At 46.7% G+C, this 576,716-nt stretch overlaps 2 protein-coding genes across 2 annotated transcripts; one reads left to right on the forward strand and one right to left on the reverse strand.

Annotated features, from left to right (window-relative positions):
- The first annotated feature begins 162,843 nt into the window (after nucleotides 1-162,843).
- gprin1 (G protein regulated inducer of neurite outgrowth 1) lies at nucleotides 162,844-168,769 on the forward strand. The gene is made up of 2 exons (XM_085995268.1): nucleotides 162,844-163,343; nucleotides 163,917-168,769. The coding sequence occupies exon 2, from the start codon at nucleotides 164,039-164,041 to the stop codon at nucleotides 165,287-165,289; it is 1,251 nt and encodes a 416-aa protein (XP_085851394.1). The 5' UTR covers nucleotides 162,844-163,343; nucleotides 163,917-164,038; the 3' UTR covers nucleotides 165,290-168,769.
- Nucleotides 168,770-189,609: 20,840 nt separating this feature from the next.
- Nucleotides 189,610-433,085, reverse strand: cdhr2 (cadherin related family member 2). Its single transcript, XM_085995270.1, has 32 exons — nucleotides 433,010-433,085; nucleotides 359,115-359,175; nucleotides 358,033-358,104; nucleotides 347,763-347,902; nucleotides 339,161-339,220; nucleotides 337,201-337,281; nucleotides 326,818-326,907; nucleotides 324,612-324,728; nucleotides 324,384-324,527; nucleotides 296,235-296,310; nucleotides 295,653-295,771; nucleotides 293,486-293,719; nucleotides 292,431-292,586; nucleotides 289,034-289,198; nucleotides 267,230-267,291; nucleotides 265,473-265,722; nucleotides 264,522-264,761; nucleotides 258,553-258,622; nucleotides 256,806-257,426; nucleotides 253,097-253,168; nucleotides 251,500-251,549; nucleotides 233,296-233,453; nucleotides 226,564-226,666; nucleotides 224,077-224,165; nucleotides 223,882-223,965; nucleotides 223,386-223,463; nucleotides 213,333-213,393; nucleotides 212,008-212,129; nucleotides 209,188-209,301; nucleotides 206,403-206,480; nucleotides 204,455-204,527; nucleotides 189,610-191,162 (listed from the first exon to the last, which is right to left on the reverse strand). The coding sequence occupies exons 2-32, from the start codon at nucleotides 359,170-359,172 to the stop codon at nucleotides 191,016-191,018; spliced, it is 3,984 nt and encodes a 1,327-aa protein (XP_085851396.1). The 5' UTR covers nucleotides 359,173-359,175; nucleotides 433,010-433,085; the 3' UTR covers nucleotides 189,610-191,015.
- Between the last annotated feature and the right edge of the window lie 143,631 nt (nucleotides 433,086-576,716).

Genomic DNA, 576,716 nt, shown 5'->3' on the forward strand with positions numbered 1-576,716 from the left:
TGGAGACTTACCCTCCCGGAGAAAGCTGCAAAAAAAACGTAAGTTCCAGGCGCACGCGCTGCCTGTCCGGCGCACGCGTTTGACCTGTGAACCCCTTCCTTTAAGGGAACGGAAGTTCCGGTTTCCCACGCATGCGCAGTGCATGCACGAATCCGGCACTTTCGTTGGGCCTACGCGTGAGTACCCAGCGTGTACTCACCCGTGGGGACCCAAATTTCTGGGCCATTGACACTTTATAATTAAGTGGGCAAAAAAGGTGAAAAATTAAAAGCAACAAATAGCTTTACTTCTACACGCACTTCCTCATTTACACCAGTAACATTTGTTAAAATTTCAATGTGTCAACAATAACAACAAATTGTATTTATATAGCGCCTTTAATATAGTAAAACATCCCAAGGCGCTGCACAGGAGTATTATAAGACAAAAAATTTGACACCGATCCACATAAGGATAAATTAGGGCAGGTGACCAAAAGCTTGGTCAAAGATGTAGGTTTTAAGGAGTGTCTTAAAGGAGGAAAGAGAGGTAGCGAGGTGGACAGGTTTAGGCAGGGAATTCCAGAGTTTAGGGCCTAGGCAACAGAAAGCACGGCCACCAATGGTTGAGCGATTATCAAGAGGGCAGAATTAGAGGAGCGCAGATATCTCGGGGAGATTTTGGGGCTGAAGGAGACTACAGAGATAGGGAGGGGCGAGGCCATGGAGGGATTTGTAAACAAGGATGAGAATTTTGAAATCAAGGCGCTGCTTAACCAAGAGCCAGTGTAGGTCAGCGAGCACAGGGATGATGGGCGAACGGGACTTAGTGCGAGCTAGGACATGGGTAGCCGAGTTTTGGATGACCTCAAGTTTAGGTAGGGTGGAATGTGGGAGGCCAGCCAGGAGTGCATTGGAATAGTCAAGTCTAGAGGTAACAAAGACATGGATGAGGGTTTCCGCAGCAGATGAGCTGAGGAAAGGGTGGAGACGGGCGATGTTACGGAGGTGGAAGTAGGCGGTCTTTGTTATGCTGCGGTAATGTGGTCAGAAGCTCAGTTCGGGGTTGCAAACAGTGTGGTTCAGCCTCAGGGAGAGGGATGGAGTCAGTGGCGAGGGAACGGAGTTTGTGGCGGGGACCAAAAACAATGGCATCGGTTTTCCCAATATTTAATTGGGGAAAATTTTTGCTCATCCAGAACTGTATGTTGGACAAGCAGTCTGATAATTTAGACACCATGGAAGGGTCAAGAGAAGAAGTAGTGAGGTAGAGCTGGGTGTCATCAGCGTACATGTGGAAACTGACGCTGTGTTTTCGGATAATGTCGCCAAGGGGCAACATGTAGATGATAAATAGGAGGGGGCCAAAGATAGATCCTTGGGGAACACCAGAGGTAACGGTGTGGGAGCGGGAAGCGAAGCCATTGCAGGTGATTCTCTGGTTACGATTAGATAGATAAGAATGGAACCAGGCGAGTGCAGTATCACCCAGCTGGACGACGGTGGAGAGGCGTTGGAGAAGGATGGAGTGGTCAACCGTGTCAAAGGCTGCAGACAAGTCAAGAAGGACAAGGAGGGATAGTTTACCTTTTTCACAGTCACAAAGGATGTCATTTGTGACTTTGATGAGAGCCGTTTCGGTACTGTGGCAAGGGCGGAAACCTGATTGGAGGGATTCAAACATGGAATTGCGGGAAAGATGGGCACAGATACAGGAGGCAACAACACGTTCAAGGACTTTGGAGAGGAAAGGGAGGTTGGAGATGGGGCAGTACTTTGTAAGGACGGAGAGATCAAGGTCAGATGGATCCAATATTTTTAAGAATTTAAAAAAAAAGTAAACCACACATTTTTTTAGTCTTGATTTTCCAAACTAAAGTACTAAGGAGATAGAGTTACCCCTATTTGACACACTACAGCAATAGGGAGTCAGGGGCCGAACTTTCAACTATGGCGCATGCGTAAAACATGCAATATTGGATTGACCACTTGTTGTACACCCCACTCAATTTTCTAAGGAGCACAGACTTGCTATAGTTCAGTGCCACTTGGCATCAGGTTGATAGTCTCACACAGAGAGCATACAAGGCTGACAGTGATTGATTTGAGAAAAATCTCACATTGGTACAGTAGACAGTGGTTAAAGCACATTGTTTGTAAAATAAAAAGTTTTTTTGCAAAGAATGGTGAATATATAGTGTATTGTTAACAAAACTCAATAATAAAATATCCACCAAATTGGTTAAAGTGGTTGGAATAAATACAGACAAGAAACTGCTGATCATTTGTCTCTAATTACCATGTACCCCCTCAAAAAAGACATTTCGAATAACAGCATCAAATAATTAAGTAAAAAGGGGCACATTTATAGTTTGGTCAAGCATGGGCCGGATATTCCGATGCCTACGGGTGTGTCCGCACGCGGGAAGCTTCCGATCGGAAAATACGGCCCCATATAATTCCATCGTTATAGGACACTGCATATGAAACAATTAAGATTCACTTACATTCTATATTTGTGATCGCTTTTCCATTTTGGGGGGATAATTTATTAATTTATTTATTTTAAATATTTAATAAATGTTGCACCTAACAAGGTGAAGGGAATGAAATGCATCTCCATTTTGTTTTGCCCAGCATTAGTATTTCTGGTTAGATAGACAGGCAAGGCTCTAGAATGGTCGAACAATGTGCTTTAACGCTTTACTGTACCAATCTGAGATTTTCCCAAATGAGTTGACAGTAATCCTTAACACACAACTGTAAAAAGTCTGTTCTGGATTTGAGCCTTCTAGGAACTGAACTAAGCTCACTTCCCTTAAGACCGTACGGTCAGCCTAAAAACACTGTGCTAGGTTTTGAAACCAGAGGTGAGAAAGAACAATGTTTTAATCTTTGTTAAATTCCAGGTTATTCACAGAAATATACCATCAGCCACCTCTGTATACTAATGGTTCTAAGTATTTATAATAATCATAAGTATATTGCTATAACCATGTTCTCTGTAGTTTATACAATTTATTTAGGCTGAAAAGAGAGGAGAAAGCAATGAGATATCTAAGTATCACGAGTCAACTCAAATCTAGAAGAATAGGGAACAGGAAGGTACATGGAATTAGAACTAATGACCAACATGGACCAGTTGGGTCAAGCATCATCTTTCCATGTTGTGGCTACTATGTGATTCTATGAATATATTTTATTTCAGATAATCTTTAATATAGTTACTTATGGACAGATGCCACCCACTTTGGCCTACTGGTTACTGAAACTCTAATATACAGAACACTAATTAAAATGTTAGCGTAATTTCATACAGTGTAGGATTCGCAAAATTGAACTTTATATTATAAAGGGTCGAATGGCAGAAGAGGCCATGATTTTAAAGACTGTTTCAATGGGAGCATGCAATGATGGGTACCGACCTCTCGGGGTGCCAGAGCCGGGGAGCACACACCATCCTGTGTCCCCAGCACTTGAATGCCCATTCAAAACCACAGTGCGGGTTCAGAACTGCTGGCGCGGAGCCTATAAATTGTACCATGGAGGCAATGGCACATGGTCATGTGCCCCTGCAGGAGGCATATATCGGAGGTGGGACATACTGTGTCACCACTGCAGCGCCCCACTACCAACATGGACAGCACGGTTGGTGTCCGGTTAGTGACAGCAGCTTCTGTTTCAAGCCCAGGGCAGAAGTTCAAGTGGCCCAGGAGCGAATTGTCCCCATTCCTGAACCTTCCACTGTTCACATCACTGTTAAAGAGAATTTCACTGATCTGCAGCGATTTGTTGCACATTTTGGATATATCATTCCCCCTCTCCCTGAACACCTCACCAAGATATTAAAAGCCGTTGTTGTTTCACAGAAACATTTCTATACACTGGAGCAGAAGACTTTAGAGATAGGGGCAGACATATTGGATGTAGTGACCCCACCGTGGTGGAACCTGTTCACTAATATAGAAGTCCCTTCTTGGATTAGGATAGCCTCCCACATTCTTGTAGTGTGCCAGGTTATCCGTGTAGTTTATTTACTGTTTGTACACTGTAAAAAGGTCAAACATTTGCAAAAGTATGAGAACAGAGGGGAATGGAGGGAGCATTATGTGCGGGTAGAAGAAGAGACACACATTTAGATTTTTGCTCCTCTGTATAAAGTTAAAGTTTTCCCTCCCTCCTCTGTATTATTTTGATATGTATTCATGTGCATTTGATTTTTTGTGTGTGTACTTTATTTTTATTCTTGAGGTTTATTAGATGTGTTGTTATTATTAAAAGATAGTGTGTATGCACCAGGTGATGTAAGGGTATTAGGCCCCCCTCCATGCCTGGAAGTGAGTATGTAAAATTTCACATCTGAAGTATTGCCATCTATAGATGCTTAATGTACACTAGGTTTTTCTGAAATGGGAAATGCATGTGTCGTGGGGTCATAGATAGGTAAATACTGGGGATGGTTTGATTATGGAAAGTCAAAAATTTTGCTCACCCAGAATTATGATACTTCAAGCAAGTTACAGTATCATCAGGGGGGAGTGTAGGATTCGCAAAATTGAACGTTATATTATAAAGGGTCGAATGGCAGAAGAGGCCATGATTTTAAAGACTGTTTTAAAAGAAGCCTAGGGAAAAGGGGCATTCAAAATGGCCACCAGACCCCGTGACCAACTTATTGGGACACTTTAAAATGGTTCCTGCAGTCCTCAGACAGCTTTGTGGATTCAGCCCACAGTAAGTTCTGGAAGCCGTTTCTGAGAGAACGAAACCAGACACCCACATATACATATAGGTTGGATGCAGATCCAGTCAAGATCGGCCTGTAGATAAAGGCCATCTGAATGTTTACCCAGACAAAAGGGAACAGTTTCATATTCATGAGAAGAGCATCAAGGACCCGTTAAGGACATCACCAGGGCATTAAAAACAATGAAGGTCATTCAAGACCAGAGATGGCCCTTTACCGGCCATCCAAGAACAGTTTAAAATATAATAACTACCACGTTGTGCTCCCAGCCCGCCAAAAATAAAACAAAAGACTAACTGTAGTGTATGTACCTTTAAGAGCCCCTGTGTACTGTAATACCGGTATTGACCACTCGGGTATATAAGCCTGTATAGCGTCTTGTATCTTTTAGTTCACCTCCAGACTTTGTTCAGTAAACACCTGTTAAACCAACTCCTGCATTCCGTGTCTCCATTAACACACGGGTACAACAGTGGTGACGAATTGGAAACGGACTTACCTGCAATTCGGCAGCACCTCAAGGAGATCGATTCCTCAGACGAAGGTCGAAGAAAAAAAAAACTGTGGTTTCACCAGCTAGCCAGGCTGGTGGCAGGTACTGCACTAATCCTTCCTGGGCGGCGGGCTGGGGCTCGATCGGGTGGCTCTGCAGCGGGGCCGAGCAGCGAGTTGGAAGGCGGAGGCAAACAGAGACAGAGGGTGGAGCACTCGGGAGACGGCCGGCGCTGCAAAGCAGGTCGGCATTCAGACCAAGCAGAGGGAAGGAAAAGTCCCAGAGAGTCCGGCGGGAACGAGTCTCCAACTATTAAAAATACCTGTGTAAATAAAAACCGCGGAGAACAGCGTTGTCAGCAGCGGCAGCGGCGGGAAAGCGCGGGAGGCGCCATTTTTTCTCAGCAGGGAAGAAAGGAAAGCGCGGGAGGCGCCATTTTTGATTTCCAGGATGCCTAAGACTGGCAATATTACTGCTTTCGATAGTGATATAGAGGATTGGACCACATATGTGGAAAGAGTGGAGGTATATTGCACAGCGAATGAAGTAAAGGATGATAAAAAGGCACCGGTACTTCTAAATCTGATGGGCGCAAGGACATACGGGCTGTTACGAAACTTAATCACTCCAGCCAAACCGATGGACAAGAATTTTAAGGAGATTGTTGATACCCTACAGGAGCACGTAAACCCAACACCGCTGCTGATAGCGGAACGAATCAAATTCTTCAGGAGGAATCAGCACAAGAATGAAAGTAACGCTGATTACCTCACCAAATGAAGGAAGCTGTCAAAGCACTGCCAATTTGGGGCAGGACTGGCAGATTCTCTACGAGACAAATTCATCTGCGGTCTCCTAAGTGAAGGAACACAGAAAAGGCTACTTTCTGAGAAAGATTTGACACTGGACAAGGCTTTCAGTGTGGCTGTATCATACGAAGGAGCAGCAAGAGGAGCTGCAGAGATACAGCAAAAGCCACAGGACTTCGGCACCCATGAAATGACATGGGGTTTCGAGAGATGTTATCGCTGCGGCAGATCCACCCATGACCAGAGGGACTGCTGGTTCAAGGACAAAGCATGCAGGCAATGCGGAAAGATGGGACACATTGCACGTGTATGCCGATCTGGAAACAAAAAAGCCACTGACAGAAAAAAAATCAATAAGGAAAAGTACAGAAAGGTACAAATGATGACGGACAGTAGCTCCAAAGACCAGAAGAGCGATAGCGACTCCGGAAACAAGAGACTAAGCTGTCTCAAATTACATAATGTAATTGCCAAAGAAGATTACCAGACCATTTGGGTTACCCTCACGATAGCGGGGTCCCCAGTTAAAATGGAGCTAGATACAGGATCAGCTCTGACCGTGATAAGTCGACGGGATTACGAGCGGCTATTTCCGCATATACCTTTGAAAGACACATCCATTATCTTGAAGACATATACGGGGCAGAAAGTATACCCCAGAGGGAAAATAAAGGAAATACAGAAGTTGTATTTATATGTTCTGCAAGATGGTGGTCCACTGTTGTTGGGACGTGAATGGATCAGGAAGATACGTTTAGACTGGCACTCCATTCATGCACTGACGGTGACCAGTAAGAAAAAAAATGATGATGACGTCATACCTGAATGATTAAAAGACATCTTGGCTAACGCCAAAGAATTGTTTCAACAGGAACTAGGAAACTTGAAAGGCGTCACCGCCTCAATAAAAGTGGAAGATGCGGCAATTCCCAAGTTTTTTGAGGCAAGGCCGGTGCCATACGCAATTCGTCCAGCAGTCGAGGCAGAGCTGGAGAATTTGGAAAAAGCAGGCGTGTTATCCAAGGTAGATTGGAGCGAGTGGGCAACACCCATCGTCCTGGTCATGAAGAAAACGTTGAATAATGATAAATCTGAAGAACAGAGAAAAATTTGCATCTGTGGGGACTTCAAGGTGACTGTAAACCCAGTCCTTCACGTGATACAGTATCCTCTTCCAAGGATAGAAGATATTTTCGCCTCACTATCCGGGGGGAAACGTTTCACCAAAATTGACTTGGCACAGGCATATCTACAGATGAAGGTTGAGGAGGCCTCTAAAAAGTATCTCACGATAAACACACACAAAGGCCTGTACCAGTACAATCGACTGGTTTTCGGAGTAGCATCAGCTCCAGCTATCTGGCAAAGACCTATGGAGCAAGTCCTGCAAGGGATTCCGGGGACTCAATGCTACCTAGACGACATCCTTGTAACAGGAGAAAACGACAACGAGCACCTTACCAATTTGGAGCAGGTGCTCACTAGGCTGAGAGATCGGGGCCTATGAGCAAATCACCCCAAGTGCAAATTTTTCCAGAAACAAATATCATATTGTGGCCATATAATTAACGAAGAAGGGTTACATAAGTCACCTGAAAAAATTGAAGCGGTCATAAAAGCCCGAGCACCTGAAAATGTCTCACAATTAAGGTCGTTCCTGGGATTGATAAATTACTATCATAAATTTTTACCGAACTTGTCAACTGTTCTGTACCCTCTTAACGCACTGCTACAAACGGGAGTAATTTGGAAATGGAGCGAAGACTGTAAACGTGCCTTCCATAAATGCAAAGGCTTGATCATGTCCAAGGAAGTGTTGGCTCATTACAACCCATCACTGCCAATCAGACTGGCGTGCGATGCATCCCCTTACGGCGTGGGAGCGGTATTATCGCATAGATTCCCTGATGGCTCGGAGCGGCCGATAGCTTTTGCATCACGCTCATTGAACTCAGCTGACGTAACTATGCCCAGATCGACAGGGAAGCACTCAGCCTGGTGTGGGGAGTGAAGAAATTCAACCATTACCTACACGGACAAAAATTTACCTTGTTGACTGACCATCAACCCCTCATCTCCATATTCAACCCTAAAAAGGGCATTCCCATTATGACAGCGCAAAGGCTGCAGAGGTGGTCCCTTTTCCTAGGGGCACACCAATATGACATAGAATACAAAGGATCAAAACAGCATGGGAATGCTGACGGTTTATTGCGCCTACCGTTGCCAACGGTAGAAAAGGCACCTACAGTGGACCCAGTGGAGATGTTCCACTCAACCATAGTAGAATGTATACCAGTAACAAATTCTACCATTGAAAAGGAAACGAGAAATGACCCGACTGTCTCACGAGTCTACGATTTAATGGTGAAGGGATGACCAGCACATGGCGAGCCACTGTTGCCAGCATTCTCGCAAAGAAGAGAACAGCTGTCAGTGTGCCGAGGAACCTTGATGTGTGGATCCAGAGTGGTGATTCCACCCAAGCTCCAGGATAAAGTGCTAAAGGAGCTTCACGAGGGGCATCTGGGTGGAGTGAAAATGGAGAACCTAGCCAGAGCGTTTGTGTGGTGGCCAGGTATAGATGGAGACATCGAAGAAATGACCAAGAGCTGTCTAGGATGCCAGAAGGTCCAAAACGCCCCACCACAAGCCCCTCTACATCCATGGGAGTGGCCCTCATCTCCATGGCAAAGGGTACATATCGACTTTGCTGGTCCATTTATGGACTCAATGTTCTTAATCGCGGTTGATGCACACTCCAAGTGGCTGGAGGTAATAAAGATGTCCTCCACCACCACGGAAAAAACCATCACAGTATTAAGGACCATATTTGCCAGGAATGGGCTGCCTGAACAGATCTGTTCTGATAATGGACCGCAATTTGTGTCTGAAGAATTCAGGAAGTTCTTAAAAAACAATGGGGTTAAGCACTACACGTCCGCCCCATACCATCCCGCCACCAATGGATTAGCTGAATGGTTTGTTCAGACCTTCAAGAAGGCCATAAAAGCCATGGGTAAGGAAGACATAAATCTACAACATAAGGTAGATAACTTCTTGTTTGCATACAGGAATGCAACACATGTGGTTACAAACCAAACTCCCGCCATGATGTTTTTCAATAGAAGACTAAGATGCCGGCTGGATTTGATCAAGCCAAACATCAGAAGGGACGTAGAGAACCGGCAATTTCAAGGCATGAATGAAAGGCCAACTAGAACCTTCCAGATAGGTCAACAAGTTTTGGCCCGGGACTACCGTACCGAGAAATGGCAGCCTGGAACTATTTGCACATGACTAGGACCGCTGATGTATACCGTGGACATTGGTGAAAGCATAATAAGGCGCCATGCTGACCAGATCATAGAGTCATCCGAAAATGGACAACCTACACCACAACTCTATACGCCTAATGATGAAGCAGAGATACCCATAGTATCTACCTCCGATCCGGTGATACTGGAACCAGATGAACCCGACACTGGCATTCAAGCCGAATTCACCTTGCCAAAAGAACCTACTACATGACCGAAAACTACTACACCACCGAGGCGTTATCCGGACCGAGTCAGGAAGCCTCCAGAGAGACTGACTTACAATTGATTAACTGCAGCAAATGTGTAGATTATTGTTCTTGTAAACATGTTAATTAATGATTACTTAAAATGTTATGTACTAATTATCTAAAAGGGGAGGAATTGTAGTGTATGTACCTTTAAGAGCCCCTGTGTACCGTAATACCGGTAGTGACCACTCGGGTATATAAGCCTGTATAGCATCTTGTATCTTTTAGTTCACCTCCAGACTTTGTTCAGTAAACACCTGTTAAACCAACTCCTGCATTCCGTGTCTCCATTAACACACGGATACAACACTAACTTGATTTGGCGCGAGATAAGGGCTTCTGATGAGAAGTATATCTGGGAACCCAGGGGTAGAAAGAAAGCGGTCCTCCTGGTGCTACCATTGCATTGGTGGCATCATCGCTAGAAGAAGAAGAAGACAGTTCGAGCCGGCATCCCGCCCCGGGGTAAAACATCGGGAGATCATCGACCAACCCCGGGCCATTGACGAAACGGGAGGCCATCGACTCACTCCGGCTCGGGAGAAGAGACAATAAAAAACAACAGAAGAAATGATGGGGGCCAGCCCGAGGCTCCTCTGACCGGGGTCGAGCAGATGATCCCCGACCCCGCTGACATCCGGACCAGCCGGTGTCCAGCCGTCCCCGACCCCCACCTCAGGAGAGAGGTGTGGCGCAGCTCGCTGGGGCTCCACCAACCACGTGGAGACGGGACGCCTGAAAGGATCAAACGCAGACCTGTTTCAAAACCTTACACTTCCTAGTTGGATTGGTGAGCATGTTTCTGGCCCTTCATAATCAGATCTAGATAGGTTTAAGGGGGTGGACATTTAAGGGTATAATTAACATGAGTTGTTGTCCCTCGATGTTCCGTGTGTTTTCCCCATTTCATGATGATCTTTGTAGAGTATAATATGCCTGTACTTGCCTTAGTTAGTACTGTGTCGTTATGATTCGTGTGTGTTTTCCCCTCCCATGTACCCTCTTATTTGCTTGCATTTTGATTTGTTTTACATTATGCAATAAAATTCCATTTTGTTTCATCAAACTTGGTCTATAAGAGTTTTCTCTACATTGTAGTTCCTGCCCCAAAGACCAGAGTACAGAATCTAAGGGGCGAGTGGGTCGAACCACTCACGGTTTTACTGTGCAAGAGAGAGAGGCCTCTAGAGAGAGAAACCTCTGTGATCTAAAACCCCTTACAACAGAAACTGATAGACCCCAACAGGTGTCACCCTGATGCAAACTTAAAAATAAAAGGAAAGAAGTATATGGTTAAATGAAGGCTAGTAACACAGAAAAAAAGGAGAAATGTCAAAAGCATGTAAGACAAGCACAAAGAGAGATTAAAAGCTCTGAGAATGTATAAATCAATACCAGCATTCAACATAAAGGGTAAAAGCAAAGGCTTTTATAAGTACATCAAAAGCAAGCAGCTAGTCAAAGAAGAGATAGGGCCACATAGGGATGAAAAGGCAATCTTATAGAACAGAATAAAAGAATGACAGCAATGCTTAACAAGTATTTTAGTTGGAGAGGAAGCTGAATGAAGACAACAAGAGTAATAGAAAAGGACATGACGAAATAGATATAAATATTAAAAAGAAAACAATATTAAAAAGGGTTAATGCAACTTAAAGTTGATATGTCAGCAAGCCTAAGTGCCAGACTATGGAGGGAGATTAGCAATTAAAGAGTAGAGATAGTAACCATAATTTTTCAAAATTGTTTGGAAATAAGAATTGTATCAAAGGATTGCAGCGTTGCAAATGTTCCACCCTTGTTCAAAAGCAGATCAAAGGCATCTGTTTTTTTCCACTTCAAGATCCCACAATCCATGCTGAGCAGAAGAATAAAGCCATAACTGACCAATTAGAGCCCTGATCATAATTGGAAGTGTGAGAGAATAGATCCAGCTGTAGAGAATGTGCTCAATGCTGGAAAAATCATGCTCGAGCCTGCACTGTTATCCGAAGTGACAGACGTGCAATCTTGCAAAAGAGTTTCAGGGCAGGAAGAACATATTTTCCACTGCCCAGCTAATTGGACCTTGCATTTTATATTGTGAAATCATTTGTGCTGTTAAGGATTTATCACAGAATCAAACAGCATAGATGGAGGACAGTTGTCCCATTGTGCCTGTGCCAGCTCCTTAAAAGAGCTGTCTAAGTAGTCTCACTACCCTGCTCTTTCCCCATAGCCCTGCAAATGTTTTCCTTTTCAAGTATGTATCCAATTCCCTTTTGATGGGTTTTTATGACAATCCTGTAGTTTCATGGTTACCATTACTGATACTAGCTTTTTATTTCAGATTTATTTAATTAACTGAATTTAAAGTCCCCAGCCGCTGTTGTGGGTTTTGAACTCATATCTCCGGATTATTAGTCCAGGCTTTTGGATTACCAGTAACATAACCACTATGCTACTGTACCCCTGACCCCTCCCCAGTGACTGAGGTCACACCTGCCCCCTGCCCCCCAAGTGACTGAGGTCATACCTGACCCCACCCCCAAAGTGACTGAGGTCATACCTGACCCTTCCCCCCCCAGTAACTGAGGACATACCTGACCCTGACACCCCCTCCCCCATGACTGAGGTCACACTTGACCTGCCCCCACCGTGTGACTGAGGTCATACCTAACCTGCACCCACCCCCCTGCAGTGACTGAGGTTACACCTCACCCTGACCTCCCCCCACCACCGTGACTGATGTTACACCTGACCGACCGCGCCCCCACCCACCATGACTGAGGTCACACCTGACACCATCTCCCCAGTGACTGAGGTCACACCTCACCCCGACCATCACCCCGCTGCAGTGATTGAGGTCACACCTGAGCCGCCCCCCGCCCAGTGACTGAGGCTGCACCTGAGGCACCCCCCCCGCCCAGTGACTGATGTCACACCTGACCCCTCCCCCAGTGACTGAGGTTACACCTGCCCCCCCTTGATTAAGGTCACACCTGACCCGCCCCCGCAATGACTTAGGTCACACCTGACTCCACCCCCCCCCCCACCCACCCCAGTGACTGAGGTCACACCTCGCCCCGACCACCCCCGCCGTGACTAAAGACATGCCTAACCCCGACCCACACCCGCCATCACTGAGGTCATACCTGACCTCCCAACAGTGTCTAGGACTATCCCGCCCCACATCCCCCCGGCCCCTCCCCCGTGACCTCTCCTTCACGCGCTCTGGTTGCCATGCTCCCAGGCACTTCCGGCATCGACAATTCAGGAGCGCGAGCCCGGCCAGGAACTCAGAAAGAACAACCGTGCATGCGCAGAAAAACCGCCCAATCCGTACATGCAGTGAGTCATCTGGCGATTGTACAAGTTGTTGTTTCATTTAGCCTTAGAGCCACAAACTGACAGCTCAGGGATTACACTCACTGCCCAGGGGTACACTTCGGGGACGAGTTTCGTGAGCCGGGGACTCTTCCGGGGACATTGTTTGCCCCACGACACAGTATCTCATCCGGGGACTGTCCCTAGAAAATGGGGACGTATGGTCATCCTCGGTTACCAACCCTCCTGCAAGTGGAAATAGTTTCTCCTTATTTCCTCTATCGAAACCCTTACTGTATAAGTGCACCTTAACAATGTAATGTTACATCATGCTTTTATCCAAAGGGTGCCTTTTGGAACACAAGTAGCATTTTGCTTGAGTTTATAATCTCCCTGTAGCAGAGGCGGTAGCCTGTCACTCACCACCTACTCTCACATTTCCCCCCCACAAATTCCCTGCTTAATGCCACTAGCTTCCTACCCCCCTGCTACATGATATTTTTTCTCTGGGGAGTGGGTGCCCTTTTGTATCTGCAAAAACCTATTAATTATATTTGATTGAGACATTTTAAACAAGACTGCAGAATGCTTTGCCTTTCTGGATGGAGGGGGTGCATGCTTCCCCCTCAACTCCAATTTCACAATATCCCTAGTTAACCTGTTGTTTTATTTGTTGAAAAAAAAGTCCCATTTATTAAGCTGGGTAAATTATATCAGGCACTGAGGAGTTAAAGACTTTGAATGAACGGAGCATTAATGTGAAAATGTTTTACCTGAATGCTAAAAATAAAATAAATCCTATGTGAAAATGAGAGGACCACAAGCCATTTTACTGCTAATTGCTATTTTGCCTACGCCCACTTCAAAGGACTTATTGATCTGATGCTATGCTGCTGTGGCTGGTTCTGTAGGAGTGGGGATAATAAAATATCTTTCACATGAACTGGTGAGCTTATGAATGATATATGAATTCGCAAATGTGCAAGTCTAAGACTCAATAAACTGAAAGGAGTACATTGAGTTGCATGGACTAACGGAGATAAACTCCCAATCAGTGACTTGTCAGTCTAACATAATCAATACCAGGAAGTCGTAACATGCACTGATGTAATATTGAATATTGTAATAAATGTTGAAATTAAACTTTAAGTGAAAGCAAATCTTTTGTCAGTCTCTGTTAATAAGTTATCACATTATGGTATCTAGGATACACTACCAATAAACTACAAGTACTCAACATAAGCATGTATTTTTCTGCAAAGCAAAAGTATGTTTAGAATTGAATACCATTTGAAGAAGCATTATCCCCTGAAGGCATGGAGAATTTGAGATTTTAATGAAGAGTATCCCTTGCTAGTTACTGCAATCTCTGTTTATAGCACACTTTCAGACTGGAATTTCTTGACCAGGGTGTACTTGGAAAATTAGGTCCGATTTATACCTGGTCAAATGCCGATTTTGTCGATGTCAATTCACACTGAAATTTCCTGTGGAACTAATTATACTATGCTGGAGCGTAAAAAGTCAGCATGACTTATCAAATCTATTTTTCTACTTTGAGAAAGGAAGGTCACAATTATGTAGATACGGCCTGTACCTGTTTGACAATAAACACATAATGGCCCAAAAACTCCTGTGGGTGTCAACGAATTAAAACAAATTTAAAAAGTCAATGAGAAATGAGAAAGCAATAGAGCAGGATAGAGATGGGGGAAATAATAACCAGAGTGTGACAGGAAGCTACAGAATGTTTAAAAATAAGAGTGCAACAGAAAATGGGGCCAAACCAAGGAGAAATAGTATAAAGACAAAGTTAAAAGCTCTATATCTGAATGCACGCAGCATTTGTAACAAGATCGATGAGTTGACGGCACAAATAGATACAAATGGGTATGATCTGATCAGGATTACAGAGATGTGGTTGCAAGGTGACCTGGGCTGGGAACTGAATATTCCAGGTTATTTGATAATTCGGAAGGATAGACAGAAAGGAAAGGGAGGTGGGGTGGCTTTGTTGGTAAAGGATGGGATCAGTGCAGTGGTGAGAAGTGATATTGGCTCAGAAGATTAAGATGTAGAATCAGTTTGGGTGGAGATAAAAATTAGTAAGGGGAAAAAGTCTCTGGTGGGCATAGTCTACATGCCCCCGAACAGTAGTAATACTGTTGGACAGAGTATAAATCAACAAATAATGGCGGCCTGTAAAAAAGGTACGGTAATAATCATGGGTGATTTTAATCTCCATATTGATTGGACAAATCAAATTGGCCATGGTAGCCTTGAGGAGGAGTTCATAAGAGTGCTGGGATAGATTCCTAGAACTGTATGTAAAGGAACCAACCAGGGAGCAGGCTATCTGGGATCTGGTACTGTGTAATGAGACAGAATTAATAAATGATCTCATAGTAAAGGATCTTCTAGGAAAGAGTGATCATAGCATGGTTGAATTTCAAATTCAGTTGGAGGGTGAGAAAGTTGTATCTCAAACCAGTGTCCTGATCTTAAACAAAGGCAATTACAATGGCATGAGGGCAAAACTGGCTAAAGTGGACTGGAAAAATAAATTAAAGGGTAAGACAGTTGAAATGCAGTGGCAGACATTTAAGGAGATATTTCATAACGCTCAACAAAAATATATTCCAGTGAGAAAAAAAGATTTTAAGAGAAGAGAGCACCATCTGTGGCTAGCTAAGGAAGTAAAGGATGGTATCAAATTGAAAATGAAGGCATACAATGTTGGCAAGTTTGGTGGGAGACCAGAGGGTTGGGAAATTTTTAAAAACCAGCAAAGGATGACTAAAAAAAAATGAGAGAGAAGATGAATTATGAAAGTAAACTGGCAACAAATATTAAAAGAGATAGTAAGAGCTTCTACAGGTATATAAAAAGGAAGAGAGTAGCTAAAGTAACCATTGGTCCCTTAGAGGATGAGACTGGGGAATTAATAATGGGGAACGGGGAAATGGCAGAGACTCTGAACAAATATTTTGTATCTGTCTTCAGGGTAGAAGACAGTAACAACATCCCAATAATGGATAATCAAGGGGCCACAGGGAGGGGGGAACTAAAGACAATCATTATCACTAAGGAAATAGTACTTGGTAAAATAATGGGTCTAAAAGATGACAAGTCCCCTGGACCAGATGGCCTGCATCCCAGGGTCTTAAAAGAAGTGGCTGCAGAGATAGTGGATGCATTGGTTGCAATATACCAAAATTCCCTGGACTCTGGAGAGGTCCCAGCGGATTGGAAAACTGCAAATGTAACACCCCTATTTAAGAAAGGAGGGAGACAGAAAGTAGGAAACTATAGACCAGTTAGCCTAATATCTGTCATTGGGAAAATGCTGGACTCCTTCATTAAGGAAGCAATAGCAGGGCATTTGGAAAATCATAATGCAGTCAAGCAGAGTCAGCATGGTTTTATGAAAGGGAAATCATGTTTAACAAATTTGCTGGAGTTCTTTGAGGATGTAACGAGCAGGGTGGGCAATGGTGAGCCAGTGGATGTGGTGTATTTGGATTTCCAATAGGCATTCGATAAGGCGCCACATAAAAGGTTACTGCATAAGATAAGAGTTCACGGGGGTAGGAGTAATATGAATAGAGAATTGGCTAACTAAAAGAAAGCAGAGAGTCGGGATAAATGGGTCATTTTCTGGTTTTTGAATGTTAACTAGTGGGGTGCCACAGGGATTGGTGCTGGGGCCTCAACTATTTACAATCTACATTAATGACTTGGTTGAAGGTACCAAGTGTAATGTAGCCAAGTTTGCAGATGATACAAAGATGGGTGGGAAAGCAAGTTGTGCAGAGGACTCAAAGAAACTGCAAAGGGATATAGATAGGCTAAGTGAGTGGGCAAACATTTGGCAGATGGAGTATAATGTGGGAAAGTGCGAGGTTATAAACTTTGGAAGGAAAAATAAAAAAACAAATTATTATTTAAATGGAGAGAGATTACAAAATGCTACAGTTCAGAGGGACCTGGGGGTCCTTGTGCATGAAACACAACAAGTTAGCATGCAGGTACAGCAAGTAATCAAAAAGGCAAATGGAATGTTGGTCTTTAGTTCAAGGGGGTTGGAGTATAAAAGCAGGGAAGTCCTGCTACAACTGTACAAGTTATTGATGAGACCACACCTTGAGTATTGCGTACAGTTTTGGTTTCCTTATTTAAGGAAGAATATACTTGCATTGGAGGCGGTTCAGAGACGATTTGCTAGGTTAATTCCAGAGATGAGGGGGTTGACTTATGAGGAAAGGTTGAGCAGGTTGGGCCTGTACTCATTGGAATTTAGAAGAATGAGAGGTGATCTTATTGAAACATATAAGATACTGAGGGGGCTCGACAAGGTAGATGCAGAGAGGATGTTTCCCCTCGTGGGGAAATCTAGAACTCGGGGGCACAGTCTCAGAATAAAGGGTCGCCCTTTTAGAACTGAGATGAGGAGGAACTTCTTCTCTCAGAGGGTCATAAATCTGTGGAATTCTCTGTCCCAGAGAGCTGTGGAGGCTGGCTCATTACATACATTTAAAGCGGAGATAGACAGATTTATGCAAGATAAGGGAGTGAAGGGTTATGGGGAGCGGGCAGGAAAGTGGCTTTGAGCCTAAGATCAGCCATGATCTTATTGAATGGCGGAGCAGACTCGAGGGGCCAAGTGGACTATTCCTGCTCCTATTTCTTATGTTCTTATGAAGGGTGCCCGCTGTTAGTTAGACTTGCCTTTGCCCGTTTAATGTCAATGATATTTTGCCTTGCAAGTTACTAGAAGTACGAGATGGGAATAGCACAGTGCCCTCTACAGGGCATCTGAGATCCGGATGAACAGCACAAGCAACTGTGTATCTCCTTAACCAATAAGAACATAAGAAATAGGAGCAGGAGTAGGCCATTCGGCCCTTCAAGCCTGCTCTGCCATTCAATGAGATCATGGCTGATCTTCTGCCTCCACTCCATTCACCAGCCCTATCGCCATATCCCTTGATGCCCTTACTGGTGTAGCCGGTTTTTGCGGTGGCCAATTTCCTATGGCCCCTGCCGCAATTGCCAATTATTGTAAGTGGCTTTGCCCCGCCTGTAGCGAGCACGCAAACCCCCTGACTACAAGTTCCAGACGATAGTGATTACTGAGGACAGATTTGAACACGGATAGCGTTTTGGGCTCACCCGTACAGTGTTTATTAAGGTTGACAAAAACTACTCCACTCGCATACAGTGCGAGCAGTGTGAACACAACAGAACAGTTTAAAACGTTACAAAATAACAACAGAAAATGTTGGAAAAACTCAGAAGGTCAGGCAAAATCCATGGAGAGAAATTTGAGTTGACGTTTCGGGTCAAAACCCTTTTTCAAAACTGGAAAGGAAATAAAATAGATTGAAGGCAGGGCTGCGATCGAACAAAAGAAGTAAAAGAGACATTAAAAGGTATTCAAAACCAGACGAGATGGTAATAGGCCAGTGGAGACAAAAGACAGCTGAGATTGGGTGTGAAGTGTACTGGCAGGATAAGAGACAGCTGCCAGGTTGGTGGGGGGGGGGGGGGGAAAGGAGGGCCCAAAACAAAGGGGTGGAAAAAAATATAAGTAAACAAGTAATAGGGGCCGAGGTTATGATCTGAAATTGTTGAACTCGATATTGAGTCCGGAAGGCTGCAAAGTGCCTAATCGGAAGATGAGGTGCTGTTCCTCGAGTTTACGTTGAGCTTCCATGGAACAATGCAAGAGGCCAAGGACGGTGAGGTCCGAGTGGGAATGGAGCGGTGAATTAAAATAACAGGCGACCGGAAGCTCGGGGTCACCTTTACGGACTGAACGGAGGTGTTCCGCAAAGCGGTCACCCAATCTGCGTTTGGTCTCCCCAATGTAGAGGAGACCACATTGTGAGCAGCGAATACAGCATACTAGATTGCAAGAAGTACAAGTAAATCGCTGTTTCACCTGGAAGGGGTGTTTGGGGCCCTGGACAGTGGGAAGGGGGGAGGTATAGGGGCAGGTGTTACATCTCCTGCGCTTGCATGGGAAGGTGCCAGGTGAAGGGGAAGGGCTGTTGGGGGTGATAGAGGAGTGGACTAGGGTGTCTCGGAGTGAGCGGTCCCTACGGAATGCTGAAAGGGGAGGGGAGGTGAAGATACGTTTGGTGGTGGGACCACTTTGGAGGTAGTGGAAATGGCGGAGGATGATCCATTGAATGTGGAGGCTGGTGGGGTGAAAGTTGAGGACAAGGGGAACCCTATCGTGGTTCCAGGAGGGAGAGGCAGGGGTGAGGGCAGAAGTGCGGGAGATAGAACGGACATGGTCGAGGGCCGTGTCAACCACGGTAGAGGGGAATCCTCGGTTGCGGAAAAAGGAAGACATGTCAGAAGCACTGGTGTGGAAGGTGGCATCGTCGGAGCAGATACGGCGGAGACGGAGAAACTGGGAAAATGGAATAGAGTCCTTACAGGAGGCTGGGTGGGAGGAAGTGTAGTCCAGGTAGCTGTGGGAGTCAGTGGGCTTGTAGTGAATATTGGTCGATAACCTATCCCCAGAGATGGAGACAGAGAAGTCGAGGAAGGGAAGGGAAGAGTCAGAGATGGACCATGTGAAGGTGAGGGAAGGGTGGAAATTGGAGGCAAAGTGAATGAAATTGTCTAGTTCGGGGCGAGAGCAGGAAACAGCACCGATACAGTCATCAATGTATCGGAAAAAGAGGTGAGGGAGGGGACCTGAGTAGGGCTGGAACAAAGAGTTTTTCCAGCATTTTTTATTGTTATTTCGGATTTCCAGCATCTGCAGTATTTTGCTATCGTTAAACGTTACAACCCTGACTTGTCCAACAAGCCCCTGCCGTGCTGACGTACCACGGCCTAAAAAACACCCTTCCGTGAACTAAGTTATCACAGGACCCTTCCAACGCTAAACCCCCTCTGGTTTGGTAGGAACATACAGGCACCCCCACACAGCTAAGTGATCTTGTGGGTGTGTAGGCTTGGCAATGCTCACCTAGATTGCCCTTTTGATCTTGCTTGCAGCTTCCCCCCGTACGTCTCGGCTACCTGGTTCCGTACCGGCCTTGCGGCATGCGAGTCTCAGCCTTGGTCGAAGTCCGTCTCGGTTGGAAGTGCAAGGCTCTGCTCCTCTTGATGTTCCGTTGTGTGGAGGGCAGGAGAGAGAGAGAGAGCTATACAAACTGCTCTCTAATGTACCCCTCCAATACACAGACCGCTGTCTGTGGTTTTAATGGACACATGGCCTCAGGGAATGGTCTTCAAGCTTCCTTCCAGGTTTGAATGGTTTTTGATCTCATTTCGATCTGCCAGCCGATTAAATTTTGTCGAGTTCACCTTGACCAGAACAATGAGTCGTCAGCCTTGTTAATCAAGACTTGGGAGTGGGCCTCTCGGGCCATTGTACCCAGGGACAGTTTGTTGCCATACGAATGAGTCATCTCCAGCTTGAGTGGTGTTTCACTGCTTCCCCATCCTCCCACCCCCCCCCCCAAGCAGCCTGTCCAGTTTTTAATAAGGGTTCATAATCTAAAAATCCATGGAGTCTGCGCCGACTGCTACATTGGTAAGAAATCTATCGACTTCTGTTTTGAATATACCCAATGACTGAGCCTCCACAGCCCTCTGGGGTAGAGAATTCCAAAGATTCACCACCCTCTGTGTGAAGAAATTTCTTCTCATCTCAGTCCTGAATGGCCTACCCTTTATCTTGAGGCTGTGGCCCCCTGGTTCTAGACTTCCCAGCTAAGGGAAACATTCTCCCAGCATCGATCCTATCAAGCCCTGTTATAATTGTGTATGCTTCAATGAGATCCCCTCTCATTCTTCTGAATTCAAGAGAATACAGGCCTAGTTTACTCAATCTCTTCTCATACGACAGTCCCGCCAACCCAGGAATCAATCTTGTGAACCAATCAGATTGAAGTATTATGAAATGAACAGCACAAGGTCTGAACAAGGAAGTGTAAGTTAGAATGGGTGAATTCAATGTCAAATCTGGTACAGAAAGAAGAATACAGAGAGGGAAAGAATAATTGGATTGAGAGAGAAAAAAAAGTAAAAGAAAAATAAAGCATTTAAAAAAAATCTCCAATAACAATTAAAACCTGAAGGAATAAGAATCCACATTTGTAATAGTTAATCTTCAGTGCCAGAGAGGTTGACTGGCAGAAATGAACACTTATTAAGAGGGTACTTAGACTTGAAATAACATCAATTAACTTTCTGTGGCAAGTTTTCTTCCTATCTACTGTGCAACTACAGTATCTTCACACTGCTCAATGCATTTGAATGGTGAGCCAGGCAGCAAGATGCCGTTTTTGTGAAGCGCCACAAACCAGACAACAAATTTTCGGTTTCCACGCTTGATTATGCATTTGCCCTCACCTGAAGTTGCTGTGGCATTTGCACATAAATAACGGCGAGCGCCATTAGCCTTACCATTATTTTGACAGCAATTTTTGGGCCTTTAAAATGCTTCATAAATTTGTCATCAGAAGTGTAACCAAAAGATTACAGAACCATTCTGATAATGTGGTAGTAAACCTTGGCGACTAGTGGCTAGTGTCCAGGAATGCTTCTTTCAAAGCCAGCAGGAAGCGTGTAAATGAGATTTCTCGCCCTTCAAATCAAAAAGGCTAATGGAATGTTGGTCTTTATCTCCCTGGGGCTGGACTACAAAAGGGAGGAAGTTATACTTCAGTTCTACAGAGCCTTAGTCAGACCCCATCTGGAGTATTACGTTCAGTTCTGGGCACCGCACCTCAAGAAGGATATATTGGCCTTGGAGGGGGGTGCAGCGTGGATTCACTAGAATGATAGGCTTAAAGGGTTAAATTATGATGACAGGTTGCATAAACTTGGGTTGTATTCACTTGAATTAGTTTGAGCGGTGATCTAATTAAGGTGTTTAAAATGATAAAAGGATTCGATAGAGTAGATACACAAAAGCAATTTCCCCTAGTGGGGGAGAATCCAGAACAAGGGGGCACAAAATTAGTGCTAGGCCATTCAGAAGTGAAACCAGGAACCAACTTTTCATAGAAAGGGTAGTGGAAATGTAGAATTTTCTCCCCCAAAAGGCTGTGGATGCAGGGTCGATTGAAATTTTCAAGACAGATTTTTATTAGGTAAGGGTATCCAGGAATATGGATTAAAGGCAGGTACATAGAGTTGAGGTACAGATCTGCCATGATCTAATCGAATGAAGGAACAGGCTCAATGGGCTGAATGGCCTCCTCCTGTTCCTATAATTCAGGACAGATCGAAGCCCAGTTGCGGGAAAAGCTTACAGAAATGGGGGATGAGACGCGTCCGCTATCGGTGAAGGAAAATTACCTGTTCAGTATGACAATTCCTGCCTCATTCGATTAATTCATTTTATTTTTTCTCACAATGCACATTTGTAAACAATCAATTTATATTGCAGTTTTATTATTTAGATGAAACTAAAATTGTACAGTATTTGCCCCATTGATGTGAAAAGGAGTTCAGAAAAGTTGGGCTAAAAATGTGATTGCGTAGCACCCGTTGTTTGGGCGCTATGGGTGCCATTTTGGGTCTAAAATGGCGTCCAAACTGCGCACGCACACTTCTGGTGCGGGCCGCGCCGGACGCCACCTTGGTAAGGGTGCTGGCATCGGCGCTGGGAGCGTGCGCCAGAAGTATGTAGAGTAGGCAGATCATGACGTCAATCAGCATGCAATGCTGATTTGACGCCAGCGCTGCCATTTTCATCCTCAATGCTGGAACTAATGCCCTGTGTTAACCTCGCACAGCTGAACATGCGTTCAGCCGCAGCAAAGACCCCCGCACCAGCGATATTTAAAGGGATTGTCAAACACTCAGGTTAGTTGCTGATTAATTTCTACTGGCTCTGTGTCAGTTTGTGGAAGTGTTTGGTGTTTTCTAGAGTTGTTTAAAGTTGGCGAGTTGACAGGGAGTGGTTCTGCAAGTGGAGAAGGCCTTGCTTCTGACTTCAAGGGTTCTGGTCAGACCACTTGCTCCCAGTCATGGGTGCTCGAGTTGTCATCCCCCTTGGCCTGCAACATGACAGGGAGCTGGAGCAGAGGCAGCACATGTACTAAAATTGGAACGATACAGAGAAGATTAGCAAAGAAGAGGACCAGCTGCTTGCACAGGGAGTGGCAGAAGAGCTCTCAGCAGGAGGCCCATCTTCTGAGAACAATTCTCTTACCTCAAGCTGAGCCAGGAGCAGTGTGTGAGGCGCCTGCGTTTTACAAAAGAGGTGCTCTCAGAACTCTGCCACGTCTTGCAACCAGACCTGCAGCATCACACCAGGGCAAGGACAGCGCTGCCAGTGGTTGTGAAGGTGACCGTGGCCCAGAATTTCTTTGCGTCGGGATCCTTCCAGGCTGGAGCAGGTGACATCTGCAACATCTCCCAGTTCGCCATCCACTGCTGCATAAGAGAGGGGATAGACGCTCTTTATGCCAGGAGACAGGAGTTCATTCTCTTCTCTCTGGCCAGAGAGAAGCAGGCAGTGCGTACACGTGGCTTTGCCAGGATAGCAGGCTGCCCCATTGTGCAGGACGCCATCAACTCCATGCACACGGCTTTGCGGACGCCGCATCTAAATGCTGAGATGTACCACAACTGCAAACGTTAACACTCGTTGAATGTGCAGTTGGTTTGCCACCACGCTCAGCACATCATGATGGTGAATGTCCGGTATTCTGGCAGCATTCATGATGCTTTTAATCCACGCCAGTCTGCTGTTCACTCAGTCTTTAAGACACCACGACAAACCAGAGGGTGGTTACTGGGCGACAAGGGCTATCTGTTGACCATCTGGTTCATGACTCCGCTCTGCAGCCCAATCACAAGTGGGCAGCATGCGTACAATGAGAGCCATGCTGCCACGTGAAATCTGATAGAGCAGTCCATTGGCGTCCTTACGCTTCCGCTGCCTGGACCGATCTGGAGGAGCCCTGCAGTACTCACCAGAACACATCTCAAGATTTGTCGTGGTCTGCTGTATGCTCGCCATCATGAGGACACAGCTCTTGCCACCAGGAATACGGTGACCAGCTGAGGAGAATGAGGAGGAGGAAGAGGAGGAGGAGGAGAAAGCGGAAAAGGAGGAGGAGGAAGAGGAGAAGGAGGAAGCGGAAAATGAGGAAGTGGAAGAGGAAGAAGCAGAGGGAGGAGGCAACCCAAACAGTCCCTTTCTGCCTGGGCTGTCCATGATAGACTTAACGAGTGAACGCAATCCCAATTCCTTATTCAACAATAGTCCCACACCTTACCTTCTTTCTGTTACTGACCATCACAGGGTCCTCTTGGCCACTATGCTACAAACAAAGCAGCCACAAAAGAAGCATTCCAATCCAACTTTATCCATCAATCAATCCAATATTACATAACAAAGTCAACTAATCACCCTTGTGCATTCCCTTAGTGCCTATCTTGCGTGTGCCTTTGTCTGTCCTAGTGCTTCTATGCAGTGTTACCCCAGTGACTGCAGCATGGCTGGTGCAAGACTGCTGACTTTCAGTGGGGGGGACTGCAGATGGCCTTTCAGGATGACCTCGAGCAGCTCTGGGCCTAGAAGGCCCTGCTGCAGACTGTGCCACCTCGGCATGGGCGTCAGCGATCTGGGCTGGCTGGTTGACCGGCAACAGCAAGGGCACTGGCAGAGTGGCAGGACGAATGCTGTCATCCTGAGAGAGGACAGCAGGTCCTTGCTCCACGGAGCTACTGCCACTCCCCCTGGGGTGGCACCTCAGCATTCCTAGCCATCTGTTGGAGGACAGATTGCTGGACTGCTGTGACACTCTGCAAGCCTCTTTCCACACTGGTAAATGTAGCCACAATGATAGAAGTCTGAGCTTTCACTGCAGCACCCAGATGTTGGGAGGCTTCTGCTTGTGTTCCAATGGAAGCTGAGTCATCGGCCATCAGACGCTGCATCATGGTCGGGTCCACAAGTGCACTAAAGGATCTGCCCACCCCTGGAAATCAAGGGCTCCAATATCTGCGCAAAGCCCTGTGCAAGGTTGGCGCCAGACTCCTCCATGCTCCTTGACATTGTACTCAGGCTTTCTGGCAGGCCTGTCAATGCACCAAGCATTTTGTTAGGCATACCCATCAGCGTTCTTCTGCAGGTCGCCCCATCAAAGTCCTCATCTGAGCCCTCTGCAGCAGAACCCGTGTGTGACCTCACCCTCCAGGGAGCTGGCAGCTGCGCTACCCTTTCCCCATGCCCTGGCTGCAGCCCACTCATGCCTGGTGACTCACCACGTGCAGATCCTGTCTAAGCTATGCTCTAAACTCCACGCGGTGCCAGTATCTGAGCTGGTGGCTGCAAGTGTCAGATCGAGTAACCTTGTTTCTTCTTCATCACTCTCCTCTCCCTCTTCTTCTTGAACCTCTGGCTGAGCAGGTTGGATTTCTTGGGTCTCTGAAATGAGAAAGGCACATGGGTAGAGTTGTGATGGGGGCAGGGTGGGGAAGCAAGGGGTGCCTGCTTACACCATGTGCAGCTTGTAATCAGAAGTGATTGCAGGATGAGGGGGAAGTGGGATGTGAGAAGGAGGATAATGTATCTTGTATTCTTTCAGCCCCGCCGCTGGCCAAGGGCTCAGTCATGGCCCTCCCAAGAATGGCCAGCACTGTCTCCTCCATGGGGATGAGGTTATGCAGGAGAGCCTGTCCCCCATCGATTAGGTTCTACAGGCATCGGTTATGCAATACCTTTTCCTGCAAGAGAAAGGGAAGTGTGTCAGTGAGTGTGGTGCAATGTGTTTGGGTGATGTGCCTGTCATGGTTGAATAGCTGACAGTGTGTTCAAGGTGTGAGCTGTGGGTGTGAGGCTTGCAGCAGTGGCAAGTGTGTAAGGGTGCAGTGAAGCTATGAATGTGAGGTGTGAGTCATGTTTGATAGAGATTGTTGGTAGGTGAGTGATGGGGGTGTGGTACAATGAGCAGTGTTTGAGGCTAGTGGTGCAGATGGTGGGATATGGCATTTGAAGATGAATTCACTGACCTTGACCACTCATGTGAGGTCATTAAACTTCTTCCTGCACTGCGTCCACGTCCTTGGGACTACATTCACCACTGTGGCTATCTGCTCACACTGCACTCTGGTGCCTGGAGGGTCTCCTGGCCCCCTGTGGAAAGAGAACCACTCTCCTCCTATTGACCTCCTGCACCAAGGCCTCCAGTGCGACATCGGAGAACCTTGGTGCACATTCACTCTCCTGTTGTGCCATCATTAATCGTTCTTTTCCACTGTCTTCCCCCAGCCAGTTCAATAATCTGCTGCAGGAGAATGCACCTCCTCTTTAACTGGTGCAGACTGTCTTTAAGTAGTGCAGGCTAGATATAATTGGAGCTAGCCTCACACAAACTTGGGCCCCCTGCTGAGCATTCAGCCACTCAGCAGCACCACAGCGTTGGGTTGAACACCTCAATCATGGAAATGAGCAGGCAGCATGAAGTTTGCATGCTGCCTGCAGTCCTCCAAACGGGCATGGGTTGATAGCGGATTGCGATCCCAGTGCCCATTTGAGGGCAATCCAATTTCTAGGCGGTTGTCTTTAAAATCTCCATTTATGTCTTTATTAAGAATAGAAAACTGCCATGCTGACATTGTTGTTTTGCATCATTACTAGATATTGTAGTATACAATTAATTGAGTGGCCTACTTCTGTTCCATTTACCAATAAACAAATTCAACATTTCTTTGAACTGGAGAACAAAGGGGCCTCACCTATATTCAATAGATATGTTTTAAATATCTGTTTATCTACTCCTCAAGCATATGTCACAAACATATTTCCAGCATTTTCTGCGTTTATATGCCACAAAACATTTGATGTTCCATTGTAATGTTCACCTGAGCTTTTTCTGATCCACAATGTTTAAAGCTATGCGGTTCCCTCTAATCCATGTTGTTTGTTCAACAGTTTGAGACCTGCTCGAATTCCCTATCCCAATTAAGTTCTTTTCATTATTTTACTGGAGTTAGTGGTAATATTGGACCATCATTGAACAGGTTGTTTATCTGAATTTAACAGTTACATCTCTATATTTTTTAAATTTGCTTATGGGATCTGGGCGTTGCTGGTAAGGCCAGCATTTATTGCCCATCCCTAATTGCCCTTGAGAACGTGGTGGTGAGCCGCCTTCTTGAACCGCTGCAGTCCGTGAGGTGAAGGTACTCCCACAGTGCTGTTAGGTAGGGAGTTCCAGGATTTTGACCCAGCGATGATGAAGGATCGGCGATATAATTCTAAGTCAGGATGCTGTGTGGTTTGATGGGGAACTTGGAGGTGGTGGTGTTCCCATGTGCCTGCTGCCCTTCTCCTTCTAGGTGGAAGAGGTCGCGGGTTTGTGAGGTGCAGCCGAAGAAGCCTTGGCGAGTTGCTGCAGTGCATTTTGTAGATGGTGCACACAGCAGCCACAGTATGCCGGTGGTGGAGGGAGTGAATGTTTAAGGTGGTGGATTGGGTGCCAATCAAGTGGGCTGCTTTGTCCTGGATGGTGTTGAGCTTCTTGAGTGTTGTTGGAGCTGTACTCATCCAGGCAAGTGGAGAGTATTCCATCACACTCCTTACTTGTGCCTTGTAGATGGTGGAAAGGCTTTGGGGAGTCAGGAGGTGAGACACTCGCCGCAGAATACCTAGCCTCTGACCTGCTCTTGTTGCCACAGTATTTCTGTGGCTGGTCCAGTTAAGTTTCTGGTCAATGGTGACCCCCATGATGTTGATGGTGGGGGATTCGGTGATGGTAATGCCGTTGAATGTCAAGGGGAGGTGGTTAGACTCTCGCTTGTTGGAGATAGTCATTGACTGGCACTTCTGTGGCGCGAATGTTACCTGCCACTTATCAGCTCAAGCCTGAACGTCATCCAGGTCTTGTTGCATGCGGGCATGGACTGCTTCATTATCTGAGGAGTTGTGAATGGTGCTGAACACTGTGCAGTCATCAGCGAACATCCCCATTTCTGACCTTATGTTGGAGGGAAGGTCATTGATGAAGCAGCTGAAGATGGTTGGGCCTAGGACACTGCCCTGAGGAACTCCTGCAGCGATGTCCTGGGGCTGTGATTATTGACCTTCAACCACCACAACCATCTTCCTTTGTGCTAGGTGACGTAAGAAAACTACTAGGCACTTGGTCTAAGTATTAAACAAGGCCTTAATCAACAGTTTTTCAACATGGAGATCTAGTTGTGTCCTTCACTAGTTCCTGTTAAAGCATGTCCTGAGCAAGCTGGGCCCATGCCCGAGTATTTATACTCTCCCTGGACAGCGCCACCAGCAGGCCACCCAGTATCATTTCATGTCATTTCCACATGAATGACAAGATTCATGTCACTAGGTATGACTCCAGCCAGTGGAGCATTTCTCCCCTGATTCCCACTGACTTCAGTTTTACTAGGGCTCCTTGATGCCACACTCAGTCAAATACATAAGAACATAAGAACATAAGAAGTAGGAGCAGGAGTAGGCCATACGGCCCCTCGGGCCTGCTCCGCCATTTAATAGGATCATGGCTGATCCGAACCTAGACTCACGTCCACTTCCCTGCCCTCTCCCCGTAACCCCTAATTCCCTTATCTGCTAGGAAACTGTCTATCTCCATTTTTAATTTATTTAATGTTGCAGCTTCCACAGCTCTCTGGGGTAGCAAATTCCATAGATTTACTACCCTCTGAGTGAAGAAGTTTCTCCTCATCTCAGTTTTGAAAGCGCAGCCCCTTATTCTTAGATTATGCCCCCTAGTTCTAGTCTCACCCATCAGTGGAAACATCCTCAACGCATCCACCCGATCAAGCCCCCTCACAATCTTATATATTTCGATAAGATCGCCTCTCATTCTTCTGAACTCCAATGAGTAGAGTCCCAACCTACTCAACCTTTCCTCATACGTCAACCCCCTCATCTCTGGAATCAACCGAGTGAACCTTCTCTGAACCGCCTCGAGAGCAAGTATATCTTTTCTTAAATATGGAAACCAAAACTGCACACAGTATTCCAGGTGTGGCCTCACCAATACCCTGTATAACTGCAGCAAGACTTCCCTGTTTTTATACTCCATCCCCCTTGCAATAAAAGCCAAGATTCCATTGGCCTTCCTGATCACCTGCTGCACCTGCATACTAACTTTTTGTGTTTCATGCACCAGGACCCCCAGATCCCTTTGTACTGTAGCACTTTGCAGTTTCTCTCCATTTAGATAATAACTTGCTCTTTGATTTTTTCTGCCTTGATGTCAAGGGCAGTCACTCTCACCTCACCTCTGGAATTCAGCTCCTTTGTCCATGTTTGGATCAAGGCTGTAACGAGGTTGGCAGCCGAGTGGTCTTGGCAGAACCCAAACTGGGCATCAGTGAGCAGGTTATTGATGAGTAAGTGCCGCTTGATAGCACTGTCGATGACACCTTCCATCACTTTGCTGATGATTGAAAATAGACTGATGGGGCGGTAATTGGCCGGATTGGATTTGTTCTGCTTTTTGTGGACAGGACATACCTGGGCGGTTTTCCACATTGTCGGATAGGTGCCAGTGTTGTAGCTGTACTGGAACAGCTTGGCTAGAGGCGCGGCTATATAATGTTGCATTGATTATGATTGTACTTGTTCATTTGAAACTTAATTTCACTCGTATGGGATAAAGAAGATTTGGACTGCCGAATCCTGGTAACTTATTGAGTAACATCTTTTTATTGAGAAAGCATTACAGCTAAGTCGGCAACTAAGCCATAATTAAATCAGACGGAATGGTTTTGAAAAGCTCCCAATTCACAATTACAAGAAAATGAATGGGGCTTTTGTGAAAGCAGTACAACATGAAAATAACACTTAATCCACTACGACAATGGCAACTCAGAAATGTGCTCAGATTTTAAAGTATTGGGAAATAATCAAAGCATTTGTCAATGAGGAATATTTTCTTAGCGTTTTCAAATGCTCTACAATGCGTCAACTGGAGTGGTTGTGAACTAGATGAGTCTGCTGGGTTAAATGTTTAATTTCTCTCAGGTTATATCGGCAGTGTAAGAAAAGGCCTCCAGTATATATGCTGCAGCCCAGCGTACTGACGTAAAGTGACTACAGTTTTCAGGAATTCATGCTAAAGTCAGGTTCTTAGGGAGGAAAATTGGCTCGCGCCCCCTTTAGGGCAATAACTTCGCCAGGACGCTACTTTTAGCACCCCGAAAAAGTTAGCGCTCCCGTGCCTCAAATTCAATGATTGCACCCCAAGCAGGAGGCAGGGCACTACTGGAAACACTCCCCCTCCCTCTTGAGGCGCTCCCATTGAATATCGCGGCGCCACGTGCAACAGCGCAACATGTACAGTATTGCAGGCCTCCCTTCCCTGATTAAAGGGGAGAGGCCTAGCGCAGCATGCACCGGGGCCCTGCTGGACCACCGGGGAGTGGGGTGCCGGCAAAATAGCCCGACACTCAAGAGGAGTGCCGGGCTGACGGATCGCGGCCGGCACCCTGCCTGAGGAGGCGAGAGGGGGAAGGTGCTGGCAGGCGGACCAAAAAAAATGGTACCTGCCCTTTCATTTTTGCCACCCTGCCGCAAAAACACTACCCTGGTTGATAACTGCATGTGTCGCGTTTCGGTAGGCTAATAAGAAATTGTCCATCTTATGCTGCAGTGGAATTTCCTCGTCGCACATGGCCTTTATTGCCTTCTTAAAGGTTTGTACGAACCTCTCAGCCAATCCATTGGTGGCTGGATGATACGGGGTGGATGTGTAATGCCTTACCCCATTCCTTTTCATGAATTTTTGGAACTCGTCGGACACAAACTGTGGTCCATTATCAGAGCAGATCTGCTCTGGCAAACCGTTTCTGGCAAATATGGTCCGTAGGACTGCAATCGTTTTCTCTGTAGTGGTTGAAGACATCTTTATCACCTCAGGCCACTTTGAATGAGCATCCACTGCTATTAAGAGCATTGAGTCCATGAATGGACCGGCGAAATCAATGCGCACCCGTTGCCATGGAGAGGAGGGCCACTCCCATGGGTGTAGAGGGGCATGTGGTGGTGCATTTTGGACCTTCTGGCATCCTAAGCAGCTCTTAGTTAGGTCTTCGATTTGTTGATCGATTCCCAGCCACCACACATAAGCCCTAGCAAGGCTTTTCATTTTCATTCCCCCCAGAAGACCTTCATGTAGCTCCTTTAGCACTCTCTCCCTTAACTTGGGTGGAATCACCACTCTGGATCCACACATCACTGTCCCCTGGCATACTGACAGCTGTTCTCTTCTGGATGAGAATGCTGGCAACAGTGAGTCGCCATGTGTTGGCCATCCCCTCACCGTCAATTCATATACCCGTGACAGCGTCGGATCATTGCGGGTCTCCTTCTCTATATCCGCGTTTGTTACTGGCAATCGTTCAAATATCGATGAATAAAATAGCTCGATAGGGTCCACTGCTGGTGCTTCCTCCACCATAGGCAGTGGCAGGCGCGATAGCCCATCAGCGTTCCCATGCTGTTTCGTGCCTTTATATTCTATTTCATATTGATTCGCCCCTAGAAACAGGGACCATCTTCGTAACCGCTGTGCAGTCATTACTGGCACGCCCTTCTTAGGATTAAAGATGGAGGCAAGTGGTTGGTGGTCAGTCAGCAAGGTGAACTTCTGCCCATGCAGATAGTGGTTGAATTTTCTTACTCCCCATACTAGGCTGAGGGCCTCCCTGTCAATCTGGGCGTAGTTTCGCTCGGCTGAGGTTGGTGACTGAGACGCAAAGGCTACTGGCCTCTCCAACCCGTCTGGGAATTTGTGCGACAGCACCGCTCCAATGCCGTAGGGTGCTGCATCACATGCCAAACGAATTGGTAGTGCTGGGTTGAAATGGGCCAACACCTCTTTTGAAGTGATCAATTCTTTACACTTCTGGAAAGCTCGTCTACTTTCGTCATCCCACTTCCATGGTACCCCTGTTTGCAGTAGGGTGTTCAGCGGGTGTAATACCGTAGACAAATTTGGTAAGAACTTGTGGTAATAGTTTACCAGCCCGAGGAACGACCTCAGTTGTGACACATTTTCCGGTGCTGGAGCCTTGACTACTGCCTCAATCTTGTCAGGGGACTTATGTAACCCCTCTTCATCGATGACGTGGCCGCAATACGAGATCTGTTTCTGGAAAAACTCGCACTTGTGGCGATTAGCTCATAGCCCATATTCCATTAATCTGGTGAGCACCTTCTCCAAGTTAGCGAGGTGATCACCATCATTTTCGCCCGTGACCAAGATGTCATCCAAATAACACTGGGTCCCTGGAATCCCTTGCAGGACCTGATCCATCGCCCTTTGCCAGATAGCCGGAGCCGAGGCTACTCCAAACACCAGCCGGTTGTACTGATAGAGACCTTTATGGGTGTTGATCGTAAGGTAATGTTTCGAAGCTTCTTCTACCTCCATTTGCAAGTACGCCTGGGCTAGATCAATTTTGGTGAAGCGTTTACCACCAGATAGTGAGGCGAAAATATCCTCAATTCGTGGAAGCGGATATTGCACCGTGTGAAGGATTGGGTTCACTGTCACCTTAAAATCCCCACAGATGCGGACCTTCTTTGGTTCCCCAGGCGTATTACTCAACGACCTCTTCATTACAGGAACGATGGGTGTAGCCCACTCGCTCCAGTCTACTTTGGACAGTACTCCTGAACGTTCCAACCCTTCCAGCTCTGCTTCAACCGCTGGTCTGATCGCATAAGACACTGGTCTGGCCTTCAGAAACTTTGGGCTTGCATTATCCTCTATTTTAATTGTTGCTGTTATTCCTTTTAGTGTTCCTAGTCCCTCCTGGAACACTTCTTTTGCATCAGTTAGCATTTTTGACAGTCGTCCAGGTGTGACGTCGTCATCCTTTTTGGCCTCCACCTTCAGTGCCTGTATGGAATGCCAATCTAAATGTATCTTCTGGATCCATTCACGTCCAAGCAGTGGTAGTCCTCCATTTGGCAATACATATATATCCATTTTAGGTATTTCCTGACTTTTATATGTCACTTTCACCCTTATTTTTCCTTTGGGGTAGACTTTTTGCCCCATATACGTCTTCAAGACAACCTCTAGCTTTCAAGGGTATGTGTGAAAATAGCCGCTTGTAGTCTCTTTGATTTATGACTGTTAGAGCTGACCCTGTGTCCAATTCCATTTCCACTTGGACTCCATCTATCTTGAGTCTGATGATCCTCCATTTCGGTTACATTATGTAGTTTCAGACAACCCAGCTCCTTGCTTCCGGAGTCTGTGTCACTTTTCTGTTCATCTGAACCCCTGTCCATCACCTGGTGTACCTTTTTGTACTTCTCCTGTGGAGATTTCTTACTGTTGGTTTTCTTCCCAGACCTGCAGACTCTTGCTATATGTCCTGCTTTCCCACACTGTCTGCACACTTGGTCCTTGAACCAACAATCTTTCTGGTCATGTGTTGTTCTGCTGCAGCGATAGCACTTCCCTGTTCCATAGGTCATTTCGTTGGTGCCATATTCTTGCGGTCTCCATTGTATCTCTGCAGCACCCCTTGCATCTGTTTCGTGTGATACTGCCATATTGAAAGCTTTGTCCAGCTAAGGTCCTTTTCTGATAGAAGCCGTTTCTGGGTTCCTTCACTTTGTAGCCCACACACAAACTTGTCCCTTAACGTGTCTGCTAGTCCCGCTCCAAACTGGCAGTATTTCGATAGCTTTCGCAGTTCCGTTAGGTACTCAGCATTGCTTTCGTCTTTGTGTTGGTTCCTTTTATGGAACTTAAATCGTTCTGCTATCAGCAGCGGTGCGGTGCTTATGTGGACCTGTAGGATTTCTACTATGCTTTCAAAATTCTTGTTCACCGGCTTCTCTGGGGTTATTAGATTTCGCAGTAACCCATAAGTTTTTGCACCCATGGAATTTAACAGAACCAGTGCTTTATTAGCATCTGGCACTTCATTCGCCCTGCAGTACACCTCAATACGTTCCACATATGTCGCCCAATCTTCGACTTCATTGTCGAACGTAGAGATACTGCCACTCTTCGGCATCCTTGGTTGTGCATTAATTATCCCCAATGGCGCCTCCCGCGCTTCCCCTTCTTCTCCGCTGGCACAAAATGGCATCTCCCGCGCTCTTCCTTCTTCTCTGCGGCTCAATGGCGCCTCCCGCACTCTCCCTGCTTCTCTGCGGCTCAATGGCGTCTCCCCTTGCTTCGCCTCGCGGACCCTGATCAGCCCGTGATCCCTGGCTGTGCTCTGCGTGTTCTTCTCTTGATATTTGTCTACGCCGCTCAGTCTAGAACCCGGCTGTTTCTTACCCTCTCTCTCTCCGGTTTGCAGTATTTTTCCTCGACGCCGCTAGGTGATCAACCCCCGGCTGCGCCCTGCTCTCTTCACCCTCTTTCTTACCCCGTCGACGCTGCCCGGCTCTCTCTCTCTGCCGTCAGTCGGCTCCAGCCGCCACTGCTCGGGAAGGGCCTGCTCTGGACCTATCGTCGGTCTCTTACTGTTTGTTGTGGCTGGGGAACCAAGCCCGGCTCTCCACAGCCTCCCCAGCGAAGTTGGATCTCTGCCTGACTGCTGGGCGGTTGCTCGCGGTCGACGCCCGTGTTCCTGGACTCGACTATTTTTTTTTTTTTATGTTGCAGCTAGATTCGCATCAACACTCGTCGCCACTGTTAGATCCGTGGTTCAGTGGATAAATAATTACACGGATGCTGTACATAAACAAATAACAGGTCTTTACTGGAGGAGGGTAATTTCTAGACTAGGATACAGAGGCATGCGCATAGCTTATATACCGGTGTGGTTACTGCTGGTACTACAGTATACAGGAGCTGTAAAAAGTAGTTCTGACTTAAAGCACATACACTACACTTTCAATTTGTCACCTTGCTCTTTCATGGAGTGATTATTTCTTAACTCAGCTTCAAAGTGTTCATTAACTATCAAAAGCAGATACCCGGATGCTCTGCTGATGTATATGTCAATGATCACATTCAAACCAAATGCACGCTAAATGGGATATTGGTGTCTCAAACCTGAGCACACACATTTACTCGATAGAAATCATTTAAAACATTTTCCCCATGAATTTATTTTTCAGAACATTTATGGCAATGTTCTTTAAATAGTTTTCAGGAAACTAGGCACTCTTTAAAGAGAGCTCAAGTCCAAAGGAAGCCTGTGCACTAAAACTTTTGGGGCAAACTTACACCCATTCTGAACCTGCCTAAAGGTAGGACATTTGGGTTGTCCTCTCTTTCGGATGAGTGGCGGGACTATGCTGATGAGCAGTGGAGGGTCTGGGCAAAGGTTTCAGAGAACCGGCGAAAAAAGTTTGAAGCAATTCAAACATAACGCAAGAACATTCATGTCAGTTACACCCAAACTTCCTCGATCTTTTGCGCCAGAGATCGACATTGTGCCCAATTATGCTATTTTTTGGGCGCAAATTGATAGGAAATTCCAGGCCTATATGCACAGTGTTAAAAATCGGTGCTTCTGTCTTCAAAGTAATTAGCAACATATGACAAGGAAATATGGATACTGGAGTTTTTTTCTTATGGCTTTCTAAATAAACACGAATAGATTATTTTTAATTTTATAGATTTGCAGCATTCTCTTCAGCGTTACATTTTGTGTGCGTTGTTTTAGTTATAAGGCCCAGTTTCTAAGATAATATTTATTTTACACTTTCCACGAGGTGAATGATACAGGTTGCAGCAGTAACAGTAATCTAATGCACACCATTGCATTTTTTGATGACGTTGACAGCATTCAACAAAATGGCAGATTTGAAAAATAGAACTACTGCCATCAGCTTTCTATTGTTTAATAAATCTTGCAGGACACAATTACATAGGTTGCACACGATCTTACCATTAATCAAATCTGATCAAGCATCATCTCTCGGTAAAGTGAAATGATAGCTGCACTTCTTTCCACTGTGTTATTCTGCATCAGCTGTGTGTATTCCCAAACAGATGTCAGCCTGAAGCATGCCATACTTATGACACAACTGAATTAAAATATAATCCCATAGAGTTATTCATTTAATATCAAACCAATGGAATCCGGTTGTTCAAAATACTGTTAAATTTCAATTTATTGAAAACTATAAGCTCAGTGGACCCACGTTTCAAAGGTTTTTATGTAAAGAGAATTTTTTTTTTAATGTTATTTTTAACATCCCAGGGTGTGGAACAGAACCTTTGACATGGTCGAACACACCATCCTCCTATACTGCCTTTCCTCAATTGTCCAGCTCAGTGAGACTGCCCATGCTTGGTTCCACGATCATAGCATAGCCAGAGCATCTCCAGCAACGGCTTCTCTTCCCATCATAACAACAGAAAATGCTGGAAAAACTCAGCAGGTCAGGCAACATCCGTGGAGAGAAATTTGAGTTGACGTTTCGGGTCGAACCCTTCTTCAAAACTGGAAAGAAAAGAAAATAGATCGAAGGCAGGGCTGCGATCGGACAAAAGAAGTGAAAGAGACAAAGGAAGTAGAAGAGACAATAAAAGGTGTTCGAAGCCAGGTGAGATGGTAATAGGCTGAGATTAGGTGTGAAGTGTACTGGCAGGGCAAGAGACAGCTGCCAGGTGGGAGAGTGAAACAAAAGGAAAGGGGGAGGGGGAAAAGGAGTGGAAAAATTACAGGTAAAAAATTAATGGGGGCCGAGGTTATGATCTGAAATTGTTGAACTCGAAATTGAGTCCGGAAGGCTGCAAAGTGCCTAATCGGAAGATGAGGTGCTGTTCCTCGAGCTTACGTTGAGCTTCCGTGGAACAATACAAGAGGCCAAGGATGGTGAGGTCCGAGTGGGAATGGAGCGGTGAATTAAAATGACAAGCGACCGGAAGCTCGGGGTCACCCTTACGGACTGAACGGAGGTGTTCCGCAAAGCGGTCACCCAATCTGCGTTTGGTCTCCCCAATGTAGAGGAGACCGCATCGTGAGCAGTGAATACAGTATACTAGATTGCGAGAAGTACAAGTAAATCGCTGTTTCACCTGGAAGGGGTGTTTGGGGCCCTGGACAGTGGGAAGGGGGGCGGTATAGGGGCAGGTGTTACATCTCCTCCGCTTGCACGGGAAGGTGCCAGGCGAAGGGGAAGGGCTGTTTGGGGTGATAGAGGAGTGGACTAGGGTGTCTCGGAGGGAGCGGTCCCTATGGAATGCTGAAAGGGGAGGGGAGGGGAAGATACGTTTGGTGGTGGGATCACTTTGGAGGTAGCGGAAATGCCGGAGGATGATCCGTTGAATGTGGAGGCTGGTGGGGTGAAAGTTGAGGACAAGGGGAACCCTATCGTGGTTCCGGGAGGGAGGGGCAGGGGTGAGGGCAGAAGTGCGGGAGATAGAACGGACATGGTCGAGGGCCGTGTCAACCAAGGTAGAGGGGAATCCTCGGTTGCGGAAAAAGGAAGACATGTCGGAAGCACTGGTGTGGAAGGTGGCATCGTCGGAGCAGATACGGCGGAGACGGAGAAACTGGGAAAATGGAATAGAGTCCTTACAGGAGGCTGGGTGGGAGGAAGTGTAGTCCAGGTAGCTGTGGGAGTCAGTGGGCTTGTAGTGAATATTGGTCGATAACCTATCCCCAGAGATGGAGACAGAGAAGTTGAGGAAGGGAAGGGAAGAGTCAGAGATGGACCATGTGAAGGTGAGGGAAGGGTGGAAATTGGAGGCAAAGTGAATGAAATTGTCTAGTTCGGGGCGAGAGCAGGAAACGGCACCGATACAGTCATCAATGTGTCGGAAAAAGAGGTGAGGGAGGGGACCTGAGTAGGGCTGGAACAAAGATTGTTCCACATAGCCCACGAAAAGGCAGGCATAGCTAGGACCCATGCGGGTACCCATGACAACACCTTTGATTTGGAGGAAATGAGTGGAGTTAAAGGAGAAGTTGTTCAACGTGAGAACAAGTTCAGCCAGGCGGAGGAGGGTGGTGGTGGATGGGGACTGGTCGGGCCTCTGTTCAAGGAAGAAGTGGAGCGCGCTCAGGCCATCCTGGTGGGGGATAGAGGTGTAGAGGGATTGTATGTCCATGGTGAAAAGGAAGCGGTTGGGGCCAGGAAACTGGAAACTGTTAAAGTGGCGGAGGGCGTACAAAGAGTCGCGGATGTAGGTGGGAAGAGACTGGACAAGGGGAGAAAAGATAGAGTCAAGATAGGAAGAGATAAGTTCCGTGGGGCAAGAACAGGCTGAAACGATGGGTCTACCAGGGCAGTCCTGTTTGTGAATCTTGGGAAGGAGGTAGAAGTGGGCTGTGCGGGGTTGGGGAACTATGAGGTTGGTGGCAGCGGGGGGAAGATCTCCAGAGGAGATGAGGTCAGTGACAGTCTTGGAAACGGTGGTTTGATGTTCGGTGGTGGGGTCATGGTCCAGGTGGAGGTAGGAGGAGGTGTCGGAGAGTTGGCGTTCAGCTTCTGCTAGGTAGAGGTCAGTTCGCCAAACAACAACAGCACCACCCTTGTCAGCGGGTTTAATGACAATGTCAGGGTTGGATCTAAGAGAATGGAGTGCTGCAAGTTCAGAGGGAGGTAGGTTGGAGTGAGTGAGGGGAGCAGAGAAATGAAGACGGCCGATGTCACGGCGGCAGTTAGCGATGAAAAGATCTAGAGAGGGTAAGAGGCGAGGGGGAGGGGTCCAGGTAGAATGGGAATTCTGCAAGTGGGAGAAAGGGTCAGTTGTGCGGGGGGAGGACTCCTGGCCAAAAAAGTGGGCACGGAGACGAAGGCGGCGGAAAAAGAGCTCAACATCGTACCGAGCTCGAAATTCATTGAGGTGGGGGTGTAAGGGGATGAAGCTCAGGCCTTTGCTGAGGACTGATCGTTCAGGGTCAGAGAGTGGAAGGTCAGAGGGGATAATAAAAATGCGGCAGGGGTGAGATTGGGAGAAGTGGGGTCAGAGGAAAGTGAAGAGGAAGAGGGTTCCGGAGGGGCGTTGGTATCCAAGAGTTGATGAAGCTTGCGATCCTTGACATTGGAGAGGAAGAAAAAAAGTTTTTTGTTGAAGCGTCGGATGAGTCGAAGGATGAAATGGAACTGTGGACCCAGACAGCTTTAAGATAGAGTGCGCCGGTGTTGCTGAAGAGAGAGGTCGAGAGTGTTCATGTGGCGCCGCATGGCGTTGAGCGTGGATCTCAGGATGCGGCGAGAGCAGTAGTTCGAGGAACGATGAATATCTTGGAGATATTTGTAATCCTGGGTGGATCCAAAGCACGAAGGGTGGAAGTTTAGTTGGAATCCACGTGGAATAAGTCGGAACCGGAGACAGTTGCTGAGGAAAATGATGTGGCTGTGAAACCGAGTCTTGGCAGATACCTGATCAAACACGAGAAGGGAAACTGAAAGTAATGAAGATGAACAAGGTTGAAGAGCCAAACAGAGATCCCGTCGAAGAGAAGAGCAGAACTTCTTCAAGGTAGCCATCATTGCATTGTCACCTCAGGAGGCCCCCAATGATCCATCCTTGGTCCCCCTTTTCTCATCTACATGCTACCATTTGGAACATCATCCATAGACATAGGGTCGCTTCCACATGTATGCTAACAGCACCCAGCTCTACCTCTCCAATACCTGACTCAACCCATCCACTGTCATGATGTTTTGCTGACATCCAGCCTTGGATGAGTAGCAATTTCCTCCAGGTACACATTGAGAAGATCAAAGCTATCATCTTCAGCCCCTGCCACAAACTCCTTACCCTCACCACCGCTTCCATCCCACTACCCGGCCACAGTCTCAGACTGAACCAGACTGCTCACAACCTTGGCATCCTATCCAACTTTGAGATGAGCTTCCAACTCCATTGGGGTGTTTTTAGTCTCTCTACCATTTTGTTTTGCAGCATGAGTAGGATGGCAGCAGGACAAAAGTAGGAAAAATAAACTTACTGCCGACTTCCTGCCCGAGGGCCACTGATGAAATTTTCAAGCAAGCATGGATCCTCATTTGACAGTACAAATTGAAGTCCTATGACGTCTTTAAGACCCCAATGCCATATTTGTAGTCACCAGAGAGGCGTCCACTCAGTGGTAAACCTGCCCACTATTAATACATCAGAAAATGGCCAGGTCCAGCGGATGTTAAAGCAATAACTAGCGGCTGGTCTGTGAATATTAGTCATTTATTGATTTGTCATTTTGAGCCTTCAGGATTATCTGAATTGCCCTCCATGTTCCTTCTGCAAAATCCTCAGGTCCTTAAATTATGCCCTCCGTCACCCCCGTCCCAATGTGCCCAGCCCTCCCCATTAAGTTGCTGATGCAGGCCTATGCTAAGTGGATGTTCCACCAGATTTTCCCACTCTCCCAAAACAGTGAGCTGCCTGTCAGCGCTCAAATCGGGAAGGAGCTCGCCAACTATACTTAAATGGGGCTCGACTGTCAAAATGGTTCTGGCCCCTCACCAATAACATCGGGCAGGCATTGCTCCAACTACCAATGTACGCCAACACCAAACTCAGAGCCCACATCCTTTCTATCATGACGACCTTCTTCCACCTCTTTAACAATGCCTGCTTCTATCACACCTCAGCCTCATGCCTTTGTCCCTTTGACTATTCCAATGCTCTCATGGCCGGTCTCCCAACTTACACACTTCATGAACTTCAGCTCATCCAAAACTCTGCTGCCCATATTCTAACCCACACCAAGTCCCACTCACCTATCACCCTGACCTCACTGACCTACATTAGCTCCATGTCCTCCAATGCCTAAAAATTAAAATCATGTGTTTAAATCCTTTCATGGTGTCACCCCTCCCAATCTATGTAACCTCATCCAATGCTACAACCTCCCCGAATTCTCAGTTCCTCTGACACCAGCCTCTTATGCATCCCCCTTCTCTTCACCAACACTGCTGGCCATGTCTTCAGCCACCTAAGCCCCACACTCTGCAATTGCTTTTCTAAACCACTCCATCTCTCTACTTCCCTCTCCTCCTTTAAGACCTTTCTTAACCTCCATCTCTTGGGCCAAGCTTTTGACTCAGCATCCAATTTTTTTCCTTATGTCTCTATGAAGTACCTTGAGATGTTTTTCTAGTTAAAGGTATTATCTAAGCACATTGTGGTTGTGAACAAATAATGTGCTGTGGAATAATTATGTTCTGGTTTGGGACAATGATTCCTCGGGCAGCGAGCTGAATTTTGCCAGCGCTCAGAGTGCGGGTTTGGAGGCGGGTCCGCTGTCAAAGTAGCAAAGATTGACAGCGGGTAGGAAACCCACTCTCAACCCGCCTCCACGCGAGTCTCCTAGGTGTCGGGTTTGTCTGCACAGAACTGACCCGACACCAAGCGGCGGGGGAGACAATTTAGATCATTAAATGGCTTGTTAACAGCCAATTTGATGCTATTTTGAGGCTTCCTTCTAATTTTACGTGCTCCCCCACAGGTTACCCACTGTTCGGGGAACACGGCAGCTCACCCTGGTGAGAAATGAGTCTGCTTTGATTTATCTGATTACCTGACCACTGCAGAAGTGGTATAAAGGATACCATGTTGCAGATGGTCAGTTTCAGAGCTCAGACTGTTGGTTACTGCATTTGTAAGACATATAGAGATTTCTGTAGCTTGCAAGTGTTCAGAGCCAACTCTCTATCCAGTGACACCTCATTGCAACAACCTCTCTCGCCATTGACAGATCACTTCTGTCATCTCATCTGCAGTTGCCATCTATTGCAGCATCATCGGTGCTCTTGAAAAAAATCACACCTTGGTCCTCTGAATCCTTCTGTGATCAGCCCCAGCACCAACATCACCAAGCACACCAACAACAACACCAACCTTCTCTGCCATTTACCTGATGCTGCACAGGACACAGGGCAGCAGCACCTGACAGCATTGCTGCCCAGGAGGCCAACGGTGGCATCACCATGGCCAGATTTACTTCACTTGACGCTGTACACCCTGGCTGCCACATGATGTGCCAGGTTGACACCATCCGACACCAGCACCATAAAGCAGCCCTATAATGTCTAAGCCATTCCTTTCATACTTATCACAATAGCCGGGGTGGGGGAGTTATGTCTGAACATTCACTGGAACTCACTAAGACACTTCTCAAGGTGAACACGGATCTGTCCAATAAGGTGAAGTGTTGAAAATAAAGATTACAATGTTTGACAACACATTAACAGAGACTTCACATTAACATTGGCTAAACCTCTCAAGTGCCTACCCTTGTGTGTTGTTAGTTGGTATGCTTGCAGTAGGATGAGGGTGAGTGTGAGGGGTGGCTAGTGAGATGGGGAAGTGATAATGTAGATAGAGAGGGATGGGTGGAGGTGCAAGGTAAGTTGGTGTGAGTAAGGATGTGCAGGAGTAGGGTAGGGAAGGCAGAGTGATGGAGATATGATGAGTGGCACAGCAGGATGAGGTTGAGTGTGGCTTTGCAGTAACGTTTCGTGATCAACTGAGATCATTGAAAGGTTTGCACCACTGCAGCCTGGTCCTCCTGATGACATCCCTGCTTGTGCCCTCCTGTGCAATGTGCAACCAGACTGCGTTGGTGTTCTGGGGAGGTTTCCTCTGCCCATTGGAAGGGAAGAGAACCTCCCTGAGTGCATGGGAGAGCCTGGTTGCAGCCGTGCACCTTTGTGCAGTGCTTGTCAGTGTTTGCAGCACTTCAATGCTGCAGAACACTGACAGCAGAACTGCTAAAATCAATTTGGACATGGTCCCTTTAAGGAAACCAGCTGATGACGCGTCATCAAATGATGTCATCAGACCCGCTTCCTTTTAATTGGCTGGGAACCCTTAAAAAGCCCTATTAATGGAAAATCCTTTTGACAGAGTGGCTGCAGCCGGGAGAGGGACTGGAACCTGCCAACTACCTCTCCCGCCGCAATCCCGCCTCCACTGGGAAAATCCAGCCCAGTGTGTTCCCAGTCTCAATACGAGAAAGGTGGCAAGGGGCTTCCCCACGAGCAGGCAGGTGACATTGGAACAAAGTCACTTTGCATCACCTTGGCAATATCCTGGTGTGAAATTCAGCAGCTACCCACAATGGAACAATGTACAATTTGCCTACTGATTTATAAAGGTGTATACACAGTAATGTTGCAATTGGCACATTTGTCTCTTGTCTCACTTGTCTCACATCAATCTCACTAGCACCAGGTATTGGTAAATGTGCAATATACTGCAGCTTCCATTACCAAAAGAAAATTGAAGGATATCACCAAAGCCTGGATCTGTCTACTAGGCAACCTGGGGGAGGTGGGAGTGGTTTTTCAGTCATTTCCCTTCATACCTAGTAATTCAAAGCAATGTCCTTTTACAATGTGTGACTTCTTTTGTCAAATTAGTACTCACGGAAAAAATGATGTACAGGAAGTGTCTATGGGATCCATCGCCTAATATTACAAAATGTCCACAACCACAACCCAGGCTAATAGTAGTGCACACAAAGGGGAAAGGAAATCCAGAAACAGTATTCAGGGAAAATAAGCTTCATGTGGAGAAACCTTGAAAGCCCATCAACCACACCACGGTAATTTGTTGAATCATTACCAATTATTTAATACTAAATGAAATCTCTTCTACTTAGTGAAAATATGAAAGTACTTTTATTCATGTATTAAGCTCACTAAGGACACCCGATGGGTTTTCAGCAACACTCATTAATTGATCTCTAAAATTAAATAAATTCAGTAGTGATCATGGTCAGTGAAACATAAAAACAGTGACTATTAAACGATAAATTTGCATTATGACTAAATCTAAAATAAAAACAATTTGACATTCTCTTCAATCAATTTATCAAAGTTATCAGCAGTGTTAATTTTAGCTGGCAACTATGAATGCAATAGCACCCTAGTGATAGAAAGACCTTTAAGGAGATGAGAGGTAATACCACGGCATGTAAAGGTCACCACAAACAGAAACTCAATTGTTAATAAACAGCTTAGAAAGAAGTGTATAATAGCTTTTGTCATTTGTGAAAGATAAAATGCACAGCAAAGGCACCTCTGCTCAGACTTAAAGAAACACTTCAGGAAAAACAGTTATTAAATGTTTAGGTGTGTTCGAACCTTTTTATTCCAGGTTATTTCAGCTCTAATATTTTTGTTCACTCTCACGGGTGAATCCCAACTCCCCAAAATGTTGAGAATGTTTATCCTGGCGTTGAGATTTAAGAAGGCTTTCAGTAGCATGCCTAGGATAATGAACAAACCCTGTTTGGTAATTGCTGATCACTTCAGGATTTTGATCATATTTTCCTTCATGGAAAGGATTTGGGATTGAGTTGTGTTTAAGTGTTGCGTTTTTTAAAAAAAAGCAAATTTGCACAGTGTTTTAAAGAAGTTACAGATTGCAGGCATTTTAGATATGTACGTATTAAAGCCAGACAGGCCGGTTTGTGAATATCACAGCTCAAAGTCTATTTGAAACCGATACAATGAGGGACAGCTGTTTCACCCAGGGCCATTAGTCAGGGTAGCCCCATTTATTCTGAGAACAGCAGATGTTTTTTTTTAATCCACATCCCAAGGGGGGAAGAGAAGTAGCTGATGTTATTGACAGACTATCACTCAGTGGGAAAGATGTCAATATCTGCCCAGGTGGAAAGGACAAAGGGCACATGGGTAGTCAGTCAGATTATTAAACAAGAGACTGTGTTCTCCAGGCTTGGGGCTAATAAAAGGGACAGGGTATGTCACTTATTATTTTTTTTCCACTTTTCAAAGATAGAAGTGAGATTGGATGAAATAAGTGCGATTCGCTTTGACTGTTCTTCTGTACAATAAAGCAATTTAGTGACTTGCATCTCACCTCGACTCACTAAGTGTTTCTCAGTTCACCTTCGGAAGAATTGGAGAAGCACACTTGAAGGCAACTGCAAAAGATAAAATGTCCAGTCCAAATTCCAAGGAGCTCTTACTGTTACACCACTGGGTTAACCCAGTCACATAATTGGATATTGAGCAGTACAGGGACACTCCTGAATACAAGATACCCAGAGTGCTTACAGCAGTGACTAGCACCACTCAACCCAAGAGAATATCTAAGACGGACCCAAAATTTCTAACATTGCTTTTAGCTACTAGACTTCTTTTATGCTTCCATAAATCTTACAGCAGTCTTCAAAAATGGTAGCGCATCACATCAGACCTTATTTTAAGTTGGAAATAGTTAAGCAAATTTATTAAGCAAATGGTGAAGAAGTACATAAGTAGTTGTCATATAACATAATCATATGTTTATAGTAGACTACTTTCCATCCAACTCTTCAAATCGATATAATAATAAAAAGATTGTAACTCTTTAAATAAACTAATCTCTGTAAGTAACCTTTAAGATAATACTGCGTTACTTTTCCTTAAATTTCTTACCAGTGTGCTAATTTAAATAATCTTTACAATTCCTTGGAGAACCAAACCAATTTTTTGTTCTTTCAGAACTTTCAAGTTGATCAGTTATTTTCAAATTGACTCCTTGATTTGAACAGAATAGACCCTTTTTATTTCTAGGAAAAGTGTTATCGGCAGTTCCTGATTTTAAATAGCTGACCTATTAAATTTTAAAAAGGAACTGTCAATCATAAAGAAATTGAACCAATTACGCAACATTGTTTAAGATTGAATTATTTTTCTCTCCAGCCAGTAACCGATGAAACTTGCAACATTGTATCGATATAGACTTAGTGCAGGTATATGAACTGTAGTCAATTTTTAAACAGCTATACGCACTATGATCATATCTAAAAAGATAACTACTAAATTGCAATTAGACAAAAATACCTAATTTCTGTCACAACAGTGTTGGTACAGTTAGAATATAGTCATTTTGGCATTTCTGCATAGTGTCATTTGCAAATACCCATGAAATATCTTTAAAATCTAGTTATACTGTTGACTATCACACAACATGCTACAGACCACCTAATAGTGGAATGGAAGTGGAGGAAGAAATAGGTAAGCAAATCTATGAAATGAGTAAATGTCATAGAATAATAATCAAGGAAATTTCAAATTCCCCCAAATATACTGGAAAGAAGAGATAGGGAAAGGGGAAAAGGGAATGCAGTTTTTACAGTGTGTCCATGACTGTTTTCTTGCCCAGTACATGAGAAGCCAAACCAAAGAGAAATCACTGCTGGATCTAATAATGGGAAATCAATCAGAGCAGATAAGAGAAGTAAGCATGGGGAACATCTAGGCACTAACAATCATAACATAATAAAGTTTAAAATAATTATTTAGAAAGATGTAAGTAAGACAAACACCAAAGTAATAGATTTGAACAAAGCTAATTTTGGAACTATACAAGATAAACTGGAAAAGAAATGACAAAGAGCTTGAACAACAGTGGGAATTTTTTTTTAAAGGTGATCAATAGAGTTCAGGAAAAATATATTTTGCTAAAAAAAAGAACAAACTAGCCAATAATGAAACAACATGCATGAATCAAGCGATAATGGTAAATTTGAAACTAAAGAAGAAGGCCTACATTAAGTACATAAGAGAGGATAAGAAAATGCAATACAAATTGGTTAGGAAAGAAGTCAAAAAAACAATTTGGAAAGCAAGGAACAGCTACAAAATTAAATTATCAAAGAATAAAAAAAAAGTAAAGTATTCTACAGACACATAAATAACAAAAGAAAAATCAGGATAGGGATAGGGCCACTAAGAGAGGCAAAAGATAAACTCACAGGTAATGACAGCGAAATGGCAAAAATATTGAATAGTTACTTGCCTCGGTATTTACCAGGGAGACTAACAAGGTGGACAAAACAATAGAAGAAAATATTGTAAAAGATATAAAGACATTTAAGATAGAAAGGGGGAGATAATTGATAAACTAATCAAATTAGAGAGGATAAAGTCCCTGGTCCAGATGGATTGCATCTGTGCATATTAAAAGAAGCTAGGGAAGAGATAGCAGAGGCACTATTACATATATATAAAAATTCATCAGAAAGGGAATAGTGCCAGATGGCTAGCGGACAGCTAATGTTGTTCCTATATTTAAAAAGGGAGTTAGAACAAGTCCAGGGAACTATAGACCAGTTAGCTTAACATCAGCGGTAGGAAAGATAATGGAATCCTTACTAAAAGATGTAATAGAAAAACATCTAGAAAACAAAAATATAATAGAGTAGTCAGCATGGATTTCAAAGGGATATTCATGCTTGACCAACCTTATTGAATTATTTGAAGAAGTAACAGAAAGTGTAGATAATGGTAATTTAGTAGATGTAATATATTTGGATTTTCAAAAGGCCTTCAATAAGGTATCACAATGAGTAAAAAATATAGAATAATAATCATGGGGATTTCAATAACCCCAAAATTAATTGGCCAGAAGAAGTAGGTAAAGGGGGTAAGGGAATGGAGTTCTAACAATGTGTACTGGGCTCCTTTCTAACCCAATCTGTAAGAAGCCCGACAAGGGAGGATTTGCTACTGGATCTAGTAATGAGGAATGAACCAGAGCAGATAAGAGAAGTAAAAGTAGGGGAACATCTAGGCAATAGTGACCATAATTTAATACGCTTTAAGATAATAATTGAGAAGGACATAAGTATGACAAAGACCAGGGTAATAGATTGGAGAAAAGCCAATTTTGAGGGGCTGAGAATAGAACTTGGAAAAATAAATTAGACAACAATCTTGGCACACAATGATGTAGAACAGCAAGAAACTTTTAAAACGGTGTTCAACAGAATCCAGGAAAAATATATTCCACTAAAAAACTAGATCACGGTAAACACTAATGAGACACCATGGATGAATAAAGACATAAGGGAAAAATTGAAGGTAAGGAAAGAGGCATACACTAAGTATATGGACAGCAGAGGAAAACATGACAAGGGAGAATATGAAGAGATTAGGAGGGAAGTCAAAAATATAATTAGGAAGACAAAGAGGGATTATGAAATTAAATTATCAGGGAACATAAAATAAAACAGTAAAATATTCTACAGGCACATAAATAAAAAAAGGAAAGTCTGGAGGGGAATAGGCCCACTAAGGGACAGTCAGGATAAAATCACAGGCAATGATAGCGAAATGACGGAAATATTAAATAATTACTTTCAGTATTTACCAGGGAGATAGATCAGGTGGACATGACATCAGAAGTTGAGATTAGAAATGATATAACCGCATTTAAAATAAAGATGAAGAGGAGAAATATTAAATAACTAATCAAACTCAAAGAGGATAAAACCCCTGGTCCAGACAGATTACATCCATGCATTTTAAAAAAATCTAGCGAACAGATAGCAGAGGCACTATTACATATATTTAATCATTCATTTGAAAAAGGTGTAGTGCCAGAGGACTGGTGGATAACTTACATAATACCTATATTTAAGAAAGGAGATAGAATTTGTCCAGGGAACTATAGACCAGTCAGATTAACATCGATGGTAGGAAAAATAATAGAATCCCTACTAAAGGAAAAAAATAGAAGAAAATCTAGAAAACAGAAATATAATGATGAATAGTCAGCAGGTATTTCAACAGGGAAAGTCTTGCTTGAACAACCTCATTAAATTATTTGAAGAGGTAACAGAGAAAGTAGACAAGGGTAATGCAGTAGATGTAATTGATCTAGATTTCAAAAAGGCTTTTGATAAGGTACCACATAATAGACTAATGAATAAGGTCAGAGAATGCAGAGTCAGGGGACAAGTAGCAGAATGGATAGCTAGCAGGCTTCAAGACAGAAAGCAGAGAGTAGGGGAAAATGGTAGCTATTCAGAGGGATAGAAGGTGCAAAGTGTGGTCCCACAAGGATCAGTGCTGGGACCAATGTTGTTCACAATTTATAATAATGATTTAGATTTTGGAATCAAAAACATAATTTCTAAATTTGTGGATGACACCAAGGCCGCAATTTTACCGGCACTGAGAGGGCAGGCCAGGTGTCAAAATTGAAATGATTGACAGTGGGTCTTCAGCCTGCTCTCAACCCGCCTCCATGCTAGTCTCCCAGTGGTCAGATCTGTCAGTGCTGAACAGGCCCGACACCAAGCGGCGGGGAGGCAATTTAGATTATTAAGAGGTTGTTAAAAGATAATTAAACACCATTTTGCGCTGTACTTAACATTTTTCCAGCTTTTTGATGAGGTTCACAGAGCTCAGGGATCACGTCAGGTAAGTAGGTCGGGTGTTCCATCAGTATCCATTCTTCTGAATAGTTGACAGCTGCAAATGTGATAGAAAAGCTCCCATCTCACAGCTTAGCACTTTCCAAACTCAGAAGCTGGTGCCTTCAGGATTTGGTAGACACATTTGAGCTTTATGCAGGTTGGAAGTGTTTGGAGTAAACTCTCTATCCATTGTCATCTCCTTGGAACAACCTCTCCCACCATTGACAGATTGCTTCTGTCATCTCAAACTCACCTGCCATCTAGTCCATCAGCATCGGTGCCCTTGAAAAAAATCTCACCTTGGTCCTCAGAATACCACCACGATCAGCCCCAACACCAGCAGCACCAGACACACCAGCAGCACCAACGACAACACCAACCTTCTTTGCAATCAATTGATGCTGCACAGATCACAGGGCATTAGCACCTCATCATATTGCTGCCCGGGAGGCCAGGGATGGCCTCACCATGGCCAGATTTACTTCACTTGACACTGTACACCTTGGCTGCCAAATGATGCACCAGGTTGTCACCACCGCAGCACCATAAAGCATCCCTACAATGCCCAAGCCATTCCTTTCATACTCATCACCACTGTGGAGGGAACCATTATGTCTCACCATTCACTGCAACTCACTAAGCCACTTCCAAAGGTGCACACAAATATGTCCAAGAACGCAAAGTGTAGCAAATAAAGGTTTCAATGTTTGACACCACATTAGCAGAAACTTTGCATGAACATTGGATAAAAAACCCAAGTGCCTACCCTTGTGTGTTGTTAGTTGGTATGATTGCACTAGTTTGAGGGTGAGTGTGAGGGGTGGCTAATGAGATGGGGATGTGATAATGTAGACAGAGAGGGATAGGTGGAGGTGCAAGGTAAGATGGTGTGAGTAAGGATATGTAGAAGTAGGGTAGGGAAGGCAGAGTGATGGGGATGTGATGAGAGGCACAGCAGGATGAGGTTGAGTGTGGCTTTGTTCTGATGTTTCATGATCTACTGTGATCATTGAAACATTTGCGGCACTGCACCCGGATTCTCCTGACCACATCTTTTGCCCTCCTCTGCAATGTGCAACCAGGCTGTGTTGATCTCCTAGGGAAGTTTTTTTCAGCCCGTGGGAAGGGAAGAGGACCACCCTGAGTGCTGTAAGCATATGGAGGGAGTCATGGGAGAGCCTGGGTGCAGCCCTGCAACTCTATGAGTGTTTGTCATTGTTTGCAGCACCTCAGTGCTGTAGAACACTGACAGCTCAAATGTCAAAAGAAAGTTGTTCATGGTCCCTTTAAGGAAACTGGCTGATGACGCATCATTAAATGACGTCATCAGACCCACTTCCTCTAATTGGCCGGGAAACATGCTGGGCAGGCTTAACAAGCCCCATCAAGCAATCATCATTTCAGAGGCCAGGTTGGGGACAGCAGCGGGGTCGGAACCCACCACTGACTCGCCCACTACAGACCCGCCGAGGTTTGTAAAATCCAGCCCAATGTAACTCCATGTTTCTTACATTACAACAGTGACGACACTTCAAAAGTACTTTATTGGATGTAAACGGTTTAGGACGTCCTGAAGTCGTGAAAGGCAATATATAATTTCAAGCCTTTCTTTTCTTTCTTTGCCCCACACTGCAGTTAATTTTCTAGTCTTCTTTACCAGGGACATTTAAACAATATGCGCAAGTTTTTCTTTTAAGATTTATTGAAGATGGCCCTGAAAAACCATGACAGCTCTGGCAGACACCCACTGTAACTGTGGTCGGAGTCTTCAGAATGGCCAGAAATGAACTCAGGAGTCCGATGTACTGGGTCTCAGCCTTGTGATTAAGTTTTCTTCACAGACTGTTGGGAGCGGAGCTACCACCCACCCCAAATACAAGCATTGGTATAGAAGGGGGAGGAGGAAAGGGGCGAGGACTCTAAATATTAGAGTTCTCACATCCCAGGTCTTCAGTGGGTCCAGGTGTATGGTCAGGCGTACCTTCCGTTGGTGCTCAGCTGAAGGTCCAAGCCAGGATTGTGGGGTAAAGCACAGAACATTGTGCAGCACTCAATTTTGTTCATGAGAAATTATTTGCCTCGTTTAATATTTCTATTTATTTCCATTTAAATTTCCAATGGTACAGAGTCCAATTTCCCATTTTAATTAAACAAGTTAAGTCTCCCCTGGTATTAAGGGTTCAGCTCTACGGTTGACTTCCGTTTATGCAAACAGTTTAAAAATAAATTAAACTTGCTGACCTTTTTATGAACAACACGTCTTCATCTTAAGAGTCTACAGGGGAAAATTGGCTCGCGTTGCCGTGCCCGAAATTCAATGGTAGCGCCCCAAGCAGGAGGCGGGGCACTACTGGAAGTGCTCCCCCTCCCTTTTGGGGTGCTCCCATGGAATATCGCGGCACTACATGCAGCAGCGTCACACGCGTGTCGGCACGTACCGCCGCAGTACTGCAGGCCTCCCTCCCCTGATTAAAGGGGAGGGGCCTAGAGCAGCGCACACAAGGGCCCTGCTGGGCCACCACGGAGTGGGGTGCTGGCAAAAGAGCCTGGCACTCAAGAGGAATGCCGGGCTGATGGATCATGGCCGGCATCCCACAGCAGGAGGCCAGAGGGGGCAGGTGCAGGAAGGCGGCCCAAAAAAAATGGCCACCCAGCACCTGCCCTTTAATTAGCGCTGCCCAAGCTGCAAGAACGCCCCCCTGACCCTGTTGGACATAGCGTCCGGTGGTAGGTCAGGGGGCGCGAGCCAAGTTTGCGGCTGGGGCGCGAGCGGGGCATTGCGCACGGCGCTGATGTCATCGCCAGAGGTGCAGCACCATTAGCGCCCCCTTGGGGTGCTAACTGGAGGCGCAAAGCAGCCGAATTTTTCCCCCTACATTTTTAAGATTAAACTCTATGGAGTTCAATTATGGCTCAATAGGGACAAATTATCAATTTCATGAAAACAAAAGATTGTGTTTATTCATATTTGTTGTAAAAACTTTTGCCTTTGTAATAGTAAATGGCCTATCAACTGATCCAAGTTACAACTGAGTTTGTCCTTTAGAAAGTTTATTTAAAATCGATGTTCTTAAAATATAGTGCACATTCAATATGTCCTTTAACTGGATCAAATATGCAACATGTAGTTCTTTTCTTAATGCAGGGTATAACTATACAAGTAAAAATTCAATCCACATCATGGTGTACAAAGCTGTTCTATACTAGAAATGTTGGTTCAATGAGGCGGTGAAGAGTTAAATTATAAAAACACTTAATATTCTGAAACATCAAAACCAGCTTGACAGCGAACCTAATTACAGTGTTCTGAACAGGAGTACATTTAAAAAAAATAAGCTTTCAAATTGTCACGTACGGTTTGGTTTTGCTTCAGTCTCTGGATGTTTTGCATTGGTTTTCTGGGCAAAGCTCTTAATACCAATGTAATTGGCATCACGGTTCACAGACTGCAGTGACCTCTTCCTACAGTATCTAATGAACTACATGCTGCCCTACATTGCAAGAAAATACTCTGTTGATTCACCGTAAATAGAGTGATTGCTGCTTCAAGGCAGTAATATTACTGAAATGACCCTGACTACTTGATTTTATTCATTGTCCTTAGTGCTTCCCTGTTCATAGGGTTTATGTGGCACCTCCTGCTCTTCTTCACATTAATTGTTTTTCTGAAATATGTGCCTATTTACACTGATTTTGAATAAAATTTTCATTACTGTCGACAGAATTGTGCCCTTTAAATGAAAACATTGGGGGCAATTTTCACCTTCACCATTTGGGCGATAAACTGGTGAGTGGATCGCTTGTCCGTGAAAGAACCAGCCCAATTTTTATTTCCATAGTTCTATAACAGGCAGGCGATCCACTCCACCAGCTTACCGCTCAGGCGCTGAAGGTGAAAATCACCCCCATTGAGCCCTGTAAAGGAATGAGTACAGCAGACAATCCACACAAGGTTTCTATAGAGGCATCCTCGGGATCCAATACACCGATTCCAATGTGATGGAAAACAGTATTTGGGAGACACTGGTGTAGGATATCTTCCTGCGTGTGCCTCTGGTGGCTCACTGCGCTGTGTGGAGAGAACTGTACAGAGCAGTTCCTGTTTTAATCCTGGTCCTCGGCATTGTTAGGACCCCGATGGGGGAACAGTTCAAATTTACCTATCTGTTTGTTTCTTTATGAATCAAAAAGAAGCAGGCATTGGTCCCTTGCGAGTATTGTGTGTGACAAAAATGTGTTAACGTCATTATTATACATGACACAAAAAAATTGTAAATATTCTCTATCTAATCTAACCTAATCTATGTGTAATCCATCTTTTCTAAAATGTGGGAACATTGATGCTCCAAGGCAGAACAGCTTTGGCGCAGCAAAGTTCCCACAATTATACCCTGTACTGCTTATCTCAGTGAGCTGCGAGCTGCACCTGCAAATGGTAAAGACATGTTTGCAAACAATCAATCCAACTTCCTTATATTTTACTTTAATTAACAAAGCAGATTAGTTTTCATTTGCAAAACTGTTATTTTTCTGCTTTTGGATTAACCTATCCAACAAGGCGTTTAATCTTTTTTTTAGCAATGGTGAATAGATCAAAGTCCTCCTGTGCAGGGTTCAATCACCTCATTAGATTAATTATATTATAAAGGTGAGCTGATAGTTGTTCAAATAACTGAGGTTAAACAATGTTATCTCGCCATACACTGGGGGTGAAATTGGTCTTCAGCGGTAGTGCAAAACCGGGCAATAGCAAATCGGCATCCTGTTTTTCAACCTGCTCAATTTTCCTTGCCATTGACGTTAATGGAAAGAAAATTGGGTGGGGTGTAAAACTGACTATCGCTCATTTTGCACCACCACCAGGTGAATTTCTACATCAATTTATTTGACAATCGCACGCTTAGGGCTGGATTTTTTGAATGGGAAGCTTTTGGAGACAGGACTGCTGCTTGCCGGGTTTCAGTCCCACTTCCATCAGCTTCTGGCCAACCAGCGGGATTTTCCCCGGCAGGCTCAGCAGGCCAATTAGGGGGAAGTCAGTGACAGAGCACATCAACATATGACGTCATCTGTCAAGAAATTTTGAAAGAAGAAATGTCATCGTTTGACAGCTCTGTGAAGTTGTCAAACACTGACATCCTGTGTAGTTTGATGAGTCCTTGTGTTCAGGACTCATCAAACCTTTCTACTTTGCAGAAATCAGCTGGCTGTTGGATCGGAGGATGCAACAGCCAGTCTGTGATCTCTACAATGCAGATGTCGGGGACTCCGGCTCCACAGCGGCTGAAGGCTGTAGGTAGAAACAAAGGTAAGTTAACATTTTCTAACACTTTACACTCACCTCACATACTTACCACTCCAAACTTACACCCATCACTCACCTCTACATCGCTCTTTCAGACCCCTCTGAACCCCGCAGACCTTCTACTCACCTCCTACACCCCAGAGGGGTTCCCCCAGGTCGGGAAGCCCTCACTTCAGCATGAAAAATGAGGATAATCCTATTTTAATCCCTTCCCACCTCCAAGGAGATGGAACCCGGGGCAGGACGGCTTCCCGTCTCCTGGTAAGAGGGCATGGAGACGGGTTGGGGGCGAGTTTGCCACCCGCCCCCAAATTCTGCAACTTTCCCGGCAGTCCCACCTCCATACCCGCCTCCTCGGGGCTGAGAAAATCCAGCCCTTAATATTTATAAGACTGCAGTTGGATTCTTTCAGAAACAGTTGAATTATTACAGATGCTGTTATTTTCCAGCAATATACCATCAAATATATTCTTGTCTCCACGAATACAAAAGCAAAATACTGCGGATGCTGGAAATCTGAAAAAAAAACAAAGTGCTGGAAATACTCAACAGGTCAGGCAGCATCTGTGGAGAGAGAAACAGAGCTAACAGCTGCGATTTCCCCAACTTCGGCGGGTCTGGTGCGGTCAGGGTCAGTGACGGGTCCCGGCCTCGCTGTTGGCTCCAGCCCGTTGTGTAGAATGATTTTACATTGATTGGGCTTGTTAAGCCCGCCCAGCGCATTTGCCGGCCAATTGAAGGAAGCGGGTCTGCTTATGGAGGGAGTCACAGCACAGGGAGGTCCTCTTTCCTCCCAATGGGCGGAAGAGACCTCCCCAGGAGATCAATGCAGCCTGGTTGCACATTGCACAGGAGGACACAAGCAGGGGTGTCGTCAGGAGGACCAGGCTGCAGTGGCACAAACCTTTCAATGATCTCAGTAGATCACGAAACGTTACTGCAAAGCCACACTCAACCTCATCCTGCTGTGCCACTCATCACATCCCCATCACTCTGCCTTCACTACCCTACTCCTGCACATCCTTACTCACACCAACTTACCTTGCACCTCCACCCATCCCTCTCTATCCACATTATCCCTTCCCCAACTCATTAGCCACCCCTCACACTCACCCTCATCCTAGTCCAATCATGCCAACTAACAACACACAAGGGTAGGCACTTGGGTGTTTTATCCAATGTTTATGTAAAGTTTCTGCTAATGTGGTGTCAAACATTGAAATCTTTATTTTCAACACTTGTGTTCTTGGGCAGATTTGTGAGCACCTTTGGAAGTGGCTTAGTGAGTTGCAGTGAATAGTGAGACATAACAGTACCCCCCGCAATGGAGATAAGTGTGAAAGGAATGTCTTGGTCATTGTGGGGATGCTTTATGGTGTTGGTGTGGGGTAGTGCCAATCTGGTGCATCATGTGGCAGCCAGGGTGTACAGCGTCAAGTGAAGTAAATCTGGCCATGGTGAGGCCATCCCTGGCGTCCTGGGCAGCATTGTGGTGGGGTGCTGATGTCCTGTGTCCTGTGCAGCATCAGTTGATTTTGGAGAAGCTTGGTGTTGTTGTTGGTGCTGCTGGTGTTGAGGCTGATCGTGGTGGGATTTGGAGGACCAAGGTGAAATAGTTTTATGGGCACAGATGCTGATGGAATAGATGGCAGGTGAAGTTGAGATGACAGAAGTGATCTGTCAATGGTGAGAGAGGATGTTCCAATGAGGTGACACTGGATACAGAGTTTACTCCAAACAGTTGCAGCCTGCATAAAGCTCAATCTGTCTTCCAAATGCAGTAAGCAAAGGCCTCTGAGCTTAGAAAGTGAACAGCTATGAGATGGGAACTTTTATACCACATTTCTATCTGACAAGTAAAGAGGTCATTTCATGGTAACACAACTCCCAACCTCCTTAACTGACATAGTCCCCGAGCAGCGTAGACCCCTTGGGTGACCTAGTAACTCTGAAGGTGAGATCAAAATACTTTTTAAGTGGCTCTTAACAAGGTCATAATGACCTAAATTGCCACCCCCGCCGCTGCATGTCAGGCCTGTTCAGCACTGACAGACCCGACATCTGGGAAAGTCATGTGGTGGCGGGTTGACAGCGGGGTCCCGACCAGCTGTCAAAAATGTTTTTATCTCCATTCAACCTGCTGACCCCCTGAAAAATTCCCCCCAACATTTCAGGTTCTGACAAAAGGTCATCGACTTGAAATGTTAACGACGGCCGCGATTTTGCCAGCACTCAGAGGACGGGTTTGGAGGCAGGTCAGAGCTTAAAGTCGTTTTGATTGATGGCGGGTTCCGCACCTGCCATCAACCCGCCTCCAAACAACCTTCCCAAGTGTCGGGTCCCCGATTTGTGAATGGACCCGACACCTAGCAGCAGGAAATGGACTAAAGGCAATTAACTGTCTATTAACAGGTACTTTTGAACAGTTTTCAGGCTCTTTTTCGATTTTCCAGTGTGGCGTGGCATGTTGTGAGTGTGGTCTGATGTTTGCTCAGGCTTGTGTAATGATCAGTAACCTGTCATTCTGGAATGGTACACTAGGTGGTGCTGTATGTATATAAGAGTGGGCTACCCATGATGCACTAGGCTACCCACAAGGCAGCAGTCAAGATGGAGGCCTCTACAGATACTGTACCTAGTCCACATGTGCTCAATAAAGTGTCTAGCAAAAGCTAGCTGTTCTTAATAAAAACGACTAGTTATTAATGAACATAACATGGTACCAGGATTGGTAAGATCTGCTGAATATTGTGCAACATGACATGGAGAATTTGAAGCCACCAGAGCGTTTGAAACTCACAGGAAATGTCGACTACAATTGGCAGATTTTAAACAACAATTCGAACTCTACATTGCTGCCATCGGGTACGGTACGAAGCCAGACGCAAGGAAAATAGCGTTGCTGCTCACGGTTGCAGGCCCACAGGTGATAGAGGTATTTAGTACATTTGTATTTAATCCAGAGAACAGAGAAAAATTAGACGATGCGCTGAAGAAGTTTGATACACATTGTTCTCCCAAAAAGAATGAAACCTATGAGAGGAACATCTTCCGTTCTCGGACACAGCAGCAAAATGAGACTTTTGATAGCTTTTTGACTGATCTGAAACTGAAAGCACAGACATGTAATTTCTCTGAGCTGAAAGCATCCATGATTCGTGACCAGATTGTGTTTGGTATTCATGATAAAAAAGTCAGGGAACGTCTGTTGAGAGAAACCGAACTAACATTGGAAATTGCTGTGAAAATATGCCAAGCTAGCGAGCTAGCTCAAAAGCATGCCAAGACTTTCAGTGAAATCAGTGATGATGCGATTGTAGTAAGTGCTGCTGTCGGTGCTGTGTCCCACAAGGGGAAGAAACATGGGCAGAACAGAAGTGAAGAGCAATCGGAGGAAGGAATTTTTAATTGTAAACGCTGTGGTTACAAACACCAGTTAAAACAATGCCCAGCGTTTGGAAAAATGTGCACAAAATGTCATGGAAAGAATCACTTTGCCAAACAATGCTTTTCAAAAGTAAAAACTAAGAAAGGGCAAATAGTTAATGTAATTGAGGACACTGATTTAAGTGAGACATGTTTTGTAGGAATGGTGTCATGTGACAATATCAAAAAGTATACAGAAAATGTGCAGCCCTCAGGAATTAACAATGCTGAACATAAAGTTAATGCAGTAAAAGAGGACAAATGGATGATCCCACTGCAGGTAAATGGAGCATTAGTTACATTGAAACTAGACACTGGGGCAAAAGCAAACTTAATCAGTATGAGTGACATTAACAATATGAAAGAAAAGCCCAAAATACAGAAAACGTCAGTACTACTGAAGGACTATAATGGACAGAAAATAGATAGCTTAGGTGTATGCAGACTTAAAGTGACAGTCAAAGACAAAGTGCATCATCTCATGTTTTCTGTTGTGGCTGAAGGACTTGATTCACTACTGGGTGACAAAGCTTGTGAGGACTTAGAACTGGTCAAGAGAGTCTACCGTATAAACTTTGCCATAAGCAGACCAGATGACTCGGTGGATTCTGTAGTGAATAATTTCCAGGATGTGTTCAAAGGATTTGGAGTTCTACCATTCACTTACAAGATCCAGCTAAAGGAGGATGCTCAGCCACTGGTACATGCTCCACGAAGAGTTCCAGCAGCCCTGCATGACCGGCTCAAGAATGAACTGGACAGAATGACCACATTAGGAGTCATCAGGAAAGTCGAAGAGCCAACAGATTGGGTTAACTCCATGGTATGTCTAAAGAAAAAGAACAATGATCTAAGAATATGCTGGATCCAAAGGACTTAAATGCAAACATAAAACGTGAACACTACCAGATTCCCAAGCGAGAAGAAATCACCAGTGAAATGTCAGGTGCCAGATACTTTACAAAGCTCGATGCCTCACAAGGATTTTGGCAACTAAAACTGGATGAAGAGAGCACCAAATACTGTACCTTCAACACACCATTTGGCAGGTATTGTTTCCTCAGAATGCCTTTCGGGATAATATCTGCATCTGAAATCTTTCATAGAGCAATGGAACACATAATTGAAGGTCTGGAAGGAGTTTGGGTCTATGTTGATGACATCATCATCTGGGGCTCCACACTGAAAGAACACAATGAGAGACTGACTAAAGTGCTACAGAGCATACGCCGGAATGGACTGAAGCTCAACAAAGCCAAGTGTCAGTTTGGCATCCAGGAAGTCACTTTCCTCGGAAATAATCTATCTGGTAAAGGAATAGAGCCAGATATGGAAAAAGTAAATGCCATACTCAAAATGCCCCGACCCACTGACAAAAAAGGAGTGCTACACATCATGGGGATGATAAACTTCATTGGAAAGTTCATTCCTAACTTGTCAGCCAAGACAGCCTGTCTGCGAGACCTGCTACGTAAAACAAATGAGTTCGCATGGACAGAAGGACATGAACAAGAGTGGATAAACCTCAAAACAGTGCTGACAACCACACCTGTACTCACCTTCTTTGACCCAACAAAAAGAATCAAAGTGTCAATGGATGCATCAAAGGTGGCCTAGGTGCGGTCTTGCTACAAGCAGAGGGTGAAGATTGGAAGCCTGTTGCCTATGCCTCCAGGTCTATGACTGATACTGAGTGTCGATACACCCAGATTGAAAAGGAATGTCTAGGCTTGGTAGTTGGACTAGAAAAGTTTCATGGCTACATATATGGACTTCGCACCTTCACAGTTGAGACAGACCACAGCCCACTGGTTGCCATCATAAAAAAGAACCTGAATGAGATGTCTCCAAGGATTCAACGACTCATGATGAAGCTGCAAAGATATGACTTTGAACTGATCTACACACCAGGCAAATACATAGTGTTAGCAGATGCACTATCCCGAGCACCCACAATGAGTCATGTGAGCTCTACTGAAGAAGACGTGGATGGTCATGTGAGTATGGTCACTGCTGCGCTGCCCATGTCAGACACAAAATCAAAGCAAATAGCAGAAGAAACAGTAAAAGATACAGTATTACAAACAGTAATAGAGAACATTCATCATGGTTGGCCAAAAGGTTCCTGTCCAAAATATTTTCACATAAGGTCAGAATTGAGTGTCGCAAGTGGACTATTACTAAAACAGAACAGAATAGTCATTCCACAGGCTCTACATCAAGACATGCTCAAAAGGATTCATGAGGGACACCTCAGAATTGAAAAATGCAAAAGGAGAGCAAGAGACACTCTTTCTTGGCCTGGCATAAATAAGGACATTGAGAACATGATAGGCAAATGTGAGACATGTCAGAAACACCCAAACAAACAAGCAAAGGAACCAATGATAGTAGCTGACACACCAACAGCACCATGGCAAAAGGTTGGTATGGACCTTTTTCATCTAAATGGTAAAGACTATCTAATAGTGATTGACTACTATTCTAACTATCCTGAGATGGCGCTGCTCTCAAGCACCACAGCAAGCAGTGTCATAATGCATGTGAAATCCATCTTCGCCAGACATGGAATTCCCAGGATTGCCGTTAGCGACAATGGTCCGTGCTTCAACTGTAAGGAGTGGCAACAGTTTGCAGCACACTATGACTTTCAACACATCACATCCAGTCCTTTGTATGCTCAGTCGAATGGTAAGGCAGAGAAAGGTGTTCAAGTTCTCAAGCAGCTACTGAAGAAAATGACAGAAAGCAAGTCTGATCCTTATCTCGCCCTGCTGAGCTACCGAGCCTCATCTTTAGACTCTGGTTCTTCACCTGCTGAACTCCTAATGGGTCGCAAGTTGCGTACCACGCTACCCTGCTGTGCAAAGGAAAAGCAGAGTAAGGAACTGAGACAGAGACTTCAACTGTTAAAGCTGAAACAGAAATCATACTATGACAAGTCATCCAAAACTCTGAAACCATTGACAAGGGATGATGTTGTCAGGATTGAGGATCCAGATGCATGGAACAGGAAAGCTACAGTTCTTGAGGAAGTAGGACCAAGGTCATACACTGTTAGAACTGAGGAAGGACAGATTCTCAGGAGGAACCGCCGTTCCCTCCTAAAAACACAAGAGACTATCGAAGAGCAAATCGATGACAATGCCGCAACTGAATCTTGTCACTCACCACCAGAACAATCTAACACAAATATACATACAGGCTCTCATGAAAACACATCAGACTTACCTGTGCTGAGAAGATCCACACGTGAAGTAAAAAAGCCTGATAGACTTAATCTTTGAGTACAAAGAAAACTACATTGAAAATGTATTGACTGTTGAAGATGCTTATGTTGTTATTGATTGATATTGATTGATGCTGATTTTGTTTAACCTCAAAGAAAGGGGGATGTAATGATCAGTAACCTGTCATTCTGGAATGGTACACTAGGTGGTGCTGTATGTATATAAGAGTGGGCTACCCATGATGCACTAGGCTACCCACAAGGCAGCAGTCAAGATGGAGGCCTCCACAGATACTGTACCTAGTCCACATGTGCTCAATAAAGTGTCTAGCAAAAGCTAGCTGTTCTTAATAAAAACGACTAGTTATTAATGAACATAACAGATTGGTTTTCTCTCCTGTTCTATCTGGTATCTGGCTGCTGCTCTGCCCCATTAGTTCTCTCTCACTCTCTTCAAATCTTGCTCTACCCTTCTGTCGCAAATTCTTTCAACAATGATCAGCCATCCTTCAAGAAACACACACAGATAAACATCAAAAAACTACAGTAAAATAAATTATTCAGATTGGATAATACGTTGCTTGTGCCAACAGTGGGTAGCGTGCTCACCTCTGAGTCAGGAGGTTGTGGGTTCAAGTCCCACTCCAGACACTTGAGCACAAAAATCTAGGCTGATGCTTCAGTACAGCACTGAGGGGGTGCTGCACTGTTGGAGGTGCCATCTTTCAGATGAGACATAAAACCAAGGCCCCATCTGCTCTCTCAGGTGGACATAAAAGATCCCATGGCACTATTTCGAAGAAGAGCCGGGGAGTTATCCAATACTTATCCCTTGATCAACATCACAAAAACAGATTAGTTGGTCGTAATCACATTGCTGTCTGCTGTGCGCAAATTGGCTGTCGCATCTTCTACATTACAACAGTGAATACACTTCAAAAGTATTTCATTGGCTGTAAAGCGCTTTGGATGTCCTGAGGTTGTGAAAGGCGCTATACAAGCCTTTCTTTTGTTTAACTGTATATATGTATGTGCCATATTGCATGGGAACTCCATTGAATAATAATCCATTGCAAGTAAAATACTTCTTCCATAAGTGTTTATTACTTAATTTTGCATATTAGGCACAATAAATAAGCTTTCAAAAGTAATACACTGTACACTTTACATGAAATTCAGTACAAGATGGTCAAACAGAAAGTGATAGAAGTACACAGGCTGGAACTGGAGCCACCAGATAAGAGAGGCTGGCAGTAGTTCAAGATGGTGCACAAGAGCATGACAGTGTGTCATTCTGAACTGCCAAGATGAGTAACTGTTAACCTCACCTGATCCACAGAAATCCTAGGTGCCTGACCATGAGCCAAGTGATGGCGGTGAGCCAGAAAGCTGGTTGTATCCTTTAACTGCAATTATGGGTCAGATATTCCGATCCCTATGGGTGGGTATGCGCTGTGTACCCACCCATAGGGACATCGGAAATGCCGGATTCAGGCATGCACTGCGCATGCACTGGAAACCAGCATTTCTGATCTGTCAAGAAAGCTTTTGACAGATCCTCCGGCTGCCCTGGAGAAGGGCCTCTGCGGGAGGAGAGTTCCGCTTTTTGGAGACCCTCCGCCCACAGAAAACCCTTACAATTCTTGTAAGAGTTGAAAAAGTCTTTTTAAAAAATTTCCACTGATTTATCATTTAAAAATACTTTTAAAAAAAGGTAAGTTTATTTTTAGCCCTGTAAAAAACTTTAATTTTTTTTTAAAAATTTAAAGTTTTGTTTAAAATAGTTAATTTATTGTACTGTCAAGTAATTTTAAAAATGTAATTTTTTTTTAAATGTATTTAAAGTTTTACTATGTTTTGGGGGTGATCTCCATTCATATATTTGACAGGTCTTCCTGCCAAGTGTATGAAGGGAGATGCCCTTCTCTGATTGGCTCCCCGTGGCCCACGTGATCCCAGGGACGCTGCGAACTACATGTGCCTCTGGGATACGTGGGCCCTGCGTACCAACAGTTTGGAGAGGCCCAGCAGCGGAACTGTGCGCGTTCCAGGAACCCTCAGGCAGCCCGCGGGAGGCTTGCAATCGGAATATCTGGGCCTATGTGTTTTTTGGACTGAAGGGTTTGATCAAGAGAATAATTGATCCTGTTGGTAACTTAATACGATATTTTAGCTTTTTAAACGAGTTATCTGCACAGCAGTTACACTTCTCTCCTCACAATTCAAACATACCTTATTTTTAAAATTATTTTAAAAATTAATTCAATCAACTAATAATTATTTAGATGACTATGTTACACCTTTACCCGATTCTTCACAATAGCTTGACGAGAATAAAACAGAGTAGAAATTGGTATGTGGTGCGCCCGCTTTTCGGGCATAAAATGGCGCATACCGATTTAGCAGTGGGAAGGGCTTCTCCCAATCCACAGGTGTTGCGATCAGCCATTCCCCCGGAGGCCACTCCAAACCCCCTCCCGAGATATCCCTAAGGGCCGAATTGCCACGCCAGCAGCTATCTGGTGGGAAGCTAAGGAGGCCCGAACCTCCTGTCGGCACTATGGGCCAGCCGGTCGGCAGGCTCGGTTTCTCAGCCACCTGACAGTCAAGTTCTGTAGCATCTTCAACCATGACTTTCACATTTTTCTGGAATGCTGAATCAGATAAGAACATAAAAAATAGGAGGAGGAGTACCTTTCAAGCCTGCTTTACCGTTCAATAAGATCATGGCTGATCTTCTACCTCAACTTCACCTTCCCACACTATCCCCATATCCCTTGATTCTCTTAGTATCCAAAAACCTATCAATCTCTGTCTTGAATATACTCAACAACTGAGCATCCACAGCTCTCTGGGGTAGAGAATTCCAAAGGTTCACAACCCTCTGAGTGAAGAAATTTCTCCTCAATCCAGTCCTAACTGGCCAACCCCTTATTCTGAGACTGTGACTGCCCCCTAGTTCTAGATTCCCCAGCCAGGGGAAACACCCTCCCTGCATCTACCCTGTCAAGCCCCTTAAGAATGTTATATGTTTCAATGAGATCACCTCTCATTCTTCTAAGCTCTAGAGAATATAGGCCCATTCTACTCAATCTCACTATCTAGGCTCACACATGAAGAACAGCCACCCAGGTGAGATACTGGAGGGAGGCCACCACCCATAAAGTTCTATCCCAGAATTAGCAAGTGTATTCAGGAAAGCTGGGTAGCAAATGTGAGGGAAAAAAATAAAGTCTGGCGAGTGATAAATAATGCCACAGAAATTTGATATATAATAATAATTAATCTGATAAAGTCTACATCCACCCCGCTGCCCCCACCCCAAATGTATAAGTTCACCTTTCAGAAACCACTAAGGCATCCAGTTAAAATTCTTTAGAATATATTGCATATAATAATAGTTAATAATTGTCCAGAGTTATCAGTAAAGTGACTCACACCACGAAGCCAGTCTTATCTGGTGAACAATTGTAGCAAACATTCCCCTCAACGTCAAGGCTAGATTCTTTGTCAGATCTTTAAATCAATACACAACAGTATTGCAGTAAGGGTACAGTAGTGTCGTGGTTATGTTACTGGACTAGTAATCCAGAGGCCTGGACTAATAATCCAGAAAACGTAAATTTAAATCCCACCATGGCTCTTTGAGAATTTCAATGGAGTTTAAAAGTATCTTAATATAAAATGCTGATATCAGAAAAAGTGACCAAAACTCTTGGATTGTCGTAAAAAACCAACTGGTTCAGTAATGGCCTTTAGGGAAGAAAACCTCTGTCCTTACCCAGCCTGGCCTATATGTGACTCCAGTCGCACACCAACGTGGTTGACTCTTAACTGCCCTCTGAAATGGCCTTGCAAGCCACTCAGTTGTACCAAACCACTAAAAAATCACCACCACCTTCTCAGGGCAACTAGAGGTGGACAACATAGTTGGCCTTGCCAGCAATGCCCACATCCAAAGAATGAAAAAAAAACCTATTGGCCTATGTGGGCAACACCTAACCGAATCCTCTCTCTTAGTATTTTAGAATTTTGCTTGATTATTTTCAAGGACTGAGAAGAAATTTCATAGAGCTTTAGCATCTTGGAGGTTTAGCCTGTGGTCAGTCATGTCCCTCAAGTCAGATTAAGGCCATGTCAGAGCAAACTGTATATAGTCTGTGGAGGGAATGGGCTTGATGAACTGAACAACCTTTTTTCATTCTATGGCAAGACGATCGAGCAGACTATGTACTTTAGTGTGTAGTTACACTGCCACTTTCACATTTGTACACAGTGGCTTTGGCTGTAATTTGGTAAGTAGCAGAATAATAGATTTTGACTTGACACCCTGCTATAAACCATGCATTGTGAGTCTCCCTCCAAGAAGACTTCTTGCATCACCTTCCAGGTCAATGCGAAACTGCATTCCCCAAATTTGAATAGAAATTTTAAAAACTTTAAATGGGATGTTTGTTAATGTTGTGTAAAAGCAGACACTCCCAAAACTCTCCTAACATTAACAATTTGCTGTTGGGGTAAAGGGCACACACGCACAAACCTCTGTTGTCAGCGTGGATTATAACAAGGGTTTGCAAACTGTGCATCACAGGTCATTAGCTGGGGTAGTTACTATTTTTGTTATCCATTTTCCATTTTTTCCAAAAGAGAATGTTTTGAAATTTACATCTGTGAGGGAGGAAGAAAGGAAAATTTAAACAAAAGCTGGAACTGAAGAAAGTGTTTGTACTTCATTGCATTTTGGTTTCCTTTTTTTACTCTCATTCATCTTCCTCAGAAACATGTACTAAACATCCCTTTATAGTAGAGTCCAGAAACTGTAACAGGCATTATTGCCAAATTTACACAGTTTTTCCCCAAACGTACAAGAGAAGTTAATATTTTAGGCTTGTGCCCTTTGTCAGAACTGGAAGATATTACAAATGAACAGCATTTAGAAAGGAATAGTACAAGAGGAATGGGAGAGAGAAACAAACACAGACAGGAAAACAAATAGAATGACCTGTTATTTGCTTATGTGGAAAACAGGAGATAGTTAAATGGCAGCAGTGATATTAGCATGAGACAATAGGAGGCATGAAGAGAAAAATCAAAGAAACAGAAGGCATATATGAAACATAGAAAGGGATGGGGTGGGGGTAGTCGTGTGAAAGACAAGCCCTGATATAAAGAATTTAATTCACTTTGATTCAAATTTCACCCCTCCTTGACCTTTAAATGGTCAAGCCCACCGACCCCCATAATCACCTGGATTATATTTCTGCACATCCCTTTCTAAATGCTGTTCATTTGTAATGTCTTCCAGTTCTGACAGAGGATGCAAGCCTGAACCGTCAACTTGTTTGTTCCCTCCACAGAGGCTGCCTGACCTGAGTGACCTGAGCTGACAGGCCGAGTGTTTCCAGCACTTTCTGCTTTTGTTTTTATCTGACCATGTTGTACTATTTTTGCATCACATATTGCACAACAAAAAGAAAGTCTCGCATCCTTGCTAAAAGAAACAAGGCGCTCTCAGTTCCACATATAAATGGAAAGTTGACAATTGTCTTATTATTTTAACATTGTACAAAATGATCTTTTCATTTGGAAGCAAAGGAACAAAGAGCTGGATTTCTATGTGAATAGTAATTGTGACCAACCATTAGTTAATATCACCAAATATTAGTAATCCAGCAACTTGTCTTTGGCAGAATACTGACTGCATCTTGAGCCATGAAATTTTGTATGCACATCATGCAAAATACTTCAAAAAGATTTCAGATCAAATTAGAAAAAAAACACCTAACATTTCAGTGCTAAATCCTGAAACATCTCTGATCTAAAATAATGTAAAGTTATTTTGGATTGAAATATTTGATATTCATGTCAAATACCATAAAAGAAATACGTCCAAACAGGCTGAGCGTATTTTCACACAGCTTAAAAAGATTCATTAAATGTCTTGGCAGTTATCCAAGTCTTGAGCAACTTGCAGATACTAAAGCCATGACATCTCCCTTAATTTAATCATAGCAGTGGATAATGTATAATCAAGAACTGGTACGCGTAAAAATGAATTGCTTAAAATTCATTAGGCTTTTCCCAAGGTTGATAAATATTGGTTTCAAGGCCTTCTAATCAATGAGTAAGGGAAAATGTAAAAAATGTAAAAGGCAAAGCTGAAAGCAATCTTTCAATACATTGCTGGTCTGTAATAAGACTCTGTTCTATACCCCAGTGAGTATTCCCTACCACAAAAGATTCAACAACAAAAATTAAACAAAATAGTGGCGATAATACAATTTATTGAAGCTTTGATATTTTTAAAACTACTCAAACAGGTGATGACTAGCCATATTTGTTTCTAATTGCTTCACGCGAATAAACAATATAGAATTTTTCACATAAAACAATAATGAAATAATGCTTTTGGAAATGTCAGAAAAAAAGCTAAAAATGTCTGAATATGCCCTTCTAGTTATTCAGATAATGCTTCATAATATTGATTGGGTAATACTAGTGAGAATTCAGTATGATTTATTTTGCATTCTTATGAACACCTGCTGCCAATGATATTTACATTTGAACATTGTAGGACATGGAGGCACTTCTCCAAACTCTACCCTGTCCCTGAGTTTATAGTCAGCCACCCCCCACCCCCCACCCCCGAAAAGAGACAGTTCATTCCATGTAAATGTCGTTGTTGTTTTGGCAGCTTCACACTCTACCCTTGGAGAATCATGTGAAGCAGTGGAAGGATTTGTCAGCTGATTAACAGTGTGACATGCCGTGAGGAGAAGACTCCATCCATTGCTGTAGCAGTCATTATACCAGCCAATAGGGTGGTTAGCTCTATATGGCGGGAGGGTTTTCTGAGTTCCCACAACCCGCACTTTGAAGTGGGGGGTGGGCCCCCACACCCGACACATGCTGCATGTCAACCCAGAATTCAGAGCCGGAGCTCCAGTTTCCACTTGCCGGGACTGTCTGGAATGGAATTCAAATCCTCCAGCTTCTGATGCAGAGGCAGGAATCTTCCACAAAACCAAAGGCTCGCTTCATTCCATGTAAATTTAAATTTCCAATAAATGCTGACAGATATCTATAAATGTCAGAAATGTGATATCTGTAAATGTCAGAAATGTGACAAAATGATTCCCTTCCTAAAGTAAGAATATGAAAACATTTACCAAATTAAATATGCATTACTACTTTGAAAGATAACAATTGCTTCATGATCATCTTGTTTTTTTCCTGTTTTTTATAAGATATTACCATATTTTATTTACTGTATAACCCTCTTTACCATCTGAAAGAAACAGTAAGCAGCCAACTCAGCTTGTTGCTAGGCAACTAACTGCATGGTGCATCCTGATTGGATTAGAGTGCCATGCATCCAGTGAAAAGCAGAACAATTGGGGCAGATGCTATTGCTGAAGTAATCAGTCTGACTCATCTAACACCAGCATCCTGACATCCATCACAATGAAACACAGAGACAACCTGAATAATTAGATAAACTGGATTCTACATAACATGTTCAGTCTCTTCACAATTTACACCATCCTATATTCAATAGGATTTATTTTATCCCTGGACTGTATATTGATACTAAGCATATTATTTGAAAATGACTCATTTATAACCATGCTAAAATCTGTGGGGGAACCATCTGTGAAGAGCTGGGTGTAAAAGCTGTAAGAAATGTGAAAGAGTCAAATTCTATAGCAACACAATTAAGAATGTATTTTTTTCTCTCAAATAAATATGTCCAAAACTAGGCCATGCATTTACTTCAAATGATTCATGCTGCGAGATCAAAGTTAATGCACTCAGTCTCGGAGTTTGAAAAATCACAGGAAAATACTTTGTGCTTCACCTAGTTACATCATAATCAAAGCACAATATAGTCAATACAACACTAAACGCATTTTTACAAAGACAAAAATCCAAATACATTATGCCATTCTGAATAGTTTTTAATGCAGAGATGAAACATCTATAATTTATTATATACATGATTTTCCATAACAAATATTTAATATCTTCAATATGTCATTGATATTAATGATCTATTGCTTTGCAATGTTAGCGTTCTAGCCTATGTCTGAACTGCCTCATTTTATCTTGGGAAAAAAAAATCCACGTAACAGATACACAAGTAGACCATTATACCAGCCGATTTGAATTTCAGGAAATGAATAGTGCATTCCAAACATAATATCATCATCCTCCAGAAATGTTCTCAAATCCTTATTAGTTTATACATTGTAAACATTTCTCATTCATTCTTTTTGACAACTGGCCTAAAAATCTCTTCTCTGGTCCAGTGTGTTTTGCACTACAATTCTGCTGCAGAATGTCATGTGAAATTTCAAAGCCAGTGCACAAGAAGTATTTTAATATGAGCCAAAACTACATCAGCTGTGTCCGAGTACAAATAACTCAACCACCCAATGTGGCTTGGCTCAGGCTTGAGCTTAGCCATATTTTCACTTAGCAGTCGAACCAGACAGAAATATAAATTTTAATACTTCTGTTTTAGCCCTGATTTGACCAAAGTCTATTGGCCGAACCTTACTTAAAAAGCATTTCTGACCTTAATTTGTAAAAGAATCTCAAAATTACTTACTAACACATCCTTGTATTCTTTCCTATTGGGGGCTTCACATATTGAGATTTTTCCTCAAACATTCCTCAGCTGGAACCTTTGGCCAAAGATAACTGTGGTGTTGATTATCATTTCCCCCTTCCCCCCATTCGCCGCACCCCCCCCCCCAACCCCGCCCCCCAGGCTGAAGCTGGCTGTTTTACCAGGTTCAGGTGTTTTAAATATTTTGTTAGTACAAAGCAGGCCTACGACCTGAGAGTCATCACTTTCTCCAAAGCAGGGCGGTAAGTTATGTGCCAAACTCAATTTTGTGCAGTGGTTTTTGTTTCTTGCAGCAACAGAAATCCCTCCCCATCCACACAATGAAACCCTGCTGTAGTGAAAAAAATAAAAACTTGCCTTCCCTGAGGTTAATGTTAATAAAAAAGTGAAAGTGGTCTTATTCTTCAAAGATAACCTCTGGGGATGGGTTCTTATTATACCTTTGTTTATTGGTGTCAACCATTGTAACAAAAACAGATTATCTGGCCATTATCACATTGCTGTTTGTGGGAGCTTGCTGAGCGCAAATTGGCTGCCTAGTTTCCCACATTACAACAGTGCCTACACTCCAAAAGTACTTCATTGGCTGTAAAGTGCTTTGAGACGTCCAGAGGTCATGAAAGGCGCCATATAAATGTAAGTCTTTCTTTCTTTGGCATTACAACAGTGACTACACTTCAAAAAAGTACTTCATTGGCTGTAAAGCTCTTTGAGACGTCCACTGGTTGTGAAAGGCGCTATATAAATGCAAGTCTTTCTTTTTTATTGTGCAGTTCCAATATTTTGCATTAAGTACATTTAGTTTAGCAAATGAGATCATATTTGAAGCAATGCTTGGTTTTTCAAAATAATTTCCCTAAACAACAAAAAAAATTATAATTTTTAGATAAGCAGGGGTCTATGCTTTTAGAATTCACTGCAATAGTGAATGTACAGACGCACGCTACCAACAAATAGTATAATTTATGATTTACTAGCTGAAGTGCCTGGCGGTGCCGAGGCTTTTTCGAGGGCATGTTGTTGTTGGAAGAGAGAGAGAGAGAGCGCGACTGGGGGGGAAGAGAGAGAGCGACTGGGGGGTAGAGAGAGAGTGACTGGGGGGTAGAGAGAGAGGGCGGGGGGGGAAGGGAGGGCGGGGGGGCGGGGGGGAAGGGAGGGCGGCGGGGGGGAGGGCGAGGGCGGGCGGGGGGGAGGGCGAGGGCGGGGGGGAAGGGCGGGGGGGGAGGGGGGGAAGGAAGGGCGGGGGAAGGGGGTGCGGGGGGAAGGGAGGGGGGAAGGGGGGAAGGGGAAGGGAGGGGGAAGGGGAAGGGGGGGGAAGGGGAAGGGAGGGGGGAAGGGGAAGGGGGGAAGGGAGGGGGGAAGGGGAAGGGGGGAGGGGAGGAGAGGAGGGGGGGAGGGGAGGGGAAGGGGGAGAGTCCCCGAGCCCCCTGATCCCCGTCCCCCCAAACTCCCGAGCCCCCTGGTTGGCCCCCCCGAGACTCGCCCCCCCCCCCCCAGAGGCTCGCCCCCCCCCCACCAACCAAGCACCGAACTCCGGAGGCGCGATCTTCCGAGCACCGGCCTCCCGAGCTGGCTTCAAGATTGCGGCTGTGCGAGACGGCCGGCGGGCCCGGTTGCCAGGGTAACGCTTGACGCTCACCAAGCCCTGCCCCCCGGCCGAGCCAGAGAGAGAGACGCCGCGTTTCAGCTGCTCCTGCTGAGCGCGCACCCTTTAGTAAGGAAGCGGCGCTGGGCTGAGGCCCGCCCCTCCAGCCTTCGAGTGGGGCCGGGAGGTGCCTAGCTCGGGCGTGGGTGCGGAGGAGAGGCCGAGGCTTCGAGGCCTACCTGGAAAAACGGGGAAAGGTAGGAAAATTAATGAGATTAGATAAGTTAATTACTTTCTAAATCATTTTTTTTTTAAACAATATGTGTTTTAAAAGCAACGTTTTTTTTAAAGACGCAGAAAGCGGGAAAAAGAAAGGAAAAGTTTAGAATCAAGATGGCGGCGACTCACCTCGGTTCAGAACGATAAGGCCCACCCACACACGCACCGATTGGCCCGGCGGCACACGCCAGCAACCCGGCGTACGATTGGTCGAGCTCGAGGTCACGCTGTCGCTAATGAGCGGATAATGAGATGCTAATGAGTGGAATGTTGAAGGTTTTTCGGATACCGCGGGCGCGATTTTAGCCCGGCCGAAACGTAAATACGCTTAAAACCGTCTCGGAAGCGTAAGCTTTCTTTGGAGGTAACGCGCGCATAGGTACGCCCTGTAACTTTCGAGCGCATAGCCCGCCAGACGCACACGCGATGACAGACAGACAGACAGAAGGACAGAAGGACAGATGTACCGATTTATATATATAGATAGATAACTGAGTTCAATAATAGTGTGTAAAGAACTTTTGAAAAACATCAAGTCAATTTGATACAATTGGGTAGTAATTGCTTTCCAGAAACATATATATTACCTAATATTGTTTAAAAAAAAGAACAGAGCAAATTAGCAGGGCACTTTGGTCAATGCACTGGCTCAAGCATCAAGACAAGATATTGTGCCAGGAGCTTTTAGTTCGTTCTGACACTAATTACTTTGTAGCAATTCCCTCTCCTAATGAAAGAACTTTGCTGCTCTTGAATTCGTGGTTCTATGAAGCTTCCGGTGCCTATTAAAGTGCTAATTACAAAGTCTTATTCATTTTATGAATGAGCTAATTTACTACAAGTATTCTGCTGAGCTATAGGCATTCCTAATTGTTCACAAATGTGCTTTATATTCTTCATTGGCATAGCTGTATAGTTTGTACAGTATGGAACAGCAGGGAAATGAGAAGAGTTTTTTTTATAAATTGACCTAAAAACTAAACCATTGCCATTTTGTTCCAGCAATGCCTCACCCCAAATATTTTTACATTTGGAAACATGATGACATAGTGTCGATATTTCACTCACTAAGGCCAGTGATGGAGTAGTGGAACAGATATTGTGGGATAGAACATTTGGCTCAGCGCCTATAGCCAGATTTGCACCACTTTAGTGCTGAGTACAGTCTTCCACCAGACATTTTAGGCAGACTTAAATGGTCTCGCCAAAAAGCAGCCTTGATTTCATCTAAATATTAAATTAAATTTAAATGATGCCTGGCTCAATTTTCCATCTGGTCATGTAGCATCTGTGGAGAGGTGCTGCCTGAACTGCTGAGTATTTCCAGCATTTTCTGTTTTTATTTCAGATTTCCAGCATCTGCAGTATTTTACTTTTGTATCAATTTTCCATCTACTCAGTGGGGGGTTGGGTTGGGTGCTTCCTTTTCCTACCTGGAGTGGGTCTAAGGGAAGTTCCATGCATGAGGGAACTTCTGAAAAATTTCTAGTCTAGACGAAAAGGTCGTTTGGGCATTGTGTTGGAAGACTCATAACAGGGTGATCCAAACTTTATGGAGGGAGGTTGCAGAGGTAGGGAGTGTCACCTCCACCACCCTACAAACTGCCACATAGTGCAGGAAGAGGTTTAATGACCTCAATGTTGGCCAAGGTAAATGAAGGGATTGTTGTCCATGCACATCCTGTAGGATGTCAGTGTCATTACCTGGGTGACAGAAAAACTTTCCTGTTCACAGGGAATCTCTGGAAATAATAATGCACTGTGTTAATGCCAAACCATTGGGAACTCATATTGCCTATCATAAAAGGTTTTACTGATCTTAAAGGGGTTTAAAAGGAGCCTGCACCTGCAAGTCTGATAACAATGGTGTGACAAGAAATATCCTTGCCACTCAGTCCTTTAACTCTGTGCTCTCTCATTGCAACGGAAAATGTAGCACATACCCAGCACTAATAAACTGCTACTGGAGAAGAGACACCAATCTTTAAAATTTAAGTCTGCACAAGGAGAAAGTTTTGCCGTTCATAGAATGACAAGCAGAAAAGCTTGTACTAGTTTGGGCGGTAGGAGGCAAAGTGCCAAGATCAGGTTGATAAAGGCAGGACTAAGCAAAGTATAAATTGCTTCAGCTGTATGTGGATTGTTAAAGTATTGCAGTTGGCATGCACTCAGTCGCTATCTCTTCAAGGAGTTAAGTAAGTGTTTACACCGCTAAATTAGGCTCTGTGTTTCTGAAATCCTGGTGGATAACTCCAATGTCAGCACCTAAAGGAACTTCAGACCTGGGACTGCCCCTGCCCTTAACAATACAAGAATATGGTAACTGGAAGCAAGTGTTCCAGACAGACACTCCCCCGCCCCCGCCCTCCCCCCATTTACATGTGGTGGATTCCAGGCAAGCACAACTGCATGTGCTGATGGAATTTCAGAAGGAAGGCTTATTTTGGGGGCATTACAGCAGTGGTAGGCAAAACTGTTCTATTTTACTGGTTTTAATGCCCCAACACTACCCAAGTAAAAAGGAAAAAAACAACCCTTTCTATTTCCCCTGTAATTCTCTTCAGGAATTCCAATCACACACCTTCTCCTAAAAGGCTTCAGATCAAGCATGCTGATTTGAAAAAAGGCTGGCTGATAAGTCCCTTCAAAATAGCAACTGGGGCAGAATTCAAATAATTGTTTTATTCAAGAGGCTGCCAATCAGATACTCATTAACAAATCACACAGCATGTTTGTATTTGAATAGAGTGGCTTGGTTCCTTTCTCAAGCAACTGCCCATGACCAACTGACAAATCATTGCAACCTTGTATTCAGTTAGACTAGGACATGATTTCTGTGAGTGAAGCTGATTTTAACTCTGATAGAATCAAGGAAGCCAATTTTGAGCTAAATCTTAGACAAAAATGCAGCATTACCTTAGAATTAGCATCCTTCAGCCAATATGCACCATAGGGATGACACTTTCAGTAATAGTCAAGGTCGCATCCTCCCTTAATTTAATTTGATTTACCTTTACTTCCAGTGTCAGCTGTGGCTCAGTTGGAAGCACTCATGTCTCTGAGTCAGAAGGTTGTGGGTTCACAGCCCACTCCAGAGACTCGAGCACATAAATCTAGGCTGACACTCCAGTGCAGTGCTGAGGGAGTGCTGCACTGTTGGAGGTGCTGTCTTTTGGATGAGACGTTAAAACTAGGCCCTGTCTGCTCTCTCAGGTGGATGTAAAAGATCCCATGGCAATATTTAGAGAAAGAGCAGGGGAGTTATCCCCGGTGTCCTGGCCAATATTTATCCCTCAACTGACATAACAAAAACAGATTATCTGGTCATTATCACATTGCTGTTTGTGGGACCTTGCTGTGTGCATATTGGCTGCTGCGTTTCCCACATTACAACAGTACCAATAGTACTTCATTGGCTGTAAAGCGCTTTGAGACATCCGGTGGTCGTGAAAGGCGCTATGCAATTGCTAATCGTTCTTTCCTTCAAAGCAAGCATTGGAATAATCTATTGGGGTAGATTTTGCCAAACCTGTCGGGAAGAAGGCGGGACTTCCCCTTTCGGGTTTTTGACCGCCTACTTCGACGTCCGACCAATCCGCACAATTTTCCCTTGATTGACCTTGTTGAGCCCGCCCAGCAGGCCAATTAAGGGCCACCCGGCAATAGGTGATGTCACAGACTGAAATTTCATCTGTCAAGAGTCCTTGACAGATTAAATATCAGCGTTTGACAGCTGTTTGAAGCTGTCTGAGTTCTGACATGAGTCATTCTGCACAGACTCAGTTAGAACTCACACCGGCACTCAAAGCTGAAGGCTGTCACTTTTGACAGATCGCAGCCGTTCAGCTTTAAGTTCCGGCTGAGTGATGTGCTCCCGACGGCTACAGGAAGAAAGGCTGTGAAGGTAAGTACAGATAAGTAAAAGTTCTTTACATGCTTTAGACACACCAAACACACTTACCTTTGCACTCATGCACCCATCACTCACCTGAGCGCCGACATCGCGACCCCTCCAACTCCTTCAACCCGACGGCCCGCCTGCTCTACCTGGCGTGGTTTGGAGCCGTCGGGAATCCCACATGACACCCCTCAAAATAGGGATTAGGCTAAAAACTGCCTGTTAACTACCTGGTAACAGGCAGTTAATTGGCACTAATCCCTTCCCGCCTGGTTTCGGCGGGTCCCAGTGCGGGGCGGGTACCCGCCGCCCCTGAAACTTACGTGGGGCGGGGTTTTGGGCGGGATGGTGTCGGGACCCCCAAATTCGGGATTTCACCCCCCACCCCCACACTCCTGAAACCCCGCCTGACGGTTCCCTGAAAATCTAGCCCATAGTATCAGCCAATATGCTTCCCACATAGGTATGAAGCATGTGACTGATGCATAGGTCAACATGGCCAGCACTTTATTCTCCTTTTCTATTGACACAGCTGATTAATGTCACCAAACTGCTACTTCTCCTAAAGTAGAAGGGTCATTGATGGCAGCTATATTGCCACCCTGTAGCCCATTCTTTGTATCATAGCTAGGTTTTGCAATCATAATGCTGACAGTAACCCATTCATTTTACAATGAACAACCCTACAGCTTTTGTATTGCTTATCATGTGCTTCGATATTCTAGCAGGGCACATATTCAAGCTGCAATTTATAGCTGCCACCCTTGGCATACTCAACTATAAAATCAATTTTGAGAACTTAATTATTCCAAATCTGAAGCCAAATAGACATGGGACCCTTCAATGAAGCATCCAAATGCTTAATCATTTTTACACTGTGTCTAATTATTGGGACATTTTAAGCTGTCTTAATACCATGAGGATTGAATCTTTGCTCATCCTATCCACCTCCACAGTAGAGGAAGTTGGTCAGTCATCCAAGTGACTGGAAGTCTTGATAGTATAAAGACAAACTGAGGAGTGACAATTCCAACATATTTTCCTTTTTGATATATATGCCATGAGACGTTTCACAGTTATGTAAAGTCTCTAGCGTATTAATTTTGAAAGATATTTTATGTGGAGGTCATAGAGTCATAACGGCACAGAAGGAGGCCATTTGGCCCATTGAGTCCATGCCGGCTCTCTGTAGAGCAATCCAGTCAGTTCCATTCCCCCGCTCTATCCTGTAGCCCTGCAAGTATATTTCTCTCAAGTGCCTATCCAGTCTCCCTTTGAAAACATTGAGTGTCTCCGCTTCCACCACTTTCGTCGGCAGCGAGTTCCAGGTCCTCACCACTCGCTGCATAAAAGTTGTTCCTCATGTCCCCCCTGTATCTCTTGCTCAAAACTTTAAATCTGTGTCCCCTAGTCCTTGTACCATCAACTAGTGGGAACAGCCATTCCCTGTCTAGCCTATCCAAACCTGTCATAATCTTGTACACCTCTATCAAATTACCCCTCAACCTCCTTTGCTCTAATGAAAACAAATCCAGCTTCTCCAACCTGTCCTTGTAGCTAAGATCCCCCATCCCTGGAACCATTCTGGTAAATATCCTCTGCACCCTCTCAAGTGCCTGCACATCCTTCCTAAAGTGTGGTGACCAGAACTGGACGCAATACTTCAGTTGTGGCCTAACCAGCGCTTTATAAAGGTTCAGCATAACTTCTCTACTTTTGTACTCAATACCTCTATTTATGAAGCCCTGAACACATTTCAGAAATTCCTCCCCCTCCTTTCCCTTTACCCTAGCATTATCCCAATCGATATTTGGGTAATTAAAGTTGCCCAATATCACCACACTATAGCTCTTGCATATCTCTGCAATTGCCTTGCAGATTTGCTCCTCTACCTTCCTCTCACTACTTGGAGGCCTGTAAAATACCCCCAATAACGTGATCAAACCCTTTTTGCTCTTCAACTCTAACCAAATAGATTATGTCCTTGTCCCCTCAAGAACATCCTCCCTTTCCAACACTACAATGTCTTCCTTAATCAGCACCGCCACCCCACCTCCCTTTTTTTCCTTTCCTATCGTTTCTGAACACCTTGTACCCTTGAATATTAAGTGTCCAGTCCTCACCGTTTTTAAGCCACTTTTCCGTTATTGCAACAATATCATATTGCCACACGACTAATTGTGCTTGCAGCTCACCAACCTTATTCACCACACTTTGTGTGCTTACATCCATGCATTCTAAACCCATTTCTGAATTTTTTGTAGTCTTTCTTACTCTGCTCCTATCTAATATGGTACTACTCCCGCCTCCAGCACTACCTTGGCCTCCAGTACCATCCAACACACTCACTCTTCCTTGCACCCCATTCCTTCCCTCCACTCCTACATGCTGGTGCCCATCCCCCTGCCAAACTAGTTTAAACCCTCCCCAACAGCACTAGCAAACCTTCCCATGAGAATATTGGTCTCAGCTCTGTTTAGGTGTAACCCAGCCAGCTTGTACAGGTCCCACCTTCCCCAGAAATGGTCTCCATGCCTCAGGAATTTAAGGCCCTCCATCCTGCACCAGCTCTCCAGCCACGCATTCATCTGTTCTATCCTCCTAGTCCTGTACTCACTAGCACGTGGCACCGGGAGTAATCGGGAGATTACTGAGGTCCTGCTTTTTAATCTCTTTCCTAGCTCCCTATAGATTGCCTGCATGACCTCATCCCTCTTTCTGCCTTTGTCATTGGTAGTGATATGGACAACAACCTCTGGCTGTTCACCCTCCCCCCTCAGAGTGTCCTGCAGCCGCTCAGTGACATCCTTGGCCCTGGCACCAGGGAGGCAACATACCATCCTGGGCTCACGTCTGCGTCCACAGAAACGCCTAACTGTTCCCCTAACCAATGAATCCCCTATCACTACTGCTCTGCCACTCTTCTCCCTCCCCACCTCCCCCCCCCTCCCCGCCCCCCCCCGCCCCCCCGTGCAGCTGAGCCACCCGTGGTGCTGTGGCCTTGGCTCTGGCTGCTCTCCCCAGAGGAGCCATCACCTCCAGAGGTGACCTATCATCATGGAAAGATAGTTGATTCAAGAGATTATTGTAATTTTAATTATACCTAGGCCTAGAAATTGAGTTTTGGCGCAGCCAGGGCTTTAGCGCCGGAAGTTAGTGCCGGAGCTAAGTCGCGCTGGTCGGGCCCAAAATTCAATAATTCTGCGCCCAAACGGCTGCCGGCGCTGCTGAGAGGTGTTTGCGCCTGAAAATTGGCGCTACGTGCTGAATATCGGCGCTATTCCGGCGCTGCGGCGCCCGCTGCGGTGCGGCAGGTTCGGGAAGTGCAGGCCTCCTCCTTCCCTTAAGGAGGAGCTGCCTGCACCCGGCCGCGGCCCGCGAAAATCGTTCTAAAAATGAGCCCGGCACCTCGGACAAGTGCCGGGCTTGCTTCTGTTCCGGGGGGGGGGGGCGGGGGGAAGTCCGGGGAGGGAGCTGCGGCCAGGCGGCCGGCGGGAAAGCGGCCGGCCGCCGCGGGGCCTTTAATGCGCCGGCGCAAAGTCAGGTAAGACTCTGTTGCCAGAGTCTTAGTTGCGGCTGCCACGGGCGAGGCGGCCGCAACTGAATTTCGGCGCTGGGGCCCGTCGCCATGGCAACCGGGACGCTGCGCACACCGATGACGTCATCGGTGCCGGCGCAGCGCTACCGGTCTAGCGCAGCGGAAGGGCCCCAGGCAATTTCGGCGCCGGCGCCAATTGCAGCGCTAGGCCCTCTAGCGCCGCAAAAGCGGCGCTAAGGCAACTCAATTTCTAGGCCCTAGTCTTCCTACAACAATAGCAGAAGTGTCTTACACCTTAACAAATCATTTTTAATTTTGTTACATGAAGGCATGTAATTTTCCTTTGGAACGGTTATAAAGCCAGGAGTAATTATAATACTCAAGACCCTCAACTTTGTCAGTTGTCAGAAGAAGGGGGATGAAAGAAAAAGTACAGAATGCAGTATTTAGATGGGAAGAGTCCTCAATTTGATCCAATTGACTGTGTACCTGAAGGAAAGCAAAGGGAATCCATCAACCTCAAGTTTTGGAGATTGGTCAAAATTAACAAAATAGCATCTACATAAAGAAACAACTTATGGTCTACAGCACCGACAATCACTCTGCATAAATGGCTCTAAAGCTATCACAAAGAATGGGAAAACCAAACAATGTTGATAAGTGCCAGGACCAAGTTTGAAAAGGAGGGCGTTAGCGCATTAAACTATGTAAGTTTTCTTCTAAGCCTCTTGTATTTTTAAAGTAGAAACTATTTGATCAGTCTCAAACATTTTCCTGTACTTTGACCTGTCATACCTTCACCAATACTTTCAGTCTGTGTCAAGATGGAATTGGGTCTATAACTGCTGCATTTCTCTGGCATGTTCCTTAGGTTAAGGATAACTGAAATGATTACTGGAGGGCACAAAGACCCCTTAATGTAGCTTTCTCAAACATAAGCATTAATTAATGTGAAGGTTACCTCTACATTTAAAACTTTATTTGGATCAGTGAGAAACAATTGGTCTCTGGGGTTTTGGGTTTTGACCAAATTCAGCACGGTGGCATAGTGGTTAGCACTGTTGCCTCACAGCGCCAGGGACCCGGGTTCAAATCCGGCCTCGGGTGACTGTCTGTGTGGAGTTTGCACATTCTCCCCGTGTTTGCGTGGGTTTCCTCCGGGTGCTCCGGTTTCCTCCCACAGTCCAAAGATGTGCGGGTTAGGTTGATTGGCCATGATAAAAAATTGGCCCTTAGTGTTAGGGGGGATTAAATACGTGGGGTTACGGGGTTGCTGGGATAGGGCTTGGGTGGGATGGCTGTCGGTGTAGGGACTGGGTGCTAGGGTTTGGATGATCAGCCATGATCTCGTTGAATGGCGGAGCAGGCTCGAAGGGCCGAATGGCCTACTCCTGCTCCTATCTTCTATGTTTCAAGGAGCTGATAGCTGCTAAGTAGGGCATGCCATCTTACCTTCTTGCCTAGCCTTGCCTTTTTCTTTGCTCTCCTTGCTTTGACTTTGTGCTCCTTTTCTTTCTGGTCAGCTTTATAGAAGGGTCAGGTGAAGTATTACTAGTGTCAGCAGGCTGAGAGCTGATTAGGTCACTAAGGGGGTGGTGGGTTTGTCGGCCTTTTAAATTGGCCTTGACGGTTCGAATCGTCCCACTCCGTGGTTTTGGGGCTTGAAATTATTTAGGGGATGTGATAGATGTAGGCAGACAACTGTTTGGTGCAAGAACAAATATTTTATTTAGAAATTGCACACCACACAAATTAACTAAACAAAATGCATACGCAACAGGTACAGAGGTTATGCAGTGAGAGAAAAAAAAACAAAATAAAACCATCTCCCACCACTACACTAACTAACTTAGGCTCTGAAATTACAGGGGCTATGCTCACCAAAGGATTTCTCCACAGTTTAGACCAGTTGCACACTGCTTTCTCTCTCAATCTTGTGGACCCCTTGGCTGGTTGCGGTGTCTTCGGTATTAGCACTGGTCGATGTTTTGATGGTAAACAAGTTTTTCCTAGAGTCAGCGCTGGATGATGGTTGATCTTTCAATGACTCCGAGGCTTCTTGTTAGGTTTTCTTGTTGCGTTGCTGTATCCTCGTGTGGCAAGTTAGATGTTTCAAAGCCAGAGTCAAAGAGCCCAGAGTCCAAGTGCTTTTCCAGCGTGTTCTCGGGTACGTTTCTTCTGCTCCGGTGTGCTGCTGCTGCCCGTCAGCACTCTCTCTCTTCAGCCTGTCTGTTCAGGTCTCCTTAGCTACCAGCAAGCCCCCAGTTATACCTGAGAGGCTGCTTAAACTTTTGCACCAAAACTCGGGTGCACAATTGATTTTAGATGACTCCCTTTTGTGTGATTTTGGCAGGCTGATCAACTCTGATGTGATCCCTTTGTGAGAATTTTGGTGGGCTGATTGAGCATTAGCATGATACAAGATTCCCAAAGGTGTTGATGGGGTTTTTGAATGGAGCTGTTAGAATCTAATCAGGTTTTGATACTGTCCATTGTGTGTTTTGCTGATGCCAGAGTTTTTCTGTATAGCCGTTTTCAGAACTATTAAAATATGTATGTATCTGGGTCCCTGGTAAGTGGGCTTTTGTTAGACTGCTAATGTCTCCCTGGGGGCCTGCCTCCCAGGTGGGTTAGCAGCCCTATAAGGATCCCATTTTCCTGTGCAGACCCAGCATACAATTTAAAATGTCCAAACTCAATCCAATAGGCCCTAGTTTAGTCCAAAGGCGCCTAATAGTGAAATATTTCTGTCCACATTTCTCCTCCAAAAGGTCCAACACATTCCCTTTTAAAATTCCAGACACATGTATAGGGTTCTCAAAATTCCCGCATTCCCCAAAGTTATGGATAAAGGGACCCTGTTTGGACAAGTTATTAAAAACAGGGTACCCAAAATGGCTTCTGTAACCTCGTGACCAAAACCGACAGGATTTTAAAAAGCAAGGCCCTGTAAACAGGCAGGCCCTGAAACGAAACTTAAAATGCAGGAATCTTTGAGGAGACTTTGTGAAGCCAGACAGCCAAAGCAAACACAGAAAATGCATTCATTTGCCTTGAAACAGATCAAGTTAGAATGGGCCTAAATCGAGGCCATTAGGTTTCTGCCTATTTAATCGGTAATAGCTCACAGTATCCATCAAGTCAGGATGGGGACAATTAAGTTTTATAAATGACAAACAACCAGGACATCGAGGCCATTAGACACGGAGACAACCACTCCAGAAGTCGTTAAAATAAATGGCTGTAATCATTTTAAACGAGCCCGCCAAAAGTTAGACAAAGGACTGACCTGATTTGGCACGCAGATAAGAAATGAAGAACCGGGTATAATTGTAGGCCCATCCGTGGCGATCGCTCTCTTATCTCTTGGCTCTTGCCTTAGCTCTTGCTCCTGCCTCTCGTTCTCATGCCCTGGCCTCGTGGCGGGCTCTCTTCTCGCTCCCCGCGCCGCTAAACACCAAGGACGCCCATTACACCAGGGCCAAACGCGGGAGGGGAACGGACCCAATTCAAAAGCACACAGGACACACAGGCCACAAACGGGCAGACGAGACGAGATGAGATGAAGAATACGGTAAACCGATAAGAGCAGAGAAGGGCAGCGGGAAGACGCGTTGGGGGACAAACGCCTAGTTATAAGCTGGCGTTTTGAAGAAATAAGTTGGCGTTTACATGCATGGACAGTAAAACCCCAGAGTCATAGCCCAGGTTGAAGAATCAGCTGGCATTCAAAGAGTGGGTAGCAAAATCAATGGACAATAACAGCCCAGTTTAAGAATAAACTGGCGTTCGAAGCTTGGATAGCAAAATCATTTAGATGGTAAAGACCGCCAACTGACCCCCAACCACAGCAATACCGTCGACGACCACCCGAGGAAGAAGAAGAAGACCCATCGTGACTTGACGACAAAGTTAGCTGAGGAAAAGGAGGGTGTTTCGCACAAACAACTTCAGCGCCGCGCCCTGAGACCACGTGGTGATGGGATACCCCAAAGGACAGAAAGAGTGGACCTCAAAACCAACCCAGTTAAAGCAACAGGTTTCGGATTGGTGAGCATGAATTCCTGGCCCTCATAGCTTAATCTAGTTAGGTATAGAGGGTGGGATAAGGATAAGGAGATTTTTAATGTATTTGTTTCCCTTGACGAGCCGTGTGTTCCCCATTCCCATATAAGTGTAATTGTTTATGTCTGTATTCATACCAGTAATTCTCAGAAGATTGTGTTTTATTCTGCTTTTAATAAAATTTTGGTTTTCTTGCACCAAACCACTTGTCTACTCGATTTTCTGTATCGCCGCCTGTACCTAAGTCCGGCGTCTAGAACCCAGGGGTGTGGGAGCGATTTGAACCGCTCAAAGACAGTCAGAGGTGAAGCTGACTGGGCACACGCCACCCCCTACAGAAATGGCAACCGCGGCAGGACTCCGGCAACAGGGGTGCAATACAGTAGACAATGGTTCGGACGAGCAAACCATGATGGAGGAAAGGATTTCTGATTATGGGAGAGAAATTGGGTGGAGCCGCAAACGGGGCGCCATGCTCGCCTGGGCGTCGGATTTAGCGCAGCGTTTGGAGCAGTAGCGACCGCCGGAAATTCAGCTTGAGCGCCCCAAGAGGGACACGGGGCGAGGCTCGAGGCACTCCGCGTCCCTCTTAGGGCGCTGAAACTGAATATCGCAGCGCAACGTGCCGCAGCGCCACATGCTGCGGCACGGCGCGCTGCGGTACTGCAGGCCTTCCTCCCATTCTTAAGGGGGAGGGGCCTGCACCAGCGCGACCAGAGATCGCGAGTGCCGGCAAAAGAGCCCGGCACCGAGGAGAAGTGTCGGGCTCTCGGAAAACAGCCGGCAATGCCGCGGGGGGCGATCAGGAGGCCGGGGATGGAGGTGCTGGCAGACGGCCACCGGGAAAAATGGCCGCCCCGCACCTCCACCTTAATTTGCGCCACTGCCGTCAGAGGAAGGCCCCGTGAACCGGGCGCCATTTGCGAATGGCGCTACAGAGGCGGTTGCTGCCAAATATCGAGATTGGGGCGGTTGTGGGGCACTGTGCACACCGATGACATCATCGGAGGTGGCGCAGCGCAACAGGTTAACGCCGCCATTAGTGCCCCAGCTAAATATCGCGGGAGGCGCGGCCAGTGGCGCTAAAGCCACTGAGTGCCCTCTTTAGGCGCTAACTGGTGGCGCAGCCCACCGAATTTCTAGGCCTATGTGTTTAGTAAGGTGAATATCACAAAGAAGTGGATCACCAATCTGTTAAGGGCTGTGCATCCAGTAGATGCAGCAGCTAAGTGGACAGAAGGAAGGGGGCACAAGAAATCCCTAGAGAAGGTAGTCTGGCTGATGTGTTTCAAAAAGCAGGTCCATCTTCTGGACAGGCTCATTGCAGCACAGGCAGCCGAGTTAAAGGAGTCAGCCCTGGAGATCCAGGACAAGGCTCTAGCATTGGAAAAGTTACTGTTAGCATTGCAGGCCCTGAATCAGGAAAGGGTGCATTTAATAGGAGAACATAAGGCCAAGTTGGAATACCTACAGGTCACCGAAGCCAAGGGTAATGAGTTGAGGTTGCGGGAAAAGAACGCCCGCCTAGCAAGGCAAGTGAGAGAACAGGAGGAGAAAGTAAAAGAGGTAAAAGCAGCTTACAAGCTAGCGAGTGAACAGGGGTTTGAAGAGGCAGATCATGGCCCCTGCAAGGAGCAGATAGAAAATCTGAGCCTGGCCCTGAGGAAGGCAAAAGGCATGGTGTGCCTCATAAGCCCGAAGGCAGGTCAGGCGGATTTTATGGGGAACGAGGGGAGAACGGTTCAAACATCACTGGTAGTGCCCAGGGACGACCCGGTTGAGGAACAGGAGGTCACACGACCACCACCCGTAGCGCCAGGTTTCAGCGAGGTCTGGCAGCAAGGGGGGGTGGAGTCAGAGGTGGGAGCAGAGGTGGAGCAACCCCCGCCAGAGAGGTCGGAGCCGGGACCGATGTGCCCAGCCCGGCATAGGAGGTTCGGCCCACCCGTCAATGGCGACGATGAGGGACTGCTCCAAAACCAGCTCGTATTACCCTATAGCACCCAACAGCTTAGGGCTATGGTGAGCCATATCCCAAAGCTCTCCGAAAAGGGGGACCCCTCGATCCACTTCAGGGAAGTAGAGCAGGCAGCCAGCGTCAGCGACTGCGATGGTGCTGAGCAGGCCAAAATGCTGCCATTCTCCCTGGAGAGTAGGCTCCTCCAATCCCTCTCTGACAAGTGTAAGAAGGGACAGTGCAGGTATGAGGAGCTCAGGGATGAAGTTCTGGAGGCCATGGGGATGAATGAGGGAAGTCCTTTCTCCCGTGTGGAGAAGACGGTGCAGCTCGCAGGGGAACCCCGCAAGATTTTGCGGACAGGTTATGGCCGGTGTACCGGAGTGCCTGTCCGGGGGCACCTAACTGGGCGTTCCTGAACGGGGATCCCCTGGCCCATTGGTTCCGTTGTCTGGTGGCAAACAGCTTGCCACAGGTCCGGGCCAAGGCGGAAGTCTGGTTTGACCCCAAGAATCCCCTGACCACCGAACTTACGGTGATCAGACAGTTGACCCTAACCTATAAGAACGGTAGGGGAACTGGTGCACACCCACCCAAGGGGAAGGTGCATGAGGTAAAACCCGGACAGGGTAGGAAAGAGTGGCATCAGGAAGGGAATAACGCCCCCAACACAAAGACGAATTGTTACGGGTGTGGGAAGGATGGTCACTGGCGGAAGGAGTGCAAAAACCCTTGGAAAGACAACAAGGGAAAGAATTCCACAGCCCCAGCCCAAACGGCAGAGGCGGGAATCCCTCCCGCCGCGGTCGAGTCATTTTTGGACACCATGAGGTCCTTATTGACTGGCCACAGGAGAGTAGCAGCCGCTATCGGTGCTCAGACACCATCAGCCCCATCCAACCCACAGCCCTGACTAGAGCCAGTGCAGCCTGTTTACCTGTGTTCCCTTCGGTACGATGAATGGAAGAGACCCCTCGTGGAGATGGAGGTAGAAAAGGTGAAGGGAACCTATCTGTTGGACATGGGGGCATCACGCACCGTAGTCCATTCAGCGAACCCCACCACCTCACCTCTATCTAACGGGGTCCTATACAGTCTGTCGGTGTTCACAGGCAAAGAACAGGCTGGCTCATTTTCCATCCCGCTCGCCATTCGTTTAGGACCTCTCCGCTCTAAGTGGACCTGTGCCTTAATGAAGTGGGAAGTGGAGGGTGGAAGAGGGGTCCTGGGAGCCGACTTTATTGTAGGCCACGGGATCCTGGTCGATTTAAGAAATCATTGCCTATGGGGGGCAAGTACAGGAAAGGACGGCGAGGTAGTAGTAATCCCAGGGAAAGAAGGGAAGGGGACCCTATGCACCATGAAGCCCAAAGACAGTTATAACCTCAAGCTCATGGTCAGTAACACCCCAAAGAGTTCCAGGCATTTGTGCAGGCCCACCTAGCCACATTTGCCACACACAAGCATGACTGCAGGAGGGTCAACGGGTTTGAGGTCAGCGTAGACGGGGACCCCATGGCCCGACCACAGAAACAGTATAACTTCCCCAGGGAAGCGGAGCCAGACATGGAAGCAGCCATGTCCTCCTTAGTACTGCAGGGAGTTCTGAGACCGATAGCCACCCATGTAAACCCTCCACTGTGGCCGGTTAGAAAGCCAGACAATTCCTGGAGGGCCACGGTGGACTATCGGGTGCTCAACAGCAACATCCCAGCCTGTGCACCCATGGTAGCAGCAGTTGCCGACCTAATGGGAAGTATCCCAGCATCCGCGACCAGTTTCACGGTGCTGGATATTTCCAACGGGTTTTGGTCCATCCCTTTAAGGAGGGAGGATCAGTACAAGTTTGCCTTTACATTTAAAGGGCAACAGTACACCTGGAACTGTTTGCCTCAGGGCTTCCACAACAGCCCCAGCATTTTCCATCAGTGCATGGCAAACAGTTTAAAGGGCTTCAGCCAGCCCAGACACTTGGTACAATATGTGGATGACCTGCTTCTCTTCACCGATTCGAGAGAGGAGCATGGCCCACTATTGGCCAATTTGCTGGAGCTGCTCAGGCAAAAGGGTTTTAAAGTAAACCCCAAGAAAGCGCAGATCGGCCAGCAGAGGTGAAATTCCTGGGCCTGATCGTATGCACTGGAGAAAGGGCCATAGATAAGGCTAGGAGGGAAGCGGTACACGAGTTACCAGTCCCCAACACAGTCACGGGTGTGAGGTCGTTCCTAGGGCTAACCAGGTACTGCAGGGACTTCATTGAAGACTATGTAGCCACAGCAGCCCCTCTGCTCCGACTCCTACACAAGGGAGTGGAGTGGGTTTGAGATGAGGGTTGCCAGGCAGCATTTGTCAGGCTCAAGAAGGACTTGCAGACCGCACCAGCTCTAGGGCCCATAGATGGGGGGAAAGAGTTTTTCCTGGAGGTAGCAGCCAGCGAGGACAGCCTGAGTGCTGTGCTGCTCCAAGAGCGGCATGGCCGGCTGAGACCGGTGGTCTACTCCTCCAGGATACTCACGAATGTGGAGAGGAGCTACTCCAACTGCGAGAGGCACCTCTTGGCCACACATTGGGCTGTGAAAAGATTGCTGATCTTCACAGGCACCTCTCCCATTACCCTCCTCACCCATCACACACCCACCCGGATGCTCCTGGATGGGAGGATCAAGGATGGAACAGTGAGCAGTGCCCGCATTGCTCACTGGACTCTGCTCCTCTCACAGATGGACCTAAAGGTGAAGGGTCTCTGCGAGCCAAAGCTCGCAGCCAACCTGGTATATCCTGGAACAGCCCACCGGTGTTCCATAAAAGGGGTTTGGGAAGTGGACATAGATTTACGGGCCGGGATACACCCCACAGGCTGCGAAATCTAGGTGGACGGCTCTAGCACGGTATCTGCTGGCGAGTGACTCACGGGGTGTGGAGTTTATGACCCAGCAGCAAACATTGCCCTGGCAATTAAGCTCCCCAGCACCATGAGCGCCCAGCAGGCTGAACTGTCCGCGGTAGTGTACATCGTTACACACCCTGAAATCTTCCCCACCCCATACACGATTTGCTTGGACAGCATGTTCACGTGCAATTCGTGTACGGAGTACCTGGCCATCTGGTTCCGCCATGGATACACCTCCGCCGACGGGAGACCCCTCACAGTGAAACCCCTGCTGGAGAAGATCTTAGCAGCAGTGGGGGAGGAAGGGAAGGTTTTCATCCATAAGGTGAAAGCCCATTCCTCCACAGAACCCCGCAGGCAAGGCAACCAGCAGGCTGACATGCTCGCTAAGGAGGGTGCCCGCACAGGCACTTTCTGGGACCCCTATGGGTCCAGACCCATGGCAGCAGTCAGAGGTAGGGACGGGACCCAAGGGCTTGCAGGGGTAGCTTTAGCCCCGGACCTTAAGACGGTCCAAGCCCAAGACCCCGTCCTCAAGGCAGTCCTCAGTGCAGTGACTGAGGGAGAAAGGATAGAGGGTCCTTAAGACACAGCAGCCCTCTCCGTAAAAGAGGGCATGCTGTTCCGGGGGGAACAGTGGGTTGTGCCGCAGCAACACTGGAGGGAATTTCTTCAACTGGCCCACGAGGGTCCAGGAGTGGGGCATCCCGGGCCTGAGACCACATGCCAACAGGTGGAACAGGCGGGATGGTAGCAAGGACTCAGGGAAGATGTCCGCGAGTTCTGCGACGGCTGTCTGGTGTGCGCTGCTAATAACCCTGACCCCCACAAAAGGATGGTACCTATGGGACACATCAGGAGGGTAGAGGGACCATGGCAGTCGATACAGGTCGACTACATCGGGCCCCTGCCCACCGCCCAGGGAGGCTATAAGTACTGCCTAGTCCTGGTAGATGTGTTCACGAAATGGGTAGAAGCCTTTCCCTGCAGAACAGCCACAGCTCTGGGTACTGCCAGGATCCTGGTCCAGGAGGTGTTCTCACGGTGGGGGTTACCACAGTATGTGGAGTCCAACCGAGGGAGTCACTTTACCGGGCAGGTAATGCAGAATACCCTTATGCTGCTAGGCATCGAGGGGAAGTGGCACGTGGCCCACAACCCACAGTCATCAGGGATTGTGGAGAGGATGAATAGAACCCTAAAAGGAAGATTGAGGAAGGAGACGGTGGACTCGCCTCGAAAATGGGCCGAGGTCCTACCATTGATTCTGAAGGGGATCTGGGCCAGCCAGTCAAAAAGCACAGGGTACGCCCCGCATCAGCTGATCAGTAGGGTTATGCGGACCCCCACCCATGTACTAGCCCCGGTGCTCACGGTAGGTCAGCTCAGAGAGGTAAACCGGGACAGGTTCGCCCGAAACCTCTTCGAGCACCTTAATCAGGTCCACAAGCAGGCGGCTGGTGTTAGATCCGTGGTTCAGGGGATAAATAATCACACGGATGCTGTACATTAACAAATAACAGGTCTTTACTGGAGGAGGGTAATCTCTAGACTGGGGTACAGAGGCATGCGCACAGCTTATATACCGGTGTGGTCACTGCCGGTACTACAGTATACAGGAGCTGTAAAAAGTAGTTCTGACTTAAAGGCACATACACTACAATTCCTCCCCTTTTAGATTAATAATACCCCCTTAATATTCAAATAACAATTACATTTTTACATGTACATTAAATAACAAAAGTCCATTTATAGATTCAGTCTTTGGGGCGGCTTCCTGACCCTTTCGGGATAGTGCCTTTCCAGAGGTTCTTGTTCTTGGTGCAGAGGCGATTCTGACCCCTTTTCATCGGGTAGTTCATCGGGTTCCACTGCTACTGGGTCTGACGTAGATGCTCCCGTTATGTTGGGTTCATCCCCAGGTACTCGAGACATGGGGTTGACGCGTTCCTGTGACGCTAAGATCTGATCGACGTGGCGTCTCACAATGTTCTCCCCGACATCCACTGTGTACATTAATGGCCCCTGCCTTGTACATATCGTTCCGGGTTGCCACTTCTCTGTTCGATAGTCACGGGCCAAGACTGGTTGCCCTACATTGAAGCTCCTTGTCGGCTTCTCGTTGATGTGCTGGAATTGTTTGTCCTCAACATTTCTTCGCACATTTGGTCTGAGCAAGTCCAGACGAGATCTCAACCTTCAGTTAAAGAACATCATGGCCGGGGTCTGGTTGGTAACTGCATGTGTCGCGTTTCGGTAGGCTAATAAGAAATTGTCCATCTTATGCTGTAGTGGAATTTCCTCGTCGCACATGGCCTTTATCGCCTTCTTAAAGGTTTGTACGAACCTCTCAGCCAATCCATTGGTGGCTGGATGATACGGGGCGGATGTGTAATGCCTTACCCCATTCCTTTTAATGAATTTTTGGAACTCGTCAGACACAAGATGTGGTCCATTATCAGAGCAGATCTGCTCTGGCAAACCGTTTCTGGCAAATATGGTCCGTAGGACTGCAACCGTTTTCTCTGTAGTGGTTGAAGACATCTTTATCACCTCAGGCCACTTTGAATGAGCATCCACTGCTATTAAGAACATTGAGTCCATGAATGGACCAGCGAAATCAATGTGCACCCATTGCCATGGAGAGGAGGGCCACTCCCATGGGTGCAGAGGGGCATGTGGTTGTGCATTTTGGACCTTCTGGCATCCTAAGCAGCTCTTAGTTAGGTCTTCGATTTGTTGATCGATTCCCGGCCACCACACATAAGCCCTAGCAAGGCTTTTCATTTTCACCCCCCCAGATGACCTTCATGTAGCTCATTTAGCACTCTCTCCCTTAACTTGGGTGGAATCACCACTCTGGATCCACACATCACTGTCCCCTGGCATACTGACAGCTGTTCTCTTCTGGATGAGAATGCTGGCAACAGTGAGTCGCCATGTGTTGGCCATCCCCTCACCGTCAATTCATATACCCGTGACAGCGTCGGATCATTGCGGGTCTCCTTCTCTATATCCGCGTTTGTTACTGGCAATCGTTCAATTATCAACAAATAAAATATCTCGATAGGGTCCACTGCTGGTGCTTCCTCCACAGTAGGCAGTGGCAGGCGCGATAGCCCATCAGCGTTCCCATGCTGTTTCTTGCCTTTATATTCTATTTCATATTGATTCGCCCCTAGAAACAGGGACCATCTTTGTAACCGCTGTGCAGTCATTACTGGCACGCCCTTCTTAGGATTAAAGATGGAGACAAGTGGTTGGTGGTCAGTCAGCAAGGTGAACTTCTGCCCATGCAGATAGTGGTTGAATTTTTTTACTCTCCATACTAGGCTGAGGGCCTCCCTGTCAATCTGGGCGTAGTTGCACTCGGCTGAGGTTAGTGACCGAGATGCAAAGGCTACTGGCCTCTCCAACCCGTTTGGGAATTTGTGCGACAGCACCGCTCCAATGCCATAGGGTGATGCATCACATGCCAAACGAATTGGTAGTGCTGGGTTGAAATGGGCCAACACCTCTTTTGATGTGATCAATTTTTTACACTTCTGGAAAGCTCGTCTACGTTCGTCATCCCACTTCCATGGTACCCCTGTTTGCAGTAGGGTGTTCAGCGGGTGTAATACCGTAGACAAATTTGGTAAGAACTTGTGGTAATAGTTTACCAGCCCGAGGAACGACCTCAGTTGTGACACATTTTCCGGTGCTGGAGCCTTGACTACCGCCTCAATCTTGTCAGGGGACTTATGTAACCCCTCTTCATCGATGACGTGGCCGCAATACGAGATCTGTTTCTGGAAAAACTCGCACTTGTGGCGATTAGCTCGTAGCCCATACTCCTTTAATCTGGTGAGCACCTTCTCCAAGTTAGCGAGGTGATCACCGTCATTTTCGCCCGTGACCAAGATGTCGTCCAAATAACACTGGGTCCCTGGAATCCCTTGCAGGACCTGATCCATCGCCCTTTGCCAGATAGCCGGAGCCGAGGCTATTCCAAACACCAGCCGGTTGTATTGATAGAGACCTTTATGAGTGTTTATCGTAAGGTAATGTTTCAAAGCTTCTTCTACCTCCATTTGCAAGTACGCCTGGGCTAGATCAATTTTGGTGAAGCGTTTACCACCAGATAGCGAGGCAAAAATATCCTCAATTCGTGGAAGCGGATATTGCACCGTGTGAAGGACTGGGTTCACTGTCACCTTAAAATCCCCACAGATGTGGACCTTCTTTGGTTCCCCAGGCGTATTACTCAACGACCTCTTTATTACAGGAACGATGGGTGTAGCCCACTCGCTCCAGTCCACTTTGGACAGTACTCCTGAACGTTCCAACCCTTCCAGCTCTGCTTCAACAGCTGGTCTGATCGCATAACGTACTGGTCTGGCCTTCAGAAACTTTGGGCTTGCATTTTCCTCTATTTTAATTGTTGCTGTTATTCCTTTTAGTGTTCCTAGTCCCTCCTGGAACACTCCTTTTGCATCAGTTAGCATTTTTGACAGTCGTACAGGTGTGACGTCGTCATCCTTTTTGGTCTCAACCTTCAGTGCCTGTATGGAATGCCAATCTAATTGTATCTTCCGGATCCATTCACGTCCTACCAGTGGTGGTCCTCCATTTGGCAATACATATATATCCATTTTAGGTATATCCTGGCCTTTATATGTCCCTTTCACCCTTATTTTTCCTTTGGGGTAGACTTTTTGCCCCGTATACATCTTCAAGACAATCTCTGTAGCTTTCAAGGGTATGTGTGAAAATAGCCGCTTGTAGTCTCTTTGATTTATGACTGTTAGAGCTGACCCTGTGTCCAGTTCCATTTCCACTTGGACTCCGTCTATCTTGAGTGTAACCCAGATAGTCTGGTGATCCTCCATTTCGGTTACATTATGTAGTTTCAGCCAACCCAGCTCCTTGCTTCCGGAGTCTGTGTCACTTTTCTGTTCGTCTGAACTACTGTCCATCACCTTGTGTACCTTTTTGTACTTCTCCTGTGGAGATTTCTTACTGTTGGTTTTCTTCCCAGACCTGCAGACTCTTGCTATGTGTCCTGCTTTCCCACACTGTCTGCACACTTGGCCCTTGAACCAACAATCTTTCTGGTCATGTGTTGTTCTGCCGCAGCGATAGCACTTCCCTGTTCCATAGGTCATTTCGTTGGTGCCGTATTCTTGCGGTCTCAGTTGTATCTCTGCAGCGCCCCTTGCGGCTGCTTCGTGTGATACTGCCATACTGAAAGCTTTGTCCAGCGTAAGGTCCTTTTCTGATAGAAGCCGTTTCTGGGTTCCTTCACTTTGTAGCCCACACACAAACTTGTCCCTTAACGTGTCTGCTAGTCCCGCTCCAAACTGGCAGTATTTCGATAGTTGCGCAGTTCCGTTAGGTACTCAGCATTGCTTTTGTCTTTGTGTTGGTTCCTTTTATGGAACTTAAATCATTCTGCTATCAGCAGCGGTGTGGGGTTTAAGTGGTCCTGTAGGATTTCTACTATGCTTTCAAAATTCTTGTTTACCGGCTTCTCTGGGGTTATTATATTTCGCAGTAACCCATAAGTTTTTGCACCCATGGAATTTAACAGAACCAGTGCTTTATTAGCATCTGGCACTTCATTCACCCTGCAGTACACCTCAATACCTTCCACATATGTCGCCCAATCTTCGACTTCATTGTCGAACGTAGAGATACTGCCACTCTTCAGCATCCTTGGTTGTGCGTTAACTATCACCAATGGCGCCTCCCGCGCTTCCCCTTCTTCTCCGCTGGCACAAAATGGCATCTCCCGCGCTTTCCTTCCTTCCCGCGCTCGCCCTTCTTCTCCGCTGCGGCTTCTCAAAATGGCTTCTCCCGTGCTCTTCCTTCTTCTCAGCAGCTCAATGGCACCTCCCGCGCTCTCCCTGCTTCTCCGCGGCTCAATGGCGCCTCCCGCGCTCTCCCTGCTTCTCCGCGGCTCAATGGCGCCTCCCCTTGCTTCGCCCCGCTGACCCTGATCAGCCCGTGATCCCTGGCTGTGCTCCGCGCGTTCTTCTCTTGATATTTGTCGACACCGCTCAGTCTAGAACCCGGCTGTTTCTTACCCTCTCTCCGGTTTGCAGTATTTTTCCTCGACGCCGCTCGGTGATCAACCCCCGGCTGTGCCCTGCGCTCTTCACCCTCTTTCTTACCCCGTCGACGCTGCTCGGCTCTCTCTCTGCCATCGGTCGGCTCCAGCTGCCGCTGCTCGGGAAGGGTCTGCTCTGGACCTGTCGTCGGTCTCTTACTGCTCGTTGTGGCTGGGGAACAAAGCCCGGCTCTCCACAGCCTCCCCAGCGAAGTTGGATCTCTGCCTGACTGCTGGGCGGTTGCTCGTGGTCAACGCCCGTGTTCCTGGCCTCGACTATTTTTTTTTTTATGTTGCAGGTAGATTCGAATCGACACTCGTCGCCACTGTTAGATCCGTGGTTCAGGGGATAAATAATCACACGGATGCTGTACATTAACAAATAACAAGTCTTTACTGGAGGAGGGTAATCTCTAGACTGGGGTACAGAGGCATGCGCACAGCTTATATACCGGTGTGGTCACTGCCGGTACTACAGTATACAGGAGCTGTAAAAAGTAGTTCTGACTTAAAGGCACATACACTACAGCTGGGAACATGGGAAGGCAGCATCGGAGTAACCGATTGCTGTTAGAGCCCCGAAAGTACCACAAATGGGAGGTAGGAGATCAAGTCATGATGAGGAACTATGCCCGAGCAGGGAGTCTGGAACCATTATACATGGGGCCCTACAGCATTGTAGACAAGGCCAGCCCCATGGTATACGCCGTTAACATGCCTCGGCGCACCAAATGGTTCCATATTAATTAGTGTAAACTGTTTAAACCCGAAAAGAGGAAAGAGCCAGTTGGGGTAAGGTCTGAGGATAGAAATCCTCAGCCTGCAGCGGGAGCGAGTTCACAGACTGCACAGGCAGGCACTGTGGCTTGCTTAAGGGGAGGGGCCATCCTGCCCACCGATTGGGACACTCCCCCACTCTTCTGGTATATAGATGAGGAGGGACCTGAGGCCGAAAACCCCGCCCCTGACCCAAGTTTAGATGAGGAGGGACCTGAGGTCGAAGACCCCGCCCACAGACCGCACCGGAAGGGGCAGCGGTTCGGGTTAAAGGCCCACCAGCCAAGAAAACCCCACCTGCCAAAGTCCTCAGAAGGTCACCACGGACGCCCCAGCCAATGAAACCATGGTCACCAGCTCCCCATTTTAAAGGGACAGCCTCCCGAGTTAGGGGGAAGTCCAAGGACAGGGGACCCCAGCTGGCAACCATAGGCTGCGAGGGCCCGAAAGTACAGGACATTGCGGCCACGCTGAAGGGAGCGGTGTGCCGCAGCCCGAACAGAGATTAGCCTGACCGCCCAGAGACGGGCGGCGGATGTACATAGTATTACGTAAGTTTATATTGTTAAGTTTGGGAGTTTAGTCTAAGTTTAAATAAGGTGATGGGTAGTTTCAGTATGGTAGTAGTATTTTTAAGAATGTTTGTATTTTGAGTCGAGGTCGCAAGACTCGACTATGCTTCACCCAAGCCAGAGTATCTCCTCGGGACCTGGCTATATGCTCTTGTGTCTCTTTGCAGAAAGAGGATTTCAGAATGAAGGGGGGCGTACTCCTACTCGCCCTGATAGGGATGAGCATTGAAAAGCGAGGTGACGTGGAGGACTCCCATATCTACGGGTGCTCGGGAGAAAAGGCTCCAGTGGTGACTGCTGGGAGCAGCGAACAAGGCGCGGAGGAACCCGCCATCTACGCCCATGAGGGAAGATGGCCAGGATGGTTGGGATCCAACTCCACCCGGTACTCCAGCCAGACCGGGTTCACCGACGGGGAGGCCTCCCTCCCCTGCCCCAGCGTACAGGTTGTGACCTCACGGGTCGCGGTCACTGAGGGGATACGCGTGTGCCTGACTTGTAAAGGACAGATTCCCCTGGGAAGGTGGTGGTGGCTCAGAAAGCTGAGCACGGACATGGGGGATCGTACAGCTGACTGGGAAATGACACCCACCGGACGGTCACTGGGACCCAAGAAGGGACTAGCGTATGTTGGGACAAGTGGTGGGAGTCGGAACAGGGAATCTATGCCTGTATATGGGGGTCAAAAAGGGCCTGCCCCATGGGCATATCCATCATCTTCTCTGCATCATGGCAGGATAAGGGGAAGGGGGTGGAATGGGATTCCCACCTACACACCTGCATAGTCCCCATGTTACCCAGCCCCAGTTAAAGCCACTGAGCTAGTGGCACGCGCCTGGAAGCCCTTGCCCACGACTCCGGCAGCAAGGACACACAGAGAGAGGTGCCCCACCACCACAGAGAGGGGTGCCCCACCACCACCAAGGGACCAGGCTGGTACTGGTGCCTACGGATCAGATACTATACCAGGGGGTACACTACGTGGTAGCCACCGTGATTTTAAACCTCACCAAGGTACACTTACCGGAGACGTGTCCCAAAGAGACAGAGCAGCTATACCAGGCCCTGTTAAAGGACATGTTTAGAAAGTTTTATGAGTTCGATTTCGCTAATATAGACAAAACCGAACTGTACACCACACACCGCGAATACTTTGGTAATACGGGGAGACAAAGAACGGGAGCATGGAATGATGTTTTTACTGCATTTAACACAGGGTCCTCTGTCATCAACAGTCTGGATGACATAGAGCTGCAGACCCAGGTAAACGCTTTAAAAACACAGTTAAGGAAGATATTAATGGACGAGAACAAAGTAGTGGGCTCGGAGTTACATGAGGACCAGGCCATGACGGTCCAGTTAAAAGAAATTATAGCCGAGCTGGAGAAGCACGCAAAGACTGTAAATGCCCTCATACGAGAGGACAGAAATGCTTCTGAACAGGCTGCACAGAATGAGGTGTGCGTGCTGTACAGGGCATGGTTGCTGGGCGAGGGCCGCAGTAATCTGGAGGATATAAAACAGGGTTTAGTCCCCTCCTGGATCAGCAACAAACACCTCGCAGCCCTCCATCCATTTGAGAATGCATTAAGCCCATGCCAACTCCGGCTAGCTTCGGAAGCCTACCCAGTCCCAGTGGATTGTGAGAGGTTCAACCACACCATCATGGGAATGATAGTGAGAATGCCAGTCATGGGTAGGACAGCCCGACCCGCACCGGTATACAGGGTAGAGAACATTGGAATCATTCAAGTGGGTGCACACATTCGTTTCACAGCAGTCTCACCTTACGTCATAAAGTGGGAGCACGCTATGACAGGTACTGACCTCTCGGGGTGCCGGAGCCAGGGAGCACACATAATACTGTGTCCCCAGCACTTGAACGCCTATTCAAAACCACAATGTGGGTTTAAGGCTGTTGGCGCAAAACCTATAAATTGTACCATGGAGGCAATGGCACAAGACCATGTTCCCCCACAGGTAGCATATATAGGAGGTGGGACATATTGTGTCACAACAGGTGCACCCCACTACCAGCATGGACAGCATAGCTGGTGTCCGGTAAGTGACAGCAGTTTCTGCTTTTAACCTGAGGCAGAAGTTCAAGTGGCCCAGGAACGAATTGTCCCCATTCCTGAACCCTCCACTGTTCACCTCACTGTAAAAGAGAATTTCACCAACCTGCAAAAGTATGTAGCGCATTTCGGCTATGAAGTTCCCCCTCTCCCAGAACACCTTACCAAAATACTCAAGGCCGTAATAGTCTTGCAGAAACATTTCTACACGTTAGAGCAGAAAACAGCAGAGATAGGGGCTAAGATATTGGACATTGTGATCCGACCATGGTGGGACATTTTCAATAATGTAGAGGACCCTTCGTGGATTAGACTGGCTTCCCACATCTTTGTGGTTTGCCAGCTGGGGATAGTATTGTACCTAGTATGCACTCAGTGCAAGGGAAAGGGTCAAATACTAGAATTCCGAAACCAAAGGACCTGGAAGGAACATTATGTGAAGGTGGAGTGAGATACACCTGTTTGAATTTATTTTGTGTTTCTGATTAAATATTGTTGTTTTTGTGTTTTGTTGTTTTTAATAAAGATTTTTCGACACGCTGTTTTAATAAAGATGTATGTGTACCAAGTGGTGCAGAGGTGTTGGACCCCCTCCATGCTTGGATTTGTGTAAACGACTGTAATTATACTATGTATGCTTATGTACACTACATTTTACAGAATGGGAAATGCATGTGTCGTGGGTATATTAGATAGGTAATTACAGGGGAAGATTGACTATGGAGGGTCGGAAATTTTGCTCACCTTATCAGGATGATACTTAAAGCGAGTTTAGTATCAACAGGGGGGAGTGTATGTAGGGTTCTCAAAATTCCCGCATTCCCCAAAGTTATGGATAAAGGGATCCTGTTTGGACAAGTTATTAAAAACAGGGTGCCCAAAATGGCTTCTGTAAGCTCATGACCAAAACCGACAGGATTTTACAAAGCAAGGTTCTGCAAACAGGCAGGCCCTGAAACGAAACATAAAATGCAGGAATCTGTGAGGAGATTTTGTGGAGCCAGACAGCCAAAGCAAACACAGAATATGCATTCATTCGCCTTGAAACAGATCCAGTTAGAATGGGCCTAAATCGAGGCCATTAGGTTTCTGCATATTTAATCGGTAACAGCTCACAGTAGCGATCAAGTCAGGATGGGGACAATTAAGTTTTAGAAATGACAAACAACCAGGACATCGAGGCCATTAGACACGGAGACAACCACTCCAGAAGTCGTTAAAATAAATGGCTGTAATCATTTTAAACGAGCCCGCCAAAAGTTAGACAAAGGACTGACCTGATTTGGCGCGCAGATAAGGAATTCGCATTGGTGAGACCGCACCTGGAATACTGCGTACAGTTTTGGTGTCCATACTTAAGAAAGGACATACTTGCTCTCGAGTCAGTACAAAGAAGGTTCACTCGGTTAATCCCGGGGATGAGGGGATGGACATATGAGGAGAGGTTGAGTAGATTGGGACTCTACTCATTGGAGTTCAGAAGAATGAGAGGCGATCTTATTGAAACATATAAGATTGTGAAGGGGTTGGATCGGGTGGATGCGGGGAAGATGTTCCCGATGATGGGTGAAACTAGAACTAGGGGGCATAGTCTTAGAATAAGGGGCTGCTCTTTCAAAACTGAGATGAGGAGGAACTACTTCACTCAGAGGGTGGTAGGTCCATGGAATATGCTGCCCCAAAAAGCTGTAGAAGCTACATCATTACATAAATTTAAAACAGAAATACACAGTTTCCTAGAAGTAAAGGGAATTAAGGGTTACGGGGTGCGGGCAGGAATTTGAACATGAGTCTAGGTTCGGATCGGTCATGGCCCTGTGGGTAGCGGAGCGGGCCCAGGGGCCGTGTAGCCTGATCCTGCTCCTATTTCGTGTGTCTAATTCTGTTAGATTCAGGAGATGGTTCTGTGATAGTGGATTGGCGGTTAGGATCAGATCAGCCATGATCTTATTGAATGGCGGAGCAGGCTCGAGGGGCCGATTGGCCTACTCCTGCTCCAATTTCTTTTGTTCTTATGTTCTTATGAATGAAGAACCGGGTATAATTGTAGGCCCATCCGTGGCGATCGCTCTCTTATCTCTTGGTTCTTGCCTTAGCTCTTGCTCCTGCCTCTCGTTCTTGTGCCCTGGCCTCCTGGCGGGCTCTCTTCTCGTTCCCCGCACCGCTCAACACCAAGGACGCCCATTACACCAGGGCCAAACGCGGGAGGGGAACAGACCCGATTCGAAAGCACACAGGCCACAAACGGGCAGACGAGACAAGACGAGATGAAGAATACAGTATACCGATAAGAGCAGAGAAGGGCAGCGGGAAGACGCGTTGGGGGACAAACGCCTAGTTATAAGCTGGCGTTTTGAAGAAATAAGTTGGTGTTTACATGCATGGACAGTAAAACCCCAGAGTCATAGCCCAGGTTGAAGAATCAGCTGGCGTTCAAAAAATGGGTAGCAAAATCAATGGACAATAACAGCCCAGTTTAAGAATAAACTGGCGTTCGAAGCTTGGATAGCAAAATCATTTAGACGGTAAAGACCGCCAACCGACCCCCAACCGCAGCAATACAGTCGACGACCGCCCGAGGAAGAAGAAGAACACCCATCGCGATTCAACGATGATGTTAGCTGAGGAAAAGGAGAGTGTTTCGCATCAACAACTTCAGTGCCGCGCCCTGAGACCACGTGGCGATGGGATACCCCAAAGGACAGAAAGAGTGGACCTCAAAACCAACCCAGTTAAAGCAACAGGTTTCGGATTGGTGAGCATGAATTCCTGGCCCCTCATAGCTTAATCTAGTTAGGTATAGAGGGTGGGATAAGGATAAGGGGATTTTTAATGTATTTGTTTCCCTCGATGTGCCGTGTGTTCCCCATTCCCATATAAGTGTAATTGTTTATGCCTGTATTCATACCAGTAATTCTCATAAGATTGTGTTTTATTCTGATTTTAATAAAATTTTGGTTTTCTTGCACCAAACCACTTGTCTACTCGATTTTCTGTATCGCCGCCTGTACCTAAGTCCGGCGTCTAGAACCCAGGGGTGTGGGAGCGATTCGAACTGCTCAAAGACAGTCAGAGGTGAAGCTGACTGGGCACACACCACCCCCTACACATGTCCATTGAGTAGGGGGTCCTGGAATTTTGTGAATCCTACAGCCCCGCCTTTGACACTATTCCCTTATAGTGTCACCGTTGGTGAACAAAATTCCTAATATCCCAGCGCCGAACCTTCCCTCAATTACCTAGTAATTGTCAAAAAAAACCTCGAAACATTACATTTCCCTCACAAATACAGTACATCAAGTATGCCTTTTGTGTTACAAGTTCCATTGGCCGAGGGGATCCGACCCCCCCCCCAGTTATACATTCAATATATAACACAGATTCTTCAAGGTACATTACAAACTTTCAGAGTAGACTCAAACATCACAAAATTTTACTTACACTCCCCTAGGCATACCTTACAGCCGGGAGGTCAGTTATGCATTAACCAAACATTCAGGTTACACACTTCCATAAAAAATAAAAATACAGCACTTTCCCCTTTAACCCAAACTCCTGCGCTTTTACAGCAGGTGGTCTGGGACTTTAAATTTAAATAGAAATCCCTGCAATCGTACTGCCATGCCTCATATCTCTGTTCCATGTTTTACTCCCTCCCTCCACACAACATGTCTTGCAGCCTATTCAGGGCTCATCGAATACCCTCTGGTGCCGGGATCGGCAGCCTTTCTTCCTCTTCCTGCAACTAGTCCACAGTAAATACACTACAAAGCCAAACTGACACAAAACAAGAGTTTGGGAGGCAATCCGAATCCATTGAGGGACTTCTATGTCCTCCATCAAATCCCACCAGGGTGGAACTTTTATCTCTGTGATTTCACTCGCAATTTGCACTGTTTTCTGTTCTAGCGTGTAGAAATGTATCTGGGACACTTCCACCGCCTTGAGCAGAGCGGTGAGATGTTCGGGCAGGGGTGGGGATTGTATACCCGAAATGTGCAACGTAATTTTGCAGGTTTGTTACATTGCTCCTGACAGTGAGGTGAATGGTAAAGGGTTCAGGAATGGTGATGCGCTAATTGATGCGCTATCAATTACTCATAAAAGACCGAGAGTTAGAAGAGTAACTAAAGGCTTTTATTAACAACAGAATGGAGGTCTGCCTCGAGTGGTCGACAGGCCCAGGATGCAAAGGGCTGGGGAGCAGTCACCTTTATACTAGGACCTGTGGGAGGAGTCAGCCGAGGCATGTCCAGGCATGTACACAGTGGAATACAAACAGGACAAACAGGAATACAAACAGTGGTTTACCACATTCACCCCTTGTTTAAAATTGAGTCCGGCGGGGTGAAGTGTATTAAAAGTTAGTGTATTGGAGTCTCTCCGGAGGTCTTGTCTGCCGCTGTGATCGGCGTGGCGACGGCAGGGGTAGTGAAGCTTCCAGCGTCGAGTCCAGCGTAGGCTGTGGCACAGGCGTGTCGTCCTCGTAGATGTCGAGCGGGTCGCGGGGCCCAGGCCTGCCGTCTGCTGGGGCTGGATATCGGATCGTGGGGGGGGGTGGTAGTGGGTAGTGGGTTACTGCGGTCCCCGAGGGTGCAAGGTCTCTTATGGAGACTGTGTCCTCCCGCCCGTCCGGGTATGCGATGTAAGCATACTGGGGGTTGGCGTGGAGGAGGTCGACCCTCTCGACCAGGGGGTCCGTTTTATGGGTCCTCACGTGTCTTCTCAGTAGGACCGGCCCTGGGGACGTCAGCCATGGCGGTAGCGATGTCCCCGATGTGGACTTCCTTGGGAAGACAAACATTTTCTCATGAGGGGTGGCGTTAGTGGCAGTGCAGAGCAGTGACCGAATAGAGTGGAGCGCATCGGGGAGCACATCCTGCCAGCGGGAGGTTGGAAGGCCCCTAGACTTTAAGGCTAGCAGGACGGCCTTCCAAACTGTCGCATTTTCTCTTTCCACCTGTCCGTTCCCCCGGGGGTTGTAACTGGTGGTCCTGCTTGTGGCAATACCCCTAGTTAGCAGTTACTGACGGAGTTCGTCGCTCATAAACGATGAGCCCCGGTCGCTATGGATATAGCTGGGGAAGCCGAACAGGGTGAAGAGGTTGTTCAGACATTTAATGACCGTGGCACTGGTCATGTCCGGGCAGGGGAAGGCGAACGGGAAACGGGAGTACTCATCAATAATATTGAGGAAGTACACATTGCGGTCGGAGGAGGGGAGAGGCCCTTTAAAATCAACGCTCAGGCGCTCGAAGGGGCGAGTGGCTTTTATCAGGTGGGCCCTGTCTGGTCTATAAAAGTGCGGTTTGCACTCAGCGCAGACTTGGCAGTTCCTGGTCATGGTCCTGACCTCCTCAATAGAGTAAGGCAGGTTGCGGGCCTTGATGAGGTGGAAGAACCTGGTGACCCCCGGGTGGCAGAGGTCATTGTGGAGGACCCGTAGTCTATCGATCTGCGCGCTGGCGCAGGTGCCACGCGATAGCGCATCCGGGGGTTCATTTAGCTTCCCGGGCCGGTACAAGATCTCGTAGTTCATAGAGATAGGAACAGGAGTAGGCCATTCGGCCCTTCGAGCCTGCTCCGCCATTCAATGAGATCATGGCTGATCCTCGTCTGAGATCATAGCTGATCTTACCAGTTCAGTACCCCGTCCCCGCCTTTTCTCCGTAACCCTTAATCCCCTTAGCCTTCAGAAATATATCCAATTCTCTCTTGAAAATATTTATTGAATTAGCCTTCACAGCCCTCTGTGGCAGGGAATTCCACAGGCTCACCACTCTTTGAGTGAAGAAATTCTTCCTCATCTCTGTTTTAAATGATTTGCCCGCTATTTTTAGACTGTGGCCCCTGGTTCTATGCTCCCTGGCCATTGGAAACATTCTCTCTGAATTCAGCCTGTCCAGGCCTGCCATAATTTTATATGTTTCGATGAGATCCCCTCTCAATCTTCTAAACTCCAGTGAGTACAAGCCCAAACTATTTAATCTCTCTTCGTAGGTCATTCCCGCCATTCCAGGTATCAGCCTGGTGAATCGCCGTTGCACTCTTTCCATGGCAAGAACATCCTTCCGCAGATGGGGCGACCAAAACTGTACACAATACTCCAGATGCGGTCTCACCAGCACCTTGTACAGCTGTAGTAAGGTATCCCTATTCCTATACTCGAACCCCCTTGATATGAAGGCCAACATACCATTTGCCTTCTTAATCGCCTGTTGCACCTGCATGCTCTCCTTCAGTGACTGGTGCACAAGAACACCCAGGTCCCTCTGCACTTCCCCATCTCCCAATCTATTGCCATTTAGATAATAATCTACCCTCCTGTTTTTACCCCCAAAGTGGATAACCTCGCATTTATCCACATTATAGTGCATCTGCCACGTATCCGCCCATTCCCCCAACCTGTCCAAATCGCACTGTAGCCTCCTGACATCCTCATCAGAGCCCACCCCTCCTCCTAGTTTAGTGTCGTCAGCGAATTTGGAAATATTGCATCCAATTCCCTGATCCAGATCATTTATATATATTGTGAACAGCTGGGGTCCCAGGACAGATCCTTGCGGCACCCCGCTGGTCACTGCCTGCCACTCTGAAAACGAGCCGTTTATTCCAACTCTCTGTTTTCTATCCGCCAGCCAGTTCTCTATCCACGTTAATACTTTGCCCCCAATCCCATGAGCCTTAATTTTGCATGACAATCTTTTGTGTGGAACCTTATCGAAGGCTTTCTGGAAGTCAAGGTACACCACATCCACTGGCTCTCCCCCATCTATTTTACCAGTTACTTCCTCAAAAAATTCCAGCAGATTAGTCAAACACAATTTACCCTTTGTAAATCCATGTTGACTCTGTCCGATCCTTTCCCCATTTGTCAAGTGCTCCGCTATTTTATCCTTAATAATGGACTCTAGCATTTTGCCCACAACCGATGTAAGGCTTACTGGTCTATAATTCCCTGCTTTCTCTCTACCCCCCTTTTTAAATATTGGGGTAACATTAGCTACCCTCCAATCCACGGGTACTGTTCCCGAGTCAATGGAGTTCCGGAAGATGATCCTTAGAGCATCTGCTATCTCCAGGGCCACCTCCTTAAGTACCCTAGGATGTAGTTTATCAGGCCCCGGGGATTTGTCGGCCTTCAGTCCCCTCAACTTACCCAACACCATATCCCTAGAGATACTAATTTCTGTCAGCTCCTCCCTCTCATTAGTCCCTATGTTTGCCGATATTCCTGGGAGGTTATTTGTGTCCTCCTTTGTGAATACAGAACCAAAGTATGAGTTTAATTGGTCTGCCATTTCCTTATTCTCCATTATATATTCTCCCGAATCGGACTGCAGGGGACCGACTTGGGATTTTACCAGTCTTTTCCTCCTGATATACCGATAAAAGCTTTTGCAGTCTGTCTTTATTTTTGCTGCAAGTTTACTTTCGTATTCTATTTTCCCCTTCCTGATTAATCCCTTTGTCCTCTTCTGCTGTATCCTGTACTGCCCCCAATCTTCCGGTCTGGTGCTTTTTTTTGCCAGTTGATATGCCCTTTTTTTTGATTTTATGCTGTCCCTAATTTCCCTCGTTATCCACGGTTGAGTCACCTTTTTAGGTTTATTTTTATGCCAAACCGGTATAAACATGTTCTGGAATTCTTCCATTCTATCTTTGAATGCTTGCCATTGTCTATCCACTGTCAATCCCCCCAGAAACACCACCCAATCAATCTTACCCAATTCCCGTCTCATACCCTCGTAATTCCCTTTATTTAAGTTCTGGACCTTAGTCTCTGATTCAATTTCCTCACTCTCCATCTCGACTGAGAGCTCGATCATATTATGATCGCTCTGACCCAAGGGGCCTCGTACAAGAAGATTGGTGATAAGTCCCTTCTCATTGCACAATACCCAGTCTAAAATGGCCTGATCTCGAGTCGGCTCCTCGACATATTGGTCCAGATAACCGTCCCGAAAACATTCCAGGAATTCCTCCTCCTCAGAATTTTTACTAATTTGGGTAGTCCAATCAATATGTAAATTAAAGTCACCCATGATGACAGCTGTGCTCTTATCGCACGCTTCTCTAATTTCCCTTTTTATGCCTTCCCTCACCTCCATATTACTATTTGGAGGCCTATATATCACACCCACTAACGTTTTTCTCCCCTTGCTATTTCTCATTTCTACCCATACAGATTCCGTTTCATCCGAGTTAATATCCTTCCTTTCCATTGCATTAATCCCCTCCTTTACCAGCAATGCTACCCCACCTCCCCTACCTTTTTGCCGATCCTTCCTAAATATTGTATATCCCTGGATGTTAAGTTCCCAGCCTTGCCCACCCTGCAGCCACGTTTCTGTAATCCCAATCAAATCATACTTGTTTACCTCTATTTCCACAACTAATTCATCCACCTTGTTCCTAATGCTTCTAGCATTAAGATACAAAGCCTTCAGGCTTGCTTTTTTCACACTCTCATTATGAATTAGTTTGGCCCTTTGTGTTTCTCTCCTTTGCTTATTGCTTCTCACCTTTCTACCATCTATTTCTGACTTCATATGACTTCCCTCTTTTCCACTACCTAGGTTCCTAGTTGTAGGTGGAAAGTTCGATTCTCCACCTCAAGATCTTGTCATTTTTGATTTTGCCCCTCTGCTTGTTGTTAAACATAAAAGCAACTGAACGCTGGTCAGTGAGCAGGGTAAATCGTTTTCCGGCCAGGTAGTGCCTCCAATGACGCACAGCCTCCACAATCGCCTGGGCCTCCTTCTCAACAGCGGAGTGTCTGGTCTCCGGGCCTTGGAGGGTTCGTGAAAAGAAGGCCACGGGTCTCCCCGCCTGATTGAGGGTAGCGGCCAGGGCAAAGTCGGACGCGTCGCTTTCCACCTGGAAGGGGATGGATTCGTCCACTGCGTGCATGGTGGCTTTGGCAATGTCCTCCTTGATACGGTGGAAGGCTAAGCGGGCCTCTGCCGTCAAGGGAAAAGAGGTGGACTTGATCAGCGGACGGGCCTTGTCCGCATAGTAGGGGACCCACTGGGCGTAATAGGAGAAAAACCCTAGGCACCTCTTCAGGGCCTTGAGGCAGTGGGGCAGTGGAAGTTCCATAAGGGGACGCATCCGGTCGGGGTCGGGGCCGATGACTCCGTGTTCCACAACACAGCCAAGGATGGCGAGGCGGTTTGTGCGGAATATGCACTTCTCCTTGTTATATGTCAGGTTTAGGAGTTGGGCGGTGCGGAGGAATTTTTCGAGGTTTGCGTCATGGTCCTGCAAGTCACGGCCGCAGATGGTCACATTGTCCAGATATGGGAAAGTGGCCTGCAACGCATTTTGATCTACCATCCGGTCCATCTCCCTTTAGAAGACGGAGACCCCGTTGGTGACGCCAAAGGGAACCCTAAGGAAGTGATAGAGGCGGCCGTTTGCCTCAAAGGCAGTGTACTGGCGGTCCTCAGGGCGGATGGGGAGCTGGTGGTACGCTGATTTCAGGTCAATGGTCGAGAAGACGCGGTACTGCGCGATCTGGTTGACCATATCAGCTATACGGGGGAGTGGGTAGGCGTCCAGCAGGGTGTAGCGATTTATTGTCTGGCTGTAGTCGATGACCAGGCGCTGCTTCTCGCCGGTCTTAACGACCACAACCTGGGCTCGCCAGGGGCTGGTGCTGCCCTCAATAATCCCTTCTTTCAGGAGCCGCTCCACTTCGGTTTTAATGAAAACCCTGTCCCCGGCACTGTATCGCCTGCTCTTTGTGGCGATGGGCTTACAGTCGGGGGTGAGGTTAGCAAACAGTGGTGGGGGGGTGACTCTGAGTGTGGAGAGGTTGCACCTGGTGCGCGGCGGGCAATTTGGAAGCTGCTGGCTGCGGACTGTGAGTGGGGGTAGGGGTCCACCGTACGCCATCGTAACACTTTTAAGGTGGCACTGAAAATCTAACCCCAGCAGGACGGCAGCGCAGAGGTCAGGCAGGACCAGAAGTTTAAAATGATCGTACACGGTCCCGTCTACTACGAGTGTCACCACGCAGTAGCCGCCGATGTCCGCCGACTGGGACTCGGAGGCCATAGAAATCCGCTGTTGTGCAGGCAGGACTGGGAGAGAGCAACGCCGCACCGTGTCGGGGTGGATGAAGCTCTCCGTGCTCCCAGAGTCAAAAAGGCAGATTGTATCGTGACCATTTACCTTAATGTCCATTGTGGAACTGGCCAGTTGGTGCGGTCTCGCTTGGTCCAGTGTAACGGATGCCAGCGTAGGGGTCGGTGTGTCGCTGCGGGTATCAGATGAGGCGGTGTCGGGGGCCTGCTGCGTCCCGGCTGTCGTCCAAGATGGCGGCGTCCATGATCCCCATGTGGCTGGAGGCGTCCAAAATGGCTGCTGTACCGGTGATTCGCACATGGCCGGGGAGGTCCAAGATGGCGGCCCGCATGGCCCACACGCGGCGCTGCTGGGGTTCGGGGTGGCTTTGGCCCTGCAGACGCTAGCGTAGTGTCCCTTCTTCCCGCAGCCCGAGCAGATCGCGTTTTTCGCCGGGCAGCGCGCTCTGGGGTGTTTTGCCTGGCCACAGAAGTAGCATTTCTGGCCTTGGGGCACTGCTGTCTGGCCTTGGGACACTGCTGCGGTAGTTGGGCCGTTGTTGGGGTGTGGCTGGGGTGGCACGGCGCTATGAGGCGGTCCTACCGTGTCCCAGGCTGTCATTCCCCGCGGCGTCCACGGTGCAGAGGAGTAGGCATCCATGCCCTGGTAGGCTGCATCCAACGATAGTGCGAGTTCAGAGGCCTTGTTGAGGTCGAGGTTACTCTGCTCCAACAGTCGCTGTCGGGTGTAATTGGATCTGTGGCCCGCTACAAAAGCGTCCCGGATAAGTTCCTCTGTGTACACGGCGGCCTTTACATCCTTACAACCACAGGCCCGGCCAAGCACAGACAGTGCCTGAAGGTATTCCACGGTCGATTCCCCAGGTTGTTGTTTACGACCCCCCAGAAGGTGCCTGGCGTACACTTCGTTCACTGGGCGCGTGTACTGGTCCTTGAGGAGCTTGATAGCGTCCGCGTACGAGGTCGCGTCTTGGATGACCGAGTACACTCGGTGGTTCACTTTGGAGGTCAGGAGATCCAGTTTGTCCTCGTCCGATTTGATTGCTGCGGAGGCGGTCAGGAATTTTTCGAAACACTTAAGCCAGTGAGTAAACTTGATGGATGAGTCCACCTCCCGATGATCTAAGTCCAGGCATGCTGGTGTGAGGATCTTCTCCATTATAAAAATGTTGTTAATAAAATTGATGCGCTATCAATTACTCATAAAAGACCGAGAGTTAGAAGAGTAACTAAAGGCTTTTATTAACAACAGAATGGAGGTCTGCCTCGAGTGGTCGACAGGCCCAGGATACAAAGGGCTGGGGAGCAGTCACCTTTATACTAGGACCTGTGGGAGGAGTCAGCCGAGGCATGTCCAGGCATGTACACAGTGGAATACAAACAGGACAAACAGGAATACAAACAGTGGTTTACCACAAATGGGTAATATTCGTTCCTGGGCCACTTGAACTTCTGCTACGGGTTTAAAACAGAAACTGCTTTCTCTCACCGGGCATGAGATGTAGGGTCCGTGTTGATAGTGGGGCGCACTGGTGGTGACACAATATGTCCCACCCCCTACATATGCCACTTGTGGAGGAACATGGTCTTGGGCCATCGCCTCCATAGTGCAGTTGATAGGCTGTGCGCCAGCAGCTTTAAACCTGCATTGTGATCTTGCATAGGCGTTCAAGTGCTGGGGGCACAGTATTACATGTGCACCCCGGCTCCGGCACCCGGAGAGGTCAGTACCTGTCATAGCATGCTCCCACTTTATGACATAAGGTGGGACCACTGTGAAACGAATGTGTGCTCCTCCCTGAATGATCCCTATATTCTCCACTCAGTAAACGGGTGCTGGTCGGGATGTCTCACTCATGACTGGCATCCTGACCACTACCCCCATAAGTGTATGGTTGGACCGTCCGCAATTTACTGGTACGGGATAGGCTTCAGAGGCTAGACGGGGCTGACACGGACTTAGTGAATGACTATACGGGTGGAGAGCTGCGAGGTGCTTGTTACTGATCCAGGAGGGGACTTGACCTTGGCTCAAGTCCTCCAGGTTGCTGCGGCCCTCGCCCAGCAACCATGCCCCGTACAGCACACACACCTCATTCTGTGCCGCCTGATCCGAAGCATTCTGATCCTCCCATATCAGTGCATTCACAGTCTTTGCATGTCTTTCCAGCTCTTCAATAATATCTTTTAAATGGACCGTCATAGCTTGGTCCTCGTGTAGCTCTGAGCCCACCACTGTATTCTCATCCCCCAGTATTTTGCGTAACTGATCCTTAAGCCCATTAATTTGAATTTGGAGTTCCACATCGTCCATGCTGTTGACGACTGAGGACCCAGTGTTATAAGCCGTAAAAATATTGTTCCACGTTCCCCTTCTCTTCCTCCCTGTACCACTATTTTGCTCTGCGGGGAAACTGTACAAATGTTCTTTATCCACCTCCCCAAAGTCTAGCTCGTAGAAACGTTGAAACATTTCCCGAAGTAGAGCTTGATACAATCGCTCTGTCTCTTTGGGGCACCGTGCCGGCAAGTGGACTTCTGTCAGATTTAGTATTACTGATGCCACTGCATAGTGTACCCCCTGGTATAGGATTTTTCCTGCAGGTATTAAAACTAGCCCATTCCCTGGTCCCTTGGTAGTTGTGGGACACCTCTCTAGTATGGTCTTAGCTGGCGGGGCGGTTGGTGGGGGCCCTCTAGGGTGTGCGACTAATTCCGTGGCATTTATAGGGGTCGGGGGACGTGGGATCACACAGGTGTGTAGGCTTTGGTCCCACACCATCCCCTTCCCTGAATCCTGCCACTGTCTAACGAACACTATAGAGATGCCTGCTGGACAGACCTTCTCCGATCCCCACATGCACACATACATTCCTTGCTCTGACTCCCACCATTTATCCCAACATACTCTCACTCCATCTGGGGCACTCATAATGGTCATTGTTACATCGTACCCATCCCGCTTCCTGGTCCCCCGCATCCTTGCTCAGCTTTCTGAGCCACAACCACCTACCCAGGGGAATCCGTCCTTTACAACTCAATACACCCTCTTTCCTTCCGTCACCCTAACCCGGGAAGCAACAATTTGTACCCTTGGGCATGGGAGGGACACTTCCCCGTAAGTAAACCCGGCCTGGCTGGGGTATTTGGTCGAATTGGACCCCAGCCATCCTGGCCACCTTCCCTGGTGGTGATAGATGGCGACCTCACTCACGCCTCGAGTGCCATCCCCGGTAGTAACGATGGGCGCTCTTCCACCCGAGCACCCAAAGATCCGGGACTCCTCGACATCACCTCTTTTGCCGGTGCTTGCCCCCAATAGGGTGAGTAGGAACAGGATTCCTTCCATCATCTTCTGGTTTTTCCTGGAGGGGTCATAAACCGACAGCCTTGCCTTTGAGAAAACATTCTCTGGCTTGGCTACAAGGTAATCTTATTCAAATTTAAACTTGAAAGCTCTAAAATCCGGACCAAACTACTAACTTAAAACTCAAAACCCCATTAACTTAGATACTAACTTAAACCAAAGCTATATACAGTGCCACCCGTCTCCGGGTGGCCAGGTTACATCCTGGATGTCCTGTGTCTTCTGCGGTATCTGGGCAGCATTTGTACCGGGGACCATGGCGTCCTAGGCCGTGAGACTCGGTTACTCCTTCTCACGGGGTCGGTGCTCAGGGGTTTTTCCAAGTCCCATACCATAGGCGGGATGTCCCTTCCCTCTATGCAGTGAACCGGCCTAATCCTAAAGCTAGTGGGACTACTATCTTCCCTGTTGGTTCCCCATAGTCGGAACCTATGTCCGGTGGGGCTGCTACTTCCCCCACAGGCTTCCCATAATCGGGTTCAGTGCCTGGTGGGGCTGTTACCTCTGTTGTGGGCATGTTCCCTTCAGAGGCTACGACCGGCGGGGCTGCTGCCTCCCCTGCCGGTTCCCTACAGTCGAGCACTGCAGGCCTGAGACCTTTTGCCCGTAACTGGTCTCCTGCCTTCCACAGTCTTTGCTTCCTGGAGTCCCTCTCGGGGCGGAGCAGTTTGTATCGTAGCGTAGGGGATCATGGGAACCTGGGCAGCGGGGTGCGGAAGGTCCTTCTAAAGCTTCCGAGTACCTGGGGCTCGTAGGAACCAACCAGAGATCAGGCCATCTTAGGCTGGGTATTATGTAATGAGAAAGGATTAATTAGCAATCTTGTTGTACGAGGCCCCTTGGGTCGGAGCAATCATAATATGATCGAATTCTTCATTAAGATGCAGAATGAAGTAGTTGACTCAGAGACTAGGGTCCTGAATTTAAATAAAGGAAACTACGATGGTCTGAGGTGTGAGTTGGGTAGAATTGATTGGGGAATGTCACTCAAAGGGTTGACGGTGGATAGGCAATGGCAAACATTCAAAGATCACATGGATGAACTACAGAATTTGTCATCCCAGTTTGGCATAAAAATAAAACAAAAAAGGTGACTCAACCGTGGCTAACAAGGGAAATTAGGGATAGCATAAGATTCAAGGAGAGATCATATAAATTGGCCAGAAAAAGCAGTAAACCTGAGGATTGGGAGCAGTTCAGCATTCAACAAAGGAGGACAAAGGGATTAATTAAGAAGGGGAAAATTTAATATGAGAGTAAGCTTGCAGGGAACATAAAAACTGACTGTAAAAGCTTTTATAGATATGTGAAGAGAAAAAGATTGGTGAAGTCAAGCGTAGGTCCCTTGCAGTCAGAATCAGGGGAATTTATAATGGGGAGCAAAGAAATGGCAGACCAATTAAATACTTATTTTGGTTCTGTCTTCACAAAGGAGGACACAAATAACCTCCCAGAGATGTCGGGGAACATAGGGTCTGATGAAAGGGAGGAACTGAAAGAAATCAGTATTTGTAGGGAAATGGTGTTAGGGAAATTGATGGGATTGAAGGCCGATAAATCCCCAAGGCCTGATAATCTACATCCTAGGGTACTTAAGGAAGTGGCCCTAGAAATAGTAGACGCATTGCTGGTCATTTTCCAACATTCGATGGAACCTGGAACAGGTACCCATGGATTGGAGGGGAGCTAATGTTACCCCACTATTCAAAAAAGGTGGTAGAGAGAAAACGGGGAATTACAGACCGGTAAGCCCGACATTGGTAGTGGGGAAAATGCTAGAGTCCATTATAAAAGATGTAATAGCAGAGCACTTGGAAAACAGTGACAGGATCGGACAAAAGGTAAATTGCGCTTGACTAATCTACTGGAATTTTTTGAGGATGTAACTGGTAAAATAGATAAGGGAGAACCAGTGGTGTATTTGGACTTTCAGAAGGCTTTTGCTAAGGTCCCGTATAAGAGATTAGCATGTAAAGTTAAGGCACATGGGATTGGGGGCAAGGTATTGACTCGGATAGAGAACTGGTTGGCAGACAGAAAGCCAAGAGTTGGAATAAACGGGTCTTTTTCCGAGTGGCAGGCAGAGACTAGTGGGGTACCACAGAGATCGGTCCTTGGACCCCAGCTATTCACAATATATATTAATGATCTAGACAAGGGAACTAGATGTAATATCTCCAAATTTGCCGACAACACAAAGCTGGGTGGGTGTGTCTGCTGTGAGGAGGATGCCAAGAAACTCCAGGATGATTTGGATAGGTTGGGTGAGTGGGCAAAAACATGGCAGATGCAATATAACATGGATAAATGTGAGGTTATCCACTTTGGTGGCAAAAACAGGAAGGCAGATTATTATCTGAATGGCAATAGATTGGGAGAAGGGGAAGTGCAACGAGACCTGGGTGTCCTTGTGCACCAGTCGCTGAAGGTAAGCATGCAGGTGCAGCAGGTGGTTAAGAGGGCAAATGGTATGTTGGCCTTTGTAGCGAGAGGGTTTGAGTACAGGAACAAGGATGTCTTGCTGCAGTTGTACAGGGCCTTGGTGAGACCACATCTTGAGTATTGTGTGCAGTTTTGGTCGCCTTATCTGAGGAAGGATGTTCTTGCCATGGAAGGAGCTCAGCGAAGATTCACCAGGCTGATACCTGGGATGGCAGGAATGATGTATGAGGAGAGATTGGGACGATTGGGCTTGTACTCGCTGGAGTTTAGAAGAATGAGAGGGGATCTCATTGAAACTTATAAAATTCTAACAGGACTAGACAGACTAGATGCAGGAAGGATGTTCCCGATGGTCGGGGAGTCCAGAACCAGGGGTCACAGTCTAAGGATAAGGGGTAGGCCATTTAGGACAGAAATGAGGAGGAATTTCTTCACCCAGAGAGTTGTGAACCTGTGGAATTCTCTACCACAGAAGGCAGTAGAGGCCAATTCATTAAATATATTCCAGAAGGAGTTGGATATATTTCTTAAGGCTAAAGGGATCAAGGGGTATGGGGAGAAAGCAGGGACCGGGTACTGAAATTGGATGATCAGCCATGATCTCATTGAATGGCGGAGCAGGCTCGAGAGGCCGAATGGCCTACTCCTGCTCCTATCTTCTATGTTTCTATGTTTCTATGTACGAGTCCCAAACTATAGGTGGGACAGCCCCTCCAGCAATGCAGCTCATGGCCCCTACTAATACGGCCTGTGAGTCTGCCCGCACTACCCCTGCGGTTCCCCCACAGTCGGAGGCTGCCGGCTGGGGGCCCTTGTCCTGAGGACGGTTCACCCCTCCCGGCTGCCCTTTGTGCTTAGCTGACCCTGGATTGTACAGCTTGCACTGGTTGATGTGGAACCATTTCGTGCGGCGGGGGGGCTTGCTTTATCAACAATATTGTATGGCCCCATGTACAGTGCTTTAGAAACACCTACCCGCGCGAAGTTCCTCACCATCACCTGATCCCCTACCGCCCATTCGTGGCATCTACGGGGTTCCAACAGCAATCGGTTACTCCTGTGCTGCCTCCCCATGTTACCAGCAGCCTGCCAGTGAATCTGTTTGAGGTGCTCAAACAGATTCTTAGTGAAGCTGTTCCGGCTCACTTCCCTGAGTTGGCCCTCAGTAAACACCGGGGCTAGCACATGGGTGGGAGTTCGCATGGTCCGGCCAGTCATAAGTTCGTGCAGGGAATGCCCCATGCTTTTTGACAGGCTGGCCAGGACCCCCATTAGGACCAACGGCAAGACCTCCACCCACGCCTTGGGTGAGTCTCCCGTCTCCTTTAGCAGCCTCTCCTTTATAGTCCGAGTCAGTCGCTCCACAGGGCCCGATGACTGCGGGTTGTGGGCGACATGCCATTTCCCCTTGACATCGAGCCCCTTAAGGGTGGCCTGCATCACCTTCCCGGTAAAATGACTTCCCTGGTCGGACTCCACATACTGTGGCAGTCCCCACCGGGAGTACACTTCCCTAACTAAAATTCTAGCTGTGCCGAGTGCGGTCGCTGTGCAGCACGGGAAGGCTTCCACCCACTTGGAGAAATCATCTACCAAAACCAGGCAGTATTTGTATCCTCCCTGGGTGGTGGGTATGGGCCCGATGTAGTCGATCGGAATCAACTGCCATGGTCCCTCTACCCTTCTGATATGCCCCTGGACACCTTCCTTTTCTGGGGGTCAGGGTTGTTGGCTGCATACACTAAACACTCCAAGCAAAACTGCCGGACATCCTCCCTGAGTCCCGGCCACCACCCTGCCTGTTCCACCCATTGCCAGATAGTCTCAGGTCTGGGGTGTCCGGCTCCTGGACCCTCGTGGGCCAGTTGGAGGAATTCCCTTTGGTGCTGCTGTGGAACAATCCACTGATCCCCATGGAACAACATGCCTTCCTTTACGACCACTTTAGCCGCGCCGTATGGACCCTCTACCTTCTCCCCCTTGGTGAGAAAACTCAAAACAGGTCTCAGGGCGGAGTCCTGCTCCTGAACCGTTTTCAGGTCCGAGGTCAATGCTACCCCTGCACACCCTTGTGTCCTGTCTCTGCCCCTAATTGCTGCCACGGGTCCTAAATTGTACTGTTCCCAGAAACTGCACATACAAGCACCCTTTTTAGCTAGGGTGTCTGCCCGCTGGTTACCCTCCCCACAGGGTTCGGTCTTTGAGTGGGCCTTTACCTTATGTATATACACCTGCCCTTCACTGCCTATAGCCCGCATGATTCTCTCCAGCAACGGTTTGGTTGCTAGGGGTTTCCCGTCTGCAGATGTATACCCGCGACGGGACCAGATGGCCAGGTATTCTGGACACGAATTGCAGGTAAACATGCTATCTGAACAAATCGTGTATGGGGTAGGGAACTCCTCGGGGTGGGTCACAACGTACACCACCGCCGACAGTTCGGCCTGCTGGGCGCTCACGGTGCTCGGGAGCTTAATCGCCAGGACAATGCCTGCCCGTGGGTCATAGATCCCGCAGCCCGTGAGTCGCTCACCTGCCGACACTGTGCTGGAGCCATCAACGTAGATTTCGCGGCCTGTGGGATGTATCCCGGCCCGAAATCCTACATCGATGTCCCATACCCCTCCTATAGAACACCTATGGGCCACCCCTGAGTAGATCATGTTGGCCGCTAGTTTAGGCTCACAAAGACCTTTCACCTTTATGTCCATTTGGGAGAGAAGTAGGGTCCAGCGAGCAATGCGGGCACTGCTCACTGTCCCGCTTTAATTCTCCCATCTGGGAGCATTTGGGTGTGATGGGTGAGGAGCGTAATTGGAGACCCCCTGTAAAAATAAAGGATCTTTTTACCGCCCAATGAGTGGTGAGGAGGTGTCTCTCACAGTTGGAGTATGCCTTCTCCACATCTGTGAGGACCCTGGAGGAGTAGACCACCAGTCTGAGCTGGCCATGTCGCTCCTGAAGCAGCACGGCGCTCAGGCTATCCCCACTGGCCGCTACCTCCAGGAAAAATTCCCCATCCCCATCAATAGCCCCTAAAGCTGGCGCGGTTTGCAGATTTTTTTTAAATTGTGTGAATGCCTCCCCGCAGCTTTTATCCCAGTCCCAGTCCGCTCCATTGTGAAGGAGTCGGAGTAGGGGGGCTGCTGTGGCTGCGTAGTCCTCAATGAAATCCCTGCAGTGACCGGTAAGCCCTAGGAAAGATTTTACTCCAGTAACAGAACGAGGGGCTGACAATTCCTGCATTGCTTCTCTCCTGGCCTTATCTATTGCCCTCTCGCCTGCGCGCACAGTCAGCCCCAGGAATTTTACTTCTAGCTGGCCGATCTACGCCTTATTTGGGTTGACTTTAAAACCCTCTTCCTTTAGCAGTTCCAGCAGTTCAGCCAGCAGTGGGCCGTGCTCCTCACCCTTGTCGGTGAATAGGAGCAGGTGATTCACATACTGTACCAACTGCTGGGGCTTGCTGAAGTGTTTTAGACAATTGGCCATGCATTGGTGGAATATACTGGGGCTGTTAGCAAACCCCTGGGGAAGGCGGTTCCATGTGTATTGCTGGCCCTTGAAGGTAAAAGCAAATTTGTACTGGCCCCTCTCTTTAACGGGATGGACCAAAAACCATTTGAGATATCCAGCACCGTGAAGGTGCACGCGGATGCCGGTATGCTTCCAATTAGGTCGGCGACTGCAGCGACCGTGGGCGCACAGGCTGGGATATTGCGGTTGAGGACCCGGTAGTCCACGGTGGCTCTCCATGAATCGTCCAGTTTCCTAACCGGCCAAAGTGGTGAGTTCACGTGGGTGGTGTTGTGTCCATGTGTTAATAGAGACACTGAAGACAGGAGTTGGTTTCACAGGTGTTTACTGAACAAAGTCTGGAGGGGAACTAACTGATACAACACAATATACAGGCTTATATAGCCCGAGTGACCATTACCGGCATTACAGTACAGAGGGGGCTCTTAAAGGCACATACACTACAATTCCTCCCCTTTTAGCCAACCAGTACATAATATTTTAAGTAATCATTAATTACATGTTACAAGAAAAATAATCTACACATTGCTGCAGTTAATTAATTATAAGTCAGTCTCTCTGGAGGCTTCCTGACTCGGTCCGGATAACACCTCGGTGGTGTAGTAGTTTCTGGTGGTGTAGTAGGTTCTTTTGGCAAGGCTGATTCGGCTTGAATGCCAGTGTCGGGTTCATCGGGTTCCAGTATCACCGGATCGGAGGTAGATATGGGTATCTCTACTTCATCATTAGGCGTATAGAGTTGTGGTGTAGGTTGTCCCTGTTCGGATGACTATGATTTGGTCAGCATGGCGCCTTATTATGCTTTCTCCGATGTCCACGGTATACATCAGCGGTCCTAGTCGTGTGCAGATAGTTCCAGGCTGCCATTTCTCGGTACGGTAGTCCCGGGCCAAAACTTGTTGACCTATCTGGAAGGTTCTAGTTGGCCTTTCATTCATGCCTTGAAATTGCCGGTTCTCCACGTCCCTTCTGATGTTTGGCTTGATCAAATCCAGCCGGCATCTTAGGCTTCTATTGAAGAACATCATGGTGGGAGTTTGGTTTGTAACCATATGTGGTTGCATTCCTATATGCGAACAAGAAGTTATCCACCTTGTGCTGAAGTTTTATGTCTTCATTACCCATGGCCTTTATGGCCTTCTTGAAGGTCTGGACAAACCTTTCAGCCAATCCATTGGTGGCGGGATGGTATGGGGCGGACGTGTAGTGCTTAACCCCATTGTTTTTTAAGAACTTCCTGAATTCTTCGGACACAAATTGCGGTCCATTATCAGAACAGATCTGTTCAGGCAGCCCATTCCTGGCAAATATGGTCCTTAATACTGTGATGGTTTTTTCCGTGGTGGTGGAGGACATCTTTATTACCTCCGGCCACTTGGAGTGTGCATCAACCGCGATTAAGAACATTGAGTCCATAAATGGACCAGCAAAGTCGATGTGTACCCTTTGCCAGGGAGATGAGGGCTACTCCCATGGATGTAGAGGGGCTTGTGGTGGAGTGTTTTGGACCTTCTGGCATCCTAGGCAGCTCTTGGTCATTTCTTCGATGTCTCCATCGATACCTGGCCACCATACAAACGCCCTGGCTAGGTTCTTCATTTTCACTCCACCCAGATGCCCCTCGTGAAGCTCCTTTAGAACTTTATCCTGGAGTTTGGGTGGAATCACCACTCTGGATCCACACATCAAGGTTCCTCGGCACACTGACAACTGTTCTCTTCTTTGCGAGAATGCTGGCAACAGTGGTTCGCCATGTGCAGGCCATCCCTTCACTGTTAAATCGTAGACTCGTGAGAGAGTCGGGTCATTTCTAGTTTCCCTTTCAATGGCAGAATTTGTTACTGGTAGACATTCAACTATGGTAGAGTGGAAAATCTCCACTGGGTCTACGGTAGGTGCTTCTTCTACCATTGGCAACGGTAGGCGCGATAACCCGTCAGCATTCCCATGCTGTTTTGATCCTTTGTATTCTATGTTGTATTGGTGTGCCCCTAGAAAAAGGGACCACCTCTGTAGCCTTTGCGCTGTCATAATGGGAACACCCTTTTTAGGGTTGAATATGGAGATGAGGGGTTGATGGTCAGTCAACAAGGTAAATTTTTGTCCGTGTAGGTAATGGTTGAATTTCTTCACTCCCCATACCAGGCTGAGTGCTTCCCTGTCGATTTGGGCATAGTTACGCTCAGCTGAGTTCAATGAGCGTGACGCAAAAGCTATCGGCCGATCCGAGCCATCAGGGAATTTAAGCGATAATACTGCTCCTACGCCGTAAGGGGATGCATCGCACGCCAGTCTGATTGGCAGTGATGGGTTGTAATGAGCCAAAACTTCTTTGGACGTGATTAAGTCTTTGCATTTATGGAAGGCACGTTTACATTCTTCGCTCCATTTCCAAATTACTCCTGTTTGTAGCAGTTCATTAAGAGGGTGCAGAAGAGTTGATAAGTTCGGTAAAAATTTATGATAGTAATTTATTAATCCCAGGAACGACCTTAATTGTGAAACATTTTCAGGTGCTGGGGCTTTTATGACCGCTTCAATTTTTTCAGGTGACTTATGCAACCCTTCCTTATTAATTATGTGGCCATGGTGGCATAGTGGTTAGCACTGTTGCCTCACAGCACCAGGGGCCCGGGTTCGAATCCGGCCTCGGGCGACTGTCTGTGTGGAGTTTGCACATTCTCCCCGTGTTTGCGTGGGTTTCCTCCGGGTGCTCCGGTTTCCTCCCACAGTCCAAAGATGTGCGGGTTAGGTTGATTGGCTATGATAAATTGACCCTTAGTGTTAGGGGTTTAAATACGTGGGGTTACGGGGATAGGGTGGGATATGTGTTGGTGTAGGGTTTACGGTGATCGGGTGGGATATGTGTCGGTGCAGGCTTGATGGGCTGAAATGGCCTCTATCTGCACTGTGGGGTTTCTGTGATTCTGTGAATATGATATTTGATTCTGGAAAAATTCGCACTTGGGGCGATTTGCTCGTAGGCCCCGTTCTCTCAGCCAAGTGAGCACCTGCTCCAAATTGGCAAGGTGCTCGTTGTCGTTTTCTCCTGTTACAAGGATGTCGTCTAGGTAGCATTGAGTCCCCGGAATCCCTTGGAGGACTTGCTCCATAGCTCTTTGCCAGATAGCTGGAGCGGATGCTACTCCGAAAACCAGTCGCTTGTACTGGTACAGATCATTGTGTGTATTTATCGTGAGATACTTTTTTGGAGGCCTCTTCAACCTTCATCTGTAGATATGCCTGTGCCAAGTCAATTTTGGTGAACCATTTCCCTCCGGATAGTGAGGCGAAAATATCTTCTATCCTCGGAAGAGGGTACTGTACCGTGTGAAGGACCGGGTTTACAGTCACCTTGAAGTCTCCACAGATGCGAATTTTTCTCTGTTCTTCAGATTTATCATTATTCAATGCTTTCTTCATGACTGGGACGATGGGTGTTGCCCACTCGCTCCAATCTATTTTGGATAATACACCTGCCTTTTCCAAATTCTCCAGCTCTGCCTCGACTGCTGGACGAATTGCGTATGGCACCTTGCCTTAAAAAACTTGGGAATTGCTGCATCTTCCACTTTTATTGAGGCGGTGATGCCTTTCAAGGTTCCTAGTTTCTCTTGAAACACTTCTTTGGCGTTGGCCAAGATGTCTTTTAATCGTTCAGGTATGACGTCATCATCATTTTTTTCCTTACTGGTCACCGTCAGTGCCTGAATGGAGTGCCAGTCTAAACGTATTTTCCTGATCCATTCACGTCCCAACAGCGGTGGACCACCATCTTGTAGAACGTATAAATACAACTTTTGTATTTCCTTGCCGTTGTATACAACAGGCACCCTTATTTTTCCTTTGGTTATACTTTCTGCCCCGTATATGTTTTCAAGATAATGGATGTGTCTTTTAAAGGTATATGCGGAAATAGCCGTTCGTAATCCCGTCGATTTATGACGGTCAGAGCTGATCCTGTATCTAGCTCCATTTTAACTGGGGACCCTGCTATCGTGAGGGTAACCCAAATGGTCTGGTAATCTTCTTTGGCAATTACATTATGTAATTTGAGACAGCTTAGTCTCTTGTTTTCGGAGTCGCTATCGCTCTTCTGGTCTTCGGAGCTACTGTCCGTCATCATTTGTACCTTTCTGTACTTTTCTTTATTGATTTTTTTTTTCCTGTCCGTGGATTTTTTTTGTCCAGATCGGCATACCCGTGCAATGTGTCCAATCTTTCCACATTGCCTGCATGCTTTGTCCTTGAACCAGCAGTCCCTCTGGTCATGGGTGGATCTGCCACAGCGATAACATCTCTCGAAACCCTGTGTCATTTCATGGGTGCCGAAGTCCTGTGTCTTTTGTTGTATCTCTGCAGCTCCTCTTGCGGCTGCTTCGTATGATACAGCCATACTGAAAGCCTTGTCTAGTGTTAAATCTTTTTCAGAAAGCAGCCTTTTCTGTGTTCCTTCACTTGGGAGACCACAGACGAATTTGTCTCGAAGATAGTCTGCTAGTCCTGCCCCGAATTGGCAGTGCTTTGCTAGCTTTCTTAATTCGGTGAGGTAATCAGCGTTACTTTCATTCTTGTGTTGATTCCTCTTGAAGAATTTGAATCGTTCCGCTATCAGCAGCGGTGTTGGGTTTAAGTGCTCCTGTAGGGTATCAACAATTTCTTTAAAATTCTTGTCCTTTGGTGTGGCTGGAGTGATTAAGTTTCGTAACAGCCCGTATGTCTTTGCGCCCATTAGATTTAGCAGTACTGACGCTTTTTTTTCATTTTCTATTCCATTTGCGGTGCAATATACCTCCACTCTTTCCACATATGTGGTCCAATCCTCTATCTCATTATCAAAAGCATCAATATTGCCAGACTTAGGCATCCTAGAAAAAAAATGGCGCTTCCCGCGCTTTTCTTTCTTTTCTGCAGAAAAGATATGGCGCTTCCCGTGCTTCCCCGCCGCTGCTGCCGATGACAACGCTGTTTCCCACGGGTTTCCGTTCTTTTTATTTATTTATTTACTGTTGGAGACTCGTTTCCGCCGGACTCTCTCTCTAGGTCTGACCGCCGACCTGCTTGCAGCGCCGGCCGTCTCCTGAGTGCTCCCTCCCCGTCTGTTACTGCTTGCCTCCGCCTTCACTGCTCGGCCTAGCTGCAGAGCCAGCCGCTGGAGCCCCAGCCCGACGCCCAGGAAGGATTATTGCAGTACCTGCCACCAGCTTGGCTAGCTGGTGAAACCACAGCTTTTTCTTTTTCTTGATTTTCTTCAACTTTGGACACCAGAGGAATCGATGTCCTTGAGGCGCTGCCGAATTGCAGGTAAGTCCGTTACCAATTCGACGCCACTGTTGTGTCCGTGTGTTAATAGAGACACTGAAGACAGGAGTTGGTTTCACAGGTGTTTACTGAACAAAGTCTGGAGGGGAACTAACTGATACAACACAATATACAGGCTTATATAGCCCGAGTGGCCATTACCGGCATTACAGTACACAGGGGGCTCTTAAAGGCACATACACTACAGGTGGCTATCGGCCTCAACACTCCCTGTGTGACTAGGGAACCCAGGGCAATCTCCAGGTCTGCCTCCGCCTCCCTAGGGAACTTATACTGTTTTTGGGGCCTGTCCATAGGATCCCCATCTACGCTAACCTCGACCCCTGTTACCCTTCCACAATTATGCTTGTGGGTGGCGAATGCACCAAGATTTGCCTGCACAAACACCTGATACACTCTGGGGGTACTGCTTACCAGTAACTTGAGGTCATAGCCTTCTTTTGGCTTTACCGTGCATAGGGTCCCTTTGCCTTGTATCCCCGGGATCACGACAACTTCTTTCTCTTCCCCCATGTACACCGCTCCCCATAGACAATGATTTCTGAGGTCCACTAGGACCTTGAGGCCAATAATGAAATCTGCGCCTAGGATCCCTGTTCCCTCTTTCTCCCACTTCATTAGGACACACTTCCACTTGGTGTGGAGTGCTCCTAAGTCAATTGATAGTGGAATAGAGAATGAGCCAGCCTGCTCGTTACCTGTGAACCCTACCAAGGAATACAGGACTCCATTCGACAGAGGTGAGGTGGTTGGGTTATCCGCATGGACTATGGTTCTGGAAGCACCAGTGTCTAGCAGATAGGTCCCTTTAACCCTCTCCACCTCCATCTTCACGCAAGGCCGTTTCCACTCATCATAGTGTAAAGGGCACAGGTATACAGACTGTGCTGGCTCTAGTCATGGATCAGGATTAGGTGAGGCAGATGGGGTTCCGCCGGTGGCTACAGCTACCTTCCCTGAGCCCATTATCATAGTTCGGAGCACGGCCACGATCTCATCGAAACTGCCAGAGGGATTGTGTGCCACAGGCCCGGCTCCTTGAGCCAGGGCTGTTAAACCTTTTGTGGCAGGGGAATCCTTTAAGTGTGAGGATTCCTTTTCTGCCCTATCTTTCCAAGGATTTCGGCAATCCTTCCGCCAGTGTCCACTTTTTCTGCACCCATAGCACATACTCTTTGAATCGGAAGGGCTCTCCCTTTCTGGTGCCATTCTCTTCTGGAATTACTGGGTCAGATCTCGTGGGCCTTTCCTTTTTGTGGGGCCTCAACTGCCCCTCTGCCGTTCTGGTAAGCCAGGGTTAACTGTCTAACCACTGACTCCTCGGTAGCGGTGGGGTCTCTGGGGTCGAACCACAGCTCGGCTTTAGCCTTTACTCGTGGCAGGCAGTTAGCCACTAGGCTGCAAAGCCAGCGAGCTGTTAGTTCCCGGTCCAGGTGTTCCTGGTCGAGATCTCCTCCACATGCTCTCTCGTAGACGGGCCACAGCCTGTCTGCGAAAACCTGTGGGGTTTCACCTGCCTGTTGCAGGGTCTTCTCGACCCGGGAAAACGAACTTCCATCATTTAGGCCCAGAACCTCTAACACCTCTTCTTGGATCACAGCGTATGTGCTCTGCCCCCTCTTGCTATCTGCAGAGAGGGCCTGGTATACCTTGCGATCCAAGGAGAAAAGCAGCATTTTAGCCTGTTCGGCCTCATCGCAGCCGATTGTACCGGCTGCCTGCTCTATGTCCATAAAATGGACCGAGGGGTCCCCTTGAGGGGTTAACTTTTCAAAATGAGCTACCATTGCCCGGAGCTGCTGGGTTCCATGGGGAATTACAAATTGGCTCTCCAGGGCCCCTTGTCCCTGACCACCGTTGCCGGCACCATACTTTTGTTGTTGGATCAGGCACATCGGCCCCGGTCCTGACACCCCTTGTATTTCCTCAGTGCCGCGCTCTCTCTGTACTCCCAGGCTTAACCTCGGTAGGGCTACAGGTGGTGGTTGGACGTCCCTTTCTGCCACTCTATCCCCCTCTACTCCCCTTTGCTCCTGTACGTCTCCCTTAGGAGCGCTTGGGCTTATCAGGCATACCATCCCCTTAGCATTAGATAGGGCCTGGGTTAAACCTTTTATCTTGGCCTCACAGGGCCCATGATCCTCCACCCTGAAGCCCTTGCTACTGGCTACTTTATAGGCTGCCTGCACATCCCGTATCCTCTCCTCCTGTTCTCTTATTACTTTTGTTAGGCGGGCATTTTCCCCCCGCAGCGTTAGCTCATTCCCCTTTGCCCCTGCTACTTGGCATTGGAAATAGTCCTGCTTATTCCTGTGGGTCTCTTCTAGCTGTAATCTGATATGCTTTTGTTTAGTTAATTCCTCAAACATTTTCTCCCCTGCCATAGCCCTTACGGCTGAGTGCTCTTCGGATTCCTGGAGCTCTGCTACCAATTTCTTGACCTTCCTATCCAGCAACTGGATCTGTCTTTGGTAGCAGACCAACTAAATCACCTTCTCTATTGGCCTTTTATGGTCCTTGCTCTCGGTCCACTTAGCAGCTGCGTCCACTGGATGCTCAACCCGTAACAGGCTTATGACCCACTTTTTTGGTAATATTTACTTTCTTAAATACATATTCGGAGATTCTTTCCTCCATTTTTGTTCTTTCCACTAGAACCAAGTCTGCATCCTCACATCCTTTGTACCAAGCTCCTACCTGGCTCGCCATTATGTAGGGGGTGGCGGGTTTGTCGGCCTTTTAAATTGACCTTGATGGTTTGAATCGTCCCACTCCCTGGTTCTGGGGCTTGGAATTATTTAGTGGATGTGGTAGATGTAGGCAGACAACTGTTTGATGCAAGAACAAATATTTTATTTAGAAACCGCACACCACACAAATTAACTAAACAAAAACGTATACGCAACGGGTCCAGAGGTAATGCAGTGAGAGAAAAAAAACAAAATAAAACCACCTCCCATCACTACACTAACTAAGTTAGGCTCTGAAATTACAGGGACTATGCTCACCAAAGGATTTCTCCGCGTTTAGACCAGTTGCACACTGCTTTCTCTCTCCTCAATCTTGTGGACTCCTTGGCTGGTGCGGTGACTTCGGTATTAGCACTGGTCGACGTTTTGATGGTAAACAAGTTTTTCCTAGAGTCAGCGCTGAATGATGGTTGATCTTTCAGTAACTCTGAGGCTTCGTGTTAGGTTTTCTTGTTGCGTTGCTGTATCCTCGTGTGGCAAGTTAGATGTTTCAAAGCCAGAGTCAAAGAGCCCAGAGTCCAAGTGCTTTTCCAGCGTGTTCTCGGGTACGTTTCTTCTGCTCCGGTGTGCTGCTGCTGCTGCCCGTCAGCACTCTCTCTCTTCAGCCTGTCTGTTCAGGTCTCCTTAGCTACTAGCAAGCCCCCAGTTATACCTGAGAGGCTGCTTAAACTTTTGCACCAAAACTCGGGTGCACAATTGATTTTAGATAACTCCCTTTTGTGTGATTTTGGCAGGCTGATCAACTCTGATGTGATCCCTTTGTGAGAATTTTGGTGGGCTGATTGAGCATTAGCATGTTACAAAATTCCCAAAGGTGTTGATGGGGTTTTTGAATGGTGCTGTTAGAATGTAATCAGGTCTTGATACTGTCCATTGTGTGTTTTGCTGATGCCAGGGTTTTTCTGTATAGCCGTTTTCAGAACTATTAAAATATGTATGTATCTAGGTCCCTGGTAAGTGGGCTTTTGTTAGACTGCTAATGTCTCCCTGGAGGCCTGCCTCCCAGGTGGGTTAGCAGCCCTATAAGGATCCCATTTCCCTGTGCAGACCCAGCATACAATTTAAAATGTCCAAACTCAATCCAATAGGCCCTAGTTTAGTCCAAAGGCGCCTAATAGTGAGATATTTCTGTCCACATTCCTCCTCCAAAAGGTCCAAAACAGACCCTTTTAAAATTCCAGACACATGTCCATTGAGTAGGGGGTCCTGGAATTTTGTGAATCCTACAGCACTGAGAATCTATTGGAAGCAACAGAACACTAACGTATGAGCCATATATTTCAATAGGAACCAAAGACTTATCTGTTGGCTTGCCTTGGAAATCATCAAAATCCAGGCGACATTGTTTTGGAGTATAACTCCAGTGCAATGTGAAGCTGGATTTAAAAAGTGCTCAGTTGATCGTTTTGACCTCCTAAGCATTTTGTAAACTTACTACAGCACCTTTTTTATATATTCAGAGTGTGGACATTTCTCTCGTGCTCTCAAAATATTAAGAACATTACCATTTGGGAGCAGAGTACTGCACATGCATGTGAAAAGCTCTTTCCTGTGGAGAGAGTGGAAATTAAATCCTGCAGTGTAATTCAAGTGTTGTGCACTCTGCAGATTTCAGACTAGTAATGCAATATAACGGTAGCTTAAATGAATTCAAAATTCTTAACCTGATTTTCCTATATATCCTATTGTAAGGGTGACTATAAATATTATTGATGAGCAATGATTTTGAGGACTTTGTTCTTTTTTCTCAAAATGTTCTAAATTTATTTTAAAAATTGTTATAAACGCAATCTTCAATGAAGTGAAGTTTTTGCTGATTCACATAATTAATTATGTGTGCATTCTAAAACTGGTAGCTTAAATCTTGGCGGGAGTTGAGTGGCCATTGATCCAGCTCATTAGTGCACAGCGTGAAAAGTACAATAAATATTCCCACCTGATACCTGGTTACTTTCCTAAGGCAGATGCTGTTGCTGAGTGCATTGTCAGCACAGATTTTGCTTTCAAGATTTTGCAAGTCTTTTCCAGCAAAGTCAGGATCCACTGTCTCCTTATTGGTACAACCTATCACAGCATTGACAGATTGCCTCATTCATCTCTACTTGACCTGCCATCTATTACATAAGCATGGGTGCTGTTTATACTGTCTCACCTTGGTCCTCAGAATCAGACCACAATCAGCCCCAACATCAGCAGCACCAGGCACACCAGCAGCACCAACAACACCACCAAACTTCTCCTCACCAACCTGATGCTGCACAGGACAGAGGGCATCAGCGCAGGGCTGCACTGCGCCAGAGGCGATACCCACAACACAGGGTATACAGGCAGAGGATGCGTTTTCTCAACATGACTGAGCAGCAGTGCCAAAGGAGGCTCAGGCTATCGCACCAAGTCGTTGCAGACATTTGCAGATTGCTGGAGCAAGACCTGCAGCTCATTCTTAGTGGGTGGACATGCCCTACCAGTGGCTGTCAAAGTCTCCAGTACCCTCAACTTCTTCGCCTCAGGCTCCTTCCAGAGATCTGCAGCAAACATTTGCGGCATCTCGCAGTCGACCGCCTATAGATGCATCACATAGGTCACTGATGCCCTCTTTGACAAGTCAGCCAATTATATCAACTTTGCCACTGATGAAGCCAGTGTCACTGAGCATACGCCCGGCTCTGCCGCTCTGGCTGGCTTCCCACAGGTGCAAGGTATCATTGACTGCACACATGTGGCCATCAGGGCACCCCATCATCACCCAGGAGTCTTTGTCAACTGCAATGGCTTCCACTCCCTCAATATGCAGCTCATCTCCAACCATAAGAGGATCATCAGGCAGGTGCGTGCAAAATTCCCTGGCAGCTGCCATGATTCTTTCGTCCTGCAACAGTCCACCCTCCCTCAGCTCTTCGCTCCTGCAAACAAACTTTCCAGCTGGCTGCTTGGAGACAAGGGGTATCCACTGAAGATGTTGCTCACGACACCCTTGAGGAGGCCAAGCACTGAGGCCTAGGAGAGATATAATGAAAGCCACATTTCCACCAGATGTGTCATAGAGCAGACAATATGCATGCTGAAAATGTGCTTCAGATGCCTTGACAGACCTGGAGGAGCCCTTCAATACGCACCAGCCAGGGTCTCCAGAATGTTCGTGGTTTGCAGTGCCCTGCACAACATAGCGCAGCAGTGAGGATTAGCGCTGCATGAGGAGCAAGGCTCTGAGCGCACAGCCTCTTCAGAGGAGGAGCAGGAGGAGCATCAGCTAGAAGATGAGGAGAAGGAGGAGCAGGAGGAACCTGCGGTCCTGATCCTACCAGCACCCGAGCACATTGCCGCCCGGGAGGCCAGGGATGGCCTCATCATGGCCAGATTTACTTAACTTCAGGCATTACACCCATATGGCTGCCACATGCTGTGCCAGGCTCCCAACACCCCACAGCAACACCATAAAGCATCCCTACAGTGACCAAGCCATTCCTTTCACACTGACCACCATTGCTGGAGGTAACATTTTTGTCTCAACATTCACGCGAATTCATTAAGCCACTTCCAAAGTTGTAGACAGAATTGGCCATGACCGGAAAGTGGTGAAATTAAGAATTTTTATCTGTGACATCACATTAATGGAAACCTCACACAGTTATTAAAACACCCAAGTAATTACACTTGTGCATCTCCTTGTGTGCCATCTTACTCTTACGCGTGACTCTACGAGGTGGTACTCCTGTGGCTTCAGCAGAGGTAGACGCAGCCTGCTCACTTCCCTGCTGCAACTACACAGACACTTTTGGCGAACGTCTTCTGGGCCTTGGAGCCTGTGATGGCCCCGCCAATGTCTGCCGCTCCTGTGACTGTGCAGGGGCAGACTCGGCCATCGTGATCTGAAGAGGCACCTGGGGCTCTGACTGAGGGGGAGGCAATCAGGGAGAAGTGTGAGCGCTGTGAGCGGAGCCTCCACTTCCATGTCCGCTCTTACTGTCATCCCTTTCATGGGCCATCCACACTTCCCTGCTAGCAAGGAGCTGCACATCAGTGGGGCCATGAGGACCCAAGTGTACATTTACATCCCGCCTAGAAAGGAGGTCCATGAGCGGCTGCCATCTATTCTCCATAGATAGACATCTATTCTCCATAGATACCATGTCCTCCTGTGAGTGACACATTAGCTGCTCCATGCAGGTGGCCATCCTATCCATGGAAGAGACTATAGTTACCATCGCCTGCAACACGATGGTGCTCATGTTGGAGATGGACTCCTCCATTCTTTGCACATTTGCAGACATCGCACTCACAAAACCTGTCAGAGCCTCCTGCACTTCTTGCTGCACCTCCAGGAAAGCCCTCTTTCTGGATGGCGCCCGAGGCTCAGCGTCTGCATGCAGCTGAGCAGAGCTGGGAGCGTCCTGCACCCTCTGGTGAAGAGTCTCCACTGCTGTCCCTGTCACCACCATCTGCTCTTGCTCACTTGTGACTTGTGAGACACCAGATGACAACACTACTCTATCTCCCGTGGGACCCACCAAGGTGTGCGTATCTGCACTAGTGCTGGGTGCGCTTTTGTCTGGTGATGGTGCACCCTCAGAGGCTGGAGGCTCCTTTGAGGAGTCGTCTTCCTCTTCCTCCTGGACAGTGGGGGGGGCGGGAGCAGGGGGTCGAGGGGTACACTTGATGGACCTGTGGGAGAGTAAAGAGAGGATATAAAAATGTCATATTGTGGCGGTACCACCGGGTGTCCCTTACTTATAATACATAATTCCCTTTAACTTAACTATGTATCTTTTATCTATATATATAAAAGGATACATCTGTCTGTCTGTCTGTCTGTCTGTCTGTCTGTCTGTCTGTCTGTCCGTCCTTCGGTGTGTCTGTCTGGCTATACACTCTAAAGTTATAGAGCGTACCTACACGTGCGTTACATCAAAAGAAAGCTTATGATTCCAGAACAGTCACACACGTATTTACGTTTCGGCGAGACAAAAATTGCGCCCGCGGTATCCAAAAAATGTTCAAAATTCCGCTCATTATCCGCTCATTAGCATAGAGTGACATTAAGGTCGACCAATCGTACAGTCGAGCGACCCGACGGTCGACCAATCGCTGCGTGGCGGGGGCGGGTTCGTCGCGCGTGCGGGCCCTCCTAGAGTCGAGTGACAGGACGATTGACCAATCCTATGCTTCGGTGACAGGACGATTGACCAATCGGTGCGTCCTGCCCAGCCACGCCCGGCCCCTCTCACTCTCTCTCTCTCACACACTCCCAGTCAGCACCAACCAGATCGCTTGCCGCCATCTTTGATCATGGCAGCACTTCAATGTGGGGAAACAACAGCGTCATATTTGATCCTGGCGGCACGACAATTTCCTCCTGACGCCATCTTTGATCATGGCGGCACTTCAATGTGGGCCCGAACAGCACCATCTTTGATCATGGCGGCACTTCAATGTGGGGAAGCAACAGTTCCAACTTTAGTCTGGGCTGCCTGGTTTCTTCCTCCTTCCCTCACTCTCTCCTTCCCCCTCCCCCCACTCTCTCCCCCTCCCCTCTCCCTCTCCCCCTCCCCCCTCCCCTCACCCCCTCCTCCCCCACTCCCCTCCTCCCCTCCTCCCCTCCCCTCCCACCTCCCACCCCACTCCTCCCCCCTCCCCTCCCCCTCCTCCCCTCCTCCCCTCCCCCCTCCCCTCCCCTCCTCCCCTCCCCCCTCCCCTCCTCCCCTTCCTCCCCTCCCCTCCCCTCCCCCCCTCCTTCCTCCCCCCTCCGCTTCCTTCCCCTTCCTCCCCTTCCCCTTCCTTCCCCCTCCCCTTCCCCTTCCTCCCCCTTCCCCTTCCTCCCCCTTCCCCGAGTCACTCTCTCTCTTCCCCCCAGTCGCTCTCTCTTCCCCCCAGTCGCTCTCTCTCTTCCCCCCCAGTCACTCTCTGTCTTCCCCCCCAGTCGCTCTCTCTCTTCCCCCCCCAGTCGCTCTCTCTCTTCCCCCCCAGTCGCTCTCTCTCTTACCCCCCAGTCGCTCTCTCCCCCCCGCAGTCGCTCTCTCTCTTCCCCCCCAGTCGCTCTCTCTCTTCCCCCCCAGTCGCTCTCTCTCTTCCCCCCCGTCGCTCTCTCTCTTCCCCCCCAGTCACTCTCTCTCTTCCCCCCCGTCACTCTCCCTCTTCCCCCCCAGTCGCTCTCTCTCTCCCCCCCCCATCGCTCTCTCTCTTCCCCCCCCCCCCAGTCGCTCTCTCTCTCTCTTCCAACAACAACTTGCCCTCGAAAAAGCCTCGGCACCGCCGGGCACTCCAGCTAGTCTATATATATAAAACATTATGGGCTAAAAATTCAGTTTGGGGCGCCCAGCTCGCCTGGGCGCTGGAATTACCGCTGCGCACGGAGCCACTTGCGCCATCGGGATATTCAGTTTCAGTGTCCCAAATGGAAGCCGGCCGCTAAACAAGGCTTTAGGCGCCCCGCTTGGGGCGCTGAAACTGAATTTCAGCGCGCAAAGTGCCGCAGCACCATCCGCTGTGGCACGGCAGGCTGCGGTACTGCAGGCCTTCCTCCCACTGTTAAGGGGGAGGTGCCTGCAACAGCGCGATCCCCGCTCGCGAGTGCCGGCAAATGAGCCCGGCACCAAGGAGAAGTGCCGGGCTCTCGGGAAACCACTGGCAATGCCACGGTGGAGAGGGTGTCGGAGGCCGGGGACGGAGGTGCGGGCAGGCGGCCGCCGAAAAACCGGCCGGCCGCACCTCCACCTTAACTCGCCCCACTACCGTCACAGGTAGGCCCCTGTGTACCGGTCGCTATTTGCGGCCGGCGCGGAAGAGGCGGCTGCGACCTAATATGACGCTCAGGGCGGTAGCGGGGTGCTGCGCACACCGATGACGTCATCGGTGGCGGCGCAGCACTACAGGCTAACGCCGCCATTAGCGCCCCGCTAAATATCGCGGTGGTTGTGGCCAGAGGCGCAAAAGCCCTCTTTGGGCGCAAACTAATGGCGCAGGCCACTGAATTTCTAGGCCTATGTCTCTCTGTCTCTCTGTCTCTCTGTCTGTCTGTCCGGCTATACAATCAAAAGTTATAGAGCGTACCTACACATATGTTATATCAAAAGAAAGCTTATCATTAGGGGACTCTCGTAGGTGTATTTACATTTTCGTCACACAAAAATTGTTAGGACAATATACAAAAAATGTTCAAAAATCCTACCTGTCATTAGCGTTCACTGACATCCTGCTTGACCAATCCTACAGTTCACTCACCTGATGGTTGACCAATCACTGCGTCATGGGCGGGTCCTAATCCTCCACTCTCCCTAAACTTCGCTGCCATTTTTTCCATCCCCACAGGGACAGCAGCACCAAAACAAACCCCCACATTCCGGCTCCCAATTCCGATCCCGCTCCCGCCCCGCCGGAGCGGCAGGTAAGTTGGGCTCACTCGGGCCGTGCCTCGCAACCGCTCGGCCCGACACACACAGCGGTCGGGGGAGCCGCAGTGGCCGGCCGTCAGCCACGCGATCCGCGGGGGAGCTCGGCTCGGGGCCGTCTCGACCCGACAGCCCGGCCGCGCCTCAACCGCTAGGCCCCACACGGCCGCTATCACAATGGCACCGGGCCTCAGGCACTAGACAGGGAGAGGGGAGGGAGAGGGAGGGGAGGGAGGGAGAGGACAGCACAGGGAGACCAGGAGAGGGACAGAGAGGGGGGATAGACAGGGTCACAGAGACCGCGCGGCCCAAAATTGCCCTGGCAACGCCGGGCTCCCCTGCTAGTATATATATATATTGCTTACCTGTTCGGGCCGTTGCCCCTTTAAGAACGCGTACTAACGCACTGACATCACGTCGCGTGTCACGTGACTCACCTAGATGCGAACCGGCCCAGCTCGGCCTTCCACTCCCACGACGGCCGCTGGCACAGCTTGGCCTCCCGCTCCTGCGGTGGCTGCTGGCCCAGTTCGGCCTCCCGCGCCCGCGATGGCTGCCGGCCCGGTTCAGCCTCCTGCTCCCGCGACTTCGGCTGCAACGGCCAGCTACAGTGCCGGGTAGATACGCTGACGTCACGACGCGGTCACGTGACCACACAAGTGCGGGAAAACGCGGCCGAGCGTGTTGACGTCATCACACAATCCACAGGACTGCGGACTCAGTCCTCATGGCGTTCCAGTTGGGTTAAGACCTACCTACTGTCTCTCCTGCATCCATCTATATTGTTGCTGTATTTCACCTGTTTCCTGCATTAAAGAACTTCTTGATTGTTCTCCTGGAGTCGAACTCGATTATTTAGTAGGCATTCGTCTAATACCTACTTAGGTGAACCCGAATACCTACAATTGGTGACCCAACGACGTGAGTACGAGAGCTCATCATTGGTGACCCCGTATCCGTGAACGTTTTTCATGGAAGAAACGCACAGCCTGAACCTCGTCTTCACAGAAGATGACCGACGAACAGCCGATGAACAACCGACGAACAACAGCCGACGAACACCAGTTCCTACATTGGCGACCCCGTCTTTGCAAACGTATTCGCAAAGGAAGCGCAGCCTGGAGGTGATCCCGTTTTTCACGAACGAATCGCAGCCGGACCCCGATTTTTGTGAACGATTTTCACAAAAGAAGCACGCCATGGAAGCATCAGCCGTTTCGCTGTCGCTACCGCAATACAGGGAGCAGCAACCGCCCTCGTGCTTTCTTCAGGTAGAAGCCCCGTTCGCCAAGAACATCGATGCGGCGCAGACCACGCACCTGCTTACGGTCTCCGTATTCGACATTTCTACCGCCACATGGATCGTCCGCCTCCACGACATCTCCCAACGCAACAGCAAGTATACATCCCTCCAAGCGTGGGTCCCGCAGGTTTTCGGGCCCACAAGATCGGAGCGCGCCCCGCGGAGATGCCACAAGGACTCGCTCCTCACGAATCACAAGGACTCACCCCTCACGAACCACGAGGACCCATCCCTCGCAAACCACGAGGACCCATCCCTCGCGAACCACGAGGACCCATCCCTCGCGAACCACGAGGACCCATCCCTCGCAAACCACGAGGAACCATCCCTCGTGAAACACGAAGACTCATTCCCCGCCGACGACGCACCAGCCCGTCAGCCTGCTGGTTGTGTTACCTACCACGCTTTTCGGTGAGACTAGAAGCGTTGCTGCCCTCGCGGCAGTTTTCTACTTAAATCAACAACAACTCGAAGCATTGCCGCCCTCCCGGCAGTTTTTCCCCTAAACCAACAACTAGAAGCATTGCTGCCCTCTCTACAGTGTTCCCCTCAATGAACGCAAACATCTACTGGCGCTGCAAACATCGACGACGGGTCCAACAGGCATCCCGCGGCCGCGATCGGCTACGCAAAAGTTGCTGTCATCGCCGATCACTGATCAACGCAGCAACGGTTCACTCACTTCTGCGTTACCATTTTAGCACTACGGCACACACCATGCCGTGCGTTCCAGACTGCCGAAGAGTTCGTTCACCTGTCGGCAAGTTCCCGGAACTCGCCCGCCAAGTCCGCCTGGATCGCCCGTTCGGCGCTCCTACAGATTTCGTCAGACTGGGGACTTTTTCCAACATCAACAGAGCTATGGTCCACGTATGCCCAACCTGCTGTTTCACCCTGGCGCCCGCTTCGAACCACGGGCTGTAGAGGTCACATATCGCTACGGTCTTTCGCATGGTTGAATGCGTTTTGTTCGCCATGACACCACGATCCTTCGCACGGCTGGATACGTATTATTCGCCACGATGCACACAAGGATCCGCTCACAACCAGCACCTTTCGACCTCGTCCGCCAAGTCCAGACAGCACGACCACCGAGACCACCGACCACCCATCGTCATTGCAGCACATCAGATACGATCGTCCGCCTGACCACCAGCCACCCAACAGTCTCTGTCTCGAGACTGCAGGAGTCGTTCGGACTAGCTCGACGGACTACCTCACCTTTGTCGTTCAATAAAGCGAATTCTGGGGGGGCGTATGTGACGGTACCACCAGGTGTCCCTTACTTATAATACATAATTCCCTTTAACTTAACTATGTACATATATATATTGCTTACCTGTTCAGGCCTTTGCCCCTTTAAGAACGCATACTAACGCACTGACGTCACGTCGCGTGTCACGTGACTCACCTAGATGCGAGCCGGCCCAGCTGGGCCGTCCACTCCCGCAACGGCCGCCGGCACAGCTTGGCCTCCCGCTCCTGCGGTGGCCGCCGGCCCGGTTCGGCCTCCCACTCCCGCGACTTCGGCCACAGCGGCCAGCTACAGTGCCGGGTAGATGCGCTGACGTCACGACGTGGTCACGTGACCACACAAGCACAGGAAAACGAGCCGAGCATGATGACGTCATCACGCAATCCACAGGACTGCGGACTCAGTCCGCGTGGTGTCCCCGCTGGGTTAAGACCTACCTACTGGCTCTCCTGCATCCATCTATATTGTCGCTGTATTTCATCTGTTTCCTGCATTAAAGAACTTCTTGATTGTTCTCCTGAAGTCGAACTCAATTATTTAGTAGGCATTCGTCTAATACCTACTTAGGTGAACCCGAATACCTACAATATCAAGAATGGGTAATGATACCATTATGCACAAGATGATCATTCACTGGCTGCTGATATCAGTTCCCATGTGAGTGACTGTGTATGCCATGTGGCTGTATGAGATGTAATTCTGTCACCAGGTTGCTGAGATGTCCCCCACTCTCCATCTCCCACCTCCAGCTGCTCTGCGACTCCTGTGACTTCCAGGGCGACCTCCTCTGCTGCAGTTAAGGTATCCCTCTTCCTCTTCTCCTGCAAGGAGGCAAAGAAGGGAAGTTTGAGTGAGAGTGATGGAATGAGTGTAAGGACCGGATGGGTAACATCTTTAGAGGGTGACTATGATGGAGTGGGGTGCCAATGCCAAATGGTCTCCTTGTGTGTTCTTAGTTGGTGTTATAAATCTCATCATTCATCAAGAAACTACTCGCGAAATAACACTGGACGGCCAGCTGGTGGCGCCGTCCAAGGAGTATAAATACTCGGGCGTCGGCCCCAACTTTTCAGGGACATTTTGTAAGACAAGGAACTAGTGCAGTACAACTAGACCTCCATGTTCTGAAACAAGTTGATTAAAGCCTTGCTTTATGCTCAAACCAAGTGCGTAGTGAGTTTTATTACGTCAATTTAATCAACTTGCTATCGACTCCACGCTTTGGGTGATTTCGGGAACAGTCAGCTATGACTCAAACCATAGAAGGGAACTCAGACAAGTAATCGATCCATCATGGAGAAACTACTCAGACCCGCCCATCTCGACCTGGACCCGAATTCACTTACAGCTGCTAAGGTATGGAAACACTGGTATCGTACTTTCAGCAACTTCCTCAGGGTGTGTGGTGAGAATGTTCCTAATAAATTAGAGATACTTGCTAATTATGTATCCCCTCATGTGTTTTATTACACCAAAGACTGTGTGGACTATGATGCCGCTATCCAAATACTACAGCAGCTATATGTCAAGTCCCCAAATGAAATTTTTGCTCGGAATCTACTGGCCACAACTCGACAACAACCCGGGGAATCACTTGACGAATTCCTTCAGAAACTTCGCAAGCTCAGCAATGATTGTAATCTTAAAGCTGTTAAAGCTGAGCAGTACCAGGAGGAGTTAATTTGTGATTCCTTTATTAATGGGATTGCGTCTCCCTTCATATGTCAGCGTCTGTTGGAGAATAAAACCCTCAAGTTACAGGCTGCCTATGACCAGGCATGTTCTCTGGACTTAGCAAAGAGGAATGCAGACACCTATCTTTCACCACGTGCACTGGCTGCTGCTATCACTTTTAGTGACTCTTTTGATAGGCCTCGGGCGGAAGCCCTCACGTATGACGACTCCAACCTGGCTGATGACAACCATACCCTAGAAACCTACACTGATGATGACCCCGACCTAGCGGCATCTTGGCAATCTGGAAGGAAGTGTTTCTTCTGTGGAGGTGCATTCCATTATAGGAAATTTTGTCCTGCTCATAACGCGACCTGCAATCATTGCAGCAAGAAAGGTCACTTTTCTTAGGTATGCCAGTCAAGAGCTGTTATTAGTAAGAAAGACCACTTTTCTAAGGTATACCGGTTGAGAGCTCCTGTTAGTTTTGCAGCTACTATCTATAAAACTGCTCCTCCCCCAAGAGCCACTACTAAGGTTACAGCTGCAATCTATAAAACTGCTCCTCCCCCAAGAACCACTACTAAGGTTACAGCTGTCAAGGGTAAAATGCCCCTCCTCCCATCACAGCTGTTTTTCTCCAAAGTCTGTCCCATGCAGCCACGAAGGTTTTGGTAAATGGACACATTTTGAGTGTACTAATCGACTCATGCAGCACTGACAGCTTCATTAGTGAGCGGGCTGTCAGTAAGTTAAAACTGCATATTTACCCCTCGGGCAGGGAAATTGCAATGGCTCTGATGACACTGACCACCAATTCTTCTGGCTTTTGTCTTGTCGACCTTATTCTCAATGGCCGCACTTATTTCTCCACCCAGCTAAGGGTGCTCAAGAACCTATGCAGTGATGTGCTCCTGGGACAGGATTTCCAGAAACAACACAAAAGACTCACTTTCGAGTTTGGAGGGTCAAAGCCGGAGCTTACTATTTCCAAAGTACCGTTTTGTGCGCTTTCGGCGGCTTCGCTGGACGAGCCCTCCTTGTTTGCCAATCTTTCCCCCCGATGTAAGCCCATAGTCACTAAATCACGATGTTTCAGCCAAGATAATCGATCCTTTATCGAGACAGAAATCTCTCGCCTTCTAGCTGACGGTATCATTGAGCCATGTTCATCTTCCTGGCGGGCTCAAATCGTCATTGTTAAAAATCCTCTGAAGCAACACAAGAAATGTCTTTGCATCGATTACTCGCAAACTATTAACCAGTATACCGACCTGGATGCCTACCCACTACCACGCATTGATGACATGGTCAATAACCTTGCCAACTACAAGGTATTTTCAACTTTTGATTTAAATAGTGCCGTTAAAGGACTCTGACAAGAAGTATACGGCCTTTGAGGCCAATGGTAGGCTTTACCAGATTTGTCGCCTTCCATTTGGGGTCACCAATGGGGTGGCCGTCTTTCAACGGGCAATGGATAGCCTAGTCAAACAGGAGAACTTAACAGACACTTTTCCATATCTGGATAATATCACCATTGCTGGTCATGACCAGAAGGAGCATGATGCCAACCTCCAGAAATTTTTTGACGTTCTCCGTCGTCACAACTTAACCTTAAATTAGTCCAACTCTGTGAAATCAGTACCATCAGTCAACATCCTTGGCTACTGGGTGGGCAACGGTGTCATCAAACCGGATCCGGAGCGACTTTGTCCGCTTCAGGAGCTCCCTCCCCCTATGAATCTCGGCTCTCTTCATCGGGCACTCGGCATGTTCGCCTATTATGCGAAATGGATACCCCACTTCTCCGACAAGATCCAGCCCCTGCTTCACGCAAAATCATTTCCATTAGAGGCAACGGCTATTTCAGCTTTCAACCTCCTCAAGCGACAACTGGAAAAAGCCACGCTTCGTTCCATTGATGAAAATCTTCTTTTCTTGGTCGAGTGCGATGCATCAGATGTGGCGATCTCTGCTACCTTGAATCAAGGTGGTCGACCCGTTGCATTTCTGTCCAGAACTTTGCAGGGTAGCAAGCTCCATTATCCTCCTGTCGAGAAGGAGGCTACAGCCATCTTCGAAGCGGTACGTAAATCGAGTCATTTTCTCACTCGTCACCATTTCACACTTATAACCGATCAGCGCCTTTATGCTGGATAACCGGAAATGCACTAAGATCAAGAATAACAAAATACAACTCTGGAGGATGGAATTGGTCGCCTTTGGATACACCATACATTATCGACCCGGCAAAAAGAATGTGGCCCCGGATACCCTCACGCGGGCATTCTGCTCTTCTATGTCAACTTCGACTCTGGCGGATCTTCATACTGACTTATGCCATCCTGGCGTTACCCATATGTTGCACTTTGTGTGATCTAAAAATCTCCCATTTTCTACGGACGATGTGAAAAGAAAGTGCTCCTCCTGTAGAATTTGTGCGGAATTAAAACCGCAATTCTTCCGTCCATCGGATGACTCGCTCATACACGCTATCCAGCCTGTGCAGCGACTCAACATTGACTTTAAAGGGCCATTGCCCTCATCAACGTGAAACACCGACTTACTGATTATGGTGGCCGAATATTCAGGCTTTCCCTTTGCTTTCCCCTGTCCCAATATGCTTACTTCCACAGTGATCAAATACCTTGATCAAGTCTTTTCCCTTTGCGGTACGGCCAATTTCATCCACTCTGATCGGGGTCCCTCCTTCATGTCAAGCGAACTCAAAAGTTATCTCTCCCAACGGGGAATCGCCACAAGTAAAACGACACCGTACCATCCCATCGGTAACGGACAGGTTGAGAGATACAACGCTATCATTTGGAACGCTGTTCGTCTTGCGCTGAGGTCACGCAACCTACCAGACCAGCAGTGGGAAACTATGCTCCCTGACGTGTTGCATTCCATCAGGTCTCTCCTTTCTACGTCTACCAATGTCACACCTCATGAGCGATTCTTCAGCTTCCAGCGTCGCTCCACCCATGGGACGTCTCTACTATCATGGTTGGCAGCTCCCGGCCCCGTGCTGCTCCGAAGATTCGTCCAATCATCTAAAACCGATCCTCTCGTCAACGAGGTAGAACTCACGGACATCAACCCCACGTACGCGCACGTGCGGTACCCTGATGGCCGGGAGTCCACCATTTCACTCCGGGACCTGGCTCCCTATCCGGCCGATTCCACGGACCCAACCGATAGAGGGACCCACTGAGATGATGCCAACACTCTGCGCTCCCCCGAAGATGACGCCCTACCTGGGGCATCGAGAGATCTGCCTGCTGCCCCACCGGATCCACTCAGGGAGCCGAGCATTCCCCGTGGGATGGCCACCTGAGGTCAGGACGCCGGTCAATCCCCAGCTATCCAACAGGATGAAACCAGTTCTGTGCCTGTGGGGACCCGCACCCGGAGTCACGATCTCCCCAGCCTCCCTCGGGTCGATCAGAGCAGCACGGGCCCTGTCGACCCACCAGTACGGATCAAGCAGCCCAGGGACCAAGACACGGTCCGGGGAGACGTGCCTTCTAGCCATAAACAAAAATCTAAAAGACTGCAGCTATTCGTGGTCCGTCTGATCCACTAAGAGGAAGTCATCGGACTTCCAAATCTTTTAAGCAGGAATAATATTATAAATCTCATCATTCATCAAGAAACTACTCGTGAAATAACGCTGGACAGCCAGCTGGTGGCGCCATCCAAGGAGTATAAATACTTGGGCGTCAGCCCCAGCTTGCCAGGGACATTTTGTAAGACAAGGAAATAGTGAAGTACAACTAGACCTCCATGTTCTGAAACAAGTTGATTAAAGCCTTGCTTTATGCTCAAACCAAGTGCGTAGTGAGTTTTATTACGTCAGTTGGTATGATTGCATTAGGATGAGGGTGAGTGTGCGGGGTGGTTAGTCAGATGGGGATGTGATATTGTAGAGAGAGAGGGATGGGTGGACGTGCACAGTATGTTAGTGTGAGTAATGATATGCAGGAGCAGGCTTGGGAAGGCAGTAATGGGGGTGTGATGAGAGGCACAGCAGGATGAAGTTGAGTGTGGCTTTGCACTCACCTTTCCTGATCTAATGCGATCATTGAAGCATTTCCAGCACTGCACCCAGGCCCTCCTGACAACATCCCTGCTGTTGACCTCCTCTACTATTTGGAGCCAGGCTCTTTTGGTCTCCTGGGGAGGTCTCTTCCACCCATCAGAAGGGAAGAGACCTCCCTGCGTGCTCTCACTCCCTCCACAAGCATATGGAGGGAGTCATCGAGAACCTGGGTGCAGCCCTCTCTCTCTGTGCAGTCATGTGTGCAAGTGTTTGGAACACTCCAATGGTGCAGTGCAATGCCTGCACAATCCTAGATGAACCTTCAAATGCAATGTGGCCGTGGCTCCTTTAAACATCCCAGCCGAAAACACGTCATCACTGACGTTATCAGACCTGCACCATTTAATAGGGCCAGGCAACGCGCAGGGCTGTCTTAATCGGCGCCATTAAGGGAAAGTCGATCTCAGGAGCGGAATGGAATGAGGAACGGGGTTGCAACCCGCCATGGTGACTGCCCGCACCTGACACACCCAGGTACAGAAAATTCCGGCCAATATGATTAAACAAGGTTTTAATCCAACATTTTCATTTTTTCTCAGGCATTCTCAAAGAAATTGATTTTTTCATCATAAAATAACAGATACATATTGTATAAATAGAATGCCTCTGGTGGTATACACGATTGATTCTGTTTATGGCCCTTCTCATTGTAACCACAAGCACTTCAATTATGTTCAGGTAATGTGTTTATGTTCGTTATAAAGCACAAGGTTCTGACTAGCACAAGAAATTATTCTGTGCTCCATAGTTACCATAGCAATGCTTTTGCCTTATTTTAAAGACGCAATAAGGTTCACGTTTATCAGTTTATTCAAGGTCTAACACATATATTACATTTTGTGTTTTTTCATTTTAAAGAATCCTTATGTAGTAGCACTGCAGTAAACGGTTGGGCAGCACTTACTTAATTGATATTTCTTTATCCACAAAATGAACCAAAATTAAAATCCCCATGAAAATAAAGAGAGTCCATTATGTTGTGAAGAAGTATTTTTCTGCGCTTCATTCTATTCCAGTTTATAATAGACCATATTAATATCATTCCTGTGACTACGAGAGAATGAAATATAGGTTGCAGCTCTGCACAATGTCTTGAGAATTCTATTGTAAAAGTGCTAAATTTCACAAATTAATTACCGTTTCAGGTAACATCATAAATAATGTACTAAATACAAATGATAAGTTAATATAATTAAACTGAGCAAATTATTTTTCTTAATTTCTGGGCCATACAATGAAACAACATTGTCTTCCGTATCAGGCACAGCTGCAGATATCACATGCCTAGTACATTCGGTTGGCACAGAGATTGATTGGTTTGCACGTGACGCTGAAGTAATGCAAAGCCGTCGCTATTACCTGGGGTGGGATGTCGAGGCTTTTGAGGCCTGTCACCACTGTATACACCGTTTCTGATATATTGCTGTAACGCAGGAAACCGTCTGTATCAATATTTCTCAGGAGGACTAGCATGGACTGCCTCAGGGATTCAGCTGACTTTTTTTGTCACTAATTATTATTCTAATATGTCTCGTATCACAATTTCTGGTGCAGTTGCTGTGCAGTAGTTTGCAATTTTCTAACAATATTCTCTAAACCAAACTATCTGCAACACAATGGGAAAATACAGTGACATGAAAAAATTGAGGGCAGACATTTTACAAATATTCTCATCAGACCAGCCTGTAAAATTATCCTTGTGGATCTGATAGCGACTTGGTCTAAACATAACTTTCATGCACATTAAAATGCACAGTACCACAATATAATGCCACTCTAATAAGCAATGCAGGGTTAAACACTAGCATATTGACTGTCTCAGTACATTGCGAATTCTGGTTGCTTGAAACCAAATATGAAACGGAGAGATACAGAAGCTGAAAAAAACAATACAAGTTTAAAAGTCAATTAGAAGAAATACAAAAAGAAAACTTAATTACTGAATTTAACTATAAGGAGGTCAAGAGGGCATGTTTTCATCAGTACTATTAAAAAAAATTGTACGAGAGATGATTTTGTTTTAAGACTTAAGTGCTTTACATTGAAAGGCACAGTTCTTACAGTTTGACATGGAATGGAGTTCAGTGCCTTAACGTCTTCACTTTCATCCTCCAAGTGTCAATCAAAGCAGAAGCCACAAAACCAAATTAGATGTGAAAATGTGAAATACCTTAGAAGCAAAATAAAACCATATTTTTACTTCCGGACGCGTTAACAGAAAAATAAGAATAATTCCTTGTCCTACCAATATCTTCATCAGTCAAGTGAAGTATATTACAAATTTTGCTTTCATATTAACATTTTATTAAAAATTTCACAACAGTAACATATATCATAATCTGAGACACAGCAAACACATAGGGGGCGATTTTGTGACTGGGGGCACGTTGGAGGCGGGACTGCTGCTTGTCGGGTTTCATTCCCGCCTCCATCAACTTGTGGCCAGCCCACGCTATTTTCCCTTGATTAACCTTGTTAAGCCTGCCCAGCGGGCTTAGCAGGCCAATTAAGGGAAAGCCGATTGCAGAGAACGTCAACGTATGACATTTCGAATTGTCATCGTTTGACAGCTCTGTGAAGCTGTCAAACAGTGACATTCTCTGCAGTTTGATGAGGTCTTGCATTCAAGACTACATCAAACTTCCTTCTTTGACAGAAATGAGATGGTTGTTGCATCTGAGAATGCAACGGCCATCTCTCATCTGCAACACGGAGGTCCGAGACTCTTCGCATACAAACTGACTGAAGCCTGCAGGAAGAAACATAGGTAAGTAAACTTTTACTAACACTTTGCACTTACCTCAGATACTCACCTCTACACTCTTGCACCCATCACTTACCTTCACAGCACACTTTTGCACCCCCCCCCCCCACCGCCGACCCCCGCAGACCCAGTACTCGCTGAGCTGAGCTGGCGGGTTTCGGAGTCTTCGGGAAGCCTGCACTTGTGAGGGCAAAAAGGGGATAATTCTATTTTCTGCCTGTTAACTAGCTGTTAACAGGCAGTTAATAGGCTTTAATCCCTTCCAGCCACCAAGGAGACGGGACCCGGCGTGGGATTGCTACCCACCTCCTAGGAAGATGGCATGGAGGCGGGATGGGTACCCGCCCCCAAATTCTGCCATTTTCCCGGCAGTCCCGCCTCCATACCCGCCTCCACAGGGCTGGCAAAATCGCCCCCATAATATACAAATGAAACAAACTGGGATGGAAGTTTCTTTATCTTTTGACTTGGGAGACTTACTATAAAGCAATACTTGCCTACTAGGTCTTGATGGCAACATCTATAAGTTTGCTCTAATCCAGGTAGAGGCTCAGCCCTTTCACAAGATCATTACGGATGAAGAAGGCCATTCTGCCCATCTTAGTTCATTGATCCAGAGAGATCCTAATGCCTCTTTCCATTGGAGCATCCTATTGTATCTTAAACAATGCCAATGTTTTTGCCTCCGCTACTCTATTTGGAAGTGTATTCCATGCATTGATCACTGTATGAAGAAGAATTTATTGATATCAGTCCTAAAATTACTTTTTACTAATTTGAACCCAAGTTCCCTAGTTCTACTTCCACGATGTAATTTAAAATATTATAGGTTATTTTTTTTTCTACACACTTAACATCATTATCCGATATACCTCAATAACATCTCTTCTTTTCTAGGTTGAAAAACCCAAATTTCTCCAGCCACACCTCATATCTCAGACCCCTGACACTGGGGATTCATCTTGTAGTCCTTCTCTGTACTGCCTTCAGAGCTTGAATGTGTAGTGTATGTACCTTTAAGAGAGAACTACTTTTACAGCTCCTGTATAATGTAGTACCGGCAGTGACCACACCTGTATATAAGCCTTGAGCATGCCTCTGCAGCCCCAGTCTTGAGACTACCCTACTCCAGTAAATACCTGTTGATTGTTAAGTTACAGCATCCGTGAGGTTATTGAAAAACATCATACTCTCAGAATCACGGATCTAACAGTGGTGACGAGTGTCGATTCGAATCTACCTGCAACTCTGCATTTCCCTTCGAAGATTCGCTCCGGGAGGGCGGTGGAAGAAAGTCGAGGCCAGAAGCACGGGCGTTGACCACGAGCAACCGCCCAGTCGTCCGGCAGAGAGTGAACATCGCAGGGGAGGCTGTGGAGAGCCGGGCTTGGTTCCCCAGCCATGATGATCAGCAACAGACTGACGACAGGTACAGCGCAGACCCTTCCCGGACACCGGCGGCTGGAGCCGACCGACGGCAGAGAAAAAGCCGAGCAGCGTCGACGGGGTAAGATAGAGGGTGAAGCGCACAGGGTGCAGCCAGGGGTTGAAAACCGAGCGGCGTCGAGGAAAAACAAAACGGAGAGAGAGAGGATAAAGCAGCAGCCGGGTTCAGGACCGAGCGGTGGAAACAGGAAAGGCGCACAGAAAAAAAACGCGCAGAGCACAGCCAGGGCTCAAGGGCTGAACAGTGTCCGCAGGGAGAAGAAGGGAGAGCGCGGGAGATGCCATTGAGCTGCAGAGAAGAAGGAAGAGCGCGGGAGACGCCATTTTTAGAAGCCGCAGTGGAGAAGAAGGGCGAGCGCGGGAAGAAAGGAAAGCGCAGGAGACGCCATTTTGTGCCAGCGCAGAAGAAGGGAAAGCACGGGAGACGCCATTTTTGACAGCTAAATCACACCCAGGGATGCCGAAGAGTGGCAGTATCTCTACGTTCGACAATGAAGTCGAAGATTGGGCGACATATGTGGAACGTATTGAGGTGTACTGCAGGGCGAATGAAGTGCCAGATGCTAGGAAAGCACTGGTTTTGTTAAATTCCATGGGTACAAAAACTTATGGGTTACTGCGAAACCTAATAAGCCCAGAGAAGCCTGTGAACAACAATTTCAAAAGCAGAGTAGAACTCCTACAGGACCACTTAAACCCCACACCACTGCTGATAGCAGAACGATTTAAGTTCCATAAAAGGAACCAACACAAAGACGAAAGCAATGCTGAGTACTTAACGGAACTGTGCAAGCTATCGAAACACTGCCAGTTTGGAGTGGGACGAGCAGATACGTTAAGGGACAAGTTTGTGTGTGGGCTGCAAAGTGAAGGAACCCAGAAACGGCTTCTATCAGAAAAGGATCTTTCGCTGGACAAGGCTTTTAGTATGGCAATATCACACGAAGCAGCCACAAGGGGCGCTGCAGAGATACAATGGAGACCGCAAGAATATGGCACCAATGAAATGTCCTATGGAACAGGGAAGTGTTATCGCTGCGGCAGAACAACACATGGCCAGAAGGATTGTTGGTTCAAGGACCAAGTGTGCAGACAGTGTGGAAAAGCAGGACACATAGCAAGAGTCTGCAGGTCTGGGAAGAAAACCAACAGCAAGAAATCGCCACAGGAGAAGTACAAAAAGGTACACAAGGTGATGGACAGTAGTTCAGACGAACAGAAAAGTGACACAGACTCCGCAAGGAAGGAGCTGGGTTGGCTGAAACTACATAGGGTAACCAAAATGGAGGATCACCAGACTATCTGGGTTACACTCAAGGTAGACGGAGTCCAAGTGAAAATGGAATTGGACACAGGATCAGCCCTAACAGTCATAAACCAAAGGGACTACAAGCGGCTATTTTCACATATACCCTTGAAAGCTACAGAGATTGTCTTGAAGACGTACACGGGGCAAAAAGTCTACCCCAAAGGAAAAATAAGGGTGAAAGTGATATACAAAGGCCAGGAAATACCTAAAATGGACATATATGTATTGCCAGATGGAGGACCACCACTGCTAGGATGTGAATGGATCCAGAAGATACAATTAGATTGGCATTCCATACAGGCACTGAAGGTTGAGGCCAAAAAGGATGACGACGTCACGCCTGGACGACTGTCAAAAATGCTAACTGACGCAAAAGAAGTGTTCCAGGAGGGACTCAGAACACTAAAAGGCATAACAGCAACGATTAAAATAGAGGAAAATGCAAGCACAAAGTTTCTTAAGGCCAGACCAGTGCCTTATGCGATCAGACCAGCTGTCGAAGCAGAGCTGGAAGGGTTGGAACGTTCAGGAGTACTGTCCAAAGTAGACTGGAGCGAGTGGGCTACACCCATTGTTCCTGTAATGAAGAGGTTGTTGAGTAATACGCCTGGGGAACCAAAGAAGGTCCGCATCTGTGGGGATTTTAAGGTGACAGTGAACCCAGTCCTTCACACGGTACAATATCCGCCTCCATGAATTGAGGATATTTTCGCCTCGCTATCTGGAGGTAAACGCTTCACCAAAATTGATCTAGCCCAGGCATACTTGCAAATGGACGTAGAAGAAGCCTCGAAACAATACCTTACAATCAACACTCATGAAGGTCTCTATCAATACATTCGGCTGGTGTTCGGGGTAGCATCGGGTCCGGCTATTTGGCAACGGGCGATGGATCAAGTCCTGGAAGGGATTCCAGGGACCCAGTGTTATTTGGACGACATCCTGGTCACGGGCAAAAATGACAGCCAACTTGGAGAAGGTGCTCACCAGATTAAAGGAATATGGGCTACAAGCTAATCACCACAAGTGCGAGTTTTTCCAGAAGCAGATCTCGTATTGTGGCCATGTCATCGATGAAGAGGGGTTACATAAGTCCCCTGAAAAGATTGAGGCAGTAGTCAAGGCTCCAGCCCCGGAAAATGTGTCACAACTGAGGTCGTTCCTCGGGCTGGTAAACTACTACCTTAAGTTCTTACCAAATTTGTCCACGGTATTACACCCACTGAACACCCTACTGCAAACAGGGGTACCATGGAAGTGGAATGACGAACGTAGATGAGCTTTCCAGAAGTGTAAAGAATTGATCACATCAAAAGAGGTGTTGGCCCATTTCAACCCAGCACTACCAATTCGTTTGGCATGTGATGCATCACCCTATGGTATTGGAGCGGTGCTGTCGCACAAATTCCCAGATGGGTTGGAGAGGCCAGTAGTCTTTGCATCTCGGTCACTAACCTCAGCCGAGCGCAACTATGCCCAGATTGACAGGGAGGCCCTCAGCCTAGTATGGGGAGTAAAAAAATTCAACCACTATCTGCATGGGCTGAAGTTCACCTTGCTGACTGACCACCAACCACTTGTCTCCATCTTTAATCCTAAGAAGGGCGTTCCAGTGATGACTGCGCAACGGTTACAAAGATGGTCCCTGTTTCTAGGGGCGAATCAATATGAAATAGAATATAAAGGCACGAAACAGCATGGAAACGCTGATGGGCTATCGCGCCTGCCACTGCCTACTGTGGAGGAAGCATCAGCAGTGGACCCTATCGAGATATTTTATTCATCAATAATTGAACGATTGCCAGTAACGAACGCGGATATAGAGAAGGAGACCCGCAATGATCCGACGCTGTCTCAGGTATATGATTTGACGGTGAGGGGATGGCCAACACATGGCGACTCACTGTTGCGAGCATTCTCATCCAGAAGAGAACAGCTGTCAGTATGACAGGGGACAGTGATGTGTGGATCCAGAGTGGTGATCCCACCCAAGTTAAGGGAGAGAGTGCTAAATGAGCTTCATGAAGGTCATCTGGGGGGAGTGAAAATGAAAAGCCTTGCTAGGGCTTATGTGTGGTGGCCGGGAATCGATCAACAAATCGAAGACCTAACCAAGAGCTGCTCAGGATGCCAGAAGGTCCAAAATGCACCACCACATGCCCCTCTACACCCATGGAAGTGGCCCTCCTCTCCATGGCAATGGGTGCATATTGATTTCGCTGGCCCATTCATGGACTCAATGTTCTTAATAGCAGTGGATGCTCATTCGAAATGGCCTGAGGTGATAAAAATGTCCTCAACCACTACAGAGAAAACGATTGCAGTCCTACGGACCATATTTGCCAGGAACGGCTTGCCAGAGCAGATTTGCTCTGATAATGAACCACAGTTTGTGTCCGAAGAGTTTCGGAAATTTATGAGAAGGAATGGGGTAAGGCATTACACATCCGCCCCGTATCATCCAGCCACAAATGGATTGGCTGAGAGGTTCGTACAAACCTTTAAGAAGGCGATAAAGGCCATGGGCGATGATGAAATTCCACTACAGCATATGGTGGACAATTTCTTATTAGCCTACCGAAACGCGACACATGCAGTTACCAACCAGACCCCGGCCATGATGTTCTTTAACCGAAGGTTGAGATCTCGTCTGGACTTGCTCAGACCAAATGTGCGAAGAAATATTGAGGATAAACAATTCCAGCACATCAATGAGAAGCCGACAAGGAGCTTCAATGTAGGACAACCAGTCTTGGCCCGTGACTACCGAACAGAGAAATGGCAACCCGGAACGATATGCACAAGGCAGGGGCCATTAATGTACACAGTGGATGTCGGGGAGAACATTGTGAGACGCCACGTCGATCTGATCTTAGCATCACAGGAACGAGTCAACCCCATGTCTCGCGTACCTGGAGATGAACCCAACATACCGGTAGCATCTACCTCCGAACCAGTAGGAATGGAAACCGATGAACTAACCGACGAAAAGGGGCCAGAATCACCTCCGCACCAAGAACAAGAACCTCAGGAAAGGCGCTATCTCGAAAGGATCAGGAAGCCGCCCCGAAAACTGAATCTATAAATGGACTATTGTTGTTTAATGTACATGTTAAAGTGTTAATTGTTATTTGAATATTATGGGTACTGCTAATCTAAAAGGGGATGAATTGTAGTGTATGTACCTTTAAGAGAGAATTACTTTTACAGCTCCTGTATACTGTAGTACCGGCAGTGACCACACCTGTATATAAGCCATGAGCATGCCTCTGTACCCCCAGTCTTGAGACGACACTACTCCAGTAAATACCTGTTGATTGTTAAGTTACAGCATCCGTGTGGTTATTGAAAAAATCATACTCTCAGAATCACGGATCTAACAGAATGCCTCTTATTTCTTGGTGACCAGAAGTGGATGCAGTACTCAAGATGTGTATCCGGCACAGGCATTGGGTGGAATGGCCTTGTTATGTCCCCTATGAGACTTTTAGTATTGTGTTTTGTCTCCCCCTAGTGGTATTACTACTTACCTCCTTATTGTTGATTTATGTCATGTGACATGATGAGAAAGCGAAAGTAAAACACAACCACGAGGGAGCCCACAATTCATGGCTGGTGATGTATACAGTATCTAACGCCATCCTTCTTAGTTTCCCCCTTTGACTGGCATTGTCTGTAAGTAGCCTTTTATCAGATGTCTTTATGTTTGATCTATGTCACCATTTCTTGATATTTGTGGCCAGATGAGTTAAAATATTGCACTTTGTGGAGTTTCCATGTGGCTGGCTATTAGTTTTTCTCCTGGCATTCATGTGTTAGACCTTTGATTGTTGTATCAGATTTACCTCAAATTGTAATAGAACCGTTGAGTTATAGTGGTAACATTTCATTCTGCTATCCTAGGTTTATTTTGTGTATTCAGATCGTGATTGTAAGACCAATCGGCCTTATTTGATGTTGTAATTTCTTGCTCTCTTGTAGTTTCACCCTGTGTCATTAAACTGGATTAAAAGTAACAACGCCTCCTGTTTGGTGATGAGGGTTTAGCTGTCTGTCGAATCATAGTCGTGAGGAGGACAGAACAGTGAAAAGGCACCTTTCCCATGGGCGAATCTGCTAAAGGTACAGATACTCAACACCAACACGATTCAATGCATCTCCGAAGCCACACATTCCAGACACCAGTCACAAAAGCTGAAATGGAGGAACAGTCACCATTGAACAAGCAGAGGAGACCAGATCTCACTGTTCTGGCTCCTCCAGGCATTCAAGTAGGTCTGTTACTGGTGCAGCAGCAGCAATGGCCATAGCCAAGGCCGAAGCAGCCAAAGCAAAGATATCCTTTGCTCAAAGGGAAATGGACATAAAAATGGAAAAGGCACGTATTGAAGCAACATTAGCCGTATTGGATATGGAAAAAGAGGCAGCAGCAGCTCTAGCGGAGGCAGAAGTCCTTGAAGCAGCTGTTGAAGGTGAAGCAACAGGCAGCAACCTTAACCTTCATCTTCCTCATCAAGATCCACTGCAACGCACCACAGAATACATACAAAGCCACTCCAGGTCACAAACTGTTAACTCTTCAATGCCCGACATAGAGCCTGTTCCAGAGTTAATACACGAACAGGAGGAGCCTGGCCATGCATCTCAGTGCCATTGTGAGCTCAACAAAAACACTGTGGAAGAGGATGAACACAAGTTCCAACCAGAAGACCAAAGGCTAACCCATCATTATCGTTCACAATATCTGCAGACCTATCGCAGTCCAGCTGCTCTACCTCACTACGAACAGACCCAAGGCATGTCAGATTTCGTGAGGTTCTTCGCACGTCGTGAACTCGTCACCACCGGGTTGCTACAGTTCAACGACCAACCTGAAGACTACAGAGCATGGAGGTCTACTTTTCGGAACACCATAAGAGGGTTAGGCCTGTCAGCAAGTGAAGAAATTGACCTACTCGCTAAGTGGCTGGGTAAGGAATCCTCTGAGCAGGCCAAGAGAATTCGAGCTGTGCACATTAACCTCCCGGAAAGGGGGTTGAAGAGGATATGGGATCGTCTGGACAAGAGCTATGGCTCCCCAGAGATGGTTGAGAATGCACTGTTTAAGAAGGTGGAGAACTTTCCCAAGATCCTCAATCGAGACCGCCTGAAGCTCAGAGAGTTAGGTGATGTCCTAATGGAAATTGACTCAGCCAAAACTGAGGGATGTCTGCCAGGTCTTCTGTACCTTGACATGGCACGTGGGATAAATCCCATTGTTGAAAAGTTACCATTCAACTTGCAGGAAAGATGGATAACTCAGGGATCAAAGTATAAGGAAGATCACAACGTTCCCTTCCCACCTTTCTCCTTTTTTGCCAAGTTTATCTGCCAGCAGGCTAAAATAAGAAACGACCCAAGCTTCTTCTTCTCCACTCAAAGCCCTGGGCCACCGAAGACAGCACAGTCTGCTACAAGCTACAACCAGAGAACTCCAGTGTCAGTTCATAAAACTGAAATGTCACTGTCCACCACCTCCTCCAGCGACAACGCAGATGGGAAAACGGATGACCCCGTCAAGCAATGCCCCATTCACAACAAGCCACACCCGCTCAGGAGGTGTCGGGGCTTCAGAGAACGGACTTTGGAGGATCGCAAATCGTTCTTAAAGGAACGTGGCATCTGTTATAAATGCTGTTCCTCTTCAACTCACCTGGCACGGGACTGTATCACAGCCGTCAAATGTGCAGAATGCAATAGCGAAGGCCACAACACAGCACTCCACCCAGGTCCAGCCCCCTGGGTCTCAAAGGCCTCTACCGCCACAGCAGAGTATGGCGGGGAGGAAGAAGAAGACATTCTGACACCTGAAGTAGCCTCACATTGCACCAAGGTCTGCGGAGCACACATCAGCGGCAAATCCTGTTCCAAAATCTGTCTTGTGACGGTCTACCCTGAAGGACAGCAAGAGAAAGCCATAAAGATATACGCCATGCTGGATGATCAGAGTAACAGATCACTCGCCAAGTCTCAGTTCTTTGACCACTTTAACATAGAAGGAAACAGCTCCCCATATTCACTGAAAACTTGTGCCGGCCTAATGGAGACATCAGGAAGGAGGGCCAGTGGTTTCGTAGTGGAGACCCTTGATGGAAAGGCGAGCCTGCCTCTGCCCACACTAATAGGTCAGAGATCCCTACACCTGAAGCAGCACTTCATCATGCTCATCTCAAACCAGTGGCTTACCAGATTCCACCGTTGAACCCTCAAGCTCCCATCCTGCTTCTACTAGGCAGAGACATATTGAGAATCCACAAGGTATGTGAACAGATAAATGGTCCACACGACTCACCTTATGCTCAGAGACTTGACCTAGGGTGGATCATCATCGGTGATGTTTGTCTGGGAAACGCCCACAGACCTGCCAAAGTGAACACATTCCATACAAATGTGCTGGAGAATGGTCACCCCTCACTCCTTGATCCGTGCCCCAACAGCTTTCAAGTGAAAGAAAGATACGGCATACAGGTTCCAAGCTCTCTCTCTGATGATCCTACTGAGCAACCAGAACACGGAAAGCAAGAGGATCATCTTGGCCAGGCAGTCTTCAAAGGGACGAGTGACAATGACAAGTTAGCTCCTTCCATTGAGGACAAACTCTTAATAAAGAATATGGATGAAGAGGTCTTCATGGACAGTAGCAATAGCTGGGTCGCTCCTCTACCGTTCAGAACTCCAAGCCGATGGCTTCCTAACAACTGAGGACAGGCACTCAATCGACTCATCTCTCTCCGCCGCATGCTGGAAAGAAAGCCGGATACAAAGGACCACTTCATTTCATTCATGCAGAAAGCCTTTGCCTCAGAAGACCACACCAATGACCTAAAGGACCTGGACCTTGGAGTTGACTTACCTCCTCTACAGCGCAGCCTTGGGCTCAGTTGGGACCTGAATACGGATACCTTTACCTTCCAAGTTGGAGACAGCGAAAAGCCCTTCACTCGTCGTGGTGTCCTTTCTACAGTGAATGGCCTGTTCGACCCCCTTGGGTCTGTGGCACCAGTCATCATCCGAGGAAAAGCTCTGCTTAGAGACCTCACGGCAGACACAAACAATTGGGATTCACCACTACCTCAAGAAAAGGAGGGATCTTGGCACACTTGGAGAAACTCTCTCCAAGACCTCAGAAAGCTTCAAATACCAAGGCCCTAAACTCTCATCTCTCCCTCTGAAGCTCAACACAAAGAAATATGTGTCTTTTCTGATGCTTCAAACAATGCCATAGCTGCAGTTGCCTACCTCAAGGTCACAAACCCCAATGGAGATTGTGAAGCAGGCTTCATCCTCGGCAAGGCAAGGTTAACACCATGTCCCAAACACAGCATTCCACGACTGGAGCTCTGTGCTGCCGTTCTGGCTGTAGAGATGGCAGAACTGATCACCTCCGAGATTGATCTCAAGCCTGACTGTATCCAGTTCTACACAGACAGTAAGTTGGTGCTGGGCTACATATGCAACCAGACTAGAAGGTTTTATGTGTACGTCAATAACAGAGTCCAACGCAGCAGAAGGTCAACACAACCTGAACAATGGCACTACGTGCCTACTCACCTGAATCCAGCCGATCACGCCACCAGATCTGTCACTGCAGCTCACTTAAGGGATACCACATGGCTTATAGGACCTGAATTCCTGTGTCGTCCCCAGCAGAAAGTCACAGAAGTGTCATTCTTCTCCATACGTGGACCGGCCAAGCAGCTTCGATCTGACTGTGGCACCAACTTCATCGGAGCCTGCAAGGAGCTCGACATTCCTTCTTCTAACGATGACAACACAGTTAAGAGATACCTCGCAGACCAAGGTTGCACCTGGATCTTCAATCCGCCACATTCCTCACATATGGGAGGTTCATGGGAACGAATGATCGGCATCACACGCCGCATATTGGATGCAATGCTTCTGGAACATGGATTTTCCAGACTCACTCATGAAGTCCTCACCACATTCATGGCTGAAGTGGTAGCCATCATCGATGTAAGACCACTCGTCCCTCCGTCATCAGATGCAGAGTTTCCATTCATCCTGACGCCTGCCACCCTCCTCACTCAGAAAGGAGAAGCCATTCCTACACCTCCAGGAGAGCTCGGCAGCAAGGACCTCTACAGACATCAGTGGAAGCAGGTACAGAGTCTGGCCAACACCTTCTGGAGCCGTTGGCGACGCGAGTACCTGTCAACTCTCCAAGCATGTAGCAAATGGCAGTCATCAAAGACCAACGTCCAGACGGGGAACATAGTTTTAATGAAGGACAGTCAGAACAAAAGAAGTGAATGGCCGATGGGGATCATCTCAAAGGTTTTCCCCAGCAAAGATGGCAGAGTTCGGAAGGTGGTCAAGATCCCAATCGGTGATGGGACAAAGCTCTTCTACAGGCCAATCACAGAGATCGTGCTTCTTCTCTCCAAGGAAGACCAGACGGTTGCTCTCTGATAAGTTGTATTTTTTTTATTATGTGGCATCTTAGAGATACCAGACGGGGAGTGTTATGTCCCCTATGAGACTTTTAGTATTGTGTTTTGTCTTCCCCTAGTGGTTTTACTACTTACCTCCTTATTGTTGATTTATGTCATGTGACATGATGAGAAAGCGAAAGTAAAACACAGCCACAAGGGAGCCCACAATTCATGGCTGGTGATGTATACAGTATCTAACGCCATCCTTCTTAGTTTCCCCCTTTGACTGGCATTGTCTGTAAGTAGCCTTTTATCAGATGTCTTTATGTTTGATCTATGTCACCATTTCTTGATATTTGTGGCCAGATGAGTTAAAATATTGCACTTTGTGGCGTTTCCATGTGGCTGGCTATTTGTCTTTCTCCTGGCATTCATGTGTTAGACCTTTGATTGTTGTATCAGATTTACCTCAAATTGTAATAGAACCATTGAGTTATAGTGGTAATGTTTCATTCTACTATCCTAGGTTTATTTTGTGTATTCAGATCGTGATTGTAAGACCAATCGGCCTTATTTGATGCTGTAATTTCTTGCTCTCTTGTAGTTTCACCCTGTGTCATTAAACTGGATTAAAAGTAACAACGCCTCCTGTTTGGTGATGAGGGTTTAGCTGTCTGTCGAATCATAGTCGTGAGGAGGACAGAACAGGCCTCCTTCTGTTGTGTAACATTTTATGATCCTATGACATGACCAGACCACTATAACATTTGAACATTACCTCTTCTGGCTTATATTCTACTGTTCTGTCAATGTAATTCAACATTCTATTGGCTTTGTTGATTGCTGCTCTGCTTTGATTGGGCATGTTTAGCGTCAAATCTACTAAGACTCCAAGATGTCTTTTAATTTTGCCTTTAGTTATTTCAATACCATTCATGGACTACACATCATCTATTTTTCCTTCTTTTGTGAAGCATTTTCTATGGGGGAACAAAGATTTTCATCCCAAAATGTTAGGGTGCATTTAGATTTGAGACCAATAGCTGTAGTTCAGGATCCAGCCAGGTGAACTTCTGTTTTCAATACTTGGTTTCTCTCTGTCTGGAATTCGAATTATGCTGCCCAGAAGAGATTTCTGTAAATGAGTGGATGAACACATGGGCAGAGCTCTCTTCAAACAGTTTGAAAATGTAAATATTTAGAGAGCAGAGAGGGGAGAATCTCAGCATTTAAAGATCAGGTACATGGTCTGTGAAACCAAGGTCTGACATTGCATTGGATTTCCACTCCTTGCGGTGTCTCCTCAGGAATCTCACACTGCTTTGCTCTGGTGTAGGATTGGATCTTGACTTCTGATTTACACTGCAAGTTTAGAGTTGGTGCAAAATGGAAATTATTTTTCTGCATACAGGTTAAAAGAGACCCATATTTAATTGGAAAGCTCTTCCTTGGAGTGCAGATAAAATGTTATTCCCACCATATCATTTTACTCACCCACTATTTAGAAATGGGTTAGGTCCCAAGTCTTTCCATGTTTGTAGTAATGCTCAGTTAATCTCTTATCGTACTTTTAAAACATTAGTTTTATGCAGCAGATATATTAATCATGGTTGTGAAACTGTGTTTCCCATAGCATTATTGTATCCTAAAGCTGGATATGACATCCAACCTGAAGATACACAGTACAAAAAAGACTATTATAATTTTACAGTATAATTTTGTAGAATCTGCTATACTGTGTACTTTATTTTATTCTTTTAATTATTCACATAGAATAAATCCTTTACACACATGCCCCATGCAATAATTGATATGAACTGAACTGAAATACCATTACTGAAAGACAAGAAGCCTTTCAAGGTATTTTATATGAACTAAGGGTCAGAGTGAGTGTAGGTTATTTTGTGATACTTTATTGTAATTGAAACACTTCTTGTGGGTCTATTAACAAACTGCTGTACAACTTTAAGAGCAAAACAATGAACAGTACAATCATAGTATAACCACAATGAATTGACCAATTTAGCATCTTGATTCCAGAACCGTGAACAAACAAAACTAGTTAGCACTATATTGTTCTTTTCAAATTTACTTGAGTGTATCTGAACTCTTCTAACAATATATATGAAAATCTATTACAAATTACTATTTGTTCTTCCTTAGTCAATACTGGTATATACCATTTTCTTACATCTAGTTCAAATATAAGTAGCATTTTAATTTATCACAACTTACCAGGTGTAAATGTACTTGCATCACGGATATGTCATTAACTCAGTGCATATTTTCTTTATACTGCACATTTCAAATTAAGCTTTTATAGAAATTCTTTCCAATTTATGATTCTTATTATTTCATTTGCTGAATGGGATTTATATCATCATATTCAGGCTCTCAAAAGAAACAACATTGTAACAGTATTCAATTCACTTGGTTAAAATCACACAATAGGAACATTTGCTGGAGAGCTTCCCATTATGCTTCTAGTAAATTAAATTCAAGTTGGTTAGTTATGACTGTATTACCATTGAGATTTGAGCTTCAGGTATTCTTAGATAATCCAAGATGGAAGCCCATGCAAACTGACTTTTAATCGGCGCTGTAAAAATAGCTGACGTGTCCCTACGGGGAGTAAGCATTCCATTGTAATAGTACATATGGCAAATAAAATTGAATTGAATTGATCTATCTATCAAATAAATGTTGCTTTAATGTTTCCATCCTTTGCAGTTACACATTTTACACATTTGCCATAATTACAGACAGTAAATTTCCCCAAGTTCTTACAAGTTGCCACCTTTCTCAGCTTTAACTGGTTAATGACACAATAAAAACTACCGCAATGTAGCACAATTTTAATGCACCCATCTTAATCTCTGGGTTCTCTGCCCAGTTATTTAATATTGCATCTATTAGGAAAACTCCCTGTCACTGTCTAACTGTTTAAAGAAACAATACACATTACAAATTAAGTTTTATTACAATATATTTAAAGGCAAAGGAAACCTCTAGTATCTGTACAAATAATTATCTCATCATACTTATGCTCAAAATCTAACTTCTGTACATAATTCTTGAATGGTTTACTCTTGCTACGTGATAGACTTTATGCTTAGCTATTTTGTAAGAACATTCACACAATGTTTTTGGTCCTTGTAGTTCACATTACTGTGCAAATCTGAATATAAAGATCATACTAAAGAGATTTTTTCATCTTCAGTCTTGTGCTTCCGGTTGCACAACCCACACTAATTTCTTCTGACACTGTACATGCACACTATCTATTCTTTAATTATTTCAAATGGCAAACAGCAAATTCTGGTGACGATGAGTTGAAAAGGTTCACTTAAAACTGGTCCATATGGATTAATTACACAGTATTAGAATGCTGTAGTGGCACATGACAGAATGCAGCTTTTTTGTTCTTCATGGGTTGTGGTATTATTGACTAGACAACCTCCTAAAGCTACAATGAATTTTAAAAAAAACATAGTCCTAATTGAAATGGTGTTTTGCTATAATTTGATGTTACAATTTTGGTATAAAAAATTATTAAATTTGACATACCATCTTAAGGGAATCAGCCTGCATCTCATATCTAATTTGAGAGGTCAATAACATACAGGTTTTACTGTCAATGTTGAAAACCTTGTCCTTAAGTATTTATGGTAATCTTTTAGATAATGCCGGAATAAGATTAATTCACATTTTAATTGGTAATATAACACTGTTCCTCTCAAATCCAAATACTACAATTTTACGTAATATGCCTACTTTTTCCTGGTTCACAAATATTTTGCAAGAATGAACAGCAATCATGGAAAACCTGACACAATTAGTGACAGGCTTTCTCATTCTCTTCAGAAAATGTAGTTTCCACAACAATGTAGAGTATTGAAGAACAACTGCTAACTACTTAGTACTTTTTTAGTAAACTTCTTCATAAATAGACTTGCTAATAACCTAACATGTTATTGATGTGATTAATGCATTAGCCTAATGCATGAATAGTTTCCTATGTTGATGAAAGACTTAAGAGGTGATGGTTATCATAGGATCTAAAGGATTTCCATTGTTGGAGACACTACTATGCATAATATAACTTTTATGTTTTAAAATGTATCCTGTCATTGTTCAGGCAGCCAGGCCTAATTCATTAATTGATTGTTGAGGTTCTTAAAACAAATGTGCTCCTGCAATCCCCTTATTGGTTAAGTCCAGCTATAATGATTCAGGCATTTGAAATATTATTTTCTCTTTCAATTAACACTTCTATTGACTGGTTCTTGTGCCCAGGACAAAGGCATATATATGGAGTTAGGTCACAGATCAGCCATGATCTCATTGAATGGCAGGACAGGCTCGAGAGGTTAAACAGCCTACTCCTGTTCCTATGTTCCCCATAAACAAGAAGTGTGCTTCTTATAGGCTTAGCCTGCACTAGGCTTAAAAAGCACAGTGCACTTTATGTAAGCACATCTTAAGTCTTCAGTCTGCTCTGAATGACAGTTATAAAGCTAAATTTAGCCTCCGCATTTATTTGCAAATTAAACAATTAAGCCTGACAAATTGGCAAATATAATACAATATAGCACTTTCAGAGACCTGTAAGGGTTAACTTTCTCTTTTCAAGTTCTTCCTTTAATCCTGAAATGGACTTTGGTCTTCTTTCAACATTCAAAAGATCACAGAGCAAGCTCTAAAACTTCTTTCTCTTTTTGCTAATGCACTGCTTAGTAGGTGAACTTTACCCTAAACAGCTTCTTTTTTGAAGTTGAACTCACAGATAACAGTCTCTTCCAGTAGCCAAAATGTTCAGCCTTTAGGCTCAGATTTTCTTTGATACCAGAATTGCATACCAAACGAACAATATTACTTTTATATGAAACAATAATGCAATCCCTCCGAATAGAAATTTAAGCATCTTGGGATGTTTTGCTACTTCAAAGGCGTGATATAAATACAAGTTGTTGTTGTAAAAATAGATATGCTACTAACAGAGCGTTACATATTATAGAATGCAAGTGTGGAACTTCAGCGCAGAGCTTTCTTTGTTTGCTCAGCTGTGATAACCCACAAACTAATGTACCAAGAAACTGTTTCTGGCCCTTTGCTTACTTTACTCCATTTCACACTTACTCCATTTTCTCAATTAAGCAATAGATCAAGGCACTAGCCAGACGGATTGAAGTCTATCGGCCATTTTACAATGTTTTATAACAGCACAGAACCTATTTTGATTCTAGTTGCATCAGATTATAAAAGTATACACATATATAACCAAAAATATTTTCAATTTTCTTCACACCTGCTATGTACAATGAAAGCTGTAAAGCCTCCAGGCTTAGAGCCAGTAATCAGGCTACCAGTCCCAGCATGCATTGCAAACTTTACAGCAGTGTTAAAACTAGTTGGAGGAATGATGCAAAAATTCTCAAGTTTTTCCCCCCTCAAGTAATTATACAACCATATAATTAACATAAATTATACATTTTCTACTAGGTCAATTGTAATAAATACAGTTGTAATTGTTTTATATTTTGCTCAAACAAATTACTGTAATATTGCTGAACCTTGTGTGCTTTTTGCAAGACTGGATGCTACAGATAAAAATACATTAATGTAGATTGACAGATCATCTTAGTCTTCGCCAATCGAGTGCACCCATTTTTCAAAATGATCCTGAAGGTGCACCTATCTTTGTCAACAATTCCTACAAAACCTGCTTTTCTCACACACATCATTTTCCAACAGTTGTGCAATGGGAATTACACAGTTTCCTCTTTGAACAGAAGATGCTTGCAGCTGAGGATCAAAATTTACTAGGATTCTGTACTTACTAGCAGCATCTTTCTACATGTGCTATATGCCAAATGATGCACAAGCAAACCGGATTTAGGAATCATAAATGTATGCAAACTTCCTGTTAGTTCAGTGCCCACATCTGTACTATTGGGACTTTTTTTTGTGTTATTTGCTAAAGCTCACTGAGGATATGCAGCTTGTACAAATATTATTCACAGCCTTGCTAGTAGTTGAAATGATGTACTTTACACTGGTTTACTCATCCTGTTAATAATCAATCATTTCGATGCAAATCAGACTTACGTCACTTACCCGAAAGCATCTGGGAATTTTTGGCACCTCCAAGTGGAAGGCACAACATTTAAACAATTGTTCAGATGCAAAACCACTGAAAAGTAGGAGAGATAGATTATTGCAGTGCTGCATTATGTACCATAACCAAATATGGAGACACTGTGGCTAAATGGAAATTGAAATAATGCCAACAAGGAAATAATCTTGTAAAGGACTTACTTTTCTAGAGGGGTTTTCACATCCTTATGATGCCCAAAGCTCTTTATAGCCAATGAGTTAGTTCTGAGCTGTAATCACTGTTGTGTAGGTAACCCCAGCAGCCCACAAGCAGCAATGAGATGAATGGCCAGTTAATCTGTTTTTGGTTATGTCAGTTGGAGGAGGAATGTTGCCCAACTTGTTTTGACAACACTGATTTTGGACTTCCACGTTCTACCTTTCTGTAGCAAGGATGTGATCATCATTGACGTATTTTACTTGAATTACTGCATTTAATTAATATAAAAACTAACAGTTTGATTCAGAGTAACCCTCTGTGATATTAAGTCATAATATTGAAGTTATTGCTGCAGAAAGTAGTTCAATAATTTCAGAGTTAATCCGTTGCAGTGCAGTTATTTTTCTACCTGATCTAGTATAATCAGATCCAGCCTGATTACTTTAGATGGAACAAGTTTGTGTACGGTATTCAGGTTTTAAAATGCATAATGGCGGAGTCAATAATTATGTTCATGTTTATTTTGCAATATGGTAGCATTACATCCAGTTTGATCATATATAATTTGGAATTTATTACAAGGCACAAGGATAATCTCAACCAGACTAATGTGCGGAAATATCCTAATTAATTTCAGTGGTAATAACAGACTGGCGTCTTTCCGCGGAATTAGCTGGGTAACTATTCCTAAAGCCAGTACTGATCTGGGATCACATCTTCATACTGCCACTTCTGTCATTCTTCAATACCTGTACAACTCCAGTTTCTAACAATAAGTGGCTATTTCTGCAGCAGATCTGTAAGAGGTCGCTCTTCGTTTCTAAACGGCATGTCTTATAAAAAATATCCCCCATAACTTTGAATATGAATATGTTGATCACGCGCCTTTCGCAGCATCCGACTTCACAAACCTGATGCACTGTAAATCTGTCCAGAAACGGTGAAGATTTTAAAATTAAAATGCGTTCTATTGTATGTTAAAGGCACACTGTGTTTATGTAAGTATCATCTGTGATTTCCCTCCAGTTGCTTCTGTGGCCTGAAATTCCCTGCACTAAATAATCTAACTATTTATTATTATTTGGGAAGTGTCGTTCACAGTCGCCTGCTGGGCACGAGTGCTACATTTCCCCCACCATTAAAGGCCAGCTTCGGGGCAATTGCAGCTTACAACTGCAGGCTAATAACTGAATCAGGGATGCAATCATTATTTTGTTCGCTGGAGCCGATATTTATAACATTTCACAATCTGTCCACTGCTACTTTCAAATCATGCCCAATAATAACTTAAAATATCAGAGCAGGAACAACAGTGGATGTTACACATACCCAGCATTTTCCAAACAGGCCACGGTTGAAGTGGCGATCAGTTATGAACGAGGTACTGACATTGATGCGCAGTTTGCAAATAAATATTCGGCACGTTAACAAAAACACGAAACAATTCGAATTGCACAAAGTAAGTGCCGATTGTGAATACCGGAATTATATTCGAAAAATAGCCGATTCCCAGTTAATTCCTCTGATCTGTCAACAACTCACTTTTATTCAAGCCTGTATTAGAGCCTTAAGGTCCTGTCATCCCCTGCAGGCTGGTTTAAAAGGCAAGGATATCACTTTACTAATTAACTTCATGTGGTTGTGATCAGGAAGTTTGCCTGGAATTTCCAACACATATCCTGATCCCCAAACCCCTCCCCCACCCCCATATAAACAATGACTCCCCCCTGTACAACGTTATCTTTAAGAGTCTTTCATTTCCAATGATTGTGACTGGAGACATAATAGAACTCGGGCTTACAGAAAAAGCCGCTTGTTATTTAGTTAATTATTCCCATTTCCTTTGAAACGTCCCTTTCCCCACACTGTGCTGGCGCGAACCTTCCCAATACATTTGGAAAAGTGAAGGATTGTCGGGAAACTTGGCACTGCCTTAAATCATTTACTGCAGTCAAAACAAAACAAGCCTAAATCATTGTTGAAGGGGGTGTTGCCACCATGGCGAGATACTCTCCCACACATTGCTGTTACACGCATGCTCTGCCTGTGCATTGCATGGCCATCCCAACCAGCATTTATTCAGAGCAGTTCTTGTTTTTAATCTCAGAAGATCCAAGTTCAGAGCGCAGATTTTGTGTCGTGCGGGTCATGTCCTTTATTCTGGGAGGGGGGCATAGCCCAGTGCGTCGGTGAAATGCTGATAAAGGGTCCAGGTGTCAAGAAGGAGACACACAAAAACAAGGGAGGACGTTTCCAGGGAGACGGGTGCCTCCTCCACAGTGACTGAAAGAGTCCTTCCGCATGCAAAGCGGGAGTAACCCAGAGAAGCAACAAGCCGGGCAAAAGCCGTGTCCTTTCAGGGAAGTCCCGATCTGCGGCAGGATTACGGGGCTGTGTATTTCTCGAACCCGCCGGCAGCCTCCTCGCCCCGGTGCTATTCCTTCCTCCCGGAGGGCGAGTTGGGGCTTCTGGCCAGTGCCCCCTGGGCTGGAAGAGGAAGGGCCAGCTCGGTGTGCGAGAGGCGAGTCCTCAGGTGGGGAGGTAAGTGCGTTCGTTCCCGATTCTCCAGCCCCGCCGGATTACAGCTGGAGATAGGTTCAGTCAAACAAGTGTTTGGTGTGTTTTTGGTGTCGGGAAAAGGACAGCGGGAGTCCATCGTGCGAGGCACTGGTGTACTGACAATGCGATGGAGATGAGATTCCGACTCCCATCTGAAATCCAGGCAGTTGTGATGGAAGCGAGGGGGAAGCGGGCAGATGTTGCTGTGGAGATGTTGTTCAGCAGCAGCGGGCAGGGCAATGTTGGCCAATGTCCTATTTAATGGGGGCTGTTGGTTTCAGGGGTCAAAGGCTGCGGGCAGGAGGTGTAGGTAATACCAGTCAGACTTTGTCACCAGGAGAGAGAGGAACGCTGAGCAGAAGCTTCTGCTGTCACTGTCCTTATAATCAACCTCAATACCGCGATGAGCCGAGAGTAATTGAAAAATTAAAAGCCAGTTGAATTTTAAATGTTTTTTTTTCGTTCTTGCGTTAGATAAGACGACCGACTTTTTTTTAAAGAATGGTTCTTAAAAATCTGCATTTTCATTTTGTGCACGATTTTTTTTTCTTTCAGACTTGAATGCTTCCGTTTTCCGATGGAAATCTCCAGGGGATCTGAGCACAACACAAACAGCCCATTGTAAGAGCCGAGAGCCCAGCCAGTTTAGTGAAAGCGCCACGTTACCATGAAACAAGATGGGGACCATAAAAGATCTCACTAGTTTGCAGTTTTCAGTATCAGATCCAGTCGAGATGGAGAATACGTGTTTGCCAGAGACTGGCGTTATCGCTGCCTTCTGTAATAACCAAGGAGAGAAAGATGGAAAACCTGCAGCTCATTCCAACTGCCAGACTCTTTGTTCCAGCACTTGTACAGCCAACAACATGAACGATCTAAGAAACAGCCATCTGGTGGAGATCAACGTCAATGTGCCTAAATGTGCCAACGCAGAAATGAGCAAGTACTGTAAAAGCCCAGGGAAAGCGTTGGATTTAAGCAAGGAACGGGGACAGGAAGAGTCTAGTGGTACTGACGACACTACCAAAGCGACAGGCCTAAATATAAAAGAAATCATACGGTTGGATATTGACAGTTCAGAACCCAACGCTGAGGCCCCCTTGACAGGATGTGACCAAGAGACCAGGAGAATGGAAACATCCCATTGTACTCACCCTCCGCAGCCTCTTAACCCGATAGAGCTAACACAATCTACAAATGTTGAATCGATCGTTCAGTCAGATAAGAACATGATTGAAAATCGTCAGCAGAGCAAGAAAGAGAATAAAGACATGGCGACAATTGTATGCATTTCTCAAATATCTGCATCTGCCCCCACAAGCCAAGATGCTGAGGTTCAGGTAGCGATCCAAGTGCAGAGTAGATCGGTTGCCACCAGCCCCATGGCTCCTTTAGATAACTGCCCAGTATTTAAAATGCCTGACGTCAGATTAAGAGATCAAGGAGTTGAGAAGCCAACTGCATGTCTGGTGAACATATCATCTGTTACTGCACCATCTAGAAAAGATGTTGAGATGCAGGTGGATATAACTGTGCAATGTAAATCAGTAGCCACCGGTCCAATGACTCCATTAGAGAAGACGCCACTGGCCACCCTCCCTGAGGTTTATGTGGAGGAGATGGAAGAGGACCAACCACAGCCAGTGCGTGAAGTCCAGTGGGATGAAAAGGGTATGACATGGGAAGTCTATGGAGCATCCATGGATGCAGAAGTGCTTGGACTAGCTATCCAGAAACATTTGGAAAAACAAATAGAGGAGCATAGCAAACAAAATACTGAAGTGTGCCAAAATGATAAATCCAGTTCATTGAAAGGATCTTTGAGAAAGGAAGAAAACAAGAGAAGACAAAGCAATGTTTTTCAAGCAGTTCTACATAACATAAGAAGTCCACAGTGCTGCACTCGTGGAAGCACTGCAGCAGAATAATATAGGTTAGAGCTAGACCGTTGATCATGAAACATGGAAAAGTTTGTGTTTCTCTGGCACATTTCCTTTCAGTTCCCAATCTTTTTCATGTTTTACCTGGGTAAGCTGATAAATCAGCAAAATTAATCTGCATCACAGAGATAAATATAGGATTATAAATACATAAGCAAGTGAAACATGAATATACTGATAATCTGTTTCACTTACCTTACAGTATCTTTCTTTTATCTTAACTGATTTGAAATTGAAACTATTAAACAATAGTCTCCAGCATTTCCTAGTATTGCAGCAGTATGTGTGTAACAGCGAACATGTACATAGGTTCATTGGTTTAGCAAAAATTAGATTAAGAGTGCTATTTTCTCCCCATTACCTGGTCTTGCTAGTTGCAGACCAGCTGCTAGCAACAGGATGGCTGGCAGAGTGGATCCTTGGCATCTACCACCACCACTCTGAAAAAATCCTCCAGAAAGTGCATGGCAGTTCCCCAGGAATAATGCAGCCTCCCTTATTTCCCTACAGCCCACCTCACCTGTGGGGAATCACTGGCCTCGAGTTGGTGCCTCCCCATAGTGATGTAGCTATGGTTGGGGAACTCAAGATGTGTTGTTTGAGGATGGAACCCAGCTCCATACTATTCTGTGGTGCCATTAATTGATATTCATTGGGCTGCACCACCATAGCATCCATATCCTCTTTTTTAAAACAAATTTATTTGGAAATGGGACTGATTATTTAAAAATCATTTTGGTGCTTTTTATTTTATTTTTATAGCTAAAATGTATCATGAGAAAAAAAATGTATAGCCCTTTTTAAACTGAAATGACACTGCATAATTTGCAAAACCCACCATGCAGTAGGCAAATTCATTATAATTTACACAAAATAGGGGCTTGCCAAAAAGCATTTTAAAACTTTAACTGAAAATAAAATAATTGGTTATATGTTGCATTGTTAACAGAACTGAAACAGTATGAATACTGAACACTTAAATAAAATTGTTTAACACAGTTGTATTAGGGTATTTTGAGATCAATAACTTGTAGAATCTGAATAGAATCCTGTTACTTCTTGACAATTATGTTTCTATTTTTCTAACTATTTCTAGCTTTCCAGTGTGGCTGTTATTCTAATTGGAATGGGTATAACTTGTCAGTTGAACAATACAAAAAGCACCCAAAAACGTATAGTTGCCTCAGTTCAGTTAATGTCTGAAGTCATTTTCCTTATACAATAACTTGCTGGCTGTTGTTTTTAGAGTTGAATAGTAAGTATGCCAGCATAATTATAGACTCAAGGTTTTGTACTTTGTCACTTCACAATGATATATTGTTATTATTGATCCTTTAGATTCCCACAAGCAGAAATCTGAAGGAAAGTGGTTGCTGAATGTAGTAATGTGTGTTTGAATTGATCCTTTGGGTACTATTTGTTGAATGGATAGAAATAACCATTAAATATTATAGTTTACTCCACCCTCTCATCAGAAAAGTCTGTAACCTTTCTACTGTAATTTGCTTTTCTTTGTGGGAAATGCTCCTTTTATTCACTCGATATATATCTGTAAAACCTTGCTGTTTTGTGACCAATCTTAATGCCAGAACTTGTTTCTTAAAAATATGTCAAGGTCAAGTTTCTGTTCCATTGTTATGGACGTTTTCTACGTGGGTTGTTAAAATGATGTAATCTCAAATGTTACAAGACCACATAAAAGATGGAAAGGATTGAACCATCAGTCAAACTCTTCGGTTGGAACACTTTTTCCTTTTGTTTTAATAATAACAGGAATACTGTTACAGTGCAGTTGATGCAGTACTTTCTTTCTTTATAATACATCACCCAGCAAAAACTGAAAAGGATACCAAAGTATGGAAACTATTTGTGATCTTTTTTGCTCAAAATCACAATTTCTGGTGCTGAAACTGCAGATAAGAACTGTTTTTTAATGTAACAATTTGTGGCATTGCGATATGTACAACACTAACATTTATACCATGAGTGGTTTATTCTAACATGAACCATCTTTGCACCTATGCTGGAACAGTCTCCTCTGTTCTCAAATTTTTCGCTCTCTTTCTCATTGTCCCTACGAAGTATTAGCTCCAGTTTGTTACTCACACTTGCTGCTATAGACCTTTTCTCATGCAACCTAATATTCATCTTGTACTCTCTCTTTTCCATGTCTGATTTTTTAATTCAGATACAGTATATTGATTTGAATTCTAGTTTTCTATCCCTGATTCATAGTTTTTCTCTTTCCAAAGCATCTGGAACACCATCCCTAATATCCTCAGCTGTGTAATAGGTATTTATTGAGCAGTTATGATGTCTACTCCATGTAACTCATGTATATTCTACTTCATATGTACTTATATGGAAATTATTTTTCAGATGTTATTTGAAGTTTAGAAATAAACAGAACCTTACCACTGATCTATCCCTTTTATGTGTTTGCTGAGGAAACAACAAGCCTTGAAGACACCCATTGAAGCCTCAGAACTGTAAGGGACTGTTACATGGATGTCCTCAAGTGTACATTGCCAACCATTCCACCTCTGCAAAATTAAATACAAAGAATAAACACAATTTTATACTAAAAAGGAAACAACCTTATATAAAATGTATGTAATAATATTGAAGTGTGTTACAAATATAATGGACTACCACCACTTACAAGTTATCTATTTAAAAATAAGGCATATCTTGGCACAGAACTACATAACTCACTTGACCTTTGAGCTTGTTGTTTATGGCTCACATCATTCAGTGGTTTATTTTTAGGTAAATAGCCACTTCCTCCACTTCCTTGTTGTGCATCACCTGTGTTACTAATGCACTGATGAAATACATCGTATTTCTTTGTCTTACATGTTTCCAACTAATTGTAATAGGTAAGTTGAGTATTTGTACCATGTGGATATTAAGCGGTGACTCAGTAACACTAATGTAGATGCACGTCAAACTTGCTCACGTAAAACAAGCAAATAATAAAAATTAGGTTCATTGCTATTTACTTAATAAGGCTATTAGGAGTCACCACAAACTAACTGATCATCCATACTGCTTTTCAGAGCTAAAAGTGAATATGGTTTTGGCTGTTAAGCTTTGTTCCAGTGTTTCAAACCAGAAAGATCCCATGTTGCAATTTCACCATGTGGACTGAAATAATTTGTTCAATTTATCCAGATACCCCTTGTGATAGATCAGAGCCTTGTCCAGTTTCAGGCCTTAAGAATTGTATTTTAAATAGTCCAGTGCTTTTTTTTTCTAAAAGGGGTGCTCTAACTTGCTATGTCCAGTCAGATCATCTGAGTGAGACATTGAAGTGCAAGGGAAGGATAAACATATATCCCTGGCTACTACGTGATGCCACTTCAGAGGAACAAGTATTGCAGAAGCGTTATCTGTATTGGCCATTCTTCCAATGGAAAGCAGCGTTGTTTTGTTCTAAAGGTATTAAAGATGGAATCAGGAATCTCATTAGGTAGTCGTTGTGCTTTTGAACCCTACTTTAATTGACAGGTTTGTTGACTTATGAGGATACCCTTTTTATTTTTTGTCTGTCACAACTTGAACTTCAGAGAGAAGACAAATGTGTAACCAGTGCTAATAGTATAAATGCTTTAGTGTTTTCTTACTTGGCTTGAGCTACCATACATGCTAGAAGATACTGTGTGGTTTTATGAAAAGCATTTCCTCACAGACATTTGATCAAAGTTACAAGGATTACCGCAACTTTAGGACTTTTATTGTTTTAAAAGAGTGAAGGGTTATTCATTTAAATCAGCTGGTTTTAATCCTGCTTCTGTTAATCTTACTTTAAAAAAAAGATGATTCATAGTTTTCAGTGTAAGTGGCCTGTTATCGTCTGTTAGTATAGTATTTGCCATCAGTCGTGATCAGGAGTGTAGTGTAGGAACATGTATTATTTCCAGTGCTTAAATTAACAGTAAAAAGAACATCAGGTGGCATGGTGGGCCAAGATATTTCATGCACACGATCACATTCTCTTTCACAGGGATTGAGGCCGGTCTGTGGAAACAGACTTTGCATTGGGTACGGGGAAAGAATATTTCAACCAAGATTGAACTGTAGTATTGGTGACCGTTAAGTGGGATAAGGTATCATCTGCAGACAAAAGCAGGCTGTTCAAATTATAACTCTGATTGCCTTTGGGAATCAGAGAAGAATTTCCCACAGCTTCGTTTTCTCTAAATTGGTCTAAAGTTTTTTGCCTCTCTCAGAACAGTGTGTGGCAGCGTGGGGGAGGAATGGGATTGATGGTCGATAGAAGTTCCACCATGCCAGTAAAAGACAGGCTAAATGGACCAGCTGGCCCTTGTCCTTTTTCATATGGCCATATGTAAAAGGTTGGGTACGTGCCCAATGTTGTACAGTTGGCTCTGGCTTTTTCAATAAATGTTAATTTTTACCTTCACATTTGCTCGATTCGTTGTTTAAAAATGATGTAATGTGTGGCAACAATACTGCCAGAATTTCCATCAATTCCATTCAACTGTTAGCTAATATTAAAGCTCATGGAATTGAAGGCAATTTATTAACCTGGTTAGGAGATTGGTTAGGCGGTAGAAGACGGAGAAAAGGAATAATGGGTACGTACTCGAATTGAAAGGAAGCGACTAGTGGTGTCCCACAAGGATCTGTGCTGTGGGGCCTCAACTATTCACTATATTTATTAATGTCTTAGATAACACAATAGAGAGCCATATATCCAAGCTTGCCGACGAAACAAAGAATGGTGGCATAGTAAGTAGTGTAGATGGGAGCATAAAATTACAAAGAGACATTGATAGATTCAGCGAGTGGGCAAAACCATGTCAGATGGATTTCAACACAAGTATGTGCAAGGTCATCCTTTTTGGACCAAAAAAGATAGATCTGAGTATTATTTAAATGATGAAAAGGTAGGAACAGAGGAGGTCCAAAGAGATTTAGGGGGTCCATGTACACACATCACTAAAATGTAGTAGGTACAAAAATATTCAAAAAACCTATGAAATGTTAGCCTTTATAACTAGTAGGCTAGAATACAAAGGGGAGGAAGTTTTTCTACAGCTATACATAGACCACATCTGGAGTATTGTGTACAGTTCTGGGCACCGCATCTTAGAAAGGATACATTGGCTTGGAAGGAGTACAGATTCACCAGAATGTTACCAGGCTCCAAGGGTTAGATTATGAGGAGCGATGACATAAACTAAGCTTGTATTCCCTAGAATATAAAAGGTTAAGAGTTGATTTGAGTGAGGTTTTTAGGATTTTGAAAGGAATTGATAGGATAGATAGAGAGAAACTGTTTCCTCTGGCCGGGGTGTCTAGGACAAGGGGACATAACCTTAAAACCAGAGCCAGGCCATTCAGGAGAGAAGTTAGCAAACACTTCTTCACACAAAGATTGTTAGAAGTGTGGAACTCTCTCCCACAAACAGCAATAGATGCTTGCTCAATTAATAATTTTTAATCTGAGTTCGATAGATTTTTGCTAGACAAGGGTACAAAAGGATAAGGAGCCAAGGCAGGTGGATGCAGTTAAAATACATATCAGCCATGATCTCATTGAATGGCAGAACAGGCTCGAGGGGCCTGTTCCTATATTTTTTGTAATATTCTTCTCTTCATTGAAGATTGGTGTGCTTTGCAACTGCAGTACTTAGAGCATTGCATATCATATCAAACAGCTGGCAGTATATTTTAGAAGAATGTTTTGAGAGTGCTCTGCTCATTCCAACTGGGAAGGAATTGCAAAAAAATTGATTTTATATAAACTTTGCCAGATTTGATGAATAGTGTTACATCCAGAAGGCATTGTAGTACAAACATGAACGTACGAAAATGATCGTCAGGAAAAGACCAACTGGTCCATCAAGCTTACCCCACACCATGATGGCACACCATCATGGTTAAACACCCCTTCCCTCCTATCCCCGCCCCCGCCCCCACAGTCATGAAATCTACTGGGAGAGGCAAAAAACCAGAAAAAAACCAGGGCCAATGGGAAAAATACTCTGCAAAATTCCTCTCCAACTCCCTCAGGCAATCAAAACCATTCCAGGAGATCACATGGACCAAGTGTCCTTGTTCTTCTAGGTGGTAGAGGTTGTGTGTTTAGGAGGTGCTATCGAAGAAACCTTGATGATTTGCTGTAGTGCATCTTGTAGATGGTACACACTGCAGCCACGGTATGCCACTGGTGGAGGGAGTGAATGTTTAAGGTGGTGGATGGGGTGCCAATCAAGCGGGCTGCTTTGTCCTGGACGGTGTTGAGCTTCTTCAGTATTGTTGGAGCTGCATTCATCCAGGCATGTGGAGAGAATTGCATCACACTCCTGACTTGTGCCTTGTAGATGGTGGACTTTGGGGAGTCCGGAGGTGAGTCACTTGCCACAGAATACCCAACTTCTGACCTGCTCTTGTAGCCACAGTATTGATGTGGCTAGTCCAGTTGAGTTTCTGGTTGAAGGTTACCCCAGGATGTTGATGGTGGGGGATTCAATGATGGTAATGCCGTTGAATGTCAAGAGGAGTTGGTCAGACTCTCTCTTGTTGGCGATAGTCATTACCTGGCAACTGCATGGCACAAATGTTACTTGCCACTTATCAGCCCAAGCCTAAATGTCGTCTAGGTCTTGCTGCATGCGGGCATGGACTGCTTCATTATCTGAGGAGTTGCGAATGGAACTGAACATCAGCGAACATCCCCTTTTCTCACCTTATGATGGAGGGAAGGTCATTGATGAAGCAGCTGAAGATGGTTGGGCCGAGGACACTGCCCCGAGGAACTCCTGCAGCAATGTCCTGGGGCTGAGATGATTGGCCTACAATAACCACAACCAACTTCCTTTGTGTTAGGTATGACTCCAGCCAGTGGAGAGTTCCCCCCTGATTCCCATTGATTTCAATGTTATTAGGGCTCCTTGATGCCACACTCAGTCAAATGTCATAAGGGACATCTCTTATTATCCCTTCTAGCATCTTCCCAATAATGGATGCCAGGCTGATAGGCCTGTTGTTCCCTGTCCCCTTCTTTGAAAATAGGAACTGCATGAGTTAGCTTCCAGTCTAATGGAACTATCCCTGACTCTATTGAATGATTGAAGATACGGGCATTGAAAGAAATAAACTTTCAGATGCTGAAAAAATAAACAAAATTACGTTAGGACAATGGTATAGAACAGTATGTCCTTCAAATACGCTACTTGCCTTGATAATCATTGTAAAATTCCCGCTTGATAACCTCACCGAGTACCCCTTCAAGCATACTATCTGCCTTGGTAATCCCTTCAAACATATTGCTTTCATAGAAAACATAGAAACATAGAAGATAGGAGCAGGAGTAGGCCATTCGGCCCTTCGAGCCTGCTCCGCCATTCAATGAGATCATGGCTGATCATCCAAATTCAGTACCCTGTCCCTGCCTTCTCCCCGTATCCCTTGATCCCTTTAGCCTCAAGAAACATATCCAACTCTTCCTTGAATATATTTAATGAACTGGCCTCCACCGCCCTCTGTGGCAGAGAATTCCACAGGTTCACCACTCTCTGGGTGAAGAAATTCCTCCTCATTTCTGTCCTAAATGGCTTACCCCTTATCCTTTGACTATGACCCCTGGTTCTGGACTCCCCGGCCATTAGAAACATCCTTTCTGCATCTAGTCTGTCCAGACCTGACAGAATTTTATAGGTTTCGATGAGATCCCCTCTCAATCTTCTAAACTCCAGTGAGTATAAGCCCAATCGACACAATCTCTCCTCATACGTCATTCCTGCCATCCCAGGTATCAGCCTGGTGAATCTTCGCTGCACTCCCTCCATGGCAAGAACGTCCTTCCTCAGGAAAGGTGACCAAAACTGCACACAATACTCAAGGTGCGGTCTCACCAAGGCCCTGTACAACTGCAGCAAGACATCCTTGTTCTTGTACTCGAACCCTCTTGCTACGGAGGCCAACATACCATTTGCCTTCTTAACCGCCTGCTGCACCTGCATGCTTACCTTCAGCGACTGGTGCACAATAACACCCAGGTCTCTTTGCACTTCCCCTTCTCCCAATCTATTGCCATTCAAATAATAATCTGCCTTCCTTTTTTTGCCACCAAAGTGGATAACCTCACATTTATCCACATTATAGTGCATTTGCCATGTTTCTGCCCAATCACCCAACCTGTCCAAATCGTACTGGAGTTTCACGACATCCTCCTCACAGCTTACCCTCCCACCCAGCTTTGTGTCGTCTGCAAATTTGGAGATATTACATCCAATTCCCTCGTCCAGATCATTAATATATATTGTGAACAGCTGGGGTCCTAGGACTGATCCTTGCGGTATCCCACTAGTCACTGCCTGCCACTCGGAAAACGACCGGTCCTAGGACCCCAGCAAGGATCGGTCGTAGGACCCCAGCAGTTCACAATATATATTAATGATCTCGACGAGGGAATTGGATGTAATATCTTCAAATTTGCAGATGACACAAAGCTGGGTGGGAGGGTATGCTGCGAGGAGGATGTCATGAAACTCCAGTACGATTTGGACAGGTTAGGTGATTGGGCAGAAACATGGCAAATGCACTATAATGTGGATAAATGTGAGGTTATCCACTTTGGTGGCAAAAACAGGAAGGCAGATTATTATTTGAATGGCAATAGATTGGGAGAAAGGGAAGTGCAAAGAGACCTGGGTGTTCTTGTGCACCAGTCGCTGAAGGTAAGCATGCAGGTGCAGCAGGCTGTTAAGAAGGCAAATGGTATGTTGGCCTTCGTAGCAAGAGGGTTCGAGTACAGGAACAAGGATGTCTTGCTACAGTTGTACAGGGCCTTGGTGAGACCGCACCTTGAGTATTGTGTGCAGTTTTGGTCGCCTTATCTGAGGAAGGACGTTCTTGCCATGGAAGGAGTGCAGCGAAGATTTACCAGGCTGATACCTGGGATGGCAGGAATGACGTATGAGGAGAGATTGTGTCGATTGGGCTTATACTCACTGGAGTTTCGAAGATTGAGAGGGGATCTCATCGAAACCTATAAAATTCTGTCAGGCCTGGACAGACTAGATGATGGAAGGATGTTCCCGATGGTCGGGGAGTCCAGAACCAGGGGTCATAGTCTAAGGATAAGGGGTAGGACATTTAGGACTGAAATGAGGAGGAATTTCTTCACCCAGAGAGTGGTGAACCTGTGGAACTCTCTGCCACAGAAGGCGGTGGAGGCCAGTTCATTAAATATATTCAAGAAAGAGTTGGATATATTTCTTGAGGCTAAAGGGATCAAGGGATATGGGGAGAAGGCAGGGACAGGGTACTGAATTTGAATGATCAGCCATGATCTCATTGAATGGCGGAGCAGGCTCGAAGGGCCGAATGGCCTACTCCTGCTCCTATCTTCTATGTTTCTATGTTTCTATGACCCGTTTATTCCAACTCTTTGCTTTCTGTCCGCCAACCAGTTCACTATCCTAGTCAATACCTTGCCCCCAATCCCATGTGCCTTAATTTTGCACGCTAATCTCTTATGCGGGACCTTATCGAAAGCCTTCTGAAAGTCCAAATACACCACATCCACTGGTTCTCCCTTATCTATTTTACCAGTTACATCCTCAAAAAATTCCAGTAGATTAGTCAAGCATGGTTTACCTTTTGTAAATCCATGTTGACTTTGTCCGATCCTGTCACTGCTTTCCAAGTGCTCTGCTATTACATCTTTTATAATAGACACTAGCATTTTCCCCACTACCAATGTCAGGCTTACCAGTCTATAATTCCCCACTTTTTCTCTACCACCTTTTTTGAATAATGTGGTAACATTAGCTACCCTCCAATCCATGGGTACTGTTCCAGAATCTATCGAGTTCTGGAAGATGACCAGCAATGCATCTACTATCTCTCGGGCCACTTCCTTAAGTACCCTGGGATGTAGACCATCAGGCCCTGGGGATTTATCGGCCTTCAGTCCCATCAATTTCCTTAACACCATTTCCCTGCAGATACTGATTTCTTTCAGTTCCTCCCTCTCATTAGACCCTATGTTCCCCGGCATCTCTGGGAGGTTATTTGTGTCCTCCTTTGTGAAGACAGAGCCAAAGTATGTATTTAGTTGGTCTGCCATTTCCTTGTTTCCCATTATAAATTCCCCTGATTCTGACTGTAGGGGACCTATGCTTCACTTCACCAATCTTTTTCTCTTCACATAGCTATAAAAGCTTTTACAGTCAGTTTTTATGTTCCCTGCTAGCTTACTCTCATATTCTATTTTCCCTTTCTTAATTAATCCCTTTGTCCTCCTTTGTTGACTCCTAAACTGCTCCCAATCCTCAGGATTATTGCTTTTTCTAGCCAATTTATATGTCCTCTCCTTGGATCTTATGTTATCCCTAATTTCCCTTGTTAGCCACGGTTGAGACACCTTTTTTGTTTTATTTTTCTGCCAAACTGGGATGAACAAATTCTGTAGCTCATCCATTCGGTCTTTGAATGTTTGCCATTGCCTATCCACCATCAACCCTTTGAGTGCCATTCCCCAATCAATCCTACCCAACTCGCTCCTCAGACCATCGTAGTTTCCTTTATTTAAATTCAGGACCCTGGTCTCTGAGTCAAATACTTCATTCTCCATCTTAATGAAGAATTCGATCATATTATGATCGCTCCGACCCAAGGGGCCTCGTACAACAAGATTGCTAATTAATCCTTTCTCGTTACATAATACCCAGTCTAAGATGGCCTGATCTCTGGTTGGTTCCTCGACATATTGGTCCAGGAAGCCATCCCGTAAACACTCCAGGAATTCCTCCTCCACAGTATTGTTACTAATTTGGTTGGCCCAATCTATATGTAGATTAAAGTCACCCATGATGACTGCTGTGCCCTTATTGCACGCTTCTTTAATTTCCCTTTTAATGCCATCCCCAACCTCCGCCTTACTGTTTGGAGGTCTATATACCACTCCCACTAATGTTTTTTTCCCCTTGGTATTTCTCAATTCTACCCATACAGATTCCACATCATCAGAGCTAATATCCTTCATTACAATTGTATTAATCCCTTCTTTAGCCTGTAATGCTACCCCACCTCCCTTTCCTTTTTGCCTATCTTTCCTGAATATCGAATACCCCTGGATATTGAGTTCCCAGTCTTGGTCATTCTTGAGCCATGTTTCCGTAATCCCAACCAAATCATATTCGTTTACCTCTATTTGCGCAGCCAATTCATCCACCTTATTACAAATGCTCCTCGCATTAAGACACAAAGCCTTCAGGCTTGTTTTTTTAACACTCTTAGACCTATTAGAATGATTATTTACTGTGGCCATGTTTGATTTAAACCGTTGATTTCTCTGACTGCCACTTTTGTTTTTCTCCTTCCTATCTTTTGCTTTTATCCCTGTTTTCCTTTCCTCTGTCTCCCTGCTCAGGTTCCCAACCCCCTGCCATTTTAGTTTAAACCCCCCTGAACAGTGCTAGCAAACCTCCCCGCAAGGATATTTGTCCCGCTCTGGTTCAGGTGCTACCCGTCCGACTTGTACAAGTCCCACCTTCCCCAGAAGCAGGCCCAGTGATCCAGGAAACTAAATCCCTCCCTCCTGCACCAACTCTTTCGCCACGCATTCATCTGCTCTATCCTCCTATTCCTATACTCACTAGCACATGGCACCGGGAGTAATCCAGAGATTACAACCTTTGAGGTCCTGCTCTTTAATCTGCTACCTAGCTCCCTAAATTCTTGCTGCAGGACCTCATCCCTCTTCCTACCCATGTCATTGGTCCCAATGTGAACCACGACCTCTGACTGTTCACCCTCCCCCTTCAGAATGCCCTGCAGCCGTTCAGTGACATCCTTGACCCTGGCACCAGGGAGGCAACAAACCATCCTGGAGTCACGTCTATGGCCACAGAAACGCCTATCTGTTCCTCTTACGATAGAATCCCCTACCACTATTGCTCTCCCACTCTTTTTCCTCCCTTCCTGAGCAGCAGAAGCACCCCTGGTGCCAGGAAGTTGGCTGCTGCTGCCTTCCCCTGGTGAGTCATCCCCCTCAACAGTATCCAAATTGGTATACCTGTTTGAAAGGGGGATGGCCACAGGGGTCCCCTGCACTACCTGCCTGCTTCTATTGCTTCGCCTGGTGGTCACCCATTTCCCTTCTGCTTGTGCAACCCTACCCTGTGGCATGACCAACTCACTATACGTGTTATCCACGACCCTCTCAGCATTGTGAATGCTCCACAACCCATCTATCCGCAGCTCCAGCGCCTCAATACGGCCCATTAGTAGCTGCAGCTGGATGCATTTCTGGCACACGTGGTCATCAGGGACACTGGCAGAGTCCCTGAATTCCCACATAGAGCAAGAGGAGCATAACATGGGGCTGGGCTCTCCTGGCATGACTTACCCCTTTAATTAATTTAAATTAATTCAATACCACCAGTTAAAGATATACTCTAAGGCACTTATTTACCAACTGTCCCCACTACACCACAGAAACCCAAGAAAATATAAACCGCAGAATTTAAGCTTGTAATAAAAAGGAGAAAGAAAGAAATACTCACCAACCAATCACTTACCTGCTTCCTGGTGACGTCACACTTGGATTACTTTTTACCTCTCTCCCCTGCTGTTGAATTGGTCGGGCCTCGTTCGCTGAATCAGTCGCCCCTCACCAACTGCCGCCGGTTTTTGAAACTCCTCAGCTGCTCCCTCGCAGGTCCGCTCTGGTCTGGCCTCGTTCGCTGAATCAGTCGCCGCTCCCCAACTGCCGCTGGTTTTTGAAACTCCTCAGCTGCTCCCTCACAGGTCCGCTCTGGTCGGGCCTCGTTCGCTGAATCAGTGGCCGCTCCCCAACTGCCGCCGGTTTTTGAAACTCCTCAGCTGCTCCCTTGCAGGTCCGCTCTGGTCTGGCCTCGTTCGCTGAATCAGCCGCCGCTCCCCAACTGCCGCCGGTTTTTGAAACTCCTCAGCTGCTCCCTCGCAGGTCCACTCTGGTCGGGCCTCGTTCGCTGAATCAGCCGCCACTCCCCAACTGCCGCCGGTTTTTGGAACTCCTCAGCTGCTCCCTCGCAGGTCCGCTCTGGTCGGGCCTCATTCGCTGAATCAGTGGCCGCTCCCCAACTGCCGCCGGTTTTTGAAACTCCTCAGCTGCTCCCTCGCAGGTCCGCTCTGGTCTGGCCTCGTTCGCTGAATCAGCCGCCGCTCCCCAACTGCCGCCGGTTTTTGAAACTCCTCAGCTGCTCCCTTGCAGGTCCGCTCTGGTCGGGCCTTGTTCGCAATTTGAGATAATGACATGTGGTAAGTGTAGCATGCTTGGGAGGAAAAAGGTACCTTTGGACCTATAGTTTCCAAAGCACGCCACCAATGTCCCTGTTGAGCTGCGCGGCCGAGCAGTGATCTGGAAGTCCTGCGCAGTCCGCTCAACGGCTTTGCAATTGAAATAACCGTGCATGCACGAAAAATTGAATAGGCCGCGCAGCCCGTTAAAGGGGCCGTGCACCCAAAACAAATCAGCGAGAACATTTCACTCCACCACTGGGGATTTCCTTATGTCATTACTGGGTTTGTTGTAGACTAGCTAATAGAAATTGATTGCTAAAATTAGTCAACAACTCAATTATCATTGTATCATGTGACTACCAGGATGGTAGAAGGCAAACTAGATGGACCCTGGTCTTTTTCGTCTAGCAATTCCTATGTTCCTATTTCCCAGCACTTACATCCCTTGCTTTAATAAGATGCAAAATTAAAAATTTGGTAGATCGATAGTTTTGGAGCATTTATCCATGTCTACATCCTTATGCCTCTGTCCATGTATCTCCTGTGCTAATAACGTCTCTGTGTGTACTACCTGCCCTGATAAATGCTCCAAAACTATCAAAGAACATCCCTTACTCTGTCAGAGTGGCAATTCTTTTTAACATGGCTTGTCTTTTAGTAAATTGAGAAGTTTTACAGTGTAGACTCACACCCATTTGGAACTGTGTTGAGACTCGGCAAACATATTTCACATTAGACCTTTTCAACCGAAGGAGAAAGAAGAATATCATAATTTATCTCTGGGCTGTGCTTGCACCCAGGTCAAGCAGTGAATAATTGTTGTGCTAATGCCCGGCACCTACAAATCACATGACCGTAGACTAATGGCACTTGGCAGCATAAGCAACATGCACAGACTGCCACATATTGGTAAATGGAATACCACTTGTGCTGCTGTGGCAGCCTATGATTGGACAGTGAACAACACAGCTGCAATCCATTTAGAAATCCCCAAGTGTACTCAGCAATAAATACCTCAGCTAATAAACAAGGACTTTTATGTTAAGAAACACTGTTACTGTTAATCACAGGTGTTGTCTAACAGGCTGTGAGATAAATAATAAAAAGAAACAATTGCTAATATTTCCAAATGTGAACTAGCCTGAAATAAAGTTTTAAGAATTTGATTTGCAGTTTGTTTTGAAGTCATTTCGATAAAGCAAAAAAAAAACTATAAATTCTTCACAGGATGAGGGACTGCACTCTTGTACTTCAACTCAGAGAAACCTACTGATATATGCTGGGAAATATTGAAATCTGTGCATGCTCAGCATTCCATGGACGTGGTCGGTAATTCCCCAGCTGCCTTCCTATCTCTGTCCCCTCCTTCAAAAGCCTCCGTACAGCCTGCTTCAATGGGCTGGATTTTATGAACCTCAGCGGGTCTGTAGCGAGCAACATCAGTGGTGGGTCCATGCCAGCCTCTGAAATGAATTGCCCCAATTGGGCTTGTTACGCCCGCCCAGCGAGTTTCCCAGCCAATTGGAGGAAGCGGGTCTGATGACGTAATTTGATAACGCGTCATCAGCCGGTTTCCTTAAAGGGACTATGTGCAAATTTATTTTGACATTTGAGCTGTCAGTGTTCTACAGCACTGAGGTGCTGCAAACACTGACAACGACTGCACAGAGGTGCAGGGCTGCACCCAAGCTCTCCCATGACTCCCTCCATATGCTTATGGAGGGAGTCACAGCTCACAGGGAGGTCCTCTTCCCTTCCCATGAGCGGAAGACACCTCCCCAGAAGATCAACACAGCCTGGTTGGAGATTGCAGAGGAGGACACAAGCAGGAGATGTGGTTAGGGGGACCAGGCTGCAGTGCCACAAACATTTAATGATCTCAGTAGATCACAAAACGTTAGTACAAAGCCACATGCAACCTCATCCTGCTGTGCCTCTCATCACATCCCCATCACTCTGCCTTCCCTACCCTACTCCTGCACTTCCTTACTCACACCAACTTACCTTGCACCTCCACCCATCCCTCTCTATCTACATTATCACATTCCCATCTCATTAGCCACTTCTCACACTCACCCTCATCCTAGTGCAATCATACCAACTAACAACACACAAGGGTAGGCATTTGGGTGTTTTATGCAATAATCATGTAAAGTTTCTGTTAATGTGTTGTCAAACATTGAAACCTTTAATTACAACACTTTGCATTCTTGGACAGATTTGTGTGCACCTTTGAAAGTGGCTTAGTGAGTTGAGTGAATGGTGAGATATAACGGTACCCTCGCAATGGTGATGAGTGTGAAAGGAATGGCTTGGGCATTGTAGGGATGCTTTATGGTGTTGGTGTGGGGTGGTGCCAACCTGGCACATCATGTGGCAGCCAGGATGTACGGCATCAAGTGAAGTAAATCTGGCCATGGTGAGGCCATCCTTGGACTCCCGGGCAGCAATGTGGTCGGGTGCTGATGCCCTCTGTCCAGTGCAGCATCAGGTGATTGCAGAGAAGCTTGGTGTTGTTGGTGGTGCTGCTGGTGTGTCTGGTGCTGCTAGTGTTGGGGCTGATCGTGGTGGGATTCTGAGGACCAAGGTAAGAGAGTTTCAAGGGCACCCATGCTGATGGAATCGATGGCAGGTGAAGTAGAGATGACAGAAGCCATCTGTCAATGGTGAGAGAGGTAATGAGGTGAGACTGGATGGAGACTTGTGTAAAGACTTGTCGAATCCTGAGCTTGTAGTGCAAATGCAGTTCAGAGAAGCTAGTGGTTAACGGAACATGTCTCAATCAGCTGGGAGCTTTGACTTGACATTTGAAGCTGTCAAATCATCAGCTGATTCAATGGCCACTGACCTCCTGCCTCAGCTTCACGGACGAGGTCTAGGCACAGCGAGAAACAGGTGGGCGACCTGTCAAATCCAAAAAGCTGGGGGAAAAACATTTATAAGTGGCTGTAAACAAGCCACTATTGATTTTAATTGCCTCCCCCACCGCTGCGTGTTGGGCCTGCTCAGCACTGATAGACCCAACATTTGGTAAAGGCACGTGGCGGCAGGTTCACAGCGGGGTCCCAACACACTGGGCAAAAAAAAAACTTTCACACCCGACTTGCCACGGATCGCGCCCGCTGACCCCCCGGAAAATCCTGCCCTTTGAGTTTACCTTCAGGACTCCCACCATTGATCAGTGTCTGGTTATTTTTCTTCATCTTTATGAAGCATTTTGGAATATTTTAATACGTTAAAAGTGCTTCACAAGTGCAAGTTATTGTTGATTGAACTTTGCATCTAATATTTGCAGCATGCCTGTTAACCTGCTCTGGAGAGTTGCAACCTATGGATCAAAGGTGGGAGCTACTGACAACATGGTGAGAAAATCAGAGAGAGGCTCTAGAAAGTCGAGAGCTCCAAAATAAAGAATGTCAATCTATTGAGCTGTGAGTAATGCAAAGGAAAACTGCTACACAGTCAGAGAATGAAAGACTATCTGGCTGAAAAGGGAAAGAGAAACATTAAATGTTACTAATGAGGGAACATTTCGAGTAGACAATTATAATTACAAGAGGAATGTAAATCAGAGGTTTGCGACAGACTAATTGGAAACATGTGAAGTAAGGCATTAAGGGAAGTTTTAGGAATTAGAAATAAGGAACTGAACCCAGCACATTGCTCTGAAGCAAAATCTATTCTTGTTACTGTAATGTGAGGCTAAGAACAAAATAGCGGAATGTCAATCATCCAAGACAGGTACATAGAATGCTTCAGCTGATGTACATGACTGAAGGAGAGCCCATAAATATAGAAACAAATATTTGCTATGCCCAGGGTATATGCTAGAACAAGCGCAAGTAAACCTGGAAGAGAGTGAAAATCCAAATTTAAAATTAAGTAGAAGAGAACCAGTGGAAGAAAGAGACTGTATTTTAGCAAAGAAATCAAAAGAACCAAAAACAAATTAAAAACTAAGGGGGCTAATTTCCCCACTGTAGCACTGGCAGTTTCGGCACTAAAGAGTCTCCGAGGTGGCCAAGATGGGGTCTTGAGCTGCAACGCCTGGTTAGCCCACCTTTAGCACAAGACGCCATCTTGGTAAAGCAGTTTAAGCGCGTGCTAGGAATGGCTGCGTCGAGGATCATTAAGGCTCTGATGATCAATTAAAGCCATTTTGCTGGCTATGGCTGCAATTACCAACCCCTCCTAACAGCGACCAGCTGAGCAGGAATAATGAAGTAATTGGTGAGGATTGCAAGCGCTACTTAAAGCCATGCTCAGCTTTCACTGTTCACTTGCTGATTGAGATCTACTGACCACACTACGTTTGAAGACTTTTGAGACACATCTGGAGACTTTCTGGGACACTTTGCCAAGACTTCACCAACACTCTATCAACATTTATTCTGGTAATTCTCTGAGGACATTGCTTCAAGAGCGTGAGTGCTGTGCTACTGTACCTTATTGGAGACCTTATAGGAGTCACCAGGAGAAAGGGAGTGCTTGGTGATGTGGATCTTGCTTGGGGTCCCCCTTGGTCTGGCGGAGTAATGGAAGGAGGAAGTAAGGTTAGGGAGAGCAGCACGAGCTGCTTGAGAGGGAGAGGAGGGACAGGAGGGCAAGGATGGCTACAGATCCATGCTGACTTGCTGCATTCTCCACAATCTGGCGATCATGAGAGACCAGTCATTACCACCAGCAATTGTGCCAGAGGGTCAAGCTCAGGAGCCACAAGAAGAGGAGGAGGAGGAGGAGGAAGAGCAGGGGGAGGAGGTTGAGGAGGAGGAGGAAGATGAGGGGGATCGGTGCGGGGCGGGGCATCAGAGGGTTCCAGGTAGACAGCCTGCACCTAGGAGGGACACTTGTCACCATATAATTGAAGACTTCTTTTGAGAGACATCCTCCACCATCAGACTTCGGAGCACTGTTACCACTTGCCTTACCTTCCATGATTGAGGATCCATCAAGAAGTCCCACCGCCTGCAGTCAATCCTTTCAACCCCTTCCCCATGAAGAACACAATAAAAAAGACCACCAATTCCACCACTACCAAATTACCATAATCACTCTTTATCTAGAGAAAAAACAGACAATTAAAACATGACACAACCAACAGCACTTATAAATATTAAACTATTCACCCTGGTTCTTACCCTTAGTGGCTATCCTATAAGTGCTTTTGCATACTTAGGTGCGTCTACAAAGTGCAACCCGAGTGGCAGCAGCACGTGTGGTGTATGGCTGCTGAGATTCTGAAGAAGGCAGTTCAGTTGTCCTCTTGCGACACCTTTGAGAGGCTGTGGGCCATGATGGCCCCGCCTCAGTCTTCACTATCTCAGCAGGGGCTTGAGCAGTCTGGGTTGCCTGGCTGATAGGCAACTGCAAGGGCAATGGTGGAGTGGTGGTGGAGGAAGCAGGAATGCTGTCATCTGACAGAGGCCAATAAGTTGCTGCTCCAATATTCCCATGCCGCTACCTCGGGGCGTCTGTTCAGCCCGCCCAGTGATCTACTGGAGGACAGATCTCCGGCCAGCTGAGACGCTCTGCAAGCCCTTTTTAACGAAGGAGCCCAGAGCCACCATGGCAGCAGCCTGAGTTTCCATTGCAGCACTTTGCCATTCCATGCAAGCTGTTTGGTGCTCGTTGGAAACTACTATGACTGCAGTGGAAGCTGCAAACTTAGTCATCATATGCTGCATGATGTTGGTTGCTGGATGGAATATGCCAGTCTCTCCATGCTGGAGAAGATGGGTTCCAAACTCTGCAACTAGCCACGGGCCAAGCTGGAGGCAGACTCCTCCATCCCCCTAGCCACGACCCATAAGCTTTCAGGCAGGTTGTCCATTGCATCAAGCATTTGGTTAGTCAAAAGCCATCAGCCTTCCCCTGAAGCTTGGCCCTGTGAGGCCCTCCTATGACTCCTCTGCAGGAGAACGATTAGGCAATCTTGCCCCCCGGCAAGGTAGGGTCTTTGGTTACCCTTTCACCCGGCGCGGCTGCTGCCCATCAGTGCCCGATGTGTGGCATAGTGAGGATCCGTGTTCTACCCTAGCATCTAAGGTACACATGGTGCCAGTCTCTGAGCTGGTGCCTGAAACAGTGGTTGTGATTGACGCAGTGCCTTCTGCCTCGCTTTCCTCCTCCTCCTCTTCCTCCAAAGTGTGAGGTGGCTCTTCCTCTTCTTCCAGTTCCTTCAGGGGTTGAGGTGGATCTTGCTCCAGGGAGCCTGCAATAACAATGCTAGAAGGGTTAGGGTGCGCTATAGGAGGATCAATGTGATGAGACCAGGAAGCTTGAGAGGAGGTTCGGTTTGAAGGATTAGGGATCAGGAATAATTGTGGATATGTAAGGAGGCTGGAGTGGCCACATACCGCTAGGCGATATGTCCCCACTTTGCCTGTGGCCACTGTGTCTGCCACTCCCCTCCCGATGACAGCCAGCACTGCCTCCTCAAGGGGAGTGAGCTCATTGAGTCGTGCTTCCCCGCCCCCCAGTTAGGTCCTACTGGCACCTGTTATGTGCTATCTTATCCTGGAAGAGAGAGAGTGGTGATTGTGAATGAGTGTCTTTGGCAGGTGTTTGGCTGTGTGATGCCTCACATGGTTGAAGAGCTGTGAGATGTGTCTGAGGTGTGAATAGTGCCTGTGAAGGGTGCAATAGTGTGGGTTGTGTCATTGTTTGTGTAAGAACATAAGAACATAAGAAATAGGAGCAGGAGTAGGCCATTCGGCCCCTTGAGCCTGCTCCGCCATTCAATAAGATCATGGCTGATCTGATCTTGGCCTCAACTCCACTTTCCTGCCCACTCCCCATAACCCTTGATTCCCCTGTTTTTCAAAAATCTGTCTATCTCCGCCTTGAATATATTCAATGACCCAGCCTCCACAGCTCTCTGGGGTACAGAATTCCAAAGATTCACGACCCTCTGAGAGAAGAAATTCCTCCTCATCTCCATTTTAAATGGGCGACCCCTTATTCTGAAACGATGCTCCCTAGTTCTAGATTGCCCCGCAAGGGGAAACATCCTCCCTGCATCTACCTTGTCAAGCCCTGTCAGAATCCTATAGTTTCTATAAGATCACCTCTCATTCTTCTAAACTCCAATGAGTATAGGCCCAACCTGCTCAACCTTTCCTCATAAGACAACCCCTTCAACTCAGGAATCAACCTCGTGAACCTTCTCTGAACTGCCTCCAATGCAAGTGTATCCTTCCTTAAATAAGGAGACCAAAACTGTGCGCAGTACTCCAGGTGTGGTCTCACCAACGCCCTGTACAATTGTAGCAAGACTTCCCTACTTTTATACACCATCCCCATTGCAATAAAGGCCAATATTCCATTTGCCTTCCTAATTACTTGCTGTGCCTGCATGCTAACGTTTTGTGTTTCATGTACGAGGACCCCTAGATCCCGCTGTACCGCAGCATTCTGTAGTCTCTCTCCATTTTAATAATGTTTTGCTTTTTTATTCTTGCTACCAAAGTGGATAACCTCACATTTTCCAACATGATACTCCATGTGCCAAATTTTTGCCCACTCACTTAACCTATCTATATCTCTTTGCAGACTCTGTGTACTCCTCACAACTTGCTTTCCCACCTATCTTTGTATCGTCAGCAAATTTGGCAACAGTACACTCGGTCCCTTCATCCAAGTCATTCATATAGATTGTAAATAATTGAGGCCCCAGCACTGATCCCTGTGGCACCCCACTAGTTACAGTTTGCCAACCTGAAAATGTATAGTTAGATGGTGGATGCATTGTGTTGAGGTTGTGATGTTGGTGGTGGTGCAGTTATTGAGATGGGATCTTACCTTGACCATAAAATCATAGAATCATAGAAATTTACAGCACAGAAGGAGGCCATTCACCCCATCGTGTTTGTGCCTGCTGAAAAAGAGCTATCCAGCCTAATCCCAATTTCCAGCTCTTGGTCCATAGCCCTGTAGGTTATGGTACTTTGAGTGCATATCCAAGTACTTTTTAAATGCAATGAGGGTTTCTGCCTCTACCACCCTTTCAGGCAGTGAGTTCAAGACCCCCACCACCCTCTGGGTGAAAAAGTGCTCCTCAACTCCCCTCTAATCCTTCTACCAATTACTTAAATCTATGCCCCCTGGTTATTGACCTCTCTGCTAGGGGAAATAGGTCCCTCCTATTCACTCTATCTAGGCCCCTCATAATTTTATAGATGTCAATTAAGTCTCCCCTTAGCCTCCTCTGTTCCAAAGAAAACAACCCCAGCCTATCCAATATTTCTTCATAGCTAAAATTCTCCAGTCCTGGCAATATCCTCGTAAATATCTTCTGTACCTTCTCTAGTGCAATCACATCTTTCCTGTAATGTGGTGACCAGAACTGTACACAGTACAGCTGTGGCCTAACTAGTGTTTTATACATTTCTAGCATAACCTCCCTGCTCTTATATTCTATGCCTCAGCTAATAAAGGAAAGTATCCCGTATGCCTTCTTAACCACCTTATCTACCTGTCCTACTACATTCAGGGATCTGTGGACATTACTCAAAGTTCCCTCTGTTCCTCTAAAGTTCTCAGTATCCCACCATTTATTGTGTATTCCCTTGCATGTTAGCCCTCCCCAAATGCACTACCTCACACTTCTCTGGATTGAATTCAATTTGCCACTTTTCTGCCCACCTGACCAGTCCATTGTTATCTTCCTACAGTATACATCTTTCTTCCTAACAATCAACCACACAGCCAATTTTCGTATCATCTGCAAACTTCTTAATCATACCCCCTATATTCAAGTCTAGATCATTGATATATACCACAAAAAGCAAGGGACCTAGTACTGAGCCCTGCGGAACCCCACTGGAAACAGCCTTCCAGTCACAAAAACACCCGTCGACCATTACCCTTTGCTTCCTGCCACTGAGCCAATTTTGGATCTAACTTGCCACTTTCCCTTGGATCCCATGGGCTTTTACTTTTCTGACCAGTCTGCCATGTAGGACCTTATCAAAAACCTTGCTAAAATCCATGTAGACTACATCAAACGTGCTACCCTCATCGATCTTCCTCATTACCTCCTCAAAAAATTCAATCAGGTTAGTCAGACATGACCTTCCCTTAACAAATCCATGCTGACTGTCCTTGATTAATCCGTGCCTTTCTAAATGACGATTAATACGGTCCCTCAAAATTTTTCCAATAATTTTCCCACTACAAGGTTAAGCGGACTGGCCTGTAATTACTCAGTCTACCCCTTTCTCTCTTTTTAAACAATGGTACAATGTTAGCAGTCCTCTGGCACCACACCTGTAACCAGATAGGATTGGAAAATGATGGTAAGAGCCTCCGCTATTTCCTCCCTTGGCTTTCTTAACAGCCTGAGATACATTTCATCTGGGCCTGGCGATTTTATCTACTTTCAAAGATGCTAAACCCCTTAATATATCCTCTCTCTCATTTTATATCTCATCTAATATTTCACACTCCTCCTCCTTAACTAGTGTCTGCATTGTCCCTCTCTTTTGTGAAGACAGATGCAAAGTATTCATTAAGAACCATACCCACATCTTCAGTCTCTAACAGGCCACACTCTTTCATTAATTATCCTCTTGAAACCAAATTGTTACATTTTTTGCGACATTGGAGCCATATCCAGGGGGCAGTGCTCCTAGCTGTGATCTCCTCGACGATCTCCTCCCACTTTCACTGCCTTATTTGCCTCTGTGGCCTCCTTTCCCACTTTAGGTACAGGACAACCCTCCTCCGATGTACCTCCTCCACCAGGACCTTCACTGCCACCTCTGAGAACCTGTGCGCCCTCTCCCTCGGTCCCTGAGCCATCCTGATACATGCCGTTGTCTGTCAGCCAGCGCACTCCACACCTTCATTGGAAGTGTGTGCATGGAGGCTACATATACTGCTCCAGGAATATTGCTCCTAATCAGCTTGAGTGCTAAACGTGCACATTTAAATCATGGTAATCAGCAATTAGCCCCAAAATTGTGTGCTAAAACCAGACTTTTAAACAGGCACATCTTATTAGCACAGCACCCATTTAGCGCCTGTTTTCACCCTTTCCCCAAAATAACACCCTTAAAGAGGAAAACTCAATTGAAGCAGAATATTTTAAGACCGGGTGCATCTCCAAAATAATTTACAGTGGAATAAACCTTGGAACAGCAGCAAAGAATCCAGGAAAGAAACAGACGCTTCAAACAAGGAAAAAAATGATCACTGAGCAATTGGACAAATAAAGAGGTTTAGAAATGGACTGGCAGACAAACAAGGCTGGCAAAATGAATTTATTAAGTGCATCTTTACGTCAAAGAAAAAACTCCCCAATTCTAACCCAACCTGCCCAGTGAGAATGGGGGTGGGCGAGCAATTAAAGTCGTGGAAAATCTAGTTATCCTGTTCCCACTGGAAACTCACCGACTGGCAATTTCATTTTGCTGCTGCAGCTGACTGAGGTCACAAACACAACCACCGAAAAGGAGCGTCTCACAAATAACTTCAAGTAGGGGTCCCTGGTGTAATTTTAAGTGGGCAGGTAAGAAGTCCCACCGAGCAGCAAACCCACTGAATAAACTGACTGACATGACTGGATGCTGCATTTAAAGGGTGCTCACCTGCAGGGATTCAGGTCATTAGGATCGGTGTGCCATTGTGAGTACTGCGTTTCCAAGGCTGTTCTGAGCTTCCAATTTGATTATAATCAGCAAATAAATGATTGCACAAGTAATTAATATGGGCCAGAAGCAGCGTAAACTCAACACTGCCCATTTAAGGTGTTATGGGCCTTGTGATATGGGCCTTTAAGGCCTACACTAGAACTGTCATTTCCTGGGGTTATTACTGGGCGTGCATCCAGTGCCTGCGCTTCACACATGCTTGGAGCACACCCTGTTCATGTTAATCACGCGGACCTGCAAATTACTTTGCTCTTTCAGACCTGCCTGATATGTGCACTTCCAATGCACAGCAGAGGTATTAGCATGACCCCCACCCCAAGCATAATCAGCCCTGTTGTCTTCATTCTGTTCATTTGACCAATTGTAATAAACTAGAAGCTGAAAAATAGAACAGCTGGTAGCAAATCATTTATTGGAGTTTGTGTAATCATGTACAGAACATTCAATTTTTCAATTACAATAATTTATAAACATTCTACTAAATACTGTTTATATTTCCTTCTATAATAAAATACACATTTAATTGTATTTACACAAACTTTAATTTTAAGAAGCATATATTTTGTATTATACCACACGTGGCTAAAATTTGTTGTATTTTAAATAACTGCACAACTAAAGCTACTTGCAAATATGTGCCAATGGGCTTTTTCAGTAAAACAGCTGAGAATGTTCTCTCTTCTGTAGAAATGAGACAAATTGCCCAAACCTCTCAGACCAGTTTTGTTGCTGCCTGCTAGACTCGCCTCTTCCTCGCAGATCAACTATCACTTTACAGCATCCTTCTATCTATCTTACTGCTGTTCTCTCATTCCCAGGATAATGTTTCTCTGCCATTTGTTGAGTTAGTTACCAATGTCCTAGCCAGTTATTCTCCTGAAACAATGTGCAGCATAATGAACAATTGTGACCCTCTCAATGCCAAGAAACTGTCTCAGACCACTGTCACATAACTTCTCTCTTTGCCAAAGTATGTTCTTCCAAGTTACCCACCTTCCAGCCTCTATCTTGTTCCACTCAGCGCATAACCCTCCTCCCAGCACTTAGCAAGGTCCTCTCAGCTTCTAGTCCCTCAGCTAACTATTCATCTCTCCTCATCATTGAGCATTTCTTGGAGGTCGTCTCCTTACAGTTTTTATATAAATCGACCGTCATTGATGCTGAGGAGGCATTTAAACCTTGAAAATTTTGGAAATATTATACCACTTTTCACATACACACACACAATAGGTCCTTATTAAAGCAATTTAAGTTGTTTAATCAAAGTGTAAAATCATATCAGATAGCTGGTAAAACAGAATACACAGCAGGAAATTAGCTTTAAGGATCTTTCTAACTAGAAAAAGGACAGATGATTGAGATGCTTTTTAAAGGCATTTAATTACTCAGAATGCTAGTAACATCATCCCATTATTGGCCATGTTATTGCTAACAGGTCCCATACATGGAATACTGCACTCTTACAATTTAAACACATTTCCAGTTTCCGCTGGTGCTGTCAATAATGCAATTAATAACATTGAATAAAACATGGTGTTAAAACATGCTAACATGTATTATAACATTAATTTTAAAAATCTGATGGCTAGCAAACAAAACCTAATGCAAAATATACATTCATGACAACATAATGCTAGTTGTAATAAAATCTTCACACAAGCACAATAGGTTGAGAAAGTGCTTACCAGTCAACAAAGACATATGCTAAATATTATCAACAGATTCCAGTTTTCTTAGAATAAAGATTATAAATGCAGATTAAAATGGAATGCAAGATTCAAAGGCACCTGATCTAATGCTCAGATATCAGTGTTGTTTATTACAGGATTGTAAAATCCATTTTCAGACTTTCCTGATACTTTCCCTTTGTTGTTGTCATGGTCATCCAGTGCAGCGTTCAGGGGTTTGGGATTTTCAGCACTTGAGTTCATTGTTTTCTCAGCCATCTTATACAAGAAAGCAAATTTAAATATTTAAACCAGGAAGCCAGAAAACAAAATTAATCTTTACTTTTCTAATAGCAGGTTGAGAAAAATAACCACAACTTCTCCAGCCAGCTTACCATTTATTAGCGTTTGTGTAATATTTTTAGTTGTACCTTTTTGTCACAGGTATCATGAGAGTCACAGATTTCGTGATTTTCATTTGCTACAGAATTCATCTTCCTCTTTTTTTTAAATTGTTCACGGGATGTGGGCAACACAGGCAAGGCCATATTTATTGCCCATCCCACCTTGCATTGAGAAGGTGGGGGAAGGACTTTTTCCTTGAACTGCTGCAGTCCTTGTGGTAATGGTGCTCAGATGTTGGCCCACTGACGATGAACGACGATCTGAAATAGATGCTTTCTTTTGCCTGTGATGAATGCACTAGGCCCAGGTGAGCATTACAAATCAGAGGTGCTCAGTTCACAAAGTCCCAGTCAGCACATCAGCTGTTTTTTTTCCATCATTTGAATCTGCCAGTGGAGCTTTACACCCCTGATGTGCAACTGAAGTGTTATGTTCATAAATAAATAGACGTTTTCATTATGAACAGCTAGCTTGAGCTAGTCATTTATTCAGCCATGTGGACTAGTGTACAGGCATCCATCTTGACTGCTGCCTTGTGGGTAGCCCCACTACTAAACATACAGCTCCACCTAGTGTACCATTCTAGAATGACATGTTACTGATCATTACATCCCCCTTCCTTAGAGGTTAAACAAAATCAATTATCAATCAATCATAACGACATAAACATCTTCACAACAGTCAACACATTTTCAAAGCTTTACTTTATGAACTCTAAGCTTTTCATTCTTTTATTATAGTTTTCTTTGTACTCAAAGATTAAGTCTATCAGGCTTTTTTACTTCACGTGTGGATCTTCTCAGCACAGGTAAGTCTGATGTGTTTTCATGAGAGCCTGTATGTGTGTTTGTATTAGATTGTTCTGGTGGTGAGTGACAAGATTCAGTTGCGGCATTGTCATCGATTTGCTCTTGCATAGTTTCTTGTGCTTTCAGGAGGGAACGGCGGTTCCTCCTGAGAATCTGTCCTTCCTCAGTTCTAACAGTGTATGACCTTGGTCCTACTTCCTCAAGAACTGTAACTTTCCTGTTCCATGCATTTGGATCCTCAATCCTGACAACATCATCCCTTGTCAATGGTTTCAGAGTTTTGGATGACTTGTCATGGTGTGATTTCTGTTTCAGCTTTAACAGTTGAAGTCTCTGTCTTAGTTCCTTAGTCTGCTTTTCTTTTGCACAGCAGGGTAGCGTGGTGCGCAACTTGCGACCCATTAGGAGCTCAGCAGGTGAAGAACCACAGTCTAAAGGGGAGGCTCGGTAGCTCAGCAGGGCGAGATAAGGATCAGACTTGCTTTCTGTTGCTTTCTTCAGTAGCTGTTTGAGAACTTGAACACCTTTCTCTGCCTTACCATTCGACTGAGCATACAGAGGACTGGATGTGATGTGTTGAAAGTCATAATGTGCTGCAAACTGTTGCCACTCCTTACAGTTGAAGCACGGACCATTGTCGCTAATGGCAATCCTGAGAATTCCATGTCTGGCGAAGATGGATTTAACATGCATTATGACACTGCTTGCTGATGTGCTTGAGAGCAGCATCATCTCAGGATAGTTAGAATAGTAGTCAATCACTATTAGATATTCTTTACCATTCAACCTTTTGCCATGGTGCTGTTGGTAAGTCAGCTACTATCATTGGTTCCTTTGCTTGTTTGTTTTGGTGTTTCTGACATGTTTCACATATGCCTATCATGTTCTCAATGTCCTTATTTATGCCAGGCCAATAAACAGTGTCTCTTGCTCTCCTTTTGCATTTTTCAATTCCGAGGTGTCCCTCATGAATCCTTTTGAGCATGTCTTGACGTAGAGCCTGTGGAATGACTATTCTGTTCTGTTTTAGTAATAGTCCACTTGCGACACTCAACTCTGACCTGATGTGAAAGTACTTTGGACAGGAACCTTTTGGCCAACCATGATGTATGTTCTCTATTACTGTTTGTAACACTGTATCTTTTACTGTTTCTTCTGCTATTTGCTTTGATTTTGTGTCTGACACGGGCAGCGCAGCAGTGACCATACTCACATGAACATCCACGTCTTCCTCAGTAGAGCTCACATGACTCATTGTGGGTGCTCGGGATAGTACATCTGCTAACACTATGTGTTTGCCTGGTGTGTAGATCAGTTCAAAGTCATATCTTTGCAGCTTCATCATGAGTCGTTGAATCCTTGGAGACATCTCATTCAGATTTTTTTTTATGATGGCAACCAGTTGGCAGTGGTCTGTCTCAACTGTGAAGGTGGGAAGTCCATATAAGTAACCATGGAACTTTTCTAGTCCAACTACCAAGCCTAGACATTCCTTTTCAATCTGGGCGTATCGACACTCAGGATCAGTCATAGACCTGGAGGCATAGGCAACAGGCTTCCAATCTTCACCCTCTGCTTGTAGCAAGACCGCGCCTAGGCCATCTTTTGATGCATCCATTGACACTTTGATTCTCTTTGTTGGGTCAAAGAAGGTGAGTGCAGGTGTGGTTGTCAGCACTGTTTTGAGGTTCATCCACTCTTGTTCATGTCTTTCTGTCCATGCAAACTCATTTTTTTTATGTAGCAGGTCTTGCAGACAGGCTGTCTTGGCTGACAAGTTAGGAATGAACTTTCCAATGAAGTTTATCACCCCCATGATGCGTAGCACTCCTTTTTTGTCAGTGGGTCGGGGCATTTTGAGTATGGCGTTTACTTTTTCCATATCTGGCTCTATTCCTTTACCAGATAGATTATCTCCTAGGAAAGTGACTTCCTGGACGCCAAACTGACACTTGGCTTTGTTGAGCTTCAGTCCATTCCGGCGTATGCTCTGTAGCACTTTAGTCAGTCTCTCATTGTGTTCTTTCAGTGTGGAGCCCCAGATGATGATGTCATCAACATAGACCCGAACTCCTTCCAGACATTCAATTATGTGTTCCATCGCTCTGAAAGATTTCAGATGCAGATATTATCCCAAAAGGCATTCTGAGGAAACAATACCTGCCAAATGGTGTGTTGAAGGTACAGTATTTGGTGCTCTCTTCATCCAGTTTTAGTTGCCAAAATCCTTGAGGCATCGAGCTTTGTGAAGTATCTGGCACCTGACATTTCACTAGTGATTTCTTCTCGCTTGGGAATCTGGTAGTGTTCACGTTTTATGTTTGCATTTAAGTCCTTTGGATCCATGCATACTCTTAGATCATTGTTCTTTTTCTTTACACATACCATGGAGTTAACCCAGTCTGTTGGCTCTTCGACTTTCCTGAAGACTCCTAGTGTGGTCATTCTGTCCAGTTCTTTCTTGAGCCGGTCACACAGGGGTGCTGGAACTCTCCGTGGAGCATGTACCACTGGCTGAGCATCCTCCTTTAGCTGGATCTTGTAAGTGAATGGTAGAACTCCAAATCCTTTGAACACATCCTGGAATTTACTCACTACAGAGTCGACTGAGTCATCTGGTCTGCTTATGGCACAGTTTATACGGTAGGCTCTCTTGACCAGTTCTAAGTCCTCACAAGCTTTGTCACCTAGTAGTGGATCAAGTCCTTCAGCCACAACAGAAAACATGAGATGATGCACTTTGTCTTTGACTGTCACTTTAAGTCTGCAGACACCTAAGCTATCTATTTTCTGTCCATTATAGTCCTTCAGTAGTACTGACTTTTTCTGTATTTTGGGCTTTTCTTTCATATTTTTAATGTCACTCATACTGATTTAAGTTTGCTTTTGCCCCAGTGTCTAGTTTCAATGTAACTAATGCTCCATTTACCTGCAGTGGCATCATCCATTTGTCCTCTTTTACTGCATGAACTTTATGTTCAGCATTGTCCATTCCAGAGGGCTGCACATTTTCTGTATCCTTTTCTATATTATCACATGACACCATTCCTACAAAAAATGTCTCACTTAAATCAGTGTCCTCAGTCACATTGACTTGTTGCCCTTCCTTTGTTTTTACTTTTGAAAAGCATTGTTTGGCAAAGTGATTCTTTCCATTACATTTTGTGCACATTTTCCCAAACGCTGGGCATTGTCGTGACTGGTGCTGGTAACCACAGCATTTACAATTAAAAATTCCATCCTCCAATTGCTTTGCATTTCTGCTCTGCCCATGTTTCTTCCCTTTGTAGGACACAGCACCGACAGCAGCACAGTCACTCATTACAGCCGCATCATTATTAATTTCACTGAAAGTCTTTGTGTGCTGTTGAGCTAGCTCACTGGCATGGCATATTTTCACAGCATCCTCCAATGTTAGTTCGGTTTCTCTCAACAAACGTTCCCTGACCTTTTTATCATGAATACCAAACACAATCTGGGCACAAATCATGGATGATTTCAGTTCAGAGAAATGACATGTCTGTGCTTTCAGTTTCAGATCGGTCACAAAGCTATCAAAGTCTCATTTTGCTGCTGTGTCTGTGAATGGAACACGTACCTCTCATAGGTCTCGTTCTTTTTGGGAGAACAATGTGTATCAAACTTCTTTAGCACATCGTCCATCTTTTCTCTGTCTTCCTCTTGATTAAATACAAACGTATTAAATACCTCTATCGCCTGTGGGCCTGCAACCGTGAGCAGCAACGCTATTTTCCTTGCGTCTGGCTTCGTACCGAACCCGATGGCAGCAATGTAGAGTTCGAATTGTTGTTTGAAAGTCCGCCAATTGCAGTCGACATTCCCCGTGAGTTTCAAACCCTCTGGTGGCTTCAAATTCTCCATGTCACGTTTCACAATATTCAGCAGATATTACCACTCCTGGTACCATGTTATGTTCATAAATAAATAGACGTTTTCGTTATGAACAGCTAGCTTGAGCTAGTCATTTATTCAGCCATGTGGACTAGTGTACAGGCATCCATCTTGACTACTGCCTTGTGGGAAGCCCCACTACTAAACATACAGCTCCACCTAGTGTACCATTCTAGAATGACATGTTACTGATTATTACATGAAGGATCTTATTTCAGACCAACAGGCACTGAGCAAAACGAGTACCACGCGAAGAACCCATAGGTCCAAACTCTGGCAGCTATTTTGCCCTTCAGGTCCAACTTGGGACACCAATAAAACTGATAAGTGTATCTCAGTAGCCACTAAGGCCTACCACCCACATCCAATCTTCCCTCCTAGGTTCAGGTAGGGATGCTGAAGTAGCAGAATAAAAGCCTGGTAGCATCCATCTCCCTTTCCTAACTGACTGCATTCCCCTCTCTGAAGGCCATCAACTGGGAGACCACTGGCTACTGCCCAGTCAGCTCCTCCCCATAAATATACAAACGCATTCTCATTCACTAAGCTCAAAGTGCAACAGTCAATGCTTGACACAGTGCATAAAAGGAGACTGCCCCAAATACACAGATTCCATGAAAAATTTTCCTGGCCAGGATTTATTTGACTATGATTTTTGCATTTTTAACATAACTAATCCACAATTCTTTCAAAAATGAACATTGCCAAAGTTACTAACTAGAATGGTGCATTTCTATGATGCCAGTTTGTCATTGATGATCTGCTGTTACAGGCAAACTGCCAATATATACAAGACAGTGCTTCTACCACAAATGGTAGTGTATATGACCAAAAGAGATGGGGCCGGATATTCCAATCCCTACAGGTGGGTACCCAGTGCGTAGACATCGGAATGCCAGTTTCAGGCATGCACTGCGCATGTGCTGGAAACCAACATTTCCGATCTGTCAAAAATGGTCTTGACAGATCCTCTGGCTGCCCTGGAGAAGGGCCTCTGTGGGCGGATAGTTCTGCTTTTTGGAGACCCTCCGCCCGCAGAAAACCCTTACAATTCTTGCGCCTGGTAAAAGCAGGCATAAGGCCTGCTTTTACCAGGATAAGAATTGAAAAAAAGTTTCAAAAACATTTTTTTTCACTGATTTATCATTTAAAAATACTTTAAAAAAAGATAAGTTTATTTTTAGCCCCGTAAAAAACTTTAAGTATTTTTTTCAAAAATTTAAATTTTTGTTTAAAATAGTTAATTTATTGTAATTTCAAGTCATTTTAAAAATGTGATTTTTTAAAAAAAATTTATTTAAAGTTTTACTATGTTTTGGGGGTGATCTCCATTCATATATTTGACAGGTCTTCCTGTCAAATGTATGAAGGGAGAGTCCCTTCTGTGATTGGCTCCCCATGGCCCACATGATCCCAGGGACACTGCGAACTACCTGCGCCTCTGGGATACATGGGCCCTGCGCACTGGCAGTTTGGAGAGCCCCAGCATTGGAATTGTGCGCGTCCCGGGAGCCCTCCGGTAAGGGCACAGATTTTTCCAGATTGCCCGCCCGCGGGAGACCTGCGATTGGAATATCTGGGCCATGGTTTTAGCTGGTGTGTCCAGTGGCAATGCTGGTTCCCACAGCAACATAAACAATAAAGGTATGCCATTGGATGTAAATGTGGCAATGCCTTATGGTCAGCGATCAGTGAAACAGTTTTGCAATTGTTGAACTGTATGGGTCTTCCCCAGCCATTGTTGAAAGTACTGTCACTAACTAAATAAATGTGGTGAGCAACTATTAAAGCATTTCTTCTTCCAAGCATTTTGCTGGGCCAGTTAAGCCTATCCCTATCATATAGGAGTGTGCTTAGTCAAATGTGCAGCACATGATCAGAATAAGTAGCATGCATTTCCTTTGACACATGGCACATAAATTCATTGTGAAGTTATTGTGAAATAAAGGTTCTGTGCTTTTGCTACAGCTCGTTGCCGAGTGACAACAGACTGAAAGAGTGAAAGTAATAGCCAGCGCCTATCTATTTAAAGTTCAGAAATAAATCAATAAGGATTTAACTTTGAAAGCGTTCTGGCCCAGAATTTGCGATGAGAATAACGCTGAGGTCATGAGCGCTCACCGTTAAAATGGAGAAAATCTGACAGCAACTTCTGGAGTCCACACATGCGCAGTTCAATGTGGAAATCCAGAAGTTGCTGTCATAGATGCCACACTCCTCCACAGGGTGCGCTGTTGCAGTCCTCGCCCACAGACTTGGCACTGAAATGACTGCAACAACGTGAACCTGCTGCACTTGCCCATGAGTTCCACACTAAAAACGACTGAAAAAGTTAGGTCTGGTGCATTCAGGAGCAATGTTCCTGCTAATTTTTTTTATACTGAGCGGGCCACGAATTCCTTTGAGCGCAACCTTTTCGTCCGTGAGCAAATTTTAAAACAGCAACTTTTACAGCAACTACTTTTACAACAATGACAGCAACAGCAACCACTTAAAAGCAAATATACAGTAATGCCATATTGCCACCCCAGCATCTCAAATCATGAGACAATCAGATGAGGTTCCATACAAGTTTAACTTAACTTCTCTGCTTTTGATTTCTATTCCTCTAGAAATGAACCCCAGTGCTTTATTTGCAGCTTTATGGCTTTTTTAACCTGTGTTGCTACTTTTAATGATTTGTGAATCTATACCCCTAGGTCCCTTTGCACCTCTACCCCATTTAGACTGTTATTTTTCAAGGAGTAGGTCACCTCCTTATTCCTCCTACGAAAATGGGATCAGTTTTGGAGAAGTTGTTTCTTCTTTTTCCACTGCCGTTCCCTCCGTCTCTCACAGACTCCGAGGTACAAACGGGGGCACAACTTTTTCCCCTCTCCCATAACATGATTTAAATAACCCTGATAAACTCTTTCAAAAAGGGGACACCTGGCAAAATTTAACTGGAAGTTACTGCGGGACATTCAACATCACTTTCCCGTATTTTTTTCTGGCTTTAAACAATTTTCTAGAATTTTTTTTAAAATCTCATTTTTGTTTCACCACGGGCCTAAAGCTTATTGGCTTTAGACTCCTTCCAGCAGCCATTGTACATGTGCTGCACCTCCATCTGTATTGTTCCAAAGTGCGGCCGCCATTCAGTCCCCAGGAATGGACTACATATGTCTGGACCCTCACCACTCTCTCCGTCTCCCTCTCTCTCACTCTCCCTCCCTCCGTGCCCCTCTCCCTCTCTCTCTCCCTTCATCCCTCTCTCTCTCTCTCCCCCAGTCTCTTTAGCTCTCCTCCAGTCACTCTCTCTCTCCCCAGTCTCTTTCTCTCCCCCAGTCTCTCTCTCTCGCCCCGTCTCTCTCTGTCTCCCCGTCTCTCTCGCCATCTCTCTCTCTCCCCCAGTCTCTCTCTCTCCCTCTCCCCGTCTCTCTCTCCCCCCAGTCTCTCCCTCTCTCTCCATCTCTCTCTCTCTCCCCAGTCTCTCTCTCCCTCCCAGTCACTCTCTCTCTCTCTCCCAGTCATTCTCTCTCTCTCTCCCCCCTCCGATTCCCTCTCTCTCCCCTTTCAATCCTCGATCTTCCCCCCCACCGACCACCAACGGATCCCCTGACCTCTGCACAGAGCCAACAAAAGGGAGGCCCAACAGTATGCCACAAGCCTGCACAGAAGGGCTGGAAGGCGAATAATCAGAGTGCAGAGGATTCTCCTGCTGTCCCACAGTAAGGTCAAAGTTCAAGGGAGAAAACCAAACCCCTCCCCTCGGCATTACACAGCAACACATCAACCATTGGAACACACACTTCAAGAGCTGCAGTTGCGATCGGCTCAGAGGTCTCAAGACTCGCAAACGAGGCTGTCTGGATTCCCAGGGCCATTGTGTATTGGGCCCCTCCCCCACCCCAGCGACTGTCCAGCTTTCTGCGCAGCATTTCTAATCAACTGCGCGCGAGTTCGGGGATTAGTGCGTGTGCGCACACCCGTGCATCTTAGAGGGTACAGTGCTCAAGAGTAAGTGAGTTTTTAACAGTGTAATAAGTGATAATTACTGCTGAACAACCTCTCTGGCCTGAAAAATTAATTTTACAAGTGTGGATCTCATTCCCTCAGAAGACAATTAGTGCTGGAGATTTTTTTTTTAATTAAAACTACATTTTTTTACTTTTTCTGTCTGTCTCTTTTATCTCTCTCCCTTAATCCCATCTGTCTTTCCCAATCTTTATTTCACTTTCTGTATATCAGTTAAATCTAATTTATATTCCCTGCTTTATACTTCCTGGTTTGGAATCTGCAGGCTCGATTTTGTCAATGGGGAGCTTTTGGAGGCGGGATTCCCACCTTTTGGGTTGTAGTCCCGCCTCCATCGAGTTGTGGCCAACCCACGCTATTTTCCCTTGATTGACCTTGTTAAGCCCACCCAGCGGGCTCAGCAGGCCAATTAAGGGACACCTGGTTACTGGTGACATCAGCGATTGACATTTCATTTGTCAAGAGCTTTTGACAGATGAAAAATCAGCATTTGACAGCTCTGTGAAACTGTCAAACACTGACAATCTGTCTTCTAACTTGAGTCCTTCTACTCAGATTCAGTTAGAGAGCTCTCCAGACCAGAAAGCAGAGGCTGCAGCCTTTGACAGTTCAGCGGCCATTCTGCTTTCTGTGCCGGTGAGCTGAGGGACTCCCGAGAACTGAAGGAAGGAAGCCTGCAGGAGAAAGTAAAGGTAAGTAAAACTTATTAAAACACTTTACACTTACCTCTCACACTTACCTCTGCACACATCACTCACCTGCACAACGGACATCTCAACCCCTCCAACCCCTGCAGACCGACGGTCCGCCTCGTTAACTTAGCGTGGTTCGGAGCTGTTGGACAGCCCACACTTCAAAGCTAAAAATAGGGATTAGGCAAAAAACTGCCTGTTAACAGGCAGTTTATTGACACTAATCCCCTTCCCGCCTCGGGGAAGCGGCTCCCAGCACAGGTCGGGTACCCGCCTCCTAAGACATTGGCACGGAGGCGGGTTGGGGGCGGGATGGGTTCCTGCCCCCCGATTCTGCAATTTTCCCACCACTCCCGCCTCCAAACCTGCCTCCTCGGGGCTTGGAAAATCAAGCCCTGCATGTCTCAGTGAGAATACTTCAATCTGATTGGCTGAAGAGCTTGTTGTTTTCCCTGTTCACACAAGACACAGATCCCCTGTAGAGGGCGCTGTGTTGGAAAAGATGCCACATTAGAGGAAGTCTCCACTTACAAGCCTGCAAAAGGTCTGTGGGCAGCAGTCAACGAGGTGAACAGTGAGCGCTGTTTTTTCGCCACTGAGAGAAAATCCAGGCCAATATGAAGCCATTATTTTAGACATATTTTTAAATTCAGCTGATGAAGACAATGCAAAACATTCAGTGATAATAGCTCCAAAAATTAACAGGCTGCAATCCCGATAGTTATACTGGGATCATATCCAATACTGCTCTCCAGTAATGACCCCACCAGGGACTATTTGCATGTAGTCACCAGGCACCCACACCACTACAGGTACACCTGCGGTACCCAGCGACCCATAAATCTGCCACCTGTCCGCCATCATGCGGAGTCCCAGAACCTCCTCCTGAGACCCCCATGGACCCCCTGTGTGAGGTGCCGCTCCTTTTTTTTAAAAAGACAGACATAAGAACATAAGAGATAGGAGCAGGAGTAGGCCATATGGCTCTTCAAGCCTGCTCCACCATTCAATAAGATCATGGCTGAACATCTACATCATCTCCACTTTCCTGCCCTATCCCTATATCCCTTGATTCCTTTAGTGCCCAAAAATCTATCGATCTCAGTCTTGAATATACTCACCGACTGAGAATATACAGCCCTCTGGGATAGAGAATTCCAAAGATTCACAACCCTCTGAGTGAAGAAATTTCACCTCATCTCAGTCCTAAATGGCCGACCCATTATCCCGAGACTATGAACCCTGGTTCTAGACTTACTAGCCAGTGGAAACAGCCTCTCAGCATCTACCCTGTCGAGCCCTCTAAGAATTTTATATGTTTCAATGAGGTCACCCCTCATTCTTCTAAATACCAGAGAATTTAGGCCCATTCTACTCAATCTCTCCTCATAGGACATAAGAACATAAGAAGTAGGAGCAGGAGTAGGCCATACGGCCCCTCAGGCCTGCTCCGCCATTCAATAGGATCATGGCTGATCCGAACCTAGACTCACGTCCACTTCCCTGCCCGCTCCCCGTAACTCCTAATTCTCTTATCAGCTAGGAAACTGTCTATCTCCGAGAGGACAGCCCTCTCATCCCAAGAATCAATCTAGTGAACTTTCATTGCACTCTCTAAGGCAAGTATATCATTCCTTTGGTAAGGAGACCAAAGGTCCAGGTGCGATCTCACCAAAGCCCTATATATTTGCAGCAAGACTTCCTTACTCTTGTACTCCAACCCCCTTGCAATAAAGGTTAACATACCATTTGCCTTCCTAAATGCTTGCTGTTAATTTTCTGTGATTCGTGTACAAGGACACCGAAATCTTGCTGAATACCAACATTTACTACTTTTTTAAAATATTCTGCTTTTCCATTCTTCCTACCAAAGTGGATAATTTCACACTTCCCCACATTATACTCCATCTGCCACCGTATTGCCCAATCACTTAACCTGTCCATATCCCTTTGCAGCCTCTTTGCATCTTTCTCACGGCTTACTTTCCCACCTAACTTTGTATCATCAGCAAATTTGTATATATTACACTTGGTCCCCTCATCTAAGTCATTGGTATAGATTGTAAATAGCTGATTGTAAATAGATTGTAAACACTGATCCTTGTGGCACTCCACTAGTTACACTATGCCATCCTGAAAATGACCCATTTTATTCCTACTCTCTGTTTTCTGTCTGTTAACCAAACCTCAATCCATGCGAATATATTAACCCCAGTCCCATGTGCCCTAATCTTGTGTAACAACCTTTTGTGTGGCACCCTATCGAATGCCTTCTGAAAAACCAAATATACTACATCCACTGTTTCCCCCTTATCTACCCTAGTTACACCCTCAAAAAACCCTAATAGATTTGACAAACACAATTTCCCTTTCATAAAACCGTGTTGACTCTGCCAAATCATATTGTGATTTTCCAAGTGCCCTGTTATTTGGGGTCCTGGCCACTTCACTCGCCTGGATGCCCCCAGTGGGTCCTGCTTCACCCTTCTGGAGACTGGTACGCCTCAGCTCAACTGGTGGATTGGCCTCCAGTGTTCTGCCAGGTCCCCCTAAGTCAGGGAAGTCGGAACTCTCCAAGTCTCTACCCCTGACTTCACCACCTTTCATCATTGGCTTCATAAGAGTTGGGTGGAGGTTCTGCTCCTTAAAAAGCCAATCATGAAGCCGCGGAGTAGGCAGAGATCCGGCATCACTAAGTCCCTGCCTTCTTCCAGTAGGTTCGGCCAGACTCCCACTGGAGTCACAGCAGTGTTTCAACTGAACTCTCAAAGAAGTTCAGGGACAACATGTAGCTGGGGATAATGTAAAATTCCACCTGGGAATGTGGAGCATTGGAGAGGAGATATACCTTCACATCCAATCCAAATATATTCACGCTTATAGCATTTTATTATTTTTGATGAATGTTTGTGGTCCTCAATGTTGGAAATATTTGTGCTGGGGAATGGAACACTTTCCCATTTCAGGCACCCAGTGTCAAGCATCAAGCATTCCTAGACCAGGTACAGAACATGTTAGATGCAGCATCAAGTTCCCCTGTTTTGCCCCACAATGTACTTCTGCACAGATGACATTCCTATTTCTCACAACATCCATCCTTGTGACCTCTCTAGGTGACATAGATAATTTGGTATAAAATTAGGGCAGTTTTATGCTCTGGGCCAACATTTACTAAGGTACTGAATTGATACTGTCCAAATTCTTTTTATGCAAGAGAGAAAAAAAGACTTGCATTTTTATAGTGCGCCTTTAACAACCTCAGGATGTCCCAAAGCACTTTACAGCCAATGAAGTACTTTTGAAGTGTAATCACTGCTGTAATGTAGGACCCTGAAAGACAACAGACAATGGAGCAGGCTAGATTTGAACCAGTTCCAGAAGTGAAAGGACAGTGTGCAAACCCTTTGTGTCACCCAGTTCTCTGAGATTCAAAGTCTCCGAATAGTTTAAATTACTTAGTTGCAAAGGGATTAACAGGAATACTGAGTTGTGATGGCAGTAAAACTAAATGTACATAAATCCTTCATCACATCAGTGTTCAGGTCTTTATTAAAACATAGATATCTCAGAGCAACATTTGTATTGCTAGTAAATTAAAAAGCATGGTAGGATTTTGATATCAGAATATACACATAACCTTGTTGTACTTGGGAGTTTTCATTTTTCATTTCTGTGCTACAGATATTTATTTTTTGTATAACATGTTTTGAGGGTTGACAATATGGTTTTAACTTACCTCTAATATGTTTGATTTCTTTGCAGGGGTTTCTATCATTGCACCTACTGCATTCGCATCCAAAGAATTAATACTGCAAGAAATATGAGATCCAATGTTACTAAATGCACAAAACTTTAGGCTTGTCTCTCAGGGTCTCACAAAGTTGTTTATAAGTGTGAATCGATCAGAATTAACCCAATTTTTCCTCAAATTGCACAGTTCAAATCAAATTCACAATTTAGACTTCTTGGGGTCGATTTTCAATCAGCAGTCGGGAAGGAGGCGGGACTACAACTTTATGGTTTTAATCCCGCCTACATCGACGTCCGGCCAATCCACGTGATTTTCCCTTGATTGACCTTGTTGAGCCCGCCCAGTCACTGACAGTCTGACTTCTAACCTGAGTCCTTCTACACGGACTCAGTTAGAACTCTCACCGGCAATGAAAGCTGAAGGCTGTCACTTTTGACAGCTCGCAGCCATTTTGCTTTCAGTGCCGGCTGAGTGATGGACTCCCAAAACCTAGAGGAAGAAAGGCTGTTAAGGTAAGTACAGGTAATTTAAACTTCTTTACACACTTTAGACACACCAAACACACTTACCTTTGCACTCATGCACCCATCACTCACCTGAACACCGACATCGCGACCCCTCCAAGTCCTTCAACCCGACGGCCTGCCTGCTCTAACCTGGCGTGGTTTGGAGCCGTCAGGAATCCCACATGACACCCCTCAAAATAGGGATTAGGCTAAAAACTGCCTGTTAACTACCTGTTAACAAGCAGTTAATTGGCACTAATCCCTTCCCGCCTCGGGTTGGCGGGTCCCAGTGCGGGGCGGGTACCCGCCTCCTTTGAAACTTACGTGGAGGTGGGTTTTGGGCGGGATGGTGTCGGGACCCCCAAATTCGGGATTTTTGCCCCCCGCACGCCTAAAAGCCCGCCTCACGGCACACTGAAAATCGACCCCCTCTAGTTTGTTCCAGGTGTTACAATATTAATGCCGAATACTGTCAATAAAACAGACTATCATGTTAAGAAATAAAATCTAGATTCAGAATTCAGAGATCCATAACTAAAACTCTTATTGCATCAGATTGCAGATTTTCTTCATATGTTTTGCTTGATTGGTACCTTAAGCTATAGAATGTGCTCAGTGAAAATGGTTTGTGGTATAGCATTATACGTCCTAAGAGATTTAAGAAAACTTCATTCCATTTCTTAAGTGCTGTATAATAATGCATTACACTTAGAAAATGAAAGATTGGTCTACTCCTCTGGAAATCATTTGTACATTTTGGGTTGATTTTAAAGATATTACCGACAAGAGGCCCGGTCCATTTTGAGGGCTGAGTCTCATTAGCATATGGTCAGCAAGCTTTGGGCAGCAAAGGGGTCTCCCACGACAGCCTGCCAGCTCCAAGCTGATGCAACATCGGGCAGCCCAGAGGCTGACACAGTCAGCACCAAGGTAGATCCAGGGTGGGGCGGGCAGAGGTAGTTTGTGGAATAGGGAGAACCCGGTGCGGCCGCGGCCTACATTAGTCTTGTGGAGCCCAGAGAAGCGTTCCTACTCCTCCTGGCCCCACAAAAATCATTGAAAACTTATCTTTTTGGCTCCCCCTTCAGTTGGACCACCCAGTTGTGTTCTAAAATGGTATTCAATGCCCTATGTATATCAGAGGATGACAATTTGCATAGTAAAAGGGCCTACTACTTGTACAGGTAGGCGCTCTAGCCGCCCAGTGATAGGTCCTTTAAAAGATGATGTTGGCCAGATCGGAAGCCTTTCCCCACCATTTTCAGAGCACTAATGTCCAGCGACCTCAGTGAAAATCTCCCCCTCTGTATCAATATTACTTCAGATTTTCATAGAATTATTTTGATTTTCATATAGCTCTCCCCTCCCCCTCTCCAGGTACAAAGTAAGTTCCCGAAAATTGCAAAAGCTGTGTTTTTCAATTTTACCTTGCTTGGTCTGAATGAGCTTCGTCAAAACCAAGGTCTGTAGCAGTGTCAATGACAGTATTCCATACTGGATTTGTGCTAGAAAAACAGGATTTAAAAAATGATGCATGGAATTGAAATACAACATTGGGTTTACTTTTATTTCTTTCAGATTTTTATTTTACCATTAATAATCAACAAATCCTTTTATATTTAATGTGAGTTTCTTAAATCCTTTCTGTTGGAAAAGTTGTTCACAGTGGCTTTACTAAAAAATTCCAGTTAATCTTTTTTGTTTGAAGACTTTGGGCACCGCACCTCAGAAAGCATATACTGGCCTTGAAGTGGGTGCAGCATAGATTCAGTAGAATGTAACTGGAGCTTAAAGGGTTAAATTATGAGAACAGGTTGCATAAATTTGGTTTGTATTCCCTTGAATTTAGGAGATTAAGGGGTGATCTGATCTAGGTATTTAAATATTAAAAGGATTTGATAGGATAGATACAGAGAAACTATTTCCTTTGGTGGGGGAATCAAGAACAAGGGGATATCATTTTAAAATTAGAGCTAGGCCATTGAGGAGCTAAATCAAGAAGAACTTTTGCACACAAAGGGCAGTAGAAATTTGGAGCACTCTCCCCCAAATGGCTGTGGATGTTGGAACAATTGAGCTTTCAAGACTGAGATCGATAGGTTTTTGTTAGATAAAGGTATCAAGAGATATGGAGCAAAGGCAGGAAAATGGTGTAATGATCTAATTAAATGGCGGAGCAGGCCCTAGGGGCTGAATGGCCTGCTCCTGTCCCTGATGTTCCTCGGTTCCTATGTTAAGGGATATTTGCAAAAATGTAATGGTAAGTACAAAGCAGTGTTCTCAACTTTAGACTCACAATTACGTTTTCAATAAAATTAGTAACATGCTGAAATTCTAGCCACTAGTCTGCATGTGCATCACTGTTCGTGCATTCAAGGGTTTTGGATACTGCACCATTCATTTTAATTCAAAATACCAGTGTCCACTTGAAAATTATTGCCCTCATGTAACAAATTAGCCTTTGACCTTACACCACAAAAAGTGATCAAGCACCCTACATTTACACACTGTTGAATTATAGGGCTGAATTTTAATGAGGAAGGTGGGTTGGGGGTGGTGGGGCGGGGGGGGGGTCTTCAAGGTGGTCCAGAAACCCGGGAGAACGGGTTTCCAGCAGGACCTGCCAACTTTAACGGCAGGGCCTGATATGAATCGGAAGCCTCTGTTTCCCACCCGCAGCCAGACAGATTGAGCAGGTACGCCTGCGGCACTGGGCCACAGAGAGGAGGCAGGGAGGGATCGCATGGGGATTGTGCCATGAGAAGATTGAGGGGCCGGGTGAAGATCCGGGAGGGGGGGGCCAGGAGAAGATTGGGGGTGGTCCGAATTTATTTGCGGGCCGAGGGAAGATTGGGGGGGGGTCCAAAGTGGATCAGGGACCAGGAGAGGATTTGGGAGGTCCAAAGAGAGTCGGGGGCCAGAGGAGGATGGAGGAGTCTGAAAAGGATCGGGGGCCGGAGGAGCAGCACGGAAGGGCCGGAGGAGGAGGGGGATCAGAGGCCTGGGGCGGGGAGGAGGCCTAATGGGGAATTGGAGGCCTGGGGGTGGGGGGGGGCCTTGTGGGGAGATCGGAGGCCTGGTGAGAAGGCCTCGAGTGATCGAAGTCTTGGAGGGGAGGCCTTGTGGGGGATTGGAGGACTCGGTGGGGGAAGCCTTGTTAGGGGATTGGAAGCTTGGGGAGAAAGGCCTCGTAGGGGCTACTGAGGGGGTCTCCGATCGTGAGGAGTGGGTTAGGCAGAGACCCTGGATCCAGGAGATAGGCGAAAAGACACTTACCTCCTGGATCCAGCAGTCCTCGCCTTGCATGCTGATGACTTTTACAAGGTGTGCAAAACCCGACCAGCTACATTGAAATACAAATTGACCGTTAAAGAAGAGGCTTCCAGCCTCATTTCAATATTTAAATAGATGGCCCACCTCCTGGCAGCGAGTTGACTGCCTGCCCCCGTCCCACCTCCTGTCCCGCCTCCACTAAAACTGGAAGTGGGCAGGTTGGAGGTGGGTTCATGTCGGGATTCCGATTTTTAACACTTTAACTACCCCCACACCCCCAACCCATTTTTTTTAGGATAAAATTCACCCCATAAAGTGTGAATGTTAAAGGTGAATTTGGACAAACAAAGCAAATCATGATTAGTATTCTCTGTGAAGAAGTCACTGAGGTAGATTTTCCGATTAGGTCTCCAACCAAGCATTCATGGGGCAATGTATGATTAACATCCATCTGACCATTAGTAAGTTGATCTCACCTGATTTTGCGGAGTTAGCTTAAATTTCAAAGTATGAGCGAGTTGAGTCTGGTCTAAAAGGCTGTTTACAAAAGGTGCATTTAAAGGAATATGGCCACACAAAGGTAAGTGGCTGTATATGGGGATAAAGGTTGGACAAGGACATTGGATATGGCTGGAATGCCCCCCATAATCTGCCTGCCAAAGGTCACCCGAGATAGGGTCATACATTGAGTGAGATATCCAAGAACAACCGGTACCCATGGTACCCATACCCCACCAGGGCATCAATGCCTGAGGGGAGGAGGAATGGAAAAAATTAACATAAAAATAACACAAACACTTGCTGCCACTGTTATATAATGAAACATTCAAAATATGTAAACTAGTTAAAAAGTGGTGGCTTTTTGGAACCATATATAAATTTAAATGTTCCCTCTTTCTCTTGTTAAAGGTATTTTTAATGCAGTTTTTCTTCACTCACCCTTCCAAATTGTATTTATTTGTACCAGGAACAACAGGTCCACTCTGCACTGCTTCAACTGTAATTGTTTTAGCTGTGTTCATCGCAGTTATTGATTTTATTTTTCTTTTGTAACTGTAGAATGAATATTCAGACAACATAGTTTATATGTGCACAGCAGAAAGATCATGTGCATATTATGTACAACTGATGTATGCTCCATCAATCTCTTCCACAGTATTTCAACTTCTGCCTTACGTGAGAGCACTTAACATGACAAGGAACAATGCAATATGAGATCTTAAACAGTGCTAACAGATGTTTAATCACTATCAGTTTTGGTCACTTAAGTACAAGGGAAATATTTGAGCCCTAGTGGTGATGCAGAGAAAAGTCATGGGGGGGGGGGTCTATAAGTTCATTTCTCTCTGGATGAATGAGCTACAAAGGATCAAATAGGCTTCTGATCTGTACTGCTCTTATAATCAGGTAATCTAGGCTTATACGCAATTAATGTCCCAGGAGTCGCAAAATGCTATTTTAAACATTTTCATATCTATTTGATAAAATTCATTAATTTACTTATTTATTTTGTTCAATGCAATGGCCAAACTTCTTTCAAAAAATGTATTTGAAATGAAATGATTCCAAAAAAAATACTTTCTAAAGACACAATTGTTATTGGAAATGATCCAGCTGGCAATATGTCGGGAAATTCAGAGTAAACGACTCTAAGGAAAAGTGGGACAAGTCCTGAAATCTGAATTGAGTTTCCTTTCTATCAAATACCCAGATAAATGTACTTGTTCTAGTCAGAATACCTTCAGATCACCCAACCATAGTTCTAACTATTGTCGACGGATTGGTCTGCCTTTTTGGGTGATAATATATGAATAATGATTAATCACTGCAAATGACACCTTCAGCACAGCACCTGTGTCAGCCTGTACGAGATCAGAAGGCTGCAATCTGGAAGCATATTTTCACAGTCGAGAGTCAGGAAGTTATCACCTACAATTTCCTCTGATCATTTTCAAAGTAGGGCACTGACATTGTGCGGTGTAAGTGATATTGGGTGACACTGTGTTATTATATTCCATTATGTATATATCAGAACTCTGTACACTATTAAATCCTGACATAAAATCCAGACTTGCCAAGAATAGAAATATTAGGGGCAATTATAACCCTGCCTACCGTGTGGGCAGACAGTTAAAATCGCTCGTGGGACTCACCCGCTGACGTCCCACACAGATCCCACCAGTTCTGATTTTAACTTGCTCTTCTAAGCAGGCAAAGGGGACTCTAAGGGCTGGATTTTACCAGCCCTGAGGAGGCGGGGCTGCTGGGAAAGTCAAAAAGAATGGGAGAGGGTCACGAACACGCTCCCAACCTGCCTCCAACCAATCTTCCCGGAAGTCGGGTCCCCAATTTGCGCAGAGACCTGACTCCTAGTGGCAGGAAGAAGATTATAGCCACTTAACTGTCTGTTAACAGGCAATTAAGAGGCTTTTCCCAATTTTTTGACTGCTGCTGCGGGCTTCCCGACGTCGGGGAACTCCATCAGGGTAAGTGAGGTGTGCTGTGGGTCTGTTGTTATGTTGGTGTTTGGATGACAGCTGCAGAAGTGGTGTGAAGGATTCAATGGGACAATGGTTAGTATCAGAGGTAAGGAAATGATGTGAAAGTAATTTTTTATGTGGTTAGAATGTTTCTGCAGGTGACAAGCTGTGAAGTTCTGTGTAACCTCACCTCATCGGGAGAAGTGACAGATGGCTTCTGCAAACTCAGCTGCAGCTGCCATCTGTTTTATCCTAAGGAGAGAGTAATTGGAGAGCCTGAATGAAAGGGCTCACCTGTGTACAGTGATTGTCGGTGTTTGACAGCACCTTAATGCTGCCAAACACTGACAATTCATCTGTCAAACAAGTGTGGTGCATATGCCTTTAAGAAAGCCGGCAGATGAAGCGTCATCAACTGACGTCATCTGACACTGGCTTTCCCTTAATTGGCCGGCAAGCCCGCAGGGCGGGCTTAACAAGGCGAATCAGGGAAAAATAGCGTCTGTTCATCAGACATTGCTGGGGGCGGGACTAGAACCCGGAAGGCAGCAGTCCCACCCCCAACTCGTTTCAGTAAATAAAATCCAGCCTTAAGTATGCAGGTTGGGCTCCGATGATGGAATCGGGGCTCGAATGCTATTTTAACCAGAGGCCTATGTGGGAAAGCCATTGTGGCTTTCCTGCCAGGCCAACCTAGTGGGAAGAAGAGGCCCAAAACAGATAAGTTTCTTTTACTTTTTGGGGGGGGTCAACATTCACTTCTATCGCTTGGCATTAACTGCCTCATAATCATAATCCTACCACCTATTAACACCAATGAAGAGACCAGCGACATTTTGAAAGGGGCCTACAGTTGGTTGCCCAAAGCACCCAGCTGTCTTAGATGGTAGATCCCTTTTAATATGCAAATCTGGGTCTTAGGACCCTGACTGCCATTTTAGGTTGGAACTGGGTGGTGCGCACGGCGAGCACACTCCAACCAGTTACACAGGTGATGACGCCGAAGAGGAAGATGGAGCCAAGGTAAGTTTGGAATTATTTTTTGTGGGGCCCTGAGGAACAGAAGTGGCTTGGAGGCTGATTGTAGAACCCCTACCACTGTAGCTGACATTAGCAATTCAGCAAAAACCAGGGATCAAACCTGAGACCTTCCAATCTGTATAGCTCAGCTACTCGTTGGATAACCTCAGAGCCACTGAGGATGGCTTAAATTAATAATCTTATATGGAGTGCAAATGTGGGATTTCAATGATGTTCTGTGTGATGCTGGTGTAAATACCTTTTGCGACTGCAAACCAGAACAGTTATCAAGATGGCTAATAAAATAATGAAAGCTGCTACTAGACCGCCTATGGTAGCAAGTAATGGTCCTTTAGTATCAATAGGTTCAGTAGGCTCTTTCTGAAACATACAACATTCAGTAATCAGGTACATCATGTAAACAACAGAATTAACTTTAGCAAATGAACCAAAACAAAAATCATGTGACAAAAGTAAATGGAATGGAAGATATTGGTAGATGATCACAAGAGGAACACTAATTGACGGACAAAACCAATTCTCCCACATTTGATTCAAGATCACAATTTCCTGCCCTCTCACCTGAGACTGATCTCCTGAGTACATGCGTTGTGCTGGTAATTCCCAGCATTTCTCAGTGCAGAGCAGAACAAAACAAGGGACTGCTATGGAAGCAGACCATCCCACCATTCCTAGAGGTAATGAAAACCATCTAGTAGCACAACGAGTCCAATTATTATTGTTATGAGCTGGAGTGGTGATGCATCTGGTTTTGAACAGGATAGTGTGGTTCAATGGTGATAACCGAATAATTTTTAAGATTGAACACCAGGCAGAGAATGTCCAGCTTTTCAATGTTGGATTAAAAAATGCACTGCAAGTGCATGAAACGGACTGCCTGAACATGTATAAAATATGCCTATTTTTGCACATGGGTCTTTTTTAAATGCCCAGTCAGTTTTGCATGGGCAAATACATCATACAAGTAGTCACCCTACTAGGAATGTTGGGATTGCGCTCCCTCGACATCTGTGTTAAGCTTTTTCTCACTCTCCAGTGAGAGAAAGCAAGAGAAGCCTATCAAATCAAGATAGGCTGTGAGGACAAAAAGAAAAAGAGAAAGATAGAAACAGAAAGCAAAACAGAAAGACAGAGGAAACAGTATATATTAGAGAAGAAAAGAGCCCAATTACATTGTTTGGCCATCCATTGTAATCAATGAGGGTCATTTTCATTTTCGGTAGGCGTAGAAAGCTGGCAGTAGCAGATTTATTATGCACTTATTATGCAACCAGCCCAATTTTCCTTTCCAGTGACTTCAATAGAAAGGAAAATTGTTGGAATGTATAACAGGCAGCCAATCCGCTCCTGCCAGTGTTCTGCCCCCACCAAAGTGAAAATAAACCCAAATGTGGCTGACAAAAGTTTCCATTTTTTGATCTTTGTGCAACTAAATACCTCAGATATATGACTTATGACTGGAAATGTCACACTTACAATATGTCCAATTCTGACAATTCTGCTTTTTAGATTAAACAAAATCTTCTGCGCTCATTTATTTTCCAAACTTATTTCAGCACTTACAATATTCAAAAGACCAAGGTCCATCAGTTTCTTTACAGACTCAGCGTCAAACTGCAGAATGCTGTAAAGGAGCAAATCACAGGCAGAGTGATCAAAATGTGGCAATCAACTAGATGATACAAAACGGTAATCTCAAACATTTCTACCACTGTGAATGGCCATTCTAGCAATACTGACATTGAATGAAGTCTGCCTTACTGACAACAGGGAAATTTGTTAGTTATGCATATGTTTAATAGAGAAATAAATACAATGATATTTGTAACGCATTAATCCTCATTCAAAGTTCCCTGCTTGCTGCCTCAACCAATTTGTTAATCAATTTTAATTGAACAAGTTAGTAACTTTGTTACAATGCTAAATAGAAATAAAAAAGAACAAAAATAAATTGATGATTTTGTGACAGAACCACTGAATGACTCTGGCTAACTGTATATAATTCTCTTTAACGATGTTCTAACACCAGCCTAAACCTGTACCATTGTGTTAGGCATTACTGTGTTTTGTATATAGAGTTTGCATGTACGCGGCGTGGCCCCTTTAAGAGCGTGGGAAAACGTGGGCAAGCACGATGACGTCACGTCACAAACCACAGGACCGCCCAGGCAGTCCTCGTGGCATCTCCGTTGAGTAAAGACCTGCTTAATTGTTCTCTGGTGTCGATCTCAGTTATTCGTAGGAATTCATTAATTCCTACATTGGTGACCCCGTTTTTTGTGAAAGTTTTCACAAAAGAAGAGCACAGCATGGAAGCAAACACCGTTTCGCTGAAGCTACCGCAGTTCTGGGAGCAGCAAGCGCCCTCGTGGTTTATTCAGGTCGAGGCCCAGTTCGCCCTGAGGAACATCGATGCGGATCAGACCAAGTATCTTTATGTGGTCTCCGCACTCGACAGCTCTACCGCCTCTCGGATCGTCAGCCTCCTCAAAAAAAACCCAACGGACCGCAAGTATGAAACCCTCAAAGCGCGGTTACTGCAAGTTTTCGGGCTCACGAAATCGGAGTGCGCCCGTCGATTGCTCGCTATGCCCGGGCTCGGGGACTCCAAGCCTTCAGAGTTGATGAGCCAAATGCTCACACTCCTGGGCTCAGAATGGGGATGTTTCCTATTCTGCAAGATTTTCCTCAGCCAACTGCCTGAACAGGTACAAGCTGCCCTGGCCAGATCTGAAGTTGAAGACTGCGCAACACTCGCCGTGGAGGCTGACAAAATTTTCGCTGTAACTCGGCAGTACTGCGCCACCACGAGGCACCCATCCCCCGCAGACGCCGCCCCAGCTTGTCAGCCTGCTGGACTGTGTTTCTACCACGCGCAGTTCGGCGCGAAGGCGAAGCGTTGCCGCCCTCCCTGCAGTTTTCCCAAAAAAAAACAACTGACACTGCGACCACGGAGGGATGGGTCTAACAGGCACCCCACAGCCGCGATGGCGGTCGGCAATGCGGGAAAATTGCTGTTCATCACCGACACTCTCTCCAGTCGTCGTTTTCTGTGCGACACCGGAGCGCAGTGCAGCATTTTACCCGCGTCCGCCCTCGATGTGCAGACGGGGAATCACGGCCCCACCCTTGAAGTGGCCAATGGCGGAGCAATTCGGACCTTCGGCAGACGGCGAGTAGAGGTGTGCCTCGGGGGGGCAACGTTTTCACTGGGATTTTGTTATGGCCAAAGTTTCCCAGCCCTTCCTCGGCGCGGATTTCCTGTGTGCCAACAGCCTCCTGGTCGACGTCAGGAACCGGCGGCTGATCAACGCAGCAACTTTTAATTCTCTTCTGTGTTACCGCAGTAACACTACGTCACGCACCGTCTCCTGTGCGTTCCCGACTCCTGATGAGTTCGCTCGCCTGCTCGGCGAATTCCCCGACCTGACAAGACCCACGTTCTCCTCCACAGCCACGAAACATGGCGTGGAACATCATATCACCACCAACGGCCCCCCGGTCTACACACGGGCCTGGAACCTGGCAAGCTGGCGGTCGCAAAGGCGGAGTTTGCAACCATGGAACGGTTAGGGATTATTCGCCGGTCGAATAGTCCCTGGTCTTCACCCCTCCATATCGTCCCGAAGCCTGGCGGCGGATGGCGGCCATGCGGCGACTATCGACGCCTAAACGACGCCACCACTCCCGATCGGTACCCGATCCCCCATATCCAGGATTTCTCTGCCCATTTGGCAGGGAACACCATGTTCTCTAAAGTCGACCTCGTCCGGGGCTACCACCAGGTCCCAGTTCATTCACAAGACGTCCAGAAGACCGCAGTCATCACCCCATTCGGCCTCTTCGAGTTTTTAAGAATGCCGTTTGGGTTAAAGAACGCCACCCAGGCTTTCCAACGCCTGATGGAATCCGTGCTGCGGGACCTCAAGTTCTTCTTCGTCTACCTGGATGACATTCTAAATGCCAGTCCTACTAAGGAAGAGCATACCTGTCACCTACGCACCCTTTTTCGACGCCTCAGCCAACACGGCCTGATTATCAACCCGGCCCTCATGGCAGCGGACCAAGCCTCAGACCCGGAAGTCCAAGCTTACAGAACGGCCATCACTGGCCTCCAGTTGGCCGACGTCAAGTTCCATTCGGCAGGTACCACGCTGTTGTGTGACGTCTCCGTACAGGATCCTCGCCCTGTCGTGCCGGTCGTCTGGCGCCGCAAAGTGTTCGACGCCATACATGGGTTGTCACGCCCTGGAATGAAGGCCTCTCAGAAACTGATGTCAGCGAAATTTGTATGGCATGGCATGCACAAAGATGTCCGCAACTGGGCCAACACCTGCGTGGTCTGCCAAAAGGCCAAGGTACAGCGCCACATCAAAGCTCCGTTGGCCACCTTCACAGTTCCAGAGCGACGTTTTGACCATGTCAACGTGGACCTGGTAGGACCACTCCCACCCTCCCATGGTTTTTCACACATCCTGACCATGGTTGACCGCACCACCAGATGGCCAGAGGCGGTCCCCCTGTCATCCACTACTTCGGCGGACATGGCCAAGGCATTCATTTCCTCCTGGATCGCCCGTTTCGGAGTGCCCGCAGATATTTCTTCAGGCAGGGGACCGCAGTTTTCCTCCGAACTCTGGAATGCAGTGGCCCAAGGACTCGGTGTCAAATTACACTGCACCACAGCCTACCACCCACAGGCGAATGGCCTCTGCGAATGCTTCCACCGCTCAATGAAAGCCGCCCTGAGGGCCAGCCTCCAGGACGCTGAATGGGCAGACAAGCTACCGTGGGTCCTGTTGGGCCTTCGCACGGCCCCCAAAGAAGGCCTTCACTCTTCATCAGCGGAACTCATGTATGGTCAGTCACTGCGAGTCCCAGGGGATTTCCTACCAACATCGACGGAGCCCTGGTCCGCGTCTGCCCAGCTTGCTAGTCACCAAGAGGCGGCCAGATGTTTCGCACCGGTGCCCACTTCGCACCACGGGCTGCAGAGATCACACGTTCCCACGGAGCTTCACAAGGCTGAATATGTTTTTATTCGCCATGACACACATAGGGATCCGCTCAAGGCCCCATATACTGGTCCCTTCCGCGTGTTGGAAGCAGGGGACAAAACCTTCACGGTAGATGTCGGTGGTAAACCGGACCACATTTCGGTCGACCACTTGAAGCCAGCACATTTGGACCTCGACCGCCCCGTCGAGACAGCACAACCGCCGAGACGGGGTCGGCCACCCATCGTCGTTACGGCAGACCAAGTGCGACCGCCCGCCAGGCCGCCAGCCGCCCTGCAGCCTCCGCCTCGACAGTACAGGAGTCGTTCTGACAGGCTCGTCAGACCCCCTCACCGTTTGACTTTGTCCGTTAAAGCGAATTCTGGAGGGGCGCATGTGGCAGAACCACTGAATGACTCTGGCTAACTGTATATAATTCTCTTTAACGATGTTCTAACACCAGCCTAAACCTGTACCATTGTGTTTGGCATTACTGTGTTTTGTATATAGAGTTTGCATGTACGGGGCGTGGCCCCTTTAAGAGCGCAGGATAACGCGGGCAAACGCGATGACGTCACGTCACAAACCACGGGACCGCCAAGGCAGTCCTTGTGGCATCGCCGTTGAGTAAAGACCTGTTTAATTGTTCTCTGGTGTCGATCTCAGTTATTCGTAGGAATTCGTTAATTCCTACAACTTTAACATGAACATGTTAACCAATGTATTCGAAAATATCACACAGCAGAATTTCAATCCCATAGATTATGTTGAACCAATATCTGTCCTGGTTGACGTAAAAAGATCCCATGGCTCCATTCAAAGAAGAACAAGGAGTTCTGTTAATGGCCTGGCCCACATTCCTTTCTAAAATGACATGATTGAAAACAGATTAACTGACAATTTATTCATTTGCTATTTGTGCTGTGTGCAAAGCTGCTGCTGCATTGATCCTTATAACAGTGACTGCACTGGATGTGAAGTGCTTTGGGACATACTTATGTGAGAAGGCACTATGTAAACACAAGAGGGTGGAATTTCCACTAGTCGTGCTGGTTTTTTCAGTGCAATTCGCCCGAAATCGGCATAACCCACGCAAAAAATTGCAGACTTTTAAGTTCAAATAATGTTCAGCGCAAATTGAGTTTCCATGATATTTTGCACCGGTTAAAAAACAAACATCACGCTGGTAGCCGGCCCCAACCACAAAACAGTCCATGCCCCCAGGATGAATTAATCACCATTTGGAGGATCCGCTAATTGTGCCCGTTTACGGGCCTTCGAGGAGGCTCTAAAAATTAAGCTGGTTCTTTTGGGCAAAAGGACACTAATAGGCATGTTTTAAAAGCTTTTGGGGGAAAATTTGGTCGCACCCCCTTTGGGGCGCTAACTTCGTCCCGAAAAAATTAGCACCCCCGCGCCTGAAATTCACTGGTAGCGCCCCAAGAGGGAGGCGGGACGCTCATGGAAGCACCCCGCCTCCCTCTTGGGGCGCTGCGAGTGAATATCATGGCGTTACGTGCCACAGCACCACACCCTGCAGCACGTCGTGCCGCAGTACTGCAGGCATTCTCCCATTATTAAAGGGGAGGGGCCTAGCGCAGCACGACCTGGGGCCCAGCTGGGCCACCAGGGATCGGAGTGCTGGCAAAAGCCCGGCACTCGCAGCCGGCACTCCGCGGGGGGGCTGCAAAGGCGGCCGGGGACAGCAACGGGGGCAGGTGCTGGCAGGCGGCCAGCAACAAAAATGGCCGCCCGGCATCTCCCCTTTAAGTTGCGCTGCCCCGGCAGCAGGTAGGCCCCCCTGACCCTGTGAGACATAGCATCCGGCGGTAATTCAGGGGATGCCACCAAAGATTGCAGCCGGGGCGCGAGCTGTGTGCTGTGCACGAAGATGATGTCATCGCCAGAGACACAGCGCCACGGGACGCTAATGGTTACCACCGCTGCTAACCTCCCGCTGAATTTCACGGTAGACGTTGGCAACGCCGCGCTAACGGGAGGCGCAAATCAATCGAATTTTTCCCCCTTTGAATGTAATTTCTTTTTAATTTACTAAGAAACTAACTACTGTACACCAATATAACTAGCAAACAGTTCTCTGTATTTTTTAAAAGACATTTTCAGTAATTTAAAATCGGGTTACTCACAGGTGGTGGATTGACACTGTGATTAAAAATACTCATGTTTTTGTGATAAACCCATTTTCAGCCATATTAATCAAACTGCACCACTCTTAGGTATATCAAGGAAAAATTTTTTTTTTTTAATTACGTTTTAAAATGCTGCCTGATTACGCAGATTCATAGCAGAACTTGCTTTCAGCGATACGCAAATGAGTTTGAGCAGAAACTTGAGAAATAAAAGCACTTCTCAAAACGGGCACAAGTTTGGACGCAATTTTCGCCCGGATCGCCGATTACGCCCAATATGGAAACTCTACCCCAAGCTCTTCTTTCTTACATAGCGGATGAGGTGTCATGAAGTGTAGATTGTGATAAATCATTGCTTGTGTTAGCCATGGCTCAGTGGGTAGCACACTTGCCTTCTGAGTCAGGAAGGCTGTGGGTTTAAGTCCCACCCCAGGAACTTATTATCTATATATATAAAGCGGTTTGTCTGTCTGTCCGCTATACACTCAAAAGTTATAGAGCGTACCTACACGCATGTTATATCAAAAGAAAGCTTATCATTAGGGAAGTCTAATAGGTGTATTTACTTTTTGGTCAGACAAAAATTGTTCCGACAGTATACAAAAAAGGTTCAAAAAACGGCAAAATTCCGCTCATTAGCGTTGAGTGACGTGATGGTTGACCAATCAGTGCATCACGGGGGAGGGGGTTCATTGTGTGTGTGGGCGGGCTTAATCCTTCTGAGCTGAGGTGAGTGGCTGCCATCTTGATTTCTAACTATTGATTTATTTTTCCCACTTTCTGTGTGTTTATTTTTTCCACTTTCTGTGTGTGTGGAGGGGAAATTGTTTTTAAAAAAAAAAAGTAAATTAATTTGTAAATATTTTTTCTGAGCTGATTAATTTTCCTACCTTTCACCCTTTTTTTTCCTCTTGACTCACTGCCTCCGCCGGGTGCCGCAACCTTGGAGGGTTACCCCACCTGCAGGCCTCTAAGCCTCGGCCTCTCCTCACCAGCCATGCCCGAGCTAGGCACCGCCCTTTCCGCTGGGCCTGCCCCGCGATCGCCGCCATCTTGGTAAAGGCTGGCGGCGCGGGACTGAGCTGAGCGCAGCCATCGCCACCATCTTAGTAAAGGCTGGCGGGGCGGGAGTCAGTGCGCGCGTCAATGTCGGCGGCGGCCCGGAGCGCGACCTCAGCTAAGGTGAGTCCGGCCGGGCCTCACGCGCTAGGCCGCGCACCGGCCGGGCTCTCAGGAAAGGCAGACAGAGAGGGGAAGGGAGGGACAGAGAGGAAATCAGGGAGAGACAGGGGGAGGGAGAGGAGAGGAGAGGAGAGGGGGAGGGAGAGGAGAGGGAGGGGGGGGGGAGGGAGAGGAGAGGGGGGGGAGGGAGAGGAGAGGGGAGGAAGGCAGAGAGAGTAAAACAGGGAGAGACGGGGAGGGAGAGAGAGAGGGTAAGGGAGGGAAAGAGTGAGGGGGGTGGGAGAGGGAGGGAGGGCTCGCCTTCTTCTTTCCTTCCTTCCTTCGCAGGGGTCCATCAGGCCAGGCCTGAGGCGCTCCTTCCCCCCCCTCTCTCTCCAGGCTAATCCCGAACTAAATCCAGCAGTCTCTCTCTCTCTCTTCCCCCCCATCTCTCTCTTCTCCCCCCAGTTTCTCTCTCTCTCTCTCTCTCTTCCCCCCGTCTCTCTCTTTCCCCCCCCTGTCTCTCTCTTCCCTCCATCTCTCTCTTCTCCCCCCCCCCCCCCGGCTCTCTCTTCTCCCCCCAGTCTCTCTCTCTCACTCCCCCGTCTCTCTCTCTCTCTTCCCCCCCAGTCTCTCTCTCTCTCTCTTCCCCCCCAGCCTCTCTCTCTTTCTCTCTCTTCCCCCCAGCCTCTCTCTCTTTCTCTCTCTTCCCCCCAGTCTCTCTCTCTTTCTCTCTCTTCCCCCCAGTCTCGCCCTCTTTCTCTCTCTTCCCCCCAGTCTCTCGCTCTTCCCCCAGTCTCTCTCTCTTTCTCTCTCTCCCCCCCAGTCTCTCTCTCTTTCTCTCTCTTTCCCCCCAGTCGCTCTCTCCCCCGCAGTCTCTCTCTTCTCCCCCCAGTCTCTCTCTCTTCCAACAACAACATGCCCTCAAAAAACCCTCGGCACCACCGGGCACTCCAGCTAGTCTATCTATATCTATATATATAAAACGGTCTGTCTTTCCGTCTGTCTTTCCGTCTTTCCATCTGTCTTTCCGTCTGTCTGTCCGGCTATACAATCAAAAGTTATAGAGCATACCTACACATATGTTATATCAAAATAAAGCTTATCATTCGGGAACTCTAATAGGCATATTTACTTTTTGGTCAGACAAAAATTGTTCGGACAGTATACAAAAAATGTTCAAAAATCCTCAAAAATCCACTCATTACCGGTTGGCCAATCCTACCTCTCATTAGCATTGAGTGACGTGCTGCTTGACCAATCCTACAGTTCAGTGACCTGATGGTTGACCAATCGGTGCGTCACGGGCGGGACCTAATCCTCCAGTCTCCCTAAACTTCGTCGCCATTTCTTTCATCCCCACAGGGACAGCACCAGCCAAACAAACCCCCACATTGCGACTCCGGGAGCGGCAGGTGAGTTTACACACAGCGGGCGGGTCATCGGCAGCGGCTGCCCGTCAACCGCGCCACCCGCGGGGGAGCTCAGCGGCAGCTGCCGGCCGTCAACCGCACGATCCCCTGGGGAGCTCAGCTCGGGTCTGTCTCGGCCGGCCCTCAACCGCTAGGCCCCGCACGGCCGGTATCACAATGGCACCGAGCCTGAGGCGCTCGGCAGGGAGAGGGGAGGGAGGGACAGAGAGAGGGGGAGGGACGGGAGGGAGGGAGAGGAGAGGGGGAGAGGGAGGGACAGAGAAAGGGGACAGACAGGGGAAGGGAGACCGCGCGGCCCAAAATTGCCCTGGCAACGCCGGGCACCCCCAGCTAGTAGTGCATAAAGCTAGGCTGACATTCCAATACAGTACTGAGGGAGTGCTGCACTGTCAGAGATGCCGTCTTTCAAATAGACGTAAAAGATCCCATGGCACTATTTCAAAGAAGAGCAGGGGAGTTCCTGGCCAATATGTATCCCTCAATCAACATAACACAAAAAAAAATTATCTCGTTATTATCACATTGCTGTTTGCGGCTGCTTGCTGTGTGCAAATTGGCTGCTGCATTTCCCACCATTGCAACAGTGAATACACTTCAAAAATACTTAATTGGCTGTAAAGCGCTTTGGGACAGCTGGTGGTTATAAATGTAAATCTTTCTTGTGTGTCATGGTCAGAACCATATTAAATATAAATTACATTAGTCCCACCTTTTCTTCATTACGATGTAAACTCCACAAAATAATTTATGGAAATGATGTTTTCCCATTTATTAGCCTACATAAGCTGTTTTTACCAGCATCAGTTCTCAAACCAATTCCCTTTCCCCCACATCAGCCTAGAAAACTAGCAAAAGCTGACAAACAGCTTCAGGACAGCTGACAACTCAAGAATATCACTGATTGCAAGCCTACGTCACGTGAAAAGTAATAGTTAGATTGTAACTTAAGCTGTAAGCACACACAACATTCCTTTCACTTGTACTGGAGGGCAAAAAAACAAAAATAAATGAAAGCTTGAAGGGTTAAGTACAAATTTGAAAGATGAAATTGATGCTAAATTTCTAGGGAGATCTGGCAGCATGTTCCTCTGGAAAAAAAGTTGAACATTTACATTAAAAGTAATACTTTTTGGTTTAGTTTTGGCACATTTACACTTCACATGTGATAATTTATAACCTAATGAAGAGAAAACAACCAACATCCATTTCAGCCTTTTTTTGCCATTCATTTCTCCCCTTCTCTCTCCCTGCCATTACTATCCATTCTCCCTTCCCTCTCTTGTACTGCCATCCATTTCTCCATTTCCTTCAATGCCATCAATCCCACCACCCCCCGCCCTTCCTCTCCCCTCAGTCCTGCTCCTATTTCAATGCTGCTCATTCAATTGAGCTCTTTTGCTCTTAGTGATGAAGTGAGTCCAGCTGCTGCACAATGCTGCAGGAATTACACACTGCACATCCCACTCTAACAGTTTTGCTTACCATGTGGAGAATCGAAGGTGAACTTTTTTTCCGACCATTCCATTTCCCTAAGCTGCATACGACAGAGAATCTAGTACCACCCAACAGCACCTTCTCCAAGGATTTACAAGCTCTACCCTGGTTTCCAGACTTTGCCCTTAAATGTCTGTATACATCCCACTGCATTTTATAAATTTTTCAAAGAAAATACTCTACTTTTTCTCATAAGGTGGCGGGTGTCTTGTGTCTTTTGACATTGTGAATTAGGAAGTGTTCTGCATAGTTTGCCAACAAGTAAGTCCAGATTCAGAATGTCAGGATTGCCAGCCATTCCCTGTTTCTCCTCCCTTCATATAGAATATTTTTCTAACCTTTTGTGCACACAAGTGACAAAAAAATAAGCGTAAGACATACCTGTTGATTTTTCCAGGAGGAATGGCGGTTCCATTGTTATATATAAAATAAACCTCCATAATAGATTTGGCTACATTTCTGTAAGAAAAATATTGATTGCAGTCATTTGACAATCAGAGTCCACCTTCAAAACATTAAAATAACAAGAGGTGTTCAAAATATGTTCTTATCACATCATCTTGATTGCAAAAACGTAGTTTAAGTTGTTTGGGACTTTTTTAAAATAAATACTGTACTAGTTAAACATTGCATTATCTGAAATCTCAATTAACCCGTAGCAATGTTCACAAAAATAGTTTTGTGTATATTTGCCGTGATTGTGATTGTGAAGCACATACTGAAATTGTCAACTACAGTATCTAGCTTTTTTCTAACAGCTTCACTGAGCTAAGATCTCCAAGTCTTAATTCATTTGTTGCTACCTATGTGTTATCACTACCCTTTAGGTAGATGATGTACCTTTTACTGAAATAGCATGAGAATATTTATGCCATACCTAGCTAATGATTGCACTCTTCCATTGCTAACAGCAGTTACGCCCACCACGTATGGATTTGAATGTGTAGCTCTCTGAAGAATCCTACAAACAGAATAAAGCTCACACTGAAAGATCGGTATGAAAGTAAGTACAATAAATTACAGATACAAAGTGTAACCAGCATTTAATTTTAAAAGAGGCTTGATAACTTACGCAGTTATTTCATCCATGTTTTGCTGAACTTCCCCAGTTGTTACTCTAAACTCTAATCGTGTCTTGAAACTCTCATCCACTGTAATCAACTATAAAAAAAGTGTTACAACATGCACAATAAATGTAACAACGATTATAACTATTTTACGTCACTTTCCATTTTCATCCTGCCTTTATGCTGTTTTCTGACATCACAAAGCAGGTCGACTGGATTGTCGTCATCTTCACTACTGCTGCTCCATATCCACCAACAAAAGACTTATGACAATGAGAAAATACAGATATCCCTCCTGATTTTACATCTCCTTTCTCACACAGATAGAATTACCAATCACTATGATTCACCCCATTTTGAAGATTGGTTGAGAATTGATAAAAATGATTCCATTACAAGCGGCAAGACTTGGAAGACTTGATATCTTTCCTCTGTGTCCGGGTTATTGCCAGAAGTGCGCCAGGACTGCACTTCCTCCTCCTGCGCACGCCCCTCCCACATCCCCTTTCATCTGCCCCAAGAGAAACCCAGCATGACCCTACCTAATTTTCCTTGGTCCACTCCTGGGGTTATTGGAAGCAGACTTACAACACTATTTGCCTCCTCTACTGGAAGCCTGCATTTGTGGGGGGTGGGGCGGGCGAGGGTCCTGCAGAAATCCAGTGCCGCTGCAGCGTTTAAGTGGCTACAGCAGCTTACAGGACAAGGCCAGCTATTTTGTATGGTTATCATCTTGAATTGCACAATGATGTGATTGGCATTGTGCACTCGCTGCACATTGAGGAAATGGTACCCTTTCCTTTGATGAAGTTGATTGAATTCTCAAAACAGGCACCTATGGTGATGCAGATCTCATTGATAGCTCCTTGGACCTGAAGAAATCCAGCCAGTCTGTAAAAAGATATGGGGGCTAAATTCATTAGCGCCCATTTCCATGCACGAACAGGGTGACGCGCTAGAATCACGCCCACAGACTATCCTAAATTGGTCCTAGTGCCACATTATCTTCAGATCGACGAGCCACGGTCACCAATCGGGCACCTCAATATAGCTCGCTGGTGAGAGCCTGAAAAATTCCTGTTGGCTAGGAAGCTGGCTGCAGTCCTTAGGTACTGTGGGGTGGGGGGGAGGCAACCGAAGGGGGCTAACATGGGCTGGCTGCAGCTCACTGCATTAATGTGAAGCCAGGAGGAGCGCACTCCTGCTCCTCCTGGCTCCACATTGAGGTAAGTACAATAATCGTACTTGACGGTTTGTTCGGCAGCCTCTAGGACTATTGGTTAAGCCACTGTAGATCTGGAAAAACTAGTTAGAACTTGCGCAGCGCAAGCTCTGACTAGACTCAACAAATTTAGCAAACAGGTCCTGAAATGGGCGCAAGACCCTCATTTCAATATTGAAATGAGGCCTGTGCTCATTTCAGGTGGCTACCACGGCTGCCTAAAAAAAGACTAATTTAGCAGTGGCTTAAATTCATGTGCAGATCGGGCGCAGGCCATTGCATTTCTAAATTGGTCATCATCGCAATTGTTCTACAACCGTAAAACGGGTGCAACGGTGATGAATTTCTCCCCCAATGCCCTTTCAGGTTGATATGCAAGGTCCATATGGAATGATATGAACTGGGCCGCTCGCATAACAAAGCATCACTAACTTGCTTGATGCAGTGGTGGAGAGCCAATTGGCTGATATTGAAAAAGTCCTTTGATGCTGCCTGAAAGGAAACTACCTGGCCTCCCTGTCGGGTCTTCCTGATTCAGCTTATAACAGTGGTAAAAGGGAATGCCCAATGGGAAGTGTCAACTCCTGGGGGGAATGGTTGCCAGGACCAAAAATTAAGAAATACAATCCCTGAAGTAATGCTGCAGCTCTTAGTTAATTAAAGCTGCAGCAAACAGATTTTACTCCCAAAGTTTAGCTCAGACAAACAAAACAGCAGTCAAAATGGCCTCCTGCTGCCTAGCAACTTGAAGTGTATTTTTTATACTGGTGGTGCTTTTCGAAGTGTGACAAAGGTGGTAGGGAAGAGAAACGGAGCAACGCATATCAATGAGTCATTTCAATGGGATTTGTATTTGGGAACTAGGATTACAGAAACAGCAGGTCACCCAAATTAGGGAAAGAGGGAGAAAATTCGAACGGTGCTTTGGACTGGCAGGAAATTGATGCAAGGCTCCTGCTTCATCTTCCTTCACTGCCTGCCCCAACTCCGTTACCAAACAGAAGGCAAATAGGAGGAAAATCTAAGCTGAAATGTCAGTGCAGTTTGGGAATCAACCCAAGTCTTTGTAGCATTTCAAAAAGTACCACCAGTATAAAAAAGACACTTCACGTTGCTAGGCAGCAGGAGGCCATTTTGATTGCTGTTTTATTTGACTGACCAACACTCTACGTTAGTTCAACAATGAGAACATTTATTGATTTAATCATTTAATGCACTAAAAAAATGACACGAATAACATAATAAATTGAATAATCTTTATAATACTTACATCTATGTAACTTGTTGCAGTTAAAGTAGGTTTACCTCCATCTCTTGCTTCTATAGTTACCCTGTATTGTCCCCTTAATGTTTTGTCCAGTGAAGATTTAATCCTACAAAACAATAATGAAGGATCACTTTAAAACATTTAAGCAAGATAGTTTAAAGTCACTCTTAGATGAGAATATGTGTTGTGAGACTGTGTGTTACTGTATGTATTAGGGAGAATGTCAGCAATTCTAAGATCTCACCGACATGAATAACATTCAACAAACTCATTGACAAATGAAAATAAAACTTGAAATTATTCTGGATTTTTAACTTTGTGAAAAACTCTGAACAGCAATTCATGTCACTGATCTCCACATACTTGCAAGGGCTGGATTTTGTCTTTGGGGACGGCCTGGGGGGGTGTCAGGTGGTCGGCATGTCAAGAACCCGCCTCGGATATGACAAATGAGCGATTTTGCCCTAATTGGGCACTTGATTTCCAGCGTATGGGAACCGCTGGCCCAATGAGTATTTTGGTGCTGAAACTCGCCTCCGATGACGTCATCTATGCAGCTGGATTTAAGGTCTGCAAGCAGCCTTGGTTCTTTTTCAGCCTTTCAACTTTAGCATCATACTTCTGAGGAATTCCTATTGCAACCATGTCCAGCACCAGGCCAAAGTGTGCACCCCGATTCGATGAGGCCTCCCTCCAAACTCTGGTGGAGGGAGCAAGAGCAAATAAGGAAGTGCTGTTTCCTTCTTCAGGGAGGAAAAAGCCTCCCCAACAGACCAAAGCAGTGTGGCTGCAAGTGGCACAGGAGGTGAATGCCATTTCAATGTGCAGCAGAACCTGGCTGCAGTGCGGAAAGAGGTTTCATGACCTTCTCCGCACAGGAAAAGTGAGTATTCCATTCCCATGACCCACAATCTGATCCCCATCGCCTCTCATCACCAGCACTCTGCTTTGTCAACCTTCTCCTCCACATCCCACTTGACCTTTACATCCCTGCACCCTTAACCATTCCCTCTCTCTGCATGTTCACATTCACTTAACTATTCGACTATGCAGCCCTCACACTCCCTATCACTGTGATGCAATGACAACAACTTACAACACACAGGGAGGGCCCTTGGTCTTGGCACCTCACTCCATCTTTGTGTCCTTCTAAGCATCTATGCTATGGATTCTCTACACTCACTCCTTCATTCTCACTCAAACTCCACTTGTCTCCCTCATTGCAGGAAAAGAAATCCCACAATAAGAGGGAGAAGGCAAGGACAGGAGGAGGGTCACCCTCAATAGCCCAGCTCACCACAGCAGAGGAGGCAGCCCTGGAGGATGCACAAGTGAGGGATGGACAGATGGTAGCATCAGAGTAAGCTGGTGACATAATAGTTTTGCATCTCTCTCATTGACATTGCATGAGTGACTGATCATGATTCTGATGCTCTAACAGATTGACTTATGATCATCTGCACAATTCAATGTGCATGCAACTTTTACCTCACATGTCTAACTCTTTCCTTTACTCCCCCACAGGACCAGCGACAGCCCCCCTCCCCACTGTCCAGGAGGAACAGCCTGAGCCCCCAGACTCCTCAGAGGAAGTTGCAACCTCTGAGGGCGCAGCATCAGCAGAATTCAGCGCACCCAGCACCAGCGCAGGCACTCGCACCTCGGTGGGACCTTCGGGAGATAGAGTAGTGTTCGCACCTGGTGTATCAAAGCTCACAAACAAGCATCAGCAGATGGTGGAGACAGGTACTGCAGTGGAGAGTCCTCGTCGGAGGGCACAGGGCTCTCCCAGCTTGGCTTCGCTGCATGTCGACCCGGTACCTCCGGGTCCATCCAGAAGGAGAGCGGTGCTGGAACTCCAGGAACAGGTGCAGGAGTCTCTGGCAGGTTTTGTCTCCAGGGTTGCTGCGAGTGTAGAGCGAATGGAGGAGTCCCATCATGAACATGAGCAGAGCCTTTGTGGAGGCATTAGCGCATGAATGCATCACCACAGAAAGGATGGCAACCTCTGTGGAAAGGATGGCTACCGTAGAGGAGAGGATGGCTACTGTAGAGGAGAGGATGGCTACGGCCATGGAGGAGCTTAGTCGCCAGGGTCTTGAAAACATGGTCATTGTTCAGAATAGACTGACATCTCTTGAGGAGCGATGGTCAGCTATTGAGCAGAGAAACCAGAGCTTCATGGAAGTCCTCTGGAGTAGGACTTCCAGTGCAGAAACGGGTCCTCATGGCCCCCCTGAAGTGCAGCAAGGTGCTGTCAAGCCACTTGCTAGCTCTGAAGTGGGGCTGACCCATGAGAGGGATGTTGGTGGCAGAGAACAAAGAAGTGGGGGCTCCTCTCCAAGCACTCACATGACCATGCCACTGCAGAGCCCTTGGTCAGAGCCCCACCAGAGTCCTCACCCAACTGAGATGGGCGTCTCAGCCCTTGCACAGCCGCAGGAACAGCAGGCTGTTGCTGAGCCCTCATAGGCTCGCAACCCCAGAGGACACCCACCAAAGGTGTTGAGGCAGGAGCAGCAAGAAAGTGAGTAAGGGGCCTCCACATCTGCAGAAGCCATAGGGGAAGCACCACGTAGGAGCACGCGTTAGAGGAAGATAAAGCACAAGTAGTCATAGGGTAGTCACTTGGGTGTTCTGTTGTGTTTATTTTTGAAAAGCCATCCAATGATTTGATGCGATAAAAAAACTTGATGGCAAACTGTTGAAGTTGTGGCCTGTGTCATTTTGCAAATGGGACTTCCACTTTGAGGGCTTAGGGCGACTTGCAATTGTCAGTATGGTAGTCAGAGTGATAGGAATCCGCAGGTTCTTGGCCATTGTCGATGCTCTGGTAAGAAGGTGCGAGGCAAAAGTGTTTGATTATGCAGGCTAAGCAAATCTGGCCAACTTGAGTGCGTCCCTTACATCCCAGGCAGCAATGTGCTCGCGTGCTGCTGCCACTGGTTGATGCGCCTCCGCAAGCTGTTCATTGTCGCTCTCATCCTCCTCCTCATCTGAGGAGGCTATGCGATGAGCCACTTGTACCTCAGGCAGCTGCAAGCCACAATGCTGTGCCATGTTGTGAAGTGCACAGCGAACCACGACCATTCTGGAGACCCTGGCTGCTGAGTACTGCAGGGCTCCACCTGATCTATCAAAGCATCTGAATCGCATCTTCAGCAAGCCGATGGTTTGTTCAATTATGGATCTGGTGGAAATGTGGCTGGAGTTGTAGCGCTCCTCAGCTTCTTTGGATGGGCTCCTCAACGGCGGCATTAGCCACGTCTTCAGGGGATAGCCCTTGTCTCCAAGTAGCCATCCGAAAAGTTGGTCTGGCAGACTGAAGAGCGGAGGCACACTAGACTGGCGCAGGATGAAGGAGTCATGGCAACTGCCAGGGTACTTGGCCCAAACATGCAAAATTTCCTTCTTGTGGTCACACACCAGCTGTACGTTGAGGGAGTGGAAGCCCTTGCGGTTGACAAAAATACCTGGATTGTGATGGGGTGCCCTAAGGGCCACATGTGTGCAGTCAACGATGCCCTGCACCCTTGGAAAGCCTGCCAGATTAGCAAATCCAACCGCACACACGGTTACACTTGCTTGATCCTTGAAGAAGTTGATATAATTGTGCGCGATGGCAAACGGGGCATCGGTTAACTGCGTGATGCAAGTGTGTGCGACCGCCTGGGAGATGCCACTGTTGATCCTGCTGTTGATCCCTGGAATGAGCCTGAAGCAAAAAAGTTCAGTGCAGTGGTGACTTTGATGGCTACTGGTAAGGGGTGTCCACCCGCTCCTCAGTGCTCCAGGTGTTGGTGCAGCAGTGCGCAGATGTCACCCACTACCTCTCGCAAAAGTCTGAGCCTCCTTTGGCACTGCTGCTCAGTCATGTTGAGGTAGCTTATCCTCTGTCTTTAAACCCTGTTTTGGGGGTATCTCCTGCGGCGACGTGCTTCCATGCGCTGGCACCTTCTGGCCTGCTCAGCTTCAGGTGGGTGAGCAGCAGCTTGGCGCTCCTGTTGTTGCTCCTGCAATTGGTGCTGCTGATGTTCAGGGTTCTGCTGCTGGCACGGCTGGTCTTCGTCCGAATCTGATGTCCAGAAAGAAAGGAAAAAAATGGTTCCCATGCCTCTGGTATATGCCTCAGTTGAGGAAGCACTCAGTCAAGGTGGGGAGAGGGGTTTCTCAGGAGGTCACACTGGAGATGGGTCTAAGGCTCCAAACTTCCACAACAACGAGTAGGCCTGCTAAAAGTTCTCCCAGACCACAGACAACAAAGTTCTGCCACCTGCAAATGATGATTGCTGAAAACTCATTTTTAATGTTGGAGCTGCAGCTGTTAATAAGCCATCCGCTTGTGAGGCCCCCAGGATTAACTGGCGTGTTCCAGAGGAGACATGCAACACAGGGGAAATGTGTTAAATTCAGAAATATCTCTCAAAATGGGATTATAGAGGCACTTAACTGGTTGTTAAGGGCCTTAAGGGCCTATCTCACCTCTTGGAGGCTGGAAGGAAATAGGGTCTGAAACCCCAATTTTGTCAAAATTGCTCAGAGGCGGGCTGGGGGCGGGATCGGATCCACGCACCATTTTTTGCGATTTTAACACCTCACACGCCTCCAATCCCGCCTCCTTGGGCCTGGCAAAATCGAGCCCTTGGTCTCAATCTTGGTCAAGCTGTTTGTTGGTGGCATCAAATCAAAGTCAGCTGTAACACTGGGGAGGGGTGGGATAATGACTAAAACAATAGAAGAATTATAAATTCAAATAATTTTGTACATAGACTAATATCCTGTCCATTTGCCATTTCTAAAACAGTCATAGCAAATTCAAAGGAAGGACCTTTATCATACCAACGTAACAAAAACGATGTGACCCATGACGATATAATAACACGGATTTTGCACTCTTGGCATGCTGTACAACAGCTTTTAGACAGACTCAAATTGAAGTGTTTTCCATGATCAGTCATTAAAAAAGTTTCAAGTGCAGATTCAGGCAGGTACAGGGAGCACACTGGTGGTGAAAAAGTAAAATTGTGCACCAGTGAAATTCAAAGAGATGAGCACAATTAATGAGGAATGTCGCAATAAGGTGGCTAAAATTATGCAAACCTTTGGAGAGCCTCAGAGGCATCTCTGCCGTTTATCAGCATTTTGCCAGGATAGTACAGCGGACTGAGAAAAGACGGGCAAAAATAAAGGGAAAGGAAACCCAAGATGCAGGCAAGTAATGGAGCAGCCTAGTGTTTGATTCCTACTGAAGTTGAAGTGGTTTTGCACGAGGTGGTTGCAAGGACGATGGTCCTCTATGCAACTCCACGGCACCATCCTCGTAGGTCAGCATTCCAACATTCTTGCAAGGAGGACAAGCCAATTTTCAGACCACAGCTGACCAATACTGTCACTGGATGTGCCAGCCTATCCTGCATGGTAGCTACAGGTGTCCATGCAGTAAATTGCACAGTTTTTGCATCTGGCTTTCTGCTGACTCAGGTTCTGAGAAGACAGTTTACTATAGTCACTCCCAGATACATATGCCAGTACCCGCAGAAATGTTTGCTGGCATCTTGGTGGGTTCAGCCAATTAGGCTATGCTAGCTCTTGATCACCTGGCATGCCTTCCTTCATGCAGTGTCACTGGCATATTGTCAGTGGCATATTGTGATTGGAATATTTTCAAGAAGCATCCAACCTAACGGCTTATTGGCCATTCATAAATCTTAGTGGTGCTTAAGGTCTGTTGTCCTAGCTTCCTTTGGGAAGTGGAGTGTCCACCTGCACTAATTACCTGCAAAAGCAGGGTCTGGCTATCACTTCCTGCAGAGGACATTGTGCAGGTGGGGACAGGTGGAGACAGATAATTTCTTGTGCAGCCTGACCAACTAGGCATCCATCTGTAGGTTTGTCTCCTCATCCAAATAGGTGAGATGGAGAGATTCCTAGTGGGAAACCCATTGATAAAAGGACCAGGTGGGAGATGAGGAGAACTTGTTTTATGCAGCGAACTATTATGATCTGGAATGCACTGCCTGAAAGGGTGGTGGAAACAGATTCAATAGTAAATTTTAAAAGGGAACTTGATAAATACTCAAAAAGGAAAAATTTGCAGGGCTATGGGGAAAGAGTGAGGGAGTGTGACTAATTGGATAGCGCTTTCAAAGAGCCGGCACAGGCACAATGGGCCAAATGGCCTCCTTCTGTGGTGTATCATTCTACGGTGCCAGCAATGGCGCAGAGGACAAAAAATAAACAACGTACACCAATTAGTGCAAAGGCTTATGAGAACGTAAGTGCCTGTTGGGAAAGTAAAGGAAACCCAGCGAAAACATTAAGAATGGCTGACATACACTTACCTTAATATGTTTGCCTTTTCCATAACCACCAGCATACTTGTCACTACCTAGCAATCCTGAATTTACGTTTTATGTTTGTCCACCAAATGACACACCCCTGAATTAATACTGAAAGGAAGTGCCCGCCTGTTTCAATTTACCGCTCCTGCCACAGCTGATCCTCCCACCTCCCAGAAAAGCATCAGGGCAGAAAGTAGGCAGAGTTCTGGTGGAACAGGACTTCTGCATATTTTCTCCTGGCCACCTGTTTCATGTCAGTTCAACGGCAGCAGGGCCTGGTGCAGAAAAGCTAGGATTGTTCAGCAACAGAAGAATGGCCTAGCTGTGACTCTAATAATTTTCTGTTATTACAGTTGTATTGCTACAGTTTTTGCAATGTGCATTGTTGCCTTACTTGATAATTGCTGTGTATTCACCATCATCAAGGGTAGCTCTCGAAGCTTCAAATACATCTGGCAATACTTTGTTTGGTTGGCCATCCGAAAAATTGAATGTAACTTTGGTGACAACAAAATGAATTTCTGCATTTATTCCGGTATCATTGTCACTTGCCTGTCAAGAAAAGCTTTGCATTAGTCACCATCTTATTTGTTACCTACCACTGTACACTTACAATTGATTTTAATGGCGGCTCAAAAGCTATTGTAGGAATGGCTAGATTCCTAACTAAAGGACTGAGGTCGAGTCAGTCCATCAAACAAACGATGTTTAATACTAATCAACAGAGTTTAAAACGAAAACACAGGAGAACTACATTACAGGTCTGTACTCTTTGCTGGCTCCACGAGGACTGGCTAGGGCGGCTCCCCAGCCTGACATCATGATGTCATCACGTTTTCCCGCCGCTGGAGGATCACGTGATCAACGTGATGGCGTCATCGCGTTTGGTCTCATTCTTAAAGGGACCGCGCTATGTACATGCAATGGAATGAACAAAGATACAGATTCACTCTCTAGCTAATAATTTGTTAAAGATAATTATGTACATTAGATCAGAGTCCCCCTGGTGGCTCCGCCACATGCGCCCCCCCAGAATTGTCTTTAACAGTAAAAGTCAATCGACCAGGAGGTCTGACAAGCCTGTCAGAGCGACTCCTGTATTCTTGGAGTGGACGTTGTTGAACAGCGGGCGGGCTGGCGGACGGAAGCCTTCGGTCTGGCGTAGATGCAGCGGGAGGTCGACCACGTCGTGGTAACTGTGCAGTCTCTACTGGCCGGTCGATGTCCAGGTGTGCCGGTTTGAGACGGTCAATGGATATGTGGTCGGGTTTACCACCGATGTCTACAGAGAAACTCTTGTCACCTGTCTCCAGTACGCGAAAAGGGCCTGTGTAAGGGGCCTTGAGCGGATCCCTATGGGCATCATGACGAATGAATAATAACTCAGCATTCTTCAGCTCCGCTGGTACGTGTGAAGATGGAAGGCCATGATGCGAAGTTGGGATAGGCGCAAAAGCCCTGGCTGTTTCCCGGTGGCTGCTGAGTTGTTCGGCTGCGGACCACGGCTCAGTTGGAAGCGGCAGGAAATCTCCCGATACGCGGAGTGGCTGGCTGTATATGAGCTCCGCGATGGACGATTGCAGGTCCTCTTTGGGTGCCGTGCGGAGACCCAACATGACCCACGGAAGCTTATTCACCCATCCGGCGCCTTGGAGGCTGGCCCTCAGCGATGCCTTTAACGATCTGTGGAAACGTTAGCACAAACCGTTTGCTTGCGGGTGATAGGCCGTGGTGCGGTGAAGCTTGGTGCCGAGGCCCTGGGCCACAGCGTTCCAGAGCTCGGAAGAGAACTGTGGACCGCGGCCTGAAGAAATGTCCACCGGAACGCCGAAACGTGCGACCCACAAGGAGAGGAATGCTCTGGCGACATCAGCGGACGTAGTAGACGCCAGAGGAACTGCCTCTGGCCATCTAGTAGTACGATCGACCATGGTGAGGATGTGTGTGAACCTCTGCGACGGTGGAAGCGGCCCGACGAGGTCCACGTTGACATGGTCGAATCGACGTTCTGGTACTGCGAAAGTGGCCAATGGGGCCTTAACGTGACATTGCACCTTAGACGTTTGACAGACGACGCAGGTGTTAGCCCAGTCGCAGATATCCTTACGCATTCCTCTCCAGGCGAACTTAGCCGACATTAATTTTTGAGATGCCTTCACGCCAGGATGCGAAAGCCCATGTATGGCGTCGAAAACTTTGCGGCGCCAGGAACGATCGGGCGGGGATCTCCCATGGAGACATCGCAGAGTAACGAGGTGCCTGCAGCGTGGAATTGCACATCGGTTGGTTGGAGGCTAGAGGTGTCGGTGCGATACGCCTGTGTTTCAGGGTCGGATGCCTGATCGGTAGCCAGGAGGGCATAATCGATGCCCAGCTGGACCACCCGTACGGTCGCGCGAGAAAGGCAATCAGCTACCAATTTGTCCTTGCCAGCTACGTGTTGGACGTCTTGTCGTGAATTCTGAAATGAAAGTTAGCTGTCGCTGCTGTCGAGCCAACCACGGTTCGGCGGTCTTGGCCATAGCGAAGGTCAGTGGTTTGTGATCTACAAACGCAGTGAAGGGACGTCCTTCTAAAAAAAAATGGAAATGGCGGATAGCCAGGAACAGCGCCAGCAACTCCCGGTCGAAAGTGCTGTATTTGCGTTCGTTGCGTCGGAGTTAGCGGCTGAAAAATGCCAGTGGTTGCCACGTCCCGTTGACCCACTGTTCCTGCACAGCGCCTATGGCATAGTCGGAAGCGTCGGTGGTAAGGGCGATGGTGGCACCTGGCAGAGGGTGCGCCAACATAGTTGCATTGGCTAGAGCGTTTTTTGTGTTGTCGAAAGCGTTGTCCATTTCGACCGTCCAGGCTATTGTATCCTTTCCGGCCTTGCCTTTGAGGGCCTCGTAGAGGGGCTGCATGAGTCGTGCTGCCTTGGGAACAAAGTGGTGGTAGAAATTCACCATGCCCAGGAATTCTTGAAGAGCCTTGGTGGACTGCGGCCTTGGGAATGCCATAATTGCTTCGACCTTTGACTGCAGCGGAATTGCGCCCTCCGAAGTAATGCGGTGGCCCAAGAAGTCAATCTGTTGTAGGCCGAACTGACACTTGGCCAGGTTGATTATGAGGCCATGTTGGCTGAGGCGCCGAAAGAGGGTGCGGAGATGGCAGACGTGTTCCTCTTTGGTCGAGCTGGCTATCAGGATGTCGTCAAGGTAGACAAATGAAAAGGGAAGATCCCACAGGACCGAGTCCATTAGTCGTTGAAAAGCCTGTGCAGCGTTCTTGAGCCCAAATGGCATCTGTAGAAACTCGAACAGTCCACAGCGAGTGATGACAGCCGTTTTCTGGACGTCCTGCGGGTGTACGGGAACTTGGTGGTAGCCACGGACGAGGTCGACCTTGGAGAAGATTGAGTTTCCCGCCAAAGGGGCGGAGAAATCCTGTATATGCGGGATCGGGTACCGATCGGGAGTAGTGGCGTCATTAAGACGTCGGTAGTCTCCGCATGGCCGCCATCCACCGCCGGGCTTCGGGACGATGTGGAGAGGCGAGGACCAGGGACTATTCGACCGGCGAATAATCCCCAGCCGTTCCATCGTGGCAAACTCTGCCTTCGCAGCCGCGAGCTTGCCGTGTTCCAGGCGCCGAGCTCGCGCGTAAACCGGAGAGCCAGTCGTAGTAATGTGGTGTTCGACACCATGCTTAGTGGCCGAGGAGGAGAAAGTGGGCTTGGTCAGCTCCGGGAATTCACCTAATAGGCGAGTGAACTCGTCCGGCGAAGGCAACGCGCAGGAGACTGTGCGACGCTGCGGAACTGCGGAAGCAAGGGATGGAGTGGAAGGTGGCCGCGTTGACCAATCGACAATTTCTTACATCCACCAAGAAGCTGTTGGCGCATAAGAAATCTGCGCCGAGGATGGCTTGCGAAACCTTGGCTGTAATAAATTCCCATTGAAACCGTTGCCCGCCGAAGCACACCTGGACCCGTCGTTTGCCAAAGGAACGAATGGCCCCGCCATTAGCTGCCACGAGGGAGGGGCCATGCATCCCAAACTGAATATCGAGTGCTGAGGCAGGAAGGATGCTACACTGCGCCCCGGTGTCACATAAAAAGCGCCCGCCTGAGAGGGAATCTGTAATGTAGAGGAGCTTCCCAGAATTTCCAATCGCCATCGCGGCCGCGTAACATCCCTCAGACTCGGTCCTCCTTTTCTGGAGTTGCTGCTGGTGTTGATGTCGGGTTTTTTTTAGGCGCAAAACTGCAGGGAGGGCGGTAGCCTCTGGCTTTCGCGCCGAAACGGGCGTGGTAAAAACACAAGCCGGGGAATGGAGGTGTCGGGGCGGCGTTCGCGGGGGAGGGGTGCCTCGTGGTGGCGCAGGGTTGTTGCGTGACCGCATAAATCGTATCTGCTTCTGCAGCCAGTGCTGCGCAATCTGTGGCTTCCGATCTGGCGAGGGCAGCCTGAACCTGCTCGGGTAGTTGACTCAGGAATAACTCCCGAAAGAGGAAACATTGTGGTTCTGAGCCAAGGAGCATGAGCATCTGGCTCATTAACTCGGATGGCTTGAAATCGCCAAGCCCGGGCAAAGCGAGTAGCCAGCGGGCACGCTCCGCCTTCATGAGCCCGAAGACCTGTATTAACCACGCTTTAAGAGTATTATACTTGCTGTCAACCGGGGGGTTTTCGAGCAGGCTGATGATCCGTGAGGCCGTGGAGCTGTCGAGTGCGGAGACCACGTAAAGGTAACGGGTCTGATCCGCAACGATGTTTCGGAGATCGAATTGTGCTTCTGCTTGGATGAACCAGAAGGCCACCTGTTGTTCCCAAAACTGTGGGAGCTTCAAAGCCACGGAGTTCGCTTCCGTGTTTCGTCGCGCTTCGCTTCTTCCGCGAAAATTGTTCACGAAAATTCGGGGTCACCACTGTAGGAATGGCTAGATTCCTAACTAAAGGACTGAGGTCGAATCAGTCTATCAAACAAACGATGTTTAATACTAATCAACAGAGTTTAAAACGAAAACACAGGAGAACTACATTACAGGTCTGTACTCTTTGCTGGCTCCACGAGGACTGGCTAGGGCGGCTCCCCAGCCTGACGTCATGACGTCATCACGTTTTCCCGCCGCTGGAGGATCACGTGATCAACGTGATGACATCATCGCGTTTGGTCTCATTCTTAAAGGGACCGCGCTATGTACATGCAATGATATGAACAAAGATACAGATTCATTCTGTGGCTAATAATTTGTTAAAGATAATTATGTACATTAGATCAGAGTCCCCCTGGTGGCTCCGCCACTATAACAATAAGGCACTGGCCATTCAAAGCTACACTGTCAGGGCTCAGCTTCAAATTTCTGCATCAGTTGCTATTAGTTAGGCTGCTAGAAAGGGATTCAAGCAGTTGAAGAACATTCACCAGCTGAGATGAGTAAAAATCAATAGGAAAAGGTAACCAGTCTTGTAAATTATTTACTTGACTGGATCCAGGGATGAGGGATTACAGTAACGTGGTTAGACGGGAGAAGCTGGGGTTGTTCCCCTTGGAGCAGAGAAGGCTAAGAGGAGATTTGATAGAGGTGTTTAAAATCGTGAAGGGTTTAGATAGCAGTGGACCTGGTTGGAGCGGTGACGGAGGAGCGAGTACAAAAGAGGCGGCGGCGCAGGTAGGCCCCACAGCGGTGGCGGAACTGGTTGGAGCGGTGACAGAGGAGCGAGTACAAAAGAGGCGGCGGCACAGCTAGGCCCCACCGCGGCGGCGGACCTGGTTGGAGCAGCGGCGGAGGAGCGAGTACAAAAGAGGCGGCGGTGCAGGTAGGCCCCACAGCGGCGGCAGACCTGGTTGGAGCGGCGGCGGAGGAGCGAGTACAAAAGAGGCGGCGGCACAGGTAGGCCCCACTGCGGCGGCGGACCTGGTTGGAGCAGCGGCGGAGGAGCGAGTACAAAAGAGGCGGCGGTGCAGGTAGGCCCCACAGCGGCGGCAGACCTGGTTGGAGCGGCGGCGGAGGAGCGAGTACAAAAGAGGCGGCGGCGCAGGTAGGCCCCACAGCGGCGGCAGACCTGGTTGGAGCGGCGGCGGAGGAGCGAGTACAAAAGAGGCGGTGGTGCAGGTAGGCCCCACAGTGGCGGCAGACCTGGTTGGAGCGGCAGCGGAGGAGCAAGTACAAAAGCGGCGGTGGCGCAGGTAGGCTTACCAATCTCAGAGCGGGAGAGAGAGAAGTAAAAAGTAATCGAAGTGTGCCGTCACCAGAAAGCAGGTAAGTGATTGGTTGGTGAGTATTTCTCCCTTTTTTCCAAACGTAAACTCTGTGGTTTATAGTTTCTAAGCTCTCTGTGGTGTAGCGGGGACTGCTGTTAAACAAGGGCCCTTAAGTATATCATTTAACTGTAGTGTAATTGGTGGTATTGATTTGATTTCATTTAATTTGAATTAATTAAAGGGTAAGTCATGGCAGGAGAGCCCGGCCTCGTAGTCTGCTCCTCCTGCGCTATGTGGGAAATCAGGGACACTTCCTGTGTCCCTGCCGACCATGTGTGCAGGAAGTGTATCCAGCTGCAGCTACTGGCAGACCGCATTGTGGCGCTGGAGCTGCGATTGGATACATACTGGAGCATTCGCGATGCTGAGGACATCGTGGAAAGCACGTTTAGGAAGTTGGTCACACCGCAGGTAAAGGTTGCACAGGCAGAAAGGGAATGGGTGACCACCAGGCCTTAATTATTATTAAGGAGACAGTAACGGGACATTTGGATAAACATAATTTAATAGGACAAACTCAGCATGGTTTCATGAAGGGGAAGTCATGTTTGACAAATTTGCTTGAGTTCTTTGAGGAAGTAACATATAGGGTGGATAAAGGGGAACCAGTGGACGTAGTGTATTTAGACTTCCAAAAGGCATTTGACAAGGTGCCACACAAAAGATTATTGCTCAAGATAAAAAATCACGGGATTGGGGGTAATATTCTGGCATGGGTGGAGAATTGGCTCTCTAACAGAAAGCAGAGAGTTGGGATAAATGGTTCATTCTCAGACTGGCAATCAGTAACTAGTGGTGTTCCACAGGGGTCAGTGCTGGGTCCCCAACTCTTTACAATCTATATTAACGATTTGGAGGAGGGGACCGAGTGAAACATATCAAAGTTTGCAGATGATACAAAGATGGGAGGGAAAGTAGTGAGTGAAGAGGACATAAAAAACCTGCAAAGTGACATAGACAGGCTAAGTAAGTGGGCAGAGATTTGGCAGATGGAATACAATACTGGAAAGTGTGAGGTTATGCACTTTGGCAGGAAAACTCATAGAGCAAGTTATTATCTTAATGGCAAGAAACTGGAAAGTACTGTAGTACAAAGGGATCTGGGGGTCCTGGTGCACGAAACTCAAAAAGTTAGTATGCAGGTGCAGCAAGTGATCAAGAAGGCCAATGGAATGTTGGCTTTTATTGCTAGGGGGATGGAATATAAAAACAGGGAGGTATTGCTGCAGTTATACAAGGTATTGGTGAGACCGCACCTGGAATACTGCATACAGTTTTGGTGTCCATACTTAAGAAAAGACATACTTGCTCTCGAGTCAGTACAAAGAAGGTTCACTCGGTTAATCCCGGGGATGAGGGGGTGGTCATATGAGGAGAGGTTGAGTAGGTTGGGACTCTACTCATTGGAGTTCAGAAGAATGAGAGGTGATCTTATTGAAACATATAAGATTGTGACGGGGCTTGATCGGGTGGATGCGGTGAGGATGTTCCCAATGATGGGTGAAACTAGAACTAGGGGGCATAATCTTAAAATAAGGGGCTGCTCTTTCAAAACTGAGATGAGGAGAAACTTCTTCACTCAGAGGGTGGTAGGTTTGTGGAATTTGCTGCCCCAGAAAGCTGTGGAAGCTACATCATTAAATAAATTTAAAACAGAAATAGATAGTTTCCTAGAAGTAAAGGGAATTAAGGGTTACGGGGAGCGGGCAGGAAATTGGACATGAGTCTAGGTTCGGAATGGTCATGGCCCTGTGGGTAGTGGAGCGGGCCCAGGGGCCGTGTAGCCTGGTTCTGCTCCTACTTCTTGTGTTCTAATTCTGTGTTAGATTTCAGGAGATGGTTTTATTCCTGTTCCTGGCTGGGGTGGAGATCGCCTTTACAGAAGGTAAGTACTGTAGAAAACATAGGGACAGAGTGATCTCCTGGAAGAGTTTCGATCGCCTAGATGGGTCGGAGAGGAATTTCCCAGATTTTTTCTCCCAAATTGGCCATTGGGTTTTTTATCTGGTTTTTCGCCTCTCCTGGGAGATCACATGGGTTTGGGTGGGATGGAGAGTGATAGAAGATTTGAGGTTAGGATCAGATCAGCCATGATCTTATTGAATGGTGGAGCAGGCTCGAGGGGCCAATTGGCCTGCTCCTGCTCCTATTTCTTATGTTCTTATGTTCTTAGGCAGGTAGTGCAGGACTCCCCTGTGGTCAACCCCCTCTCAAACAGATATACCATTTTGGATACTGATGAGGGGGATGGCTTAGAGTCATAGAGTCATAGAGTTTTACAGCACAGAAAGAGGCCCTTCGGCCCATCGTGTCCGCGCCGCCCATCCACCCCTGTCCTGTCTAATCCCATTTTCCAGCATTTGGTCCATAGCCTTGTATGCAATGGCATTTCAAGTGCTCATCCAAATGCTTCTTGAATGTTGTGAGGGTTCCTGCCTCTACCACCCTTTTAGGCATTGTGTTCCACATTCCAACCACCCTCTGGGTGAAAAAGTTCCTCCTCAAATCCCCTCTAAATCTCCTGCCCCTTACCCTGAATCTATGCCCCCTTGTTATTGACCCCCCTACTAAGGGGAAAAGTTCCTCTTTATCTACCCTATCTATGCCCCTCATCATTTTGTACACCTCAATCAGGTCCCCCCTCAGCCTTCTTTGCTCCAAGGAAAACAACCCCAGCCTGTTTAGTCTTTCTTCATAGCTGAGGCGCTCCATCCCAGGTAACATCCTGGTGAATCTTCTCTGCACCCTCTCCAAAGCAATCACATCCTTCCTATAGTGAGGTGACCAGAACTGCACACAGTACTCCAGCTGTGGCCTCACCAGCGTTTTGTACAGCTCCATCATAACCTCCCTGCTCTTATATTCTATGCCTCGGCTAATGAAGGCAAGTATCCCATATGCCTTTTTAACCACCTTATCTACCTGCTCTGCTGCCTTCAGAGATCTATGTACATGTACACCAAGGTCCCTCTGACCCTCTGTACTTCCTAGGGTCCTACCACTCATTGTGTATTCCCTTGCCTTATTTGTCCGTCCAAAATGCATCACCTCGCACTTTTCAGGGTTAAATTCCATTTGCCACTTTTCCGCCCATCTGACCAACCCGTTTATATCGTCCTGTAGCCTGAGGCTTTCCTCTTCGCAATTTACCACCCCACCAATTTTCGTGTCATCTGCGAACTTACTGATCATACCTTTTACATTCTCATCCAAATCATTTATGTAGATCACAAACAACAAGGGACCCAGCACCGATCCCTGAGGTACCCCACTGGACACAGGCTTCCAGTCACAAAAGCATCCTTCGACCATCACCCTCTGCCTCCTGCCACTCAGCCAGTTTAGGATCCAACGCGCCAAGGCACCCTGGATCCCATGGGCTCTTACCTTCTTGACCAGTCTCCTATGCGGGACTTTGTCAAAAGCTTTACTGAAGTCCATGTAAACCACATCCACAGCATTTCCCTCATCCATCCCCCTAGTCACCCCCTCGAAAAATTCAATCAGATTTGTCAGACATGATTTACCCTTGACAAAGCCATGCTGACTATCCCCGATTAATCCTTGCCTCTCCAAGTGGAGACTAATTTTGTCCCTCAGAATTTTTTCCAATAATTTCCCTACCACAGATGTTAGGCTCACTGGCCTGTAATTCCCTGGTTTATCCCTGCTACCCTTCTTGTATAATGGTACTACATTAGCTGTTCTCCAGTCCTCTGGTACATTCCCTGTGGCCAGAGAGGTTCTGAAAATTTGTGTCAGAGCCCCTGCAATCTCCTCCTTTGCCTCCCACAGCAGCCTGGGATACATCTCGTCCGGGCCTGGGGATTTATCCACTTTTTGGCCTGCTAAAACCGCTAGCACCTCCTCCCTCTCGATGCTAATATGTTCAAGTATGTCACAGTCCCCTTGACCGATTTCTATGTCTGCATCGTCTCTCTCCATAGTGAACACAGATGCAAAAAATTCATTTAAAACCCCGCCTACATCATCTGGCTCTACACACAGATTGCCACTTTGGTCCCTAATGGGCCCTACCCTTTCCCTGGTTATCCTCTTGCCCTTAATATACTTATAAAACATCTTAGGATTTTCCTTTATTTTGCTCGCCAGTGTTATTTCATGGCCCCTCCTCGCCCTCCTAATTTCTTTTTTAAGTATGCCCCTGCACTTTTTATACTCCTCTAGGGCTTCTTCCGTCTTTAGTCTTTTGTAACTGCCAAAAGCCCCCCTTTTATTTCTAATGCATTTTTGTATATCCCTTGTCATCCAAGGTTCCCTTTGCTTGTTGGTCCCACCCTTGACCTTTACAGGAACATGTTGGCGTTGTACTCTCTCTATTTCCCTTCTGAAAGTCTCCCACTGTCTTGATGTGGATTTTCCTATAAGTAGCTGCTCCCAGTCCACTTTGGCCAGATCCTGCCTTATCATATTAAAATCGGCCTTCCCCCAATTTAGAACCCTTATTTCCGGGCCATCTTTGTCTTTTTCCATGACCACCTTAAATCTCACCGAATTATGGTCACGATCGCCAAAATGCTCTCCTACTGACACTTCCACCACTTGCCCGGCTACATTCCCCAGAATTAGGTCCAGTATCGCCCCCTCTCTTGTAGGACTTTCTACATGTTGGCTCAAAAAGCTCTCCTGGATGCACTTTAAGAATTCTGCACCCTCTAAGCCTTTCACACTCTGACTATCCCAATTTATATTGGGGAAGTTGAAATCCCCCACTATTATTACCCTATTATTTTCGCACTTTTCTGAGATTTGCCTACATATCTGTTCCTCTATCTCCCCCTGACTGTTTGGGGGCCTATAGTACACTCCCAGCAAAGTGCTTGCCCCCTTTTTGTTTTTAAGTTCTACCCATATGGCCTCATTAGAGGAACCCGCTAATATATCATCCCTCCTTACAGCAGTAATTGACTCCTTAATTAATATTGCAACACCCCCTCCCCTTTTACACCCCCCTCTGTCTCGCCTGAAGATTCTATACCCCGGAATATTGAGCTGTCAGTCCTGACCCTCCCTCAACCATGTCTCCGTGATAGCAACAATATCGTACTCCCATGTGTTCAACAACAACTTCAGTTCGTCCACCTTATTTGCAAGACTCCTTGCATTAAAATAAATGCCTTCCAGCCCTGCCATATTCCCTTTTGCCTTCGCATATTTGCTCTGCCTTGTTTTTTTCTCTGTATTTGGCTGTAAATCACCCCCTGCTATAGCTCCACTCTGTACCCCATCCCCCTGCCAAGTTAGTTTAAACCCCCCCCAGCAGTGCTAGCAAACCTCCCCGCAAGGATATTGGTTCCCCTCTGGTTCAGGTGTAAACCGTCCGACTTGTACAAGTCCCACCTTTCCCAGAAGCAGACCCAGTGATCCAGGAAACTAAAGCCCTCCCTCCTGCACCATCCCTTTAGCCACGCATTCATCTGTTCTATCTTCCCATTCCTATACTCACTAGCACGTGGCACCGGGAGTAATCCAGAGATTACAACCTTTGAGGTCCTGCTCTTTAATCCTTCACCTAGCTCCCTAAATTCTTGCTGCAGGACCTCATCCCTCTTTTTACCTATGTCGTTGGTACCAATGTGGACCACGACCTCTGGCTGTTCACCCTCCCCCTCCAGAATGCCCTGCAGCCGCTCAGTGATATCCTTGACCCTGGCACCAGGGAGGCAACAAACCATCCTGGATTCACGTCTACGGCCACAGAAACGCCTATCTGTTCCCCTTACTATAGAATCCCCTACCACTATTGCTCTCCCACTCTTTTTCCCCCCTTCCTGGGCAGCAGGAGCACCCCCAGTGCCAGGAAGTTGGCTGCTGCTGCCTTCCCCTGGTGAGTCATCCCCCTCAACAGTATCCAAAGCGGCATACCTGTTTGAGAGGGGAATGGTCACAGGGGTCTCCTGCACTACCTGCCTGCTTCTATTGCTCCTCCTGGTGGTCACCTTATCAGGGGAAAGCAGCAGCAGCCAACTTCCTGGCACCAGGGGTGGTTCTGCTGTAAAGGACGGGAGGAAAAAGAGGGGTAGAGCTATAGTAATAGGGGATTCTATTATAAGGGGAATAGATAGGCATTTCTGCGGCCGCAAACGAGACTCCAGGATGGTGTGTTGCCTCCCTGGTGCAAGGGTCAAGGATGTCTCAGAGCGGCTGCAGAACATTTTGGAAGGGGAGGGTGAACAGCCAGTTGTCGTGGTGCATATAGGTACCAACGATATAGGTAAAAAATGGGATGAGGTCCTAAAAGCTGAATATAGGGAGTTAGGAGGTAAATTAAAAAATAGGACCTCAAAGGTAGTAATCTCAGGATTGCTACCAGTGCCACGTGCTAGTCAGAGTAGAAACAGAAGGATATTTCAGATGAATACGTGGCTAGAGGAATGGTGCAAGGGGGAGGGATTCAAATTTCTGGGACATTGGAACCGGTTCTGGGGAAGGTGGGACCAGTACAAACCGGACGGTTTGTACCTGGGCAGGGCCGGGAGCGATGTCCTAGGGGGAATGTTTGCTCGTGCTCTGGGAGAGCGTTTAAACTAAGACGGCAGGGGATTGGGAACCTGAGCAGGGAGACAGAGGAAAGGGAAACAAGGATAAAAGCAAAAGACAGGAAGGAAAAAAACAAAAGTGGCAGTCAGAGAAACCAAGGGTTTAAATCAAACATGGCCACAGTAAATAATAATTCTAAAAGTTCTAAGAGCTTTGTGTTTTAATGCGAGGAGCATTCGTAATAAGGTGGATGAATTAGCTGCACAAATAGAGGTAAACGAATATGATATGATTGGGATTACGGAAACATGGCTCCAGGGTGGCCAAGGCTGGGAACTCAACATCCAGGGGTATTCAATATTCAGGAAAGATAGGAAAAAATAAAAAGGAGGTGGGATAGCATTGCTGGTTAAAGAGGGTATTAACACAATTGTAAGGAAGGATATTAGCTCTGATGATGTGGAATCTGTATGGGTAGAGCGGAGAAATACCAAGGAGCAGAAAACATTAGTGGGAGTGGTATATAGAGCACCAAACAGTAATGCGGAGGTTGGGGATGGTATTAAAAGGGAAATTAGAGAAGCGTGCAATAAGGGCACAGCAGTTATCATGGGTGACTTTAATCTACATATAGATTGGGCTAACCAAATTAGTAACAATACTGTGGAGGAGGAATTCCTGGAGTGTATACGGGATGGTTTCCTGGACCAATATGTCGAGGAACCAACTAGCGATCAGGCCATCTTGGACTGGGTATAATGTAATGAGAAAGGATTAATTAGCAATCTTATTGTGTGAGGCCCCTTGGGTCGGAGCGATCATAATATGATAGAATTCTTCATTAAGATGGAGAGTGAAGTAGTTGACTCAGAGACTAGGGTCCTGAATTTAAATAAAGGAAACTACGATGGTATGAGGCGCGAGTTGGGTAGGATTGATTGGGGAATGTCACTCAAAGGGTTCACGGTAGATAGGCAATGGCAAACATTCAAAGATCGCATGAATGAACTGCAGAATTTGTTCATCCCAGTTTGGCATAGAAATAAAACAAAAAAGGTGAGTCAACCGTGGCTAACAAGGGAAATTAGGGATAGCATAAGATCCAAGGAGAGGACATAAAATTTACCAGAAAAAACAGTAAACCTGAGGATTGGGAGCAGTTAAGGATTCAACAAAGGAGGACAAAGGGATTAATTATGAGGGGGGAAATAGAGTATGAGAGTAAGCTTTCAGGGAACATAAAAACTGACTGTAAAAGCTTTTATAGGTATGTGAAGAGAAAAAGATTGGTGAAGTCAAGCGTAGGTCCCTTGCAGTCAGAATCAGGGGAATTTATAATGGGGAACAAAGGAATGGCAGCCCAATTAAATACATACTTTGGTTCTGTCTTCACAAAGGAGGACACAAATAACCTCCCAGAGATGTCGGAGAATATAGGGTCTAATGAAAGGGAGGAACTGAAAGAAATCAGTATTCGTAGGGAAATGGTGTTAGGGAAATTGATGGGATTGAAGGCCGATAAATCCCCAGGGCCTGATAATCTACATCCTAGGGTACTTAAGGAAGTGGCCCTAGAAATAGTAGATGCATTGCTGGTGATCTTCCAAAATTTGATAGACTCTGGAACAGTACCCATGGATTGGAGGGTAGCTACTGTTACCCCACTATTCAAAAAAGGTGGTAGAGAGAAAACGGGGAATTACAGACCGGTAAGCCTGACATCGGTAGTGGGCAAATTGCTAGAGTCCATTATAAAAGATGTAGGCCTAGAAATTCACTTTGGGCCCGCCAGCTGGCTAGCGCCCTAAAGTTAGCGCTGGGCGGGAAGCCGATAGCGATCGCCAGATATTCGTTGTTAGCGCCCCAATTCGGAATCGGGCGCTATACCAGGGTGTGCCCGCCTCCGCTTGGCGCGCTGACACTGAATATCACCGCTCTTGGCGCCGCTGCGCCAGGCGCTGCGCAGCGGCAGGCTGCGGTACTGCAGGCCTCCTCCTTCTCTTAAGGGGGAGCTGCCTGCAACGGGGAGCTCGCCGCTGGATAGTGCCGGCAAATGAGCCCGGCACCACGGAGAAGTGCCGGGCTCGCGGAAAGCAGCCGGCAACGCCGTGGGGGGGTGGTGGAGGAGGCCGGGGAAGGAGGTGCGGGCAGGCTGCCGCCGCAAAAGCGTCCGGCCGCACCTTCCGCTTTAAAGCGCCCCACTAAGGCAGCAGGACGGCCCCGTTTTCTGGTCGCTGTTTGCGGCCGCTTCGGAGGAGGCGGCCGCAACTAAATATGGGGATCGGCGCGGTTTCGGGGCGGAACCGGGGCACCGCGCACACCGATGACGTCATCGGTGCCGGCGCAGCGCTAACGGCTACTGCCGCCAATACCGCTGGACTGAATATCGGCGCAAACTCATTTTTGGCGCAAACTCACCCTTTAGGCGTTAACTGGGCGCAAAGCTGGCAGCGCCTTAATGAATTTCTAGGCCGTAATAGCAGAGCACTTGGAAAACAGTGACCAGATCGGACAAAGTCAACATGGATTTACAATGGGTAAATCATGCTTGACTAATCTACTGGAATTTTTTGAGGATGTAACTGGTAAAATAGATAATGGAGAACCAGTGGATGTGGTGTAATTGGACTTTCAAAAGGCGTTCGATAAGGTCCCGCATAAAATATTAGCGTGTAAAGTTAAGGCACATGGGACTGGGGGCAAGGTATTGACTTGGATAGAGAACTGGTTGGCAGACAGAAAGCAAAGAGTTGGAATAAACGGGTCTTTTTCCGAGTGGCAGGCAGTGACTAGTGGGGTACCGCCGGGATCGGTCCTTGGACCCCAGCTATTCACAATGTATATTAATGATCCAGACGAGGGAACTAGATGTAATATCTCCAAGTTTGCAGATGACACAAAGCTGGGTGGGCGCGTGTGCTGTGAGGAGGATGCCGAGAAACTCCAGTATGATTTGGACAGGTTGGGTGATTGGGCAGAAGCATGGCAGATGCAATATCATGTGGATAAATGTGAGGTTATCCACTTTGGTGTCAAAAACAGGAAGGCAGATTATTATCTGAATGGCAATAGATTAGGAGAAGGGGAAGTGCAACGAGACCTGGGTGTCCTTGTGCACCAGTCGCTGAAGGTAAGCATGCAGGTGCAGCAGGTGGTTAAGAAGGCAAATGGTATGTTGGCCTTTGTAGCAAGAGGGTTTGAGTACAGGAACAAGGATGTCTTGCTGCAGTTGTACAGGGCCTTGGTGAGACCACATCTTGAGTATTGCGTGCAGTTTTGGTCGCCTTATCTGAGGAAGGATGTTCTTGACATGGAGGGAGTGCAGTGAACATTCACCAGGCTGATACCTGGGATGGCAGGAATAACGTATGAGGAGAGATTGGGTCGATTGGGCTTATACTCGCTGGAGTTTAGAAGAATGAGAGGGGATCTCATTGAAACGTATAAAATTCTAAAAGGACTAGACAGACTAGATGCAGGAAGGATGTTCCCGATGGTCGGGGAGTCCAGAACCAGGGGTCACAGTCTAAGGATAAAGGGTAAGCCATTTAGGACAGAGATGAGAAGGAATTTCTTCACCCAGAGAGTGGTGAACCAGTGGAATTCTCTACAACAGAAGGCCTTAGAGGCCAATTCATTAAATATATTCAAGAAGGAGTTGGATATATTTCTTAAGGCTAAAGGGATCAAGGGATATGGAGAGAAGGCAGGAACAGGGTACTGAATTTGGATGATCAGCCATGATCTCATTGAATGGCGGAGCAGGCTCGAGGGGCCGAATGGCCTACTCCTGCTCCTATCTTCTATCTTTCTATGTAAATAAAGAGAAACTATTTCCAATGGCTGAAGGGTCGATAACAAGAGGACACAGATTTAAGAACCAGAGGCGACATGTGGAAAAGCTTCTTTATGCAACGAGTGGTTCGGATTTGGAATGCACTGCCTGATAGGGTGGTGGATACAGATTCAATTGGAGCCTTCAAAAGGGAATTGGATAAATACTTTAAGGAGAGAAAATTGTAGGGATATGGGGAAAGAGCAGAGGAGTAGGACTAACTGGATAGCTCTACGCAGATGCAATGGGCCAAATGGCCTCCTTCTGTGCCATACTATTCTATGATTCTATGAAATTATATCCATTTGCAGCCAGTATAATCCAGCAATGATTGTAGAAAAGAATAGCCTTCACGCAGACCCCTAACTGGTTGTCACAAAACCTTTTATTCTCGGACCAGTTTCACGGACTGGCAGTTTTCACTGATTCAACAGAGAACAAATCAGGATGACAAATACATTAGGACATGTTTCTGAATTGGAAAAATATCTTTTGGTCTAACAAATCCACCTTTATTTGACTGAGTTGAACCCACCAACCTACTTTCTCACCAGAGGATAAAACTTCCAGTCAGTGAAGTATGTATATGCTTAATACACTGGTACAATATCCTTGTAAGTGCTATTTTACAGGCAGTAACCTGTTTAAAACTAACATTTAAAACAAATGGCTTAATGCCTGTGTAACAATAGTGTACATTTCAAGTGCATTAAACATCTGTGTGAACTTTGCCGATTGGGCGTTCTACCTTTCCATAATCATAATGCCCTCTCTCTCTAGGAATGCCTCTGGTTGACATGTGAACCCCTTTAAACTATTTGCCATCCCTGATTATGGGTTCCTTAAGTTTATTATCCTTTGCAAACTGAGTGATGTCAACACTCGATTTAACATTCTTTTTAAACTTTAAGGGGTAGAAATTAATCTCGGGCGATGGCGTAAAACGGGCGGTATCGGATCAGATCGGATTGGCTGCCTGGTATACACAGTGCCTGATATTCAGCTCCAGTGCAGTCAAATGGAACTGATTATCGGGCGCTCCGTATAACGGGCGTTTTGCACCACTGCCCGAGACGAATTTCTACCCCTTAAAGTTTTTATCTTTGTCTACTAGTGATCTGCTTGGGCTTGTTAGTTGCAGTTGTTACCAGAATCTGAGTGGCCTTCTGAGCTGTTGTACCACATCATTGTTTCACAGCAGTCTGTAGGATAAATTTCATGGTCCGAGAACCCTCTAAAAGCATCTTCATAATCATGTGAATATTCGTTTATGTTGATACGCTGATTATTTTCAAACTATTATTGCATTTAGTTTATTGATCAACAATATATTACAACTTACAGGCAAAACCTCATAGATTTCATAATTAAAGAAGTATTTTAATCAAATTTAAACATTCATTTGTATTAAGAAAAATTAAAGGAAAAGCTGAAGCTATTTCTGAATCATATTACCCTCACTCACCTCACGCATTTGCTGCTCATACCTTCTGATAACAGGTTAACTGTCTACAATGGTAGCCAATGACTGCAACATATTCTGATCTCCAATATGAAAAAAAAATCCCATTAAAAGAGGCCCATACCAAGGGCCCACTTTATAGCGTATATTTCATTATAGCGTGCTGTTTTCTGTGTCTATTTAAAACAGTTTTGTACCACACTATAATGATGTAGTGAAAATGGGCAACGTTCCTTTGGACTTGAATGGTATCAATATCAGGAATAATCCGTGTGGCCATTTTGCCTTTTTTTTTAAACAAATTAAGTACTCACAGGTGCAGGTTTGATAGTAGCACTGGGTTAGTACTAGTGCACGTTTGGTGCTAGTAACACTTCTACAAAAGTGAGAGGTAAATGGTCTGGGTTAGGACTCAGGATAGTCATAAATCTGCCCAGTTTCAGGTTGGTGTTTCCACTGCAGGTGCAGTACCACTTCTAGACCAATATTAATGCTTACTACTACTCACAGTATGTCACAAACGATTAAAAACATTTACAGTAATTTTGATGTACCTTAACTCTTGCTACTTCAGCAGAAATTAGTGCTAATTCTGACACGATAACTGAAATGAAAGATTATTCCATTAGTACATCTCAAAGATTGGTTTCAAACTTCAAATGGAAACATTTTATCTTACTGGCCCTCAGATATTAAAGTCACAGAGGTCAATTTTGACTTTTGGGCAACCAAAAAGCAAAGTGCACTGGTCATCTGCCCATTCTGGTGGCAAAGAGGCCGCCACAATTTTGAGGCCCCAACCACATTTAAATTTGGTAGGCATGCTGTGGGGCGTCAAACAGGCATCCCGATGCAGCTCACCAGATTGAGGCCTGAAAATTGGGCCAGGGCAGCGGCTAGCAAGGTAAAGTCCAAAGGGAGGGGTCCTGGGGTGTCAGCGGAGCAGATTATTTTTGTGGGACATAGAGGACCACTCCTGCTCCTCCGGGGCCTATCGCTTGAACCAGGCAGGCGCTTTGGACACCCGAAGGTAGGCCCCTTTCAAAATGGAGCCGGCCACATTCATGTGTGTTAATGGGGCGGTAAGGCTACCTAGCTCATTTTGACGCTGTTAATGACAGCTGAACCTGGTGAAAATCAACCCCACACAGTACAAACTGGGGCTGGCACCAGAAAATTGACCATGAAAGCTGTTGGATTAATGTAAAAACTCAAGTGGTTCACTGATGTCCTGCAGTGAAAGGAACCTGCCACCTATGATGCTAGTTCCACACTATGTGGTTGACTCTTAATGCCTTCAGGGCAACTAAGGATGGGCTATAAATACTCTTTCACCAGTGTTGTCCACATCCCAAGAAAACTGATAATGTAACAATATATGATTGGAAAATCTCTACATCTGCAGCACTGAAGAGAAAGGGAGTAATTTACACTTGGGGAGTGAACAGGAACTGGCGGTAGTGGATTGGCTGCCTGTTATACACTCTGCCCAATTTTCCATTTGATTTACTTCAATGGAAAGGAAATTTGGGCAGGGTGTATCGTGGGTAGTATCTGCCACCACCGCCTTCACCCAAAGTGTAAATCACCCCTAAACTTTACCTCACGGTTAGAAGTCAAATAAATGAGACGGCAGACAAACAGGGTACAAATGAATATTATCTGATGTGATAATATTTTACCAGTCCAGTTACTCTCCTGAATAAGGAGAACAGCCTGTGTATTATGCTCATGTCATCATTGCTCATGTGCCAGTGGCATATGGTTGTAATTAACACCTTTAGTAGAATTCAGTAGAGCTATGGGAAGTGCAGCAAATCACTGCAAAAATTAGCATTCTTTTAAATCAGTCAGCCTGCTTTGGGCAGCCTGAGCAGCCTGCAGCCAGTAACATTCCCACAGAGAAGCAGGAGCTGGTCGTTTTAATAGTAACCTGAGCGAAAGTGGTAAAAGGTCAGTCTAGCCAGGCTGTCGGCCATGAATGGCAACACTAGCTTTGATGGCAGCATCTTAGAATGGTTACAAAATCAGTAAAATGAATGGATTAACACCTTTGTTATAAAGCAAAACAGGGCTTTATGCAAATTAATTTATGCATTAATTAGCTTTTATTAATATTGTACAATGCTATTTCGAAATAAGATGACATACCAGCCACCCTTTCAAAGGAAAGAAACACAGGTTCGTTGTCGTTCACATCCACAATGTTGATTGTAAGTGTGCCTGTAGATGTTAAAAATATGTTAATGATTCAAATGTGAAGTCCTATATGGTAACTCCAAGTTGGTCTAATTCATTTATTAAATTAACTAATCCGCTAAAGACAGTGGCAATTTTTTGAATAGACAGCACATGTGACGGGATGCAGGTTAAATCTCACAATTCTCTAATCAGCAAAGCTCAGCCAGGCTCAAAAGGAACATTGGCAGAGGCCCGTGAGGCGATTGGCCGCCCGCCTTGTCAATGGCAAATTGGAAAAGGGGGAAATTATAACCAAAGAAATTGTCCAGTGGTGATTTTGCAAAAGCCTGCGATCAAGCAACGGTAACAATAACATTTACATAGTGCCTTTAATGTAGAAAAGGTATGCCTGTTTACTTGTTCCCTGTCCCAATCAATGGCCGCGATTTTGCTGGTGCTCGGAGGGCGGGTTCGGAGGCGGGTCCGCTGTCAAAATCAAAATGATTGACAGCAGATTGGAAACCCGCTGCGAACCCACCTCCATGGAAGTTTCCAAAGTGTCGGGTCTGCAAATTCAGAACACACCCGACACCAAGCAGTGGGAGAGGCATTTAAGATAGTCAACTGCTTGTTAAGTGCTTGTTAACTACTATTTTGCCAACCTTTTTCTATTTTCCAACATTTTTAATGGGGATCGTTCAGAGATCACATCAGGTAAGTAGGTCGGGTTCTCTATGTCTCCCCATTGCTGTGAATAGGTGACAGCTGCAAAAGTGGTATGAAAGCTACCATTTCACAGCTGGTCACTTTCCAATGCCAAAAGCTTGAGCCTTCAGGACTTGGAAGACACTTTTGAGCTGTATACAGTTTGGAAGTGTTTGCAGTAAACTCTCTATCCACTGTTACCTCCTTGGAGCAAGCTCTCTCACCATTGACAGATCACTTCTGTCATCTCATCTTCAGCTGCCGTCTATTCCAGCAACATTGGTGCCCTTGAAAAAATCTCACCTTGGTCCTCTGAATCCCTCCATGATCAGCCCCAACACCAAAATCACCAGACACACCAACAACAGCACCAACCTTCTCTGCAATCACCTGACACTGCACAGAACACAAGGCATCAGCACCTGAAAACATTGCTGCCCAGGAGACCAGCAATGGCATCACCATGGCCAGATTTACTTCACTTGACGCTGTACACCCTGGCTGCCACATGATGTGGCAGGTTAACACCACCCCACACCATCACCATAAATCATTCCTACAATGACCAAGCTATTCCTTTCACACTCATCACCATTGCGGGGGATACCGTTATGTCTCATCATTCACTGCAACTCACTAAGACACTTCCACAGAGCTGTCTAATAAGGCAAAGTGTTGAAAATTAAGATTTTAATGTTTGACAACACATTAACAGAAAATGTACGTGAACATTGCATAAGACACCCAAGTGGCTACCCTTGTGTTTTGTTAGTTAGTATGATTGCACTAGGATGAGGGTGAGTGTGAGGAATGACTAGTGAGACGGGGAAGTGATAATGTAGATAGAGAGGGATGGATGGAGGTGCAAGGTAAGTTGGTGTGAGTAAGGATGTGCAGGAGTAGGGTAGGGAAGGCAGAGTGATGGGGATGTGATGAGAGGCACAGCAGGATGAGGTTGAGTGTGGCTTTGCAGTAATGTTTCGTGATCTACTGAGATCATTGAAAGGTTTGTGCCACTGCACCCAGGTACTCCTGATGACATCCCTGCTTTTGCCCTCCTGTGCAATGTACAACCAGGCTGCATTGGTGTCCTGGGGAGGTCTCGTCCGTCCATGGGAAGGGAAGAGAACCTCCCTGCATGCTGTGACTCCCTCCATAAGCATATGGAGGGAGTCATGGGAGAGCCTGGGTGCATTCCTGCACCTCTGTGCAGGGCTTGTCAGTGTTGGCAGCACCTCAATGCTGCAGAACACTGGACAGCACAACTGTCAAAATCAATGTGGTCATGGTCCCTTTAAGGAAACCGGCTGCTGACACATCATCAAATGACGTCATCAGACCCGCTTCCTTTTAATTGGCTGGGAACGCCACAGGGCGGGCTTTACAAACCCTATTAACGGAAAATCTTTTTGACAGAGCGACTGCAGCCGGGAGCGGGACCGGAACTTGCTAACTACCTCTCCTGCCACAACCCCGCCTCTGCTGGGAAAATCCAGCCCAATGAGTGGGCAATTAATATCTCCTAGAATAATTATTATGTTATTGCCTGATCTGCCTACAGATTTTTTTCTTCCATTTTCCTCCCACAATTAGGGGGTCTGTAACTAATGTAAGTCGCTTTTTTATCTTTCATCTCTAACTCACCTGAATCCACCTGAACCTCTCTTTGTGTACATCAGTCCTCTCCACAGCATATATTCCCACCTTCCCCAATACTGCCAGTCCTCCTCTCCTATATTCCATCTCTCCCAAAAGTAATATAATCCAATATATTCATTTTCCACTCATGCCCTGTTTTCAGCCAAGTCTTATTAATGCTATTAAATCTAATCTTCAGACGATCACGAACCGGGAGCAGTAAGAGAAAGGCCGGAGGAGCAGGGGGAAAGGCCTCTTGGAGGCATCGGAGGCCTGTGGCGGGGGTGATTGGAGGCCTCGTGGAGAAATCGGAGGGGGGGGGTGGTTAGGCAGGGACCCTGGATCCAGGAGGTAGGTATAAAGGCACTTACCCCCTGTATGCAACAGTCTTGCTGTAACTGCCGGGTTGTAAAACCCGTCCACATGCAGTTAAAAACAAAATGGAGGTTAAAAAAGAGGCTTCCAGCCTCATTATAATATTTAAATTGACGTCCCACCCCCTGGGAGTGGGTTGGTCGTCTGCCCCCGTCCCGCCTCCCTTCCCACCTCCGTTAAAAGTGGAAGTGGGCGAGTTGGAGGCAGGTTCAGGTCGGGAATCCCATTTTTAACAATTTTAACTACTCCCATGCCCCCAACCCACCCGTTATTTTTAGGTTAAAATCCCCCCCCCCCCCCAATGTTACGCTCCCATTGGACAGCCAGTTTGGCTGAGGTTTTGGGTCTTGGTGGAGCTGACACAGTCAAACCCAATTTTGATTCTCGGCTTCTGTACTCAGACTTTTTCACTGTACTTATGCTGCAATGATCATACATATAGTGCAAATATTAGAGGCGTTTTAAATTGGATAGCGAACTTACTTCCTGATATACTGTACGTGTAAGAGACTTTACGTGTAAGCTGAAATGACTGCTCCACCTCCAGAAGAGCAGTGGCATGGGGGCAGGAGTGGGAGGGGGGCTATATCTTGCCGCACCGCTGTGTCCTGACATTGAGCTTGTTCCAAATTCTGGGGGCACAGTCAGTTACATAGTTGGAGCGAGAAACCTGCGCCTGTAAAGATGCACAGAGGCACCTGCTGGAACGGAATGGCTGAAGTCAGAGCAGGATCCAACCACTCCAACTGGGGGACCACAAGGCCCATGAAGGGCCAAAACAAAATGACTCCACAATTTTTGTTCCTTCCCTTAGGGAACAAAGAGGCAGGATTGAAAAGGTAATCCCGCTGAAATTGCCTTTTTGCACAGCTCTCAAAGACAAAGAAGAGTGTATGTGTGTATGTGCAAGTTGGAAAAGCAAAATACGGTAATACACGTGAGTATTGGAAGGATGGCTTACCAGTAGTGGACGGATCATTTTTTTCAGTGCAATCGTCAGTAACACGAATTGTAATCTCCACCTGATCATACTCCTCATAGTCAATAACTGAAGACTTATTCACATAGAGTGAGCCATTGTTATAAAGCCCAAACCAGTACCGGCATGGTGCATCTGGTTGCTTATCAATATTTTTGGATTTCAAACAAGCCACTGAAACCAGTTCATAAGATAGTGAATGATTAGTATCAACGTCACTTGCAGTTATGTCCCTCACTATTCCAGCCATGTGGTCATTTTCCATGACGTCCAGATCCTTCATTGAATCCGGATCTAGTACAGGAGGCTCATCATTCATGTCCAGTACGTAAACATAAACAGTTGCATGTGCTGACTTAGATGGACTTCCCAAATCTGAGGCACTGACACTTAAATTGTAAAATTTTGGTCCTTTGTCATAATCCAGTGCTATTGTTGGATCAACAGTAATGTTTCCTTCATATTGTTTTGGGTCGATTTTATTGATTAAGATTGTTCTTATTAGAAAGGTTCCTGTGCTACCACCTTCAATACGGTATATCACCCGGTTGTTGATTTCTGTAGCATCATTGTCACTGGCTTCAACCAATGTCACAAAGGCTCCTGTATGTGTGGTAATAACAAATGAGAAAGGTGAACATATGCTCTTAGAAGAAATGATAACATTAATACATTTAATCAAGGAAAAAATGAATACGTCACATATTATTGCATTGAACAGCATTTTGATGAAAACATGTGTGTTTAATTTTCCAGACTTTAAATTATAAATAGAATGGTAAAAAGTAAGCCTGTGATAATTTATTCAGAACATGTATAGTTATTTAATCTTCAACGATATGTAGACAGCATGATGCATTTTGCTATTAAAGGTTTTGTGTTTGTATAAATGTTTGAATGAATGAAGGTTGTGTTCTCTGCAGTTTTCATGTGGCATTATCAATCAATACTGAGCAATGAACAATTAATTTATAAAATTACAAAAACAAAATGCAAACATTATGTTTATGAGCACTGACAATGTTGATGGACTAAAAATAACATTGGAAACAATAAAGGGCTGTTTTTAAACCTGCCCACCTGGCGGAAACTGGACAGGAGGGCAGTTAAAATGGCGCATGGGACTTACCCACACTGATCCTACTGCCTTTACACAGGTTCCAGTCTTAACCTGCTCTTCTGAGCAGACAAGAGGGACACCCACCGGAGGCCAGCAGGGTCCTTCTTTAAATATGCAGATATAGCTTTGATGACATCATCAGGGCCCACTTGCCATTTTAACTGGAGTCCTCCGCGGAGGAGCTGTCAGTCCGTACCCCGATTGGTAAATCAGCTATTTCTGCTGGCAGGTCTTTGAGGTTCGCATTGTTCCTCAATAATCATAATAGCCCTGCCAACCAGTTTTCCCTTCCGTTTGTGAACTATTAATGCTCATGGAAGGAAAATCAATCATTATTTGAAGTTCTGCCTTTAGTAAGTAGACTAGCAACCGTCCAAAACAAATATGATTTTCTTTAATGTTGAAGAATAAATTAGTTGTAACACATTACCATATCCAGATGTAGATTCACCGCCAGCAAAACCATTAGTTCAATCTATTACCAGCCAAATTGGTAAGGGGGGGGGGGGGTTGGGTGGTGCGAGGAACCTGTGTTCTAACCTAAATACACAATTCAGTCCATAACAAAGATTTTCTCAATATAGTTTCTATTTCAAAGCCAGAACTTACCTAACGTGTCTTCCATTACAGAGGCATTATAGACAGGCTCAGTAAATACTGGTGAATTGTCATTTACATCCTGTTTTTAAAAAAAAAAAAATTATAAATACACAATCTTTCTTCATGACTGCAAAAGGTATTTTCATCCAAGAAAAATGTACATTAAAAATATGCATCATTTTGAAGTCTTTTCTTAAATGAACGGCCAGGCTATATTTCATCCTGATCAAACCCCCCACCCCCAACATAACTTTCCAAATGCAGCTGACAATCAGTAATGCTCTTAGAATTCTACAAAGATTTGCTTTTTCCATTGAAAATATATGTGGCTTCCTAGTTTCTTCTGGAATAATTTTTGTTCGTCACTCTATATCCTTTCCACAATCCAGATCTCTTGAGGGAGAAGGAGATAGAGGAGCAAATTTAAGGGCAAATTTCAGAGAAATGTAAATATAATAGAGCAGCAATAGTAGGGAACTTCTATTACCCTAATATAGACTGTGGGAAAAATAGTGTAAAGAGCAAGGAGGGTGAAGATTTCTTTAAAATGTGTACAGGAGAACTTTTTTAAGTATGTTTCTAGCCCAACGAGGAAGGAAGCAGTGCTGGATCTAGTTCTAGGGAATAAAGAGGGCAAGTGGAGTGTGTTTCGATGGGAGAACATCTGGGTAATAGAGACCATAATATAATTAGGTTTTAAGTAGTTATGGAAAGGGCCAAAGAAAAATCAAAGGTGAAAATAGCCAACTAGAAAAGAGACAATTCCAGTGATTTGAGAAGGGATGTAGCACAGGTGGACTGGAAACAAAGATTGGCCAAGAAAAAGTAAATGAATGGCAGGCCTTCAAGGTGGAGATAGTTCAGATACAAACCAAGCATATTCCCATAAGGAGGAAAAATAGGGCATCCAAAGCTGGAGCTTTGGCTAAGTGATAGGAGGCAAAGAGTAGTGGCTAATGGATGTTTTTTCTGACTGGAGAGAAGTATGCAGTAGGGTGCCCCAGGGATCGGTATTAGGACCATTGCCTTTTTTTGTTATATATAAATGACCTGGACTTGGATTTCAGGAGTACAATTACAAAGTTTGCGGGTGATACAAAACTTTGCAACATAGTAAATTGTGAGGAGGATATTAGCAAACTTCAGGAGGACATAGATAGGTTGGTGAAATGGGCAGTCGGATGGCAGATACAATTTAATGTGGATAAATGTGAAGTGATGCACTTTGGGAGGAACAACATGAAGAGGCAGTATAATCTAACTTACTATTTTGAGGGGGGTACAAGAGCAGAGGGACTTTGGGGTACATATTCACAAGTCTTTGAAGGTGGCAGGGCAAGTTGATTAGGCGGTTAAGAAAACTTATGGGATACTTGGTTTTGTAAATAGGGGCATTGAATACAAAAAGCAAGGGTGTCATGCTAAACCTTTACAAATCACTGGTTAGGCCTCAGCTGGACTATTGTTTACAGTTCTGGGCACAACACTTCAGGAGGGATGTCAAGGCCTTAGAGAGGGTGCAGAGGAGGTTTACCAGAATGACTTCAGTTATGTGGAGAGACTGGAGAAGCTGAGATTGTTCCCCTTAAAGCAGAGAAGGTTAATGGGAGATTTAATAGAGGTATTCAAAATTATGAGGGTTTTTTATAGAGCAAGTAGGGAGAAACTGCTGCCGCTGGCAAGTGGGTCGGTAACCAGAGGTCACAGATTTAAAATAATTGGCAAAAGAACCAGAGGGAAATGAGTTTTTTTTCATAAAGAGGGTTGTTAAGATCTGGAATGTACTATCTGAAAGGGTGGTGGCAGCAGATTCCATAGAAACTTCAAAAGGCAATTAGACATGTACTTGATGATGACTAATTTGTAGTTATGGGGTAAAAGCTGGGGTGTGGGACTAAATTGGGCACCTCTTTCAAAGAGCCGGCACAGGCATGATGGGCCAAATGGCCTCCTTCTGTGCTGTATGATTCTAAGATTCTATGGGGGAGAAATTCAGTATCGCCCCATTTGGGGCGCAATTATCGGCCGGGCGCAAAGATTAGTGCCTGGCGCTAATTATCGCCTCCGACTGCAAACTTGGCTTTTATCGCCCCTGGAGGTGACTGGAGCGCTAAATCAGGCGCTTCACATCTGCCTTAAGGCGCAAAGGCCAAGGAGCGAGGCGCTAACTCACAGCGCTGGTGAAGCTCATGTGATGTCAGTCAGCAATGGAACACAGACACACTGCACCGGCCAATTCTTAAAGGGGAGTTCTGATGAATGGTCATCGACCTGAAACGTTAACTCTGTTTCTCTCTTCACAGATGCTGCTTGACCTGCTGAGTTTCTCCAGCATTTTCTGTTTTTATCTTAAAGGGGAGGGTTTATCTTGGTCTCCATCTACATCCTGTTCATTGCAGCCTTGAGTCTCGGCCTGGAGAGACCTGTACATCAAATCTGCTGGAAAGAACAATGGAGAGGCCCAGGGAAAGAGCTCAGAGTGCAGCCCCCACAGTCTCTTCTAAATAGATACAAGGAAGGGCAAATCAAAATGAACCTGCAAAGTGCTGCTCAGTACCCAAAACTCCTTCACACAGTGTAGAATCTCTCCAGAAGTCTCTCTCAGAATACATGGTGCAAAAATGTCACCAACAAAAAAAGGCAGGAAGCGGTCGCCTTTAAATAGCGCTCCCCCAGTCCCTTCCCGACTGCAAAACGCTCCCCTCAACCTTTCATTGCTAGCGGCAGGCGTTAAGGCAGGGGGCGCCACTCAATTTCCAGTCCAGGGCGCTACCGGGGCGTTGCACACTCAACTGACGTCACGATCTGCCAGCGCAGGAGATCGTGACGGTAGTGCTTAGCGCCGCCACAAAATGTCCGGTCAATTTCGCGAGAGGTGCAGATATCGCCGCGCCCGGGCGATAGTTGGTTTGTGCCCCACTTAGCACCCTCTTAAGGCGCTAATGGGTGGCACTACCAACTGAATTTTTCCCCCTATGACTCTAAGATTCTATGGCCTAAAAATTTGGTTGCTTTGCAAGTCAACTAGCACCTGGGCGCGACGCCGCCAATGCCTCCCGCGAAATTCAGCAGGAGGTTAGCGGCGGTGGTAACCATTAGCACCCCGCGGCACTGCACCGCCGGTGATAACATCACCGCCGTGCGCAGCGCCCCGCTCAGCCCCCGGCCGCATTCTTCGGTAGCGCCTCCTGACCTACCGCCGGACGCTAGGTCCGACGGGGTCAGGGTGGCCTACCTGCGGCCGGGGCAGCGCTAATTAAAGGGAAAGTGCCGGGCCGCCATTTTTATTGCTGGCCACCTGCCAGCACCTGCCCCCTCTGCTGTCACCGGCCTCCTCTGAAGCCCCCCCGCCGAATGCCGGCTGCGCTCCGTGAGCCCAGCACTTCTCTTGAGTGCCGGGCTCTTTTGCCGGCACTCCAATCCCTGGTGGCCCAGCTGGGCCCCGGGTCACGCTGCACAAGACCCCTCCCCTTTAAGAAGGGGAGGAAGGCCTGCAGTATCACAGCACGTAGAGCCGCGATATTCACTCGCAGCACCCCAAGAGGGAGACGCGGTGCTTCCAGTAGCACCCCGCTTCCCTCTTGGGGCGCTACCAATGTATTCCGGTTGCGGGGGCGCTACATTTTTCAGGGCGCTAAAAATTTTTGACAGATGAAACATCATACGGTGATGTTCTCTGTAACCGGTTTTCCCTTAATTGGCCTGCTAAGCCCACTGGGCGGGCTTAACAAGGTCAATCAAGGTAAAATAGTGTGGGTTGGCCAGACGTTGATGGAGGCGGGACTGAAACCCAACAAGTGAGAGTCCCGCCTCCAAAAGCTCCCCATTGGCAAAATCACCCCCTATGATTCTATGATTCCAAGATTCTGTGATTCTAAGATTCTATGATTTTAAGATTCCAAGATTCTATGATTCCAAGATTCTATGATTTTAAGATTCCAAGATTCTATGATTTTAAGATTCCAAAATTCTATGATTTTAAGATTCCAAGATTCTATGATTTTAAGATTCTAAGATTCTATGATTTTAAGATTCTGTGATTCTAAGCATCTCTGATGTTCAAGGTATTCTGATTTCTTTGTTGTAAAATAGTCATCTCACTAAATATCATTTTAATTCATCTAACTAGATGCTGTCTCTGTAGATTTCTGACCCTTATTAGTTTCCTTTAAACACGCTTATTTACCATACATATTGGTATGATCAGTAAGATTATTTATAAATATTCTAAAAGGTAGAAGTCCCAGGAATTATCCTTGTGATATCCCCAGTCATCGCTATCCAGCTAGAATTGATACCATTGATTGTTATCCTATCTTTCCTATTATTTTATCAACTTATTATCCAACTGACAATGTCCTTCCAGTAATCCAGACATTTCACTTTAACCACAAGTCTCTTTCAAGTCCTAGGGCCCCGATTTTAACTTAGGGCTATATTTCGACGGGTAAGTTTTGGTGTCAGTTCCCAATTTTAACTGCTGGGTAGGTTGGGTTGAATTTGGGGTCATGTGCGTCTCAAAGTACAGAGATCACAAACATTTCTTTGACTTGGATTTTGAGTTACATTTTCAAATAATTCCAATAATTGTTTAGTTATAGCTTGTCTTTTACAAATATGTGCTGGCTCCAAATTTTTTTCCCTTACTCTAACTGTTTTTCCATTTTGATGACTGTCTGTATCTAACGAGCTGTGACAATTTTCAGACTTCCACTCTCATTTCCTTAACTATTCTCATTTATAAAATTCTATTTCAATGTTGCAAATTAATTTTTTTACAGGCCAGTAAGTATATACAATTGATTTTATGACTCCAATCTTATCTCGCAGGCAGGGAGGGAGTGGGATGGGGGGCAATTTTGCGGTTGAAAAACCCGGAAGTATGGGTTTTAATGGCAGGACCTGATTACCATGTTTTGTCTTTGTTTCCCGCCACAGCCAGCCAGATTGAGAGGCTGGATGGTTTTTCAGGCATGTAGGCCTTTGGCACCAGGCTGTAGCCAGGGAGCAAAGAGGAGGGAGGTAGGGATTGGAAAGGCCAGAGGGGAGACCAAAGGCCAGAGGGGATATCAGAGGCCAAAGGGAAGATCTGAAGGGTCGGTGGGAATGGCGGCGATCGGAAGGGTCGGGGGGAATCCGATCATGGTGGGTGGGTGAAGCAGGTAAACTGGATCCAGCAGGTAAATGGAAATGCACTTACCTGCTGGATCCAGCAGTCCTCACTTCCCTTCAGCTGCCAGGTTAAATTTAAAATGGTGGTTAATTCTGAGGCGCACAGTCTTATTATAATATTTAAATGACCAACCCACCTCCTGCGAGAGGGTTGGTTCCCCAACCCCCGTCCCGTCTCGGTTAAAACCGGAAGTAGGCAGGTTGAGGTCGGGTTTCAGATTTTTAACATTTTTACATCCCACCTGACCCAAACTCACCCGTTTTTGGGGATTAAAATTTCCCTCCTACCTCTCCCAGTCTACCAATATTTTAATTCTTGTTCTAGTTCACTTTTAATAAAGACACAATTTTATCATTACACAAAGAAAATCAGTCAAAGGCAAAGTCCACTTAGTGTCAACCATCTAGTCTACCATTCTGTCTGCCTCTTGAATATAAATGATTCCCCAAACTGAAGACTGCTCCAAAAACTGACGGTCCAACCAAATGCTAAAATTCTAAGCAAACCTTTCACCATCGCAAACTAAGACATACCAAGCAAAGTAAAATGCTTTCAAGCCATGCCCTAATACTTTAGATTACATTACAGGGTTAATTGCATAAAACCTTTCAAGAACACACAGACCCTTTTTCAGCTGTCAATGAAAAGAATGAAGGGATGAGTATTATTTTGAAATTGAAACCCCAAAAAATACCTTTATGGTCTTGCTTCCGAGTACTTAAATACTGCAGATCTCATATTGCTTCTATTCTTATTTCTAAAATTACAACCAAATATGTATACGACACAACGTTCAAAAACTTACCTCTACATTGATAGTGACGTTGACAGTTGTTGAAAGAGAAGGAACTCCTAAATCATACGCTTCCACAATTAGAATGATTTTTCCATCTAAAGAGGATTTCATGTCCTCTCGATCTATAGGGCCAACTGAACAAAGAACACCCGTGATGGGATCAATAGTAAAATTTTGTTGGTAGTCACCAGCAGCTATAGCGTAGCGAATCTTACTGTTATTGGTGCCTTCCTGATCATTGTCGAAAGCCTTTACAAAAAATAGAAATTCAAAAATAAATCAGAGGGTGACTTTTCTGATTTTTCCTCACTTTAAATTGTTTCTTATCACAAGGCTTCATCCTTCAGCCAACCTGACTCAGTGGCCTCTTTACCACCCTGCTATGGTTCTCTCCCTCTGCCTCACCTTAGTAGCATTTCACTAAATTTTATGGCCTGATTGGATAGTAACAAAGTTCAACCAATGGGACAGATAGATCCTGTCAACCACCAAAGCTTGACCAACACACAGTATTTGCTTTTCCAGTTAATTAAGTGAAGCCTCGTGATATTTTCTACAATTAGTGGAATAAGGTCACTATTATGTCTTGATTATGTTCAGACAAGATAAATTTAAGTGTGTCTCTTAATCTCAAAAAGAGCTGCCAATGCAACATATATTAGTGGGCATAAGCTCTCAACACAAATTTGGCACTAAATTAGCAATCTCACTCAGCATGGCTCTCATGGGAAGCAGAAAAATGTTATACTGATATAGCAGAGTTGCTCCTTCTGAGGTTGGGAAGTAGCACACTGTTGGGACAGAGGGAACTAACCTGTGCTATACTTGACCTGATAGTACGTGATGCTGACACTGGATGCCTAAAATGGAAAATATCCTAATCTCCAGCACTAACTTCACTCAATTTAAACACAAAAATGAAAAATAAACATATATAAAACGTGTTGTGTTTTGACCTACCTCAATTGTAATGTTTAATTCATTTTTTTTGCCTTCCATGATGAATGCATTGTAGGAGTCTCTTGCCATCACTGGGCTCAAATCATTTATGTCTTCCAGAACAATTTCAAGGGATGTAGTACCTGTACGGTTCCCACCATCTGTTGCCTGAAGGGTCGCATAATAAATGGGCCGTTTCTCTCTGTCAAGTGTTGTGCTGTTCGCAACTGTGATTACACCTGTCCTGCTATCAACTTTAAATTCATTTCTTCTGTTAAAAGAACAATTAAATTATACTTCAGCAGTCAAGAATTCACATACACGTTTTTTTTGACAAACATCGTCAAAGCTGAATAAATAATATTCTAGTAATATTTCTGATACTTCAACATTTCAGCATTGAATTTTCTAAATAACAAAGCAAAAAATTCTATTGGTGCATTGTGCCATGGGCAGTGCAGCGGGTGGAAGCTCCACCTGCCCCAGCCTTGACCCCATCCTAAATCTCAGGTAGTGGGGACATTTGCATATTTGGGACAGGCACCTACATCAGTATCAGCACTACAGACGGACCACCCCAATGGATCTGCCGCCATTTTGGAATGGAACTTTGACGCCCCAAAGTGGGGAGTTGGTGACCACAGGATGAAGTCTCCAAGGATTTCCAAGGTCATATGTTGTTGCTTCCTTGATGCGAACACATACTCGCATGGGAACGATTGCTTTTTTAGTAGTGCATAGCGAGGCCCATGTTCAACCCTCTACAGTATTCCTGATTCTTACAAGCATATGCACTGCTAGCCATAACTGAGGGGTATATGGTGAGATTTCCAGTGAAGCCCTTATCCCACTAGATGCAGCCCCCAAAATTATATTGGGATGGAAGGGGAATGGGCAGAGGAACTGCCTGTCCCCATGCTGTGTCCCCGCCCTCCGGGTCAGAAATTACCATAGGACCGAGGAGAATACAAAGTCCCAACAGAAATAGGAGCCACTCCTGACTTCCCACTCCTCAACTCCTGGGAAGACTGCCTTATGCTTCAAAAAGGAGTAGAAGTTTGAGGCTTTCATATCGACAAAAATATTTTTGTGCTTTTTTCTCTCAAATTTATTCTCTTCGTCTCCCGAAGGAGCTGAATATTGCTGGAGTCACAGTTCATCAGTGCCGATAGCCTCCTTGTAGCTCTCGTAAGTGACCATTCTTTATGTGTGATTTTAGACGGTCAGTGTCAGCAGGCTACTCAACAATGGAGGCATTGCAACCGAGCTCAATTCTGTTGCTGTCCATGCACTGTGCGCTCAGATCGACATAGACGATGGATAAAACCTGAGACACTGCTGTTTTTTCATGGCTCAGGCCTTCATATAGCAGCTTATGATTTCAGCTATGTACCTTTTATCAGGGTTTGTTGAAGGGTACACTCCTAAAACATCATATCCTGTCTTATCTCTTTATGTATGCTGATTGACTTGCAGTGTATTTCCAGAAAACCATAAATACAATTTAACATTTAGGGGCCAATTTTAACTTCCCACCAGACGAGAAATGGGTGGCAGCGGTTTGGTTGCCTGTTTTACATCCCATCCGAGTGTCCTTTCCTAGCGGGAACAGTTGAAAGTGATCTTTTAATTCCCACAAGTGTAGACACACTTACCAATGACTTTCATGCCACAAACTTTTATCAAGAATAGCAAATTAACTCATTTCTATTTAAATCCATTAAAATCAGTTACTAATTCCAAATAATAGTAATGAAGTTTTGATAATGAATACATACATGCTAGCAGGTAACAGGCTGTATGTAATTTTACCAAAGATGTCACTGTCGGGATCAGTTGCCTGTGGAAAAAGTTTTTAAAATAAATATTAAAGGTGGCATTGACACCTATATTCTACAGCTTTTGTATTATACTTTGTTCAAAAAGGTTTTCCCAGGGAAGAGTCAATGAACATTTTGGCTAAACCAGAAATTTGGGATGTTAAATCTGTAAGGAAATGCAATTAAGTTTGAGGACAAAATTTCTCATATCTAAAAGTACTTTCTCATCAAATGAACTGAAAAATTGAACCATCCAATGTGCTGGAAAAGATCTATTTAATTTATACCAACCACAAATATTCAAGCTTGTGTTTGTGCAAAAATAATTACGAATGAATTTCAGCTAGTCACGTCAATGCAAAAAAAATAACAGACATGATTAGGTAGAAATGCAATAGGTAATTCTGATGTTGATGCATTTTTTGTTTAATTTGAAAGCAAATGATGCTAATATTTCAGTGGGCTTTCTGAAAAACTCTGTAGAACCCAGCACCCACAGATTCCCACTTTTGTTTCAATTTTCCAGCATCATGTATTTTCCTGCACAGTGTGCTGCAGACAGCACCTGATGGGCTCGATTTTGTCAGTGTGGGCGGGCTGCGGCATGTCAGGTGGCATTCGTGTCAGGACGCCGACTCCGAAGTGAAGTGGGGAAAAAGTGTGATTTTCCCCTAATTGAGCAAGTCTTTTCATCCAGAAAGTCACCTCCAATTATGTCATCAATGCTGCTGGATTTAAGGCCTGCAAGCAGCCTTGCTTCTTCTGGGGACTACAAACTTTATGGCCATTGTAGTAAGCCCTTCATTGGTCGACTATGTCCACCAGTAGGCCAAAGTGTGCTCCACGCTTCGATGAGCCCTCCCTCCAAGTTCGGGCGGAGGGTGCAAGATCCAATAAAGAGGTGCTCTTCCCTTCCTCAGGGAGAAAAAAGCCACCCCAGCAGACTAAAGCTGTGTGGCTGCAAGTGGCCCAGGAGGTCCACTCCATCTTGATGAGCCACAGAACCTGGCTGCAATGCAGGAAGAGGTTTCATGACCTTCTCCGCACAGGAAAAGTGAGTATGACTTTCCCATCACCCTCAATCTGATCCCCATCGCCTCTCCTCACTAGCACTCTGCTTTGCCAACCTCTTCCTCCGCATCCCACTTGACAATTACATGCCTGAACCCTTACCCATTCCCTCTCTCTCTATGGTCACATTCACTTAACTATTTGACCATGCAGCCCTCACACTCCCTATCACTGTGACGCAATGACAACAACTTACAACACACAGGGAGGGCCCTTTGTCTCCTTCTAAGCATCTATGCTATGGATTCTCTACAGTCACTCCTTCATTCTCACTCAAACTCCACTTGTGTCCCTCATTGCAGGAAAAGAGAGCCCACAATAAGAGGGAAAGAGTCATGACAGGAGGAGGGCCACCCTCAGTAGCCCAGCTCACCCCCTGGGAGGAGGCGGCGGCCCTGGAGATCGCCGGAGTGGAGGAGGATTCCCAAGTGGGGGACGGACAGACGGGCGCATCACAGCAAGCTGGAGACAGAATAGTTTGGCATCTCACTCATTGACATTGCATGAGTCACTGATAATGATTCTGATGCTCTAACAGATTGACTTATGATCATCTGCACTATTCAATGTGCATGCAACCTTGACCTCACATCTCTAACTCTTTCCTTTACTCCACCACAGGACCATCGAAAGCCCCCGTCCCCACTGTCCAGGAGGAACAGCCTGAGCCTTAAGACTCCTCAGAGGAAGCTGCAACCTCTGAGGGTGCAGCATCAGCAGAATTCAGCGCACCCAGCACCGGCGCAGACACTCACACCTCGGTGGGACCTTCGCGAGATAGAGTAGTGTTGTCACCTGGTGTATCACAGCTCACAAGTGAGCATCAGCAGATGGTGGAGACAGGGACAGCAGTGGAGAGTCCTCATCAGAGGGCGGCGGATTCTGTCAGCTCGGCTCAGCTGCTTGTCGACTAAGTGCTTCTGGGTCCATCTAGAAGGAGAGCAGTGCTGGAACTCCAGAAACAGGTGCAGGAGTCTCTGGCAGATTTTGTCTCCATGGTCGCTGCGAGTGTGGAGCAAATGGAGGAGTCCATCGTGAACATGAGCAGAGCCTTTGTGGAGGCATTGGCGCATGAACGCATCACCGCAGAAAGGATGTCTACCTCCATGGTAAGGCTGGCTAAAGTAGAGGAGAGGATGGCTACGGTAGAGGAGAGGGTGGCTGCTGCCATGGAGGATCTTACTTGCCAGGGTATTGAAAACATGGTCATTGTTCAGAATGGAATGACATCTCTTGGGGAGCGATGGTCAGCTATTGAGCAGAGAAACCAGAACTTCATGGGAGTCCTCTGCAGTAGGACTTCCAGTGCAGAAACGGGTACTCATGGGCCTCCTGCAGTGCAGCAATGTGCTGTCAAGCCACTTGCTAGCTCTGAAGTGGGGCTGACCCATGAGAGGGATGTTGGTGGCAGACAACAAGGAAGTGGGGGCTCCTCTCCGAGCGCTCACATGACCAAGCCACTACAAAGCCCTCGGTCAGAGCCCCACCAGAGTCCTCACCCAACTGAGATGGGTGTCTCAGCCCCTGTACAGCTGCAGGAGCAGCAGACAGATGCCGAGCCCTCACAGGTTCGCAATCCCAGAGGACGCCAGCCTGGTACCGTGGTATGCTCCTCCTGCGCTATGTGGGAACTCAGGGACACTTCCTGTGTCCCTGACAACTATGTGTGCAGGAAGTGTGTCCAGCTGCAGCTACTGGCAGACCACATTGCGGCGCTGCAGCTGCGATTGGATATATACTGGACCATTCGCGAGGCTGAGGACGTGAATAGCATGCTTAATCAGTTGGTCACACCACAGGCAAAGGTTGGACAGGCAGAAAGGGAACGGGTGACCAACAGACAGAGTACTAGGCACAGGCAGGTAGTGCAGGGGTCCCCTGTGGACATCCCCCTCTCAAACAGATACACCACTTTGAGTGTTGTTGGGGGGGATGGCTTATCAGAGGAAGGCAGCAGCAGCCAAATTCTCCTGGCACCAGGAGTGGCTCTGCTGCACAGGATGGGAGGAAAAAGAGGGGTAGAGCAATAGTAATAGGGGAATCTATTGTAAGAGGAATAGATAGGCGTTTCTGCGGCCACAAACGAGACTCCAGGATGGTGTGTTGCCTCCCTGGTGCAAGGGTCAAGGAGGTCTCAGAGCGGCTGCAGAACATCATGGAAGGGGAGGGTGAACAGCCAGTTGTCGTGGTGCATATAGGTACCAACGATATAGGTAAAAAACGGGATGAGGTCCTAAAAGCTGAATATAGGGAGTTAGGAGGTAAATTTAAAAATAGGACCTCAAAGGTAGTAAGCTCAGGATTGCTACCAGCGCCATGTGCTAGTCAGAGTACAAATAGAAGGATATTTCAGATGAATACATGGCTAGAGGAATGGTGCGAGGGGGAGGGATTCAAATTCCTGGGACATTGGAACCGGTTCTGGGGGAGGTGGGACCAGTTCAATCCGGAGGGTTTGCACCTGGGCAGGGCCGGGACAGATGTCCTAGGGGGAGTGTTTGCTAGTGCTCTGGGGGAGGGTTTAAACTAAAATGGCAGGTGGTTGGGAACCTGAGCAGGGGCACAGAGGAAAGGGAAACAAGGATAAAAGCAAAAGATAGGAAGGAGAAAAACAAAAGTGGCAGTCAGAGAAATCAACGGTTTAAATCAAACATGGCCACAGTAAATAATAATTCTAATAGGTCTAAGAGCATGAAAAAAACAAGCCTGAAGGCCTTGTGTCTTAATGCGAGGAGCATTTGTAATAAGGTGGATGAATTAGCTGCGTAAATAGAGGTAAACGAATATGATTTGATTGGAATTACGGAAACATGGCTCCAGGGTGGCCAAGGCTGGGAACTCAACATCCAGGGGTATTCAATATTCAGGCAAGACAAGCAAAAATGAAAAGGAGGTGGGGTAGCATTGCTGGTTAAAGAGGGGATTAACACAATTGTAAGGAAGGATATTAGCTCTGATGATGTGGAATCTGTATGGGTAGAACTGAGAAATACCAAGGGGCAGAAAACGTTAGTGGGAGTGGTATATAGACCACCAAACAGTAATGCGGAGGTTGGGGATGGCATTAAAAGGGAAATAAGAGAAGCGTGCAATAAGGGCACAGCAGTCATCATGGGTGACTTTAATCTACATATAGATTGGGCTAACCAAATTGGTAACAATACTGTGGAGGAGGAATTTCTGGAGTGTTTACGGGATGGTTTCCTGGACCAATATGTCGAGGAACCAACCAGAGATCATGCCATCTTAGACTGGGTATTAGGTAATGAGAAAGGATTAATTAGCAATCTTGTTGTACGAGGTCCCTTGGGTCGGAGCGATCATAATATGATCGAATTCTTCATTAAGATGGAGAATGAAGTAGTTGACTCAGAGACTAGGGTCCTGAATTTAAATAAAGGAAACTACGATGGTCTGAGGCGCGAGTTGGGTAGGATTGATTGGGGAATGTCACACAAAGGGTTGACGGAGGATAGACAATCGCAAACATTCAAAGACCGCATGGATGAACTACAGAATTTGTTCGTCCCAGTTTGGCATAAAAATAAAACAACAAAGGTGAGTCAACCGTGGCTAACAAGGGAAATTAGGGGTAGCATAAGATCCAAGGAGAGCACATATAAATTGGCCAGAATAAGCAGTAAACCTGAGGATTGGGAGCAGTTTAGAATTCAACAAAGGAGGACAAAGGGATTTATAAAGAAGGGGAAAATTTAATGTGAGAGTAAGCTTGCAGGGAACATTAAAACTGACTGTAAAAGCTTTTATAGATATGTGAAGAGAAAAAGATTGGTGAAGTCAAGCGTAGGTCCCTTGCAGTCAGAATCAGGGGAATTTATAATGGGGAACAAAGAAATGGCAGACCAATTAAATGCATATTTTGGTTCTGTCTTCAAAAAGGAGGACACAAATAAACTCCCAGAGATGTCAGGGAACATAGGGTCTGATGAAAGGGAGGAACTGAAAGAAATCAGTATTCGTAGGGAAATGGTGTTAGAGAAATTGATGGGATTGAAGGCCGATAAATCCCCAGGGCCTGATAATCTACATCCTAGGGTACTTAAGGAAGTGGCCCTAGAAATAGTAGATGCATTGCTGATCATCTTCCAACATTCGATGGAATCTGGAAAAGTACCCATGGATTGGAGGGTAGCTAATGTTACCCCACTGTTCAAAAAAGGTGGTAGAGAGAAAACGGGGAATTGCAGACCGGTAAGCCTGACATCGGTAGTGGGGGAAATGCTAGAGTCCATTATAAAAGATGTAATAGCAGAGCACTTGGAAAACAGTGACAGGATCGGACAAAGTCAACATGGATTTACAAAAGGTAAATCGTGCTTGACTAATCTACTGGAATTTTTTGAGGATGTAACTGGTAAAATAGATAAGGGAGAACCAGTGGATGTGGTGTATTTGGACTTTCAGAAAGCTTTCGATAAGGTGCCGCATAAAATATTAGCATGTAAAGTTAAGGCACATGGGATTAGGGGCAAGGTATTGACTTGGATAGAGAACTGGTTGGCAGACAGAAAGCAAAGAGTTGGAATAAACGGGTCTTTTTCCGAGTGGCAGGCAGTGACTAGTGGGGTAGCGCAGGGATCGGTCCTTGGACCCCAGCTATCACAATATATATTAATGATCTAGACAAGGGAACTAGATGTAATATCTCCAAATTTGCAGATGACACAAAGCTGGGTGGGTGTGTGTGCTGTGAGGAGGATGCTGAGAAACTCCAGGATGATTTGGATAGGTTGGGTGATTGGGCAAAAGCATGGCAGATGCAATATAACATGGATAAATGTGAGGTTATCCACTTTGGTGGCAAAAACAGGAAGGCAGATTATTATCTGAATGGCAATAGATTGGGAGAAGGAGAAGTGCAACGAGACCTGGGTGTCCTTGTGCACCAGTCGCTGAAGGTAAGCATGCAGGTGCAGCAGGCGGTTAAGAAGGCAAATGGTATGTTGGCCTTCGTAGCGAGAGGGTTTGAGTACAGGAGCAAGGATGTCTTGCTGCAGTTGTACAGGGCCTTGGTGAGACCACATCTTGAGTATTGTGTGCAGTTTTGGTCGCCTTATCTGAGGAAGGATGTTCTTGCCATGGAAGGAGTTCAGCGAAGATTCACCAGGTTGATTCCTGGGATGGCAGGAATGACATATGAGGAGAGATTGGGACGATTGGGCTTGTACTCGCTGGAGTTTAGAAGAATGAGGGGATCTCATTGAAACTTATAAAATTCTGACAGGACTGGACAGACTAGATGCAGGAAGGGTGTTCCCGATGGTCGGGGAGTCCGGAACCAGGGTCACAGTCTAAGGATAAGGGATAGGCCATTGAGGACAGAAATGAGGAGGAATTTCTTCACCCAGAGAGTGGTGAACCTGTGGAACTCTCTACCACAGAAGGCAGTAGAAGCCAATTCATTAAATATATTCAAGAAGGAGTTGGATATATTTCTTAAGGCTAAAGGGATCCAGGGGTATGGGGAGAAAGCAGGGACCGGGTATTGAAATTGCATGATCAGCCATGATCGCATTGAATGGCGGAGCAGGCTCGAAGGGCCGAATGGCCTACTCCTGTAACATTTGCATATTGAATTATCATTGGCCCGCAGGCATCTGTAAGGAATACCTATTATGTTCACATGTGATCACATGCTGTGTTGTCATTGGCCTGCAGGCATCTGTAAGGACTACTATTGTTTTGAAAACCCAGGCTAGGGGTCCTAATGCCAGGCTTTTCCCCATGGTGCTGCTATAAGATCACAGACCTAATGCTTAATAAAAGAGTTAAACTGTAATACTCCATTGTCCTGCAAGTTATTATTTTTGTACAAAGTGTGCAAAACAAGACATGGTGTCAGAACAGGGATTGAAAATGGACATCGTTGGAGCTCCCTTGCCTCGAATGGATTGGAGATCTTTGAACTTACCTGTAGAATGGCGCAAGTTCAAGCAACACGTGGAGTTGATGTTCTCGGGTCCGCTGAAAAGCAAAGGGGAGGAAGAAAGATGCAGCTACCTACTCCTGTGGATCGGAGAAAAAGGGAGAGACATTTTTAACACATGGTCTCTCACCGCGGATGAAGCAAAGGTACTGGAAAGTTATTTTGACCATTTTGAAGCATATGTGATGCCCAAGACAAATACGATATTCGCTAGGTACAGGTTTCAGGAGAAAGTGCAAGGAGCTAGTGAGTCGTTTGAACAGTTCATGACTGTGTTAAAACTGCTGGTAAAAGACTGTGAATATGCAGATAAAGATGAGATGGTCAGAGACCACATCGTGTTTGGAATACATTCAGCTAAAGTGAGAGAGAAACTTTTGAATGTTGGGTCCGGGCTAACGCTGGACAAAGCTATGGACATAGCTAGATCGCATGAGATAGCCCAAGCACAGTTGAAATCCATAACCAGCGCCATGAGCAGCTCGAGTGAACAGACAGTGCACACAGTTAATAGACACACACCAAACAACACCGCCCAGAGAGTGTGTTTCAGAACAGAAAGAACAGAGAGAGTTCTAAAAATGAGCGACACAGACATAAATCGCTTCAAAAACTGTGAATATTGTGGAAACAAGGTGCATGGGGAAAAGGAGCATTGCCCTGCCAAAGGAAGGCAATGTGCTAAATGTGGTAAACGGAACCACTTTGCTAAAGTTTGCAGGACTGTTTCTGGAATAACAGTACACACAGTGTGTGACAGCCAAATGCCAGATAGCGAGCCAAATGCAGAGGAGCTGTTTATTGATTCTGTGTCACAGAAAAAACAGATTTCAGAGACTGAGCAAGCCTTTGCCGATATTGAGATAGGAAAAGAGGGCACAGAGCTTAGGTTTAAACTAGACACTGGAGCTCAGGTTAATGTAATTCCTCTGAGTGAGTATCAAAGCTTGAAGGATGAGTGTGAGCTACAGCCCACCTCACGCAGATTGACCAGCTATGGGGGTGAGCAGCTCATTGTAAAAGGTACATGCGTGATGAGATGCAAGTACAAAGAAAGCGACATGATGTTGGACTTCTACATTATTGACACTCAAGCACCTCCAGTGCTAGGTCTAAAGGCATGTTTAGACATGGACCTCGTCAATCTAGTGCTATCATTGACAGCACCAGTTGAGAAGCAGACAGTCATGGAGGAGTTTGCTGGCATTTTCAAAGGAATCGGACTATTCCCAGGTGAATGCACTATTCACCTTGATCCAGCAGCAACCACTGTGGTTTGCCCACTGAGAAGGATACCCCTTGCTCTACGTAGTTGTCTGAAGGAGGAGCTGCAGAGCATGGAGAATACAGAAATCATCGACCGGGAAACAGAACCAACAGAGTGGGTCAACGCGTTAGTGGTGGTTGAGAAACCACGTACAGGCAAGCTCAGAGTCTGTCTCGACGCCAGAGGTTTGAACAAGGTAATCAAACGCCCTCATTACCCTTTACCAATGCTAGATGACATCACACCCAAGCTAGTGGGAGCACGTTACTTCAGTGTAATGGACGCACGATCAGGATACTGGACTATCAAGCTCACAGAACAGTCATCTAAGCTAACAACGTTCAACACACCATTTGGATGCTACCGATTTCTGCATTTACCATTTGGTCTTATCTCAGCTCAGGATGAATTCCAGCGGTAGATCGACGAAACCTATGAAGGCCTCAACGGAGTAGTCGCAATCGTAGACGACATCCTCATCTATGGCAGGAATAGAGAGGAACATGACAGGAACATCCGTGCGATGCTACAAAGATCACAGGAGAAAGATATTCGGCTCAATCCCGAGAAAAGCATAATCGGATCCATGGAGATCAGTTATTTCGGGCATCGCCTCTCAACTGATGGCATTAAGCCGGATCCAGAGAAAATCTCCGCCATCAAGAAGATGGAGCCGCCGAAGAACCGCGCAGAGCTAGAGACAGTACTAGGCATGGTTAACTACTTAGCCAAGTTTGCCCCGAGCCTCTCCGAAATCAACGCACCCATGCGTCAGTTGCTCAAACAATAATGAGTTCCTGTGGGACAAACAACATGACACAGCATTTCAGAAAATGAAAGACCTAATCACCAGAGAACCAGGACCAGTTCTTGCCTACTTTGACCCCAACAAAGAGCTCAGACTACAAGTGGACGCACCAAAGCATGGACTAGGCACAGTATTACTGCAAGAAGGAAAGCCCATCGGCTACGCTTCCAGATCTCTCAAAGACAGTGAAGTCAACTATGCTCAAATCGAGAAAGAGCTATATGCAATTCTGTTTGGATGTAAACATTTCCACCAGTACATCTATGGCCGACAAGTCATTGTGGAATCCGACCACAAACCCCTCGAGTCAATCATGAGGAAACCACTAGCCGCAGCCCCACCAAGGCTACAGAGAATGATACTTCAGCTACAGAAGTACGACTTCACAATCATTCACCATCCAGGCAAAGACATTCCTGCCACAGACATGCTCTCCAGAAAGACTCTTAGCTACCAGGACAGCAGCCTCAGTGAAGGCATGGATGTGCAGGTGCACATGGTGTACAACAGCTTACCTGTGAGTGACTCAAAACTGAAGGAGATCCGAGCAGCAACAGAGAAAGATGCACAACTCACACTGCTGAGCAAAGTCATACATGAAGGATGGCCTAAGGAAAGGAGGAAATGCCCTCAGAGCATATCTGAATTCTGGAACCACAGAGACGAACTGTCACAAATCAACAGAATCGTCTTCAAAGGGGAGAAAATCATCATTCCTACCAGTCTCAGAGAAGAGATGTTGACAAAAATTCATGCTGGACATATGGGCATGGAAAAATGCAAACAAAGAGCACATAACATTACGTTTTGGCCCGGAATGTGCAAACACATTGAGGACATTGTCGGAAAATGTTCCATTTGTCCAGAACGCCCCCATCAAATGTCAAAGAGCCCATGATACCTCACTGTATCCCAGACAGGCCCTGGCAGGTCGCGGCAACGGATCTGTTCACATGGAACAATGAGGACTACATAGTGACTGTTGATTACTACAGCAGATTTTTTGAACTGGACAAGCTTCACAGCACCACATCTGCAGCTGTGATCCACAAGCTAAAGGCAGCCTTTGCCAGGCATGGCATGGTAGAGACTTTAATCTCAGACAATGGCCCCCAATACAAATCAAAAGAGTTCGAGTCGTTTGCCAAGGCATGGGATTTCACACATGTCACATCAAGCCCACATTATCCTCAAAGTAATGGCCTTGCTGAAAAAACTGTCCAGATTGCAAAAACACTCATGGACAAAGCCAAAGTGGACAAAAGAGACACCTACATCAGTCTCCTTGAGTACCGCAACACTCCGGTTGGCAACTTAAAGTCACCAGCACAGCTGTTGATGAGCCGCAGACTTCGCTCAATCGTTCCTAGCACCAACCAGCAGCTGCAGCCAGAGGTCGTCAGCTGCAAGCAAGTGCATGCAAAACGTGTACAGAGACAGCAACACCAAAAGAGATACAATGACAGGTCAGCTAGACTACTGCCTCCGCTGCACAATGGAGAATCCGTCAGAATCCAGGAGCATGACTACTGGAAGCCAGCAGTCGTCATCCAGCCAGCTGACACTTCGCGATCGTATCACGTCCGCACCCCAGAAGGACAGGTATACCGCCGCAATCACAGGCACCTCCTGAGCACCAAGGAACAACACCGTCATTCCGACGAGAGGATCAGTTCAACAGAGTGTGATGAACAGAGCAATACATAAAACACATCATACTTACCTGAACCTAAACCTGAACCTGAATTGTTGACCAATTCAGGAGCATGCTCAGTTCCATACCACACAAGGTCGGGACGAGAGGTCAAGCCTAGAGTTATCCTTGACTTGTGAACTGTCAAAGGGTGTAGGTGGATCGCTGCCCTAAAAAAACTGTACATCGTTATTGAAACGTTGAGATGTTTTCAGTGCTAGTTAAATGCTGAGTTTACTTATATGTTTATGCTACCGAGAACATTATGTAGAAGAAAGGTTTAAAAGTAATGCATAACATTTTTCTTTTAAAAGAAAGGGGATGTAACATTTGCATATTGAATTATCATTGGCCCGCAGGCATCTGTAAGGAATACCTATTATATTCACATGTGATCACATGCTGAGTTGTCATTGGCCTGCAGGCATCTATAAGGACTACTATTGTTTTGAAAACCCAGGCTAGGGGTCCTAATGCCAGGCTTTTCCCCATGGTGCTGCTATAAGATCACAGACCTAATGCTTAATAAAAGAGTTAAACTGTAATACTCCATTGTCCTGCAAGTTATTATTTTTGTACAATGTGTGCAAAACAAGACAACTCCTGCTCCTATCTCCTATGTTTCTATGATGCCCGCCAAAGGCATCGAGACAGGAGCAGCAAGAAAGTGAGCAAGGGGTCACCACATCTGCTGAAGCCACAGGGGAAGCACCACGTAGGAGCACGCGTAAGAGGAAGATAAAGCACAAGTAGTCACAAGGGTATTCATTTGGGTGTTGTGATGTATTGTTTTTTGACCAGCCATCCTTGTCATGGTATCACAAACAGATTTGATGGCAACCTGTTGAAGTTGTGGCCTGTGTCATTTCGCAAATGGGACTTCCACATTGAGGGCTTAGGGCGACTTGCAATTGTCAATATGCTGGTCAGAGTAATAGGAATCCGTAGATTCTTGTCCATTGTCGATGGTCTGGTAAGAAGGAGCGAGACAAAAGTGTTTGATTGTGCAGCTTATGCAAATCTGGCCAACATGAGTGCGCCCCTTGCATCCCGGGCAGCAATGTGGTCGCGCGCTGGCGCCTTCTGGCCTGTGCAGCTTCAGGTGGGTGAGCAGCAGCTTGGCGCTCCTGTTGTTGCTGCTGCTGTTGGTGGTGCTGTTGTTCATGGGTTCTGCTGCTGCCGCAGCTGGACTTCATCCGAATCTGATGTCCAGGAGGAAAGGAAATAACTGGTCGCCATGCTTCTGGTATATGCCTCAGTTGAGGAAGCACTCAGTCAAGGTAGGGAGAGGGGTTTCCCAGCAGGTCACACTGAAGATGGGTGTCAGGCTCCAAACTTCCACAACAATGAGTATGCCTGCTAAAAGATCCCCCAGGCCTGAGAAAACAAAGTTCTGCCACCTGCAAATGATCATTGGTGAAAACTCATTTTTAATGGTGGAGCTGCAGCTGTTCGTAAGCAATCCAATTGTGAGGCCGCCAGGATTCACTGGCGTGTTCCAGAGGAGGCGTGTAGGACATGGGAGAAGTGGTAAAATCAGAAAGGCCTCTTAAAATGGGATTATAGAGGCAATTAAGTCTTTGTTAAGGGCCTTAAGGGCCTATCCCGCCTCTTGGAGGAGGGATGGAAACAGGGTCTGAAAACACAAATGTGGGAAAATTGCTCGGAGGCAGGATCGGACCTGACCACCAATTTTTTGCAATTTGGCAACTCACATGCCTCCAAACCCACCTCCACGAGCCTGGTAAAACCAAGCCCATCTCTGCAAGAATCCATCAGAAGGCAAATGTTTTTCAGATGCATTGCTAAAAAACATTGGGGGTTATTTTGGGGAAAGGATGAAAACAGGCACTCAGTGGGTGCTGTGCTAATAAGATGCGCCTGTTTAAAAGTCTAGTTTAACCCGCAATTTTGGGGCTAATTGCTGATTACCATGATTTAAATGTGCACGTTTGCCACTCAAGCTGATTAGGAGCAATATTCCTGGAGCAGTATATGTAGCCTCCATACACACACTTCCAATGAAGGTGTGGAGTGCGCTGGCTGACGGACAACGGCATGTATTAGGGTGGCTCAGGGACCAAGGGAGAGGGCGCACAGGTTCTCAGAGGTGGCAGTGGAGGTCCTGGTGGAGGAGGGATGTCCTGTACCCACAGGGCGGAAGGTGGCCACATAGGCATCTAATGCGGCGGATGTGGGAGGAGATCATCGAGGAGGTCACAGCCAGGAGCACTGCTCCCAGGACATGGCTTCAGCGCTGCAAAAAATGTAACATTTTGACATGAGCGGTCAAGGTAAGATCCCATCTCACAAACATACTTCGCAATAACTTCACCATCACCAGCATCACAACTTCAACACATTGCATCCACCATCTGAAAATACACTGACATTCACCCAAGCCACACTATAGCATCCTTCACAAGCACTACTCACACCTCAGACACATCTCACAGCTCTTCAACTATGCGAGGCATCACGCAGCCAAACACACCTGCCAATGCACTAATTCACAATCACCACTCTTTCTCTTCTAGGATAGCATATAACAAGCACCAGCAGGACCTGACCAGGGCAGGGGAAGCACAATTCCATGAGATCACTCCCCTTGAGGAGGCAGTGCTGGCAGAAGTCGGGAGGAGAGTGGCAGACATCGTGGCCACAGGTAGAGCAGAGGTCATATAGCTTAGAGATATGTAGCCACTCCAGCTTCCTTAGATATCCACAACTTGTCCTGATCCCTAATTCCCCAAACCTATCCTTATTCACAAAATCCATATGGTCTCATCACACACATCCTCGTATAATGGCTACACATGCTACACCCTTCTAGCTTTATCGTTGCAGGCTCCCTGGAGCAAGATCCACCTCAACCCCTGAAGGAATAGGAAGAGGAGGAAGAGCCACCTTGCCCCCCCGGACGAAGAGGAGGAGAGCGAGGCAGAAGGCATTGCGTCAATCGCTACCACTGTGGCAGGCACCAGCTCAGAGACTGGCACCACGTGTAACTTAAAGGTTAGGGTAGAACACGGATCCTCACTGTGCCACACATCAAGCACTGATGGGCAGTAGCCACGCCGGGTGGAAGGGACGCCAGAGGACCCACCTTGCCAGGGGGCAAGGTCACATACTAGTTCTCCTGCAGAGGAGTCAAATGAGGACTTTGCAGAACCAAGCTTCAGAAGGCGGCTGATGGGTTTAACCAAACAAATGCTTGGTGCAGTGGACAGCCTGCCTGAAAGCTTATAGGTCATTGCTAGGGGGATGGAGGAGTCTGCCTCCGGCTTGTCCCATGGCTTGACAGAGATCCTGGAACCCATCCTCTCCAACGTGGAGAGGCTGGCCAATTCCATCCAACGACCTGTGGAGCCAAACATCATGCAGCATATGATGACTGAGGTCGCAGCTTCCACTGCAGTCATTGCAGCTTCCATGGAATGTCAAGCAGCTTGCATGTAATGACAGTGCTGCCACGGAAGCCCATACAGCTGCCATGGTTGTTGTGTATGTACCTTTAAGGGAATAACTGGTCTTAGACTGCAGTACCGGCAGTGACCACCCCTGTATAAAAGGCCCTAGCAGGCTTCTGTAGTTTCAGTTTGAAGCTGCCTCTTGTTCAGTAAAGTACCTGTTAAACTGTTCTCCCGAAGTCCGTGTATTATTGAGGCGCGGACTTTACAGTGGCGACGAGTAAGTTCGAACTCACCTGCAGGGTGGCATCATCTCACGGGGATCTCGCCTGAAAGGAAGGCCCTGGAAGGTCGTAGTCTGAGCAACGGGCGCCGACCGAGGGCAACCGCCCAAAGAATCCATCGGTGTTTGGAGAATTGCGGGAGAGACTGTGGTTCCAGCGAATCGTGCTGGTAGCAGGTAGCGCGCTGACCCTTCTGGACTGCGGCGGGCTCAAGCTCGATTGAGCGGCTCTACAAATTGGGCCGCGCAGTGTCGCCGGGAAAAGAAAACAAGAGAGGGAGGGTGGAGCGCACAGGGCGTGGTCGGTGCTCAAGAACAGGACAGCGGAGAGAAACTAAATGGGGGGGGAAGGAAAGCGAGACACGCCGAAGCTGCCGGTCGCCACCATTACCCCGTAGAACGCTAGGTGCAGCGTGGCAGTAAGGGGAAGAAGCAAAAGCGTGGGAGGCACCATTTTATCCCATTGGGGAAGAAGCAAAAGCGCGGGAGGCGCCATTTTATTCCATTGGGGAAGAAGCAAAAGCGCGGGAGGCGCCATTTTAAATCGGCCAAGATGCCGAAAAGTGGCAGTATCACTGCTTTCGACAACGAGGTAGAAGACTGGACCACGTATGTGGAAAGAATTGAAGTGTACTGCAAAGCAAATGAGGTGGCTGATGGAAAGAGGGCGTCGGTATTATTAAATCTGATGGGTGCGAGTACGTACGGCCTATTGCGGAATTTAATTACCCCAGCTAAACCAATGGAGAAAAGTTTTGAGGAGATTGTTCATATCTTACAGGAACATCTAAGCCCTACACCACTGCTGATAGCAGAAAGATTCAAGTTCCATAAAAGAAACCAACACAAAGATGAGAGCAATGCTGACTATCTTACGGATCTACGCAAGTTATCGAAGCACTGCCAGTTCGGAGCAGGACTGGCAGACACCTTACGGGATAAGTTTGTCTGCGGGCTCCAGCGTGAAGGAACCCAGAAACGACTACTTTCAAAAAAGGACCTGACGCTAGAACAGGCTTTCAGCGTGGCAGTATCCTACGAAGCAGCAGCACGGGGAGCTGCGGAAATACAACAGAAACCACAAGAATACAGCGCTAACGAAATGGCGTATGGAGCCGAAAAGTGCTATCGCTGCGGTAGAACAACCCATGAGCAGAAGAACTGCTGGTTTAAAGACAAAATATGCAGGCAATGCGGGAAAATGGGACATATAGCAAGAGTCTGCAGGTCGGGAAAGAAGACCAACACGACAAGAACTACTAAGAAACAGTACAGGAAAGTAAAGAAACTGACAGATAGTAGTTCAGAAGATCAGGAGAGTGATAAGGACTCCGGGAGCAGGCGACTAAGTTGTTTAAAGTTACACAACGTGATCGCAAAAGAAGATCACCGAACCATTTAGGTCACCCTCATGATAGCAGGGTCCCCAGTGAAGATGGAATTGGACACAGGATCAGCCCTAACTGTCATGAATTGACGAGACTATGAGCGGCTATTCTCACACATACCCTTAAAGGACACGTCCATTGTATTGAAGACATACACGGGGCAAAAGGTCTACCCCAGAGGAAAAATAAGGGTGCCAGTTGAATATAACGGAAAGGAAACACAGAAACTATACATGTATATACTACGAGATGGAGGACCACCATTATTGGGACGTGAATGGATCCGAAGACGACAATTGGATTGGCATTCCATTCTGGCACTAACTGTGACTGACAAAAAAGATGATGACGTCGCACCTGGACGTCTGTCACAAATTCTATCTGACGCGGAAGAGGTGTTCCAACAAGGACTTGGGACTCTAAAAGGAGTAAAGGCAACCATAAAGATTGAGGATAATGTAACCCCAAAATTTTTCACGGCCAGACCGGTGCCATATGCGATACGCCCAGCTGTGGAAGCTGAACTGGAGAGTCTGGAGCGTTCGGGGGTGCTGTCTGAGGTGGACTGGAGCGAGTGGGCCACACCCATCGTTCCTGTAATGAAGAAAGCATTGAGCAGCACGCCTGGGGAGCCAAGGAAGGTTCGCATCTGTGGGGACTTCAAGGTGACTGTGAACCCAGTCCTGCACACAGTACATTATCCGCTTCCGCAGATAGAAGATATTTTCGCCTCACTATCTGGAGGGAAACATTTTACAAAGATTGACCTGGCTCAAGCGTATCTACAAATGGAGGTGGAAGAAGCATCTAGGAAATACCTCATGATAAACACTCACAAAGGCCTTTACCAGTACAATCGACTGGTATTTGGGGTAGCATCGGCCCTGGCTATGTGGCAGAGGGCTACCGGCTACCGGCTACCGACCATAGAGCACATATACCAGAAATGCTGTTCACGGAGGTCACGGTCCATCATCAAAGACCCTACCCACCCCAGCCACAGTCTGTTCGCCCTCCTGCCATCTGGGAGACGCTACAGGTGCATTCGCACCCGTACGACCAGATTTAGGAACAGCTTCTTTCCCAGGGCTGTCATCCTACTGAACTCCACAAATAAACTCTAAAGCCTGCACATCTGCCAATGCACTTTATTATGGTTATGTTTACGTTAATGTATTACAAGCCAAATGTATGTTGAATGTTTAAATGTCTTAATCTAAATGTACACTCTCGGGAGCCGCAAGCCTACATTTCGTTGTACTGCACTTGTGCACTAACAATGACAATAAAGTTGATTATGATTATGATTATGATTATGAAGTCCTGCAAGGGATCCCGGGGACCCAGTGCTATTTGGACGACATCCTGGTTACGGGCGAAAATGACAATGAACAACTTGCCAACCTGGAACAGGTGCTCACGAGATTACAGGAATATGGGCTACGAGCCAACTGTCCCAAATGCGAGTTCTTCAGGAGACAAATCTCGTATTGTGGCCACATGATTGATGAGGAAGGGTTGCATAAGTCGCCGGACAAGATTGAGGCTGTAGTCAAGGCTCCAGCACCAGAAAATGTGTCACAACTGAGGTCGTTCCTCGGGTTGGTGAACTATTACCATAAGTTCTTGCCGAATTTATCCACAATCCTGCACCCACTGAACGCCCTCCTTCAAACTGGTGTAACATGGAAATGGAGTGATGAGTGTAAGCGTGCCTTTCAGAAATGTAAATGCCAAATCACTTCAAAAGAAGTATTGGCCCACTACAACCCAACACTACCGATTCGGTTGGCATGTGATGCGTCACCTTACAGCATTGGAGCGGTGCTGTCACACAAATTCCATGACAGTTCAGAGAGGCCAATAGCCTTTGCATCGCACTCGCTAACCTCAGCCGAGCGTAACTACGCCCAGATTGACAGGGAGGCCCTCAGCCTGGTGTGGGGGGTGAAGAAGTTCAATCACTATCTGCACAGGCAGAAATTCACCCTACTGACTGATCATCAACCCCTGGTCTCAATTTTTAACCCAAAGAAGGGCGTTCCGGTGATGACGGCGCAAAGGCTGCAAAGATGGTCACTTTTTCTAGGGGCACATCAGTATGACATAGAGTACAAAGGTACGAAACAACATGGAAATGCCGATGGGCTGTCGCGCCTACCGTTGCCTATGGCGGAAGAAGCACCTGCAGTGGACCCGGTGGAGATATTCCATGCGACCATAGTCGAATGTTTGCCTGTTACAAACGCAAGTATTGAGAAGGAAACCCGAAATGACCCGACACTCTCTCGAATCTATGATTTGACGGTGAAGGGATGGCCAGCATATGGCGACTCACTGTTGCCAGCATTCTCGCCAAGGAGGGAACAGCTGTCAGTGTGCCGGGGAACCTTGATGTGTGGATCCCGAGTGGTAATTCCACCCAAGTTGAGAGATAGAGTACTCAATGAGCTTCACGAGGGTCATCTGGGAGGGGTAAAAATGAAGAGCCTAGCCAGGGTGTTTGTGTGGTGGCCAGGAATCGATAAAGAAATCGAGGATATGACCAAGAGATGCACAGGATGCCAGAAGGTCCAAAACGCTCCACCACAGGCCCCGCTACATCCATGGGAGGGGCCCTCATCTCCATGGCAACGGGTACACATTGATTTCGCTGGTCCATTTATGGACTCAATGTTTCTAATCGCTGTGGATGCCCATTCGAAATGGCCAGAGGTCATTAAAATGTCCTCCACCACCACGGAGAAAACTATTGCAGTCCTAAGGACCATCTTCGCCAGGAATGGGTTGCCAGAACAGATCTGTTCCGACAATGGCCCACAGTTTGTGTCTGAGGATTTCTGGAGGTTCCTGAAGAATAATGGGGTGAAACATTACACATCTGCCCCATATCATCCAGCCACAAATGGATTGGCTGAGAGGTTTGTTCAGACCTTTAAAAAGGCCATAAATGCAATGTATAATGACGACATATCACTGCAACACAAGGTGGATAACTTCCTGTTTGCTTACCGGAATGCGACACATGCAGTAACCAACCAAACTCCAGCCATACTGTTTTTCAACCGGAGACTAAGATGTCACTTGGATTTGCTCAGACCAAACATAAGACGAGATGTTGAGGATAAGCAGTTCCAGCACATAAATGAGAAGCCAACCAGGAGCTTCAAGATAGGGCAACCAGTCTTGGCCCGCGACTACCGAACAGAAAAATGGCAGCCAGGCACGATATGCACACAGCAGGGACCACTAATGTACACAGTGGACGTTGGAGAGAGCATCGTGAGACGCCATGCTGACCAGATACTAGAGTCACAGGAACAAGCCAAACCTGTACCACAAGCATGTGCACCTGGTAATGAGCCCGAAGTACAGATTGCGTCTACCTCAGAAGCAGGGGTATTGGAAGCTGACGAACCAACCAATGACAATGAGCCAGAATTGACTCCACCGCCAGAACAGGACACTCAAGAAAGGCGCTATCCAGTCCGGATCAGGAAGCCTCCTCAAAGACTGAACTTATAAATGACTATTTCAGTTGATGTATATATTACTGAGGAAATTGTAATTGTAATTAGTTATTATTTAGTTGTTAAATGAATGTTATGTACTGTTTATCTAAAAGGGGAGGAACTGTTGTGTATGTACCTTTAAGGGAATAACTGGTCTTAGACTGCAGTACCGGCAGTGACCACCCCTGTATAAAAGGCCCTAGCAGGCTTCTGTAGTTTCAGTTTCAAGCTGCCTCTGGTTCAGTAAAGTACCTGTTAAACTGTTCTCCCGAAGTCCGTGTATTATTGAGGTGCGGATTTTACAATGGTGGCTCTGGGCTCCTCAGTTGAAACGGGCTTACAGAGGGCTCGATTTTGTCAATGGGGAGCTTTTGGAGGCAGGACTCCGACTTGGCGTGGTTCGGAGCTGTCGGACAGCCCGCACTTCAGGGCTAAAAATAGGGATTAGGCAAAAAACTGCCTGTTAACTACCTGTCAGGTACCCGCCTCCTGGGACATTGGCTTGGAAAATCGAGCCCAAAGTGTCTCAGCTGCCCTGAGATCTCTCCTCCAGCAGATCAGTGGACTGGCTGAACAGACGCCCTGAGGTAGTGGCATGGGAACCATGGAGCAGGAACTGACTGGTCTCTCTCCGAATGGCAGCATTCCTACTCCCTCCCCCTCCACTCCACCATTGCCCTTGCAGTTGCCTCCCAGCCATGCAGCCCAGACTGCTCAAGCCCATGCTATGATGGTCTGAGCCCAGTCTGAGGTGGGGCCAACATGGCCCACAGCCTTTCAAGGATGTCGTAGGAGAGCATCTGAACTGCCCTCTTCAGATTCTCAGCAGCTATCCACTTCACATGCTGCAGCCACTCGGGTTGCACATCGTAGAAGCACCAGAGTAGGCAAGAGCACTTATAGGATAGCCACTAAGGGTAAGCACCAGGGTGAATCATTTAATATTTCTAAGTGCTGCTTTTTGTGTCATGTTTTCATTGTTTGTTTTTGCTCCAGATAAAGTGTGATTATGGTAATTGGGTAGTAGTGGAATTTGCGGCCTTTTTTATTGTGTTCTTCATGGGGAAGGGATTGAAAGGATTGAATGGAGATGGTGGACTTGTTGATGGATCCGCAGTCGCAGAAGGTAAGGCATGTTGTAACAGTGCGCTGAAGCCTGATGGTGGAGGACTTCTCTCAAAAGCGGTCTTCAATTAGATGATGGCAAGCATCCCTCCCAGGTGCAGGCCATCTAATTGGAATCCTCTCGTGCTTCCCCTGGTCCCCGTCATCTTCCTCCTCTTGTGGCTCCTGAGCTTGACCCTCTGGCACAATTGCTGGTGGCAACAGCTGGTCTCTCATGATCACCAGATTGTGGAGCATGCAGCAAGTCACCACGAATCTGGAGCCATCCTTGCCCTCCTGTCCCTCCTCTCCCTCTCTCCTCCAGCTCTGCCTGGCCTCATCTCCTCCTCCTATTCCATGTCCAGACCAAAGAGAACCCCTAGCAAGATCCCCATCACCAACCACTCCCTTTCTCCTGGTGACTCCTATAAGGTAACTAATAAGGTACAGTAGCACAGCACTCACTCTCTTTAGCTGAAATCCTCAGAGAATTACTGGAATAAATATTGATAGTGTGTTGGTGAAGTCTTGACAAGGTGGTCCAGAATGTCTCCCGATGTGTATCAAACACAGTGAAGTTAGTCGATGTCCAGCAGCAAATGAACAGTGAAAATTGAAACTGGCTTTATGGAGCGACCGCAATCCTCACTCTTATGTTCATTAATAAATAGACATTCTTATTATGAACACAGCTAGCTTTTGCTAGTTACTTTATTGAGCACATGTGGACTAGGTACAGCATCTGTAGAGGCTTCCATCTTGACTGCTGCCTTGTGGGTAGCCTAGTGTCTCATGGGTAATGTAGTCTTAATATATATACAGCTGGGTAGTGTAGTCTTATACATACAGCTATATACAGCTCTACACAGCTCTACGGCTCCACCTAGTGTCCACTATAGAATGACATGTTATTGATCGTTACACTCACCAATGACTTCTTTAGTCATGTTCAGCTAGTCGCTGTTAGGAAATGTTACTAATTGCAGCACTAGCCAGCAAAATGGCATGCAGACTCTAATGAGCATTAGGAGTTAGTCAGAGCCTTAATCATCCTCAGTGCAGCCAACCCAGCACACACTTAAACTCCTTTAACAAGATGGCGTCTTGCACTAAAGGTAGGCTAACCAGGCGTTGACGCTCAAGACCCCATCTTGGCCATGTCAGAGACTCTTTAACACCTAAAGTACTTGGGGGTTGTGCATAAATACATTATTTCAGAGATTTAGAATAAAGTTGCATTATTTCAGTTTATGTTGAATAATGGTAAAATAGAACTTACAGTAATAGTATTAATTACAGTCCCAATCTTCGCATGTTCTTTCACAGTAAGGAAGTATGTTTGTTGTGGGAACTCTGGGCTGTGATCATTAATATCAAAAATGTTGATCGTGATATTAGCTCTGGCGCAACAGTTGGTCGGATTGGTTGTATCATTTGCAACAATCTAGCAAAGAATTTTAAAATAAATTATTATTCAGTTACCATTCTGCACACAGGATTGTAAACCAAATTGCTGATTGTTGTAACAAGCCAAATGATTTTTTGCTAACTCTCACCTATCTCATACGAATGACCATTCCAAAATTATTTGAGCTTTCTGATGGCAATTTATTCTGTCTTTATATTGCAGTTTTGGCCCCAATGGTGCACTGATAAATTTTGACATGTTTTTACCAAAACACAATCATAACAATAACTGCATTTGTACAACACCTTAACATAGAAAAAAAATCCCATGATACTTCATAAAGGAGGGAGGAAAAAATAAACACTAAGCCAAAAATGGAGATATTAGGAAGTGTGTTTAAAAGCTTGAAGGGGTGGGTTCTAAGGAGCGTTTGGAGGAGAGTGAGATGGAGAGACGGAGATCTTTAGGGAGGGAATTCCAGGGCATGAGGCCTAGATGGCTAAAGGCACAGCCGCCAATGGTGGGGTGAAGGGAAGGAAAAATGTACACGAGGCCAAGTCAGTGAACGGAAAGTTCGACAAGTGGGGTGTTGCAGATCTGGCGAAGGTTACAGAGATGAGGTAGACCATGAAGGAATTTAAACGTGGATGAGAATTTTAAATTTGAGTTGCTGTGGCACCAAGAGACAATGTAGGTCAGTGAAGAAGAAGAGAAGATGGGTGAGCGGGACTTGGTGCGAGTTAGGATAGGGATAGCAGAGTTTTGCTGAATGAGCTGAAGTTACAGACAGTGGAGGATGGGAGACCATCCAGGAAAGCATTGGAATCATTGATCCTGGATGTGAAAAAAGCATAGATGAGGGTTTCAGCAGCAGATGGGTTGAGGTGGGGTGGAGGTGGGTGATGTTACAGAGGTAGAAGTAGGCAACCTTTGTGATAGGAAAGATATGGGGTAGGAATGTTAACTTGGACTCAAATAGGACACAGTCTGGTTCAGCTTGAGACAGTGGTACGAGGCAGGGGATGGAACTGGTGCCAAGGGTATGGAGGTTGTAATGGAGGTTGAAGATGATGGCTTCGGGTCTTACCAATGTTTAGCTGGAGGTAATTGGATTCATTCAACACTGGATGTCAGTTAAGCAGTCTGATAAAACAGAGGCACTTGAGGGGCCAGAGAGTTAGAGGTAGATGTCATCAGCATACATGTGGAAGCTGACACCATGTCTGCAGATGGCTTTGCTAAGCGGCAGCTTGTAGATGAGGTAGAGGAGGGGGGTAAGAATCATTCTTAGGGGACTCCAGAGGTAACGTTGCAGGGGCAGGAAGAAAAGCCATCGCTGGAGATGCTCTGGCTATGAACGGATAGCAAGAGTAGTCCCACTGAGCTGAACAACAGAGGAGAGGCATTGGAGGAGGATGATGTGGTCGGCTGTGCTAAAGGCAACAGCGTGGTCGATGAGGATGAGGAGGAATAATGTACCATGGGCACAGTCACAGAGAATGTAGTTTGTGACTTTGGTTCAGGCCATTTCGGTGCTGTGGTGGAGCAGAAACTTGATTGAGGAGATTCAAAGAAAGATGGGCATGGATTTGGGAGGCAACTACACATTCAAGGTATTAGAGAGAAAAGGGAGTTATAGAACTGCCAATGTGGGCTGTCTCATCAGCTCTTCAAATCAGTGATAAACTCAGAGGCCTTCTGCAGACTTTTGAATGTGGGCATACAAAGCTCTGCTTTCCTCCACTCCACATCTCAAATGCTGTCACAGCTGCACTTGAAGATACAGTGTTAATAACAATTATTAACTCGAGCTAAGTTTGACCAGGAAATGCAAGTGACTAGTTCAGAATAATATGGTTAAACCTTTGCCAGAAGAATTCTAATCCTAATTTTAATGGGTCACAGTCCAACACTCATGGCTTGCTGTGAAATCCCATTCAAGCTAGAAAGAGTTGTAAAGGATTGAATAACTGCAGAACTATCTTATGTATAAATATTGTAGACAAGGTCTATCTACACTGGCTTCCTTCATAAACGTGCTAATACAATTATGGACAGAAGGTGAAGGTTTTCAAGTGAAATAAATGGGTGCCTTATCCCTCATCCTTTTCAATTCTTGATACCCCACATCCTACCTATCATCACCGCTTAGTTCCACCTTCAAAGCATTGCTGGCCTCTATCCCTACCTCAGCTCCTCTGCCTTTGTCACCTCCAGACTCGATTGCTCTAACACTTTCATTGCTCCCCTTCCATCCTTCATCGTCCAACTTGTCTAAAACTCTGCTGTGCACTTCCTGGCACGCACAAAGTCCTATTCGCCCATCAATCCCATTCTTGCTGACCTACACTCGCCTCCTGTCCCACAACGCGTAATCTTTAAAATCATTACCTCATCTATGAATTTCTCCATGGCCTTATATCGGCAATCTCCTCTATCTCTTTATCCCCTCCAGAAAACTCCATTCTTCTGACTCTGGCCTTTTGTGCATTCTCCACGCCCCCCCCCCCCTTCCTTTGCCCCACTATTGTTGGCACAGCTTTCAGTTGCCTCAGTCCTACTCTTTTGAACTGCTCCCCTCAACCTCTCTATGTCTCCACCTTTAACAACACCCACAAGATGCATCTCTCTGACTAAGGTGAAGCTCACCCCTCTTATCCCTTCCTGGCTTAGCATTCCTTTTCCTTACTCCCATTTGTGGAGTACCTTGGGACATTTCTTTATGTTAAATGAACTATACAAGTGCAGGTTGTTGTTTTTGAAGATATGTTTGCTTAAGCAATGAGATATTGATCTACAGATTTCAGTTTCAAAGAAGTTTGAAAGAAACTATTCTTAATAAGTGATCTTTTTGAGGTTTCATTATCACACAGTGATTTGTTAGTTAAAATTGTGCTTCATATAGAGTATACACCAAGTGTTGCTGTACTATCAGTAGGTTAGTCTGGAAAATTGGCACTTTTAGCATAAACTCTAATGAGACCCAAGAAAACTCTAAGAAAATAAAATTGGTCTTCTGCAAAAGCACAAAATTGATGATAGCGAATCGGCAGCCCGTTTTACACTGCGCCTAATGGAAATGAAAATCAGGCTTGGTGTAAAATGGTAGCTGATTCACTAACGTCTGTTCTGTGCTTTTCCCAAAGAACAATTTCACACCCTAATAGTCCTTCACTGTAAGCAATCACAATATTAAAGGTAGGAGAAAAAATACAACTATGCAACTTTCTGAAAAATGCTATATTTATATTATTGAAACAAATATTACCTCAATGTTTATAACATTCAGCAGCTCATAATCAATGGCAGATGGGTTTTTCACCATTATCTGTACCATTCCCATATTTCTGATCTCTTCTGGGGAAACCGTAAAAACAGATGCATGTTGTCCATCCAGGTACAGCATGAAGGTTGCATTAATACCCTGTAGTTGTACACAAAGTAAACAACATTGTTACTTTATGCACAAACAACAAAGATGAAACAAAGTCACAGATCAGGTTTTCAACAGAGCTTTACAATATAATCACATATTTTCCCATTGGAACAATACAAATTGCACAATTTTGTGTTTGTATAGAACAGTCTTCTCCACCAACAGTGTAACTGAGGTTCCTGTCAGCAGAGCTTGTCTCCTATGACCCAGGAGCTGTACCTGTTCTAAACTCGGTCCTCACAGAGGTGTGCATCCAAGAGATTAACAATTATACCCTTAGTTTTAGGAAGTTTACTAGATTTAACGTAGTCTCACATTATTAAACTTGCTACAAAATAGTAGACATTATAATACAACAGTTTACTGACTAAAGCAACAGTTATATTTATTTTTAATTGGGTAATAATATCAAAAAATTGGCAGGTACTACATGGAAGAAATTCAACTCATGCCAATGAGCTGAGGCTGCCAATCGGGCATCCCAATGCAGCTTGCCGGACGGGGCCTGACCAATTCCGACCACAAGTCGATCCTGGGAAGGGGATTAGCAAAGCGGAGGGAGTGGAGTGCACCTGGACCGGCAATGGCCCGGAGTATTTTTATGGTGCTAGAAGGAGCACTTGTGGCTCCACAGAAATTAAACTATTAAAAAGTTTTCTTACCTATTTCAAGCAACCTCCAGTGGTCCCTTTAAGGGAGAACTTCATGAGAAGTTACCAGAAGAGTGTCCACATTTGAGCAATCTTTAGTTGGATTTGGCAGGAAGCACATGTAAATCCATTTCTCTTATTGGTTATTTCAAATATAATCTCGAGGTACACAGTGTCAGTTTAAAAGATTATGAAGTATAAAAATGCCTTAATTAAAGTGACATTGGAAATGCATACCTGATCTGGATCTTGAGCCATTATCGTTAAACTCTCTATTGGCACTCCTGAGGAGAAATGTTCAGGAATTGAAGTGGTAAATGAATTTACTTTTGAACTTTCATTACAATTACAAGCATCAAGAATACAGTTATAGAAAGAAGGTGTGTTGTCGTTGATATCGGTCACTGTGATGGATACTTTTGTACTTGTAGAGGCAACAAGTCCATTGATATTGAGATGCATTTCTTTGGCCTAGATGAAAGAACAAATTAATTCTTAGATTAGATGCATTTAGAAGCTGGTATTTGTAGGGATTTTGCAATAATTTCAAGATTTCCTACAGTTCTGAAGATTAATTTTGATTAAAGAATACCTGGGTGATATACCTTTAAAAATCCAGGGACCAAAATGGCCGTCGGACCGCATGGCAGAAGATAAAGGACTTGAAAAGGCAGCTTGGATGTGTCTGTGAAAAGGTTCAATGGGGCAGTCAATCTGCCAATCAAAGGGGAGTTCCACTCCCTGCAGCAGACAATCGATGTGTTTACAGAAACTGCTACTTTGTGTACACAAAGGATTTACTGCGGTTTCAGTCTGACCACAAGGACAATGACTCTGTTTACTCAAGCAATCAAGGGAATAGTTCAAACCACGGCAGCTTTATTCAAAGGACACATTTAAACTGCAACTTTATTCAAAGCCATCACAGACAATGAGGACACATTTAAACTGGAAACAGTTTAAACGAATGGGTGATTCATCCAAACCCATTACAAGACAATGGGGCAGTTTGGATCCCTTTTGTTTAGCCCAGATACATCCGGATCTGGGCGGGAAGATTTTGGCCCCAAATGGGGTATAAAAGATAGCTTCTCAGAAGCCAGCTCGCTCTCTCTCTCTCTCTGTGGCCTCGCCTCCATGTTCTCTACAACGTGGGAGCCTGCCTATAGGAGTGGAACACCAGCAGTTTACTTTTAAAATACTAGGGTGTTTTTACTTTGGGGCAGTGAAGATCAAAGATCGCAGGGCAGGGAGCAGGCATTTCTTCATTGGTGAGCATATATTTTACTGGCCCTTTACAAGGCAACTTAGAATAGGTATAGGGGTGGGAATTAAGTGGGAATTTTGTTAGAACTGTGATTTTAGTCAATTTTCCCTCGTTGTGTCCATTCTCTCCTCCCCTATTTAAGTAAGAAAGTGTTGCACTGAGCAGAGAAGTGCTCCAGTGGACACTGAGTGGCTGTATTTAAAAGTGCTGTATTTAGTTAAAAGGGTGTTGCACTGAGCAGAGAGCACTCAAGTGGACACTACGTGTACTGCGTTAAGCAAAAGTGCTGTACCAGGCATAGGCGTGTTGTATCATTTATTTTAAAATTGTTTCCTTTTTTTTGTTTCAATAAATACTGATCTGTTTTGTACCCAAACCACGAGTCACGTTTTTCTATCTACATCACTACCGAATAAGTCCGGCAGTCAGAACCAGGAATAGGGGAGCGCTTCGAAACCGCACGGGGGTCCCTGGAGCAGCTCAGAGGCTTCTGACTGGCCAGAGACAAATAACCCCAACCCTGTTGTTTAATTCCTACATATTTTGGAGATAAATCTTAAATAAAGAATTGCAAAAGTTTGTACATTTATAGGCTGTTTATTTGCCATTCCAGTTTAGCCTTTTTTGTCAGTTTTACAGTTACTTGTAGTTGTAATTCAGAGGTGATCAGGCACAGGACACCACGCCCCAAAATTGGTCCTTTTTGTCCCGTTTTCTACCAAGAAAATGGGCGCAACAAGGAACAATTTCCGCCTCATAGTTTATTCATCGTAAATAAATAATAACTATTCTATTTTTTAACCATTTCATATTGTTAATGTTATCTGGAATCCTGAATGGTCCCGGGCCTCATCACCTCCTAGCTGACAGGAATACATAGAGGGGAGAGCATATTAAGCAAGCCAAAATCTTTCTAAGTTTTGAATTTCTGTATTTATTCTACCAGGAGATAGTATGAAATTGTTTGAAATTCTGATAAAAATATTTTTGCTTTATTCATGCAATCCCTGAATATTGTGTCAGTATGTAGGTGAATGTAATTTCTTGTGCTAATATGTTAAGGCTCCTTGATAATGTAAAATATGAAGCATATATTAACTGTTTTACAGTATATAGTCCTACTGTATTTCTACTTACTATAACCTGCAGTTCAACAATTGAGTTAAAGTCAAGAAGTTTCTCTCTGTCGAGAGAGCCCTTTACAAGAATATCTCCACTCTGCGGTTTAATTTCAAATAATTCTGGAGGTGTTGAACCTGCAAATAAAAAGTAACAGCTCACATAAGCATTGCTAAAACTTTGCACAAATAGCAACGTCTTTTTTCATGACAAAACACAGAGGGCAATTTTTGTCCCACTCCCGCCCGATTACTTTTATTTACAGTATCAATGAATTAAGATGAGAGAAATCTAAACCAGCAGTACGGCAAACTATTAGAAAATGTTGCTATTGGCTGCACTGATTGAGGTGGTGCTCAAGGTGCAGGAATATAATGGAACTTGAGACACCAGTGGAATAAAAATAGGAGAGATTATAAAATAATGAATTGTGATAGATTGAACTCCTTTTGTTGCCTTATCGATAATACTTTATCTTACTGTGTATGTTCTCATTCACTTTATAACATGGGAAATTTACAGCAAATTGCACAATAAAGTTGACACCTGAAATTATAAATAAGTGTAATAATACACTACAAAACAATCTGTTTGCCTTACTTTGAATAGCATATGTAATGTTATCTTTAATTCCTCGGTCACCATCTATAGCCAAAACCTGAAATACAGATGTTCCCTGAAAAAGAAATTCAGATGCAAAATGCATTTCTGTAGTTAGTTCAGATCATTGCATGAATTGCATAAATGATTGACAACATTATGGGATATTAAATAACTCAATACAGCAAGTCTTTCCAACAAAACACTTCTATTTGTGTTGGCTTTGACATTGTTTAATTATATGCCTGAAGGTGTTTATTCATATTTTATTGCTCCAGACCTTCCCTATACTACTGTCTTTTGTAATAATATAAAAAGCAAATTAGAAGGTGCACTACAGATAGCTGCTTTATATGGTGTATTATTGAAGCACCCATAATCAATGTATTTTAGAGAGAAGCAGCTTTATCTGTGTTTGTATTGATGTAGAAATATCCAAATATTTATTATCTCAAGTTCTGGTAGGTTAATGTATTAAAATGCAAGGCTATTATGCTTTAAAACTCAGTCTATCTCTCACTTGTCACTTTGAGACAGTTTTTACTGGAAATACAGGAACAATGCACTGAAGCAAAGCTGGGTACTGTTTCAATATGTATTTAACTTAATCTCCATTCATATAAGTTTAGTTCTATATTTACTTATATTAAATGACACTGGGGGCTGGATTTTCCCAGCGGAGACAGGTTCACGGCGGGAGAGGTATTTGGTGGATTCCAGTCCCGCTCCCAGCTCCAGACGTTCTGTGCAAATAATTTTCTTTTGATTGGGCTTGTTAAGTCCGCCATGCGCGTTACCCGGCCTAATCACTAGATGCGGGTCTGCTGAGCTTCACGGATGACGCGTTTGCAGCCGGTGTATTTAAGGGAGCCGTGTCCCCATTTGCAGCCGGTGTATTTAAAGGGGCCATGTCCCATTTGCAGCCGGTGTATTTAAGGGGGCCATGTCCCCATTTGCAGCCAGTGTATTTAAGGGGGCTGTGTCCACATTTGCAGCTGGTGTATTTAAGGGGGCCATGTCCCCATTTGCAGCCAGTGTATTTAAGGGGGCCATATCCACATTTGGTTTCACTTTGGTTTCGATGCTCCTGAGTGCTGGTGCTTTGAACGACGTCTACAGAGACCAAAGGCTGCTCCCCGCTTCAACGATGACTCCCTCCATGTTCTTGTGGCGGGAGTCAGAGGACGCAAGGAGGTTCTATTCCCTGGGGATGGAAGGAGGAGGCCTCCTCAGCAGACGAAGGCAGCCTGGCTGCAAATAGCTGAGGAGGTCAATGCAAGGAGTGTGTTTACTCACACCTGAGTCCAATGTAGGAGGAGGTTCAATGATCTCCTGCATTCAGGAAAAGCACACTTACCTTCATTCTGCTGTGCCTGTCATCACATCCCCATCACTCTGCATTGCCAACCTTACTCCTGCACATCCTAACTCACCCCGACATCCCTTGCACCGTCACCCATCCCTCTCTCCCTATGTACAGAATCACTTCCACATCTTACTATGCACCCCTTACACTCACCCTCAACATTATGCAATGACAACAACTAACAGCTGAAAAGGAGGAAACTTGGTATTGGCACCCCACTCCATCATAGTCTCCATCTAAACATCTATCCTATCCATTCTTTACACTCATTCCATCACTCTCACTAAAACAGCACTTTGCAGGAAAAGAGAGCCCACAATAAGAGGAAGAGGGGGAGAACAGAAGGAGGCCCATCATCATTAGCTCAGCTCAGCCACGCTGAGGAGGCCGCTCTCGACATTGCAGGAGCAGTTGACCAGTTTGAAGTGGGGGACGGAGGGAGGGGCTCAGTAGAACAACCTGGTGACTGAATAATTTTCCATCTATCTTATTTGGCATTAATGAGTGACTCATATGGAATCTGGGCCTAGAAATTGGGTATAGCCCCGCCAGCACGTTTGCGCCGAAAATTTTGCGCCCGCCGCGGAGCCAGTTGTGCCCGCCCCATATTCACTTTCAGCGCCCCAAAGCGGAACCGGGCGCTGGTACAGGGTGTGTCCGCCCCGCTTGGGGCGCTGAAAGTGAATTTCAGCGCTCCCGGTCCCGCTGCGCCACCCGATGCGGTGCAGCAGGCTGCTGTACTGCAGGCCTCCCCCTTCTCTTAAGGGGGAGGTGCCTGCAACGGCCGGAGCCCCGATTGCAAGTGCCGGCAAAAGAGCCCGGCACAACGGAGAAGTGCCGGGCTCCACGGAAACCAGCCGGCAATGCCGCGGGGGGGGGGGTGGAGGAGGCCGGGGAAGGAGGTGCAGGCAGGCGGCCGCTGAAAAAGCGGCCGCCCCGCACCTCCACCTTAACTTGCGCCGCTAAGGCTGCAGTAATGACCCAGTCTCCCGATGTTGTTAGCGCCCGCCACGGAAGAGGCGGCCGCTACTGAAGATGGGGATCGGCGTGGTTTCGGGCGGTACCGGGGCACTGCGCACACCGATGACGTCATCGGTGCCGGCGCAGCGCTACCGGCTAACGCCGATGTTAGGGCCCACCTAATTTCGGGCGCGACGCAACTTCCGGCGCAACCCACTCTTTCGCCCCTAATTGGGCGCAAACGCAACTGAATTTCTAGGCCCTGATGTCAATACAAATTGAATGCTCAGCATGCACAATGGGATGTCTGCAATCTACATATCACGTGTCTAACTCATGTCTTTATTCTCCCACAGGACCATCAAGAGCCCCCATCCCTACTGTCCAGGAGGAAGAGCAGGAGGACTCCTCAGAGGATGCTACAGTCTCTGAGGGAGCAGTGTCAGCAGAAATGAGCGCACCCAGCACCAGCGCAGAGACGCACACCTCAGTGGGTCCTATGCGAGATAGAGTAGTGCTGTCATCTGTTGTACCTCAAGTCACAAGTGAGCAAGAGCAGATGGTGGAGACAGGGACAGCAGTGGAGAGTCTTCATTGAAGGCCGCAGTACACTCCTCACTCTGCTTAGCTGCATGTAGACGCTGAGCCTTGGGGGCCATCCAGAAAGAGAGCGACCCTGGAGTTTCATGAACAAGTGCAGGAGGCTCTGGCAGGGTTTACAACCATGGTGACTGCGAGTGTGCAGAGAATGGAGGAGTCCATCTCAAATATGAGCAACGCCATGGCGCACGCACTGGCAAATGTAGGTAACACCACGGAAAGGATGGCCTCCTCCATGGAGGACATAAATCGCCAGACTTACGAGAACATGGTAACACTTCCAAATTGATGGTCAGCTATGGAGGATAGTTGGGCATCTATCGAGGAGAGAAACCAAAGGTTCATGGACATCCTTGTTATGAGGAATGTCAGTACAGACATGGGTCCTCATGGCCCCACTGATGTGCAGCAAGGTACTCTCCAGCTACTTGCTAGCAGAGAAGTGCAGATGGCCCATGAGAGGGATGATGATGGGAGGGGACATGGAGTGGGGGCTCCTCTCCAAGCGCTCAAACTGCCATCCCCTTGCCAACCCCTCGGCCCAAGCCCCATAGGCCTCCCCGAACAGTAATGGCTGAGTCTGCCCCTGCACAGCCGCAGGAGGAGCAGACTTTGGCAGGGCCTTCACAGGCTCCAAAACCCAGAGGACGACCGCCAAAGGTGTCTAAGCAGGAAAGTGAGCAGCCTGCCTCTACATCTGGTGAAGCCACAGGGGTAGCACCACGTAGAAGCACGCGTAAAAGAAAGATCCCACATAAATAGTCACAAGGGTAGTCACTTGGGTGTTTTGCTATAAATCAATGTTAAGTTTCTGTTCTTTTATTTTGTTGTAATAAAGTAATGTGTGAATGTTTGCATTCATTGCCATATGTGTGCTCACAATTTGAAGTGGGACAGTGAAAGGTAAGGATGCCTTTTATGTCCAGCAATGGTGGTGACAGTGCAAGGAATGCACAGTTCATTGTAGAGATGCTCTATGGTGTTGAAGTGAGGTCATGCCAACCTTCATGTGCATGTGGCAGCCACATGTCTGTGCTGCATAAAGTTACATGAATCTGGCATTGATTAGGTCATCCCTGGCATCACGGGCAGCAATATGCTCGTGTACTGGTCGCATTGGGTCAGCCGCCTCCTCCAGGTCTTCTTCATCTGGAACCTCATTCTGCTCGTCCTCCTCCTCTGAAGAGGCTGTGCGCTCTGCGCCTTGTTCCTCATGCAGCGCTAATCCTTGCTGCTGCACTATGTTGTGCAGGGCACAGCAGACAACCATGATTCTGGAGACCCTGGCTGGTGTGTACTGAAGGGCTCCACCAGATCGGTCCAGGCATCTGAAGCGCATTTTGAGCAACGCTATTGTTTGCTCTATGAAACTTCTGGTGGAAATGTGGCTTTGATTATAAAGCTCCTCAGACTCATTTGATGGCCTCCTCAATGGTGTCGTTAGCCACATTTTCAGGGGATAGCCTTTGTCTCCAAGGAGCCAGTCGGAAAGTTTGTTTGGCAGAGTGAAGAGCTGAGGGACAGTGGATTGGCGCAGGATGTAAGAATCATGGCAGCTGCAAGGGAACTTGGCGCACACATGCATGATGCTCTTCCTATGGTTGCAGACCAGCTGCATGTTAAGGGAGTGGAAGCCCTTGCAGTTGACAAATACTGCAGGGTTCTGATGGGGTGCCCTGATGGCCACGTGTGTGCAGCCGATGATGCCGTGCACCCGTGAGAAGCCAACCAGATTGACAAAGCTGAGCGCACGCTCGGTAACAAAGGCTTCATCAGTGGAGAAATGAATGTAATTGGCGGACTTGGCAAAGAGGGCATCGGTAACCTGCGTGATGTATCTGTGGGCAGGCGACTGGGAGATGCCGCTAATGTCTGCAGCTGATCCCTGGAAGGACACTGATGCAAAGAAGTTGAGGGCGGTGGTGACGTTGACAGCCACTGGTAAAGAGTGTCCTCCCGCTCCTCTGGGCTGCAGGTCCTGATCAAGCAAATGTCTGCAACTACCTCTCACGAAAGTCTCGGCTTCCTTTGGCACTGCTGCTCAGTCATGTCTGCCTGTAAGCCCTGTGTTGGGGGTACCTCCTGTGGCGTGGTGCAGCCCTGTACTGATGACCTCTGCCCTATGCAGCATCAGATGTTTGGTGATGCTGGTGTGCCTGGTTCTGCTGCTGCTGTGGCTGATCTTCTTCAGATTCTGAGTACCAGGATGACAGAGCATAAATCATTCCCATTCTGCTGTTATATATGGCGGTTGAGGATAAGATCTTCGAAGCAGTCAGTCAATGGGGAGAGAGGTTATTCCAAGGAGGTGACAATGCATATAGATTTAACAACACACACTTGCAGCCTCAATACAGATCAAATGTGTCTTCCAAATCCTGAAATCAGCAACCTCTGACATTTGAAAGTGAACAGATGTGAGAGTTTAGCTTTTATACTGAAGTTGCAGCTCTGAACTATTGAGCTTGTTGGAACTGCCAACATACTTACCTGATGTGATATGGGAATGACGTGAAGCCCGTTGAAAATGTGGCAAAATAGAAAAAGGCTGGCAAAATAGCAGGTAACAAGCACTTAACAAGTATCTTAAATGCCTCCCCCGCCACTTGGTGTCCGTTCTGTTCTGAAATTGCAAGCCCAACACTTTGGAAACTTACATGGAGGTGGGTTCACGGCGGGTTCACAACCCGCCGTCAATCATTTCTAATTTAACAGCTGACCTGCCTCCGAACCCACCTTCTGAGCACCGGCAATTCTGGTCCTCAGAATCGTGACCTGTAAGTCTGTTTTGGCCAGTTCTCTGGGGTCTGTATTGGGCCTAAAATGAAATGAGTACTGAAACACAACGACCAAAGAAGGGTTATTAGGGAAATTACAAATACATTTTCTAAACATTGAGTACACAGTAGCTGCAAAATTCGGCTCCTTAACGCCCGCTGTGTCAGCACTATGAACGCTGTTTTGGAACCAAAATGGCGCTTGCAGTGCGTGCGCACATTTCTTGGCTGCTCCCTTAATTGATGCGAGGCATGCACTGCACCAGATAGGGGCTAGGAAGAAGTTGGCATGGGATTTTTACATAATAATACTACTTCTATATTTTTTTATGGTGCACTGACAGAATATAAGATGGGATTTTTAACCCCTCAAAATGGATGGATTTGGGTCGGATGGGATGAAAAAATGTTAAAAACCTGAAACCCAACCCAAACCCGCCCACTTCTGGTTTTAACAGAGGAAGGAAGGGGAGAGGGCATTGTAATGATATCAGCAAATAGTGATGGTAGTTGCCTGTTTGATTATGATGCCTTACCAGCATATTTGCATGTATTGATTACTTATGCCTGACCAGCAGAGGGCATGTGACAGAGACAAGCAGTTTAGTTTTGCTTTCGCTTTAGATGGATCACTAGCATGGTGTCTCCTGTAATGCTGTATAAAGAGTTGAACAGACTTTAGATTAAAAGACATTCTCTTTCATAAATGTCTCGTCATTGAACCCACAAAGAAATCAATACATGGTGACAGAAGTGATTGAAAGAGATGAAGAGGAAAAATCTGAAGTTAAATCAGCTCTCCACAGATTAGCAAGCCAAAAGAGAACATCGTTGCTTACCATTGGAGAATAGCTAACGAAGTGAAAAAATGGAAGGATTACACCCACCGACGAAGCTTCAGTTGACAAGTAATGTGGCTGAAAATTGGAGGAGATTCAAACAACGTGTGGAATTGTATTTAGCGGCAATCGGAGCTGACGAGAAAAGTAATAAAAAGAAATCGTCACTGTTCTTACATGTCGTGGGTGATGAAGCGCTGGAGGTGTATAATAACTTCACATTCGCTGCTGATGGAGACAAAATGAAACTAGATAAAATAATGGAACAGTTTGAGGCCTACTGCATACCTAAATGTAACGTGACGTTTGAGAGGCACAGATTTTTCACATGTGTACAGAAAACGGGAGAGACTATTGATCAGGATGTGACTGAACTGAGAAACAGAAGCAAATCGTGTGAATTTGAGGGACTGACTGACTCGCTGATAAAAGACAGACTGGTGTGTGGTATTCCAGATAATGGTCTAAGGGAAAGACTGCTAAGAGAGCAAGATCTAGACCTGGGAAAAGCCATAGCACTGTGTAGGGCTACAGAGACTGTGAAGTTGCAGGCAAAGGAGCTGTTCAGTGACAATAGCTGCAACGTGGATGCAGTGAGAATGAACGGATACAAACCGGTTAACAAAAAGAGCGCCAATGTGAAAAAAGAGGCGTGGCCAGCGAACAAAAATGAAAGGGACAATCGAAAGTCATGTAGTCGATGCGGTACACAGCATACACCAAGAAAGTGTCCAGCATATGGTAAAACATGCAATAGTTGCAACAAAAACAACCATTATGCCCGTTGCTGTAAGAACCAAGCGCAACAAAGCAAGGTCCATGCAGTAGATGAAAGCGAGATAGAGGAGTTCAATGTAGATGTTGTGTCTGAAAACAAAGAAGAAAAAAGAGACTGGATGTTGACACTAAAAGTGAATGACATACACATTCCATTTAAATTGGATACTGGAGCACAAGTTAATGTGATATCAGAGACTGATTTTAAGAAAATTAGACCCAGACCAAAGATACATGGAATAAAAGTGAAAGTGACAGGATACTCAGGTACTGATATACCAGTGAAAGGAAGATGCATTGTCAAAGTAACACACAAGGACAGAGAGCACACGCTAGCATTAATCGTGGTGCCAAAGGATGTGCAAGCCATACTAGGTTTAAAATCCTGTGAGAGACTAAACCTGGTAAAGAGAGTCCTCATTGTGGAAAGCAAAGGAGAGACAGTCTATGATGAACTCATGAAAGAGTACAATGACCTATTTAAGGGTCTAGGCTGCCTGCCAGGAGAACACACGATCAGAGTAGATAAAAGTATGCCAACGGTCATACATCCATGCAGAAAAGTTCCGTTTGCTCTTCAAAAGCAACGGAAGGCAGAGTTGGACAGGATGGAAAGCCTGAACGTGATTCAGAAGATAGATGAGCCAACTGAGTGGGTGAGTTCCCTCATCGTAGTGGACAAAAAGAATGGAAAGCTCAGAATTTGCCTGGATCCAAGAGATCTAAACAGAGCAATAAAGAGAGAGCACTTCAAGCTTCCTACACGTGAGGAAATCATGGCACAGTTTGCAAATGCAAAGTATTTCAGCAAGTTAGATGCATCATCAGGATTTTGGCAGATGAAATTGGATGAAGCAAGTTCAAGACTGTGCACGTTCAACAGTCCATTTGGCAGATACAGATTCCTAAGGTTACCATTTGGCATTGCCTCAGCTCCTGAAGTGTATCATAAAACTATCCATATGATCTATGAGCACCTGGAGGGAGTTGATACATCAATGGATGACATCATAGTATGGGGAACCACGAGAGCTGAGCATGACGAGAGACTGAAAAAAGTGCTAGAAGCAACAAGGAAAACAAACCTGAAGCTGAATAGGGAGAAATGCCAGCTCGGGGTAACAGAACTGACATTCGTGGGAGATATCCATAGCAGTGAGGGCATCAGACCAGATCCCGGAAAGGTGTCCGCCATTGAGAATATGCCAAAGCCACAATGCAAAAAGGACGTGCAGAGGTTTAATGGAATGATCAACTACATGGGTAAATTTATATCCAACCTCTCAGAAAAAATGGCGCCACTGAGAAGACTAACTGAAAAGAACATACAATGGGAATGGAATCATGAGCATGAGAAGTCATGGAGCGATCTAAAGAAACTGCTCACAGAGGAACCAGTTCTGAGGTTTTATGACCCAGCGAGACCCATCAAGATATCATCAGATGCATCACAGAGTGGGCTCGGTGCTGTTCTTCTGCAAAAATATGACTACTGGCAACCTATTGCATATGCATCGCGCTCAATGACAGACGCGGAGACGCGATATGCTCAAATAGAAAAGGAGCTGCTCAGCATCACATACGCCTGTGAAAGATTTCAGGATAACTATTTTACTTCCTTTGTAGATGATGCCTTCGACCACTGATAGTTCCGCCCTGCAGTTCCAGTACTCTGCCATGTCAGGTGAGCAGTCTTGCTTCATGTTGGGCCATCCATCCAAGATGCTTTTCCTCAGTCGTCTCATTGACAAGCAATCAGTGTAGAGACTGACCATAAGCCCTTGATTGCATTGTTCCAAAAGCCACTAAATAGCTGTCCGCTTAGAATACAAAGAATGATGATCAGGCTGCAACGCTATACACTGAATGTTGCGTACACACCGGGTAAACTGATGTATACAGCAGACACGTTGTCCAGAGCTGTAGACCCAAGTGAGCCCGCAAATACCCAAATGGATGAAAAAGTGAACGCCTACGTGGACATGATCACAAGTGCACTGCCCATAGCAGATGCAAAAATGGAGCTCATAAAGACTGAGACAAACAAAGATGAAACAATGAGACGACTGAGGAAAAGCATCTTGGATGGATGGCCCAACATGAAGCAAGACTGCTCACCTGACATGGCAGAGTACTGGAACTGCAGGGCGGAACTATCAGTGGTCGAAGACATCATCTACAAAGGAAGTAAAATAGTTATCCCAAAGAGTCTGAGAAAAGAGATGCTAAAAAGGATCCATGGAGGACATCTGGGAATCGAAAAGTGTAAGAAAAGAGCACAAGAGGTGATGTACTGGCCACGAATCAACCAAGATGTGACAAATGAGGTGTCAAACTGCACAATATGCCTGAAATATCGAGCAAGCAATCCGGTAGAACCACTAAAGCCACACCCAGCACCAGACAGACCTTACCAGAAGGTAGGCGCTGACCTATTCGTATGTCAAGGGAAGGACTATCTTATAGTCACAGACTATTACGCCCTGTATCCAGAGGTTTGTAGACTGTACACCACCACTGCAGATGCTGTGATAAGATGCATGAAAGCCATATTCTCCAGACATGGCGTGGCAAGCGAGGTCTTCACAGGCAACGGACCCCAGTTTAACAATGCAAGTTTCCGACACTTTGCCAAAGAGTGGGACTTTGTCCACACAACGTCAAGTCCTCACTTTCCACAGTCCAATGGTCTAGTGGAAAAATCAGTCCAGACAGTGAAAAGACTGATGTACAAGGCAAAAGACAGTGGAACTGACTTCTACCAAAGCATGCTTGTATACCGCACAACGCCGCTCGAGTGTGGTATGTCACCAGCCCAACTCCTTATGGGACGTCGGCTAAGGTCAAACCTACCCATCCCGGAGAACCTCCTGAAAACAAAAGAGGGGGAGAAAGTGAGGAAGTTCAAAGAGCACGGTGGCATAGTGGTTAGCACTGTTGCCTCACAGCGCCAGGGACCCGGGTTCGAATCCGGCCTCGGGTGACTGTCTGTGTGGAGTTTGCACATTCTCCCCGTGTTTGCGTGGGTTTCCTCCAGGTGCTCCGGTTTCCTCCCACAGTCCAAAAATGTGCGGGTTAGGTTGATTGGCTATGATAAATTGACCCTTAGTGTTAGGGGGATTAAATACGTGGGGTTACGAGGATAGGGTGGGATATGTGTTGGTGTTGGTGTAGGGGTTACGGGGATCGGGTGGGATATGTGTCGGTGCAGGCTCGATGGGCCGAAATGGCTTCTATCTGCACTGTGGGGTTTCTGTGATTTTCTGTGAGAAAGAAAAGCAAAAGTACGACTATGACAGAGGAACACAAAACCTACCTGAACTCCATACTGGTGACCAAGTAAGGTTCAAAGACAAAACAAACATATGGACTCAGAAGGGAACTGTCCTGAGTGAAGTTCAACCAAGATCATACACCATTCAGACAGATGAGGGTGCTGTTCTGAGAAGAAATCGTCGAGATCTTCTCATGGGACCAGCCACAGCAAGTCAAAAGACTGATACTGTTGAACAACCTGATCACACAGCAGGTCAAAAGACTGATACTGTTGAACAACCTGATCACACAGCTGAGAAATCATCATCTGAGGCAACAACTCAGATTCAAGGACAATCAATCAGAAAATCCTCAAGGCACGTGAAGCCTCCTGAGAGACTCATTGAGCAAATTTAAGGACTATTGTTATAGAAGGAAGTAATGTTATCTTATTCTTTCTTCGAGTTCTAGTGTATTTACATATTTCATGTGAACACACAAAGCAAGGTTAAAAAACCTTGATCATGATAATGATAATGTAAGTTCATTAAGTGTTACAGTTAAAATGCAGATTAATACAAAGAAAACATGTTGTTAGTTAAAAGTAAAATACTTTTGTTTTAAGAAAGGGAGATGTAATGATATCAGCAAATAGTGATGGTATTTGCCTGTTTGATTATGATGCCTTACCAGCATATTTGCATGTATTGATTACTTATGCCTGACCAGCAGAGGGCATGTGACAGAGAGAGACAAGCAGTTTAGTTTTGCTTTCGCTTTAGATGGATCACTAGCATGGTGTCTCCTGTAATGCTGTATAAAGAGTTGAACAGACTTTAGATTAAAAGACATGGGCCTAGAAATTCATTGACGCCACTTTTGGGGCGCTAAAGTGGGGCGTCCGCTAAAGTTTGCGGCCGCCGCCAAACCTAGGCCACTTCTCCGATATTCATTAGCTTCGCCCTACTAGTTCGGGCGAGCGCTAAAACTGCTGCTGGACGCCTCTCTTTGGGCGCTAAGCCGGAGGTGGTGATCGATAGCGCCGAGGCCGGGCGCAGCGCAGGTGCGGCCATCTCGTGATTGACAGCAGACACCCTGGCGCCGGCCAGCTCTTAAGGGGGAAGGGTCGACTGTGTCTGCTGCCACGCCCTGGATAGTGGAGCCCTCCAGCTAGGCCTGAACACTGCTGCTGGACCCAAATAGCGCCTGAAGACATGGAGAAGGCCCGTGAACGTGCGCAGCGCTTCTCAGAGCGTGATCTGAGTGTGCTGCTTGCTGCTGTGGAGAAGAGGCGCCATGTTTTGTACCCGGACAATGGCAAGAAGGCGACGGTCCGCGTCTACAGGAGAGCCTGGAGGCATGTCGCCAGCAAGCTGTCAGCCAACAGCGACGTCCCCAGGACCGGTGCCCAATGCCGCAAAAAGTTAAATGACCTCACACGCATTGTCAGGGTGAGTACCCTTTCCAATGACCTCCTCATCCTTGCATGTGCACCTCACATTATGGGCAAAGGGACCTGAAAGCTCTGATGGCCAGCCTTCATCCAGCAGCTATGGGACAGGCATGAGCATCAATTGCACATTCTGCACTTAACACACTGGCCAAGCTATTCCACCATGGGAGGCATTGCACACCAGATCATGGCGACACACTGGCCAGGCTATTCCACCATGGGAGGCAGTGCACACCAGATCATGGCGACACACTGGCCAGGCTATTCCACCATGGGAGGCAGTGCACACCAGATCATGGTGACACACTGGCCAGGCTATTCCACCATGGGAGGCAGTGCACACAAGATCACGGCGACACACTGTACTTAGAGGCCGTCCTTTCTCTTGCAGGCCAAGCTGGCGAATAATCGCAAGAGCCGGACTGCGACCGGGGGAGGCCGACCCCATATCCAGCCACTCACCGACCTGCAACATCGCGTGGAGTGCCTCATGGGTGGCCGGGTGATTGGGCCCGTTGCATGTGGAGATGCCGACCCTGTTCTGGGCAGCAATGGTAAGGACATCACCTTTTGCACCTCTCTCGTCCCACTTGCGCATCAGATCTACATCCTTTGCCACTGTCCGACCAATGCGCTGAATGCCACCACTCATGCATCCCGCACTGACGCCCTCTCCTCACTCTAAAGCTACTCTTGTGCCTTCCTGCTTTCAGATGGTCAAGAGGAGGTCCCTCAACTTGCCAGTGACAGACCCTCCGAGGAGGAGCAGGAGGAGGAGCAAGAGGAAGGCGGCCCATCAGGGGAACCCTCGGCCGCGGCCACCCAGGCCAATGTAGGGGACACGTCTTCCCTGGAGGGCAGCGTGGCGGAAGTGTCGAAGGGGAGGGGAGCTCCTGGGACCTGCGTGCTGCAGAAAGGTGGGAGGGGGGTGGAAGCTCGGCGGCCTTCTCCCCAGAGGGGGGATGCGTCGGAGGGGAGTCCAATTGCTGGGCCCAGCGGCCTCCAGCAACGCAGGAAGGGTCGGCCAGCTCGGCGGCCTTCTCCCCAGAGGGAGAGTCCGGCCTCCAGTCAGGAGATGCTCTTCGCCGAGGAGATGGAATGCCTCGAAGACTTGTCCGCGGACTCGGAGCGCCGGCACACGGAGCTCATGGCGGCAGTGGCACGGTTGCCTGAGTCCATCGATTCCCTCTCTCGGAGTGTGGCCGAGTTCGGGCCCTCAGAGGCCACCAGTCGGGCGGAATACCGGGCAGATCAGGCAGCGAGTCGGGCGGAATTCGGGGCAGCTCTGTCAGCGACTGGCCAGGTGATCAGTGGTGCCATCTAGTCACTGGCTGCTCTGATGCGGTCAGTGAACAGGTCAACACGGGCACTCACTGCTGCCACACTCGCTGTGTCAGCCAGGCATCGCCAGGGCACCCGGCGCGCTGCAGCAGCACAGCGGTCTGTCCCTCGGCAGATTGGTGCGCATGCTGCAGTGCTGGCCCGGGCGAGTGCCAGTGTCTCAGGTGACCAGCGAGCGCCTGCCATCCGCCAGCTTGCCGCCATTCCTCTAGCCGCCACTGCCAGTCCCCCAGTGGAGCTGCCAGGAGCTGCTGCAGCGACTGATGCTGGCCAGCCACAGCTGCAGCAATCAACAGCCGCCCGCTCGACGGCCAGACCTCGACTAGGCCGACCCCCAAGGGCATCTGCCGTCACGACATGTGCCCCTCAGGAGCCTGCCCCCAGCCTTGCAGCAGCCAATGGCCTTACTTTGAGGCGGAGCAGCAGGGCGGGCAGGGGCCACCCAAAGATGGCCAAGGCATCGCCCTAGCGGGCCAAATAGTCGAATGTGTGGCCATTTGTGTTTGTTTCTTGAGGCCGAGAATTGGATGTTTGTTTTTTGAAGGCCGACGATGTGATGTTTGTTTTGGACGAAGGCCGAGAATGACGGCCATTTTAGTTGCCCTATTTTGTTAATCCTCTCCAGGTTGTGGGAGCGAGTAATGTGTTTGAGTGTTTTTTGGGGGTTTCGTCTGTTTTTGGTTTTCATGTGGGACGGGCCCAGAGTTTGTACAATAAAGCATTTTATTTATTCACATTGTCCATGTTTGATCTTTGAAGTGTTTGTTGCCTTAACCGGCTGAGGGCTTGCGGAGCGGCTGCAATCATGTTCTATCATTGGCACAAGCCATTCCCTGACAGGGGGCCTAGAAGTGACGTTCAATAAGCCGCCGACGGGCGGCCCTTGGACCTTGTGCGTCCCTCCTGGGCTGGTACTCCTCGTCCTCGTCGTCCTCATGCTCCTCCTGCTCCTCCTCCTGAGGTGGTGGTCCAACGTGAGGTGGCAGTGCCTGAGTCCTGCGGATAGCCAGGTTGTGCAGCATGCAGCAAACGACGACGAATTGGGAGACTCGATCCTGCGAATACTGGAGGGCTCCCCCGGAGCGATCGAGACAGCGGAACCGTTGCTTGAGCACGCCGATTGTTTGTTCTATGAGGTTCCTCGTCGCTTGATGGCTCTCGTTGTATGCCTCTTCAGCAGGGGTCGTGGGCGCGCGGAGCGGGGTCATGAGCCAGGTACACAAAGGATAGCCTTTGTCCCCGATAAGCCATCCTCTTGGGGGAGGCTGTGCCTGGAACATGTCAGCCACAGTTGTCTGTCGCAGGATAAAGGCATCGTGGCTGCTGCCTGGAAAGCGGGCATTGACAGCTAGGATGCGCTGCCTGTGGTCACACACCAGCTGTACATTGAGGGAATGGTAGCCCTTCCGGTTGCGGTACTCCTCGGCATGCTCAAGAGGTGCCCGCAAAGCCACATGCGTGCAGTCAATGGCGCCCTGCACCATGGGGAAGCCCGCTATTCTTGCAAACCCCACTGCACGCTGCTGCTGCTTGTCCAGGGTCATGGGGAAGGAGATGAATTGATGTCTCCTTCTGAAAAGGGCTTCGGTCACCTGGCGGATGCAGCAATGCACGGCGAACTGGGAGATGTTAGCGATGTCCCCAGTAGCGGATTGGAAGGAGCCGGAGGCATAGAAGTTGAGAGCCACCGTCACCTTCACTGCCACCGACAGAGACGTCCTGCGCATCAGCTGTGGCTGCAGATCTCTCTGAAGCAGCCGGCAGATGTCTGCAACCACCTCCCTTCGGAATCGCAGCCTCCTAACACACATCGCGGCAGACATGGTCAGATAGGAGGTCTGCTGGCGGTATACCCTGCATGGGTAAGGCCTCAGTTGGCGACGCCTGTTGCCCCCTCTGCGTCTAGCCAGGGCTGCCACTCTCTCACGGCGTCTGTAAGCCCTTCTGGCATAAGGCTGAAATTCAGCGTTGCCACCCAATGCAGCCCCCATTATATGCTGGCAAACACTGAGCTCTGAATGAAGGCAAAGATAATTGGTAAGCTCTGGCCTGAGCCAAAAATACCTGTCCAAGTGTTGGTCCAAACCAGTAAACTCTCCTCCTTGGTCTCTGTCCAAAAAACCGTTGCACAAGAGTGAATGCTGCAAAATGGCTGGCCTTTATACTGCTGGGTAAGTGCCCTTTAATTTGCGCACCCCGCGGCCCGGCTGGCCTGTGTACCGTTCCACTTCACAGTCGCTCGGGCCGCCCGGCGCACAATGGGCCGGCACGAGTGAAGTTCCGGTTTGGGGCGCACAAAGGGCGTTGCACTATTAAATGACGTCATGATCTGCGCGCGCAGCAGGGCGCGCGCTAAGACTTTGCGCCGGCGCTAAATGTGTCCTGAAGTTGGGGAGAGGCGCTGATCGTGCTGCGCCCGGGCGATAAGCGCCTAGCGCTCGAGATCTACTCCTCCTAAGGCGCTAACGGCTGGCGCGCCCAACTGAATTTCTAGGCCATTCTCTTTCATAAATGTCTCGTCATTGAACCCACAAAGAAATCAATACAGGCATCTAACCCTCTCCCAGGAGGCTGGTTGCTCATTTAAATATTATAATACGGCTGCATGCCTCAGATTTAATCTCCATTTTAAATTTTAACCTGGCTGGCTGGGTTTCCCGGCCCTCAGAAAACCCAGCATTAATGGGAGGCGAGGACTGCTGGATCCAGCAGTTAAGTATCTTTCAAGAGCTTTCCACATACCTGCTGGATTGAACACCTCCCCAAGCCGTGATCTCCCATCGGCTCGACCCTTTCTATCTCCCCCCACCGACGCTTCCGTTCTCCCCCCACCGACACCTCCAATCTCCCCTCACCGACACCTCCGATCTCCCCTCACCGACACCTCCGATCTCCCCTCACCGACACCTCCGATCTCCCCTCACCGACACCTCCGATCTCCCCTCACCGACACCTCCGATCTCCCCTCACCGACGCTTCTGTTCTCCCCCCACCGACGCTTCCGTTCTCCCCCCACCGACACCTCCAATCTCCCCTCACCGACACCTCCGATCTCCCCTCACCGACACCTCCAATCTCCCCTCACCGACACCTCCGATCTCCCCTCACCGACACCTCCGCTCTCCCCCCACCGACACCTCCGATCTCCCCCCACCGACACCTCCGATCTCCCCTCACCGACACCTCCGATCTCCCCTCACCGACACCTCCGATCTCCCCTCACCGACACCTCCGATCTCCCCTCACCGACACCTCCGATCTCCCCTCACCGACACCTCCGATCTCCCCTCACCGACACCTCCGATCTCCCCTCACCGACACCTCCGATCTCCCCTCACCGACACCTCCGATCTCCCCCGCTGACTCTTCCAACCTACCCCCCGACACCTCTGATCTACCCCGACCCTTCCAATCTCTCCCCCACTCCTTCCAATCTCCCCCCTCCCGACCCTTCCAATCTCCCCCACTCCTTCCCATCTCCCCCCTTCTCAACCCTTCCGATCTCCCCCACTCCTTCCACTCTCCCCCCTCTCGACCCTTCCAATCTCCCCCACTCCTTCCACTCTCCCCCCCTCTCGACCCTTCCAATCTCCCCCACTCCTTCCCATCTCCCCCCTTCTCGACCCTTCCGATCTCTCCCCCACTCCTTCCACTCTCCCCCCTTCTCGACCCTTCCGATCTCTCCCCCACTCCTTCCAATCTCCCCCCTTCCCAACCCTTCCGATCTCTCCCCCACTCCTTCCCATCTCCCCCCTTCTTGACCCTTCCAATCTCCCCCACTCCTTCCAATCTCCCCCCTTCCCGACCCTTCCGATCTCTCCCCCACTCCTTCCCATCTCCCCCCTTCTCGACCCTTCCAATCTCCCCCACTCCTTCCAATCTCCCCCCCTCCCGACCCTTCCGATCTCCCCCCCCGACCCTTCCGATCTCTCCCCCACTCCTTCCAATCTCTCCCCTTCCCGACCCTTCCGATCTCCCCCCCGACCCTTCCGATCACTCCCCCCCACTCCTTCCAATCTGCCCCCAACCCTTCCAATCTCCCCCCACCCCTTCTGATCTCACCCCCCCCCCGGCTCTTTCCGAACTGCCCCACAATGCCTCCGATCAGCTCCAATTCTTCCGATTCCCCCCACCCCACCTTCAGATCTCATCTTGACCCTTCCAATCTCCACCCCCCCCAATGCCTTTGATCTTCCGTCCCCTCCGGCCTTTCCACTTGCTCCCTTCCCCCGCCCCCCTCCGATGTCTCCGACCCTTCGATGTCTCCGGCTCTCGAACGATCCACGGCCCCCAACCCACGATCTCTCCCTCCCTTTTCCTTGCTCCCCAGCCTCCCGGTAAATATCAGGACACAAGATTCCATTTTCTCATTCTGATAATAGGTTGCTCAGTGCAGGAGAACAGACCACCAGAATCAGCACTAATACTGATTGAGAGCCAAATTGTGGACGAAAGAACTTGTTTGATGAGATGAAAACTTCACGGAGTTTCCGTTATGGTGCAGTCACTGAATTGACTACAAGTTTTACATTCAGAGCCTCTTGCCGTGTTGGCTATCCCTGATTTGACCCTGTGAAATTTATGTTTTTCAGAACACTTTAGCAAGATACTCTTCTTAAATTAATCATGAAAGTACTGCTGCTTTAAAAGGCCAATGGTTTTCAATCCCATACATCAACAGCCAGGAATGATGGGTTGTGTTAAACAAGTAGGAGCATCACATTCCACAGAACAGACTGCAGGGCCGCGCAGAGGGCAGATTTGAAGGCGGGTCGGGAGTTAAAATCCAAATGATTGACGCCGGGTTGCGAACCTGCACAATTCCACCTCCACACAACTTTGCCAAATGTCGGCCCTGGGAGTCCCGATTAGACCCGACACCAAACGGCAGGAGAGGCACTTAAGACAGTTAACAGCTTGTTAACTGCCTAGATAATCTCAGTTTTACTGGTTCTTAACATTTTAGTACATTTTCAGCGTATTGCCCGTTGTGCGACAAGCATGCCAGCTGATTGTGGCGGATTCAGCAAGTAGCTGAATTGTTGACAGCTGCTCCTGCAGCATAAAAGTGGACCTGCAACATGGCTGACTTTCAGATGACAGAACTTTGTGTTTTGAGGTTTTGGGACACATTTTGCAGATCTATTGAGCTTGTGGGTGTTTAAGCTAAGATCCATATGCACTGTGACCTCCTTGGAAAACCCTCTCCCCACACTGACTGAGCGCTTATAGCATCTCTTCCTCAACTGAGATATATACCAGTGGAATGGGAATCATTTATACCCTCTCATCCTGGTCCTCAGAATTGGAGGAACTGCAGCCGTGGCAGGAGATACCCCCAACACAGGGTTTACAGGCAGAGGATGAGCTTCCTCAACACGAGTGAACAGCAGTGCCAAAGGAGGCTGAGAGTTTTGCGAGATGTAGTCGCTGACATCTGCACAATGCTGCAACAACACCTGCAGCCAAGAGGAGCAGGTGGACATTCCTTACCAGTGGCTGTCAAAGTCACCACCGCACTCAACTTCTTTGCTTCAGGGTCCTTCCAGGGATCAGCAGCAGACATCAGCGGCATCTCCCAGTCGGCCGCACACACTTGCATCACGCAGGTTACCGATGCCCTCTTTGCAAAGTTGCACAATTACATCCACTTCTCCATGGATGAAGCAAGTGTAATCGCGCGTGCAGTTGGCTTTGCAAATATGGCAGGCTTCCCAAGGGTGCATGGCATTGTAGACTGCACACATGTGGCCATTAGGGCACCCCATCACAACCCAGCTGTATTTGTCAAGCGCAAGGGCTTCCACTCCTTTAATGTCCAGCTGGTGTGTAACCAAAGGAAGGGCATTATGCATGTTTGCGCAAGATTCCCTGGCAGTTGCCATGACTCGTTCATCCTGCGGCAGTCTACTATGCCTCAGCTCTTCAATCCACCAACCCAACTTTCCAGATGGCTACTTGGAGACAAGGGCCTAGAAATTGGGTATAGCCCCGCTTGGGACGTTAGAATTGGCGGAGCGCAAATTTTATAGCCAGGCGCAACTTATCGACACCTCGTACGATATTGGGTTGCAGCGCCCCAAAGGTGATTGAGGCGCGAAATCAGGCGTTACACTGGGCACCTAAGGCGCTAACATGCCGGCGCTACTCAATATCGGGGCGGGCGGGCGCAGCACAAGTGCTCTCAATTACCGATGACCACGAGACTTCCCGGCGCCAGCCAGCTCTTAAAGGGGTGGGTCAGGCAGCTCCAGCATCCACACTCTGCGCCTTGTAGGCCTGCAAATCGGCGCAGGCCCTTCTCTGGCGCAACAAACTTGGATCCTATGGAGAGGGTGAGGCAGAGAGCAGAGCGCTTCAGCACTGAGTCTCTGGAGGAATTGGTGTCCGCAGTGGAGCGCCGGCGAGATGTCCTATACCCAGACAATGGCAGGAGGCCTAATCATAAGGACTACCGACGAGCTTGGAGGGATGTTTCTCTGAGGGTCAACTCCAGCAGCATGGCGATCAGGAGCCCTGTCGAGTGCCGGAAGAAATTCAACGACCTCACTCGGGTCATCAGGGTGAGTGGAGTTAATGTAAACTTATGCATCCCTCCATGAGCACCTGACTTTATGGCTACAGGGTGCGCCCCAATGGCCACCTGTCAGCAAGCACCCATGGCCCTTTCTGGTCACACACATCCACATTTGACTCAGGGCATCATGTAAGGGCTCTTCCACCATGGGGGGCATGAGAACATCACTCAGGGCATCATGTAAGGGCTCTTCCACCATGGGGGGCATGAGAACATCACTCAGGGCATCATGTAAGGGCTCTTACACTATGGGGGGCATGAGAACATCACTCAGGGCATCATGTAAGGGCTCTTCCACCATGGGGGGCATGAGAACATCACTCAGGGCATCATGTAAGGGCTCTTCCACCATGAGGGGCATGAGAACATCACTCAGGGCATCATGTAAGGGCTCTTCCACCATGAGGGGCATGAGAACATCACTCAGGGCATCATGTAACATCACTTCCCGTCCTTTGCCCTGCAGGCCAAGCTGGCGCGGAATCGAAAGGAGCAGCTTCGCACCGGAGGAGGCCGTCCTCAACTGGAGCCTCTGACGGATCTCGAGGAGAGAGTCCACCAGATTGTGGGAGGACGTCTGAGTGGTCCTGTCACCACTGCAGCTGCCGGCCCCATTGTCCACAACGATGGTAAGTTTCTCAACTATTACAGCTGTCACCTTTCAGTTGTTTCACCCGCCAGCATGCTTTCTCAATGTGGACCCATGTCATAGCATTGCCGCACTGTTGCATCCCTTGCTGCCAAACTGTCCTTTTGCTAAAGCCACTCTTCAACCTCCCTGCTTTCAGATGCTGCATCACCAGCTCAGGATCCGGCCCCTCAAGCTGCCAGTGCAAGTGCCTCCGGAGGCGATGACCAGGAGGAAGCCAGACCATTCGTGCCAGCCTCAGGGGAGCCACCGCATGTGGAGACTGGGGATAGTAGTTCCCTTGAGGGGAGGGGGGGGGCTCTGATGAGGAGCCAGTTGCAGGGACCAGCGGCCTGCAGCAACGCGCGGGGGGTAGGGACGCTCGGGGTCTGTCTCCACGGAGGGCGAGGCAGGCCACCATGACTGCTGCACAGAGTGCAGAGGAGGTGCGTAGCCTTGCGGAAATGAGCGCCCAGGCCCGGCTCAGGCACACTGAGCTTATGGTTGCAGTGGGGAGGATGCCTGAGTCCATCGACACTCTGGCAAAGAGTGTGGCGGACTTTGGGGCAGCAATGGAAAGGACTGTCCAGGGCTTCGGGGCAGCAATGGAAAGGTCTGTCCAGGGCTTGTCCGAAGCAGTGGAAAAGACTGTTCCGGCCTTGTCCGAAGCAGTGGAAAGGACTGTTCCGGCCTTGTCCGAAGCATTGGAAAGGACTGCTCCGGCCTTGTCCGAAGCAGTGGAAAGGACTGTTCCGGCCTTGTCCGAAGCAGTGGAAAGGTCTGTCCAGAGCTTGTCCGAAGCAGTGGAAAGGAATGTTCTGGCCTTGTCCGAAGCAGTGGAAAGGACTGTTCCGGCCTTGTCCGAAGCAGTGGAAAGGACTGTTCATGGCTTCTCCGAAGCACTGGCACCTGCCACGCAGGTCTTCACTGCTGCCACGCAGTCACTTGCTGGCCTCGTCCACACGCAGATTGAGGCCACGCGAACACTCACTGCTGCCACCGTAGCTGCATCAGGCAGGATCACCCCAGGCCCTTGCAGCACCACAGCAGGCCATGAATCTGTGGAGCAGTCGATAGCGGCGGATGATCCGGTGCGGCACCATCAGAGTGCCAGTGTGTCGGCCGACCATGGTGCAGGTGTCCTCTCTCTGCATGTGACCAGTCCTGATGCCAAATCTGGCACGTCAGCAGAGCAGCTGCCACCACCTGCGCGGCACACTGCTAGCAGACATGCCCAGTTGGAGCAGCCTGCTTGCGGGACCTCCAAGCCCAGAGGTCGGCCAGGCCGTCCCTCAGGGGCTTCAGCGCCTCCAGACACTCAGCAGGCGTCCCCCAGCCTTGACCCAGCCACTGGGGTACAATTACGGAGGAGCTGCAGGGAGGGAAGGGGCCGACCTCGTAAGAGGAGTCGGTCTCCATCAAGGGGTCACCAATAGAGGGAGGTGCTAAGACGTCTCTTTTTCCGGATTTAAGGCCGTCCACACCTGCTGTGTTTGTTTGTTATGGTTTGGTTAGTTTTGCTGGGTTGCCACACAGTTATCTGTTAGTTTGTTAGTTATGATTTCTGTTGCCATTATGTTGTCATGCTGGAAGGAAGCACTTGTTTGAAAATAAAGAAAACTTTTTATTTACAATCAAGCTGTACACTATTTACAATCATCGATGCCTTCATAGGCTTACAGCAAACCGGAGGGCGCTGTTTGATTCACAGCCACCATTCCGTCCGAGGGGCCTAGAACCGAGTCCTTATGAGCCTCTGACGAACGGCCCTTCCAGTTTCTGGAGCCCTCCCATCTTCCTCCTCCTCCTCCTCCTCCTGATCCTCCTCGCCCGCATGCCCCTCCTCCTCCTCATCCGCCTGCTCTGCTGGACCTTGAGGGTCGGCTGGCAATGGCTGGGTGCGTCGAATGGCCAGGTTGTGGAGCATGCAGCAGACAACAACGATGCGTGCCACATGCTCCAGCGAGTACTGTAGGGCGCCCCCCGAATGGTCTAGACAGCGGAAACGCTGCTTCAGCACACCAATTGTGTGCTCCACAATGTTCCTGGTGGCCTGATGGCTGCTGTTGTAAAGCTCTTCTGCCGGGGTGGTGGGCAAACGGAGCGGGGTCATGAGCCATGGGCAGAGAGGATAGCCCTTGTCGCCCAGAAGCCAGCCTCGTGGGTGATCCGGGGCCTCAAAAAGGTCAGCCACTGAGGTCTGCCGCAGGATGAAGGCGTCATGGCTGCTGCCAGGGAATTGTGCGTTCACCGCCATGATCATCTGCCGGTGATCACAGACCAGCTGCACATTAAGGGAGTGGAAGCCCTTTTGGTTACGGAACTCCTCCGGATTCTGCAATGGCGCCCACAAAGCCACGTGTGTACAATCAATGGTCCCCTGCACCATGGGGAAGTCCACAATAGCCACAAAGCCCTGTGCACGCTCCCCCTGCTTCTCCAGGGTCAGAGGGAAGGTGATGAAATCGCACCTCCTTTTGTAGAGGGCAGCTGTAACTTGCCGGATGCAGCAATGCGCCGCAAATTGAGAGATATTAGAAATGTCCCCAGCTGCTGCCTGAAACGATCCGCTGGCGTAAAAGTTGAGCGCAACAGTCACTTTCACGGCCACTGACAGAGAGGTCCTGCACCATATCCACGGCTGCAAATCCCCAGCAAGCAGGTGGCAGTATAGCTCAGAGACAACATCCTTACCAAATCTCAGGCGTCGCAGACACTGCTCCTCCGACATGGCAAGGTAGGAGACCTGCTGCCTGAAAACCCTGGCAGCGTATGGTCGGATTTGGCAACGTCCATTGGCCCTCCTCCTTCTGGCCAATCCCGGCCCTCTCTCCCTCTGTCTCTGTGCCCCTGCCAGCTGTTCAGCAAGGATAATGTGCCCCTCCAAAGCAGCTCCCATTATTCTGTCCGACGAATAAGACGCAGTCAGCTTTCTGGATCCAACTGCTCTGAACAGGGCTGAAGGTCCCAAGGCTCCTCTGGCTCAACAACAGCAAGTCCTTGCCACTGAAGGTCTGCAACTCTCTCCAGCAGCAAGCAGAATGGCCAGGCCAAATGGCTGCCGGTTTTATAGTAGTGCTGTCCCCTTTAAAGAGCGCCCCCCGAGTACGAGATGGACCTGGTAACGTTCCATCCAACTGTCACTAATAGCGCCAGGTGAAACGGAGGGGGGCGCCACTGAATTTCCAGTACGGGGTGCCAAAAAGGCGTTGCACAATGAAATGACGTCATGATCCAGATGTGCTAGGATCACTGCGCACGTCCGAAAATTGGGTAACGCCCCAAATCTCGGGCTCTTTAGGCGCTAATCGCTGGCGCAACCAACCAAATTTCTAGGCCTAGAGGTCTCCCCTGAAAAAGTGGCTAATGACACCGATGAGGAGGCCATCAAACGACGCTGAGGAACGGTACATTGTGAGCCACATTTCCACCAGAAGCATCATAGAGCAAACTATATGATTGCTCAAAATGCAATTCAGATGCCTCGACAGATCTGGTGGAGCCCTACAGTATGCACCAGCCAGGGTGTCCAGAATCATCATGGTCTGCTGTGCCCTGCACAACATCGCACAGCAGCGTGGCTTAGCGCTGCCTGAAGAACAAGTGGCTCAGCGCACAGCCTCCTCAGAAGATGAGGAGGAGGAGGTGGAGAAGGTGGAGGAGGAGGTGGCAAATGAGGGACACCGTGCCAATTCCACCAGCACGTGAGCACGTTGCTGGCTGTGAGGCAAGGAATGCACTAATCCATGCCAGATTCACTTAAGTTTACGAAGCAAGCACATGTGGCTCCCACATGGAAATGAATGTCTGGCCAACCTTCTTAACACGCCATACAGCACCTGTACAATAAACTGTGGTCTTCTATCACTCTCACCACCATCATTACGGATGAAAGGCGCCATGACTCCTCACTGTGCAACTTCCATTTCTCAGCACACATAGGCCAACTCTTTGAATCTCTGCCATCGCATTTCTTTAATACATTTAAAATCATGATGACAAACGTTACTTCGTATGAGATCAAAACACCCAAGTGGCTACCCTTGTGACTATTTGTGTGTTAACTTTCTCTTACGCATGCTTCTACGTGGTGCTTCCCCTGTGGCTTCAGCAGATGTTGAGACACCTTGCTCACTTCTATGCTGCGCCTGCTTAGACACCTTTAGCGGGCGTCCTCTGGGCGTGATGCCTGGGAGGGCTCCGCAACAGTCTGCTCCTCCTGCGGCTATGCAGGGGCTGAGACGGCCATCTCAGTTGGGTGAGGAATCTGGGGCTCAGACCTAGGGCTTCGCAGTGACATGGGAGTATGAGTGCTTGGAGAGGAGCCCACACTTCTTGTTGTCGACCACTGGAGCTGGGTGCGCTCATTTCTGCTGACGCTGCTTCCTCAGAGGCTGTAGCTTCCTCTGAGGAGTCGCCCAGCTCTTTCTCCTTGACAGTAGGGAGGGGGGCTCTCGGTGGTTGTATGGGGGAGTAAAGGCATGAGTTAGACATGTGATATTTAGGTAGCAGACACATCCTATTGTGCAGATGATCAGAAGTCAATCTGTATGAACATCAGATGCTATATCAGTCACTCATGAAATCTAAATGAGAGGGTTGCAAATCTATTCTGTCACCAGCTTGCTGTACTGCACCCGTCTCTCTGTCCCCCACTTCTAGCTCCTCTGCACCTCTGACGACGTCGAGAGCAGCCTCCTCCGGGTTTGTTAAATGCACCAGGGAAGTTGGGCCTCCTCCTGACCTCCCTCTCTCCCTCTTATTGTGGGCTCTCTTTTCCTGCAATGAGGGACGCAAGTGGAGTTTCAGCGAGAATGATGGAAAGGGTGTAAAGAATCCATAACATAGAAGCTTAGAGGGAGACAAAGATGGAGTGAGGTGCCAAAACCAAGGAGCCTCCCTGTGCATTGTTAGTTGTTGTCATTGCATAACAGTGATTGCGAGTGTGAGGGATGCATAGTAGGATGGTGAAGTGATTCTGTACATAGAGAGAGAGGGATAGTTAAGGGTGCAAGGGATGTAAGGGTAAGGTGGGATGTGGAGGAGTAGGTTAACAATGCAGAGTGCTGGTGATGAGAACAGATGGGAAGCAGATTGAAGGTAAGTGTGATGTATTACTCACTTTTGCTGAGCGTAGCAGATCATTGAACCATTTTTGGCACTGGACCCAGGTGCATGAACACAACGACCTAGTGCTTTCCTCCTCAGCAATTTGCAGCCAGGCTGCCTTTGTCTGCTGAGGAGGCTTCCTCCAGCCATCAGGAGGGAACAGAACCTCCCTGTGCCCTCTTACTCCCACCACAAGAGCATGGAGGGAGTCATCATCAAAACGAGGAGCAGCCTTAGATCTTGCGGCAGTCATGTTCTAAAGACCTGTTTTCAGGAGCCGCAGAAAGGAAATGAAAAGCTAAGGCTACATGGGTCCCTTAAATGCACCTGAATCGAAGATGTCAGCAGAGGCGAGCAGCACACCCAAACCCACTGATTGGGCCGGGTAGCAAGCACGGTGGGCTTAATGAGCTCAGTGAAATGAAAATAGTTACTTCGGAGCGGCTGAAACCAGCCAACCCGACTCCAACCCGACTCTGCTGGGAAAATCACAGCCTAAGAAGTGGTCGGTACTCAACAGAATGATTGCCTTTCGAGCACTGCTTGTGCGCCAGGAAGAGCAGGATTGCTTCCCCCATTCCCTCCAGAAAACCTGCTTCTCTCTCTGTGATCGGCCTACCTCTCCCCTGCAATCAGATCCCCACCCCTGCCCCCCACGACCTTCCATCCACCCCTGCCCCCCACGACCTTCCATCCACCCCTGCCCCATGACCTTCCATCCACCCCTGCCCCCGACCTTCCATCCACCACTGCCCCATGACCTTCCATCCACCCCTGCCCCCGAACTTCCATCCACTCCTGCCCCACGACCTTACATCCACCCCTGCCCCACGACCTTACATCCACCCCTGCCCCACGACCTGCCAACCACCCCGCCCCCTGACCTTCCATCCACCCCTGACCCCCGAACTTCCATCCACCCCTGCCCCACGGCCTTCCATCCACCCCTGCCCCATGACCTTCCATCCACTCCTGCCCCATGACCTTCCATCCACCCCTGCCCCCCCGACCTTCCATCAACCCCTGCCCCCCGAACTTCCATCCACTCCTGCCCCACGACCTTCCATCCACCATTGCCCCCCCGACCTTCCATCCACCCCTGACCCATGACCTTCCATCCACCCCTGCCCCCCCGACCTTCCATCCACCCCTGGCCCACGACCTTCCATCAGCCCCTGACCCATGACCTTCCATCCACCCCTGCCCCCCGAACTTCCATCCACCCCTGCCCCACGACCTTCCATCCACTCCTGCCCCACGACCTTCCATCCACCCCTGCCCCACGACCTTCCATCCACCCCTGCCCCACAACCTTCCATCCACCCCTGCCCCACGACCTTCCATCCACTCCTGCCCCACGACCTTCCGTCCACCCCTACCCCACGACCTTCCATCCACCCCTGCCCCCCCCAACCTTCCATCCACCCCTGGCCCCACGACCTTCCATCCACCCCTGACCCACGACCTTCCATCCACCCCTGCCCCACGACCTTCCATCCACCCCTGACCCACGACCTTCCATCCACCCCTGCCCCCCGACCTTCCATCAACCCCTGCCCCCCGAACTTCCATCCACCCCTACCCCACGACCTTCCATCCACCCCTGCCCCCCCGACCTTCCATCCACCCCTGCCCCCCTGACCTTCCATCCACCCCTCCCCCCCACAACCTTCCATCCACCCCTGCCCCACGACCTTCCATCCACCCCTGACCCACGACCTTCCATCCACTCTTGCCCCACGACCTTCCATCCACCCCTGCCCCACGACCTTCCATCCACCCCTGCCCCCGAACTTCCATCCACTCCTGCCCCATGACCTTCCATCCACCATTGCCCCCCGACCTTCCATCCACCCCTGACCCATGGCCTTCCATCCACCCCTGCCCCCCGACCTTCCAGCCACCCCTGCCCCCCGACCTTCCATCCACCCCTGCCCCCCCGACCTTCCATCCATCCCTGCCCTATGACCTTCCATCCACGATCTCCCCCCGACCTTCCATCCATCCCTGCCCTATGACCTTCCATCCACAATCTCCCTCTAACCTTCCATCCACGATCTCCCCCGACCTTCCATCCATGATCTCCCCCGACCTTCCATCCACGATCTCCCCCTAAACTTCCATCCATGATCTCCCCCTCCCTCCTCTCCACTTTCCGGTTGCGGCACACTAGCACTGGCATTCCCACCCGACAGCTGACCAGCCTCTCAATCTGGCTGGCTGCTGGCCGGGAAATGGAGAAAAAAAATTAAATGAGGTCCTCCCGTTAAATTTGGCAGGACCTCCACTTACCCGCATTTCCGGGTTTCCAGCCGCTCCAACCACCCGACACTCTCTCTTCCCACCTCCCCGTATATATTGGAGCCATTGCCACCGCAGGTTCGTTTTGAATTCATCCCCTCTAAGCTCAGGCCGTGTCCTTTGCTTCTACTGTTCTGGACAAGGTGAAATAGCTTCTCATACATACCGCTGGAGAATTCTCAACGACTGTGGCTTGATAAGGGATGTTCAGAAATACAGGGTTCGTGTCAGGGACATCTTCTACATTAATAAATGCAAACGCAATGGTTTTGTGACAAATATCTGGTCCAGTATCCACTCCACCATTGTCCTATAAAACAAATAGTAAATTATTCATAACTTAAACAGTTAGAATTAGAAATAAGGTATTTCAATAGAAATAATTTAGCCTTACTGCAGCTTCGATCTTTAACTGATAGAATGTGCTTTTCTCTGTGTAACTCAGTGTGCCTTTCAAAATAACACTTCCATTCTGCTGAATTTCAAAAAGAGAAGGGGCATCTGGCAGGACCTGTAACAGGGTAAGAAATAGAATTTCATCAGCAATTTAGAGAATATCAAATGATTTATGACTCATTATTATATGACTCATATACAATGAGTGGAACCAGTCACATAACACAGGAGCAGTCGGGTCATGAGCAGCTTGTCTTCAGTTGGGCCTGCAGGTGGTGTTCCGTTTATACAATGGTGTTGAAAATTGCTATAAAAACAAAAAATGGCTTTTAAGGAAAAATAAAGAAGTAACAGGTTGGGTCTTACCTGACGTTTACCTCTTAGATCACATAATGATATTGGAATTGGGTAAGGAGAGTCCGTTGCTGTATATTGACGCCATGTGGTGTGCGGATGTTGGCACCGAGCATTCCATTACAACCTTGTAATTTAATCTCTCCTGCCTCCTACCCTAGTACAGAATGTTCCTTCAGTTCCTTCCTCCCCTCCCCTCCCTCTTTCCCTGCCTCTGCACCTGCTTAAAATCTGTTACATCTCTAACCTTTTCCAGTTCTGATGAAGGGTCCCAGACCTGAGACATTCTGGCCAGGATATTCATTGGGCCGTGGAGGTGGGATTAAAGGCATGTGGGGGGATAAAATCTCGAAATTGGGGGGGCACAAACCCATCCCGCCCCCAACCCGCCTCTATACCTGTTTCAAAGGAGGCAGATACCCAACCTGTGCTGGGAGCCGCCTCCCCGAGGTAGATAACAGGCAGTTTTTAGCCTAATCCCTATTTTTATTCCTGAAGTGTAGGATTCCCGGCGGCTCCAAACCACGGCAAGTTAGCGAGGTGGACTAACAACAGAAGACGCTGGAAAAACTCAGCAGGCCAGGCAACATCCGTGGAGAGAGAAATAGAGTCAACGTTTCAGGTCGAAACCCTTCTTCAGAACTGAGAAAAAAAGGAAGGAAATGAAACAGATTAAAAGGCAGTTTGGGGGCTGGGAAATGGGAGAGGGGATGAAAGAAGAGACATTAAGAGATATTCAAGGTGAGATGAGATGGTAATAGGACAGGTAAAGAAACAAACAATGGCTCTAGATGAAGTGTGAAATGCGCTGGCAGAGTGAAAGACAGCTGCCATGTGGGAGAGAAAAAAAAGGAAAAGGCACAAACCAAAAGTGTGGATAAAAAATATGAAAATATAATAGGGGCCGAGGTTATGATCTGAAATTGTTGAACTCGATATTGAGTCCGGAAGGCTGTAAAGTGCCTAATTGGAAGATGAGGTGCTGTTCCTCGAGTTTACGCTGAGCTTCCATGGAACAATGCAAGAGGCCGCAGACGGTGAAGTCTGAGTGGGAGTGGAACGGTGAATTGAAATGACAGGCGACCAGAAGCTCGGGGTCACCGCGGAACACCTCCGTTCAGTCCATAAGGGTGACCCCGAGCTTCCGGTCGCCGGGTGTCGCTGGGCGGGCCCAACAAGGTCAATCAAGGGAAAATCGCATGGGTTGGCCACAACTCGATGGAGACGGGACTACAACCCCAAAAGTGGGAGTCCAGTATCAAAATCCAGCCCGTTAACTCTGTTTCTCTCTCCACGGATGCTGCCTGGCCTGCTGAGTGCTTCCAGCATTTTCTGTTGTTACTATAGTTTAGGTGTTTCTTTTGGTCTGTTGCTAACAATCAGTCATAGATGGGTGCAAAATATTTTGCTATTTAGTGGTGATTTTTATGCTCATCTAAGTGAGTGATGTTTGTACTGGAATATTTTCCACTTTTCATAACATTTTCCACCTGTTTTCAGAATTAGATATTCCCAATTCAGGCGTGGCACAGCCAGAGGAAGAGTGCAATCTATATTGGTTTGGAAAATTTTCACAAACTTAATGAAGATAAATCTCTGCTGCAGTGGGATGGCCCTGTTTTGCCCTTCAGCTGTTCTAGCTCCCTTTTCAAAATAAAAGTTCAACCTTTATTTTGATCACTAACGGAGCAATTGTTCCAAAAATAAAGTTGGCTCATGTCAAACAGCAGTTCACTCGAAGCTGACTACTGTTCAAAAGTATTTTTAACAGGAAGCCAGAAGCAACACGTAATGCAAATTAAATCAGATTTGGTGCAATTTCTCACATTTCATGTCATGCTCTTACTTACTTCCACAATCTTATACTGTATAGCTGCAAAAATCCCTTCATCATAATCCACTGCTATAACAATAAATAATGTTGCACCTTCAGTTTCATTCTGTCCAGCAAAAAGATACAAAATTAATCATTAAATCAAGTACAGTAATAATGAAGACACTTTTGGTTACATTATTAATTTAGCCTACTAATCACAGGTTTCTACAAAGAATTACAATTAATTTTCAACCTTCTAAACTATCAAGGTTATGTCTCAATTCTAACTATAATTGTAAATATCATTGCAATGTTTTCAAACCACATAAGTAGTTGGCCCCGTGACTGTAACTGCTGGGAAACTGGGTGCCTTGTTGCAGGGAGTGCAATATCCAGGGGAGAGCAGGCAATCCCACCCGTTGAAAGGAGTTGGTACTCGACTGTCTCCATGGTGTAAAGTCAACCAACTTGGTGATGCCTGCATTATTGATGAACATACGAAATTGACAGGCAGGAAACGCCCAGCTGGTCCATCAAGCCTGCCCCACACCATGGGCTGAATTTTAATGGGGAAGGCGGGTTGGGGGTAGGGGAGGGGACTCTGAGGTGGTCGGAAAACCCGGGAGAACAGGTTTCCCGCAGGCCCTGCCGTATTTAACGGTGTAAAGGAATAAGCCATATAACCTATTCAGAAAAATACACTATCTTATGAAGGAGTTCTGGCCTTATTAAAACAAGACAAACTGGGTTTGGAAATTTAGAAACCTAACTATGAAATAGCTATGAAAGCATTCTGGTTATTGAGATAAGACAGTTGTTGACCCTGAATAAATAACCTTATTGAAACAGAAGGTTCATGGCTCCGACAAGCTGACCTTTTGGGAACAAAACAATGGTTCACCCTGGATAAGGTGTTCTAATTTAAACTTTGTAAAATGACATAAAATAAGGAACACCTGCCCGTCACACCGTTTTTATATGGTGACCCTAGAACACCTGGAGATGAGACAAGATTCTGGCTAATGTGGCAGTAAGAGTTGCAGAGATCAGCAGAAAAATGACTAGGGATAATTAACTTGCATCAGCAGAAAACCTTAAAGGAAATACCACTGGAAAGGTTATAAATATTGAACTCTCAAATGGGATATCAGACTCGCTTTAATTGGGCAAAGCAATTCTCGGCTTCAGAGGCGGCTCTGTAGTCTCCAACTCTTTGTACCTCGGGGATGAAAGGTATTTGATATTGATGGATATCCTGTATAAGAAAACTGTAAGGGGGAAAAATTCAGTATCGCCCCGTTTGGGGCGCGATTATCGGCCATGCGCAAAGTTTAGCGCCTGCCGCTAATTATCGCCTCCAACTGCAAACTTGGCTTTTTTCACCCCCGGAGTTGATTGGAGCGCTAAATCAGGCACTACACACCTCTCTTAAGGTGCAAAGGCAGAGGAGCGAGGCACTACCTCAGAGCGCTGGCGAAGCTCATGTGATGTCAGTCAGCAATGGAACACAGACACAATGGCGCTAGCCAGTTCTTAAAGGGGAGGGTTGATCTTGCTCTTCATCCACATCCTGCTCATTGCAGCCTTGAATCTCGGCCTGGAGAGACCTGTATCAAATCTGCTGGAAAGAACAATGGAGAGGCCCAGGGAAAGAGCTCAGAGTGCAGCCCCCACAGTCTCTTCTAAATCGATACAAGGAAGGGCAAATCGAAATGAACCGGCAAAGTGCTGCTTAGTACCCAAAACTCCTTCACACAACGTTGAATCTCTCCAGAAGTCTCTCTCTCTCTCAGAATGCGTGGTGCAAAAACGTCACCAACAAAAAAAGGCAGGAAGCGGTCGCCTTTAAATAGCGCTCCCCCAGTCCCTTCCTGATTGCAAAACACTCCCCTCAACTTGTCGTTGCTAGCGGCAGGCGGTAAGGCAGGGGGCAGCACTCAATATCCAGTCCGGGGTGCTACCGGGGTGTTGCACACTTGACTGACGTCACGATCTGCTGGCGCAGGAGTTTGGGGCGGTAGTGTTTAGCGCCGCCACAAAATGTCTAGTTAATTTCGCGAGCGGCGCAAACATCGCCGCGCAGAGGCGCTAGTTGCTTTGCGCCCCATTTGCGCCCTCTTACGGCGCTAACGGGAGGCGCAAATCAACTGAATTTTTCCCTCTAAGAACTGTAATACTGTAGCGAAGTTAAGATTTAAAAGTAAGGTTCTCTGTTAAAAAGATAATATGTTTTCTCTTTTTAGAACTGTTAATGTTGCGATTGACTGATTCACCAACTGTAAATTGCATGCCGGTTCTTTAATAAATCGCTATATATTTTTAGAATTGTCTCACATAAGACTTCTGTATCAAAAACTCATAAACTCAATCTCTGTACACTCTTTGGTGGAGAGTACCATTTCTGAGGGAGTTTTCCGGACCCTCATAATATCCGGGGCGTTATAGTCTAGCTAAACTTATTAAAAGCGCTATCTGGAGGATGGTAACATTCTCGGGTTGTTCCTTTCCTTTAGGGAGAGATAGCCCGGACCTTTAGACCCATGTAAGCGTCTTTAGGCTTCGCCTACCTCAAACTTTAGTTGAAAGTTAATGGCCCAGAAATTCGGGTCGGGGACTTCCCGCGGGTGTAAGCCCCCGACCTGCACTTAGCTTGCGCGCTGGCAGTTGAGCTGTAGGGCCCCATGGAATTCCGATCCGGGGCCTGGCCCAGCTGCCGGCGCGCGGTGCTTGCGTGTCCCAGGAGCGCAGTTAGTTCGATGCGTCCCCTGGGATCACGTGGGCCATGGGCAGCCAATCGGAGCAGGGAATGCTCCATTCATAAGTATTGACAGGAAGACCTGTCAAGACTTATAAATACTATGGCCCCAAAATAGCAGTAAACCTTCAAATAATTTTTTTTTTAAATCACACTTTTTAAATAAACTATAAATTACATTAAATAACTATTTTAAACAATAATTTAAATTTTTGAAAAATATAATTTTATATTCTAACGGGGCTAAAAATAAACTTACCTTGCTTTAAAGTATTTAAAAATAATAAACCTGTGGAAAAAATGTTTTAATTTTAATTAATTGACCACTTACCTTGTAAAAAGCAGGCCTTACGCCTGCTTTTTACATTTCTAAATTCTAAAGACTTACCCTCCCGGAGAAACCTGTAAAAAAAACGTAAGTTCAAAGCGCACGCGCAGACTCCCCCGTGCACGCGTTCGACCTCCGAACCTCTTCATTCAGAGGAACGGAAGTGCCGGTTTCCCGCGCATGCGCAGTACATGCAGGAAACCGGCACTTCCATCGGGCCCACGCGTGAGTACCCAGCGCGTACTCACCCGTGGAGACCCGAATTTCTGGGCCAATGTCTGAGAAATACACCTGATCTGGGGTAGCCCTAAAGGGGCTAGGACTAGTAAAAATCCCTTCAACGGCAGGGTCTGATTTGCATGTTTCCCACCCGCAGCCAGCCAGATTGAGAGGCTGGCTGGCTTATTGCAGTAGGACTGCGGCACTAGGCCACACAGAGGAGGGAGGGAGTGATCCGGTGGGGGCTGGGGAGCGGCCAGAGGAGCAGGTTGGGGGGGGGGAAGGGGTGCGAAGATGATTGCAGGCCCCGGGAAGCGGCCAGAGGAACGGGATGGGGGGGGGAAATCGCAAGAATCAGAGGCCAGGAAACGGCCAAAGGAGTGGGTGTAGAGATCGCGGGCTGGGAGGAGCACGCAGATGGTGCCAGCAAAGATTGTCGGCCAGAGGAGCAGGGTTGGGAGTGGGGGAGGCCTCATGGTGGAGATCGGAGGCTGGGGGGAGATCGGAGGCCTCGTTGAGGTTCTCCGATCGTGGGGGGTGGGTTAGGTAGAGACGCTGGATCCAGGAGGTAAGTGTAAAGGCACTTACCTCCTGGATCCAGCAGTCCTCGCCTTGCATTAGCTGGAGGGTTTCACAAGGCCTGCAATACCCAACCAGCTAAAGTTAAATTCAAAATGGAGGTTAAAGCAGAGGCTTCGAGCCTCATTATAATTTAAATAGATGACCTGCTTTCTGGGAGCGGGTTGGCTGCCCGCCTCGTCCCGCCTCTGTTAAAATCGGAAGTGGGCAGTGTATTGATTTCTTTGTGGGTTCAATGACGAGACATTTATGAAAGAGAATGTCTTTTAATCTAAAGTCTGTTCAACTCTTTATACAGCTTTACAGGAGACATGATGCTAGTGATGCATCTAGAATGAAACTGAAACTAAACTAACCTGCCTTGCTTGTCTCAGTCACATGCCCTCTGCTGGTCAGGCACAAGCAATCAATACATGCAAACATGCTGGTAGGTGTTAAGTCTGTGTGTTCCAGTTATGGTTAATATGAATCACTGCACACAGACCACAAGATTAACTTTAACAGGTCTTTACTAGCCGAAGGTCAGGGCTGAACTACTCAGCAAATTACTACACAGCACTTATATACCGGTGTGGTCACCACCGGTATTACCGTATACAGTAGCCAGAGAAAGTAGTACATCTCTTAAGGTGGAACAGGTTTAAGTTCTCTTAAGGTGGAACAAGTTACATACACCACAATCCTCCCTTTTTAGCTTAACAGTTATATCCCCATTTAACGTAACATAATAACATATATACATATACAACTTCATGTAGAAACAGTTCAAAGGTTCAGTCTCTCAGGAGGCCTCCTGATTCGAGTTGGATAACGCCTTTCAGGGGTCTCTGATTCTTGTTGCTGAGGTGACTCCTCTAGTTGGTCTCTTATGTCTTGGACATCATCATCAGGTACATTCACTGCCGAGGTAGATGCTTCAGGTTCACTAACTTCCTCCACGGTTGTCTCTGTCGTAACCATGGGTTCGACCCTTGTTCTCGATTCCACCAGTTGGTCAGCATGATGCCGTATTACATTTTTACCAACATCTACCGTGTACATCAGGGGTCCTTGTCTGGCCCGAATTGTTCCGGATTGCCATTTCTCGTTTCCATAGTCCCTGGCCAACACTGGTTGTCCTACCTCGAAACTCCGAGTGGTCTTGTTATTTATATGCTGGAACTGATTGTTTTCAACTTCCCTCCGCGCATTTGGTTTTAACAAGTCCAACCTGGACCGCAACCTCCTGTTATAAAACATCATGGCAGGACTTTGGTTTGTCACTGCATGAGCGGCGTTTCGATATGCCAGTAGAAACTTGTCCACTTTATGTTGTAGTGGAATCTGATCTTCGCTCATGGCCTTTATTGCCTTTTTGAATGTTTGTACAAATCTCTCGGCCAACCCATTTGTAGCCGGATGATATGGGGCAGAGGTATAATGTTTCACCCCATTCTTCTTTAAGAATTTTTGGAATTCTTCTGACACGAACTGTGGTCCGTTGTCGGAACATATTTGTTCTGGCAATCCGTTCCTTGCGAATATCGTTCTTAAAACCGCAATTGTCTTTTCTGAAGTAGTGGTAGTCATCTTGATCACTTCTGGCCATTTAGATTGTGCGTCCACCGCAATTAGAAACATGGAGTCCATGAATGGACCAGCAAAGTCAATATGTACGTGTTGCCATGGGGCTGAAGGCCATTCCCATGGATGCAGCGGTGCAATCGGAGGTGCATTTTGCGCTTTTTGGCACCCTGAGCAGCTTTTCGTCAGCTCCTCTATCTGTTGGTCGATACCCGGCCACCACACATAAGCCCTAGCAAGGCTTTTCATCTTGACTCCCCCCAGATGACCTTCATGCAGTTCCTTTAGAACTCTTTCCCTTAACTTAGGAGGAATAATCACCCTCGTTCCATACATCAATGTTCCTTGACAGACGGACAGCTGGTCTCGTCTTGCCGAGAATGCCGGTAACAGAGAATCACCATGTGCTGGCCATCCCTTCACTGTCACCTCGTAGACTCGGGACAGTGTCGGGTCATTCCTGGTTTCTCTTTCAATACTTGCATTGGTGACTGGTAAACACTCGATGATGGTCGAGTGAAATAACTCAACAGGGTCAACCTTCGTTGTCTCCTCTTCTTCAGGTAGTGGCAGGCGCGACAGCCCATCAGCATTACCATGCTGCTTTGTACCTTTGAATTCTATCTGATATTGATGTGCCCCTAGGAAAAGGGACCATCTCTGGAGTCTCTGTGCTGTCATCACCGACACACCCTCCTTAGGGTTAAAAATGGATACCAACGGCTGATGGTCTGTCAGAAGCGTAAACTTTTGGCCCTGCAGGTAATGATTAAACTTCTTTACTCCCCACACAAGGCTGAGAGCCTCCCTATCTATCTGAGCATAGTTGCGCTCAGCGGAGGTCAATGATCTGGATGCGAACGCGACTGGCCTCTCCGTGCCATTTGGCAACTTGTGTGAGAGTACTGCCCCAATACCATATGGAGAAGCATCACAAGCCAAACGAATAGGCAGTGTTGGGTTGAAGTGAGCCAACACTTCCTCTGAGGTTATCAATTCCTTGCTTTTGCGAAAGGCCTTCTTACAGTCCTCGCACCACTCCCATGGTACTCCCTTCTGCAAAAGAGTGTTCAGCGGGTGCAGTACCGTGGATAAATTTGGCAGAAACTTATGGTAATAGTTAATCAATCCTAGGAACGACCTCAACTGAGATACATTAACCGGAGCGGGAGCCTTCACAACCGCTTCGATCTTGTCAGGAGACTTATGAAGTCCCTCCTGGTCAATGACATGGCCACAGTACAAGATCCGCTTCTGAAAGAACTCACATTTCTGCCGATTAACTCGAAGTCCATATTCTTTCAATCTGATGAGCACCAGTTCCAAATTTGCGAGGTGTTCCTCGTCACCCTCTCCTGTAATCAGAATATCGTCCAGGTAACATTGTGTGCCTGGAATTCCCTGTAATACCTGCTCCATGGCCCTCTGCCAAATTGCTGGAGCCGATGCCACTCCAAAAACCAGTCTATTATACCGGTACAAGCCTCTATGCGTGTTGATCGTGAGGTACTGGCATGACTCTTCCTCAACTTCCATCTGTAAGTACGCCTGTGCCAGGTCTATCTTGGTGAAGTGTTTCCCGCCCGACAATGAAGCGAAGATATCCTCAATCCGCGGAAGCGGATACTGCACCGTGTGAAGCACCGGATTAACAGTGATCTTGAAATCTCCACAGATGCGAACCTTCCCTGGTTCTCCCGGCTTGTTGCTCGAAGGACGTTTCATCACGGGAACAATGGGCGTAGCCCACTCACTCCAGTCTACCTTAGACAGTACTCCTGAACGTTCTAGCGCTTCCAGCTCCGCTTCCACAGCAGGTCGTATCGCATAGGGTACCGGTCTGGCTTTGAAAAATTTTGGTTGTGCATGTTCTTCAATCTTGATGTTTGCCGTAATTCCTCTCAGTGTTCCCAGTCCCTGCTGGAACACCTCTTTAGCCTCGTCCAATATTCTGGACAATCGTTTAGGTTTGACATCTGTTTCCCTGGCATCTACCGTTAGTGCTTTTAAGGAATGCCAGTCCATATTCATTTTTCTAATCCACTCCCATCCCAGTAGTGGTGGACCTCCTTCAGGTAGCACATATAAGTCCATTCCTCGGCTTTCTTTGCCCTTGTGGACCACCTTTACCTCTATCTTTCCGATGGGGTATACTCTTTGCCCCGTGTATGTTTTCAATACAATCTCCGTATCCCGTAGGGGAATATGTTGGAATAACCTTTTGTAATCTTTCTTATTCATGACCGTCAATGCCGATCCAGTGTCCAATTCCATCTTCACTTGGACTCCTGCTATCTGAAGTGTGACCCAAATTGTCTGGAGGTCTGCTTCCTTACCAACGTTGTGTACTCTTAAGCTACCCAGTTCATTACTGCTGGCGTCTGAATCTGACTTCTGTTTGTTCGAACTGTTCTCTGTCACCTTGTGTACCTTTCTGTACTTTCCCTGCAGTGACTTTTTGTTGCTGGTCTTCTCTCCTGACTGGCATATTTTAGCTGTGTGACCAAGCCTGCCACATTTTCTGCATTCCTTATTTTTGAACCAGCACTGGTTCTGATTGTGCGTTGTCTTTCCACAACGATAACATTTTACTGTACCCAAGACCATTTGATTTGTGCTGAGTTCCGGTGACCGTAGCTGCATTACCGCCGTGCCTCTCGCTGCGGCTTCGTGCGATGCTGCCATAGCGACAGCTTTATCAAGCGTCAGCTCATTCTCCTCAAGCAGTCGCTTTTGTGTCTCTTCTTTTAACAATCCACACACAAATTTATCTCTTAGCGCATCTGTTAGTCCTGTTCCAAACTGACAGTACTTTGCTAGCTTATGCAATTCAATTAAAAATTCAGCATTGCTTTCATCTTTCAGCTGCTTTCTGCTGTAAAATTTAAATCATTCCGCTAGCATCAGCGGCGTGGGGCTTAAATGATTTTTCAGGACGGTAACAATATCCGCGAAAGTCTTATCCGCCGGTTTCTCTGGTGATAGAAGGTGTTTCAATTGCCCGTATGTCTTCGCACCCATTAAGTTTAATAAGGTTAGTGCTTTATCCTCATCTGATATCTTATTTGCTTTACAATAAACTTCTATGCGTTCTACATACGTAGCCCAATCTTCAACATCGGCATCGAAATCGTTGATGTTACCACGCTTAGGCATCCTTGCAATCACCGTGGTAGAAGGGATGATCACTGCCTGTCGCTGATGGAAGGCTTCGTGTCAGGATTCTTCCTTTGCTCTTCAGACCCGAGTCTTTTCTCAGCAGGATGATGAGGGCGGATGCCTCTTCTCGACGCCCGTTAAACTGCCTTGGATGTATCTCTGCCGCAGGGTAAGATCGTACTCGTCGCCACTGTTAAGTCTGTGTGTTCCAGTTATGGTTAATATGAATCACTGCACACAGACCACAAGAATAACTTTAACAGGTCTTTACTAGTCGAAGGTCAGGGCTGAACTACTCAGCAAATTACTACACAGCACTTATATACCGGTGTGGTCACCACCGGTATTACCGTATACAGCAGCCAGAGAAAGTAGTACATCTCTTAAGGTGGAACAGGTTTAAGTTCTCTTAAGGTGGAACAAGTTACATACACCACAGTAGGCATCATAATCAAACAGGCAAATACCATCTCTATTTGCTGATATCATTACAGGCAGGTTGGAGGCGGGTTCAGGTCGGGATTCAGATTTTTAGCACTTTAACTACCCACATGCCCCCAACCCACCCGTTGTTTTAGGTTAAAACTCCCCCCATGATTTATTTGCTAAGTTTCCTTGCCCAAGAGCCTCATCACATGCAAATGCCACTGTTATATTTACTTTATAGCATGAGTCACAACTAACGCTTATATCATCCAGGTATTGCTTGCCACACACCATCTTTCTCCAAATACAATGAAAGTATTATTGAAATTGGATTCCAGCTACGCTCCCACTATAGTATACAGCATTTGGTCTGTTCATTCGCGATCAGTAGTGCCTTGTAGTTTGAGGCTGCCATGCACCAAAGACAAATATGAAGGAGATTGGTGCTTTTCTTGGTCTATCTCTGAATTTGGATATCAAGTTGGAGATGGCATTTGCCAAAACAATACTTACTGGGTTGTGTCAGTGGACAAAGCCTCACTTACAAGATTGTTATGATGGTGCAGGTCCACTATTCCTGAGAGCTGACAAAGTAGTGTGTCTTTTATTAATTTTGTATTTGAAGTGCTGTAATTTAGGGATTCTATAACCAAGTGAAATTTACTGAATTGACTTTAAGCTGTTGTTTAATCTTTAATTTTAACAAACCTGATTCACAGTTTAAAGCCTGTCACACTTTGATAGAGTGTTTATTCTTCCAACAAAGGAACAGGAGAAGGCCATTCAGTCCCTTGAGAATGCTCCACCATTCAGTGGCTGATATGCACCTCAACTCCATTTTCCCTCCTTTGCTCCATATCCCTTGATACCCTTACCTAACAAAAATCTATCGATCTCAGTCTCGGTCTTCCAAAATCAAAAGATGAATATGAGAAGATTTGTGACAATTCAATAAGCCCTCACAGTAACAGATGTTTCTGTTTGACCTCTGGGCAGCACTACCTTACCAGATGTTGTGCATATAAAGTCACATTCCGGTTCATGGGGAGTTAGGGCTCACCTACAGGAAAGAGTCTTTGGCAACTAGTATGAGAGAAATATCTGAATAAAGCCTAAAAATGTAACAGTGTCTCCCACTGTACTAGTATGAATGTTTGCACTCCCACACTAGTCAATCATATGGTTTACTGACTCTTTTGCCAAATTGTGCCACATTACGGCTAGTTTAATGATCCTGAAAATGGATTGTAAGCGCCCGTATTTATTTAATTGCATCAATTTGGGCTGGATTTGAAACCAAGTCCCAAAGCTAAAAAAAACAGTCCTAATGGCTATTTCATCACGCAGTACCCCAAATGTTTCAATGATAAAAACTGAAAGTGACTCACCTCATAAACAGATACTGTGTATGGAGCATTTGTAAATATAGGTGCATTATCATTGGCATCATTAAGAATGATTGTTTGTTGCTGGAGATGAAACCAAGAAATATTATTTTAACTACAAAATATTAAAAGGCAAACCATAGCCCCAATTTTAACCAAAACCGTCTGGCGGGAATGGGGCAGGTTCGGGTCAGACACCCAGAGAGGAAAATTGGACAGGGTGTAAAATGGGTGTCTGACCCAAGCCCACCCATTCCTGCCGGGTGGGTTAGGATAAAATTGAAGCTCATATTTCTAGTCTCTAATTGAAGATAACTGGATATCTCATTCTAAATCTTACTCCACATTTTTTACTGAGATTTGATCTAATTTACACAGGTCATTTCTGTACAGTTGTGAAAAAACCTGTCACTGACTTTTAGGGAATTTTCAGGCAAGCTGCAGTCCGAGAACCTTTGCAGCTACCAAAATGGAATCTTGGAAACTGTGCATTGCAGCAAATCTGCAATGTGGTTTTTATGGCGAGATATCTTTAAAAGTATGCAAGTTTCAGTAATCAGTGCAATCACAACCTCAATTTCGTAAAGCAACTTGCTTTACCAGAAGACACACCTGAGTAACGCTGTCTAAAACCCTTATCCGTCAGGTGTGACAAGTCTCAGCAATTTTAGAAACAGAACAAAACTAAGCATGCAGGGGTAGAGTTGGCACTAGTTTTATCAGCGCTAATCCAAGTGAAATCGGCCGAACCAGTGCAAAAAAGATCGAGGAATTTTAAACGTTACGTCAAGAGTAAATCGAGTTTCTGTGATCTTTAACGCTGGTTTGAAAAATTATTTCACCCAAAGCCGGCCCCCAGCTCGAAGTAATGAGGGTGGCGAGCATCCGCCGATTGTGACGTTTGCAACTGCTCGAGGTGGCTCTTCAAATTGAGCTTTTGTTTTCGGGACGTTTGAAAAGTTTTTACGTATTAAAAAATATTTAATTCAGTAAGAAACTGACTACTGACTACTGTACACCAATGGAACTAGTAAACGGTTCAGTATTGTTGTATAAAGTCATTTTCAGTGATTTAAAATCAGGTTACACACAGGTGGTGGACTAGACACTCATTAAAAATGCTTATTTTTTGTGACAAACCCATTTTCAGCTGCATTAATAGAACTGCACCAGGTTACCACTCTTCAATACATCAATTAATATTTTTGAAAGCAAAGAAAAAAAATAAAGAACTAGGTTCCATTACATTGCACTGGTTCATGGAAGAGTTTACATTTGTGATTATGCAAATGCATTTAGTGGAAACTTGAACTGTAACCAAACCAGTGCAATTTCAAGTGCAATTTGCGCCCAATTTCCCGATTGCACCCAAAGCGGAAACTTATCCCCACAAACTGGTAGCAAGCTCTTGCTTATTTTTGTAATTTTCAGATATTACATTATTAAGATTAAGGTTTAATCTTCCCAACTGACTAGTAGCAGCTCGTTAATTTTGTAATCAATATTTTATTGATTGTGGAAGTGATTAACAAAATATTTATGCTAGCTCTTGCTTAAAGGGATACAATCATATCCAAGTGCAAGACACTGAACACAGTTAACTAGGAAGTGTGTCTCCTCTTGTCTACATTTTACTTGTTCAGCAATCTTCTAAATACTGTACCAGGATGGATCTGGGTGACAAATTTAAACTTGCGTATACTTACAGCCCTGAACTATGGCTGTGTTGACAAAAAGACAAATTGCAATCTATTTATCTTATGATCAATTTTTTTTAATTGATTAATTATAGTTCATTACTTGTCAAAGCCATGCAATTTCAGCACATCTGGACATTTTCTTGCTTTGTAAATTTTCCCATATTCTTAACCATGGCAATACCACCCCTTTTAATATGCTCCCTCGGTTCAATTTTCCATTAAAAAAAATTTTTTTATTATTAAATAAATATAACAAAACTCACCAAGTAATCCGCATCTGTTCCATCAGTCACAAAAATAGTAACGCTCAAATCACGCTTAGCCTAGTGTTAAATGTAAAAGAGAACAATTTAGCTGCAGCAAAAATTATGACTTTTAACACATTTTATTCATAAAACTGAAAATGAACAACTCTCAACAAATCTTGTGTGATAACGTATGACTGAGCTCACAGATCTTTAAGATTAAATTGAACCTTATTATTTGAAGCAGTTTGCAAGTGACATTTATGGTATTAACCAAGCTGTCACACTAAGTAATCTTCTTAAATATGGAAACAAGCTGGTCCAGACAGCAATATCTTCCATCACATCTACTCTCCAATGAGTCAGAAGGTCATGGGCACAAGTCCCATGTTCACAGTTAGACAGAAGATCAAAAAGGCTGGCAGAAGAGCTATTATGCAGGAACAGAGAAGCATTGGGAGCAACAGGCAAGCAATAAGAGAAACAATGGAAAAGCCAGATATATAAGGAATGAAGTTCAGAAATCGATAGGGCCAGAGAGAAGGTGGCAGAGATATTGGCCCATTCCTTGCACCTGTATGCTGAGGCCCATGGCTCCCCAGATATTAGTCCACTGGCCTCATTATAATGGAGCCAGCTCAGTATCAGAGCCCGTTGGTGAAGTGCAGTGCAAGATAGGCCCCTGCTAGTGTCACAGTGGCCCTCAGGTAAGTGGGTCCAGGGGCCAGGTCCGGGATCAGGGCCAGGGTCCAGAGAGGTCGGATCGGGACCGGGGGTAGAGCGATCCAGAGACTGCAGGTCTGGGAATCCCAGGGCCAGGGATTGGATCCGGGAATCATGGAGCTGGGGATCATGGAGCTGGGGATCAGGGGGTCAGGGATCGGGGGCCAGGAGTGTGTGAGATTGGGGCTTGGGACCGGGAGCAGGTGGGGGGGGGGGAGCGGTGACTATCGGTTCCTTTAATGTGGGGTAGGGAAGAGCACTCATGCTCCTCCTGGCTCCACATTCAGGTAAGTTACTTACCTTCTTGGTTGGGCCTAGGAAGCAAACCCTACGCTTGGTTTCCTTGAGTGCAGGCAGCGATGGCACTGGCTGCCTAAGGACAAGCCAGTCTTGGAGAGGGGGCCTCAAGCAGGCGTTAGATCCCTTACTTGCATATGGAAAGGGCCCAGTGCCTCTTTGTGGCATGGGTAAAGAACACATATTATTGTCCTCACTCAATATGGCAGATCTCGGGGGGTTGTGGAGTTGAAAAAGATTACAGAGCTAGGGAGGGGCGAGGCCATGGAGGGATTTGAAAACAAGGATGAGAATTTTGAAATCGAGGCATTGCTTAACCGGGAGCCAATGAAGGTCAGCCAGCACAGGGGTGATGGGCAAACGGGACTTGGTGCAAGTTAGAACACGGGCAGCTGAGTTTTGGATCACCTCAAGCTTACGTAGGGTAGAATGTTGGAGGCCAGCCAGGAGTGCGTTGGTATAGTCAAGTCTAGAGGTAACAAAGGCATGGATGAGGGTTTCAGCAGCAGATGAGCTGAGGCAAGGGCGGAGACGGGTGATGTTACAGAGGTGGTAATAGGCGGTCTTAGTTATGCCATGGATATGTGGTCAGAAGCTCATTTCAGGATCCAATATGACACCAAGGTTGCGGACAGTCTGGTTCAGCCTCAGCCAGATGTTAGGGAGAGGGATGGAGTCGGTGGCTAGGGAACGGAGTTTGTGGCGGGGACCGAAAACAATGGCTTCGGTCTTCCCAATATTTAATTGGAGAAAATTTCTGCTCATGCAGTCTGACAATTTAGAGACTGTGGAGGGGTCGAGAGAAATGGTAGTGAGGTAGAGCTGGGTGTCATCAGCATTACATGTGGAAACTGATGCTGTATTTTCGGATGATGTCTCTGAGGGGCAGCATATGGATGAGAAATAGGAGGGGGCCAAGGATAGATCCTTGGGGAACACTATTTCTTAAGGCTAAAGGGATCAAGGGATATGGGGAGAAGGCAGGGACCGGGTACTGAATTTGGATGATCAGCCATGATCTTATTGAATGGCGGAGCAGGCTCGAAGGGCCGAATGGCCTACTCCTGCTCCTATCTTCTATGTATCTATGTATCTATGTACTAGAGGTAATGATGCAGTGGACAGCATTGATAGCAGTGACCACCACACAGTCCTTGTGGAGACGAAGACCTGTCTTCACACTGAGGACACCCTCCATCATGTTGTGTGGCACTACCACCATGCTAAATGGGATAGATTCAGAACAGACTTAGCAGCTCAAAACTGGGCATCCATGAGGCACTGTGGGCCATCAGCAGCAGAATTGTACTCCACCACAATCTGTAGCCTCATGGCCCAGCATATCCCTCACTCTACCATTGCCATCAAGCCAGGGGACCAACCCTGGTTTGATAAGGAGTGCAGAAGAGCATGCCAGGAGCTAAACAGCAGAGGCAGCATACTATAGCCAGAGCTAAGCAATCCCACAATCAATGGATCAGATCAAAGCTCTGCAGTCCTGCCACATCCAGTCATGAATGGTGGTGGGCAATTAAACAACTAATGGGAGGAGGAGGTGCCATGAAAGTGCAAAAGACAAGGCTGAAGCGCTTGCAACCACCTTCAGCCAGAAGTGCCAAGTGGATGATCCATATCGGCCGACTCCTGACATCCCCACTATCTCAGAAGCCAGTTTTCAGCCAATTCGATTCACTCCACGTGATATCAAGAAACGGCTGAGCGCTCTTGTTACAGCAAAGGCTATGGGCCCCGACAACATCCTGGCTATCGTGCTGAAGACTTGTGCTCCAAAACAACTGCGCCTCTAGCCAAGCTGTTCCAGTACAGCTACAACACTGGCATCTACCCGACAATGTGGAAAACCGCCCAGGTATGTCCTGTCCACAAAAAACAGGACAAATCCAATGCAGCCAATTACCGCCCCATCAGTCTACTCTCAGTTATCAGCAAAGTGATGGAAGGTGTCGTCGACAGGGCTATCAAGCAGCACTTACTCACCAATAACCTGCTCATCGATGCTCAGTTTGGGTTCCGTCAGGACGACTCGGCACCAGACCTCATTACAGCCTTGGTCCAAAGATGGACAAAACAGCTGAATACCAGAGATGAGGTGAGAGTGACTGCCCTTGACATCAAGGCAGCATTTGACCGAGTGTGGCATCAAGGAGTCCTAGTAAAATTGAAGTCAATGGGAATCAGGAGGAAAACTCGCCACTGGCTGGAGTCATACCTAGCACAAAGGAAGATGGCTGTGGTTGTTGGAGGTCAATCATCTCAGCCCAAGGACATAGCTGCAGGAGTTCCTCAGGGCAGTGTGCTAGACCCAACCATCTTCAGCTGCTTCATCAATGAACTTCCCTCCATCATAAGGTCAGAAGTGGGGATGTTCACTGATGACTGCACAGTGTCAAGCTCTATTCCAACTCCCCAGATAATGAAGCAGTCCATGCCCACATGCAGCAAGACCTGGACGACATTCAGGCTTGGGCTGATAAGTGGCAGGTAACATTAGCGCCACAGAAGTGGCAGGCAATGACTATCTCCAACAAGCGAGAGTCTAACAACCTCCCCTTGACATTCAATGTCATTACCATCAACGAATCAACCACCATCAACATCCTGGGGTTACCATTGACCAGAAACTTAACTGGACCAGCCACATAAATACTGGTGAGTGTGTTAGAAATCAGTGGTGTCCAAAATGTATATGGTTATGCGGATAAAATTATGACGCGAATAATGCTGTGTTTACATGATGGTATTACAACTGGAGACCAAAAGTTTTTTTTATTCATTTATGGGATCAGAACATCGCTGGCAATGCCAGCATTTATTGCCCATCCCTAGTTGCCCTTGAGAAGGTGGTGGTGAGCCGCCTTCTTGAACCGCTGCAGTCCGTGTGGTGATGGTACTCCCACAGTGCTGTTAGGTAGGGAGTTCCAGGATTTTGACCCAGCAACGATGAAAGATCGGCAATATACTTCTAAGACAGGATGGTGTGTGACTTGGAGGGGAACTTGGAGGTGGTGGTGTTCTCATGCACCTGCTGCCCTTGTCCTTCTAGGTGGAAGAGGTCGCGGGTTTGGGAGGTGCTGCCGAAGAAGCCTTGGCGAGTTGCTGCAGTGCATCTTGTAGATGGTACACACTGCAGCCACGGTACGCCGGTGGTGGAGGGATTGAATGTTTAAGGCGGTGGATGGGGTGCCAATCAAGTGGGCTGCTTTGTCCTGGATGGTGTCGAGCTTCTTGAGTGTTGCTGGAGCTGCACTCATCCAGGCAAGTGGAGAGTATTCCATCACACTCCTTACTTGTGCCTTGTAGATGGTGGAAAGGCTTTGGGGAGTCAGGAAGTGAGACACTTGCCACAGAATACCTAGCCTCTGACCTGCTCTTGTTGCCACAGTATTTATGTGGCTGGTCCAGTTAAGTTTCTGGTTAATGGTGACCCCCAGGATGTTGATAGTGGTGGATTCTGCGATGGTAATGCCATTGAATGTCATGGGGAGGTGGTTAGACTCTCGCTTGTTGGAGATGGTCATTGCCTGGCACTTCTGTGGCGCGAATGTTACCTGCCACTTATCAGCCCAAGCCTGAGCGTCGTCCAGGTCTTGTTGCATGCGGGCATGGACTGCTTCATTATCTGAGGAGTTGTGAATGGCGCTGAACGCTGTGCAGTCATCAGCGAACATCCCCATTTCTGACCTTATGTTGGAGGGAAAGTCATTGATGAAGCAGCTGAAAATGGTTGGGGCCAGGACACTGCCCTGAGGAACTCCTGCAGCAATATCCTGGGTCTGTGATGATTGACCTTCAACCACCACAACCATCTTCCTTTGTGCTAGGTATGACTCCAGCCAGTAGACCATTTTCCCCCTGATTCCCATTGACTTCAGTTTTACTCGGGCTACTTGATGCCACACTCGGTCAAATGCTGCCTTGATGTCAAGGGCAGTCACTCTTACCTCACCTCTGGAATTCAGCTCCTTTGTCCATGTTTGGACCAAGGTTGTAATGAGGTCGGGAGCTGAGTGGTCTTGACGGAACCCAAACTGGGCATCAGTGAGCAGGTTATTGGTGAGCAAGTGCCGCTTGATAGCACTGTCGATTACACCTTCCATAACTTTGCTGATGATTGAGAGTAGACTGATGGGGTGGTAATTGGCTGGATTGGATTTGTCCTGCTTTTTGTGGACAGGGCATACCTGGGCAGATTTCCACATTGTCAGATAAATGCCAGTGTATTAGCTGTACTGGAACAGCTTGGCTAGAGGCGCGGCTAGTTCTGGAGCACAAGTCTTCAGCACGATAGCCGGGATGTTGTCGGGGCCCATAGCCTTTGCTGTATTCAGTGTGCTGCGCCATTTCTTGATATCTCTTCAGACTAGTATTAGAATAACTAGATAGAAGCTTAGAATCTGCTTGTGTTTTAGTTCTCTGCGGATGCTATAGCATTCTGTACTGTGACAGTCATAAATAATCTTGCTTTCAAGCTCGCTATCTGCTGTTCTCCAGTTAGGATTTCAACTTTGTTTATGTATCTCTAATTTGACCAACTAAGGCCCAATGCCTATGTTTCTTCTATCATTACTAATAACCATGTTGTAATACTAAGGTAGGAATCAGAGTTAGCTTAATAGAACTGCTTGCAAAGATAATTAAAAGTTAATTAGTATAAAAGACATAGAATAAAAGGAATTTAGGGGAGTTAAGGTATCCATCTCAGGATGGAACAGTCTGTTAGATTTAAGGGAGATAGTTTGGATAATGGCAGGATAAGCAAGACAACGCTGCCATGGGCCCCTTGATGGAGAGAGTACAAGGTCAGGCCTTGTACTTGCTGTGCCAGGGAGGATAGGGACAAAGAGATATAGGACGAATTCCAATAGAGGAACCTTCAAAATGTAAAAACAAGAAAGATAAATTGGCAAAGGACATGAGACCCCTTTGAGGGAGGGCTCTCACCTAAGAATTGAGACAAAGAACCCAACGTGCCATTGGGCACTGAGTTTTTAGGGGAACCTCTATAGGTTAAATGGCCTTGTCAATAATTTGGCCCTAGGCCCACCCCTAAAAAGAGAATAAAAGAAACACCATGAGAGCTCATTCACACAGATAGTAGAAGGGAGAGCCATATAAGAGTGGGGCTGGTCTAACACTCTTCCGGGAGCGGATTCAACCCATTTCTGGAAGTTCTAGATGAGAGGGAGAAAGGCCGTAAGCCAGAGACCTGTTCACACACGCCAGCCGTCTGTCTGATCGGGACCGGTACCAGCTGCTTGTCACGGTCGTAGGTTTTTGCTGTATAACTAGCATGTTATATTCCATCTTAAACTCTGATTAAACATAATATTCCCACCATATTTGTTTGCAGTCGATCCTGATTAGCTGAAAGACCAGAGATAAGCTGATATCAACAAATTGGCTAATCTCAACAAATGTCTCACCTCCTGACTCCTCAAAGCGTTTCCACCATCTACAAGGCACAAGTCAGGAGTGTGATGAAATACTCTCCACTTGCCTGGATGAGTGCAGCTCCAACAACACTCAAAAAGCTCGACACCATCCAAGACAAAGCAGCCCGTTTGAAATTGGCACCCCATCCACCACATTAAGCACTCATTCCCTGCACAACCGGCGCACCGCGGCTGCAGTGTGTACCATCTACAAGATACACTGCAGCAATTCACCAAGGCTTCTTCAATAGCACCTCCCAAACTCGCGACCTCTACCACCTAGAAGGACAAGGGCAGCAAGTGCCTGGGAATACCATCACCTGCAAGCTCCCCTCCAAGTTATTCTGACTTAGAAATATATCGCTGTTCCTTCATGTCACTGGGTCAAAATCTTGGAACTCCCTCCCTAACAGCACTGTGGGAGTACCTTCACCACACGGACTGCAGCGGTTCAAGAAGGTGGCTCACCACCACCTTCTCAAGGGCAACTAGGGATGGGCAATAAATGCTGGCCTTGCCAGCGACACCCACATCCCAGGAACGAATTTAAAAAATGTGTACAGACTTCCTGCCCACCGTATTGAGCCCTTAGACGTCTTAGTCACAACTGAAAAAGGCTAAGTCAGAAGATCAGGGGTTGAAGTCCCATGCTAGAAAGTTATCCCATAAGCTAGGCTGATACTTCAGTGCAAATACTAAGAGATGCATTGCCAGAGATGAGATATTTAACTGAGACCCTGTCTACCTTTTCAAGTGGGCGTAAAGGATGCTATGGCACTATTCAAAGAGCAGGGAGTTCTCTTGAGGTCCTGCTGATGTGTATCCTGCAAACAACGTGACGGTAACTGGTCATTTGTCCCATTTGCTGATCGTTAGACTTTGCTGGACGTAAATTGGTGGCAATGTTTTCCTGCAGAACAGCAGTGACTACACATAAAAAGTAACTCATTGGCTGTGAAGTTTTGGATAATTCCTTCCTTACCCTTTAAACAGATTCGTACAACTAGAGATATTAATATGTTTGATAATTCACTTCAGTTATTACCAATAAATCATTAATCTTAATGTTGGCTGCTGCCACCCTGGGCTCCCCCCTTCTGCAATTAGTCCCCCCTCCCAGACCAACCTTCTAGCTGGTCAGATCGGCCTGCAGGCCACCTGCTATGGTGCTGGCCTGGAGCCAGCAAGCTGCAGTGGGATGTTGCCCTCAAATGCAGCCTAGAGCCAATGGTGATTGCTTTCCCTGCCACCCACCACCTCCCATCCAAAAAGAAAGAAGAAAAAGACAGAGGCAGTCACGGAAGAGGATAAAATAGCAACACAGAGAAAATGAAGAGAAATGAAAGAAGCAGGAGAGGAGAGACAAAGCTAGAAATAGCAACACAAAGATAACAGAGACAAGTAAGAGAGAGACGCTATCCTTTCTTTTGTCTTTTTGTTCGATTGGCAGTTTTCTTTCTCCTTTTCTCCAGCCAATTTTCCACTTTTCTTTCCACTTACCTACTTCTAAAAGCATGGACTGCTTGCGGGGATAAGGTTCCATGAAGGCTACAATACCTCACCCAAGTAGTCATTCTTAATGTTTCAGCCGAGCCATTGGCTGATTGCAGATTATTCAAAACATGGAGTACATCACAACTGAGTCTAACCTTGATACAAAAGCAAAATACTGCGTATGCTGGAAATCTGAAATAGTCTAACCTTGTCCTCCCTCAGCATCGATACAGGCAAGCCCAGGACTGGTGGGAATTCTGGCTAATATTCCCCGCCCAATCCCAGAGACACTAGGGTCAATGATCATTCTGCACCATCATCGCAGCTGAGTTCAGCTAACCCACACACCGTCTTTATGGCAGGAGATGGGAGAATCCTGAGAAAATTCTGCCACCGTGGTTTCTCTATACCATATATTCAATTATGTTTTGAGACCTTTCTTCCAGTTTACATTATATCCTTCGCAGCAGCTCTAAATCCCTGCAGGAGAGGGGTTGAGCAACAAACAGCAAACATACAAACAGCCCGAAGAACCTCTGAATGCATTGAAATGTTTTGTTATGGTAAATCATAATACCGAGCCACTGTTCGGAGCTGCAACCAGAATGTATGTACTTTAAAATGGCTATCGAACTACATTTCTACTAAATTACCTCTCGGTCCAATGGACGTGCAACAGTAACAACGCCAGTGGTTTTATTTAACGTGAAAAATATAGAATCTGTTCCCAACATTGAATAGGTCAACGGGCGGTTACCTTTGTCAGACATTAAAATCTTATATGCTTCTGCACCTGGAAAAATAATAAAATGAACTATTAATCGTTAACTCCTTTATTCAATTATTAAAAAATCATAGGTATTCTTACACTAATTCAGGTATTATATATCTTTTTTTGCTTCAGCCTCAGTAAAAAAACAAGATATTGATACAAATATAAGCACAGGAAATGGACAACGGCATAGACACCGAGGGGTAGACTCTTCCCCGAGAGGTGTGTGTGGAGTGCACTAGCTGGCCATTCGATAATCCCGATGGGTCCTTGGTCCATTTTGAGCGCCGTGCCTCATGAACATACAGCTGGCTGGCTGCGAGCGGTAAACGAGCGCCCCGGGAGAACAGTTGGCTTTGGGTCACCACAATATTCAGCTGCCCCGCGACCTCAGAGCCTGGAAATAGGTAGGTCCAGGCAAAGGGGTCCACTCTCGGAGAGGAGTGAGACACGGGGGCAGAACCGGGTGTGGCAGCGGATCAGGCTGTTTCTGATGAACCGGAGGAGACTCCTGCTCCTCCTGGCCCCACAAAAAAAAATTTAAAACCCAATCTGGCCTCCTTTTCAGCTGAACCACCTGCTGATACTGTGTGGAACGTGCACAGCGCATGATCTGCTGTAAGGGGTTTTCCTTGAGAGATGTCCCTGAGGTTTCTCTCTCTAGAGGCCTCTCTCTCTTGCACAGTAAAACCTTAAGTGGTTCGACCCACTCGCCCCTTAGTTTCTATACTCTGGACTTTGGGGCAGGAACTACAATGTAGAGAAAACTCTTGTAGACCAAGTTTGATGAAACAAAATGAAATTTTATTGCATAAGGAAAAATATCAAATCAAATGCAAGCAGATAAGAGAGTACATGGGAGGGAAAAACACAAAACAAATCATAACGACACCATACTAACTAAGGCAAATGTTGTGTATGTAATATGTGTGCTACTTTGAACCTATGGACAGGACTGCACTACTTGTTGGGCGTAGTGATACGCAGTACCACTCCTGGCCATAGGGGTATAAATAGTACTGTGGGTACTGATCTCCCCTCAGTTCCCGCCTGTGGGCATGAAGTAAAGACCTATGTATAGTCCCTACCTCCAACCAGTAAAGACCTGTTTGAGTTATACGTTTAAGTCTTTGTGTTAATTGTTCAATACAATACACATACTTAACAGCAAATACAGGCATCTTATACTCTACAAAGATCATCATGAAATAAGGAAACACACGGAACATCGAGGGACAACTCATGTTAATTGTACCCTTAAATCCACCCCCTTAAACCTATCTAGATCTGATTGTGAAGGGCCAGAAACATGCTCACCAATCCCACTAGGAAGTGCAAGGTTTTGAAATCAAGTCTGTGTTTGATCCTTTCAGGCGTTCCGTCTCCACGTGGATCGTGGAGCCCCAGCGAGCTGCGCCACACCTCTCTCCTGAGGTGGGGGTTGGGGGCGGCTGGACACCGGCTGGTTCTGGCTGTCGGCGGGGTCGGGGATCGTCGGCTCGACCCCGGTCAGAGGAGCCTTGGGCTGGCTCCCATCGTTTCTTCAGTTCGTTTTTGTCTCTTCTCCCGAGTTGGGTCGATGGCCTCTCGTTTCGGCAACGGCCCAGGGATGGTCGATGATCTCCCGATGTTTTCCCCGGGGCGGGACACCGGCTTCAAAATGGCCTTCTTGATGTTGGCTTGATTCTTCTTCCTCCTCCGATGGTGGAGAGGAGTTTGCTGATCTTCTCCCGAAGCGACTCCTCCTCACCCACCGCTGTCTCCAACTACAACTCCGGTGTCTCCTTCAGAGTTTCCCCCGTGTCTGCGTGAGCTCTGCGTCCTCTGACTGCGTGCTTCTTCTGAGTGTCCGTACCACTCCAACCCCTCCAGTTATACTTTTCCCCCAGAAGCTTCCACTTCCCGCCCAAAATCAGGTTAGTCTTTGTTTAACTTTTGGCGGGCTGGGAGCACAGCGGGGTAGTTATTATATTTTTTAATGTTTTCGATGGCCGGTAAAGGCCCATCTCTGGTCTGGAATGACCTTCATTGTTTTTAATGTCCTGCTGATCTCGTTATCTGGTCCTGGGTGCTGTTCTCATGAATATGAAATTGTCCCCTTTTGTCTGGGTCAACATTTAGATGGCCTCTGTCTCCAGGCCGATCTTGACTGCATCTGCATCTAATCCATATGCATATGTGTGGGTCTGGTTTCGTTCTCTCAGAAACGGCTTCCAGAACTTACTGTGGGTTGAATCCACAAAGCTGTCTGAGGATTCGCAGGAACCATTTTAAAATGTCCCAATAAGCCAGTCACATGGTATGGTGGCCATTTTGTATGCCCCTTTTTCTGGGCTTCTTTTAAAACAGTCTTTAAAATCATGGTCTCTTCTGCCATTTGACCCTTATTAATATAAAGTCCAATTTTGCGAATCCTACACTGCCCAGTTAACTCCTACAATGGCAATTATGGTTTTATCTACACCATAAACCCCTGATTTGCATTTTAAACGAACCTACCGCCTGACTCAGGAGGGTAATCATGCCACCCAGCAATAGACGCTTGGGATGATAGCATCAGCCAGACCTTCAGCAGGAAATGGGCAATAAGTCATTCGCCACTACATTTGGGGTGCTACCACCCCGTTCCCACCACGGGGGGGTGGGGAGGCAGGAGGCCATAAAATCTCCCCCAGAGACACAGGTATGGACTTTTCCCTGTTATCACATCCCTAATCAGGCGGAATAGTGGCAGAAACAGCGGAGGAAATTGGGCGGTGAGGCCGACTGCTGTTTTCCTGCCCCAGCATAACTTTCCACCACCGCCCCCCCCACCCCATGGACACTACTGCTTGCCGCCCTTTCCCCACCCACCAGCTGCAAATGCCGGCGGAAAGCAAGGCTCCAGGTTCCTGGCCCATTGTCCTCCTATCTGCACCTGCTTACTGCCACGCCCTGAAAAGGCCAGTGAAGTCTGGTGAGAGTCCCAGACGTAGTGATAGGAAAGCCCCAGATGGAGGTAGAAGGCCTGGCAGTGGCCTCCTCTGCCTAATTATTTTACCCTGCTGAAGGCCTTGGCTGCAGTCTACAGGACACTCTGGCCACTTTAGTCCAGTCTCCTGCTGCTGCAGCAGTGGCCCCACTGCAGCACTACATGGAGTTTCCTGGAGGCCACTGGCAGGTCCCACTTGCTGGTGGGAATGCCATTAAGCGTGGATAATGACCCCTGACCCAGGAAACCGGACTGGCGTTGTATTGGGGTTTGGACGACAGGCAGAAACCTGTAGGGATGGGGAAAGGCAAATACAGCCCACAAACACAGACACGCACATAGAATGAAAGAGCAATGGAGAGGGGGAAAGAGAGGTGGACCATAAACATCGGAAGTAAGTTAATAAAAGCTACCAACATATTTCTGGCACTGGTATGAGCCCCCATGTGGGGCATAAAACTTTTACAATTGCAGTTCTAGTGCATCAGACATCGCAGTGATAGAAATCTACCTTCCCTGATCCCATCAGTATAGAACAAAAATCCAAGTGGGAAAATGTAAATACAATACTGCTAATTTACGTTCCAGCTAAGCTACGCGGTGCGTGGCAACGCAGCGGTCTGGAGGTCCCGCGAAGGCCGCTCACCAGCTTTTAAATGGAAGAAACCACGCAAGCGTGAAAATTTGCATGAGCCATGTAGTCAGTTAAAGGGCCTGCGCACACGAAAAAAAAATTACAGATGTGGCGGAGCCACTAAGAGACTCAGAACATTTGAGAATAATCTCTTTAACTGCATTGTAGTGCAGCCACGTACTGCACCTTTAAACTGTTTGTTAACTATACTGTATGTACCTTCCTATACTCTGCGTGATGACGTCATGATGCCGATCACGTGACCGCCAGTGGTGCGAAGAACGCGATGACGTCATGACGTCGGTTTCCAGAACCTTCCAGCAGTCTTCGAGTGCCTCGCAGCCTGAACAGGCCTGTATACATCTTCTCCTGTAGTTTACTAGTTAACTTCGTTGTTATTAAACTTTGTTGTTTTGATTTACTGAGTCGAACTGCGATTATTCAGATAGGAACTACCGTTCCTACATTGGTGACCCCGATCTCATCGAACAACTTTCGTTGAGATTCAAGAATGAACACGAACGCCGTCGCCCTCAAACTTCCACAGTTCTGGGAACAACAGCCATCAGCATGGTTCTTCCAGGCAGAAGCCCAGTTCTCACTCCGAGAGATTACAGCGGATTCGACCCGTTATTTTCACGTGGTCTCCGCTCTCGACAGCACCACGGCCTCGCGGGTCGTCAGCCTCCTGGGCAATCCACTGGAAGAGGGCAAGTATGAGGCTCTTAATACTCGTTTGCTACAGGTGTTTGGTCTCAATAAGTCGGAGCGCACATGCAGGCTTATTGCTATGCCCGGCCTCTGGGACTCAAAACCTTCTAAACTGATGAGCCAGATGCTCACTCTTTTGGGTTCGGAGCCCCAATGTTTTTTGTTCCGCGAACTTTTCCTTAACCAGCTACCAGAACCGGTTCAGACGGCCCTGGCCAATTCTCCGATCACGGACTGTGTAGAACTTGCGGCTGAGGCAGACAAGTTTTTAACTGTTGCGCAGCAGTATTGTGTAGCCACGAGGTGCCCTTCCCCCACGCGGGCGCAGCCCAGCCCTCCTCCTGCAGGCTGGTGTGCATGCCACGCCCGTTTTGGCGCCAAAGCTCGATGCTGCCGCCCGCCCTGCAGTTTTTCCCCAAAAAACAAAAAAAGCTCCACCAAGCCCGCGCCCTTCGGCAAAACTGACTGGGTCTAAAAAAAACGTCCACTTCACCATGGCGGTTGGTTCGGCGGGAAAGCTGCTCTACATCACGGATTCCATGACAGGGCGACGATTTTTGTGCGACACTGGATCCCAGTGCAGTATTCTGCCAGCTTCAAGGCTCGATCTGCAATCCGGCGGGCATGGTCCACCCCTCGAGGCAGCAAATGGCGCGGATATCCGCACGTTCGGAAAACGGACAGGCAATTCAACCTTCAGCGGTCAGAGATTTGTTTGGGACTTTATTGTGGCTAAAGTTTCGCAGGCTATCCTGGGGGCCGATTTTTTCTGCTCCAACGGCTTTCTGGTCGACGTCCAACACTGCCGACTCATAAATGCGTCCACTTTCCACGCACTGCCGTGCCATCGCAGCACCACCATGTCCTGGTCAATTGCCTGTACACTTGCAGCACAGGATGGGTTTACGCGCCTGCTCGGGAAGTTTCCAGAGCTCACCAGGCCTACTTTTTCGGCAGCAGTCATGAGGCACGGAGTGGTGCATCACATCACGACGAAGGGACCGCCGGTTTATGCCCGGACACGTCGGTTGGAACCAGGCAAGCTCGCAGCGGCAAAAGCCGAGTTTCGCACCATGGAATGCCTTGGGATCGTCCAACGCTCCAATAGCCCTTGGTCCTCCCCACTGCATATCGTCCCCAAACCAGGCGGTGGCTGGCGACCTTGCGGGGATTACCGACATCTAAATGAAGCCACTATACCGGACAGGTATCCAATACCTCATATCCAGGGCTTTTCGGCCCATCTGGCTGGCAACTCTGTTTTCTCCAAGGTGGATCTCGTCCGCGGTTATCACCAAGTCCCGGTACACCCGCAAGATGTCCCCAAAACAGCGGTCATCACACCGTTCGGACTTTTTGAATTCCTCCGAATGCCTTTCGGGTTGAAAAACGCAGCGCAGGCCTTCCAACGGCTCATGGACTCTGTGTTACGAGATTTGTCCTTTCTTTTTGTTTACTTGGATGACATTCTCATCGCCAGTAGAGATTCGCAGGAACACCTACAGCATTTGCGCACATTTTTTGCCCGTCTCAGCCAGCACGGCCTCATCATCAACCCCGCCAAATGCCAGTTTGGATTATCCAGCATCGATTTCCTGGGACACAAGATCACTTCGGACGGCGCCGTCCCACTGGCTACCAAGGTAGAAGCAGTTACAGCATTCCCACGGCCTCACACAGTCAAATCCCTGCAGGAGTTTCTGGGGATGGTGAACTTCTATCACCGGTTCATCCCCAAGGCAGCCCAGTTGATGCAGCCGCTGTACGAAGCGCTCAAAGGGAAGTCGGGAAAGGACGCTATCACTTGGACGCCGCCGATGGACCAGGCGTTCCTTAACACCAAGGCGGCGTTGGCAGGCACAACCATGCTTGCTCACCCGTTACCGGGCGTGACCATCACCCTCACTACAGATGCCTCCGATTATGCTATCGGGGCAGTTCAGGAGCAATGGGTCGATGGTGCGTGGCAGCCGTTAGCATTCTTCAGCCGCCAGCTTCGCAAGAACGAGCAAAAATTTAGCACTTTCGACAGGGAGTTGTTGGCCCTGTTTTTAGCCGTCCGACACTTCCGTTTTCTCCTAGAAGGGTGTCCGTTTACTGCATTCGTGGACCACAAGCCACTTACGTTCGCAATGGCAAAAACGAGCGCGCCTTGGTCAGCCCGCCAGCAGCGCCATCTCACCTTTATATCCGAGTTTACGATGGATCTAAGGCACGTGTCCGGCAAGGATAATCTCGTGGCCGATTGTCTCTCCCGTTCTCCAGTCCAGGCAGTCCACCTGGGTATCGATTTCGTTGGGTTGGCAGAAGAGCAACTGGCAGATCCCGAAGTACAGGCATACCGGACCACGCCTTCCAGTTGGCAGGTGGCCGATGTTAAGTTCCAGGCGGCGAGAATCACGCTTTTGTGTGACACATCCATGGGAGTGCCCAGGCCCATCGTGCCGTTGGAATGGCGTAAGAAAATTTTCCAGGCCATACATGGGTTATCGCACCCAGGGATGCGTGCTTCACATCGGCTAATGTACTGTAAATTTGTCTGGAAAGGAATGCATTTGGACGTCCGGGACTGGACAAACCATTGCGTGGATTGTCAAAAAGCAAAAGTTAATCGCCATGTCAAAGCTCCACTGGCCGAATTTCCGGTGGCAGAACGCCGTTTCGACCACATACATGTGGACTTAGTGGGTCCTCTTCCCGTTTTGCGAGGTTTCACACATCTCCTGACGGTAGTGGATCGTACCACCAGGTGGCCAGAGGCGATCCCATTGAGTGCTACTGCTGCATCAGACGTCTCCAGGGCGTTCGTTTCATCGTGGGTAGCTCGTTTCGGGGTACCATCTGACATCTCCTCTGACAGAGGCCCACAATTTATGTCAGAGTTGTGGACAGCAGTCACGCAAGGTTTGGGTGCCAAGCTGCACCGCACCACCGCATACCATCCGCAAGCGAATGGCCTGTGCGAGCGGTTCCATCGGTCGCTCAAGGCATCACTCCGGGCCAGCTTGCGTGGTTCCAACTGGGTGGACAGACTCCCCTGGGTGTTACTAGGCCTTCGAACAGCCCCCAAGGATGATCTCCAGTCTTCATCGGCTGAGTTAGTCTACGGCCAGCCACTTCGGGTACCAGGTGACTTTATCCCTTCACACACGGAATCGTGGTCTGCGGCTCAGCAGCTCCTCCAGCATCAGGAGGTGGCCAAGAATTTCCTGCCTATTCCAACCTCGAATCACAACCTACAGAGGCCTCACGTCCCGGCAGAGCTAATGAGCTCTGAGTATGTTTTTATTCGGCAGGACGCTCACAGAGGCCTGTTAAAACTACCTTATGCTGGACCGTTTCGTGTCATCTCATCGGGTGAAAAATTTTTCACGGTGGACGTCGGTGGCAAACCAGATACCATCTCTATCGACCGACTTAAAACGGCCCATCTCGATCAGAGTGAACCAGTCGTTACTGCTCAACCGCCTCGCCGTGGTCGACCTCCGTTGACCGCCAGACCAGCTCGGCACCAGCCCGCCAGTGAACCGCCTGCATCGGTTTCCACGTCGCCTACTCTAGCACCTCTTGTTTCCTCCACGCCTGTCGTGCCGCTCCAGACGCAGCCAAGAACCGACACATCCTTCAACGCTACATTCCCGCTGCCTGAGTTTCACCGTCGCTCGACCAGGCTTATCAAGCCTCCTGTGCGTTTGACACTGTCTGTTAAAGAGCATTCTGGGGGGGGGCGCCCGTGGCGGAGCCACTAAGAGACTCAGAACATTTGAGAATAATCTCTTTAACTGCATTGTAGTGCAGCCACGTACTGCACCTTTAAACTGTTTGTTAACTATACTGTATGTACCTTCCTATACTCTGCATGATGATGTCATGACGCCGATCACGTGACCGCCAGTGGCGCGAAGAACGCGATGACGTCATGACGTCGGTTTCCAGAACCTTCCAGCAGTCTTCAAGTGCCTCGCAGCCTGAACAGACCTGTATACATCTTCTCCTGTAGTTTACTAGTTAACTTTGTTGTTATTAAACTTTGTTGTTTTGATTTACTGAGTCGAACTGCGATTATTCAGATAGGAACTACCGTTCCTACACAGAGACCATTCCTGCTGAATAATATTAACACCACAGATAATGTAATACTATTCCATGGCAACTCTGCACAAATAAAATTTAGTTTTTAATTATGGCACAGTAGATTTCGTGAATTATGCAAGTGAACTCTTGGGGGTTAATTAGAAAGTTTAAGGAAATCACTTAGCATTATAATTTTGTTCATCTAACTAACAGTCCTCCACTGATATTTGGTTGGTTTTACCCCTGTACATTAGCAGGTATTTTGAAAATCTCTCAAATAGCTCTTGCAAGCCCAGCTGAATGGCACGTATCCATGCTCTGATAAAAAAAATATTGCTCAGAAACCCTTCCCTTGTCTTCCTCGTAACAGGGGCAAGAAGGAGAAATTATTTCTGTGTAGAGAACACTCTGCAAGATGACAGGAATTATTGTGGGAGGTTCATTTCCCTTCATCGTTCAAATCACATCTTCCACACGCTCCCAGATGGTCAGCTACCAGTGCAGTAAAATGCTTACTTGAAAGAAAGTCAACAAGGAAACTCTGTGTGAAATCCTAAAAACTAAGCAGATATAACCAGCAAAAGTCTAGGTGAGCAACAAAATTATGTCAACAGATGTCACAGGAGAAAAAAACTCTCCTGGCTGTCTGACTGCTAGGTTCAAGATATAGGGCGTATTGTCCCCCAGTTGGTGGGTTCACGGTGGAGTGGGAATAGCACCCATCAATATGAATCCGTGGCTAACCTTCTGCTTTTTCTTCCTGGAACCCTCATTATCAATGCAGGGCAAACTTAGAGCAGTGATACTGCTACTAATAGATACACTGCTGATAGAAGGGAGGGAAATTCAGTCTTGGTGCAGCTTTCGAGAAGGAGAGTGCTGATCCTCCATGGAGGGGTGATAAATGAGCATACTCAGCTGAGGACCTTACGGATCCAGATCTCAGTGGTCCAGGCTTCAAAAGAGTTGTGATTAAGGAGCATTGATCTCATGTGAAGGCAATGGAAACAGTTTCCATGTATGACTGAGACGATGGAAAAGTAGGCATAGTCCACTACTCGCATCTACAACACATTGAAAGAAGTGTCTCACGAACTGCAGAACACTGGAGAGAGTACAGGAGATTTCTACTGCCACAAGGAATCAGGAGGAGGTACTAAGGACATTGGTGGCTTTTGGAGTGGCGGGTACCAATGCTCGAATTGATGCCTTGAGGGTCAACCTGAACAGCACACTTGCACAGGGCTTTCAAGACTTGGTTGGGACTATGTGGTCTGTAATGCCAACAACACGCATCACCTCTTGGCCTGTGCTCAGCAAGCAATGGTCACAGATGTCACTGACTTTCCAAAAAGTGGCATTGAGTCTACTGGCAAACAGCCCCCTCCAATGCCTCCACTTAAAGAGTTTCAGATATGGGCCTGGCACCCCTTGACATTGCAAGGGAATGGCTGCTCTAAACCTTCCATTATCTATCTCAAGAGTATTTTGATATATGATAAAGCAAGATTCAGTTGATTTTTAACAGTTTTGTTCAGACAATGTATGTACAATATTTACACACAGTAAGGGAGTGAAGTAAATGCTTCTGGTCAGATTAGTGAGTCCCTTGTCAGAACACAGAACTAGAAGCTTTTGTAAGGGAATACAAAAGCCAAAGCTACATAATCAAATATATTTCTGAACATACCAAGTAGCTGTCTTTTTTATGAAGTAAAACTGATTTATGTTAACATAAATAGTTTGCAATAGTGAACCTACCTATCTTTAAGTCTTCATCAATGAATATAACACTCATACTGGTGTCGATTACTGGTGCACTTTGGACTGAAGCTAAAATTTAAAAAAAAATGGTATCTGCCAGAGTTATTACTTCAATGTAAGTAAGGCATTTTAACAGCAAAACAGAAGAAAAATATACAAACTGACTTTCTGCTACTGTTGTGGTCAGTATGGGACTGGCTTGCACCTGAAGATGAAAATTAGACAGAGCTCTCTATAACGGAGATTCTGTATAATACTTTGGCCTGGAAATTCATTTGCGACCGTTTTTAGGTGCAAAACAAGTGGCGGCATCAACTGTCATGCCTGAACTGATGGGCAAGACGACCAAGCGATATTGGTCTTCTAGCGTCATCAGAAGGCGACCAGCGTACTGCGGGCACTAGTTGTACCCCAAGAGGCAGTTTGATGATCTCAGAGAGGAGCTCAGTCGGCCAGCTGGGACACTGGCCAAGGGCTTACGGTAAGCCCAGGAAGGAGAAAGCGATTGGAAAGGTGGCGAGCACAAGCTGGCAATGGCCACAATTTATATGTGGAGCCAAGAGGAACACTCCTGCTCCGCCTGGCTCCACATTCAGGTAGGTTTTAAAATATTACCTTAGTGTTTATCGCTTTAAGGACCACTGGTTAGGTTGCCGTAGAAACTGACCTGTCGGAGCTTGTTTAGCACGAGCTCTGACGGGTTTTTGTCCAATATAGCAGAAGAGTTCTGCAACAGGCACAGGGCCATTCTTTGCATATTTAAATTGGGCCAGCACTGCTTTCAGGTGGCCACCAGGGATGCCTAAAAGCAGCATGGTTCAATATGGCAGCTGCCATGCCATCGCATATCAAGCACAAGTCTCAAGCATGTAAAATTGGACTCGTCAGTGTCCCATTTTTGCCTGAAAAACAGGCACTGAGCATTCAATTTCTAGACAAAGTGCTATTTGTATTGTTTCCAAAGACAGCAAATACTGAGGATATCTAGTCTGCTGGCTACACACTACTAAATTACTCCACTCTACGTTTAAAGAAACAATATAATTCTATAAATTCCCAACTTAAATTTAAAATCCTACCTTTCAGAAATAGGAGAAAAGCTAAAAGGAGAGTGCATATTACTTTTTGTGATGACATCTTCTGCAAAAAAAGTAAAATATTTATGCAATTAATAACTCGACAAAGATTAATAGTTACATTACTTTTTATTGATTTCATGCTTTGTAATGCTAAAATAGTTTAATATAATGCTAAATTTCAAATAGTGTTTTACGTAAGCATTGTTTGAACAATGAGTCATTTCACCATTAACAAAGAAATAGGCCTAGAAATTCAGTATCGCCACGTTTGGGGTGCTACAGCCTGGCGTTCGCTAAATTTAGCGACCGGCGCAACTTTGCGCCACCTTCGCCGAAATTGAGTTGCATCGCCCCAAGAGGTTGCTGCTGCGCTAAAGCAGGCGGTGCACGACTATCATAAGGCGCTAAGCCGGCGAGCCGAGGCGCTACCACCGAGGGCGAGCGCAGCGCAGGTGCGGCGAGTTGCTGATTGAAGGCAGACACGCTGGCGCCGGTCAGCTCTTAAAGGGGGAGGGTCGATTTGTTTTGCTGCCACGCCCTGCACACTGCAGCCCTGAATCAAGGCCTGAACATAGCTGCTTCAACAGTTCAACACCCAGGACAATGGAGAAGGCTAGGGAGCGAGCGCAGCGCTTCAGCGAGGGTGCCCTGAAGCTACTGGTTGGCGCAGTGGAGCGCAGGCAACCTGTCCTCTTCCCTGATAGTGGCAGGAGGCTGCTGCCCAGCGAGTATCGAAAAGCCTGGAGGGAGGTGGCAAACAGGATGACCTCCAACAGCATGGTTGCCAGGACTCCAGTGCAATACAGAAAAAAGTGCAATGACCTCACTCGGGTTGTCAGGGTGAGTACCCTTTCCAGTATCCTCTTCATCCCTGCATGTGCACCTCACTTTATGGCCAAAGGGACCTGAAAGCCCCAATGCCCAGCCCTCATCCAACAGCTATGAAACTCTCATGAAAATCACTTGCACATTCAGCACTTTACACACTGTCAGGGCTATTCCACCATGGGAGGCAGTGCAGGCAAGATGAGGGCTTGACGCTGTCAGGGCTATTCCACCATGGGAGGCAGTGCAGGCAAGATCAGGGATTGACACTGTCAGGGCTACTCCACCATTGTGTGGAGATGCCGGTGTTGGACTGGGGTTGACAAATGTAAGAAGTCACACAACACCAGGTTATAGTCCAACAGCTTTATTTGAAATCACAAGCTTTCGGAGCGCTGCTCCTTCATCAGGTGAAGTGGAGAAATGCATAAAGACACAGCTTATATAGTCAGAGAATAATGTCAGATGTTTACAGGTAATCTTTCCAACTGCCATTTATCACACCTCGGCAGAGAGATAATCACAGCAATCAAAGGTGTGAATGGTGCCCAAACAGGTCAGTCAGGAAAACATTACATCAAAGAACAATGAGGTGGGGTCACAAGGGGTCAAATGTTGCAGATGCTGGGGTCTGTATGAAAAACAAAAAAACAGACAAAAAACATTTTTTTTGCTGGAAATCACAGCAGGTCCGGTCGCATCTGTGTAGAGAGAACAAGCCAACAACGACTCAAGTCTGGATGACCCTACGTCAGGTGGGGTTACATGTAGCGTGACATGAACCCAAGATCCCGGTTGAGGCCGTCCTCATGGATGCGGAACTTGGCTATCAGTTTCTGCTCGATGATTTTGCATTGTCGTGTGTCTCGAAGGCCGCCTTGGAGAATGCTTACCCGAAGATCGGAGGCTGAATGTCCTTGACTGCTGAAGTGTTCCCCGACTGGGAGGGAAAGGATGCCCCGGAGCATGGTACATCGGCGAGACCATGCAGACACTGCGACAACGGATGAACGGACACCGTGGCAGCCTTCAACATGTCATCGATGACGACGAACACCTCACTAAGGCCATACCCACGCCTCCACTGCTCGCCTTCAAACAGCCGCCTAACCTCAAACAGACCATCGTTCGCAGCAAATTACCCAGCTTTCAGGAGAACAGTGACCACGACACCACACAACCCTGCCACAACAACCTCTGCAAGACATGCCAGATCATCAACACAGATACCATCATCACACGTGAGGACACCACCCACCAGGTACATGGTACATACTCATGTGACTCGGCCAACATTGTCTACCTCATACGTTGCAGGAAAGGATGCCCCGGAGCATGGTACATCGGCGAGACCATGCAGACACTGCGACAACAGATGAACGGACACCGCGCAACAATCACCAGGCAGGAGTGTTCCCTCCCAGTCGGGGAACACTGCAGCAGTCAAGGACATTCAGCCTCCGATCTTCAGGTAAGCATTCTCCAAGGCGGCCTTCGAGACACACGGCAACGCAAAATCATCGAGCAGAAACTGATAGCCAAGCTCCGCACCTATGAGGACGGCCTCAACTGGGATCTTGGGTTCATGTCATGCTACATGTAATCCCACCTGACGTAGGGTCATCCAGACTCGAGTCGTCGTTGGCTTGTTCTCTCTACACAGATGCGGCCGGACCTGCTGTGATTTCCAGCAAAAACAATGTATTTTGTCTGTTTTTTTGTTTTTCATACAGACCCCAGCATCTGCAACATTTGACCCCTTGTGACCCCACCTCATTGTTCTTTGATGTAATGTTTTCCTGACTGACCTGTTTGGACACCATTCACACCTTTGATTGCTGTGATTATCTCTCTGCCGAGGTGTGATAAATGGCAGTTGGAAAGATTACCTGTAAACATCTGCCATTATTCTCTGACTATATAAGCTGTGTCTTTATGCATTTCTCCACTTCACCTGACGAAGGAGCAGCGCTCCAAAAGCTTCTGATTTCAAATAAAGCTGTTGGACTATAACCTGGTGTTGTGTGACTTCTTACATTACTCCACCATGGGAGGCAGTGCACGCAAGATCAGGGCTTGACACTGTTAGGGCTATTCAACCATGGGAGGCAGTGCAGGCAAGATCAGGGCTTGACACTGTCAGGGCTATTCCACCATGGGAGGCAGTGCAGGCAAGATGAGGGCTTGACACTGTCAGGGCAATTCTACCATGGGAGGCAGTGCAGGCAAGATCAGGGCTTGACACTGTCAGGGCTATTCCACCATGGGAGGCAGTGCAGGCAAGATGAGGGCTTGACACTGTCAGGGCAATTCTACCATGGGAGGCAGTGCAGGCAAGATCAGGGCTTGACACTGTCAGGGCTATTCCACCATAGGAGGCAGTGCAGGCAAGATCAGGGCTTGACACTGTCAGGGCTATTCCACCATGGGAGGCAGTGCAGGCAAGATCAGGGCTTGACACTGTCAGGGCTATTCCACCATGGGAGGCAGTGCAGGCAAGATCAGGGCTTGACACTGTACTTAGAGTCCATCCTTTCTCTTGCAGGGCAAGCTGGCCCACAATTGCAGGCAGCAGCTACGGACCGGGGGAGGCCGTCCTGACCTGAAAGGACTCAGCAACCTGGAGCAGCGAGTGGAGCGGATTATGGGAGGCCGGCTGATTGGCCCCGTCGCCAGTGGAGATGCCGACCCCGTTCTGGACAGCAATGGTAAGGTCATCACATTTTTGACCTCTCTCTTTCCACTTGTGCCTCACACCAGCATCCTTTGCCACTCTCGAACCAATGCAGTGCATAGCAGCACTCATGCCTCCCTTGCTGCCGTCCTGTCCTCACTCTAAAGCAACTCTTGTGCCTCCCTGCTTTCAGATGCTGATTCGCCAGGTGAGGAGGCGGGCCCTCAAGCTGGCACTGTGTCTGATTCAGAATTCAAGGAGGAGGAAGTGGAAGCCGGCCCATCAGGGCCACCCTCAACCGAGGCAGCCCATGGCCATGATGGGGACACGTCTTCCCTGGAGGGGAGCAGGGGGGAAGGGCCTGATGAGGGTGAAGCTCCGGGGCCCAGCGGGCTGCAGCAACGCGGGAGGGGTGGGGAAGCTGGGCAGCCTTCTCCCCGGAGGGTGAGTGCGGCCTCCAGTCCTGCTATGGTGAGCGCAGAGGAGGTGCGGCTCCTTGGTGAAATGGGCGCCCAGGCTGAGCGCAGGCACACTGAGCTCATGGCTGCAGTGGCAAGGATGCCTGACTCCATAGAGTCACTGGCAAGGAGTGTTCAGGAATTCGGGGCAGCACAGGTCAGGAGTCTGCAGGACTTCGCGGCATCACAGGCGGCTTCCAGCCAAGTGCTCAGTCGTGCCGTGCATTCACTGGCTGGTCTGATGCAGACACAGATCAGGGCCACACGGGCACTAACTGCTGCCACCCTCGCTGGGTCGGCCAGGCATCGCCGGGGCCCTCGCCGCGCCGCAGCAGCCCAGCAGTCTGTGCTTCAGCAGATTGCTGCGCATGCTTCAGCGCTGGCCCGTGCGAGTGCCAGTGTATCAGCCGACCAGGGAGCGCCTGTGCTCTGTCAGGTTGGCAGCATTCCTGCAGCCAACACTGTCACTCCTCCACTGCAGCTGCCACCACCCGTAGGACAGACTGCTGCTGCCCAAGCAGAGTTGGAGCAGTCAGCAGCCGGGCCCTCCAGGCCCAGAGCTGGTCCAGGCCGTCCCCCAAGGGCATCTGCCGTCTCACCATCTGACCATCAGCAGCCTTCCCCCAGCCTTGCTGCAGCCACTGGGGTCCCATTGAGGAGGAGCTGCAGGGTGGGAAGGGGCCAATTGCGGAAGCGAGGTGGATCACCCTCGCAGGTGAAAAAGCAGAAGGTGTGGCCAAATGTTTTTTTTATATATGAAGGCCGAGAATGTAATTTTTTTTTATATATGAAGGCAGAGAATGTAATTTTTTAAATATATGAAGGCCGAGAATGTTGTGTTTGTTTATTATATGAGGCCGAGAATGTTGTGTTAGTTTTTTATATGAGGGCCGAGAATGTTGTGTTTGTTTTTTATATGAGGGCCGAGAATGTTGTGTTTGTTTTTTTAATGAAGGCCGAGGATCATGGTCATTTTTGTTTAACTGTTTTTTTCATTTACTCAAGGATGTGAGAGCCAGTTATGTCTCTGACTGTTTTTTGGGGGGTTTCTCTGAATTAGTTTGCCATGCGGGAAGGTAAAATAAAACATTTTCTTTATTCAGATTGTCCATGTTTGCACTTTGAACTATTTGTTGCCTTGACCGGCTGAGGGTTTGCGAGCGGCTCCATTCATGTTCTTTCATTGGCACAAGCCATTCCCTGAGAAGGGGCCTAGAACCGAGTTGCAATAAGCCGCCAACGGATGGCCCTTGTACTTTGTGCCTCCCTGCCGTCTTGGTGCTCCTCCTCCTCCTCCTCTGGTGGTCCTCCAATGTCTGCTGGCAGTGGCTGAGTCCTGAGGATAGCCAGGTTGTGCAGCATGCAGCACACTACAATGAAATGGGAGACTCGCTCAGGCGAGTACTGTAGGGCTCCTCCGGAATGGTCCAGACAGCGGAACCGTTGCTTGAGCACGCCGATTGTGTGCTCAGTGATGTTCCTGGTAGCTTGATGGCTGTCATTGTATCGTTCTTCAGCAGGGGTGCTGGGCGCACGGAGCGGGGTCATCAGCCAGGTGCACAAAGGATAGCCTTTGTCCCCGAGAAGCCAGCCTCCTGGGCGAGCCGGGGCTGCGAAAATGTCTGCCACAGAAGTCTGGCGCAGGATGAAGGCATCGTGGCTGCTGCCTGGAAAGCGGGCATTGACAGCTAGTATGAGCTGCCTGTGGTCACACATCAACTGGATGTTGAGCGAATGGTAAGCCCTTCCGGTTGCGGTAATCCTCGGCATTCTGTAGAGGCGCGCGCAAAGCCACATGCGTGCAGTCAATGGCGCCCTGGACCATGGGGAAACCCGCTATTCTTGCAAATCCCGACGGAAGTGGTGGAAGCAGAGACACTCAATGTTTTCAAAGGGAGACTGGATAGGCACTTGAGAGAAATAAACTTGCAGGGCTACGGGGATAGAGCGGGGGAATGGGACTGACTGGATTGCTCTACAGAGAGCTGGCACAGACTCAATGGACTGAATGGCCTCCTTCTGTGCCGTTATGACTCTATGGGGGTGATTTTTACTCAGAAGTCGGGAAGGAGGTGGGACTGCAACTTTCGGGGTTGTAGTCCAGCCTCCATGGAGATGCAGCTAATCCACGCGATTTTAACTTGATTGACCTTGTTGAGCCCACCCAGCGGGCTCAGCAGGCCAATTAAGGGCCACCCGGCCACAGCGGCCGGACCTGGACCTGGGGGAGAGCTGCATCGAGGCGGCAGTTCAAAAACCGGCGGCAGCAGCGAGGCCCAACCACAGTGGCTGGACCTGGATCTGGGGGAGAGCAGCATCGAGGCGGCAGTTTAAAAAGCGGCGGCAGCAGTGAGGCCCAACCACAGCGGCTGGACCTGGGGGAGACCAGCATCGAGGCGGCAGTTTAAAAACCAGCGGCAGCAGCGAGACATATCAACTCAGCAGCGGGGAGAGAGGTAAAAAGTAATCAGAGAGTGACGTCACCAGGGAGCAGGTAAGTGATTGGTTGGTGAGTATTTCTCTATTTTTTAAACTTTAACTCTGTGGTTTATAGTTGCTAAGGTCTTTCTGGTGTAGCGGGGACTGTTGGTAAACCATACAAGTGCCCTAGAGTTTATCTTTAATTGGTGGTAGTGAATTAATTTAAATTAATTAAAGGGTAAGTCATGTCAGGACAGCCCAGCCCCATGTTATGCTCCTCTTGCTCTATGTGGGAATTCAGGGACACTGCCGGTGTCCCTGACGACCATGTGTGCCAGAAATGCATCCAGCTGCAGCCACTAGCAGACCGCATTGCGGCGCTGGAGCTGCGGATGGATGGGCTTTGGAGCATTCACGATGCTGAGAGGGTCGTGGATAACACGTTTAGTGAGTTGGTCACACCGCAGGTAAGGGCTACACAGGCAGAAGGGAAATGGGTGACCATCAGGCAGAGCAGTAGAGGCAGGCAGGTAGTGCAGGGGAACCCTGTGGCCATCCCCCTCTCAAACAGGTATACCGATTTGGATACTGTTGAGGGGGATGACTTACCAGAGGAAGGCAGCAGCAGCCAACGTCCTGGCACCAGGGGTACTTCTGCTGCCCAGGAAGGGAGGAATAAGAGTGGGAGAGCAATATGGTAGGGGATTCTATCGTAAGGGGAACAGATAGGCATTTCTGTGGCCGTAGACGTGACTCCAGGATGGTTAGTTGCCTCCCTGGTGCCAGGGTCAAGGATGTCACTGAACGGCTGCAGGGCATTCTGAAAGAGGAGGGTGAACAGTCACTGGTCGTGGTTCACATTGGGACCAATGACATGGGTAGGAAGAGGGATGAGGTCCTGCAGCAAGAATTTAGGGAGCTAGGTAGCAGATTAAAGAGCAGGACCTCAAAGGTTGTAATCTCTGGATTACTCCCGGTACCACGTGCTAGTGAGTATAGGAATAGGAGGATAGAGCAGATGAATGCGTGGCTACAGAATTGGTGCAGGAGGGAGGGCTTTAGTTTCCTGGATCACTGGGCCTGCTTCTGGGGAAGGTGTGACTTGTACAAGTCGGACTGGTTGCACCTGAACCAGAACGGGACAAATATCCTTGCGGGGAGGTTTGCTAGCACTGTTCAGGGGGGTTTAAACTAAAATGGCAGGGGGTTGGGAACCTGAGCAGGGAGACAGAGGAAAGGGAAACAGGGATAAAAGCAAAAGATAGGAAGGAGAAAAACAAAAGTGGCAGTCAGAGAAATCAACGGTTTAAATCAAACGTGGCCACAGTAAATAATAATTCTAATAGGTATAAGAGTGTTAATAAAACAAGCCTGAAGGCTTTGTGTCTTAATGCGAGGTGCATTTGTAATAAGGTGGATGAATTGGCTGCACAAATAGAGGTAAACGAACATGATTTGGTTGGGATTACGGAAACATGGCTCAAGGATGGACAAGACTGGGAACAACATCCAGGGGTATTCGATATTCAAGAAAGATAGGCAAAAAGGAAAGGGAGGTGGGGTAGCATTACTGGTTAAAGAAGGGATTAATACAATTGTAATGAAGGATATTAGCTCTGATGATGTGGAATCTGTATGGGTAGAATTGAGAAATACTAAGGGGAAAAAAACATTAGTGGGAGTGGTATATAGACCTCCAAACAGTAAGGCAGAGGTTGGGGATGACATTAAAAGGGAAGTTAAAGAAGCGTGCAATAAGGGTACAGCAGTCATCATGGGTGACTTTAATTTACATATAGATAGGGCCAACCAAATTAGTAACAATACTGTGGAGGAGGGATTCCTGGCGTGTTTACGGGATGGCTTCTTGGACCAATATGTCGAGGAACCAACCAGAGATCAGGCCATCTTAGACTGGGTATTATGTAACGAGAAAGGATTAATTAGCAATCTTGTTGTACGAGGCCCCTTGGGTCGGAGCGATCATAATATGATCGAATTCTTCATTAAGATGGAGAATGAAATAGTTGACTCAAAGACTAGGGTCCTCAATTTAAATAAAGGAAACTACGATGGTCTGAGGAGCGAGTTGGGTAGGATTGATTAGGGAATGGCACTCAAAGGGTTGACGGTGGATAGGCAATGGCAAACATTCAAAGACCGAATGGATGAGCTACAGAATTTGTTCATCCCAGTTTGGCATAAAAATAAAACAAAAAAGGTGACTCAACCGTGGCTAACAAGGGAAATTAGGGATAGCATAAGATCCAAGGAGAGGACATATAAATTGGCCAGAAAAAGCAATAATCCTGAGGATTGGGAGCAGTTTAGGATTCAACAAAGGAGGACAAAGGGATTAATTCAGAAAGGGAAAATAGAATATGAGAGTAAGCTAGTAGGGAACACAAAAACTGACTGTAAAAGCTTTTATCGATATGCGAAGAGAAAAAGACTGGTGAAGTCAAGCGTAGGTCCCTTGCAGTCAGAATCAGGGGAATTTATAATGGGAAACAAAGAAATGGCAGACCAACTAAATTCATAGTTCCGTTCTGTCTTCAAAAAGGAGGACACAAATAACCTCCCAGAGATGCCGGGAAACATAGGATCTGATGCAAGGGTGGAACTGAAAGAAATCAGTATTTGTAGGGAAATGGTGTTAAGAAAATTGATGGGACTGAAGGCCGATAAATCCCCAGGGCCTGATAATCTACATCCCAGGGTACTTAAGGAAGTGGCCCTAGAAATAGTAGATGCATTGCTGGTCATCTTCCAGAACTCGATAGACTCTGGAACAGTACCTATGGATCGGAGGGTAGCTAATGTTACCCCACTATTCAAAAAAGGTGGTAGAGAAAAAGCGGGGAATTATAGACCGGTAAGCCTGACATCGGTAGTGGGGAAAATGCTAGAGTCTATTATAAAAGATGCAATAGCAGAGCACTTGAAAAGCACTGACAGGATTGGACAAAGTCAACATGGATTTACAAAAGGTAAATCTTGCTTGACTAATCTACTGGAATTTTTTGAGGATGTAACTGGTAAAATAGATAAGGGGGAACCAGTGGATGTGGTGTATTTGGACTTTCAGTAGGCTTTCGATAAGGTCCCACATAAGAGATTAGCGTGCAAAATTAAGGCACATGGGATTGGGGGCAAGGTATTGACTTGGATAAAGAACTGGTTGGCGGACAGAAAGCAAAGAGTTGGAATAAACGGGTCGTTTTCCGAGTGGCAGGCAGTGACTAGTGGGGTACCGCAAGGATCGGTCCTAGGACCCCAGCTGTTCACAATATATATTAATGATCTGGACGAGGGAATTGGATGTAATATCTCCAAATTTGCAGACGACACAAAGCTGGGTGGGAGGATAAGCTGTGAGGAGGATGTCGTGAAACTCCAATACGATTTGGACAGGTTGGGTGATTGGGCAGAAACATGGCAGATGCACTATAATGTGGATAAATGTGAGGTTATCCACTTTGGTGGCAAAAACAGGAAGGCAGATTATTATTTGAATGGCAATAGATTGGGAGAAGGGGAAGTGCAAAGAGACCTGGGTGTTCTTGTGCACCAGTCGCTGAAGGTAAGCATGCAGGTGCAGCAGGCGGTTAAGAAGGCAAATGGTATGTTGGCCTTCGTAGCAAGAGGGTTCGAGTACAGGAACAAGGATGTCTTGCTACAGTTGTACAGGGCCTTGGTGAGACTGCACCTTGAGTATTGTGTGCCGTTTTGGTCGCCTTACCTGAGGAAGGACGTTCTTGCCATGGAGGGAGTGTAGCGAAGATTCACCAGGCTAATACCTGGGATGGCAGGAATGACGTATGAGGAGAGATTGTGTCGATTGGGCTTATACTCACTGGAGTTCAGAAGATTGAGAGGGGATCTCATCGAAACCTATAAAATTCTGTCAGGCCTGGACAGACTAGATGCAGGAAGGATGTTTCTGATGGCCAGGGAGTCCAGAACCAGGGGTCATAGTCTAAGGATAAGGGGTAAGCCATTTAGGACTGAAATGAGGTGGAATTTCTTCACCCAGAGAGTGGTGAACCTGTGGAATTCTCTGCCACAGAGGGCGGTGGAGGCCAGTTCATTAAATATATTCAAGAAAGAGTTGGATATATTTCTTAAGGCTAAAGGGTTCAAGGGATATGGGGAGACGGCAGGGACAGGGTACTGAATTTGGATGATCAGCCATGATCTCATTGAATGGTGGAGCAGGCTCGAAGGGCCGAATGGCCTACTCCTGCTCCTATCTTCTATGTTTCTATGTAGGTGACGTCACAGACTGAAATTTCATCTGTCAAGATGTTTTGACAGATGAAATATCAGTGTTTCACAGTTGTTTGAAACTGTCAAACACTGACAGTCTTACTTCTAACCTGAGTCCTTCTACACAGACTCAGTTAGAAATCTCTCCAGCACAGAAAGCTGCAGGCTGTCACTTTTGACAGTTCGCAGCCGTTCTGCTTTCTGTGCCGGTTAGATGATGGACTCCCGAAACCTAGAGGAAGGAAGGCTAAAAAGGTAAGTACAGGTAATTTAAACTTCTTTACACACTTTAGACACACCAAACACACCTACCTTTGCACTCATGCACCCATCACTCACCTGAACACCGACATCTCGACCCCTCCAAGTCCTTCAACCCGATGCCCCGACTCCTCTAACTTGGCGTGGTTTGGAGCCGTCGGGAATCCCACAGTTCAAGATTAAAAATAGGGATTAGGCTAAAAACTGCCTGTTAACTACCTGTTAAAAGGCAGTTAATTGTCACTAATCCCTTCCCGTCTCGGGTAGACGGGTCCCAGTGCGGGGCGGGTACCCACCTCCTTTGAAACTTACATGGAAGCGGGTTGGGGGCGGGATGGTGTCAGGACCCCCGAATTCGGGACTTTAACCCCCCGCACGCCTCCAATCCCAACTCCACGTGTCAGTTAAAATCGAGGCCTATGACCCAGAGGTGTAACAATAGTATGCCCATGAGATCTATACTAGATAATTCTGTATTTCACATGGGTGATTACCAATCTCTTCAAAGGCAGATCAAGTGAACATTTGGGGAGACAAGGCCAGATACAATTGTCAAGATGTTTTATTTCACAGCAAGTGAACATACAGAACAACAGTTGTGACCAGATCCACTTCGTTCAGTCAATACAACTGTTGTTGCGTGATAATACAAAATCACAATACTTCCCCACGTCTGCAGGTCAGACGGCTTGAATTAAAATGATGTCTGGCTACTCAACTTCCATTCTACCATCTTATAGCCTCTGCTGCTTGATTTCCTTGCAGCATTCTGTCTCAAAAACCTTACTAACTGGTGATGTCTCTGTCACCAGGGAAGAAATTAAACCTTGTTTAGCCTGTTTTTTGGGCTGAAGAAATGAAGGCTGGGGGGACGGGTTTCGGGCCACAATCTGTCACGACCAATCTCCATTGGAAGCCAGCTAATTTCAGGGTACCCGCCTGAAACAAGCATTAGACACCTGGGCCGCGATTTTTCCCTACCTCAGCGCGTCCGGGCGGGCAATGTCGGTGGCAGGTCGCTGCCTCGCTGCTGACTCCATACCAGCCTCCGACATGACTTTCCCCTGATTGGGCTCATTAAGCCCGCCCAGTGCCTTTCCCAGCCAATTGAAGGAAGCGGGTCTGATGACGTCATTTGATGACGCCTCATCACTGAGGTGCTGCGAACACTGACAATGTCTGCAGAGAGGTGCATGGCTGCACCGAGGCTCTCCCATGACTCCCTCCATATGCTTATGGAGGGAGTTACAGTGCACAGGGAGGTTCTCTTCCCTACCAATGGGTGGAAGAGCCCTCTCCAGGAGACCAATGCAGCCTGGTTGCACATTGCACAGGAGGGAACAAGCAGGGATGTCGTCAGGAGGACCAGGCTGCACTGGCGCAAACCTTTCAATGATCTCAGTAGATCACGAAATGTTAGTACAAAGCCACACTCAATGTCACCCTGCTGTGCCACTCATCACATCCCCATCACTCTGCCTTCCCTACCCTACTCCTGCACATCCTTACACCAACTTACCTTGTACCTCCACCCATCCCTCTCTATCGACATTATCACTTCCCCATCTCACTAGCCACCCCTCACACTCACCCTCATCTTAGCCCAATCATAACAACTAACCACACACAAGGGTAGGCACTTGCGTGTTTTAGCCAATGTTCATGTGAAGTTTCTGTTATTATGCTGTCAAACATTGAAATCTTTATTTTCAACACTTTGCGTTCTTGGATAGATTTGTGTGCACCTTTGGAAGTGGCTTAGTGAGTTGTAGTGAATGGAGAGACATAACCGCAATGGTGATGAGTGAAAGGAATGGCTTGGGCATTGTAGGGATGCTTTATGTTGTTGATGTGGGGTCATGCCAACCTGGCGCATCATGCGGCAGCCAGGGTGTACAGCATCAAGTGAAGTAAATGTGGCCATGGTGAGGCCATCCCTGGCTTCCCGGGCAGCAATGTTGTCGGGTGCTGATGCCCTCTGTCCTGTGCAGCATCCGGTGATTGCGGAGAAGGTTGGCATGGTTGTTGGTGCTGCTGGTGATGCTGGTGTTGGGGCTGATCTTTGGCAGATTCTGAGGACCAAGGTGAGTGAGTATAAAGTGCACCCATGCTGATGGAATAGATGGCAGGTGAAGTAGAGATGACAGAGGCAATCTGTCAATGGTGGGAGGGGTAATGAGGTCAGATTGAATGAAGACTTGTGTAAAGACTTGCAGCATTCTGAATCTGTAGTGGAAATGCAGTTTAGAAAAGCTAGTGTTTAAGGGAACATTTCTCAATCAGCTGGGAGCTTTGACTTGACATTTGAAGCTCTCAACTTATCAGCTGATTCAATGGTCACTGACCTCCCACCTCAGCTTCACAGATGAGGTCTAGGCACAGCGGGAAACCGGTAGGCGACCTGTCAAGTTCAAAAAGCTGGGGGAAAAAGTAGTGTTAAGTGGCTGTAAACAAGCCACTAATGATTTGAATTGGGACTCCCGCCATGGCCTGTCGGGTCTGCTCAGCACTGGCAGACCCAACATCGGGAAATGCAAGTGTGTGCGTTTTGACAGTGGGTTCCCGACCCACTTTCAATCATTTTAAATTTCACAGCTCACCCGCCACCAATCCCATCCGTTGAACTCTGGGGTACAGAATTCCAAAGTTTCACAACCCTTTGAGTGAAGAAATTTCTCCTTATTCTAAATGGCCTACCCCATATTCTGAGACTGCGACCCCTGGTTCTAGACTCCCCAGCCAGGGGAAACATCCTCCCTGCATCTACCCTGTCAAGTCCTGTAAGAATTTTGTATGTTTCAATGAGATCACCTCTCATTCTTCTAAACTCTAGTGAATATAGTCCTAGTCTACTCAATCTCTCCTCATAGAACAACCCCCCCATCCCAGGAACCAGTCTGGTGAACCTCCGTTGCACCCCCTCTATGGCAAGTATATCGTTCCTTAGGTAAGGAGACCAAAACTGTACACAATACTCACGTCTTATTATATAATTGCAGTAAGACGTCTTTACTCTTATACTCAAATTCTCTTGTAATAAAGGCCAACATACCATTTGTTTTGCTAATTGCTTGCTGTACCTGCATATTAACTTTCAGTGATTCTTGTATAAGGACACCCAGGTCCCTCTGAACGCCAACATTTCCCAATCTCTCACCATTTAAAAAATACTCTGCTTTTCTATTTTACCTACCAAAGTGGATAACTTCAATTTTCTCCACATTATACTCCATTTGCCATGTTCTTACCCATTCACTTAGCATGTCTATATCCCCTTAAAGCCTCCTTGCATCTTCCTCACAACTTACATTCTCACCCAGCTTTGTATCATCAGCAAAATTGGATATATTACATTTGGTCCCTTCATCCAAATCATTGATGTAGATTCTGAATAGCTGAGGCCCAAGCACTGATCCTTGCAGTACCCCATTAGTTACAGCCTGCCAACCCGAAGATGACCTGTTTATTCCTACTCTCTGTTTTCTGTCCATTAACCAATCCTCAATCCATGCTAGTATATTACCCCCAATCCCATGAGCCTTAATTTTGTTTAATAACCTCTTGTGTGGCACCTTATCGAATGCCTTCTGAAAATCCAAATACACCACATCCACTGGTTCCCCCATATCCATTCTGCTAGTTACAACCTCAAAAAACTCGAATATATTTCCCAAACACGATTTCCCTTTCATAAATCCATTTTGACTCTGCCCAATCCTATTACAGGAAACTTTGTGCTATCCGGCACCCACGGGACCGAGCTGCTGCCGTTGCCTGAAAACTGCCGCACTCTCCAGAGTTAATGTTGAGAGATACGGAGATTCTTATCTCTGTATTTGACAACAAACACTGTTGCTTAGCAACAGCTTCTAAACACTCGGGTGTGGCCCTAAAGCTCTGTAGCTGAAGCTGTTGCTATAGCTACAGACCTTGCACAGCTTGACTGTTCAAACAAAGCAAAAAAAACAAACAAAAAGAATAAAAAAGGGCTGCTGATTTTTGCCAGTGGCTCCAGATTGCCGGATAGCTCACCTCCGGATAGCACAAAGTTTCCTGTATTATTTTCTAAGTGCCCTGTTACAAAATCCTTAGTAATAGATTCTAGCATTTTCCATACTACTGATGTCAGGCTAACTGGTCTGTAGTTCTGATGCGCTATCAATTACTCATAAAAGACTGAGAGTTAGAAGAGTAACCAAAGGCTTTTATTAACAACAGAATGGAGGTCTGCCTCGCGTGGTCGACCGGTCCATGATACTAAGGGCTGGGGAGCAGTCACCTTTATACTAGGACCTGTGGGAGGAGTCAGCCGAGGCATGTCCAGGCATGTACACAGTGGAATACAAACAGGACAAACAGGAATACAAACAGTGGTTTACCACATTCACCCCTTGTTTAAAATTGAGTCCGGCGGGGTGAAGTGTATTAAAAGTTAGTGTATTGGAGTCTCTCCGGAGGTCTTGTCTGCCGCTGTGATCTGCGTGGCGACGGCAGGGGTAGTGAAGTTTCCGGCGTCGAGTCCAGCGTAGGCTGTGGCACAGGCGTGTCGTCCTCGTAGATGTCGAGCGGGTCGCGGGGCCCAGGCCTGCCGTCTGCTGGGGCTGGATATCGGATCGTGGGGGGGGGTGGTAGTGGGTAGTGGGTTACTGCGGCCCCCGAGGGTGCAAGGTCTCTTATGGAGACTGTGTCCTCCCGCCCGTCCGGGTATGCGATGTAAGCATACTGGGGGTTGGCGTGGAGGAGGTCGACCCTCTCGACCAGGGGGTCCGTTTTATGGGTCCTCACGTGTCTTCTCAGTAGGACCGGCCCTGGGGACGTCAGCCATGGCGGTAGCGATGTCCCCGATGTGGACTTCCTTGGGAAGACAAACATTTTCTCATGAGGGGTGGCGTTAGTGGCAGTGCAGAGCAGTGACCGAATAGAATGGAGCGCATCGGGGAGCACATCCTGCCAGCGGGAGGTTGGAAGGCCCCTAGACTTTAAGGCTAGCAGGACGGCCTTCCAAACTGTCGCATTTTCTCTTTCCACCTGTCCGTTCCCCCGGGGGTTGTAACTGGTGGTCCTGCTTGTGGCAATACCCCTAGTTAGCAGGTACTGACGGAGTTCGTCGCTCATAAACGATGAGCCCCGGTCGCTATGGATATAGCTGGGGAAGCCGAACAGGGTGAAGAGGTTGTTCAGACATTTAATGACCGTGGCACTGGTCATGTCCGGGCAGGGGAAGGCGAACGGGAAACGGGAGCACTCATCAATAATATTGAGGAAGTACACATTGCGGTCGGAGGAGGGGAGAGGCCCTTTAAAATCGACGCTCAGGCGCTCGAAGGGGCGAGTGGCTTTTATCAGGTGGGCCCTGTCTGGTCTATAAAAGTGCGGTTTGCACTCAGCGCAGACTTGGCAGTTCCTGGTCATGGTCCTGACCTCCTCAATAGAGTAAGGCAGGTTGCGGGCCTTGATGAAGTGGAAGAACCTGGTGACCCCCGGGTGGCAGAGGTCATTGTGGAGGGCCCGCAGTCTATCGATCTGCGCGCTGGCGCAGGTGCCACGCGATAGCGCATCCGGGGGTTCATTTAGCTTCCCGGGCCGGTACAAGATCTCGTAGTTGTAGGTGGAAAGTTCGATTCTCCACCTCAAGATCTTGTCATTTTTGATTTTGCCCCTCTGCTTGTTGTTAAACATAAAAGCAACTGAACGCTGGTCAGTGAGCAGGGTAAATCGTTTTCCGGCCAGGTAGTGCCTCCAATGACGCACAGCCTCCACAATCGCCTGGGCCTCCTTCTCAACAGCGGAGTGTCTGGTCTCCGGGCCTTGGAGGGTTCGTGAAAAGAAGGCCACGGGTCTCCCCGCCTGATTGAGGGTAGCGGCCAGGGCAAAGTCAGACGCGTCGCTTTCCACCTGGAAGGGGATGGATTCATCCACTGCGTGCATGGTGGCTTTGGCAATGTCCTCCTTGATACGGTGGAAGGCTAAGCGGGCCTCTGCCGTCAAGGGAAAAGAGGTGGACTTGATCAGCGGACGGGCCTTGTCCGCATAGTAGGGGACCCACTGGGCGTAATAGGAGAAAAACCCTAGGCACCTCTTCAGGGCCTTGAGGCAGTGGGGCAGTGGAAGTTCCATAAGGGGACGCATCCGGTCGGGGTCGGGGCCGATGACTCCGTGTTCCACAACACAGCCAAGGATGGCGAGGCGGTTTGTGCGGAATATGCACTTCTCCTTGTTATATGTCAGGTTTAGGAGTTGGGCGGTGCGGAGGAATTTTTCGAGGTTTGCGTCATGGTCCTGCAAGTCACGGCCGCAGATGGTCACATTGTCCAGATATGGGAAAGTGGCCTGCAACGCATTTTGATCTACCATCCGGTCCATCTCCCTTTGGAAGACGGAGACCCCGTTGGTGACGCCAAAGGGAACCCTAAGGAAGTGATAGAGGCGGCCGTTTGCCTCAAAGGCAGTGTACTGGCGGTCCTCAGGGCGGATGGGGAGCTGGTGGTACGCTGATTTCAGGTCAATGGTCGAGAAGACGCGGTACTGCGCGATCTGGTTGACCATATCAGCTATACGGGGGAGTGGGTAGGCATCCAGCAGGGTGTAGCGATTTATTGTCTGGCTGTAGTCGATGACCAGGCGCTGCTTCTCACCGGTCTTAACGACCACAACCTGGGCTCGCCAGGGGCTGGTGCTGCCCTCAATAATCCCTTCTTTCAGGAGCCGCTCCACTTCGGTTTTAATGAAAACCCTGTCCCCGGCACTGTATCGCCTGCTCTTTGTGGCGATGGGCTTACAGTCGGGGGTGAGGTTAGCAAACAGTTGGGGGGGGGTGACTCTGAGTGTGGAGAGGTTGCACCTGGTGCGCGGCGGGCAGTTTGGAAGCTGCTGGCTGCGGACTGTGAGTGGGGGTAGGGGTCCACCGTACGCCATCGTAACACTTTTAAGGTGGCACTGAAAATCTAACCCCAGCAGGACGGCAGCGCAGAGGTCAGGCAGGACCAGAAGTTTAAAATGATCGTACACGGTCCCGTCTACTACGAGTGTCACCACGCAGTAGCCGCCGATGTCCGCCGACTGGGACTCGGAGGCCATAGAAATCCGCTGTTGCGCAGGCAGGACTGGGAGAGAGCAATGCCGCACCGTGTCGGGGTGGATGAAGCTCTCCGTGCTCCCAGAGTCAAAAAGGCAGATTGTATCGTGACCATTTACCTTAATGTCCATTGTGGAACTGGCCAGTTGGTGCGGTCTCGCTTGGTCCAGTGTAACGGATGCCAGCGTAGGGGTCGGTGTGTCGCTGCGGGTATCAGATGAGGCGGTGTCGGGGGCCTGCTGCGTCCCGGCTGTCGTCCAAGATGGCGGCGTCCATGATCCCCATGTGGCTGAAGGCGTCCAAAATGGCTGCTGTACCGGTGATTCGCACATGGCCGGGGAGGTCCAAGATGGCGGCCCGCATGGCCCACACGCGGCGCTGCTGGGGTTCGGGGTGGCTTTGGCCCTGCAGACGCTAGCGTAGTGTCCCTTCTTCCCGCAGCCCGAGCAGATCGCGTTTTTCGCCGGGCAGCGCGCTCTGGGGTGTTTTGCCTGGCCACAGAAGTAGCATTTCTGGCCTTGGGGCACTGCTGTCTGGCCTTGGGACACTGCTGCAGTAGTTGGGCCGTTGTTGGGGTGTGGCTGGGGTGGCACGGCGCTATGAGGCGGTCCTACCGTGTCCCAGGCTGTCATTCCCCGTGGCGTCCACGGTGCAGAGGAGTAGGCATCCATGCCCTGGTAGGCTGCATCCAACGATAGTGCGAGTTCAGAGGCCTTGTTGAGGTCGAGGTTACTCTGCTCCAACAGTCGCTGTCGGGTGTAATTGGATCTGTGGCCCGCTACAAAAGCGTCCCGGATAAGTTCCTCTGTGTACATGGCGGCCTTTACATCCTTACAACCACAGGCCCGGCCAAGCACAGACAGTGCCTGAAGGTATTCCACGGTCGATTCCCCAGGTTGTTGTTTACGACTCCCCAGGAGGTGCCTGGCGTACACTTCGTTCACTGGGCGCGTGTACTGGTCCTTGAGGAGCTTGATAGCGTCCGCGTACGAGGTCGCGTCTTGGATGACCGAGTACACTCGGTGGTTCACTTTGGAGGTTAGGACATCCAGTTTGTCCTCGTCCGATTTGATTGCTTCGGAGGCGGTCAGGAATTTTTCGAAACACTTAAGCCAGTGAGTAAACTTGGTGGATGAGTCCGCCTCCCGATGATCTAAGTCCAGGCATGCTGGTGTGAGGATCTTCTCCATTATAAAAATGTTGTTAATAAAATTGATGCGCTATCAATTACTCATAAAAGACTGAGAGTTAGAAGAGTAACCAAAGGCTTTTATTAACAACAGAATGGAGGTCTGCCTCGCGTGGTCGACCGGTCCATGATACTAAGGGCTGGGGAGCAGTCACCTTTATACTAGGACCTGTGGGAGGAGTCAGCCGAGGCATGTCCAGGCATGTACACAGTGGAATACAAACAGGACAAACAGGAATACAAACAGTGGTTTACCACAAGTTCCCCGTTTTCTCTCTCCCTCCTTTCTTATATAGTGGGGATACATTTGCTACCTTGCAATTCGCAGGAACCATTATAAAACCTATGGAATTTTGGAAAATTACAACCAATGTATGTACTATCTCTATAGCCACCTCTTTCAAAACCATAGGATGAAGGCCATCAGGTCCAGGGGATTTATAGACTTTCAGTCCCATTCATTTCTCTAGTACTACTATTTTACTAATACTAATTTCATTCAGTTCCTCATTCTTGCTGGACCCTTGGTTCTCCACTATTTCCAGGAAGTCTTTTGCATCTTTTTCCGTGAAGACAGATACAAAGTATTTGTTTAATTTCCTTGCCATTTCCATATTCCCTATTATAATTTCTCCTGTCTCAGCCTGTAAGGGACACACATTTACTTTTGCCAATCTTTTCCTTTTTACATACCTATAGAAGCTTTAACAATCTGTTTTTATGTCTCTCGCTAGTTTACTCTCATTCTATTTTCCCTTTCTTTATCAATTTCTTGGTCCTTCTTTGCTGAATTCTAAAATCCTCCCAATCCTCAGGCTTACTACTCTTTTTGGCAACATTATGAGCTTCTTCCTTTGATCTAATACTATCTTTAACTTCTCTTGTTAGCCACGGTTGAACCACTTTACCTGTGGTGTTTTTGTGCCTTAAAGGATGTATATTTGTTGTAAATTATGTATTAATTCTTTAAATGCTAGCCATTGCTCGTCCACTGTCATACCTTTTAATGTAGTTTCCCAATCTACCTTAGCCAACTCGCCCCTAATACCTATATAGTTTGCTTTGTTTAGATTTAAGACCCTAGTTTTGGATTTAACTAAGTCACTTTCAAACTCAATATAAAATTCTATAATATTATTGTCACTCTTCCCTAAAGGTCCCTTTACTACAAGGTTATTAATTAAACCTTTCTTGTTGCACAATACTAGATCTGATATAACCTGTTCCCTAGTTGGTTCCTCAACATATTGATCTAGAAAACTATCTTGCATACATTCCATGAATTCGTTCTCCACACTATTAATGCAAATTTGGTTTGCCCAGTCTCTATGTAGATTAAAGACCCCATAATTACTGTAATACCCTTGTTACATGTGCCTCTAATTTCCTGATTTATACTCTACCCTACATTACAACTACTTTCTGGGGGCCTATAAAAAACTCCCACCAATGTTTTCTGCCCCTTGCTGTTTCTTAGCTCCACCCAAACTGATTCTACTTCTTGACTTTCGGAGCTGAGATCCTTTGGCCTAAAAATTTGGTTGCTTTGCACCTCCCGTTAGTGCCCTAAGATGGCGCTAACAGGGCACAAAGCAACTAGCTCCTGGGCGCGGCGCCACCAGCGTCTCCCGCAAAATTCAGCGGGAGTTTAGCGGTGGCAGTTACCATTAGCGCCAGTGCACAGCGCCCTGCTCACGCCCCGGCCGTGATCTTCGGTAGCGCCCCCTGACTTACCACCGGATGCTATGCCCGATGGGATCAGGGTGGCCTACCTGCAGCCCGGGCAGCGCATATTAAAGGGGGTGGTGCTGGGAGGCCATTTTTGTTGCTGGCCGCCTGCCAGCACCTGCCCCCTCTGCCGTCCCCGGCCTCCTCTGCAGCACCACCCCCCCCACCCCCCGTGGAGTGCCGGCTGCTCTCCGTGAGCCTGGCACTTCTCTTGAGTGCTGGGCTCTTTTGCCTGCCTCTGACCCCTGGTGGCCCAGCTGGGCTCCAGTATGCACTGCGCTGTGCCCCTCCCCTTTAATAAGGGGAGGAAGGCCTGCAGTACCGCCTGCGACGTGCCACAGAGTATCGGTAGCACCTTGCCTCTCTCTTGGGGCGCTGTCTTGTTTTGCACACTTTGCACAAAAATAATAAATTGCAGGACACCGGAGTATTACAGTTTAAACTCTTTTAATGAAGCATCAGGTCTGTAAGCTTTCTCAATCAAACAGCAGCACCGTGTGGACCAGATGGAGTCAGGACCCCCTGGGTCTTCTAAACAATAGCAGCCCATACAGATGCCTGCAGGCCAATGACAACTCAGCATGTGATCACATGTGAATATAATAGGTATTCCTTACAGATGCCTGTGGGTCAATGATAAATCAATATGCAAATGTTACAGGCGCTACCGATGAATTTCGGCCGTGGGGGTCGCTAATTTTTTCGAGGCGCTAAAAGTAGCGCCCCAACAAAGTTAGCGCTCCAAAGGGCATGTGACTCAATTTTTTCCCCTTTCTCTCTACTGTCTTTATCCCACCCTTTATTATCAGGGCTACCCCTCCTCTTTTTCCATTTTGCCTATCTCTTCTAAAAGTTATGTATCCTGGAAAATTTAGTTCCCAACCTTGGTCACTTTGCAACCACGTCTCCATTATAGCTATTAGATCAAACCTGTTAATTTCATTCTGCGCTATTAATTCATCTATTTTGTCGCAAATGCTTTGCGCATTCAGATATAGTGCCTTTAGCTTTGACTTATTTCCCTTTTTCCCTGATGTCACCTTAGTCACTGATGCCTTATTACCTTTGTTACTCTCTTTGTCCCTTCCTGGCCCACTCTGCTTATTTTTACCCAAAACTCTACTCTGCTCTAGAGCCTTGACATTTCTCTCGCTGCTTTTAAATTTACACTTTCCTGAATCCTCCCCCACCCCCCCCCTTCATTACTTTAAAGCCCTGTCTACTGTTCTAGTTATTCAGTTCGCCAGGACACTGGTCTCAGCTCGGTTTTACTGGAGCCTGTCCCAACGGAACAGCTCCCTCTTTCCCCAGTACTGTTGCCAGTGCCCCATGAACCAAAACCCCTTCCTCCCACACCACTCTTTGAGCCATGCATTTAAACCTCTAATCTGTTTGTCCCTATGCCAATTTGTGTGTGGCTCAGGTAACAATCCAGAGATTATTACCTTTGAGGCTCTGCTTTTTAATTTGGTTCCTAGCTCCTCAAGCTCCCTCAGCAGAACCTCATTCCTAGTTCTACCTATGTCGTTGGTTCCCACGTGGATCACGACAACTGGATCCTCCCCCTCCCACTCCAAGTTCTTCTCCAGCCACGAGGAGATGTCTTTAACCCTGACACCAGGCAAGCAACACAACCTTCAGAACTCTCGTCGCGGCTGCAGTGAACAGCATATATCCCCCTAACTATACTGTCTCCTATCACAACTACATTCCCTTTCACTCCCCCCACTTGAATGGCCTCCTGCACCATGGTGCCATGGTCAACTTGTTCATCCATCCTGTAGGCCTTTCCCTCATCCACACAGTATGCAAGAACCTTATACCTGTTGGACAAGGGCAAAGACTGACGCTCCTCCAGCACTGCACCTGGGGTCCCCTTACCTGCCTGAGTTGCAGTCATACCCTCCTGTCCCTGACCACTAACCAGACCTGTATCACTACCTAACCTAAGGGGTGTGACTGCTTCTTGGATCAAAGTGTCCAGGTAACTCTCCCCATCCCTGATGCCCCGCAATGTCTGCACCTCAGACTCCAGCTCAAAAACTCTGAGCTGAAGTTCCTCAAGATGCAGGCATTTACTGCAAACATGGTTGTCCGGGATCACAATGCTCTCCACAAATTCCCACATGTTGCAGTTGCGGCACATCGCCTGCACTGCCATCCCTATATGACCTTGGTTTATTTAATTAAATTTGTAATTAGGTCACTTAGTTTACAGTGTCGTTTTCTGATTACTTACTTGATCTAGATTAAGTTAAGGGTACTGAAATTAAATATCTACCTGTAACAACGCACTACAAGTAGTGTAGGCAAAAAGCAACAACTCCTTCCCTCTCTTCTCCGAATTCCCACTCTTTCCAAATTCCCAAACAAAGCACTCTGTTCAAGTTCAGTCCATTTAATCCTGCTCTGTGCAGAATCATAGGTGGTGCCTTGGAGGAAAAAGCCAGCCACTCTGAGAACCACAGAGACACTTTCAGATCAACAGCTGCTGCCATGATCTCACTAATTCTACCCTGGTATCTTACACACACAAGTACCAGCACAAAGACACCCACTCACAAGGAAATTAAACAGGCAGATGGGTTGTTACTGGGTGAGTCACTAAGCGCTAGTGAGAATGAAGACCTGGGAGTGGAAGAGAGGGAGCGTGCTATTCCTTCATGAAGGAGGAGAAATGACTACCCTCAGCTGAGGAGCACAGGAATCCAGATTGCAGGGGCCCAGTCTTCAGATGAACAATGAGTTGGGAGCATCAATCTCACATGCAGGCAGTGGAATGGTTTCCATGCAACATGGGTGGCTTGGTGGCACCCACAGCCAGGAGTCAATGCCTTCTGCCTTTATTTTCCTTGGGAGGGCTTGGAAGTCCAAATCAGTGAAGTTCTGCATTCTGCTCTGCATTGCTGTCCTCTGGGCACAGATGGAGTCTGTGAAGTCATAATTCTATACAAGTATAACAATGCTGCTAAGACATACAGTGAAGTTATTTGGGACTGAAGTGAAAGAGCCAAGCACTGTTGCTCTGTTAGGAACATATGAACAGGAATAGGCCATTTAGCCCCTCGAGCCTGTTCCACCATTCAGTGAGATCATGGCTGATCTGTGACCTAACTCCATATACCCGCCTTTGCCCCATATCCCTTAATACCTTTGGTTAAAAATCTATCAATCTCAGATTTAAAATTAACCATTGACCAAGCATCAACTGCTGTTTGCAGAAGAGCGTTCCAAACTTCTACGATGCGTTGCATGTTGAAGTGTTTCCTAACTTCACTTTTGAAAGGTTTGACTCTAATTTTTAGACTATGTCCCAAGTCCTAGACTCCCCAGCCAGCGGAAATAGTTTATCTCTAGCTACCCAATCAGTTCCTCTTAATATCTTGAAAACTTCGATCAGATCACCCCTGAACCTTCTAAATTCCAGGGAATGCAACCCTAGTTTGTGTAATCTCTCCTCATAATTTAACCCTTGGAGTCCAGGTATCATTCTGATAAATCTACACTGCACTCCCTCCAAGGCTAATATATCCTTCCTAAGGTGCGGTGCCCAGAACTGAACACAGCACTCCAGGTGTGGTCTGACCAGCTCTTTGTATAGCTGTACCATAATGGAGCTGTTCTGCTGGGACGGGCTCCACTTAAACCAGGCTAGGACTAGTATCCTGGCGAATCGAATAACTAGGGTGGTAGATAGGGCTTTAAACTAATGAAGGCGTGGTGGGAGGATTCAGGAAGGGTAAATTCTAAAGCAGTAAGAGAAAACTCAAGACTGTAGATCAGAGTAGTGATTTAGGTAAAAATAAGCAGAGTAGGTTAGGAAGGGAGAAAGAGCTTAACAAAGAAAATAGGGAATTAGTGACTAAGGTGACACCAGGAAAAAATAGGAAAGAGCTAAACCTAAAGGCACTATATCTAAATGCGTGAAGCATTCACAACAAAATAGATGAATTAATAGCACAGCCAGAAATAAATGGGTTTGAATTAATAGCCATAACAGAGACGTGGTTGCAGGATAACCAAGGTTGGGAACTAAACATTCTAGGATACTTGACTTTTAGAAGAGATGGACAAAATGTAAAAGGAAGGAGTAGCCCTGATATAAAGGATGGGATAAAGACAGTGAGAGAAAGAATCTTATTTCAAAAAATCAAGCTGTAAAATCAGTTTGGGTGAAGCTAAGAAACGAGAGGCAGAAAACATTGGTGGGGGTAGTTTATAGGCCACCTAATAGTAGTTGTAGTGTCGGGCACAGTATTAATCAGGAAATTAGAGGTGTATGTAACAAGGCTAATACAGTAATCATGGGGGATTTTAATCTTCATAAATATTGGCCAAACCAGATTTGCAGTAATAGTGTTGAGGACGAGTTCATGGAATGCATTCAAGATAGTTTTCTAGATCAGGATGTTAAGGAACCAACTAGAGAACAGGTTATTTCAGATCTACTATTGTGCAATGAGACAGGGTTAATTAATAACCTTGTAGTAAAGGAGCCTCTGTGGAAGAGTGACCATATAATATTTTATATTGAGTTTGTAAGTGATTTAATTAAGGACAAAATTAGTGTCTTGAACCTGAACAAGGCAAATTACGTAGGTATGAGGGGTGCATTGGTTAAGGTCGATTGGGAAACTAGATTAAAAGATAGGATGGTAGATAAGCAATGTCAATCATTTAAAGAAATAATTCATAATTTGCAATGAATATACATTCCCTTAAGGAATAAAAACCCCATGGGAAAATTGGTCCAACTGTGGCTAACAAGAGAAATTAAAGATAGCATTATATTAAAGGAAGAGATTTATAATGTGGCTAAAAGGAGTAGTAAGCCTGAAGATTGAGAGGGTTTTAGAATTCAGCACAGGATGACCAAAAAATTGAAAAAGAGAGAGAAAATAGAATATGAGAGTGTTAGGGTGAAAATTATATAGCTTAAAGCAGCAACATAAAGAGTTAAAGAATGTATTGTAAGAAGTGAACTTGTAAATAAGAAACATGGGCACAAGACAAAACAAACTCAGCTTAAGATGGAGCAGGCTCAGCTTGGGACACAAACTGTAATTCCCCCCTTAGGTTTTATAACATTAACTGCCCATTTTGTAATTAACTATTAAAAAGCGCCCAAAGTTCTCGAAGGTTCCATATCATTTTATGTTGCCAAACTAGTATCCTGTGAGGACAGGGGAGTTGTTGCTGGGGGAGCGTGATTGGTTGAAGACACCTGTGTGTAATATTTTGCTATAATGTATAAAAGAAGTTTCAATACCTTGTTGCTAAGGGAGCGTGATTGGTTGAAGACACCGGTGTGAAATATTTTGCTCAATACCTTGTTGCTGGGGGATCATGATTGGGTGAACACATTTATGTGAAGTGTTTGTATAAAAGAAATTTCAATACCACTATAACAGTAAGAAGGTGATCACTAGACCACGGGGTCTATGGCTCTTCTCCCAGAGCGCTCTGAACAATAAACTGTGAGCTTCTACTTTGAGACAGACTCGAGTGAATCTATTTTTCACCAACAATTGGCGTAGTCGGCAGGATGCTCCGGAACTGAAAGACCGCCCATACCAGTGAACCCGGACGAGAAGTCAATTTTGACCATCCAGAAATTGAGTCAACTGGGAAAGCGGAGTGACAGTGCCGTTGCATCACGAATCAAGGAAAGTCTGTGAGAGGTAGGGGAACACAGTTGTGAGAGTGTGGATCGCGAGTGCTAAGGGAACACTGTGTAGCGATAAAGGTCACGAAGGAATGAGTGATTGACTGATCGACATGGACAAGGAGGGCGCCTGTCTCATGCACCTAGCCTGAGCCAGAATTAAGAGGGCGATTGGGCCCCACGTAATGGCCAGGATCAAGTAGGCATAGAGGCTCCAAAGCACCCTGGGATCGTGAAGTCAATAAATATATGTGTGTGTTGTGACTAATTAACTGCTTAAAGTCTATTAAGGTATCAAGAACAAACCTGAGTAGAGGAACTCAGCATTTGATAAGACTGTAAGTTGGACTACAAAATGGCGTCGGGGAAAGAAATAGAATGGGGACCAGCGGGGTCCCTTACTAGGTTCTATGCAGACGACCGGAAGGGTTTAGTTGATAAGATGAGAAAGGAGGGGTGGGACCCGCTCCAGAATCAGAAGGCACAAAGAGAGTGGTCAGAAACAGAAAAAGACAAAAAAGGCGGGGGTGATATTAGTGCACCAGTTAGTCGCATTAACTAATAAGCTACAGCGACTCCACACTAGACTTGCAAGTAAAAATGAAAGGATCCTTGAGCTAGAACAGGAAGTAGAGATTTTAAGAACAGGAAAAACAGTTATCGACAGATATCGAACAGATAAATCCGAATATTGGAATGAACAACAGGCGCACCTTTGCGCCCCTGTAGGGATATCAGGCCCTGAATCAAAAGGTGAAAAACCACCTCCCTACGCCCCGGCAGCATCGGCACTGCCGCCGGACCTAGAAGATAGTGATGATGATGATTTAGGTAAAACACAGGAAAAACCAAAGGTAGTAAAGGCCACCCCCTTGAAAAGAGGGGGGACGGTACTAGCGCCCACAGCAAAATATCAGGCTTTCAGCCCCTTAGAAAAACAAACAATATTAAAAGATTTGGGAACATTGAAGCCCTTAGTACAAATGGGGAATTTTGGAGCAATCTTGAGGAGATGTGGAACATCCACGATCTCCACCCTCGGGACATCCACCAGTTAGTACGGGCTAAATGCCTGGCTGACAAATGGAGGGAGGTGGACAATCAACAAGGGCACCGAGACGGTGGTTGGACCAATCGCATAGCCCTAACCGCAGACAGAGCAGCCCAACTCGTGGGTTACAACCCCTTCAAAGCGGCGGTCCAGGCGGCCCTGGGGGGATCCTCACCAAATTGGGGACGCATAATGATGATAAAACAGAGAAAGGGGGAAAGCAGGAGTGATTATGGTGAACGATTGTTTGTCGCATATCGGGAATCACCGGGGCAGGCAAACCCACAAATGACCGATCAGCCATTTATCCAAATGTTTAAGGATGGGCTATCCCAATCCCACCAAGCAATATTAAAAATGGGAGTGGTGGCCGCTAATACATATGATGCAGTGGTCCAATGGGCATGCCAGGTAGATGCCAAAGAGGCGGAACGAGCCCCGGCAATAAAACATGAAAGAGTGGGGGCTGCCAACACTAACTCGGGAACTGTCCCAAAGAAGAGGGGGACTTGTTTTAATTGTGGAAAACTGGGTCATATGGCTAAAGAATGTAGAGGTACTAAACAAAACCGACCGGTGTGCGGTAACTGTGGAAAACTAGGACAAGCGACCGATAGGTGTTGGACAAAAAGGGAGAACCCAAACCCGATCGAAACCCCTGATATGTATCAAAAGTTCCTGCAGTACGTAAAGGAACAAGGTGGCGGCCACTGACTTGCAGCGGCCCCCATTAAAAGGGAAAAGGAAGATCCTAGAGTCTATGTACCGGTACTGTTAGGGGGCTGGCAGTGTGATATGTTGATAGACACGGGAGCTTCTGAATCCATCACCGATTTACCCCTTCCCCTCACCAAACACAGGATAGATATAGTGGGGTTGGGAGGGGAACATTTACATGCATTTAGAACTGAGGTACAAGTATTGGAGTTAGCGGGACGATTACTACCCGCACAATTTTATGTATGTCCAAATAGTGAAGGGACTATCTTAGGAATAGATTTGTTAAAAGAATTTAATTTGCTAGTAGATTCAAGACAAGGAAAGTTAACCTGGGTACAGGAAGATGGAAATAAGGCAAATTGGGGACAACCACTCTGCTATTTGGCAACAGTAGGAAGTGCGAAACTCGTGGCCCGGGACTGGAAGGCTGGATGGAGGACTATCAGCCCAAGTAGCCGAGATAGTGGCGCTGACGAAGGCGCTAGAATTAGCAAAGGGAAAAACGGCAAATATCTACACTGATAGTAGATATGCGTTCGGAGTTGTGCACGATTATATGACAGCCTGGGGAAGAAGGGGGTTTGTAACAACAGGAGGGGATCGTATAAAACACCAGCAGCGAATAGAGGCCCTCTTGGAAGCTGCAAAGGCCCCAGCACAAGCAGCAGTAATAAAATTAAAGGCGCACCAGAAAATGCAGAATCAGGGAACTCACTTTACAGGAGCAGTAGTAAAGAATATATGCAATTGGAAGGGCATAAAACAAAAATTCCACATTCCGTACCATCCCCAAAGTTCTGGAATGGTGGAACGAATGAACCAAACCTTGAAAGCAGCCTTAGCCAAGGCATTAGGGGAAAAACATCAATGGTGGGTGGATGTGTTACCAGCAGTATTAATGAAACTAAGAGCCACCCCAAACCGAACAACGGGCTTATCACCATATGAGCTAATGACGGGGAGGACAATGCAACTCCCCCATGGCATAATAACTGGAGGAGAGGATGTGGGTCCTCTAAAGGATAAACTCCGCAGGTATGTCCTGGAATTAAGCAATCAATTAAAAGAAATGAGGCAGCAAACTCGGGATAGACAGGAAGAAAAAGATAAAGATTTAGAATTGACCGCATTCCCATATATCCCTCCAGCAGGGACTAAGGTAATGGTTAAAAATTTACCAGGGAAATCCGGGTTTGCCCCAAAATGGTCAGGACCACATCAAGTTCTAATTAGTGGAGATACGTGTGCTTGCATTGATATGAAGGGCATGGGACGATGGAAGCACTGGACACAGTTGAAAGTCTATGACCCTTCGTCAGCCTAAAGATGGCTACACCAGAACAAATACCTTTTGTAGAAAAGTAAAGAATATGCTAGACAATATAAAGAGTGGGAGTGGATGCTGGTACGAACGTTTGTATGGACAATATGTATTATCTTAATGGGATACACCTTGGGATGTATCCTGAAGTATGTATGGGAACAATCCCATCGACCCCATCCGGTCGAGCATAAGAACATAAGAACATAAGAAATAGGAGCAGGAGTAGGCCAATCGGCCCCTCGAGCCTGCTCCACCATTCAATAAGATCATGGCTGATCTGATCCTAACCTCAAATCTTCTATCACTCTGCATCCACCCGAACCCATGTGATCTCCCGGGAGAGGCGAAAAACCAGATAAAGACCCAATGGCCAATTTGGGAGAAAAAAATCTGGGAAATTCCTCTCCGACCCATCTAGGCGATCGAAATTCTTCCAGGAGATCACTCTGTCCCTATATTTTCTACAGTACTTACCTTCTGTAAAGGCGATCTCCACCCCAGCCAGGAACAGGAATAAAACCATCTCCTGAAATCTAACAGAATTAGAACACAGTAGGAGCAGAACCAGGCTACACGGCCCCTGGGCCCACTCCACTACCCACAGGGCCATGACCATTCCGAACCTAGACTCATGTCCAATTTCCTGCCCACTCCCCGTAACCCTTAATTCCCTTTACTTCTAGGAAACTATCTATTTCTGTTTTAAATTTATTTAATGATGTAGCTTCCACAGCTTTCTGGGGCAGCAAATTCCACAAACCTACCACCCTCTGAGTGAAGAAGTTTCTCCTCATCTCAGTTTTGAAAGAGCAGCCCCTTATTTTAAGATTATGCCCCCTAGTTCTAGTTTCACCCATCATTGGGAACATCCTCACCGCATCCACCCGATCAAGCCCCTTCACAATCTTATATGTTTCAATAAGATCGCCTCTCATTCTTCTGAACTCCAATGAGTAGAGTCCCAATCTACTCAACCTCTCCTCATATGACCACCCCCTCATCCCCGGGATTAACCGAGTGAACCTTCTTTGTACTGACTCGAGAGCAAGTATGTCTTTTCTTAAGTATGGACACCAAAACTGTATGCAGTATTCCAGGTGCGGTCTCACCAATACCTTGTACAACTGCAGCAATACCTCCCTGTTTTTATATTCCAACCCCCTAGCAATAAAAGCCAACATTCCATTGGCCTTCTTAATCACTTGCTGCACCTGCATACTAACTTTTTGAGTTTCGTGCACCAGGACCCCCAGCAGGAGGAGGAAATCCAAATGGTTATGATTGAGGAACTAGCCTAATGATGATATTCTATCCACCCCCACAGGAGAATAGAATCTACAAGCAACAAACAGTTAGGTTGGCGATATAGCCTTTGGAATGTTGTTAACATAAAGTGATAAGATGAATGTGTTACGTGATATCATGTGTAGTTTGCTTGTTTGTGTAATTATAATATGTAGCCTCGGGAGGACTCAGGCTAGAGTACCCCCACGGGCCAAAAGAGAGTTACATGTGAACACCTTTTTATACATGTCATACACCTATGCCAAGAGAATTAACGTTGCCAGCTGTTGGGTCTGCACCCATGTCCCCACGCACTCGGAGGAAGGAATTCCCCTACAACCAATCCCACTTAGTGATGATGAGACGGTCAGTTGGATGTTTGGAGTTAGAACAGGATGCATAAGTGTGGGCTGTTATGCCGCCGAGGCAGACGGCAGCACCATAACAAAGCTCCAAAGTCATAGGTACAACCCAGAACATTGTAGTGGGTGGACACGGACAACCTATAACGATACCACCGTTCCTGAGAACGTGGAGTAAGCAGGGACAAGGAGGGGAGCTATGTCTCACAAAGGGACGACCGGCAGATCCTATTGTGGGCTACAGTAACTGCACATGTAGCATTACCTTGCCTGTCGGAGGGGGTAGTGTGAAACTCCCGTCATTAAATGAAAACGGTGACTTTTCGGTACAATGGGACCCCCCAGCGATAAATGAGTATACGCCCTACAACGAGACTTATTTCATGTGCGGTCGCAGGGCCTACCCCTGGTTGCCCCGAGAATGGACAGGTTCTTGTTATCTGGCTTATATCATACCCTACATATATCACCTGGGTTCTCTGAGGGACCTCCACCGGAGAGCCAGACGAGCCACCACGGAGACTGAAAGATCCTGGGCCATTGCGTTTCCTGGTATGGGGCGGGTAAATTGGCAAGGGAATCCATTAACATGGCCTCCATCCTGGAACAGGTGGCCAACGATACAGCTGAAGCCCTAGTTAAGGTTAATGCAGAGATGGTAGCCCTCCGCACAGTAGCTCTAGAAAATCGGATGGCCCTTGACTATGTGTTGGCAGAAAAAGGAGGCACCTGTGCCCTCATAGGTGCAGAATGTTGTACCTACATACCAGACAGCTCAGAAGAAATAACTAATTTGGCAGAACATATACAGGAAGAAGTAAAAAAGTTAAAACAACCTCCGGCATCCACCCTTTGGGGTTGGGCAACTGGATGGTTGGGGTCACTCGGGACATCAATAGTACAAGGATTGATTTTGTTCTTTGTTATAATATTAGTGATGCATGGCTTGGTCCTATTGTTAAAATGTTGTTGCGCTCAAATGTCACGGCCTGCTGTAAGTGTCATGGTAATTAACCGAGTGAGACCCGAACAGCGAGGTGTGTGGCTATAAGTCCCTACAAGAAGTATTGCCAAAGGCTGTATCAAAGACCTACTTACATTGCCTGAAATCCTTATGATGGTTCCCTGTCACAAAAGGAGTTTTGATCAGGGACCAACAGGAGGGACTGTTAGGGTGAAAATTAAATAGCTTAAAGCAGCAACATAAAGAGTTAAAGAATGTATTATAAGAAGTGAACTTGTAAATAAGAAACATGGGCACAAGACAAAACAAACTCAGCTTAAGACGGAGCAGGCTCAGCTTGGGACACAAACTGTAATTCCCCCCTTAGGCTTTATAACATTAACTGCCCATTTTGTAATTAACTATTAAAAAGCACTCAAAGTTCTGGAAGGTTCCATATCATTTTATGTTGCCAAACTAGTATCCTGTGAGGACAGGGGAGTTGTTGCTGGGGGAGCATGATTGGTTGAAAACACCTGTGTGTAATATTTTGCTATAATGTATAAAAGAAGTTTCAATACCTTGTTGCTAAGGGAGCGTGATTGGTTGAAGATACCTGTGTGTAATATTTTGCTCAATACCTTGTTGCTGGGGGAACATGATTGGGTGAACACATTTGTGTGTAGTGTTTGTATAAAAGAAGTTTTGATACCACTGTAACGGCGAGAAGGTGATCACTAGACCACGGGGTCTATGGCTCTTCTCCCAGAGCGCTCTGAACAATAAACTGTGAGCTTCTACTTTGAGACAGACTCGAATGAATCTATTTTTCACCAACAAGAGTAAACTAGCAAGAGACATAAAAACAGATTGTAAAAGCTTCTACAGTTGTGTAAAATGGAAGAGATAACGAAAGTAAACGTGGGTCCCTTACAGGCAGAGGCAGGAGAAATTATAATGGGGAATGAGGAAATGGCAGAGACATTAAACAAATACTTTGGGCTGGATTTTATCAATGGAGGCAAGTAGGAGGCGGGACTCCCAATTTTGGGGTTGTAGTCCTGCCTCCAAGTTGTGGCCAACCCACTCGATTTTTCCTTGATTGACCTTGTTGAGCCCGTCCAGCAGGCTCAGCAGGCCAATTAAGGGCCACCCGGCAACATGTGACATCACAGATTGACATTTCATCTGTCAAGAGCTTTTGACAGATGAAATATCAGCGTTTGACAGCTCTTTGAAGCTGTCTAACACTGACAATCTGTACTCTAAGTTAATTCCTTCCTCTCAGGCTGATTTAGAGATCTCTCCAGAACAGAAAGCAGAGGCTGCAACTTTTGACAGCTCGCGGCCATTCTGCTTTCTGTGCCGGTGAGATGAGGGACTCCCGAGAGCTGAAGGAAGGAAGCCTGCATTAGTAAGTAAAGGGAAGTAAAACTTATTTAAACACTTTACACACACCAAACACACTTACATCTGCACTCATGCACCCATCACTCACCTGAACTCCGGACATCTCGAATCCTCCAAGCCCTTCAGCCCAACAGTCCGCCTCATTAACTTGGCGTGGTTTGGAGCCGTCGGGCAGCCCACACTTCAGGGATAAAAATAGGGATTAGGCTAAAAACTGCCTGTTAACTGGCAATTAATTGGCACTAATCCCCTTCTCCCGCCTCGGGGAGGCAGCTCCCAGCACAGGTCGGATACCCGCTGTTAGATCCGTGGTTCAGTGGATAAATAATTACACGGATGCTGTACATAAACAAATAACAGGTCTTTACTGGAGGAGGGTCATCTCTAGACTGGGGTACAGAGACATGCGCACAGCTTATATACCGATGTGGTTACTGCCGGTACTACAGTATACAGGAGCTGTAAAAAGTAGTTCTGACTTAAAGCACATACACTACAATTCCTCCCTTTTTAGATTAATAATACCCCCTTAATATTCAAATAACAATTACATTTTTACATGTACATTCAATAACTAAAGTCCATTTATAGATTCAGTCTTTGGGGCGGCTTCCTGACCCTTTCGGGATAGCGCCTTTCCGGAGGTTCTTGTTCTTGGTGCAGAGGCGATTCTGACCCCTTCTCATCAGGTAGTTCATCGGGTTCCACTGCTACTGGGTCTGAAGTAGATGCTACCGGTATGTCGGGTTCATCCCCAGGTACTCGAGACATGGGGTTGACGCCTTCCTGTGACGCTAAGATCTGATCGACGTGGCATCTCACAATGTTCTCCCCGACATCCACTGGGTACATTAATGGCCCCTGCCTTGTACATATCGTTCCGGGTTGCCACTTCTCTGTTCGATAGTCATGGGCCAAGACTGGTTGCCCAACATTGAAGCTCCTTGTCGGCTTCTCGTTGATGTGCTGGAATTGTTTGTCCTCAACATTTCTTCGCACATTTGGTCTGAGCAAGTCCAGACGAGATCTCAACCTTCGGTTAAAGAACATCATGGCCGGGGTCTGGTTGGTAACTGCATGTGTCGCGTTTCGGTAGGCTAATAAGAAATTGTCCATGTTATGCTGTAGTGGAATATCCTCATCGCACATGGCCTTTATCGCCTTCTTAAAGGTTTGTACGAACCTCTCAGCCAATCCATTGGTTGCTGGATGATACGGGGCGGGTGTGTAATGCCTTACCCCATTCCTTTTCATGAATTTTTGGAACTCGTTGGACACAAACTGTGGTCCATTATCAGAGCAGATCTGCTCTGGCAAACCGTTTCTGGCAAATATGGTCTGTAGGACTGCAATCGTTTTCTCTGTAGTGGTTGAAGACATCTTTATCACCTCAGACCACTTTGAATGAGCATCCACTGCTATTAAGAACATTGAGTCCATGAATGGACCAGCGAAATCAATGTGCACCTGTTGCCATGGAGAGGAGGGCCACTCCCATGGGTGCAGAGGGGCATGTGGTGGTGCATTTTGGACCTTCTGGCATCCTAAGCAGCTCTTAGTTAGGTCTTCGATTTGTTGATCGATTCCCGGCCACCACACATAAGCCCTAGCAAGGCTTTTCATTTTCACTCCCCCCAGATGACCTTCATGTAGCTCCTTTAGCACTCTCTCCCTTAACTTGGGTGGAATCACCACTCTGGATCCACACATCACTGTCCCCTGGCATACTGACAGCTGTTCTCTTCTGGATGAGAATGCTGGCAACAGTGAGTCGCCATGTGTTGGCCATCCCCTCACCGTCAATTCATATACCCGTGACAGCGTCGGATCATTGCGGGTCTCCTTCTCTATATCCGCATTTGTTACTGGCAATCGTTCAATTATCGACGAATAAAATATCTCGATAGGGTCCACTGCTGGTGCTTCCTCCACCGCAGGCAGTGGCAGGCGCGATAGCCCATCAGCGTTCCCATGCTGTTTCGTGCCTTTATATTCTATTTCATATTGATTCGCCCCTAGAAACAGGGACCATCTTTGTAACCGCTGTGCAGTCATTACTGGCACGCCCTTCTTAGGATTAAAGATGGAAACAAGTGGTTGGTGGTCAGTCAGCAAGGTGAACTTCTGCCCATACAGATAATGGTTGAATTTTTTTACTCCCCATACTAGGCTGAGGGCCTCCCTGTCAATCTGGGCGTAGTTGCGCTCGGCTGAGGTTAGTGACCGAGACGCAAAGGCTACTGGCCTCTCCAACCCGTCTGGGAATTTGTGGCGATTAGCTCGTAGCCCATATTCCTTTAATCTGGCGAGCACCTTCTCCAAGTTAGCGAGGTGATCACTGTCATTTTTGCCCGTGACCAAGATGTCGTCCAAATAACACTGGGTCCCTGGAATCCCTTGCAGGACCTGATCCATCGCCCTTTGCCAGATAGCCGGAGCCGAGGCTACTCCAAACACCAGCCGGTTGTATTGATAGAGACCTTTATGGGTGTTGATCATAAGGTAATGTTTCGAAGCTTCTTCTACCTCCATTTGCAAGTACGCCTGGGCTAGATCAATTTTGGTGAAGCGTTTACCACCAGATAGCGAGGCGAAAATATCCTCAATTCGTGGAAGCGGATATTGCACCGTGTGAAGGACTGGGTTCACTGTCACCTTAAAATCCCCACAGATGCGGACCTTCTTTGGTTCCCCAGGTGTATTACTCAACGACCTCTTCATTACAGGAATGATGGTTGTAGCCCACTCGCTCCAGTCCACTTTGGACAGTACTCCTGAACGTTCCAACCCTTCCAGCTCTGCTTCAACCGCTGGTCTGATCGCATAAGGCACTGGTCTGGCCTTCAGAAACTTTGGGCTTGCATTATCCTCTATTTTAATTGTTGCTGTTATTCCTTTTAGTGTTCCTAGTCCCTCCTGGAACACTTCTTTTGCGTCAGTTAGCATTTTTGACAGTCGTCCAGGTGTGACGTCGTCATCCTTTTTGGCCTCCACCTTCAGTGCCTGTATGGAATGCCAAACTAAATGTATCTTCCGGATCCATTCACATCCTAGCAGTGGTGGTCCTCCATTTGGCAATACATATATATCCAGTTTAGGTATTTCCTGACCTTTATATGTCACTTTCACCCTTATTTTTCCTTTGGGGTAGACTTTTAGCCCCGTATACGTCTTCCAGACAATCTCTGTAGCTTTCAAGGGTATGTGTGAAAATAGCCGCTTGTAGTCTCTATGATTTATGACTGTTAGAGCTGACCCTGTGTCCAATTCCATTTCCACTTGGACTCCGTCTATCTTGAGTGTAACCCAGATAGTCTGGTGATCCTCCATTTCGGTTACATTATGTAGTTTCAGACAACCCAGCTCCTTGCTTCCGGAGTCTGTGTCACTTTTCTGTTCGTCTGAACCACTGTCCATCACCTGGTGTACCTTTTTGTACTTCTGTGGAGATTTCTTACTGTTGGTTTTCTTCCCAGACCTGCAGACTCTTGCTATGTGTCCTGCTTTCCCACACTGTCTGCACACTTGGTCCTTGAACCAACAATCTTTCTGGTCATGTGTTGTTCTGCCGCAGCGATAGCACTTCCCTGTTCCATAGGTCATTTCGTTGGTGCCGTATTCTTGCGGTCTCCGTTGTACCTCTGCAGCGCCCCTTGCGGCTGCTTCGTGTGATACTGCCATATTGAAAGCTTTGTCCAGCGTAAGGTCCTTTTCTGATAGAAGCCGTTTCTGGGTTCCTTCACTTTGTAGCCCACACACAAACTTGTCCCTTAACGTGTCTGCTAGTCCCGCTCCAAACTGGCAGTATTTCGATAGCTTGCGCAGTTCCGTTAGGTATTCAGCATTGCTTTCGTCTTTGTGTTGGTTCCTTTTATGGAACTTAAATCGTTCTGCTATCAGCAGTGGTGTGGGGTTTAAGTGGTCCTGTAGGATTTCTACTATGCTTTCAAAATTTTTGTTTACCGGCTTCTCTGGGGTTATTAGATTTCGCATTAACCCATAAGTTTTTGCACCCATGGAATTTAACAGAACCAGTGCTTTATTAGCATCTGGCACTTCATTCGCCCTGCAGTACGCCTCAATACGTTCCACATATGTCACCCAATCTTCGACTTCATTGTCGAATGTAGAGATACTGCCACTCTTCGGCATCCTTGGTTGTGCGTTAACTATCCCCAATGGCGCCTCCCGCGCTTCCCCTTCTTCTCCGCTGGCACAAAACGGCATCTCCCGTGCTTTCCTTCCTTCCCGCGCTCGCCCGTCTTCTCCGCTGCGGCTTCGCAAAATGGCGTCTCCAGCGCTCTTCCTTCTTCTCCGCGGCTCAATGGCGCCTCCCGCGCTCTCCCTGCTTCTCCGCGGCTCAATGGCGCCTCCCCTTGCTTCGCCCCGTGGACCCTGATCAGCCCGTGATCCCTGGCTGTGCTCTGCACGTTCTTCTCTTGATATTTGTCGACGCCGCTCAGTCTAGAACCCGGCTGTTTCTTACCCTCTCTCTCTCCGGTTTGCAGTATTTTTCCTCGACGCCGCTCGGTGATCAACCCCCGGCCGTGCCCTGCTCTCTTCACCCTCTTTCTTACCCCATCGACGCTGCCCGGCTCTCTCTCTCTGCCGTTGCTCGGCTGCAGCCACCGCTGCTCGGGAAGGGTCTGCTCTGGACCTGTCGTCGGTCTCTTACTGCTCGTTGTGGCTGGGGAACCAAGCCCGGCTCTCCACAGCCTCCCCAGCGAAGTTGGATCTCTGCCTGACTGCTGGGCGGTTGCTCGCGGTCAATGCCCGTGTTCCTGGACTCAACTATTTTTTATTTATTTATTTTTTATGTTGCAGGTAGATTCGCATCAACACTCGTCGCCGCTGTTAGATCCGTGGTTCAGTGGATAAATAATTACACGGATGCTGTACATAAACAAATAACAGGTCTTTACTGGAGGAGGGTCATCTCTAGACTGGGGTACAGAAGCATGCGCACAGCTTATATATCAGTGTGGTTACTGCCGGTACTACAGTATACAGGAGCTGTAAAAAGTCGTTCTGACTTAAAGCACATACACTACACCCGCCTCCTGGGAAATGGCCATGGAGGAGGGTTGGGGGCGGGATGGGTTCGTGCCCCCCAATTTCACAATTTTAACACCCCACAAGCCTCCATTCCTGCCTCCACGGCCCTGGGAAATCCTAGCCCTTTGTACCTGTCCTCACGGTAGAAGACATAAAAAACATTCCAGAAATCGTGGGGAACCAAGGGTCTAGCGAGAATAAGGAACTTAAAGAATTTAGTATTAGTAAAGAAATAGCACTAAAGCAATTAATGGGACTAAAAGTTGACAAATCCCCTGGCCCTGATGGCCTACACCCTAGGGTTTTAAAAGAGGTGGCTACAGCGATAGTGGATGCATTGGTTTTGATCTTTCAGAATTCCCTAGATTCTAGAACGGTCCCCGCAGATTGGAAGGTGGCAAACATAACCCCACTATTCAAGAAAGGAGGGGGAGAGAAAACAGAGAATTATAGACCAGTTAACCTGACATCAGTAGTAGGGAAAATGCTAGAATCTATTATTGGGTGTGTGGTAACAGGGAACTTAGAAAATCATAATATGATTGGGCAGAGTCAACACAGATTTATGAAAGGGATATCATGTTTGACAAATCTAATAGAGTTTTTTGAGTTTGTAACTAGCAGAATAGATAAGGGGGTACCAGTGGATGTAGTGTATTTGCATTTTCAAAAAGCATTCAATAAGGTGCCACACAAGAGGTTATTGGAAAAAAAAATGAGGACCCATGAGATTGGGGGTAAAACATTAGCATAGATTGAGGATTGATTAATGGACAGAAAACAAAGAGTAGGAATAAACAGGTCATTTTCAGACTAGCAGGCTGTAACTAATGGGTTACCGCAAAGATCAGTACTTGGGCCTCAGCTATTCACAATCATCAATGACTTAGATGAGGGGACTGAGAATAATTTTTCCAAGTTTGCTTATGATATAAAGTCCATATAAATAGCATCCATAGACATTCCCCTGTCCACTACTTTAGTCACCTCCTCAAAAAATTCAATAAGGTTCGTCAGGCATGACCTACCTTTCACAAATCCATGTTGGCTGTCTCTGATCAGCTGAAAATTTTCATGGTGTTCAGTCACTCTATCCTTAATTATAGACTAGTAATTTCCCGACAACAGATGTTAGGCTAAATTATCTATAATTACCTGGTTTCCCTCTCCCACTTTTCTTAAATAACAGAGTGATATATAATTTTCCAATCTAAAGGAACGGTTCCTGAACCAAGAGAACTTTGGAAGATTATAGTTAGGGCATCTACAATGTTCTCACCTACTTCCTTTAAAACCTTGAGATGGAAACCATCTGATCATGAGGACTTGTCACTCTTTAGTGCCATTATTTTCTTCATTACTGTTATTTCACTTATGTTAATTTCGGTGAGTCCCTGATTCATTATTAGTTTCTTTGGGCTGTCCAAAATGCTATCTGTTGTGTCCGTGTATAATAAGACACCGACTGCAGGAGAACGGTACAACAGGTATTTACTCAACGTGGCTCACACGGGAACTGATTGTACAGATTACTACTCAGTGCTATATACAGGTGTGGTCACTGCCGGTACTGCAGTATACATGAGCTGTAAAAGATAGTTCCCCCCTTAAAGGTATATACATTACAATTCCTCCCCTTTTAGATTAACAGTACCATAACACTCATTTAACAATTAAATATCAAACTAATTACAATTAACAATTTTAACATGCAACATTAGCTGGAAATAATCTATTTATATATTCAGTCTTTGGGGAGGCTTCCTGATCCTTTCTGGATAGCGCCTTTCCCGAGTGTCTTGCTCTTGGTGCGGAGGCGATTCTGGCCCCCTGTCGTCGGTTGGTTCATCAGCTTCCGATGCTACTGTTTCTGGGGTAGATGCGACCTGTACGTCGGGTTCATCACCAGGTACGTATGGGCGAGGCATGGGGTTGACTTGTTCCTGTGACTCTAGGATCTGGTCAGCATGGCGTCTCACGATGCCCTCCCCAACGTCCACTGTGTACATTAGTGGGCCCTGCCGTGTGCATATCGTTCCTGGCTGCCATTTTTCTGTTCGGTAGTCGCAGGCCAAGACTGGTTGCCCTACATTGAAGCTCCTTGTTGGCTTCTCATGGATGTGCTGGAATTGCTTACTCTCAACATCTCTTCGTACGTTTGGTCTGAGCAAATCCAGGCGAGATCTTAACCTTTGGTTAAAGAACATCATGGCTGGGGCCTGGTTGGTGACTGCATGTGTCGCATTCCGGTAGGCGAACAGGAAATTGTCCACCTTGTGCTGCAGCGGAATGTTGTCATTGTACATAGCCTTTATTGCCTTCTTAAAGTTTTGTACGAACCTCTCAGCCAATCCATTTGTGGCTGGATGATACGGGGCGGATGTGTAATGCCTTACCCCATTCTTTTTCAAGAATCTCCGGAACTCTTCGGACACAAACTGTGGTCCGTTGTCGGAGCAAATCTGTTCTGGCAAGCCATTCCTGGCAAAAATGGTCCGTAGGACTGCAATAGTTTTCTCCGTGGTGGTGGAGGACATTTTGATGACCTCAGGCCATTTCGAGTGCGCATCCACGGCTATTAAAAACATTGAGTCCATGAATGGACCAGCAAAATCAATATGCACCCGTTGCCACGGAGATGAGGGCCACTCCCATGGGTGTAGAGGGGTCTGTGGTGGTGCATTTTGGACTTTCTGGCATCCTGAGCAGCTCTTGGTCAGGTCCTCGAAATTGTAGTGTATGTGCCTTTAAGAGCCCCATGTGTACTGTAATGCCGGTAATGGCCACTCGGCTATATAAGCCTGAGTATTGTGTTGTATCCGTTAGTTCCCCTCCAGACTTTGTTTAGTAAACACCTATCAAACCAACTCCTGTCTTCAGTGTCTCTATCAACACACAGACACAACAGTGGCGACGAAGTGGAAACGGACTTACCTACAATTCGGCAGGACCTCAAGGACATCGATTCCTCTGGCGTCCAGAAGAATCAAGAAGTGAAAGAAGCTGTTGTTTCACCAGCTGGCCAAGCTGGTGGCAGGTACTGCGGTAATCCTTCCTGGGCGTCAGGCTGGGGCTCCAGCGGCTGGCTCTACAGCTGGGCCAAGCAGCGAAAGCGGAGGCAAGCAGTAACAGACGGGGAGGGAGCACTCGGGAGATGGCCGGCGCTGCAAGCAGGTCGGCATTCAGACCGGCAGAGAGAGAGTCCGGCGGGAACGAGTCTCCAACTGTAAATAAATAAATAAATAAAAAAGAACGGAAACCGCGGGAAACAGCGTTGTCATCGGCAGCAGCGGCGGGAAAGCACGGGAAGCGCCATATCTTTTCTAAGATGCCTAATTCTGGCAATATTGATGCTTTTGATAACAAGATAGAGGATTGGACCACATATGTGGAAAGAGTGGAGGTATATTGCACCGCAAATGGAATAGAAGATGAAAAAAAAGCTTCAGTACTTCTAAATCTAATGGGCGCAAAGACATACAAGCTGTTACGAAACTTAATCACTCCAGCCGAACCGATGGACAAGAATTTTAAGGAGATTGTTGATACCCTACACTGCCAATTCGAGGCAGGACTGGCAGATTCTCTATGAGACAAATTTGTCTGCGGTCTCCTAAGTGTAGGAACACAAAAAAAGCTACTTTCTGAGAAAGATTTAACACTGGACAAGGCTTTCAGTGCAAGAGGAGCTGCAGAGATACAGCAAAAGCCACAAGACTTCGGCACCCATGAAATGACACGGGGTTTCGAGAGATGTTATCGCTGCAGCAGATCCACCCATGACCAGAGGGACTGCTGGTTCAAGGACAAAGCATGCAGGCAATGCAGAAAGATGGGACACATTACACGTTTATGCCGATCTGCAAACAAAAAATCCACTAACAGGAAAAAAATCAATAAGGAAAAGTACAGAAAGGTACAAATGATGACGGACAGTAGCTCCGAAGACCAGAAGAGCGATAGCGACTCCGGGAACAAGAGACTAAGCTCTCTCAAATTACATAATGTAATTGCCAAAGAAGATTACCAGACCATTTGGGTTACCCTCACAATAGCAGGGTCCCCAGTTAAAATGGAGCTAGATACAGGATCAGCTCTGACCGTCATAAATCAACGGGATTACGAGCAGCTATTTCCGCATATACCTTTAAAAGACACATCCATTATCTTGAAAACATATACGGGGCAGAAAGTATACCCCAAAGGAAAAATAAGGGTGCCTGTTGTATACAACGGCAAGGAAATACAGAAGTTGTATTTATACGTTCTACAAGATGGTGGTCCACCGCTGTTGGGACGTGAATGGATCAGGAAAATACGTTTAGACTGGCACTCCATTCAAGCACTGACGGTGACCAGTAAGGAAAAAAATGATGATGACGTCATACCTGAACGATTAAAAGACATCTTGGCCAACGCCAAGGAAGTGTTTCAAGAGAAACTAGGAACCTTGAAAGGCATCACCGCCTCAATAAAAGTGGAAGATGCAGCAATTCCCAAGTTTTTTAAGGCAAGACCAGTGCCATATGCAATTCGTCCAGCAGTCGAGGCAGAGCTGGAGAATTTGGAAAAGGCAGGCGTATTATCTAAAATAGATTGGAGCGAGTGGGCAACACCCATCCTCCCAGTCATGAAGAAAGCATTGAAGAATTATAAATCTGAAGAACAGAGAAAAATTCGCATCTGTGGAGACTTCAAGGTGACTGTAAACCCGGTCCTTCACATGGTACAGTATCCTCTCCCGAGGATAGAAGATATTTTCGCCTCACTATCCGGAGGGAAACGTTTCACCAAAGTTGACTTGGCACAGGCATATCGACAGATGGAGGTTGAAGAAGCCTCTAAAAAATATCTCATGATAAATACACACAAAGGTCTGTACCAGTACAATCGACTGGTTTTCGGAGTAGCATCCGCTCCAGCTATCTGGCAAAGAGCTATGGAGCAAGTCCTCCAAGGGATTCCGGGGGCTCAATGTTACCTAGATGACATCCTTGTAACAGGAGAAAACGACAACGAGCACCTTGCCAATTTGGAGCAGGTGCTCACTGGGCTGAGAGAACAGGGCCTACGAGCAAATCGCCCCAAGTGAGAATTTTTCCAAAATCAAATATCATATTGTGGCCACATAATTAATAAGGAAGGGTTGCATAAGTCACCTGAAAAAATTGAAGCGGTCATAAAAGCCCCAGCACCTGAAAATGTTTCACAATTAAGGTCATTCCTGGGATTAATAAATTACTATCATAAATTTTTACCAAACTTATCAACTCTTCTACACCCTCTTAATGAACTGCTACAAACAAGAGTAATTTGGAAATGGAGCGAAGACTGTAAATGTGCCTTCCATAAAAGCAAAGACTTAATCACGTCCAAAGAAGTTTTGGCTCATTACAACCCATCACTGCCAATCAGACTGGCGTGCGATGCATCCCCTTACGGCATAGGAGCAGTATTATCGCCTAAATTCCCTGATGGCTCGGAACGGCCGATAGCTTTTGCGTCACGCTCATTGAACTCAGCTGAGCGTAACTATGCCCAAATCGACAGGGAAGCACTCAGCCTGGTATGGGGAGTGAAGAAATTCAACCATTACCTACACGGACACAAATTTACCTTGTTGACTGACCATCAACCCCTCATCTCCATATTCAACCCTAAAAAGGGTGTCCCCATTATGACAGCGCAAAGGCTACAGAGGTGGCCCCTTTTTCTAGGGGCACACCAATACAACATAGAATACAAAGGGTCAAAACAGCATGGGAATGCTGACGGTTTATTGCGCCTACCGTTGCCAACGGTAGAAGAGGCACCTACAGTAGACCCAGTGGAGATGTTCCACTCAACCATAGTGGAATGTCTACCAGTAACAAATTCTGCCATTGAAAAGGAAACGAGAAATGACCCGACTCTCTCACGAGTCTACGACTTAACGGTGAAGGGATGGCCAGCACATGGCGAACAACTGTTGCCAGCATTCTCGCAAAGAAGAGAACAGCTGTCAGTGTGCCGAGGAACCTTGATGTGTGGATCCAGAGTGGTGATTCCACGCAAACTCCAGGATAAAGTGCTAAAGGAGCTTCATGAGGGGCATCTGGGTGGAGTGAAAATGAAGAACCTAGCCAGGGCGTTTGTATGGTGGCCAGGTATCGATGGAGACATCGAAGAAATGACCAAGAGCTGCCTAGGATGCCAGAAGGTCCAAAACGCTCCACCCCAAGCCCCTCTACATCCATGGGAGTGGCCCTCATCTCCCTGGCAAAGGGTACACATCGACATTGCTGGTCCATTTATGGACTCAATGTTCTTAATCGCGATTGATGCACACTCCAAGTGGCCGGAGGTAATAAAGATGTCCTCCACCACCACGGAAAAAACCATCACAGTATTAAGGACCATATTTGCCAGGAATGGGCTGCCGGAACAGATCTGTTCTGATAATGGACCGCAATTTGTGTCCGAAGAATTCAGGAAGTTCTTAAAAAACAATGGGGTTAAGCACTACACGTCTGCCCCATACCATCCCGCCACCAATGGATTGGCTGAAAGGTTTGTCCAGACCTTCAAGAAGGCCATAAAGGCCATGGGTAATGAAGACATAAAACTTCAGTACAAGGTGGATAACTTCTTGTTCGCATACAGGAATGCAACACATATGGTTACAAACCAAACTCCCGCCATGATGTTCTTCAATAGAAGCCTAAGATGCCGGCTGGATTTGATCAAGCCCAACATCAGAAGGGACGTGGAGAACCGGCAATTTCAAGGCATGAATGAAAGGCCAACTAGAACCTTCCAGATAGGTCAACAAGTTTTGGCCCGGGGCTACCGTACCGAGAAATGGCAGCCTGGAACTATCTGCACACGACTAGGACCGCTGATGTATACCGTGGACATTGGAGAAAGCTTAATAAGGCGCCATGCTGACCAAATCATAGAGTCATCCGAAAAGGGACAGCCTACACCACAACTCTATACGCCTAATGATAAAGTAAAGATACCCATATCTACCTCCGATCCAGTGATACTGGAACCCGATGAACCCGACACTGGCATTCAAGCCGAATCAGCCTTGCCAAAAGAACCTATTACACCACCAGAAACTACTACACCACCGAGGCGGCATCCGGACCGAGTCAGGAAGCCTCCAGAGAGACTGACTTATAATTAATTAACTACAGCAATGTATAGATTATTTTTCTTGTGACATGTAATTAATAATTACTTAAAATATTATGTACTGGTTAGCTAAAAGGGGAGGAATTGTAGTGTATGTGCCTTTAAGAGCCCCATGTGTACTGTAATGCCGGTAATGGCCACTCGGCTATATAAGCCTGAGTATTGTGTTGAATCCGTTAGTTCCCCTCCAGACTTTGTTTAGTAAACACATATCAAACCAACTCCTGTCTTCAGTGTCTCTATCAACACACAGACACAACAGATTTGTTTATCGATTCCCGGCCACCACACATAAGCCCTGGCTAGGCTTTTCATTTTTACCCCTCCCAGATGACCCTCATGAAGCTCATTGAGCACTCTATCTCTTAACTTGGGTGGAATTACCACTCGGGATCCACACATCAAGGTCCCCCGGCACACTGACAGCTGTTCTCTCCTTGTCGAGAATGCTGGCAACAGTGAGTCGCCATGTGCTGGCCATCCCTTCACAGTCAAATCATATACCCGAGAGAGTGTCGGGTCATTTCGGGTTTCCTTTTCGATGCAAGCGTTAGTTACCGGTAGATATTCAACTATAGTCGAATGGAATATTTCGACAGGATCCACTGCTGGTGCTTCCTCCGCGGTAGGCAGTGGCAGGCGTGATAGCCCATCAGCATTTCCATGCTGTTTCGTGCCCTTATATTCAATCTCATAGTGGTGCGCCCCTAGAAAAAGTGCCCATCTTTGTAGTCGTTGCGCAGTCATCACCGGAACGCCCTTCTTCGGATTAAAAATGGAGACAAGAGGCTGGTGATCAGTCAGTAAGGTGAATTTCTGCCCGTGCAGATAGTGATTGAACTTTTTCACTCCCCACGCTAGGCTGAGGGCCTCCCTGTCAATCTGGGCGTAGTTACGCTCGGCTGAGGTTAGTGATCGTGACGCAAAGGCTATTGGCCTCTCTGAGCCGTCCGAGAATTTGTGCGACAGCACCGCTCCAATGCCATAGGGTGATGCATCACATGCCAACCGAATTGCTAATGCCGGCTTGTAATGGGCCAATACCTCTTTCGATGTGATTAGTGTTTTGCTCTTCTGGAAAGCTCGCCTACATTCGTCACTCCACTTCCATGGCAGCCCAGTTTGCAGCAGGGTGTTCAGTGGGTGTAGTATTGTAGACAAATTTGGCAAGAACTTATGGTAGTAGTTTACCAGCCCGAAGAACGACCGCAGTTGTGACACATTTTCCGGTGCTGGAGCCTTGACTACTGCCTCAAACTTCTCTGGGGACTTATGTAACCCCTCTTTATCGATAACGTGGCCACAATACTGTTGTGTCCGTGTATAATAAGACCCGGACTGTGGAGAATGGTACAAAAGGTGTTTACTCAACGTGGCTCACAGTGGAACTGATCTGTACAGATTACTACTCAGGGCTATATACAGGTGTGGTCACTGCCGGTACTGCAGTATAAATGATCTGTAAAAGATAGTTCCCCACTTAAAGGTATATACATTACAATTCCTTCCCTTTTAGATTAACAGTACCATAACACTCATTTAACAATTAAATATCAAACTAATTACAATTAACACTTTTAACATGCAACATTAGCTGAAAATAGTCTATTTATATACTCAGTCTTTGGGGAGGCTTCCTGATCCTTTCTGGATAGCGCCTTTCCCGAGTGTCTTGCTCTTGGTGCGGAGGCGATTCTGGCCCACTGTCGTCGGTTAGTTCATCAGCTTCCGATGCTACTGTTTCTGGGGTAGATGTGACCTGTACATCGGGTTCATCACCAGGTACATATAGGCGAGGCATGGGGTTGACTTGTTCCTGTGACTCTAGGATCTGGTCAGCATGGCGTCTCACGATGCCCTCCCCAACGTCCACTGTGTACATTAGTGGGCCCTGTCGTGTGCATATCGTTCCTGGCTGCCATTTTTCTGTTCGGTAGTCGCGGGCCAAGGCTGGTTGCCCTACATTGAAGCTCCTTGTTGGCTTCTCATGGATGTGCTGGAATTGCTTACTCTCAACATTTCTTCGTACGTTTGGTCTGAGCAAATCCAGGCGAGATCTTAACCTTCGGTTAAAGAACATCATGGCTGGGGCCTGGTTGGTGACTGCATGTGTCGCATTCCGGTAGGCGAACAGGAAATTGTCCACCTTGTGCTGCAGCGGAATGTTGTCATTGTACATCGCCTTTATTGCCTTTTTAAAGGTTTGTACGAACCTCTCAGCCAATCCATTTGTGGCTGGATGATACGGGGTGGATGTGTAATGCCTTACCCCATTCTTTTTCAAGAACCTCCGGAACTCTTCGGACACAAACTGTGGTCCGTTGTCGGAGCAAATCTGTTCTGGCAAGCCATTCCTGGCAAAATGGTCCGTAGGACTGCAATAGTTTTCTCCGTGGTGGTGGAGGACATTTTGATGACTTCAGGCCATTTCGAGTGCGCATCCACGGCTATTAAAAACATTGAGTCCACGAATGGACCAGCAAAATCAATATGCACCCGTTCCCATGGAGATGAGGGCCACTCCCATGGGTGTAGAGGAGCCTGTGGTGGTGCATTTTGGACTTTCTGGCATCCTGAGCAGCTCTTGTTCAGGTCCTCGATTTGTTTATCGATTCCCGGCCGCCACACATAAGCCCTGGCTAGGCTTTTCATTTTTACCCCTCCCAGATGACCCTCATGAAGCTCATTGAGCACTCTATCCCTTAACTTGGGTGGAATTACCACTCGGGATCCACACATCAAGGTCCCCCGGCACACTGACAGCTGTTCTCTCCTTGTCGAGAATGCTGGCAACAGTGAGTCACCATGTGCTGGCCATCCCTTCACCGTCAAATCATATACCCGAGACAGTGTTGGGTCATTTCGGGGTTTTTTTTCGATACAAGCGTTAGTTACCGGTAGGTATTCAACTATAGTCGAATGGAATATTTCGACAGGATCCACTGCTGGTGCTTCCTCCGCAGTAGGCAGTGGCAGGCGTGATAGCCCATCAGCATTTCCATGCTGTTTTGTGCCCTTATATTCAATCTCATAGTGGTGCGCCCCTAGAAAAAGTGCCCATCTTTGTAGTCGTTGCGCAGTCATCACCGGAACGCCCTTCTTCGGATTAAAAATGGAGACAAGAGGCTGGTGATCAGTCAGCAAGGTGAATTTCTGCCCGTGCAGATAGTGATTAAACTTTTTCACTCCCCACACTAGGCTGGGGGCTTCCCTGTCAATCTGGGCGTAGTTACGCTCGGCTGAGGTTAGTGATCGTGACACAAAGGCTATTGGCCTCTCTGAGCCGTCCGAGAATTTGTGCGACAGCACCGCTCCAATGCCGTAGGGTGACGCATCACATGCCAACCGAATTGGTAATGCTGGGTTGTAATGGGCCAATACCTCTTTCGATGTGATTAGTGTTTTGCTCTTCTGGAAAGCTCGTCTACATTTGTCACTCCACTTCCATGGCACCCCAGTTTGCAGTAGGGTGTTCAGTGGGTGCAGTATTGTAAACAAATTTGGCAAGAACTTATGGTAGTAGTTTACCAGCCCGAGGAACGACCTCAGTTGTGACACATTTTCTGGTGCTGGAGCCTTGACTACTGCCTCAATCTTCTCTGGGGACTTATGTAACCCCTCTTTATCGATAACGTGGCCACAATACGAGATCTGTTTTCCAAAAAAACTCGCATTTGGGGCGGTTAGCTCGGAGCCCATATTCCTGCAATCTAGTGAGCACCTGCTCCAGGTTGGCAAGGTGATCACTGTCATTTTCGCCCGTGACCAGGATGTCGTCCAAATAACACTGGGTCCCTGGGATCCCTTGCAGGACTTGTTCCATTGCCCTCTGCCAAATAGCCGGAGCTGATGCTACCCCGAATACCAGCCGGTTGTATTGGTAGAGACCTTTATGGGTGTTGATTGTGAGGTATTTTTTTGATGCTTCTTCTACCTCCATTTGCAGATACGCCTGGGCCAGATCAATCTTAGTGAAGCATTTCCCTCCAGATAGCGAGGCGAAAATATCTTCAATCCGCGGAAGTGGATATTGTACGGTGTGAAGGACCGGGTTCACTGTTACCTTAAAGTCCCCACAGATGCGAACCTTCCTTGGTTCCCCAGGCGTGCTGCTCAACGACTTTTTCATCACAGGGACGATGGGTGTAGCCCACTCTCTCCAGTCTACCTTGGACAGTACACCTGAATGTTCCAGACTCTCCAGCTCTGCTTCGACGGATGGGCGGATCGCATAAGGTACCGGTCTGGCCTTAAAAAATTTTGGGCTTGCGTTTTCTTCAATTATAATCATTGCTGTCATGCCTTTTAGTGTTCCGAGTCCTTGCTGGAACACTTCTTTCGCGTCAGTTAGGATCTTTGACAGTCGCCCAGGTGTGACGTCGTCATCCTTTTTTCAGCCACAGTCAGTGCCTGTATGGAATGCCAATCCAGTTGTATTTTCCGGACTCATTCACGTCCCAGTAATGGTGGTCCTCCATCTTGCAATACAAACAGGTCTAGTTTTGGTGTTTCCTTACCGTTATATATGACGCTCACCCTTATTTTTCCTTTGGGGTAGACTTTTTGCCCCGTGTACGTCTTCAAAATAATTTTTGTGTCTCTCAAGGGTATGTGTGAGAATAGCCGATCGTAGTCCCGTCGGTTTATGACTGTTAGGGCTGATCCTGTGTCCAATTCCATCTTTACCTGGACTCCTGCTATCTTGAGAGTGACCCAAATGGTTCGGTGATCCTCCGTTGTGATCACATTATGTAGTTTCAGACAACTCAGTTCCCTGCTTTCGGAGTCGTTATCACTCTTCTGTTCGTCTGAACTATTCTCCGTCATCTTATGTACCTTCTTGTACTTTCCTTTGGTAGGTTTCTTATTGCTGGTTTTCTTTCCCGGCCTGCAGACTCGTGCTATGTGTCCTACTTTTCCACACTGTCTGCACACTTTGTCTTTGAACCAGCAATCATTCTGGTCGTGTGTTGTTCTGCCGCAGCGATAGCACTTCTCTGTTCTATATGACATTTCGTTTGTGCCATATTCTTGCGGTCTCTGTTGTATCTCTGCAGCGCCCCGTGCTGCTGCTTCATATGATACCGCAATGCTGAAAGCCTTTTCCAGCGTAAGGTCCTTTTCAGATAAAAGCCGTTTCTGGGTTCCTTCACTTTGAAGCCCACACACAAACTTGTCCCTTAAGGTATCTGCCAGTCCCGCTCCAAACTGGCAGTGTTTCGATAGTTTGCGCAGTTCTGTTAAATAGTCAGAATATAAAAATAGGGAGGTATTGCTTCAGTTGTACAAGGTGTTGGTGAGACCGCACCTGGAATACTGCGTACAGTTTTGGTGTCCATACTTAAGAAAGGACATACTTGCTCTCGAGTCAGTACAAAGAAGGTTCACTCGGTTAATCCCGGGGATGGGGGGATGGACATATGAGGAGAGGTTGAGTAGATTGGGACTCTACTCATTGGAGTTCAGAAGAATGAGAGGGGATCTTATTGAAACATATAAGATTGTGAAGGGGTTGGATCGGGTGGATGCGGGGAAGATGTTCCCGATGATGGGTGAAACTAGAACTAGGGGGCATAGTCTTAGAATAAGGGGCTGCTCTTTCAAAACTGAGATGAGGAGGAACTACTTCACTCAGAGGGTGGTAGGTCCATGGAATATGCTGCCCCAAAAAGCTGTAGAAGCTACATCATTACATAAATTTAAAGCAGAAATAGACAGTTTCCTAGAAGTAAAGGGAATTAAGGGTTACGGGGAGCGGGCAGGAATTTGGACATGAGTCTAGGTTCGGATCGGTCATGGCCCTGTGGGTAGCGGAGCAGGCCCAGGGGCCATGTAGCCTGATCCTGCTCCTATTTCGTGTGTCTAATTCTGTAGATTCAGGAGATGGTTCTGTGATAGGCGGTTAGGATCAGATCAGCCATGATCTTATTGAATGGCGGAGCAGGCTCGAGGGGCCGATTGGTCTACTCCTGCTCCTATTTCTTATGTTCTTATGTTCTTATTGCTTTCATCCTTATGCTGGTTCCGTTTGTGAAACTTGAATCTTCCTGCTATCAGCAGCGGTGTGGGGTATAAATGTTCATGTAGTATCATTGCTATATCTTCAAAACTCTTTTCCATTGGCTTCGTTGGGGTTACTAGATTTCGTAATAATCCATACGTCTTTGCACCCATTAAATTTAACAATTCCGACGCTTTCTTGTCATCTGACACCTCATTTGCCTGGCAGTATACCTCTATTCGTTTGACGTTTGTAGTCCAATCTTCGACTTCATTGTCAAACGCAGTGATACTGCCACTCTTCGGCATTTTGGGTGTGGTTTAAAATGGCGTCTCCCAATGGCTTAAAATGGCATCTCCCGCGCTTTCCTTCCTCCCCCGCTGCTGCCAACGCCGCTCCCGGCGGTTCTCGTGGCAATGGCGGTGCCCTGTAGGTTTCACATGCTTCTCCTGCGCTGCTGCCAACGCCGCTCTCGGCGGTCCTCGTGGCAATGGTGGCACCTCGCGGGTTTCTGCGCGTCTCTCTCTCCCTCTCTTCGACGCTGCTCGGCCCCTGCACACCGGCTGCGCCCTGTGCACTCTGCCCGCTCTCTCTCTCCCCCGTCGACGCTGCTCGGCCCTTTGCTGTGCCGCTCGGTCGGGCTCTAGCCCGCCGCTCTCCGGGAAGGGTCTGCGCACTACCTGTTGCCAGCCCGTTTCGCTGGACCACCTCAACTGGAAAGCCAAGCCTGGCTCTCGACAGCCTCCCCCGCAATTCTCGAGTCTCTGCTGGATGACTGGGCGGTTGCCCGTGGTCAACGCCCGAGTCTCTGGCCTTGACCTCCAATCCACTGATCTCCAGGAACGAATCCCCGGGAGGTGATGCAGAGTTGCAGGTAGTTTCGAACTTGCCTTGTCGCCAATGTTGTGTCTGTGTATAATAAGACACCGACTGCAGGAGAATGGTTCAACAGGTGTTTACTCAACGTGGCTCACACGGGAACTGATCTGTGCAGATTACTGTTCAGTGCTATGTACAGGTGTGGTCACTGCCGGTACTGCAGTATACATGAGCTGTAAAAGACAGTTCCCCCCTTAAAGGTATATACATTACACTATCCTCTTCCTCTACTGTAAATACTGATGCAAAGTAATTATTCAACATGTCCACCATTTCCTTATTATCATTTACAATATCACCATTATCAGTTTTCAAGGGGCCCACATTGCTCCTGACCACCCTCTTTTTCCTAATATAATAATTAAAAAATTGTGGTGATTTTGACATCCCTTGCAAGTTTCTTTTCATACTCCCTTTTTGTAGCTTGTTATCTGTTTTGTCACCTTTTGTTGTTCTTTTTATCTCTTCCAGTCGCCAGGATATGTGCTGTTTTTTGAATTTATATGCTTTTTCTTTTAGTCATATGTTGTCCCTTACCTCTTTTGTTGTCCATGGCTTTTTTTTTAAATAGAGCTCTTACCCCTTAGGGGTATAAATTGGTTTTGTATCATGATAAATTCTTTTTTGAACATCTCCCACTGACCTTCTGTTGATTTACGAAGAACAGATTTGCCCAGTTTACTGTGGACATTCTCTGTTTCATCCCAGTGAAGTCAGCCCTACCTTAATCTAGAATCTTAGCAGCTGTTTCACGATTCTCCCTTTCAAACACAATGTTAACATCAATCATATTGTGATCGCTATTAGATAAATGCGTACACGCCGTTAGGCTAACTAAATCTGGCTCATTGCTCATCATTAAATCTAATATGGCCTGCCCACTTGCTTGTTCTAAGACATATTGTTGCAGAAAACTATCCTGAACACACTCAAGAAATTTGTGACCTTTCTGACATGAGCTAGTCTGCTTATCCCAATCTATATGAAAGTTAAAATCCATCATCAAAACCACTCTGCTACATGCTTGTCTAGTCTCTGCATTTATACATTCTGCCACTTCACAGCTGCTACCTCGGGGCCTATTTGCCCATTAGTCTCCATCTGCTGCTGAAGAGTGCAAGCTGAACTGTGATTTTAAAGGCTGCATACAAGTTTCAACTGCTTAGACACGTTTTATATGGGTTTTACACCAACACCTGCATCAATGGAATTCAAGTAAGCAGACCCAGGAAACCTACATGTAACTTCCAATAGAAGCCACCAGTGGACAGGCTGGTGTTGGGAGCAGTGAGACCGGAGACCCAGTGAGTATTTAAACTCACTTTCGCGGGCTTTCTTTGCAGAGGCTGGTGTCGGGAGCAGTGAGACCGGAGACCCAGTGAGTATTTAAATTCACTTTTGCGGGCTTTCTTTGCAGAGGCTGGTGTCGGGAGCAGTGAGACCGGAGACCCAGTGAGTATTTAAACTCACTTTCTCGGGCTTTCTTTACAGAGGCTGGTGTCGGGAGCAGTGAGACCGGAGACCCAGTGAGTATTTAAACTCACTTTCGCGGGCTTTCTTACCAATCTCAGACCAGCGGCGGCCTTCCAGAGCCACGTCACGATTCAAAATGTGAAGCGGGCAGGAGGGAGCAGCTGATTGGGTGAGTACAGCCAGGGAGTATTTATACTACTCTATAGTTTGACAGTTAAGGTTCATAGTTTATAAGTTTTAGAAGGTCTTAATTTTTTTGTGGTTATAGTTTCTAGTGCTCGTAACCAAGGGCCCTTGAGTATATAATTTAATTGTAGTGTAATTGGTGGTATTGATTTGATTTAAGTTAATTTAAATTAATTGAAGGGTAAGTCATGGCAGGACAGCTTGGTGCCACGGTATGCACCTCCTGCACTATGTGGAAAATCAGGGACACATCCTGTGTCTCTGATGACCATGTGTGCGGGAAGTGTATCCAGCTGCAGCTACTGGCAGACCGCATTGCGGCGCTGGAGCTGCGAATGGATACATACTGGAGCATTCATGATGCTGAGGACGTCATGGAATACACGTTTAGGGAGTTGGTCACACCGCAGGTAAAGGCTGCACAGGCAGGAAGGGAATGGGTGACCACCAGGCAGAGTAGTAGGCACATGCAGGTAGTGCAGGAGTCCCCTGTGGCCATCCCCCTCTCAAACAGATATACCACTTTGAATATTGTTGGGGGGGGTGGCTTATCGGGGGAAGACAGCAGCAGCCAACTTCCTGGCACCGTGGGTGGTTCTGCTGCACAGGACAGGAGGAAAAAGAGTGGGAGAGCTATAGTAATAGGTGATTCAATTGTAAGGGGAATAGATAGGCGTTTCTGCGGCCGCAAACGAGACTCCAGGATGGTATGTTGCCTCCCTGGTGCAAGGGTCAAGGATGTCTCGGAGCGGCTGCAGAGCATTCTGGAGGGGGAGGGGGAGCAACCAGTTGTCGTGGTGCATATAGGTACCAATGATATAGGTAAAAAACACGATGAGGTCCTAAAAGCTGAATATAGGGAGTTAGGAGGTAAATTAAAAAATAGGACCTCAAAAGGTAGTAATCTCAGGATTGCTACCAGTGCCACGTGCTAGTCAGAGTAGAAATAGAAGGATATTTCAGATGAATACGTGGCTAGAGGAATGGTGCAAGGGGGAGGGATTCAAATTCCTGGGACATTGGAACCGGTTCTGGGGGAGGTGGGACCAGTACAAACTGGATAGTTTGCACCTGGGCAGGACCGGGACCGATGTCCTAGGGGGAGTGTTTGCTAGTGCTGTTGGGGAGGGTTTAAACTAAAATGGCAGGGGGTTGGGAAACTGTGCAGGGAGACAGAGGAATGGGAAACAAGGATAGAAGCAAAAGACAGGAAGGAGAAAAGCAAAAGTGGCAGGCAGAGAAGTCAAGGGTTTAAATCAAACATGGCCACAGTAAATAATAGTTCTAAAAGGTCTAAGAGTGTTAAAAAAACAAGCCTGAAAGCTTTGTGTCTTAATGCGAGGAGCATTCGAGGAGCATTCATAATAAGGTGGATGAATTAGCTGCACAAATAGATGTAAATGGATATGATATGACTGGGATTACAGAAACATGGCTCCAGGGTGACCAAAGCTGGGAACTCAACGTCCAGGGGTATTCAATATTCAGGAAAGACAGGCAAAAAGGAAAAGGAGGTGGGGTAGCATTGCTGGTTAAAGAGGAGATTAACACAATAGTAAGGAAGGATATTAGCTCTGATGATGTGGAATCTGCATGTGTAGAGCTGAGAAATACCAAGGGGCAGAAAACGCTAGTGGGAGTTGTATACAGACCCCCAAACAGTAATGCCGAGGTTGGGGATGGCATTAAACGGGAAATTAGAGACGCGTGCAATAAGGGCACAGTAGTTATCATGGGTGACTTTATTAATCTACATATAGATTGGACAAACCAAATTAGTAACAATACTGTGGAGGAGGAATTCCTGGAGTGTATACGGGATGGTTTTCTGGACCAGTATGATAGAATTCTTCATTAAGATGGAGAGTGAAGTATTTGACTCAGAGACTAGGGCCCCGATTTTCGGCTTGTGTGGGAAATGGTCAGGTATCCCCGAATGTGGGGTTTCTGACACACATAAAAAAGTGTCAGCCAGCTCCACGCAATTTTCCCTCAAGTGACCAATTAATTCCCAGCATGTAGGAAGCCTTGCTAATTGTCCAATTCGAGTCAGAAATCCCCACAGTATGATGTCATCATTCGTGGTGCTTTCAAAGTGTCCAGCAAGCTTCTCCACCTCTGCAGGCTTCTCAACCACTCTTGCACAATGGCAGAGGAGCCTGCACCAGCTGTTGCCAGCGGCAGAGGCTGAGCTGCGGCCAAATTCAACGAGACGTCTATGCAGACCTTGTTTGATGGGGTAATGGCCTACAGGGAGGTCCTCTACCCTCGCTCAGGGAGGAAGAGGCCTCCCAAAGAGTCCACGGCTGCCTGGATGGAGGTGGCAGCAGAGGTAAACTCTCTGGGTGTCACCCGTCGCACCTGGCTGCAGTGCAGGAAGTGCTTCCATGACCTTCACCGCACAGGGAAAGCAAGTATGAAGTTTCCATCACCCTCAACCTGATCCCCATTGCCTTTCCCCAACAGCACTCAGCTTCAGCAATCTCTTCTTCCACATCCCACTTCACAGTCACATCCATACACCCTTACCCATTCCGTCTCTCTCTATGCTCACATTCACATAACTATTCCACCATCCAGTCTTGTAAATAGTTTTAATGCCATCATTTTCCTGTACATAAAAAATCTGGTGCCAGCTGCTGCAGTTATGGCGTCTGTCATTTGGCGAATGGGGATGTCACGTAGAGGCCTTAGGATAACTTGCAGATGACTGCAAGCTGGTCAAAGTTGTTGGAAAGTGCAGGCATGGGCCACTGTCCATGGTCAGTTCAGAAGCAGTGAGGCTGCAGTGTTTGATGTACCAGACTACGCAAATCTGCCCAGGATGAGTGCGTTCCTTGCATTCCGCCCAGCAATGTTCTCGCGCACTGGTGCTGCTGGTTGGCAGGCCTCTGCAGGATGCTCATTTCTGACCTCCTCCTCCTCCTCAGCATCATCCTCAGCATCATCCTCATCCGAGGCGGCTCTGTGAGGAGCCTCTTGGTCCTGCGGAATCGGCAAGCCACGACGCTGTGCCATATTGTGAAGCACACAGCATACCACAACGATTTTGGAGACCCTGGCTGATGAGTACTGTAGGGCTCCACCTGATCTATCGAGGCATCTGAAGCACATCTTCAGCATTCCAATGGTTTGCTCGATAATGCATCTGGTGGTAAAGTGGCTGGAGTTGTAGCGCTCCTCAGCTTCGCTGGCTGGTCTCCTCAATGGCGTCATTAGCCAAGAGCGCAGGGCATATCCCTTGTCTCCAAGTAGCCATCCTTGAAGTTCGTTTGGCGGGCTGAATAGCGGAGGCACAGTAGACTGGCGCAGTATGAAGGAGTCATGGCAGCTGCCAGGGAACCTGGCACAAACATGCAAAATCACCTTCTTGTGGTCACACACCAGCTGAACGTTAAGGGAGTGGAAGCCCTTGCGGTTGACAAAAACTCCTGGATTGTGGTGGGGTGCCCTAAGGGCCACATGTGTGCAGTCAATGACGCCCTGCACCCTTGAAAAGTCTGCCAGCTGAGCGAATCCATGCGCTCGCGCCCTCACACTTGCACGATCCCTGGTGAAATGGATGTGATTGTGCGCGAGGGCAAAGAGGGTATCGGTTACCTGCGTGATGCAAGTGTGTGCGGCCACCTGGGAGATGCCGCTGATGTCTGCTGCTGATCCCTGGAAGGAGCCTGAGGCATAAAAGTTGAGTGCGGTGGTGACTTTGATGGCCACTGGCAAGTAGTGTGGACCTGGTGCTCTGGGCTCCAGGTCTTGCTGCAGCATTGCGCAGATGTCAGTCACTACCTCTCGCGAAAGTCGGAGCCGCCTCTGGCACTGCTGCTCAGTCATGTTGAGATAGCTGACCCTGTGTCTGTACACCCTGTTTGGGGGTTATCTCCTGCGCCGACGGCCTTCCATGCGCTGACCCCTTCTGACCTGTGCTGCCTCAGGTGGGTGAGCTGCAGCCTGCCGCTCCTGCTGGTGCTGCTGTTGCTGCTGGTGATGCTGTTGCTGGAGTTGCTCCAGCCTCCTCTGCTGTTGGAGATCCTCTAATACCAGGAAAGGAAGGTACCAAAGGCCTCCCATGCTTCTGGCAGATGCCTCCGTTGAGGAGGCGCTGAGTTAGGGTGGTGAGAGGGGCTTCCCAGGAGCTCACACTGGAGAAGTCTGTGAGGCTCCAACTTTCTACAGCTGTTCCTAAGCCTTCAAAAAGTTCCCCCAAGCCTTCATCAACAAGGTCCTGCAGCCTGCAAGTGCTGCCTGTTTAAATCTCTTCAGCCCTCATTGACCTGCAGCTGCAAGCAAGCAAGCCAACTGTTTTCATGCCAGGTCTCATCAGCGGGGTTCCCCGCAGGCGTGTTTCGCGTGGGGAAAGCCCCAAATTTGCAATGGCACCGCAAAATCTACTTCAACAAGGTAATAATTGGTCATTAGTGTTCCGATGACCAGTCCCGCCAGCGGCAGCCGGGACTGAAGCGGGTCGCGGAGAAACGGCGGTCTGAAAGTCGGACAGGGCGGGGAATCAGGTGGGGAGGTCGCGACCCACTTTTTCAGCGATTTTCAGCCCCCGGTCGCATGAAAAGCCACCCGACGGCCGCCAGAAAATCGACCCCTGTGGTTCTGAATTTAAATAAAGGAAACTATGATGGTATGAGGCGCGAGTTGGGTAGGATGGATTGGGGAATGTTACTTAAAGGGTTGACGGTGGATAGGCAATGGCAAACATTCAAAAATCGCATGAATGAACTACAGAATTTGTTCATCCCTGTTTGGCATAAAAATAAAACAAAAAAGGTGACTCAACTGTGGCTAACAAGGGAAATTAGTGATAGCATAAGAGCCAAGGAGAGGACATATAAATTGGCCAGAAAAAGCAGCAAACCTGAGGATTGGGAGCAGTTTAGCAAAGGAGGACAAAGGGATTAATTAAGAGGGGGAAAATAGAGTATGAGAGTAAGCGTGCAGGGAACATAAAAACTGACTGTAAAAGCTTCTATAGATATGTGAAGAGAAAAAGATTGGTGAAGTCAAGTGTAGGTCCCTTGCAGTCAGAATCAGGGGAATTTAGAATGGGGAACAAAGAAATGGCAGATGAATTAAATACATACTTTGGTTCTGTCTTCACAAAGGAGGACACAAATAACCTCCCAGAGATGTCGGGGAACATAGGGTCTAATGAGAGGGAGGAACTGAATGAAATCAGTATTTGTAGGGAAATGGTGTTAAGGAAATTGATGGGATTGAAGGCCGATAAATCCCCAGGGCCCGATCATCTACATCCTAGAGTACGTAAGGAAGTGGCCCTAGAAATAGTAGATGCATTGCTGGTCATCTTCCAAAATTCTACAGATTCTGGAACAGTTCCCATGGATTGGAGGGTAGCTAATGTTACCCCATTATTCAAAAAAGGTGGTAGAGAGAAAATGGGAATTATAGACCGGTAAGCCTGACATCGGTAGTGGGGAAATTGCTAGAGTCCATTATAAAAGATGTAATAGCAGAGCACTTGGAAAACAGTGACAGGGTCGGACAAAGTCAACATGGATTTACAAAAGATAAATCGTGCTTGACTAATCTACTGGAATTTTATGAGGATGTAACTGGTAGAATAGATAAGGGAGAACCAGTGGATGTGGTGTATTTGGACTTTCAGAAGGCTTTCGATAAGGTCACACATAAGAAATTATCGTGTAAAGTTAAAGCACATGGGATTGGGGGCAAGGAACTGACTTGGAAACAGAACTGGCTGGCAACAGGAAGCAAAGAGTTGGAATAAACGGCTCTTTTTCCAAGTGGCAGGCAGTGACTAGTGGGGTACCGCAGGGATCGGTGCTAGGACCCCAGCTATTCACAATATATATTAATGATCTAGACGATCAAATGTATGTTGAAATGTTTAAGTGTCCTAATCCAAATTGTACACTCTCGGGAGCCGCAAGCCTACATTTCGTTGTACTGCACTTGTGCACTAACAATGACAATAAAAGTTGATTTGATTTGATTTGATTTGATGTAATATCTCCAAGTTTGCAGATGACACAAAGCTGGGTGGGCGTGTGTGCTGTGAGGAGGATGCCAAGAAACTCCAGTATGATTTGGATAGGTTGGGTGATTGGGCAGATGCATGGCAGATGCAGTATAATGTGGATAAATGTGAGGTTATCCACTTTGGTGGCAAAAACAGGAAGGCAGATTATTATCTGAACAGCAATAGATTGGGAGAAGGGGAAGCGCAACGAGACCTGGGTGCCCTTGTGCACCAGCCGCTGAAGGTAAGCATGCAGGTGCAGCAGGCGGTTAAGAAGGCAAATGGTATGTTGGCCTTCATAGCGAGAGGATTCAAGTACAGGAACAAGGATGCAGTTGTGCAGGGCCTTGGTGAGACCACACCTTGAGTATTGTGTGCAGTTTTGGTCGCCTTATCTGAGGAAGGATGTTCTTGCCATGGAGGGAGTGCAGCAAAGATTCACCATACTGATACCTGGGATGGCAGGTATGACATATGAGGAGAGATTGGGTCAATTGGGCTTATACTCGCTGGAGTTTAGAAGAATGAGAGGGGATCTCATTGAAGCTTATAAAATTCTAACAGGACTAGACAGACTAGATGCAGGAAGGATGTTCCCGATGGTGGGGGTGTCCAGAACCAGGGGTCACAGTCTAAAGATAAGGGATAAGCCATTTAGGACAGAGATGAGGAGGAATTTCTTCACCCAGAGAGTGGTGAACCTGTGGAATTCTCTACCACAGAAGGCAGTTGAGGCCAATTCATTAAATATATTCAAGAAGGAGTTAGATATATTTCTTAAGGCTAAAGGGATCAAGTGACATGGGGAGAAGGCAGGGACAGGGTACTGAGTTTGGATGATCAGCCATGATCTCATTGAATGGCGGAGCAGGCTCCAGGGGCTGAATGGCCTACTCCTGCTCCTATCTTCTATGTTTCTATGTTTCTATAACCTTTTTAGAAAGGGCCAGAGTGGTGTAGCTCACTTCAAGAAAATTCTAGGCCTTTATTACTTTCTCTCTCTGACTACCTTAATAATGGTGAAAAAAATTATACTGTGAAATGAAGTGTGAAGCCACTGATCTCCACACATCGCTACTAAAAAAAGCAGCAACAGCGATAAAACTAACACTTACAAACATCTATTGACAATCCTGACCCATCAGGAGTGTTAATTTACATTGTTAGGAAACACTCCCAATGGATTCAGAGCTTCCTGTGATGTACCCTTTCAAACAGAGTACAACGCATTTCCATAGCAACTGCCAGACCTAAATGTTCTGCTGTGTTGTTGCAAACACTTCAACACTTTAGAGGATTTTAATAAGCAATTTTGAATAATAGCTATAAATTACAGCTACACATTTTCTATGAATTATTTGGAATATTTTTCTGTGTCTTCCAACATATGTTTTAGCATATATAAGATTTCAAAGAGAGTGAGAAGTTTTAATGTAATTTCTTTAGAATGTTTCAATAAAATTGTCAGGGCATGTTATATTGGAATTGGGCCTCACTCCTAAATGAAAAACAGTTCCAGAAACAGGACCAATGGTTCCTTCATAAGGTTCTCAGTCTATAACAATATCGCACGTAACTACAGGTAAAGCTATAGTCTAGATCTTGACCTCCTGTCCAGAAGATAAAACATTCCCCTTTCAGTTAGTGCAGCTTATAGCAGCCATGTGAGGTAAAATATTCCTGTGTATGTTCAACAAAAAATGGTTATTCTATGAGTGGCTAAGATGTAGTCAGCTGTATGGGAGTAAGATTATGGCAGGGCAGAAGGAACATGAGCTGTTAAGATGGTGGCACATAGAATTCAGCATGGCCAAGCAGAAAGGGAGTTAAATGAGTGAATGTAGAGAAAAAGATACCACAATCAGCTCTGAATGCCATTAGTTGTTTTTTTTTATTGTTTTACTTATTATCTCCATGTTACATTGTAGGTTTGAGGAGGTGTCCCTTACAGCGCCTGATTTTTCCTCCATTCAGGGCCACAAGACATAGGCTTACTGATGTGTGAACATCAACAAATGAAGTACTCGGCTGATGTACACTGCGCACCATCACTGCCGTGATACACAAATGAGTTCAATGAAAACGGGACTATTAGTTAAAGTTGTGTGCACACTGCATTGATGATGCTCCAACAGATAAAGAAATATCCTTGAATTTGAACACTGGCTGTAAAATTCTGACTAAAATGATAACTGAATGTACTGTATTTATCCAGGGAATATTTACCAGAATCAGATTGTCTTATAGGAAAACATTCTGTAGATGGTTCAACAGGAAGTCAGCAGGAAATCTAAAGTTTAATGGATTTTGGAAGGAAAAAATCATTGTTGGAGTGGAATAGTATTCTTCACGTGGATCCTATATTTATTTTTATGTGTTACAAACTGGAATAGGTACATATCTATTGACATGAATCTTATCATTCATGTGGAAATGACTTATGAAGTAATACTGGGCGGCCTGCTGGTGGCGCTGTCCAGGGAGAGTATAAATACTCGGGCATGGGCCCAGCTTGCTCAGGACATTCTTTAACAGGAACTAGTGAAGGACACAACTAGATCTCCATGTTGAAAAACAGTTGATTAAAGCCTTGTTTAATACTGAGACCAAGTGCCTAGTAGTTTTCTTACATCATCTATGTTAACTGTTTAAATGATAAGAACATAAGAAATAAGAGCAGGAGCAGCCCATTCAACCCTTCGAACCTGCTCCACCATTCAAGAGGATAATTGCTGATCTTCTACCTCAACTCCACTTTCTGGCACTATCTCCATATCCCTTGGTTCCCTTAGTATCCAAAATTCTATCGATCTCTGTCTTGAATATACTCAACGACACAGCTCTCTGGGGTAGAGAATTCCAAAGATTCACAACCCTTTGAGTGAAGAAATTTCTCCTCATCTCAGTCCTAAATGGCTGACCTCTTATTCTGAGACTGTGACCCCCTAGTTCTAGACTCCACAGCCAGGGGAAACATCCTCCCAGTATCTACCCTGTCAAGCCCTGTTAGAATTTTATATGTTTCAATAAAATCACCTAGTTTCCTCAACCTCTCCTTGTAGGACAATCCTCCCCATCCCAGAAATCAGTCTGGTGAACCTTTGTTGCTCTCCCTCTAAGGCAAGTATATCCTTCCTTAGGTAAGGGGACCAAAACTGTACACAGTACTCCAGGTGTGGTCTCACCAGGGCCCTATATAATTGCAGTAAGACTTCTTTACTCTTATACTCCAATCCTTTTGTAATAAAGGCTAAGATGCCATTTGCTTTCCTAATTGCTTACTGTACCTGCATGTTGACTTTCTGTGATTCATGGACACCCAAGTCCCTCTGAATACCAACATTCCCCAGCCTTTTAAAAAATATTCTGCTTTTCTATTTTTCCTACCAAAGTGGATAACTTCACATTTCTCCACATTATATCCAATCTGCCATGTTCTTGCCCACTCACTTAACCTGTCTATATCCCTTTGCAGCCTCTTTGCATCCTCTTCACAACTTTCTCACCTACTTTTGTATTGTCAGCAAACTTGGAAAAATTACGTTCGGTCGCTTCATCTAAGTCATTGATATAGATTGTAAATAGCTGAGGCCCAAGCAATGATCCTTGCGGTACCCCACTAGTATCGGCATCATTAATATGGATCCCTCTATCGATGGGGTCTGTGGGACCGGTTGGACAGGGAGCCAGATCTCGGAGTGAAACGGTGGACTCCCGGCCATCAGGGTACCGCACATGCGTGCATGTGGGATTAACATCTGTTAGTTCCACCTCGTCGACGAGGGGATCATTCTTGGAAGATCGAATGAATCTTCAGAGCAGCACAGGGCCGGAAGCTGCTAACCATGATGGTAGGGACGTCCCATGAGTGGAGCGACGCTGGAACCCGAAGAATCGTTCATGAGGAGTAATGTTGGCGGACATAGAAAGAAGAGACCTGATGGAATGCAACACGTCAGGGAGCACAGTTTCCCACTGCTGGTCTGGTAGGTTGCATGACCTCAGTGCAAGACGAACAGCGTTCCAAATGATAGCATTGTATCTCTCAACCAGTCCGTTACCGATGGGATGATACGGTGTCGTTTTACTTGTGGCGATTCCCCGTTGGGAAAGATAACTTTTGAGTTCGCTGACATGAAGGAGGCACCCCGATCAGGGTGGATGAAATTGGCCGTACCGCAAAGGGAAAAGACCTGATCGAGGCATTTGATCACTGTGGAAGTAAGCATATTGGGACAGGGGAAAGCAAAGGGAAAGCGTGAATATTCATCCACCATAGTAAGCAAGTAGGTGTTTCGCATTGAGGAAGGCAATGGCCCTTTAAAGTGAATGCTGAGTCACTACATAGGCTGTATAGTGTGTATGAGTGAGCCATCCGACGGACGGAAGAATTGCGGTTTTAATTCCACACAAATTCTACAAGTGGAGTAGAAAATGGGAGCTTTTTAGATCGCACAAAGTACAACATACGGGTAACGCCAGGATGGAATAAATCAGTATGAAGATCCGCAAGAGTCGAAGTTGACATAGAAGAGCAGAATGCATGCATGAGGGTATCCGGGGCCACATTGTCTTTGCCGGGTCGATAATGTATGGTGTAGCCAAAGGCGGCCAATTTCATCCTCCAGAGCTGTGTTTTGTTATTCTTGATCTTAGTGCATTTCCGGTTATCCAGCATAAAGGCCACGGAGTGCTGATCGGTTATAAACATGAAATGGCGACGAGCGAGAAAATGACTCCATTTACATACTGCTTCGATGATAGCTGTAGCCTCCTTCGCAACAGGAGGATATTGGAGCTCGCGACCCTGCAAAGTTCTGGACAGAAATGCAACGGGTCGGCCACCTTGATTCAGGGTAGCCGAGATCGCCACCTCCGATGCATCGCACTCGACCACGAAAGGGAGATTTTCATCGATGGAATGAAGCGTGGCTTTTTCCAGTTGTCGCTTGAGGAGGTTGAAAGCTGAAATAGCCGTTGCCGCCAACGGAATTGACTTCGCATGAAGCAGGGGCTGGACCTTGTCGGAGATGTGGGGTATCCACTTCGCATAATAGGCGAACATGCCGAGTGCCCGATGAAGAGAGATGAGATTTGTAGGGGGAGGGAGCTCCTGAAGCAGACAAAGTCGCTTCGGATCCGGTTTGATGACACCATTGCCCACCCAGTAGCCAAGGATGTTGACTGATGGTACAGATTTCACAGATTTGGACTCATTTAAGGTTAAGTTGCGACGACGGAGAACGTCAAAAAATTTCTGGTGGTTGGCATCATGCTCATTCTGGTCATGACCAGCAATGGTGATATTATCCAGATATGGAAAAGTGTCCGTTAAGTTCTCCTGTTTGACTGGGCTATCCATTGCCCGTTCAAAGATGGCCACCCCATTGGTGACCCCAAATGGAAGGCAACAAAACTGGTAAAGCCAACCATTGGCCTCAAAGGCCGTATACTTTTTGTCAGAGTCTTTTAACGGTACTTGATGGTATGCGCTCTTGAAGTCAAAAGTTGAAAATACCTTGTAGTTGGCAAGGTTATTGACCATGTCATCAATGCGTGGTAGTGGGTAGGCATCCAGGTCAGTATACTGGTTAATAGTTTGCGAGTAATCGATGCAAAGACATTTCTTGTGTTGCTTCAGAGGATTTTTAACAACGACGACTTGAGCCCGCCAGGAAGATGAACATGGCTCAATGATACCGTCAGCTAGAAGGCGAGAGATCTCTGCCTCGATAAAGGATAGATCATCTTGGCTGAAACATCATGTTTTAGTGACTATGGGCTTACATCGGGGTGAAAGATTGGCAAACAAGGAGGGCTCATCCAGCGAAGCCGCCGGAAGTGCACAAAACGGTACTTTGGAAATAGTAAGCTCGGGCTTTGACCCTCCAAACTTGAAAGTAAGTCTTTTGTGTTGTTTCTGGAAATCCTGTCCCAGGAGCACATCACTACATAGGTTTTTGAGCACCCCGAGCCGGGTGGAGAAGTAAGTGCGGCCATTGAGAATTAATCGACAAGACAAAAGCCGGAAGAGTTGGTGGTCAGTGTCGTCAGAGCCATTGCAATTTCCCTGTCCGAGGGGTAAATACGCAGTTTTAACTTACTGACAGCCCGCTCACTAATGAAGCTGTCAGAGCTGTATGAGTCGACTAATGCACTCAAAATGTGTCCATTTACCGAAACCTTCATGGCTGCATGGGGTAGACTTTGGGGAAAAACAGCTGTGATGGGAGGAGGAGCAGTTTTACCCTTGACAGCTGTAACCTTAGTAGTGGTTCTTGGGGGTGGAGCAGTTTTATAGGTAGTAGCTGCAAAACTAACAGGGGCTCTCGACCGGTATACCTTAGAAAAGTGACCTTTCTTACTAACAGAGGCTCTTGACTGGCATATCTTAGAAAAGTGACCTTTCTTACTGCAATGATTGCAGGTTGCGTTACGAGCAAGACAAAATTTCCTATAGTGGAATGCACCTCCACAGAAGAAACACTTCCTTCCAGATTGCCAAGATGCCACTAGGGCAGGGTCATCATCAGTGAAGGCTCCTAGGGTAGGGTTGTCATCGGCTAGTTTAGTGTCATCATCAGTGAGGGCTTCCGCCCGAGGCCTATCGAAGGAGTCACTAAAAGTGATAGCAGCAGCCCGTGCATGTATTAAAAGATAGGTAACTGCATTCCTCTTTGCTAAGTCCAGAGAACATGCCTGGTCATAGGCAGCCTGTAACTCAAGGGTTTTATTCTCCAACAGGTGCTGGTATATGAAGGGAGATGCAATCCCATTAATAAAGGAATCTCAAATTAACTCCTCCTGGTACTGCTCAGCTGTGACAGCTTTAAGATTATAATCCTTGCTGAGCCTGCGAAGCTTTTGGAGGAATTCGTCAAGTGATTCCCCAGGTTGATGTCGAGTTGTGGCCGGTAGATGCCGAGCAAAAATTTCGTTTGGGGCCTTAACATATAGTCGCTGTAATATTAGAATAGCGGAGTCATAGTCTACACAGTCTTCGATATAGTCAAACACATGAGGAGATACATAATTGGCAAGTATCTCTAATTTATCAGGAACATTTTCACCACACACCCTGAGGAAGTTGCTGAAGGTACAATACCAGTGTTTCCATACCTTAGCAGTTGTAGGTGAATTCGGGTCCAGGTCAAGACAGGCGGGTCTGAGTAGTTTGTTCATGATGGATTGATTACTACATCGGAGTTTCCTTCTACAGTTGAAGTCATAGCTGGCTGTTCCCAGAATCACTCAGAGCGTGGAGCCAATAAACAGTTGATTAAATTGACATAAGGAAACTACTAAGTACTTGGTTTGAGTATAAAACAAGGCTTTAATCAACTGTTTCACAACCATGAGCTTCTAGTTACATCACTAGTTTCTGGTTACAAAAACGTCCTGAGCAAGCTGGGCCCACGCCTGAGTATTTATAGTTTCCTTGGACGGCGCCACCAGCTGGCCGCCCAGTGTTATCTCATGAGTCATTTCTACATGAATGGTGAGATTCATGACATGTGGCACCTTATCGAATGCTTTCTGAAAATCCAAATACACAACATCCACTGGTTTCCTCTTATCTACTCTGTTAGTTACAACCTCAAAAAACTATTAAATTTGTCAAACACTATGGCCTAGAAATTCAGTGGCCTGCGCCACCAGTTTGCGCCCAAAGAGGGCTTTTGCGCCACTGTGCAAACCTACCGCGATATTTAGCGGGGCACTAATGGCGGCGTTAGCCATTAGCGCTGCGCCGCCACCGATGACGTCATCGGTGTGCGCAGCGCCCCGCTATCGCCCCGCTGGCCATATTTGGTTGCTGCCGCCTCCCCCGCGCCGGCCGCAAACAGCGACCGGTACACGGGGCCTACCTGTGCCGGTAGTGGGGCGATTTAAGGTGGAGGTGCGGCCGGCCGCTTTTTCGGCGGCCGCCTGCCCGCACCTCCTTCCCCGGCCTCCTACACCCCCCCCGCCCCGCGGCATTGCCGGCTGTTTCCAGAGAGCCCGGCACTTCTCCTTGGTGCCGGGCTCATTTGCCGGCACTCGCAAGCGGGGATCGCGCTGTTGCAGGCACCTCCCCCTTAAGAATTAGAGGAAGGCCTGCAGTACCGCAGGCTGCCATGCCGCAGCAGGTGGCGCTGCGGCACTTTACACGCCGATATTCAGTTTCGGCGCCCCTTGTTTAGCGGCCGGCTTCAACTTGGGGCGCTGAAACTGAATTTCCCGCTGGCGCAAGTGGCTCCGCGCGCATCGGTAATTCCGGCGCCCGGGCGAGCTGGGCGCCCCTAACTGAATTTCTAGGCCTATTTCCCTTTCATAAATCCATGTTGACTCTGCCCAGTCATATTATGATTTTCTAAGTTCCCTGTTACCACGTCCCTAATAATAGATTCTAGCATTTTCCCTACCACTGATGTCAGGCCAAATCGGTCCCTGCATTCCTAAATGAGCCATCTTGTTTGAACCTTTGTACCAGTGTTAAACATGGAGCATGGAGATAAGATTGTACTGTCAGGCAGTCAGGAATTTAGTGAAATAACATTTCAAAGTGCAGTATATTGGTAATTTAGAAATAGATAATGTCAATGGGAAAACACAGCCACAATCAAACTAAATTAATATAATGTCCTTGCATAACCCATTAACGCCTTCAGTGATCGTAACACAAACTTTTGACAATGTTAACCAATATGCCTTGTTTTTCCTTTTTTCTTCTATTAATGTAACTGTACACTTTGTGAGTGGAACTACACACAAGAAAAGCAATTCAATTAACATTTTAGACAAATAAGTCAATTAATCTGATTCATTTAATGGACCAGCACTGGACTTTTGGGACTTTGGATTGTGTTCCTTCATTGTTTAAATATCAGCTAATTTGCATCGTATTTTATACCACGCATGATTATAAATATATTCATATCATGACATCACAACGAGAAAAAAGTAACTTTCACAGCGTTGTCACTAGAATAACTGCAATCTGCACGTTAATTTTAAACTAAACTTTACATCAAATGTTTATCATTTTGGTTTCAGTTACCTAACATGTGGTATTAACAGAACACATGAGCAACAATTGAATAGATCTATATCATCACTACATACCAAAGACCAGAATTTACTCAAGGTTTTGATCCTCTTGAGATGTTGGATCAGTCTAGTGTAGGATATAAATAGTATCCCACAGGTCCTCATGTAATCACCATGTCTAAAATGAATTATTTAGCTGTACTTATTAAGATTAAGTACCAGCCATGACTCAGTGCTAGGCGTGGGTTCAAGCCCCACTCCAGTGACTTTAGCACATAATCTAGGCTGACACTTCAGTGCAGTACTGAGGGAGTGCTGCAGTGTCGGAGGTGGCGCCTTTCGGATGAGACATTAAACCAAGGCCCTGTCTGCCCTCTCAGGTGGACATAAAACATCCCATAGCACTATTTCGAAGAAGAGCAGGGGACTATGTATCCTTCAACCAAAACCACTAAAGCAGATTATCTGGTCATTATCCCATTGCTGTATGTGGGACCTTGCTGTGTGTAAATTGGCTGCCGCGTTTCTCTACATTACAACAGTGACTGCGCTTCAAAAGTACTTCATTGGCTGTAAAGCTTTGGGATGTCCTGAGGTCGTGAAAAGTGCTATACAAATGCAAGTTTTTTCTTTCTAACTCCTCTGATGACTTCATAAAAATGGAATAAGATCACAAGATAATTATAGATAAGACTGAGACCTCTAAGACTGGGGATCATCCTTTTGGCTCATGAATGCCCCTCTTGTTTTTTTTTAATTCATTCGCTGAATGTGGGCATCGCTGGCAAGGCCAGCAGTTATTGCCCATCCCTAATTGCCCTTGAGAAGGTGGTGGTGAGCCGCCTTCTTGAACCGCCGCAGTCCGTGTGGTGAAGGCACTCCCACAGTGTTGCTGGAGAGGGAGTTCCAGGATTTTAATCCAGCGACCATGAAGAAACAGCAATATATTTCCAAATCAGGAAGGATGTTTGAAGCGGAGGGGAACTTGGGGGTGGTGGTGTTCCCATGTGCCTGCTGCACTTGTCCTTCTAGGTGGCAGAGGTCTTGGGTTTGGGAGGTGTTGTCGAAGAAGCCTTGGCGAGTTGCTGCAATGCATATTGTAGATGGTACATACTGCAGCTATGGTGTGCTGGTGGTGGAGCAAGTGAATGTTTAAAGTGGTGGATGGGGTGCCAATCAAGTGGGCTGCTTTGTCCTGGATGGTGTTGAGTGTTTTGAGTGTTGCTGGAGCTGCACTCATCCAGGCAAGTGGAGAGTATTCCATCACACTTGTATCTCAGTGTCCACAGTGCTCATGGTGTGGTCTAACCAGAGCACTATACAGCTTGATCATGGCTTCCCCTGACTTGTACTCCATTGTTTTGGCCAGATAGTTCACAATTCTATTGGTTTTGCTGACTGCTGCTCTGCAATGTTTGGACATTCCAAGCATCCAGCCCATTCAGTCTCCTGGGTGTTTTTTAACTTCTACATTAGCTATTTCAACACCATTCATGGAGTATGTGTGATGTCCAATTTTCCTTCCTATGTGTCTAGAATAAAATGGATACAAGACAGAGTATTCATGTGCTCCGGCTCACCTCGTCATTTAGTTCCAGGTTCACAACTCACACCTTTTTATTTCACTCAAAGGCGAGGTGAAGTCTGAGTCCAAGGCTTTCTCTACATCGCATACCCTATTTAAAATTGTGTTATTTTTGAATTGAACGCACTATAAATAAAATATCTTAATTTTAATTGCATTGTTTATCTGCTATGAGAAATGCATTTTGTAGCATTACTTGAATCCTGAACCACTCCAATGGCATATTCAGGGCAGCCAATGTAAATCTCTAAGCAGTTCCATTCATTTCAATGGCAGCTGGAGCATCTCACACCATGGAGACCGATCAGAGGCAGCAAAGTCAGGAATAGCTAGCATTAGCTGACTATGGGCACTAAAACCTACCAAGTTGCAAATTGTTTTTGAGCATTATCATACTCCTCAGAACATTTGCTTTATCCACGACACATCTGCAGGTGACACTAAGGGGGTTAATCTAACCTAACTCGCTGGGCGGGAAACCCACAGGAACAGATAGAATGCCAGTTTTACACCCTGCCCAATATTAGTCTCCATTGACCACTGTTCTTTCTCAAATGCAGTAGTATGGTGAAATTGCGCAGTCATATCATGCTGCTCTTGCTCTTTAGGGCAAAATTTAAGTAGGGGATCCGATGCACACAGAAATTTCCAAAATAATTGGGAGTCTTTTTTATATAAAATAACTCTTACAAACTCTACATGAAGGGGACTGTGTGGATTTTGAAATCCAAAGTGATTTTTCAGTATCAAAAGGTAAACAGTCACGGGCACTGAAAGCACACTTTGGTGCTACAATACACTATGCTAGGTAGGGGATGGGTTGTGACAGCAATTTCCAATTTTAGCCGGGGTCTCAGTACTGAGTAAAGAAAAGGTGCTTCTCCAGAGAGTGGGAAGGAGGGAGACAATCATCAGGTGATGAGCCTAGGCCTCACAAGCCTTGAATCAAACATATCCAACAGCAGCATTAACAGAGGGCCTGGCTTACCTCCTCTTCTGCATTTGGCAGGGATTGATATGTGGTGGGGGATTGGGTTGGCTAATGTGGTTAGTAAAGGGAAAAAGGGAAAAACTAAGATGGAAAGAGATCCAGTAGCCATTTCTTATCAGAGAGCAATGGTCAGTAATATATGTAATTGATAATGAAAGTAAATGTCTTTTCTGCAAGGTGTAACCCGCTAGCGATATACTAATAATTTTCCACTAGACACAATGCATTCTGAAATAAAGAGAAAATACTGTAATTCAAATGTATGCACTGTTTTCAATAAATTGTTTTCAAGAATGGTAAATGACCACACATAGAAACATATACAAACATAGAAACATAGAAGATAGGAGCAGGAGTAGGCTATTCGGCCCCTCGAGCCTGCTCCGCTATTTAATGAGATCATGGCTGATCATCCAGATTCAGTACCCTGTCCCTGCTTTCTCCCCATATCCCTTGATCCCTTTAGCCTTAAGAAATATATCTAACTCCTTCTTGAATATATTTAATGAATTGGCCTCAACTGCCTTTTGTGGTAGAGAATTCCACAGGTTCACCACTCTCTGGGTAAACAAATTCCTCCTCATCTCTGTCCTAAATGGCTTACCCCTTATCATTAGACTGTGACCTCTGGTTCTGGACTCCCCCACCATCGGGAACATCCGTCCTGCATCTAGTCTGTCTAGTCCTGTTAGAATTTTATAAGTTTAAATGAGATCCCCTCTCATTCTTCTAAACTCCAGCGAATATAAGCCCAATCGACCCAATCTCTCCTCATACGTCATTCCTGCCATCCCAGGTATCAGTCTGGTGAATCTTCGCTGCACTCCCTCCATGGCAAGAACATCCTTCCTCAGATAAGGCGACCAAAACTGCATACAATACTCAAGGTGTGGTCTCACCAAGGCCCTGTACAACTGCAGCAAGACATCCTTGCTCCTGTACTCAAATCCTCTCGCTATGAAGGCCAACATACCATTTGCCTTCTTAACCGCCTGCTGCACCTGCATGCTTACCTTCAGTGACTGGTGCACAAGGACACCCAGGTCTCGTTGCACTCCCCTTCTCCCAATCTATTGCTGCTCAGATAATAATCTGCCTTCCTGTTTTTGCCACCTCGCATTTATCCACATTATACTGCATCTGCTAAGCATCTGCCCAATCAACCAACCTGTCCAAATCATACTGGAGTTTCTCGACATCCTCCACACAGCACACACGCCCACCCAGCTTTGTGTCATCTGCAAACTTGGAGATATTACATCTAGTTCCCTCGTCTAGATCATTAATATATATTGTGAATAGCTGGGGTCCTAGCACCAATCCCTGCGGTACCCCACTAGTCACTGCCTGCCACTCGGAAAAAGACCCGTTTATTCCAACTCTTTGCTTCCTGTTTGCCAACCAGTTCTCTATCCAAGTCAGTACCTTGCCCCCAATCCCATGTGCTTTAACTTTACACGCTAACCTCTTATACAGGACCTTATCGAAAGCCTTCTGAAAGTCCAAATACACCACATCCACTGGTTCTCCCTTATCTATTCTACCAGTTACATTCTCAAAAAATTCCAGTCAAGCACGATTTACCTTTTGTAAATCCATGTTGACTTTGTCCGATCCTGTCACTGTTTTCCAAGTGCTCTGCTATTACATCTTTTATAATGGACTCTAGCAATTTCTCCACTACCGATGTCAGGCTTACCGGTCTATAATACCCAAACTTTCAATTGTTCTCTTTATGCCACCAGGTTTAACAGATGTCACCAAACCAGTAACAAATTATCACAGGATAATTTTGACGAAGTAATGAATTTGTCTACGAAAAGCTCAAAGCAGATGTAAATACTTACGATTTGTACTGGAGCATTCTTGTTGGTAAACCTACTCTCTCTTTGTTGGTTGACACGGATGGACTTTTACTTGTTTTACTTTTGAAGCAGTAGGCCTTCCCACATTGTAAATGGTAATCATTAACAAATCACAGCCAAAAGGTTCCTGCCAATGCCTGGAAACTCTTCCATTTATCGTGCGTCAGAAGGAAAAAAAAATCATCTGATATGAACATGACCATTTGTTCGTAAACTGGTTAAGAATGTATGAAAATTATCAACATATCATCTTAATACATAAAGCACAGAAACACGAATGCAGCAGAGTGGGTGTTGTTTAATTCCTTGCATTTTTGCTGTGTGTTTTAACAACTGCCAGAATTGTATACACCAGGACCTTGCTCTCTAGTTAATGAAACAGGTGCTTATGCAGCAGAGTGATTATGCTGCTGCTTCTGCCACCATACAGGCTGATGATTGAGAGGTTTGTTGAGAGGTTAGTTAATTAGTTATTCTTAAAACACTGCATTTGGCACAGCTAACAGACAGTACTGGTTTCTGATGCCAGAAGTAATAAAATCACCACTGATGCAAAAGAAATGTAAACCTATAAATTATTATATAAAGAATAAAAATGGATGCTTACAAGGCCATCTAATAAGGTGGGTACAATTTATGTCAAACAAACATCAAGAATGTGTTTATTTTCTATAACACATCGCCAGCGTTCACTGATGTTCAATAACAATATTTCTTTTGAAACTGATTAACATTCACTAGCATTCAGTGGATTCTTTCATTAAAACAGCTTTATTGGCTCAGCAGGTTAAAACAGTAAGAGCTGAGCCACACAGACCAGAAGGCCCCCAACTCAACCCATGGTTTATGTTGAGCAGCTGACCTCAGCCACAGCTGCAGTAAAGGCTCTACAATTGCCCTCAGTACCCCTGGGTTAGCAAAGAGAAAAATCATCCTCGGAAATGCATACGTATGGGCATAGGTTCTGCCTTGATGCTCCTTGCCTTTCAACATTCACTGTCCAGACAGTCATTTGAAGAATTGGCACTTTGACAATATATTTAAGGGAAACAAATGCCCATGAACAGTATCCCAGCAAGAAGTTAATGCCTACAGAAGAGGAGGAAAGGGAAGATAGAAAATTGGTGGAAAAGATGGAAATAATGGATTTACGATATGGTTGATGTTAAGGACCTGTTGAGCAGGACATTCTTTTATGATAGAAGTTCCCTCCAGCACTAATTTCTTCTTATTTGGTTCACAATGGTTCTGGTGTGCTTTATTTACTGTGGATCCTATGGAAGGATTTTCATAAGAAACAGGTGTCATTGTCACCCTCTTCTTGATTCTTTTAAAAAGCTGTCATGTTGGATCAGCACAGTGCCAGCCTTCCAGAGTCCTGCTCAAACCAACAAGAGCTGTGAAATCATCTGGAACTCAAAGAGATGTCAATGAGAATGTATTCTAGGGAGGTAATTTTCCAAGTACACACTGGTGGTGAAGAAGGTTACCTGTTGCCAGCACATAATAGAACATCACATATTCGAACAGCCTGAAATTCTCTGATATGAGATGGTAGGAGGCAAGTATACAAGGGGTTTTCCTCGAGAGGTTTCCCTGAGGTTTCTCTCTCTAGAGGCCTCTCTCTCTTGCACAGTAAACCTTGAGTGGTTCGACCCACTCGCCCCTTAGATTCTGTATTCTGGACTTAGGTGCAGGAACTACAATGTAGAGAAAACTCTTATAGACCAAGTTTGATGAAACAAAATGAAATTTTATTGCATAAGGAAAAATATCAAATCAAATGCAAGCAGATAAGAGAGTACATGGGAGGGAAAAACACACAAACAAATCATAACGACACAGTACTAACTAAGGCAAAAACAGGCATCTTATACTCTACAAAGATCATCATGAAATAAGGAAACACACGGAACATCGAGGGACAACAACTCATGTTAATTGTACCCTTAAAATCCACCCCCTTATTAAACCTATCTAGATCTGATTGTGAAGGGCCAGAAGCATGCTCACCAGGATGTGCAAGGTTTTGAAATCGAGTCTGTGTTTGGTCCTTTCAGGTGTTTCGTCTCCACGTGGATCATGGAGCCCCTGCGAGCTGCGCCACACCGCTCTCCTGAGGTGGGGGTCGGGGGCGGCTGGACACCGGCGGGCCTGGATGTCGGCGGGGTCGAGGATCGTCGGCTCGACCCTGGTTAGAGGAGCCTTGGGCTGGCTCCCATCACTTCTTCAGGTTCCTTTTCTCTCTTCTCCCGAGCCGGGGTGGCTGGAAGGTTTCTTCTCTTGGGACCTTTATTTTTTTTTGTTTCTTCTCCCAAGTTGGGTCGATGGCCTCTCGTTCCGGCAACGGCCCGGGGATGGTTGATGATCTCCCGATGTGTTTCCCCAGGGCGGGACGCTGGCTTCGAGACGGCCTTCTCGATGTTGGCTTTCTTCTTCCTCCTGTGAGTGCCTCTTTCTTCTTCTGGCTGTCCGGATTCAAACTCGACACAAGTTGCAACTGTCACCAAGCTTGCAACTGTGTTCCAGCTCGCAACTCTAACCAGCTCTCCAACTGTAACTCCAGTTATACCTTTTCTTCAGAGGCTTCACTTCCCGCCCAAAATCAGGTTAGTCTTTGTTTTATTTTTGGCAGGCTGGGAGCACAGCGGGGTAGTTATTATATTTTAAAATGTCTTAAACGGCTGGTAAAGGCCCATCTCTGGTCTGGAATTACCTTCATTGTTTTTAATGTCCTGCTGATCTCGTTATCTAGTCCTGGGTGCTGTTCTCATGAATATGAAATTGTCCCCTTTTGTCTGGGTCAACATTTTGATGGCCTCTGTCTCCAGGCCGATCTTGACTGGATCTGCATCTAATCCATATGCATACATGTGGGTCTGGTTTCGTTCTCTCAGAAACGGCTTCCAGAACTTGCTGTAGGTTGAATCCACAAAGCTGTCTGAGGTTGCGCAGGAACCATTTTAAAGTGTCCCAATAAGCTGGTCACATGGTATGGTGGCCATTTTGTATGCCCCTTTTTCTGGGCTTCTTTTAAAACAGTCTTTAAAATCATGGCCTCTTCTGCTATTTGACCCTTATTAATACAAAGTCCAATTTTGCAAATCCTACACTCCCCCCTGATGATACTGTAACTTGCTTGAAGTATCATAATTCTGGGTGAGCAAAATTTTCTGACTTTCCACAATCTAACCATCCCCAGTATTTACCTATCTATGACCCCACGACACATGCATTTCCCATTTCAGAAAAAATCTAGTGTACATTAAGCATCTATAGATGGCAATACCTTTGAGTTAGAATCTGACAACTTACTTCCAGGCGTGGAGGGGGTCCTTATACCCCTACATCACCTAGTGCATACACATTACTTTCTAATAATAATAACGTCACATCTAATAAAACTTCAGTAATAAAATAAAGTACATACACGAAAAATTCAAAATGCACATGAATACATATCAAAAACAATGCAGAGGAGGGAGGGAAAACTTTAACTTTATACAAAGCAGCAAAATCTAAACGGGTGTCTCTTCTTCTACCCACACATAATGCTCCCTCCATTCCCCTCTATTCTCATACTTTTGCGAATGTTTGACCTTTTTACAGTGTACAAACAGTAAATAAACTACAATGACAACCTGGCATACTACAAGAATGTGGGAGGCTATCCTAATCCAAGAAGGGACTTCTATATTGGTGAACAGGTCCCACCACAGTGGGGTCACTATATCCAATATGTCTGCCCCTATTTCTAATGTCTTCTGCTCCAGCGTGTAAAAATGTTTCTGTGAAACGGCAACGGCTTTTAGTATCTTGGTGAGGTGTTCAGAGAGAGGGGGAATGATGTAGCCAAAATGTGCAACGAATCGTTCCAGATCGGTGAAATTCTCTTTCACAGTGATGTGAACAGTGGAAGGTTCAGGAATGGGGACAATTCGCTCTTGGGCCACTTGAACTTCTGCCCTGGGCTTGAAGCAGAAACTGCTGTCACTGACCGGACACCAGCCATGCTGTCCATGTTGGTAGTGGGGTGCTGCAATGGTGACACAATATGTCCCACCTCCTATATATGCCACCTGCGGGGGCACATGGCCTTGTGCCATTGCTTCCATGGTGCAATTTAATAGGCTTCACGCCAGCAGTTCTGAACCCACACTGTGGTTTTGAATGGGCATTCAAGTGCTGGGGACACAGGATGATGTGTGCTCCCCGGCTCCGGCACCCCGAGAGGTCGGTACCCATCATTGCATGCTCCCATCGAATGACGTAAGGTGGGACCCCTGTGTAGCGAATGTGCGCACCCCCCTGAATGACTCCATAGTTCTCCACCCTGTATACCGGGGCGGGTTTAGCTGTCTTTCCCATCACCGGCATTCTTACCACTATACCCATAATGGTGTGATTAGACCGTCCACAGTCCACTGGGACTGGGTAGGCCTCTGAAGCTAGTCTGAGCTGGCACGGACTCAATGCATTCTCAAAAGGGTGGAGGGCTGCGAGGTGCTTGTTGCTGATCCAGGAGGGGACTAAACCTTGTTTTAAATCCTCCAGGTTACTGCGGCCCTCGCCCAGTAACCACGCCTCGTATAGCACACAAGCTTCGTTCTGCGCCGCCTGATCGGACGCATTCTGATCCTCCCTGATGAGAGCATTTACCGTTCTGGCGTGTTTCTCCAGCTCAGCTATTATCTCTTTTAAGTGCAGTGTCATGACCTGGTCCTCATGTAACTCAGAACCCACTACTTTATTCTCATCAGTCAGTATCTTTCTTAACTGTGTTTTCAAACCATTGATCTGGGTTTGCAGCTCCACGTCATCCAGTGTGTTGATGACGGAAGTTCCTGTGTTAAAAGCTGTGAAAATATCATTTACTGCACCCCTTCTTTGTCTCCCTATTTTGTCCAAGACCTCATGTGGTGTGGTGTACAATTCGGCTCTGTCGACATCAGCAAAGTCGAATTCGTAAAACTGTTTAAACATGTTTGTTAACAGGACCTGGTATAATTGCTCCATTTCCTTGGGGCACCACGCGGGCAATCGTACCTCGGTGAGGTTTAAAATCACCGAAGCCACCGCGTAGTGGACCCCTTGGTACAGTACCTGATCTGTGGGTACCAATACCAATCCGTTCCCGGGTCCCTTTGTCGTGGTGGGGCACGCTTCCTTGAGGGCTTTTGCTACTGGAACTGTGGGCGGGGCTTGCGGGGTCGGGTGATGAGCTCAGTGGCGTTTACTGGGATCTGAGAGTATGGGACTCCGCACGCCCGTGAGCTGACGCCCCACCTCATTCCTGTTGTGTCCGTGTGTTAATAGAGACACTGAAGGCAGGAGTTGGTTTCACAGGTGTTTACTGAACAAACTCTGGAGGTGAACTAACTGATACAACACAATATACAGGCTTATATAGCCCGAGTGGCCATTACCGGCATTACAGTACACAGGGGGCTCTTAAAGGCACATACACTACAATTCCTCCCCTTTTAGCCAACCAGTACATAATATTTTAAGTAATCATTAATTAAATGTTACAAGAACAACAATCTACACATTGCTGCAGTTAATCAATTGTAAGTCAGTCTCTCTGGAGGCTTCCTGACTCGGTCTGGATAACACCTTGGTGGTGTCGTAGTTTCTGGTGGTGTAGTAGGTTCTTTTGGCAAGGCTGATTCGGCTTGAATGCCAGTGTCGGGTTCATCTAGTTCCAGTATCACTGGATCGGAGGTAGATACTATGGGTATCTCTACTTCATCATTAGGCGTATAGAGTTGTGGTGTAGGCTGTCCCTTTTCGGATGACTCTATGATCTGGTCAGCATGGCGCCTTATTATGCTTTCTCCAATGTCCACGGTATACATCAGCGGTCCTAGTCGTGTGCAAATAGTTCCAGGCTGCCATTTCTCGGTACGGTAGTCCCGGGCCAAAACTGTTGACCTATCTGGAAGGTTCTAGTTGGCCTTTCATTCATGCCTTGAAATTGCCGGTTCTCCACATCCCTTCTGATGTTTGGCTTGATCAAATCCAGCCGGCATCTTAGGCTTCCATTGAAGAACATCATGGCGGGAGTTTGGTTTGTGACCATATGTGTTGCATTCCTGTATGCAAACAAGAAGTTACCTACCTTATGCTGAAGTTTTATGTCTTCATTACCCATGGCGTTTATGGCCTTCTTGAAGGTCTGTACAAACCTTTCAGCCAATCCATTGGTGGCGGGATGGTATGGGGCGGACATGTAGTGCTTAACCCCATTGTTTTTTAAGAACTTCCTGAATTCTTCGGACACAAATTGCGGTCCATTATCAGAACAGATCTGTTCAGGCAGCCCATTCCTGGTAAATATGGTCCTTAATACTGTGATGGTTTTTTCCGTGGTGGTGGAGGACATCTTTATTACCTCCGGCCACTTGGAGTGTGCATCAACCGCGATTAAGAACATTGAGTCCATAAATGGACCAGCAAAGTCGATGTGTACCCTTTGCCATGGAGATGAGGGCCACTCCCATAGATGTAGAGGGGCTTGTGGTGGAGCGTTTTGGGTCTTCTGGCATCCTAGGCAGCTCTTGGTCATTTCTTCGATGTCTCCATCGATACCTGGCCACCATACAAATGCCCTGGCTAGGTTCTTATTTTCACTCCACCCAGATGCCCCTCGTGAAGCTCCTTTAGCACTTTATCCTGGAGTTTGGGTGGAATCACCACTCTGGATCCACACATCAAGGTTCCTCGGCACACTGACAGCTGTTCTCTTCTTTGCGAGAATGCTGGCAACAGTGGTTCGCCATGTGCTGGCCATCCCTTCACTGTTAAATCGTAGACTCGTGAGAGAGTCGGGTCATTTCTCGTTTCCCTTTCAATGGCAGAATTTGTTACTGGTAGACATTCGACTATGGTAGAGAGGAACATCTCCACTGGGTCTACTGTAGGTGCCTCTTCTACCGTTGGCAACGGTAGGCGCGATAAACCATCAGCATTCCCATGCTGTTTTGATCCTTTGTATTCTATGTCATATTGGTGTGCCCCTAGGAAAAGGGACCACCTCTGTAGCCTTTGCGCTGTCATAATGGGAACACCCTTTTTAGGGTTGAATATGGAAATGAGGGGCTGATGGTCAGTCAACAAGGTAAATTTTTGTCCGTGTAGGTAATGGTTGAATTTCTTCACTCCCCATACCAGGCTGAGTGCTTCCCTGTCGATTTGGGCATAGTTACGCTCAGCTGAGTTCAATGAGCGTGACACAAAAGCTATCGGCCGTTCCGAGCCATCAGGGAATCTATGCGATAATACCGCTCCTACGCCGTAAGGGGATGCATCGCACGCCAGTCTGATTGGCAGTGATGGGTTGTAATGTGCCAAAACTTCCTTGGACGTGATTAAGTCTTTGCATTTATGGAAGGCACGTTTACAGTCTTCGCTCCATTTCCAAATTACTCCTGTTTGTAGCAGTTCATTAAGAGGGTGCAGAAGAGTTGATAAGTTCGGTAAAAATTTATGATAGTAATTTATCAATCCCAGGAACGACCTTAATTGTGAAACATTTTCAGGTGCTGGGGCTTTTATGACCGCTTCAAATTTTTCAGGTGACTTATGCAACCCTTCCTTATTAATTATGTGGCCACAATATGATATTTGTTTCTGGAAAAATTCGCACTTTGGGTGATTTGCTCGTAGGCCCCATTCTCTCAGCCTAGTGAGCACCTGCTCCAAATTGGCAAGGTGCTCATTGTCGTTTTCTCCTGTTACAAGGATGTCGTCTAGGTAGCATTGAGTCCCCGGAATCCCTTGGAGGACTTGCTCCATAGCTCTTTGCCAGATAGCTGGAGCTGATGCTACTCCGAAAACCAGTCGATTGTACTGGTACAGGCCTTTGTGTGTATTTATCGTGAGATACTTTTTAGAGGCCTCTTCAACCGCCATCTGTAGATATGCCTGTGCCAAGTCAATTTTGGTGAAACGTTTCCCTCTGGATAGCGAGGCAAAAATATCTTCTATCCTCGGAAGAGGATACTGTACCATGTGAAGGACCGGGTTTACAGTCACCTTGAAGTCTCCACAGATGCGAATTTTTCTCTGTTCTTCAGATTTATCATTATTCAACGTTTTCTTCATGACCGGGACGATGGGTGTTGCCCACTCGCTCCAATCTATCTTGGATAATACGCCTGCCTTTTCCAAATTCTCCAGCTCTGCCTCGACTGCTGGACAAATTGCGTATGGCACCGGCCTTGCCTTAAAAAACTTGGGAATTGCCGCATCTTCCACTTTTATTGAGGCGATGATGCCTTTCAAGGTTCCTAGTTTCTCTTGAAACACTTCCTTGGCGTTGGCCAAGATGTCTTTTAATCGTTCAGGTATGACGTCATCATCATTTTTTTCCTTACTGGTCACCGTCAGTGCCTGAATGGAGTGCCAGTCTAAACGTATCTTCCTGATCCATTCACATCCCAACAGCGGTGGACCACCATCTTGTAGAATGTATAAATACAACTTCTGTATTTCCTTGCCGTTGTATACAACAGGCACCCTTATTTTTCCTTTGGGGTATACTTTCTGCCCCGTATATGTTTTCAAGATAATGGATGTGTCTTTTAAAGGTATATGCGGAAATAGCCGCTCGTAATCCCGTCGATTTATGACGGTCAGAGCTGATCCTGTATCTAGCTCCATTTTAACTGGGGACCCTGCTATCGTGAGGGTAACCCAAATGGTCTGGTAATCTTCTTTGGCAATTACATTATGTAATTTGAGACAGCTTAGTCTCTTGTTTCCGGAGTCGCTATCGCTCTTCTGGTCTTCGGAGCTACTGTCCGTCATCATTTGTACCTTTCTGTACTTTTCTTTATTGATTTTTTTTTTCCTGTCCGTGGATTTTTTTTGTCCAGATCGGCATACCCGTGCAATGTGTCCAATCTTTCTGCATTGCCTGCATGCTTTGTCCTTGAACCAGCAGTCCCTCTGGTCATGGGTGGATCTGCTGCAGTGATAACATCTCTCGAAACCCTGTGTCATTTCATGGGTGCCGAAGTCTTGTGTCTTTTGCTGTATCTCTGCAGCTCCTCTTGCGGCTGCTTCGTATGATACAGCCATACTGAAAGCCTGTCCAGTGTCAAATCTTTCTCAGAAAGCAGCCTTTTCTGTGTTCCTTCACTTAGGAGACCGCAGACGAATTTGTCTCGAAGAGAATCTGCCAGTCCTGCCCTGAATTGGCAGTGCTTTGATAGCTTTCTTAATTCGGTGAGGTAATCAGCGTTACTTTCATTCTTGTGCTGATTCCTCTTGAAGAATTTGAATCGTTCCGCTATCAGCAGCGGTGTTGGGTTTAAGTGCTCCTGTAGGGTATCAACAATTTCCTTAAAATTCTTGTCCTTTGGTTTGGCTGGAGTGATTAAGTTTCGTAACAGCCCGTATGTCTTTGCGCCCATTAGATTTAGAAGTACTGACGCCTTTTTATCATTTTCTATTCCATTTGCTGTGCAATATACCTCCACTCTTTCCACATATGTGGTCCAATCCTCTATATCGTTATCAAAAGCATCAATATTGCCAGCCTTAGGCATCCTGGAAAAAAATGGAGCTTCCCGCGCTTTTCTCGCCGCTGCTGCTGCTGACAACGCTGTTTTCCACGTTTTTTTTTTGTGGTTTTTTTTATTTTTTATTTACAGGTGGAGACTCGTTCCCGCCGGACTCTCTGGGACTTTTCCCCCCCTCTGCTAGGTCTGAACGCCAACCTGCTTTGCAGCACCGGCTGTCTCCCGAGTGTTCCCCCCCCATCAGTTTCTACTTGCCTCCGCCTTCGCTGCTTGGTCTTGCTGCAGAGCCAGCCGATGGAGCCCCAGCCCGCCGCCCAGGAAGGATTATTGCAGTACCTGCCACCAGCTCGACTAGCTGGTGAAACCACAGCTTTTTTTTTTTTCTTGCTTTTCTTCGACTTTGGACGTCTGAGGAATCGATGTCCTTGAGGTGTTGCCGAATTGCAGGTAAGTCCGTTTCCAATTCATCGCCACTGTTGTGTCCGTGTGTTAATAGAGACACTGAAGGCAGGAGTTGGTTTCACAGGTGTTTACTGAACAAAGTCTGGAGGTGAACTAACTGATACAACACAATATACAGGCTTATATAGCCCGAGTGGCCATTACCGGCATTACAGTACACAGGGGGCTCTTAAAGGCACATACACTACAATTCCTTGTCCAGCATCCTGCCACTGTCTGTGGAAAAAGATGGAGACGCCTGTGGGGCAAGCGAGTTCTGAACCCCAAATACAGATGTAGATCCCCTCATCTGGTTCCCACCATTTGTCCCAACAGACACTCAACCCCCCGTGTGTTCCCGTTATTGTCCGATGGGTGTTATTACCCAATCTCTCCCATTCCACCGTCGAGTTCTTCATGGTGCTGCTCAACTTGCGCAGCCACCACCAGCGGTCCAAAGGTACATGTCCCAAACAAACAAGATAAATCTTCTTGCCCACGGTGACGCTGATTCTGGGCGCAATGATCCGCACCCTGGGGCACATCAGAGACGTTTCCCTGTACGCAAACCCCGTCTGGCTGGAGTATTCAGTAGAGTTCGACCCCAGCCAGCCTAGCCATCTCCCTTCATGGAAGTGGGCAGCAGTCTCTTCAGCGTCCCGTGAGCCGGTTCCGGCAGTCGCGATGGGGCCTCTATTTCCAGAGCACCCATAGATGGTGGAGTCCTTAGTGCGGCCCCGATAGGCCCAGCTCCATCCGATCATCATGAACGCGATGAGGATCCCTCTCATCTTTCTTCTGGTTCCTGCAATAAATCAAACAATATAGCCAGGCTCCCGAGAGATTCTGGCTTAGGTGACGGCATGATCGGGTCTTTCGACCTCGATCCAAAACAACACACACACTGGGCAGATTTAAAACTACTTAAACTCTAATCCCCTTAATATATACACACCTTAAACGTAAACCTAAATTTATGTACAGCGCCGCCCGTCTCCAGGTGACTTGCCTAATCCCTGATCAGACTGCAGCTTGCCGCTCCCTGTGGCGGGGCTGCAGTGACCTGTGGCTCGGGTTCCCCGCAGCCTTTTGCTGTTAATCGGGGACTGTGTTTTTTCATGGATTTCTGAAGTCGGCGTCTACTGGGAGCGGGGGAATCGGGCCAAGGTTTTACAGGCTGAGGCGTTCAAGTCGACCTGCGAAAAGGTACTTTGGGCGTGGCTCCCTTAGCGAGTGGACCTTCGGGTGGGACATTAGCCCTCACAGCCCGTGGCTCTTCCACGACTGCAGGCTTCGGCTCCCTCCCCTCAGGCTCCGCCCCTTCGGGAATTGGGCCTGTGGCAGATGGCTCCTCCTCACCTGTCCCTACAGGTGAAGAATCTCTGCCCCCAATTTCTACCTCCGCCACGCTCGTCGAGGGCGGGATCTCCGTCCTCCGACTCCACCTCCTCCAGAATCATGTCGAGGGCGGGACCTTGTTGTTCGGGCCCCTCCTCGTCCGAGTCCCAGGCCATCGGAGAAGGCTCCCCCCAGGTGGACGGGACCTCTTCTCCTTCCAAGCAGGCTACAACGCCAGCTTGTGTGGTCTGAGACTCATCGCGCGCCTCAGGCTGAGGATCTTTATCCTCAGACCTGGCTTCAGTTGCTGATGTTCTCGCACCCGATTTAAACAGTTTGCACCGCTTCATGTGAAACCACTTGTTGCGTCGGGACACCTCCACTGTGCGAGTGGCGTAGACCGGTGGATTTTCCACCGATTCCGGCCTATCCTCCTGGTCTACGGCTCTCTCGCCAGCGCATAGGGTTAGACCCAAGAATTTTACTTCTCGCCGGCCAACCCGCGCCTTCGTAGGGGTTTCCTTAACACTCTCTATCTCCTTCACACTCGTACCCTCTCCCCAGAGACAATGATTTCTCAGGTCCACGTGGATCCCGTGGGCTACCAAGAAATCAGACCCCAGGACTCCCGTTCCACCTCCCACCTCCCACTTCATTAGGGTACACTTCCACGTGGTGCGGAGTGGTCCTAAACGAATGGAGAGGGGAAGGGGATGTGCGCCAGCCTGTTCTTCGCCCGTGAAGCCCGACAGAAGATATGGGACCCCGGTGGACAGAGGCGAGGCGGTGGGGTTATCTGCGTGGATTACGGTGCACGATGCTCCCGTGTCCAACAGATAGGTTCCCTTCACCTCCTCCACCTCCATCTCCACGAGGGGTCGTCTCCATACATCATATCGCAGCGCACACAGGTAGATGGGCTGCGCCGACTCTAGTCACTTGGGTACAGCGATCGGAGTTTCGGGAGCGACAAGGCCGGTGGTGACAGCTATTTTCCCCTGCGAGGTCATCAGAGACCGCATTGTCTCTATGATTGACTCAATCACAGCGGGATTCATAACTGCACCAGCTCCTTGTGCTGGGGCAGGAGCTATGGCTTGGGTTTGGGCTGGTGCTGGGGCAGCGGTCTGGGCTTGGGCTTGGGCTGCGGGAAATCTCCCTTTATTATCCTTCCACGGATTTCTACAGTCCTTGCGCCAATGTCCATCCTTCCCACACCCGTAGCAATTGAGCTTGGCTTGGACAGGGCGATTCCCCTCCTGACGCCACTCCTTCTGACTTGGGGCTGCGGGTTTTGCCTCATGCACCTTTCCTTTCTGGGGAGGTGTTTCCTGACCTCTGCAATTCTTGTATGCCACATTTAACTGATGGAGCACCGTCTCCTCCATGATGCCGGGACCTTGGGGATCAAACCAAGATCTGGCTAGGGCCCATATCTCTGGCAAGCTGTTGGTAACCAAGCAACGGAGCCAATGAACCCGCTGTTCGTTGCTCATTATAGCCCGTTCAGGCATACCCGGACAGCTGCGTCGATATACTGGCCACAGCCTTTCTGCGAAAACCCGTGGGGGTTCTCCAGATAGCTGCACGGTCCCTTCCACGCGGTCAAACGGACTACCGCCGTCCACTCCCATTACTTCTAAAACTTCCTCCCTGAGATCCGCATACCCTTTCCGTCCCCTCTTACCATCCTCTGAGAGGCACTGAAGGATTGTGGAATCCAGGGAGAAAAGCAACAGTTTGACCTGTTCCTGATCATCACAGTCATTGATTGCTGCTGTTTCCTCTATCTCTCTGAAATGAATCAAGGGATCTCCCTTTACTGTGAGTTGTGTGAGGTGGCTCACCATGGACTTTAATTGCGGGCCAGCGTAGGGCACCACGAGCTGGTTCTGGTGGGGTCCGACATCGCCATTGGCGGCGTTGGGACCGAACCTCTGGTGCCGAGCGGGACACATTGGTGCCGGTCCCGGCTTTGTGACCAGTGGCTCTTCCACACACTCCACCTCGGCTACCTTCTCATTCACTACCCCCTCCTTTTCCGGCCAAGTCTCACTATAGCTCGGCGATGCTGAGGGCTCGGTGGCTGGTACCACAATTACCTCAGCTGGAATCGGCTGTTTTGATTCCTTTAAAAAGTCCATGTGACTGGCTTTCGGGCTGACGAGACACACCATGCCTCTTGCCTTAACCAGGGCCGTTCTTAGGTCCTCTATGGTCTTTTGGCAGGGTTCGTGGTCTGTGCTCTCAAACCCGTGCTCGAGGGCTAGCTTGTAAGCTGCCTTAACCTCCACTACTCTCTCCTCCTGCGCTCTTAGCTGTTGTGCGAGGCGGGCGCTTTTCTCCCGTATCCTCATTTCATTAATCTTTGCCTCAGTAACCTGGCACTCCAGGTACTCTATCCTAGCCTGATGTTGGCGAGCTACCACTTGGCGTTCCTGATTCAGCGCGTGAAGCGCTGTGATGAGTTTTTCCCCACCCATGGCCTTTTCCTCTATCTCTGCTGCCTGGGTTGTGATCTTGGCTGCCTGTGCTGCAACGACCCGGTCCAAGATCTGGACCTGCTTCTTGTAACACATCAGCCACACTGCCTTTTCCACTGACTTCTTATGCTCTTTGCTCTCTGTCCGCCTGATGGCTGCGTCCACCGGACGCCCATCCAGCAAGAGATTGGAAATCCACTGTTTAGTGAGATTTACCTTGCCAAAGACATCCGCAATCCTCTCATCCATTGCATTTCGACCATTCAAACTTGGACCTACTACATTGCAATCCTGCTGCCAGAGCCCTGCCGCGGTCACCATTTTCTGTAAGGGGTTTTTCTCGAGAGGTTTCCCTGAGGTTTCTCTCTCTGGAGGCCTCTCTCTCTTGCACAGTAAAACCTTGAGTGGCTCGACCCACTCGCCCCTTAGATTCTATACTCTGGACTTTGGGGCAGGAACTACAATGTAGAGAAAACTCTTGTAGACCAAGTTTGATGAAACAAAATGAAATTTTATTGCATAAGGAAAAATATCAAATCAAATGCAAGCAGATAAGAGAGTACATGGGAGGGAAAAACACACAAACAAATCATAACGACACAGTACTAACTAAGGCAAAAACAGGCATCTTATACTCTACAAAGATCATCATGAAATAAGGAAACACACGGAACATCGAGGGACAACAACTCATGTTAATTGTACCCTTAAATCCACCCCCTTATTAAACCTATCTAGATCTGATTGTGAAGGGCCAGAAACATGCTCACCAATCCCACTAGGAAGTGCAAGGTTTTGAAATCGAGTCTGTGTTTGGTCCTTTCAGGCGTTTCATCTCCACGTGGATCATGGAGCCCCTGCGAGCTGTGCCACACCTCTCTCCTGAGGTGGGGGTCGGGGGCGGCTGGACACTGGCGGGCCTGGATGTCGGCGGGGTCGAGGATCGTCGGCTCGACCCTGGTTAGAGGAGCCTTGGGCTGGCTCCCATCACTTCTTCAGGTTCCTTTTCTCTCTTCTCCCGAGCCGGGGTGGCTGGAAGGTTTCTTCTCTTGGGACCTTTATTTTTTTTTGTTTCTTCTCCCAAGTTGGGTCGATGGCCTCTCGTTCCGGCAACGGCCCGGGGATGGTCGATGATCTACCGATGTGTTTCCCCGGGGCGGGACGCTGGCTTCGAGATGGCCTTCTAGATGTTGGCTTTCTTCTTCCTCCTGCAAGTGCCTCTTTCTTCTTCTGGCTGTCCGAATTCAAACTCGACACAAGCTGCAACTGTCTCCAAGCTTGCAACTGTGTTCCAGCTCGCAACTCTAACCAGCTCTCCAACTATAACTCCTTTTCTTCAGAGGCTTCACTTCCCGCCCAAAGTCAGGTTAGTCTTTGTTTTAATTTTGGTGGGCTGGGAGCACAGCGGGGTAGTTATTATATTTTAAAATGTCTTAAACGGCTGGTAAAGGCCCATCTCTGGTCTGGAATTACCTTCATTGTTTTTAATGTCCTGCTGATCTCGTTATCTAGTCCTGGGTGCTGTTCTCATGAATATGAAATTGCCCCCTTTTGTCTGGGTCAACATTTTGATGGCCTCTGTCTCCAGGCCGATCTTGACTGGATCTGCATCTAATCCATATGCATACATATGGGTCTGGTTTCGTTCTCTCAGAAACGGCTTCCAGAACTTGCTGTAGGTTGAATCCACAAAGCTGTCTGAGGTTGCGCAGGAACCATTTTAAAGTGTCCCAATAAGCTGGTCACATGGTATGGCAGCCATTTTGTATGCCCCTTTTTCTGGGCTTCTTTTAAAACAGTCTTTAAAATCATGGCCTCTTCTGCCATTTGACCCTTATTAATACAAAGTCCAATTTTGCGAATCCTACAAGTAGGAGGTCCATTGTACTCTGAAAATCAAGGCTTAAGAGTATTCCTGTTCAGATTATAGCTGGTTCATTCATTGGACAAATTTGTTGCTAGTTCAAATCCCTTTAACTCTAGGTGGTGAGAGTGGAAGTTTTATTTTGAATGTTAATGACTTGCTTATTTTTTTCCCCATTATTTCAATACATTTAGGCCTCTCTAGGTCCCAGCTCATCATCCACCATTCCCAGGAAAGAAGGCAGTGAGAGTGTGGGCAACATTTTGAGCTAGTGATATGAGAGATTTCACTCTTTATTAACTGTAATTAACAGTCAGGTAAAGAGGAAGAGAGCCCTGTGATGACTTATCCATTCATTTTCCTTCTGTGGTTGTGGGAAACAGCTGACCTTCACTAGGAACCTCACTGATGGTACAACTAAGACCACGAACACACCACATTGAAAATTACAGAACAAACTAATTCAGAGGTTCAGCATGTTGAAAGATGACCTCCTGATTCCATGTAACTTAGTTAAAGTAGAAATGATCTGCATGTTGCATATTAGAGATTGTTTTCTTTAAAAAAATAATTCATTCATGGGATGTGGGCGTTGCTGGCAAGGCCAGCATTTACTGTCCATTCCTAATTGCTTTTGAGAAGGTGGTGGTGAGCCGCCTTCTTGAACCACTGCAGTGTGTGGTGAAGGTACTCCCACAGTGCTGTTAGGTAGGGAGTTCTGTTGTGTATGTACCTTTAAGAGAGAACTGCTTTTATACTGTAGTACCGGCAGTGACCACACCTGTATATAAAGCAGTAGCAGGCTTCTGTACTTTCAGTTCCAGCATACCCTCTGATCAGTAAACACCTCTTATTACCATTCTCCTGCAGTCCGTGTGTTATTGATGCGCGGACACTACAGTGGCGACGAGCAGGTTCAAACTCACCTGCAGTACTGCATCACCTCACGGGGATCCATCCCTGAAAAGAAGCTTCTTGGAGGTCGAAGCCAGAGCAATGGGCGTCGACTGTGGGCAACCGCCCAGTGATCCATCGGAGTTCAGAGAATCGCAGGGGAAGCTGTGGAGTGCTGGGCCTGGTTCTCCAGTCAAGGTGTCCCAGCAAATCGGGCTGGTAGCAGGTAGTGCGCTGACCCTTCCCGGACTGCGGCGGGCTAGAGCTCGATCGAGCGGCTCTGTAAGGGGGCCGAGCAGCGTCGTCGGGAAGAAAAAGAGAGAGAGAGGGTGGAGCGCACAGGGCGCGGCCGGTGCTCAAGAGTCGGGCAGCATTGGAAAAAAAAAAGGGGAAGGAAAAGAGATGCGCAGAAAGCCGCGGGGCGCTGCCATTACCTGTTAGAACAATAGGAGCAGCATTGGCAGCAGGGGGAAGAAGGAAAAGCGCGGGAGGCGCCATTTTAATCCATTGGGGAAGAAGGAAAAGCACAGGAAGCACCATTTTAAACCACCCAAGATGCCGAAGAGTGGCAGCATCACTGTTTTCGATAACGAAATAAAAGACTGGACCACGTATCTGGAAAGAATTGAAGTGTACTGCAAGGCAAATGAGGTGGCCGCTGAAAAGAAGGCGTCGGTATTATTAAATTTGATGGGCGCGAGAACGTACGGCCTATTGTGAAATTTAATTACCCCAGCTAAACCAATGGAGAAAAGTTTTGAAGAGATTGTCAATATCTTACAGGAACATCTAAACCCTACACCGCTGCTGATAGTAGAAAGATTCAAGTTCCATAAACGAAACCAGCACAAAGACGAGAGTAATGCTGACTATCTTATGGAACTACGCAAGTTATCTAAACACTACCAGTTCGGAGCAGGACTGGCAGATACCTTAAGGGATAAGTTTGTCTGCGGGCTCCAGAGTGAAGGAACCCAGAAACGACTACTTTCAGAAAAGGACCTTACGCTAGAAAAGGCTTTCAGCGTTGCAGTATCCTATGAAGCAGCAGCACGGGGAGCTGCGGAAATACAACAGAAACCGCAAGAATATAGCACCAATGAAATGGCATATGGAGCAGAAAAGTGCAATCGCTGCGGCAGAACAACCCATGACCAGAAGGATTGCTGGGCTAAGGACAAAGTATGCAGGCAATGTGGAAAAATGGGACACATAGCACGAGTCTGCAGGTCGGGAAAGAAAACCAACACTAAAAGAACTACTAAGGAAAAGTACAAGAAAGTACAAAAGATGACGGACAGTAGTTCAGAAGACCAGAAGAGTGATAATGACTCTGGGAGCAGGAGACTAAGTTGTCTAAAGTTACACAACGTGATCGCAAAGAAGGCTCACCGAACCATTTGGGTCACCCTCATGATAGCAGGGTCCCAAGTAAAGATGGAATTGGACACAGGATCAGCCCTAACAGTCATGAATCGACGAGACTACGAGCGGCTATTCTCACACATTCCATTGAAGGATACGCCCATTGTCTTGAAGACATATACGGGGAAAAAAATCTACCCCAGAGGAAAAATAAGGGTGCCCGTTAAATACAACGGCAAGGAAACACAGGAACTGTATCTATATATACTACAAGATGGAGGACCACCATTATTGGGACGTGAATGGATCCGAAAAATACAATTGGATTGGCATTCCATTCAGGCGCTAACTGTGGCTGACAAAAAAGATGACGACGCCACACCTGGACGACTGTCAAAAGTTCTAACTGACGCGAAAGAGGTGTTCCAGCAAGGACTTGGGACTCTAAAAGGCGTAACGGCAACGATAAAAATTGAAGATGACGCAAACCCAAAATTTTTTAAGGCCAGACCGGTACCGTATGCGATCCGCCCAGCCGTTGAAGCAGAGCTGGAGAGTCTGGAGCGTTCGGGTGTGCTGTCCAAGCTGGACTGGAGCGAGTGGGCCACACCATCGTTCCTGTAATGAAGAAATCATTGAGCAGCACGCCTGGGGAACCGAAGAAGGTTCGCATCTGTGGGGACTTTAAGGTAACTGTGAACCCAGTCCTTCACACAGTACAATATCCACTTCCGCGGATAGAAGATATTTTCGCCTCACTATCTGGAGGGAAACGCTTTACGAAGATTGATCTGGCCCAAGCGTATCTACAAATGGAGGTAGATGAATCATCTAGAAAATACCTCACGATAAACACTCACAAAGGTCTTTACCAGTACAACCGACTGGTATTCGGGGTAGCATCAGCTCCGGCTATTTGGCAGAGGGCGATGGAACAAGTCCTGCAAGGGATCTCGGGGACCCAGTGTTATTTGGACGACATCCTGGTTACGGGCGGAAATGACAGTGAACACCTTGCCAACCTGGAGCAGGTGCTCACTAGATTACAAGAATATGGGCTACAAGCCAACCGCCCCAAATGCGAGTTTTTCAGGAAACAAATCTCGTATTGTGGCCACGTGATTAATGAAGAGGGGTTACATAAGTCCCCAGACAAGATTGAGGCAGTAGTCAAGGCTCCAGCACCGGAAAATGTTTCACAACTGAGGTCGTTCCTCGGGTTGGTGAACTACTACCATAAGTTCTTGCCAAATTTGTCTACAATTCTGCACCCGCTGAACGCCCTGTTGCAAACTGGAGTAGCATGGAAATGGAGTGATGAGTGTAAGCGTGCCTTTCAGAAATGTAAATGCCTAATCACTTCAAAAGAAGTATTGGCCCACTACAATCCATCACTACCGATTCGGTTGGCATGTGATGCGTCACCCTACGGCATTGAAGCGGTGCTGTCGCACAAATTCCTTGACGGTTCAGCGAGGCCAATAGCCTTTGCGTCACGCTCGTTAACCTCAGCCGAGCGTAACTACGCCCAGATTGACAGGGAGGCCCTCAGCCTGGTGTGGGGGGTGAAGAAGTTAAATCACTATCTGCACAGGCAGAAATTCACCTTACTGACTGATCACCAGCCTCTTGTCTCCATTTTTAACCCAAAGAAGGGCGTTCCGGTGATGATGGCGCAACGGCTGCAAAGATGGTCCCTTTTTCTAGGGGCACATCAATACGACATAGAGTATAAGGGCACGAAACAGCATGGAAACGCTGATGGGCTGTCGCGCCTGCCGCTGCCTACGGTGGAGGAAGCACCTGCAGTGGACCCTGTTGAGATATTCCATTCAACCATAGTCGAATGTCTACCTGTTACAAACTCAAGTATAGAGAAGGAAACCCGAAATGACCCGACACTCTCTCGGGTCTATGATTTGACGGTGAAGGGATGGCCAGCACATGGCGACTCACTGTTGCCAGCATTCTCGCCAAGGAGAGAACAGCTGTCAGTGTGCCAGGGGACCTTGATGTGCGGATCCCGAGTGGTAATTCCACCCGAGTTGAGAGAAAGAGTGCTCAATAAGCTTCATGAGGGTCATCTGGGAGGGGTAAAAATGAAGAGCCTAGCCAGGGCGTTTGTGTGGTGGCCGGGAATCGATAAAGAAATTGAGGAAATGACCAAGAGATGCACAGGATGCCAGAAAGTCCAAAACGCTCCACCACAGGCCCCGCTACACCCATGGGAGTAGCCCTCATCTCCATGGCAACGGGTACACATTGATTTTGCTGGTCCATTTATGGACTCAATGTTTTTAATCGCCGTGGATGCACATTCGAAATGGCCAGAGGTCATCAAAATGTCCTCCACTACCACGGGGAAAACTATTGCAGTCCTACGGACCATCTTCACCAGGAATGGCTTGCCAGAACAGATTTGCTCCGACAATGGACCACAGTTTGTGTCCGAGGATTTCCGGAGGTTTTTGAGGAATAATGGGGTAAAGCATTACACATCCGCCCCATATCATCCAGCCACAAATGGATTGGCTGAGAGATTTGTTCAAACCTTTAAGAAAGCAATAAAGGCAATGTATAATGACAACATACCACTGCAACACAAGGTGGATAACTTCTTGTTTGCTTACCGAAATGCGACACATGCAGTCACCAACCAAGCTCCAGCCATGATGTTCTTTAACCATGGGTTAAGATGTCGCCTGGACTTGCTCAAACCAAACATAAGACAAGATGTTGAGAATAAGCAATTCCAGCACATCAATGAAAAGCCAACCAGGAGCTTCAAGATAGGGCAACCAGTCTTGGCCCGCGACTACCGAACAGAAAAATGGCAGCCAGGAACGATATGCACACGGCAGGGACCACTAATGTACACAGTGGACATTGGAGAGAGCATCGTGAGACGCCATGCTGACCAGATTCTAGAGTCACAGGAACAAGTCAAACCCATACCACGAGCATGCGCACCTGGTGATGAACCCGAAGTACAGATTGCGTCTACCTCAGAATCAGTGGTATTGGAAGCTGACGAACCAACCAATAACAATGAACCAGAATCGACTCCGCCGCAAGAACAGGATACCCGAGAAAGGTGCTATCCAGACAGGATCAGGAAGCCTCCTCAAAGACTGAATTTATAAATAATTACTTTCAGCTGATGTATATAGTACAAAGAAAATTGTAATTGTAATTAGTTATTATTCAATTGTTAAATGAATGTTATGTACTGTTTATCTAAAAGGGGAGGAATTGTTGTGTATGTACCTTTAAGAGAGAACTGCTTTTATACTGTAGTACCGGCAGTGACCACACCTGTATATAAAGCAGTAGCAGGCTTCTGTACTTTCAGTTCCAGCATACCCTCTGTTCAGTAAACACCTCTTATTACCGTTCTCCTGCAGTCCGTGTGTTATTGATGCGCGGACACTACAAGTTCCAGGATTTTGACCCAGTAACGATGAAGGGGTAGTGATGTATTTCCAAGTCAGGATGGCGTATAACTCGGAGGGGATCTTGGAGGTGGTGGTGTTCCCATGCGCCTGCTGCACTTGTCCTTCTAGTTGGTAGAGGTTAGGGGTTTGAAAGGTACTGTCGAAGAAGCTGTGGGATGAAATATGGTGAAAATAGCACAGCAACTTTTACTCTTTTCTGCATAATATTACCTGTCCCTACTAGTGATGTAACCACCAACAATTTTCATTTATATAGTATTATGTCCGTGTATAATAGAGACACGGACTGCAGGAGTTGATTATAACAAGTCTTTACTGAATGGAGACAACCTGGAAACTGAAACTACAGAAGCCTGCTAGGGCCTTTTATACAGGGGTGGTCACTGCCGGTACTGCAGTCTGAGACCGGTTATTCCCTTAAAGGTACATACACAACAATTCCTCCCCTTTTAGATAAACAGTACATAACATTCATTTAACAACTAAATAATAACTAATTACAATTACAATTACGGTTGCTAGATACATTGGTTGAAGTTAAGCAATTATAAGTTCAGTCTTTGAGGAGGCTTCCTGATTCTGTCTGGATAATGCCTCTTTGGGATATCAGGTTCTCCTGGCAAGGTTGAGTCGGGATCAATGTCGTTGTTTGGTTCGTCTGCTTCCAATATCACCGATTCTGCGGTAGGTGCAATTGGTACATCGGTTTCATCGCCAGGTGTATCAGATCGTGGTGTGAAGTTGACGTTTTCCAGTGACTCTAGAATCTGGTCAGCATAGCGTCTTACTATGCTCTCTCCAACGTCCACGGTATACATTAGAGGTCCTTGCCGCATACAGATCGTTCCTGGCTGCCATTTCTCTGTGCGGTAGTCCCGGGCCAAAACTGGTTGACCTATCTTAAAACTCCTGGTCAGCCTTTCATTCATATTCTGAAACTGACTGTTCTCCACATCTCTTCTGATGTTTGGCTTAACCAAATCCAAGCGGCATCGTAGTCTTCGATTGAAGAACATCATGGCTGGAGTTTGGTTGGTGACCGCATGTGTCGCATTCCGGTAGGCAAACAAGAAGTTATCCACCTTGTGTTGTAGGGGTATATCTTCATTACACATTGCCTTGATAGCCTTCTTGAATGTTTGAACAAACCTCTCGGCCAATCCATTAGTGGCTGGATGATATGGGGCGGATGTTTAATGCTTAACACCATTGTTCTTTAAGAACCTCCGTAACTCTTCAGACACAAACTGTGGTCCATTGTCAGAGCGAATCTGTTCAGGGAGCCCATTCCTGGCGAATATGGTTCATAAGACTGTGATAGTTTTTTCTGTGGTGGCTGAGGACATTTTTATTACCTCTGGCCACTTTGAATGTGCATCCACCGCAATCACAAACATCGAGTCCATAAAGGGTCCAGCAAAATCAATGTGCACCCTTTGCCATGGAGATGAGGGCCACTCCCATGGATGTAGAGGGGTTTGTGGTGGGGCGTTTTGGACCTTCTGGCATCCTGTACAGCTCTTGGTCATCTCTTCGATTTCTCTATTGATTCCCGGCCACCACACAAACGCTCTGGCTAAGTTCTTCATTTTTACCCCTCCCAGATGACCCTCATGAAGCTCATTGAGCATTCTATCCTTCAATTTGGGCGGAATTACTACTCTGGATCCACACATCAAGGTTCCTCTGCACACTGACAGCTGTTCTCTTCTCGGCGAGAATGCTGGCAGCAGTGGTTCGCCATGTGCTGGCCATCCCTTCACCATTAAATCATAGACCCAGGAGAGTGTCGGGTCATTTCGTGTTTCCTTTTCTATGTTTGCATTCGTCACAGGGAGACATTCGACTATAGTCAAGTGGAATAACTCCACTGGATCCACTGCCAGTTCTTCTTCCACCATCGGCAATGGTAGGCGCGACAATCCATCAGCATTCCCATGCTGTTTAGTTCCTTTGTACTCGATGTCATATTGGTGTGCCCCTAGGAAAAGGGACCACCTCTGTAGCCGTTGTGCCGTCATTATCGGTATGCCCTTCTGAGGGTTGAAAATAGAGATGAGAGGTTGATGATCAGTTAGTAAAGTAAATTTCTGACCGTGCAGGTAGTGATTGAACTTCTTCACCCCCCACACCAGGCTGAGGGCCTCTCTGTCAATCTGGGCGTAGTTACGCTCGGCTGAAGTTAACGAGCGTGACGCAAAAGCTATCGGCCTCTCTGAACCATCAAGGAATTTATGTGACAGTACCGCCCCAATGCCATAGGGAGACGCATCACACGCCAGTCTTATCGGTAGTGATGGGTTGTAGTGAGCCAATACTTCTCTTGAAGTGATTAGGTCCTTACTCTTCTGAAAGGCCCGCTTACATTCATCGCTCCATTTCCATGCTACTCCTGTTCGCAGTAGGGCATTCAGTGGATGCAGAATTGTGGACAAATTCGGCAAAAACTTATGGTAGTAATTTACCAATCCGAGGAATTACCTCAGTTGCGACACATTTTCAGGCGCTGGAGCCTAACTACCGCTTCAATTTTGTCAGGGGACTTATGCAACACCTCTTCATCAATCATGTGGCCACAATACGATATCCGTTTCTTAAAAAACTCGCACTTGGGGTGATTGGCTCGAAGCCCATGTTCACGTAGTCTAGTGAGCACCTGCTGTAGGTTGGCAAGGTGTTCACTGTCATCTTCACCTGTCACTAGGATGTCGTCCAAGTAACACTGAGTCCCCGGAATCCCTTGCAGGACTTGTTCCATCGCTCTTTGCCATATCGCCGGAGCTGTTGCTACTCCGAATACCAGTCGATTATACTGGTAAAGACCTTTGTGAGTGTTTATCGTGAGATACTTCCTAGAGGATTCTTCAAACTCCATCTGCAAATATGCTTGTGCTAGGTCAATTTTTGTAAAACGCTTCCCTCCAGATAGTGAGGCGAAGATATCTTCTACCCTTGGAAGAGGATATTGAACTGTGTGAAGGAGTGGGTTCACTGTCACCTTGAAGTCCCCACAGATGCGAACCTTCCTTGGCTCCTCAGACTTATTGTTTAACATTTTCTTCATGACAGGAACGATGGGTGTCGCCCACTCGCTCCAGTCTACCTTAGATAACACGCCTGCATTCTCCAGATTCTCCAGCTCTGCCTCGACGGCTGGGTGAATTGCATATGGTACCGGTCTTGCTTTGAAAAACTTGGGAATTGCATTCTCCTCTATTTTTATCGAGGCGGTTACGCCTTTAAAAGTGCCCAGTTCTTGTTGAAATACCTCTTTGGCGGTCAGCTAAGATTGTTGACAATCGTCCAGGAGTGACGTCGTCATCCTTTTTACCAGCCACCGTCAGTGCCTGAATGGAGTGCCAGTCTAAACTTATCTTTCTGATCCATTCACGTCCCAATAATGGTGGTCCACCATCTTGCAGAATGTAGATACAATTTCCGTATTTTCTTGCCGTTGTATTCGACAGGCACCCTTATTTTTCCTCTGGGGTATACTTTTTGCCCCGTATACGTCCTCAAGACAATGGATGTCTCTCTCAAGGGTATGTGTGAGAATAGCCGCTCGTAGACTCGTCGATTCATGACGGTTAGAGCTGATCCTGTATCCAATTCCATTTTGACTTGGGACCCTGCTATCGTGAGGGTGACCCAAATGGTTCGGTGATCCTCTTTTGCGATTACGTTGTGAAGTTTGAGACAGCTTAGTCTCTTGTTCCCGGATTCCCTATCGCTCATCTGGTCTTTGGAACTACTGTCCGTCATCTTTTGTACTTTCCTGTACGGTTCCTTAGTAGCCTTTTTGTTGTCGTTGGTCTTCTTCCCAGACCTGCAAACTCGTGCAATGTGTCCCATCTTTCCGCATTGCCTGCATATTTTGTCCTTGGACCAGCAGTCCTTCTGGTCATGGTTTGTTCTGCCGCAGCGATAACATTTTGCAAATCCCCGTGTCATTTCGTGGGTGCCGTATTCCTGTGGCTTTTGTTGTATTTCCGCAGCTCCCCTTGCTGCTGCTTCGTACGATACTGCCACGCTGAAAGCCTTATCTAGCGTCAGCTCTTTCTCTGAGAGTAACCTCTTCTGGGTTCCTTCACTCAGGAGTCCACAGACAAATTTGTCCCGTAAGGTATCTGCCAGTCCTGCTCCGAACTGGCAGTGCTTTGATAGCTTGCGTAGTTCCGTAAGGTAATCAGCATTGCTCTCATTTTTATGCTGATTTCTCCTGTGGAATTTAAATCTTTCTGCTATCAGCAGCGGTGTAGGATTTAGGTGTTCCTGTAGGATAGCAACAATTTCGTTAAAACTCTTCGCCTTCGGTTTGGCTGGAGTAATCAGGTCCCGCAATAGGCCATACGTTCTTGCGCCCATTAAATTTAGCAATACCGATGCCTTTTTCTCATCGGCTATTTCGTTTGCCTCGCAATATACCTCGACTCTTTCCACATACGTGGTCCAGCCTTCTATTGCATTATCGAAGGCAGTGATATCGCCAGTCTTTGGCATCTTGAAAATCTAAGATGGCGCCTCCCGCGCTTTTCCTTCGTCCCCGATGGATCAAAATGGCGCCTCCCGCGCTTTTCCTTCTTCCCCGCCGAGTTAAGATGGCGCCTCCCGCGCTTTCCCACCGCTGCCGCTGCTGCCAACGCCGCTCTCCGCGGTATTTTTATTTTTCTATCGCGCTTCAATATTTGCTCCGTTAATTGAAGAACCGTTCCCGTCGTGGAGCGGACCCTCTGGGACACTTCTCTCCCTGTCCTTAGGTCCGAACGCTGCCCGGCTTCGAAGCACCGGCCGCGCTCTGTGTGCTCCACCCTCTCTCTCTCTCTTTGCTTCCCGACTCGCTGCCCGGCCCCGTTGCAGAGCCACCCGAACGAGCTCTAGCCCGCCGCAGCCCAGGAAGGATCAGTGCACTACCTGCCACCAACCCGATTAGCTGGGAAACCACAGACTGGAGAACTAAGCCTGGCTCTCGACAGTCTCTGCTGCAACTTTTCAATTCGATGATTTGGAGGGCGGTTGCCCACGGTCGACGCCCGTTTCTCGAGTTCCCTTGGATTATTTCTTTTTTTCTTTCCTCTGGCTTCGACCTTCAATAACGTCGTCTGAGGTGCTGCCGAGTTGCAGGTAAGTTCGTTTCTTACTCGTCGCCAGTATTATGTCCGTGTATAATTGAGACATGGACTGCAGGAGTTGATTATAACAAGTCTTTACTGAATGGAGACAACCTGGAAGCTGAAACTACAGAAGCCTGCTAGGGCCTTTTATACAGGGGTGGTCACTGCCGGTACTGCAGTCTGAGACCAGTTATTCCCTTAAAGGTACATACACAACATATAGTGCCTCTGTCGCCAGGCAAATTATAGTGCAGCCTCAATGTTATATATGTTACTATTGAGCTAAACTTAGTTCTCAAACGGTTGAATTCACAGGACAGTAGGGGTGGGAGATGTAGATCAGTATCCAGACATTACTTCTGAACCAGCATGCTGGAGACAATGCTAGATAGATTAACAGTCTAGTGATCATTCAAACTCATTGCTGTTGTGGCAACTCTATTCATTTGAAGTCAGCAAAGGTCATTGCCAAATTAGGCTGGTAGATTCCACTCTTGGGTTAAGGATAGTCAATTTGTATTCAGGCTTTTAATAAGAGGGTTGCAAAAGTTTGGGCGGTTCTAAAAGTTAAAAGTACTGGAGGTACTGTTAGAAGACATGGGCCTGGAGTTTCCATTCGATTACGTTGTTTTTTTCGGTGCAATTCCCCTGATATCGGCGTAACTTCCGCAAAAGATCGCGGAATTTTAAGCGCAAATTGCGTTCAGCACAACTCGAGTTTCCACGATCTTTTGCGCTAGTTTTAAAAACATTGCGCGAGGAGCAGGCCCCACCCACAAAGCAGGCCACGCCCCAGTGTGTTAATCATCATTGGGAGTTTCAGCTAATTGCGTTTGTTTGCAGGCCTTTGAGGAGGCTCCAAAATTAAGCTGGATCTTTTGGGCGCAAGGACACTAACAGGCACATTTCAAAAGGTTCTGAATGAAAAAAAAATGTACAGTGCGGAGGAACTCACTCCTGTTCCCCAATCTAACTAAAAAATAATTTTGTACATTTTCTGAAAGTCATTTTCGGTCATTTAAAATTGGGTTACTCACAGGGGGTGGATTGACACTGTGATTTAAAACGCTTATTCTTTGTGATAAATCCATTTTCAGCTGTATTAATCAAGCTTTACCAAGTTACCAATCTTAAGTATATCAAGGAATATTTTTTAAAGCAAATTTTTTTTCCAAAACTGTTTTAAAACGCTGCCTGATTGTGCTGATTCACGGGAGATTTTGCGCTCGGCAATATGCAAATGAGTTTCAGCGGAAACCCGGAGAAAAAAAACTTCTCAAAACAGGTGCAATTTTGGGCACAATTTGCACCGGAATCATCGATTGCGCCCAAAACAGAAACTCTCCCCCCACCCCTCCATGTTTAAGTCAAGGAATGATGTGGGGAAGTATGTTTAATATCATTTTGCAAAGATCAGTCATACAGATTGAACAAGGTGAATCTAATCATAACTATTGCTCTGTATGTTCACGCATTGTGAAATAAAGCAGCTTATGGGGTTCACCTCACCAAGTGTTAAATCAGTCCACCTTAGAAGTAATCAAAGAAGTACATGTGCAAAAGAAATGAATATCCAGTTCTGGTCATGAGTGGCTATTATTTTTACACAGCCAGGTTACGCTATTGTGCAAATTGTATCAGGCAGTGTGAAACCTCTAGCGACGAGATGAGTACCATTTGTAGGCTAAGTGCTTACAGAAAACAGAACACAAGGGCTACGTGGCGTGTCACAGAATAAGACAGCAATAGGGGGCAAGGTACGTACCAGGCATCCCAAACTCACATAAAAGTAAGACACATAGCCCATTAAGATAGCAACTGATGCCATTGAACCATAAAGGGTATTTGTGGCAAATCTGAATTTGTAACAGTGGGACTTTGTGATGAATCAGAGAGTTCAGAATTAACTGAAGTTTATGAAGTTCTATTTCTACTGGTGAAAATAGCATCTATGACCAGAAGGCCTAGAAATTCAGTATCGCCACGTTTGGGGCGCTACAGCCGGGCGTTCGCTAAATTTAGAGCCCGGCGCAACTTAGTGCCACCTTCGGCGAAATTGAGTTGCATCGCCTCAAGAGGTTGCTGCAGGCAATGCACGACTATCATAAGGCGCTAAGCCGGCGAGCCGAGGCGCTAACACTGAGGGCGGGCGCAGCGCAGGTGCGGCGACTTTCTGAATGAAGGCAGACATGCTGGCGCCGGTCAGCTCTTAAAGGGGGAGGGTCGACTTGTTTGGCTGCCATGCCCTGCCCACTGCAGCCCTGAAGCAAGGCCTGACCATTGCTGGTTCATCAGTTCTACGCCCTGGACCATGGGAAAGCCCGCTATTCTTCCAAATCCCATTGCACGCTCTTGCTGCTTGTCCAGGGTCGTGGGGAAGGAGATGTACTGACGTCTCCTTTTGAAAAGGGCATTGTTCACCTGGCGGAAGCAGCAATGTACCGCGAACTGGGAGATGTTGGCAATGTCCCCAGTAGCGGATTGGAAGGAGCCGGTGGCATAGAAGTTGAGAGCCACCGTCACCTTCACTGTCACCGACAGAGACGTCCTGCTCCTCAGCTATGGCTGCAGATCTCTGCGAAGCAGGTGGCAGATCTCAGTGACCACCTCCCTTCTGAATCGCAGCCTCTGAACACACTGCTCCTCAGACATGTTCTTCAGATATGAGAACTGTTGGCAGTATACCCTGGGTGGGTAAGGCCTCCTGTGCCGACGCCTGTTGGCCCTTCTCCGGCTGGCCATGACTGGCACTCTCTCACGGCGTCTCTGATCCCTTTGAATGCAATGCAGAAAGCCAACGTTTCCACCCATTGCAGCCCCCATTATATGTGGCGACTCAAGGCTATGGCACTGAAAGTTAAATCCAAGTGCAAAGCTCTGGCCTGAAGCCAGAAGTACCTGTGCGAGCGCTGAGTCAAAGCAGAAAGCTCTCTGCCTTTGTCTCTCTCCAAATATCCATCTCTCACACAGAAGGATTGGTACAAAATGGCTGCCACTTATAATGCAGGCGGAGTCCCCTTTAAATAGCGCCCCCCGTGCCCCGCAGTGACTGGGAACCATTCCCCTCTACCAGTCGCTGGGGGCACCAGGTGCAAAGAAGGGCGGCGCCACTGAAGTTCCGGTTCGGGGCGCACCAAGGGCGTTGCACCATGAAATTACGTCACGATCTGCGCGCGCAGCTGAGCGGGCGCTGCGGTTTTGCGCCGCCGCTAAATCTTGAGTGAAGTTCGCGAGAGGCGCAGATCACGCCGAGCCCCACTTCTCCTCCTCCTAAGGCGCTAGCGGCTGGCGCTAACAACTGAATTTCTAGGTGCTGTGAGTGAGCGGACATCAGTCACTAGAAAGCTAACCCTAAACAGCTGTCAAACACCATGTCATAGAATGTAAATCTTACAGTTGCAAATGGAATACTGAAGATGTTCAATCAATATAAATAAATGAAATTTTAAATAGATTACATTATAGACTAGAAACTAAAATATTATTTACATAGAGTACAGCATAGGACCCAATGGCTAACAGAGCCAAGTTACTGGTAGTTTATTTTTCAATAAATCACTGGGCCCGATGGTGTACTTTCTTTGAATAATATTTTAGTTGAAAGTATATAATGCAATTTATTTAACTGTTTATTTACTTATTGTTTGGACTCATCAGTGCTGCATTTAACATTCTTCAGAAATCAAGTGAAGGATGATCGTTATAACTGATGGCGTGTGAACCTTGAAAAGTCACACCTGGTCCAGAATCAATTGCAAAGTCTACACCTATTGTGCAATGCAATGATGGAAGGCCATATAACATACAATATAGTGGCATAAACAAAAGGTAACCTGGTAACAGAAATTATACAGCTACATAATATCTCTAACTCCTGTGTTCTCATGATCTCAGTCCTACAGTGGCCCTAGCTGTGTTGTCATTGTTGATAATAGATTGCTTATCCACAGCAATAGGGTGGCTGGTTGTAAGGGGTGGTATGTGTGGTCAGCTTCAGCTTTGACTCCCTGAGCAGTTCGAATCGCTCCCACTCCTTTGGTTCTAGACTTTGGACTTATTTGGGGGTTGTAATGAACTTGCAACAGACACCTGGGTTGGTCAAAAGAATTGAGATCTTTATTTTTGAGACAGGAAAATATACAATACAATGAAACTTATACTCTAAAAATAACGGTGGGGAACACGCGGAACATGCGAGGGAGAATTACAATATACAAAAAATCCCTTACCCTCCCAACCCCACTATCCTAGCTAGGTTGAAATCCAGAGGACCAGGAAATGCTCACCAAATGACTTTCTTGACAGATTGTAGAGGTTCACGATTTCGGGGTTCTCCTTAGTTGTGGCGGTTGGGGCCTGCCGTACCCCAGACATGGTAGAAGACTGCACCTGCGTTGGGTCTTCAGTTTGGGTTTGTCCGCTGATGCGGTTAGCTGCATAGTTTGGATGTATCGGGTAAGTACCCAATTTTCTCTGGCTAGGTAAAGTTTTAGGGTCTTTTGTGTCCAAATCTTACCCAGGGGTAAGTCAGACTAGCCTGTAGAGTGGAAACAAGTTTTGACTTTTGAAAATTCGGTGGTTGGTTTCTTGTTGGTCACGGTGGCCCAGTATTACCTGGTTGGTGGTAATATTGGTAGTTGTTGGTTTCTTGAAGCCTTTGGTTGCCGCGACTTTCCTTTTTTTCTTCTTTCTTCAAGTCTCCGATTCTCCGACTGATGAACTTGAACTGCACTTCCTCTCCGATCTCAACTGTGATCTTACTGCAACTTGAACTAACATCTCGACTGACTGTACTGCTTCTGATGATGAACGTACTGACTGAAACAAGCAGGCCTCAATTATACTGTTTTGAGGCCTGGCTTAGCTGACCACCAAATCTCTGGTTTCTTTGTTAAGTTTTGGCAGGCTCGTTATTTTTAATATGTTTTAAAACTTTAACAAGCTTCGGGGATGGCACATCTAAATTTAATGAGCTTCGGGGATGGTCCATCTATTCTTAATTGGCCTTTAACTGGTTTTGGGATTGTCTTGAAACCAGTTTAAAAATGTAAAACGTTTTGGAAATCTCTCTGATTGGTTTTGAACTGCTGTTTGATTGTTGTTTCCTGTTGGGCCATGTTCCTTTTTTTGTTTTGCTGTGGGCATGTACTGTTTTATTCATGTACTTTGGGGCTCTGCGAGTTTTGGCGGGAACAGGTTTTATTGTCTTTATGTAAAGGCTGAGGTGGTCCAGAACATTCCCAGATGGCCCAATACTCAAACTGTCTGTTTTCGGGGGCCCACCCCACCTTCCCTGTGTCACAGCTTTTTGCAGGTCTGAACATGCCTTTTAAACCAGCCAAATCTTCCTGGGGTTTTGATTTTAAATTCCTTTGGCCCAATATTTCCTTCAAACAGTCCAATATCTCTTCCTTTTCTTCCTTTGGGGGAAATTGTGTAATTTTGCTAGCCTTACACACCCCGCTGTGATACTTTATCACTATAGTATCATGCAGTTGTGAGCAAAATTTTCTGATCCTCGGAGGCCAACCTTCCCCTGTATTATCTAACTAATACCCACAACAAAACACTCTCTCCCGTTCCCTTTAGGTGTAGTGTTTATCAAAATACACAAGGTAAAAAAACTTTTATTACATTCACATCCAAGCACAGAGGGGGTCCAACACCCCTGCACCACTTGGAAAAATCACACACATAGGAAAAATAAATGACACACACACTCATCAAACTTTATTTTTAATAATGGTCAAGGTTGGTTTTACACCTGGTCATAGACTTTAATTTTGATTTTGTCCCATGCTCCCTCATGTTGAGAGCAGAGCATCTGGTCCCTTCCTTTGCACTTTGTACACAACAGGTAGAAAACTATGCCCAGCTGACAAACCACTAAAATGTCAGAAGCCAGTCTAATCCAAGAGGAGACCTCTATATTTTCAAAAATGTCCCACCAGGGTGGAACCACAATATCCAATATCTTGGCCCGTATCTCGACTGTCTTCTGCTCTAATGTATAGAAATGTTTCTGTGAGATGACCACTGCTTTTAATAGGGCGGTAAGATGTTCTGGTAGAGGGGAAATCTCATAGCCGAAATGTGTTACATAACTTTGCAGGTTGGTGATGTTTTCCCTGACAGTGAGGTGAACAGTCGAGGGTTCAGGGATGGGTACAATCCGTTCCTGGGCCACTTGAACTTCTGCCTCGTGTTTAAAACAAAAACTGCTGTCACTCACCGGACACCAGATGTACTGTCCATGCCGGTAGTGGGGCACACTTGTGGTGACACAATATGTCCCACCCCCTATGACTGCTATCTGAGGGGAAACATGGTCTTGTGCCATTACCGCCATGGTACAGTTCACAGGTCGTGCACCAGCAGCTTTAAACCCACACTGTGGTTTTGAATAGGCATTCAAGTGCTGAGGATACAGTATTATCTGTGCTACCCGGCTCTGGCACCCGGAGAGGTCTGTACCTGTCATAGCGTGCTCCCACTTTATGCCATAAGCTGGGACCTCTGCAAAACGGACGTGTGCACCCCCTTGAATGATCCCAATGTTCTCGATCCTGTATACCGGTGCGGGTCGGGCTGTCCCACCCATGACCAGCATCCTCACTACTATCCTCATGATAGTGTGATTGGAACGTCCACAATCCACTGGGACAGGGTAGGCTTCCGAGGCTAGGCGGAGCTGACACGGGCTCAGCAAATTACTAAATGGGTGGAGGGCTGCGAGGTGCTTGTTGCTAATCCAGGAGGGGACTAAACCTTGTTTTAAATCCTCCAGGATGCTGCGGCCCTCGCCCAGCAACCATGCCCCATATAGCACGCACACCTTATTCTGTGCAGCTTGGTCCGAAGCATTCCTGTCCTCCCGTATAAGTGCATTTACTGTTTTGGCGTGTCTCTCCAGCTCAGCAATTATCTCTTTTAATTGCCTGGCCCTCATGTAGCTCTGAGCCGACCAGTGTTCTCCTCTGTTAGGAGTTTTCTTAACTGGGTCTTTAAACCATTTATCTGAGTTTGTAACTCTATATCATCTAGGCTGTTTATCACTGAGGATCCTGTACTATAAGCTGTAAAAATGTCATTCCAGGTTCCCCTCCTTTGTCTCCCCATGCCCATTTTATGCTCAGGATGTAAACTGTACAGTTTCACTTAGTCTACACTGGCAAAGTCGAATTCATAAAACTTTCTAAACATTTCCTTCAACAGGGCTTGGTACAACTGTTCTGTCTCTTTAGGGCACCACTCAGGTAAGTGCACCTCGGTCAGGTTCAGGATCACTGAGGCCACTGCATAGTGTACCCCCTGGTACAGCAGCTTATCTGTTGGTACTAGGACTAAGCCATTTCCTGGTCCCTTGGTGGTGGTAGGACACCTCTGGACTATAGTCCGTGATGTTGTGGTCGTGGGCAGGGGCTTTCGGGGGCAGGTTACAACTTCAGTGGCATTTACTGGGATCGAGGAGTATGGGACCGTGCACGCATGCAGGCTGGAATCCCACCCCATCCCTTCCCCGGCATCTTGCCATTGCCGGTGGAAAATGATGGATATGCCTTCTCTGAATCCCACATACAAACATAAATCCCCTGATCCGGTTCCCACCACTTGTCCCAGCACACACTCAACCCCCCTCAGGTCCCTGTAATCATCCGATGGGTATTGTTCCCCAATCGTTCCCACTCGACTGTGGGGTTTCCTATATCCTTGCTCAGTTTTCTGAGCCACCACCACCTATCCAAAGGAATCTGTCCCTTGCATGTCAAACATACACATTTCCCCTCGGTATCTGGCACCTGACATTTCACTGGTGATTTCTTCTCGCTTGGGAATCTGGTAGCGTTCACGTTTTATGTTTGCATTAAAGTCCTTTGGATCCATGCATACTCTTAGATCATTGTTCTTTTTCTTTACACATACCATGGAGCTAACCCAGTCTGTTGGCTCTTCGACTTTCCTGATGACTCCTAGTGTGGTCATTCTGTCCAGTTCTTTCTTGAGCCGGTCACGCAGGGGTGCTGGAACTCTCCGTGGAGCATGTACCACTGGCTGAGCATCCTCCTTTAGCTGGATCTTGTAAGTGAATGGTAGAACTCCAAATCCTTTGAACACATCCTGGAAATTACTCACTACAGAATCCACCAAGTCATCTGGTTTACTTATGGCACAGTTTATACGGTAGACTCTCTTGACCAGTTCTAAGTCCTCACAAGCTTTGTCACCTAGTAGTGAATCAAGTCTTTCAGCCACAACAGAAAACATGAGATGATGCACTTTGTCTTTGACTGTCACTTTGAGTGTGCATACACCTAAGCTATCTATTTTCTGTCCATTATAGCTCTTCAGTAGTACTGACTTTTTCTGTATTTTGGGCTTTTCTTTCATATTTTTAATGTCACTCATACTGATTAAGTTTGCTTTTGCCCCAGTGTCTAGTTTCAATGTAACTAATGCTCCATTTACCTGCAGTGGCATTATCCATTTGTCCTCTTTTGCTGCATTAACTTTATGTTCAGCATTGTCCATTCCTGAGGGCTGCACATTTTCTGTATCCTTTTCTATATTGTCACATGACACCATTCCTACAAAAAATGTCTCACTTAAATCAGTGTCCTCTTTTACTGCATTAACTTTATGTTCCTTCTTTGTTTTTACTTTTGAAAAGCATTGTCTGGCAAAGTGATTCTTTCCATTACACTTTGTGCACATTTTCCCAAACGCTGGGCATTGTCTTGACTGGTGCTGGTATCCACAGCATTTACAATTGAAAACTCCATCCTCCGATTGCTTTGCATTTCTGTTCTGCCCATGTTTCTTCCCCTCGTAGGACACAGCACCGACAGCAGCACTATCACTTACTACAGTCGCATTATTATTAATTTCACTGAAAGTCTTTGCGTGCTGTTGAGCTAGCTCACTGGCATGGCATATTTTCACAGCTTTCTCCAATGTTAGTTCAGTTTCTCTCAACAAACGTTCCCTGACTTTTTTAGCATGAATACCAAACACAATCTGGTCACGAATCATGGATGATTTCAGTTCAGAGAAATTACATGTCTGTGTTTTCAGTTTCAGATCGGTCACAAAGCTATCAAAAGTCTCATTTTGCTGCTGTGTCCGTGAATGGAACATGTACCGCTCATAGGTCTCATTCTTTTTGGGAGAACAATGTGTATCAAACTTCTTTAGCACATCGTCCATTTTTTCTCTGTCCTCCTCTTGATCAAATACAAACGTATTAAATACCTTTGTCACCTGCGGGCCTGCAACCGTGAGCAGTAACGCTATTTTCCTTGCGTCTGGCTTCGTACCAAACCCGATGGCAGCAATGTAGAGTTTGAATTGTTGTTTGAAAGTCCGCCAATTGCAGTCGATATTCCCTGTGAGTTTCAAACCCTCCGGTGGCTTCAAATTCTTCATGTCGCGTTTCACAATATTCAGCAGATATTACCACTTCTGGTACCATGTTATGTTCATAAATAAATAGACGTTTTCATTATGAACAGCTAGCTTGAGCTAGTCATTTATTCAGCCATGTGGACTAGTGTACAGGCATCCATCTTGACTACTGCCTTGCGGGAAGCCCACTACTAAACATACAGCACCACCTAGTGTACTATTCTAGAATGACATGTTACTGATCATTACATTAGGGACACACAAACAAAATAGCCATGTCCCGAGAAGGTTCTCTGGCCTGACACAGTTATCAAAATTCAAAACTTATACTTATACTAAACTGAAATTAAACCACTAAAATCCCAAACTTCCAAACTGTAAAACGCGCTTAAAATACTTCAGAAGCTATATACATCTGCCGCCCATCTCCGGACGGCCAGGCTAATTCCTGTTAGGCCTGTACCTTTTGTGGAATCTGGGCAGCTTGTACGCCTGGTCGTAAGGTGACCTGTGCCACCGGACTCGAGAGTCCTCCTTAAAACACCTGGGAGTTTCCCTTTTTCCCAGTTAATCGGGGAAGTGTGCCCTCCTGTGCTGCAGCACACTACCCCTTTCTGTGTGGCTGCTGAGTCCCTATCCTGTCCTGTGGGTTCCCCACAGCCTGATGCCGCAGGCTGGGGCCTCTACTCTCACTCTTTGCCCAACACTACCTCTCCTGTGAGTCCCTCACCTTTGGAGGCTGTCGGCTGGGGATCCGTATCCCTAGACTTGTCCCTGACCTTCGTTTTTCCCTTCCTGTTAAGGATTCTCCTGGGGCTGGACTGTTTAAAATAATACTCGGGTGACCACGGTAGTCTAGGCTGTGGTGTGCGAGGAGATCTCCTTAAGGCTCTGGCTACTGGGGCTGTACCTGAGTCCAACTTAATTGGTGGAATACAATACTGGAAAGTGTGAGGTTATGCACTTTGGCAGGAAAAATCGTAGAGCAAGTTATTATCTTAATGGCAAGAAACTGGAAAGTACTGAAGTACAAAGGGATCTGGGGGTCCTGGTGCACGAAACTCAAAAGGTTAGTATGCAGGTGCAGCAAGTGATTAAGCAGGCCAATGGAATGTTGGCTTTCATTGCTAGGGGGATAGAATATATAAATAGGGAGGTATTGCTTCAGTTGTACAAGGTATTGGTGAGACCGCACCTGGAATACTGCGTACAGTTTTGGTGTCCATACTTAAGAAAGGACATCCTTGCTCTCGAGTCAGTACAAAGAAGGTTCACTCGGTTAATCCCGGGGATGAGGGGATGGACATATGAGGAGAGGTTGAGTAGATTGGGACTCTACTCATTGGAGTTCAGAAGAATGAGAGGCGATCTTATTGAAACATATAAGATTGTGAAGGGGTTGGATCGGGTGGATGCGGGGAGGATGTTCCCGATGATGGGTGAAACTAGAACTAGGGGGCATAGTCTTAGAATAAGGGGCTGCTCTTTCAAAACTGAGATGAGGAGGAACTACTTCACTCAGAGGGTGGTAGGTCCATGGAATATGCTGCCCCAAAAAGCTGTAGAAGCTACATCATTACATAAATTTAAAACAGAAATAGACAGTTTCCTAGAAGTAAAGGGAATTAAGGGTTACGGGGAGCGGGCAGGAATTTGGACATGAGTCTAGGTTCGGATCAGTCATGGCCCTGTGGGTAGCGGAGCAGGCCCAGGGGCCGTGTAGCCTGATCCTGCTCCTATTTCGTGTGTCTAATTCTGTTAGATTCAGGAGATGGTTCTGTGATAGTGGATTGGCAGTTAGGATCAGATCAGCCATGATCTTATTGAATGGCGGAGCAGGCTCGAGGAGCCGATTGGCCTACTCCTGCTCCTATTTCTTATGTTCTTATGTTCTTATGTTCTCTCCAGTCACACACGTCACTGCCCCCACCTTTGCGGTCTGTGAGTCTGTCCCAGCTGCAGGCTGCTGCTCTCTAGCCTTAGTGCGGTTAACATTTGCTGACTGTTCTCCACTCTCAGCCTTAAACAGCTTGCACTGATTAATGTGGAAACACTTTGTGCAGCGGGGCATCTTGATGGCATACACCATGGGGCTTGCCTTGTCCACAATGCTGTATGGTCCCATATACAATGGTTCGAAACTTCCCAACCGGGCGAAGTTTCTCACCATGGCCTGATCCCCTATCTCCCACTCGTGGTGCCTGTTGGGTTCTAGCAGCAATCGGTTACTCCGATGCTGCTTTCCCATGTTGCTAGCAGCCTTCCAGTGAATCTGTTTAAGGTGTTCAAACAGATTCCTGACAAAACTGTCCCGGTTCACCTCTCTGAGTTGACCTTCTGTGAGCACCGGGGCTAGCACATGCAGAGAAGATTCACCAGGATGTTACCTGGGATGGAGCGCCTCAGCTATGAAGAAAGACTAAACAGGCTGGGGTTGTTTTCCTTGGAGCAAAGAAGGCTGAGGGGGGACCTGATTGAGGTGTACAAAATGATGAGGGGCATAGATAGGGTAGACAAAGAGGAACTTTTCCCCTTAGTAGGGGGGTCAATAACAAGGGGGCATAGATTCAGGGTAAGGGGCAGGAGATTTAGAGGGGATTTGAGGAGGAACTTTTTCACCCAGAGGGTGGTTGGAATGTGGAACTCAATGCCTAAAAGGGTGGTAGAGGCAGGAACCCTCACAACATTCAAGAAGCCTTTGGATGAGCACTTGAAATGCCATTGCATACAAGGCTATGGACCAAATGCTGGAAAATGGGATTAGACTGGACAGGGATGGATGGGCGGCGCAGACACGATGGGCCGAAGGGCCTCTTTCTGTGCTGTAAAACTCTATGACTCTATGACTCTATGGGTGGGGGTCCGCATAACCCTGCCAGTCATCAGCTCATGTGGGGAATACCCCGTGCTTTTTGACTGGCTAGCTCGGATCCCCATTAGGACCAACGGTAAGACTTCTTGGGTGAGTGTCCCATCTCCTTGCACAGCTTTTCCTTTAAAGTGCGGTTTAAATGCTTCACAGGACCCGATGACTGTGGGTTGTAGGCGACATGCCATTTCCCTTCAATGCCGAGTACCATGAGGGTCTCTTGCATGACCTGTCCGGTAAAGTGACTCCCTTGGTCAGAGTCCACATACTCTGGGAGTCCCCATCGTGAGAACACTTCCCTGACAAGGATCTTAGCTGTACCCAATGCGGTAGCTGTACGGCAGGGAAAAGCTTCTACCCACTTTGAGAACACATCCACCAGGACTAGGCAATACTTGTAGCCTCCCTGGGCGGTGGATAGGGGCCCAATGTAATCGATCTGGATCGACTGCCATGGTCCCGCTACCCTCCTGGTGTGTCCCAAAGATACCTTCCTTTTCTGGGGGTCAGGGTTATTGGCAGCACACACCAGACAGCTGGCACAGAACTCGCGGACCTGTTCCCTCAGTCCTGGCCACCATCCTGCCTTTTCCACCCTCTGCCAGGTGGCCTCAGGCCCGAGATGCCCCGCTCCTGGACCCTCATGGGCCAGTTGGAGGAATTCCCTTCGGTGCTGCTGCGGCACTACCTATTGCTACCCCCTGAACAGCATGCCTTCCTTGACGGTGATGGCTGCTGTACCGTATGGGCCCTCTACTTTCTCCCCTTTTGTGAGCGCGTTCAAGACAGCTCTGAGGATGGGATCCCGTACCTGGGCCTGCTTTAGGTCCGGGACGAAGGCTACCCCTTGTGTGCCTCCCTTGTCCCGGATTGCGGCTACCAAACCTGTCTGGTAGGGGTCCCAAAACTCTCCTTCCCTAGCTCCCTGCTTGGCCAATTCATCTGCTCTTTGATTTCCCTCCCTCATGGGCTCTGTCTTCGAATGAGCCTTAACCTTATGGATATAGACTTTCCCTTCTTTCCCTACGGCTATCATGATTTTCTCCAGCAAAGGCTTGATGGCCAGAGGTCTCCCATCGGTGGAGGTGTATCCCCGACGGGACCAGATGGCCAGGTATTCCGTACACGAATTGCACGTGAACATGCTGTCGGAGCAAATCGTGTATGGGGTAGGGAATTCCTCTGGGTGTGTAACCACGTACACTACCACGGACAGTTCAGCCTGCTGGGCGCTCATGGTGCTGGGGAGTTTAATTGCCAGGGCAATGTCTGCCCCTGGGTCATAAACTCCACACCCTGTGAGTCGTTTCCCAGCAGATACCGTGCTGGAACCATCCACATAGATTTCGCGGCCTGTGGGGTGTATCCCAGCCCGAAAACCTATGTTGACTTCCCATACTCCTTCAATGGAACACCGGTGGGCCGTCCCTGAATAAATCATGTTGGCTGCGAGCTTGGGCTCGCAGAGACCTTTCACCCTTAGATCCATCTGGGAGAGAAGCAGGGTCCAGCGAGCAATGCGGGCACTGCTTACTGTCCCATCTTTAATTCTCCCATCTAGGAGCATCTGGGTGGGCATGCGATGGGTGAGGAGGGTGATGGGCGAGGTGCCTGTGAAGATGAATGATCTTTTCACAGCCCAGTGAGTGGCGAGGAGGTGCCTCTCACAGTTGGAATAGCCCTTTTCCACATCCGTGAATATCCTGGAGTAAACCACCGATCTCAGCTGACTGTGCCGCTCCTGGAGCAGCACTGCACTCAGACTGTCCCCGCTGGCTGCTACCTCCAAGAAAATCTCTTTCTCCCCATCAATGGCCCCTAGTGCTCATGCGGTCTGCAGATTTTGCTTGAGGCTTACAAATGCTGCCTCGCAACCCTCATCCGAAACGCACTCCACTCCCTCGTGTAGGAGTCGGAGCAGAGGGGCTGCTGTGGCGGCATAATCCTCAATAAAATCCCTGCAGTACCCCTGTCAGCTTCCCTTCTGGCTTTGTCTATGGCCCTTTCCCCTGCTCGTACAGCCAGCCCTAGGAACTTTACTTCCTTTTGGCCGATCTGTACCTTCTTGGGGTTTACCTTAAAACCTTCCTGCTTGAGCAACTCCAGCAGTTCAGCCAGTAGTGGACCGTGTTCCTCTCCTTCGTCAGTGAATAGGAGCAGGTCATCCACATACTGGACTAACTGTCGGGGTCGGCTGAAGCCTTTTAAGCAATCTGCCATACACTGGTAGAAGATGCTGGGGCTATTGTGGAACCCCTGTGATAGGCAGTTCCAGGTGTACTGTTGGCCCTTAAACGTAAAGGCGAACTTGTACTGGTCCTCTCTCCGTAGAGGGATGGACCAAAACCCGTTGGAAATATCCAGCACCGTGAAGGTGGCCGTGGAGGCTGGACTACTTCCTATGAGGTCGGCGACAGCTGCGACCGTGGGTGCACAGGCGGGGATGTTCCTATTGAGCACCCGATAGTCCACCGTGGCTCTCCAGGAATTGTCCGGTTTCCTAACCGGCCACAGCAGAGAGTTTACATGGGTGGCTATTGGTCTCAATACCCCCTGTTTGACCAGAGAGGTCATGGCCGTTTCCGTGTCTGCCTCTGCCTCTTTGGGGAAATTGGTCGGGTCATGGGGTCCCCATCTACACTCACTTCGACCCCATTCACCCTCCCACAATCATGCTAGTGAGTGGTGACATAATAAAACTCACTACGCACTTGGTTTGAGCATAAAGCAAGGCTTTAATCAACTTGTTTCAGAACATGGAGGTCTAGTTATACTTCACTAGTTCCTTGTCTTACAAAATGTCCCTGGCAAGCTGGGGCCGATGCCCGAGTATTTATACTCCTTGGACGGCGCCATCAGCTGGCCGTCCAGTGTTATTTCACGAGTAGTTTCTTGATGAATGATGAGATTTATAACAAGCGGCAAATGCGCTGAGGTGTGCTCGCACAAATGCCTGGCACTCCACTGGAGTGTTACTGACCATTTGCTCGAGGTCGTAACTCTCCTTGGGTTTTAGGGTACACAAAGTCCCCTTGCCCTGTTTCCCTGAGATAACTGCCACTTCACTCTCTTTTCTGGTGCATGCTCCCCACAGACAGTGGTTCCTAAGATCCACTAGGATCCTGTGGCCTATAATACAATCAGCCCCCAGGATCCCTTTCCCTTCCTGCTCCCACTTCATTAAAACACAAGTCCACTTGCTGTGGAGTGCTCCTGAATGAATGGACAGCGGGATAGAGAACGAGCCAACCTGCTCGTTACCTGTGAACCCCACTAAGCTGTATGGGACCCTGTTAGACAGAGGTGAGGTAGCGGGGTTATCTGAGTAGACTATGGTGCTCGAAGCTCCCGTGTCCAACAGATAGGTCCTTTTTACCTTTTCCACTTCCATCTTAACAAGCGGCCTTTTCCATACATCGTACTCAAGGGGACACAGATAGACAGGCTGCGCTGGCTCTAGTCATAAGTCTGTGTTAACTGGGGAAGATGGAGTTAAAGCACCCGTGGCTGTGGCTACACTCCCTGGGCCAGCCAACAAAACTCGAAGTGCAGCTACTAACGAATCAACTGTGGGGGGGGAGGTCGGTGGTTCTGTCTTTGGGGCAGGAGCTGGGGAGTTTTTCCCCACACTATCCTTCCAAGGATTTCTACAGTCCCTTCTCCAATGCCCACACTTCCCACACCCGAAGCAGTTACGCCTCGTATCGGAAGGGATACCCCCTTCCTGGTGCCATTCCTTCTTACCCTGGCTGGGTTTCAACTCGTGAACCTTCCCTTTTGTTTGTGGCTCTTCCATCCCTCTACCGTTGCGGTAAGCCAGGGTCAGTTGTCTGACCACTGTCTCCTCGGTGACTTGGGGGCCTTTTGGGTCGAACCACAGCTCGGCCTTGGCTCTGATCCGTGGCAAGCTGTTTGCCACCAGACTTCGGAGCCAGTGAGCCAGCTCATCCTGGTTCAAGTTAGCCCGGTCAAGATCCCCATTACAAGCACTCCTGTACACAGGCCACAGCCTGTCTGCGAAAGCCTGTGGGGTCTCCCCTGCTATCTGTGCAGTCTTCTCCACCCGGGAGAAAGGACTACCATCATTCATCCCCATCGCCTCCAGAACTTGATCCCAGATGGCAGCGTACCCGCCCTGTCCCTTCTTACACTCAGCAGAGAGGGACTGGTACAGCTTGCCATCCAAGGTGAACAGGAGCATCTTGGCCATTTCTGAGTCATCGCACTCATTAATGCCTGCTGCTTGTTCCACTTCCATAAAGTGGACTGAGGGGTCTCCCTTGTGGGTGAGCTTGCTCAGGTGGCTTAACATAGCCCTAAGCTGTTGGGTCCCATGGGGACTCACAAACTGGCTTTCAAGGGGCCCGTGGCCCCCACCTACCCTGGGTGGGCCAAACTTTTGCTGTCGAGCTGGGCACATCGGCCCCGGCTCCGACCTTTCCTGCATTTGTTTGCCCACCTCATCCTGCTGCCAAACCGAGTCAAAACCCGGCGCCACAGGTGGCGGTGGTGTGCACTCCTCCCTGTCCTCCCTACAGATTGTTTGCCCCTCCTGCTGCCCAACCAGGTTGTTCCCCGGCGCCACATGTGACGTCTGCACAGTTTCTCCTTCTACTTCCAGGTCCACCCGGGCCGCACGCAGGCTTACTAGGCATACCATGCCTTTTGCCCTGGACAGAGCAAGTTTTAAACTGTCTATCTGCTTTTGACAGGGGCCATGATATCAATCCCTAGTGCTTGCTACTTTATAAGCTGCCTTTACATCTCTGTACTGCTCCTCCTGTTCCCTTAACTGTCTGGTTAGGCAAGCGTTCTCCTCTTTCAGTACTAGCTCATTTCCTTTTGCCTCGGTGGCTTGACACCGAAAATACTCATTCCTGTTCCTGTGTTTCTCTACTAGCTATAATTTCTCTTGGTTTTGGGCTTGTAATTCCTTCAATAGTTCTTCCCCTGCCATAGCTCTTGCCTGAGACAGTTTGGCTGCCTCCTGCAGCTCTGCTGTCAAAGCTTTAACCTGCTGATCTAAAAGCTGGATCTGTCGTAGGGCACAGACCAACCAGATGGCCTTCTCTACCGACTTCTTATGATCCTTGCTCTCAGTCCATTTGGCTGCAGCATCCATGGGACGCCCAGCATGCAAAAATCTGGTCACCCACTTCTTTGTGATATTCACCTTCTCAAAAACGTAAGAGGAAATCCTCTCTTCCATCTTCATTCTTTCATCAAACACAGGGTCTATTGCATTACTTCCCTTTTGCCAAAGTCCTGCCGCAGTCGCCATTTTCTGTAAGGGGTGGTGTGTGTGGTCAGCTGACTCCCTGAGCGGTTCGAATCGCTCCCACTCCTTTGGTTCTAGACTTTGGACTTATTTGGGGGTTGTAATGAACTTGCAACAGACACCTGGGTTGGTCAAAAGAATTAAGATCTTTATTTTGAGACAGGAAAATATACAATACAATAAAAGTTATACTCTAAAAGTATGGGGAACACTCGGAACATGCAAGGGAGAATTACAATAGACTAAAAAATTCCCTTACCCTCCCAACCCCACTATCCTAACTAAGTTGAAATCCAAAGGACCAGGAAATGCTCACCAAACAACTTTCTTGACAGATTGTAGAGATTCGCGATTTCGGGGTTCTCCTTAGTTGTGGCGGTTGGGGCCTGCCGTACCCCGGATGTAGTAGAAGACTGCACCTGCGTTGGGTCTTCAGTTTGGGTTTGTCCGTTGATGCGGTTAGCTGCATAGTTTGGATGTATCGGGTAAGTACCCAATTTTCTTTGACTAGGTAAAGTTTTAGGGTCTTTTGTGTCCAAATCTTACCCAGGGGTAAGTCAGACTAGCCTGTAGAGTGGAAACAAGTTTTGACTTTTGAATTTTCGGTGGTTGGTTTCTTGTTTGTCGCGGTGGCCCAGTATTACCTGGTTGGTGGTAATATTGGTAGTTGTTGGTTTCTTGAAGCCTTTGGTTGCTGCGACTTTCTTTTCCTTCTTCTTCCTTCAAATCTCCGATTCTCTGACTTTCTCTCCTGTACTGAACTCGTGCTCTGATGATGAACTTGAACCAACGTCTCGACTGACTGTACTGCTTCTGATGATGAACGTACTGACTGAAACAAGCAGGCCTCAATTATACTGTTTTGAGGCCTGGCTTATCTGACCACCAAATCTCTGGTTTCTTTGTTAAGTTTTGATGGGGCTCGTTATTTTTAATATGTTTTAAAACTTTAACAAGCTTCGGGGATGGCACATCTAACTTTAACGAGCTTCGGGATGGTCCATCTATTCTTAATTAGCCTTTTATTGTTTTCGGGATTGCCTTGAAACCAGTTTAAAAATGTAAAACGTTTTGGAAATCTCTCTGATTGGTTTTGAACTGCTGTTTGATTGTTGTTTCCTGTTGGGCCATGTTCCTTCTTTTGTTTTGCTGTGGGCATGTACTGTTTTATTCATGTACTTTGGGGCTCTGCGAGTTTTGGTGGGAACAGGTTTTATTGTCTTTATGTAAAGGCTGAGGTGGTCCAGAACATTCCCAGATGGCCCAATACTCAAACTGTCTGTTTTCAGGGGCCCATCCCACCTTCCCTGTGTCACAGCTTTTCGCAAGTCTGAACATGCCTTTTAAACCAACCAAATCTCCCTGGGGTTTTGATTTTAAATCCCTTTGGCCCAATATTTCCTTCAAACAGTCCAATATCTCTTCCTTTGGGGGAAATTGTGTAATTTTGCAAGCCTTTCAGGTACACACCTTGCCATCTAACCCTAACACTGCCTTATCCTGTGACAAGTCATGCAGCCCTTGTGTTCTGTTTTCCGTAAGCACCAAGCCTACAGATGGCACTCATCTAGTCTTCTAGAAATTTCTTGGCCTATTACACCCTGTTATAACCCTTGATTGGTCCTTATTTAGATTGTGGTCTCTTGCACCATATCTTGAAATCAATGACGTAGCGATTGGGTAACTTAGTTAAGGAAGGCTCGCTGTGTGCTGTATACTTGATGACTCTGCACCATGATCATAACCTTTACCTCTGTCAGCTTGTGTAATTTTGAACTTTTTGGATCGATATTGGTTGATTTTATAATGTTCTAGGCAATTTGATTAAGAAGGAGTTTGTAAGTGGCTGGCTTTATCCACATAAAAATGTCAAATAATGAAATATTTGCTTTATGTGGTTCTAATGTTAATGTTAAGGTGCAACAGTACCAGTAAACATGATCAAACGCACGCAAATATTTTACTACCATTTAATGTATCTGATAACCAGATTATTACTAACATGAAAAGTCAATGCATCGCTGTATCAATACATTACTTAAGATTCAACTATATTTTATGAAGATGAGCATGCTGATAACATTTTATTGAGAGGGCAGGACTGTACTGATAATGGCAAAGCAGCCTGGAAAACCAGGAGTGAGAGTTCGGGAAGATCCTTGCCAATCTGATTATTGAAAACCTCTGGCAGCACCACAGGAAATTGGGGCCAAGGCTGGGCTTCAGGCACGGGCAGTGGGGATTTAGACATTTCTAAAGGGGGATTCAACCACTGATTTATTTTGTAGGTGAGTCTGGGACATTCCTCCCCCAGAAAATGTTGGTCTTTTAACAATTAATTGGTTAATTTTTCAGCATTTTGAAGTAGACTTTTTAGAAATAGACAGATGTATGAGCACTGATATAAACTTTTTATGCTAGGATTATTCAATGAGAATTAATCCTTAAAGCAAACTATGTATGGAAAACGATTTTCTTGCAAAGTTTTCTGTAAATCAAATACATTTTCAGTAGTGTACTTCTTTAGAAAAAAATGACACTTGTGTGATATAATTTGGAGCCATCCAGAGTCCAATCCTGCTGCCGATTACAGCCAAGGTCTGAGTTTTTTTCCGTTTTAATGATAAAACAAAATCTTAATTGTTGAACAACTATTTCCTTTTTGTGACTAAAGTGTCCAATTTCCCAATTGCTCTTGGTACATTTTCTAGATTGTTGCAGTTTTCCTGCAGCACCAATTATCTGTAGGATATTAAAATTCTTCCATATAGCACGTGCTTCCTGTGGAAGTAACACTTACTTCCTGTAACATTTTTCTGTCACGCTACATTTATCATGCTCTTTCAATAACCCTTGTCTGTCATAATGAAACTTACCTATTAATTTTGCTTACCTCCAATTGAATCCTCCAAGCTTAATCTTCAAGGAAGGTGGCGTTGGTGCGTACTTATCTCTGGCCCAATGCTACCTGCCTCTTCACCAATGCCACCTCTTGCAGCTACTCCACTCCCCCATCCTTGCATCTGAATCCCAAGCCCTGACCTACAACCTGGCCTGACTCAACTTTGAGCCCCCAGGCCCAATGCCACAGACCTGCATTGAGAAAAGCTGCATTACTGACAATTACAAGGAACTGGCTGAAAGTTTTTTCAGTACTTTTAAATCTAACTTCTGATTTTAGAAGTACTAAAATTGCTTTATGCACAGTTAGCCAGTTCCAGGCTATGGCAAGAAATGCGACTTCCCTCACTGCAGGGGAGGGGGAAGGGCAAGTTTTTTTATTCATTCAAGGGGTGTGGGTGTCGCTGGCAAGGCCAGCATTTATTGCCCATCCCTAGTTGCCCCTGAGAAGGTGGTGGTGAGCTGCCTTCTTGAACCGCTGCAGTCCGTGTGGTGAAGGTACTCCCACAGTGCTGTTAGGGAGGGAGTTCCAGGGTTTTGACCCAGCGATGATGAAGGATCAGTGTTTTACTTCTAATTCAGGATAGTGTGTGACTTGGGGGGAAATTGGAGGTGGTGGTGCTCCCATGCACCTGCTGCCCTTGTCCTTCTAAGTGGAAGAGGTCGCGGGTTTGGGAGGTGCTGCCGAAGAAGCCTTGGCAAGTTGCTGCAGTGCATCTTGTAGATGGTACACACTGCAGCCACGGTACGCCAGTGGTGGAGGGAGTGAATGTTTAAGGTGGTGGATGGGGTGCCAATCAAGTGGGCTGCTTTGTCTTGGATGCTGTCAAGCTTCTTGAGTGTTGTTGGAGCTGCACTCATCCAGGCAAGTGGAGGTTATCCCATCACACTCCTTACTTGTGCCTTGTAGATGGTGGAAAGGCTTTGGGGAGTCACTCGCTGCAGAATACCCAGCCTCTGACTTGCTCTTGTTGCCAAAGTATTTATGTGGCTGGTCCAGTTGTGTTTATGGTCAATGATGACCCCCAGGAAGTTGATGGTGGGGGATTTGGCGATGGTAATGCCATTGAATGTCAAGGGGCAAATCCATGCTGGCTCTCCAATCAACTGAAAATTTTCAAGGTGTTCAGTCACCCTAACCTTAATTATAGACTCGAGCAATTTCCCAACAACAGGTGCTAGGCTAACTGATCTATAATTCCCTGGTTTTCCTCTCTTGCCATTCTTAAATAGCAGAGTGACATGCGCAATTTTCCAAACTAGTTAAGGACCTGACTGCAGACTGCTGGAATTCAGCTCTATCGGGGCAGGCCTGCCCAGCTGGCTATCTGGCAACTAAAAAGGGCACTGGTTGAGAGGCTGGCAAAGGAGCAAGTGTGCTGTCATCCTGAGAGAGGATAATATGTACTTCTTCCATAAAGCTAATGCCAATCTCAGGGGGCTGTGCCTCAACACTCCCCCTGCTCTGTGCAAGAACAGAGTGCAGGTGTGATGGAAGGCTCTCAAAGCCCCTATTCATGCTTTCCTTCAAGCTTTGTAAGCCTGAGATGCTGGACCCCAGAGCCAAAATGGCAGTAGTCTGAGCTTCCGTCGAGCCTACCAGAGTTGCCATCAGAGGCTCCATCACTGTGGGGCCTCCAGCAGTGCTCATAGAAACATAGAAGATAGGAGCAGGAGTAGGCCATTTGGCCCCTTGAGCCTATTCTGCAATTTAATGAGATCATGGCTGATCATCCAAAGGCAGTACCCTGTCCCTGCTTTCTCCCATATCCCTTGATCCCTTTCGGCTTAAGAAATATATCTAACTCCTTCTTGAAAAATGTAATAATTTGGCCTCAACTGCCTTCTGTGGTAGAGAATTCCACAGGTTCACCACTCTCTGGGTGAAGAAATTCTTCCTCATCTCAGTCCTAAATGGCTTACCCCTTATCCTTAGACTGTGACCCCTGGTTCTGGACTCCCCTGCCATTGGGAACATCCTTCCTGCATCTAGTCTGTTGAGTCCTGTTAGAATTTTATAAGTTTCAATGAGCTCCCCTCTCATTCTTCTAAACTCTAACAAATATAAGCCTAATCGACCCAATCTCTCTTCATACGTCATTCCTGCCATCCCAGGTATCAGTCTGGTGAATCTTCGCTGCACTCCCTCCATGGCAAGAACATCCTTCCTCAGATAAGGTGACCAAAACTGCACACAATACTCAAGGTGTGGTCTCACCAAGGCCCAGTACAACTGCAGCAAGACATCCTTGCTCCTGTACTCGAATCCTCTCGCTATGAAGGCCAGCATACCATTTGCCTTCTTAACCACCTGCTGCACCTGCATGCTTACCTTCAGCAACTGGTGCACAAGGACATCCAGGTCTCGTTGCATTTCCCCTTTTCCCAATCTATTGCCGTTCAGATAATAATCTGTCTTCCTGTTTTTGGCACCAAAGTATACAGCTAGCCACTCACTCCATGGTTGAATTCATGGTCTCAATACGATGCGCTAAGACACCGCACAACTTGGAGCTGGACTCCTCCATGCTTTCCAACATTGTGCGCAAGCTTGCTGGCAAACAAGCCAGTGCACTTAGAAGGTTCTTGTGCATTGCCACCAATCTTCTTGTGTATGGTGGGCCTTCAAAATCTTCATCTGTGCCTTTTGCAGCAGAGCTCAGATGCAAGCACTCCCTCTGCAAGCTGGTTCTCTGGCTGACCTATCCCATTGCCTTTACTCCTGTGCACTAATGCTAGCTGCGCCTCCATGTGCAGTCTCCTCTAGCCTACTCTCTAAATTACACAGCATGCCAGTCTGTGAGCTGGTGTCTGTAAGAGTAAGGTCGAGTGATGCTTCCTCCTCTGGAATGCTGTCCTCAGGACTGTGTGGAGCTTTGGCACCTGTAGTGAAAGAAAGTGACAAGGGTTAGCATTTAATGGCATGGATAAGCAAAGACAGATAAGTGGCTTCAGAAAGAAGCAGCAACTTGTCATGCATAATGAATGGGGGTGAGATTTAAGTGAGAAGGGAATGAGGGAAAGATGGGGGGAAACCCATCATGTGTCCTCCTGACGTGCCCTCTGCCCATGGTGTTCATCATTTGTTCTTCCAGTAAGGACAGCATATGCATGAACAGTCTCCCTCCTCCCGTGACTGCCTGCTCCCTCTTATTGCATACGACCTTGTCCTGCAAGAAAGAAGGGAGTGTGTTAGTGTTAGCCGAGTGAGATGTTATGAGAATGTCATGTCAGGGTAGAATAGTATGGCTGGTGTGTGGAAGATGGCCGAGGTGCGAGGAGGTGAGGGAAGTAAGAGTGAGGACAGTTTCAGGTGCATAGTGCAGCAGTTGGAGCAGAAGGAGCTGGATTGAAATGTGCTGCAGTGGAGGAAAGTGATAGGATTCAAGAAAGGGAAGGGTTAAGATTGCTAGGGCTACAGGTAGTGTAGGACTAAGCAGAGAGTAATGAGAAAATACAGTTAGGAGGCTTACCTTAGCTAGCCTGTGAGGTCATTAAACTTTTTATAGCATTGCAGCCATGTCAGAAACCTTCACTAACAGTTGCCTACAGCCAAAGTGCCCTTTAAAAGGTACAGACTACTTTTAAATGGTGTCAGGAACATGCAATATTGATGTCTACCATTAGGCAAGCTGTCAATGAACAGCACTGAAGACGAACTTAAATTAATTTCTACCCCATAGTTCTCTTTAGCTTCACCCTCAGCTATTTTAACACTGTTCATGGAGTGTGACTATTATCCATTTTTTCTTCCCACACGCAGCATCAAAGTCATTGTGGGAGTACCTTCACCTCACGGACTGCAGCAGTTCAAGAAGGCAGCTCACCACCACCTTCTCAAGGACAATTGGGGATGGGTAATAAATGCTGGCCTTGCCAGCGTCGCCCACATCACATAAACAAATAAAAAAAAATAATTGACACCAAATTGGGAGTATAGTTACTACTAAGGAAGACTGCAACAAAACACAAGAAGACATTAATAAACTTGCAGAATATCTCTGCATTTAATCCTATTTAACCCTTATCATTGCTGACAATATCTAGCTTGTTGATCGTTACAATATTCACGCTGCTTCTACCCTACACAACTTGCTACCAATTGGCACTGCTCTCTGCTCAGTCATCAGCTGATTGCTGGCTGTCTCGGTGTTGATCCATCCACTACAGCCGCAGTTTGCCTCTCCACCACTCTCATAAGAACATAAGAACATAAGAAATAGGAGCAGGAGTAGGCCATATGGCCCCTCGGACCTGCTCCGCCATTCAATAGGATCATGGCTGATCTGAATCTAGACTCACGTCCACTTCCCTGCCCTCTCCCCGTAACCCCTAATTCCCTTATCTGCTAGGAAAATGTCTCTCTCCATTTTAAATTTATTTAGTGTTGCAGCTTCCACAGCTCTCTGGGGTAGCAAATTCCATAGATTTACTACCCTCTGAGTGAAGAAGTTTCTCCTCATCTCGGTTTTGAAAGGGCAGCCCCTTATTCTAAGATTATGCCCCCTAGTTCTAATCTCACCCATCAGTGGAAACATCCTCACCGCATCCACCCGATCAAGCCCCCTCACAATCTTATATGCTTTGATAAGATCGCCTCTCATTCTTCTGAACTCCAATGAGTAGAGTCCCAACCTACTCAACCTTTCCTCAGACGTCAACCCCCTCATCTCTGGAATCAACCGAGTGAACCTTCTCTGAACCGCCTCGAGAGCAAGTATATATTTTCTTAAATATGGAAACCAAAACTGCACGCAGTATTCCAGGTGTGGCCTCACCAATACTCTGTATTACTGCAGCAAGACTTCCCTGTTTTTATACTCCATCCCCCTTGCAATAAAAGCCAAGATTCCATTGGCCTTCCTGATCACCTGCTGCACCTGCATACTAACTTTTTGTGTTTCATGCACCAGGACCCCCAGATCCCTTTGTACTGTAGCACTTTGCAGTTTCTCTCCATTTAGATAATAACTTGCTCTTTGATTTTTTCTGCCAAAGTGCATAACCTCACACTTTCCAACATTATATTGCATCTGCCAAATCTCTGCCCACTCACTTAGCCTGTCTATGTCCTTTTGCAGGTTTTTTATGTCCTCCTCACTCACTGCTTTCCCTCCCATCTTTGTATCGTCGGCAAACTTGGATATGTTGCACTCGGTCCCCTCCTCCAAATCATTAATATAGATTGTAAAGAGTTGGGGTCCCAGCACTGACCCCTGCGGAACACCACTAGTTACTGATTGCCAGCCCGAGAACGAACCATTTATCCCAACTCTTTGTTTTCTGTTAGATAGCCAATCTTCCACCCATGCCAGTATATTACCCCCAATCCCGTGATTTTTTATCTTGATCAGTAATCTTTTGTGTGGAACCTTGTCAAATGCCTTTTGGAAGTCCAAATACACTACATCCACTGGTTCCCCTTTATCCACCCTGTATGTTACATCCTCAAAGAATTCAAGCAAATTTGTCAAACATGACTTCCCCTTCGTAAAACCATGCTGACTCTGTCCTATTAAATTATGTTTATCCAAATGCTCTGTTACTGTTTCCTTAATAATGGACTCCAACATTTTGCCAACCACAGATGTAAGGCTAACTGGTCTATAGTTTCCAGCTTTTTGTCTACTTCCCTTCTTAAATAAGGGTGTTACATTAGCAGTTTTCCAATCTGCCGGGACCTTTCCTGAGTCCAGGGAGTTCTGGAAAATGATCACCAATGCATCCACAATCCCTACCGCCACTTCTCTCAAGACCCTAGGATGTAGGCCATCAGGTCCGGGGGATCTATCCGCCTTAAGTCCCATTATTTTACTGAGTACCATCTCCTTAGTGATTTTAATCTTGTTTAGCTCCTCCCCCCCCCCCCACACCCATTGCCCCCTGTTTGTCCAGTGTTGGGATATTTTTAGTGTCCTCTACTGTAAAGACTGATACAAAATATTTGTTCAGCGTCTTTGCCATCTCCATGTTCCCCACCAGTAGTTTCCCAGTCCCTTCCTCTAAGGGACCAACGTTCACTTTAGCCACCCTTTGTCTTTTTATATAGCTGTAGAAACTCTTGCTATCTGTTTTTATATTTATTGCTAGTTTACTTTCATAATCTATCTTCCCTTTCTTAATTAATCTTTTAGTTATTGTTTGCTGGCTTTTAAATGCTTCCCAATCTTCTATCCTCCCACTAGATTTGGCTAATTTATATGCCCTTGTTTTCAGTCAAATACTATCCTTTATTACTTTACTAAGCCACAGATGGCTGTCTTTTCTTTTACTCCCCTTTTTCCTCAGTGGAATATATTTATCTTGAAAGATGTGAAATATCTCCTTGAATGTAGACCACTGCTCTTGTACTATCTTACACTTTAATCTGTTTTCCCAGTCCACTTTAGTCAATTCTACTCTCATACCTTCATAGCCTCCTTTATTTAAGCTTAGTACGCTGGTTTGAGATCCAACTCTCTCACCCTCAAACTGAATTTGGAATTCAACCATATTATGGTCACTCATTCCAAGGGGATCCTTTACTAGGACATTTTTTATTAATCCTGTCTCATTACACAGGACCAGATCTAAGATTGCCTGCCCCCTGGTTGGTTCAGTTACATACTGCTCAAGGAACCCATCCCTAATACACTCTATGAACTCTTCCTCAATGCTGCCATACCCAATTTGATTAGTCCAGTCAATATGAAAGTTAAAATCCCCCATGATTATAGCTGTTCCCTTATTACAAGCCCCAACTATTTCCTGATTTATACTCTGACCAACAGAGATGCAACTGTTAGGAGGCCGATAGACTACGCCCACTAGTGACTTTTTCCCCTTATTATTCCTTATCTCCACCCAAACTGTTTCACTATCCTGATCCTTTGATCCAATATCATTTCTGACTATTGCAGTGATTCCATCCTTGATTAACATAGCAACCCCACCTCCCTTTCCTTCCTGTCTGTCCTTCCTAATTGTCAAATACCCTTGTATGTTTAGTTCCCATTCATGATTATCTTGCAGCCATGTTTCCGTGATGGCCACCAGATCATACCCATGTGTAGTTATTTGTACCGTCAACTCGTCAATTTTGTTACGAATGCTGCGTGCATTCAGATAAAGAACTTTCAAATATGTTTTCTGACAATTTATTCCTGCTTTTACCCCTTTTACTACTTTACCCTTATCATTATACATTCTGTCCCTTCCTGACACGCTCTGGTTTTTAATTCCCCCACTGCTACCTTGCTCTATTGCCTTCTCCGCTGTCATTTTTATTTTTCGCTCTCTTAAAACCTCCCCCCCACTAATTAGTTTAAAGCCCTCTCTACAGCCCTAGTTATTCAATTCACCAGGATTCTAGTCCCAGCACTGGCCAAGTGAAGTCCGTCCCAACGGAACAGCTCTCTCCCGTCCCAGTACTGATGCCAGTGTCCCAGGAAGCAAAACCCATTTCTCCCACACTAGTCTTTGAGCCATGCATTTAACTCTCTAATTTTATTTACCCTAGCCAAATTTGCACGTGGCTCAGGTAGTAATCCAGAGATTATTACCCTTGTGGTTCTGCTTTTTAATTTGGCCCCTAGCTGCTCAAACTCCCTCACCAGAACCTCCTTCCTTGTCCTATCTATGTCGTTGGTGTAGTGTATGTACCTTTAAGGGGAGAACTACTTTTTACAGCTCCTGTATACTGTAGTACCGGCAGTGACCACACCTGTATATAACCCTGAGTAGGGATCTGTACATTTCGTTTTAGAGTAACCATCATCCAGTAAACACCTGTTGATTGTTCTCTGCAGTCTCTTCTCTAGTTATTGAAGGACACACATCAAGATACACGGATTTAACATTGGCGATGAGAAGATTCGAACCTACCTGCAACTCTGCAGAAGAAGGCCAAGTCCAGAAGCACGGGCGTCGACCATCCAACGGAGACTCCAGCGAAACGGGCTGGCAACAGGTACGGTGCAGACCCTTCCCGCACAGCGGCGGCTAGAGCCGACCGACGGCACAGGAAAAGGCCGAGCAGCGTCGACGGGAGAAGAGAGAGGGTAGAGCACACAGGGCGCAGCCGGTGTTCAGGACCGAGCGGCGTCGACGGGAAAAGAGAGAGGGTAGAGCGCACAGGGCGCAGCCGCTGTTCAGGACCGAGCGGCGTCGACACGAGAAGAGAGAGGGTAGAGCGCATAGGGCGCAGCCGCTGTTCAGGACCGAGAGGCATCAACGAGAGAGAGAGGCACGCAGGAAAATGCGCAGAGCGCAGCCGGTGTTCAGGGGGCGAGCAGCATCAGCGGGGAAGAAGGGAGAGCGTGGGAGATGCCATTTTGAGCCGCAGCGGAGAAGAAGGGAGAGCGCGGGAGACGCCATTTTGAGCCAGTCTAACCATACCCAGGGATGCCGAAGAGTGGCAGTGTCACAGCGTTCGACAATGAAGTCGAAGATTGGACGACATATGTCGAACGCATAGAAGTGTACTGCAAAGCGAATGAAGTGCCAGATGACAGGAAAGCGCTGGTATTGTTGAATTCAATGGGTGCAAAAACGTATGGCTTACTGCGAAACCTAGTAACCCCAGAGAAGCCAGTGGAAAAGGATTTTGAAAACATAGTGTCAATCCTACAGGACCACTTAGACCCCACACCGCTGCAGATAGCGGAAAGATTTAAGTTTCACAAAAGGAACCAGCATAAAGATGAAAGTAATGCTGAGTTTTTAACGGAACTGCGCAAGCTATCGAAACACTGCCAGTTTGGAACGGGACTAGCAGATACTTTAAGGGACAAGTTTGTGTGTGGGCTTCAAAGTGAAGGAACCCAGAAACGGCTTCTATCAGAAAAGGATCTCACACTGGACAAGGCTTTCAGCATGGCAGTATCACACAAAGCAGCAGCACGGGGCGCGGCAGAGATACAACGGAGACCGCAAGAATATGGCACAAATGAAATGTCATACGGAACAGTGAAGTGCTATCGCTGCGGCAGAACAACACACGACCATAAGGATTGCTGGTTCAAGGACCAAGTGTGCAGACGGTGTGGAAAAGTAGGACACATAGCAAGAGTCTGCAGGTCGGAAAAGAAAACCAGCAGCAAGAAATCACCACAGGAGAAGTACAAGAAGGTACATAAGGTGATGGAGAGTAGTTCAGACGAACAGAAGAGTGATACAGACTCCGGAAGCAAGGAGCTGGGTTGTCTGAAACTACATAATGTGATCAAAACGGAGGATCACCAAACTATCTGGGTCACGCTCAAGATAGCCGGAGTCCAAGTGAAAATGGAATTGGACACAGGATCAGCCCTAACAGTCATAAACCGAAGGGACTACAAGCGGCTATTCTCACATATACCCTTGAGAGATATGGAGATTGTCTTGAAGACGTACACGGGGCAAAAAGTCTACCCCAAAGGAAAAATAAGGGTGAACGTTATATATAACGGCAAGGAAACACCAAAAATGGACCTATATGTATTGCCAGATGGAGGACCACCACTACTAGGATGTGAATGGATCTGGAAGATACAGCTAGATTGGCATTCCATACAAGCGCTGACTGTAGATGCCAAAAAGGATGACGACGTCACCCCTGGACGACTGTCAAAAATGCTAACTGACGCACAAGAAATGTTCCAGGAGGGACTCGGAACACTAAAAGGCATAACAGCGACAATCAAAATAGAGGAAAATGCGAGCCCAAAGTTTTTTAAGGCCAGACCGGTACCTTATGCGATCCGCCCAGCCGTCGAAGCAGAGCTGGAAGGTTTGGAACGTTCAGGAGTACTGTCCAAAGTGGACTGGAGTGAGTGGGCTACACCCATCGTTCCTGTAATGAAGAGGTCGTTGAGTAATACGCCTGGGGAACCAAAGAAGGTTCGCATCTGTGGGGACTTTAAGGTGACAGTGAACCCAGTCCTTCACACTGTACAATATCTGCTTCCGCGGATTGAAGATATTTTCGCCTCGCTATCTGGAGGGAAACACTTCACTAAGATTGATCTGGCCCAGGCATACCTGCAAATGGAGGTAGAAGAAGCCTCAAAACAGTACCTCACAATCAACACTCATAAAGGTCTGTACCAATACAACCGGCTGGTGTTCGGGGTAGCATCAGCTCCGGCTATTTGGCAAAGGGCAATGGATCAAGTCCTGCAAGGGATTCCAGGGACCCAGTGTTATTTGGACGACATCCTGGTCACGGGCGAAAATGACAGTGATCACCTCGCCAACCTGGAGCAGGTGCTCACTAGATTGAAGGAATATGGGCTCCGAGCTAATCGCCACAAATGCGAGTTTTTCCAGAAGCAGATCTCGTATTGTGGCCACGTTATTGATGAAGAGGGGTTACATAAGTCCCCTGAAAAGATTGAGGCAGTAGTCAAGGCTCCAGCACCGGAAAATGTGTCACAACTGAGATCGTTCCTCGGGCTGCTGAACTACTACCATAAGTTCTTGCCAAATTTGTCTACCGTACTACACCCACTGAACACCCTACTGCAAACGGGGGTACCATGGAAGTGGAATGATGAATGTAAACGAGCTTTCCAGAAGAGCAAAGCATTGATCACATCAAAAGAGGTGTTGGCTCATTTCAACCCAGCACTACCAATTCGGTTGGCGTGTGATGCATCACCCTATGGCATTGGAGCGGTGCTGTCGCACAAATTCCCGGACGGCTCGGAGAGGCCAGTAGCCTTTGCGTCTCGGTCACTAACCTCAGCCGAGCATAACTACGCCCAGATTGACAGGGAGGCCCTCAGCCTAGTGTGGGGAGTGAAAAAGTTCAACCACTATATGCACGGGCAGAAGTTCACCTTGCTGACTGACCACCAACCACTTGTCTCCATCTTTAATCCAAAGAAGGGCGTTCCGGTGATGACTGCGCAACGGCTACAAAGATGGTCCCTTTTTCTAGGGGCGAACCAATATGAAATCGAGTATAAGGGCACGAAACAGCATGGAAACGCTGATGGGCTATCACGCCTGCCACTGCCTACTGCGGAGGAAGCACCAGCAGTGGACCCTGTCGAAATATTTTATTCGACTATAATTGACCGCTTGCCAGTAAATAACGCTGATATAGAGAAGGAGACCCGAAATGACCCGACACTGTCTCGGGTATATGACTCGACGGTGAAGGGATGGCCAACACATGGCGACTCACTGTTGCCAGCATTCTCATCCAGAAGAGAACAGCTGTCAGTATGCCAGGGGACCTTGATGTGTGGATCCCGAGTGGTAATTGCACCCAAGTTAAGGGAGAGAGTGCTCAATGAGCTTCACGAAGGCCATCTGGGAGGGGTGAAAATGAAAAGCCTTGCTAGGGCTTATGTGTGGTGGCCGGGGATCGACCAGCAAATCGAGGACCTGACAAAGAGCTGCTCAGGATGCCAGAAGGTCCAAAATGCACCACCACATGCCCCTCTACACCCATGGGAGTGGCCCTCATCTCCATGGCAACGGGTGCATATTGATTTTGCTGGTCCATTCATGGACTCAATGTTTTTAATTACCGTGGATGCGCACTCGAAATGGCCTGAGGTGATCAAAATGTCCTCCATCACAACGGAGAAAACTATTGCAGTCCTACGGACCATATTTGCCAGGAACGGCTTGCCAGAGCAGATTTGCTCTGATAACGGACCACAGTTTGTGTCCAAAGAGTTTCGAAGATTTATGAAAAGGAATGGGGTAAGGCATTATACATCCGCCCCGTATCATCCAGCCACAAATGGATTGGCTGAGAGGTTCGTACAAACCTTTAAAAAAGCAGTAAGGGCCATGTGCGATGACGACATTCCACTGCAGCATAAGGTGGACAATTTCCTGTTAGCCTACAGAAATGCGACACATGCAGTCACCAACCAGGCCCCGGCCATGATGTTCTTTAACCGAAGGTTGAGATCTCGTCTGGATTTGCTCAGACCAAATGTACGAAGAGATGTTGAGAATAAGCAATTCCAGCACATCAATGAGAAGCCGACAAGGAGCTTCAATGTAGGGCAACCAGCCTTGGCCCGCGACTACCGAACAGAGAAATGGCAACCAGGAACGATATGCACACGGCAGGGCCCACTAATGTACACAGTGGATGTTGGGGAGAACATTGTGAGACGCCATGTTGACCAGATCCTAGAGTCACAGGAACGAGTCAACCCCATGTCTCGCGTACCTGGTGATGAACCCGACATACAGGTAGCATCTACCCCAGAAACAGTAGCATCGGAAGCTGATGAACCAACCGACGACAGGGGGCCAGAATCGCCTCCGCACCAAGAGCAAGACATTCAGGAAAGGTGCTATCCAGAAAGGATCAGGAAGCCTCCCCAAAGACTGAATTTATAAATAGACTATTTTCAGTTAATGTTGCATGTTAAAAGTGTTAATTGTAATTAGTTGATATTTAATTGTTAAATGAATGTTATGGTACTGTTAATCTAAAAGGGGAGGAATTGTAGTGTATGTACCTTTAAGGGGAGAACTACTTTTTACAGCTCCTGTATACTGTAGTACCGGCAGTGACCACACCTGTATATAACCCTGAGTAGGGATCTGTACAGTTAGTTTTAGAGTAACCCTCATCCAATAAACACCTGTTGATTGTTCTCTGCAGTCTCTTGTCTAGTTATTGAAGGACACACAACATCAAGATACACGGATTTAACAGTTGGTACCAACATGGACCACGACAACTGGATCCTCCCCCTCCCACTCCAAGTTTCTCTCCAGCCCAGAGGAGATGTCCTTAACCCTGGCACCGGGCAGGCAACACAGCCTTCGGGACTCTCGCTCTCGGCTGCAAAGAACTCTATCTATCCCCCTAACGATACTATCCCCTACCACTACAACATTTCTTTTAACTCCCCCCACTTGAATGGCCCCCCACTCCACGGTGCTGTGGCCAGGTTGCTCATCCTCCCCACAGTCCCTGTTCCCTGTTCCCATCCTCAAACCTCAAACCTGTTGGACAAGAGCAAGGGCTGCGGCTCCTCCAACACTACCTCCTGGATCCCCATACCTGCCTCACTTCTAGTCACACCATCCTGACCCTGGCCACGGACTACATCTGAATTAATTAATCTAATTGGTGTGACTACCTCCTGATACACAGAGCCCAGGTAACTCTCCCCCTCCCTGATGTGTCTCAGTGTTTGAAGCTCGGACTCCAGCTCTTCAACATGGAGCCGGAATTCCTCGAGCAGCCAACACTTACTGCAAATGTGATCACCGTGAGCATCAATGGTGTCCACCAGCTCCCACATATTGCAACAGTGACACATCACCTGATCTCCCATTCTATGTAATTAATTAAATTTATTAATATTATTTTTAAATACCCTCTGCCCCGATTCTAGATGATGAATATCGCACCTTAGAAACTATTAAACCACAGAGTTTAAGCTTAAAAAAGAGAAAAATACTTACCAACCAATCACTTACCCGCTTTCTGGTGACGTCACACTTGGATTACTTTTTACCCTCCTTCCCTCTGACTTCGGAGACTGGAGATTGGTAGGCCTTACCTGGGTCTCTGAAGCCTTTTTAAGCTTCCCGCTCGCGCCTCCCGCCGACACCCGCGGTCTGAGGCCTTACCTGAGTCTCTGAAGCCTTTTTAAGCTTCCCGCTCGCGCCTCCCGCCGACACCCGCGGTCTGAGGCCTTACCTGGGTCTCTGAAGCCTTTTTAAGCTTCCCGCTCGCGCCTCCCGCCGACACCCGTGGTCTGAGGCCTTACCTGGGTCTCTGAAGCCTTTTTAAGCTTCCCGCTCGCGCCTCCCGCCGACACCCGCGGTCTGAGGCTTTACCTGGGTCTCTGAAGCCTTTTTAAGCTTCCTGCTCGCGCCTCCCGCCGACACCCGCGGTCTGAGGCCTTACCTGGGTCTCTGAAGCCTTTTTAAGCTTCCTGCTCGCGCCTCCCACCGACACCTGCGGTCTGAGGCCTTACCTGGGTCTCTGAAGCCTTTTTAAGCTTCCCGCTCGCACCTCCCGCCGACACCCGTGGTCTTGCTCGTCTGGCATTCCTCCCCATTCCGGTCAGCCTCCAGCTAATTGGGTACACTCATGCTGCTGCCTCCACTGATTGGCTGCTCTGTTTGCAGCCCCGATCTGACTCTCTGACCCTTCCCTCTGAAAGCTGCTACCTTCCCCTGATCAGAGCTATCCTCAGCTGCCCCTATGTAAGGAACTGGAAGAAATAACTTGAGACAAAAAAGTCTCTTCGGACTGGTGTTCGGATAACTGGATAGATGCTTAGAATTTGCTTCTGTTCTTGGTTCCCTGTGGATGTTAGAACATTCTGCAGCGTGGCGGTGACCTTGTTTCCAGACTAGCTGTCTGCTGTGTGTGTGCGAGAAAGGTTGTTGATTGTATCTTTGATTTGGCCAACCGAGGCCCAATGCCTATGTTTCTTCCACTATTGCTAATAACCATATTATAATGCTAAGTTAGGATTTTGACTTTGTTTAACAAAGCTGCATTAAAATGCATAAGTTAATTAAGTATAAGGACATAGAATAGAAGATATCTTTTGGAATTTAATGATTCATTCCATAGTACAATAGTCTGATGAACAGCGTGAACATAAATAACTGATAACAAGCAGCTATGAACATCTGAAGGCTGAGAATGGCCGATAATGGCATGTCTGACTCCAAACTTGGGAGGATAAGCATGAGAGATGGTAAGGGAGAACCAGGGGATGTGGTGTATTTGGACTTTCAGAAGGCTTTCGATAAGGTCCCGCATAAGAGATTAGCGTGTAAAGTTAAGGCACATGGGATTGGGGGCAAGGTACTGGCTTGGATAGAGAGCTGGTTGGCAGACAGGAAGCAAAGAGTTGGAATAAACGGGTCTTTTTCCGAGTGGCAGGCAGTGACTAGTGGGGTACCACAGGGATCGGTCCTAGGACCCCAGCTATTCACAATATACATTAATGATCTAGACGAGGGAACTAGATGTAATATCTCCAAGTTTGCAGACAACACAAAGCTGGGTGAAACATAGAAACATAGAAACATAGAAGATAGGAGCAGGAGTAGGCCATTCGGCCCTTCGAGCCTGCTCCGCCATTCAATGAGATCATGGCTGACCATCCAAATTCAGTACCCTGTCCCTGCCTTCTCCCCATATCCCTTGATCCCTTTAGCCTTAAGAAATATATCCAACTCTTTCTTGAATATACTTAATGAACTGGCCTCCACCGCCCTCTGTGGCAGAGAAATCCACAGGTTCACCACTCTCTGGGTGAAGAAATTCCTCCTCATTTCAGTCCTAAATGGCTTAACCCTTATCCTTAGACTATGATCCCTGGTTCTGGACTCCCCGGCCATTAGAAACATCCTTCCTGCATCTAGTCTGTCCAGGCCTGACAGAATTTTATAGGTTTCGATGAGATCCCCTCTCAATCTTCTAAATTCCAGTGAGTATAAGCCCAATCGACACAATCTCTCCTCATACATCATTCCTGCCATCCCAGGTATCAGCCTGGTGAATTTTCGCTGCACTCCTTCCATGGCAAGACCGTCCTTCCTAAGGTAAGGCGGCCAAAACTGCACACAATACTCAAGGTGCGGTCTCACCAAGGCCCTGTACAACTGCAGCAAGACATCCTTGTTCTTGTACTCGAACCCTCTTGCTACGAAGGCCAACATACCATTTGCCTTCTTAACCGCCTGCTGCACCTGCATGCTTACCTTCAGCGACTGGTGTACAAGAACACCCAGGTCTCTTTGCACTTCCCCTTCTCCCAATCTATTGCCATTCAAATAATAATCTGCCTTCCTGTTTTTGCCACCAAAGTGGATAACCTCACATTTATCCACATTATAGTGCATTTGCCATGTTTCTGCCCAATCACCCAACCTGTCCAAATCGTGCTGGAGTTTCATGACATCCTCCTCACAGCATACCCTCCCACCCAGCTTTGTGTCATCTGCAAATGGGCGTGTGTGCTGTGAGGAGCATGCCGTGAAACTCCAGTATGACTTGGACAGGTTGGGTGATTGGGCAGATGCATGGCAGATGCAGTATAATGTGGATAAATGCGAGGTTATCCACTTTGGTGGCAAAAACAGGAAGGCAGGTTATTATCTGAACAGCAATAGATTGGGAGAAGGGGAAGTGCAACGAGACCTGGGTGTCCTTGTGCACCAGTCGCTGAAGGTAAGCATGCAGGTGCAGCAGGCAGTTAAGAAGGCAAATGGTATGTTGGACTTCGTAGCGAGAGGGTTCGAGTACAGGAACAAGGATGTCTTGCTGCAGTTGTACAGGGCCTTGGTGAGACCACACCTTGAGTATTGTGTGCAGTTTTGGTCGCCTAATCTGAGGAAGGATGTTCTTGCCATGGAGGGAGTGCAGCGAAGATTCACCAGACTGATACCTGGGATGGCAGGAATGACGTATGAGGAGAGATTGGGTCGATTGGGCTTATACTCGCTGGAGTTTAGAAGAATGAGAGGAGATCTCATTGAAACTTATAAAATTCTAACAGGACTAGACAGACTAGATGCAGGAAGGATGTTCCCGATGGCCAGGGAGTCCAGAACCAGGGGTCACAGTCTAAGGATAAGGGGTAAGCCATTTAGGACAGAGATGAGGAGGAATTTCTTCACCCAGAGACTGGTGAGTTGTGGAATTCTCTACCACAGAAGGCAGTTGAGGCCAATTCATTAAATATATTCAAGAAGGAGTTAGATATATTTCTTAAGGCTAAAGGGATCAAGGGACATGGGGAGAAAGCAGGGACAGGGTACTGAATTTGGATGATCAGCCATGATCTCATTGAATGTCAGAGCAGGCTCGAGGGGCCGAATGGCCTACTCCTGCTCCTATCTTCTATGTTTCTATGTCTATGAGAGAGATAGTAGGAAATCGTTTGAAAGTATAAACAGAAAAGACATGTGAAGGGGAGGGTTTTCATCCAAAAGTTGAGACAAAGAACTCGACATACCATTGGGCACCTTGGTTTAGGAAGAGCCCTTACAGGTTAGATAGTCCTGCCCATAATCTACCCTAGGCCCATTCCTAAAAAGAGAATAAAAGAGATATCTAGAGAGCCTTTAACATAGACGGTGAAGGGAAGGGAAGAGCTGTTCGCACACGCCAGCCGTCTGTCAGATCGGAACCGATACCAGTTGCTTGTCACGGTCGTATGTCTACTATGTCTATCTTGATTGCGTGTTGTACTTAACTTAAACTGCCACTCCTTAATAAAGTGACCTATGACTCCTAAGACCCTTTGGGTAATCTGTGTGTGACCTGTGATCCAAATCTTACACATAACCCTAACCCTTAAATAAAGTACAATAGCAAAATACTCCGGATGCTGGAAACCTGAAATAACAACAGAAAATGCTGGAAACACTCAGCAGGTCAGGCAGCATCGAGGAGAGAGAAATAGAGTCAGCATTTCGGGTTGAAGACCCTTCGTCAGAACACTTAAACAAAATGATTACTTGGTCTGCGATATGCCTGATCTGTAGAATCGAGCCTGTAAGGGCTCAAGTGAAATTAAATTGCCAAAACGTGCTGATCTCACTCCGAGGTCAGCACAACTGCTCCTTCGCCACCTCCTCTACCAATACCCACCATGGTGCCAGGAAGTCAGTGGGTCAGGCTGCCCTGGCAGCAGCTGAGGCGCAGTAATCTGCAGGCTCAAGCACCTAGAAGTGACCGGCCATGAGCATCTCAAGGGTCCTAACATGGCCTACAACAGCTTTTCACCAGCTCTGCTGAGGCCACCAGTGGTGTATCTTGTAGCAGTAGTAGAGTTAGGAATGGGTTTTTTTAAGAAAGGAATCAGGGGTTGACACTTGGGTGAGAAATGAATGGAAGATAATTAATGGCCCTGAATTTGCAGTCGGAGGCTTCCCGGGGGGAAATGCCTCCGATCGGCAAATAAAATGCCCGCGTACCTGGTACCCGCGCCCGGGAGGTACAGAGACTCGCGGTTCTGGGCCTCTCTCGGTACCCTAGGGTAGAGGCCCACGTATCTCAGGGGCGCATGTGGTTCGCAAGTGCCCCTGGGGTCATGTGAGCTGGCCCAACAAATGAAAGAAGGGGATCCCCATTCTTGACAGATCACAAGTTCCGGGTTTTTGCGCATGCACTTTGCACGCGAAAACCTGGAACATGCGCGGCCCTTACGGGCGCGCACGCACCTCATATGTGCCCATAGGTCCTGCAAATTACAGGCCATTATGTTTGCTATTAAATTAATCACCTTGATCATATTTGGCACTGTGGTCTGCAGTGCAGTTTCATAACAGCTTCTGGATCTGCACTGTCAGTATGTCATTGATATCGAAGTTGCCTGAATGGTTTGAATTTTCTTTAATACAGGATTAAGGAAGTGGGGAAGGATGTAACAAGGACTGTTAATTTAATGGGGCTTTGTGTAAGTTTTCAGGGCAGGAATGAGCAGCTGAGCAATTAACTCATCCCTCACAGCTCTGGCTACAAGGCATTGAGGTGGACCTCCTTGTTCTGTTGCTTTCTCACCTTTTCCCTGGTTTTCTTCACCCGATGATGACTGCTGCTGCTGCTGTGCCTCCTCCAAATGCAGGAGTCCCTGTATGGCTCAGTGGTGCAGGATGCAGCAAACCACTATGATGCAGGAGACTCGTCATGGGCATATTATAGGGAGCCCCCAGACCAGTTGAGACTTCAGGATCCCTATGGTGTGCTCAATAATGATCCTGGTCCCCGTGTTGCTCAGGTGTGGTGAGGTTGCAAAGGGGTGTGATGATACATGTGTGCAGGGCTATCCCTTGTTCCCCAGCAGCCATCCTGCCATGTTCCTGCAATGGTCATATATTGGGGCGATGGTAGACTGTCACAGGATAACTGCATCGTGACAACTGCCTGAACACCTTGCACAATCTTGCATGATCCTGTTTCTGTGATCGGACACTACCTAGGCATTAATGGAGCGGTAGTCTTTTTTATTCACAAATACTGCTGGCTGCTGTTCTGGTGCCTTGATGGCAACATGTTTGCAGCCAATGACGCCCTGGACGCGAGTGAAGCCAACCACTACTATGAATCCCCGTGCTCACTCATCTGTTGACTGTTGAAGTCAATGGGGAAAGTAATGTACTGCTCAGTCCTGGCAAACAGGGCGTTGCTGACTTATTTAATGCAGCTGTGTACTGCAGACTGGGAGATGCAGCCCATGTGACCTGTAGCAGACTTGAAGGGGTCATTGGCAAAGAAGTTAAGGGCTGTGGTGCCTATGACAGCCACTGGCAAAGCATAACTCCATGGTCCAGTAGGAGTAGTACTGGACCATTCCAAGGAAAGATCTTAACTCAGATACATTCTGTGGCTTTGGATCATTGATGGCAGCATTAACCTTTTCCTTAACTGGTTGCAAGCTATTTGCATTAACTTTCAGACCAAGGTACACAACCTCGGGCTGCACAAAAGCACATTTGCTCCTTTTCAATTTGATGTTCAACCTTTGAAGTATTATATCTAACACCTCTAGATTTTCTTCCTCACTGCTTGTTGCGATCAGCACATCATCTTGATTTCATAAGCAATTTGTAACGCCTTGCAAAACCTGATCCATCAAAGCCTGGAAGATTTTGGGGGAGAACTTTACACCACACGGCAGCTTGGTGTATGAGTACAGTCCCTTGTGTGTGTTGATGGTGAGATACTGTTGACTCTCTTTGTCAGCATTTAGCTGAGCGTAAGCGTGCGACAGGTCAAGCTTAGAGTAAACCTTTGACCCAGAGAGTGCTGCATACAAATCTTGAGATGTAGGTAGCGGGTACTGCTCATCGTCAACTGCTTGGTTGATAGTAACTTTGTAGTCCCCACACAAGCGTACAGTTTTGTCTGCTTTGGGCACTACCACAATCGGGGTAGCCCATTCACTTTTGTCAGTTTTTACGAGCAATCTATTCTCTCTGAGCTTCGCTAGCTCTTCCTCCACCTGACCTTTCAACGCATAGGGGGCCAGCCTTGCCTTACAATAGACAGGCTTCATGTTGGACTTGATGCGGATATGCACCTCATACCCAGTGATGCCCTCATAACTGTCTGTGAACATGCTTTTGTACTTGTTTTACATTGTGTTGAGTCGCTTTTTTGAAGCATCTACACTGAAGACATTTTTCCAGTCTAGTTTTAACTTTCTCAACCAGTCTTTGCCCATGAGAGTTGGCCTGTTGTTGTAGCTCGCTGCAATAATAGGCAGCTTTACTGACTGGGCATTGTGTTGAAATGTACATTCCATTTGTCCCCATGTTTCTAGGATTTCTCCCGAGTAGGTTTTTAACTCTATGGTATGCTTTGTAAGTGGTACTTGATTAAACTTACTCTCATATGTGTCCTTACTCATGATAGAGCAGTCCGCTGCCATGTCAATACACATATCAATATATTGCTCGTTGATCAAAAGTTTTGTATGGAAGTCTGTACTGGTCTCACTAGACATGCTCCTATCTAGTTATCCAGCTAGCTAAATACTCATTCAAATAATTCCTCGAGAAGCGGGTTTGCTGTTTTGAAGCTTTACTTGAACAAATTTGTGAAACTGTAAACAAAGACAAAGTATGTTTTGTACATAGAACTGAGTACTATACATTAGATATTACATAAGATATAAACATGTTTATGACAATAGAATAGACTAATTGTATAACTAAATAGCACTGGAGCTAAACTTCGGTAACTAACAACTAATAACTTCTTATAGACAAAGTATTGTCATAATACTACACTGACAAGGTTGTTTTCATGTTATTAAACAAAGATACTCACAGGCATTGCGTCTTGCCTAGCGTATGAGAAGAGATGGAACAGGATTGAGAATCCCTTATGTAGCTTTCTTCATAACTTTGCCAGGTTCTTCCTGGAATACTACTTCCGGGTCAAACAGGAACAAGGTCAAATAACCTAATGCTATACACTAACACTGCTATATACTAACTACCACTAGAGGGTGCTATCTGCATGTAATAAGTCCCGAACACTCCCCATCTGGGGTCATTAGCGACTCCACATAACCCTAACTCTACTTGTCACTGGAGTCCTCTGGCGACAAAAGAAGGACCACCTCTGAGAAGTCCGTTGGTGTCGACGATAGGATGCAGCTTCCGTAGACTTCTGTGAGGGGGTAGGTTGTATTCTGCTGCTATGCACTTCAACTCTTCTGAGTAACACTCATGTTGGACACTCTTCATCACAAGGATTTTGGCTCTCTTGAGCTCCTCTTCAGAGGGACTCTTACGACAGATGTGCCACCCATGGCAGCTACTCTCTTGTGTAGACTGGGAGAAGGTATGAGCTATGTGGGTTAGGCGTGCTACTGTCTTTATGAGAGTGTTCCATTTGGAGAAACGCTCGAAGCGTTTGGTGCTCATCAGATCCTTAGAGATTTGAGTAATGTTCGCTGTGACTTGTGGGTGTATCTCGGAGTCAGAAACAGGGTTGAGGAGGTCGAATGACTCATTGAGTTCGGAGGAGTGCAGGGACTGATCCTGAAGAAAAGCAGGTCCTGATAGCCAAGTCGTGCTGCTGAGAAGGGACAGTGTTACAGATCTAGACCCATGGTCAGCTGGGTTCAGGTCTGTGGGGACGTACCTCCACTGGTCGGGGGATGTGGACTGTCGAATACGTTGGACTCTGTTGTTCACATATACATAGAACCGTCTACTTTGGTTATGGATATATCCTAGCACCACTTTGCTGTCTGTATAATACGTGATGCTGTCAAACTTCAGATCAATCTCCTCTACTATGAACTCTGCAATCTCAACTGCTAATACTGCTGCACACAGTTCCAATCTGGGTATGGTGAGGTCTGGCTGGGGTGCCAACTTGGCCTTACCAAAGACGAAGCCGACTTTGCTTTGTCCATCTTGAGTGGTGACCTTCAGATAAGCCACACTTGCAATGGCCTTAGCGGATGCGTCTGCAAAGACACAAAGCTCTTTGAATTGGGCATTTGAGGGAGAGAAGAACGTATAGGAGCGAGGTATTCGGATCTCCTGTAAGTCTTGAAGTGAGTCTTTCCATCTGTCCCACTCTGCTTCCATCTCTTCAGGGAGGGGTGAATCCCACTCTTCAGCGCGTGTGGAGAGTTCCCTGAGGAGCAGCCTGCCTTGTATGGTGACAGGGGCTAAGAAGCTGAGAGGGTCGTATAGGCTGTTGACTGTAGAGAGCACTCCTCTACGTGTGAAGGGTTTCTTGTCATCTAAGACTTGGAACGTGAACGTGTCTGTTGCTATGTTCCAAGACACTCCTAGGCTACGCTGTAGGGGGAGGTCATCAGTGAAGAGGTCGAGATCTTTGACGTCCTTAGCACAATCTTCAGGGGGGGATGCCTCCATCACTGCTGGTCTGTTAGAGGCTATCTTATGCAGCCTGAGGTTGGATAGTGCAAGTAGTTCCTGAGCTTGTCCAAGGGTACTGATGGCCTTTGCTTCAGTCGGGAATGACTTCAGTGCATCGTCGACGTAGAACTCTCGTTCGATGAACCCTCTCACATCACTGCCAAAGTCATCTTCTTCTTCCTTGGCAGCCCTCCTTAGTCCGTATATAGCGACAGCAGGGGACGGGCTATTCCCAAAGACATGGACACGCATTCTGTAGTCCCCAATGTCTCTGTTGGTGTCGTTGTTGCGATACCACAGGAAGCGCAGGAAGTCTCTGTGGTCTTCTCTCACCACAAAGCAGTGAAACATGTGCTGGATATCGGCAGTGATGGCAACGGACTCTTTCCTGAATCTCATGAGTACCCCCAAGAGGCTGTTGTTGAGGTCGGGCCCTGTGAGGAGTACGTCGTTGAGAGAGACTCCCTGATATGGTGCACTGGAGTCAAACACCACACGGATCTGTTCCGGCTTTTTGGGGTGATAGACTCCGAAGGAAGGGAGGTACCAACACTCTTGGCCTTCCTGGAGTGGAGGAGCTATCTCTGCATGATCGTTGACAAGCATTTTCTTGACAAACTCTAGGAAGTGTGCTTTCTTCTTCAGCTTCTTCTCTAGTGTACAACGGAGTGAGTTAAGACAATTATAGGCATACTCCCTGTTGTTCGGCAGCCGTCGTCTGGGATTCTGAAAGGGTAAGGGTGCAACCCAGCTGTTAGAGCTGTCACGAGAGACCTCATTGTCCATAATCTGGAGGAATCTCATGTCGTCGATCGATGGAGCAAGTTTGTGGTCGTTGGCGGTGCAACAGAAGACTGACTGACCCGGGTTCTCTCCAGTGAGCATCATCTGTGTGCTGTTTGTGGAGATCAGCGCTGGGGTTTTCTGAGGCTGAGCCGTATGACTGAACTTCTCTGTCACTCGGATCTGACTACTGCATGGGGTAAGGTAGCTTGGACGACCATTCTCCAAGATGGAAGTCTTGAGTGTGCTCACCTGAGATGGCTTGTGAGCACCCCTGAGGCACACGTCTCCAACAACGACCCAGCCAAGGTCTAGCCTTTGGGCGAAAGGGGCGTCATGTGGACCGTTGATCTGTTTCCTTATCTTATGTACCCTCAGGATGTCCCTTCCCAACAACAGAAGTATGTCTGCGTCTGGATCAAGAGGTGGGATCTCATCTGCAATGCATCTCAGATGACGGTGGTGATGAGCTGCATTCGGTGTGGGAATCTCAGAACGGTTGTCGGGGACTTGATTACATTCGATCAGTGTAGGAAGGGGGAGACTAATCTTCCCGTCGGCTGACTCAACAACATAACCACAGGCCCTCCTGCCGGCTGACTCAACACATAACCACAGGCCCTCCTGCCGGCTGTCTCTGAAAATCCAGCACACGTCTTCAGCGTGTAAGGCGACGGACTTCCTTTGACCTTGAAGATGTCAAAGAACTCGGATCTTGCTAGAGAACGATTGCTTAGTTCGTCTAGTATGGCATATATCTTTTCAGATTCCTGGCGACGTCCTACAGGGTACACATTAACGAGGCATATCTTGGAGCATGCTCTTGCGCTCACTCCTTCTCCACACACCTTGGTGCACTTGGATGTAATCTCCGGACCGGCAGCTCCCTCTCTCTCCCCGCCATGCTCTGAGGCGGGAGGAGGCGACTCTGACTTCCAAGGAGCTGGGCCTGGGTGGAGTGCTGAAATGTGCTGATCACTTTCACATTCTGTGCATTTTGCATCTACCTTGCAGTTCTTGGCGAGATGGTTCGTGGAAGAGCAGCACTTGAAACATATAGAGTTCTCTTTGAGATACTGTTTGCGGTCTTCCAGGGACATCTCTCTGAAGCCTCTGCACTTCTTTAATGGATGGGGCTTGCTGTGGATGGGGCATTGTTTGCTCATATCCTCAGATTTCTTCTGATCCTTCGTGTTCTCGGTTGAAGACACTTGCATTTTGTGGACAGATATTGGTGTCTTTCCATGTCTGTCAAACTTATCTCTCCTGGCAAGTGCTGTGTGGGAGGGGAAGAGGTTGAAGCTGGGGTCGGTCCTGGCTTTGGCTTCTTTACGGATGAAGTTGGCAAACACAGAGAATGGAGGGAAGGTAACGTTGTGCTTTAGCTTGAACTCTGACCCGAACGATATCCACTTCTCCTGCAGATTGAATGGGAGCTTCTCAATGATGGGACTTACCCCTCTGGAAATGTCTAAGTATGATAGGCCGGGTAGGTAGCCGTCCTGCTTTGCAGCTTCAAGTTCCGACAGCAGATCTCCAAGGTCGCGAAGCTGCTGGGGTTCCCTATTTGTCAACTTCGGAAAGTTCTCCAACCTGGCAAAGAGAGCCCTTTCAATGGCATCAGGCGAGCCGTAGCTTTCTTCCAGCCTCGCCCAAGCCATCTTCAACCCCGCTGGCGGATGTCCCACATTGACCGCTTTTATCCTGCGTGCCTATCCGGCGGACTCTGGGCCGAGCCATTTGATAAGGAGGTCGAGCTCTTCTCCTGCCGACAGGTCTAAGCCCGATATGGCACCGTGGAAGGAGGATTTCCACGCCCGATAATTCTCTGGCCTGTCATCGAACGTGGTTAACCCTGTAGTCACCAGCTGGCTGCGTGCAAGGTATTTGGCAAGGTCGTAGGCGTTGGGACCTGTGCCAGGGTTGTCTTGAGTAGGGGCTCTGTTGGGGGTCTCAAGGAAACGAGAGGGGGTTTCCTGTTGACATTCTCTCTTCACTGCTCCATTCCTCTGCACCGTGCCCTCTGTTTTGCAGGGGAGGATCCTGTGACTTGAGGCACGCTGTCCATTTTGACCTTGATTGGTGCCATGGGGCATGTTATATGAAGCGCTTGAGTCTGTAGAGGTGTGCGGGTCTTCATCCCTCTCTCTCATAAACTGTATGTCGGCTTGGTCGCTCACGTAATCTCTGGTGCGCTGTCGTCGACTCTGCCACGGAACGGGAATTAAAGGTTTGTTAGCTGTCTCAGGATCAGCTTCCACTAAAATTGCCTCGAATACTTGTGCCTCAGCTAATGCAGCATCTATCTCTTTTTCTTCCTGTAGAGCGTCTAATGTGGCTTGGAGACGGGCCTGTTCAGCCTGCCGTCCAACTTGGAGACGGGCCTGGTCAGCTTGGAGTTCAGCTTGGAGACGGGCCTGATCAGCTTGGAGTTCAGCTTGGTGACGGACCTGGTCAGCTTTGAGACGGGCCCGGTCGGCTTTTATTTCAGCTTTGAGACAGGCCTGTTCAACTTTTATTTCTATTTCTTTGTCGGCATGCGCAGCTCTGGCTTGGGCTGCTTCTAGCTTAGCCCATGCTTTGGCGATGGCCATGCTTACCCTAGAACCACCTGACAACCGTGAGCCGGCTGATGACCGTGAACCAGCTGATGACCGTGAACCAGCTGGCGATCTAGAGCAACGAGAGCTTATAGACAGATTGTCACATTCTACAGTTTCATCTAACTGTTTAAGGTCTTCTACTCGCTGAGTAGCATTTTCGGTATTATCTTCTGACATGTTGATGTGAGGTAAGTGTGGTGTACAAGGTGAAGGCTTAAGCTGGCTCTGTCATGATGGCCTACTCTGACCTTGCTGCTCCACGTGGAGGATCTCCTCTCTTCACAGCTAGCCGTATTGCTGTCTTTTCACTGTACTGGTCTCGCTAGACGTGCTCCTATCTAGTTATCCAGCCAGCTAAACACTCATTCAAATAATTCCTTGAGAAGCAGGTTTGCTGTTTTGAAGCTTTACTTGAACAAATTTGTGAAACTGTAAACAAAGACAAAGTATGTTTTGTACATAGAACTGAGTACTATACATTAGTTGTTAAATAAGATATAAACATGTTTATGACAATAGAATAGACTAATTGTATAACTAAATAGCACTGGAGCTAAACTTCGGTAACTAACAACTAATAACTTCTTATAGGCAAAGTATTGTCAAAATACTACATTGACAAGGTTGTTCTCATGTTATTAAACAAAGATACTCACAGACATTGTGTCTTGCCTAGCATATGAGAAGAGATGGAACAGGATTGAGAATCCCTTATGTAGCTTTCTTCATAACTTTGCCAGGTTCTTCCTGGAATACTACTTCCGGGTCAAACAGGAACAAGGTCAAATAACCTAATGCTATACACTGACACTGCTATACACTAACTACCACTAGAGGGTGCTATCTGCATGTAATAAGTCCAGAACAAAGTCTTTCTCACAACTGCGAGTGTTGCCGCTAGTGGCATAGATACTGTAGTTGCCTAGTTCTTCAACATCAGATGTGTTCACTTCAATACTGTGAACTCCTCCCTTTTGTTGTTGCTGCTTTGCCTTGCCACTAGAATGGTTCTTACTTCCTGCTTTCGATCTAGCTGTGCAAGCAGTTGAAATATAGCCTTGCTTCTGGCAGTGAAAACACTTCTCATTTCTGTATTGGCAGGACTGTGGTGAATGATTTCCATTGCAGCAATAACAATTCACTGAACTACTCTCACTGACATGCTTTTGACTCGGTCTCACAGCTTTAGGTTTTGTAGGGGGCATCTTTTACCTGGTTTACGGTAATTTACCTTCCTTTACCTGGTTTACGGTAATTTACCTGGTCAGGCAGCCTTTTGTTTCACAGACTGAGACCAATACCAATCAGCGGTTTCGAATCGCTAAACCCACCCTTCCAGTTCTGACTGGAGGAACATATAATTAATGATATATTAAAAACGGACAAATGATCTGGATGTAAGAAAGTCAAACTTTATTAACTAAATAAACTACACCACACGATCAATGCAATCACGGTAAAATTGCTTAAATAGGGGAGGGAAAAACGGACACAATGAAGAAAACGACTAAAATAACAATTCTAACGAAATCCCACTTTACTCCCCACCCCTCTGCCTATCCTAAGTTGCCTTGTGGAAGGTCAGAAAAAAATATGCTCACCCCTATAATGCCAGCTCCGTGCCCCACGAGATCTTCACTGTCCTGAAGTAAAGAAACACCCCAGTGTTTTAAAAGTAAACTGCTGGTATTTTAACTTCTTCAGACAGACTCCCACACTGTAGAGAAAGGCACACGGAGGCAGGCCAGAGAGAGAGAGATGCTTCTCAGAAGCTATCTTTATATACCCAAATTTGGGGCCGAGATGTTCCCGCCCAAATCCAAGTTCATCTGGCTAAAACAAAAGGGATCCAACTGCCCTATTGTCTGGGATGGGTTTCGAATAAAGCTTGGAGTGGTTTGAATGTGTCTTCATTCTGGGACCGAAATGTTCCCACCCACATCCGGAGTTTTCTGGGCTAACAAAAGGGATACAACTGCCCCATTGTCGAGTAATGGGTGATTCAAACCCATTCATTCTTAAACTGTTCCTTTTCTTAGTCTAAAAAGTCTCTTCCGTAGTTTAGGTGTGTTTCATTGTGTGTGATGGGGTTCGAATGGAGTTGGATTACTATGTAAACAGAAACCGATTCTCTTGTGGTCACTCGAAACCGCAGCCTAAGTGGATAATCCTTTGTGTCAACATCCTTGTAAATAAACATCGATTGTCTCTGGAGGGAGGGGAAATTTCCCCTTTTGATTGACAGAATTTGACTGCCACTGCTTCACAGACACAAAAGCTGCTTCCTTTGTCCTTGGCCACACATTCCAATGGCCATTTTATCCCTGGGCAATTTACCAACCTCAAGAGTGCAATTTTTAATCAAATGTACTGTCTTAAAGTGTGCGAAATTTCTTTTACAAAGTTCTTTGATTCCGGTGTTGCCCAAGTACTGCCTAGATCAACGCAGCCTTTTGCGGTTCTGGGCACGTTTTAAAACATTGTCCAACCCAGAGGCAATTTAAATCACGCAAAGTCTTCGTCCACGATGTGGATTAATATTTCCCGATCTTCGGGGACTGAGGGGATTTTGCAAACCCCTACATTCGCTCCTTTGGATACTTCCAACTTGCTTGTAGTATCCACTTGAAGAAGTGAGCACAATTTTCCAACCCCCAACAAACAACCATCCCCTGTATTTACCTATATAGCTACCTATCACTGATTCCCCGACCCGTCTATTCCCCTCAAATCCGAGAAAAAAAACGTGGTACGGTAGGCATCCACAGATACATCAACTAAAAAATGTTGCAATAAGGGGTCTCATACCCCTGCACCACTTGTTACATTATAACATATTACAAAATGTTGCAATCTTGGTTATACAATGTAATCAAAATGATCCCAAGCATGGAGAGGATCCTACGCCTCTGCACTCTGGAACTGTAAAACAAAATATAAAAATTTTCATTAAACATTTGAAACAAAATGCTGAAATAAACCCCGACCATCACATGCCAATGATGGGTCACGAAATTCGAGTGGGTATTGCTCCTCCCACTCGGGCAGTAAATGTTCCTTCCACTCCCCCTTTAGTGGTCTTAAACTTTTAAGACATACAGAATGGATTTTACAGAACAGTCTGCTCCGCCAGCCCCGAGCCGTTCCCTTGTCCCTTTGTGGAGGCGGGGTACCCCTCATGTTTCACAGACCGAGACCGGGGAGTATGGGATCGCGACTCCCAGTCCCTCCCCCTCCCGTCTTCCCTCGACTGGCTGGAGAAAATGATGGGTGCCTGTGTAGCAGCTCTCACTGGCCCCACACTCAAACTTGGATCCCAGATCTGGCCACCCACTCATCCTCCCCAGCCACACTTACACTCTAACCTTGCCCATGGGCCCCGGGTGAGTTCCTCCCTTCCCCAAATGCACCCACGCGACTCTTGGGTCTCCCCCTCCGCTTTACAATCTTTCCCGGGCCATCACCACCCACTCCCGGGGAATGCGTCCCTATCTGACAAGGCGCCCACGCTTCCCCACCATGACTCCTCAATAGCGAGGTCTCCCGCAAGTGAAGTTCGGTCAGGATAGTGCTGGGTTGGGGCAGTGTCCCACCCAGCTGGGGCCATCTCTTCCGCGTAGGATGAGTAGGCAGGTTCCTCCGGACCCTGTCCGGTTTCTCCCAAAGGTCGCTGCGGGGTCTCCTCCTGGATTTGTCCAGTGGCAAGGTGATCCCCAACATTCTGTATCCACATCTTAATTCGATGCCCAGCTCGGGCTGGGCGAACAGGGCTGCTCCTTTGTCCACTCTCCTGCAAAAAACTTAAAAGGACATGCAGCCAGGTCTCTCACTGACCGGCTGCCTTAGGTGGAGACATGGTCAGGTCCCTCGACCGCGGACCAAAATACAAGCATTTGGCATACTTATAAACTTAAACTTTAAACTTAAACTCAAAACTACTAGTTATATCAAAACTTAAAATACAAACACCTTAAAAGCAAGCTATTAACATTGGTTACTTAACACAAAGCTATAATACAAATGCCACCCATCTCCGGATGGCCAGGCTAATCTCTGGTGTCACTGTCACAGATTACTGCTGCCTGCAGCGAAGCTGGACTGATTCCAGCTTCTAGTCCCTGGCAGCTTATGGCTGCTAGTTGGGGACCTCTGCCCTTTGGCTTCTCCCTGGTTCGGGAGACCGTCCTACTCCACTGTAAAGTGGGTGACCATGCTTTTTTGGGCTGGGGCACCCGAAGAGACCTTCTGAGGGGCGTCTCTGTGGGGGAAACTTTGGCTGATGGACCCTGAGCCTGGGTCACAGCCCTAGCTGGCTGAGAACCTTCTCCCCCTGATGCAAACAGCCCGCACTGTATAATATACCTGGCAGCCTGCCGGTACTCCGGGTTTGTCTCCTTTTCCCTACCCACTCCTGTACTGGGGGCAGGTATTCCCTCACCACCCGCTGCTGGTGGCTGAAAATCTTCCTCTCCAGGTCCAAAACCTGCTACCAGCTCCTTTCTTATGTCCCCTGCAAGAGGAATTGCTATCCCTTCCCCCCCAGAGCCCCACACCATAGGGGGAACCACTCTAGAAGCGGGCTGGGAAGCTTGTCCCTTTAAACAGGCAACTGGGCCTGCGCGAACCTCCTCCTCGGAGTCCCACGGCCTCTGTCTTCAAACAGGCAACTCCGCCTGCGTGGGAAAACCGATGAGGAGCCACTGGAGTCACAGGCTGGGGAACTGCGCCTGCGCAACCCTCCTCCCCGGAGTCCCACGGCAGAGGCTATGAAGCCTCTGTCTTCAAACAGGCGACTGCGCCTGCGCAAACCTCCTCCCTGGAGTCCCACGGTAGAGGCTGTGTCTTCAAACAGGCGACTGCACCTGCGCAAACCTCCTCCCCGGAGTCCCACGGCAGAGGCTGTGAAACCTCTGTCTTCAAACAGGCGACTGCGCCTGTGCAGGGAAACTGGAGAGGAGCCGCTGGGGTCACAGGCTGGGGGACTGCGCCTGCGCGAACCTGGTGTTGGGAAACCTCTCCCCTCAGGTGCACGGCTGCACCTGCGTGAACCTGGTGTTGGGAAACCTCTCTCCTCAGGCACGCGACTGCGCCTGCGCGAACCTGGTGTTGGGAAACCTCTCTCCTCAGGCACGCGACTGCGCCTGCGCGACCCTGGTGTTGGGAAACCTCTCCCCTCAGGCGCACGACTGCGCCTGCGTGGGAAAACCGAAGAAGAGCCGCCGTTGTCCCGCAGGCAACTGCGCCTATGCGAACAATCTCTTCAAAGGGCTGGGGCATGGGCTGGGGAACTGCGCCTGCGTGAACAGGCCGTTCAAAAGACTGGGGAATTCCTGTCTCCAGACCAGCAACTACACATGCGCGGGCAGTCTCTTCTGTGAATGGACTCGCAGCAGCCTGCAGATTTCTACTTTCAGGCTACTGTTTCTCTGTTTCTGAACTAGATAACTGGTTCAAATTTAAACTTTGGCCAAAACTTAGGTCCCACTGGGGCGGGGAAGTGTCCCAATTGGTGGACTGGACAACTTTTCCCTTGGATCAAGCCACAGTGCCTGTGTTTACAGCCTGTGAACTTGAACTTGTATGGTCAGATTTATAAAATTTTCCTGATTTTCCCTGTGTCCCATCCCTGCCTGTAATCACTGCCACTGGCCCGGACTCATATGGGTCCCAGAAAATGCCTGCACATGCACCCTCCTTGGCCAGCATATCGGCCAGTCATTGTGGGGAGACAGAGGTGGGCGAGGGGGCTGCAGCACCACTGATGGCTGCTACCTTTCCCTGATTGGCCCTGCGGAAAGATTTTATTGACTCCATGATGGACTCGACTGTATCGGGAGGAGTTTCGGTCTCTGCCTTCTGAGTTGGGGCTGCGGGGGTCCTGGCTTTATCGCCTCTCCCAGGCTTTTCACAATCCCTGTGCCAGTGGCCATCCTCCCCGCACCTGTAACAAGTGACCTTGTTCTGGGAGGGACGGCTCCCCTCCTGGTGCCACTCTTTCTTATATGGAGCCCCAGGTTTAACCTCGTGGATCTTACCCATTTGTTGGGGGGTCCCACTATTCCTACCGTTCCTATATGCTACCGTGAGCTGCCAGATTTCAGTCTCTTCGGTTGCTAGGGGGTCTCGGTGGTCAAACCAAGTATCAGCCTTTGCTTTTATCTGGGGCAGGCAATTGGACACCAGGCAACGAAGCCATTGGGTCCGCTGCTGCTGGTTCAGTTGTGCCCTATTTTGTCCCCCTGTACATGCGCTGTTGTAGACTGGCCACAACCTGTCTGCAAATGCCTGTGGGGTCTCCCCTTCCTTCTGCAGTGTTTTCCCTATGCGATCGAACGGATTGCCGTCGTTCGCACCCATGGCTTCCAGTATTTCCTCCTTTAGGTCCTCAAAACCCTTCTGCCCTCTCTTAGCCTCATCTGAAAGGGTCTGATAGAGCTTGCTATCTACAGAGAAAAGCAACATTTTGGCTTTCTCTTCGTCATCACAGCTGTTAACACCGGCTGCCTGTTCTACTTCTTGGAAGTGCATTGAAGGGTCTCCCTTTTCGGAGAACAGGGGAATATGTTTCACCAGGCCTCTGAGCTGTTGGGTATCATAGGGTACCAGATAGGTATTCTGAACAGCCCCTGGGTCATTATCGTTCACGGGCGGACCGTATCTCCGTTGTCGGAGGGGGTACACTGGTTCTGGTCCCCGCCTGCCTAGCGGGACCTGCTGGCATTCTCCTATCAACCCATTGTCCACCCCTTCTTGCTGCCAGAGCTCCTCAAAACTCGGAGCTGTGGGCTGCGGTCTTGGGGCCTCTAATTCCCTGGCCAGCTCTTCCCTGGGTGTTGCCTGTGTGACGGTTTGGTTTGGGCGGCTGGTACTGTCCGACAGACTTCCCTTCAGACTTACGAGACATACCATCCCTTTAGTCCTTAATAACTCCATACCCAAACTCTCTATCTTTCTGTTACATGGGGTATGATCTGCTCCACTAAACCTTTGGTCGCAGGCCAGCTTATAAGCTGCCTTTACCTCCCTAACCATTTCCTCCTGCTCTGTTACTTCTGAGGTGAGGCGGGCATTCTCTTCCCACAGTCTCATCTCGTTCCTCCTTGCTTCTGTAATTTGGCACTTTAGGAACTCTATCTTGTGCCTCGCATGGCTTTTGCCCTCACTAGCTTCTTGGGTGAGGTGTGCGTTTTCCTCCTGTAGCCTCATCTCACTGTCCCTAGCCTCTGTGACTTCCTGCACAAGGCGCTCTATCTCTGCCTGGCATTTCATGACCTCTAGTGTGAGGCATGCATTTTCTTCCTGCAACCTCATCCCACTATCTCTGGCCTCATTCACCTCTCTTATGAGGCGTTCTACCTCCGCCTGCCATTTTTCAAACTCTGACTCCCGATTCTTGGCCTCTTTAACCTCCTCCAGCACACTCATCTCACCCTTCTTAACCCAGCCACCTATACCATAATAGGTCAGTTTACATGCTGCCGCTAACTTCTGCAGGACTACCCACAGACTAAAAGCAAGAAAAGCAAGAGCTGATGCTTTCTCCAGATCCAGACCACTTATCATATCAAAAACTGCCTCCAGTCCTGCCGCAGTCGCCAATTTCTGGGGGGGCATCTTTTATCTGGCTTACGGTAATTTACCTTCCTTTACCTGGTTTACGGTAATTTACCTGGTCAGGCAGCCTTTTGTTTCACAGACTGAGACCAATACCAATCAGCGGTTTTGAATCGCTAAACCCACCCTTCCAGTTCTGGCTGGAGGAACTTATAATTAATGATATATTAAAAACGGACAAATGATCTGGATGTAAGAAAGTCAAACTTTATTAACTAAATAAACTACACCACACGATCAATGCAATCACGGTAAAATTGCTTAAATAGGGGAAGGAAAAACGGACACAATGAAGAAAACGACTAAAATAACAATTCTAACGAAATCCCACTTTACTCCCCACCCCTCTGCCTATCCTAAGTTGCCTTGTGGAAGGTCAGAAAAAAATATGCTCACCCCTATAATGCCAGCTCCGTGCCCCACGAGAACTTCACTGTCCTGAAGTAAAGAAACACCCCAGTGTTTTAAAAGTAAACTGCTGGTATTTTAACTTCTTCAGACAGACTCCCACGCTATAGAGAAAGGCACACGGAGGCAGGCCAGAGAGAGAGAGATGCTTCTCAGAAGCTATCTTTATATACCCCAATTTTGGGGCCGAGATGTTCCCGCCCAAATCCAAGTTCATCTGGCTAAAACAAAAGGGATCCAACTGCCCTATTGTCTGGGATGGGTTTCGAATAAAGCTTGGAGTGGTTTGAATGTGTCTTCATTCTGGGGCCGAAATGTTCCCGCCCACATCCGGAGTTTTCTGGGCTAACAAAAGGGATACAACTGCCCCATTGTCGAGTAATGGGTGATTCAAACCCATTCATTCTTAAACTGTTCCTTTTCTTAGTCTAAAAAGTCTCTTCCGTAGTTTAGGTGTGTTTCATTGTGTGTGATGGGGTTTGAATGGAGTTGGATTGCTATGTAAACAGAAACCGATTCTCTTGTGGTCACTCAAAACCGCAGCCTAAGTGGATAATCCTTTGTGTCAACATCCTTGTAAATAAACATCGATTGTCTCTGGAGGGAGGGGAAATTTCCCCTTTTGATTGACAGAATTTGACTGCCACTGCTTCACAGATACAAAGGCTGCTTCCTTTGTCCTTGGCCACACATTCCAATGGCCATTTTATCCCTGGGCAATTTACCAACCTCAAGAGTGCAATTTTTAATCAAATGTACTGTCTTAAAGTGTGCGAAATTTCTTTTACAAAGTTCTTTGATTCTGGTGTTGCCCAAGTGCTGCTGAGCTCAATGCAGCCTTTTGCAGTTCTGGGCATGTTTTAAAACATTGTCCAACCCAGAGGCAATTTAAATCACGCAAAGTCTTCGTCCACGATGTGGATTAATATTTCCCGATCTTCGGGGACTGAGGGGATTTTGCAAACCCCTACAGTTTGGCAGTGGCTTTGTGACTGTAGACCTCAGCTGCACTAGTCACTTGAGTTGGACGGAGCTCCCTAGCGTTCTTAGACGCCATCTCCATAGGTAGGTCAATTTTGCATGCTACGTAAAACGTTAGGTTCGGAGTGTTCAGTCATTTGGACTGTGCGCTCATCCACCAGTCCACACGCAACTTATCTCATAACACACAGTCCAAAAATGTACCGAAGTTGCAATGCAAAGACCGGTTCTTAAGAGCTACAATGTACTCACTGATGTTTTCACTTTGTTTTTGGTTTCTGGTACCAAACTTATAGCTCTCTGCTATTTCTAATGGCTTTGGGTCGAAATGGTCCTCGAGTTTCTCAACAATGTCTTCAAATGACACATCCTTCGCTTTCCTTGGCGCGAGTAGGTTTGTCAACATTCCGTAGACATCTGGCCCAATCTCCATTAGAAAAATTGCTTTCTTCCATTCACGACTTACTTTATTTTGAGCTTGAACATTCTTATCTGCACCTTTGGTCTCAACAATGTTACTCTCCCTAAAAAATATCTCCATCTGCTCAATGTAAGAACTGAATGGTTCGTGAGCTCGGTCATACATGCCGAGGCTGCCGATGAATCCCATTGGCGCGACCATGATTGTCCTGATCCCATTGAACAGTGGCTCAGCACACTACCTGTGTACCTGTGCGAATCAACGCTGTTGTTGCTCTATATACATACACGCGAAGGCAAAGCACAGATGATTCTGCATCAGCATTACCAGTAAAACATCACAAAAATTCAGATTAGGTGTCACAAATTCGCCTTAAACTTGTCCATGCGAAGGTTGAACACTATTTCCTTCTATAATCCCTAAAAATGGCTTTGGGATCTCATCCTCATCGCCAAAATGTAATATATGTGGGTAGAACAAATGAAGGACAGAGACATGATGAGTTGCTAAGTCCATGTGCTTGCTTTATTAGAACTGAGCATGCTTATACCAAACCATGTGATAATACATTACAATTACCCACCGCAATTTATTATTTATATTTGGTGAGGTATAGACTTGCGACCATTTGATGTCATAGCACCCTCCCTCCCCCTTACAGAAATGGTTCAAGACTTCTATGCAATACAGCAAAGCCTGACAAACATTATCAGATCCGTTGTAATTATGGAACAGACCCTTTTCTGTAAGGAAGTGCTACAGTTTCAGTTTTTAGCCACTTTTCACAAATTGGCTCCTGCCCTAATTAATTCTAGCTTAATGAAATGAATAGTTTACAATGCAAACCTATTATTTACCTCCTTCGTCACAGTATCATTTTAAAATGATGCCTGAACTTTGAGACAGGAGTGACATATTAACATGATGGTAATCTAAATAAAACACACCTCTTGATCTTCAATAGATTAGAAAATTAAGGTCATACATCTCTAATAAAAATGAGTGTACTCATCCAACGGTTCACATGATAAAAGGAGTAGCTGGTGTGTGCTGAACTCCAGTGACTGGGAAGGTCCTAAGTTTGATCCCTGGTCTATGCTGTGTCAGCTGATCTCAAGGCAACAACGTTGCAACTGAGGAAAGAGCCAACAAGGAGTCCTGCTCCGAATCGTTATCCAGCGACTCTTGCTGGAAAGTGTATGTTTGTGGTTGTCAGAGACAAGTTCAAGTTCAATTATGATGCCCCCCTCCCCCGCTCCCCCCCTCCGGTCCAATAGCCTGCTGAATCTCACTGTTTGGCTTGCACATGAAGAACAGTCAATGTATCAAAGAACTGTAAACCTCCATTTTGTATCTTCAAAGACTGAGAGCTTACCATGTGAAGCATCATAGGCTCAAACTCACATGGCAATAGTTCATGGCACCACATATTATAGCACCCACATACAGCATCGCCAAGGCCACACTACTGGAACACAAATTCTACCACCACAATAAAGTAGAAACAACCAGGTGAAAGGAACAAGTCTTTCAGAAATAAGTTATTTTCAAACTATCCTTACATTTTGAACAGAATGACTCAGATCTAATAATCAACTTAAGGACTTGGTTAAATTAACCTGTATAAACAGGATGGAGACATGACAGGTTTCAATCTGAAGCATGAAAATAATTCATCCTCTGTTGAAGGGTACACGCCCAAAATATCTTCTCTCTGTGAGGGTGCCAGTCAGTTCCTTTTTGTAACCTCTAGATGGCACCTTCACTGTTCTCTTGTTAATTGTTTCTTGTTTTCTGGTGTTAATTGTTCCTAACCCTGTTAGTTTTTAATCAGCCTGTTAGCTGTTTATGGGTGGCACCTGGTTTTCTTGGTATATAAGCTCTGTTGTTGTTTCACTCAGTGCTCAGTCCTCACTAGGGTGTTAGTCTTGACAATGTGCCTTGTCTTGACTAGGTTCTCTGTGTGACTAGCCTTTCCTCTATGGCAGCTTGCCTTCACAAGCTGGCTGCCATAGTTCTCTTGAGCTATGTATCTAAGTCTGTGTTCTAGTTCTCTCGAGCTATGTATCTAAGTCTGTGTTCTAGTTCTCTCGAGTTATGTATCTAAGTTTGTGTTCTAGTTCTCTCGAGCTATGTATCTAAGTCTGTGTTCTTGTCTCTGGATTTAAGATGTATTTAAGTCTTGTTCTGTTGAGCTGCTTGTCTTGGTAAGGTGCTGTTTGGACTAGCGTGTTGCTATGTGGGAGCCGTTGGATCTTGTCTTGAGCCTTGCATTGATAAGCCGATTACCCTCGGGGTAGCTTGTCTGGAGTTGTGCCTCGGCAAGCCGGTTGCCCCTTGTGGTAGCTTGTTGCAAGCTCAGTATAGACAAGTGGGCTTCCTCATGGAAGCTGTCCTGAGTTCCTATCTTGACTAGCTGTCTTGTAACTTGTCTCTAGTTCTCTTGTCTCTAGTTCTTATGTATATTGCTGTGTCCCTTGTGTTAATCTGGTTGTGTGAATTTAGTAAAGTTCAAACAAAGTATTGTATATTTGTCTCTTGTCTGGTTTCTGCACTTGGGTCCAGAACCTACCTTTGCCTGGAGAGCATGGCCTCGTATTTATACGGCCCCATGGCTCCCCAACCCTGACACTCTCTTTACAGATGCTGACTGATTGGTGTGTATTTCCAATATTTTCTGTTTTATAATTTCATGAATTTATTGTTAGGATTGTGTCAAATGCCCTGTACAAACAGAAAGTGCATCAAATGCCATGATCCCCATATTATTGGGTGTGGAGACCTAAGGCCTACAATGCACCCAATCCACTTAATATGCCAAAAATGCAATCATGAAGCACTGTGACTACTTGGAGCCTGCACAAGTGCAATGCACAAGGCTCAGTCCACCTACAATTTTAAGAAAATATAATGTAAACAGGAGGCATGATCAGCACCCAATAATCTGAACACAGGCAATGTTAGGTAGACCTGTTTGGGTCCTTGTTGAAGGTACATTGCTGCATCTCTTCACAATTGATTCTTTCTGCACTGATTTGGTCTTGTTGGACAAATGAAGTTCGTGAAACTTGATAGACGCTTCCTGATAGCTACATAAAGCTGTACTGCATCTTTTGTCATTGACAGTTTGTACAGCTGTAGTTGTCAGAGAGCTCATTGGTGTACAATTATGCATATCCTTATGGGCATAGATCTTTATTTACAGGATGCAGAGAAAGAAAATGATTGAAGAATGCATGTTAGACAGGTGACATGTTGGCCCAGAAATTCCAGAACGGGGCTTGCAGCGCGTGCAAGCCCCGTATTTGCACTTACCCCGCGCTCGTGCCGATCAGCTTCTGGGACGCCTGAACTTGCAGAAATAGAAAGCACATTCCCGGGCAGCGTATGACGTCACGCCGCCCAGGAGTGCAGCCAGCGCGAAGCCAGGAGCGTGCAGTGTAAGTGAGACACGCCCCTTGAGGTCTCAGTTTCACTGGACACGCCCCCAATGTTTCTGTCAAGCTGCTAAGGATTTTTACATGCAAAGCAGCAGTTTAAATAGGTTTTTGGAAGTTTTTTGAAGATTTTGGTAACTTTTATAAACTTTTTTAAATGTTTACATTATTTTGAGTAATCTGAAGTAGTTTTAAAGAGAATTAAAGCAATTTAAAGACTTTTAAAAGCCCTAAAAGAATTTTTTTAATTCCATTTATTTATTTAGCAATGTCGTCGTCATACGTGTCTTCACACTGTTCCCTTTGGGGAACTGTATGAAGTGGTGGAAGGATTTATGGCCATGATTAACGCTCATTCCGTGACCGTAACCATCTTTGAACCAGCCATTAGGGCGGTTAGCCCTATGGCGGGAGGGTTTTACGGGCTCCCACAAGCTATACAAGGAGGGGGGGCCACCCACACCCACGGACGCAAATATCCCACTGGATGTCAACCCAGAATTTAGAGCCGGAGCTCCGACTCCACTTGCCGGGACTGTCTGGAGCGGGGTTCGAAACCCTACCCTGATCTGGCCCAGCGGCGGGGATCCTACCGCTATGACAAAGGCCCAATCCAATTAGCAACGTGAAATGGCAGCATAGGGCTCCAGTCACGGGGAGGGAAAAGGCGCAGGAAACGTATGGGTGTCACCTTTTGTGCGGAGTGGGCCTTTTGTGTAGCAGTAAGCATCCCCGCCGCTGGGCCAGAAGGAGTAGGGTTTTGAACCCCACTCCAGACAGTCCCGGCAAGTGGAGTCGGAGCTCCAACTTTAAATTCTGGGTGGACATCCAGCGGGATACTTGCGTCCGTGGGTGTTGGTGACCCCCCCCCCCCCCTCAGATGGGTTGTGGGAGCCTGTAAAACCCTCCCGCCATAGGACTAACCACCCTAATGGCTGGTTCAAAGATGGTTACGGTCACGGAATGAGCGTTAATCACGGCCATAAATCCTTCCACCACTTCATACAGTTCCCCAAAGGGAACAGTGTGAGGATACGTACGATGATGACCTCTTGCGCAATGCACCTCCTTGGACCCTCAGTCACAGATGCGAGGGGGCAAGTCGTGCAATTGTTAAATTTTTTATTTTATTGACATGTAAAATGTTGGCCCAGTAATTCCCTTCCAAATGCACTAGTACGGTCGGGGTACTTACGCATCTGGCCGGATGAAATGCCGGTTTTCAGCATGCACAGTGCATGTGGGGAAAACCGGCATTTCCTGTCCTCTGAACGAAGGGGTTCAGAGGCAGAACGCGTGCGACTGTACAGGCAGCGCGTGCGCAGTATAATTCGCCGCTTTCATTAATGCTTTCAGTGAGGTCCAGTCATTACAACTTACACATGAAAAAAGCATGGGTACAGTTGCTCCAGAGGCTGCGGAGGAAGATATTTCTTATCATGGAGCTTCTGAAAGTATGTATGTCTGTATATATTCCTTTGCGTGTTATGTATATATTCCTTTACTTATGTGTATGAATGTATTATTTAATTATGACTTTCAGAGAAAGTAACTTATTGGAAAATCATAATTAAAAATATACATTCATACACATTAGTAAAGGAATATAAAACATACATACATATACGTAAAGGAATATATGTGGACATACATACATAACTCATTCTCACATTCCATTCACACAGCCACAATTGCTCCTTCTACCTACCGTTCTGAAAACCCGTTTAAAAAAAAAAAAAATTAAAGTTTAAAACTTACTTAAAATTTCTTAAAATAACTTCCCTCCCTTTCCCAAACCTAAATATTGCATTTCATAAGCTCCTCCATAAAATATATCTCCTTCCCCAGCCAATGAACAACTTTACACTTGCTTTTTTCACGTGTAAGTTCTAGGGACTTACCCTCACTGAATCCATCAGTGAAATCTACAAAGTTCACTGCGCAAGCGCTGCCTGTGCAGTCGCACGCGCTGTGAATAGACCTCGGGTCTGGAAATGCCGGCGTTCCCCGCATGCGCTGTTCCTGCTGAACGCCGGCATTTCCAACGGCCAGATGCGTGAGTAACCCGGCCGTACTCACGCTTCTGGCCTGGAATTTCTGGCCCGTTATCTTTAGTGCTCCAATTTGGACACATCCTTCCTGATACTCATAGGGGCTAGGGTATCTTGTGTGTAGCTATCTGAAGAAATCTGCTAGCGTTGCTTATGCTTCCTAAAAGAAGTTGTCAATCAAATCAACTTTTATTGTCATTGTTAGTGCACAAGTGCAGTACAACGAAATGTAGGCTTGCGGCTCCCGAGAGTGTACAATTTGGATTAGGACACTTAAACATTTCAACATACATTTGTACATATATATTAGCATAAATATGACCATAATAAAGTGCATCGGCAGATGTGCAGGCTTTAGTGTTTATTTGTGGAGTTCAGTAGGGTGACAGCCCTGGGAAAGAAGCTGTTCCTAAATCTGGTCGTACGGGTGCGCATGCATCTGTAGCGTCTTCCAGATGGTAGGAGGGCGAACAGACTGTGGCTGGGGTGGGTAGGGTCTTTGATGATGGACCGTGCCCTCCGTAGGCAGCGTTTCTGATATATATGTTCTATGGTCGGTAGCCGGGTGCCGGTAATGCGTTGGGCAGTTTTGACTACCCGCTGCAGGGCTTTCCGGTCATGGGAGCTACAGCTGCCGTACCATACCGTGATACAGTTTGTCAGGATGCTCTCTATAGTGCAGTGGTAGAAGTTAGAGAGGATCAGGGGTGACAGATTACATCCCTTCAGCCTCCTCAAGAAATATAGGCGCTGCTGGGCCTTCTTCACCAGAGAGGAGGTGTTGAGGGACCAGGAGAGGTCTTCCGTGATGTGGACTCCGAGGAACTTAAAGCTGGCCACCCTTTCCACCTCTGCCCCATTGATGTGGATGGGGGTGTGACTCCCGCCTTTGGACTTCCTGAAGTCCACGATTATTTCCTTTGTTTTCTTGGTGTTAAGGGCCAGGTTGTTGTCGGCGCACCACTTCACATACTCTGCGCATCTCTGCAGTTAGACTTAAAGACCAGATCCAGAAGAGGGGTACCTCCATCAAGGTTAACGTCAAAACAAGTGCAGGAGATCTCTGCCACATTTCCCAACCTTCAGGCCACAAGTAGGTAACTGGTGCATTGTTTGCCAGGTCCAGGGATTTCAGTACATTTCCTGTGGAAAGCAGCCAGCAACAAGAAAGAGCCCTGTAGTTTTACTGTGTAGCAGAATCCCCATAAATGTAGAAAATGTTTGATTGCATTTAGGTGACTATACATGCCCCTAACCCAAACAGTACTATTCATGAATAGAAAGGCATACTATTCCATCAATGTGCAGGTGGTCTGCGACCCAGGAAAAGAATCATGCATATAAATGCACATTAACTTGACAGCTCCCGCAATCCATTCACCCTGCAGCAGTCAGTGATACCAGCCTTATTTGAAGGGCTGGGAAGTTGTCAGGAACAGCTGTTGGGAAAAGAAGAATTTGTTGTGTGGCTGTGGCTCCTGGTAGCCTTGCATTACCAGCAGGGAGAGGTATGATGCAGCCCATGGATCCAGCAGGGTCAAAGTGGAACACACTTTCAGCATCTTCAAATAGCAATTCCATTATTTGAACCCTCCCCGACTCCACAGCACTCCTGCCGGCCGCAATCTCCACCCCTCGCCTGCTCACCTTCTCCCTCTGCCAGAACTTAGCTGAGGGCCGCTGTTGATGGGGCAGCCTGGAATTCAGTTGTTGAGCTGGGGGAGCTGCCTGTGGAGGCATGACAGATGCCAGCAGCTCACAGTGATTGTTTAAATAAGACCCAAAGACCAATTTCTCACGATCCTCAGGCCTCCACCTTTAGATGCATAGGATTGTTCCCTGCGCCCATTTGGTGTTTGAAAAGTAGCCTAAAGGAATTTCTAGGCCAATGTGTATCTTCTGACTCATCGTGAACAGTACGGTGGGAGATTTGCCAGTCTATGTGTATATACCATCATCACTTGTTCTTGATTAGATTGCCCTCTAGTGACAGGATCTGAAATATATTCAGTGTGCTTTTCAGTCTCACAGCTCCGTGGGTTTCAATCCACTAGCAACTGTCCTGAAGCCAAATAGAAGAAACCGTGAAATGTTTACAGCTCCAAAACAGCAGCCAAAAACATTCAAAAGAGCTGTTTGAGTGGCTTCTGGAGGAGAAAGAGTTCTGTACTGTTCTTAATGCCTCCTGGAGAATTTAATATTACAGAAATGTAAAGTGATTTATAAAGGTTGGGCATAACTTCCTTGATTTTGTACACTGTGGGCTGGATTTTACCTGCCGATACGAGTTGGGGCGGGACTGCTGCCTTCCGGGTTCTAGTCCCTCCCCCAGCAGCATCCAACGCACAGACGCTATTTTCCCCTGATTGGCTTTGTTAAGCCCGCCCTGCGGGCTTGCCGGCCAATTAAGGGAAAGCCAGCGTCAGATGACATCAGTTGATGATGCTTCATCTGCCGGCTTTCTTAAAGTGACATGAACCTTTTATTTTTGACAGATGATCTGTCAGTGTTTGACAGCATTGAGGTGCTGTCAAACACTGACAATCACTGTACAAAGGTGAGCCCTTGCACCCAGGCTCTCTAGTGACTCTCTCCTTAGGATGAAACAGATGGCAGCTGCAGGTGAGGGTACAGAAGCGATCTGTCACTTCTCCCAATGAGGTGAAGCCACACAAACACTTCAAAGCTTGTCACCTACAGAAAAATCTAAACACATTAAAAATTACTTTCCCAACATTTCCTTACCTCTGATACGCATCAGTGTCCCATTGCATCCTTCACACCACTTCTGCAGCTGTCATCTATACACAAACATAACAACAGACTCACAGCACACCTCACTTACCCTGGCGGGGTTCCCCAATGTTGGGAAGACCGCAGCAGAAGTTTCAAAATAGGAAAAAGCCTCTTAACTGCCTGTTAACTACCTAGGAGTTGGGTCCCTGCACAAATCGGGTACCTGACTCCCGGGAAGATTGGTTGGAGACGGGTTGGGAGCGGGTTCAGGACCCGCTCCCATTTTATTTTGATTTTCCCAGCAATCCCGCCTCCAGACCTGCCACCTCAGGGCTGGTAAATCCAGCCCAATTTCACTCAGTTCCCTATCCAATGCTGCTCCAAGGGATGGAATTCTGCTGCATGCTTCAGGCAGGAATTCTTGTAATGGCTCTGGGAGATCAGGAACGCCCGCCCAAAGCTTGCAGCAAAGAACAGGACAAGCAACAGGTCAGAGTGAGGAAAGCAGGATGCTGGTGAACTGGGAGGGGGAAGGAAATCCATTCAGCATGATTTGGATGGTAAAAAGGATGCCAGCTTCAGGGCAAGAGATTGCCTGCATGATCTGAGGCGGAAATGGGAGAAGGATGCCTGCTTGAATTGAAGAGAGGAGTGGCACTGTGAACTGAGGAAAAAGGAAAGAGGGAGATGAGTGCCAGTGTGATCTGAGAGGGGGAGGAGAGCGCCCGCGTGAATTGGGGGGAGAGGGTATGAAGAGCTCTACTGTGAACAGTGGGCTGAGGAGAGAGCAAAAAGAATACTTCCATAAATTGGGAAGGGGGAGGCTTCCATGTCACTGTGACACCCATATAAATAATTTTAAAACAATTTAACATTAGATTTAGCAACAGAGATTACAAATAAATATCCTCAATAGACTATACTTCCTTCACACAACAAATGATCTAAATTTTTTCTGCTATGCAAGTGATGAAATGTTGGGTATACTTGCAGCTTAAGTTTAACTTATATTTATTTACTCTTTATCATGTCCTCAGCACAATTGAAAGCGCATCGTGACCAATAAATTAATTTTGAAGTGTGGTCACTGTTCATATGCAGGCTAATTGCACACAGCAAGGGGTCATAAACAGCAAAATTAGGCGAACGACCAGTTAATCTGTCTTTTTTGTTGATTTTAGCTAAGGGAATATTGGCCAGGGTATCGGCAGAAGTAGCTGCTCTTCGTTAATAGTGTTGTGTTTTATTTTACATCCACCTAAACAGACATGGTCTCAGTTTAATGTTTCATCTGAAAAATGGCACTTCTGCCAATGTAGCACTCCCTCAGTACTGTATGGAATTGTCCACCAAAACCATGTTCTCGTCCTGGAATGGGGTTTGAACCCACAACCTTGTGACTTAGAGGCAAGAATACTTCAAAAGAAACCAAACTAACTTTTAGGAGAGCATATTTAAATGAAATTACCTCTAGTTATTCTGATTGCCTTGTTGGAATGGCAGGCGTGGACCTTTCTGTTAGCTAGGTAATTATATTTTTATGATTTCAATCAATGACGGTAAGACAATACGTTCACTTATTCAATGGTCAATGCTCCAAATAAGGTAAAGTACTTACAAACCAAGCAAACCTGTTTTGGAGAAATTATATTTATTGAGCATACAGTTCTTGAACTCAATCTTCCTGGGTTAAATCCAAATTCCCATACAAGTCACTGGTTTATTTACCTTTCTTGACCACAAATCACTAATCTAAATGCCCTTATAAGGCATGCAATTATCTCTCTAAACTACAATATATATCATCTTGATTGACATAAGTGAAGATTACTTCATTCCACAAGGCTGTTTTCCTTCATTTTCCCATACTTCTTATCTCTCTTTATTCAAGGTCACCAGACCAGCTTCAATTAAGTATCAATGGGCGAGTGTCTAACAGTATATATATGCTTTCTCTCTAAGAATCTCAAGCATGATAAGCACACAGGTAACCCGAATCAGATACAAAGTTGTTGAGAAAAAGCAGTGAGGAAGATTAACAAGGTGGAGAAATAGATCACTCCTGAATATCTGGATTAAACTGAGTCCCATCATGGGAACTGTAATAACTAGATTGTTATTATCTGCTTGAAAGAAGAAAACTGGTAATAAGTAAAAAGACCTTGAAGAAGGTTAAAAATAAAGAAGAAAATGAGTCATAAGCAAGCGGTAAAATTGCTGTCATCAGACAAGAGGAGCCAACGGCAAGCCAGGAATACCGAGAACAGGGAATCCTGGGCAAAGGGCAGGAGGGCCAAATCATTGTTTCATTATAAAGACCCACATTGTGCTTGGAAAGGCAGAGTGTTAAAGGTCACATAAAGATATCATATTATGAATTGCAGAAATGGTATGTCTGATTCCTAACATATTTGACTTAAATCCACTGCTAAGTTTAATTTTTGTTTCTGAGTTTCCTCTGTTCCTGAGTTTCCTCTGTTCCTGAGTTACCTACATTTAATCATTGCTGAAAGTGGAATAAGCCAGCCTGGTTCCAGGTGCTGAAGATGAAATCTTAACAGAGTCAAGAACGGATATGATCTGGACAAATTGAGATGCAACATTACAGCACTGCAATGGCCAAATAAAGTTTGTAAGCAACATCCTCTGTGACTGTTACCATGAATTTTTTTCTTCCTCATCCTCTCCGCGGGGTGTGATATGATTGACCACACCATCCTCCTCTAACCCAATCCTCCATTGTACAGCTCTGTGGGACTGACCTCGCACAGTTTCATTCTTACTATCCAAGTGTAGCCAGCACATCTCCAGCAATGCTTCTCTTCCAATGCCCACACCATCACCTCTGGAGTTCCCTGAGGATCTATCCTTGCTCCCGTTCTTCTTCCCCATCTACCTGCTGCCCCTTGGTCATGGAACATCCTTGGAATTCCCATCCCCCAAAGCATTAAATTTAAAATATGTATCTTTAAATTTAGCCATGGCCTTATCCCAGCCTATCTCTGCAACCTCCTTCAGCTCTATATTCCTCCCACCCCCTGGAATATTCCTGATTCTGGCCTTTTGTGATTCAACCCCCTCACAACACCCTCTGGAATTCCCTCCTAAACCTTTCCCACCTCCCTCTCCTCCTTTAAAAACCTTCTCAAAAAAATCTCTCTGACCAGGCTTTTGGTCATTCCACCAAGCCTCTCCCTTCCTGGATCAATGTCCATTTTCCTTATACAAAAGCAAAATACTGCAGATGCTGGAAATCTGAAATAAAAACAGAAAATGCTGGAAATACTCAGCAGGTCAGGCAACATCTGTGGAGAGAGAAACAGAGTTAACGTTTCAGGTCGATGACCTTTCGTCGTGAATTCTGATGAAAGGTCATCAAGCTGAAACTTTGGGGGGAATATTCCGGGGGGTCAGTGAGTGCGATTGGTGACAAAGTGTTTTTTTTGACAGCAGGTCGGGACCCCGCTGTCAACCCACCACCACGCGCCTTTACCAAATGTGAAGTCTGTCAGCACTGAGCAGACCCAACACACAGAGGCTGGGGAGGCAATTCAGTTCATTATGACCTTGTTAACAGAGGATTAACAACAATTTTGAGCTCACCTTTAGAGTTTACTAGCTCGCCAACGCTGCTTGGGGATCACGTCTGTTAAGCTGGGTGGGAATTGAATGGCGATGGAATCATCTCATTACTTGACAGCTGCAAATGTACTATAAAAGCTCCCATCTCACAGCTGTTCACTTTCCAAGCTCAGAAGCTGTTCCTTACTGCATTTGGAAGACAGATTGAGCTTTATACAGGTTGCAAGTGCTTGGAGCAAACTCTCTATCCAGTGTCACCTCATTGAAACAACCTCTCTCACCATTGACAGATCGCTTCTGTCATCTTAAGTTCACCTGCCATCTATTCCATCAGCATGGGTATGGTTTATACTCTCTCACCTTGGTCCTCAGAATCTGACCACGATCAGCCCCAGCATCAGCATCACCAGGCACACCAGCAGCACCAACAACCACACCAACCTTCTCCGCAATCAGCTGGTGCTGCACAGGACACAGGGCATCAGCACCCGACCACATTGCTGCCCAGGATGCCAGGGATGGCCTCACCATGGCCAGATTTACTTCACTGAACACTGTACACCCTGGCTGCTACATGATGCACCAGGTTGGCACCACCCCACACCAACAACATAAAGTATCCCTACAATGCCCAAGCCATTCCTTTCACACTCAGCAGTATTGTGGGAGGTGCCGTTATGTCTCACCATTCACTGCAACTCACTAAGCCACTACCAAAGGTGCACACAAATCTGTCCAAGAACGCAAAGTGTTGAAAATAAACATTTCAATGCTTGACAGCGCATTAACAGAAATTTCACATGAACATTGGCTAAAACACACAAGTGCCTACCCTTGTGTGTTGTTAGTTGGTATGATTGGACTAGGATGAGGGTGAGTGTGAGGGGTGGCTAGTGAGATGGGGGAGTGATAATGTAGATAGAGAGGGATGGGTAGAGGTCCATGGTAAGTTGGTGTGAGTAAGGATATGCAGGAGTAGGGTAGGGAAGGCAGAGTGATGGGGATGTGATGAGTGGCACAGCAGGATGAGGTTGAGTGTGGCTTTGCAGTAAAGTTTTGTGATCTACTAAGATCATTGAAAGGTTTGTGCCACTGCAGCCTGGTCCTCCTGATGACATCCCTGCTTGTGTCCTCCTGTGCAATGTGCAACCAGGCTGCGTTGATCTCCTGGCGCAGTTTCTTCCGCCCATTGGAGGGGAAGAGGACCTCCCTGTGTACTGTGACTCCCTCCATAAGGTTGGGTGCAGCCGTGCACCTCTGTGCAGTGCTTTTCAGTGTTTGCAGCACCTCAATGCTGTAGAACACTGACAGCACAACTGCCAAAATAAATTTGCGCATGGTCCCTTTAAGGAAACCGGCTGATGATGCGTCATCAAATTACGTTATTAGACCCGCTTCCTTCAATTGGACCAGGAAATGTGCTGAGCGGAATTAACAGGTCCAATCAGGGGAAAGTCATGTCGGAAGCCAGGGTGGAGCCAGCAGCAAGGCCACGACTCAACACCGCCCTCGCCTGCCACGGACCCACCGAGGTAGGGAAAATCTGGGCCTTTAACTCTGTTTCTCTCTCCACAGATGCTGCCTGACTTGTGGAATATTTCCTGCATTTTCTGTTTTGATTCCATTTTCCTTATCCCCATCTGTGAAGCACGCTGGGACATTCTTTACATTAAGGCACTACAGTCCCCACTGCTTATAGCAGGCACGTTGGTGTCAAAGGATTTGCCCACTATATGTGGTGGACAATGTAAAAAAGAAATTTTAAAAGAGTACGTTGGTGCCAAAGAGTACGCGCTTCTTCCAAAGCTAGCACAAAAGTTTTGGGGCAGTGTCCTTGTGTACCAGACGGCCAAGATCCAGGAGCTGGTGGGCAACGCAGCGCAGCACAACAAGAAGTCACGCTTCATCCCCCACAACGACGAGGAGCTCATTAAGGCGACAAGAAGGGTTCACAGAAGTTCTAGAGATCTCGGGGGTACTGAAAAGAAATAAAAACTTGCATTTATATAGTGCCTTTCACGACCTCAAGACGTCCCAAAACGCTTTACAGCCAATGAAGTACTTTTTGAAGTATAGTCCCCGTTGACTAGAGGTGACAAGGCTGCTGTTGCATATCTGAATGAGTACAAGCAGTTTCAATTACTGTCATTTTCTTCCCTCGACCTTAAATAATGTAACCGTGAAAGGGTCACCAAGAACTATGAAAGGACTTAATGGCAATTGCACTTTAACAAGGTGCAAACAGCTGAGGCAAAACATTGGCCTGGATTTTCCATTCACCGTCATAAGCTTTGTAAAAGGCCCCGCAAGTTCCGGGTTTCCACATGCGCTCTGGAGGTAACCGCAAATTCCAGCCCATTATTCTGCTTGAATAGCCGGCATGCTTAATATGTTTTAGCGGCGCCGTTGTAATTGACGCCTATGGCGATGAGCTGTTGAGGGGCTGGGAGCCAATGTAGGTCACAGGGGTAAGAGGTGGGCAGATCCAGCTGCAAGATAGGGTATGAGCAATAGAGTTTTGGATGAGCTAACGTTTACAGAAGGTGAAGGATGGGCCAGGAGATCATTGGAAAAGTCAATTCTAGAGGTGACAAAGTCATGGCCGAGGGATTCAGCAGCAGTTGGGCTGAGGCAGTCAGAGGAGATGACGTTACTGAAACGGAAGTAGGCGGTCTTTGTGATGGAGAGGGTTTAAGGGTTGGAGTAGAATAGGACAATGAGAGTGTGAACAGTCTGGTTCAGCCAGAGACATTGGGTGGAGAGAGGGATATAATCAGTGGCAGCATTTGCCTTTCGAGGGCCCTGTGGAAAGGTTCCGTTTGGGGCCCCTACATTTTACTAAACAAACAATCTGGAGTCAAATCCGCACACCAACAGTTGCTTAATCTAAATGTCTGCCTGGGATAAGCGTGGACAGTGCAAGTGTTGGAGACTGTATATAAATGTAAGTTGTTGTTGTTGTTGTACTGTGCTTGCTGCAAGCTGGGCTCTGCACCAGGAGCAAAACATCTCAGAATTATTCCTTCAGTTTCCTTCATCCCCATGGTCGATAAAGTGCAGTAGTTTTGGTGTGAAGTAACGCCTTACTGTTAATAATAGATATGTTAGTAAACTGAATGATCCTAGTTATGTACAAGGCTGTTTCTCTTATTTCTCTTATCTGGAAGGAGGAGAGTATGCCAGGGGATCTCAGAGATGCCGTAATTGTGACCATCTTCAAGAAAGGTGACAAGTCCAATTGTGGTAATTACAGAGGAGTTTCCCTGCTGTCTGCCACAGGGAAAGTCATCACAAGAATCCTCCTCAATCGCCTTCTCCCAGTGGCCGAAGAGCTCCGCCCAGAGTCGCAATGCGGATTCCGCCCACTAAGGGGCACAATGGACATGATCTTCACCACACATCAATTACAAGAGAAATGCAGGGTACAGCACCAACCGCTGTACATGGCCTTCTTTGATCTCACAAAGGCCTTCGACACTGTCAACCATGAGGGATTATGGATGGTCCTCCTTAAATTCGGCTGCCCTCAAAATTTGTCACCATCCTCCGCCTGCTTCACGATGACATGCAAGCCATGATCCTGACCAACGGTTCCACCACAGACCCAATTCACGTACAAACCGGGGTCAAACAAGGGTGTATCATCGCACCTTCTTGACCTTCCTTACTGCAATGCTCCATCTCACCCTCAGTAAGCTCCCCACTGGAGTGGAGCTAATTTACAGAACAAACGGAAAACTGTTCAACCTCCGTCGCCTCCAGTCCAGATCCAAGGTCATCCCATCCTCTGTCGTCGAATTACAGTATGCAGACGACGTTTGTGTCTGCGCTCACTCGGAGGTCGAACTCCAAACCATCGTCAACACCTTCACCGAAGCGTATGAAAGCATGGGCCTTACACTAAGCATCCGTAAGACAAAGGTCCTCTACCAACCTGCCCCTGCCACACAGTACTGCCCCCCGATTATCAAAATCCACGACAAGGCCTTGGATAACGTGGACCACTTTCCATACCTCGGGAGCCTACTGTCAACAAGGGCAGACGTCGACGACGAAGTCCAACACTGCCTTCAGTGTGCCAGTGCAGCCTTCGGTCACCTGAGGAAGAGAGTGTTTGAAGACCAGGACCTCAAACCCAGCACTAAGCTCATGGTCTACAGAGCAGCAGTGATACCCGCCCTGCTGTATGCCTCAGAAACATGGACCATGTACAGCAGGCATCTCAAAGCACTGGAAAGGTACCACCAATGCTGCTTCCACAAGATCCTGCAAATCCACTGACAGGATAGGCGCACCAACGTCAGTGTTCTTGCTCAGGCCAACATCCCCAGCATCGAAGCTTTGACCACGCTCAATCAGCTCCGATGGACGAGTCACATTGTCCACATGCCCGATACGAGACTCCCAAAACAAACACTCTACTCGGAGCTCCAGCACGGCAAGAGAGCCCCAGGTGGGCAGAGAAAACGCTTCAAGGACACCCTCAAAATCTCCTTGAAAAAGTGTAACATCCCCAGCGACACCTGGGAATCCCTGGCCCAAGGCCGCAAAAAGTGGAGGAGAAACATCCGGGAAGGCGCCGAACGCCTCGAGTCTCTTCGCCGGGAGCAAGCGGAAGCCAAGTGCAGGCAGCGCAAGGAGCGCACGTCAACCCAAGCACCCCACCCACCCGCCCCTTCAACCACCGTCTGCCCCACCTGTGACAGAGACTATAGGTCCCGCATTGGACTCATCAGTCACCTGCAAACTCATTTTTAATGTGGAAGCAAGTCATCCTCGGTTCCGAGGGACTGCCTAAGAAGAAGACAAGGCTGTTAGACATGGCAAGCACAAAATTGTTGTTCCAGGATGAAGTAAATCTTGTGCCAACACCAATATAAGCTTTAGCTGCCACTATTTAGCCCTAACTTTCAGAATCAATGCATGTTTCTGATTTCGTTTTTGAATATCCTTCCTCTTTTCATTCTGACATTATTTTGCACATCAGCCAGAAAGAGGCGTACTTCTATCAGAGATTCCCTGAGGTGGAAGCTCCATCTGGTGGACAAATTGAGATAGGGTGCAGTTATACTGTGCAAGTAATCGGAGGCAATGTCCTCGAGGGACTTTGATATCGTTACATTCCCCAATCAAATATGGATCTCTACACTGTCACTTTTGTGTTAGTGCAATGTGGAAACGGCTTTGCAGTGACACAAAGGTGTCAGTGTAACTGAACCCATAGATTGCAATTGGTTTGATTTCCTCTGGTAGTGCACTGCTCACAACATCTGTATAAAATCCCGTTTTGTGCAGTCATTAACCCACGTAAAATAATACGGTTGATGACTGCGTTAAAAAAGCCCACAAATTGTTTTATGCAAATACTTTAAGTGTATTACCATAGGAAACTAACTCCTTATTAGTGTTGCTAGCAGTTAAAATTGTTCCATCATCTTGCTAGAACTTTAACTGACGTTGATAGACTTAACGCTTAAGTACTAGAAGAACTTTTCAAGTTATGTCACTTCAAAGCCAGTTATAATACTAAATATTATGCTAAGAACATTGTACAGGACATTCCTTTATCTGGTACTCAGATAAGCAAAACATAATGTGCTGTTAAAGTGCAGTTCGACTATTCCTGCAGGACTATTATTGCAGTCAATAAGTTAATATCCCTTCCTCAAATGTAAGTTACATTTGATAAATATGGGAAGATTTTGTATTATTCCATTTTCACATAAGCACAATCTGTTATTTGAATGCATCAGTTACACTAGTCGTAGGTGTAACAGAGAGAGAGGTACATTCTTTCTATATCCATTTTCCTGTTCCATAATCCATTTCCTCAAAAAATAAAGTTTATACAGAGCTGTTCAACAACCACAACAACTACTTGCCTTCGTATAGCACCTTTTTATGTAGAAAACAGTCTTAAGGCACTTCACAAAGGCATAATCAGATAGAAAATGGATACTGAGTCAAAGAAGGAGATATTAGGAGTGACCAAAAGCCTGGTCAATTAAGTGGATTTTAATGAGAATCTTAAAGGAGGAGTGGGAGATGGTGAGGTGAAGGGGTTTAGAAGTAGAATTCCAAAGCACAAGACCTAGACAGCTGAAGGCACGACCACCAATGGTGGGGTGAAGAGAAGGGGCGATGCACAAAATACCAGGATTAAAGGAACACAGAGTTTGGGGAGGGATGTAGGGCCAGATTTAAACACAAGGATGAGAATTTTAAATTTGAGCTGATGGGCGCTAGGTATGTAGGTCAATGTAGGTCATAGGGGTGAGAGGTGAGCAGATCCAGCTGCAAGATAGGGTATAAGCAGTAGAGTTTTGCATGAGCTAATGTTTACAGAGGGTGAAGGATGGGCCGGGAGAGCATTGGAAAAGTCAATTCTAGAGGTGACAAAGGCATGGACGAAAGATTCAGCAGCAGCTGGGCTGAGGCGGAGGCAGAGAAGACAACGTTACGGAGATGGAAGTAGGCGGTCTTTGTGATGGAGAGGGTATAAGGGTTGGAGTCAAATAGGCCACAGAGAGTGCGAACAGTCTGTTTCAGGCTGAGACATTGATTGGGGAGAGGGATATAATCAATGGCAGCGTTTGCTTTTGGGGGCCCTGTGCAAAGGTTCAGTTTGGGGCCTTTACATTTTACTAAGCAAACAATCTGGAGTCAAATCCGCACACGAACAATTGTGAAAAGGCATGTTTGCAATAGATTGTATCAAAATAGTTGACAAAATAGTTGACAAAATAATAAGCTGACAAATAGATAGAAATGAAGCAATTGATTAGCATTTTTTGAGTAAACTATTTATCGTTTTGGGCCTCAAAGAATTCATATAGACACAATATGATAGTAAACAAATTTTTTGAAGATCTATCTTGTACAACAAAAAATGAATTTAACTTTTCTTTCCTTCTGTTTAATGTATAGTTGTTCCTTCAATACTCCATTAAATCCAGTATCAGGAGTCAGTGTGTTTCTTTGTGTCAAAACCCATAACAATTAAGCTTGGATCTGTGAGAGTTTGTATACGTATTATTTAAAGCAAAAACAAAATGGGTACCTTTACCTCATGCTGTGGTACTGAGTCATCAAAACCAAAAACTTCTCGGTTTGATTACCTGACTGTGTGCTGCAATTGCCCTCAGCACCCTAGGTAGGGGTTAGGAGTATAGGGAAGTATCAGCCTGGGTTCCTGCACCTGATCCTGTCCAGTGATCCTCACCGGAAAGTGTTTGTATATCTGGTTAAGACAGAATGGGCTAGGCTGGGCTGGGATGCCCACATTCACTGACCAAACTCTCACATGAAGGATGGCCACTTTGGTGAGGACCCAGAGGGCACCTGCCATCCATGCAATCCAACAAAGGTCAGGAGAGGAGGGAAGCAAGGGGTTGGCCAAAAATGCAAAAAGCAACGTCAACATTATATTTTTGTAAAAGCGTAGCCATATGCATTCAAGTTGTACTCTATTGAAATAAACATTAAAATTCATGGGGGGAGAAATTCAGTATCGCCCCATTTGGGGCGCAATTATCGGCCGGGCGCAAAGTTTAGCACCTAGCACTAATTATCACCTCTGACTGCAAACTTGGCTTCTATCGCTTCTGGAGGTGATTGGAGTGCTAAATCAAGTGCTACACACCACTCTTAAGGCGCTAACGCCGAGGATTGAGGTGTTACCTCAGAGCGCTGGCAAAGCTCATGTGGTGTCAGTCAGCAATGGAACACAGACACACTGGTGTCAGCCAGTTCTTAAAGGGGAGGGTCGATCTTGCTCTCCATCCACACCCTGCTCATTGCCACCTTGAATCTCAGCCTGGACAGACCTGTACATCAAATCTGCTGGAAAGAACAATGGAGAGGCCCAGGGAAAGAGCTCAGAGTGCAGCCCCCATAGTCTCTTCTAAATCGATGCAAGGAAGGTCAAATCAAAATGAACCTGCAAAGTGCTGCTCAGTACCCAAAACTCCTTCACACAGCGTTGAATCTCTCCAGAAGTCTCTCTCTCTCTCAGAATGCGTGGTGCAAAAATGTTGCCGACAAGAAAAGTCAGGAAGCGATCACCTTTAAATAGCGCTCCCCCAGTCCCTTCCCGACTGCAAAACGCTCCCCTCAACCTGTCGTTGCTAGCGGCAGGCGGAAAGGCAGGGGGCGCCACTCAATATGGGGCATTGCACGCTCGACTGACGTCATGATCTGCAGGCACAGGAGATCGTGCCAGTAGTGTTTAGCACTGCCGCAAAATGTCTGGTCAATTTCACGAGCGGCGCAAACATCACCGCGCCCGGGCGCTAGTTGCTTTGCGACCCATTAGCGCCCTCTTAGGGAGGTGCAAAGCAATCAAATTTTTCCCCCATGAAGATTTGGACAAGCCAATTAAATAAAATGTAACAGTAGAATGTTCCTTACCTGCAGTAATAGAGACCCACCTCCCCTTGGTGTGAAAACATTGTAGATATCAGGTAATGTCCCACAAGTCAGTGCAAGATCACAAACAATGGATAAGGTTACTTTCTGACACTCAGAAGCTGTGTTAAATGGTGGGAAGGGCCGCTTTGCTGCTATTTTCCAAGGAGTCTCTTAGATCTTGGAGCTGATTCATGAACGGTGCCAGATTCAGGGGTGGGAAGTGTCAGTACCAGGCTCCGGGGGCAGAACAACGAGGAAGAGCTTGTGCCAAACTGGCTGAAGCAGGACTTTTGAGTAAAGGTCCAGCTGGGGCAATCTCTGCACATTGTGGCAGTCCATCTTACATTCAGCGTAAGTGTCCTTTCACTGGATCCACTCGGGGCCCCTGACTTGCTTGGGGACCCTTGCAATTGCATGGGTTCCCATGGCCCTAAGACTGCCCCTGTAGTGACAAGGGTATGGAGTTTGTGATGGGGACTGAAGATGATAGTTTCAGTCCTATCAATGTGTAACTGGGAGAAATTGTGGTTCATCTAGGACTAGACATCGAACAAGTAATCTGACAACACAGAGGCAGTAGAGGGGTCGAAAGAGAAGTAGAGCTGAGTGTTGTCAGTGTACCCATGTCTGTGGATGATGTCACCAAGGAGCAGCATGTAGACGAGGAAGAGAAGGAGGCTAAGGCTAGATGCTTGGAGGACTCTGGAGGTAACAGTGCAGGGGTGATGGCGAGTGGGACATTTGCATCAAGGTATCACCTGGTGTAGTACTACACCACAGACCAGAACAATTTCCAGCCTGTCCTCAGTTAGCGACTATTATGACAGCAGTAGTTGGCTAGCAAGGGCCTCAATGTCCCTGGGCTGGGGAGGGGAAAAGTCAGCCAGGATTCCTGCTCCAGACAGATTTGGGTTCACAATAGCCTGCCGACACTCACCATCTGACTCAACACAGAAGAAGAAGAATCACTTATGTGGGGTACTAGAGGGCTTTACCCCAGCAAGGGTCACCACCTTCAAGAGAGGGGGAAAGGGGGAGAAAATTCTTTTTTTAAAAAGCACACTCCATTTATATTACAGGCTACTTTCTACAGCAGCTGGGTGGACTTCAGAACAACTGCACTTGCTTCATTCTCCTGTTGACTGCGAGTAAATTAAGTCTCAGTGAAGATGAAATTAAAATATGATTAGCTTACTGGTAACTACATAGAGTTACTACTACAAACTGTTTTTAAACCCAGTGGTCTGAAAAGAGACCCATGATTGATCATTAGGAACCAACTCCATCTCAGGAGTAAGAAAGGAAACAACAGAAAAATACAGTATTTTTTTTTTTGACAAGTATTATTGGTTGAAGGTTAATCCTACTGCATTATTCGCTTTGTAGTCATCTTCCCCCACCAGTAGTTACATCAGCTCTCATCTCCCAGCTGTTTTCACACTTGCAAGTAACAAAATTAGCAGTCAGTAATGCAGCATAATATTAATGGATGTCAATGCGTCACCTCGCCAGCTTCCATGCACGCCCAGCTGTGTGCCTCTTTATATAATGCAGTCTTTGGGAACTATACAAAAAGCAAGGGGTATGTTAACTAGAGAGAGTTTCATATGGGTGTCTTGTTAGGGAGCTATAGGCAATCCAATTTATGTTGCATCAGTGGCCACAGTACATTCGTCATTGCATTGAACACCAATTATCACTATCATTACTAACCAGTAACTTACATCAGAAATCCATCTCTTTTACCTCAATAATAAATACCATAAGGTTGAAAAACACATTCAAAAATTAACTGAGGCATAAAAACAAAGTGTCGATAAAATTAGTTTTGCTGGTCTGGGTTCACAAAGTCATTAGCTTACAGTATTCCCAAGTTACTGTGTAAAGAGTCTGATGTTCAACTCTCACATCTTTGCAGCACCCTGGGCCCAATTTTCAAAGATATTTCCCAGTGCAAATGCTTATCACACTGTTTATTTTACAATAAAATATTTGGCCTTGCAAGTAACTTTTGTGACTTCTTTGGTCAGAACTTGTACATTTGGGCCAGTTTTCTACAGTTTGAAACTGATGCCAGACTCGGAATGGAACCAGCACAGTAATGGAGCACCTCTAGACCAATGTTCCCTTTCAATTCATTACAATTAAATTACAAAATTAAAGCAGCATCGCTGAGCCTTTATTTATGAGAGCACAAAGCAACTGATAATATAAAATTGCCACTGCAGCACACACATAGCACAGCATAAGCTGTACTCTGGGTGGGGGACTTCAATGTCCATCACCAAGAGTGGCTCAGTAGTGTAGGGGTTTTGGTATGGGGTATTTGCCTGGTCAGTCAGCCGTGTGTCTGAGCTGTTCTAGCCCCATGCAGTTCAAATCGCTTCCCCTTTGGTTCTGACCGCCGGACTTATTTCAGTAGCGATGTAGACAAGACGAGACCAGTGATTGGGTGCAAAGAAAACCAAAGTTTATTGAAATAAAGAATAAATTGCTATACAGTGAAAATAATTATGAATACAGCACACCTTTACTTAACGGGGAGGAGAAAAGATGGACACATCGAGGGAAAATTGACTAAAATTACAATTTAACAAAATTCCCCTTTAGTTCCCACCCCTTATACCTATCTAGGTTGCCTTGTAATGGGCCAGAAAGTTTATGCTCACCAGTCTACGATGTTGAAATGCCTGCTCCATGCCCTGCAGTCTGCCTTGGATTTTTCACCACCTGAAGTAGAGATACCCCAGTAATTCAAAAAGTAACTGCTGGTATTCCACTTCTTTGGGTGGGCTGTGACGGTCCTCTTGAAGGCAGGGCACCAGAGGCGAGGCAGTAGAGAGAGAGAAAATGGCTTCCTGAGGGGCTATCTTTATACCCCATTGGGAGCCCTTATCTTCATGCCCAAATCTGGACGTATCTGGGTCACACAAAAGGGACCAATCTGTCCCCATTGACTGTAATGGGTTTGAATGTGTTTCCCATTCATTTGACTGGTTTGTGAATAGAGCTGTCCCAGTTTAAAAATGCCCCGCTGGTTTCTTGAGTGCTTGATAAACAAACCTTAAGTGTTAGTGTAAACAATCCTTTGTCCTGTGGTTACATTTCAACCGCAACTAGATTGACAGCAATCACTTAAACCCTTGAGTCAACACTGCTAAGAGTTTGTGTAAACAAACAATCCTTTGTTCCTTGTTGAAACTTCCTAACCGCAGTTGATTGACAGTTTCAAGTACTTCAGTATATCAGAAGCTGGTATTTTTTTTCAATCCTTTGTCATCCAGTGCTGGGAGATAGTCAGACAGGCTGTCTTTCTCTTTTGCCATGAGGCTTGCTGCAGCCATCTTTGATGTAAAGTACATTCCAACCAGGTTTTCTTTAATGAAATAATCTTCGGGGGCTGCTGAAATTTTGCGAACCTTACAGTAGCACCACTACTGACCGAGCTGGCTGAGTCCTGAAGGACATAGCTGCCAGTCTGGGATTGCGACAGGTGCTGAGAAAACCAACACGAGGGAAAAACCTACTTGACCTTGTCCTAACCAATCTACCTGTCGCAGATGCATCTGTAATGACCGTATTGGTAGCAGTGACCACCGCACAATCATTGTGGAGACAAAGTCCCTTCTTCACACTGAGGACAGCCTCCATCGTGTTGTGTGGCACTGCCACCGTGCTAAATGGGATAGATTCAGAACAGATATAGCAGCTCAAAACTGGGCATCCATGAGGCGCTGTGGGCCATCAACAGCAGCAGAATTGTATTCCACCACAATCTGTAAACTCATGGCCCAGCATATCCCTCATTCTGCCATTACCATCAAGCCAGAGGACCAACCATGGTTCAATAAGTAGAAGAGAATGCCAGGAGCAGCACCAGGTGTACCTAAAAATGAGGTGCCAACCTGGGAAGCTACAACACAGGGCTACATGCATGCTAAAAAGCGGAAGCAGCATGTTATAGACAGCTATGTCCTGTCCACAAAAAGCAGGACTAAACCAACCTGGCCAATTACCACCCCATCAGTCTACTCTCAATCATCAGCAAAGCGTCGTTGACAGTACTATCAAGCGACACTTACACACTAATAACCTGCTCACTGATGCCCAGTTTGGGTTCGCCAGGGCCATTTGGCTCCAGACCTCATTACAGCCTTGGTCCAAACATGGACAAAGGAGCTGAATTCCAGAGGTGAGGTGAGAGTGACTGCCCTTGACATCAAGGCAGCATTTGACCGAGTGTGGCATCAAGGAGCCCTAGTAAAATTGAAGTCAATGGGAATCGGGGGGAAAACTCTCCACTGGCTGGAATCATACCTAACACAAAGGAACATGGTTGTGGTGGTTGGTGGTCAATCATCACAGCCCCAGGACATCGTTGCAGGAGTTCCTCAGGGCAGCGTCCAAGGCCCAACCATCGTCAGCTGCTTCATCAATGACCTTCCCTCCAACATAAGGTCAAAAATGGGGATGTTCGCTGATGACTGCACAGTGTTCAACACCATTCGCAACTCCTCAGATAATGAAGCAGTCCATGCCCACATGCAACAAGACCTGGACAACATTCAGGCTTGGGCTGATAAGTAGCAGGTAACATTCGCGCCACACAAGTGCCAGGCAATGACTATCTCCAACAAGCGAGAGTCTAACCACCGCTCCTTGACATTCAATGGCATTACCATCGCCGAATCCCCCACCATCAACATCCTGGGGGTCACCATTGACCAGAAACTTAACTGGGCCAGCCACATAAATACTGTGGCAACAAGAGCAGGTCAGAGGCTAGGTATTCTGCGGAGAGTGTCTCATCTCCTGACTCCCAAAGCCTTTCCACCATCTACAAGGCACAAGTAAGGAGTGTGATGGAATACTCGCTGATGTAAGAAAACTACTAGGCACTTGGTCTCAGTATTAAACAAGGCTTTAATCAACTGTTTTTCAACATGGAGATCTAGTTGTGTCCTTCACTAGTTCCTGTTAAAGAATGTCCTGAGCAAGCTGGGCCCATGCCCGAGTATTTATACTCTCCCTGGACAGCGCCACCAGCAGGCCGCCCAGTATTACTTCATAAGTCATTTCCACATGAATGACAAGGTTCATGTCACTCGCCACTTGCCTGGATGAGTGCAGCTCCAATAACAGTCAAGAAGCTTGACACTATCCAGGACAAAGCAGCCCGCTTGATTGGCACCCCATCCACCACCTTAAACATTCACTCCCTCCACCACCGGCGTACCATGGCTGCAGTGTGTACCATCTACAAGATGCACTGCAGCAACTCGCCAAGGCTCCTTCTGCAGCACCTCCCAAACCCACGACCTCTACCACCTAGAAAGACAAGGGCAGCAGGCACATGGGAACATCACCACCTCCAAGTTCCCCTCCAAGTCACACACCATCCTGACTTAGAAGTATATCGCTGTTCCTTCATTGTCGCTGGGTCAAAATCCTGGAACTCCCTCCCTAACAGCACTGTGGGAGTACCTTCACCACACGGACTGCAGCGGTTCAAGAAGACGGCTCAACACCACCTTCTCAAGGGCAATTAAGGATGGGCAATAAATGCTGGCTTTGCCAGCAACGCCCAGATTCCATGAACAAATTTTTTTAAAGCTGCATTTTCATTGAACATCCATTTTTGTAGCAGTTTTCTTACTCTTGCCACTCCCAGGACCCTCTGTGCCAAACACTGTTAAACCAAGCAAAACAAGTAAAAGGATGATTATTATAAACAGGTCTCTTTCAGTTGTGCATTACCCAAATGGAGTTTGTGGCTCATTTTGAGTACTAAGATCCTCATAATGGCAAGAAAACTGAAACCATTCCAGAGAATACATAATTTCTACAAAACTTCACATGATTACTATGCTAACTAGATAACTAATAGAATTACTGCAGGCAATCAATGAAGGAGAAAATAATCAGATCACTTAATTTATACCTCAGTATGTTCCAAATGTAAATTTTCACCACATATGTAATTTATTTTACAGCTTACTACATTTATTTTAGTTATGTCAGTCGTTAAGCTGAAATGAAATTGAAATCCAGAATTCATGCACTATAATATTTATTCTGGGTCTTTTAGCACAGTTTAGGTCATGCTCCATCTACTGCAGTGACTTGAACTATCATCATTTCTCATTTTAAAATATTTTGCAGTGTGGTATATTTTATTTTATACATATAGTAATATTTTTGATTACTGTAAAATATAGATTTTTACTCAAATAAATATTGGATCTCCCCCCAAACTGATTAAATATAAGTAATTCAATTTTATTTCCTTTATTGATGGGAATCAGTGCTCACTTGATAGAGGCAGGAATATTTTAATTAATTTGCATGTGCCACCGACACAATCACCTGGCAATGTTTTTATGATGGCAACCAGAGGGCTGTGGTCTGTCTCAACTGTGAAGGTGGGAAGTCCATATATGTAGCCATGAAACTTTTCTAGTCCAACTACCAAGCCTAGACATTCCTTTTCAATCTGGGCGTATCGACACTCAGTATCAGTCATAGACCTGGAGGCATAGGCAACAGGCTTCCAATCTTCACCCTCTGCTTGTAGCAAGACCGCACCTAGGCCATCTTTTGATGCATCTGTTGACACTTTGATTCTTTTTGATGGGTCAAAGAAGCTGAGTACAGGTGTGGTTGTCAGCACTGTTTTGAGGTTTATCCACTCTTGTTCATGTCTTTCTGTCCATGCGAACTCATTTGTTTTATGTAGCAGGTCTCGCAGACAGGCTGTCTTGGCTGACAAGTTAGGAATGTACTTTCCAATGAAGTTTATCATCCCCATGATGCATAGCACTCCTTTTTTGTCAGTGGGTCGGGGCATTTTGAGTATGGCGTTTACTTTTTCCATATCTGGCTCAATTCCTTTACCAGATAGATTGTCTCCTAGGAAAGTGACTTCCTGGACGCCAAACTGACACTTGGCTTTGTTGAGCTTCAGTCCATTCCGGTGTATGCTCTGTAGCACTTTAGTCAGTCTCTCATTGTGTTCTTTCAGTGTGGAGCCCCAGATGATGATGCCATCAACATAGACCCGAAGTCCTTCCAGACCTTCAATTATGTGTTCCATCGCTCTATGAAAGATTTCAGATGCAGATATTATCCCGAAAGGCATTCTGAGGAAACAATACTTGCCAAATGGTGTGTTGAAGGTGCAGTATTTGGTGCTCTCTTCATCCAGTTTTAGTTGCCAAAATCCTTGTGAGGCATCGAGCTTTGTAAAGTATCTGGCACCTGACATTTCACTGGTGATTTCTTCTTGCTTGGGAATCTGGTAGTGTTCACGTTTTATGTTTGCATTTAAGTCCTTTGGATCCATGCATATTCTTAGATCATTGTTCTTTTTCTTTACACATACCATGGAGTTAACCCAGTCTGTTGGCTCTTCGACTTTCCTGATGACTCCTAGTGTGGTCATTCTGTCCAGTTCATTCTTGAGCCGGTCACACAGGGGTGCTGGAACTCTTCGTGGATCATGTACCACTGGCTGAGCATTCTGCTTTAACTGGATCTTGTAAGTGAATGGTAGAACTCCAAATCCTTTGAACACATCCTGGAAATTATTCACTACAGAATCCACCGAGTCATCTGGTCTGCTTATGGCACAGTTTATACAGTAGACTCTCTCGACCAGTTCTAAGTCCTCACAAGCTTTGTCACCTAGTAGAGAATCAAGTCTTTCAGCCACAACAGAAAACATGAGATGATGCACTTTGTCTTTGACTGTCACTTTAAGTCTGCATACACCTAAGCTATCTATTTTCTGTCCATTATAGTCCTTCAGTAGTACTGACTTTTTCTGTATTTTGGGCTTTTCTTTCATATTGTTAATGTCACTCATACTGATTAAGTTTGCTTTTGCCCCAGTGTCTAGTTTCAAGGTAACTAATGCTCCATTTACCTGCAGTGGGATCATCCATTTGTCCTCTTTTACTGCATTAACTTTATGTTCAGCATTGTCCATTTCTGAGGGCTGCACATTTTCTGTATCCTTTTTGATATTGTCACATGACACCATTCCTACAAAAAATGTCTCACTTAAATCAGTGTCCTCAATTACATTAACTCGTTGCCCATTCTTAGTTTTTACTTTTGAAAAGCATTGTTTGGCAAAGTGATTCTTTCCATTACACTTTGTGCACATTTTTCCAAACGCTGGGCATTGTTTTAACTGGTGTTTGTAACCACAGCGTTTACAATTAAAAATTTCATCCTCCGATTGCTTTTCATTTCTGTTCTGCCCACGTTTCTTCCCCTTGTAGGACACAGCACCAACAGCAGCATTATCACTCATTACAATCGCATCATTATTGATTTCACTGAAAGTCTTCACGTGCTTTTGAGCTAGCTCGCTGGCTTGGCATATTTTCACCGCATTTTCCAAATTTAGTTTGGTTTCTCTCAACAAACGTTCCCTGACTTTTTTATCATGAACACCAAACACAATCTGGTCACAAATCATGGATGCTTTGAGCTCAGAGAAATTACATGTCTGTGCTTTCAGTTTCAGATCAGTTATAAAGCTATCAAAAGTCTCATTTTGCTGCTGTGTCCGAGAACAGAAGATGTAACTTTCATACGTCTCATTCTTTTTGGGAGAACAATGTGCATCAAATTTCTGTAGCACATCGTCTAATTTGTCTCTGTTCTCCGCTGGATTAAATGTAAATGTATTAAATACCTCTATCGCCTGTGGGCCTGCAACCGTAAGCAGCAACGCTATCTTCCTTGCGTCTGGCTTCGTACCGAATCCGATGGCTGCAATGTAGAGTTCGAATTGTTGTTTAAGAGTCTGCCAATTGTAGTCGATGTTTCCTGTGTGTTTCAAACGCTCTGGTGGCTTCAAATTCTCCATTTCGCTTTTCACAATTTTCAGCAGATCTTCATCATCCTGGTACCATGTTATGTTCATTAAAAATAGACATTCTTATTATGAACAAATCTAGCTTTTGCTAGACCTTTTATTGAGCACATGTGGACTAGGTACAGTATCTGTAGAGGCTTCCATCTTGACTGCTGCCTTGTGGGTAGCCTAGTGCCTCATGGGTAATGTAGTCTTAATATATATACAGCTGGGTAGTGTAGTCTTATACATACAGCTATATACAGCTCTACACAGCTCTACGGCTCAACCTAGTGTCCACTATAGAATGACATGTTATTGATCATTACATCAGGGACACTTCCTGTGTCCCTGACAACTACATGTGCAGGAAGTGCATCCAGCTGCAGCTACTGACAGACCACTTTGCGGCACTGGAGCTGCGATTGGATGCATACTGGAGCATTCGCAATGCTCGGGACATCGTGAATAGCACATTTACGGAGTTGGACACACCACAGGTAGAGGTTGGACAGGCAGAAAGGGAATGGGTGACCAACAGGCAGAGTACTAGGCGCAGGCAGGTAGTGCAGTGGTCCCCTGTGGACATCCCCCTCTCAAAAAGATACACCACTTTGAGTGCTGTTGGGGGGGGTGGCTTATCAGAGGAAAGCAGCAGCAGCCAACTTCCTGGCACCAGGGGTGGCTCTGCTACACAGGACAGGAGGAAAAAGAGGGGTAGAGCTATAGTATTAGGGGATACAATTGTAAGGGGAATAGATAAGTGTTTCTGTGGCCGCAAACGAGACTCGAGGATGGTGTGTTGCCTCCCTGGTGCAAGGGTCAAGGATGTCTCAGAGCGGCTGCAGAACATCTTGGAAGGGGAGGGTGAACAGCCAGTTGTCGTGGTGCATATAGGCACCAACGATATAGGTAAAAAGCAGGATGAGGTCCTAAAAGCGGAATATAGGGAGTTAGGAGGTAAATTAATAAATAGGACCTCAAAGGAAGTAATCTCAGGATTGCTACCAGTGCCACGTGCTAGTCAGAGTAGAAATAGAAGGATATTTCAGATGAATACGTGGCTAGAGGAATGGTGCAACTGGGAGGGATTCAAGTTCCTGGGACATTGGAACTGATTCTGGGGGAGGTGGGACCAGTTCAAACCGGACGGTTTGCACCTGGGCAGGGCTGGAACCGATGTCCTAGGGGGAGTGTTTGCTAGTGCTTTGGGGAGAGGTTAAACTAAAATGGCAGGGGGTTGGGAACCTGTGCAAGTAGACAGAGGAAAGGGAAACAAGGATAAAAGCAAAAGATAGGAAGGAGAAAAACAAAAGTGGCAGTCAGAGAAATCAACGGTTTAAATCAAACGTGGCCACAGTAAATAATAATTCTAATAGGTCTAAGAGCGTTAAAAAAACAAGCCTGAAGGCTTTGTGTCTTCATGCGAGGAGCATTCGTAATAAGGTGGAGGAATTGGCTGTGCAAATACAGGTAAACAAATATGATTTGGTTGGGATTACAGAACTGTGGCTAAAGGATGGCCAAGGCTGGGAACTCAACATCCAGGGGTATTCGATATTCAGGAAAGATAGGGAAAAAGGAAAGGGAGGTGAGGTAGCATTACTGGTTAAAGAAGGGATTAACACAATTGTAAGGAAGCATATTAGCTCTGATGATGTGGAATCTGTATGGGTAGAATTGAGAAATACTAAGGGGCAGAAAACATTAGTGGGAGTGGTATATAGACCTCCAAACAGTAAGGCGGTGGTTGGGGATGGCATTAAATGGGAAATTAAAGAAGCGTGCAATAAGGGCACAGCAGTCATCATGGGTGACTTTAATCTACATATAGATTGGGCTAACCAAATTAGTAACAATACTGTGGAGGAGGAATTCCTGGAATGTTTACTGGATGGTTTCCTGGGCCAATATGTCGAGGAACCAACCAGAGATCAGGCCATCTTAGACTGGGTATTATGTAATGAGAAAGGATTAATTAGCAATCTTGTTGTACGAGGCCCCTTGGGTCGGAGCGATCATAATATGATCGAATTCTTCATTAAGATGGAGAATGAAGTAGTTGACTCAGAGACTAGGGTCCTAAATTTAAATAAAGGAAACTACGATGGTCTGAGGCGCAAGTTGGGTAGGATTCATTGGGGACTGTCACTCAAAGGGTTGACGGTGGATAGGCAATGGCAAACATTGAAAGACCACATGGATGAACTACAGAATTTGTTCATCCCAGTCTGGCATAAAAATAAAACAAAAAAGGTGACTCAACCGTGGCTAACAAGGGAAATTAGGGATAGCATAAGATCCAAGGAGAGGACATATAAATTGGCCAGAAAAAGCAATAATCCTGAGGATTGGGAGCAGTTTAGGATTCAACAAAGGAGGACAAAGGGATTAATTAAGAAGGGGAAAATAGAATATGAGAGTAAGCTTTCAGGGAACATAAAAACTGACTGTAAAAGCTTTTATATGTAGCCAAGTGGGAAAATGCAGTGAATATTTAAGTCCACTAGATGGCGCGGTTCATTTTCCCCTTTAGAATTTGAAAAAAGGAGAAAAGGGTTATGGGAAGGGCCATGTGATGCCAAAGGAACCTCCCCTTTCTTCACAGCCTCCATTTTCTAGATCCAGCGTGAGGGGTGTGCTCTGAGGAGAGTTGGGGTGAATATGACTTTTGAAATGAACTTAGTCTGCGTAAAGTACAACTAAAACAGCATTTAGTGCAGCCAGACATCGTTTTAAAGTGATATTGTTTCCCAAATCACTCGATATCACGGGGATGCTTGTAGATTGTCCCACCATGTGCTGGTGTTAACCTTTGTTAAAATTGTTGTTGAGTCCTTGGGGCTACGTTTCGAACGAGTTTAATACTTTCTGTTTGCTTGTAAGAGGTAACAAGTGATAACGGGACATACGAATGTATGGTATGATATGTTTTGTTTTGTATAATGATTTGTGGTTTACCTCATGTTCTGTTTTACAGCAAGCCACTGCCGTATTTTGTCGACTGTGTTTTATGTATTTACAATTTCATCCTAAACCTAGACCCAAGTTATTAATACAGAATAAAAAACCCCAAAAACGAAAGTTCGTGTCCTGTGCTGCTCCATTTCGCCAGGCTACACATTTTGGTACCAGGAGTGGGGTCTGTTAGCTTGGAGTTTCTCAGGTTTGGAAAAGTTACATAAAATACGGCAGTGGGGGAAGAGCGGTGTGGTGCCAAGTGGACCTGGAGACGGACGGAGAGTGCTGCCTGGGGTTGCTAAGGAGGACCAGACCAGACAGACGGGTCCAGAGGGCGCCAGGACCAATCTGGGAGAGGACCCATCAAGGCACCGAGGAGGGACACCACTGAAGAGGTTGAAAGTGTACTACGAGCTAGAGATCAGACTCCTGCAGAGCAGGTAGATTTCATTCGATCTTTGTTGAGGGGGGCAGCCCTACAGGAAATTAGGTTACGGTTGGGTGGAGAGTCTAAGCAGCCCAGTGACCTGTTCAGTTACCTAAGGGGGGCTTTCACCGAAAAACGCTGTGAGTCCCAGCTGTTAGAAACTTTCTATGGACGCAAGCAAGAAGAGGGTGAAGGTTTCCAAGAATACTCACATGCACTCTCTCAGATTATTAGAACTTTGGTAAAGCAATCACCTGATGCTGTGCCGGACACAAAACGGGTTGTCAGAAACAGATTTGTTGATGGTGTTAGAGATCCCTCACTCCGGAGAGAGTTGCGCAAGTTTGTACGAGACAACCCCCAGTCTACCCTGTTCGATGTACGTGAGGAAGCTGTCTTATGGTCCTTAGAAGACCAGCCCTGTAGCACTAAAGTTGCAAAGAGCAAGAATGTAGTGTGTGACAGTACGGGGAGGGATCTTCAGTGTTCTGCCATTGGGGTACCAGGCAGCCAGGCTGTCACTTTACAGGATGTTCTTAAAGTGGTGGCGGAACAGGGTAAAGCTATCGGGGAACTAACAGAGGCAGTATGGGGTCTTGCTCTACAGAAGGAAAACACGGGTAATGACAAGGTTGGGAAACCTAGAGCCAAGCCAAAGTTCACTGATGAAGGTCAGCCTATTTGCTTTAAGTGCAACGGGGCGGGGCACATTGCCAAACAGTGTCCTCAGAAGCACGAGGTAGCAAACACATCCACCAATGCTGGCTGGGGTGCAGGAAAACTAACTCCCTCGATTGCCATGAGCCGGGCAATGCGAGGAAAACCTGCAGGCTCTCAGAACAGTACTGGTATTCGTGACAGATTTCTTGACTGTGCAGTAGGTAAATGTCCAGTAGTAGATCTCAAGATTGGGGGGGTTACTGCTAACTGTTTACTGGATACCGGGAGCCAAGTCAGCACTATTACTGAAGTTTTTTTCAGAGAGCACTTACTTGGGAGGGATGAGGATATGCTGCCTACAACCGGGTGGCTTAAGATCACTGCCGCCAACGGGTTGGACATTCCCTACTTGGGCTACCTTGAGTTAGACGTTGAAACTATGGGCATAACCTTACCCGAATGTGGTTTCCTGGTAGTCAAAGAGCATCAGCAGTCACAGCCTGCAGCACCAGGTCTTATTGGTATGAACATCATCAGCCGATGCAGACAACTAGTTCATGCTGAGTTTGACACTACTCTAGGGGGAAAGTTGGATTCAGATTGGAGGGAAGCATTTCAGCAAGTACAACAGTGTAACATCACTCCAAAGCCATCTTCTGTCCGTGTAGCTGGTAGGGGTGCTGTACATGTGCCTGCGTCTTCCATAGCTACAGTCTATGTAAAGGGACTTAAAACTCAGTCAGGTGGCAGCACTAAAATGCTGTTGGAGCCAGGTAACACACCATTGCCAGGTGGCCTGGTAGTTGTCCCCACTCTAGTTGAATCAAAGGGACATTTATTTCCAGTGCAGGTGGTAAATTTCTCTGAGGAGGATGTGTGATTAAACCCCAGGACCAGGCTTGGTATTCCGACTCAGGCAGAGTGTGTAGACAAGGACTCCTGTGAGGTGCGATTTCAACGCATCTCCGCTGACACAGAGGAAGTAACTGTTGGCAGACAAGAAGGACAGATGACAGACCAAGACATTCAGTTGCTTTTGGACAAACTACACATAGGTGGCACACAGGGCCAACAAGCAGAGTTAGGTGCACTTTTAGCCAGGTATTCGGAAGTATTTGCTTTTAAGGATGAGGACCTAGGCTACACTGATAAAGTTGAGCATGAGATTAACTTGGTAGATGACGCACCAGTTACAGAGCCATACCGTCGTATCCCACCTACACTGTACAAAGAGGTGAGGGACCACATCACTAAGCTTTTAAGAAAGCGTGTCATCCAGGAGAGCAATAGTTCATACGCTTCACCCATAGTGGTAGTTCGTAAGACTGATGGAGACATACGACTATGTGTTGACTTTAGGAAACTAAACTCAAAAACCAGACGTAACGCATTTCCTTTGCCCCGCATTGACGAGAGTTTTGATGCCCTTCATGGTGCAAAGTTCTTCTCGACCATTGATCTTGCAAGTGGGTACCACCAGGTTGCTGTTCGTGAAAGTGACAGGCCTAAGACTGCTTTTACAACTCCTTTTGGCCTTTTTGAGTACCTCAGAATGCCTTTTGGTGTCTGTAATGGACCTGCGACTTTTCAACGACTTATGCAAGCGACTATGAGCGACTTAGTGTTCCACATCCTATTAGTGTATTTAGATGACATCCTTGTGTTCTCTCAGACCTTCCCGGACCATTTAGAGAGGCTTGAGACAGCTCTAAGACGACTGAAAGAGACAGGTTTGAAAGTAAAGCTTGAAAAGTGTCACTTCCTGCAGCAGGAAGTCAGGTTCCTTGGGCATCAAATTTCAGGGGAGGGTATAGGGACAGATCCAGAGAAAATTGCCGCCGTAAAGAAGTGGCCGGTCCCCAGTACAGTCAAAGATCTGAGGTCATTTCTTGGTTTCTGTAGTTATTACAGGAGGTTCATTGAGGATTTTTCTAAACGAGCTGGCCCTCTCCATGACGTAGTCAATGCATGCCTTAGGGAAGACAGCCCAGCAAAAGCAAAACGGTTGTTTGAAGGTTCATGGACAGCGGCGTGCCAAGCTGCTTTCGAACAGCTGAAAGAAAAGCTGATCAGTGCTCCAGCGTTAGGTTACGCAGATTTCACTCAGCCTTTTATTGTAGAGACGGATGCCAGTAACCTAGGATTAGGTGCCATCCTCCACCAGCAGCAGGGAGATAGGAAGAGAGTGATAGCATATGCCAGTAGGAGGCTCCGTAATGCTGAAAGAAATGACAGAAACTACAGCAGTATGAAACTAGAGCTCCTCGCCCTCAAATGGGCTGTTTCAGAGAAATTTCGAGGTTACCTTCTAGGTTCCAAGTTCACTGTCATAACAGATAACAACCCCCTGTGTCACCTTTCTACAGCTAAGTTAGGTGCTGTTGAGCAAAGATGGGTGGCTCAGTTAGCTGTTTTTGACTTTGACGTCAAGTACCGCCCAGGCCGCTGTAATGCAGCAGCAGATGCCCTCTCTAGGCAGCCGTTAACAGGGGAGCCCGAGTCAGACAGTGGGGGTGCGGACTATGATGGTTGTGTGGCCATATGTAATGTCACTCACAAGGGAACAGCTCTAGGACCAGACTTAGGGACAGCAGGAGTCAAGTGCTGTAAAGTCAGACAGATCCGTGTTTCGGACGCAGAAGAAAGTACTGAGCGTAGTGAGTTGCAGGGTAACACACCAACACTTCTCGGTTACTCTAAAGAGGAACTACATAAGTTTCAGGACACGGACCCCACCCTCAGCGTGTTTAGGAAGTTTTGGGGTGAGCAGCGAAGGCCAACTTACAAGGAGAGGTCGCAGTTATCCAAGCTAGTATTATCCACGTTAAAGCAGTGGCCCCGTATTTGTGAGCAAGATGGTTTGTTGTACCGTGTAATCGAGGATGTCCATGTTGGTGAGTGTCACCAGCTACTACTGCCCTCTTGTTTGAAAGAAGTCGTGCTTGAAGGTGTGCATGATCGTATGGGCCATCAGGGAATAGAGCGCACACAGAACCTTTTGAGACAGAGATGTTTTTGGGTTGGGATGTATGGGGATGTGGAACAGTGGGTCAAGAAATGCGAGAGGTGTGTTTTGACAAAAATGCCCCACCCCAAGATACATGCCCCTATGAAATCATTTCTAGCCTCCCGGCCCCTTGAAGTAGTTGCTGTAGATTTCACCATGCTGGAACCGGCCTCCGATGGTCGTGAGAATGTGTTAGTGGTGACCGATGTTTTCACTAAATTCACACAAGCCTTCCCTACTCGGGACCAAAAGGCTGATACCACGGCAAAAGTCCTTCTCAAAGAGTGGTTCATGAAGTATGGGGTCCCAGAAAGATTGCATTCAGACAGAGGTCGAAATTTTGAGAGTGAAATCATTGCCGAGCTGTGTAAGCTTTATGGTGTAAAGAAAACCCGCACTACCCCACACCACCCAGAAGGAAATGCTCAATGTGAGAGATTCAACAGATCTTTACATGATCTTTTGCGTACACTGCCTCCAGAAAAGAAGCGCCGCTGGCCTGAGCACTTATCTGAGTTCCTACAATGTAACACCCCATGCTACGACTGGCTACTCACCGTACTATCTGCTTTTCGGGGTTCATCCACACCTTCCTGTAGATGCTTTATTAGGTCAGGAGCAAGTGTTAGACAAGAAACATGAGTGGTTGGTTGTCCACCAAGAGCGTTTGAAGGAGGCACATGCAAGGGCAAGAGAGTACACTGAAAAGAAATCAGCTCAAAGAATTGAACTTAACAAAGACAAAGTGTACTGTCCAACCATTGAGGTGGGTCAGTTGGTATACTTACGGCACATGCCTTTGGGTAGGAACAAAATTCAGGATGCTTGGGGTCCTACTGTGTACAGAGTGGTGGAGGTACAGGGTACTACACATGCAGTTGAGCCTGTAGAGGGCGGTCCTTTAAAAAGGGTCCATAGAGTTAATCTTAGGCCATGTGTTACCCCTGTCCCTGAGCCTAGGCGGACGAGAACCAAGTCCCCTGTCACCGTACCCCCTGTCACTCTTTTGACAGAATCGTTGCCAGAGCCCTCTGATACTGAGTTTGTTGTGGTAGAGGAAGTCACCTATCCAGAGTTAACTCAGGAGGAAAAAGTAAACAATGATCCTGTTGGTAACGCCCAAGATGTACAGGAATCAGAGGCTGTTTCTGAGCCAGAGCATTCAGATCCTTCTGAGTGTGGGACTGAGGTTGAGGTACCCATTCCGGCTCCTCGCAGAACTAAAAGAGCCAATGCTGGGGTAAACCCTAACCCATACCATTTGCCTCAGTCAGCCTGTAATGCAGTCTCACTCAGTCCTGAGGTGTTCTCTCATGTTTTATCGAGTCTGGGTACTGCATTTTTTCGAGAAGCTGTAAAAGAAGTGAAAAACGGGTGCTAAGTCACCGAGGACGTTGACTTTAAAGCAGGGGAGAATGTAGCCAAGTGGGAAAATGCAGTGAATATTTAAGTCCACTAGATGGCGCGGTTCATTTTCCCCTTTAGAATTTGAAAAAAGGAGAAAAGGGTTATGGGAAGGGCCATGTGATGCCAAAGGAACCTCCCCTTTCTTCACAGCCTCCATTTTCTAGATCCAGCGTGAGGGGTGTGCTCTGAGGAGAGTTGGGGTGAATATGACTTTTGAAATGAACTTAGTCTGCGTAAAGTACAACTAAAACAGCATTTAGTGCAGCCAGACATAGTTTTAAAGTGATATTGTTTCCCAAATCACTCGATATCACGGGGATGCTTGTAGATTGTCCCACCATGTGCTGGTGTTAACCTTTGTTAAAATTGTTGTTGAGTCCTTAGGGCTACGTTTCGAACGAGTTTAATACTTTCTGTTTGCTTGTAAGAGGTAACAAGTGATAACGGGACATACGAATGTATGGTATGATATGTTTTGTTTTGTATAATGATTTGTGGTTTACCTCATGTTCTGTTTTACAGCAAGCCACTGCCGTATTTTGTCGACTGTGTTTTATGTATTTACAATTTCATCCTAAACCTAGACCCAAGTTATTAATACAGAATAAAAAACCCCAAAAACGAAAGTTCGTGTCCTGTGCTGCTCCATTTCGCCAGGCTACATATAGATAGGTGAAGAGAAAAAGATTGGTGAAGTCAAGCGTAGGTCCCTTGCAGTCAGAGTCAGGGGAATTTATAATGGGGAACAAAGAAATGGCAGACCAACTAAATACATATTTTGGTGATGTCTTCACAAAGGAGGACACAAATAACCTCCCAGAGATGCCGGGGAACATAGGGTCCGATGAAAGGGTGGAACTGAAAGAAATCAGTATTTGTAGGGAAATGGTGTTAAGGAAAATTGATGGGAATGAAGGCTGATAAATCCCCAGGGCCTGATAACCTACATCCTAGGGAACTTAAGGAAGTGGTCCTAGAAATAGTAGATGCATTGCTGGTCATCTTCCAGAACTCGATAGACTCTGGAACAGTCCCCATGGATTGGAGGGTAGCTAATGTTACCCCACTATTCAAAAAAGGTGGTAGAGAAAAAGCAGGGAATTATAGACCGGTCAGCCTGACATCGGTAGTGGGGAAAATGCTAGGGTCCATTATAAAAGATGTAATAGCAGAGCACTTGGAAAGCAATGACAGGATCGGACAAAGTCAACATGGATTTACAAAAGGTAAATAGTGCTTGACTAAACTACTGGAATTTTTGAGGATGTAACTGGTAAAATAGATAAGGGACAACCAGTGGATGTGGTGTATTTGGACTTTCAGGAGGCTTTCGATATTAACGATTTGGAGGAAGGGACCGAGTGCAACATATCCAAGTTTACCAATGATACAAAGATGGGAGGGAAAGCAGTGAGTGAGGCGGACATAAAAAACCTTCAAAAGGACATAGACAGGCTAAGTGAGTGGGCAGAGATTTGGCAGATGAAATATAATGTTGGAAAGTGTGAGGTTATGCACTTTGGCAGAAAAAATCAAAGAGCAAGTTATTATCTAAATGGAGAGAAACTGCAAAGTGCTACAGTATAAAGGAATCTGGGGGTCCTGGTGCATGAAACACAAAAAGTTAGTATGCAGGTGCAGCAGGTGATCAGGAAGGCCAATGGAATCTTGGCTTTTATTGCAAGGGGGATGGAGTATAGAAACATAAAAACATAGAAACATAGAAATATAGAAGATAGGAGCAGGAGTAGGCCATTCGGCCCTTCGAGCCTGCTCCGCCATTCAATGAGATCATTGGCTGATCATCCAAATTCAGTACCCTGTCCCTGCCTTCTCCCCATATCCCTTGATCCCTTTAGCCTTAAGAAATATATCCAACTCCTTTTTAAACATATTTAATGAACTGGCCTCCACCGCCCTCTGTGGCAGAGAATTCCACAGGTTCACCACTCTCTGGGTAAAGAAATTCCTCCTCATTTCAGTCCTAAATGGCTTACCCCTTATCCTTAGACTATGACCCCTGGTTCTGGACTCCCCGGCCATCATAAACATCCTTCCTGCATCTAGTCTGTCCAGGCCTGACAGAATTTTATAGGTTTCGATGAGATCCCCTCTCAATCTTCGAAACTCCAGTGAGTATAAGCCCAATCGACACAATCTCTCCTCATACGTCATTCCTGCCGTCCCAGGTATCAGCCTGGTGAATCTTTGCTGCACTCCTTCCATGGCAAGTACGTCCTTCCTCAGGTAAGGCGACCAAAACTGCACACAATACTCAAGGTGTGGTCTCACCAAGGCCCTGTACAACTGTAGCAAGACATCCTTGTTCCTGTACTCGAACCCTCTTGCTACGAAGGCCAACATACCATTTGCCTTCTTAACCGCCTGCTGCACCTGCATGCTTACCTTCAGCAACTGGCGCACAAGAACACCCAGGTCTCTTTGCACTTCCCCTTCTCCCAATCGATTGCCATTCAAATAATAATCTGCCTTCCTGTTCTTGCCACCAAAGTGGATAACCTCACATTTATCCACATTATAGTGCATTTGCCATGTTTCTGCCCAATCACCCAATCTGTCCAAATCGTGCTGGAGTTTCTCAACATCCTCCTCACAGCTTACCCTCCCACCCAGCTTTGTGTCGTCTGCAAATTTGGAGATATTACATCCAATTCCCTCGTCCAGATCATTAATATATATTGTGAACAGCTGGGGTCCTAGGACTGATCCTTGCGGTACCCCACTAGTCACTGCCTGCCACTCGGAAAACGATCTGTTTATTTCAACTCTTTGCTTTCTATCCGCCAACCAGTTCTCTATCCAAGTCAATACCTTGCCCCCAATCCCATGTGCCTTAATTTTGCATGCTAATCTCTTATGCGGGACATTAGATTCCTGAGGAATTGGAACCGTTTCTGGGGGAGATGGGACCTCTGCAAGCCAGACGGGTTGCACCTCAATGGGAACAGGACCAATATCCTCGTGAGAGGGTTTGCTAGTGCTGTTGGGGAGGGTTTAAACTAGCTTGGCAGGAGGATGGGAGCCTAAGAATAGAGTCAGTAGGGAGGGAAGAAAAGCTGGAATTAGAAAACAAAAATGTAGAAAGTAAATTGGAAGGACAGAGGAATCAAGGGCTAGATAGTAGTCAACAAGGAGGTTTGCCTGTACTAAATGGTATATACTTCAATGCAAGGAGTAAAGCGAACAAGGCAGATGAGCTGAGGGCACAGGTAGATACTCGCGACTATGATATTATACCTATTACAGAGACGTGGCTGAAAGAGGGGCAGGTATGGCAGCTCAATGTTCCTGGTTACAGGATTTTCAGATGGGATAGAGAGGGAAGTAACAAGGGAGGGGGGTTTGCGGTATTGATTAAAGAAACTATTACAGCTGTGAGGAGAGATGATATGTTGGAGGGATCATCAAACGAGGCCATATGGGTTGAATTGAAAATCAGAAAAGGGTCAATCACATTGCTGGGAGTGTACTACAGACCCCAAACACTGAGAGGGAGATAGAAGAGCAAATATGGAGACAAATTTCTGAGAAGTGCAAAAATTATAGGGCAGTAATAGTAGGGGATTTCAACTACCCCAATATTAACTGGGATAAAATTAGTGTGAGGTAATGCATTTGGGGAGGGCTAACAAGGAAAGGGAATGCACATTAAATGGTAGGACACTGAGTAGTGTAGAGGGACAAACGGACCTTGGAGTGCATGTCCACAGATCCCTGAGGTAGCAGGCCAGGTAGATAAGGTGGTTAAGAAGGTATAGTAATCGGGGATATTATGATTAAGGTTATCCACCAGGTGGTGCTGTAGCCAATGCTGCTACTAAGGTCAGAGGTTTGTTTCCTGTTAAGGTCAGAGGTTTGCTTCCTGTATAGGTCAGCACAAGGCGGAATGCCAGGATGCTGATGCAGGCTGTCTGTAAACGTGTTTCCCAGTTGTTAATAAAGTACTCGTGTTAATTCTAACATCTAGCCTCTTTGAGTTCCTTGTTCCACTTTCTGGATTTATCACATTTGGCGACGAGGCAACTAAAGGACCCTGCATAAAGAAGAAAAGTCTGCCGGGACGTTTAAACAACAAAATCACGAGCTAAAGTTAGCTACAAGCTGGAAGAGAGCATGGCTGCCACGGTAGGAATGGTTTCCACTTTTGATATTCAAGCACAAACCTGGGAAGAATACTGTGAAGTGTTGGGTTATTTTTTCGAAGCAAATGAAATAAATGATGCCGGAAAAAGGAAAGCCATTCTGCTTAGTTCAGTGGGAAGCCAAACCTACAGTTTGATGAAAAATCTGCTCAGTCCTGAAAAGCCTGGAGACAAATCATTTGTTGAATTAGTGGCTTTGCTAAAAGAACATTTCAACCCTAAGCCTAGTGAGATTGTACAGCGGTTCAAGTTTAATTCAAAGAACAGGAAAGAGGAAGAGAGCATAATGGACTATGTAGCGGTGTTGCGTAAATTAGCACAAGATTGCAATTATGGGAACAACCGGAAGGAAATGCTGCGAGATAGGCTAGTTTGCGGAATTATGGACAACCAAATGCAGCGTAGATTATTATCCGAGACTGGGTTTACTTATGAAAAAGCATTGGAACTTGCTCAAGCCATAGAGACAGCAAACCGAGATGTAAAAGAAATACAGGGTTCAGACAGGGCTAATGCTACGCAAGTTGCAGGTCAGGTTGTTGTGCACAAGTTGAACATGCGTCAGAAACCACAACGTGAGCATGTGAGAGGCATGTTATAGATGCAAGGGCGATCACCTGGCGAGTGAATGCCGGTTTCTGGAGGAAAAGTGCTACAAGTGCGGGAAACAAGGATACATAAAACAAGCTTGCAGGGTGAAATCACCTGTGGAGGAATCCAAACCAAAAGGGGGAGGACAGCAAAACCAAGGGAGAGAAGTGAAAAAACATGGAGCACACCACATCAGCGGGGAAGCTGAGGAAGAAGAGGACATGTTCATAATGTATAGCATGTTAGAGAACATTCCAAAAGTGGCTCCTATCACATTGCAACTGACAGTAAATGACCCTAAGGTGAACTTTGAAGTGGATACAGGGTGTGGCATGACCATAATGAACAAGGCAGAGTACTCAAAATTGTGGAACCGTGCAAAAGTTCCAGAGTTAAAGCCTTGCTCCCTGCATCTTAAAACATATACAGGTGAACGAGTAGCGACATTACAGCTAAGGTAACTGTGCAACACAGGGACACAGTGGAACAGCTACCTGTAGTTATAGTATTGGGTACCGGACCAAACCTGTTAGGTCGGGGCTGGATAAAAGAACTTAAATTAGGCTGGGGAGCAGTACATCAAATAGATGCGGGCAAACAGTTGACTTTGCAAGAAGTGTTGAGTGAACATGAGAGTGTGTTCAAGGAGGAACTTGGCGCATTTAATGGCCCCCCAGCTAAGATTTATGTAGACAAGGAGGCACCGCCAAGGTTTTTTAAACAACGACCTGTGCCTTATGCCATGAAGCCAAAAGTAGAGGCTGAGCTTGACCATCTATTGAGAGAGAACATACTGGAGCCGGTGAAATTTTCGGAATGGGCAGCTCCCATAGTACCTGTTTTAAAACCGGGCAATTCGGTAAGACTCTGTGGAGACTATAAATTGACTGTTAAGCGGGTGTCCAAACTAGAGCAGTATCCTATTCCCAAAACAGAGGATCTCTTTGCAAACCTGGCTGGAGGAAAGAAATTCACAAAGTTGGATATGAGTCATGCCTACTTGTAGATTACACTGGATGATGAATCAAAGAAGTGTCACCATGAATACACACAAGTGCTTGTTTACATATAACCGCTTACCGTTTGGTGTCTCATCTAGTCCAGCTATCTTCCAGAGGACAATCGAAGGTGTACTGCAAGGGATTCCACATGTTTCCATCTATCTGGATGACATTCTGGTGACGGGAAGAACCGACCAGGAGCATCTGAGCACTCTGAGAGTGGTACTACAGAGATTGGAGAGGGCAGGGTTCCGGCTCAAGAGGAGTAAGTGCACTTTCCTGGGGAATGAGACAGTGTTCCTGAGACAGAGTGGACACCACTGGGCTCCATCCACTCAAGGAGAAGGTACAAGCACTGCAGGACGCCCCTGCTCCTACAAATGTGGCTGAGTTAAAAGCTTACCTGGGACTGCTGAACTGTTAGCTTCATCAAGTATGGAACATGATGAATGGAGACTCCTTATGTGACCCTCAGGAATGGTTGTTTGTTAAGAAATTCATACTGAAATCTTAAGGGGGGAGGGATATAGTAATCGGGGATATTATGATTAAGGTTATTCACCAGGTGGTGCTGTAGCCAATGCTGCTACTAAGGTCAGAGGTTTGCTTCCTGTTAAGGTCAGAGGTTTGCTTCCTGTATAGGTCAGCACAAGGTGGAATGCCAGGATGCTGATGCAGGCTGTTTGTAAACGTGTTTCCCAGTTGTTAATAAAGTACTTGTGTTAATTCTAACATCTAGCCTCTTTAAGTTCCTTGTTCCACTTTCTGGATTTATCACAGAAGGCATACGGAATGCTTGCCTTTATTAGCCATGGCATAGAATACAAGAGCAGGGGGGTTATGCTTCAACTGTATAAAACACTAGTTAGGCCTCAGCTAGAGTACTGCATACAGTTCTGGTCACCACATTACAGGAAAGATGTGATTGCACTAGAGAGGGTACAGAGGAGATTTACAAGGATGTTGCTGGGAGTAGAGAATCTTAGCTATGAGGAAAGACTGGATAGGCTGGTTTTGTTTTCCTTGGAACAGAGGAGGCTGAGGGGAGACCTTATTGAAGTGTATAAAATTATGAGGGGCCCAGATAAAGTGGATAGAAAGAACCTATTTCCTTAGCAGAGGGGTCAAAAACTAGGGGGCACAGATTTAAAGTAATTGGTGGAAGGTTTAGAGGGGATTTAAGGGGAAATTATTTCACCCAGAGGGTTGTGGGGGTCTGGAACTCTGCCTGAAAGGGTGGTAGAGGCAAAAACCATAACCACATTTAAAAAGTACTTGGATGTGCACTTGGGATGCTGTAACCTGCAGAGCTATGGACCAAGAGCTGGGAAGTAGGATTAGGCTGGATAGCTCTTTGTTGGTCGGCGTGGACATGATGGGCTGAAATGGCCTCCTTCCATGCTGTAATTTTCTATGATTCTATGATTCTATGGAGACAGAGTGAAGAAGCCAGGGGTTGAGCAGGCAGTTTGAAAAACAAAAGTAGAGATTGTGATGGGAGTGAGGGAATAGTAGGAAGGAAAGGAGACAGTCAGAAGGTGACAGGGTAGAGGATGTGCTGGGAGCAAGGGGGTGGGAGGGAGTATGAGTGATTGAGGGAGAGATTGGGAATGAAGCCAGTGAGGGCCACAATTTCCCTGTAGCTCCCACCTGAAATGCAGCCTGGAGACTTCTCCCACCACACTACCTCACTCACCCACCCAAAAGGAATGAAGAAAAAAGAGTGAGAGAAACAGAAGAGGACAGAGAGAGAAACAAAAAGAGTTGGTGAAAAAGACACTGAGAAGAAAGAGAGATAGAAGGAGGAGTGACAGAGAAACAGAGACAGGCAAGTGAGGGACCATTTTCTCTGGCTTATCATTTGCAATGCCACAGGAAATCGACTGGTATATAATAAATCTATACCGACATTATAAAACTGGTACATCTAGTGCACATTTCTTTTTCATCGCACTCAAATATGTGTGTCACACTTTTTTTTTTAAAAGCATAAAGAAGCAAAGACAGTCATTAAACATGCAAGGAAGAGGGCTGTCCTTTCCTCTACTATACAGCTTAAAATCGGAAATTCAGGAAAATAGGGGACCTACAACTGCATCCTCATCTCTATGTCACTTTCAATTTCTCTCCCTCCCTCAATGCAAGGAAGTCGGCAGACCAACCCCAAACCAACAAACAACATCACCAAAAGCAGGTCATCAAGATTCCTCCATACAAGGTGATTCAATACAAAAAAATGTATTACTGGCACTGGATATCATTAATATGCTTTGTAAACTCCACATTATAGCCATAGTATAACATTATCTTTTTTCTTTTCTAATTTTCTCCCTTCTCTCCTCCTCTTCTAACGGTGCTGGTTCTTGGAGGGGGGCAGTTTCAAATTCGCTGACAATTCTCCCCAGTAACTATTCTTCACATTTGAGCCAGGACAGTAAATGTAGGCAGATGATTAGACAATGGGAAGGATCACAGCTCAGCTTTTTTTCTGTCCTTAACATTCACTCCCCCACCACCGGCGTACCATGGCTGCAGTGTGTACCATCTACAAATGCACTGCAGCAACTCGCCAAGGCTTCTTCGGCAGCACCTCCCAAACCCACAACCTCTACCACCTAGAAGGACAAAGGCAGCAGACGCATGGGAACATCACCACCTCCAAGTTCCCCTCCAAGTCAAACACCATCCTGACTTAGAAGTATATCGCTGATCCTTCATCGTCGCTGGGTCAAAACCCTGGAACTCCCTCCCTAACAGCACTGTGGGAGTACCTTCACCACACGGACTGCAAGGGTTCAAGAAGGCGGCTCACCACCACCTTCTCAAGGGCAATTAGGGATGTGCAATAAATGCTGGCCCTGCCAGCGACGCCCCGATCCCATAAACGAATTTAAAAAAAACACCCATACACACTTTCCAGCAGGAGCCACTCCATAATGATCAGAAGTGGGAGGAACTTTTACTGATTTTTTCCCTCTCCCTATCCCAGGAGAACAGAGTCCAAAAGCAGCACTCCTACTGCTGAGATCAACTAACTCAGCGCAGACCAAGGATTGAAGCTGGGGCTCTTCTGATCTGCCTACCTCAGTAACACATCAATTGAGCCATCGTGGAGCTTAGTACAGGATTTCTAAAAGTGTGAAATCAAATTCTACTGGCAACAAATGAGTACTGCCTGTTTTTAAACTTGAGGTTTGTCCTTTTTTTCATGTTAGTGCTGAACTGGGTCAGAATAAGACTGGCAAATTAAGGCCATTTAATTTGAATATTAATACAGTTTTGTACAATGAGCTCACAGCCACTAAGAAACTGGAATATAATTATTTACTTGTTTCCTCCAGAACTTTACAAGCTGCCAAAGAGGGGACCTTAACCTTCGTCTGCCAGGTAAATTCACAGATGAAAGGAACTATGTTCCAACACAGTTCCTGCCAAATCCTTCAGGCTGCCACCTTGTCCAAACAGAATGCAACTGCAACAGGGGGCACTTGAGTAAGAGTAGCTTTTTCTTTCTGTTGAATTGTTTTGCATCTCATTTTATTCAGGTTATGTGAATGTAGCATAGATTTAAATTAGGTCTTTTTGCTTCAATTTTGTTCTTAAAACTGAATTGTGTTTCTATGAATCTACCATAGAAAATGTTAGACAGTACTATTCAGGGGATTTCAATGCAATCTTTCACAAAACAAGCCTCCCCATGGAAGCATGCCAGCAAGTACTTACTGACACATTATGAAGGTCACTCATGTTACATGGACATCTGTTATGCCAGGAGAGAGATGTAATTAATAACAAGAGGAACCTAAAAAACAGTTTGAGAACTAACAGAACCTTACAATATCAACTTTGAAAATCTGTATTCAAAGCGAGCCATCCTTGGTTTTAACTTTTAGAAGGTTGAACAGTTTGGTTGGACTAGAACAAGACATTACCAACACAATCTATTAATAATAAATGATAGAAAAATTACAGAAATTAGCTGGCGATTTCCTGCTATACTCAGTCTAAAACATCCTATGTTGTATTACTGTATTGTATTAAAATGATTTCAGTTCAATAGTTTCTATGAAATTTAGATTGGGATTAAAGCCTGGGTGCTATAAGTGAAAATAAATGTCCAGATACATTATATAATGCAGACTATTCCCAGCAACCAATGTGCCAGGGACACACAGAATTTTCAGAGCAGGTTGTTGATGCCCCTATCTTTTCTTTCCATTATTTTTTTTCTCTCTCTCTCAATGGCAGCTGTCGATCATTCAGCCATTGCCATTTACATTTCATCTAGAGCCATCTTTTGTTTCTTAACTTGTCCCATTACCAACTCCTTTTGCCTTGCACCATCATCCCTTTTGTCTCTTAATCTCTCCTGCCTTCCATCCTATCACAGACCTTCCCTTTTGTTCTTTCCTCCCCTCTCCTCCCCTCCCCCCTTTCCCTGCCCCTGCACTTGCTTAAAAACCTGTTCCATCTCCAGCTTTTTCCAGTTCTGACAAAGGGTCATCAACCTGAAACGTTAACTCTGTTTCTCTCTCCACAGATGCTGCCTGACCCGCTGAGTATTTCCAGCATTTTCTGTTTTTATTATTGATGCCTCTGCCAGGAAATGAGCATGTCTGAAAACTCCTCAGTGTAACTGTTACCTTTCTTTTCTCCTCTCCTCTCCTGGGATTTGGTTCCACACAGAGCTCTAGAGTCTTTATGTGTGAGGCTTGATGTTGAGTTTTTGCGGACTATTTGACTGTGAAGGGTGATCCCTAATCTCATGCAACGTCCACACATATACATTTTCCACAGGGGGTCATTGGATAGCAATCAGGAACAGAAACCCTTGGCTGATTTTTAATCTCCCTAGCTAAGGGTTGCAGAGACCTGTTGTAATGCTCCCACTGCTACCCCGCCCGAGATCACCGAGCTCAATAAAGGCTCGGGATCACACCTGGGATCTTCCTGGTCTGTTTGACATACTGCACAGTTCACTTATTCATTGAGCCACCAGGCATTGTTCCTTTTGAATAATAGAATGGTCCCTTGGATGATGTCATAATGTAAATAGATATTGCAAGCAATATGGTAGAGCCATACTCACTAATGTAAGATCATAAGAGACAAAAACATATCAATGGTGCATTAACAATAAATATAACCACCAATATTTTAGCTATAGCTGGTCTAAGTAAAGTTTAAGTGCAAATTTCTGCTTACATTTGCTATTTGTTACCAATGCAAGCCAGGAACCACTGACAGTTCACAGTCATTTATCTAAAACTAGCTGGAGTACCCGGCGTTGCCGAGGGAAATGAAGAAACCTGTGCCATGTTTATAAAACTGTTTATGAAACTGTTGGGATTGAAGAACTCTTCCTAAGCACCCAGGAGTGATATTACATTATTCACAAAGTTTCAGTGTATGAGTTGAATAGGGAAATAAAAGATACAATCTCAGGCATTTAGAGGTCAGTTTAGAAATCAACAGTGAACGTTAATTCCAATAATGTAGAACAATAGAACATTTTACAATATGCTGGAGTTACAACCAAAGACTGAGTGAATACTCCTTCTGGTAAAGGTTTGCAAACCCAATAGGTTTGGTATTGTACAGAGTGATTTTATAATCAATAAATGTATTGAACATTACACTGTTATATATGTGTTATATTTTAGTAGGTATGCAGCCTCTCAGATCTTGAAGAGTTCTGTTGAGTGCTTCAAGTGCCCTCTTGTGGGCCATTGTACACTCATCCCACACAATGAGTTTAGACTTTTGAAGCAGCTCAGCAGCACCAGTTCCTTTGCTAATGTTACACACTGGGTGTTCTTGTCTTGTCAGATCCAGAGGGAGAGCAAAGGTTGAGTGGGCAGTGCGACATCCTTGGAGAAGAGTTGCAGCAATTCCTGATGAGGCAACAGCCAGTGGAATGAATTCCTTAGAGCAAAGCATGGCCACAAAGAGATTTCGTAGCCTTTTGGGGGATTAAGACAGAGCAGCTTCTGTCATCGTTGCATGCCAATAAATGTCATCCTGAATGAGTCCTCTCCTGCAGCAAGCTTTTATAAAGGAGGCACAGAGATGGCCAGTGAGAGTTTTGAGGTCATTAAATGATGTTGGGCCAGCAACCTCATGGAGGAGTAGACGAAGGTGAAAGCACTCTGCTTTATTGGAGAGCCCATTGGTAGACAACATTTTCTGTTTTTCCTGAGGGTGTTAAAATAAACAGATTCCTTGATGCACCAACTCTTGAACATGCCACGTACAACTGGCCATGTGAAAAACAGGGCGTGAGTAAGTTGATGCCAGCAACCTTCAAAGTCTGCCCCGTGCCTTGTTGATTGACATTGCAAAAGAAATTGTCACAGGAAACTGTTGCCTTTTGAATTGAAATGGCAAGTCATTTGGTATCATTGGAATTCGAGGAATGAGAACATCCTCCCCTGTGGCGCAGCCTGAGATGATGGTAGCCTCAATGAGATTTGGCATGAGCTTTTTGACTGCCAGTCTGGTTCCATTGCACAACTTTGGTGGATATATGTTTCTTAGGAGCATGATGGGGGTGCCTTCCTTCAGTACCAGTTTGTGAGGAGGCATTCCTGAAGGCTGCAATGAGTTGAGGAACTCAGTGGGGTAGTGTACCCCATCAGCACTGTCACAAACAGTATCAACACTTTTATAAAGTCGCTCTTGGCCAGGAAGTTTTTGAAGAAGCAACATGTTTATGTTGTTGACAGTATCATTCCTGGGTGCAAGTATTGACCGTTCACACAGCCACTTGGGATCTTTGAAGTGATTGAGGAGGTCTGGATACACCTTTGAGATCAACTCATCAACTGTTCTGACTTGACTGCCAAAGCCTGGAGGAATTGTGATTTGACCACTGCTGTCAATTGGCAAGTTTCCTTCTCCCAATTGTAGCAAAAGTCGCGCAAAGGATTCTGTCATCTCGTCACCATGCATATGAACACGCATGTTTGTGGTCAAATGGACTGTTTGCACAGCTGGCCACAGATGGGATGCCTTGAGACATGCATTGAGTTCCTCTGCTGGAGTTCCTCTGGGGACAACTGGCAGGATTTGGCGGAAATCACCTGCCAGCAACAGGGTGATGCCAGCCATCAGCCTATTGTTGCCTCTCAGATCTTGAAGAGTTCTGTTGAGTGCTTCAAGTGCCCTCTTGTGGGCCATTGTACACTCATCCCACACAATGAGTCTACACTTTTGAAGCAACTCAGCAGCACCAGTTCCTTTGCTAATGTTACATACTGGGTGTGCTTGTGTTGTCAGATCCAGAGGGAGAGCAAAGGTTGAGTGGGCAGTGCGACCTCCTTGGAGAAGAGTTGCAGCGATTCCTGATGAGGCAACAGCCAGTGCAATGCATCCCTTAGAGCAAACCATGGCCAGTAAAAGATTGATCAGGAATGTCTTTCCTGTTCCACCAGGTGCATCGAGGAAGATAATGCCACCTGCATTGTTTTCCACCACATCCACAACCAACCTGTATGTCTCTTTCTGGTCTGGAACCAATTTAGGTTCAGTGACGGTGACAAAGGAAGTCAGTTCCTCAACATTGTAGGTGGTTTCCCTGAGGACCTCTCTGCTGAGACCTGGAGAATCATTCTTATTGGGAGATGGAAGGTTCAACTGAGTCAGAGACTTGCCAGCCAATGCCAAAGTCTTGTCCTCCAAAAGGGTCAATACCTGATTGTACATTGCATCAGTGAAGTTCAGCTGCATCGTGGGGTTGGCTCTCCTGAGTTGGTGTAAGATGTCTTCTGTGAGGCTGTCTTTGTGATCTTCCCACAAGTGCATCGGGTTGGAAGGGCTGCAGAGGGCAATTATAATGGCAAAGAGATTTCGTAGCCTATTGGGGGAGTAAGACAGAGCAGCTTCTGTCATCGTTGCATGCCAATGAATGTCATCCTCAATGAGTCCTCTCCTGTGGCAAGCTTCTTGAAAGGAGTCACAGAGATGGCCAGTGACAGTCTCGAGGTCATTAAATGATGTTGGGCCAGCAACCTCATGGAGGAGTAGACGAAGGTGAAATCACTCTGTGTTGTTTGGATGGACCATGTAGATTCTGCCAAGTGCATCTGATGAGTACACCCCCGTATGACCAGGAACTTCCTTCTGACCTGGTCCAGGGCGCCGAGGCCGCCATGTCTTGTTTGGCTGCCAGGTGTAGTACTTGAGCACCTGATGATACAAAAGTGTCTTGGCAAAGTCATTCGTTTGGCACAACTCAAAGAATGCTGTAAGTTTTGTCGTTGGAGGTTCCTCGGCATGTTGCCTGGCATTTCCTGGTCGGAATAAAACCCTTTGTCCATTTTGCAAGTGAACATCCAATTTAGTGACAGTGGGGTAACACTTGTGGATGTCAAATCCAAAAGTTCGCCAGGCTGCCTCATTGCTGCAGATGTAACGGCCCATCAGATGTGTGGTGATCTCATCATTTTGATTCTGCTCTCCAGCCCGTTGAAGATCAAAGACAGCTTGGTCACTGCCCTTATGGATGTACTTGCACACATATTTGATAGACTTAACTGAGTGGCAGTACTCCACATTGATGTGACATTTGAAGAGCCTGGATAGGAGTGGACAATAAGGAACAATCCAACGGTTGTCAACTTCCAATGTCTGTCTTTGCTGTCTTGTCTGATTTGACTGACCAGGTTGACCTGAGTCGCTAGATTGCTGATTTCGCATTCTTATTTCAGTGCTGAAACCTCCACTCTCTTTGCCCCTTCTCCTGTACAAAGGATAGCCATCATCCCCATGCTGAGTTTCTTCGCGGAGTGGCTTTGGGTACCCTTTTGTACATGCATTGTTTTTCATGCAGGGAGAAGAAGGGTTGTGTCGCCCACAAGGACCATGAATCATATTTTTTACAACAACATCAAAGAGGATTGGATCCTTGTCCTTATCAGGTAGCTCTGCAGAGATGAAGGAATCAACTTGATTGGGGTGAATCTTTGCCTGAAGCCAGAGTAAAAGATGAACATGAGGAAGTCCTCTCTTCTGCCACTCAATGCTGTACATGTAGCAATGGTGTGCACTAAAAAGTTTGCCCACAGTCAGGAGTTTGATCAGTTTTTTAACTTTGAGGTTGAAGACCCGTGCTATGAGGTCATGCCTTTCAGTACCAGCTTTGGGTGGGAACTCCTGCCATTGGAGATTGCAAGTCATGGTGATGAAGAGGTCAGGTCTGCCATAGTTTCTGACATAGGTCATGGCATCTTGCGTGTGCTCATGCATGTACCTAGGACCTCCAATAAAGGTGGATGGTAGGATGACCATTTGACCAATGTCCTCAGTGTTGCCATCATTGGCCACAGCATCTCGTAAGTGTATATAGTCTGTGACTCTCAAATAATTTTGGTTATTCCGGAACCAATTAAGCCGCTCTCCTTCCATTTTTGCATACATGTCAGTGAGGAACTGGTGGAGAAGTCCTCCACACTGAAGCAGGTGGTTTGAAGCAGTTTGTCATTCCATCAGCCTGTATGAATAGAATTCCATGGCAGAAACCATCTTTTACCTTTGGGCTGTAGGTGGCACACCAGTTTTGGGGTCAACATGTGGGATCTTGTTATAGGCATCGTATCCATCTTCCCCATGGCAAAACAAAAGCGGGTATTGCAGAGGATCATATGACCTGTGAAGCTCAGAAATTCTTTTGAGTGGACCACCTCTCAGATGCAAGACAATGTCCCGTTGTTCAAATTCTTGGCCCACAATGACAATGGCTACTTCATTGGTGGTCGGAGCATTGAAGCATCGCTCATGTTCACCTGCAGGAGTCTTGTCAGCTTTGATGACAATGTTGAGGTCTTCATTTGTTGTTTTTTCGATGGCTGTTTTGAAACTCTTTATGTAGTGTATGTGCTTTAAGTCAGAACTACTTTTTACAGCTCCTGTATACTGTAGTACCGGCAGTAACTGTAGTGTATGTAACCGTTCTACCTTTAAGAGAACTATTTTAGGTGTTGCACTACTTTATCTTGGCTGCGGTATACTGTAATACCGGTGGTGACCACACCGGTATATAAGTGCTGTGTAATGAGTGATTGGGCAGATTCGCCCTGACCTTCGAATAGTAAAGTCCTGTTAAAGTTTACTCTTGTAGTCTGTGTAATAATTTGCAATATAACACACAGATTTTACAGTGGCGACGAGTTCGATCTTACCCTGCGGCAGCGATACATCCGAAGCAGTTAACGAGCGTCGAGAAGAGGCATCCGCCCTCGTCGTTCTGCTGAGAGAAGACTCGAGTCTGCAGAGCAAGGAAGAAGGAAGAATTCAGACACGAAGCCTTCCATCAGCAACAGGCAGTGATCGTCCCTTCTGTCACGGTGGTGAGTGAGCCAATCAGCCACGAGAAGCAAGTCGGCCACGTTGACTGTGAGTAGGGGGGAAATAAAAAGAAACGGAGGATAAGGGCGGTGAACTCGACCACGGTCGGGGGAAAGGAGCCGGACAGAAGTCGGGGCCAGAGACGCTGAGACTGGGGCAACGTAGGGCATGGAAGCCGCGGTACAAGCGGGAACGCAGCCGGTGTGAGAGACCGGGCTACAAGTGGGAACGCAGCCGGTGTGAGAGACCGGGCTACAAGCGGGCTGGGAGACGCAACAGCGTCATGAGACAGCTCGACCGCGACCGGCGAAAAAGGCCGGGCAGCTACCGAGGCCGCGAGGCGCTGCAACCGGGATCGTAAGGCGCGGGAAGAAATAAAAAAAATAATAAATAAATAAAACCGCGGAGAACTCAGCCGCAGCCGGGGGAGGAAAGGACCAGACTGCGAGAGGGCTGGGAGGCGCGATTGGAAGCCGCTGAGGGAGAGACAGAGCCGAGCGAGCGGGAGAGACAGAGCCCGAGCGAGGGGGAACGGGACCGAGCGAGGGAGACCGAGCGAGATTCCACCCAGCGGCTGGAACTGTTCGCCGTCAACGGGTTGTCCCCAGCGCCGGTTGCCCTGCCGAGAAAAGGGAACAAGGAACGCACTGAAGCCGGCGCGCAGGCTGCGAACCCCGAAAGCCAGCGGTCGTCGCCCGAAAGCAAAGCTTACCCCTCCCGCCAGGGGAAGAAACGCGGGAAGCCGCCAGTAGGCGGGGAAGAAGACAGGAGCGGGAAACCGCGATTTTGAAAGTGGGCGGGGAAGAAGACAAGCGCGGGAAACCGCCATTTTTGGAAAAAAAAAGTAACGAACAAATTCGTTGTTGTTTCTCAGAAAGATAGTGAAGATGCCTAAGCATGGTAACATCAACGACTTCGATTCCGAGGTGGAAGATTGGGCCACGTATGTAGAACGCATCGAGATATATTGTGAGGCCAATAAAATAGCAGATGATGATAAAGCTCTAACCTTACTCAACTCAATGGGGGCGAAGACATACGGGCTATTGAAGCATCTTCTATCACCAGCTAAACCGGCGGATCAGACTTTCGCTAATATTGTTGCTGTCCTGAAGGATCATTTGAACCCCACACCGTTGATGTTGGCGGAACGATTCAAATTTTATGCAAGAACGCAACGGAAAGAGGAAAGCAACGCGGAATACTTGGTTGAACTGCGTAGATTAGCAAAATACTGTCAGTTTGGGGAAAATCTGACAGAGGCATTGAGAGACAAGTTCGTGTGCGGGTTGTCGAAGGAAGGAACACAAAAGCGACTGCTAGAAGAGAACAATCTTACACTTGATAAGGCTGTCCTTATTGCAGCATCGCACGAAGCCGCAGCGAGAGGCACTGCAGAAATGCAGCTGAAGGCAGCGGTACTCAGCGTGGATCAAATGACTTCGAGTACAATGAAATGTTATCGTTGTGGGAAGACAACACACGACCAGAACCAATGCTGGTTTAAAAACCAGGAATGTAGAAAATGTGGCAAGCTTGGTCACATAGCTAAAGTATGCCAGTCAGGAAAGAAGACCAGCAACAAAAAAAAGTCACCACAGGAAAAGTACAGCAAGGTACACAAGGTGGCTGAGAAGAGTTCGGATGAACAGAATTCGGATTCAGACCCAAACGGCCAGGAACTGGGTAGTCTGAGAATTCACAATGTGAGTAAGGAAGCTGACCTACAAACTATCTGGGTCATGCTAAAAATAGCCGGAGTCCAAGTAAAAATGGAATTGGACACAGGATCAGCCCTATCAGTCATAAATCGAAGGGATTACAACCGGCTATTCTCACATATACCCTTGAGAGATACCAAGATCGTATTGCAGACATACACGGGGCATAAAGTATACCCCATCGGAAAGATAAAAGTCAAGGTGAGAGACAAGGGCAAAGAACACCAAGGAATGGACTTATATGTACTACCTGAGGGAGGTCCACCACTTCTGGGACGGGAGTGGATCAGGGAAATAAACATGGAATGGCACTACCTAAAAGCAATAACGAGTGAGAACTCGGTGAAGACAATCAGCTCAGACTCTGAAACTGATGACGATAAGACCAGCCCAGGTGCGAAAGACAAGTCTAAAATGGACTTGCTGACTAAGGTTGGAAAAACGAAGGAGTGCATAAATGCTTATGCTTCAGAGGAGAACAAAGTTTCAGAACAGAATTCCACTGAACAACAACAACATAGTTTGACAGAGAATTCTGAGTCTGTCCAGTTTACAGACATGCACAATTCTGAGGAACACCGGGCTCGAACTCAACTCCATTTCAAATTACAACAGCAATTAGAACAATTGAGTTGCCGTCTTGAGCAAGAGATGAAAGCAATGAAAAAGTTCTTTGACACAGAGTGGGAGAATCTGGAAAGACAACAGAAGCAGCTGATGGAGAAAAGGGAGCAGGAGCACACAAACGGTCTGCGCGAGGAGGCCAAACGAATCAAAGCTGATTTGGTTTCTGAAGGTGCGTGCTCTAATCTGGTGGAGCAAGATGTTCAGCAACTGAAGGCGCTTGTTAGCAGGTTGCAGGCAGAAAAGGCTGATTTGGTCGCCATGAATTCCGAGCTCCTACTGAAGTTGGGTGCAGCATCACCAGACGATTCATTTGTGGAAATTCGAATGGTGGAGGCTGCGGATGATGGCGAAGTAGAAACAGCAAAGGAGCCCCAGGGCAAGGTTATAAACATCCCTGCAGCTACTGGGAAACGGATGATGTCAGAAGAGTTAACGGTCAGCCAACTCCTTCATATGCTGAGGGACAAGACTCTGAAATGTGAACAATTTGAACATGAGCTTAAATCTTCAAAGGAGAGGGGGTTGGAGCTCTCAAAAGTTATTGAAATAGCTGAGGTTGCAACACAGACTGAGAAGATGGCAGCAGAGCAACCCTTGGATGCCAAAAGTACGCTGACTCACGTCAATGTTGAACAACAGAATGCTGAAACAACTGCTCCAGTAGAGGGATTGAATAATACGATCAATCAATCTCCGAATGAAGTTGAAGTATTGAAATCACGAATGAGGTCATTAGTAAGAGACTTGCAGGAAGCCCAGAAAAAGCTGGAGGAAGCTGAACACATGAAGAAGTCTCTTCAGGAGAGATGTCTGGAATTGGAACAAAAGCTGACTAACGTCCAGCTGGGCATGGAGGAAATAAAAGACCCTCTCGCTGGCCTAGCTCAGGACGACACCGATTATTACCACGTCCTGTTGAACGACACCGAATATAACGATGACCTGTTCTGCCCAGCTTGTGGGGAAATCTTCCGAAGTGCAAAAACCCTGAAGAATCACAAAAAGTCGAAGAAACACCGGGAGATGGTGGCGCTGCTAAGGCAAGAGGAGAAAGAGGAGGAGGAACTGCGCATGCGGCTGGCAGCGGAGCACAGAGAGTCTCCAAGAAGCAGGAAAGGAAAAGACGAAACAGAAGAAGATGACCCATCTGAACCATTATCACCCCTACCAGATCACGCACGTGGTCCCTCCGAACGGAACCAAATCAGTTTGGAAGTAGAAAAACTTTCCAAGGTACTCAAGCTTTTAGAAGTCAGCAATGCTGGTTCAGAAGTGATGGAAGTTCAAGCTGTTAAGTCCAGTGAAGGACTATTGGATGAGTCACCCCAGCAAAGTGAACCGACTACACCACAGGGAACTGCTACACCACCGAGGCGTTGTCCAGACCGAGTCAAGAAGCACAGCAGGCGCCTCCACAGAGACTGAATCTGTGAACTGTTTTCCACAGAGACTGAATCTGTGAACAGTTTTCCGCAGAGACTGAATCTGTGAACTGTTTTCCGCAGAGACTACATCTGTGAACTGTTTTTACATGAAGTTGGATATATGTTATGATGTTATGTTTAATGGGGAATAAGTATGTTGTAAGCTAAAAAGGGAGGATTGTAGTGTATGTAACCGTTCTACCTTTAAGAGAACTATTTTAGGTGTTGCACTACTTTATCTTGGCTGCGGTATACTGTAATACCGGTGGTGACCACACCGGTATATAAGTGCTGTGTAATGAGTGAATGGGCAGATTCGCCCTGACCTTCGAATAGTAAAGTCCTGTTAAAGTTTACTCTTGTAGTCTGTGTAATAATTTGCAATATAACACACAGATTTTACAGTAACCACACCGGTATATAAGCTGTGCGCATGCCTCTGTACTCCAGTCTAGAGATTGCCCTCCTCCAGTAAAGACCTGTTATTTGTTATGTACAGCATCCGTGTAATTATTTATCCACTAAACCATGGATCTAACAGTGGCGACGAGTGTTGATGCGAATCTACCTGCAAAATTAAACAAAAAAAAAATAATAATCGAGTCCAGGAACACGAGCGTCGACCGCGAGCAACCGCCCAGCAGTCAGACAGAGATCCAACTTCACTGGGGAGGCTGTGGAGAGCCGAGCTTGGTTCCCCAGCCACAACGAGCGGTAAGAGAGCAACGACAGGTCCAGAGCAGACCGTTCCCGAGCAGCGGCGGCTGGAGCCGACCGACGGCAGCGAGAGAGAGCCGGGCAGTGTCGACGGGGTAAGAAAAAGGGTGAAGAGAGCAGGGCGCAGCCGGGGGTTGATCACCGAGCGGCATCGAGGAAAAATACTGCAAAACCGGAGAGAGAGAGGGTAAGAAACAGTCGGGTTCTAGACTGAGCGGCGTCGACAAATATCAAGAGAAGAACGCGCAGAGCACAGCCAGGGATCACGGGCTGGTCAGGGTCCACGGGGCGAAGCAAGGGGAGACGCTATTGAGCCGCGGAGAAGCAGGGAGAGCGCGGGAGACGCCATTGAGCCGCGGAGAAGCAGGGAGAGCGCGGGAGGCGCCATTGAGCCGCGGAGAAGGAAGAGCGCGGGGGATGCCATTTTGCGAAGCCGCAGCGGAGAAGACGGGCGAGCGCGGGAAGGAAGGAAAGCACAGGAGATGCCATTTTGTGCCAGCGGAGAAGAAGGGGAAGCGCGGGAGGCGCCATTGGTGATAGTTAACGCACAACCAAGGATGCCGAAGAGTGGCAGTATCTCTACGTTCGACAATGAAGTCGAAGATTGGGCGACATATGTGGAACGTATTGAGGTGTACTGCAGGGCGAATGAAGTGCCAGATGCTAATAAAGCACTGGTTCTGTTAAATTCCATGGGTGCAAAAACTTATGGGTTACTGCGAAACCTAATAACCCCAGAGAAGCCGGTAAACAAGAATTTTGAAAGCATAGTAGAAATCCTACAGGACCACTTAGACCCCACACCGCTGCTGATAGCAGAACGATTTAAGTTCCATAAAAGGAACCAACACAAAGACGAAAGCAATGCTGAGTACCTAACGGAACTGCGCAAGCTATCGAAACACTGCCAGTTTGGAGCGGGACTAGCAGATACGTTAAGGGTCAAGTTTGTGTGTGGGCTACAAAGTGAAGGAACCCAGAAACGGCTTCTATCAGAAAAGGATCTTACGCTGGACAAAGCTTTCAGTATGGCAGTATCACACGAAGCAGCCGCAAGGGGCGCTGCAGAGATACAACGGAGACCGCAAGAATATGGCACCAACGAAATGACCTATGGAACAGGGAAGTGCTATTGCTGCGGCAGAACAACACATGACCAGAAAGATTGTTGGTTCAAGGACCAAGTGTGCAGACAGTGTGGGAAAGCAGGACACATAGCAAGAGTCTGCAGGTCTGGGAAGAAAACCAACAGTAAGAAATCCCCACAGGAGAAGTACAAAAAGGTACACCAGGTGATGGACAGTGGTTCAGACGAACAGAAAAGTGACACAGACTCCGGAAGCAAGGAGCTGGGTTGTCTGAAACTACATAATGTAACCGAAATGGAGGATCACCAAACTATCTGGGTTACACTCAAGATAGACGGAGTCCAAGTGGAAATGGAATTGGACACAGGGTCAGCTCTAACAGTCATAAATCAAAGAGACTACAAGCGGCTATTTTCACACATACCCCTGAAAGCTACAGAGATTGTCTTGAAGATGTATACGGGGCAAAAAGTCTACCCCAAAGGAAAAATAAGGGAGAAAGTGACATATAAAGGTCAGGAAATACCTAAAATGGATATATATGTATTGCCAAATGGAGGACCACCACTGCTAGGACGTGAATGGATCCGGAAGATACATTTAGATTGGCATTCCATACAGGCACTGAAGGTGGAGGCCAAAAAGGATGACGACGTCACACCTGGACGACTGTCAAAAATGCTAACTGACGCAAAAGAAGTGTTCCAGGAGGGACTAGGAACACTAAAAGGAATAACAGCAACAATTAAAATAGAGGATAATGCAAGCCCAAAGTTTCTGAAGGCCAGACCAGTGCCTTATGCGATCAGACCAGCGGTTGAAGCAGAGCTGGAAGGGTTGGAACGTTCAGGAGTACTGTCCAAAGTGGACTGGAGCGAGTGGGCTACACCCATCGTTCCTGTAATGAAGAGGTCATTGAGTAATATGCCTGGGGAACCAAAGAAGGTCCGCATCTGTGGGGATTTTAAGGTGACAGTGAACCCAGTCCTTCACACGGTGCAATATCCGCTTCCACGAATTGAGGATATTTTCGCCTCGCTATCTGGTGGTAAACGCTTCACAAAAATTGATCTAGCCCAGGCGTGCTTGCAAATGGAGGTAGAAGAAGCTTCAAAACATTACCTTACGATCAACACCCATAAAGGTCTCTATCAATACAACCGGCTGGTGTTTGGAGTAGCCTCGGCTCTGGCTATCTGACAAAGGGCGATGGATCAGGTCCTGCAAGGGATTCCAGGGACCCAGTGTTATTTGGACGACATCTTGGTCACGGGCGAAAATGACGGTGATCACCTCGCTAACTTGGAGAAGGTGCTCACCAGATTAAAGGAATATGGGCTACGAGCTAATCGCCACAAGTGCGAGTTTTTCCAGAAACAGATCTCGTATTGCGGCCACGTCATCGATGAAGAGGGGTTACATAAGTCCCCTGACAAGATAGAGGCAGTAGTCAAGGCTCCAGCACCGGAAAATGTGTCATAACTGAGGTCGTTCCTCGGGCTGGTAAACTATTACCACAAGTTCTTACCAAATTTGTCTACGGTATTACACCCGCTGAACGCCCTACTGCAAACAGGGGTACCATGGAAGTGGGATGACGAACGTAGATGAGCTTTCCAGAAGTGTAAAGAATTGATCACATCAAAAGAGGTGTTGGCCCATTTCAACCCAGCACTACCAATTCGTTTGGCATGTGATGCATCACCCTACGGCATCGGAGCGGTGCTGTCGCACAAATTCCCGGACGGTTTGGAGAGGCCAGTAGCCTTTGCGTCTCAGTCACTAACCTCAGCCGAGCGCAACTACGCCCAGATTGACAGGGAGGCCCTCAGCCTAGTATGGGGAGTAAAAAAATTCAACTACTATCTGCATGGACAGAAGTTCACCTTGCTGACTGACCACCAACCACTTGTCTCCATCTTTAATCCTAAGAAGGGAGTGCCAGTAATGACTGCACAGCGGTTACAAAGATGGTCCCTGTTTCTAGGGGCGAATCAATATGAAATAGAATATAAAGGCACGAGACAACATGGGAACGCTGATGGGCTATCGCGCCTGCCACTGCCTACTGTGGAGGAAGCACCAGCAGTGGACCCTATCGAGCTATTTTATTCGTCGATAATTGAACGATTGCCAGTAACAAATGCGGATATAGAGAAGGAGACCCGCAATGATCCGACGCTGTCACGGGTATATGAATTGACGGTGAGGGGATGGCCAACACATGGCGACTCACTGTTGCCAGCATTCTCATCCAGAAGAGAACAGCTGTCAGTATGCCAGGGGACAGTGATGTGTGGATCCAGAGTGGTGATTCCACCCAAGTTAAGGGAGAGAGTGCTAAATGAGCTACATGAAGGTCATCTGGGGGGAGTGAAAATGAAAAGCCTAGCTAGGGCTTATGTG

The sequence above is a fragment of the Somniosus microcephalus genome, chromosome 8, assembly GCF_052327205.1.
Source record: "Somniosus microcephalus isolate GS21.2 chromosome 8, FLI_Smic_1.0, whole genome shotgun sequence".
Lineage (NCBI taxonomy): Eukaryota > Metazoa > Chordata > Chondrichthyes > Squaliformes > Somniosidae > Somniosus > Somniosus microcephalus.

Bases quoted from the DNA above. Each gene is read 5' to 3' on its own strand.
- cdhr2 (XM_085995270.1), bottom strand. From the start codon at position 359,172: ATGTCATCACAAAAAGTAATATGCACTCTCCTTTTAGCTTTTCTCCTA. The intron at 337,282-339,160 runs GTGAGTTTTGTT...TTTCATCTCCAG, and splicing joins GAACAGATGCGGATTACTTG to CAACAAACAATCATTCTTAA. The intron at 296,311-324,383 runs GTATGTATGAGA...TTTCTTTTTCAG, and splicing joins TCGTTGAGAATTCTCCAGCG to GGAACATCTGTATTTCAGGT.
- gprin1 (XM_085995268.1), top strand. From the start codon at position 164,039: ATGGGGACCATAAAAGATCTCACTAGTTTGCAGTTTTCAGTATCAGAT.